Below are 576,716 nucleotides of genomic sequence, written 5' to 3' on the forward strand. Positions count from 1 at the left end.
TTGTGTGCCAGGCACTATTCTCAACATTTGGGAAATATAAATAATGAAAACAAATATTCTTGCCCTACTGGAGCTTACATTCAGGTGGGGAGACTGATACGTGATATGATATAAGTGATATGAAATATACAGGTGAGTAGCAGGGGTTAGGGATTAGAGCACAGGGACTGGTAGTATGGGATGCAACTTAAAAAAAAAAATAGTAACCCTCTTTGAGAAGCTGACTTTTGTGTAAAGAAAGTGAAGAAATCAGCCATGCAGATAATTGGGGTGAGAGTTCTAGGAAAAGAACCTCTCTCAAGTGTTCAGCAGAAAAGCTTGCACAAAAGTCCTAAATCATGAGCTTGTTTGTCATTTTCAAGAACCACACACTGCCAATGCAGGAGACACAGATTCAATCCCTGGTTCAGAAAGATCCCACATGCCCCTGAGCAACTAAACCTGTGTGCCACAACTATGCAGCCTATGCTCTAAGGCCTCGAAACAGCAACTACTGAGCCCATGTGCAAAAACTACTGAAGTCCTAGAGCCTGTGATCTGCAACAAAAGAAGCCACTGCAGGGAGAAGCCTCAAGATTGGAGAGTAGCCCCTGCTAAGATAATGTCTTAGGAGATAACCTTCCTTCTTGATCTTGTAAGGGGCCATGATGACCCAGGACCCACTACTTGCATTGTAGGCTTGAATGGCATTGTATACATCATTCAATTTGATCCTTCTATCTCAAAAGGAGAAGGCGATGGCACCCCACTCCAGTACTCTTGCCTGGAAAACCCCATGGACGGAGGAGCCTGGTAGGCTGCAGTCCATGGGGTCTCGAAGAGTCGGACACGACTGAGCGACTTCACATTCACTTTTCACTTTCCTGCATTGGAGAAGGAAATGGCAAGCCACTCCAGTGTTCTTGCCTGGAGAATCCCAGGGATGGGGGAGCCTGGTGGGCTGCCGTCTATGGGGTAGCACAGAGTCGGACACGACTGAAGCGACTTAGCAGCAGTCTCAAAAACTTATATAACTGAGCTTTTACCTCTAACAAGCAGAACAGTTCTCAGAACTTTCTGAGAGGCTGTTCCCAGTTTATAATCCTCAGTTTGGCTAGAATAAAACTTTCCATTTCTTCTTAGATCTACTGATTAAATTTTTCGTTGACAACAAAATGAGGTGGAAATGTTTAGCTGGAAAGAGAAATACGGGAGTCATTGTATATAAGTGGTATTTAAAGTGATAGAGGGACTTCCCAGGCAGTCCAGTGGTTAAGATTCCATGCTTCTACTGCAGGAGGCACAGGTTCTAACCCTGGTCAGGGAATGCCTCATGACATGGCCCCAAAAAATTTAATTAAAAATAAATACATAAATACAAGTTAAAAAAATAAAATGATGGAATCACCAGGGTATAAATATAGAGAAGAGGCTCAAGGTCAAAGTCCTGCCTCCCTCCACCTTGAAGGAAGATGGGTTGAAAAGGAGGAATCCATAAAAATGCTTCCCAGGTGGCTCAGTGGTAAAGAATCCACCTGGGTTCAATCCCTGGGTTGGGAAGATCTCCTGGAGGAGGAAATGGCAACCCTCTCCAGTATTTTTGCCTGGGTAATCCCATGGAAAGAGGAACCTGGCACGGACTACAGGTCATGGGATCGAAAAGAGTTGGACATGACTGAGCCTGCATGCATAATCAATCAGCAAAGAGAATGAACGAAAGCAACCAGAGCAGCAGGAGAGAACCCAGGTGGGTGTGGTGTCCTGGAGGTGAGAGTGCAGGGGCCATTAGGGACTGGAGGTGAGGCCCACTCCTCACACTACTTCCTTGAATCTTCTAGGAGGTTGGTGGTCCTTCCCTTCCGACCAGCTTTTTTCCTTGATGAGCAGAGGTACCCTTGTCCATCATCATAGCTCTCACTGGATCTCCCTCTGCCCTCCACACATGGACACCAGACAGACAGCAAGACTTGTTTATTGAAGAGTTCCCAGCAGGCTCTCTCTCTCCCCCACTGGAGGGCAGAACCCCCAGCTTCCCACCGAGGCCAAGAGGAGTCAACAGGAGCTTGGCTGTGACTCCTCCCTTCTGCCAGGCTTCCCCGCCACACAGCCTTGGCTTCCTGGCTTGCCTCCGAGGCTCCTTTTTCCTCCTCTTACTCCTTTTCTTCCACGTCCTCCTTCCGGAAGTGTGTGACGTAGGCCACCTGATCCTCATTAGGATGCCCAAAGTAAAAGCTCATGTTGCTGTAGGAGAGGCCGCTGAGGTGCAGCACTGGAGGCAGGAGATGAGCCTGAGACTGGGTGCCGCTGCCGCTCTGGCCCAGGCCCCTGGCTCCCCACTCACCTCTGGTGACATTGACTTTGTTGGCCGCCAAGATGTCCGCCTGAATGCTATCTATATTCATGTACAGATTCTCGGCATTGCTCTGGAGACAGAAGCAAGGGAAACCTGGCTAGATGCCAGGGCAGCCTGGACTTGGAGTTGGGTATGGGCAGAGGGAGGCTGCAGGCTGCAGTCAGGCTCTTAGCCTGACAGGATGGGCCGGAAAGGGAACGGAAGAGTGCCAGGTGGCGAAGCCCAAGCAGGGCAGTCCCTTCTGTTGCCCGCCCCAGCCAGATCTTGTGTGGGGTGTCCATGGGGGTGGGGGGAGGGCGTGAGCTGCGGCAGGCGCAGGGCCACTGTTTTGTCCCACTTACTAGGAAGAGCTTGTAGAGTTCCTCGCCCATGGTCTTGCGCACGTGCTCCTCCACCACCGGGAATAGCTGCACGAAGTACTGCGATGGGCGGGCGGGGGTGGGGCGTGACTGCAGTGCTCGCGCGCCGTGCCCGCCCGCCGCCCCGCCGCCCCGCGCACCTCCAGCGTGAGGCTGGCCTGCCGCTGGCTGTTGCTGTGATCCGTGTTGCCCATGGCGGCCATCAGGCTGTGTATCACTCGCAGGTGCAGCATCTCCTCGGCCAGGGTCGTGTTATGGCGCGCCAGGACCCTGGGCGGGGGTGGGGTGGTTTGGGGGTGGGAGTGGGATTCGGGCTGCGGTGGTAGGGTGGGACCCTTGGGCGGCCGGAGCCCTTCCCCAGCACGCGGGCAGCGCTTAGCCCGGCTTGCCGCATCCGCCCACCACCTGCGGCCCGCTTACCCGATGGCCTTGGCGGCCGCGGCCTGCTGCAAAAACAGCGGCAGGTGGGCGGTGAGCTCGAGGACCGACGAGTCTAGAGGAGGGGGTGACCGTGAGACTGGGAGGAACCGGCTTCTCCCTCCTGCCCCGCCGGTGGCCACCCCCCAATCGGAGCGGATCCCTACCGCTGACGATCTGGGACTGCAGTTTGCTGGTCTCCTTGAAGGACGGTATCAGTAGCGCTACGAGGCCCTTGAGCAGCGCTGGGCACACATCGTAGTTGACCAGGTCCTTGATCAGCTCGATGGCTGGGGAAGGCAGAGGCGCTGGAGAGGCCGGCCGCTCCACTCCCCACCCCGGCAAGGAAGCACCAGCCCCCTTCTTCATCGACCTTTCGTAGCACCTGTTTCTGGCCAACAATGTGCCAGGCGTGGGGACAGCTGGCCCTGCCCTCCTGGAACTGGGGGTTAAAGAGGAGAGGGAGGAGGGGGCCGAGGTCCCCCGGGATTCACAGAAGCAGCTAGAGCGGGAAGAGGAAGGCTTTGAGGCTTAGAGGCTGAAAAAGCTGAAGGCCGCGCAGAGGCAGGGCTGCCTTCCGCCTTTGAGGAATCTAGTAGGTTTTGTGGCGGAGGGAGGGGTCGGGTCTTCAGAGGGAAACAGGATGGGGAAAGACAGGGGGTGAGAAGGCGACAGAGCAGGTGGCTGGGGATGTGTGGCAGAAAATGAGAAAAGAGACAAGGCTGACAGAAGTTTAGAGAAACTTTGAGTTTCTGACGAACCCTGGTCCAGGCCTTGTTTTCCCAGGCTCTGTGCTGAGCGCTCTCGGTATCCCGCTGCCGGTATTGGGACCGACGAGGTCCGCTTTGCACCAGCACAATTGTAATCCCCATTTTACATTTGAGGGGATGAGGCACAGAGGGGTAAAGCACTTGCCTAGGGTACCACAGCTAGGAAGTGGTGGAAAAAGGAGGGAAAGATTGGGTTAGGAAGGAGGAAGGGGACTAGACTTTATTGAGGGGATTTTCTGTAGCTACTTCCCAGTCATTCCAGCTGTAACTCAGCCTTTCGGCCAATCTGCATAGGAAGCCTACTGTGCCCCAGACCAGTTTGGTGACAAGTGCTGTAAACTGGGTCCGTGGGCTGTGGGAATACCTGGGAAGATGGCGGAGGGCGGAATATTTTTGTAAGAAGGAGGAACCAGAGGGAGACAGAGCTGGATGGTAATGCGGTGGTACACCGGATAAACACGGTGGGTGGGGTGGGGTGTGTCGGAGCTTGCGGCCGTGGAAGACAGAAATGCGCTCTCCCTCAGCTTGAGAGTCAGTGCCACCAGTCTCTCTCTTCACTTACTCCGAGGGGCAAAGTTGTTTCCCTGATTAGCTTATTTGCATATCAAAATGCAACGTTATATTATGTTTTAATAACTAAAGTTACCCGTTTTATTTTCTTGTTAGGACATCTTACCCAGTAAGAACATGGTGATGGTGATGGTTTAGTCGCTAAGTCGTGTCCGACTCTTGCGACCCTGTGGCCTGGAGCCCGCCAGGCTTCTCTGTCCGTGGGATTTTCCAGGGAAGAATACTGGAGCAGGGTGCCATTTCCTTCTCCAGGGGAATTTTCCAGACCCAGGAATGGAACCCGGGTCTCCTGCATTGCAGGCTGATTCCTGCATTGGAGGCGGATTCTTTACTGACAGTTACCAGGGAGTAAGAACATATTTAGGGATAATTCTCTACAATGGAAGAAGGGCTTTTGTTGGTAGTGCAAAGGCACCACAGGTCATAAGGGAGTATCTGGGAGAATGAGCACTGATGGTAGACAAATACATGCTTTCGTGGTTCACTTTCTCTTCTGGTTACCTTTTGTGTCTTAGCAAAGACTTCTGTGAAGAAGAACGATTGAGACTGGTGGTGTGATCTTTTGAGGTTTTACTTATTTGAAGCTAAATATGTAGACTTTGTGGACTTCCTAGGTAGCTGAGTGGTAAGGAATCTCCCTGCAAAGGAGACAATTTCAGTCCCTGGGTGGGTAAGATCTCCTGGAAAAGGAAATTCTCTTGCCTGGAAAATCCCGTGGACAGAGGAGCCTGGTGGGCTACATAGTCCATGGAGTCACAAAAGAGTCGGACTCAGCAACTGAACAACAATTCCTGATGTGTAGAAATACAAGTAGGTTCTGAAAAGTAGAAGGTAGGACCAACTTGCATTAGAAGGCAGTTTCAAGTTTAAGCTGTAGGTTAGGAAATAGGCTCTCTGGTTCCCTGCCCCAGCTGTTAAGTGAGGCTTTACAGAAATTATTGGGTTTCCCTGATAGCTTAGTTGGTAAAGAATCCGCCTGCAATGCAGGAGACCCCAGTTCAATTCCTGGGTTGGGAAGATTCGCTGGAGAAGGGACAGGCTACCAACTCTAGTACTCTGGCCTGGAGAATTTCATGGACTGTATAATCCATAGGGTCGCAGAGTCAGACACAACTGAGCGACTTTTTTACTTTTCTTTTTTTTTACAGAAATTATATAGCACGTTTACTTGTGAACATAGGTGCAAAAATTCTTCACAAAATATTAGCAAATTGAATCCAGCAGTATGTAAAAAGAATAACGTGCCATCTGGGAAAGCACATATATCATCTTCATAGAAAAAAAAGTTTGACAAAATTAAATCTCAATCTGATAAGAGCTATCTATAGAAAGCTATAACAAGCGTCATATCTAATAGATGAAACATTGGAAACTTTCCCTTTTGGATGAGAAATAAGGCAACCTCCCACACTTTCCTCTCCAGGAAATCTTTAGTAAAGAGTAAAAGATAAACCATCTGAAGAGAAACCAGAGTACACTTAGCTACATTTGTTTTCTTAACTGTTTTCTTAACTGATTATAACTCTCCAAGACTGGTATCTATTCCTGTACTATGGCCACTCCTCCAGGAAAATCTGTAAAAGAGAATTTTGGAAAAGATGTACTATCTTTTTCTAATCTTTGGAAGAATTTGTGTAAACCTAGAATTTTTTTTGTTGAATGTTTGATAGAATTCTCTGAAGCTTCTGATCCTATGGAAAAATTAATTACTGATTAATTTTCTTTAACCGTTAGAGGGCTATTTGGGTTTTCTACTTCTAAGCCTGTTTTAGTAAATTTTATTTTCTAGCTGTTTTCATCTAAATTTTCAAACATATTGAAAGAAGTTTTCATTATATCATTAAAAATCATTTTAATGAATGTACCATCTATAACGATGTCACCTTTTAAATTCTTAGTATTGATATTATGGTTTTTTTTTTTTGTATCAGTTCCCTTTGCCCTCATATAGCATGGAAGTAACACAGATGGATTTCATTACAAAGAGGAATCCTGATTTCAGAGAACTTGAATGTTATATAGTAGTCAGCAAGCATGCCTGCCCTTTGCTATAAAGGGGGAAACTATATTTTCCAAAACTGTTTGCCAAACAAACATCCTTGAAAATGTAGTCTGGAATGAAGAGCATTAAGTATGTCTTTTACAGTATATGCAGAAATGTGAAAGACCTGTCTCTATGGGAATTGTCTCCTAGGATTATTTTTCTTTTGCTAGAAGTAATCCTTTAGCAGATATACTGGCTCTGTTCCTGAATTTCCAGGGAAAGCATTCAGTCTTTCTTTATTAAGTATAATGTTAGCTGTAGATTTTTTTTTTTTTCCTGGTAGATGCCTTTTATCAAGTTGGGAAGTTCTTCTCTCTCTCTTTTTTTTTTTTTTTTTTTTTCGGTCATGCCATGTGGCTTGCAGGATCTTAGTTCCCTAAGCAGGGATTAAACCCAGGCCCTTGGAAATGAAAGTGTGGAGTCCTAACCACTGTCCTGCCACAGAATACCCAGGGAAGCTCTTCTCTAGTCCTATTTTTCTGAGAATTTTTAATTACAAATGAGTGTTGAATTTTGTCACATGCATTTTCTGCACTGATTGATCTGATAATGTGATTTTTCTTCGTTAGCCTGTTAACTTGGTAGATTAAATTGGTTGATTTTGGGATATTGAACCAGCCTTGCATTGTTGGAATAAACCTTACTTTGTCTTAGCCTGTTTTTCCCAATCACAGAATCAAAGAATTATCCTCCCAGGAGTAAAATTCTCAAGGATGTCTGGTGCTACCTCTTCCAGTTCTTGACAGTCTGGGGGCAGGCCTTCTGGGGCAGCCCTTTTCCCTTGTGGGCCAACCTGATTCAGAAACAGCTGGCCACTGCTTCTGCACTTTCTCTTGCATCCAGTTCTACTGAAGAAGCCCTTGCAATCCCAGCTATGCTTCACTCCAACCTCTGATTACTCAGGTATGGTTCTAATTTGGAATCAGAGACAGCAACAGTGTGGAGGGAAAGCCACCAGCACACTGAGCCTCCCTGGATTCCCCCAAACACTTTTCCACTTGGACAAAAATGAAGCCTGGGATGCCTCTGGACACTTGGCAGCTCTAGCCTAGTGCCACAATCCCCAAGTCTTTCTCACTTGTTCTTTTATTGTTTGGTCATGAAACCTTTTCTTCCTTTTTCTTGAATTAATGCTGCTTGGTTTTGGGGTCTGAATACTTGTTTCCTCCTTATATCTGACTACAGGGGCCTGGTCAGCTACAGCACAGCTCTCAGTACTAGCTGGGTACTTGTCAGGCACGAGCTGGTGGCACCTTAGTGCCAGGATGCCCTGGAAAAACTGCCTCCCTGTACCTCAGAGAGTTCTTCCTGCATCAAGAAATGATTCAGTGAACATTCAGGCTAAAAATGAATAGATGAAGATATTTCAGTGACGTTTCCCTGACCAGCAATGGCATTCTCCACCCACATGGGACCAAGCACTTCAGGAGACAAACATCTGGTTCTGTCTGTTCACTGTACACCAATGCTTGAGGCTTAATTGATTATGTATCTGCTCCTTGATTATGCATGTAGATCCTTTACAAAATAAAAATTTATTCACTGAATCACTTTTTCTTGAGTTTTAAATTTCACAGCTGTCACTGTTTACACCCAAAGTGGAAGTGCTAGTTCCTGCCCAAATGTCTCCTAAAGAACCACAGCCGGTTACAACTCTATACCCTGTGCTAGGTACTCATTGTATCAGACTCATTCAGAAAGCAGAAAGGAGACCTTTGGCAGCTTTGCCTGAAGCCTGTGGTGCTGACAACATCCAACTGGCCTAAATTGAAGCTGCCGTGGATTTATTCACTGGTTGATTCATTCATCTAACAAAAGACTTCTTGAGCATCTTCTCTGTGCCAGATCCCTGTGCTAGGGTTATCAGGAGGCCTAAGATACAATCCCCGCCCTCAGGGATGACAGTTTAATGGGGAGTACCAGTAAAGAAACTGGCATTTATGATGTGTTAAAAGAGCCATGGGAACAGCTGGGCTGGTGTGAGGGCATGTTGAGGGGGTGGAGAAGGTGGCAGTGAACTGGCAAGGCCATGAGGAGAAGAGCAGGAAGGAAGAATGTGGCGGGTGCCATGCTGGATAGTGTGTGCCACCCTGGTGGCCAGGCAAGCTGGGAGGTGTGGCTGGCACACAGGGTGCTAGATCATTGAGTGAGAACCAAGACTGTGAGATGGGTGGTAGAGCTAAGACAAGCCAGCCTCAGCTTCTGGAGGCTTTGCATGCACCTACCACCCTATAGAGCAGATGTTTTCTCATCTTTCATTTCAGAGAAGACTTAAGACTTGGAAATATTGACAAGCTTGCCCCAGGTCAAATAGCTAATGAGTAGTGAAATAACTCTGTTGGATTCCAAAACTCATATTCTTCTCCATTAAACTAAGCCTCACTGCATCCTCTTTGGTGGAGGACCAGGAAAAGAGACTTTGTGGGCACCATGAGGGAGAGATGGAGGTCAGTGTAGATGTGAGAAATACAAAGACTTGAATTACAGCAGTGGAGACAGAATGGAGAAGGGGGAGCAGATCTGAATGATACTGAGTTAGAGTTGACTGGTCTTGTTAGAAGTTGGTTGAAGGTGGGAAGCAAGAGGAGATGATGATTACCCACATGTCTAGCCTGGGTTGATTGGGTGCTTGTTTTGCTGAGACTGGGACCTCAGAGAATGAAAGGTTTGGAGTAGGAATATCAGGATTCTAATTCTGAACATGGTCAGTGACATCCAAGGGGAGATGTCTAGAAGGCAACTGAATATGAGCACAGGGTCCTCAGGCTCAGGAGACAGATTTCAGCTGCACAGCAGCCAACCAGCCACTCTGACCCTCAACCAAAAAACCGAAGTAATAGTAATGCCTGCCTCATCAGCTTGTTGTGAGGACTCAATGAGGAAAGAGCTAGAGCAGTGCTTAGCATATAGTCAATAACTCTATCTAAAGGCATCATTGTTGTTCAGTCTCTAAGTCATCTTGACTCTTTGGGACCCCGTGGACTGCAGCATGCCCGGCTTCCCTGTCCTTCATTATCTCCCAGAGTTGGCTTAAACTCATGTCCATTGAGTCAGTGATGCCGTCCAACCATCTCATCCTCTGTCGTCCCCTTCTCCTTTTGCCTTCAATCTTTCCCAGCAGCAGGGTCTTTTCCAATGAGTCAGGTCTTCACATCACTTGGTCAAAGTACTGGAACTTCAGCTTCAGCATCAGTCCTTCCGGTTAACATTCAGGGTTGATTTCCTTTAGGACTGACTGGTTTGATCTCTTTGCTGTCCAAGGGACTCTTGGACAGTTTTCTCCAGCACCACAATTCAAAAGCATCAGTTCTTCAGCACTCAGCTTTCTTCATGGTCAAACTTTCACATCCATACACGACTACTGGAAAAACCATAGCTTTGATTGTATGAACCTTTGTCCGCAGAGTGATGTCTCTGCTTTTTAATATGCTATCTAGGTTTGTCATAGCTTTTCTTCCAAAGAGCAGGCATCTTTTAATTTCATGGCTGCACTCACCATCCACAGTGATTTTGGAGCCCAAGAAAGTTAAATCCGTTACTGTTGCCACTTTTCCCCCATCTATTTGTGAGCTATTATTATTTTCTTCTCTTTTTTTTAGGGGGCTTCTCTCCCATCTTACTCAAACCCCTCATGTGCATAAAATGAGACTGAAATGATTACCTTCTGACCAGGAGATGTTCCCTGGAATCTAAGCTTACTGGATTGTCTTACCTTTGTATATTTGAAATGTAAATACGTACCAAAAGAACTTTGCCATGAAAAGCAACATATTTAGTATCAGCATGCTTGTAACTCACTTTAATTAAACTTTCTTGTTTTTGTTTAGTCACTATATTGTGTCCAACTCTTTTGCAACCTTTTAAAAAAGGCCCTTCTATAGCCTGTGAGGCTCCTCTGTCCATGGGATTTCCCAGGCAAGAATACTGGAGTGGGTTGCCATTTCCTGCTCCAAGAACTATTATTTCTATCATTATACATGGTAATTAAAACCAAGGGAGTGGGTGAGGTGCCACAGAACCAAAAGAAAAGAAGAGAAGATGACCTGGGATTGACTCCTAGGAGAAAAAGAAACCAGTACCTAAGGGACTGGTGGAAGAACAGGGATGTATGAAGGGCTAAGAAGTAGTGTCCAGAGAGAAAGGAGGAAGCTAGGACAGTGTGGGTCTGGGAAGGAAGGGATCAGAGTCCTCAGGGAGGAGGATGTGATCAGGAGGGTTTGGAATTGAGAGCTCATGCCCAGTGAGGCTGAGAAGCAGCTCTGCAGGGCCTATGCCCATTAGTTTGACAAGTAACACATTGGGTACCTGTCAACTACAGCGCTGGCATTGACTGAGACCCAGTAAACAAAACATGCAAGGAGCATGCCACCAACGCTTGAAGGAAACTGCAGTGCAAGGGGAAGGATTCCTCCAATCCAAAGAGGAACCACAGAGCCCATAGCCTGTCAGCACCGAAAGCAAGCTCTGTGATCACCTGTCTGATAGATGCAGAAACCCAGAACAAAGACTTGCCCGGGGGATCTCAGTGAAGAGGAGACAGAGCTGTAGCAGCAGGCTTCACGTTCATGTGTCTCAGAAATGGCACTGCATCTGGGAATTGTGGCTCTGTCAGGCAGCCGTTTCCAGCGCTCTCAGCTCTGATGAAGTTAGTTTTTACAATTCTTTGCTCCTGCTGCTGCTGCTACTGCTGCTGCTAAGTCGCTTCAGTCGTGTCCGACTCTGTGCAACCCCACAGACCGCAGCCCACCAGGCTCCCCCGTCCCTGGGATTCTCCAGGCAAGAACACTGGGGTGGGTTGCCATTTCCTTCTCCCATGTGTGAAAGTAAAAAATGAAAGTGAAGTCTTTACTCCTACAGCTGGCGAAAACCAGTGTCCTGTCCTTTTCTTCACACCCAGGCAAGACTGCCACCTACTGGTCACACTTAAGACGTCCACCTCAGTGCCATCCATACAGAGCTTTGCTTCCCTTTCCAGTAGCGCTGCGGAATGGCTAACCACTTCAGTATTCTTGCCCGGGAAATCCCACGTACAGAGGAGCCTGGCAGGCTACACTCCATGGGGTCGCAAAAAGTCGGACACGACTGAACGGAACGACTCACTAAACGGAACGACGGAATGACTTTCACTAAAATCTCGCTTACTGCAAGGTGCGGACCAAAAAGAAATATGTCCACAAAGTTTTCAGTATGTCTCCTTTCAAGAGGTGGAGCCCAATTCTCTCCTCCCCTTGTGTGTGGGGTCAGCTTAGTGACTGCCTTCCAATGAAGAGAGTAAAACAGAAGTGACATGTGCAGCTTCAGAAATTAGATTATAAAAGATATTGGAGCTTCCTCTCTGCTGTCTCTTGGATCACTTGCTCCAGGAGAAGCCAGCTGACACGTTGTCAGAACGCTCAAGCAGCCCTATAGCAAGATCCTCGTGGTGAAGAACAGAGGCTTCCTGCTGACAGCCAGCACTAGCTTGCCAAGTGAGTAAGTGAGCCATCCTGGAAGTGGGTCTCCAGGCCTGGTCACACTTTTGGATGATGATAGCCCAAGCTGACTGCCTGACTGCAACCATATGACACACCTTGAGCCAGAACCACTCAGTTAAGCGGCTCCCAGATTTCTGATCCACAAAAACTGGAAGATAATAAATGTTCATCTTTTTTTAGCTACTGGATTTTAGGGTGATTTATTATATAAGCAATAGGTAATGAATATAGATGGATTGATTTAACAGCTTTTGTGGATTTCTGCAAAGTTTGAATATAACGTCTTTCATGTTGCCTTCATGGCAGCAATTTTAAGGAATCTTCATTTGTCTTTGCCTGAGCTCTCTGAGGCTGCGGTAGCAGTGGGTAGGAGCAAGGAGGGGAGACCTGATGAGAAAACTTGCTGGAAGTCACCATGCTATATGGCCGAGACTGCCCATCCTTGAGAGAAGAGGGGATGGGAGGGGGTTCAGCAGAGAAAGGGAGCGCAAGGGCCAGAGAAGGGGGCCAATGAAGGGTAGGAAGTGGGTATGGAGGGACAGAACTTCTGCAAACTCAGAAATTCTGGCTCCTCCCAGCTCTCTTGGGCCCTACCAACACAACCAAGAGGAGCTGCTATACACTTTAACTTTTTTATTTTTGACTGCCCTGGGTCTTCATTGTGGTGCTTGGGCCTCTCTAGTTTTGATGCTCGAGCTTCGTTGCCCCATGGCATGTGGGATCTTAGTTCCCCAGCCAGGGATTGAACCTGTGTTCCCTGTATTGGAAGGCAGGTTCTTAACTACTGGACTACCAGGCAAGTCCTTATACTTTAAATATTTAAAGTAAACATATTTTCAGTAAGTTGGTGATTTGGTGAACTGGGCACTCAGCAAATTGGTCATCTGGCAGGTTGATTTTTGGGTAAGCATACATTTGGCAAATTAATTTACAGTGATGGGTCAGTTTCTTATTAAGTCATACATAGTAATTTTTATGATCCTAAGATGATAATTTATTTGTAACAGATACTAATATATTTACCCACACAGATATATATTTCAGATTCCCAACAGAATTAATTTCTCCTTCCAAAAAAGTTTGTGACTTTGACATTTCTCTTCTTCAGGGAGGGAGACCAGTGAGTGATGATTAAGTCCCCATCTGCCACTAATTCCTGGAATAGCAATCCTCCCTGGGAGGAAACTGCCATTTTTCACTTCAGAGTCATTATAAATGGAGATAAATTCCAGGCAGGACCACTTTGGAGAAGTCCCCCCTTAATTTTAATTTTGACTTTTTTAGGTTGAATGGGATCATTATTTTAAAAAATTCTAAAATCTTAATTCTATGGGGAAAAAAAATCCTCAGAAATTAGCAGATGTAGGTGTCAGAACTTTTTCCCTGGTTATTTCTATGAGAAAGTGAATAACAGATGAGAATGGACAATCAGAATCTGCTGCAGTGGGGACCAGAAAGCCATGACTTGGTCTCAGGTTTCCTCTTCCACTCTTTGTAAGAACCTGGAAGGGCAAGGCATTCCCCACGACCTTCAAGACGGGGCTCATGGGGCTCCCTGAACCACAGCTCCTCCTGGGGCCCCTGCATGGCTGTGGGGGAGACATAATGTTACAAAATCCAGCTCAGACAGACAGACATATTTCAGGAAACTGCATGAGAATATTGAGAAAGGGAAGAAAGAGGAAGAAAGAGAATCTTATCTCACCTAGACAGACATAGAGCCAGCACCACACATGTGCCCCAGGTGCCACACGTCCCACTGCAGTCGTTTTAAAACTTGGTCATAAAATTATTTGATCCTCCTCCCATCAAGAGATAGAAGCTGCTTGCTTCCCTTGAGTCTGGGCAGGAAGTGACACTATGTGACTTATGAAGCTAGGTCAAGAAATGCTATGCAGCTTTGGTCTGGAGTGTCTTGGAAGCTTGCTCAGGCTGCCCCCTCTGGGAATCTGGCCACTGAGCTCAGAGAAGCCTAAGCCACAGAGCTACAGGGAGAGGCCACGTGAAGGTGTGCTGCAGGGCACAGGCCCAGCTCTGAGTCCCACCTTCAGGACCCAGCACAAGCCCCAGTCTGCTGGTGCAGCTCAAGGCTGGGACTAGGGCAAGGCAAGTGAGGCATCTGCCTGTGCTGCAAAATTGAAGGGAGGGGCCAAAATCCAGTAATCAAGAAAGATACTTTTTAATACAATTAAAAAATGAGAGCAAGGGGCTTCTCTGGTTGTCCAGTGGTTGAGAATCCGCCTCCCAATGCAGGGGACGAGGGGTTGATCCCTGATCAGGGAGCTAAGATCCCACAAAGCTGAGGAGCACTAACTCCTCAAATTGCAACTAGAGAGGCCCACAAGCCACAATGACTGAGCCCCTGTGCTCCAGAACTTGTGCTCTGCAACAAGAGAAGCCACCACAGTGAGAAGCCTGCAAACTTCAGTGAAGACCCAGTGCAGCCAAAAAAAAAAAAAAAAGCAAAACAATTTATGATGAACAACCTATCAAAATGTTATATAAAAACAGAATTGGTAAGGGTTTCCCTGGTAGTACAGTGGGTGAGAGTCCACCTGCTAATGTAGGGGACACAGGTTCAATCCCCGGTCTGGGAAGATTCCACATGCTGCAGAGCAACCAAGTCCTTGTGCCACAACTACTGAGCCTGTGCTCTAGAACCCACCAGCCACAACTGCCGAAGCCTGTGTGCCGAACACTTGTGCTCCAAACAAGAGAAGTCACCTCAATGAGAAGCCTGCACACTGCAACCAAGACCCCCGTTTGCTGCAACTAGAGAAAACTGCGTGCAGCAATGAAGACCCAAGCCCAACTGCAAGTGAAGTCGCTCAGTCGTGTCCGACTCTTTGCGACCCCATGGGCTGTAGCCTACCACGCTCCTCCATCCATAGGATTTTCCAGGCAAGAGTACTGGAGTGGATTGCCATTTCCTTCTCCAGAGGATCTTCCCGACCCAGGGATCGAACCCGGGTCTCCTGCATTGTAGGCAGACGCTTTACCGTCTGAGCCACCAGGGAAGTCCAACACAACGAAAATCCAGTGCAACTAAAAATAAAAACAAACAAACAAACAAAAAATGCAGTGTCAGTAAGAGTGCCACATGGAGCCATATTGGAGCCTGAGAGAAAAGGAAAAAGCAGTGATGGTCACTAGCTTCACTCTAGTTCCTGTTGTGGCCCCCGTTGTCTTTCAGCTGAGGCCCTGGATATCATGGAGCAGAGATAAATTATGAATCACCTTCAAATTCCTGACCTACATAATATGTGACAATAAAATAGCGATCGTTTTATGACACTAAAATTGGGGTGGCTTGTTTTAAGAAGTTCAGTTCAGTTCAGTCGCTCAGTTGTGTCCGACTCTTTGTGAACCCATGAATCAAAGCACGCCAGGCCTCCTTATACATAACCAACTCCCGGAGTTCACTCAGACTCACATCCATTGAGTCAGTGATGCCATCCATCCATCTCATCCTCTGTCATCCCCTTCTCCTCCTGCCCCCAATCCCTCCCAGCACCAGAGTCTTTTCCAATGAGTCAACTCTTCGCATGAGGTGGCCAAAGTACTGGAGTTTCAGCTTTAGCATCATTCCTTCCAAAGAACACCCAGGACTGATCTCCTTCAGAATGGACTGGTTGGATCTCCTTGCAGTCCAAGGGACTCTCAAGAGTCTTCTCCAACACCACACTTCAAAAGCATCAATTCTTCGGCGCTCAGCCTTCTTCACAGTCCAACTCTCACATCCATACATGACCACAGGAAAAACCATAGGCTTGACTAGACGGACCTTTGTTGGCAAAGTATTGTCTCTGCTTTTAAATATGCTATCTAGGTTGGTCATAACTTTCCTTTCAAGGACTAAGCATCTTTTAATTTCATGGCTGCAGTCCCCATCTGCAGCGATTTTGGAGCCCCAAAAAATAAAGTCAGACACTGTTTCCACTGTTTCCCCATCTATTTCCCATGAAGTGATGGGACCGGATGCCATGATCTTCGTTTTCTGAATGTTCAGATTTAAGCCAACTTTTTCACTCTCCACTTTCACTTTCATCAAGAGGCTTTTTAGTTCCTCTTCACAGTAGGTAACCAGAATACCCATCCTCTGCTTGAGAATCTTACCATTTCCTACCTTCCTTCTCCTTTTCCTCTTCTGAACCATGTGCCTTGTTCCTAAGAATGCTCAGAAAGAGTCACTTAAGACATACAGCCTCCATGTAGCCATTTAGGCTGAAAAAACTAGGTATTTCAAATTCTATTCCCTTTATCATGACTGTTAGTACAAATTAAGGTATACACAATTCAGTCATCTCAGTTTATTCAGTTCAACAAATATTTACGAGCTTACTCTTGCCAGTACCCTTTAGGCATTAGGGATACAACAGTAAACAAAGAAGATGAAGTCTCAGCTCTTCTGGAATGGACTTTCTAAGAGAGGACAGACAATAAACAAATAAATGAGGTCATTTTCGAAGGAGATAAATGCTATGATGTAAGATGATGGAGAAAGACCTAGAGGGATGGTGGGAAGGAATGGGGAAGCTTAGAGAGAGTGGTTGGAAGGCCTCTCTCAGAAGTGACGTCTGAGATGACACTTGAAATTTGAGAAGCTGACCATCAATTCAAGGCCTAGGGCTCTGCAAGCCATGGCAAGTATATAGTTCAGGCCAGGTGCAATGGGAAGCTAAGGAGTGATGTTGCCTAATTTATGTTTTAAAAATGATAGTGACTGTAGTAGGGGAATGGACTGCAGGGGCCCAGATTGGAAGCAGAAAGATAAACTAGGAGACAATAAGAGAGTCAAACAACACCCAGTTGTGGATGTGACTGGTGATGGAAGTAAAGTCTGATGCTGTAAAGAGCAACATTGCATAGGAACCTGGAATGTTAGGTCCATGAATCAAGGTAAACTGGAAGTGGTCAAATGGAAGATGGCAAGAGTGAACATCAACATTTTAGGAATCAGCAAACTAAAATGGACTAGAATGGGTGAATTTAACTCAGATGACCATTATATCTACTACTGTGGGCAAGAATCCCTTAGAAGAAATGGAGTAGCCATCATAGTAAACAAAAGAGTCTGAAATGCAGTACTTGGATGCAATCTCAAAAATGACAGAATGATCTCTGTTCATTTCCAAGGCAAACCATTCAATATCACAGTAATCCAAGTCGATGTCCCAACCTGAAGAAGCTGAAGACCTACAAGACCTTCTAGAACTAACACCCAAAAAAGATGTGCTTTTCAGGAATGCAAAAGTAGGAAGTCAAGAAATACCTGGTGAAAGAAAGTGAAAAGTGAAGTCACTCAGTCATGTCCAACTCTTTGCGAACCCATGGACTGTAGCCCACCAGGCTCCTCTATCCATGAAATTTTCTAGGCAATAGCACTGGAGTGGGTTGCCATTTCCTTCTCCAGGGGATCTTCCCGACCTAGGGATCGAACCTGGGTCTCCAGCATGGGTTGCCATTTCCTTCTCTAGGGGACCTTCCCGACCCAGGGATCAAACCTGGGTCTCCAGCATGGGTTGCCATTTCCTTCTCCAGGGGATCTTCCCAACCCAGGGATCGAACCTGGGTCTCCCGCATTGCAGACAGATGCTTTATCATCTGAGCCACCAGGGAATCCCAACCAACTCTTTGTGACCCCAAGGGGGCTATACAGTCCATGGGATTCTCCAGGCCAGAATACTGAAGTGGGTAGCAGTTCCCTTCTCCAGGGGATCTTCCCAACCCAGGGATCAAACCCAGGTCTCCTGTATTGCAGGCAGATTCTTTACCAGCTAAGCCACAAGGGAAGCCCTGAAATACTTGGAGTAACAGGCAAACTTGACCTTGGAGTACAGAATGAAGCAGGGCAAAGGCTAACAGAGTTCTGCCAAGAGAATGCACCGGTCATAGCAAACACCCTCTTCCAATAACACAAGAGAAGACTCTATACATGAAGATCACCAGATGGTCAATACTGAAATCAGATTGATTATATTCTTTGCAGTCAAAGATGGAGAAGCTCTATACAATCAGCAAAAAACAAAACCAGGAGCTGACTGTGGCTCAGGTCATGAACTTCTTATCGCCAAATTCAGACTTAAATTTCAGAAAGTAGGGAAAACCACTAGACCATTCAGGTATGACCTAAATCAAATCCCTTACAATTATACAGTGAAAGTGAGAAATAGATTCAAGAGATTAGATTCGATAGAGTGCCTGAAGAACTATGGACAGAGGTTCGTGACATTGTACAGGAGGCAGGGATCAAGACCATCCCCAAGAAAAAGAAATGCAAAAAGGCAAAATGGTTGTCTGAGGAGGCCTTACAAATAGCCGTGAAAAGAAGAGAAATGAAAGGCAAAGGAGAAAAGGAAAGATATATCCATTTGAATGCAGAGTTCCAAAGAATAGCAAGGAGAGATAAGAAAGCCTTCCTCAGTGATCAGTGCAAAGAAATAGAGGAAAGCAATAGAATGGGAAAGACTAGAGATCTCTTCAAGAAAATTAGAGATACCAAGGGAACATTTCATGCAAAGATGGGCTTGATAAAGGACAGAAATGGTATGGACCTAACAGAAGCAGAAGATATTAAGAAGAGGTGGCAAGAATACACAGAAGAATTGTACAAAAAAGATCTTCACAACCTAGATAATTATGATGGTGTGATCACTCACCTAGAGCCAGACATCCTGGAATTCAAAGTCAAGGGGGCCTTAGGAAAAATCACTATGAACAAAGTTAGTGGAGGTGATGGAATTCCAGTTGAACTATTTCAAATCCTAAAAGATGGTGCTGTAAAAATGCTGCACTCAATATGCCAGCAAATTTGGAAAACTCAGCAGTGGCCATGCTGCTGCTGCTAAGTCATTTCAGTCATGTCTGACTCTGTGCGACCCCATAGACGGCAGCCCACCAGGCTCCCCCGTCCCTGGGATTCTCCAGGCAAAAACATTGGAGTGGGTTGCCATTTCCTTCTCCAATGCAGGAAAGTGAAAAGTGAAAGTGAAGTCGCTCTGTTGTGCCCAACTCTTAGCGACCCCATGGACTGCAGCCCACCAGGCTCCTCCGTCCATGGGATTTTCCAGGCAAGAGTACTGGAGTGGGGTGCCATGGCCTTCTCCTATACAGTGGCCATAGGACTGGAAAAGGTCAGTTTTCATTCCAATCCCAAAGAAAGGCAATGCCAAAGAATGTTCAAACTACTGCACAATTGCACTCATCTCACACGCTAGCAAAGTAATGCTCAAAATTCCCCAGGCCAGGCTTCAACAGTACATGAACAATGAACTTACAGATGTTCAAGCTGGATTTAGAAAAGGCAGAGGAACCAGAAATCAAATTGCCAACATCTATTGGATCATCAAAAAAGCAAGAGAGTTCCTGAAGACATCTATTTGTGCTTTATTGACTGCCAAAGCCTTTGACTGTGTAGATCAAAACAAACTGTGGAAAATTCTTAAAGAGATGAGAATACCAGACCACCTGACCTGCCTCTTGAGAAATCTGTATGCAGGTCAGGAAGCAACAGTTAGAACTGGACAAGGAACAACAGACTGGTTCCAAATTGGGAAAGGAGTATGTCAAGGCTGTATATTGTCACCCTGCTTATTTAACTTATATGGAGAGTACATCATGAGAAACGCTGGGCTGGATGAAGCACAAGCTGGAATCAAGATTGCCGGGAGAAATAGCAATAACCTCAGATATGCAGATGACACCACCATTATGCAGAAAGTGAAGAAGAACTAAAGAGCCTTCTGATGAAAGTGAAAGATGAGAGTGAAAAAGTTGGCTTAAAAGTCAACATTTAGAAAACTAAGATCATGGCATCTGGTCCCATTGCTTCCTGGCAAATAGTGGGGAAACAATGCAAACAGTGAGAGACTTTATTTTGGGAGGCTCCAAAATCACTGCAGATGGTGACTGCAGCCATGAAGTTAAAAGATGTTTGCTCCTTGGAAGAAAAGTTATGACCAACCTAGACAGCATATTAAAAAGCAGAGACATTACTTTGCCAACAAAGGTCTGTCTAGTCAAAGCTATGGTTTTTCCAGTAGTCATGTCTGGATGTGAGAGTTGGACTACAAAGAAAGCTGAGTGCCAAAGAATTGATGCTTTTGAACTGTGGTGTTGGAGAAGACTCCCTTGGACTGCAAGGAGATCCAAACAGTCCATCCTAAACGAAATCAGTTCTGAATATTCATTGGAATGACTGATCTATAGCTGAAACTCCAATACTTTGGCCATCTGATGGCAAGATCTGACTCACTGGAAAAGACCCTGATGCTTGGAAAGATTGAAGGTGGGAGAAGGGGACAACAGAGGATGAGATGGTTGGATGGCATCACCGACTCAATGGCCAAGAGTTTGAGTAAACTCCAGGAGTTGGTGATGGACAGGGAGGCCTGGCATGCTGCAGTCCATGGGGTTGCAGAGAGTTGGACACAACTGAGCAACTGAACTGAACTGAATTGACAGAGCAAATTCCTAGGCAGGTTGAGAAGTCCAGGGTCCCCGAGGAGGAGAAAAGGGTCTGGGGCTCTCAAGGAGGAGATAGGGCTCTGGAATTCTCAAGGAGGAGGAAAGGACAGATGTTTTTTCCTATATTCCTTAGTAAGGATTATATAACAATAATGAATCCTGCTTGAGGACATGTTTCTCCTTCCGGAAAACCTTCTGACTAATCCTGTTATCTTAAAATGTATATTATGGGAGTGGGTCTAGTAAGGTCTTTACAACCTTGAGACAGTCTTTTGCTTTATTGTTATTACCAATTAAAAAGTATATAATTTTGTTGCTAAGACTAGGGATTGGGGCACTCTCCATCCCCTTCTGATGTCTGTGTCAGAAGCTTTGTCTGTCCCTTTCTCACTTTAATAAAACTCTGCTACACAAAAGCTCTTGAGTGATTAAGCCTGGTCCCTGGTCCCAAAGTGAAATCTTCTTCTTTGGAGACCACAAATCTGACACCATTTACTGTAAATCATCATCTTGGGCACTCATCTGGGATCTTCAGAACAAGGTAAGAACACTCAGAGCTCTAGACTCTCTGCTTTCTCAGTATACACGTTTTCTGCTTTACTTTACTAACTCTACAGGGTGCCTGTGTGAATGAATGCATGCCCTGCTTGAAGCAAGTGATGAGCCCTGCTCTGCAGTTTTGCGGTGCCTCGTAATGACCAAAGGCAGCCCCAGAAAGGAGAACCCTGTCGGGGGATTAATCTGACCTGCCAATGTCAAGAGACACCCAAGGTCCCTGTGAGGGGAGCGACCAGAAATGGGTGAAGCGTGTGGACTGAACTTTCCTTTCTTGGTCACCTTTTCCTGGTCTCTTTGACCATTTCGTAATTGCTTGGGGAACTAGAACTGCTAACCTAATCTGTCGGATTAGGACTTTCAAGGGACTTGTGATCCATGCCGTTACTATGTACTTTTACCTAGACCCCGTGTATGGAAGCGCCAGCCTTGCTAGGAGCCAAAAATTACAAGAGTACATTTGGGAGTGAGGCCAAGCTCTAGCTCCAGGAATGTCTCTCAGGCTAGAGGTCTCTCTCTTGGCTGCCTGCCTCAGGGGCCAGAGACCTAAAAGTGAGTCTTTGTTATGGCTGTGCCTCCGATCTATGTAGATAGAAGCACTGCTGGTGACCATAAGGTTTTTGAGGACACGGGTTGGGAATTGCAGGATCTGGTCAGATTGAAAGTGCAATGGGCCTCTTCCTTTGGTAGCACTAGCTCTTAGTGGACCGGAGGAGGCTCTTCAGTGGCTTTTGTCCCAACTCCTTAGATATTATTTCTGTGGAATCTGTGGGAATGAACTGGAAGGACTGACCCTAATAACTCAAGGACAAAAATAACTTTTTACTCACTGGCCAGCCCTTCACCATCTCTTTTGCTATCACTTGTACTGGTGTGGTGATGCTTGGAAGGAACATATTGGTTTTATGTTTGTACCGGTTTTATTGTGGTCAGGAATATACTCAGGGTCATGCACAGGCACTCAGGAGATGAATGTTTCCCCGAGCAGCCTTAGCTTGGGAGGCATTCTGGAAGGTTACTTTGATTGCACCCCAGGTGGCAACAGAGGTAAGCAAGGTTTTAGCGGTGAGGAACTGGACGTCAGTCAAGGATGCCATCAGGTCTACCCCTGGCGCATCTCCACCCCGTCTCGGTGGTAGAGCCAGGAGGGACAAGTGCGGTGCCTGCATTGGTAAGAGACAGACTAAGTCTGACCAGGGAAGGAAAGCTTCAGTGTAAAGTCTGTCCATTCCCCCATCTAGAGCAAGGAGGGATACCTCCAGTAGAAAGATGCACTGGTCGTTTTTTTTTCTCTCTTACAGATGGGAGCTAACAATTCCAGCCTCACTCCTTTGAACTGTATCTTGAAAAACTGGGACAAGTTTGATCCCCAGAGTTTAAAAAAGACATGCCTGATCTTCTGTGATACTGAATGGCCATGGTATCCATTGGAGGATGGTGAATGGTGGCCGGTTGGAGGGTCTCTTAATTATAATACTGTTTTACAATTAGACTTGTTCTGTAGAAAACAAGGGAAATGGATAGAGGTAGCATATATGTTGCCATTTTCTCTCTGCGAGACATGGCGGACTTATGTCCTAAGGGTATAGATTTGGATATGAAACCTTCAGCTCCCTCTAGTCCTCCTACTTTGCCCCCATACCCGGGGCTCCAAACTGAGCAAACTGAAAGTCAGGGAACACACCCAGGAAGGGTTGTCTTGGTCTCAGTAAAAGCCCAAACTGAGATTCAGACCGCCCATTTAGAGTTCCAAACAACCCCAAGGGCCTCACCAGCAACCTATAGCGTATCTGAGCAGAGAATTAGATGTAGTGTCACCTGGGTGGCCACTCTAAGTATAATCGTGGCAACTGCTTTATTAACACTCGAAGCTCTCAAAATAATCAATGGGTGAAATCTTACTGTACTGACTTCTCATGATGTGAGTGGAATCTTTAACTCTAAGATTAATACTTGGATGACAGATAGTAGGCTTCTTAAATATCAGTCATTGTTGTTAGAAGGACCAATAACTAAGCTCAAAGTTTGTGGAAATTTAAATCCTGCCACTTTCCTTCCTGAGAAAGAAAATGAAACACCTGATCATGATTGTTCCCAGTTTCTAACTTTAAACTATGCAGCTCAGGAAGATCTAATGGATACCCCATTAGACAATCCTGACATGGAAATATTTACAGATGGCAGTTCTTTTGTTCGGCATGGGAAGTGTAAAGCAGGTTATGCCGTGGTGATGGCTGAACAGGTTTTAGAAGCAAAATCTCTCACCCAGGAAATGAGTGCTCAGCTAGTGGAGCTTGTAGCTCTGACCTGAGCTCTAGGGTTAAGCAAAGGGCAGCAAGTAAATATCTACACTGATTCTAAGAATGCTTATTTGACTTTAAGGGCTCATGCTGCAATATGGAAAGAAAGACAGTTTAAAATGGCAACAGGAGAATCTGTTAAGCATTTCAGAGAGATTGAGAGACTTTTAACTGTATGTATTGTTCTAAAGAAGTAGCTGTTATCCATTGCAAAGGGCACAGCAGGGATGGGAGTAAAGTAGCCTAAGGTAATCAGCTGGCTGACTGTCAAGCCAGGAAGGTGGTGCTTTGTGAAACCCCTTCACTGCAGATGCCTTTGATCTGAACAGGTCCTGTGGAACAGGAAAAACCACCATATACTAAGGAAGAATTAAAAAGATATGAGAAAAGAGGAGCAAAGATTACCAATAAAGGATGGTTACAGTCCGAGGATGGATGATTAATAATTCCTGAAAATGCTCAATGGAAAATTCTTAAGGGTTTATACCAGAGTTTTCATTTAGGTATTGAGAGTACTTACCAGATGGCTTCTCGTTTGTTTGAAGGTAGAAGTGTAATGAAAACTTTAAAGAACATTATCAAAAGATGTGAGGTGTGTCAGAAAAATAACTCAAACACTGAAAAGCTAGCAAAATCTGGGTTACAACGAAGTGGAAATATCCTGGAGAGGACTGGGAAATTGGTTTTACTCAAACGCCAAAAGCTAATGGGTATTCTTGCTTACAGGTTTGGGTGGATTCTTGCTTACTGGATGGATCGAGGCTTTTTCCTGTCATAGTGAACAGGCTAAGGAGGTTATAAGAATTTTAATCCATGAAATTATTTCCAGGTTTGGCCTGCCACAGAGCCTTCAGAGTGACAGTGGCTCAGCCTTTAAAGCTGCTGTAACTCAGGGGGTGTCAAAAGCTCTAGGAATAGAATATTACTTACACTGTTTCTGGAGACCCCAATCCTCAGGAAAGGTTGAAAAAGCTAATGACATTATTAAGAGACATCTGCGCAAATTAACTCAAGAGATGCAGGACAATTGGTTTAAAGCTCTACCCATAGCTTTAATGAGGGCTTGAACTGCTCCCCCAAAGGAGGAACTGTCCCCCTTTGAATGTATTTGAATGTAAGGGTCTTCTTATGCACAGACATTGTTATAGACCCTGAAGCCTTGGAATTAGCTAATTATGTAACTCAGCTCTCAGCATTTCAACAGGCATTAACGGAACTCTGGGAGGTGACTCCTGACCCAGCCTCTGAGTCAAGCCAGCCTCTCTTTGAGCCAGGAACTGAGGCCCTGATAAAAACATTGAGATTTGGGGGCCAATCCCTTGAGCCCCTCTGGGAAGGCCCTTGCCAGGTTATTCTTTCTTTTCCCACAGCAGTCAAAGTGCCAGGAATTGATTTGTGGGTACATCACACTCAAGTTAAGAGGTGGCACCCTGACCAGAACTAAGTGATGTCATTTTATGTCTTTACTTGCTATGCTCTGGCTTTGTACTTTTCAAATGGGCCTGATAATCTATGTCAGCCTGCTTCTGCTGACTGCAAAAATCCTGGGTCTGCCGTTTGATCCTCAAGACAATGACTTCCTGTCCTGGGCTTACTCCTATGCTGCATTCCACAATCGGTCTAACTGCTGGGTCTGCAGACCACTCGCCTCTTCATCAGTGGAAGGCTTCCTGTGGTGGGTTTCTCCACTTCAAGGAAAGGACTTCTTCAACTCTGCGAATACCTTCACCAACAACAATCATATGTGATGCCTCTTCTTGATCTGATGACATCTAACAATCCTAAGAGGGACTGGTTTAACATATTGTACCTTAACTATGGACATAATGTGACTTTTAATTTTGATTAAGTTTTAACTTGGCTTAATGACCGTTTTGCCTTATATCTGTAACTGTAAAACAGGGTTTGTTTCTAACTGTCTGAAAGCTTTTAAGTTACAAATGGTTATCCAGGCTCCTATGAGTGCCACGGCCACCTCCAACTATTACTTGGGGATCCTGGATCAGAGACTCTTAATATGAGGGTTAGAAGAATATGTTGCCTTAACAATTTAGGGATGGAAGGAAGTAGTTATGGAATGAAATGATGCTCCTTTCCCTTGGCAACATAATTCTCCTAAAAGAAAAGGGGGGAATGAGAGAGTCAATTCCTAGGCAGGTTGAGAAGAAGTCCAGGGTCCCCGAGGAGGAGAAAGGGGTCTGGGGCTCTCAAGGAGGAGATAGGGGTCTGGAATTCTCAAGGAGGAGGAGAGGACAAATGTTTTTTCCTACATTCCTTAGTAAGGAGTATATAATAATAATGTATCCTGCTTGAGGACACGTTTCTCCTTCTGGAAAACTTTCTGACTAATCCTGTTATCTTAAAATATATATTATGGGAGTGGGTCTAGTAAGGTCTTTACAACCTTGAGGCAGTCTTTTGCTTTATTGTAATAACCAATTAAAAAGTATATAATTTTGTTGCTAAGACTAGGGATTGGGGCACTCTCCATCCCCTTCTGATGTCTACATCAGAAGCTTTGTCTGTCCCTTTCTCACTTTAATAAAACTCTACTACACAAAACCTCTTGAGTGATCAATCCTGGTCCCTGGTCCCAAAGCGAAATTTTCTTCTTTGGTGATCACAAATCTGACACCATTCACCATAAGCTATCAACAGGATGGTGGGTTAGCCTAGGTGATCACAGTGGGAACAGAGAAGGTAAGTGGAGGCAGAGCCTTGAGGACTTGACAAGGATGGAATGGGTGGGAGGTGAGAGAAAGTCGGTCATCTGGTATCAGTCCTATACTTTTTCTTGAGCAATTGGGTTGGTGGTGGTAGCTTTTACTGAAAATAGGAGAAAGAACAAGTTTGGGGAAGAAAATAAGACAGGAGGGAAGGGGGCAGGGCACAACTTTTAAAGAATGACATGGGTGTTGAGAAAAACAGGATAGGACAAAAACTGGTTACACCCTACTAGGCCCAAGATGGTGAAACATTCAACTTCCAGTAGACTTTGAGCTTCATTATACACTCATTGTAATACATTCAGTTCAGTTCAGTTCAGTTCAGTCCCTCGGTCGTATCCGACTCTTTGCGATCCCATGAACTGCAGCACGCCAGGCCTTCCTGTCCATCACCAACTCCCAGAGTTCACTCAAACTCACATCCATCCAGTCGGTGATGCCATCCAGCCATCTCATCCTCTGTCATCCCCTTCTCCTCCTGCCCCCATTCCCTCCCAGCACCAGAGTCTTTTCCAATGAGTCAGCTCTTCTCATGAGGTGGCTAAAGTATTGGAGTTTCAGCTTTAGCATCATTCCTTCCAAAGAACACCTAGGACTGATCTCCTTTAGAATGGACTGGTTGGATCTCCTTGCAGTCCAAGGGACTCTCGAGAGTCTTCTCCAACACCACAGTTCGAAAGCATCAATTCTTCGGTGCTCAGCCTTCTTCACAGTCCAACTCTCACATCCATACATGACCACTGGAAAAACCATAGGCTTGACTAGACGGACCTTTGTTGGCAAAGTAATGTCTCTCTGCTTTTCAACATGCTATCTAGGTTGGCCATAACTTTCCTTCCAAGGAGTAAGAGTCTTTTAATTTCATGGCTGCAGTCACCATCTGCAGTGATTTTGGAGCCCAGAAAAATAAAGTCTGACACTGTTTCCACTGTTTCTCCATCTATTTCCTGCCGGGAGCCGGCATATTGCATGTTGAGTGCAGCACTTTCCACAGCATCGTCTTTCAGGATCGCCGGTGGCCAGTGTGAGGAACTCCGCCCACGGCAGGGGTCATGGGGAGGGAGGCTCGGCATGCGCGGGGGCGGGATCGAGCTTCAGGAGTCCCCCTGGAAATTCTCGAGCACATACCCCTGGGACCAGGGTCTGCCTACTTTCTGCTTTGGGCTTTCGCCTGCACCTCTGACTTTACGGGGGGCTGTCCCCCGCTGCCTCTCTCTGAAAAAAGAGTTGGCTTGCAGTTCCGGTTGATAATTCCTGGGTGTGACAGTGTTTAACCTGCAAGCTCCTTTGGAAGTCCTCTAGCCTGCCTGAATAGGTTTTTCCGGCCGCATGTGATTGTTCAGAGCCTCCCAACTGTGAGAGGCAGGAGATGTTCTAAACTGTCTAAACACAGATTCTTTTGAGTAGTTGGAAGATTGATTGGAAATTGTATTGGTGAAGGGATTTTCACTTGTTGGGCCAATGTTTGCTGCTGAGTTTCCGTGTCCCTTGCCTGCTGTGTCCCTGGCAGTGTATTGATTGATATAATTGGTGTAAGTAGTGGCTTTAATGTTTGTAACCTGGGACCCTTGAGTTGATTCTTTTTCTTGTTATAGCCCACCACACCTTTGCGCTGTGGGAATGCAACTTTGTCTAATGCTTTTGGAGGGTGGCTCCTGACCAATCACCTTTAGAGAGAGATAAGTTTTCTGAAGAAAAGGTCTTGGAATGTTGACAGGCCTCCGGGCCAGAGGATGATGCAGATCACCTAAGCTTTTGCATATGATGGGTTTGCGGGCAGAGGGCCTGGCTTGCTGCCTGACTCTACCCCTTCCCCCATTATCCTCTATGCATAGCTTGGGGTATAAAAACTACTTTGGAAAATAAAGTGCGGGCCTTGTTCGCCGAAACTTGGTCTCACCATGTCATTCTTTCTCTTACCTTCTGGCTGAATTATTCAGCCTCTTTTCTACACTGAATTTCCTCACTGAGCTATCCTTATTTCAGCCTCTTTTCTCCACTGAATTTCCTCACTGAGCTATCCTCATTCTAGTACTCTTTATATTCTTAATTAACGTTTAATTAAGCAGTTGTTTCCTGATCTTCGCCTACGCCGTCTCTCCTTCGAATACCCTGGATCAGCCGGGGCTGGTCCCCGGCAATTTCCCATGAAGTGATGGGACTAGATGCCATGATCTTCGTTTTCTGAGTGTTGAGCTTTAAGCCAACTTTTTCACTCTCCACTTTTGCTTTCATCAAGAGGCTTTTTAGTTCCTCTTCACTTTCTGCCATCAGAGTGGTGTAATCTGCATATCTGAGGTTATTGAGATTTCTCCTGGCAATCTTGATTCCAGCTTGTGCTTCTTCCAGCCCAGCGTTTCTCATGATGTACTCTCCATATAAGTTAAATAAGCAGGGTGACAATATACAGCCTTGATGTACTCCTTTTCCTATTTGGAACCAGTCTGTTGTTCCATGTCCAGTTCTAACTGTTGCTTCCTGACCTGCATATAGGTTTCTCAAGAGGCAGGTCAGGTGGTCTGGTATTCCCATCTCTTTCAGAGTTTTCCACAGTTTATTGTGATCCACACAGTCAAAGGCTTTGGCATAGTCAATAAAGCAGATTTTGAAATAGATGTTTTTCTGGAACTCTCTTGCTTTTTCCATGATCCAGTAGATGTTGGCAATTTGATCTCTGGTTCCTCTGCCTTTTCTAAAACCAACTTGAACATCTGGAAGTTCACGATTCACATATTGCTGAAGCCTGGCTTGGAGAATTTTGAGCATTACTTTGCTAGCACGTGAGATGAGTGCAATTGTGCAGTAGTTTGAGCATTCTTTGGCATTGCCTTTCTTTGGGATTGGAATGACCTCTTCCCGTCCTGTGGCCACTGCTGAGTTTTCCAAATTTGCTGGCATATTGAGTGCAGCACTTTCACAGCATCATCTTTCAGGATTTGGAATAGCTCAACTGGAATTCCATCACCTCCACTAGCTTTGTTCATAGTGATGCTTCCTAAGGCCCACTTGACTTCACATTCCAGGATGTCTGGCTCTAGGTCAGTGATCACACCATCGTGATTATCTTGGTCATGAAGATCTTTTTTGTACAGTTCTTCTGTGTATTCTTGCCACCTCTTCTTAATATCTTATGCTTCTGTTAGGTCCATGCCATTTCTGTCCTTTGTAATACATTAGCATATGCTAAATAATACACCCACAGGCCCCATGATAGCTCCAAGGCTGACCCTAAAAGGTCAAAAAATGGGTGGTGGCCCAATTGCTAGAAATCCTTACTCCTTCCCTCAAATAAATAATCCTCCCACTTAAGAGCCTATGAAATGACCCAGCCCATAAAAACTAACCCCTCCTGCACCCAAGGGAGGCTCAAACTTTCTGAGTCTGACTGTATTCTGCCTATGGAAATCAAATCCTGCTTTCACTTTACTTTGACTCACTCTTGAATTTTTTCCTGACTCTCACTTGGTGGCCTGTCCCAGGGATTCTCCAGAGACCTAGGATATGATCATTCTCTTGTTCTCCTACAACAAAAATCAAGAGTTCTGTTTTGGCTATACATTTCAGATGTTATTAGACATTCATGGAGATTTCAGGGGAGAGATCAAGGCCAGAGGTACAGACTTGGTAGCTGAATACATAACACATACATGTGGTGTGTAAAGCCATGGGACTAGACAAAAATCACTTTGCTGACAAAGGTCCATCTAGTCAAAGCTAGGTTTTTCCAGTAGTCACATATGGGTGTGAGAGTTGGACCATAAAGAAGGCTGAGCAACCAAAGAATTGATGCTTTCAAACTGTTGTGCTAGAGAAGACTCTTGAGAGTCCCTTGGACAGCAAGGAGATCAAACCAGTCAATCCTAAAGGAAATCAACCCTGAATATTCATTGGCAGGACTGATACTGAAGCTGAAACTCTAATATTTTGGCCATGTGATGTGAAGACCTGACTCACTGGAAAAGAACTTGATGCTGGGAAAGACTGAGGGCAGGAGGAGAAGGGGGCAACAGAGGATGAGATGGTTGGATGGCATCATTGACTCAATGAATATGAGTTTGGGCAATTTCTGGGAGATGGTGAAGGACAGGGAAGCCTGGCATGCTGCAGTCCATGGGGTCGCAAAGAGTCGGACATGACTGAGAGATTGAACAACAACAAGCAAAATCACACAGGGAGAAGGTGTTGCTATAGAGGTGGGACATAGGCTGACCCAACAGTCTAGTAAGAGAAATAGTAAAAACCAGCAAAGGAGACTTGGTGAAACCAGACTGCAGGAGGAAAAATCAATATTGTATCACAGAAGCTGAGAGAAGAGAGTGAGTTGTTTTTTGACCAACTGGGTCAAAAGCAACTGTGAGATCATGTAGGAAGCAAATGGAAAAATGGAGCTGGAGGGGAACTTGAAGTCAAGGAACTTGGAACTGTGCATTCCTAAACAGGATAAATTAATCTTATTTGGGGGGGTGGGTTATGTCTTTCACATATTGTTTAATCCATAGGTTAGCAAGGAGGGACTCATTTTGAAGATGGGTGATATGCAGCCTATTTTAAAAAATATTTTAAAAATTTACCAGCTTTATTGAGGAATAATTGCCATCTACAGAGCATGTCTACATGTGAATGGAGATGAACTGCCAGAGAAAAAGGGAGGGGGCAGCTTCAGAAGAGAAGACTGAGGGAATGTGCTTCAGAGAACAAGCAGAAGAAGTGGGGGGCCTGTGATGGGAGCAGGGACAGTCAGCTGTACAGGGAAAGAGAAGAGAGAAGGTGGGTGGCCTGCCAGGCAGGTTGGTAGGCTTGGAGGTGGGAAGGTGGGGTTCTCAGTGTAAAAGGAGGTGAAGTCATCTCCTGGCCTCTCCATCGCAGACACCCATGGCAAAGGACAAGGGTCACCAGGCCCTCTGAGCCTCTTCACCTTCTGTTCTCAGTGGGACTCTCCCTGAGAGCCCACTTCACCTGGAGCCTCCTCAGGGAAGGATGTCCTCCCCCTACCTCCACCGACCACCACACAGCACACAGGGCAGAGAGCACAGCCTCCATACCTTCCTCCTTCCAAACTATTCCTTTTTCTCCTCCAATACAAACAAAGGCAAACAAAACCCCAGGGCTTGGTATAGTACTTGGCACACCACAAATGTTCAGTCAATACTTGTTTTTTTTTTTAAAGAAGAAACCAACCCTACCCTTACAAAGGTTAGTCCCTTCAGCCATATCGTCTGTGTCCCCTGATGTTGCCGTCATCCTGGGGGCGCGGGTTGGTGACGGGGAGTGCTCCACCTTGGCCATGCAATTTGGTGTCCTCAAACTCAGAGAAATTAATCTCTGGTCGTCCTATCCAGTCACTGCTGTTAGGGCCCCACCTAAGGCCCGTCAGACCTTCCCGCCCCCGCCCTTGGCGGAGTTGCTGTGGAAACTGAGAACTGTATGCCTGCCTGCTAAGTCGCTTAAGTCGTGTCGGACTCTTTGCGACCCCATGGACTGTAGCCCGCCAGGCTCCTCTGTCCGTGGGGATTCTCCAGGCAAGAATACTGGAATGGGTTGCCATTTCCTTCTCCAGAGAACTGTATTCTTGCCTTTAACTTCCGCTCCACCCATCTTGTGAAAGAGTTCCCCCTAGTGGACAATCAACACACATGCAAGCTCTGAATTCCCAGGGACACAAAGACTATTTTGAAAGCGCCTGGTAAAAAAAGGAAGAGTAATTCTTTAATTCAACAGACGTTTCTTGTACCCAGTTATGAGTCTGGCTTATCTGAAATTATTTTTAGGTGCACAGTTTTGCTGTTATCACACCAGCAGACATCAAACCAAGAAGGCAGTCCAAAGCTTCAGGCCCCTGCGGCCTCTGACAGAACAGGTTGTTAACTAATAAAAACAGAGGGACTCAAGATGGGGTCCAGTATGGGAAGAAGGTAGGCCAGTTCAGCTCTGGAGGGCTTTATTGGAAAAACTGAAGCTAAGCCATATTTTCCATAAATTTATTCAACAAACTTATAGTGTGTACCACCCTTTTTTTGTCAGGCCCTGAGCTGGAGAAAGATGAATCAGACCCCATCCCAGGCCTGAAGCTGCTCACTAATACAGTGTGCATGGGAGGACTCCTTCTCTCATCCACTCAGCAGACATGTACCCAGGACCTAACCTATGCTGGGGACTGTGCTGAGGGTATTAGGAGCAAGCAACACGAGCTACAAGAAAACTGTTCACTGTCTATGTAAAGGGCGGTATATTCTGGAGATAACTGCTCCAGGGGAGGGAGGTGCTGGAGGGGAGAGGGGTGAAAGGTGGGAAAAGGATGCAGGCTGACATTTGGATAGGGTTGAAGACAGGTCTGGAAAGGCCTCAGTGAAGAAAGCTTAAGCTGGGAAGTGATGGATGAGTGGGAGTGGTCACTTTGCCACATGGAGGGGGCGAGGGGAGGGAGGTCACAGAGCCACACAATCTAGTCTTCTCCAGGTTGTATGATTAAGTCTCCTGACATGATTCTACCGCCAGCTCACCCCCTTGCTCCAATGCCAGCTACAACTCTCTACTGGGCCTGACCTTGACCTAGGTGCCTCCACCACTCCACTCCCTCACCGGTGACTCCTCCCCAGCTAGGAGACTGCTCCAATTCCAACATGGCACTGCTAATCAACATAGGCTTCCATGTATCCCTGCAGGGGTCAAACAAATACAAAGTAGACAGTGCTGCTGAAGGCAAGATAAGACAGACATTCAATTTCAACACTGCTTCTGAAAAAATAATCTAGGCTGGAAGTGAACCCCAGGATCTCAGGTGCATACCTTAACTCCAGTGCCTGTATACTCTTTCTGCCCACCCCCAGGCTTCCTGGACCTGAGGGTTCAGCCTGTCCTCCTGGACACAGGTGGCCCTTCCTATCTGGCAGGCCTCCCTGTCCTGGCCTCCTTGGCTGGGCCACCTAGGTGGTCCCCAGTCATGTCCCTCCTCTCTCTTGCTGGGGCCTCTCTCCCCAGCTAGATCAGCACAGTCCATTTTGCTGTCTGAACAAAGGCCTTCCAGCTGGCCTCCAGCCTCTAGTCTCCCTGCAGTGCTGGCTCGCAATGCCATCTGGCATTCTAGGAACTCCACGATCTGGTCCTGGCCTACCTTCCTAGGTCTTCCTGGAGTGAGACCTCTACCAAACCTCCACCAAATGGCCTCCCTGCCATTCCCTAGACACATCTTGTACTTCCCCGTGTCTAGGCCTTGACACCAGGCTCCTTTCCAGAATGCTCTCCTCCTCTTTCTACCTTCCCTAATCTTCCCATCTCGAAGGCTCAGCTCAAATACCACCTTCTCAGAGAATCCCTCTTTGATCTCTCCTGTTGAAAACAGAATCTCCCTTTTCTGAACCATTGTAGGAGCAGGGAAGAAAAATAATATCCTATAAACACCTGCCATGTGCTACATTTTAAAAGCACAGGCTTTGGAGTCAGACAGCTCTGGTTTGAATCTGGTTAGCTGTATAAACGTGTGTAACAGCATCCTTCATCTCTCTGTGCTTCAGTGCTTTAGCTTGAAAAACATAAAAATGCCAACCCCCACCATTCATTCATTTGAACATTTGAATATCTAATATGTGCCAGAATCTATACTCTTGTGGTTATTTTGAGAATTAAATGGAATGATGCATGGAAAGTGGCTGGCGCATAGGCGACCCCAATAAATAAAAACCTATTAATACTACCATTATTCAATCTAGTTTCTTAGAAGAACAGTCCTCAGGGTGATTTCTATTGGAGGTGATGTGCCACATAAGTCCGGGAACCAGAGCCAGCCCTGGACCCAGGAAGATTTTAACAACTGCAAGAGCATGTGGCTGATTCCTAGTGCAGAACGTGACTGTCATTTTCTGCATAACTTGCCCATCATTACCAAGGTAGCACCTTCCGTCTGCAGAGGCTGTCTTGGACATTCAATAAGACTCTTTGTGAATAGGAGAAAACGTCTCAGAGCCAGTCTGCCTAGTTCTCGTGGCCACCTTCGGCCATCTGGAGCAGACCCGCCCATCTCCCTTACCTTCATACTGGACTTCCAAGTGCATCGTGCAGAGCACCTTCAGCACGCAGTCCACGATGCTGGGGTGTGTGGTCCCGATGATTGACTGGCAAGACAGACAGGGGAACAAGTTGGTTACTCTTTCCATCTAGTCCAACTGAGAGAAGTGAAAAGCTGACTTCCAAACAGCCAGGCGGCCTGGCTGAATGGGGAGTTGGCAGGGACAGGCGAGCAGCAGTGAGTCACGGGGCCTTGGCCCCCACACTGAAGAGGTTCATTTCTTCTGGAGAGGAGGGGTGGAGATGGGCAGCCGGAAATCTCCCGAGACTCTGCCAAGGTTGCCACTGGACCGCCTGGCTCAGGAGGCACTCAGTGGAGGCTAGCCGGCCATTGCTAGAAGTGCAGACACCAGTTGGCCATCTGGGATGGGCACAGGCCCAAGAGAAGGGAACTCATCTAAGATCCTAAGTCTCTTCTTCAGCAAGACCTCACCCAATCAGGCAGCCCCCCGCCCCGTCTGCATCTTCCACCCCTGCCTGCGCATAGGGTTCCTGTGCTTCGGCGTTAAACATCCTCACACTCACCCAGCTTCAGTGCAACTGCCCTTCAACTCTGTCTCTTCTCACTACTGCTCGCTCCCTCTTTATACCTAAGCTTCCGAGGGGAAGCCACGTCTCTGTCCTCCATGTATCCTTTGACAGGAGGCTATAATTTTTGTTTTCCTGCCATTGAATAGTCCCCCAATTCACCAAAACCTTTCCTGCTGGGCCCAGGTCTGTTGTACCCACACAATCTCTCTACTGTATTTGAGCCAGCCGATCATGTCCTGCTTCTTGAAACTCCTTTCCATTCATTTTCACAGATCTGTGCTTTTCTGTTCTCCTTCTACGGCTTCTGGTTCTTTTTCAAAGAGGCAGCATGGTATATGGAGAGAATAAGGTCTTGAGGTAGAGCTGGATTTAATAGTCACTTAGTAAATATCTTCCATGTGAGGCCTTGAATAAGTCACTGAACATCCTTCTAAGGCTTGGTTCCACCACCCGTCAAGGGGATAATAGTCCTTGTCTCCATCAGCCATTGTGAAGACTGAAAGAGACAGTGTAAGTAAAGCCCTGAGCACAGTGAAGGAGGCACTGAAAACATGGGAACTGGAAATAATAATGCTAATTAGATTTTTACTGGTCTTCTTCCTGAGCTCATCTCTCAAATGTTGGTGGTGTTCCTTCTCTTCTTACTTGGTACACTCTACCTGGGTGATCTTACTTACTTCTACTCTTTCAGATACCACTTCTCCACTCAGAAACTCCAACAAAAGACCATCTTCATTTGAGTCTCTCTGGAGCCTCAGACTTTAATTTCCTGCTGTCCTGTGGGCGTCTCTACTAGATGTCCCCAGCAGTGATTCCTCAGTGCAGCTAGGAATCATCATTGCCTGGGGAAACTTAAAGGCCCCCTGAAAGCTGTCAGATTCTCTGGGAGCGGGGCTCAGGATTTAGTATTGTTTGCACAAGTGACCCATCTATATCTTTGCAACCAACTTGGCCTGCTGCTCACATGGGCCCTTGGGAGCCATTGAGACTCATCAAGTTTATTGGGTAAAAACCTAACTCCTCCAAAATCAAATCCATGTTTCCTGTTCTCTTGGTGGGATACAACTCACCCACAAAGTCCAAAACTGGTGTCTTCTTGATGGCCTTTCTTTTTTGTTTTAAGATTTTTTAAAAAATATGGACCATTTAAGAGCGATGGGTCTTCATGGATGTGGGGCTTTCTTTAGTTGTGGGCTACTTTCTTTATTTTGGGGCTACTCTTCATTGCGCTACTTGGGCTTCTCATTATGGTGGCTTGTTGCAGAGCTTGGGCTTTAGAGGGCACAGGCTTCAGTAGCTGTGGCTGTCAGGCCCTAGAGTGCTGACTCAGTAGTTATAGTACATGGGCTTACTCTCCTCGAGGCATGTGGATTCCTCATGGCTGAGGGATTGAACCTATGGCCCCTGCATTGGCAAGCGGATTCTTAACCACTGAGCCACCAGGGAACTCCCTAAAGTCTTTATTGAATTTTCTATAATATTGTTTCTGTTTTATGTTTTGCTTTTCGGCCATGAGGCATGTTGGATCTTAGCTCACCAACTAGGGGTCAAACCCCCACTCCTTGCATTGGAAGGTGAAGTCCCAACCACTGGACCACCAGAGAAGTCCCTCTTTGATCTTTTAGTTGTCTATCTGCCTGCAGCCCCTCCTGGAGCTGTACTGAGAGCTTTAGATGGTTCATCTCAAAACCTCTCTTGCAGTCATGGTGTTCCCGCCTCACTAGGCATGGTGTCTTCATGTGGTCATCACCATGCCCCAAAGCTGACCTTTCTGTATGCCAGGGCACCCAGAGGAAGGCAGGAGCCAATGGAAGAAAGGCAGTGTTCCCATGCATTGGAGATCTGGCTCCTTTCTTCACTTACATGCAGCCTACAATGGCACCCTGCTTCTTTCCCTATCAAACTGACTCCTTTAATCTTTTCTACGGTCCTTCCATCATCCTTGTTGCTTGTCTCAACCACTTTTAAGTCTGCCAACATCTTTCTGATCCTTAAGTAAACAGGACAAATCAGTCTGCTGGGAGACACGAACTCTGCCCTGTTCTGGCCTTCTGGAAATAACGCTGATTGAACAGCAGACAGGCAGTGGGAGGTTGAGCTGTTTCTCATGCCTGTGTGGAGTGCAACTGTGGAAGGTAATTGTCAGATTACTGAGTTGGAATCAGAATCACTGGAGTGTGTGGTCTGGGCTTACCTGGGCAGTCCTGAGTGTCTGCAGGGCCAGCTGCTGAGCTTTCGGGGATGCACACGGCAGCAGAGCTATCAGACCTTTGTACACTTGATTCTGGTACTTGGGATTACCGTGGATCAAAGAATCCAACAGGACCTGCACTTCTTCCTGAGTCTCTTCTGACTTGGACTTTGCTAAAAATTCTGCTATGGATCGTACACCTGAGCAAAGGAGAGAGGAGATGCCAGGTGGGAAGGGGTTTATGAAAAGTATCCTCACTTGAGGTTATATAATATGAGATAATAGGATTAAGATCTATTTAACCAGTCCTGTTCAAAGCAACATCGAGGCTCTGTTCTCATGCTGCATCACTGTTTTTTTCATCTCATGGTTATGTATCCGGAGGATTTTGTTTCAACCTAGGCATGTTAGCTTGTCAAAATCTGTTTTCAAATTTAAAATGGCTCTGCAAAATGCACAAATAAAACTTGCCTGTTTGATGGTTGTATGATAACTAACACGTAGGTAGCAGTCAGCACTAGATGTTTTAACAAATTCTACTATATTTAGTCCTGGAAACTACACTGAGAGAGAGGTGTTAGTCCCATTTTATGAATAAATACACCAAGGCTCAGAAAGACATGAGAGAAGGGCAGTGAGGGATGCACCTTAGAGAGGGGTGCGTGGAGATGGCCTCTCCCGTGCATGTCTCAAGCAGAGTGCTTGGGGAACACCCTGAAGTGACTGGGTGACTTCCTCTCCTAACTGCCCTGGAAGCTCTCTGAGGATAAGGACTGTATTTTATTTAGCTTTGTATTCCCAGCACCTTAGAGTATGCATGCGTGCTCAGTTGCTTCAGTTGTGTCCAACTCTTTGCAACCCTATGGACTATAGCCCACAGGCTCCTCTGTCCATGGGATTCTCCAGGCAAGAATAATGAGTGGATTGCCATGCCCTTCTCCAAAGGATCTTCCCAACCCTGGGATTGAACCTGCATTTCCTGTATTGCAGGTGGATTTCTTATCATTGAGCCACCAGGGAAGCCCAATTTAGTGTATACCTAGCACCATATTTAACAATTTTAGTTCAATTTTATTTCTAGAATTATTCACAAATGACTCAATAACTCTTTGCTGAATGGATGCATGAAAAAGGATATATTTGAAATGAAGTATTTCCAAAACTACCACGAAAAGATATGAGCAAATGATGAATCAGGAAAGTCATAAATCTAGGTCTTCTTGTGGTGAATATGGATGGGAGCTAAGTGAGTCCACTCTACAGAATGCTTCCTGTGCAGCCAGGTCCCTGGGGCATTTTCCTCTAGCAGTTCTGGGGGTCCCCAGGGAGATGGGGGTGGGGAGTGACACCCTCGTCCTACATGATACCCACCGTAGCTTTCACAGATGAGCTCCTTGTACTTCCTGCCGGAGTTTGCAATCACCTGAAGTAGCTTGATGGATTCCTTCTTGTCCTCCTCCTTGATCTTATTCAACGCGAGTATTTCCAAGAGTGTTAGGACCCCTCCAACCTCAAGAAACTCTATGAGGTATCGATTACTGTCCAGAGAAATAGAAAAGTAGAAATAAGACACTTGTCAAGTTCCTTGGCACTAACCTTTCTAAGGTTATGATGCTTTTGAACTATGGTGTTGGAGAAGACTCTTGAGAGTCCCTTGGACTGCAAGGAGATCCAACCAGTCCATCCTAAAGGAAATCAGTCCGGAATATTTATTGGAAGGACTGATGCTGAAGCTGAAACTCCAATACTTTGGCCACCTGATGTGAAGAACTGACTCTTTGGAAAAGACCCTGATGCCGGGAAAGATTGAAGGTAGGAGGAGAAGGGGACGACAGAGGATGAGATGGCTGGATGGCATCAGTGACTCGATGGACATGAGTTTGAGCAAGCTCTGAGATTTGGTGATGGACAGGGAAGCTTGGCATGCTGCAGTCCATGGGGTCGCAAAGAGTTGGACACGACTGAACCAAACTGAACCTTTCTAAGAGATCTCAAGGACCTTTCTTCATATAGTCCTCCTATCCAGGAAATTTTCATGGATAAAGTGATACAATAGTTAGGAAATTTCTTCCTGCCAGAAGGAAATGTGAAAGTCAAATACAATGGCCATTTCCTGTGCTTGACTTTCCAACATCTGTGTCTCTTCTTGAAAAAACACCTCAACTGTCCCTTGGGGAATCACCCCTTCACCACTCATAAGCCGTGTGGTTTTTGGAGGGTAAGCAGATGACGAAGAGTATGTCATCCTGACTGTAGTAATTGATTTGGGGCCAGGTATAAGTTGGTGCAATGAGGCTCAGGATTTTCTTGGGAACCCTTGGGAAATACATGTTTTCTTTTTTTCACATGTTCTCTTAAAATTTTTTTTTGGGGGTTGCACTTCATAGCATGTGAAATCCTAGTTCCCTGACCAGGGATCAAATCTGTGCCCCCTTGCATTGGAAGTATGGAGTTCTAACCACTGGACTACCAGGGAAGTCCTACATGCTCTATTTTTGATGTGACTGAGCTGGAAGGATGCAAGTCTGGAGCGTCTGAAGACCACGGCACATGGAGGTCTATGAATATAGAGGAGAACAGAGCTGAGAAATGAAGAAAAAGCAGGAGTGACCAACTACTGATATTTTTTGGGCCCTTGGATCTAGTGAACCTGGAAATATGGATTTCCATCCTCTGGACATTTCAGTTAGGTGGGCTAATAATGTTTACATTTTCCTTGTCCAGTATGAGTTGAAAGTGAAAGTCGCTCAGTCATGTCCAGCTCTTTGTGACCCCATGGACTATATAGTCCATGGAATTCTCTAGGCCAGAATACTGGTAGCCTTTCCCTCCTCCAGGGGATATTCCCAACCCAGGGATAGAACCCAGGTCTCCCTCATTGCAGGCAGATTCTTTACCATCTGAGCCATCAGGGAAGCCCAGGTCCAGTATGAGTTAGTTTCCTGTAATTCACAACCAACAGGATGCTGACTAGCAAAGTATCAATGGAGCACATGAGATGGAGAAGCAACTAGGCCAGGACCACAGGTGCGACCACCTCTGGGTCCATTTTCAGGGCTACTAGATACCCACCGATAAAAGAAAGTCAAGGTCCCATGGGGTGGGAATGCCAAGGACACCGTGAGCCCGGTAGGCAACTGAGACTCCAGAATCTCTCTAGAACAGAACTCACCTGCTTACAGCTGATAAGAAGACGCCAATGGACCTGAGCAGCTTATCTAAAGGCGAACCAGTCATGTAGCTGTACGACAAGTTAAAGAGTGAATTTCAGGGTGGTTTTCCGTCCTGTGTCTGATCCCTGATACCACCTATGTCCCAGGATGACCAAGAGCTGAGCTGCGTCCTTTATCTGAGAGGGACTACTAGGTTGAAGGGACAGGTGGATGAGGGGTGCTGGCAGGCGTGTTCATGGTTCTCCAGGAAGCTCTTCTGGGGCAGTTCAACCACCCTGGCCCTGATGGGCTCTCTAGAGAGTAAGAGGCTCTGATGAATAGAAGGTGCAGGAAGAATGCTGGGGGTCAATTTCACAATCCTCCCTATGCCATGACCATTGTACCCTTGGGTCTCAGCACAGTTCATTACTTTGTACCTCATTCTTGGACTTCTCTAAAAAATAATCAGCTTCATCATTAATTTTCAATTTTGCCTTGCTCAAAGCTTTATACTGGAAGTCACTATCTTTATGAAGAATTGTGTGTCTTCCTAATAAGAACAACAGGAGATGGTGGAAAAATTAAACTCTGATTTAAAAGAACCTCAGTACTTAATGTTATTTTTTAATGTGAGCTTTTGCAAAAAGCTTCAATGTAATAAAGCACCCAGAGCACGCATCAGCTTGGATGCAAGGTATGAAATCAAGCCACAACAGAAGAGGAACCAGTCAACAATTACTAGGCTCATAACACATCACGGGCTCTTAGAACACTTAAGAAATTAGCTGAAATTATTGCAGCTCATGGAGGATGACTGAGAGCTTCCAAGACTGATAAAGGCTAATGTAATGGGTTGGAGGTAATGGTGCTTTGTTGGGAAGGGAGGGTGCATGAGGCAAATTATCTCTGCTGCACCCTGGTTCCCAGGGTGCCAATAGAAGTAGAGACAGATTGGCTCATTAGGAAAGGCTCTTTACTGCAAAAACAGTGTTTGCTCTGGAGCCAGGCTCCCCTGCCTGTTGCCATTGTAGCTGGGGCCAGGCTACCAGCTCATCACCCTGCTTCCCTGAAACCCATGCCCCCATTCCTGCCCCATGCCTCCTCAGTGCGGGCTGACCAACTTTTGACACCTTCTTTTTCCTCTGTCCCAGGCTAGCCTTATTATCATAACCACTCACTATATGTATTTCTGGTCCATTATTTCCAGCAATTAGTTCCAGAAGTTTGCCACTTCTGCCAAGCTATCAGCAGGAGCTAGCAAGTGCTAAGCATTCATTGTGTGCCAGGCCCTGTGCGAACGGCTTTGCCTGCCTGGTCTCAGTTACCCTGCAGTGGATGCTATCAGTATTTCTACTTTCTTCACGAGGAGATAACTGCAGACAGGTTATCATGACCTGTCCAAGGTCCCCAAGTTCACTGATGGAACTGGTATTTGAACCTAGGCAGCCTAACTCAGAGTCTGAGTTCTTACTGTCAGGCCATCCTGCCAGACGGTCTCCTTAGATGGTGTTGGAAGTGGGACCGTGGCAGGGAGACCCTGAGGTAGAGTGGATGATGTCTGAATTTGGGGCCAGTGTCTATCTGTGTAGCTGTGCTGTGCTGTGCTTAGTCGCTCAGTCGTGTCCAAGTCTTTGCAACCCCATGGACTGTAGCCCTCCAGGCTCCTCAGTCCATGGGGATTCTCCAGGCAAGAATACTGGAATGGGTTGCCATGCCCTCCCCATCTCTGTGCCTACTAGTAAATTATTCAACCTTTTCAAGGCTCATCCTTCTAATCTATAAAATGGGTCAGTACCAATCACCTATTAGGCTTGGTGTGAGGCTCAAATGAGATATTCGTATGGTACACAAAGTTCAGTGCTTAGAGCATAAAAAGACTCAATATATGGTAACTAATCATTTTTGCAATTATAATATATACATCCTTAGTTTTACTGATCAGTTCTGGAAGTTCAAGTTTAAAAAAGGGGTTTGAAGCTAAGGTGGAAGGAGGTGGCAGTCAATTTTATAAAACATGATGATGGTATATTGATTGGTTTTCCTTCAAATCCACCATAACTAGAGGGCTGGAGAGCAGTGGGGTGGGGGTCACTGATTCAAAATACAGCATTTTGAAGAGACATTCAAAATGCTATGTGTCTTCAGCCAGTCTGTTTCCTCTGTTGTATGACAAGGCCACAAAAAGTTAGGAAATTATAAAGTTCAGGTGTAGAAACTGCATATACAACTATATATTAAAAGCGTGGTTCAGGAGTTCCCTGGTTGCCTTTTCAGTCTCTGGTCGGGAAATGAGACCCCACGAGCTGTGTAGTGTGACAAAACAAACAAACAAACACGTTGTTCATTCAATAAGCGTTGACTGAGTGTCGACTAAATGTCTGGTTCTCTGATTGATACTTAGGATATGGAGAAAAATGATACAATGCCTCAGTTAACCAGTGCAATGATTGAGGAAGAAAAGAAGAGGGCTGAAGAGAGAATTCTTGGAAACACTAACATTTAAGGGGTGGTAGAACTTCCAGATGTTCAAGCTGGATTTAGAAAAGGCAGAGGAACCAGAGATCAAGTTGCCAATATCCACTGGATCATCGAAAAAGCAAGAGAGTTCCAGAAAAACATCTACTTCTGCTTTATCGACTACGCCAAAGCCTTTGACTGTGTGGATCATAACAAACTGTGGAAAATTCTTAAAGAAATGGGTATACCAGACCACCTGACCTGCCTCCTGAGAAATCTGTATGCAGGTCAAGAAGCAACGGTTAGAACCAGACATGGAACAACAGACTGGTTCCAAATTGGGAGAAGAGTACATCAAGGCTGTATATTGTCACCCTGTTTATTTAACTTATATGAAGAATATATCATGCAAAATGCCAGGCTGGATGAAGCACAAGCTGGAGTCAAGATTGCCGTGAGAAATATCAATAACCTCAGATACGCAGATGACACCACCATTATGGCAGAAAACAAAGAGGAACTAAAGAGCTTCTTGATGAAAGTGAAAGAGGAGAGTGAAAAAGTTGACTTAAAACACAACATTCAGAAAACTAAGATCATGGCATCCGGTCCCATCACTTCATGGCAAATAGATGGGGAAGCAATGGAAACAGTGACAGACTTTATTTTGGGGGGCTCCAAAATCACTGTAGATGGTGACTGCAGCCTTGAAATTAAAAGACACTTGCTTCTTGGAAGAAAAGCTATGACCAACCTAGACAGCATATTGAAAAGTGGAGACATTACTTTGCTGACAAAGGTCTGTCTAGTCAAAGCTATGGTTTTTTCCAGTAGTCATGTATGGATGTCAGAGTTGGACTATAAAGAAAGCTGAGTGCCAAAGAATTGATGTTTTTGAACTGTGGTGTTGGAGAAGACTCTTGAGAATCCCTTGGACTGCAAGGAGATCAAACCAGTCAATCCTAAAGGAACTCAGTCCTGAATATTCATTGGAAGGACTGATGCGAAGCTGAAGCTCCAATACTTTGGCTACCTGATGCAAAGAACTGACTCAGTGGAAAAGACCTTGATGCTGGGAAAGATTGAAGCAGGAGGAGAAGGGGATGACAGAGGATGGCATCACCAACTTGATGGACATGAGTTTGAGCAAGCTCCGGGAGTTGGTGATAGACAGGGAAGCCTGGTGTGCTGCAGTCCATGGGGATTGCAAAGAGTTGGACACGACTGAGCAACTGAACTGAAGAAAGACCCTGTAATGATTACTGAGAAACAGTGATAGAAGGGAGAGGAGAGGAGAGCTTTAAAAGGGGCAGTGGTCAAGCAGAGCCAGGGCTCGGGTATGAGGCGAGTGGTTCACTTTCTTCTGGTAGGTTTTTTTTGGGGGGCCATGCTACGTGGCTTGCAGGATCTTAGTTCCTTGAGCAGGGATTGAACCCACACCCTGGGCAGTGAAAGTGGAGAATCTTAATCTAAGTGCCAGGGAATTCCCTCAAGTATGAAATTTAAGGGCCTATCAAAAGACTCAGTGACTAAATACTATTTCCTGCACTATTAAAAAAAAAGAAAAATAATACAAATATCCACGATGAATAAAGTATTAAAGTTTTGGGACTTCCCTGGCGGTCAAGTGGTTAAGACTTCACCTTCCAATGCAGGGGATAAGGGTTCAGTCTGCGGTTGGGGAGCTAAGATCTCTGCGGTTGGGGAGCTAAGATCCCACATGCCTTATGGCCAAAAAAAAAAACAGAACATGAACAACAGAAACAGCATTGTAACAAATTCAATTAAGACTTTAAAAATGGTTCACATTTATCAATCAATCAATATCACAGTTTTAAATAAAGCTAGGATCTGACTCTGAACACATATGACTCTGCCTTACTCGCGTCACCCTTTGGTTGAATGGAAAATGTTGTCAGGTTAGTGACAGCCTTGGTGAGGTTAGTGTCATGAGTTAAGGGGACAAAGTCAGATGGTAGTGCTGATGTTTTTTAAAACACCACTTGTGGATCACTGGCATCAGAGTCACCCAGCGTTTTTTTGACCAAGACTCCAAGGACTCACCCTCAATCTACTAAATCAAAACTTGGGGGTTGTGTGTGGGGGAGTACACTTGTTATCTGCATTTAAAACCCCTTTTATGCACATTAATGTCTAAGAACATTGGAGTTAACCCAAAGATGTATTCAGAGGATTCCCTTTGGACTGTGTCCTAGGTCTGAGTCTGATTAATAATTTTATCAATGATTAACTGTAAAAAAAGAAAGCTGTGGTTACCTAAGCCTTTAGTTCTGCTTAGTTGCAGGTTCTCTGGTTCAATCATTCCCTTGTTCAACAAACATGTGTTAAGCACCCTTTATGTGCCAGGCATGTGCTAGGCGTTAGAAATGCAGACATGAGTAGAACAGATGTGATTCTTGCCCTTGTAGAGTTTACAATCCAGTGCGGGAAGAGAGATCAATATCTCAGTTTAAAGCACCATGAATATATTTAAAAGGGGAACATAAACTAGTCTGGGACTCTGAAAAGGGCTTCCTGGGAAAGTGATGCCTGGATTGAGACCTGAATAATAGAGAGGAATTGGTCAAATAAAGAGGAGGTTTAAGGGAGAGGGTTCAGGCAAAGAGACAAATACATAAGAAAAAGGTCTGAGGACTTCCCTGGTGGTACACTGGATAAGAATCTACCGACCAAAGCACAGGACATGGGCTCAGTCCCTGATCTGGGAAGATTCATGCCGTGGAGCAACTAAGTCCCCGCACCACAACTACTGAGCTGCGCTCTAGAGCCCGTGAGGCAACTACTGAAGCCCGTGTGCCTAAAGCCTGTGCTCCACAACTAGAGAAGCTATGGCAACGAGAAGCCCGTGCACCGCAACGAAGAGTAGCCCCCGCTCACCGCAACGAAAAGGAAGCCCGTGCACAGCAACCAGGACCCAGCTCAGCCAAAGATACATAAATAATAAATAAATAAAAGAAAATGTTTGAGATGAATAATGCTACCACCCACCACTCAAACTACCACCGTGATGGGGACTACATCTGTCTTCGGCCCCCATCTGCTGCTGGGGCTCCTGAGCACAGGCTCCTCAAACACAACGTGTCCCCAATCAAACACATCCACTCCAAACTCACTCCTCTCCTTGTATTCTCTTCCCATGTAATGACACCCCATTCATCTAGCTTCCCAAGCCAGAGACGTGAGAGTCCTTCTGTGGGAGACAAGTGGAGGTGGCAGTTGTCTGAGATATGAAACTCAGATTCCAGAGAAATGTGGGCAGGGGACACAACTGAGAGTGCTTAAACTGGAGTGATGGCAACATCCCAACAGTGGTTAGATCACTTAGGGAGAATCTGAGAGTGAGCAGAGAAGATGGCTGTGCCTAGAGTCCCGTAGAACACCGAAGTTTAAGGGGTGGCTGGAAGAAGCACAAGCTGGAATCAAGATTGCCGGGAGAAATATCAATAACCTCAGATATGCAGGTGATACCACCCTTATGGCAGAAAGTGAAGAGGAACTAAAGAGCCTCTTGATGAAAGTGAAAGAGGAGAGTGAAAAAGTTGGCTTAAAGCTCAACATTCAGAAAACAAAGATCATGGCATCTGGTCCCATCACTTCATGGCAAATAGATGGGGAAACAGTGGAAACAGTGTCTGACTTTATTTTTGGGGGCTCCAAAATCACTGCATATGGTGACCGCAGCTATGAAATTAAAAGACACTTACTGCTTGGAAGGAAAGTTATGACCAACCTAGACAGCATATTGAAAAGCAGAGACATTACTTTGCCAAAAGTCCGTCTAGTCAAGGCTATGGTTTTTCCAGTGGTCATGTATGGATGTGAGAGTTGGACTGTGAAGAAAGCTGAGCACAGAAGAATTGATGCTTTTGAACTGTGGTGTTGGAGAAGACTCTTGAGAGTCCCTTGGACTACAAGGAGATCCAGCCAGTCCATTCTGAAGGAGATCAGCCCTGGGATTTCTTTGGAAGGAATGATGCTAAAGCTGAAACTCAGTACTTTGGCCACCTCATGCGAAGAACTGACTCATTGGAAAAGACTCTGATGCTGGGAGGGATTGAGGGCAGGAGGAGAAGGGGACGACAGAGGATGAGATGGCTGGATGGCATCACCGACTCTATGGACGTGAGTTTGAGTGAACTCCTGGTGATGGACAGGGAGGCCTGGCGTGCTGCAATTCATGGGGTCGCAAAGAGTCGGACACAACTGAGCGACTGAACTGAAGAACAGCAGGATGGACAGAAAGAAAGGAGAAAACCAAGAGAATTGGTATCACAGAAACCACAGGAAGAGTGTGTGTGTGTGTGTGTGTGAGTGTGTATGTGTGTGTTTGGTGATGTGGTCTACAGGGCTTCTTTTTCTTTCCTTTTTTTTAATTGAGGTACAATTTACATAAACATTACATTAGTTTTAGGGAACAGTGTTTTGAGAAGTGGGAATGGTTTGTGTGACAAATGCCACTGAGAGGTCATGTATAAGGACTGAGGATGTGGTCACTGGGTTTCACAATTAGAAAAGCATTGGTAACTTTGACAAGACCTGCATCAGTGGAGCGGAGGAGTCAGAAGTCAGACTGCAGTGGGTGGAGGAGAAAGGGAGGTGGGGAAGGTCAACAGCCTTTTCCACAGGCTTCAGCACAAAGGGCAGAAGCAAGGTGGAATATAGGTTCCAGCAAGGACTGAATTTCAGTTTTTAAGTTAGAAGAGATTTGAGCATACATAAATGCTGATGACAAAGCTGGTAAGGATGAACTTCCCTGCTGGTCCAGTGGCTAGGACTCCGTCCTCCCAATGCAATGAGCCTGGGTTCCATCCCTGATCAGGGAACTAGATCCCACATGCCACAACTAAAGATCCCAAATGCTGTAACTAAGATCCAGTACAGCCAAATAAATTTAAAAAAATATGTATATATATATTTTAAACACCTGGTAATAAGGCAAAAGTAAAGTCTATAGGAGAGAATGAATAAATCCTTGGGGAGACAGGAGGGGATTCAAGCATAGTACAGATAGAAGATTGGTCCTAGACAAAGAACACCCACTTCAGCTCTGATGGGAGCAAGAGAGGTTAGCAGAGAGAATGAGGATATATTTACAGGCTGGAAAGACAGGATGCTGAGGGAGTTCTTGACTTCGGAGATGGTATTTTGATCACTATTACATCCTGTTCTAAAATCTGAGAGATAGTCAGGGGAAGCACTCCCTCAACAGTCTTCATTCCTTTTCTTTGCTGCTGCTGCTGCTAAGTCGCTTCAGTCGTGTCTGACTCTGTGCGACCCCAGAGATGGCAGCCCACCAGGCTCCCTCGTCCCTGAGATTCTCCAGGCAAGAACACTGGAGTGGGTTGCCACTTCCTTCTCCAATGCATGAAAGAGAAAAGTGAAAGTGAAGTCGCTCAGTCATGTCCGACTCCTAGCGACCCCATGGACCACCTAATTGTCTTCCTGTTCAGCAAAGGATACGTGAGTCTCAGCCAGGTGGTCAGGCGGACCAGGAACAAGCTAGCTCCCTGGGAAAACTCCTGCTCCAGCTCAGGGGCAGTCTTGCCTTGGTTGGCTTCAATGAAATTGTTGAGGATGTTACTCCTGGCGACTTTGCCAGCATTGTCCCAATCCTGTAAAAAACTCAAGAGCCGGCTGATTGCTGCCTGCTCCTTTATAGAAGTCATGATCAGTCAGTCCTGAAGCTGGCTACAGAGAAGGGAGAACAGACAGGTTACCAAAGTATTCAGAACCGTGCAAGGCCTGTAGTTATTATGCTGGAGGCTTTGCTTTCCCAGCAGTCATCTGGAGGCAGGGTGAGCCTCTGTCACCCATATGGCTGTGGTGACGTTCAAAATACTCCTCTACAACTGGCCACCTGCTGCTCAAACAGGGAGGATCCAGCTATGTTGTCATGGAGTCGAGAAAATATATTTGCAGCTCTTTGGCTTCTCTGCTGGTGCCAGTGACTAAAAGGACCATAGGCTCCAGTGGATACGAAGATGCCAGAGAAAAATCTGGCCTCTCTCTGCCCGCACCTCACACAGCATCAGAGACTGGGCCTTTAGAGACTCAGCCCCCTCTTACGCCAATCAGCCGAGGTAAAACGTTACTCAATCTTATACATTGGCTTTTAGGCTAACTCTTTTAAAAACAACTTTTTTTTTTTTTAAGTTAGTGGGAAGAAAAAGTTCTCATTCCATAGTTGGATTAATGGGCTGTGGTTTGTAGGAGTCTGTGTCCTTGGGAGAGTGTTTTCAGTGGGGGAGGGAAGGTTTAAAATAAACCCGTTTTCCAAAAATAGTTGTGATTGAAAGTGTTATTATCCATAACAAATGTTAGTGCTGATGGGAGAGAGGCATGTGTGATTCTTTTGTCTAACAGATAAGTGAAAGTCATATTTCACATTATCATGGGGTTTTCTGTGATTTACAGAATATTTGTGAAACATTACTTGCAGGGCCATGATTGATATGGAGAGAACAGCTTGTTGGTAGGGGAGATGTGTATTTCACGAAGACGGTTCAACATGAAATTTACAGTCCCATAAAGTGCTCCTACATCTTCGCCAGAGATCTAGTTAAAAGGACTTTACAGTCTGAAACATCCTAAAATTGATTCTAAATTAACGTTTCCTCACATGTATTTGAGATATTGATGGGGCCCAGCTATCAGAATTTTATTAGGAAGCAATAATCTGAGGCCTGCTAAGACAGACATACATACACACTGACCTCCACTGCACCCCGGAGGGCAATGGGTATGTTCTCCCAGGAAGGGCGTCCACGTAGTCTCAGGGATGGAGTCAACCAAGATAGCCTGTCAGCATTAACATCCAGGTGAATAACTGTGGATCAACTGAAACACAGAAATGACCAAAACCTCTCATGGGATCAGGCATCCATCACTGTGAATGACATTACAGCCCCAAGTCTGAGAATAACTTACAGAGGCCATGGCCACCTTTAACAGCCAAATCGGCCTCAAGTAAATGGGGATGCTTTGGCTGTACTAGACCCCAGGAGGGAGGGGCTGAAACACCGCCATCGGCAGGAAAACATTCGTGCCCCTCCCCTGCCGTGGATGGACCCTTTCTAGGATCAAAACTCAGAGCGCTATCAGAGATGCACCTAGCGATTCTAGAATATTGCAGGTGAGAAACTTTCAGCTGAACGCTCCATATTATGGTCCCTTTAGGTTTCCTTGGATCTGTCTTCCTCTATCAGTTTCTAAATAAATAAAAACATTTATTTTTCATAAAAAAAATGTTTGCCCCAACAATTGAGGGACATGACTCATTCCATCAATTCTCACACATGTGCAGCTATCTGGACTTGGGGAGGAGGACTCACAACATTCTCAGGACATGTTTCCCGTCCTCCCTCCAGGGGGGACATCAGCCGCCAAACCAGGGTCAGCCAGAGATGTTTGTGTTTCTTCCAGCTTCAAGGGCCAAAGCCAGAGAGAGTTCCTCCTTCTCTAAAGGAGGGCCTTCAAATCCTTGAGGAGGTGTCTGAGTTGCCTCATGGCCCTCCTGGACAGCAGGGGTGGCCGCTCCAGGGTCACCACACCTGGCACGTCTGGATCACCTTCTTCAGGGTCTTCACCACCTCCATGCTCTTGTCCTTTGTGGCCAGGGCGAGGAGAATGGCTCTGTTTTCCAACTTCTTGAAACACAAATGCCACCAGGTTGTGAAGACATGGATGAGAGGCTCATCCTTCCCGAGGAGGACTTCAGTGGTCAGCACAGGCTTGCCGATGTCACGGGTCACACTGCTGGGTTCCAGGGAGACCAGGGTACCCATCTTCCCCAACTCGCTCACCATCACCAGTATGCGACTGCTGAAGGCTGTGCAAACCACCTGGGTGGGGACTCCACACACCACTGCAGTCTTCTGTTTGGATATCACCAATGATCTACCTTCCATAGCTAAGTCTGCTCCATGGCACCCAGTTCACCATGCTGCGTCAGTTTCTTCTTTTTTTTTTCCCAAACAACAAAAGAAACTTGACAAATGGCAGCTTTTTTAATTAAAAAAGAATTTTATTGGAGGATAGTTGCTTTACAATGCTGTGTTAATTTCTGCTGTTCAGTGCAGTGAATCAATTATACATATACATATATACCCTTTTTTAAGATTTCCTTTCCATTTAGGTCACCAGTGGCTTTAACGGTTATAGTGATACAGTTGTAAGTCATACCCATGTAGTAAAGTGCTGTGCAAGCTGCTGAGGGCGGTGAGGAGAGGCATGAGGCACGGCCGTGGTCTGGAGGAGCTCCTAACCTTACGGTAGACGGGAAGAACACCGGGTTTAGAGCCAGACTGGGCTCAAGGCCTGGCTGCCCACCTGATATCTGGTAAAAAGGTATAACACTTGCCTTCCCCTTTGCCATCCTCCAGTCTCACTCCAGAGGCAACCCACTTTCAACTCGTTTGGTTATTTCTCCTGGTGCCACCTCTATACGTCCAAATAATGAGTTTATACTGCTTGCTACAGGCTGAATTCAACAGATTCATATGTTGAAGCCCTAGTTCCCAGTACCTCAGAATGTGACTCTGTTTAGAGACAGGGTCTTTATTTTTATTTATTTACTTATTTCCAAATCAGAGTTGCATTTTTTGTGGTTGTTGTTTGCTTTTTAATTTTTTATTTATTCTTTTTGGCAGCACCATGTGGCGTGTGGGATCTTAGTTCCCAGACCAGGGATTGAACCCATGTCTCCTGCAGTGGAAGCATGGAGTCTTAATCACTGGAATTAGCCACAGGGAATTCCTTAGAGAGAGCGTCTTTAAAGAGGTAACTGAGTTAATGAAGTCATCGGGGTGGGCTCTGATCCAACATAACTGGTATCCTTACAAATGGAGCTTAGGACACCAACACAGGAAGAGGGAAGACCATCTGAAGATGCCTGAAGGTGGCCATCTGCAAGCCAAGGAGAGAGGCCTTAGGAGAAGCCGATCCTGTGACACCTTGATCTTGGACACCTTTATCTGAGGTGCAGAACCGTGAGAATAAATTTCTATTGTTTAAGCAATAGAGGGCAGCCCTCACAAACTAATAATTGCTACTACCTGATTCATCAATTTTAGGCAATATTTATTTCTAATTCTGAGGAATTAGCTCTCTTACTCCACTCTAAGCCCTATTGTCCTCCCCTCATTCTCACAATATAGTTTTCCACAATTTATAGTTAATCTATATTTAGTGTTTACATTATTGATCATGTAAATAAACACTGTTCACTCAAGCTGTAAACTACTATTATGTTTTCCTTCTCTTAAACTTGGTTTTATCTGGAGGTAGTAATTGTTTATTTTTTCAACTATTTAATTTTCTAAGTACTAGAGCTGTTTTCTTCCAAATATTTGAAACACATAGCAACAATCTTCCCAAATGCTCAGCCTCTAACTGATCAGTCCCATCTTTTCCCCAAAGACCTCTCTCTCATGAACCTCTTGTCTTTCTGTTCCAGTTTGGACTGACTGTTTGCTAAGCCTGGTACACAAATGTTGTCCTGGGATTTCCTTTTGCTAGTCTTCTCTGTCCATCGTCCTATTTTCTGGGTCCACCTCATCTTCTTTGGTTTACTCTCTCATTTTGTTGAAGCACATTCTCCAGTAGCTTCCTAAGTAAGGAAATTTTTTCTGTGTCCTTGAAAGTCTGAAAGTATTCTGACCTCATGTCAGATTGGTTGGGTGTATGATTCCAGGTTAGCAACAAGCTTCCTTAGATTGAGCCTCCCTAGGCTTGCTGATGAGAAATCTGACATTCTGATTTCTGTGCCTTTGTCTGTGGCTTGTTTTTTCCACTCCTGATGCTTTGAAAACCATTTCTGAAATTGTATGACGATATGCTTTGGTGCTTGCCTTTTTCATTTATTATACTGAGACTTTGGTGGGCTGTTTTCAATAGGTATTGTTTCCTTCAGTTTTGAAAACAATTTTTTTTTAGGAAGTTGATTTAAAAAACTATTTATTTGACTGCACGGGGTCTTAGTTGTGGCACACAGGATCTTTAAGTGCAGCAGGTGAACTCTTAGTTGCGGCATATGGGATCTAGTTCCCTGACCAGGGATCAAATCTGGGCCCCCTGCATTGGGTCCCAGTCACTGGATCACCATGGAAGAACCTCAAAAATTTCTTTATCAGGCAACAACTAGATTTGTCATTGAGAAACTCTTAAATGTCAGTGGAGGTTTTTTCTTTTTTTCCTATCCCCACCTGGGGTTCTCAGGGCCTCTGGAGAAGAATTTTCTACTTTCACAGGGAGGATGAGAGGGTAGGGGCGTAGTGCCTGGCAGTCGGCATCCTGGGGGGAAGCGTGGGGAGGGCCTGGGGCTGTCACTATGAAGTACAGACCTTCCCTCCACCCCTCAGTTGTCCACCCTGCACCTCTTCCCTGCCCTTCAAACCCTGTTTGAGATCCCCGAGTATGGAAGCCTCCGGAGTTCCTCCATATGCAGCAAGGCAGTTGATAGAGTTGTTTGGCTTTGTTTTGGCTGTGCTGGGTGTTTACTGCTGCTCTCGTGTTGCGGGGGGCGGGGGGCTACTCCTGTGGTTCAAGGGCTTCTCATTGTGGTGGTTTCTCTTGTTGCAGAGCACAGGCTCTAGGGCCCTCGGGCTTCAGTAGTTGCAGTTCATAGGCTCCAGAACACGGGCTCAATAGTTGTGGCGCATGGGCTTAGTCGCTCTGAGGCATGTGGGATCTTCCCGGGTCAGGGATCTCCTGCATTGGCAGGCGGATCTTAACCACTGGACCACCAGGAAAGTCCATAGAATTATTTGGCTTTTGAGAGCACAGCTCTGGGGCCACAGCAAAGGGCTCTGCACACGGACTCCAGCCAAGCACCTGTGTTTAACCCTGTGCCTCCAAGCTGACTTTCTGGGGTAACTCATGTTTCCCAGGCATTAAGCCTCTTGAGGTTAAACTGGGTGAACTGATTTGCTTCATGTTGGTAATCTTCCCTGGTTGGCACTTAGTCTGTAATTTCTTGCAAAGTTTCTATCCAGGTAACGCTTCGCCACCTGCCTTCCAAGTATCTGTTGACTTTCATCTGCTACTGCCTCCTTTTCAGAGCTTTTGTGTTTCTTTTAATATTTCTTCAGTGTTAAATCAGTGAAGTTTTGAGAGGTAGGGGGAAGTAAAGGGGGGGGCAATCATGTTCAATTAAGAGACTCCAGCCACTGATTTATTTTTGTCTCAACTTTTCTTCAAAATAAGATTTGATGGGAATTCCTTGATGGTCCAGTGATGAGGACTTGGTGCTTTTACTGCCAGGATCTGGGTTTCAATCCCAGGTCGAGGAACTAAGATCCCGCAAGCCACTCAGGGTGGCCAAGAAAAAAAAAAGAGAGATTTGATGATGATTGAAAAAACCAGTAAGTACAATTTTTAAAAGAATTAAAGAAAATAGTGGGGAAGGGGGAGAAATGTACCAATTTCAAGTTCCTATTACATCTGTAGGTTTTATGACTCCCAAATCCATCAGTTCAGTCACTCAGTCATGTCCATCTCTTTGCGACCCCATGGACTGCAGCATGACAGGCTTCCTTGTCCATCACAAACTCTCGGAGTTTACTCAAACTCATGTCCATTGAGTCGGTGATACCATCCAACCATCTCATCCTCTGTCGTCCCCTTCTCCTTCCGCCTTCAATTTTTCCCAGCATCAGGGTCTTTTCCAAAGAGTCAGTTCTTTGAATCAGGTGGCCAAAGTACTGGAGTTTCAGCTTCAGCATCAGTCCTTCCAATGAATATTTAGGACTGATTTCCTTTAGGATGGACTGGTTGGATCTCCTTGTAGTCTAAGGGACTCTCAAGAGTCTTTTCTAACACCACAGTTCAAAAGCATCAGTTCTTCGGCGCTAAACTTTCTTTATAGTCCAACTCTCACATCCATACACGACCACTGGAAAAACCATAGAACATGACTAAATGACCACAGACATCTTCCTTGGTAGGTTTCATACATCCTTCAATGAGCCCCATCATCAAGGCCTCCCACCTGCTCCTGTGCCTGTGTTGGTCCTATTTCAGTGTCTGTTATCACTCTCTGGTCACTCAAGAGAAGTCTTTGCTGTATTCCTCTCCCTTGCCCTCCTCATCAGAACTGTTGCCAGACTCCTGCCAATTAGACCATCGAATTCTCCCTCAGATTGTCTATCTCCATCTCCACTGCTCTGTTGTAATTTACCCCCATCCCTCAGGGGGATCCCTGCTTCAGCCTCCTAACCGATCTTCAGGTTTACCCCATCCTAATCTCCACAGTGATGTGAAAGTCTTTTTTTTTTATCATTACAATAAAATGTGCTTTATTTTTTTATACAGTTTTAAAGGTTACACTCCATTTACAGTTATTACAAAATATTGGCTATATTCTCCGTGTAGCGATGTGAGATTCTTTTTAAAAAATGCAAATCGGGCAGATTTGCTTAAAACTCTTCAGTTGTTTCCCATTACCCTCAAGATAAAGTTTCAAACGTCTCAGGCCAAAGAACGTCTTCCATGTACATTTTTCCACAATTGAAATCTGACTCTGTCCCCAGCACGAGTCCATCCCCTACATTATGCTTCCAGTGGGAATTAAGAGGAGACTGCTGGCTTCCCCCTACTTCACACACTATTCTCTAAGGTCCTCATACTGTTTCTCTGTCACTTCCTTTCCTTTGAGGTCAGGCCTCCTGTCTTTCACCCTCTCCCTTGACCCAGGCTGATTTCCTGGCCACTCCCTCCTGCACTAAGCCCTCCTGTTTGCCCATAAGCTGCCAGGCAATTCCAACATCAACCTGTTCCATCTTCATGATTTTGGCCAGCATCATCCCTGGCACATTACGATATTCAACAAGTGTTATTTAAACTGCCATTCAACACACTGTGTTCATAATGAGCACTTTACTTTCCTAAACTCCACATAGTAATTAATTAAACAGATGTCCTGGGTGCCAGTCCTAGCCAAGCACAAGGACTGGTAGTGGTTAACATAACAAATATAGTCTTTGCTCTCAAGGTGCTTGCTGACTGATGAGGCAGAGAGAAAGGCAACCAGGTGATTTTATTGAAAAGTGCAAAGTGCTCTGATGGGGTTAAACCCGTGATATGTTGGGGCTCACAGGAAAGGCACATGATCTGGACTCCAGTGACCTCTATCCAATTTGGCATTCATACTCACGGTCCACAGCCTAAACTTTGTGAATGGCCTGGGAAATCTACAACTCCAAGCTCCTTACCCTTCCACCTCTTCCCTCTGTTCTCAGGAGATCTACTTGTGGGCTCAGCAAAAAGTTATAGGCCATTAGGCAAGAATGTCCTCACAGTCTCTTCATTCTTCTCGTGTTATAGAATCCATATCCATCCTTCTCTTTTCCTTCTTTACCCCTTAACCAGAGCTCTGCACCTACCAAACCAGTCTCCTCTGGGCCATCACTCCATCCATTACTCTCTATTCCCCTGGGTCCTCAACTGGTCTCTTTAATTAGGCATTTTTCTGTTAACTTACTTAATTCTTACCAATCCTAAAATAAAAATAAGCAAAAAGAAGAAAAGAAAAATCACTTATCTCTACCTCCTGTCCCCCTCCAGTCACCTTTCTGGTTTTCTCACTTCACAGCAAAGCTTCTACACACTTTCTATCCCTCCACAGGCCATTTTCTCCTCAACTCACTACAGTTCTGTTTCTCTGCCACCCCTACCCCTACAACTTGCATTACTTCAGCCATGTCTCTGATAACCTCCTAATTGTGCAGGTCAATGAAGAGGTGCAGGTCAATCTTGGAGAAAGCAATGGCACCCCACTCCAGTACCCGTGCCTGGAAAATCCCATGGACGGAGGAGCCTGGTGGGCTGCAGTCCATGGGGTTGCTAAGAGTTGGATACGACTGAGCGACTTCACTTTCACTTTTCACTTTCATGCAACTGAAGAAGGAAATGGCAACCCACTCCAGTGTTCTTGCCTGGAGAATCCTAGGGACAGAGGAACCTGGTGGGCTGCCATCTATGGGGATGCACAGAGTGGGACACGACTGAAGCGACTTAGCAGCAGCAGCAGGTCAATCTTAGTCCTTTGCTCACCTGTCCTGTTGGGGCAACAACTAACATCACTGGCCACCTCTCCTGCTCAAAAGGCTTTCTTCCCTCATGCCTCTCCACCCCCACATCTTCTCTTGGACAGCCCGCATCCCAGGCTGCTGCCTCTTTCTGCGCTTTCAGTCTCCAGTGCCTGTCACATTGTATGTAAATCCTCAGTAAATTGTCTCAGCTGTGACTAGGAATCCTTCTGGCCCACTGCCAACCTCACTATCAGCAACTCCATTCAATGTGAAATTCAACACAGTGGCAGACAAGTGCGTCCCATCCCACAAGCCCCATCCCTCTAGAGATAACTAGGAAAGGCACAGTTCCTGCCCTAAGTGGGTAAGGTTAAGTGTGGCATAGAGCCTGTAAATAAGCAAGTTTAAGTCCAATAGTGTAGTAAGCGCTAGAATGGGGCAAGCAACAGGATACTGCAGGAATGTGAGCAAGGGACACCTAACCCAGCTGTTATGGAAGATTTCCAGAGGAGATGCCAACCAGGCTGAAAGGCATCTGCAGCTGGCAGGTGAAGAGGTAAGCAAATTGTATTCCAGGCAGAGGGAATAAAACACGTAGAGGCTCAATGGCACCCCACTCCAGTACTCTTGCCTGGAGAATCTCAGGGACGGGGGAGCCTGGTGGTCTGCCGTCTCTGGGGTCGCACAGAGTCGGACACGACTGAAGCGACTTAGTAGTAGTAGCAGCAGTAGTAGTAGTAGTAGTAGAGGCTCAAAGGTATGCAAGTTTAAGGCATATTTAATGAATTGTGAGTGGGAGGCAGTGCAGTGCAGTGGCTAGGAACACAGACACAGGAGTCGGATGATCTTCTACCTCCTGCCTGTGTTATCTCATGCAAACTACTTAACTTCTCCAGGCTTCATTTCTCTTACCTGAGAAGAGGGGATAATAAGAGTTGACTCTCATAAAGGTCAACAAATTGCCTAGCATATAGGAAACCCTTGGGCAACAGGAGGGTATTGAAGGGCTTTAAGTCCAGAATGGTGGGCTTCCCTGATGGCTCAGCAGTAAAGAATCTGCCTGTCAATGCAGGATACATGGGTTCAATCCCTGGGTTGGGAAGATCCCCTGGAGGAGGGTATGGCAACCCACTCAAGTATTGTTACCTGGGAAATTCCACGGACAGAGGAGCTGGGTGGGCTACAGTCCATGGGGTTGCAAAAGAGTCGGACATGATGTAGCAACTAAACAACAACAACAAGTCAGTGTGACAAGAAATGACTTTGTCCTAGAGATATCATCTTGACTGCAGTGCAGAAAGGTGATCAGGACCGGGCAAGGCTAAAGGTGGGGCAGCAGTTAGGAAGCTGTTTCCATAATCTTGGCAAAAGATGCTGATGACCCTAGGGCTGGAGAGAAGTAGAAATGTCATACAGGTTGGAGCAGCAGGACCTGGTGACTGTCTGGAGTATGAAAGCTGGAAGGGTCAGGAAAGATGCCCAGTTAACCTTGCTTCCTGCTTCACAGGAAACAGAGCCCATCAGGAGCAACTCCCTTCTTTCCCTCCATTTTTTTTTTTTTTTTGGCTGTGCCACATGGCTTGTGGGATTTCAGTTCCTGGACCAAGGACTGAACCCAGGCTATGGCACTGCAGCCCGGAATCCTAATCACTAGGCCACCAGGGAACTCCCTCTCCCTCTACACTTAACCTCAGCGCATGGGCACCCAGCTTCACTGCGTGTGCTAGGTTCCCAGCATTGCATGTGATAGTCTCCTCTATCTTCAGTCTCTCCACCTCCTCTGATTTCTCTTATACTTATTCCAATCTTTGCCAACCCCAACATAAAACATAAACAAAGACTTTCCTTCAAACTTCTATACTTCCTCCCTGTTTATCTTCAGATTTCTCCCTCTGGCCTACAGGATAAAGTTTACACTCAATGTGGCATAAAATGTCCTTCAAAACTTGACCCCAGCCTAGCCTCATGAACAGTCACTCCCACATTGCAACCAGCACCGACTTCTCAACTCCCCAGGCTCTTCCAGGGCCCTCTTGTATCTCAACCCTGCTCTGCCATCAGGGAATAGCCAGGCTCCTTTCTGCCCTGACACAATTCCCCAAGACAGCTGGAGGTTCTCAGGTGTGTGGTTCTACGTATGCCAGTCTCCTGCTATGCTATAAAACTTCACCATCGCTCCCACTAGAGTGTGAGTTGCTCGAGGGCAGGGATTGGTCCTCCCTGTTTCTGTGTCCCCAGGGCCTGGCCTGGCACAAAGTAGATGTTTAATAAATGCTCGCTGGATGAATGAGTGAAGAAATCAGCTAGCTCCCGTTTAGATGGTTATGTCTGAATGTTCATGATATGTAGGTCCATAAAACTACCAACTTCTCAAAGCTGCCATGTGCAGAGTGGCAGATTCCCATCCAAGAAGGCCGGTGCAAAGTCTATGAGGCATTTTACAGCTACGACAGGAAATAGCAATGTCAGCAGCGGTGCCATCTTTGGACACTAAGGACAGGGATTCAGTGCCATGAACGGTCAGTTAAATTGTAATTGGAGTGAACTGTTCCTCTGCAAACCATAATGTTCTTTAGCTGCAGCCAAATGGCATTCAAGAAGAGGAGAAAATTTTTTTGAAATGTCAAAGAAATCATTTCCAATTTGGTGTTCACAACCAGAGACTCTAATGATCAGTGGAAATGAGAAGCAAACAAATTAGCACTAATGGAAAATGGCTTTTGGAGAAGAGGATTTAATTTATAGTCAACTGATCATGGCATGCAGCATGCAGTAAAAGTCAGTTTCACCAGCTTGATCATAAGAACCGGAGAATACCCGGAATGCCAGAGAAAAATATACGTGTGCCATCATGCTTATGAGAATCTCTCTGTAAGTGGCAGCCAATTAAAATGGTCATTATTTTACCTTGGAGAGAAAATGGTCTGAAAAAATCAAAGCACATGAAATTAAAATCTGGATTAGGAGCCCCCATCCAAATTGGTTTGTCTGTGGCCTTCTAACCTTGGCAAGGTCTTCTGCAAGGACGACAAACCTACTTTGTCTTCAGCCCAGAGTGGTCTCTTTGTTTTTAATTTCCTCTCCATCTTCAGAGGTGATTAATAAATCTAGACTTATCCATAAATCATTCCTATAGGAGCCAAATGGTTCTTCTTCATGCCGGGAAACGAAAATCATAGAAACCTCAAAACCCTTGTACTAAGCCAAAGGCCCTTCACAACAAGAGAGAAGAGGTGTTAAAAGTCAGAAGGTCACTAGGTCTTGTCTCTAAATAAAATTTCTCAGAGGGCTTTTTTGTCCTCCTAAATCAAAAGACATATTTCAAAAAGCAAGAAGCCTCCAGCACATGGGCTGCCAGCCTGGCTCCCTGTCCTCACAAGGCCTTGGAGACAAGGCAGCCGCTCTCTCCTGTTACTGCTGGTTCCATCTGCAGAATGGACAGAGGCCTCTCCCAGTCATACTCCTCACTCTCAGCTCCTGATTCAGAGAGAGAGAGGGAGAGATGCAGGGAGAAGACAGACGCAGAGGGAGAGAGAGAAACACTCTCCTTCCAAACCTCATGCCCAGGGTGTCCTGGCCTTCACCTGCACCTTAGGGCCAAACGTACTACAATATGTCACTTTCTCCTCATAGATGTTCTTCCTTCTGCTCCCTACTCATACCCTCTTCACACATCCCTTCTGCTACCCACCAGCTCCCCACAGACTCCATATGCCCCCATCTCGTCCCCACAGTTAACTGCCATTCCCTCCATCCTCTTTCCACAGACCATTTTCCCTATGGCTTTCCTGCACAACCCTCTGCCTTCACCAGCTGCCCATACTTACCCTCATTCTCTACCCACAGACCCCCTTTTCCTCATCCCAGACTCAATTCTGCCTCTGGCTCCACTCTGCAGGCCTGCCCTCATGCTCTCCCCACAAAATGTAAATTATCTAGGTTCACCAGAGTCTCCTGCCCAAGTTCTGCTCTACGTTTCATCCTCCTGGACCTGATTTCTTGCCTTTCCTTCCCTTCCAAACTTCTTACTCTGCCCTCAAAAACTTTTGTTCCTGATCAGCAAAGTCTCCCCCACCTTTAGCCCCTTAGCGGCTCCACACTTGCTTTGCCCACCTCCAGCCAACCCCGAAAGCTGGGTCTTCCTCAGGGCACCATTTCTGCATAGCTAACCCTGGAGAAGGCTGCTGACACTCTTACATCCCAGGAATCTCAGGGCTGGGACAGGGGCTAGGGTCTCCCTACCAAAGCCCACCTCAGTTCCTACTCTACCTGTTCTTTCTGAAAACACTTGCTACTTTAGCATCATGCCATTCAGCTGTATTGACCTTTGCCCTTCCTCCTGCTGTCATCTACAGACTACAGAACAACCTGCTATATTCATCAAGGACCTTGGTACCTGGCTCACAAGCATCCTCCTCCCTTTCCTCCCTTCAAGTTTTGCCATCACCTGGGGGAATTTCAATGGCCATATCAACATCCTGGCTGTCTTCTGTACTCCATTTTGGCACCCCACTACTGTGGCCAAACTCTGGACCTTGTCATCACTTGAAACTACTCAAACTTCATTACTCCACTTTGTGATCATAATTCTCTCATTCAACTGTTTCCAAGATCTGGGTTCTGTGACTTCACTGGGACCTCCAGCCCATAACACTTTTACACTCTCCTATGCAGTTTAGGCAGAGAAGGCAATGGCACCCCACTCCAGTACTCTTGCCTGGAAAATCCCATGGACGGAGGAGCCTGGTAGGCTGCAGACCATGGGGTTGCTAAGAGTTGGGCACGACTGAGCGACTTCACTTTCACTTTTCACTTTCCTGCATTGGAGAAGGAAATGGCAACCCACTCCAGTGTTCTTGCCTGGAGAATCCCAGGGACGGGGGAGCCTGGTGGGCTGCTGTCTGTGGAGTCGCACAGAGTCGGACACGACTGAAGCAACTTAGCAGCAGCATGCAGTTTAGGGTCTATGGTCCACCATCTCAATTACTCTTTTACCAGAATCCTCAACTTCGTCCTTTGTCCTTCCATTTTATCCACCTGATTTAAATTCAAACTGAGATCAACTCAATTCATCTTTCTGCACCCACCAGTAGATGGACAAATGTTGTTGGGGGAAAAATATATAGCACACAACCATGCAGACTGCAGCTGCAACAAATTAATGGTCTCCAACCTCAACAGAAGGACTGATGCTGAAGCTGAAACTCCAATACTTTGGCCACCTGATGCAAAGAACTGACTCATTTGAAAAGACCCTGACGCTGGGAAAGATTGAAGGCAGGAGAAAGGGACGACAGAGGATGAGATGGCTGGATGGTATCACCGACTTAATGGACATGAGTTTGAGTAAACTCTGGGAGTTGGTGATGGACAGGGAGGCCTGTTGTGCTGCAGTCCATGGGGTTGCAAAGAGTTGGACATGACTGAGCGAATGAACCGAACCGAACTGAACCTCAACAGGGCTCATAACTGCCCAGAAATCTGTAGGCTAGCTCAGTCAACCTGCTTCCATTCTCCACGCAGCTATTTCAGTCTTCTTCTGCTCGTCTCAAATCTTGCACTCCATCTCCAACCTCTCTCTCCCTGGCTAATACCATGGTCCTACTATAAAGAAAAAATAGAATCCATCAAACATGAATTTTCTCAACTTCCTGCTACCAAATCTACTAATGTACTAGTCTTACATGCTTCCTTTCTGTCACAAGGCAGATATCGCTTGAAGTGAATTCTGCCACCAATGCTTTGGATCCCCAACCTTATTCTTTACCCAGGGGCGCCACTCTCTGTTATCTCCTCTGCCCTCTAATCTTCTTCCTCTTTGCTGGATCCATACTGACAGCATTTCTCCCGTATGAATAAAAACCCATCTCTCCTTCCAGCTATCACCTTCTCTCTCTTCTCCTAAAGAGCCAAACTTCTTGAAAGTAGAGTCTTCACTTCCTCACCTTCCCACTTACTTTTCAGCTCAATGTAATTTGACCTCTGCTCCTGCAGTTTCACTGAAACTGCCTTTACAACCACTTCCTTGTTTCTAAATTCAGTGAATCTTTTTAGATTTTATTTATCTTGATTAGTAATCAGCCTTTAACACTTTTCTCCTTGGTTACTGGAAAAGCATGTTCTACTACTGATTAATGAAGTACTGTAGACACTTTACCTCAATTACCTTTGCAGATTCATTCTCCTTTGCCAGAACCTCAAACACAGGTGCTTCTCAGGGTTCTGTCCTAGGCTCTCTCCTCTTCTTCCTTTAAAAATGTTTATTTCTTCGGCTGCCTGAAGAAATAAACTTTCACATGCTCAGTTGTGGCATGTGGGATCTTTAATTGCAGCATGAGAACTCTTCATCGTGGTATGTGGGATCTAGTTCCCTGACCAGGGGTCAAACCCAGGTCCCCTGCACTGGGAGCATGGAGTCTTAGCCACTGGGCCATCAAGGAAGTCCCTTCTTCTCTTCTTTCTCTACACAGTCTCTCCGGGCAAGCCAAACAAATCAATCCAGTGTGTGGCTGCCATCTTTAAGACACTACAGACTAAATATTTTAATTTCCAATTTAGACTTATCTTGCAAACTCCAGTCAGGCATACTCAGCTGCCTCCTGGACACTTCCACTTGGATATCCCACTGGCACCTCAAACTCACCATGCCCAGAATTGACTCTTTCCTAACAACTCTCCTTTCTGTTTGCCCAAGGCAGGAAATTAGACATTCTTCACGTTTCCTACTTATCCCACATCCGACCAGTCACCAAGTCCAGTTCTAGTCCAGTTCTTTTAAACTCATAAGTCTAAGGAATCCATCCTTCTCTTCAATCCTGTTACCTCTCCATGCTTCAGGCCACCATAATCCTTTCACATGACTGAAACAACTTCCTGAACTGGTCTCCCTCCTTCTCCCAGTCTCGAATCCATTCTTTTCATTGATCTTTCTAAAACATTAATCTGATTGTTACTGTTTTGTTTAAACCTCTGCAGCCTCCCCATTGTCCTTAGGATAAAGTCTAAGCTCTGGTGCTCGGTGGCATAAAATGCATTGGAAATATTTTTCCATCAGTAAGATCTACCCATAAGCTCAGGGTTGAGTGTGGCATCAAAGACCTTCCAGAGTCTGGGCCTACCTATTCCTCCAAGATTGCTCTCCCATTAGTATCTCCTTTGGCCAGAAGATGCTCATAGTTCCTGGCACCAATCCCTCACTTTTCTCTTTGAGCCATGCAAGGACTCATGTCTCCACAAATCTTTCAAAGCCTAGCTCAAAAGCCATCTGCACTGCCATAAGTTCCCCTTCTAATTCTGAGCTCCTAAAATCCTTCGGGTCTACTCTTGTAGTATTTATCCCTCCCATAGTATTAGAGCTGGTTCATGCACGGTTTCTCTCCCTCTCCTTTTAAGAATTATGGAAGTGAAGCGAAGTGAAAGTCGCTCAGTCGTGTCCGACTCTTTGCGACCCCATGGACTGTATAGGGAATACTCCAGGCCAGAATATTGGAGTGGGTAGCCTTTCCCTTCTCCAGGAAGTCAGGGTCAAAACCAATCCTAACTAGAGTCCGCCTATGTAACAGATGGTAAGTAAATATTTTTCAAGTGCGTGGATAAATTTAAGAAAACTTTACTCCCTAACCCCTTATGTTGCGCACGAACAGGGCACTCTCTAAAGTCTTCTCCAGAAGACAGCACCTCCTTTGCATCCTACCCATCCCACCATTCAAAATAAGCCTCGACCAACTGGGTGGATCACGGGCTGGCACGCACCCCTGTGGCCGTTTTGTATGGTTTTCTACCTCCAGCCCTCGGAGCTGCGGTTGGTAGAGGTCGGTGGAAGTAGCTAGATGATGCAAGTCAAAGGGCACTGTTGTCCGTCCGGTAGGAAAAGACGCGGTAAAGAAAGGAAACCCTCCTGATCCCCAGAAAACGCAACTCTCCCACAGATCCCCTTACCTACACGGGAGGGTGGGGACTCTTCCTGACTGGCGCCTTAGCTGGCCAATACCTAATCGAGACCAAGCGAGTTAGCCAATGGCCGAGGGTCAGAGATAGAGCAGGACGGGGCATGGTTGCTAAGGCCTAGCAAGCAGGGTGCGGCGAGAGGCTCCGGGAGACACCCGGTGGTTGCTAGGGAGAGAGGTCACAGAGCGCGGCTCAGGGATTGGGTAGCGTCGAGGGAGGTGGGTGGTGATTGGGCGGTGCCCAGGAGAGGCTTGGGTGAGGTGCAGGCGCGCGAGCGGGAGTTCCGGCCGGAGGCCCAAGCCGAGGGCCGGCTCCTTCACCATGGCTTCAGCCCAGCTGGACTACACCATCGAGATCCCGGATCAGCCCTGCCGGAGTCAGGGTATGGAACGAGGGTTGGGTCCAGTCGTGGGTAGGTGACCTAAGGAGTCCGTGGGTTGCAAGCACAGCTGTGGCCCCGCCCCTCTTGCGGCCCCGCCCTCCCGCGGCCCATCTCCTCATAGGGTCCGGCAGGTCCTTAGATTTGTCGGGTCCAGAGAGCCCCGCCCCTTAGTAAGCCCCGCCCCCAGGGCGCTTTCCCTGTCCGAGCCCCGCCCCTCTTCGGAGTCCACACGCCCCCCGCCCGCCCCCACCTCCGACCAGGTTGGGGCCCTTTTTTCTGTCTCTTTAGTTCTCAGGTCCAAGCTTTCGCTTCTTTCCCAGTAACTGAAGGCTGCCGAGGACAGGGGACATCCTGATTTCTTTGTTTGGAGTCGGGTTTCCCACTGCTGTCCTTTCTTGGCGGTTGTGCTTAGGGGGTTCCACTCGTTATATTCTATCCACTGTTTTCCCCAGGGTCCATGGAGAAGCCCAGGACACAGAACCTTCACCCTTCCCTCCTCTGCACTCTCCTTGGCAGTATAGTCAGCAGAGCCGTCTCTGCTGTGAGTTAGAAGTCGGCTCAAATCCCCACTCCTCCCTTCAGTAGCTGCGTGACCGTTGGTAGGCTTCCAGCTCTTAACTTCGGTTTCCTCATCTGCACAGTTGGGGGTACCAACAGTAACCTCCCTCTGACGGTAGTTGGTTGCACAACTGAGATTGTTTGTGTAAAGGACCCAGCATAATGCTTGGCACTGAGTGAGTTTCGTGATTAGCTTTATTTTCCTCCCTACAGTCATATTCGAGAAAGGAGTGTGGCAGGGTCACAGAATTAGTAGTCTGTGAGTCGGATTGGGGTTCCAGAGAATGGAAAATTTGGCCCGGATTGGGAGTGAATTATGGTAGAGGAGCCTTGTCATACAGCCCAGCTCAAGCTGCAGGTCTTGCCTGTCTTACTCCACATGACCTTCACACCTCCAGTCTTACCACCAGCCACACCTCACCTCTTCTGCCACCCCAGCCCTCTTCCCAATGCAAAGCTTTGATCTTATCACTATTCTAGCTAGAACCCTACAGTGACTTTTTTGCCCTCAGGATAAATCAAGTCCTGATTCCTTAGCATGGCATTCAGAGTCCATCATTTAGCAGCCCCTGCTTACCTCTTTGTTCACTATATCCTTTCACTGTTCACTTTTGAGTTTTGTGTTTCGGCTTCCCCAGGCTGCTTGTGATTCTGCACACCCTTCCTGCTTCTCTCTGCTCCTGCTGTTTCTTCTGTCTGGAATGCCTTTTCCTCTCTGCTGCCCCACTCTGCCCGCTCCCATGTCTGGTTCATCATTTAACGCTTCTCTCAGATGTTACTTCCTTCAAGAGAGCCTTCCCAGACCCCTTGCATAGCAGCTTGTGTTCCTTGGATGGGGTCTAAGAGGGGAGTGCAACCCCTAGGCTTTTGACCGAGCAGGTAGCCCCAGACCAATTGTATTTCACTAGAGCCAGATCTGTGGCCAAGGGCTCTTGGGCTTATAGATGTAAAAATGCTTTTGAAAGTCTTGGCATCAGCGGGAGATGAAGTCAATTAACATTTTTACCCTTGGGGACTTCCCTGGTGGTCCAGTGGCTAAGACTGCAGGCTCCCAATGCAGGGGCAGGGTTCGGTCCCTGGTCAGGGAACTAGATCCCGAATGCCACAACTAAAGACCTGGCACTTGCTGCAACTAAGACCTGGCACAGCCAAATAGATAAAATATTAAAAAAAACTATTTAAAATAATTTTTTAAAAGATTATTGCCCTTGGAGCACCTTTAGTTGCAAAGGCCTGGAGCTGCCTTCTGTGTGGCCAAGAGGGCAGAAGTTTGTTCCTCAGCCCCAGTGGGCAGCCTTTGCGTTTCAGTTCTACCTCTTGCTCTTCTTTGGTTTTGGCAAGTTATTGAACCTCTCTGAGCCTCAGATTCCCTGACTGTAAAGTGGAAGTGATAAGAGCGCCTACCTCACGGCACTGAGGGTTGATGAAGTAGTGACTGACGTAGAGCAGGTATCTGTGCTCCTGTGTGTGCAGCCTGCGCTTGCGCTCTCAGTACATTTCTTCCCCTGGTGGCTCTCCCCCTGCCTCAAGGGGCTGGGTCCTAGAATTGGAAGAAATCTCGGGGCCATTTTGTCCTGCATCCTTCTCCTGTCATGAGAGCTTGCTGTTAGCTCCAGACCCTTCCCTGACAGGATACTTCCTCCCACATATCCTGGCCTGTTGAAGGCAGCTGGATTGTTAGAAAGCTTCCCTTTCTTGAGCCACAGTAGGCCTTCCTGTCACATCTGCTTTCAGGTCAGCATTTGCTGTGTCCTGGTTGTGGGCTAGTTGCTGGTCTCCTCAGAAGTGACTCACACACAGACTCCCTGCAAGGACCTGTGCTTCTGGGAGGACAGTATTTAGAAGGAGGTGGTTTCACAATGATGTGGTAACTGCAGGGCTAGGAGGTCATGGTGGGTACAACACAGAGCAAGGTAGTCTGTCTTCCTCTGTTTTCAAGATGACAGCTTCATCTCTTTTCTCCAAGAAAAACACCCCCAAGGCCTTCAGCTGTTCCTCCTCTGGTGTGGTTCTAATAACCCTCTCCTTATGATTGCCTTCTGCACTGGCTTTGGTTCATCATGCCTTTCCCTCTCTAAGTGCGTACCTCAGAGCCAAACTCGAGGCTATAGGACCCCTCAGAAGGAAGTGACAGCACTGTGACCCCCTACATCTCTTTGCTTCCTGTCTGTGGAGAGCTCCCTTCCTGGCTGACGTGGCTTCACAGAGCGACAGTCTTTGGGGGTCCGGAGGTTGTCTCTCTGTTGCACTTACTGTTTAAAGGTGCAGAAGTGTGTAGGACGGTCATATTTGGTTTCTGGAATTGCGTTTCCCCCATAACTGAGCTTTAGAGCCACGGAGCCTGGCACTGCTGTGAGCTGATAGAGAGGCGAGCAGCTGCTGCTGGCACATACTTAGCGGGAAGGCAGCTACAGATCTGGGGCCCTTCATCACTCAGGGTCCTTCTGCTGGAATTCCCGCCAGGCAGTTATTTGTGGCTGACTGGGTCTAACAAGGATCATCTACCTGGTTCTTTGCCGAAGCTGATCCCTTGACCTGGCATTCCCCTCTTCCCACCCACTCTTCTTTGACCAGTGGTCCCCTCACCCTCCTAATGAGAGTTGGGTATTCTTCTCTCATTTCCTTGGGGAAGGTTCTGTCCTCAGGACCCCCAGTGCAGGGATCCCTGTCGTGTTGTTTGGAGGGTTTGGCTCACTGTTGCCAGAGCCTGGCAAGGAAGATGTGCCCGAAGAGCTGAAGGGAGACATTTGGCAGTACTCCGGCCCCGCCCAAGGTGCTCTGCCATCCAGGCCAGGCTTGCATTGCCCCTCCTCCCAGCCAGAGACTGGTCAGCCAAGTCCTGCCCCAGGGCCCCTAGGGCCCCTCTGCGGCTTGCGCAGGCACTTCTTAAAGGCATCCTGTTGCTCTCAGGTTCCATAAACATTTTTACAAATAATTGATTTACAAAATTAATGGGGCTGGGACAAGGGGCTCACTCTTAGCCTTCCGGGGAGTCACAGAGAAGGCAAGCGATAGGTCTGCTGTGAGCCCAGGCTTCGTTGTCAGTCTACCCTTGGGCTGAGCGCTGCCTGGGGTCGAAGAAATGAAGAGCTTGTCTTGACCCCCAGGAAGTTTCTCCCAGCGCCAGGGAAACAGTATGGGGTGGACTGTAGTTAGGACCACCATGGTGGGCTACAGGGGTCAGTGGCTTCCTGGAGAAGAGTGGCCCACGCTGGACCTGCAGCTGTAGATAGGGAGCAGCAGAAGGCGCAGAGCTGGGGCACTGGGGGACTGAGTGGGGCCCAGAAGAGTGTGGCCTTGGCAGGAGGCCGGGTGTGCTTTCAGGAGCAGGGGCGAGAGAAAACCTCAAGAGCTGTCACACCGACGAGGCCTCACAGGCCGAGGTGCCGAGTTGAACTGGACTCTTCTTGTCTGTGTGAACCCCAGGGCTGCTTTTTTTTTTTCTGAGCAGAGGAGTTTTGTTCATTTTTTGAATCATGACTTCTTTTCTTTCATTCATTAATAGAAACCCTTCCTAATTTGTCTGCTTTATGCCAAGTGTCATGCTAGGCCCTGGATCTGAGCTCCAGACCTCAAGGACCCTTTGCCTGAGGTCTCTGTGGTTTCTGTTGGGCTTACACTGTTGACCATGCCCTGCTCACACGCCAGGTTTAGCAAGAACCCCTCATATGATTTTATTACTCTAGAAGGCAATGGCAAGCCACTCCAGTACTCTTGCCTAGAAAATCCCATGGATGGAGGAGCCTGGTAGGCTGCAGTCCATGGGGTCGCTAAGAGTCGAACACGACTGAGCGACTTCACTTTCACTTTCCACTTTCACGCAATGGAGAAGGAAATGGCAACCCACTCCAGTGTTCTTGCCTGGAGAATCCCAGGGATGGGGGAGCCTGGTGGGCTGCCGTCTATGGGGTTGCACAGAGTCGGACACAACTGAAGCGACTTAGCAGCAGCATGACCACCTTGTGAGATCTGGAGTACTCTTATCCCATCTTACAGATGAGGAACAGGAGCTCAACAGGAGGTAAAGTGTCTTGCCCCAAGTCATCCCAGGTTCCAACTCAGGAGCCTCACTCCAAAGCTTGTGTATGCATATTTCAGTTGCCATCAGGAAGTGCTGCCTGAAGACAGTTCCATTTCTCGGAAACAGTTAAGGACATGCATGAAGAAAGAGATGTCCATTAAAGTACTTTTATAACAGCAAAAGATTAGAAACAACACTGTGTCCAATAATGGGAGCTTGGTCACCATAAATTACGAAATATCTATAGCTGCTCTGCAGCCACTAAAAAGAATGGTGTAGAAATATATAAACCGACAGGGAGAGTTGTTCACAATACATTGCTAAATGGAAGAAAGCAGATTACAAAGCGGTATGATTCCAGTTGTATAAGATATTCATTTTCTACTTTTTCTACAGTGAGCATGCATTCCTCATGAAGTAATAACTTCAATTCATTGAACTCTTCCTTTGTGCTAGGGTAAAAATGCTAAGCCCTCAGTAGTCATTTTCTTGTTTAGTCTTATGTTCTATTATCCTCATTTCACAGTTAAGAAAATTAAACCTTAGAGAACTAGCTCAAGGTCTGTTTCATGGTTATTAGTGGCAGAGACAGAGATTTGAACCCAGATAGGGTTTATATGGTCGGTACTCCTAGATACCATGCTACTCTTCTGTACTATTATTCCAAAAGGTTAAAAAAAAAGTAAATTTAAAATGAACTAATTTGGATTAAATATAGGAACTCTAAGACTCTAGAAAGTATTTCTTGGGAGTAAAGGAAATTGAGGATCCTTTGATTCTTTGCATTTTAAGAAGAAAACATAGTTCTTTGTATTCTGAGTCCCGCTTGCTGATGAAAAGCACATATTGTTCCACAAATCCTTTTTCTTTGTCAGCCTTTTCCTTTGTCTTCCCCACATGCCCCTGGGATATACACAATCTAATTTATGCTCCAGTTTTATGACTTGAACTGTTGTACAATATGGTATGTATCTGTAATTCTGGTATTATCGGTGTCAGTGTCATTTGTTGAGAAAAGTCCAGAGGACAGAGAGCCCCTGAGATTAAATGTGGGGTACTTAAGAAGTGTCAGGCTTGAGGAGCCTTGCCAAGGAACTTCTGGGCATCCATGATCTCTTTGACTTCTTCACCACTATTGACTCTGCTGGATACCCCCCAACCTTTAAAAAAAATTTTTTTTTAACTCTCATTGCAAAAGTGATACCAATGGATTTTTAGACTGTGAATTTAAAAAATCATGAAAAAGAAATTGCCTCTAATCCCAGGAATAATTGCTATCAATATCTGATGCTTTTTTTCTGTGCATAAGTATGTGTAGGTGTGCATGTATGTATGTACATAGGATTCTGTTGTACATACTCTTTGCAGCTTGCTTTTTTGCTTAATGTGTTATTATTCATTTTTAAAATAATAATATTGAGATATAATTCACATTCTGTAAAATTCACTCTTTTAAAATGTGTGATTCGTTGGTTTTTAGGATGTTCACAGGATTGTACACACAGCACTATTTAATTTCAGAACATTTTCATCATCTGCAAAAAAAACCCTGAACCATTAGCAGTCTCTCCCCATTTCCCCCTGCCTCCAGCTCCTGGCAGCCGCTCATCTGCTTTCTGCCCTATGGATCTGCCTATTCTGGACATTTTGTATAAATCATATAAATGGAATCATATAATGTATGGTCTTTGTGTCTGGCTTCTTTCACTTAACATGTTTTCAAGGTTCACCTATGTTGTAGCAGTGCTTCATTCCTTTTTATCACCAAGTAGTATTCCATTGAAAGGATATACCACATTTTATTCACCTGTTACAGGTGATAGGTATGTGGATTGTATCTACTTTTTGGCTGTCATGAATATTGCTGCAATGAACATTCATGTACACGTTTTTGTATGGACATATGTTTTCGGTTCTCTTGGGTCTTATACCTAGGAGTAGAGGTACTGGTTCATGTGGAAACTTCTTGCCTAATGTTTTTGAGGAGCTGCCAAACAGCAGTATATGAGGGTTCTGAATTCTCCTTATCCTCAACACTTGGTGTTATCTGACTTTTTGATTATGGCCATCCTAGTGGATCCAATATACTGTCTCATTGTGGTTTTAATTTTCATTTCCCTGATGACTGTGATGTTGGACATCTTTTCATGTTCTTACTGGCCATTTATGCATCTTCTTTGGAGAAATGTCTCTTCAAATCTTTTGCCTATTTTAAAGTTGAGTTATTTGTCTTTTCATTGTTGAATTCTTATATATCCTGGATAACAAACCCTTATCAGATATATGATTTGCAAATATTTTCTCCCATTCTGTCAGTTTCCTCAGCTTTTTGATGGTATCCATTGATGTACAAAAATTTTCAATGCTGGTGAAGTCCTGGTTTGTCTGTTTTTTTCTTGTACTCCTTTTCCTTTTAGTTATGTCTAAGAAACCATTCCTTAATCTAAGGTCACAAAGATTTACTTTTACATTTTCTGCTAAGAGTCTTATAGTTTTAGCTCTTATATTTATGTCTATGATCTGCTTAAGATATTCCTGAATATTTCTGTCATAGATTAAGCATTTTTCTTTCATAGAAGTGGAATCACTAAGTCAAAGATTGCATGTTTTTGAGGCTTTTGCTACACATACCAGAATTGTTGTGATTCTTTTCTTCCTATCGTTTCCCTCCCCCTTCCTACTTGTCTCCCACTGCCCTGGTTCAGGCCTTTACTGTCTATTGTTTCGCATGTTACAGTCATCTCTGTCTTATTCCTAATGGCACCTTTCAGCGCAGTGGGTAAGCACAGTGGGATGGTGGTGGTGGTGCTGTGATGTATAGACGAGGGGCATCTAGCCCTGTCTAGTGATTTAGGGGAGTGGTGAGAAGGGGTTGGAGAGGGCATCAAGGGGAACTTCTTGGATGTCAGCAGTGAGCTGACTCAGCAGGGGGCATGGGCATTAGCAAAGCATGAACATGGATTATCAGCATCTGGGCTGGGGAGTGAGGACCGTGTGTGCAGTCCTGGAGGCAGGGGACAATGTGGTGTGGTGGTTCAGAGGGGCATGCTGGCTCTGCCACTTCCTGGCTCTCTCTTTTTAGGGAGAAAGACTTCTTGTCTCTGTGTTTTAGTTTTCTCATCTGTAAAATGGGGATAGCAATAATAGTTAACTCCTAGGATGGTGGGGGGACCAAATGAGGCAGCATGTGTTGAGGTTCTGACTTTGGTGGCCAGTCTGTGAGGAGGAGCAGGTGGAAGAGGTCAGTGCTGGATCTGTTGATGTACAGAGAAAACCAAAGGTGCAGGTTTGGAGCTAAGTGGAAAGAGATTTGGTTAAGACTGGGGGCTTTTTTTTTTTTTTAACCCAGGGGGCCAGCCGGGATAATGGTGATGACCACCTGGGTTTGGAATCTAGCTCCACTGCTTATTAGTTGTGTGACTTTGACCAATTATTTATTATCTTTGTGGCTTAGTTTTTCATCAGTAAAATGAGACAAGAACAGTACCTAGTTCATAGGATTGTTGTGAAGATTAAATGAATTGATATATAAAGTACTTAGGGACTTCCTTGGTGGTCCAGTGGTTAAGACTCCGTGCTCCCAATGCAGGGCGCCAGGGTTTGAACCCTGGTCAGGGAACTAGATCCCACATACTGCAACTAAGACCCAGTACAGCCAAATAAATAAATATATATATATATATATTTTTAAGTGCTTAGAATAGTGTCTGACACAATTCTCTTTTTGCTGTTATTGTTTTTCTTGGTGATGGGAAAGAGGGGAAGATAGGGGTGGAAGGAGATGCGAAATTCAGAGAAGTTTATGATGGTTTAGGACTGAGGTGGGTTTGATTGCCTTTGCAGGGCTATGGTCGTCTTGGTGTAGAAATGGGAGATGGGGGCCAGTGCCTGAGTCTTCAGTGCCTGAGGGGCAGTGGTCAGAGGCTGGGAGATGTCAGCAGTGGGAAGGGGAGAGGGTGGTGACCAATGGGAGGAACATAAAAGGAGCAGGGGCTCTTACAGAGGGTGGAGGAATCACAGGATCCGGATGTGGCAATAAATAACAATAGCCATAGCAATTACTTTTATTACTCTGGAAAGGGCAATGGGTAACAAGAGAAATGCCAGCTCTTTCTCCTTGGATCCATCCTTCACTTTGCAAGCATGTGTTCATTCATTCAGCACGTTTCTGCTGAGTGCCTGGACGGGCCAGCTACAGTCCTGGGCACGAGGAATGTGGCACTAAGTGTGACAAACCTGGTTCCTGCCTTCAGGGACCCTTCTGGCTGAGGGGTGACAGATGTTATTCAAATAATTGTGCAAGCCATTAATCAGTATAGATTGGATCTTGCCACTCCCCCAGTTCCAGAATCTATTCGCTCTCCACTGCTCCGGATAAAATCCTGACTCGTAAGCATGGCTTGGGGGCCTTTCAGGATCAGGCCCCCCATTCCCACTCTTAGCAGCTCTCCTGCACACTGTTGTTCCCTCATCCAGGCTTCTAGCCTCCCAGGACTGCTTGCTGTGCTCCAGAGTGACTGTAACATCTCCATCACCTTCTGCCCCTGCTCATGCCCTCTTTCTACCTGGCATGCTCCTATGGTCCTTCAAGACCAGCACAGCAAACATGTCACCATCACTCTCTCAGCCGTGGTCTCAGAGCACCTTGGACTTTTCTGGATGATAGCACTTCATGTCTAGAATCTGAATGGGTAGCATGGCTCCAGTGGGAGGGGGTCATGACAAAGCTCCAAGTTAGGAAGGGCATGGAGAAGGGGATCCTGGGAGGAGACTGTGTTGGGGGAACGGGAGATGCCCCTGGGTAGGAGGGGCACCTCGTGGTTCAGGAGAGGCGGCCTTGAGGGCCTGGCTGGAGTTGGGGCACGAATTCCCTCCTTTTAGGAACCTTACGAAAAGCTTGGGCTCCGGTAAGAGGCAGAGTGTCCAGGGTGTCCGTATTCTGAGTTTCTTTGTGAGAGGCGTGTCTGGTGAAGTCATTCCTACCTGCGTTGGTGAATCCAAGGGTGCCAGGAAAATCTGAGGTGGAACAAAGGGGAGTTGTAGAGCCCAGCCATGGTGGGAGGGGCAGGTCAGAGAGCCAGTGGAAGTGTCTGAACTTTCCCTGTCTGGGAATGCGCCACCCCTGCTGGTCAGGGCAGTCACCAGGGGATGTGACCTCCTTCAGCCTTCTCTCTATTTGAGATGAACCCCCTAACCCTTTGCTGATATTTTGGTGGTGGTACCTGGAGGGGAGCACCATAGGAAAGTGCTGGGGGAGGGGAGTCCATACTCAGACAGTTGCATGGAAGCAGGTCTCAGAAATCCAGTGGCTGGACCTCAGATGGTCAAAGGTGGATCCAAATGGTAGCTGTTGATCACCACCCGTGAGGTGGCTGCAGCCTGAGCCTTATGGGTAGCCATCGCCAGTAAGGTTGGGCCTCTGCAGAGAAAGGCCAGTGCAGGCGAACCACTGCCCTGGCCAAGGACCAGGCCAAGAAAGTTGGAGACAGTATTTTGAGTGGCCTGACTTAGAGCTGTGGAACCATCCCTCTTATTGGAGGCTGAGGTCAGTGTCAGGGGAGCCTGGGAGGGCTGGCAGGGGTCAGCATGGGACTGAGGCGCTGGCAGCTCCTGCTCCAGGCTGAATTGTAGCCCAGCCCTGGATCCCCGTGGGCTTGGGCAGTTAATCTCCAAAGGCCAGAGTCACCACCACCGGAGAGCAGAAACACTGAACTTTTCAATCACATTAATTTCCACAGGAAATTGTTGTCTTCCTTTTGTCCAAAGGTTAGTGATTTATGTTTACCATCTTCTTAACTAGCCTTGAAATTTACTGTTGCCAGGTCACCACCAGCATCCATAAATCTCTGGGTGGCAGCTGAGCATAGCCAAGTGGCTTGATCCTTGGAAGAGTAAACCCTGGCCCTTTCAGGAGGGCAGATAACTGGCAACAGACAGTCCCTGAACAGAAGTCACCCCGAGGGGTGTGAGTACTTCCTTGGTGGGAAAAAATGAGAGGAGGCCTGACTGACATGGTTGCGGGGAGGCCTCCAGAAGCAGCCATGGAGGAGGCAGCTGGCTTGTGCTTCGGCACATCAGGGGACAAGATGTACTTCTGGTGGTGGACGGGGCTGGCGGCCCAGAACACCTCCAATGGGTTAGTTAGGATGGGGAGTCAGGACCGGCTTCCCAGCTCTGCACTTCCTGTGTTTCCTTAGGCAAGTAGCTTAACCACTCTGTGCCTCAGTTTCCTCTTCTGTAATAATATTCCCTGTAGTGTGCTGCCTGCTGCCAAGTGGCTTCAGTCATGTCCGACTCTGTGCGACCCCATGGACTGCAGCCTACCAGGCTTCTCCGTCCATGGGATTCTCCAGGCAAGAACACTGGAGTGGGTTGCCATTTCCTTCTCCCTGTAGTGTGCTATGAGGGTTAAATCTCAGTAAATACTGACTGTTATTCCTCTCTGTCAGGACAGGGTTTGGTTTGGTAGGGGCCCCCAGAGTCAGTCTGCTTCACTTCACCACCTACACTGCCCTATCGGTTTCTCTTTAAAACCCCCTTCTTCCGTCTGTCCGTGGAGTTAGAACAGGAGCCGGCCAACTTTTTTCTGTAAAGGGCTGTACCTTAGACCTTAGACTTTGTGAACTGTGTGGTCTCTGTTGCAGCTACTCATCTCTGCTGTTTCAGCTTGAAAGCAGCCATAGACATTATGTAAATGAATGAGCTGGGCTGTGTTCCAATAAAACTTTATTTGTGGACATGTACATTTCATGATTTTTACACCACAAAATCTTCTTTTGATTTTTTTTTTCTAAAACTATTTTAGAATGTAAAAAGCACTTTTATCTTTGGCTCAAAGGTCATATGAAAACAGATCATGGGTAGAATTCAGCCCATGGCTTGTATTAATATCTATGGTATGCTGATCCCGGGATTAGAAGGTAAAATTGCATGGAGGAAGTGTTTTTTTCATTTTTCTCACCTGGGCTGTGTCTCTGAAAGAAAAGAAAGGGGCCCTCAGGTGGCTTTTTCCAGTTACAGTGCAGTGCCATCTGAGAAGCCTGAAAGCCAGTTGAAGTGAAGGACAGAGGAAGGAGCCTCCCGGGCACCTGAGGCACAGGGGCTGGAAGGATGCCTACCTAGGCCTGGCCCCTGGCACTTCCCTGCTACCAGCTGTGGATGGGCCAATCACCCCATCCCACACCCTAACTTCACGGCTGACAGTCCTACCCTGCTTGTGTTTCAGAGAACAGCCCTGACCAAGGTGGGAAGGAGGCTGGGACTCGACTGCCTTTGGTGATTCTCTTGGGCTGGGGAGGCTGCTCCGACAAGAACCTGGCCAAGTACAGCGCCATCTATCACAAAAGGGTGAGTACTGCAGGCGTGTGGACTCCCAGTGCTCTGGGGCCCCTCTGGAGGGGCCCTCTCAGCCTTGGCTGCCCTCATCTCCAGGCTGCCGTGGAGGCTGACCACCAGTCAGGGACCAGACAGGCCTGGGAATGGCACCAGGACTGGCCTGTGAGGAAGATGCTGGGCCCGTGGGGACTTGGGCAGGATTATCACTCTTTGCAGCCAACTCTGTGGCCTAGTCTGTCCCCTCCAGCCCCCTGCCCTCCCCCTTTCTTCCACCCCAAGCCCCACGGTGGCAGACCATCTCCACTGTGCTCCTGGCTGAGGCATCAGCCCAGACCTCAAGTCTTTCTGGGCAGCAGGAGCCTGGGCCGGGTGTGCTGGGCATAGTGTGGACTCCTGGGGCCTCCTCCTTGTCTCACCAGGAGTTTCTGTCTTAAGGTTGAGCATGGCACCTTCATGTTTCCAGGGTAGAAGGGTCTTCTGGAGAAGAATTCAGGCCTGAGGTTTCCTTGCATCATCTCAGGCCTCACGGGAGTTGGATATAGAGATTACGGTGATTGGAGTGAGCCTTGGGAGGGCCTCTTATGCCTGAGTACCCCTTTCACAGCTTTGGCCACTGGCCTGGCCCTGCGCTCCTCACCCAGGCCTCCCTAGGGAGGGAGGCAGTACAGACCACTCCCCAGCCCACCCCCCGAGCTGGAAGCCCTGCACTGAGGAGGAGCGGCAGTCACCTGGGAGAAGGGCCAGCTAGGGCCCCCTCCCCAAGCCTCCATCCACTGACCCAGGTCTGCGCTGTGCCCAGGAGTGTGGTGGCCCTGGAATAGGATGGGAGTTGGAGGCCTCCCCTCAGCCAGCAAGCCTGGTGCCCTGGCATCGCCTTACTCCTTAAGTAGTTTCAGCTGCTTCTGAATTCTACTCCCTGGGCGAGGCTCTTTGTCTGACTTCTCCATTAGACTAAGATCCTTGAAAGCAGACGGAGGCCAAGAAATAGGTGAGTATGGCCAGAACAGAGGACAAAAGGAAGGGCAAGTGTGAAGAGAAGAGGCTGGGAGGGTCCTTAGGGGATTTAGGCTGGGGTGTGATGTTAGACTTGTGTTTCTCAGAGTCCTTCCCTGCCCAGTGGAGAAAGGACTCAGGAGGCCAGGGCTGGAGGCTGCAAAGTGAGATTGTTGCAGTGGCTGGAACCTTGAGGCTGGTGGTGCCGGTGGAGGGAAGTTGATGAATCAAGGGGCTTGTTAGGAGGCAGAGTGATCGGTGGATGAGAGACTGGGAGTGGGCACGGGCATAGGTGGGGTCCAGGGTAATGCCAGGCTTCCCTGCAGCCGATCCCTGGTAGAGGTGGGTGTGTCCTTTGACACAGGGAGCACTAGAAGTGACACCTTAGGCTCTGGGCTGGATGAGATTCCCCCAGGGAGTGTGTAGAGAGCAAAGAGAAGAGGCCAGGATCTGAGGAGCAGGAGATGAAGAGGATCCACAGTGGGAAGGAGGAGAGGCCACAGGAAGAGAAATAAACTCAGGGGAGCATGATTGAATCCAGAGGAAGAGAGTCTTAGGGAAATGGGCTGGTGACGAGGGAGACAGGAAGGACATTCTTGGGGTGGAAGGCACGGGGAGGAAGTGATTGAGTGGAGAGAAAAAATGATCCCAGGGAAGGCAGAGGGGTTGAGGGGGCAGGGCTGCTTGTGGGGGTCACCTGGGAAAGGAAGGGGTGCTTTTACCTTCTGGTCAGAAGGATGAGATGGGGGTAGAGAAGAAATTTTTCCAACCCCAAACTCCTAATACTTCATTATTTGGGCATCTGCAGCTAAGGGGTGTGAGATAGAGGCTGTGTTTAGTCCCAGGAGTCGCGTGTGTGTGGTGGTGGTGTGGAGTGTGTTTGTATTCATTGGCAGTGTGTGTAGGTTGAAGGTGGGTGGAAAGACATTTCACACCCCCTGGGGAGTTGGAGCAGAGTGCTTTGTGAAGTTTTCCAGAGCTGTGGGGCCAGGTGGCACCCGTGACCCCTTGCTGCAGTCTTGAGAAGAGTGGTAAGGTCCATTCACGTGATTACAGCCAGCCAGAGGGGAGGAGGTCAGGGGGCTGTGGCAGGGTAACCTCAGCTGACTGTCTTTTTTTGGCTCTGGGTCATTCAGGTACTGCGCCCATAAAATTTTCTCCTTGTTATTACTCCTGCCACCACTAATGACTGCTCTTCTTAGCTGGAACTCTGTGCCAAGTGCTGTTTGGGAGCACTGGAGATACTTTTTTTTTTCTTCAATGAATTTTACTGTAATCCCATGAGATGGATGTTGTCCCAGCTTACAGAAGGGAACACAGACTCAGAAAGATGAGTTAAATTGCTCTTCAGCTCTACTGTTTATAGATGCTGGTCCCAGGAACTGAGCCCAGAACTGTCTGACCCCAGGGCCTGCCTAACTCAGAGTCCCCTGACAAAGAGCCCTGTGTGTCTGGCACGCATTAATGGCAGAGGGTTAGGACTCAGGGTGGCTTTGGTCACCTTCTCTAACTGGCCTAGAAGGGGATCTGTGTGAGGACCTTGAGGTGTACTTTGACCCAGGCATTGAGGGATACAGAGGCCCAGAGATGTTTTAGCTATTTTAGAATTTGAGGAATAATGCGTTTACTGTACTTGGAATTTCAGGGAGAGCGAGGAGTGATCCCAGGCTTCAGAACCAGACAGGACCCTGCGAGATAGGTAGCAGTGGCCAGAGACTGAGGCCATGTGGGCCTAGCTCACGAGTGGCCTCTAGTGGTCAAGGCTGGGCCTGCAGGCTGTGTCTTGGGTGCTGGGTCTCCTGGGGGAACCTGCTTGTCCCTGGGAAGCAGGGACCGTGCAGAGCAGAGTGGCTGCAGCAGGGTGTCACCAGGCAGTGAGGCCTTGTGTGCCAGAGTTGATCAGATGAGGGTACAAGGTCGTGGGTGGGAGGGAGACAGCAGACCAGAGTGAGAAGGCTTCCTTCTGGTCAGCCCAGAGGTCTCCAAAGCAAGCTCTGAGCTCTAGGCCTCAAGGGCAGCATGAAGCAATTATTCGACAAATGGGCCTGGAGTGGCCCTTCCCCTCTGGGAGGCACCTGTGTCTAGGAGAGGTGAGCGTGCACCTAGGCTGCAGCAGGGCCTGGAGGACTTCCAAGCGTATGGGCTGTGGAAGTGAGAGCTGCTGGACCCCTCTGACCTTAGCTGGTCCCCACCTCTCCTCCCTACCCCATCCCCGAGGACCAACCGGGCCTCTCTCCTCTCCCCAGGGCTGCATCGTCATCCGATACACAGCCCCCTGGCACATGGTCTTCTTCTCCGAGACCCTGGGCATCCCTTCACTTCGTGTCTTGGCCCAGAAGCTGCTTGAGCTGCTCTTTGATTACGAGGTTGAGAAGGAGCCCCTGCTCTTCCACGTCTTCAGCAACGCTGGCGTCATGCTGTACCGATATGTGCTGGAGCTCCTGCAGACCCACCAGCGCTTCTGTCACCTGCGTGTGGTGGGCACCATCTTTGACAGCGGTCCCGGTGACAGCAACCTGCTGGGGGCTCTGCGGGCGCTGGCAGTCGTCCTAGAGCACCGTCCTGCCGCGCTGCGCCTGCTGCTCCTGGTGGCCTTCACCCTGGTGGCCTTCCTGTTCCACGTCCTGCTCGCGCCACTCACTGCCCTCTTCCACACGCACTTCTATGACAGGCTGCTCGACGCAGCCTCTCGCTGGCCCGAGCTCTACCTCTACTCCAGGGCCGACGAGGTGGTCCTGGCCCGGGATGTGGAGCGCATGGTGGAGGCACGCCTGGCACACCAGGTCCTGGTACGCTCCGTGGACTTCGTGTCGTCTGCACACGTCAGCCACCTCCGCGACTACCCTACTTACTACACTACCCTCTGCATCAACTTCATGCACAGCTGTGTCCACTGCTCAGGTCCTTGCCCTCCCCACCTCACTTCTGCTCCAGAAATAAATGCCTGACTCTTCCCCACAACCTACGTCCATGGGTGGGGTCCTCTACCGGTACAGCTCCCTGCAGCTCTCGGGGTCTTTGTGGTCCTCCAGGTAGAGAATTCCCATGGGCCTCTGTCCTGGGGGACCGTGTCCGTCTGTTGACCCCAGGATCCTGGGGGCAGTAGTGCCTGTGCAGGTCTCTGCAGGAGCCTTGCTGCGCTTGTGTTTGCTAAGTGCAGCAGTCAGGCTGCTGATTCCTGTGGCATTTAGACTGTGAAGGGTTAATAAAGCTGGGGGTGGGGTGAGGCTGAGCCCCAACATTGATCTTTGATTCCTTGAATGGAAGGTGAGCTTTGCGGGGAGGTGTCAGAAGGTAGGGGAAGGCTGGGGCAGGGGCTGTGATCTGTGCTCCCAGGACCTGGAAGGGCAGGTAAAGCCCCCCCAAGCCCGGAGCACCATCCCCTAGGATCCCACTTGGCAGTTTACTCAGGCTTCTCATTGCCAGGGAGTCTGAGGTGGAAGCCATATGGGGAGCTGACAGGTGGGGGGCTCTGTCCAGGATCTACTACACTTTGCCAGGAAGCCACTGGACCCAGGGAAGTTGCAAGATGTGTGTGGAGTGGGCAGACGGTGTGGGGAGCAGGAAGACAGCAGCACCAGATGGGAGCTGGGACAAGCTGAGTCAGGAGTCCTGAAGACCAGAACCATTGGCCTTCATCTCCTTGAGGGAGACCCACTTGGATCCTCTGTAGACAGGAGTAGTGGCTTCAGCCTTAGAATTCTGTATCATCTATCATCCTATCAGTCACTGCTGCACAATACTGGCACATAGTAGGCATTCAATAAATATGTGTTGATTGATTGAGCTTACTGTGGTGATCCCTTCCCAGGTGGCGCTGGTAGTAAAGAACCCACCTGCCAAAGCAGGAGACATGAGGCGCAGGTTTCATCCCTGGGTCGGGAAGATCCCCTAGAGGAGGGCATGGCAACCCACTTTAGTATTCTTGCCTGGAGAATCCCATGGACAGAGGAGCCTGGTGGGCTACAGTCCATAGGGTCACAAAGAGTCAGACACGACTGAAGTGACTTAGCACACTGTGGTGATCAAGGGACTTGGGGGGCAGGGATGGGCTTTGAAAGTTTGAGTCAGTGAAGGAGATGGCTGGAAGAGCTCTGGGTGGGAGCTGACCCTTGATAGTCTTGGGGCTGATGCACCTTCTGTCTCCAGAGCTCAGCTCTCCCTGCATGGCCTCAACCCTCTGGGATGGCCCCTCAACTGCTGCAGCCTGTTCCTACTCTGTGTGGCTGCATTCCTAGCCATGGCCAACAGGTGGCAGTGCTGCCTGTGCCATGAGATGGAACTCAAGGATCCCACAGCAGGGCAGGTTTCATGCCCTCACTCTGGGTTAATGTCTTCTATTAGACAGCATTTGGCCCCCGGGGGTGAAAGTAACCAGCCATCAAGGACCTACTGAGTCCAAGGCAGGGAGAGGGGAGAGTAGAGATCCGATAGGAGCCAGCCTGATGGGAACTGGGCGTTGTCCACTTCTAAACCCTCAACCGTCACTGGAGCTGCTCTGCTCAGGCCACATATTTTCCTAGTCTTGGGCCCCAGGATCCTTGCTTTCAGAATATTTGGTGCCATCAAGTTGGGCCTGGAGCTGTGAAGGGCCTTCACGGGACTCCAACCAGGGTGATTTGTCATCTGGGTGCACAGGTGGACAGGAACTGGCAACTGGACCTGATTCTGTCGTATTCACTACGCATCCGAGAGGAGATGGGTGTGTCTAAGATTTGGGAGGCGGGGTCTGGTGTGTGTGAGAACATGTGAAGGAAAGGCATCTGGAGTCATGAAGATACTCTGGGGTGTTGAATTTTAGCAGAATCTTCTGTCAAAACAAGCTTTCTGTGGTGGCCAAGACCTCCTCTGCAGCTTTGAGCACCTGCCCAAGCACCCAGACAGTTGCTCACTCCCTAGTACTGGTCAGCTGTGAGTATCACCGCTTGACCAAGCTCCGTCTCAAGTGGTGGCTGCCCAGCCTCAGTTTCCTGATTTGAGGGTCCACCTTGGATAAAGGGGGTTCTTATTGCTCGTTTATCTGTGCAGTAGCTATAGCAGGTAGTGGTCACTAGAATGGAGAGCAGACGCCGCCACAGGGGACTAAGATGGTGACTTTGGTCCCTGGATCACTTCAAAGAACTAGAAAGACACAGAGGTTTGGGGATTATGTTTTCACTTGAGCTTACAGCCTGTTCCAGCCCTAGACCAGGGGATAGAGCTTGCATCCCCTCGGTACCCCCAAGCTCTGACCTCTCCTGTGATTAATGAGCTGACGATTCTGCATCGATAAGGAATTAACCTGGAGCCCCTACCCATCAATAGTCAGGAGTCCAGGTCCTGGCCCCACCCCCCCACTCGACAAGAGCTCCAGGGCCCCTGAGCAGACTGACCCCACACTGCTTTACAAAGCCATAGCCAAGTCCTTTTCCCCACATGGCTGCCAGGAATTAACCCCTTAACTGCCTGTGTTCCTACCACCCCATCATCTTCCCCTCCCTGTACATATACACAGAAACAGCAGCTGTTTATACTGGTTTAATCCATGTCAATGTAGTTTACAAAGGGAAAGGACAAGTACCTTTGTATAGAATATACAGACACAGCATCACACCATGGGGCCCACAGGAGGGCAGGGGAGACCACACTTTTCCCAGGAAGAGCAGCTCTAATCCCAGGAAAGGTTCTCTGTGGAAGGCTGGGGAGCCAGAAGCACACTTGTCCAGCCCAGTCTTAGCCCCTGCTTCAGCTCGGTTCCCACGCCTGTGCCTCCCCCCTCCCCCAACTCCTTACCAAGAGCCCCAGGAGCTAAGACTAAGGAGAGGATCACTTCCCTTGGGGCACATGCCCCACGTCTGGGAGAAGAAATATACACCACTGAACAGCGAGCACATGGGAGAGGGAAGGGACCGGGGAGGGGTGAGGCAGGCACCCGAGGCGGATGGGCCGAGCCCCCAGCCAGCCCTCAAGGAGGCGCTGCCTCCAGGCCTTCTTAACAAAAAGAAAATCATACAACCAGAGGGAAGGAGAAAGGGCAGAGGGCGGGGAGCTGTCCCATTTATACACAACATTGTAAACATACACAGTCTATATTACATGTGCTTCAGTCTGGTGTTTGCATGTCTGTCCGTCTGGGGGCTGGATCTCAGGAGCCTTGCTTGACAATACTCCCCCCACCCCCACCTCCCTGCCCCACCCTGGGAACAGAACCCAGAACAGGTATGGTCCCCAGTCTTGGTGGGAGCCAGCAGGCAGGGCCTGGGCCTCAGCCTCCATTCTGGCTCCAGAGTCCTCTGTGTGCGTGTGTGCGTGTTCGTGTGTGTGCATGTATGTACATGGGGAACCTGTGTGCAAGTATGTACAAGGGGGCGTCTCGTCGCAGGCGGGGCAGGCTGGGCGCTTGAGGCAAGGCCTGCTTGGGGTGGCCGGCTCACAAGTAGATTCTCCGCAGGTCTCCAGGCGCTGTGATGGTGTTGCACTGGGGGCAGAGCTTCTTGGCGCCCTGCGGGGAGAAGGGGCAGGGCAGGCCCTCTGGTTAAACCCCGGCCACATATTTGATCGTGTGCACCCGGGCCTGCAGCCATGTCTCCCTGCACCCGTGTGTGCCGGGACTTTGGACTGGTCCTGTCCGCGAGGGCTGGGGAGACCTGGGCAGCCTCTGTGAGCAGGCAGGCACGCTCCTGTGTTGGGGGGATGCCAGGATCAAACCGCCTGGCTAGGCCCGCAGCAGGAGCCCCGGTAATGAGAACAAGGCTGGGTCCAGCTGTGGCTGCCGCGGCCCTAACGAGATTACACGCGGCCTTTGATCAGGACACAGAGCCCACGTCCGGGCCTTTTATTGCTGTCTCCGGGCGACATTTTAATGGCTGCTCCTGAGTGAAGAACAGGGGCAGGAGCAGAAGGAGCTTAGTAATGGGAGGGGGAGGGGCTGAGGCCCTGGTCCTGCTTACCCACACCCAGCCTCCTCCTGACTGGGGATCTCACTGCTATGTGTAACACGGGGCCCTCCAGGGTGGGGGCTGGGGAAGGGAGCAGAGACCCCATGGCTGGGGAGAACTGGATAAACCTGGTGTGGGGGAGGGGAGAGGCTCATGAGCTGGGGGATGAATATCCTGGATTCAGGCTGTGGTCTGTGCTTCTGCTCCACCTGCTCCTTGCTCTTCCAACCCCCCAGGCAGGCTCAAGCATAAGCATGGACATCTGGGCAGTAACCCCAAAAGGCTACCCACTCCCAACCCCCAGACCACTTCACCAGGGTCCGTAGCCAGCACTCCTCACAGTGCACATGCCAACACTGGATGGATGTCAGGGGCATCGAGTATGAGTCCTAGGGAGAAGATGGGCAGAGAAGGGAGGGGTCACTCTGAGGTGTCCCACCCTCTGAAGGGCCCAGCTCACGGGGCAGAGACCCTCTCCAACCCCCAGGGAGCACTGAGGCCCAAGCAGGGACACGCGAGGTTCCCTTCCTCTCACCATGCAGATGAGGCATTTGTAACGGTCCCCACGAGACAGCTGCCGTTCAAGTTCCCTGACCCGAGCTTTCAGGGCCTCAAACGTAGTCACAGCTGAATCTTCGGTGATTCTGTAAGGAGGATGGCACAGTTGCAGGCAGCAGGCTGGCATCTCTAATTTGAACCTCCAGCCCACACCTTCCTTGGACTCCAGAACCACATGTACCCATGTCTCTTAGACCTCCCTGCTCCCCGATCCCACTCACATCCTAGATCCACAAACTCCACATTCCAGACCTGCGCCCCTCACCCGCCTCGCTCCTGCACCTCCATCCTGGTGAATTTCTAAACCAGACACCTGGGAACCATTCTCGAAACTCCTCATTCCCAGTCACCCCTGACATCCAGCTCCTCGCATCCTTGGCATCCACTCCTTTCCACGCTGCCACCCCTAGTTGAGTGCTCATGACTGCGTTACACCAACCTGGATGGTCCCTCTGCCTCCAGTCCCCATCTTTCTGGCACCTCCAATTCTGCAAGACCGACCGCTTCTACTGACATTTCCAACATTTCAGCATCCACCTCAGAGTAAAGCTCTAGCAAACTCCTACAAGCTTACGAGGGCCTCTTTGGCCTGCCCCCACCAGCCACGCCTCAGCGCCCTGCCACGTGCTTTGCGTTCCATCCACGTCCAATGCCAGAGTTCTTCCACATGCTCCACCATTTTTCACTCCATTGGCTTCTCAAGTACTTTCTGCTTCTTCTGGGTCACCCTACCTCCTAACTCTCTAGTTCCATCTCATCATTCAGGCCTAGCTCCCACCTCCTCCCAGAAACATTTTCCAAGCCTCGGCCAGTACCATTGGTGGGGCTCCCCATTTTGTGCTCTTCCAGCCCCTGTGCTGGACTTCACTACAGCGGTACAACTGCAAATGCCTGTCTCCTCTGCCAGACTCGCTTCCCTGAGGGCAAGATGATCACTCCACCAATGCTGACTCTGGACATCAGCCCCACTCCAGGCAGGGGAGTATAAGTAAACACCTGCTGAAGAAACAGCTGGTCTAACCCCCAGGGAGACTGAGAGATGGGGATCTGAGGAGGCCCACATAATCTAGGTCCCTGGGCTGGAGGCCTAGCCTACATCAACGGCTCCTAGCTGTTTCTTCCTTGGCATGTCAGATGTCCTGGTGGTCCTCACCTGTTGTCCAATCCCTGCACAAGCCCTGCAACTTCCTGAACTCTCTGAGCTACAATACTGAACAGGGAACAGCTCAGACAATTCTAAGGAGTGATCTTTCCCACCACTCCTAAAACAAGTCAACAGAACCCAGAGGAGCTCAGAGGGGGAGGAATGTTTCCTGGAGGAGTAGAAAAGATGGTACTGGAGATGAGCTTCAGGGAATAATGACATAATACAAATAAAAGAGCTAAAATTTATTAAACACTTACTAAATGCCAGGAATTTTACTGAGAGATTAAAAATTATTATCTTATTTACACCTCACAAAAACTCCATAGGGAGATCCTAATGCTCCCATTTTATATATGAAGGAACACTGGGAAAGACTAAAGCAAAAGGAGAAAGGGGAGGCAGAGACTTTTAGATAGCATCACTGACTCAATGGCCATGGTCTGGAAGACAGTACAGGACAGAGGAGTCCGGCATGCTAGAGTCCATGGGATGCAGAGTCGGACACAACTCAACAAAAACAAAAGCACAGAAACATAGTAGACTACCCAAGGTTCACGCAGAGTAGGGGAGATGGGATTCAAACCCCGGCAGACTGATTCTGGAATCAACCAGTAACAGTGTGAATAGCTGTTACTCTACACTGGCTACAACCAGGAGATAGGCCTCCAGGCTGAGAAAACAGTGGGAACCAAGGGCAAGGGCCCCTGGCCCCATCTGCCTGGAAGGCTCACTTGTGGACAAGCAGAAGGTTGCTACACGGAACCCAGTGTCCAAGACAACCCCAGATGCCACAATCAGAAAGGGAAGTTTATCTTACACTCGATTTGCAGGAAGAAGTTGAGGATATTGGAGGAGGGCTGTAAAGGGTAAGAGCTAAGGTTGAGAAGGTGTATTCAGTCAGCTGAGGTAGAATCACAAGGGCGGTGTGTGTGCTAGGGCCATCTCCTAGGGGGTGGTCTGTCTTGCCAGCCTTGGGGGGCAGTGGGGCCAGAAAGCCTGAAAGCTTCCAGGCAGTCTGTCCCTGCTGGGCATAGGTGTAACAGGGGGCATGTGGAGGATGGTGGGAAACACTTAATGGGCAGCGGCAAACTCTGATCTCTGACCGTTCTCTCTTAAGGGGCACCAGCAGGTCTCCCTGATGGCTGTATCCCTGTATCAGAGATGCTCCAGATCCATCACTTCAGCAGTCCATGGCTCTCTCTGCCTTGCCTCTCTCCAAGCAACCTGAGGAAGGCTCTGACTACAACTCCTTCTGGCACTGGTGGGTTTCCTGGGAGCATCCCTTCAGCTTTCCAGCTCTGGAAAGCCTTTACCACACTCTCCTTCTTCACACGCACTTGCACAGCTGAGTCCTCCCCCTGGCATTTTGCCCAATGCTATATGTGCCACCCCCATCTGGATTGCTGGTATGTTCCTGGCAAGGAGACAAGGATGGGTAGCTGTGCTTCCTTCCTCTCCAAGAACCAGGCTGATCCTGTGTGGTTACTTCAATGATTGGGAAACCAAGGCCTGGAACTGGGGGCAGCCTACCCCAGAGTAGAAAACTAACTCGAAAACCCTAAACCAGAGAATGAGCTGGAGCTGGGAAGGCAAAAGCCATGAGTCCAGAAGAGCCATTTCCCACTCCCATCTCCAAGGCCACTCCATCCCCATGGTGGATCTGCTCAGCACATAACTGGCCTTTACTCTTTGCTCTAGTGAAACACCCAATCCTCCAGGCCCCCGATCCAGGGAGGTTGTGAGCTATTCCAGAGCCCCTTGAAGGCATGGGGTGGAGAATTTCTTTGAAGAAGCCATGCAGCCTGTGTTTCTCCTTCCCCTGGATGTGAAAAAGATCCAGGACGGGAACCCATAACATATCTGGGAAAGAGAGACGTCATGGGGACTGAAGGGCCAGACCCATCAGAGATCTCTGCACATGACTGAGCCCGCCTCCAGCTCATCCCCGAGGGCTCCGCCCACTGGTGCTCGTGCTCACACAGGTGGGACAGAAAGCCCAGCTCCCCCAGCCCTCAGTGGGGTAGGACCACTGGATGGCCACTGGCTCTGGCCCCCACCTCCCCCTCCGGCGCCATCCCTGATTAATGATCTTGTCTTTCTGATTTATGAGCAGCCCCTCCAGATGAGGGTGGGCGCCCCTTACAGCCCCGCCCGCCCCGCTCAGCTGGAGTAGGAGAGAATTATTAAATAAACATCCATACGTCATTCCTCTCCCCCCAAGCTGGTTGCACCGAACCCGTGCGGCCCGCTCCGGCGCTGACACGGAGCAGCTGCGGTGATTCATGGGCAGCCGGGCCCTGCGCCGCGGCCCATACATCATGCCAGCAGCACTCGCGGCCCTGGCCGAGATAAACTGATCAACCACAACGGGCTGGAATGAATTTATGACAACACAAAATGGAGGGAAACAAATGGGAGGTGACCCTGGGCCGCCGACCCGGCCCTGCACTGGCCTGCAATCTACTCTCCCGGCAGAAGGCAAGATGGAACACTGGCCCTGGAATGAAGAGGCTGCCTTTTAACCCCGGGCAACCTAGCCTTCAGAGGAGGGAGGGGCAGGTGTGAGGAGTTAGGCAATGGCCAACAACAGCGCAGCTCCAGGCAGCCAGAACTGGACAATGCCACCTCCTGGGGCCAGGACTGGGCTGCCTGGGCTTCTGGAAAGGCAGTAAGGTGTGCTGCTGCTTTCAAATCCTGGTGGCTCCTGGGGATCCAGGCCAGGCGTGGCCCCACCTTGGGGGAAGTGCTAACGGATCTTCTTTTCCCCTGCCAGAGAATGTGGGCCAAAAACTCCTACCAGAAGTGATGAGACCCAATACTCCTGCCTAAAACCCACACTGCAAGCGCCACCCGGGACAAGAAAAATGAAACCAATTTAGCTCCCGATTAAGAAACAGAAACTGGAGATGAATCAAGTGTGCCGGCTGGGCTGGGCGGCCATACATCACATTCCCCGGGTGGAGGCCCCTGCAGCAGGCAGGCCGCCTGCTCCTCCCTCCACCAAGGCTCCCGGGGCCGGGGCCTAGTGATCAATTCAGAGAGTCATGCTCAGCACCAGCTGGGCCCCACTGCCAGCTGTGTGCCAGGGCAGCAGGCCTTCCTGTTAGCGAAGGGCCCCCTCCCTCCCACTGAGCTGTGGTCCCCGGGGTTGGTCTCCCTCGGGCCACTCACTTCTCAATGTCGCTGTTCTTGCAGGTCTTCTGCATGGCCTCCTGTTTGCTGCTCTCGCCGTTGCTGGTAGATGGCATCTCTGCAGGGACAGAGGGGACTCACACTCTGGCCAGATGGGCAGCACAGGTGAAAGATTGGGCTTGAATCACTCACCACCCACCTCGGCCCCTGCTAACCTGGGTCAGGACTTACCATCACTGGCCCATTTAGAGAACTCAGGTGTGATGCGTGTGCTAGGAGGGCCACCACTAGAGAAAGGAAAGAGGAAGGACAAAGTGAGCCCCGAAGGCAGGCAGGACAGCCCGGAGGGCGGGCACCGGGTGGACCCCCGCCCCAGGGCCTCCCTTCCCTTTCTCCCACCCGCCCAACCCTGTGCCCACACTTGCTTTAGGACTGCACCCCGCAGTGCCTCTCTCTCCTTGGCTTCGCCAGGCTCCTCGCCTGTGCAGGGGATGACATCGGCCTCCGTGTATCTGGCAAGGTGGTCAAGGATAATGGATCCTAGTTTGTGGTGGGCCGTGAGGGTTGAATCCCCAGGAGGGCTGCCCCTGGCCCAAGCTGAGACACTGACCCTGGGGGTTTTGGGGTGGATGAGTGACTGGAGGTGCTTGTGGCTTTCCTTATTCCCTTTGGCCTGTCCCACCAGTCCCGCCGTGCCCCAAGGATACTGTGGCTTCCCATATTCCAGAGTGTCATCCCCATCCACATCCAAGTCAGCGTCACTGTCCGGATTCTCCTTGCCGCTGCACATGACGAAGCCAGAGCCTGTGGGAGGCAGGGTGTGAGGAGGGCCAGGGGCCAGCAAGACAAGGCCAAGGATCCCCCTTCTGTTCCCTAAGGTAGGGGTCAGGTTTGGGGCTAGGTAAGGCCTGGCAGAAACTTGGGCTTGGGGAATAGAGAGCACTTGGGTGCTCTTGATTCTGACATTACAGTTCTTTTTCACTCTGCATACCTTAGCCTTTCCTGCACTGCCTGCTGCTCCAAGTGGTCTCTGCTCATAAACCAGCCCATTCATACATTATGTCAAGTCCTCAGGAGACACCTAGTCTAGGCCTGCTGTCCACCTGCCTTCCACATCTAAGAGTAGGAAGAGGACAGACAGGTCTACAAGGCCACCCCAACCCAGGACCTGGGCATCCCGTGCCCCATGGTCCAGCCTGGCAAGTCTACCCGGGGGAGAGTAGGCTGGCAAAGGCCTGTCAGAGCCATACAGCGGAACCCTCAGCCAATGTCCTGATTTTGGCCGGCAGGTCCTTGCCAGCAAAAACACCAGGCAGCTGTTCAAATATTTGGTGTCTGAAGCGCCTGACATTAATTATTCATCCCCACCTCACTCAGCCCAGATTCCTGGACAAGTGCAGTTATAAAGGGATTAAGAAGGGACAGCCGAGGGAGGACAGGCATGCACACCTGCTTCTCAGAGCAGTCCCCGGAGGCAACCCGGCTAGGCGGAGGCAGGGCCGAGGGCGGGGCAGGCAGTGACCCCACCAAGGTGTATCTGGCACAGCAACAGGCAGACTCTCGGCCAGTAGTGGGAGGGGTGGTGGTGATGCAAGGGGCTGAGCTGCTCAATCTGCCCCAGGCCCACTCACCTGCCTTGTGTTCGGACTCCCAGAACCACCCTTCCTGATAGCCCGGGGCCAGGGACCACAAAGCAACTTCTCCCTCTCTGCCCCTGCCTTCTCCCAGTGGTTCTGGTCTCGGACCACATCGCACGAGCCAGTGCAGGATCCCTGCTGGGGACACAAAGGACTGAAAGCGACGGGATCTGGGGTGAGTGGCATCGATGCAAAGCAGCTCAGAGTTCTGCTCAATGATCTCGGAAATTTCTTGTCCATTCTTCCACTTTCAGGGTCTTACACATTCACGAAGGCAACAGGCTTGTAGTGGGTTGCCAAGCCTCTCATCTATTGCTTCGTCCTGTCGCCATAGAGTCCTGACCCTTCTTTTCCCTGCTCCAACACTGCCTGTGGCTCCTCACTGTGCCCGCAACCAATTCCTACTCTTAAGCCAGACTTGCTACACTCTGGATGCTCCCACTTCTTCACCTTCTCTCATTTCGCTCCCTAAGTCCCACATACACGGACAGACTTACTCCACCTCCAATGTCACCCTGTCTGTCTGGCTCATGCTGTCTCTCCATCTGGAATGTTCTCCATCATTCAAGCCCGTTTCAAAAGCACTTTCTCCTGATCCTTCTCTATCCTACGCCTCTGGTTTCTGGTCTCACAACGCGCCCACCCGTCCCAGAAGCAAGCAGCACCAGGGAAACAGAGAGCTAACAGGTGCTGCCCAGGCCCACCCCTGCCCGCCGTCCTCATCTGCCCTCCACATGAGGCACAAACAAACTCAAGGCAGCAGGCGGGTCAGCAGCGGGGCCATTAAGCTGAGAAAACACCAAGTTACAGCTCTGTCTCCTATTCACAGCCAAGTGTCCTGACAAGCAATTCCCACCTTGTGGGTGAGTGGCACCTCTATAAACCCTCTGACAGTTTGGGAGACAAACTCTGCCATCAATCAGAATGTAGCCATCAGGTTCACTTAGAGCCTGCGCCCCTCGAGCCCTGCCAACCCCCCTCCCCCAAGTGCACGCAGCTCAGCAGTCAGCCTCACATCTTCCGGCTTGGCCAGACCCTGCCCAGCCCTGCCTTGTGGGTGAGTGAGAAGCAAAGCCGAGAATCCTAGCACCACTCCTCAGCCCAGTATGGCTCCCATGGCAAACCTGAGAAAACGAGGCACTCCCAAAGTGCCAGGAAAAGTCCAGGCTTCTCCACACGTAAAGCAGCCCAGTGGCCGGAAGTCTTTATCTCTGCAGTCTCATTGCCTGCCAGGCCTGGACCAGGTCTCTGTAGTCTGGTGGAACACAGCTATTTTGGTTCCCAGGGCCTGTGTGTTTTCTCACGCCCCTAGGCCTTTGTACTTCCTGTTCTCTCTGCCTAGAAAGGTCTCCCTCTTGGTCTACAGAACACATTCCTGCTCATTCTGCAAGTCTGACTCTTCTCAATCATGCCTTTTATTCATGGTACCTGCACATAGTAGTTGCTCTTTAAATACTTCCTGAATGAACTTGCTTCACCATTCTCTCAAACTTCATTGAACTCATCCTCCGCTTGGCTTGACACTGAGGACGTTGTTTCCTGATCTGATTCCTACGCTCAAGGTGCTGAGTACAGATGAGACTTCCCTAGATATTTCTACAAAGGGGCCCCTTCCGTGGTGCCCACCCAGGCTCCTGTACACTCCAAAGTCACATGTAGGACCACGTATTGTCACTGCTGCTCACCAGATTAAACCCTAAGTCTGTGATCTAAGCATCACCCAGCACAGAGCTGGCCAAGCCCACCACAGCTGCCACATAACACCCCCGAGCAGTGATGGCTAAATGCCAACGGTGCTGCTGTTAGGTGCTGGGAGCCCTGTGCCAGAGGCAGGTCCAGGCCTGATCAGCTGGTGGCCTGCAGAAACCTCTCTGGCCACAACCTCACCTCTCAGACCCCATCTCTCAAGTGGGCAACAATCTCCTTCTTCTCCAACCACACTGACAGGATGGAGAGCACGACACATCTTGTTTGCCAAGGAAAAGGCCTGCCTTTGGCCAGAGCAGCTGACTCTGACCCTGACCCCCTCCTCCAGCAGACAGATGCTGGGAGCCTCTCCCTACCCCTCAGGTGTTCAGAACAGGCTGCCACTGCCAATTTCACTCCTGTGCTGCCCCAGCCAACTCCAACCTCCTTCCCAGCACATTAAACTTTATTTTCTTAATGAAATGTCACTTGCTGACTTCTGGCAGAATCATAATAAAAAGAAACGGCCATAAAGCCATTTTATGCAGACAGGGCCCCCGCCAACCGGCCCCCCTCCCACACATACTTTGAGAAGGCTCCACAGTCATTTTATGTTCTCAGCTGCTGGAATATCCCAAGCCAGTACTCAGAAGCAAGATGGCACAGAGAACGCCTTCCCAAGCCTCTGGCTCCTGCTCTGTGAAGCTCCAGAGTAACAGGCAAGCTGCCACGCCTGCTGTTACTGTCCAGAGCAGGGACTGCCTTCAGACCCCGCAAGATGACCCAGAACACTCTTCAGTCACCGGGGAGTCCCCTTGTTGTGGCTCAGACCCATGAAGGGCTGGGTGCTGTCCACAGGCAGACTAACCCTGATGATCAGTGATGCTCAGCAGTGGGGGCCTGGTCTAGGGAGGGCAGGCAGTTCAAAAAACACCTCTTCCCTCCAAGTGGATACTTAGCAATAGAGAGGGAGAGGGTTAAGTTCATAAATGATAAGCAAAGCCTAAATTTTATAAAAATGACCCATCTCTCATAAACTCATTTCTTCTTGGGTCATCGCAAAGAGAGAAGGAAAAAAAAATCAGCGTTAATTTGATCAATTGATCAGATGTTCGATTGTGAAACTGGAGATGCCCACTGACTAGGGGCAGTAACATCCTGGAACTTGAAACCACAAAAAAGGAGCCATCGATTTCCTCACCTGCTGTTCCCAACAAAACCAAAGCCCAGGGAGAAAGGCGTCCTGGGGCCTCCAGAGGCCCGTGCTCTCCAGAGGAGGGGAGAAGGGGGGGTGCGCAGCAGCAGCTTCCGGAGAGTTTTACACTGGAATTAGTTACAGATGCAGTTACGGTGTCTTGTGTAAACGCCATCGATTGGGGAGCTGACAGTCTGGGGAGCTGCGATGCGGGACAATCAATCGGCCTGCAGTGTCACCTGCCACCTCGCTGAACAGTTGACAATGCAATTATCCAGTGTGGAGGCAGGGAGTTGGCGTGTGTCAAACGCACTTAGCCACTTTCCGGGCCTCCTCGATAACGCGTTTCACTGCCTCACGTTAGGAGAGGCGCAGAGAGACAGACGCCGTTTAAAACCATTGATACTTGCTCCTTCTGCCTGTACTCCCTCTGTCCCGGCTTAACAATTGTGTTTCCAAAAGGCGATTAAATCCCCGTCAGTTGCCACAGGGGACAGAAGGTGCCCTGCTCCTTGCTCCTCCCACCAAACAAGCTCTAACTCAGGGTGGTAAGGAGGTAGAAAGCGGCAGCCTGGACACACTCCATTCCAAGACTGCCTCTGGCAGTTGGCTGTTCCAGCACCTGTCACTGACTGTACCAGGCAGCAGGGCTCCCTGGGGGACATTTTGAGAATCTGGGGCTCCCATCTTTAGGAAATCAACATGCAGAAGGAGGCAGCAGCTAAGGCCAGGCCAATTTCTCCCGGCCCTGGACTCACAATGTCTCTCAACCCCTTGACCCACAATCTGGCATTGAAGTTTTACCAAGCAACAGCCAGTTAACAGATCTGCACCACAGCTGCCCCACCTTTCCTCTCCATGGCATCTCATTCCAGGCCACATGGAGCCAGTCTAAATCCAAGGCAAGTACTCAAGTAAGATGCAACCCCTAGGCGAAGATCGGGGCAGGATAGAGGCCTGGACATCGGGTTCTCTTAGTAGCGTCCCTGTCTCTACCCTTCTACCTGTTTGATTCAAAGGGGCTCAATGCTGGATTCCAGGGACGCATTTCCTTCCAGGGCTCAAAGATTGAGCTGCAGCACCTTCCACTTCCTGTCGCCTCCTGGGAAATCTCTCCACCTTGTTACCCAAATGCCCACTGCATCACTGTCACGTCACCTGAAGCCAACCGTTCCATGTCCTCTCTCCAGCCTGTGCATCCCAGAGATAATGAGCTCCAGGCTCCCCTAATCCAGCTAAGTGAACATTCACTGGCAAACAAGACAAGGGAAGGATCAAGGCTCCTATCACAAGTCTCTTGTCCGAGACCAGGAGTTGGAGATAGGCAATGAGGAAAGCCGGGCTCCTTCGTCACACACCTCCTTTGTCCCCAGGGGCTGTATAATTGGTTCCCACTGTGGCCCAACCTAGAGGCCCCTTGCTCTGCCCAGGGCTGGCATGGGGTGTCTGAAGAGCGTCTTTTCTCCGCCTAATGCTGAACTCTTTTAGGGAGATGTTGGTGAAGCACTATGGTCTATGCGCCGCCCTTTATGCAATTATAACTGAGTGGGGAGAAACAGCACCAGCAGGCTAGCAAACCCAAGGTTCAGAGAGGACAACCCGCAGCTCACGCACACAGCCCAGGGTGTCCCCTAGAACTGAGAAGACCACCACGCTTCCTAAACAAACGTTTCTTTCAAACCACTCTCTTGAAACCTTTCAGTATCTCTTCTTTTAGGCTCTTGAAAATCCACGTCTACCTGGACCTATTCCAGTCCTTACCTGTTCTGTCTGATCCTTCATTCGGTCCTATAATACCAACTCCAAGCCCTCCCAGGCCTGACCTCTCAGGGTCTCAGTAATCAAAGGTCCCATCTCCAAGGCCTATTCTCCTCAGTCAAGTGTCCCACCAAAAATCCCTGCTTGTTCATTGGCTCCACGGCACATTACATTCAAAGGAACTCATCTGCTCCACCAGACCAGCCCCCATTGGGCCTGGTGGGAAGACATGCTGAGGATGACTAAGGGGCCCTGGTCTGGGAGGAGGAACAGGTGATGATCAGATACAGGAACTTATGTGCAATTCTTCAATTCTTTCATATCTAACAAGGACAGCAATCTCTGTTCTGTCAGCACGCACAGTGCGGCTTAAATGGGCCTCGCTGCTCGCCTGCTCATCTTGCCTCTGCTCCCTCTCTCTGAAGTTGGCCGGGCAGCTTCTTCAACCGGCGTTATCACTCCCTCTAACCGGTCTTGGCAGGCAATCTAATTCCTCCTGAAAAGGTCACCGCCATTTTAACTGCCTTTCAATCACATTAAGCACGCGCTGCCCGGCTTGCGGCCCAGCCCGCCCGGCGGGCGATCAATGCGCTGCACTGACACCAGGCCGCCTGGCGGGGCCACACCCAACCCCCCAAGAGTTGGGGCCTCTCGGTCCTGGCCAAGACGGGTAGACTGACAGATGGCCAGCTTCTGCAGACAAGGTTTCAGGGGCAGAGGCGGTCAGGATCATCCAGGGCCTCCTTTGATAGCACCCCCCTACCGAGGAGCCTCAGCCTCCTCCGCTCCACTGCGCCCTGCTCTCTGCCTCGTGGCCCCTGCTGATCTCGCTGTAAAACAGCCTTTCAAGTCTGTCTGTCTTTTGACTGCACTAAGCTGTTTAAGAGGCGGCAGCAGCTTCTATCAGGAAAGCCGGAGCAATTCTCTGCAGATAAAGGCACCTCCGGCCCCTGTTCCCTCTTCAAGTCTCACTCTCATTCTCGCTCTCCAAATCGCTCAAAGAAAAACCCCGCTTTGAACTCCTCTCAGCAATTCTTGAAAGGAACAACCTCACCGTGTAAACACTCAGGGAAAACTGACACCCGCCCAGGGCTGAAGAGCCCCTCACACCCACTCTGCAAGTAGGTCCCAGGGCCTGGGAAATCCATGGTCGTATGCGCAGGCCCCATGCGGCTTCATCTTCCTAAGCCTTGTCTGGAGCCCAGAAGCCATCAGGTCCAGTTCTGGGCCAAGTAACCTGACCAAGAAGTTGCCACAGCAATGGAAGACATGAAAACCTGCAGCCACCAACAGAGCGAACCCAGAGCGGGATCCCAGAACTGGCCAGGGACACCTGTGAGTACAGTCACAGGATCCCTGGCTTTGGGGCTCTTTGGGCCTAGACACTCTAGGACAGGACCAGAGGGAAATAGCAAATGGACATTCTCTAGCTCAGTCCTCAGTTTGGTCTGATTAACCTTTCTCATTTACATTTTGCCAATGTGAGAGAAGACCCGAGGCATAATGCCACACCTGGGCTTATGGCCTCTTCATGTAGCCAGTCTGCCCTGGACGGCACTGTAGGGACCACTTCTCATCACCAGCCCTAGAAGCGTAGCCCCAGTGAGGCAGAGACCCTCCTCTCAGCCGCGATATTCCCAAGGGACCAGACACAGCACTACTCCCAAGGGTGTTGCCCAGAGAACTGGAGGCAGATGGGAAGCAGATTGGCTCACTTAATGACCACAAGCTGCAGTGCCAGCTGTGCTTGTGCACAGGAAGAGCGATGAGCTAGAGGCTGGGAGGCAAGACAGCTCCCCCTTCATCCTGCCCAAGGCAGGAAGCATCAACAAGAGGACACGGATCTTGGGTTCCTACCAGTCTATTTAACCTGGTGGAGGTGGGGGACTTCCATTGGGCCAAACCATGTGTCTCCAAGGATCCAGGTGGGCAGTGGAGCTGGGGAGGTCCCTGCAGAGCCCTCTGCAGCGAGCCCAAGGGAAGCAGGAGCAGCTGGGCATAGGCCCCTCTTGCTTCAGGGCAAAGGGCGCCCAGGGAGAAGGGATGGGATCACAGCTAAAATTAGATTCACCAATGAAGCTCATGGGAGGTCAAATTTTGCCATAACTCACTCTCTCCTCTGTAACTGATTTCCCTGACGTGGGGCCGAGGAGGAGGAGGAAGAAAATCCAATGTGTTTGCCTGGAAGCCCTCGGGGCCCCCAGTGCTGGAGGTGTACAGCAGGTTGCTGGATTCTCATTTATCAGCCTTAAGAGGGATGGAGTGATAAATGCATAACCGTCCCTTTAATATTTTATGCAGGTGCTAACGCGGCTTGGCTGTCACCTTCAATGCATCACCCGAGGCGGAGAGCCCCCCTCGTCACTCCTAGCTTGCAGCCTCACAATTCCATTTCCCCACCCAAATACATCCATTTTAATATGCACATCACAGGCAGGCAGCACGGTCACAAAGAAGCCCTGCCAGCAGCAGTTCCCACGTGGCCGAATGGATGACCAGCCACCAGCCCTGGCCTCTTGGCTCCCACAGATGGCTACCCAGCAGAGGCCTGGCCGCCACAGTGCCACTGCCTAGGTGTTGGCTGCTTGTACCTCGGAAACCACCTTCCAGGAGAGTGGTGGCCCGTATCCGCTTCTGCCCGCACCACTCATACTCCTCAAAGCGGTTGCTGTTCTCATGCTCGATGTCCGCGGCATCGTCCTCAGCCATGCAGGAGCCTTCCCTCTGTGAAGAGCAGAGCAGGATCATGCGGGTCCCAGGCCGTCCCTACCTGCTCCCCAGGGCCTGCGAGGAAGGCACAGCCCAGGCCCCCAGCTGCAGTGTGCCCCACAGGCCCCCGGCTCTAGGGCTCCTTGGAAGTAAACCAATTGAGAGATCAAAGACCTGGGCTTTTTCCCAATAATTTTCCACTGGAGCCCCAGGGGAGGAGTGGGAGAGTGAAAGCAAAGGAAGAGGGCAAAGAACAGAGAAGAAGCAGCTGCTGAGACCACGTGGAGACCCCAACAGCCCAGAGATTGGAGGCAGTCAGCGGCTAGTGTCAGGGGAAGGGGGCGGGGTAGGTGGTGATGGCCCCTCTACCTTAGAAAGGCAATGCTCCACATGCCTACTCATCTCCTGCTCCGATCCTGCCAGGGGGCGGCTGCACAGGGGACATACCTGCCCTTCATCTTGCTTCCTCCGTTTCATTTTCCCAATCCGAGCTGCATGGAGAAACCAAAAACAAAGCACAGAACAGGCAGACGGTCACTGGAGCTCCCAAGGTCCCAGCGGGACTGATATCCTGACCTCCTCCCAGACATTAGCCCTCTGGCTCACGCCCAATCGCGCCCTCGTTACGCGGCACCTTCAGCTCCTCTGGGGTCTGGGCCCTGCCACAAGTGCCTGGGGAGGAGACTGGTGCTAGGCCAGCCGAGTGTCCACTCTTTGGCAACAGATGGCTCAAGCTCAACCCACAGCTGCCTACCTGCGGTGCTCAACTGAGTCCAGTGAGCAAAGATGCTCCCCTTGGCACTTACTAGGTATCTCCCCAGAAGGCCAAGAACGCAGGCTTTTTTAGAGTCAAGACACACAACTTTAGAGATCACCTCTTGGCTAGAATCCAAGGTCTCTCCAGGGGCCTGATTTGGCCAGCTGTTCACTTATCAGTTAAAACCATTTTGTTCCTGGGCCAGCAGGCCCGAGGTACAGCCCTCAGTCTCCTATATAGAATCACCCCAGGGAGGATTTTTCTCAGGTCCGCTGGTCCCATTTTACAGAAGAGGAGATCGAGGCCCAGTCATAAAGGTACAGCGGGTCTAGTCAGAGAGTCCAGAACATCCTGAGAGGGTAGCCCTTACCGTGCCTACCCGAACCTGTTCCATCATTTCTAATCAGTGAAGAGGGGCTGGCAGGCCCCCGAGGCAGAGGGCTGCCTGCCATGCTGTCCCACAGGGGGCTCAATTCCAAAGTGCACACTGCAAGCCCACAGCACTGCTAATTAATGCTGAGAGATGCAATCATTTCTAATTAGCTCACTAATCCCTCTCTGCAGCCCTCCTGTCACTGAAGCAGGAAGGGGTCAAAACAAGGGACTCTGTTCCCTCTATCTCCTCCCTTGATGCAGAGCTAGCCCCTTGGAGACCAGACTGATTAGGGCGGGGGTGGAGCCAGCCAAGGAAGGAAGGGTTCCCCACTGCAAGACCAGAAAGAACTTTCTCGTGGATACTGATCCTAGTGGAAGGCTCATCAACGCAGGCTAGGGAGTGAGACACTGGTGAACAGTGATGCAGGTGACAGTTGATAAGTTACAATTTAGAGCTTCAGCTGTGTGTAAGATTTAACTGCCTTACACAAGGAAGCTCATTTTATTCTATATCTGGAAACCAGGTTGTATTAAGCATTTTTCCAGATAAAGATACTTAAAGCTCAATCAGGCAGTCGCCCAGGTAGCTAAAAAGTGGCAAAGGCAGGAGAGGAAACCATGCCTTACTCCATAGCTTCAAAGGCTCTCTTGTCCCAAGAGTGCCCCCAGCTGATCAGTATCAACAAAGACGGATCCTGTGAATGTGCTAGGGGAGCACTTGGAACCCCAGCTCCTGCCTGTTGAGGGCCTGAAGCAGGGAGTTACTCCAGAATAGAGCAGCCCTAGAAAGAGCCAAATCAACAGGAAAGCCACCATCTCACAAGGACTGAGCATGGAGTTTGGGAAGCCTTGGCCTGCAGCCTGGCCCATCTCCTCTGTTTCTGCTGCTCTCACTACAGGTGTGACCATGTTCTGGTGCCCACTTGATTTTGTGGACAAAGATCTAGACTCTTGCACCTTGACTGACCTAACCCTTGGCATCTCAGGCTCAATCCACCTTGACACTCTAGAGCCAGGGCTGGGGTGGAGAAGGGATGTCAGGTATCAGAAAGGCATTGAGCAAGTGACCCTGAGAGTTCGAGAAGGCTGTATGGAGCCATGCTCCGGTACAAAGGTGCATCCCCTAACCTGCCTAGAGCCGGAGGGAATGCCTCTCTGGTAAGAAGGAGACGATGAGAGACACTGATAAATTGAATAAAGAGGTGAATCTCACAGGACTGTCAAGGAAACTAGGACACTGGATGCGTTGCTCGCCCAAGCCACCCATGCCAGAAAACTCCTTGTGGTCCCAGTAAAGCACCCTGATGGACTGGGCATCACCTGGAAATTCTCAAATAAGCAAGGCAGGTTTGCTTATTTTCTTGCCATCCATCTTCTAAGTCCTGAACTAAGCTTACTAAAGCATGATAGGGAAAAGTGTGTTCCCTACCTGGAAGCTTCCACTATCAGGAAAAGTCAAAGTATTGCCAAGGAGGCAGCATGGCATGGTCCAAGCAGCACAGGCTTTGGAGGTAGGTGTGTGTTTATCGCTCAGTCTGTCCGACTCTTTGCAACCCCATGCACTATAATACAATCCATCAGGTTCCTCTGTCCATGGAATTCTCCAGGCAAGAATACTAGAGTGGGTTAACCGGTTCAAACCATGGCTCGGCTATATCCCAGCTGTGTGGTTTTCAAAAAACCACTTCACCTGTCCCAGCCTCAGTTTCCTCATCTACAAAACGAGTGTTAACACTCCCTCTCAGTTATGATAAAGACGCTTAACATGGGGCCGGCCTATGATAAATGCTCTCCTTTTCCCAATCTGGGGCTCAGCCTGGCAGCAGAAACCAAGTGGCAGGAACTGGGGATCTTGAACATCGATGGCCTTACCAGCTGGTCCAGAGACCCCCAAGCCCCTTACTGCCAACCCCCAGATATACCACACCCTAGTCAGCACAAAAAACTAGATCATCCAGTTTGTTCAGCAAACAGGAATGCTCCAGAGGTTTGAATCCAAAAAGGGGGGGGGGGGGCGGCTGCCAGGTAGTGCATACGCAGCGTGCTTTCAGACAAGGCCTCTAAGAGCTGTTGAGCCCACGCTGATCACCTTTGTGAAATGTGGGCTGACTGATAACTCAAAGAGCCCTGGGATGAGTTAGTTCCTGTTGCCGTGGGAACTCCAGATCTCACTGCATTGTCAAGTCTCAGCAGAGAGGCTGTATTCACACGACTGGGCACTGATTAAAAACTGGAAGAAAAACATTCTCAGCGCCCTGCCGGCTTGTACAGTGAGGTCCCAGCAGTTTGCAAATTCAAAGCGGAGCTCCCAAGTGGAATTGTGTGGCTTGTTCCTCATTCTCTGCCACTTATTGCCCCCCAGGGTTCTTCAAGGCCTAGAGAGGCTCACGCAAGAGCTGGCAACAATCACCTCCATTAAACAGATGGGGAAACTGAGGGCGGCAGCCTCAGTCGGCACATACTGAGGCGCTGTGATTGCGAGGAAACCAACGGGCCCTAACGTTGAAGAGACCCAGGCGAGCCAGGAGCTGCAGGCAGTGAGGGAGGGAGGAGGCCGGGGGTGGGGCGAAGGGAGGGGCTGTGCAAGACTCACCATTCAGTCGGGTCTGCCGGTTGGCTCGCACTCGCAAGAAGGTCTGGGAGAAAATCCCGGGCAGATGCAAAAAAGAGAAGACAGCGTCAGCGCGGCCGGGAATCCCAGCCCCCGCCCCAGCTCCGGACCCTGGTCCAGGCCTGCCCCGCCCCAAACAGCCCGTAAACAAACCTACTTCCTCCCTCCCGCCGGCCCCCCTGCTCCGCCGGCCGCTCCGGGCCCTCGGCATAGCCGCCGGGGGCTGCTCTAGCGGGCCCCGGAGGCCGCCGCGCGGTGCCGCCCCAGCCCCGGCCTCCGGCGCTCCGGGCCCCGCGGCCGCCCGGCCGGCGAGGGCGGCGATGCGGGCGGATTCCCCCCGGCTGCCCGGCGGCGGCGGCACCTCAGCTCCCAGCGGCGGCGGCGGCCATGTTGGCCTTGATCATGTGACCCGCCGCCGTCGCGCGCCGGGGGTGAAAGTTCAAGAAGTGGCGGGTGGAGGGGTGGGTCTGCCGGACCAGGACCAGGAAACAGCTGCTCGCACTCGGGCAGCAACAGGCTGAGGCCGCCCAGGGGTTCCTCCCACCGCCCGCCAAAACCAACCCGCCCCGGTTTTAGCGGCTGCGAGGTCCTCCCACCCAACTCCACGCCCCTTCCTAGCGCGGGGCTTCTTCCGTCCCGGAGCCCCGCCCGGCTCCCGCCTCCCGCGCCTCTACCCCTTTGCTGGGGAGGTGGCGTAGGACTTCCTGATCGCCGCAGGTCATGCCACCGTAAGTCCCAACTGTCCAGCCCCCAGCAGTCTGGACACTAGAGGATTCCAAACATTTCAGCTGTTTCCTGGACAACCCCTGGAGCTGCTACTGGTAACGCACACCCACGAGTTGGAACCCAGCATCCTCAAACAAGTGCTTTTCTCCAGGATTCTCAGTTCCTAACGGGATACCACCATCCACTCTGGTGTGCCCACACCAGAAACTTGAAAGTGAGTCGTCCTTGATCCCACCCTCCTTCAGTTTCTCGCGCTCAATTCTTCTCTCATCTTAGAGAGTCTACCTTTAAAGGTCTTTTAAACCTTCTTATCTCCACCTCTGTGTATCTCCTACTTATCCTTCTAGACCTGTTTGAAAAATATCATTTCCTCTCTACTTCAATCTCTACCCTCAGTATGGCTTATACAGATTTTTATCAGACCACTCCAGGGACGGGACCTCGAGTGAGTCATGAGTGAACCCAGAGCTCGGCACAGCACTTGGCATAGGCAAGACATCCCTGTGTGTTTCTTCAGTCGCTATACCTTATCTGGGATTTACTGCTGTAGTTCATAATCTTACTGAGCTCTCTAAATTTGCAGCTGTCACCCATCTGGCTTTCTGATCTCCAGCTTTTTTCTCTGTACCCTATCCTTCACACTACATGCAGTGTGATTTCCTATCATGCAAAATTGACCCTCTTTCCTTCTTCCCCTTTAAATCTTTCAGTGGTTCTCCACTGAGATTATCTGCATACAGGTCATCTCTGATCGCCTCTGCCTGCTTCTCCAGACTCCTACCATTCCTGCTCTCTCCTTTGGCCTTCCTGACACTCAGCGTTGCAGAGCTACCTGTAGCTCTCTGAGCACTCCATACTCTGCACTCTGGGCTAGATTATTCTCCATGCACCCGTATTCCCTGCTTGGTTAACTGTTGTTCATCCTACAGGAGTCTGGGTGGGAAGACTTCACATTTCCCCCAATGTTGGGTTAGTTGCTGCTTCTTTAGTTTTCACAGTCCCTTGGCTTCACTTTGAATTTGGATATTTTGATTGTTTGGACCTGTCCCTTCTCCCTGGGAGCTCATCTCCTTGCAGTCACCCAGCGCAGGGTCTGGCATGCAGAAGAAATCCGTAGGAAGGAGAGGAGGATGTTTATGAGGGAAGTTCCTGAGCCCAACTGGAGGGCTGGGAAGCAACCTAGAATTCAGGGCCAGACAGACTCAGCCTGACTTGGTTCTTCACATATATGTGTGTTTAGAAAAGTCACTTCTCTCTAGGCCCGTTTCCTTAGCAATAAATTGGGGCAGTGAATTCTAGCTTGCACAGTTGCTATGAGGGTAAAGTGAGGTAATGGTTAAAGGGTTAGGTAACCCAGCAGGGGCTAAGTAAATGGGAATCCAAAGCAGAAACCAGTCCCCTCTGATTTCAAAGCCAAGTTTGATGATTTTTTTAAACAACATAATTGAGCAACTACTACATGCCAGGCATTGTGTATAGATCATGGAATTCGAGCTTCACCTTCTACCAGTTCCCCTTGTGTTTTACATTCTAACAAAACTGAGCTGCTGGTGGGTCCCCAGATACATCATTCTGTGTTACACCTGTGTCCTTTGCACATAGTGTTGCCTTGGTCGGGAATATCTTTTCTTCCTTGTCCACCAAAGTGAACTCCTGCTCATTCTGTTCAGTCATTACCTCCTCTGTGAATCTTATTCTGATTTTTCTCTTTCCACTGTGCTCTCCTAGAAACTTATTTACACTCCCATCATAGCATTTAACTGCTAGGACGCTTCAGTCGTGTCTGACTCTGTGCGACCCCATAGACGGCAGCCCACTAGGCTCCCCGTCCCTGGGATTCTCCAGGCAAAAACACTGGAGTGGGTTGCCATTTCCTTCTCCAGTGCATGAAAGTGAAAAGGGAAAGTGAAGTCGCTCAATCGTATCCAACTCCTAGCGACCCCATGGACTGCAGCCTACCAGGCTCCTCCGTCCATGGGATTTTCCAGGCAAGAGTACTGGAGTGGGGTGCCATTGCCTCTCCGCATAGCATTTAAAGTACTTAGAAATTATCTATCTGCAAATCTAACCTCTTGAAGGCAAGGACACTGAACTGAGCATGAGTACTAGATACATGGTTGAGTAAAGGCAGGGAGTAAAGAAGGATAAGACGTTTTTGCCTTAGAGAGCACCCCCCCACCCCAATCTAATGCAAGAGTGAGTCTTATCATGATAGATAAAGTATGTTCACAACTCTTCACAGTTCCTCCTATCACAAGCTGCATTTCCTCATGCCTTGATTATGTATTAGCCCTGTGACTTGCTCTGCCAAGTGATGGGTGAGTTCTAGAGTCTAGGCCTCAAGAGGCCTTGCATCTTTGGCCTTCACCCTCTTGGCATGACACTGCCCTGAGACTGCCAAGTAAGGCAGTCAGTCTAACCTACTGGAGGATGACAGATCATATGGAAGAAAATCAACATCCCTGATCTCCCAACATGTGGTCAGGCCATTTTGGACTTTCCAGCCCAGCTAGTCCTCCAGCTGAATGAGCTTCATGAATGAGGAAAGGTCTAGTCAACCGACAGAATCATGAGAAATCAAAGTTGTCTTAAGCCACTAAATTTGGGGATGGCTTGTTATATACTTGTAGATAACCGAACGGAGAAAGCAACGGCACCCCACTCCAGTACTCTTGCCTGGAAAATCCCATGGACGGAGGAGCCTGGTGGGCTGCAGTCCATGGGGTCGCTAAGAGTCGGACACGACTGAGCGACTTCACTTTGACTTTTCACTTTCATGCATTGGAGAAGGAACTGGCAACCCACTCCAGTATTCTTGCCTGGAGAATCCCAGGGATGGGGGAGCCTGGTGGGCTGCCGTCTGTGGGGTCGCACAGAGTCTGACACGACTGAAGCAACTTAGCAGCAGTAGCAGCAGCAGATAACGGAAACATTAAATGGGTGATCACAGTATAGGGTGATCAGAGCAATGACAGGGACACGCAGGGGTCATGAGAAGAGAATGCTAGTCCAGAAAGGCTTCCTAGAGCAGAGGAGATTGGGGCAGTTTGTTGAAGAATAAATAGGAATTTGATAGGGTGGGGTAAAATAATCCCATTAAAAACAGCATGTGTAAAAACACACAGAGGCAAGAAAGCAATGGCACAGCCAAAGAGTGGTTAGCATTAATCTGGTGACCATAGACCACAGGGTTCATAGAAGGCAGTATTAGGAATGGAAGCTGGAAATACAGGTTGAATCTAAATCAATGTGTATGGCCCTGGAGGCCTTGGTGCCATTCCTTAGCACACCTAGCCTGTGTCTAGCGTGCCATATCTGTGCCTGATGGTTACTCTCCCTGGCTCAGCAAATAGTGGGGCTGATGCTGTGGCTGAAGTAGACAGAAGAGCCTCCAAAGCAGGGCTCTGTTTCCCTTGGGAGTGGAATTCTCTGGGATGGAGCCCTATCTCCCTATCCCAGAATTCCCTCAAGTTGGGTCATTGCTCCATCTCGAAGCAGGATTGTCTAGGTGAGGACTGACTGCCTTTCTTAAACTAGGGGTCACAAGAGTAGGGATCCCTCCCCAGAGCTGAAACTTTGGGCTCTGTACTTTGAGTCGCATACAGAAGCATCGAACAGAGGAGGTGCCAGTGGAAGCTGGTATACAGTCTGTACGTGGTATTTCACTCACCAAGCTCTGTACCTGATGCCAGGCTGTGTCAGTGGGGAGGAAGAGGCACCCAGAGAGAAGACCTCAAATTCCAGGAAAGGCTTCCTGAGTGCCCTCAGTGACCCTGGTTCCCTGCCCGAGATGACAGGTCCCTGCCACCTTGTTTCTTTGCATTAGTCAGGGCTGCGTTTCTCTTGTCACATCACGGCTCCCTGAGAAGCCCCACTGCCATTTAGGCACATGTTCCTTGGAGCAGGCTCTGTGTTACACCCTCTGATGGGCTCCTGCAGGTGGGGCTCTGTCTCTTCTCAGACACAAGCTTCTAGGGAAGCCCTTTCTCCTTCCCTCCACAAAGAAGGTCTGGATAAGCTGGAATGTTCCCCTTAAATCCCCTCCTGCTTTGCTGCTTGAGGATTGTATGGTTATTCCTATTCTGTTTGCCCAAGGCACTCACAGGCAGTATTCTACCCCCACCATGCCCAGCACTATGGTCTGGCAGAATTGATGGCTCAGGGGATTCTGGTTTTTGAAGTGTGAAGTCTTTAGGTGATGCTGGGCCACATCCCTGGGTCCTTGATGACACTGAACCCTAGAGGGCAGATGGCTGGGATGCTTCAGAAGAGCCTATCCAGGCCCAGATGACCTTGGCATCTCTCCCTAAAGTCTGTCTATGTAAGGCACGTTCCATGACACCTGTGCCTTCTGGTTCACTTAGGGTCATTACACACAACGGGAACCAAACACAGTTCAGTCCCCCGCCCGTCTTCTGGGGAGAGGAGGAGTTAACTGGGTTAACTCTGACAGACTCATCCAAGTGCCCAGCTTGCCCTGCTCACCTGGTATCTGTCTGAGTGGTGCAGGTCGTCGGTGGCTGACGAGTGTGGTGATGCCGTCGGAGACTCTCCTTCCCTCTTGATGGAAGCGGACAACAAGAGGGACTGAAAGAAGAAAAAGGACACATGGCCTCAGGCTGAGTGAGACCTACAGTCCATCCCCTAGGGTGTTGGGTCCTATGGCGCTTTTAGGAGAGGGGCAAAGAAAAGGAGGGCAGAGGGGTGGAGGCTACACTTGAGATTCTAAAGGCATGTGGTCAGGCCCCGGAGTCTGGTTGTGGGAGAGGATGGCTTGATCCTGGGGATGGGTGGAAGCCCCTGGAGAGGGTCCAGTCTCCTCCACCCCAACTAATCTCTGTCCCTGTGGGGCAGGCCTCCCAGGGGGCTGAGGCTATATAGGCTTTGTTTTCCCGTAGGGAGCAGAGACTCTGGGACCCTGAAGGGTTGGGGTAGAGCCACATCCCTGCCACTGTGCTTGCCCCTAATACAGGCTGGTGGCAGCCCCGCTATGGAGAAAGTAAATTAAATATTATGTATGAGTTTCCTCCATGCAGCTAGGGATGTGCGCTGGCTCCACTTCTCCCTGTGCTGTGGCGGTGATCCCAGCAAAAACCACAGCAAAAGTAATCCCCCCTGTGTCAATCCCGCATGGCCTCTTCTACATATGCCCGCAGTTTAGATTAATAAACTGTCTGCTTTAAACTTCGCGAGCTCCACAGTTCTAAATACTACATGGCACATTCAGCCTGCTCTTGCTGGCTTGTGCCAAGGCCTGTTCAGCTGCAAACTGGGGGCCTGGAGGCCTGAAAGCAATCCATACTTCCCGCGGCCCCCCCACCCTCCACCTTCTCCAGCCTGCACAGCTCTGAGCCGGAAGCATACAATTCCCTCGGAGGCCTCCCCAGCCTAGAAAACCATGCCAAATCGCCAGTGACAGCCCAAAGAAAGCAATCTGGGAAAGATGGAGCAGCCATTTATCCTTCATCTCCAACTGAGCCTTAGGATGTGACCCGCATGCGGTGGCCACGCTGCACATCCTCACGCCTGAGGGCCCTGGGAGGGGAGGGGGCAGCTGCTGGTCTGGCAGGGCTCCCTGACTCGGCCTCAGCCCAGGAGCTGGATTGGGGAGGAGGCCGGGCAGGGCCTGGGGTGGGATTCCCTGCAACTCGGAGCCCCTTCCTCACCCACCCTGGCCCAGTGGGAGGCCTAGTGAGTGCCTCAGCTCCCAGCTCAGAGAAGAGGTGGGCTTTCAGGCAATGTCCTCCTCCTCTGGTCCCAAGGAGGATGCTGAGGAGGGACGACATTGTGGGGCCCCCGCCCCTCCATCAGGAGAAAGCTTGAGCTCATTTGCTTGCGCGTGCTCGCTCTCATTCTCTCTAGGTTAGAAGCCCTGAGAGGCCTCAGAATTACACCTGGGGCAAACGGAATAAAAAAAGGTCACTGGCGCTTTTTAAACATGGACCAAAAAGCAGTAAAATGTGTTTTGAAAAAAAAAATCCCAGCATTAAATCATGACTTTTTGCCTGGCTCTTCGCCTCATTAAAAGTGGCCTTTTGGAAGGTAAAATTATCATTGTAAGCGATAAGATCTTTAAGAAAATAATTCACGGCTTCTTCACCCTTTAATATGATAGCCGCCACCGGCTAATTTTTTTCTTAATGGCAACGAGGCCATCAATCTTGTCTGAGGCCCCCTCGCCCTCTCCTCCTCCTCCCTCCCTCCTTCTCCCTGTCCTCTCAGTCTCTTGCTTGAACCTTATACCTCGTGCCTCTTCCATCCATGACCTGCTTCCCTAAAGCCTGGGTCAAGGCGCAAGACAGACCCTAAAATCCTCAGCTTTGGGGGCATGAACTTACATCTAGAAGTGAGTAAGTGGTGGCCATTGCCTCCGAATCTGATTATCAATAATCCAGACGGTGGTGGTTGCAGGAATCCGCACATGTTTAAGATTTCCTGTGTAAGTATTCTGATGGGCTAGGGGTAGGTGAGTGGGTGTGCATCTGTGCATGCGGGGAACCAAGTATGAATGTGGTCTGTGTGTGTGTGCTTTGAACAGAGGCCTCACTGGGGTCAAGTCCCTAGCCCTGCCAGCCGCGCTTAGGTGTCAGGTCAGTGGTTGTGCCTGACCTGGTGACCTGTCTCCATTGAAGACTGCAGGCTGGGCTAGGCTTAGCCAGTGTGACTTCTCCCCCCACATCTTTTACCTTTAGGGCTGGGAGGGCTTTGGTTTCTTGGCCAGGGCCTGCATCTGTCCAGACCTGGGCTAGGCCCCCTGCCCCTCCTCTGTCTACCTTGCTGTGTTGAGTGCATGGAGGTGGAGTCCACTCCTTTAGACAGGCCTGCAGGGGAGACGGGCCAACCCCCTGGAAGTAATATTTTCACTCTGGCTCCTTTTCCCAAAAGTGCCCTCTCAGAGGTCACCTGTGCCTATAAGACCTCTAAATACGACAGCCTCCTTCTCCAGCCCTCCTGTTTGACATGTGACCACCCCAGACAGTTTGAGATTTTTTTTCCCTTAGGGCCCCAGGACACCATGCTCTCCTGTGCCCCTCCTTACTCATCACTGTTCCTCTTCTGCTCCTTCTGTGGCTCTGGGGCCTTCTCTTGACCCCGCCCCCACAGGAGTCCCAGACTCTGTTCTTGGCTTCTGCTCTAATTGCTCCACACACACTCACTGACTGATTTCATCCATTCTGAGGCATTCCCTGGTGGACCAGTGGTTTGGACTCTGCACTTTGACTGCCAAGGGTGCAGGTTCATCCCCTGGTTGGGGAACTAAGATCCTACAAGCCCTGTGGCATAGCCAGAAAGTAAGTTTCATCCACTCATTCCTCACTCCCTATAGAAAGGGCTGAGGATTCCTGCCTTTACAAGTCATTGTGAGAATTTATTAAGATAGGATGCCACCTGACTGAGGGGTGGGGGAAAGAGGACACTCGGTAAGGGTTTAGTCTTCCTCCCCAGGTCCCCACTCCTTCAAAACATCATCCCCCTTGAGGACACAGTACCGTCTCCCTCTGTGGCCACCTATGAGAGTTCTCGGTTCGAGTCATGCCATCCTGCTGAGGCCTCTGACCCCTCTTTTGAGCCACTGTCCTTCACTCTTCCTTTCTCCATCTGATGCTTTCAAGCTTCCCTTTCATAGTGTCTGTTCAGAGAGTCAGATGGTCTCAAATGAGCCCCACATCCTCTCTGGTTCCCTGCTGCCCTCAGGACAAAGCTCATGCACTCATCCCATGGGCTGGCTTTGTAAGGCCCCGTACCAGCTGTCTTGACCTGCATGTCTATATTTTTCTTTACCTGGTGCAGCTCACCTTCCTCCTTCTGAGTCTCTCCAGACTTACAGTGTCTGGGTCCCCCACTCCCCCGGTTCATTCTTGGCTTTGACCCCATCTTGACTGGAAGAGGAGGGAGTCAGATGAGCATACTCCAGCTCCCACTCAGACTGCATGCATGTGCTCGAGTGCACAGGGCAGCCCGAGACCCCAGGCTGACGATCAAACCCTGACGACAGCTGGGGATCCAAGAGGAGCTCCTTTTTTTCAGGAACCAGTTCTGGGTGGGCCTATGTTAGGATGGATAGGAAAAAAAACACAATTGTCCACCTACCTTGGGGGTGCCTGGAGCCATGGCATCCTTCAGAAGGGAGTTCTTGCTGCCAAGAAAGAAGAGGACAGGGTGACCATTCCACTTGCTGCCCAGGGCATGCAAGAGAACAGCAAGAAGACCCCAGGGGGAGAAGACAGCCAGCGTTGCCCGGCTCGGCTCAGCCTCCATCGGGGGTTAGGGGCCAGAGTTGGCTCCCGGGCGGGGGGGACAGACACGAGGCGTGGCAGGCTGTCTTGTGGATCTGAGGGAAGGGGCTTCACCTGACCCATGCTGTCAGTCCTGAGGATTGTGCCTGTCCTGCCCTCCCTCCATCCCCTGTCCCCAGCCTGCACTCAGCTCCTATGGGAGGGGGGTGATGGAACTGCCATGGCTCTTGTCACTTCTCCCTCCAACATGCTGCAAACTGCGTTAGGCCAGGAATGATCTCCTCCTGATTCAATTTGTCAGCCCCAGGCCCTCCGGCATCGGGTGCGGCGGGCGGGCGGGAGCTGGGCCCTGAAATATGGTGGGTGGCTCGGAGCAGGCGGGGGCTGGGGTGGGGGAGGTGATGGATGGGCTGTGGGGGAGGCGAGGACTGTGTTTAATAACAAAATTGGTATGCAAGGCCACATCCCAGCGCTAAGCATGAGTGATCCAGAGCCACAAAGTATTACAAATCCCCGCTAAACAGATGCTGACAATGGAACAAGACGTATCAAATCAGATCCACTTCAGAAACATTAATATCCCTGTTCCTGTCCCTCCCGCCCTGCTGCCCCCTCTATGCTCACCACATCTGTGCTCACACATTCACGCACGTGCTAGCACATGCACACAAACACACGCACACACAGGCGCCGGCTGGAACACGGCAGGAGGCAGAAACAGCGCATTCCCATAGGGTTCCCATGCACATACAAGCAGTACAGGTAGAGCACACCCGAGAGATCCATACAGCACAGAAGACACAGCCAGGGCAGACACCTGGGCGCACGCAGGCTGTGTGGACACGGAACACCCACGGGGACAGGCATGACACACCTAATATGTGAGCAAAGGCATAGGCAGAGCTGGATAAAGTAGAGGTTCTCCATCCAGGGCCATTTGCCCCCCAGAGGACAACTGGCAACACTTGGAGACATTTTTGATCATCATAGCTGGGAGCGGGCAGTTTTCTCCTGGCATGTAGTGGGTACAGGGGATTAACCATCCTAGAGCGTACTGGATAGCCCCTCACAACAAAAAACTACCCAGCCCAAATGTTAATGGTGCTGAGGTTGAGAAACCCTGGTGTAAAGGCAGATATGCACATATCCATTGTCTCTATAATTCTGTCAACGTGTGGTCACACCGAGGTTCAGGCATGCACACAGAGGCACAGGCACAGTCATGTTCCCAGGGCCGTGTCCTTAAAGACATTCACAACTGTCACCCAGGCCCGGATGAAGAGCTGCTCACATGCCCACCTTCACACAAGCATGCACAGGTACAGACACCCACGTGTGCTGCCACACGCCCAACACTCAGGCAGCCACAAATGCAGCCGTACGTGGACACACCCACAGAAGCAGACACGTACGTCAGTGAAGGGGCCGGTAGCTTGGCAGCAGGCTGAGACTAAGATCTGAGTGTAAAAATAGCTCGTGGTGGGGGTAGGGGGGGCTGTGGGTTTGATTTCCGGTCAGGGAACTAAGATCCTGCATGGCACATGATGTGGCCAAAATATTAAAAAAAAACCAACAAAAACCAGCTGTCTGCCTGTCTGATCACACAGTGGGGGCATCACAGACAGGAATAGACCACCAAACTGGGTTCCGTTCAGTGGCATTTTGTTCATAAGTGGTCCCCATGTTCCTGCTCCTGATCCGGGCACAAGGGATACAGAGAGGAAACTGAGCTGCCATTGAGGAACAACTAGATGTGAGTCTGTTACTTTTATCTTTCCTTCATTCCGCTAACAAATGCTGTTGTCGCCCTGCTACCAGCCCCATTCCTGGACCTACAGCGAGAGAAATGAGGCATCTACTATATGACACTGTTCCCACCAGGCCCCTGGACTGAGGTCTGAGTGTTTTCTGAGCAGAATCAGGGTGAAATGGAAGAGGCAAGACTGAACAATTGTTGTGCACCCACCACATGTGACAGGCATGGGCTTCAAGCGTGTCATCTCTTTGATCTTCACAAAAACTTTAGAGTTGACTGGTGGGCTGGGTGACACCTCACTGCTCACACAGCCCAGGCAGGGTCTGGGATTTGCGTTCCTATCTGAGTCCAGAGTGCTGCTTTTCTGTTGGCCCCACTGCCTCCTAAAGACACTCAGGATGGAGGGCTGAGCTCTGAGTTCTTTTACTCTCTCCACTTTGGGAGGGCCCTGCTGACTCTGAGCTTTCGTTTACTCTGCCGGTGAACAGACATGAAGACATTCAGGGCCAGGATGTCCAGCCTCTCCCTTGGCCAGTCCTCTGGATCTTTTCCTGCAATCCTCTTCACCTTCCCTCCAGTTGGACTGGTCAGACTCCTTCCCTCTCCCAGAGCGAGTACCCCCCTCCCCCCGCCCTCCCTACCTTTCCTCCAACAACCTGATTACCTCCAAGTGTGCTTGCTTCCCCCAGAGAGAGGAGTCTGGCGAGGGGCCCACCTTGGAGAGGAGAACTCTGAGCCCCGAGCCGCTGGCAGCCAGGCTCCCGCCCAGCCCATCCACTCGGCTCTGCCTTCGTCCCTCCCAGTTTCCACAGCCCGCCCCCAACGATTTCCTCCCTTCTCAGTCACTCGCTGCCTAGTGATCCATGGGTTTTAAATTATAACTGGGACCCAGGAAACGCGTTCCTAAGTACAATATTCATGGGCTGGGCTGACACTTTTAATTAAGGTGATTTACACTGAATTATCCTTGGAAATAAAGAAATGGTGTGCTGCCCGGGAATAAACCATCATCACCAGCCGCCTTTGTAAGTTACACTTCGTTTTAATCTATTTGGGGAATTGTTTATCTAGTTCATTACCCAACCAAACACCGAGGCCGGCCTTAAATAAGGCTTAAGTGGGGCTGGGGGCACTGCCATCTCCACACCCCGCCTCTCCTCTAGAGTCACCCAGCCTCCCTCTGGCTCCTTCCAGGCCCTTTAAAACACTGACTAAACCAGATCTCAGAGTGGCTGAGGAAGCCTCCAGAAAAAGGTCTCTGAGCTCAGGGCCCTCTAAGCCAAGCCTCAGTTTCAGTTCTGTGGATCTCTGAAAGAGTCCACGGTTCTTTCCTATTTCTGGGTAGAAACTCCTGTCTGAGGGCCACAGAGAAGTTTGGGGACCACTGTCCAACCTGCCCATCAATCTCCAGCTCCCATCTATGTTCCTGCCAGTCTGTCTGACTGTCCACGTCCACACTATCACCATCCCAGAGAAAGCTCAGGGCACCCAGAGCTCTGTCTACTGTCTCCTCCTTCCCTCAGATACCTGCTTCTCTACTATTGACACCGTTCCTGTGAGTCAAGTCAGAAAGCGAAGTCAGTAAGTGCCCCACAAGTAATCAGCTAAGTTCTCTTGCTTAGTCCCCCACCAGTCTCTCACCATTCTTTCTTCTCTGTTCCCACTGCCACTGCCATTGTCCTAGGTGAGCCTCATCATCTGTCCCCTGGACCCTGCCTAACTTCCTCACTTGCTTCCTTGCTTCTACCCCCAAATTCTGCTCCATGCCACCTCCAGAGCGATTCTCCTACAGCTCAGCTCTCTGATTAAGCTTCTCCAGCTCACAGATATTCTAATTCCCCAACTCAAAGGTGACCCTCCGGCACTGAAGGCTCTCCACTATCTGTCCCCAATCTAACTTTGCTGTTCTTGGTCCAGCTAGCTGAATCCTGGGGTCAGTTGGAATGCCTGTGCAGGACTGAAAGGGGTAAAGAGAGGATGAGGTGAGGGAGTGTGTGGGGGCATTGCCTCTGATCTCGAATGTACAAGTGTTTTGAGAAGTGTGAGTGCTTTGCCAGCAGAAGTTCTGACTCTTCTTCCTGGGTCTATCTGCCTGTGTGCCTGTGGGGGTGAGCATCCATGGGAAGTGGTTCTTTGAGGGGGTAGGTGTGAGCACATGTATCTGTATTGGAATGAGGGAGGGTGTGTGACTGTATGTTGTCTACATACATTTGTGTTGGTGTCTGTGAAAACCAGCCAGCCCTAGTTTGGGACATTCAGTCATGTCTGACTCTTTGTGACCCCATGAACTATACAGACCATGGAATTCTCCAGGCCAGAATACTGGACTGGGTAGCTGTTCCCTTCTCCAGGGGATCTTCCCAACCCAGGGATCGAACCCATGTCTCCAGCACTGCAGGCGGACTCTTTACCAGCTGAGCCACCAGGGAAGCCCAACCAGTGTGAGCCCTTAGGTGTGTCTAAAAATAGCAGCGTGCTATGTGGGGGGCATGCTCTGTGCTGTTGGGCAGAAGGGGGCAGAGAGCGCAAACCAGGCCCACCCAGAGGAACGCCTCTGGGACTGACCCTGTGGGAGGGCGATGGAAGGAAGAGCACCCTGGCAGCAGCATCCACAGACTCAGGAGCTGGCCAGGCTGAGGGAAGGGGGTGGGGGTGGGGGCAAAGGGAGGGTGAGAGGGGGAAGGGACAGCTGGAGAGGAGAGGAGAGGAAAGAAAGGACAGAAGCCAAGAAGAGGACAGAGGGGCGGACTAGAGAGCTGGGGAGGCCACAGTGGCTGGGGACGCCCTCACCTGGGTTCTGCCCAGAACACTCTGAGCGATGCACGCACAGGCTCTGCCCTCCTGCAGGACTCGGTTTCCCTGTCTGTGAAATAACCTGGTCAAAGGCCCCTGTCAGGTCGGAACTGAGGTGGGGAAGAGGAGGGAGGGGGTCTCCGAGCCCTCCCAACCTCCTCTCCTCCCCTCCGGTCTCCCGGAGAGCGGGCAGGGGCGGGGCAAGGGCAGCCAAGGCTGGGGGCCCTCCCCGCCCACCCGGGCGCCACGGCCCTCAGCCCGGAGGGAGCTGACACGCTCCTTGGGAATTTATCACGCACCCAATTACAATGTTAATTGGCAAGTTCCTGAAATCAATTAATTCGCAAATTTTTTCCAATTAAAAATCCAGATAAATCACGAGGGCGGCGGCGGGGAGGTCCAGCCTGCAGTCCGGTGGGCGCAGCGGCCGCAGGGAGGGGGGGCGTATAGGCGAGGGGAGGGGGCGGCGGGCGCGGCTGCCCTTGAACGCCTTTGCCGGCCGGTCGGACTGTCAGCGCGCCGGGCGCGGCGGGGCCGAGACAGATAAAACCATCGACCCGTCGCCGCCAGCGCTTCGGCTTTATCGATCCGACGGGAATTTCACTTGCTGTGCAGATCCCGCTGTCCGGCTGTCAGACACCGGGTTGAGGAGGGGGGAAACGTACCAGGAGTTAGGGGGTGCTGGGCTGGGCCTGGGCACGAGGGGCACAGAAGTGGGGGACGCGTGAGCTAACGGTGAGGGCTGGGGCACCCGTGAAGGCTGGGGGGCGGGGAGCGGAGAAATGGACCGGAGCCAAAGATATGAAAGTAGGGGACCCTCTGAGAGGCTGTGGGGCAGGAGGGATTGCCGGAGGGTCACGGGAGCGGGTGGAACACTTATGTGGGCACAAGTGGATGCCCTGGGCAGTGCGTGGATGGGGCCACAGGGGCTAGGCTGTGGTGTGGCCCCCAGTGAGGAGGCAGAAAGAGCTCGGGCCCCCACTCTCCAGACCCTTGCGCGGGGCTGGGGCGGGTGTCCCTTCATCTCTGCCTCTGTTCTCAATTTCTGTTGGGAAGTCCTCCACCCAGAAGCACTCCTGCATAGCCAAGGTGTGGAACTCAACTGCAGAAGGATGTTGCTTCCCCTCTCTGTTCTAGGCTAGTCCTGGGTGTGTGTGTTGTTGAGGGGAAGGGGAGTGGTTAAAAGTGTGGGCTCTCGAGTCAGATTGCTTGGTTTTGACCCCTTATCTTTACCACTTTACAGGCTGTGCAACCTTAGAGAAGTCACTTAACCCCTCTGTATCTCAGTTTCCTCGTCTGTAAAATGGAGTTAATAATTATTACCACCCCCTCTGCAGTGGTAGCCCTTCCCAGGTTGTGCAGTAAAGAATCTGCCTGCTCCATGCAGAAGACTCAAGAGAGGCAGGTTCGATCCCTGGGTTGGGAAGATCCCTGGAGTAGGAAATGGCAATCTGCTCCAGTATTCCTGCCTGGGAAAATTCCATGGACAGAGGAGCCTGGTGGGCTACAGTCCATGGGGTCACAAAAAGTCAGACAGGACTGAAGGAATTTAGTGCACGCGCACACACGCGCACACACACACCAGTGGTTGTTGTGAAGACTGAATAAATTAGTATAAAGTTCTTGGCACACAGCATTCAACAAGACTATTATTATCATCATTAGTACAGTCTTCTGTGGTAGTTTTCAGTATTCCCACAAATTCTTTGGTACTCTCCCCTTCAAGGCTTCCCTGGTAGCTCAGCTGGTAAAGAATCTGCTAGCAACGAGGGAGATCTGGGTTCTATCCCTGGGTTGGGAAGATCCCCTGGAGAAGGGAATGCCACCCACTCCAGTGTTCTGGCCTGGAGAATCCCATGGACTGTATAGTCTGTGGGGTCTCAGAGTCGGACACGACTGAGCAGCTTTCACCTTACTTCCCTTCAAGAGGTAGAACTTACAGTGTTTAATTCTCCTCTGTGGAGTGTGGGCTGGACTTGCTGACCTGCTTCTAGTGAGTAGAATAAAATATATTAGAAGCCATAGTGTATGACTTCCCAGACTAGATCATAAAAGGCATTGTGGCTTCCTCTCTAGCCTCTCTCTTGGATCACTTCCTCTGTGGGAAGTCAACCGCCATGTCTCAGGGAAACTGTAGCAACCCTATGGAGAGACCTGCACGTCGAGGAACTGAGGCCTCCTGCCAACAGCTGTGTGAGAGAACCATCCTGGGAAGGGGTCCTGCAGCTCCAGTGGAACCTTCAGACGACTGCAGCCTTGGCTGACATCCTGGCTGCAGTCTCCTGAGAGCCTGAGCCAAAAGCCACAACCCCTCACAACTACCCAACTAAGCTGTGTCTGAATTGATGACCCCCAGAAACTGCGAAATATTAAGTTTTGCTGTTTTTAAGCCATGACGTTTGGGGAGAATTTGTAACACAGCAATAGATAAGTAGTGTTTTGGCCTTCAATTCAGCCCAGGCCTCAGCTCCCTCAGGAGGCCTTCTCTGCTCTGTGCTGGGTTCAGTACCGTCTTGTTTCTCCCACAGCTCCTGTCTATCCCACAGAGCGGTCTCCGTCCCTCAAGGTTGCTAATGCCTGGCTCTCCTTACTCCTATTATGAGCTCCTGAGGGTGGGACCATTTCTTTCTTTTTTTTTTTAAATTGAAGTATAGTTGATTTGCAATGTTGTGCCCATACACACTGTACACAATATAGTCTGCTGCACAGCACAGTGGCTCAGTTATATACACACACACACACATTCTTTTTTAATATTCTTTTCCATTGTGATTTACTCCAGGAGATTGAATATAGTTCCCTGTGCTATACAGTAGGACCTTGTTGTTCAGCCATTCTAAATGTAATCGTTTGCATCTGCCAACCCCAAATCCCAGGTCCGTCCCTTTCCCTCCCTCCCCCTTGGCAACCACACACCTGCTCTCTCTGTCTGTGAGTCTGTGTCTGTTTTGTGGATAAGTTCATTTGTTCCATATTTTAGATTCCACATATAAGGGACATCATATGGTATTTGTCTTTCTCTTTCTAACTTCACTTAGTATGATAATCTCTGGGAGCCTCTGTATTGCTGCAAATGGCATTATTTTGTTCCTTTTTATGACTCAGCAGCATTCCATTGTGTATATGCACCGCCTCTTCTTTATCTATTCATCTCTCGCTGGACGTTTAGGTTGCTTCCATGGTTTGCCTATTGTGAATAGCGGTGCCATGAACCTAGGGGTGCATGTACCTTTTTGAATTATAGTTTTGTCTGGGTATATGCCCAAGAGTGGCATTGCTGGATCATATGGTAATCCTATTTTTAGTTTTCTGAGGAATTTCCATACTGTTCTCCATAGTGGCTACACCAACTTACATGGGACGATTTCTGGTTCACCTCTGGGCCCCTGCACCCTGCATGGGGGATTAGGTGAGAAGGTAGAGGAAGGAGGATCAGTCAAGTCTGCTGACTGGAACTGATCCAGGTTTTTGGACTGGGAATCGTGGGGCAGGCTATTCCCAGTGGCTGACTATTTCCCAGAGTGGCTAGAGCCCACATGCTCTTCTGTAAGAGGAGCTTGCCCCTTCTCCATCAAAAGGTGGGGTACATGTTCCCGTCCCTAAAATCTGGGTAGGTTAATACTGCCAAGAGAGTATAGCAGAAGTGAGGTTAAGTGATTTCTGAGGTTAGATTAATAAAAGGGAATCCAGCTTCGATCTCATTGGCTGGAACATTTTGCTTTCATGCTTTCAGCTGCCACACTGTGAGCTATCCTGCTCACAGGCCACAAGGAGCAGCCATGTGTAGGTGCTTTGGTTACAGCCCCAGCTGAGGTCCCTGCTGACAGCCAACATCAACCACCAGACATGTGAATGAAGGAGCCAGGTGATCCCAGCTCCCAGCCAACAAGCCTTCCCAGCTGGGGCCCCAGACAGGGTGAAACAGACACAAGCCACCCCCTCTGTGTTCTGTCTGAATTCCTGACCCCCACAGAGTCCATGAGCATCATGAAATGGTTGCTTTAAACCCCTAAGCTTTGGGGTAATTTGTTTCTCTGCTCCTTTTGACAACCTTGGCTCTTCTGGGAGGAGGCTCCACCCAGTCCTTCAGGCAGGGACAAAGATGATGGGGTGGAGCAAGGGAGACACGCCTGAGCACGTTCTCAAGGTTGTCACCTTTCACACCTTGAGATTCATAGGGGAGGTGGATGGCAACCCCAGGCTGCACTTCTCGGGAAGCTGCCAGTCCCAGTCCCTGCTTCCATCACCCTGCTCTGAGGCTCCTCCCCTTTCTTGTGCCTTTTTGAGACTTAAAGCTCACTCTCCTCATATCTCTGGAAACAGAGTAAGAAGAGAAAGGCAGCACCATTCAGCCGGAGGAGCTGAGGATTGAAAGCCAGGTGGAGAATGGCAGCAGGGTCTTGCTGCCTGTGAGAGGCTGGGACCTGGTGGCCAGAACCCTGAGTGGAGGCCTCTGGCAGGTGGCTTACCTGGCGGGCAGCTGGGCCAGCTGCTCTAGTTCTTGCTCCATATGCTCCTGTAGCTCGCTGGGCCTCAGCAGGACCTGACAGATGGGGCAAATAGGGGCCTGGCTGTCAAACAGTGCTGCTGCCTTTTTCTTACCTGGTGAGGGAAGAAGAGACAGACATATAAGCTGGGCTATACGTGGAGAGAAACGCCACGTCCCAATCCTCCACCCCAAGCCTCTGCTGCCTCCTAGGGCTTCTTGGCCTGGAGGAAGGGTGAGCCTGAGGGTCTCAGAGCCCATGAACATTATTCCGCTTTGCAGCTCCAGAGGCTGTGGCCGTGCACAGCACCTCCTCAGCCAGCTGCCCTTCTCGGAAATCTATCAGGACGCAATCAATGCTCTGTGCAATCAAACCTTGATCACTTCATTTCACACGTTAGTGAAGCAGGTCTTGGTTTAATCACAGCGTCACCCGGAATATCCAGGGCCTCCTCTGTCACTCCTTTCCTTGCTGCTTTCACACTTTACAAAGCAGGAGAAGGAAGAAAAGAGGGAGAAAAGGGATCGTTCCTGCAGTCATTCAACAAACATTGTCTGATGTCTGTGCTGAGCCAGGCCTAGTGCACAGCAGTGGGGACACAGAATATAACCAGATCTAGTCCCTGCCCTGAGGTACTCACAGTCGAGTGGGAAAGACTGAAAAGGACCAGGGTGACTGCCAGGGTAGCATTCTCTCCCAGCCCCTCTCTTTTCCCCATGCTCCTTTCCATGGCCTCTCCTCTTCTCTCTCTGCCTGTGGGACCATATTGTGTATTCTTATTGGCTCTGACTCCCACCTGTGCCCTGCCGACATCCGTTTCTCTGCCCCAGATCCCTCCCATGTTCTCCAGACCCCGATAGCCAAACACTTAATGGACATCAATGCCTGAATGTCCTACAAGAATCTCAAACTCAACCATCTAGAATTGAGTACTTGGACTTCATTGATGGTCCAGTGGTTAAGAATCCACCTGCCAAGGCAGGGGACACAGGTTTGATCCCTGGTCTGGAAAGATCCCACATGCTGGCGAGCAGCCAAGCCTGTGCACCACAACTACTGAGCCCATGTGCCCTAGAGCCCAGGTGAGCAACAAGAGAAGCCACCACGATGCGAAGCCTGTGCACAACTAGAGTAGCCCCTGCTCGCCGCAAGAGAAAGTCCACGTGCGACAGCAAAGACCCAGTGCTCTTCTCAGTGAAAGACACCTGCGTTCACTTGGTCACTCAAGCCAGCAACCTTCACTTTGCCCTCGGCCCCTTCCTTGCTTTACTCCCCCTCCCACATTCATTTAACCACCAAGTCCTGTCCGTTCTGCTTCAGTATTCCTGGAATCTACATTCTCCCAGTTCAGGTCTCACTCCTCACTTGGATAACCTCACTGGCTGCTGTGAGTCTAACAGATTCTGAGCTCTTCCCTTCCAAAATGCCCTTCAAATTGTGTGCCCCCAATACACAAGCACACATGGGTCTAGCACTGGCTATGCTGACTTGGGGGGCCCCTGGGAGCCTAAACTCTGTCCCTGATGGTAACCAGAGCTCACTGTGTAGGAAGGGGCCTGAAGTTTGCCTAGTGCACTTCTCGGGATTCCTAAACTCCCACCCTTGCCACTCTGCCCAGCCAGTGCTCCCCTAGCCTTTGCTTATAGGCATGGGGTTGAGGAGCTCTATTCATCCAGAAACATCCCTGACTATCCATGTAAACTCTGATTGTAGGAAGGAAGGCTTCTTTAGCTTAAGGTCAGATCTTTCTCCCTGCTTCTTCTTTCTTCTGATGCTTGGAGAGGGTCAAAATCAGCTTTTAGAGAGATAAAGTCCACGCCAGTGATGACTAAGATGGTTGACTGGGTAGGGTTGCCAGATTAAATACAAAATGCCCAGCTGAATTTCACATAAACAATATTATTTTTAGTGTAAGTTTTCCATGGCAAAAGGGGGAAACTTAGACTAAAAATAATATTAATTGTTTATGAGAAATTCAACTGGGCATCTTGTAGCTTCCCTGATAGCTTGTTGGTAAAGAATCCACCTGCAATGCAGGAGACCCCAGTTTGATTCCTGGGTTGGGATGCTGGAAAAGGGATAAGCTACCCACTCCAGTATTCTTGGGCTTCCCTTGTGGTTTAGCTGGTAAAGAATCCACCTGCAATGCAGGAGGCCTGGGTTTGATCCCTGGGTTAGGAAGATCCCCTGGAGAAGGGAAAGGCTACCCAGTCCAGTATTCTGGCCTGGAGAATTCAGGACTTTATAGTCCATGGGGTCACAAAGAGTTGGACACGACTGAGCGACTTTCACTTTAGTATGTCTCAACTATTGGCACAGGATATACTTATGTTAAAAGTTATTCATTGTTTTTCTAGAATTCAAATTTACCTGAATGTCTTATATTTTTATTTGCTAGGTCTAGCAACCCTATGTCTGAGGGAGTTCCCTATTCAGGCTGAACACAAGAACCTATCTCCCTTTGACACAAGATTATAGCTCTCCTGGATGCCCAGACTAGATCAACTGAGAGTTCAGAGGAGGGAGTGATTCATCCCAGATATGTGTTTGGAGGAGTGGAAAAAGAGAAGGCTTCACCAAAGAAACAAAATTTAACATGTGCCTAAGAAGAATTCCAGGCAGAGAATGGGAGCAAAGGGATGAATGAATGAATGAGTTGTGAGCTTCTTGTGGGCAGGACCATTCTTGCTGCTGCTAAGTCGCCTCAGTCATGTCCGACTCTGTGCGACCCCATAGACGGCAGCCCACCAGGCTCCCCCATCCCTGGGATTCTCCAGGCAAGAACACTGGAGTGGGTTTCCATATCCTTCTCCAATGCATGAAAGTGAAAAGTGAAAGTGAAGTTGCTCAGTCGTGTCCCACTCTTCGCGACCCCATGGACTACAGCCCACCAGGCTCCTCCGTCCATGGGATTTTCCAGGCAAGAGTACTGGAGTGGGGTGCCATTGCCTTCTCCAGGACCATTCTTAGTCACCTTTTAATCTATAGACAATTGAAAAAAGACTTGGCATAGATTAGATTCTCAGTGATGAAACAAAATAGTGGAGAAGACGAAGGGAAGGAGGAGAGGTAGAAATGAAGAGCTGCTTGTCCCAGAAGCCAGATGACCTTTGCAGAACTGGGATGTCTGCTCTGGAGGCTTTGTGTGTGGCAGGGTCGGGTAGGGGTGGCTCTAGTCAGTGTGGCTAGGTCTCTAGGGGGGAAGGGGTCTGCTGATCATATGCCCTGGTAGCTGTGCCCCAGATATTCAGGGGACAGCTAAAAGGCAGCTCTGAGTAAAAGAGGCAGATGTGGCCCTGGTCTAGGAGTGGGGAGGTGAGGATTCTAGACTCATTCTATTCAGCCAGAGAATCTCAGAGGTGAGTGAGACCCTAGAAATTCTGCAAGCCATTATCTTTATTTTACAGATGGGGAAACTGAGGCTCAGAACTGGGCAGGGACCCCTGTACTTGGCTCATGATCTCATTGCTTCATTTATTTATTCATTCCTCAAATATTTATCAAACAATTATTCTATGTCATGTATTATTCTAGGAGAAATGGGCTCAGAGATAAAGAAAACACAGTCTTGGCCTCAAGAAGATCACAAACCAGCGAGAAAACTGGAAAAGAAAGTCAGTGACTCCAGTCTGTGCAGCCTTAGTCAGGGCTGAGGGAGGCAGGAATGGGTGCTTGTGGTGGTGGTGATGGGCGGGAGCAGGAAGGGGCCAGAGGAGGGTGGTAACGCGTGCTGGCAGGCATGGAGGGTGACTAAGGGACAATTGACAAGGCTGTTGAAATCAAGCATTGAGGTAGGGGCTGGGACAGAAGGGGGAAATGGTGAGAGACAAGAATAGAGAAAGGTTAGGATCTAGGGCATGAGATCAGAGCTGAGGTAGAGATATCAGGGTTTCAGCCCCCTCTGCCTGGGGTACCAGGTATGGTTCTTAGGGCTGCCAGAGCCCCAGTTCCTCCCTCTGCACCTGGAAGCAGGCATCAGCATTCCCATATACCTGTGCTCAGTTCATCTGCTTTCCTGCCACAGGGATCTTCTACTTTTCCGAGCTTGGCCTCAGTTTCCCTGTTGGGACAATGGGTCCTCTTCCTGGCTCCCAACTTCAGGAAGAGCAGTCACAGGGATCAGCGTAGGCACCCTGCAGCCTCCAGCCTGCATCACATCCCCGTGTTCTCAGGGGGTGCCAGCATGGAAGGTGCCAGCATGGCCATGGGCCCCCTGCTTTCCCTCCCCCACTGTGTTCCCTATAATTTTATATTGAGACCTGTGGTCATGACGTGGGTTTTACTGCACTAACGACATGGCCTGCCCAGGTTTAATGACAAAATCCATACTCTGGCCCTGGGCCTGCTCCTCGTTTGCATAATTCCCAGAATACAGCTCCCTGAAGCTTTTGACCTGGGCCATTACAGTGGCCATAAAACGGGCCATAAAACCGCTGGGGATGGCCCAGAGGAGGAGGCTGTGGGCCTTTGGGGGTGGGAAGGCACTCTTCAACCCCCTACTCTTCCGAGGCATCCTCGGGCTCTCCTTCCACAATTCCCAGAATCTGGGAAGTCCGTCTCAGACTGGAGAGGCCTCCAGAAATCCTTAGTCCAACTGCCCGTCTGATGCAGGAATGCCTTCTCCAACACCGCCGCCAGCATCGCAGGTAGGCAGACCAGCCCAGCAGGGGCAGGCTGTCAGAAAGCATCTTCTCCTTGAGCATTCTTCACTCCAGCTGGTGCCCGCCTACCCCTGAGCCCACCAAAGCTCTCTGCCACAGGTGGGTCCAGGTCAGACGCGCTGGGTTGAATCCCATTCCCTCTTCAGGAAGCCTAGCTCCCCAGGGAGGTCAGGAGCCAGGCTGAGCAGCATCGTGGGGAGACGTGGGCAGCATGAGGGGCTGGGGACAGGGACTGGGATGGGCTGTCAGTGCTAAAGATGATGAATGGGGGAGGTGAGGCGGGAGGCCGGGTGTTATCGGCAGTGGATGGCGGTGCGGGCGCTCGCCGCTTCTGCTAATCCCCGGGCGCTGCCTCAGCCCTTGCACTGATAACGAGGAAATGGGACTGACAACAATTTTTAGCTGAGAGATTCTTCACCAAAATGCCAGGCGGCCGGAGGTCTGACAGCGCCTGATTGAGTGTGTGAGTGTGTCGAGGGGGAGGCGCGCGGCCCCCTCCCCTCCCATGCAAAGATGGATCGCTCATTCCGCCTCCCGTCCACATTCATTACGGCACCTACCTCCCTACACCCCATCGCCACCGCCGCCGCCGCAGCCTCCGCCGTGCCTGCCACCTCCACTTCTCCGCCTGCCACAGGTATCCCCCCAGTAAGAGGAGAAAGGGCGGCAGAGGGGCCTGGGCCTACCCACAGTCTCACACAAGGCACCGCAGGCTCAGGAAGCAGAAAGTCAGGGCTAAGACAGGCCCTGCCTGGAGGCGCCCTAGGGATGGGACCTCCAGAGGGTCCCTTCCCATTTCTGGGGTACCTCCCCACCAGAAAACAGCCAGGCTCCACCAGAAAGTGACTGCCTGCGGTTGTGAGTAGGGACAGGCCTGCTGAGGAGCAGCCCGCCAGACGAGTAGTTTTTCCCTGGCCTGGGCCAGGCCGCTGCCAGTCCAGGCCTCAAGCCTTGGATCAAGGCCTCAGGTACCTGGGGTCCCAGATCAGCCCTCTGCTGCCCCCCTCTGTTGGGAACTGCGGGCCACTGGGAGCAGGCAGCTCAGGGGCTGGGCTGCTACTTCTCTGCCATCTTTCCCATCATCCATGGTGAGGCCTGGTGCAGGTCTCATTCAAAGAGAAAGCCCACCCTTCTTCGATCACTAACCCGCTTCCGGCCCTGCAACTCCCTACCCTGCAATTGCCTCTCCAGCTTGGCCCGTTTGGTTTTGTCCCAGTTCTGTTGCCTGTGGGTTCCATTCTTCCCTCTCTGCTTGTTTAAAGAGCAAACCCCAACCTCCTCATCTTTTCTCCACAGACCACAAAACGCAGAGTTTGACTGCCTGGTGTCTGATTTAAGAATGGGGAGGGTTAAAATGAGGGGGAGGCTAACTCTAATGATATATGGCAATAGAGGCTGAAACTTTCAGGAGTACCTATGTGGGGCTTCCCCGGTAGTCCAGTGGTTAGGAATGTGCCTTCCAATGCAGGGCACGTGGGTTCGATCCCTGGTGGGGGAACTAAGATCCCACATACCTTGGTGCAATGAAGCCCGCCAGCCACAACTACAGAACCCACACGCTGCCGCGAAGGATCGGTGTGTACCACAACTAAGACACGACACAGCCAAATAAATAAATAATAAAAAGAGTACGTGTGTGTATACACGTGTGTTTGTATATACACACATGTGTGACCTGCCCTTCCCCTCTTGCAGTCCCAGTAGAAGAGCTTCCACTCCACTTCCCAAAGACCAAGAGTCTTTGAGCAGGATTGCCTCTTACTAGCTGTGAGACCTTGGGCAAATCACTTAACACTTCTGAGTTTGAGATTCTTCTTGAAACAAGGATAATAATAACTTACTCAGCACCTTCATGAGGTTCTAGTTAAATCAGGGCTGTGTGCAAGAGATGAGTCACCATTATCTCTAGTAAGAAGCTGGCACAGTTTTGCTGTTTGTGTCTGTATCTACCCCATCCTGACACCAGATTGGCCTTGCTCTGTATTCAGCCTTCTTCCCTGCTATGATCAAGATTGTATACCACTCAGTAGGCACCTTGGGCCTTTCAGCTTCCATGGAGCTACTTCTTCATAGCCATCCATACCCACATTCTATTTACTTGTTTGTTTGTCAATATAACCATTCATCCATTTATCCATTATCTGCCCACTAATAATAATAACTGTTTATGGAAGGTTACTATATGTTCGGAGAAGGCAGTGGCATCCCACTCCAGTACTCTTGCCTGGAAAATCCCATGGATGGAGGAGCCTGGTAGGCTGCAGTCCATGGGGTCGCTAAGAGTCGGACACGACTGAGCGACTTCCCTTTCACTTTTCACTTTCATGCATTGGAGAAGGAAATGGCAACTCATTCCAGTGTTCTTGCCTGGAGAATCCCAGGGATGGGGGAGCCTGGTGGGCTGCCGTCTATGGGGTCGCACAGAGTCGGACACGACTGAAGTGACTTAGCAGCAGCAGTACTATATGTTAGGCTACAGGTTAATGCTGCATATATTTTATTTCATTTAATCTTCACAACAGTCTTGTGAGGTAGGTATAATCTATTTGTATCATATTGATGAGGAAAATGGAGCTCAGAACAATGAAATGACAGAGCTGGAAGGGTCAGAGCAAAGATTTAAATCTAGATCTGTCTGACTCCAAAGCCAGTGCTCTTAACCACTGCACAATACCTGGCTACCTACATACCTAGCCTATCACCTAGGTAATGATTCAATAATCATTGACAAATGTCAACGAGTACCAAGATGCGTCTGCTACAGTATGGATGCCATGCAATAATGAACACACACTCTCTGCCCTCAGGGAGGTCAGTCACTAATTGTGGATAGAGACATTCAACAAATATCCCCAGCATGGTCTTAGAACAAGGGAAGAACATGGAACTATGGGAGCAGACTATCTTTCCTGGGAGGTAAAAGAAGTGATTTTTAAGCAAAGCCTTGAAGGATGAGTGGGAACCAGTTCAAGCAATGATAGTGGAGGAGTAGTGTTCTATAGTACATAGAAAACAGCATGTTTGAAGGTACAGAGATGAAGCCTAAGTGAAGAACTGAAAAGGGTTCAATGTGGCTGGAGCAGAGAGCGAGGGGCAGAGGACTGAGAGCTGATGATAGAGAGGCCAGATCCCAGAGCACTTTCCACTATATTAAGGATTTTGGCTTATTATTATTTTTTTAACATACAGTGAGAAGTCATTGAAGAGTTTTAAGTAGGGGAGTGACATCTCAGACTTTCATCTTAAAAAGATCATTCTAACTGCAAATCAGAGAAAGGTCTAAGGGGATAAGAGCAAGTGCAGGAAGATCATCTAGGGGGTTATCTCACTAACTGAGGTGAGACATGATGGTGACCTGCTCTAGCGAGATGATATGGATGACAATGAGATGAACAGAAGCAGGTGGACTGGACATGGGGGTTCAAGGACAGAGAGGCATCAAGGGTGGCTCCAAGCTGTCTGACTTGAACAGCTGCTAGGTGGTAGACCATTCACTGACTTGTAGAACAGGAGGAAGGGCAGTAGGCTTGATAAGGAAGAAAATGATGAGCTCTATTTTAGATGAACTTAGTTTGAGGAATGGTTAAGACATACTCCGTGAAAATGCTCAGTAGGCACTATATGTGAGCTAGAGCTAGAAGGATAGAACTGGAAATACTGACATGTAGATAAGGACTGAAATTCACCAGCACTGCATCCTCTGTGCCTTGAACAATGTCTTGCACATGGTAAATACTCAACAAGTTTTAAGAGTAGGTGAGATCACCTAGGGCGAGAGGGCACAGTAAGAAGAGGCTGAGGAATTCCAACAGGTGGAGGAAGTTTTAGTCACTGAAGACTAAAAACAGCCAAGAGGAGGATGAAAACAAGGTGATGTCATCAAAGGCAAGAAGGGAAGGGTGAGTGGGGAGCATGGTCCATAGGGTCGCATGCTGCTGAGAGGTTAAGAACACAAGGCATGCAAAGTGTCCCTTCCACCTATCAAGTCCACAGTACAACCATCTACCCCACCTCATCCAGCCAAGCCACTCTCCCCTCTCACTCATCTGCCTCCTCCTCCTCGTCTCTCCAGAAAACCGTGATTGGTGCCTCTGTGAGTGTGGGACAGGAAGAGTTAACCTGCTGACAGACGGCATTTTTTACCTTCAGTCAATATGAACAAGGCCCCAAGACTATGATTCCAAACATCTGGATTTCATCAATATGTGATCTGTCATCGTATATTGGCATTCCCCAGTCCCCGCGCCAGAGCAATGCGGCTGGTTTTATTAATACGTCAAATACATTATCCGTGTAATACACTTGTCTGGCTGGGGCCTCCCGCTGGGGCGGGGCGGCGGATTTGAATGTATGATGAATCAGTTTGCATTACATGTTCGTAAGTCATCATTTGTCAGGATTAATAGGCATCCCTGGTCGAGGGGGTGGGGGTGGGGCGGGCAGAGGAGAGACATATATTTAGCTATGGCCCATCCTTATCTGCCAGTGCCCAGGGATGGCCCTGAAAACAGCTCTGCACCCTCCTGCCCAGACCCCAGGGCAGTGGCTGGTAGTCTGGTGATATTTTTTAGCAGTTCCAGAGTCACTTGGAAGCAAAGAGGCCTATTTGTCTCTGCTTTGGGCTTGCCATGCAACCCAAAAAGGGTATGGCAGGGACCATTTGCATGGACTGGCTAACTCTTGCTCATCCTTTAAGACTCTGAATTCTTTCTTCCAGGGAGCCTTTCCTGACTCCTCCAGACTGCACTAGGTGCCTCCTCTGTGTTCCCACAGTTTCCTGTGCTACCTCTGGTCACAGTGTTACAGTTGCCTATCATGTGTCTGTCATTCTCTTTAGACTGTAAATTTCTTGTGGGCAGGGAATAACTTGTTTATTGCTATAGTCCCGGAAGATCCCCTGGAGAAGGGAATGGCAACCCACTTCAGTATTCTTGCTTGGAGAATCCCATGGACAGAGGAACCTGGAGGGCTACAAAGAGTTGGACACGACTGAGTGACTAACACTTTCGACTTTCAGTATCTTGCAGAGGGTGTAACCCAAAGTAAGATGATATTAGTAGTGTAAGTAGAAACAAATACATATTCCTTGAATGAATGAATAAATGATTGTTGACCTTGCTAAACCCCCAGAAGATGCGGATGTTAGCTGGGAGATGTTGTGGAGGTTTTATCTGGTTCCTTGCCTCTACCTTGCCCCTGGTCTGATCATCTATCTACTGTACATGATCTTCTTCACTTGCTCCTCTTCCTGCCATAGGGAAGACTCCCTCACAGCACCAGGTTGCTTACAGGTGACATATAAACTCAGGATCCACAGGGTTGACATGTTCATGCCCACATGCCCTTGCCATCTTCCCTTCCCTCTACTCTGCTGGAAGAAACCCAGATTGGTATTGCCCACTCCATATGGCCTCCTGCCAGCTCTGCTGTTGCTGCTGCTGCTAAGTCACTTCAGTCGTGTCTGATTCTGTGCGTCTGATTCATAGACGACAGCCCACCAGGCTCCCCCGTCCCTGGGATTCTCCAGGCAAGAACACTGGAGTGGGTTGCCATTTCCTTCTCCAATGCATGAAAGTGAAAAGTGAAAGTGAAGTTGCTCAGTCGTGTCTGACCCTCAGCAACCCCATGGACTGCAGCCTTCCAGGCTCCTCCGTCCATGGGATTGTCCAGGCAAGAGTACTGGAGTGGGGTGCCCTTGCCTTCTCCGCCTGCCAGCTCTAGGTTCTTGTAAAACTGGAGCCTCGCTGATGACCTGACCCCTATTGTGATGGATGCTATTTACTGTCTATAGCAATGGAAGGGGCATGGCTCTTGGGGGGCCAGTAGCCAACATCTGCAAGACAGCCAGGTGGAGGTCAGCCTGCAGGTAGTTGAGGCTCAAACTTGGGCTAGAGCTGGAGCCAAGGACTGTGGGCCAAGGCACAGTCAAGCTCACTGAGTCTTGGGCATGGACCCTAAACCCTTGACCCCATGAGCCTTTACTCTAGCCAAGTGCACCAGCCAGCCTGTTTAGAGGCTGTCGGGGCTTCAAGGGTCACAGCTATTTCATACCACTGAACTTGGCTGCCCCAGACACAACTGCAGCCTCTCTCCTCTTAGCTAACTTCCCCTCCTCCCTTAGCTAATCACTTCCAGAAAGCGCCCTGTGCTGGGCCAGGCCTGTGGTGGGTGGGGCAGGTGGGCCTCCCAGAGTTCCCTGGGATTAGGCTTTATTATAAACTGCAGAAAAGGGCCCAGTTCAGGAAAACATCCACACATGGACATGCACAAATATCCTCTAAAATGTCTGGACACACACATGTGCACGTGAGCACTGGCACACCCAGGTGCTCAGACAAGTGTGGGTATTTGTTGCCATCTAGATAAAGGCATGCGAGCACAGGCATATATGCAAGTGTAGACTGAGTCCACCTGGACACTCCCTGGCATGCCCACACACTTCACTTCCCTCCAGCATCTTCCTTGCCATGGAGCCAAAATGTTAGGACTGGACTACGTAAAGCAAAGTAAATCCAAGTGTGCTTTACCCCCTGCTGGCTCTGACTATGGGCTTATAAAAATGAAGTGGGAACCTCCGCAGCTGTGGGCAGTAAATCCTGAACCGCCAAGGAGGCCAGTGTTACCTGCTTTCTCAGCTCACGGGGGGAAGTTGGGGCACTGATTACAAGTGCCTGCAGGGTGGGACGGGCAGCAGGCCAGCTGCTTGGCCTCAGGCACTGCCTGCTAGCCCAGCCCTGGCCAGCTGTCTCCTACAGACCTGAGGGGTGCAACCACCCAGAGCCCTGGTGGGGGCAGGGTGGAGGTGTGCAAGGGCCAAGAGAGGAAGGGAAGTAGAGGAGAAGGGCTGGGGTGGGCAGAGTGAGCAAGACAGCCACGTGCTGCTAAGGCTGAGGGGAGCCCTCGCATCTGGAGATCAATTAGCATCAATTACTGACTTCATTTAATTGTCGTCCAAGATGAATTTGTCATTTTTAGCTGGAAATTAATGGGAGACCTTCACCTCTCCCTGGCAGCAGCCGCAGAGCCAACAGCGGTCACCTCAGCCTCCTAGGAGCCCTGAATCCTGCTTGGGGTTGGGGCCAGGCGCGGGCAAGCAGCAGCAGGGCTTCTGCTCCCTGGGCAAGCTCTGGCCTGCCCCCCCAGCCCAGTCAGCCTGGCCCACTGCAGCCCAGGGCCATGGTGGGGGCCGCCGGGCCTGCGGAGCAGTCCTTTGCAGCCTCTGTCTTCGGCCAGAAATTAATTTGCTGGGCTGAGCATGTTTACCTTTTCCCAGCAAAGGCGAGACAGTAAACAGCGGACCGGCGGCTGAAATTGAATTGATAACTGCATCAACGTGCCAGATAACGCCTAAAATAATACGCCGATAAGGAAATTCGATTTGATTTGCTGCTGCGCATCAGATTGGCCCCATCTGTAGCTGCCTGTAATCATTTTCAATTGCGTTGGGAAACCTTATTTGTCCTTAAATATTTCTGTCATTTTTCATTGCTGGCGACAGATCCTTGGGCAGGTGGCAGGGGTGCGCTGCCTCTGTGGGCGCGGGGCGGCGGCCCGAGGAGGAGGGGTGGCGCGGACTTGCGCGGAAGGAGGCAGGGAGCGGGCAGCCGGGCGGTGACAGCTGTTCCTCCAATCAATCACACTGTCGACAGGGAGGGACGACTGGCTGGCAGAAATTGAGTTTGCCTCACAGGGGACGATTGAGCAAATTAATAGCCCATTAGCCAAGCAGTGACCTGAGAAATGAAGGTGCAGGGGTTCTTGCTCACTCAGGCCGGCTGGGGTGGGGCAGGGCAGGAGGAGGGTTTGGGGAGGAGAGAACTGGGGAGGAGGTGTGGGAAGAGGAGGGAGGGATGCGAGGATGGGATGGGGAGAACAGATGGGCAGGACATGGACTGTGGAGTGGATGGTGCCAGAGGGCGATGTGAAGTCAGTGAGATGGGCGAGGGATGCAGAGGGTCCTAGGAGAGATGCTGGGAAGGGAGGGGGCAGAGCGGGCTCTTGACCATGTTCCTACCGTGCCCTCTGGGACTGAGTACCTTGGCAGTAAACTCCTCTGCATCCTTGCTCCCTAGATGTTTCCTTTACTTCCTCTCTTCACTTTCCTGGAAACATCACTTACATTCCCTGGTGACATCACTTCCCTGTGTCCTCTCCACCTCCAGGCTCCTCAGGCCAGGAGGTGGGGTCAGTGTCTCGCTTAGTGCCCACAGCTGCTTTCAGACCATTGCTTCTCCACCCAGCGGACCCTGAGGGCAGGTACCACCCCGCACCCCTCATGGTTCTTATCCGCCTTCTCCACATCTGCCTAGGACTTTGACACTCACCTGTTACCCAGGTGACACCTGCCCTGATCTTGTCAGCTCCTGTTGTTTTTTCCAGTATTCCACATCCTCCTGGAGGACCTTGCCAACAACCTAAATTGTTCTGTGAAAGAACTCGCCCCCAGGCCTCTCATGGGCTTGGACCCGCCCATCACACTCTCTCTCTCCTCCTCATATCTCCCCAGACCTATTCTCTCTCTCTCCTCCTCCTATCTCCCCAGACCACTTACTCATGGCTTCTAGCCTGGACCCCAGGGTGCGTCACTTCAACACCCTCTTGCCAACATACTCAACCTCCTTGTTGCCTCTGCCTTCTCCACAACCCAGCTATTCTCCTCTCTGTCTCAGACACACAGGCGGCTAAACGCAGCTGGGGAGAATCACAAAACCACGCAGAGATGTGCCAATAAAAATTCACAGTTTCCAATCTCAGCACTGCTAAGCAATCCTTTTCCATGCCCTTGGTCAGCTCTGTCTCTCCTTTTCCACAGAGACAATCCAATAATATTTTATTATTTTGAGTCCCCCTCCCCACCTTCTGTCCCTCTGTCTTACTAGGTGGTCTTACTGCCTATTTCACTCAGAAATTTGAAGTCCTTAGGCATGAATTCTCTCCTTCCAGACCCAAAATTCCTTTCAGTTTCAGTGCAAGAGGTATTCACCCTCCTGTTTTTGCTTAATCTCTTCTCCTGGACTTAGAATCCCATTCCCTGGGGAAGCTGTCCTGTTCTCCCTTCTCTCGTGCATCTTCCCCCTTCCCTTCTCATGCTTCCCTCCATCAGCACATATACCCTGTCTCCCCCATTACAACAATATCAACAGCATCCTCCCATCTCTTCCATATGGAAGCTAATGCCCTTTCTTTCCACTTTCCTTTTCACCTAAGATGCTCCGACGCTCCTTTCTCTCCCAAACACTTCTGAACTCATGGCAGTCGGGTTTTCACCCCTACCACCCTACTCTCAATCAATCTGTTCTCAGTCAGATAAATCCTTGATGGTCATCATTTGCCAAATATGATGGAACTGCAGCTATATCCATTCATTAATTTGATAAACATGTATTGTCTTCCATGTGTTAGGCATTACACCAAGGCCTAAGGAAACCATGAGCTCTGTGTCTTTATGGAGCTTGCAAGCAGGAAGCATGCAATAAACTAATTACACAAATACTGTAACACGGAAGTTGTGTCAAAGAGAGGTGAACAGGGTCACACGAGCCTATAAAATGGAGATTTGCCCTGCTCAGAGGAATTCAGAAAGGTTTCTCTGAGGAACTGACACAAGCTGAGTTGTGATGGATAAGTAGGAGTTGAATGGATGAGGAGGGAGGGAAGTGATAACACTGATCAGATGCTTACTCTGTGCCAAGCACTGTAGTATTCCTCCCTTCCCTTCATTTTATAAATGAGGACAGAGAGGTGTAAGAAGTTCTGTAACTTGCCATGGGTACCTGGTAAGAGGTGGTGCTGGACTTTCCACTCACGTAGTGCCATAGTGCAGCCCATGCTCTCCACCACTCTCCTTCCCCTGATGTTAGCTATCATCCTCACCATCATCTGCTTCTCTCCCTGCACTCTCTGCGTGATTGCTACTGTGGTTTAATTTCCTCCATTCGTACCTCCAGTCCTGACCTGTGTATATCAGTGTGGACCAGGTTCTCTACTTGGATGTCCCACAGGCTCTTCAGCCTCCATGTGCCTGAAACGAGACTGATCTTCCTCCAGACCCGCTCTCCTCCTGCTTTTTCAATTTCAGGGTATGACACCACCATCCGCAGAACTCCCTCAATCGGCAGTCTAGACTCTTACTCTTGACTCAGGCTCCTACATGCAATAAATCAACATCGTAGCTGTTTTCACCTCCTAAGTACCCTCAAACCATCTTCTTTTCTCCATTGCCCTCGTTCAGACATCATCATCTCCAGTTTACTCTTATGTTTCCTAATGCATCTCTCTCCCCTCTAATCCATTTCTATCTCTACAGCTAGAAGGATATTCCTAAAACACAAATCAGATCCTATCATTCAGCTACTTAAGATCCTTCAGTGGCTCTCAAAGTCCACAGCATAAATCCTGAACTCCTTATCAGACAGTCTCTCTCCAGTCTCATATCCCCTCCAGCAATGCTGTGTGCTATGGCTGGGCAAGACCTAGCTCTCCACTTATTATTCTCACTGCCAATAATGCCCACAACATCCGTCTCCCCATGGGCAACCTGTAACTCCTATTAAGATCACACTCAGACAATACGTCCTTCCGGAAGCTTTCCCTGATAGGGAATTCCTCTTCTTCATGGTATATTTCTTATATGTCTACACCTCTATTGAGAGTTGGACTATACAGAAAGCTGAGTACTGAAGAATTGATGCTTTTGAACTGTGGTGTTGGAGAAGACTCTTGAGAGTCCCTTGGACCGCAAGGAGATCCAACCAGTCCATCCTAAAGGAAATCAGTCCTGGGTGTTCATTGGAAGAACTGATGTTGAAGCTAAAACTCCAATACTTTGGCCACTTGGTCACTTCACTTTGGTCAGTGAAGAGCTGACTCATTTGAAAAGACCCTGATTCTGGGAAAGATCGGGGGCAGGAGGGGAAGGGGATGACAGAGGATGAGATGGTTGGATGGCATCACCGACTCAATGGACATGAGTTTGAGTAAACTCTGGGAGTTGGTGATGGATAGGGAGGCCTGGAGTGCTGTGGTTCATGGGGTTGCAAAGAGTCGGACACAACCGAGCGACTGAACTGAACACCTCTATTATGGCACACATCGGATAATATTGCGATTGTCTGTTTATTCAGTCTCCCCTGGTAGACCTTGAGCTTTTTGAGGGCAGGGAAATTATCTACATCCTGGTATACTCAGGACCCTGAAGAGGGTCTGGTACAGAGTGGTAATGACTGTTGAATGATTCAATGACCAAGTTAATGCAGGAGGACTTGAAGGGACAGCAGGGGGATGTCCGGAGGGGAGGAAAAGATGGGGTGGGTGGGGGTGAGAGAGGATGAAAGAGGGGAGGGAAGGCAATCGAGGTGATGTTGAAGATTCGTTCTGCTTAAATAAAGCCTGGCTTCATGGTCAAAGAGAAGCAGAAGCTGCAAGGGTTTCAGAAGGCAGAGGCTCCATAACTGCTGTCCCAGAAAAATACTAAGTGTTTGTAGACCTAGTGGGAAGAGGGTAGGCAGTAGCTACACAAACCAGCCAGCTAGTGAAATCCCATGTCTAGAAACACCGACAGACAGACACCCCCACTGGGACAGGCAGATACCCGGTGCTTCCCCGTCACAGAGCCCTCTGCAGCCCCTGTGCTGGCCCACCACCCGACCCGGAACCCTGCTGCTCTCTCTCTCTCAGCAATTTCCCTACCCAAGAAAGCTCTAAGGGTTTCAATTACCGGCGCGTGGGATTTAGTGCCCTGGGCTCTCTGACTGGAGGAGATTTATTTGAAGGTTTAGTGTCGTGGAGAATTCACGTCTTCACTCCCAGGAGCCCAGCTTCCGTCCTGAGCCCCTAAATCAGGAACCAAGATGGGCTATTGTCACTTACCGCATTAGCCTCGTTAGCGGACCAGGAGGGGTGATTAATAGCAATGCACACACAGCCATCTTGCTCGCTGGCCGCTCTGCCGCTGTGCGTGACCTGGGGAGGGGCTGGGGAGGGGCTGAGCCCGCTCCAGGATAACTAAGGAGACTGGCCTAGAGCCCCCGCCTCAGCCAGGCAGGGCAGCCCCTGTGGTCCTTCTAGAACTGGGGACAGTTCAAAGCAAACTTTGCCAGAGAGAGCCCAGCTGGAAACCTCTGGGCCTGACTCATGGAAGAGGACAGAGGGTGGGTGGGTGTCAGGGAGAGAGAAAGGGGTGGGTATGTTTATTATATGGGCTTCTCTGGTGGCTCAGACGGTAAAGAATCCACCTGCAATGTGGGAGGCCTGGGTTCGATCCCTGGGTTGGGAAGATCCCTGGAGGAGGCCATGGCAACCCACTCCAGTATTCTTGCCTGGAGAGTCCCCAGTGAACAGAGGACTCGGGCTACAGTCCATGGGGTCACAAAGAGCTGGACTTGACTGAGAGACTAAGCACAGCACACATGTTTATTTCAGTTCCCAAGTGCTCTTTGAGTGCTTGTGACGGGGGCCAGTGTGCGTGGGACACAAGGGCACACGGAGAGAGGGAGGTGTAGGGAGAGGGGTGAATGGTGCAGTTTCTATGAGAGTGGGAGTGAGACAGAGGGGTGTATCTCTGTCACGAGACAGAGAGGAATATATGTGCGAGAGGGAATGTGCTTCTAAGGAGAGAGATGGTGGGAGAGAGAAGAGTGGTTGTATGTTTTCTTCTTTCTTTTGTCTCCGCAAATTCTCCCCTCCATACACCTTCCCCTCAAACTTTTTGGAGTCAGGCTCAATTGGGTTTGGATTTCAGTTTGGGGTAATTCATGCATTTATTTATCTGTTCATTCACCAAGTTGTTACTGAGCATCTACTAGCTTTTACCTTTCTGTGCCTCCTTTTTCTTACCTGTGAAACGGAGACTGATAGGGTGTTAATGATACTCAGTGATGTAATTTATTAAAAAAACCTTGTGAGCACACAGAATTAGGAGCCAGGTGTGTCCTGGCACCATACCTGGCAGGGGGGTGGTCAGGAAATGGTAGTTATAGAGCTGAGGCTCTTCTGCCAATCCTGTCTCCCTCTCTCTTCTCTTTCCATCTCTCTTCTCTCTCTCTCTCTCTCTCCGTTGCCCTCTCTCAATCACAGCTGAGCCATAGTATTAATTATTAGAACCAATTGACTGTTTAGACTCTGATGTTTTAACTAATCACCACTGAAGCAGACACTGGTGGGTAATCACAATCATTTAGTTCTCAGGCAAACCCCTTCTCCGAGCTGAGAGCAAACTGGAGGGGGGCGGCCCAACAATGACCGAGGCCTGGGAATGATGGTGGGGGTGGTGACTGCTGCCCAGAAGGAGGCCCCTTTCTTGACCCTGGTGGCCCTGGCCCCCAGAGGGGGCCCTCTGAACCAGCCTGGTCCCCTGGGCCAAGTTAGCTGAGCCCTGTCCTGGAGGTGGGTTGGCTTCCTTCCCTATCTTCTTACTCCTCTGCCCTTCGGCGTTTGTCTCCCACTTTGACCTAGAATTCTGTTGTGGGAGTCTCCTCCAGTACCCACAACCCTGGACCAGAAATATTCCAGCAATGCCCCTTTTCTGAGTTGCTGTTCAATTGTAGCTCCTAACAGCCTGCTTCTAGGAAGAGTCCTTTAGACATAGGTTCAAGTCCCCCTGGGGCATCAGAGGATGCTGACTGGGGTGGGACCCTGTCCCATTTGATTGAGGACCTAAGAGAAGAGAGCAGACAAATGTGTTCTGTGTTATTGAGTGTGGGGAGAACGCCAAGGCTGTGATGTGATCTGAGATCTACATGCCTGAGGACACCTACTCACCTGTACTGCCTTCTTCACCTGCAGGCCCCAGAGCCCCAGCCTACGCACAGCCCTGCTCCACCCTGAGGCCCTGGCTCAACCTACACCTGCTCCAGCCTTGCTGGGGAAGCCAGACCCCTAGAACAGGGTGGAGGCCAGGCAGGGCAGGACCAAAGGGCCCAGATGTCCTGGAGGGGGTGGCCTAGATGCCAATGGCCAGTAGGTGTCGCTGTGGCTCCAGCACTGGGAGGGGGTGTCAGGCAGGGGGCTCTGGAACAGGCCTAGGGGCCAGCGGTCCTTTGACTTTTCCCACCCCTACCTCAGGCCTTCCTGCTAGGAAAGCTTCCGCACTGCTTCTCAAACTGGAAGGTGTCTGTGGAACACTTGGGAGTTCATGTTAAAATGTAAATTCTCATTCCATATCTCTGGAGCCTGTCCCAGGATTTTGCATTTCTACAGAGGTGGTGAAGCTGATGCTGCTAATCTGTGGACCACCCTTTAAGGAGGAAGATCCTAATCTCCCTGGCTCCCTAGTCAGGGGATACTGACTCTGCTCCTCTCCAAAGCCAACGCTCACCCTCATTCCTATTTCCTCAGTAAAGCTCCCAGTTGTTCAGTTGCTAAGTCATGTCCAACTCTTTGTGACCCCATGGACTGCAGCATGCCAGGCTTCCCTGTCCTCCACCATCTCCTGGAGTTTGCTCAAACTCGTGTCCATTGAGTCGGTGATGCCATCCAACTATCTCATCCTCTGTCGCCCCTTACTCCTGCCTTCAATTTTTCCCAGCATCAGGATCTTTTCCAATGAGTCATCTCTTCACATCAGGTGGCCAAAGCTCCCAGACCAGAGGCCAAAGGTGACTATTAGGATCCCCCTGCTTTTTTGGATGATGGGTTCAGCTGGATGGCATGAAGTAGGTTTCTAGGGAAACTCTGAAACAAAACTCAAGCCCAATCCTCTGAGTCAACTGAGCTCAAATCCTAAACTTCAGTCTAAATTGGAATCAATCCTAATTCCCCCACATCACCCCAGTTCCCACCTTCAGAGCTAAATCTCACTGTCAACCTCAGCCCAGTTCTTGTGCCCCCTGAAGTCCAACACTTATGCTATCCCTTGCTTCAGTCTTGTCCCAAGACTGAATGTCCTCTTGGCCTCTCTGATGACCTCCAGGTCCTCTGCTGTACTTTCTTCTAGATACTGGCCTGAGCCAGGTCAGCGGGGCATTGGGATCTGGGGATATACGCCTCCATCAAGCTCGTTCAGGCCTCAGCAATGCTCGGGCATTTGCCCTAGGCAGAGAGGAAAAGCAACTCAGCAGTCCATTTGAGAACAGGCATCCCTCACTCTTCCTGGAAGGCCCCTTGCTGCTGGGGAAACGTGTTTTACCCCATGTCTTCTGCTCTAAGGACTCCATTTCCTGGATGTAGGGTAAGTAGGGAGGCATTACTTGCACTAGCCCAGCACCGACTGCAGGTGAACAGGGAGGATGTGTGTACATGTGCGTGTGAGTGTATGGGGTGAAGTGAAGACAGTGGTGAGTGGTGGGGTAGGCAGACAAAGCACTCTCTAGGGCTTTTCTTCTAAATCAAGGTTTCTCTAAGGAACTTTCCTCTCCCCTGGCCCCATCTACTCTTTGGCCCTCCTGGGTACTCCAGAAGCAGGTTCTTGAAGGGGTGGTAGTTACCTGACATGGATCAAAGAATTTACCCCTTTCAAGTCTGACATATTGTGATTTTTAAAGTAGGAATGTAATTTTTTTTTTAAGCTGTGCTGCCAGGCTTATGTGTTCTTTTTTTTTTGGCTTATGTGTTCTTAGTTCCCCAATCAGGAATCCACCTGGACTCCTGGCAATGAAAGTGCAGAGTCCTTGAGACAGGGAAAGGTAAAAGTATTTGTCTGTTGCTAGTAAGCTTAAATGGAGAAGGCGATGGCACCCCACTCCAGTACTCTTGCCTGGAAAATCCCATGGACGGAGGAGCCTGGTAGGCTGCAGTCCATGGGGTCGCGAAGAGTCGGACACGACTGAGCGACTGCCTTTCACTTTTCACTTTCATGCGTTGGAGAAGGAAATGGCAACCCACTCCAGTGTTCTTGCCTGGAGAATCCCAGGGATGGGGGAGCCTGGTGGGCTGCCGTCTATGGGGTCACACAGAGTTGGACACGACTGAAGTAACTCAGCAGCAGCAGCAGCAGCAGCCAGGCTTATGTGTTCTTAGTTCCCCAACCAGGGTTCCACCCGGACTCCTGGCAGCGAAAGTGCAGAGTCCTTGAGACAGGGAAGGGTAAAAGTATTTGTCTGTTGCTAGTAAGCTTAAAAGTGAGACTTTTGGTTCCCATAGTGCAGTGCTGTGTTCTGTTGACTACACTAAAAACACCTGGCCAAAGTCACCCATGTGTGTGCGCTTCAGTTATGTCTGACTCTTTGCGACCCCACGGACAGTAGCCCGCCAGGCTCCTCTGTCCATGGGATTCTCCAGGCAAGAATACTGGAGTGGGTTGCCATGCCCTTCTCCAGAGGATCTTCCCAATCCAGGGATTGAACCTGTGTCTCTTATGTCTCCTGCATTGGCCAATGGCTTCTTTACCACTCAGGAGGCAAAAACTGACCAGGCAGGACGGTAGGTCCAATGGTCCCCTGGCTGCTGCTAGGGCTAATGCAAGGGAGGGAATAGGGAAAGGGGCTCGCCTCCCTTTGTTGAACTGTGGGAATGGATGTGGGGGTCTGCAGAGGGGGAGGAGACTGGGTAGGCTCTGTTCCTGAGTCTGTTCTGTGGGTTCCTTCTGGGCTTCCGTGACCCAGAGGGACAGCCAGAGGACACTTACCATGGCGGCTCTGGACCCAGTGCCCCCACCAGAAACACCTCCTCTCCCCTCACACTTGTGGCCTCCTCATCTCTTTTCACATTGGCATCCCCCTGTACCTGCGCTCTCTGCATTCTGTCCTGGTGGCTCAGTCATAGGGAGAATCCCGGGGCCAGGGCTGGGCTGAAGATAGGCAGTGAGAGTGAGGAAGGAGGCTGGGAACGTAGCACGTGAGTTCTGGTATCAGAATCAGGCAGAGCTGGTCTTGAAACCCAACTGACACTAGTGGCTGCGCGTGCACACTTTGGTACCTTGATCCGAGTCTTCATTTCCTCCTTCCTAGAGACTGAGGATGATAACACAGGCCCCCCAGGTTGCTTTAACAAGTGAATGAGACGAGTGGGCAGAGCCTGAAGCCCAGAGACTGGCAGGTCTGGGCATGTCTTCCTGCCCTGCCTGGGAGCATCTGCGGGCATGGGAGTGCCGGGGGACAAAACTGAGCACCTGGGAGCCTTGGGAGGTTCTAGAGCCCTTCCTGGCTCTGCCCCAGGAATAGTGGTCAGTGGTCATCAGGACAACACAGGCCAGTGTCATGAGCGAGGCAGCTGCATGGGGGGTTGGGCTGGAGGTTCTGTGTAAAAAGGGCCAGAGACAGCAGGGCAGCTGGGAGGCCTGGGCAGGCACAGCCTGTTACCAGCCACGCCACGGCCTGAGCCCTGCCACCACCAGCACACCCTGCAAAAAGTCACAGCCCAGGGCTTCCATGTGCCAGCTGTCGGTTCTGATTGTGGACTGGGGCTGAGGGAGGACCTGGGTGAACACGGCCTCGGCTCAGGCTGGGATGCTCCAGGGAGAGTCTGCCTTCTTTCTTTCTGTCCACTGGTTTGTCCCTTCCTTTCTCTTTCTTTCCTTTCATCTTTAACACGTTTGGGAGCCAGCGCTCTGGGGGTTGTGGTGAGAAGTGTGGCTCTGCCTCCACAGCTCAGCTGGGCACAGAAAAGGCTGAAGTGAGAATGGCTAAGGAGGAGAGTGCGGTCATGGCGTGGAGGCGGGGAGGGCTTCCTGGAGGAGGGGGCGCTGGAGGTCTGGAGTGTGGGATGGCAAGAGAAGGAAGGGTGGAGCCATGACCAAGACAGAGGCTGAGAGACAGCCCAGCAGGGCCAGTGTGTGTGGCTGGAGTAGAAGGAGAATGGAGGGAATATTGGGGTCTGGGAGATAAAGGTCATTGGTGGTTTCCCTGGGCCTTTATGCTGTAGGCATTAGGGGCTAAGGTGACTTCCCTGGTGGCTCAGACGGTAAAAGCGTCTGCTCACAATGTGGGAGACCTGGGTTCGATCCCTGAGTTGGGAAGATCCCCTGGAGAAGGAAATGGCAACCCACTCCAGTACTCTTGCCTGGAAAATCCCATGGACGGAGAAGCCTACAGTCCATGGGATTGCAAAGAGTCGGACACGACTAAGCGACTTCACTTTCACTTTACTTTCAGGGGCTAAGGGTGCAGCAGGGGTAACACGGCCTTGCCTTGTGAGAGCTGGGAGAACTTACAGACCCCTCCATATTATTGGCCCTTCTCAATGCTTGGACAGGGAACAGAGGCTGGTGACAAGAACAGTCCTTTGTGGAAGGCCATGTCTTGGCCGTGTCTGTCACTACCCTGAGAGCCCGGCCTGGCCCAGCACGAAGCGGTCTGAGCCTCGCGCTCCAGTGAGGGAACTGGAATTATTACTACCATTTCACTGACAGGGAAACTGAGACTCAGAGGCATCAAGCGAGATACAGGAAGCCCCACCACCAGCATGCCATGGAACAGGGAGCTGAAGAGCCCGGTTCCCAGCCAGGCCTGAGGGGCGCTCTGGTGGAGACCACTGCATGTCCCGCCAGCCCCACCGCGCCGCGTCTCACCAGCACACCGACGCTCTGGCCACACAGAGTTCTTTCTGTTCTGAAGTGGGCCATTTCCTCTCCCCTTTGGGTTTTACACATGTTGTTCCCTCTGCCTGGTAAACCTCCTTTCAGAGCTCAGCTTCAAGGTGAGCTCTTCTAGAAGCAGTGCTGTCTGAACCTTTGGACTCCATGTCCCCACAGCCTCCGGCCTCCCTTGTCACACTGCAGTTACACCTAACTGGTCTATTTTCTCAACAGGCCTGGCACAGTGAATGATGTCAGTTGAATGACTGAGCAGAGAGGGTAGCTAATGCTGGTCCCAGCCTTCCTATTCTCTGCCTCTGGTGTTAGCAGTATCCTCTCCCCACGGCCTCCTGAGTTAGCAGTACTGGGAAAGGGGCTGGGCTGCAAGAACAGAGCTGGTGCTGAGTACGGCCCTGGGTCTGCTGGGAGCAAGCCTTCCGGAGGGGCTGGTAGAGAAAGCAGAGACTCACTCAAGTTCAAGTTCAATGCAAGACCTGGCCTAAAGCTGTAATTCTTCTGGGTCACGGTGGAAGGCCCCATAGGTTTGGGTGAGCACTGAGAAAAAGTAGGGCTCCTAGGTGCTCCACTAAATGTTGGGATGAGTCATTTGAGAGGCAGGCCCTGAAGGATGATACACAACTTCATGGAGAGCAGAGGATGATAAGCATGGGAACAGTGGGGTGGGGGAGCAAAGACGGACAGAGGGAGGGACTCAGTCCCTACCTAGACTCCTTGCCCAGCAGGCCCTGGGCTGCTCACCCCACCAAGGGCATGTGTGGGTGATTGCCTAGGGGGGCTGGCCCTCCGGATGTGAAGAGTGGGATGTCATCTACTGCCTAAGGGTCCTGGCACCAGGTGCCGCCTTCCCAGCTCAGTGCTTCCCAGTGAAAATGTATTTTCTGAGAACCATGCCCTACTGTGGGGGCCAGCACCCTCATGGTCATATAGCCACACACATCTGCCCCATCATGCTTGTTCAACTCTGTTCTCATATCTGGTTTTTCCTTGGGCCCATGACCTTCACCCACTTTTCCTACAGCATTCTGCCTCCCAGCTTGCACCAGGGCCCGCAGCCTGCCCACCTATCCTTGCAGCCTTAACTTAAACCAACTGACTGTGGACACCCCTTTTCCCTGCACTGTACTCCCACCAAACCAGGAGCCCCCTGAGTGAGGGGTCAGATCTTAGAATCAACTTGTTCTTTGTAGTTCCCAGTGTGGATGTTGTTTTTAACATATCTTCCTTAAACCTGTGTCACAAGAAAAGAGGAGACAGTAATCCCTCCATCGGTGACTCTTGGGAAATGTAAATGAGATGAAGGTTGACAGACCTACACCTTTAGGAGGTGGATATTCTCATTATCTGTATTTTACAGATAAGCACACTGGGGCTCAGAGAAGCTTGATGACTTGTCCAAGGTCACACAGCAGGGAAATGGAAGGGCTGCGATTTGAATGAATGCTTCCCTAACGGTTCCACTCTCCAGCTTTGGGGGATGTGCAGTTTGGTTGGAGGTAGGGATATAGAAGTCATGTTGCAGAGTCAGGAAAGGCTTCTTTCCTGGGTTTAGAGTTAACTTGAAGCAAGCAGCCTGGCAGGATGTCAGAAAGGAGAAATGGTGGGAAGAGGCATGCCTGAAGTCAGGGGACTCTTCGGGGAGAAGACATGGCTTTGTCCTCGCCTGATGCATTCTGGGAGAGGAGGCAGCCTCAGGCACAGGAAAGGCAGTGTGAGGGCTGGTAGAGAAGTGCATGGTGGTGAGGGAGGCCTGAGATCACAGGGTCTGAAGTGGGAGAGCCATGGGAGATGGGTGGCAGAGGTGATTCCATCCAGCCCCTCTACTCTTCACACCCTGGGCCCCAAGGCAGGGATGGAGAATGCCACCTGCCACCCTCTTCACACCTGGGCTGGGGCCCGGCCCATAGGCAGCCCTAGGCTTCAGCCACCTCTACCCCCTGGCCCAGCAGCAGGCCCAGCTGGCTCACCTTCTCAATCAATACCGCGCTCTTAATGGGCCCAGCCACCAGCACCAACCAGGGGCATTAAATGTTAATTATATCTATTTGGATTTGAAAAATTTTATTACTCCAGTTAATTATGGCTGGAGTCATAAAAAGGTTTCAGAGTGAAAGGGCTGCCTTATTGGGGCCACTTTCCCCAAGACAGATTGGAAAGGAAAAGAAGAAATAAAAGCATCTGGCTCAAAGGGCTGGGTGCTCCACATCCACCAGGCTGGGAGCCCTGGGCTCGGGCCCTGCATCTTCCAGCTTCAGGTGAGCCTGAAGTGTGGGGCCCAGGATACTGGAGAGGCCAATCCTGGGAGGACACACGCATGTGTGAGCATTGCTATCAATAGAGAAGGGCCCCCTGGCAGCGGAGGCTCCAGGGAAATTGCAACTCTGCTGAGATCAGCCAGGCTCTTTGAGGCCTGGGATTGCAGGCTATGCCTAGGGCTCCTCTCCAAGTGGTCCTGTTACTGGGCACTCCTCCAGCCCAGCTCCCCACCCTGGCCTGGCCCTACCCAGCCCAGTCTGATTGCTTCCTGCCAGCCCCGCTTATGATTCATGGGCCTGACCTTGGGCTATAAAGTGTTCACTTTAGCAGGAATAGAGGCAGGATTTACAGCCCTAGGGTCAGCTGTAGGCAATGACACACACAATAGCTGACTCACAAGGGTGCCCCATTCCCATCCCACACATAACTCTCCTTTGCACACACAGGTACACACACACACATTTTGACAGAGACACGTGTGCACTCCCATGCCCCAGAGCTCTCTGCCCCATGCATCCGGTAATGCGAGTTCCCTTTGTGGAGCAAGCGCTGTAGGTAAGATGCTTTACAAGCATTTGTCTAATCCTTAATGTTGATCCCGTAAGGTCGGAGCTGGTGTTACTCATTTTATAGGAGAGGAAGCACATTAAGGCTCAGGCAGGTTATGTGATCTGAGCATTTGTACCTACAAGAGTACCTACAAGCTGGACAGAGAACCTCAGGCCCCAAACTGCTAGTTAGGGAAATAGTGACTCCACAGGAGAGCTGGGCTGCAGCAGCCTGGGGTGGGATCAGAGAGGCCAGCTCATCCCCTTTCCCTCTTCCCCATCAGAGGAGCTGGAGGCTGGTTCAGAGGAAGAGGGAATATTCCAGAGGATATTAGAAGGGGGAATAAAAAACCAGGAGAGGAACACCTTAACCCAGACATGAGACTGGGATGTCACACTACATAAACTTTTTAAAACCAGAAGTAATTGGGAAATAGTGGGAGAATTTGCCCATATTGTTCAAGTTTCAACCACCCATCCAAGAAAGGGTATTTGACAGGGTGTAGTTGGTAGAGATTTGAGGAGGTGAGCATTTCAATTCGTACTTCTCAAGTTTAGCTATTCCGTGAACTATTTTTATTATTATCATTATTGTCATTTTTACTCTGTTGCTGAGACGTCCACGTACAAGGAATCCTCCCTCCCCCACCTCCTCTTCAGCTCAAATGCCATTTGCCTCTACTTGGCTCAGGCCTCAGAGTCTCTGCCTTTTCTCCCAGCGCCTCCTTCCTCTAGAGCCATCTCTCAGCCTTCAGCAGGGACTTCACCCTCACATCTGCTTCTCTGGCTCTTGTGGTTGTCCCTAGCTAGTCCTTTCTCTTCTTTTCAAACTCCTGTGTAACTTCTCTCTTAAAGTAGCCAGCCAGGGACTTCCCTAATGGTCCAGTGGTTGATAATCTGCCTTCCAATGCAGGGGACGCAGGTTTGATCCCTGGTTGGGGAACTAAGATCCTACGCACCATGGGCCAGCTGAGCCCGTGCACCACAACTAGAGAGCCGCTCTGCACAGCTGCTTAGCCTGCACGCTCTAGAGTCTGTGCTCCGCAACAAGAGAAGACTGTACTGCAACTAGAGAAAGCCTGTGCCCCCAACGAAGAGCCCACATCTGCCAGGAAGACCCAGTGCAGCCAAAAAAAAAAAAAGACTAGGCCTTCCCTTGATCTTTTTCCCTGTCTAATTTCCTTCTGTCTTCTCGTCTTCCTCTTGGAATAAGGGGCCTCGTGGGCTCCTTCTCACAGCATCCTTGGCTCTTCCTCAAGGCTCCTGCTCCGTCCTCGCCCTATCCCTCCCTCCTCTTCAGCAGACCTGACTTCAGTACCTTGTCACCTCTTCCCAGTTCCTCTGACTTGAAGCTCACTCCTGTGCTCTTTGCTCTGGGAGAATCTATCTTCTCACACTTGAGGACTTCAACTTCCCCTCCCAGATGTGCCTCCAATTAGATGTCTATCCTAAACTCCATTTGAATTGTCAACTGCCCAAAGGAGGTATCTTTGTGGAGGATCTGCTCTCCCCTCAAATGAAATACTCTGTAAGTGGAAATAATTATCTTCTCTTCAAAATGGCTTCCTTTCCTCCCCTTCATTTCTATTAAATAACTATTGTTCTGATCCTCTAGCCTGTCTAAACCCAGAGCAAACTGATTCAATGAATACACTGAGCAAAGATTTTCCAGGTAATCACCATGTGCAAGCTCCAGTACTTTGGCCACCTGATGTGAAGAGCTGACTCATCGGAAAAGACCCTGATGCTAGGTAAGATTGAGGGCAAGAGGAGAAGAGGCCAACAGAGGATGAGATGGTTTGATGGCATCACTGACTCAATGGACATGGGCCTGAACAAACTCAGGGAGATAGTGAAGGACAGGGAGGTCTGGCATGCTGCAGTTCAGGGGTTGCAAAGAGTCAGATACTTAGCGAATGAACAGCAACAACCATGTGCGAAACCCAGATGGCCCAGGGTGGAGTGGGTGAGGGGAAGGCGGGGAAAATAGGGAGGGAGCATGATGCCACTGGCAGCGAAGGCTCTGGATTCAGGTAGATTTGGGTCCAAAGCCTGGCCCACCCACTTGCCAGTTGTGTGCTATTGGGCAAGTTATTTATCATGACTGTAGACAGAACAGTGGCTATGAGCCTCCATGATTTACTTCATCCTCACAATGATCAATCCATTTTAGAGATCAGAAAGCCAGGTGCAGAGAGCTTAAGGAACCTGCCCAGGACCATACAATTTAGTAAGTGGCTGAGCCAAGGTATGAACCCAGGTGGACTGGCAGCCTGTACTTATGCTAAACTTAACCTCTCAGGGCCTCTGTTCTGTTCTGTTCTGCTTACTAGTGTGTCACCAGCATCCAGGAACCCATTAAGTATCTGTTGAATAGAAGAGCGCAAATGATTGACTACAATACATCTATTGGACTTGATAGTTTGCGTAGCTGCTGGACCTTGGCAGGGTCCAGGGAGCAGGGTCAGGGAGCAGCAGGGACAGATGTGCAGCTACCAGGACTTAGGGAGTGAGAGGGAGGGAAATAGGATAGATGGGTGTCAGGGTGGACCACCCTCTCCAGAACCAGAAGGCAGGAGCAAGAGTGGCACAGGGTCTAGATGATGACTGTCGTGTGTTTCTTTTTAGTGTTTGGAAGAGAGATGGGTCTACAGAGAGAGGATCATTGCTGGAGCCAGGCCTTGGAGGGGACATGAGTAAATGGGACCCCAAACACCAGGAGACGGAGCAATTCCTGCCCACTAGGGTTATTCATCTGTTGGAGGGAGAGATGGGTTAAACAGACAATGGCAACCTTACTAGGGAAGAACTGAGCTACAGAGAGCGCCAGGGGCTGGGGAGCCAGGAGAAGGGAAATGCCTCCTTACAACCATCTTTGCTTAGAGCCAGTTGGCCTGGAGGGCAGGTAGGTGTCTGAGCTTCTCTCCACTGCTTTACCCCAGGAGGCTTAGTGCCAGCTCCAGAGAGAGAGGCTTGGGGGCTGGATTAGAAGTGGCTACTTCTGGCTGTGCCCAGACGAGCCAGTGGAGGGACTTACACCTGAGCCCCAAGCCCCAGTCCTGATAGCATGAGCAACTGCTAAGGGCCAGCCAGCTAGGATGTGCCCAGCATCCTTTCCCCTGTCAGGGGAGTCAACTTCTATTTCCAGAGCTGGGGCCAGCTAGGGTTTCCTCAAGTGAAGCAATAAAAGAGGAAAATCAACATCCCAATGATCTTGTTTATGGTGCTAAGTAAGCTGTACAGCTTAATCCCTTCGAGGTTAATGAATTTACAACTTGCTTTGGAATTTGACAAGGGCCGTAAAAGAGGAATGCTCTGGGCAGCCCCTGCCTTAGAGGCTGCTCAGGGTTAGACTAGCCTGGCCTGGCCAGCCTAGTGAAGGAGGGAAGATTTCAGTGGTGGGTGGGTTCATGGCCAACTGTCTGGACTCTAAATTGAGTGTGTCAAAGGAGGGACCATCCATCCATGGGCCAAAGGACACTTTCTATAAGCTTGGAGCAGGCTGGACTGAGTTGGAGCTCCCAGGTCTTCAGGACCTCTGCAATTTGGGCAAGTCATTTAACCTCTCTGAGCCTCATCATAACAGCGATTATACCTTCTACCTCTTATTGGCTTCCCTGTGGCTCAGACAGTAAAGAGTCTGCCTGCAATGCAGGAGACCCGCGTTGGATCCCTGGGTCTGGAAGATCCCCTGGAGAAAAGGAATGGGCACCCACTCCAGTATTCTTGCCTGGAGAATTCTATGGACAGAGGAGGCTGGCAGGCTACAGTCCATGGGGTCGCAAAGAGTCAGACATGACTGAGCGACTTTCATCATTATCACCTCCTACTGTTACTGGAAAGGATGAAAGATACCGCATGTGAAGAAATTAGCATTAGTCCTCAGTTGAGTGTTAACTATGCAATTATCATTTTATTCTGCTTATGTCATAATTTGTTTACTTGTCTATGTCTCTCACCATTTATCCATTCATTCAGAAATCCAATAAATCATTGAGAAGTTACCCTGTGTCAGACACAATTTGGCATGAGAGGCACACACCTTAAAACACACAAAAAAACAAGGGAAATCAGTGCTTGGGGAGGAGGGATGTATACGTTACTCTGAAAACACAAAGAAGGGAGTGACTCAGCTGCCTCTCTAGTCTAAGCCAGCTTGAATAATGCCTTGTACTGATGCAGCACTTGGCAGGTCATGGGATACTTTCATGTGATTAATTCTTTTGATTCTCACAACAACCCCATAATGACCACATTTTCTAAATCAAAAATTAGAGTCCAGTGTGACTGCCTGGTGTGACAGTAGGTCAAAACATTTGGAATTGGGGCAGTTTAGAAAATCTAGAACATGTTGAGTTTGGTAAGCAGAGAGGGCAGGGATGTTTAGCATCTCTATCTGAACAGTTAGGGAAATGAAGCTAAAATCGTCAGTGGGAGAACGGAAGCTTCATCTCATTCATTCACTGATCACTTTGTGAGGCCACCAAGGTCAAGGGCTGTGCTGCTTACTTCTGGGTGCACAGCATCTAACACAGAACATTGCAGAGATTAGGGCCTCAGTAAATGTGTTTCAGAGGAATAAATGAATCTTCCTGTGAACGTATATATCTGCTCCTAGTTGCAAAACTCCTCAAAAGAGATGTCAATATTCATCATCGTCTCTTGCTTCCCTCCAGTCCTCTCTTGAAAGTGCTCTTGCCAGGATGGCCAACGATGCCTGGTTTGCCAGTTCCGACATTTAAGTCTCAGTAGTAATCCTTATCGATTCTATTGGCAGCAACTTCACTGCAGATCCTCCCTCCTTCTTAATCACTTAGATCCCTTGGCCTCCTTTATAGCACACTCTCCTGTTTTCTTCTTGCCTCACTGGACACCCCTTCTTAGTCTCCTTGCTGGAAGCCCCTCCTTTTCCCATCCTCTAAACTCAGGAGTGCAAGAATAGATTTATGAGGGGATTGCCATGGTGGTCCAGTAGTTGAGAATCTGCTTTACAATGTAGGGGACACGGGTTTGAGCCTTGATCAGGGAACTAAGATCCCACATGCCAGGGCAACTAAGCCTGCTTGCTGCAAACTACAGAACCCCTGAGCTTTTGGAGCCCAAGTATTGCAGCTAGACAGAAGTCTGTGCACTGCAACGAAAACTAAGAACTGGTGCAGCCAAATAAAGAGATAAATAAATATTTAAAAAAGAACAGATTCATGAGAAGGTGTGCAAGAGTGTAAGTGGGTCAACCCCATGTTCAGGGTCCAGGGCTCTTGGCTTATGCTGGGATGATGGTCTCTCAGGCTTCTGCTCAGGAGTATCTCTTTCCTGTTCCTCTCATTCAAGCTCACCGGCCCCCCGTTTCAGTGTTTTCAGAGTCATCTCCCTTCCTCATTCTTCTACTCTGACACTAGACTTCCTCTGTGACCTACTGGTAACTCCCAACAAACAAGCCAAGAGCCCCAGGATCAGGCCGCTCCCATTTAGCTGGGAGGGGATCACCTCTCAAGGCGAGTGCTGAGTGTTTCGTGCAGACCTGGCCTCAGCACAGGCCACACACAGGAAGTGGAGAAGGCATGGCCGCTGGTGCTGGCTGGCTCTTCCTTGGCTACAACAATGCTGGCGCTAATAGTGCCAGGGTCTTGAACGCACAGTGCCCGTTCCTGTGGACCTGGCTAGTGGGTCCACACCTACTTCACATCTGGAGATGAAATCCGAGACCAGACCAGAAAGATGCAAGTGCAGAGTAAGAAGACAGGCCTGGGCCCTTACTTGGGCAAAGAGGAATGAATAAAATACTAGGAGAGCCCAGGTTCTATCCGGGGTCCTGAAGGAAAGCTCTGGGTCCTGCCTACTGTGGTCTCCCAAGCCCCTCTCTTCCCCCACATCCTTCCCCCACTCTGTAGTCTGAGCTGTCTCTCCAGAGCCCTTCAACCCTCCTTCCCTCTGCACAGAGGATGATACTCTTAAGAAAATGCTGAGACCATGGGTCTGTCTTTCCCCTTCCCATGCACTCCAGACTCCAAGCCAAGGTTGCCCAGCTAGAGACTTCATTTTCTCTGGATCCCACCCTTCCTGACTCCTCAGGCATGTGTGAGAAGGAGGTTGGCCAAAGTGAGGATTCCCTGGCTGGCACCCTGCAGAGTCCTTTTGCTCTCTCAGGAGGGTCCCCGTGGGCTCCACCTGTCCAGCTGGCCCTGCTACAGGGGACAGGCAGCTGGGACCCGTCCTGCAGGCGTAGAGGCTGAAACAGGCTAATGAATCCTGATGGGAGAAGTGACCTTTTCCAAATGCCACATGTCATTGGATTTTATATCACACAAGGACAATGTGCCATGGGTATTAAAATCGTTTTTCCAATAGTTATATATGTGTGTGAGTGTGGTGCACAGTCTGCATGACGAGAGGAAAATCCTAATGAAGATGTCATCAAATGAACCTTCCCTCCTCAGCCCCAGACAGCCAGTCCTCCAGGACACTTCCTCCTTTAGCCAGTTAGGCCTTAGACCTTAGCTCTTGAGTACAGGTAAACCTTTCCCCAAGGAAGTTCCCCTAGCACAGTCCCTGGCTCTGGACCTGGCCTTGGCTCACTTCCTGGCCTAGGAAGTTCTATCCAACATCAGAGGAAAAGCAAGACCTGGAGAAGGCAGTCACCCACCCAATAGGCCCAGGACATGCTGGTCTTCCCCCCTGGGTCTTGTGGAGAAGTCGGAAGATGCTTTGGACAGGAAGGACACACAAATAGGGAGAGCAGGCCAGGTGGTAAGTGTGGTACTCAGAGGCTTCCAGAAGGCCAGGGGAGGCTGGACTTGGAACCGAGAACCCCAGATTATTCTGTTTAAAGCCTCAAAGTTCTCATGGTCCAGCCCATCTTTACAATGTTCCTGACAGGTGGCCTGCCTAAACACTTCCAAGGCCAGGAGACTCTAGACATTTCCAGGCACCATGTCTGCTCTGGAGACCTTCAGCTGTTTAGAAAATTCATATACAGCCTGAACTAAAATCTATTTCTTTTGAAAGTTCCACCTATTGGTCTGTATATAACTCCTCAGGTTCAGACAGAAAAAGTTTGATCTCTGTTCTACACAATAGCCTTTTGGGAATCCAAAAACATTAATAACGTTCCCTGATGTTTTCTTTTCTCTAGCTCGAGCATTTCTAGTCCATTTGATGATTCCCAATATGACCCAACTTCAAGAATCATAACCTATAGGCACTCCAGTTCTGTTCCACTGAGAATGTTCTGCCCATTTTCTATTGTCGTGGTGGGAAAGGGAAGCCTGTAATGATAAAGGGGAAAAAGCAAGCATCCAGAGTCAGAGCCCCAGGTTCAAAATCTCAGCCTTATTATTTAACAGCAATGTGAACTGAGTAAGGTACTTCACCTTTTGGAGACTTCATTTCTCTATTATAACACTAGATAGAGGGACAACTTTCCCATTGGAATAAGTTCTTCAGGAGGCCTTACAAATACCTGTGAAAAGAAAAGTGAAAAGCAAAGGAGAAAAGGAAAGATATATCCATTTGAATGCAGAGTTCCAAAGAATAGCAAGGAGAGATAAGAAAGCCTTCCTCAGTGATCAGTGCAAAGAAATAGAGGAAAACAACAGAATGGGAAAGACTAGAGATCTCTTCAAGAAAATTAGAGATACCAAGGGAACATTTCATGCAAAGATGAGCTTAATAAAGGAAAGAAATGGTATGGACTTAACAGAAGCAGAAGATATTAAGAAGAGGTGGCAAGAATGCACAGAAGAACTGTACAAAAAAGGTCTTCATGACCCAGATAATATGATGGTGTGATCACTGAGCTAGAGTCAGACATCCTGGAATGTGAAGTCAACTGGGCCTTAGAAAGCATTACTACGAACAAAGTTAGTGCAGGTGATGGAATTCCAGTTGAGCTCTTTCAAATCCTGAAAGATGATGCTGTAAAAGTGCTGCACTCAGTATGCCAGCAAATTTGGAAAACTCAGCAGTGGCCACAGGACTGGAAAAGGTCAGTTTTCATTCCAATCCCAAAGAAAAGCAATGCCAAAGAATGCTCTAACTACCGCACAATTGCACTCATCTCACATACTAGCAAAGTAATGCTCAAAATTCTCCAGGCTAGGCTTCAGCAATACGTGAACCATGAACTTCCAGATATTCAAGCTGGTTTTAGAAAAGGCAGAGGAACCAGAGATCAAATTGCCAACATCTGCTGGATCATGGAAAAAACAAGAGAGTTCCAGAAAAACATTTATTTCTGCTTTATTGACTATGCCAAAGCCTTTGACTGTGTGGATCACAATAAACTGTGGAAAATTCTTCAAGAGTTGGGAATACCAGACCACCTGACCTGCCTCTTAAGAAACCTGTATGCAGGTCAGGAAACAACAGTTAGAACTGGACATGGAACAACAGACTGGTTCCAAATAGGAAAAGGAGTACATCAAGGCTGTATATTGTCATCCTGCTTATTTAACTTATATGTAGAGTACATCATGAGAAACACTGGGCTGGATGAAGCACAAGCTGGAATCAAGATTGCCAGGAAAAATATCAATAACCTCAGATATGCAGATGACACCACCCTTATGGCAGAAAGTGAAGAGGAACTAAAAAGCCTCTTGATGAAAGTGAAAGAGGAGAGTGAAAAAGTTGTCTTAAAGCTCAACGTTCAGAAAACTAAGATCATGGCATCTGGTCCCATCACTTCATGGCAAATAGATGGGGAAACAGTGGAAACAGTGGCTGACTTTATTTTGGGGGGCTCCAAAATCACTGCAGATAGTGATTGCAGCTATGAAATTAAAAGACACTTACTCCTTGGAAGGAAAGTTATGACCAACCTAGACAACATATTAAAAAGCAGAGACATTACTTTGTCAACAAAGGTCCATCTAGTCAAGGCTATGGTTTTTCCTGTGGTCATGTATGGATGTGAGAGTTGGACTATAAAGAAAGCTGAGTGCTGAAGAATTGATGCTTTTTGAAGTGTGGTGTTGAGAAGACTCTTGAGAGTCCCTTGGACTGCAAGGAGATCCAACCAGTCCATCCTAAAGGAGATCAGTCCTGGGTGTTCATTGGAAGGACTGATGTTGAAGCTGAAACTCCAATTCTTTGGCCACCTGACGCGAAGAGCTGACTCATTTGAAAAGACCCTGAAGCTGGGAAAGATTGAGGGAAGGAGGAGAAGGGGATGACAGAGGATGAGATGGTTGGATGGCATCACCATCTCAATGAATATGGGGTTGGGTGGACTCCAGGAGTTGGTGATGGACAGGAAAGCCTGGCGTGCTGTGGTTCATGGGGTCACAAAGAGTTGGACATGACTGAGCAACTGAACTGAACTTTAGGATATGGTCCAAGAACAGACCAGGATCTTAGTGGAGACCTACCCAAGCAGAGGAGGTCCACAGAGGTCCCAGGATGGGGAGAGGGGCAGAAAGAGTATACAATATCTATAAATAGGTGCTTGTCCCAGACAAGTGCCCAAGACTAACTGCCCCAAATTCTTGCAAACAGCTTCAAGCATGCAATTTGTCCCCATTCTTGCCCTTTATGCTCAAACTGAGACAAGGCTGCTTGTCTCAGTGATGAAGCCACTCCCCTTGTGGGGCCCACAGCACCAGAACTCAAGTGTGTAGGCTCAGACTAGGGCTCCCCAAGTCTGGGGAGAGATTAAGATCCAGACTTGCCTTCCTGCTGAAGCTACTAGTGCTGATTCCCATAAAGGCTCTGTTTCTTTGGCTTGTTCAGCTTTGAATCTTGGTCCAACTACTTGCTAATTGTGTGACCTTGGCCAAATTACTTAACCCTCTACACCTGTTTCTTCATTTGAACTATGCAAATAATTTACGTACCTCAGGGTCATTACAAGGCTTTTGTAATTTTAAGAGTGCAGCACTTGGAACAAAACAGGTTGGGCACATGATAAGCACTCTGTTAGCCATTACTATTATTCCACTCCCAGGACAGTTGTGAAGGTCATGGGTGCTAACTAATAGGATGTGTCATTCTTGACCAGGTGTCAAGCTCAGTGTTCTGAGGGGGTAAGTTGATTTGTTGATCAGTGCCTAGTCTCCCACACTGGATTCAGGCCCTCAGGTTAACTTGACCAGTGCAGCGTGGAGTGGAACTATCTGTCCCCTCCATTGTTCCGGGATCCAAATGACACTAGCTACTTGGGGGGTAGCCATAATACTTGCTGGATTCTTCTGAATTTACTATCAAAAATCCTGCAGGGCTTCTTTAGCTTTGTCTCCCTTCCCTCTCCATGTACTCAAATTCAGATATTTATCCTGATTGCATTTCACCTAGCTGGAAGATTCTACCCCTTATTTCATGCGGTCAAGATCACTTGATATTCCTCCTTGGACTGTGTCTTCTGCAGGTTTCATCAACATAGTTTCAGACTTTTTTTGAGATTTTGTAGTTCAGAGCCTGCAGAGAGATGACATAGCCTCTGCCTGGCAGCTGGGTGTCTCAGTCCTCCTTGTTTACCTGGTTAGTTCATTCTCACTCCTTCAAGACCTAACTCTAATGATAACATTCCTTGAGAATCCCTGAATTAATATTTAGCTTAAAAAACATTTGTTAGAACACTTTATACCCACTCAGAAGGCTATAACCAAAAAGATAGTAACAAGTGTTGGTGGTGATGTAGAGAAACTGGAACTCTCCATTATTAGCTGGTGGGAATATAATTATCACTTGGAATATATTTAAGAGAATGGAAACCATACTTCTATGCAAAACCATGAATGCAAATATTCATATCATTATTCATCATAGTAAAAAAGTGGAACAAACCAAAAGCCTTTCAATTGATAAATGAAAGTAAATTGGATGTAGTCAAGTAGGAGATGGCAAGAGTAAGCACTGACATCTTAGGAATCAGTGAACTAAAATGGACAGGAACTGGCAAATTTAATTTAGATGACCATTATATCTACTAATGTGGGCAAGAACTCCTAAGAAGAAATGGAGTAACCCTCATAATCAATAAAAGAGTCCAAAATGTAGTAATTGGGTGCAACCTCAAAAATAACAGAATGATCTCTGTTCGTTTCCAAGGCAAACTATTTGACATCACAGGAATCCAAGTCTATGCCCCAGTCACCGACGCTGAAGAAGCTGAAGTTTATCAGTTTTATGAAGACCTACAAGACTTCCTAGAACTCACATAAAAAAAAAAGTCCTATTCATCACAGGGGAATGCAAAAGTAGGAAGTCAAGAAATACCCAGAGTAACAGGCAAGTTTGGTCTTGGAGTACAAAATGAAGCAGGGCAAAGGCTAACAGAATTCTGCCAAGAGAACACACAGGTCCTAGCAAACATGCTTTTCAACAACACAAGAGACAAGTGGCCACATGGACATCACCAAATGGTCAATATCGAAATCTGATTACATTCTTTGTAGCCAAAGATGGAGAAGCTCTATACAGTCAGCAAAAATAAGACCTGGAGCTGACTGTGGTTCAGATCATTAGCTCCTTATAGCAAAAATCAGGCTTAAACTAAAGAAAGCAGGGAAAACCACTAGGCCAGTCAGGTACAACCTAAAATCCCCTATGATTATACAGTGGAGGTGACAAATAGATTCAAGGGATTAGATCTGGTAGACAGAGTGCCTGAAGAACTATGGACAGAGGTTTGTAATACTGTACAGGAAGCAGTGACCAAAATCATCTCAAAGAAAAAGAAATGCAAGAAGGCAAAGTGGTTGTCTGAGGAGGTTTTGAAAATAGTTGAGGAAAGAAGAGAAGCAAAAAGCAAGGGAGAAAATGAAAGGTATGTCCAACTGAATGTAGAGTTCCAGAGAATAGCAAGGAGAGATAAGAAGGCCATCTTCAATGAATGATGCAAAGAAACAGAAGAAAACAGAAGGGGAAAGACTAGAGATCTCTTCAAGAAAATTGGAGATATCAGAGGAAAATTCATGCAAATATGGGCACAACGGTCATCTGAGTTAAATTCACCCATTCCAGTCCATTTTAGTTCACTGACTCCTAAAATGTCAATGTTCACTCTTGCCATCTCGTTTGACCACTTCCAATTTACCATGATTCATGGACCTAACATTTCAGGTTTCTATGCAATATTGTTCTTTATAGCATCAGATTTTACTTCCATCATCAGTCGCATCCACAACTCAGTGTTGTTTTTGCTTTGGATCTGTCTCTTCATTCTTTAATTTCTCCACTGTTCTCCAGTAGCATATTGGGCACCTACCGACCTGGGGAGCTCATCTTTCAGTTTCCTATCTCTCTGCCTTTTCATACTGTTCATGGGGTTCTCAAGGCAAGAGTACTGAGGTGCTTTGCCACTGCCTTCTCCAGTGGACCACATTTTGTCAGAAGTCTCCACTATGACCCGTCTGTCTTGGGTGGCCCTACACGCATGGCTTATAGTTTCACTGAGTTAGACAAGGCTATGGTCCATGTGATCAGTTTGATTAGTTTTCTGTGATTGTGGTTTTCATTCTGTCTGCCCTCTGATGGATATAAGGATAAGAAGCTTATGAAAGCTTCCTGATGGGAGAGACTGACTGAGGGGGAAACTGGGTCTTGTTCTGATGGGTGGGGCCATGCTCAGTAATCTTTAATCCAATTTTCTGTTGATGGGTGGGGCAGTGTTTCCTCCCTGTTGTTTGACCTGAGGCCAAACTATGGTGGAGGTAATGAAGATAGTGGCGACCTCCTTCAAAAGGTCCCATGCATGCACTGTTGCACTCAGTGCCCCCGACCCTGCAGCAGGCCACCACTGACCCACACCTCTGCTGGAGACTCCTGGATACTCAAGGGCATGTCTGGTTCATTGTGGGATCACTGCTCCTTTCTCCTGGGTCCTGGTGTACAGGACCCTGGTGTGCAGGTTTTGCTTGTGCCCTCCAAGAGTCTATTTCCCCATTCCTGTGTGTAAGTTCTGGTGACTTTGTGGTGGGGTTAATGGCAATCTCCTCCAAGAAGGCTTATGCCATACCCAGGTCTGCTATACCCAGAGTCCCTGCCCCTGAGGCAGGCTACTGCTGACCTGTACCTCCATACTCAAACACTTAAAGGCAGGTCTGGCTCAGGAAAAGGTCTGTTTTCATTCAAATCCCAAAGAAAGGCAATACCAAAGAATGTTCAAACTACTGCACAATTGCACTCATCTCACACGTTAGCAAAGTAATGCTCAAAATTCTCCAAGCCAGGCTTCAACAGTACGTGAGCTGTGAACTTCCAGATGTTCAAGCTGGATTAAGAAAAGGCAGAGGAACCAGAGATCAAATTGCCAACATCCAATGGATCATTGAAAAAGCAGAAGAGTTCCAGAAAAACATCTGCTTCTGCTTTACTGACTATGCCAAAGCCTTTGACTGTGTGGATCACAACGAATTGTGGAAAATTCTTAAAGAGATGGGAATACCAGACCACCTTACCTGCCTCCTGAGAATCTGTATGCAGGTGAAGAAGCAACAGTTAGAACCAGACATGGAGCAACAGACTGGTTCCAAATCAGGAAAGGAGTACATCAAGGCTGTATATTGTCACCTTGCTTATTTAATTTATATGCAGAGTGCATCATGTGAAATGCTGGGCTGGATGAAGCACAAGCTGGAATCAAGACTGCCAGGAGAAATATCAATAACCTCAGATATGCAGATGACACCATCCTTATGACAGAAAGTGGAGAACTAAAGAGCCTCTTGATGAAAATGAAAGAGGAGAGTGAAAAAGTTGGCTTAAAACTCAACATTCAAAAACTAAGATCATGGTATCTGGTCCCATCACTTCATGGCAAATAGATGGGGAAACAATGAAACAGTGATAGACTTTTGGGGGCTCCAAAATCACTGCAGATAGTGACTGCAGCCATGAAATTTAAAGACGCTTGTTTCTTCGAAGAAAAGCTATGACCAACCTAGACAGCATATTCAAAAGCAGAGACATTACTTTGCCAACAAAGGTCCATCTAGTCAAAGCTATGGTTTTTCCAGTAGTCATGTTATGGATGTGAGAGTAGGACTATAAAGAAAGCTGAGTGCCAAAGAATTGATGCTTTTGAAGTGTGGTGTTGGAGAAGACTCTTGAGAGTCCCTTGGACTGCAAGGAGATCCAACCAGTCCATCCTAAAGGAAATCAGTCCTGAATATTCATTGGAAGGACTGATGCTGAAGCTGAAACTCCAATACTTTGGCTGCCTGATGTGAAGAACTGACTCATTGGAAAAGACCCTGATTCTGGGAAAGATTGAAGGCAGGAGGAGAAGGGGACGACAGAGGATGATATGGCTGGATGGCATCACTGACTCGATGGACATGAGTTTGAGTAAGCTCCAGGAGTTGGTGATGGACAGGGAAGCCTGGTGTGCTGCAGTCCATGGGATCGCAAAGAGTCAGGCATGACTGAGCAACTGAACTGAACTGAACTGATGGGCACAATAAAGGACTGAAATGGCAAGGATCTAAGAGAAGCAGAAGAGATTAAGAAGAGGTGGCAAAAATACACAGAACTGTACGAAGAGAGATCTTAATGACCCAGATAACCACGATGGTATGATCACTAAGCTAGAGCCAGACATCCTGGAGTTTGAATTTAATTGGGCCTTAAGAAGCATTACTATGAACAAAGCTAGAGGAGGTGATGGAATTCTAGTAGAGCTATTTAAAATCCTAAAGATGATGCTATTAAAGTGCTGTACTCAATATGTCAGCAAATTTGGAAAACCCAGCAATGGCCACAGGACTGGAAAAGGTCAGTCTTCATACCAGTTCCCAAGAAGGGCAGTACTAAAGAATTTCAACCTACTGGACAATTGCACTCACTTCCCATGCTAGTAAGGTTATGATCAAAATCCTTCAAGTTAGGCTTCAGCAGTACTTGAATCAAGAACTTCCAGATGTACAGACTGGGTTTAGAAAGGGCAGAAGAACCAGAGATCAAATTGCCAACATTCGCTGGATCTTAGAGAAAGCAAGAGAATTCCAGGAAAACATTTACTTCCGTTTTATTGATTACACTAAAGCCTTTGATTCTGTGAATCATAAGAAACTGTGGAAAACTCTTAATGAGATGAGACTACCAGACCATTTTACCTGTTTCCTGAGAAACCGTATGCAAGTCAAGAAGCAACAGTTAGAACCTTATATGGAACAACTGACTAATTCAAAATTGAGAAAAGAATACGACAAGGCTGTATATTGTCACCCTGTTTATTTAACTTATATGCAGAACACATCATGTGAAATGCTGGGCTGGATGAGCTACAGGCTGGAATCAAGGTTGCTGGGAAAAATATCAACAATCTCAGATATGCAGATGATACCACTCTAATGAGGGTGAAGGAGGAGAGTGAAAAGTCTGGCTTAAGGCTTAATATTAAGAAAACTAAGATCATGGCATCCAGCCCCATCACTTCGTGGCAAACAGAAGGGGAAAAGGTGGAAGCATTGACAGATTTCCTCTTCTTGGGCTCTAAAATCACTGTGGATGGTGACTGCAGTCATGATATCAGAAGACGATTGCTTCTTGGAAGGAAAGCTATGACAAACCTAGACAATGTATTAAAAAGCAAAGACATCACTTTGCCATCAGAGGTCTGTATAGTCAAGGCTATGGTCTTTCCACTACTCATGAAAGAATGTGAGAGTTGGACCATAAAAAAGACAGAGTGCAGAAGAATTGGTGCTTTCAAACTGTGGTGCTGGAGAAGACTCTTGAGAGTCCCTTAGACAGCTGGAGATCAAACCAGTCAATCCTTAAAGAATCAGCCCTGAATACTCATTGGAAGGACTGATGCTGAAGCTGAAGCTCCAATACTTTGGCCACCTGATGTGAAGAGCCACCTCATTGGAAAAGACCTTGGTGCTGGGAAAGATTAAAGGCAGAAAGGAAGAGGGTGACAGAAGATGAGATGGTTGGATGGCATCACCAATTCAATGGACATGAACTTGGGCAAACTCTGAGAGATGGTGAGGGATAGGGAGGCCTGGCATGCTATAATCCATGGGGTTGCAAAGAGTTGGACATGACTTGGTGATGGCACAACAACAGCAATATCCAGACAATGGGATATTAATTGGTCATGAAGAGGAATGAAGTAGTGACACATGCTCTAGCATGGATAAACTTTGAAAACATGCTATATGAAAGCAGCCAGGCGCACACACACAAAATGCATATTGAAGGATTCTGTTGTTATTCTGCTGCTATAGAGATTACCATATTAAGTGAAGTAAGCCAAAAAGAGAAAAACAAATACTGTATGATATCACTTATATGTGGAATCTAAAATATAGCACAAATGAACCTATCTACTAAAAAGAAACACTCACAGACATGGAGAACAGACTTATGGTTGCCAAGGGAGTGGGGTGGGGGAAGGGAGAGGGATGCACTGGGGCTTTGGGGTTGGTGGATGCAAGCTATTACATTTAGAATGAGTAAACAACATTACCCATAGCACAGGGAACTATATTCACTGTCCTGTGATAAACCATGGTGGAAAAGAATATTAAAAAAGACAGTATATATGTGTGTAACTGAGTCACTGTGCTGTAAGCAGAGACTGGCACAACTCTGTAAATCAACTGTACTCCAATTAAAGGAGCATGTGGGAGTATGCTGGGAGAAGGGAAAGCATGGGTTGCTGGAGTGAACATTTTCAGAGGTAATGTAGTTTATCTAAAACCTTTTATCTAAATACCTTTAAGTAGCTTTCTGTTGAATATCCAAACTTCTTGCCATAGGCTTTGAGGCCCACATATTCTGTTCGTTTGGTGTCTCTACTTCTTCTTGTACCACTTTCCCCTCTCTATGTCCTAGCTACTCTGGCCTCCTTATCAGATCTATTCTGTTCAGTTCTTCCCTTTCTCAGGGTCCTTCTTTTACGTGTGACTCTATTTCATCTATCATTCTCAACTAGAATGTTACATATACCATAGAGTCCTTTCCTGCATCATCCTACATAGAGGAGTCTCTCCTACCACATTCTTTCTTATCATGCTGTTTGTTTCCTTCATAATACCGACACTCTCTTAATTATCTGGTATGTTTTTCATTATCTGTTTCCTGCCTCTAAAGCAAAAGCTCTTTGATAAAAGGGTTTTTGCTCACCACTTTGCTGTTGAGACTAAAGTTGTTCTTTAGTCGCTAAATCATGTCCAACTCTTTTGTGACTCCATGGACTGTAGCCTGCTAGGCTCCTCTGTCCATGGGATTTCCCAGGCAAGAATACTGTAGTGGGTTGCCATTTTCTTCTCCAGGGAATCTTTCAACCCAGGGATAGAACCTGCATCTCCTGCACTGGCAGAAGGATTCTTAATCACTGCACCACAGTAGATGCTTAATAAAAATGTGTGAAATGAATGAATGACATCGGATCAGGGATGGACAAATATAGTAGTGGGAAAGGTCACTGCAGTTGAGGTGACCAAGACCTGAGAAGTGAGGTGCTGGGTGGCTCATCACTTCATAGGCCTTGAGATCTCTAAGATGAGGGTGGGAGATGGAATAGAGAAGACTGATACAGGTATACATATTGGAAAACAACAGAAAAGCTGGTCGATGACAAGGAGAGCCAGTGAAACATGGTCTAGCCAAATGACCAGAGTTTGAAGTGAAAGGGGATTTTCTTTTTACCTGGGGATAGACTTGTGACAGTCTGGAAGTGGTGCAGGAGAAGGGAAGGAAACTGGTATCTTGGGAGAATGAATGACCTGTATAGAGCTACAGGAGAAACAGAGGGCTTCGTAGAGAGTTGAATTTCAGTTAAATTGGGAAGTAGAGGGAATATTAAGAAGCCATATTAAGAAGAATATTGGGGCTGCAGGTGGCAGAGGGGAAAAGCTGGGAGGGGAGGTGGCCACCAGTAAGGAGAGGGAGTGCACAGTGGTTTGGGGATGAAAACACTGGGGAGAAGCCTGTAGGGATGGGACCTGGTCAGTGACCAAGGAAGACTGGGATGTGAAATCTGATGGTGATGACAATCCTAGGCTTCCATGTGGAGCTTTGAGATCAAGATCACTGCAAGGCTGGACTGAGCTCGCTTTGCAGGGTAAGAGCGGGGCTATGAGAGACAGTGTCACTCAAGCTGCCCTGACCAGTCACATCCCTGCTTTATGTCCTCCCGACACCTTGCCTACACCTCTACATGCACACAGAAACTTGGCAATCACCCAACTCCTTACCCTCTCGTCAGCTCCTAGTGGCTGTCCCCACAGGTTTGCAGTCTCCATCTTTGGCCCTTTCCCAGAAGTGAGCCCAGAGCAGGGAAAGCAGAGTGAGATGAAGTGAGAAGGCTGACTGGGACGTTAGCCTGGCTCCGTTCAGCCCAGCTCCTCTGACCCAGCCCAACCCTGCCCCGTGGTCAGCACAGCAACTGTCCGGCTGAAATAACAAGTCAGGGGCCAAAAAACTGGCCAGCCCTTTTTGTTTACTCAGCTTTTTTCCCCTCCTTTTTCTCTGGACAATGCCCTGCTGGGCTGGGGCTGTCCTGCTGGGCTTGTTGCTGGAGTTCCTCCGCCAAGATGGAGCCCAGCTGCTCAGCTGTTTACAAGGCGAATCCGGTTTACACTGGGGCCCATCCTGTTCTCTCTGGGTCGGGAGCTCGAGTTAGAGCCCAGCCAGTGGCCTCTCCTAGCCCAGAGCTCCTCAATCTCTATCTCAGGCTGAGGAGCAGTAGGGCTGGGGGTCCGACTCGTCCAAGGGCCACGGATGGTGATGTTTTAAGGTAGAGTGAAGAAGAGAATAAGACCTGGCCCCACAGTCACATTTCTGCCCTTAGGAGTCCCCGAGAAAGGAGAAATGCCCAAATCTCATGGCCTCCATTTCTGTTCTTTCAAGTGGTGAACTTGTAACAACAAAGATGGCGCCCCTCCCCCCATTCTTCCTGGTAGCCAGTCTGGGAACTAATCTCGGCTTTATCTACCACCCCCCTCAAAGCTGCTTGAGGATCAAAGGGAATTATGTGTATGCAACGACTTGAAAAGCATTTGTAACTATGATGGAGTGATCTATGGCGATTCATTGAAGTCAAACAACTGATCTCCAGGGATGAAGCTCAAAACTCTAGATTGGCAGCTGTTCAAGGCAGGGCCCTCAATTTGGTCACCCTGGTGGCCCCAGGGCCCATCATGGAGCATGACACACAGTGGGGGCCCAATTATTCCATCTATTAAACAAATATTTCTCAAGAAGTTCTCAGACTAGTGGGAGAGACAGGTAATAAAAAGCCAGTGAGAGCTATGCAATGGCAGGGAGGAGAGCAGGGGGCTGAGAAAGCACAAAGGAAGCAAGAGGCCAGGGAAGGCTTCTCTGAGGCCACAGCATCTAGGACAGAGTAAACAAATGTACTCATTAGATGAAGGAAGAATGAACTTGCAGAATCACTAGTGGCAGAGTAGGGGCAGGCTGACCTGGGTGATCTCTCTTATTCTCTTGTCCTCCCTAAATACTGAAGGGCGAGGCCTTAGGCTTTTGAGCACTGTGGCCAGTGAATGGCTGGATCTGGCTTCCCTAAGTAAATTCATTGAGTCATGTGACGTCTTAGGAAGCTTCTGTCTATGCTACCCAAGCTTCTTAAACTGGAGCATGAAAGGGTGTGAGACAGTGTACTTATGGGCTGCAGGAAGCATAGGATAAATATACATTCTCCTGGTCTTAGTACATCAACCTTCTCAATGGCAAGCAATTTAAAGCTTCATCTGGTCTGAAGCAGGAGTAGGGACAAGATGGTTTTCCCAGAAAGGAAAGCCCACGAAATGGCCTGCACGTGAAAGAGCATTGTCCAGCTGGGAAAATCCAAGAATTACAGTATGACCAGAGGGGAGAGCAACTCTTGAGGGGACACTGAGGGATAATTCCCAAGAGGTAGGCAAGGTTACCCGATGAAGGACCTGGGAAGTCCAGTTCTTTGTCCCAAACGGGGATACATTCCCATAGAAGCAACTGCCATCTACTTTCAGTTGATTCTAAACTTTTGTTTTTATCCTTGAACTTTCTTGGGAGTATCGAACTTTTATATCCAACTGTCAGTGGATATAAACTCCTTAAACTCAAACAATCCAATAGAACTCCTCCTGATCTCCTTCCAAACTTGTTCCTGATCCTAGTTCAGGCTTCTGCCCTGGTTTGTTATGGAGGTTCTACCCACCACAATGCCCACCTTTAGCTTCTTCCCATGGATTCTCACCTCTTTTCCTCTTTCTTGCCTGTTGTCCCCATGGGACTGACCCCACGGTTTTCCTGATCTTGACATTTCCCCTCTATTTCTGTACTGAAGTATAGTTGATTCACAATGTTGTGTTAATTACTGCTGTTGAGCAAAGTGATTCCGTTATGCTGTTGTTGTTTAGTTGCTAAGTCATGTCCGACTCTTTGCGACGCCATGGACTGCAGCACACCAGGCTCCCTTGTCCTTCACTGTCTCCCAGAGTTTGCTCAAACTCACATCCATTGAGTTGGTGATGCTATCTAACCATCTTATCCTCTGTCATCCTCTTCCTCTCCTTCCTCAATCTTTCCCAGCATCAGGATCTTTTCCAATGAGTCAGCTCTTCTCATAAGGTGGCCAGAGTATTGGAGTTTCAGCTTCAGCGTCAGTTCTTCTGATGAATATTCAGGGTTGATTTCCTTCAGGACTGACTGGTTTGTTCTTCTTGCTGTCCAAGGGACTCTCAAGCATCTTCTCCAGCACCACAATTCAAAGACATCAATTCTTAGGTGCTCATCCTTCTTTATGGTCCAACTCTCACATCCGTACATAACTATTGGAAAAACCATAGCTTTGACTAGATGGACCTTTGTTGGCAAAGTGTCCCTGCTTTTTGAATACATATATAACATATATGGCTTCCTTGGTAGCTCAGCTGGTAAAGAATCCGCCTGCAATGCAGGAGACCCTGGTTCATTTGATTCCTGGGTTGGGAAGATCCTCTGGAGAAGGGATAGGCTACCCACTCCAGTATTCTTGGACTTTCCTGGTGGTTCAGCTGATAAAGAACCTGACTGTAGCGCGGGAGGCTTGGGTTCGATCCCTAGTTGGGAAGATTCCCCTGGAGAAGGGAATGGCTACCCACTCCAGTATTCTGGCCTGGAGAATTCCATGGACTGTATAGTCTATGGGGTTGCAAAGAGTCAGTCCTAACTGAGTGACTTTCACTTTCACTATAACATTTACATTCTTTTTCATATTCTTTTCCATCATGGTTTATCATAGGATATATATGGTTTATCATAGGATATTGAATATAGTTTCCTGTTCTACACAGTAGGACCTTGTTTATCCATTCTATATATACCAGTTTGCATCTGCTAAGCCCAAACTCACAATCCATCAGTCTCCTACCCCTCATCTCCTTGGCAACCATCAGTCTGTTCTCACTGACATCTCCTTTTTTGGTATGCAACATTCCATGTGCAGGCTCTGGACAAATCTGAACAAGCAGCTCTTCCTCTTCAAACCCCTCAATTGATCCCATGCCTTCAAGATAAACAAAATGAAGTTCAAACTCCTTAGCACCTAACTCACAGAGTTCTGCTGCTGATGCTGCTAAGTCGAGGCAGTCGTGTCCGACTCTGTGCGACCCCATAGACAGTAGCCCACCAGGCTCCTCTGTCCCTGGGATTCTCCAGGCAAGAACACTGGAGTGGGTTACCATTTCCTTCTCCAATGCGTGAAAGTGAAAAGTGAAAGTGAAGTCACTCAGTCGTGTCTGACTCTTAGTGACCTCATGGACTATAGCCTACCAGGCTCCTCTGTCCATGGGATTTCCCAGGCAAGAATACTGGAGTAGGGTGCCATTGCCTTCTCCAACTCACAGAGTTCTAGTGAAGAGCAAATGAGATAATGCATGTAAAGCACTTGGCACACCACCTGAGGTATTTTTGGCATTCAATTAATAACAGCTATTTTTACTATTAAATAATTTAATAATTATATAATTTCTTTTATGTGCTCTGCTCAGTTGCTTTAGTTGTGTCCGACTCTGTGTGACCCTATGGACTGTAGCCCTCCAGATTCCTCTGTCTGTGCGACTCTCCAGGCAGAAATACTCTCCAGGAGTGGGATGTCTTTTCTTTTTCCAGGGGATCTTCCCAACCCAGAGATCAAACCTGCATCTCTAATGTCTCCTGCATTGGCAGGCGGGTTCTTTACCGCTGGTGCCACCTGGGAAGTGCCAAATTTCTGTTATAACATAAGTTCTCCCACACCCCAACCTGTGTTCTGCTGTATCTCTCTTTAGTCTCCTTTCATGATGTTCTCCCACATGCTCTCTCCCGTAAGGTCCCAGAAAACTCCTTTCAGGGAAGATTCTTCCCTTTATGGTTTACTTGGTGAACTCCATATCATCCATCCTCATGAACATCTCTCCATAAGCTGAGCAACAGGACAAAAGTCTATGGACAGACATTTCTCTTGACAGCATGGTTACTTGATATTGTAGAAAAAAGGGGTGAGAAGATTCTCCGTGGTGGTAGCCAATAGTAGAGATCAAAAACTACCCTTGTTGCAGTGAGTCACAGACATTAAGAGAGCTGGGAAATGGCTGAGACAGAGAAGATCAGCCAGGCAGGATGGCTGGCCTCGCTGCCGTGGAGGCTGGCTGGGCAGGAGGAGTTAGAAGGACCAGTAAATGAAATGTTACAATGTCCCAGGGAGAGAGTCAGTCTGTCATTTAGCTGACAAATGTTACTGAGCACTCACTTTGGACTGACGACTTAGCTGTGAAAGAGGGGCTCATTGTTTAGTGAGGAATCAGACGAGCACACAAGAATTACAGTACAGTGTGATAAATATTATAATAGTAGTGGTGGGTGCCATCGAGGCATGAATGTCAAAGGAGTCCTTTCTCTAATGAGTTTCAGGGTGACAGTCACATGCAATAAACATTCATGAGCACCTGGTCTGTGCCAGGCACTGTGCTGGGTGCTGAGGGCACGGAGGATGCAAAGATGAATGAGATGACCTATGCCACCTAGTGGGAGGAGACAGTCAAAGTGAAAAATGCCACAAAGGCAGTCAAATGTCACATGTCCCCAGACCGCCTCCTCTTCCATTGAACGTGATAGGAGTCATTATCATCTAATTCCTCAAGCTAGAAACCTGTACCTTATCTCTGACTCTAAGATTTATGTTTTGGATAAAACATAAAACATCTTGTAGAGGATGGATTAGAGGGAAAGAAGACTGGAGGCAGGGAGACCAGCTGGAGGCTGATGCAGTAACTCTGTGGAGAGACGATGCCCGTGGCCTGGATTAGGCTAGGAGCCTTGCAGATGAAGAGAAGTGAGGAGATCTGAGAGCTGTTACAGAGTTGGATAAATAGAATTTGGAGATTTGGATGTGTGGGTGAGAAAGGAGGAGTCAGAAATGAATCCAGGCTTCGGGACTGGACATCTAAGATTGTGGTGGCATTTCATGAACTGGGAAGTAAAGCAGGGAGAAAAATGATACCTTCAATTCCAGACAGTCATCCCTTGGTATCCACGGCGGACTGGTTCCAAAACCCCCACGGATACCAAAATCCATATACACTCAAGTCTCTTCTGTAAAACGGTGTAAAATGGCAAAGTGCAGTAGGTCCTCAGTGTCCACAAATTCAGAGGTTGGCTAAATCAGTGGATGTGGGACCCACGGATACAGGGGACTGGCTGAATTGCACTTTAGCTATCTTTATGGGCAGGTGTCCAGTAGGCTGTTAGAAAGTGAGCTGGACCCTCAGGAGATCGACTGGGATTAAAGTTAGAAGCCATTGGTATACTGGAGCAGTTCTTCCATGGGTGTGGTTGAGACCACCCACAGCGTGTGCAGGGAAAAGTGGAGCGGAAATTCATTCATCCACTTAGTAAATGTATTGAGCACTTACCATGTTCCAGGTACAGTTCCAGGTGCTGGAAATACGACAGTGAACATGGAACTCCCCTTCCACTGGTGGAGGTAGACAGCCAACAAAGAAGAATATAATAGGTGGCCCAAAAGGAACAAGTGCAGTGAAGGAAGGAGGGGAGAGAGATGCCCAGTGTGGTGGTAGCTGGTCAGGGAAAAGCTCTCTGTAGAAGTGACATTTGAGCAAAGGTGTGAATGAGCTGAGCAACAGGATCACGGGAAACTGTGGGAAGAGTGTTTCAGGTAGAGGAGCCAAGTTCAAAGACCCTGGTGGGGAATGTACTTGGAGTCGAAAGGAGCAACCAGGCTATGTGGCCAGAGCGAAGGGAACATGTACGTGAGTGGCAGGAAATGGAGGTGGAGAGAAAGCCAGGGGCCAGACCATGGGGTCCTGTGGGCCCAGATAAGGACACTGGATTCTATTCTGTGTGATAGGAAGGCCTGGCAAAGTTTACAGCAAGAGATTAATCTAATCTGATTTATGTTTTAAAGGATTACTCTGGCTTTTGTATAGAGAACAGATTGTAGGAGAGCAAGAAAGGAAGCTGGGAGGCCACTGCAGTTGTATAAGGAAGGCTGATGGTGGCCTGTGTTACCATACAAGCAACGAAGGTGATGAGAAGTGGTCTGAACGCCTTCCCATTGGCTGATATAGTGAGTGAGTAAGATTAAAAGAGGTGCTGAGAATCGTAAGTGAATTAGAAAGGAAGGAGCATCAGTTTATTCTCTGCTCGGATAGAACTATGTGGCCTCAGCTCATTATCTGGCCATTCTATACTTCATTTCCATCAGTCTAACAAACACGTATGAAGTGCCCACTCTACACACACCCTGTTCTAGGTGCTGGGCGTTTAACAGTGAATGGCACTGACAGAGAACTTAAACTCTAGCAGCGGAGAAAACAAAGCCATTTTAAGAAGTGATAAATGTTATCCCCCAAATCAGTCAGAGAGTGACAAGGAAAGTGATAAGTAAGAAAAGCCCCCGTGGACCCGACATTTGAGCTGAGTTGGGAGTGGGAACTTCATCCCTCACTGGGGCTGCTTCCCAGCATTGCTGGGCGTTCACAGAGACAACGGGAAAAAGCACATTGACTAAAGCAGTTACAAATGACAGTCTTCACTTGGCTCTACTTCCCACCTCATTACCCAAAACATACACCCATCATTTCTGTTAAGACCTGAAACAAACCCATCTTCCTTCCTTTGTGCTAGGATGGCCCTCGGGGGTACCATTTTCTCCAGCTCCCATCTCGACAGCCTTCCTAGGGTTATCCCAAGAACACCAGACCTTCCAGGAGCTCTTGGTACCTAGGACCACCGCCAAGTGCCATCTCACAAACCATCAGGGTGTGAGCTCCCTCTGGGGCCAAGGACAATGAAAGCAGAAAGCATGGAAGTAAATGACTGTGGAAAGAAGGGTCTAGAAAGGAATGCCCCTTCTGTCTCCCTTTCTCCTCTCCTCTCACTTCCCCATGGCCTTCCTTCTCCCCTTCTCTCTGTTCCTTCTCAGCATCCCCCATACTTTTCTGCTGGTCCAGGGTGGATGCTGCCTCTGGAGGTGATGCAAAGATCCTGGGCTCAGCCAGGGTGGGGTCTCAGCTAGCTAGCGCCTAAGTCAGCAGGCTTCGTCCACGGCCCCACCCTGCCAGGCGGTGCCTCTGGCAGCAAAGTCATGGCCCTGATTCCTCTGTCTCCACGTTTAAGAACATCTCTAACTGCTCCTTGGATAGCTCAATTAGTAAAGTGAATATATTATATAAAGTCTAAAAGATTAAACTATCATCGTCAGCCCATAATTTCATGAAGAAGTCAGGGGACCGTATCCCTCTTATTAACTCTATAACAAATGTGATGAAAATGTTCAAATAGAATGTTAATGCAATGTTACGTGTAATTTTCCCAGGCGATTTTCTGCTGAAATATTTCTTTATTAATAGTAATTGAGGGTATAAATTATGAATGAGGCGATTTTCTCCTTTCAGTAGGAAAGACGTACTAATGGCAATAATTCTTTATAATAATTTTTGGGGAGAGTGGGGCGGGGAGAGAGGCTAGTCTAAAAAACAGACAAAAGCCCCTCTCCAGGGCCTCCCTTGGGGGGACAGTGCCTTTGCCACAGTCACCTCTCTCTAGCTCCACGCCCCTAGACTGCCCACAAGTAAGTCGCTGATCTTCATCAATTTTCCAAAAACCTCAAAGTCTGTTTGGAGGGCAGGAAGGAAGTTTTTGCCTCTAGTCCTAAAATGGACTAAGTTTTGAGGCCAACTTTTCTGCCTCAGAAACTGTTCTGACAACAAGAGCAAAAAGCCAGGCTCCTCTGCTGAGCTTCCAGATCCAATCAGTCTGCACCCAAACAGCTTTTATAGCATCCTAGAATATTCAAGAAGGAAGTGAAGTGAAAGTCGCTCAGTCATGTCCGACTCTTTGCGACCCCATGGACTATACAGTCCATGGAATTCTCCAGGCTAGAATAACTGGAGTGGGCAGCTGTTCCCTTCTCCAGGGATCGAACCCAGGTCTCCCACATGGCAGGCGGATTCTTTACCAGCTGAGCCACAAGGGAAGCCCAAGAATACTGGAGTGGGTAGACCTATCCCTTCTCCAGCGGATCTTCCCAACCCAGGAATGGAACCGGGGTCTCCTGCATTGCAGGTGGATTCTTTACCAACTGAGCTATCAGGGAAGCCCTCAAGAAGGAAGGGCATTCAGAAACCTTTTCATCCAATCCCCATCCCATTCCAAAAATGGAAAGAAAAAAGGGCAGAGAGGGGAGGGAGATGACTTATTCCAAGTCACAGAGTGTGTCTGCCGGAGAGTTTGAGACTCAGTCCTAGTGACCTTTCACACACCTCTCCTTGCTGGCCTCTACAGCTCCTTCCTCACGGGTCCCCAGCCTGGCCACTGTCCTCCTCATCTGTCAAGACTCAGCTCAGATGCTGGGGTACCCTTGAGTAGTGGAGTCATTGCTTATCAGTCTTAGTGACATGGCCTTGAACTCTCCCTGTCTCCAACTGTCATAGATCTGGACAGAGGTCCAGGAGGGAACAGTCCAGACAGAAACACCTTCCAAGTTCTGCAGAGTGGTTGGACTAGTGCACCTCTCCAGGCTCTTTCTCCATCCAGGGATACCCCATTTGGTACCTGCCCATTCATTTCTTCAGCAGACATGACACAAGCATCTATCATGCCAGGCACCAGGGTTACAGAGGTGAGGTTATCCAACAAGAGTTAAGACGAATTCAGTGTTCTCAAGATCACAGTAGCAAAGTCAAGAACAGGTACACACATGTCTGTGTGTAAATAACACATACTATGTCATAGTACATGTTTGTTAGTATTATTGACTGTTTGAGGAATAGCCAGGCAGCCGGTCTGGCTGGAGCAGAGTGTGAGGTTGGGAGACACGGCACCTGCAGGACCTTGTGGCCACAGTAAAGATGTCACCCTGAGTGAGAGGAAAGATAAGTGGCATGGATCCGAGACAGAAAGCTGGGGAAGCCTCGGGGCTGGCTGTTACACAGTAGGATGTCTGGGGAGCACATACATGACCTTAATTTGGAGGGCAACTGCTAACAGATGGATTAGCAGAGGAGTGGCATGGGGTTACCTACCTTGGGAAAAGTGGACACTTGGACAAATCACTAGGTAGATGTGGACATTGAGGGTTAGGAGGGAATCAAGGAATTTTGGCTGTGGGGGCTGAGTGCCAATCCACTGTGGTGCCATTCACTGAGTTGGGGACACTGGAGAGGAAACAGATGGTAAGTTCAGTTTTGGATAAGTGGAATCTGAGGAGTGTGAAGGTCAAACAGGTGGGAATGTCCAGCAGTCTGACTGGAGTCTGGAGCTGCAGGGTGAGGCTGGGCCCTCCAGGCTGCTTTTACCTGGGACCTCTGGGCTCTCAGGCTGGATTTCATCATCTGTTTACAAGTCTGTTCTCCCTGCTAGACTCTAGCTCCTTGGGGCAAGAGCTGGGCTGGTTAGCATTCTCACCTTCAGTCATCAGCACAAAGATATTACAGTTGATGACAGCGAGAGTGCGCTGACTGAGCAAATGAACGAGGGAGTGAATCTGTCATTACTGAGTATTTGGCCCTTCCTTGTAGCAGGAGAAAAGGTACCCTTCAGGTTCAAGGCTCTGTGTCCCTGTCCCAGGATCCTGCCTGTCCAGGATCCCTCAGGTCCTCCCCTTCACCTTCTTGCTGGGTCCTTGTCCCATATAGCTGGTCAGAAATGGGGTCATTGTAATATGCAAATCTTGTTTGGTTCCAAATAATACTTCCAAGACTTTTCTATGGAATCCTCCTGGTTCCCTATCCTGAGTCCACAGCAGGAGCATCCCAACCTCTTGCACTCTGGTAAGGAGCTCTGTCCCACCCACTTGATCCCATTCTAGAGAACCCAGACTTCAGGAGAGAAGTCCTGACAAGTGTCTCCTGGACACACTCCAGGCTAATTCTCTCCTAGCTCTCTCTCCTCTTCCCTTCACCATCTCTGGCTTTGTCTCCTCTTTAGATCCAAGAACCGTAGAAATACTCTAGGAGTCATTGGCAGGGGCAAGAGCCTGGGCCTGTATGACCAGGCAGGCTCAGCTTTCTGCTCTCCGAAAACAATAGGAGGATGGGATGGGAAATAGAGCTACATTCGTGATGTTCTCTGAGTGGCCATAGTGACCTCTTGACCAGAGGCCACCTGGGTGACCTCCAAGGGCATCTCTATGTCTCCCCAGGCAGGGCCATGGGGCCAGGAAGCCAGGCAGAGCTCCAGAGTCCTCCGGCCTCCCTCAGGGAAATCCATCCATTAGCAGTGGCTCTCCAAATTAAGGTCATGTATGTGCTCCCCAGACCCCCTTACTGTGTAACAGCCAGCCCGGAGGCTTCCCCAGCTTTCTATCTCAGATCCATACCACTTATCTGGAGACACCCCATTCCCTCTTCAATACAGGTCATGTCTAGACAGAAAAGCTCAAGGCTAGCCCCAAGCAGCCCCAAGCAGCCTTGATGGCCAGGGGGAGATGGATCTAATAGTTAAGATGAAGACCCTCACCTCTGAGCCTATCATCTGGTCCCTTCCATGCTCCACAGGCCCCAGGCCTTGGAAACAGACAGGGTTAGCTGGAGACACGGAGGCATGGAGGCAGGACTGGGATCTTCATTCGTCCTGCGCCCCCCTCCCCCAGCCCCCCACTTAGTCTCGGCTCCCAGGGGCACTCTCCTCCCACCTCAGCCCCCTTCCTTGTTGAGCCAACAGCTCGATCTTGATCCCTTGAACGAGAAGGTCGACTCCAGAGGGGCCTTCTCTGAAAGCCAATGCTAATCTGGTTAGGGGCCAGGCTGGGCGCTGCACTCTCTCTGTAGAACCAAGTGCAAGTGAAAAAATGCCAATTACCAGATGACAAAAAGGGTCCCTGCCCCTGGGGAAGGGCAAGCTGGGGGGAGGGACAGGAGGGGCACAGTAACTGAACACCTTGCCGGAAATAGCTCCTATCAGTCCACTTAGGGAGCCATCAGCCCCGGCAGATTTATGGGCAGCGTGTGCCCCTCTGATAGATCGGACTATTTAAAGGCAGCCGAAGCCTCCATTTATATCAATGTGGAGCAGAGAGGGAGGGTGAGAGGCTGCGAGGTGGGGAGTGAGGAGTGGCGACGGGGGCCAGTCCCGAGGTCGCCTGTTGGCCTCAGAGAAGAGGTGAGGCTGCTGGCCCAGAAGATTGGGTCACACAGTGGGGATGGGAGTCTCTGGATCAAGTCCCACTGGCACCCAGGGAGGGGCGGGGAATTGAGGGTTCTGCAGACCTCCCATCAGCATTTCTGCCCGGGTCCTAACCCAGGCTCTGCCAGCCCCTCTAGCTAAAATGGGACGCTCGGGCTAATACTGAAGTGGAACTCTTGATTGGATTTCTCCAGCCTTGCCCCCCACCCTCCCGAGCTGCGGGGCATGCTTGCCCTCCCTGCAACCTCCCCCCTGCCTGGGCCGAGGGAGAAGGAAGGGGTAATCGCGTTAGGCTGGGGGCATTAGCCGCTGAGGAATGGCCTGCTACCTCCTGCCTGCTTGTCCCCAGCCTGCACTTCCTGGGGGCAGATTAAGCAGCTCCCATCGCTCTCTGGCTCTGCCCGGCCTTCCTCCCTAACTCCATTACTCCCTGGCTGAGGTGCTTGCCCGACCCGTGGTGGTCCCTCTGATAATTCACCTCTCAGGAAACTCTGCCTTTCTGACCTCTCACTGCCTCCTCCCTCCCTCCCATCCTCCCCCGGCCAGCTTTCCTCCAGATTTGTATCTAACTGGCCTTCTCCTCTTGGCTCACTGGTGAACTGCGGTCATTCACCAACATATTCCTAGGAACAGAACAGACCACTATCTGTTGGTTTGTTGATTATGGATTCATTAGTTCCTTCACTCATTCACTGAATGCTAACTGGGCACTCTCCGATGAGGGACTGGGATTCAAAGTTCATTCAGGTATAGTCACAGGAATGGAAGAACTGAAAATCGGAGGGCAAAGAAGCAAGGGAACAGTGCGACCGAACTTGAGTGTTATAATGATCCCCCTGACCACACGTGGGCTTCCCATGCGGTACTAGTGGTAAAGAACCCGCCTGCCAATGCAGGAGACATAAGAGATGCAGGTTCGATCCCTGGTCCAGGAAGATCCCCTGGAGAGGGAAATGGCAACCCAGTCTAGTATTCTTGCCTGGAGAATCCCATGGATGGAGGAGCCTGGCAGGCTACAGTCCATAGGGTCACACAGAGTCGGACATGACTGAAGCGACTTAGCACTCACGCACTGACCACCCATGGGGTTGGAGAGCAGATTAGAGCGGATGAGAACAGAGGCAGGAAGACAAGAGAGTGATTCTCAACCTTGCCTGTGTAACAGAATTAATAGGGGAGCTTTAAAAATGCTGATGTCTGGGCCACATCAAGATCAATGAATCTGAATTTCTGGGGAAAGATCCAGGCATTAGATTTTTAAAAAATCTCCACCACAGGATTCAGACATTCAGCCAAGGTTGAAAACCTGAGTTAGAAGGCTACTGCACAGTCCAGGCAGGAGATGAACTGGAGTAGTAGTGATCTGAACAGGAGTAGCAATAACAAGGGTAGAAAGGAGAGGAAATTTGAGAACTGTTTCTCCTATAGCTGTTGTTAACACTCTGGTCGCCCACACCAACCCCTCTTAGCAGATGACCTCGATTATAACTTCAGGAAGAAACTGAGGCCATTAGGTAAAACTCTGCGGGATTAAAAGAAAAGTCCTTGAGGACAGGCACCAGTTCTGAATCTATACTAGAGTTCTCCCAGGACAAGAATCTAATAAAAGGTGAGCTAACTGAATCTAACAGGCACCTAGACCTGTGGGTCTCAGGAGAGAGATAGGAGGACACACAAACGGGGCGGGGGGCATTAGCCCTGGGGAACCTCCAAGGGGCTCGTGGAAGAAAAGGAGCACAAGAACAAGACTGAAGGGCATTCAGAGAGGAGGGAAGCGGGTGGTGCAGGGCAAACAAGCCGTCAGCTTTCCTGCCACGCTGTCCCAGATGCCTGACAGCTATCATCTCATTTGAACTTCACAGCAACCCTTTGAAGTAGGTGCTCTATCTCTCTTTTACAGATGGAGGTTCAGAGAGTGTAACTTGCCTTGGGTGTTATCAGATGATTCAAATTCAGGAGCTAAGATTTGCAACTGGGTCTCTCCAATCTCAGGCATCTGTGCACCAGGTCATACTACAGGAAGCAAATGGGACGCAGAACCCAGAGACGGGGCGTTTTGAGGACAAGGCAGGAATCAAAGCGTCAAGTGCAGTGGCTTCCCCTCTTCCTGTTCCTCTGGACTCCCTCCCCTGGAATGGCCTTGGGACAGGCATTGTCAGGGCTGGGAAGAAAGCACTGCCTCCCTTGAGCCCTCGGCTGCTGTGCATGGGGCCCTTTTCTCCACAATCACAGCGCCACTGCAGCCACTCCTGCAGCAGGAGGCCCACAGTGTGGGGCCCTGCTCAGCCTCAGCTCAGCCCAGTTAGAGCTTGCCCCGGGTGGACGAGCCCAGCCTGGCCTTGCCCCTGCGGATGGAGGACCTTACCAGGGAAGAAAAGGCTGCTGTCCGCCCCAGCTCACAAAATCCTTCTTATTTGGCGAGGCCCAGACCCATTGTCCCATTCCTAGTGAAATGCTACGCATTTTCTCCCCACTCTCCTGGCCTCTTCAAGTGTAGTGTGTACCATTTTCCGGATTCCCACCTTAGCACTTCATTCATACCTGGGAGAACTTTGATCATGTGTATTTTGATTACTTGGTAGGTGTCTGCCATTTCCAGCCCCAATCAGGCCACCTGCTGCCCAAGGGTTAGCAGCCATTGTGGGTCTTAACTGGCTCCCTGACTTCCTTCTGTGTTGACTTTGGATAAATACATACAGATAGAATGAATCAAGAAGTGAAGCACCAGGACAAGGCTGGAAGGGGCTGTGTGGTGTGGGGAAGGGAAAGTAGGAGAAGCGAGGCCCCTCTGGATTTGATGCTCCAGCAGGGAAAGTGGTCCCAGCTTTCCAGTGATAATTTCCAGCCCTAAGAAGAAACCCTGGGGGCATAAACGGAGCTGGCACCTGCCTTTCACGGCTTCTTTGAACTCCTTGTGATCTAGGTTCCTCCAGGCACCCCCACTTGGCCTCTGTGGTTGTCTGGGACCTGCCAAGGCTGAGGCGGAGACTGAAACAGCAGCTCAGAGAGGCTGAAGGCGCTCCTATATCTTTGCTCAGGAAATGGCCTCATAAAAGTGACAGGGAGACGCACCTATGGATGCTTGTTAAAGTTTTATTACTAATCACCTCCAAAGTCAGCAAGGCAGAGGGAGGGAGCTGGGAAATGGAGTCATCAAGGCCCGGGAGCAGGTGTCAGCTGCCTGAGCAGTGGAGGTGGGGACTGCCTGGTGGGTTGAAGCAGCCACATTTCCCTGCAGCGCCCCTGACCCTCACCCGGGGTCTGCCTGGGTCGGGCACTGGCCCTGCGCTCTCCCCACTTTGTGAAATGCAGACGGCCTCTCTCAGTCCTTCGGTCACTGTATCCAGCAGGTCTTTAGCCATCCCATCCTTCCCCAGCCCACCCCTTCCTGGTGCCACCACCCCAGTCAGATGGTGCCAACTCTCATTCAGCCCATTGCAGAGATGGCCCCAAATGGGCCCCGCATTTGTTCAGCCTCTCAAGACAACCTCTCCCACTGCTGCCCAGGGGACTTTTCTTCTTTGGTGACCCCCAGAGCCTTTAGAATGGGTCTAACTAATTTCCTGGCCTACTGTGGAGATTCCTTCTGGATTTGGGCCTCTCTCTTTAACACGACTTCCCTCTTGGGAATGATTTGAATTTCCCCCAAATCCATGTTCTGTCTGCCTAGAAGTTCCTTCTCCCTGAATGCCCAATAAACATATGCTCTTTTCTAAGGATTCAGCTCAACCTTCTTCAGGACGGCTGCATTCACTGCTGCCACTAAGTCGCTTCAGTCATGTCCGACTCTGTGCGACCCCATAGACGGCAGCCCACCAGGCTCCCCCGTCCCTGGGATTCTCCAGGCAAGAACACTGGAGTGGGTTGCCATTTCCTTCTCCAATGCATGAAAGTGAAAAGTGAAAGTGAAGTCGCTCAGTCGTGTCCAACTCTTCTCGACCCCGTGGACTGCAGCCCACCAGGCTCCTCCATCCATGGGATTTTCCAGGCAAGAGTACTGGAGTGGGGTGCCATCGCCTTCTCCGGCATTCATTGCAGTGTTTGATAATTGTCTGTTTCCTAGTCCATGTGCTTCATAGACTATAAACATATCTAGGGCAGGAGTCATGTCTGATTCATTTCTCCAGCTCCAGGAATCTAGCCTGGCATCATTGTTGGCTGGATGAGAGAATCAATGCAGAATTGTTATGCAGTTTGATCTCTACAAGGCCATATGCTACACGGTGGGCGGAGGAGCGGGGACAGCTTGGGTCTCGCTCACAGAGGTGGCCCCAGTGCTTGGGCAGTGCTTGGGAAAGGAGCTCAACAAGTGTTTGTTGAACAAGTGAATGAGGATTAAATGAGATAAAGTGTGTGAAGACACTCTGAAATACTACAGATACTATTTTTATCCTTCTATTCTCACCAGTTTATGCCGGTGTCCTTTTTTTTTTCTTTTTATCATTATGGTCACCATCACCTCTATTCTTTGCCAAACTAATGAAGGCATAAAAGGAATTAGAAGATATTGGAAATTCTTGGGGCAGCTTTTCCATTTTTGAAACAGTACCTGGTCCTTGAATCACACCATGATTCTTACACTATCTGAAAGTGGGGACAGGGGTGCAGCATTTTCACTCAATCAGCAACCAACTCAACCTGCCATGGAAGAAGCCCTCTTTGGGGTCAGGCTCTGTGCTAGTGCTGGGGGCACAGACCGCCCGGCAGGTTCCTGCTTGCCACAGCCTTCTTAAAGGCCATCCCACTCAGTTCTGAGCTCTGCCGGGGCTACCTGGATGGTGCTAAAGGGGAAGGAGCCAGGATCCTGGAGGGTGTGAAGCAGCCATGACTCTGTGTGGTCTGAGGGGCCCAGCCAGCCTTAGCCCTCACCCCAGGAGCAGCCCTTCCTGGAGAGAGCTCAGAGCTGATGAAGCCAAGGCAGGGGGGTGGGGAGCTCTGCCCGGGGAGGCTTTCTCCAGGGGACAGCGATTGGGCAGCTTTGGCGCACTTCCCTGTACAGGCCCAGTCTTCCTGACAAAGCACGTCACCCTCTTGCCTTCACAGTTGGCAAATGAACAGAGCCAGAGTGCTTCAGAAACTGGGCCCCTGGGCAAAGAGAGTGACACTTGATGCAGAGAAACAGGCATTCCCAAAAGTGAGCTGGAGGTGCCTCGACTCCGTGGGCCAAGTCCTCTCCATGCACCCCTCACAGAGACAGCAGTTCAGCTGGCAACTCCCTTCCTTCGGCTCTCCTCTGAGAGTCAGAGCTGTGGCCCCTCTTCTTCGCAGGCATCGCCCACCTGCTCCGGCCCCCACTCCTGCTCCTTCTGGGCCGACCTCAGGTCTCCCCGGAGAAGCCCCTGCCTTGCCTGCTGTGCAAAGCCTGATCCTGCGGTGCCGCCCGCCCCACCTTCCTCCTTCCCATCTCTATATATCTGTCTAATGAACATTTCAATAAGCCGAGCACAGCTTTTTCCACTTAATAAGCAGAGTGCTGACTTCATTGCGGGTTTGCTCTTCACTTATCTGTTCGGGGCCTTAAATCATTCCTAGGAAAAAGCTTAGCAAAGGGAAACCTGGTATCCTGGCTATCGGCTGCTCCTGTCAGCACCCTGCCCTGCTGCGGCTGAGGGGCTGCCCTGCTTCCACAGAACACCACGGAAGTACAAATGAAACTCTGGACAGCCAAGGGCTGGGAGAGCTGAGGAGCGAGGGGATGCTGGAGTGTCACCGCTGGAGGAAGTTCTAGAAGCAGGGTGGAGGTGGCTGAGGAGGGCTGGCCTGCGGTGTCCTGTCCCCAGCTGGGGAGGAGGGAGGGCTGGAAATCCAGCGAAGCTCTCCGAGGGAGACATTCTAAGAAACGGGAGTTTAATGAACATCTATTATGTGCCGGGCCCTGTGCTTGGTGCTGGGAGCCAAACAGCGCCCTCTGTGTTTGCCTTCCGATAGGAAAGGAAAACACAAACAAGCAATTGACCATGTTGTGTGCTGAGACCACATAACACAGTGGCAAAAGCACACACTTGGGAATAAGACACCCCTGTGAAAAAATTCTAGCTGTGAACTTACAAGCTATGTGATCTTGGGGCAGTTACTTAACCTCTCTGTGCCTTGGCTTCATCTGTAAAATGAGGTTAAAATACTTACCTTGTGGAGATGTTGTAAGGGTTAAACCTGATCCTCAGTATAATAAATGTATGTAAAGTACCTGGCAAAGAGCTCAATAAGCAGTAAATGCTAGGCTAACAGTACTACCATGTATGTCTATTTCCCACCCCACCCCCACCCCCACCAGCTTACTGCCGTGTCTTTGAAGGTGTAGACAAAGTCTTACACGTTTTGTGTCTGATCAGACGGACAGGGAGAAATGGAAGAGAATGCTATTTTACAGGGTGCGAGGACTCTCCCAGTAAAGCACTCCGGGCATCCAGCCAAAGGTATGACCCTGGGAGTGTATATGTATATATGGTGGGGTACGGCCCATGAGATGCTGTTTTCCAGAAGCCTCCAGGATCTAGTTGGCAGGAAGACTTCAGGGCAAAAGGGTACAGACTCAATTAAATGTGGGCAAGTGCAAGACAGTGCCTTTTGTGATAAACACATCAAAATCCCCTCTCCAGTACTGCACTCTGCATGGCCAGCCACAGTTCTGGCAAAGAACCTGGAAATTCTTCTTCATTTAGACAGTTCCCTAAGGCTGCTGGCCAGGACGAAGAGAACCGTGAATAAGACCTCAAAGTAGGAGCACACGCTGCTCAAGGTGCCCAGCTGGGGCAGTCCCACCTGCAGGGCTCCTCTGTGTCATTCTGTCCTGTCCTGGAGGAGACCCAGGGCTGCAAAATCTCCTTGGTAGGAAAGGCTAAATGACTCGCTCTCCAGTCTGCATACGTGAGGGCTGCTGGGGGACGTGCAGGAAATCACAAATAGTGTAGGGAAGGCGACTGGAGACTTACTCATGAAATCCTGAAACCCTAGGCCAAGTGGATTTGCTTTGAAACTTGAGTACAGTTGGGGTGAACACAGGTGATTGCTGTTTTACACAGGGGCTAGTAAACTCAAGAAACTCATTAAGCCAAGCGGTGGGTCTAGCAGAAAACATAAATGAATTAAAAAGTCTTTGGACAAATTTATGAAAGACAGAGTCATAGATGTCCCTTAATCAGGGTTTGTTCAGTGAATGAAGGAATGAATATGGATGATTGTGGTTCTCAAGGCATTTCAATCCAATGCAATAAATATTCATGGAGCACCTACTCTGACAAAGCATTGTGCAGGATGTAAACCTGAACAGTTTCTATCCAGAAGCTTACACTTTTATAAGAGGATTAGAAAAAACACTGTCAACATGGGGTGGACATAGTGAGGGCTGCAAGAAAAAGTGCAGGAGGCTATGGAAGGGAGGGAGTCTGTGGGGCTTGGAATAGGGAGGAAAAAAGATTTTATGGAAAAGGTTTTATTTGAAATGGGGCTTGAAGAACAAGTTGGTTTTTAGCTAGTGGAAAGAACGTAAAGGTACCAGAAAAGAAGCAATGACAAGTCCCCGAATTCGGGGGTGGGGAATACAGGACATGTTTAGATTCAGATAATAGTACAGTGAAGAGGGTGTGGAGGACAGAGAGAGGGAGAGACAGAGGGAGAATGAGAAGTTATTTGGAAGGGAACATAGTTGGTCTTCCCTCGTAGATCAGTCAGTAAAGAATCTGCCTGCAATGCAGGAGACCCGGGTTCAATTCCTGGGTCGGGAAGATCTCCTGGAGAAGGAAATGGCAACCCACTCCAGTATTCTTGCCTAGAGAATCCCATGGACAGAGGAGCCTGGCAGGCCACAGTCCATGGGGTTGCAATAGTCGGACACGGCTGAGTGACTAAACCACCAAGCACCACCACCATAGTGACAGATGAACAGCCAAGGAAAACCTGGGCTCCCCTGTGGAGAATAAAAGCAGGGTCAGAATTCTCAAGGCAAGACCCTCAAGATCTGAAGACAATCAGGCCCTGAGATGGAAAGGGGCAGACGGGGATTCTAGTAGATCTCAAATTTGAGACTCAAAATAACTGGTAGATTTTAGAGCTAAGCAGAAAGAAGCTCCTTCCGCTCAGCCCTTAGAGAGATGCAGAGTGAGGCCCCATGGTTCCCCATTAACACTGGGATCATTGCTGCCATTTCTGGTCTTGGGGCTTCTTAGTGGGCAAGGACAGCTCAGTCATGCTCTGAGCTCCCTGAGTACTCCCTCCCTCTGGCAGAGGGGAACTTTAGTTAAAAATGAACATCAGGAACAGCCAGAAAGAGACAAGAGAGGCAAGGAGGTATCATAAATCAGCCATCTGGGGGAGTTGTAGTAAAAAGGGGGCAGGTTTAACAGAGGACAGCAGCCAAGTCCCAAGACAGAGAAAGGAGTCATTTGTTCATTCAGGTTGTCATGAACCGGCTCGTTATGGTTCGTGTTTTATGTGCCAGACATTGTGCTATATCTAAGGAGACCTGTCTTTAAGAAGCTCATGGTGGGGTATGAGAGGAAAATATGTGAATAGATTATTAAAAAATGGTGTAGTGATAGAAATAAGCTCTGGGTAGAAGCACAAAGGGAATGATCAGTGACATCAGGAAGGCTTTAAGGAGGATGTCACTTGAGCTGGGTCTTGAAAGATGAGTAGGAGTTCAACAAGTAGATGAAGGGATGGAGGGAATTCTAGGCAGAGAGAAGAGTATGTATGGTCATGGAGGTAGAAATAAAAGAGTATTTGCCAAGGAAGTATTTCAGCATAACTGGAATTTAGGGTATGTGGAGAGGAGCCATAGCGGCTGAGACTAGGGAAGTAGATGGGTAGATTATAACAGGCTTTGAACGCTATATTCAGGAGTCTGGACCTGGTTCCCAGGCAAAAAAGAGCCATTGAAGGACTTAAGAAAGGGGTGAGACATGGTTGGATTTGCAATTTAGAAGTATCACTCTCAAAACAGTGTGGAGGAAGAATTAAGGAATCAGAGTTGAGATTAGCTAGGAAGTTATTACAGAAATTTAGGAGGTAAGTCAGACAGAGAAAGACAAATATCATATGACATCATTTATGTGTGGAATCTAAAAAACTACAAATGAACGTATTTATTAAACAGAAACAGTTTCATAGACTTTGAAAACTTGTGATTACCAAAGGGGAAAGGTGTGTGTGTGGGGAGATAAATTAGGAGTTTGGGATTAACATATACACACTATGATTATATGTAAAATAGATAACCAATAAGAATCTACTGTATAATATATACCTATGGCTGATTCATGTTGAGATTTGACAGAAAACAATGAAATTCTATAAAGCAATTATCCTTCAATAAAAAAATATATTAATTAAAAAAGAACCTACTGTATAGCACAAGTAGGGAATGATCACTGAATATCAATATTCTATAATAATCTATTTGGGAAAAGAATCTGACAAAGAATGACCACGTGTACATGTATAACTGAATCACTCTGCTGTACACCTGAAAATAACACAACTTTGTAAATCAACTCTAACATAAAATAAAAATTAAAGAAAAGAAATCTAGGAGGAAGTGGTAGGACAGGTCTGAGCTAGAACAATGCAAAGAGTGAAGATAAGAGGAAGAGATCAAAAGAGAGTGAAGAGGGCATGGGGAAGGTTAGCGCAGAAGCTTTGTACCTGCTGGCTGTGAAATTCCAGTGGGGACCTAGGCTGGCTCCCCACCTGGCTGCATGCAAGGAACTGCTCTGTTACAGGGCATTGGGTGCCCTGGACCCCAGCTGTGCCTCAGATGACTTCCATGGAAAGGTCCATCTTTATGTCTCTCCATTCTTTCCTCAGCAGATTCCAAGCCCTAGATCAACATGCCCCTCCCCCCTCCACCTCCCAACCCAGCTGTTTTGGTTCTTGGGTCTAACACTGGAGCCCTTCAAGCTACACACACTGAGGATGCTCTTGGCAGGTTCTTGGCTCTTCAGAACACGGAGATTTGTTGGGTATGACTAGCTCAGGAAATGTAATCTGAAATAGCTACCAGGGGTCCTACCCGATCTAAGATCGGGACCTGGCAGTATGCTAGGGGAGGGGGACAACAGAGGAGTGGGGACAGGTGAGAAGGATACTCTGTGCACAGTGATAGGAGTTCCTAGATTTTTGGCCTAAGTCTGTCTTCAGTGCCCACCAGGCTGCCAGAGGCCCAAATGCTGGGCTCTGCATTTTCAGAGGCCCTTGCTGTTTGTGCTGGGTGCAGCCCGAGCGGACAAGGAGACCCCGTTCTGCTCATCTCCATCCTGCCTCCCTTCTCTGTTTGCCCCTCCAGCTCTCCACATCACCCTTCCCCTTCCTGTCCTGTCCTCCAGAAGGCAACTTCTATGCACCGCCTCAACCAGCCTCCCTTGGCTTCAGAATTCCTATTGGGTTCAACACACAGGATATTGGAGGACAGAAGGAGAGAAGCAGTTGGGATAAGTAATATCCTGGCTCCTTCCTCCTTTTCTGAAGGTCACAGCTCCTAGGCAAGTCATAGTCATAGATAGAGCTTTTCCTGGGATCTGGTCAATGCTCCGTCAGGCCAAGCGGTGCTAACGGTTCCCTGCTGAGCTTCACCTTCTCACTGTAAGTAGTCCCTTCATTAACCTTTCTTCAGTTACTTTGTGGACCTCTGTTCCCTGCTAGAACCTGACTACTACAACAGACATCCTCAGAGATATGACACTAGTTGGACATATATTTGCTCCAGCAAGTTCTCTTTGATCCCATCCCACTTTGTCTACCGTGGGCCTTTCAGTACTATATTAATAAGAAGCTGCCTCTCCCTGCTGGGTTGATGGGCAGACTGTAGAGAATCCAAACAGAAATTTAATCCTGTGCTCTTAGGCTGGGCAGCTTCTCTTCGCTCTACCTGGATGTTCACTCCCACAGATTTGTAGAGAGTGCAATGGCTATAAAGAAGTTTAATTGAGACCCAGAGAATGTCAGGACTGGGTAGCTGTATGACTTGGCACATTCATTCATTCTTATATTCAGCAAATATTTGTGGAACACTTACCACGTTCTAGATACTATGCTAGGTGCTGTGGCTAAAACTACCAGTAAACAAAACATAACCCCAGTGCCACTGAGCACATAATTTTGTTAGAGAGACAGATGAGTAATCAAGGAATTATAATAAGATAACCTTATTAGAGGAGAAGGCAATGGCACCCCACTCCAGTACTCTTGCCTGGAAAATCCCATGGATGGAGGAGCCTGGTAGGCTGCAGTCCATGGGGTCCCTAAGAGTTGGGCACGACTGAGCGACTTCACTTTCACTTTTCACTTTCATGCATTGGAGAAGGAAATGGCAACCCACTCCAGTGTTCTTGCCTGGAGAATCCCAGGGACGGGGGAGCCTGGTGAGCTGCAGTCTATGGGGTTGCACAGAGTCAGACACGACTGAAGCGACTTAGCAGCAGCAGTAGCGGCAACCTTATTAGAGGGATGAATATGGCATGATGTGGAAATACATATAAGTGGCACTTATCCTAATCTTGGTGGGTACAGCAGAGAAGGTTTCGCAGGGCAATGAGTCTAAGCTAAGATCTGGAGGAAATCTTGGAGTTGACAGGCATGGAGGGGGAGGAGGGAACAGTATGTACAAAAACAAGGAGTTGGGACCTGGTGTCTTTGAAAACAAAAAGTAACTCAGTATGGCTGGAGTTTGTATATCAAAGGAGAGAGTGGTGAGAGATTAGGCTGGAAGGAGACAAGAGACCAGATCCTACATGGCCTTCTAGTATGTATCAAAGAGTCTAGGCTTGGTTCTGACAGCAACAGGGGATGCCGCTGGTGGTTTTTAAGTAGGGAAGGGAAATGATCAGATTCGTACTGAAGTAACTGGCTGCAGTGTGGTGAGTGGATTGGCCAAGGCACAGCGGGAGCAGGGAGCCATCTCAGAGGCTGATCTGATAGCCTGGACGGGGACAGGGAGAGGGACAGTGAGACTTGATAAAACCTGGACTGTGAGCGAGAGACGCTGAGAAGATGAGGGGAACAGAAGAGGCCGGAACTGCTCCCATTTCTCTCACAGGTGACCGGGAAGATGGGAAGCAGAGGAAGAGAAGGGGAACGGGTCTGGCAGGAGGTATAAGATGAATGTCATTTCTGTCCCTGAGGAGATGTTGACATGGATGTGTCTGGGGACAGCCGGAAGGAAGCCAGGAAAATCTGGAGTTTCCATGATCACTAGCTCTGAGCCTGCTGCTGGGCTTCTTTCTCTGAGCACCCTGAGATGGTCTCGGGTGAGGTCTGTCAGAGCCACCGAGCAGCCACCATCCTTCCTGTCTCAACAAGGGCAGCCTGTCCTTTGGCGGCTCTCTGGGACCCTGGAGGGCAACAACCTCCATGGGCAGACATCAAACTAGCTCCAGCTCTGGGCCAGGCCCTTGGAGGGGGTGAAACGGAGGTGTACGGGGAGAGGAGACAAATATAAAGCTTGGCTTGTAAAATGTCAGCCTCAGGCAAGTCGGGGAGCAGAACAGAGGATTCTGAGCAGGGAAGGAACATGAGGAAACTGTAACCTTAGGGTTCGTGACCTGACGGTGATGTGCAAGGTGAACTGAGGGTAGGAATACCAATAGCACAATGGGGAGGTTGCTACAGTAACGCAGACAGTGGCTTTTTGTTTGTTGTGGTTTTTTGTTTGTTTGTTTCTGCTAATCAGCAAAGATTTAAAAATTGATAATATGGATAATCGTTTAAGAAGATGGGTATAATTATTTGCTGCTGGTGAGGCTGTGACTTGGTATAACCTCTTTTAGAATGCTATCGATATGTATCAACAACTTTTAAAAAGTTCATAACATTTGATCCAATACTTTCAAAGGTAATTATCAGAAATTCTCAAATGCATGTATGTTCAAAAATGTTCATCAGTGAAAAGAAGACACCATCCAAGTCCTCCTCATTAAAGGGAGATGGCTAAATATATTAAAATACGCTAAACAATGAAATATCAGTTTTCTAGTGAATTTTATGGCATGTAAACACTTTTACTTAAGTTTCAGATCTATTTTTAATTGAGGTAGCATTAGTTTATAGCATGATATAAAGTTCATATATACAGCATTCTATTTCTATGGTTTCCATCCATCACCATGTCACTGATTCGCTTCACCCATTTTGGCCCTACACCAACTTCCCCTCCAGTAACACGATGTTCTCTGTACCTACACGTTTGTTTTTTAAACAATGAAATATTTTAACAGAATTGGAAAAGGGGGTTTGAAAGCATACTTAGTGGAATTAGAAAAATGCTCACAATGTAATGATAAGTGGAAAAATCATGATACAAATGGAATGAAGTATCCTAAATTGAATCCTGAAAGAGAAAAAGGACATCAGTAGAAAAGCAGGGGCTGTCTAGATACAGTCTGTACTTTGGTTAATAGCAGTTTAATAATTTAGTTAAATAATAATATCGCACTAGTGTTAATTTCTCAGTTTTTATAAATGTAGCATGGTGATTGAAATTGGGTGAGGGGCATATAGGAACACTCTATGCTCTTAATATGTTTTTAATGTTTCTGTAAATCTATGGCTAACATTTCTTGAGCCTTACTATGTCAGGCATTGTGTGAAGTACTTTCCTGACATTTCATTTAATCCTATCTTGCATTCATGCATGCTAAGTTGCTTCAATCATGTCTGACTCTTTGCGACCCTATGGACTGTAGTCTGCCAGGCTCCTCTGTCCATGGGATTCTCGAGGCAAGGATACTGGAATGAGGTGCCATGCCCTCCTCCAGGGGATCTTCCCAACCAGGGATTGAACCTGGGTCTCTTGCACTGCAGGCAGAGTCTTTACTGCTGGGCCACCAGGGAAGCCTCATCAGATGGTTAGTAGTGGTTATCCTGGGAGGTGGGAACATGTTTCCCCTTGCTCTTATGGGTGAGGGGTGGTTGTTGTGGGTAGGGAAAGGACAGGGTAAAGCATGAACAGGACTTGTTGTCTGATTAGGTACAGGTGATAAAGTCAGGGACTGAAGATGGCAGTAAGCTTTGCTGCCACTTCCAGAAGTACGGAAGATAGGAGATGGGACCAATTTTGGTGGGGGCTAGGGGAAGACCTGACTTCAGCCTCTGCTCTGCTGAGAGAGAGGTGACAGAGGATATCAACTGTTGCATGAACAGTCTGAGGGATGGATCTGGGCTGGCCTCAGAGTCCTGCAGCTCTGGGAATCACGGCTTAAGTATGCCATGTGACGCTAGGAGAATGCACACATTCAGGGATGGAGAGTGGGGATGAGATGAATAGGGGGCCAACCTGATCAGGGGAAGCATTACAAGGAGGGCCAAGAAGTCCCTGAGCTTCACTGAGTTGCTGCTGAAGCCACTCACCAGCTTAGGGCCAGAAGGGGTGGCTGGAACCATCATTCACAGCCTGGCTCTGTGATACCTGGGTAGAGCTCCTATGGCCTAACCTCAGGGCTGGGACAGGTGGAGCACGAATTTGGGGCAAGTCCTGGGCAGGCATGATTTTGTTCTCTGGAGAGGTTCCTATTCTGAAGGGTAGAAAAGTAACCTTTCTGCATCTTCTTAGAATCTCTGGCCTTCCCAATCTCCCCAGGCCTTATTCTTCCCATCAGCTCATCATTGCTGACAAGCCCTTAGATCCTCCCTACGCACCCAGAGGAGGAACTCTGCCCCAAGTTCAAGGAACTGAATGCTTCCGGGATGCTGTGAAATCAAGGGCAGCCGCCGCACTTGGTGGCCTTGCCAGTTCACGCACCTGCCCCTGGCACTGGTAGCCTACCCTGGGGGATGTCTGCCTCACCCCAGGCATCTCCACCTGGCTTCCCATCAAAGCCGTCTCACTCAGCTCCAGTAGGAGAGGCCAGACCTGGGTCCTCTGGACTTCTTCCCTGGAGTCGTTTTGGGCCACCTCTCCAAACCCCCGAGCCTCTTGGCCTTGACAGGCCGTGGAGGGACACCAATCAGCAGTCAGGAGGGCCTAGGCCTGCATGTATGTGCTCTTCTTGATCAATTTGCTCTCCTTCTGATCTCTCTGGGCAATTGGGCCCTAGGATCTGAGGCTGTCCCAGGTTTCAGCCCTGCAGGGGACATACTGCAAACCTCTCAGCTGGCTCCAGGTCCCTGCAGAGCTGCGGGCTGAGGACAGGGCTCCTGTGGTAGCTGGAGTTCTTGCTGCTTCTCTTTGTGGAGGCTGGACAGATGGAGCCCAGGCACAAGATAAATAAACCAATTAAATCTGAGAAAACACCGTCCTGCTATTTCTCTCCAGAGCGACTGCCCACCCCGATGCAGAGTAAGGCTGGAATTGTCTGGGAGCTGAGAGGCTGGTGCGGGGACTCTCCGTGTCCCTGCCTGGAGCCCCCTCCGTCAGGCTGGCCCCTGCAGCTTGACATGTTTTCCTAACGTGGTGAACACATGCTCTCTTCGGAGGATCACTGTTTTCCCTCCAAGGCCTTTCAGTCACATGGAGGGGAGGAGGAGTAGGAAAGGCCAGGGGTCCCCCAGCTAAGGGGCAGAGAGAGGAAGGGGTAGGGGTTGCTGGAGTGGGGAAGCAGAACTGGGAAGGATGGCAGATGAGGCTGGTCAAGGCTGGGGGAGAGAGGAAGTTCCAAGACTTCCGAAACTTACGGCTGGTGAAGCCCTCCTACCATGGGTCACTCCGGGATCAGTTTAGCAACAAGCAACACAGAAAGAGATGGTCACCCTGGGAATCCATCCCTTTTGAGGACTATAGAAAAGATGTAAAGAAAAAATCCCAGTGTAGAAGAAGCTTCCTTGGGCATGCTGAGCTTCCTTTACTTAAATCTGACTTGTATTTAGCACCCCCTGGGCTTCCCAGGTGGCACTAGTGGTAAAGAACCCACCTGCCAATGCAGGAGACATGAAAGACTTGGGTTCAATCTCTGGGTCAGGAAGATCCCCTGGAGGAGGACACGGCAACCCACTCCAGTATTCCTGCCTGGAGAATCCCATGGACAGAGGAGCCTGGTGGGCTACAGTCCACGGGGTTGCAAAGAGTTGGACACAACGGAGGCAACTTAGCACAGCATGTTAGCAACCGTTCAGAGAGCCTCCTAGATGGAAGGCATCGTGCTAGGTGCTGGGGCTGGTGGAACAAAGCAGATACTGCCTGGCTGGGGAAGATGCTCATATATACTAAGCATTACAAATGACATCACATCTGTTCTGCTAGAACATGATGGCATAAGCAAAGTGCTCAGTGGAAAGAAGGGCTCCACTGTATCTGGAGGGGTTGACAAATACTTCACAAAGCAGAGGACCCCTGAGCTGGGTCTCAAAGGGTGATCTAGAATGTACTGAACAGAGGCTGAATGAAGCCATCAGGGTGGGGAGCTTGGGTGAAGGAGAGCGGGCCAGGTAAAGGGAATAGTGTGTGCAGACGCTTGGCGGCCTTAGGGAGCTGGGATGTTATCCTAGGAGCAATCAAGAGTCCTTGGTGAGTTGTAGGCAGGTACTGGAGTGACATTTTAGCACGATCACGCTAGCAGTGGGGTGGAGGATGGGTGGTAGAAGACTGGATGGTGAACACCAATTGGGAGGATTTTTAGATAATATAAGTGAGACACCTGGGGACCTCAACGAAGTCAGTAGCAGGAACTAGGGACAAGGGGACATATAAAAGGGATGATCAGGAATCTAACAAGGATGCCTAGGTTTCTGGTTTAGGAGCCTGGAAGAAGAGTGATGGTGTTCACACTGAGAAATAAAGAAAAGAGAAGAAGATGTGTATGTGTGTGTGTGTGTGTGTGTTAAAGCATAATAATGGCTGTTAAAAGACAGGTTTGACCATCAAGGTGGAGATACACAGGATGTAGTGGTTTTATGAGTCCAGAGCATCTACAGCAAAGATCACTTCAAGATTTCATGACTGGGTAATTGAAAGGATGATCATGTCATCAACAGAAATAAGGACCACTGAAGGTGAATTATGATGGGGTGGGGGCTAGATGATGGATTCAATTTCGCAATGTCTGTGGGACAGAGCACTGAAGATATTCACCAGGCAGTTGGAAAAATGGGATCAGAGCAGCGAGAGGTCAGATTTGGAGCTTCATATTCAGGAGTCCTCTAAATAAAGATGAAAGCTGCAGCTGCAGGGACAGATGAGATCATCAGATTAAAGTGTGCACGGGGAGAAGAGGGTCAAAGACAGAACACTAGAAAACACCTACTTTTATTTCCGGTGGGAGGAGGGCAAAGAGCCAGAGAAGGAGATGTCTGTAAGGAGAATTAGGCACATGGTACTGGAGAGAGAGGAGGGTGTCCAAGAGGTGGCCAGCAGGTTAGCTGAAGAGATGCTGGGAAGGGAGAGGACTAAGATAGACTTGGGGATTCAGATTAATGACCTTTAAGAGAATGGATTCAATGGGGAAGTAGGATGATGGCAGCAGTGAGCCAGGGGTGGGAAGTGAGCTGGTTAAGTATAAATAAACCTTTGAGCAGCGAAGACAGTGAAGGGGACAGAAGTGTAAGACGTGATGAGGGTTTAAGAGATTTTTAAATGGGGAAAACTTGGCTTGAGTGCATTTCTGTGATACACACAAGGACCATCTCCACATTAGCCATCTCACAGGGCTGTTGGTCATGCCCCGCCCCTGTCCTGGGGCCTCCAGTATCCATAGATCCCCAGGGCCAGTGCACCGGTGACCCTGGAGGAGGGGTCCCCCCTGCAACCTGGGACACTCACCCAACACCTTGACTCTCTCTTCCCTTCTTTCTGCCCTGACTCCTCTTCCTTTCCAAAACAAACATTGATGGAACCAATTATGCGTCATCTGCTTTGGGTGGAACAACACAGGGGTTAGCACAGGCAAGAAAGGACTTCAGGGGAAGACTGTTGAGGCAACCGTAGCAATGTTTGAACTAGGCGGTAGCAGGTGGGATGGATGAGAGGAGAGTGGACTTGAAGGGTATGCTGAAGACGGAGACTCCAGGGCTTCAAGATCGACTGGAAGAGGGCTGAGGGGCAGGAAGGAGCCCAGGCTGCCTTAGAAGTTCCAGCTTTGTGGTGCCAGCGGGGATCAGGAGTGATGCCCGAGGCCTCTCTTGCCTGCTCACAGCCAGGGCTGGTGCGTCAACGATTCTGAAGCAGGCACTCCATCTCGGGGTAACATGATCCTGTAACGCAGGGCTCCTCTGATGTGGGCTGCTTGCCTTTTACAGCATTAGGGGAGCAACATTTCATGGAAAATTCAATAAATCCCCCTGTACAGCCAGACGTCTGTAAACAATGGCTTCCAAATTCAATCAGGCTGGGGACCCGCAGCAGCATTTATGAGCTCTAACGTGGAATATTATATAGGGGAGTGAGTAGCAGGGGGCTGGGGGAAGGGACTTCCTGGAAGATGAAAGCTCCCGTGTGGTTCCTGCTTTCCGATGCTTAGAGTGGAGTGATTCTCCAGGTAGAAGTCCTGGCTGTGGGAACTCCTAGGCTGGGCCTGAGGCCATTGAGCTGAGGCTGTGGGCCTGGGGAGAAGGATCGGGGACTGGGCCTCTGCTACTGACTGTCACAAGGCTGAATGGTCACAGTCAGCAGGGCTGCGAGGGAGCCCCGCAATGCCCCCCACAACCTGCAGGAGACGCCCATCTGAGATGCCTGTGAGTTGTCACCACGTGCTTACTGCCTTTGTCATATGGGAAGGCCCTATAGCTTCAAACCGCTTGCTATAAACTTTCCACCTCTTCGGTCCTTTGGCCTGGTGATGATCTTCTGTCAGGTCCAGACTGCCCTTCACCTAGTGCAGAACGAGGTGGGGGCAAGGACACGGACTAGCATTTTGAGAGGTGTTCTGATGAGGGGCTGCAGCGGGCTCTGTTGGGGAGCCTTCGCGCTCTCCTCCACTCTTTAGGCCCCTTTAGATTTCTCCACTCCTCTGCCCTTCGAGCACCTCCAGACTCTCCTGGAGGTGAGACTCTCCAGACCTCCTCCTCCACCGCTGTTGCCTACGAACCGTCTGGCAGGCTTTCTCCAGCAAACCAAGGTGGGGCTTTCTGGGGCAGAGGAAACAACCAAGGCTCTGGGTCAAAATCCATTCTTGTCATTTACCAGCTATGGATCTTGGATAAGTTACTTCCTTCTCTGAATCTCAGCATCCTTATCTATCTGGGGGAATAACGTTAAATGCTTTGCAGGGTGCCTGTGAGGATGAAGTTGGACAATGACTATCAAGTGCCTGGGGTTCCAGTGTGAAATAAGCCAGCAAAACATGCACACTAGCTTCCTTCTCCACATTTCTCCTCCTCCTCCTCTCAAACCTTCCTGTAAGAAAGGTTTTGGTGAATCACTGGGAGCTGCCCTCCCTCCAACCAAATGTACCAGATGTTCCATCAGCTCTTTGCTGGTGTCCTGAACATCTCCCAGGCTCTCTTTGTGATTCTTGTGCATGCCTGATAAAAGAGTCCAACAGGAAGAGCATCAGACATCACAAAAGGCCCTGGCCACCCTGAGAGGCACAGGTAAGAGGTGGAGGCACCTCTGGGGTGCCTTGACACTGCAATGCCTTTCTTATAGACAGAATGTAAGTTTCAGGAGGACAGGAGTTTCCACCTGTTTTGTTTATGGCCCTATTCCCAGTGCCTGGAGCTGGGCTTGACATTTGGTAAGTGTTCATTAAGTACTTCTTAAATGAATTAATTACTTCAGCTCCTCTCACCACTTTCCTCTGGTTTTTCTCTGGTCCCAGGGGGAGAACAGAGAGTCTGCCTTCCAGAAGAACAAACCACAAACCCTCCTGAAAGTCAGGAATCCTCTCTTCCCTCTAAATGTCCTTGGAATGCTGGCCAGGCTTCTCCCCATGGAGCGAGTATGGAGCAGAGTCACCACCAGAAAGGATTCTCCTTGCCACCCACTGCAGGAAACCCGGGTTTGGGGAGAAGGAGGGGAAGAGGGTGATTTTTGCAGAAGAGGTTTTGTGGAGATCCTAGGCTGGATGCAGACCTTTGGAGATGGTGCAATTCTAAGTTTTGTGAATGTGAACTGGATATACACTCCCCTCCCTTTTCAGAAGACTGTTCTATAGCCTCCCCCCACTCCTTCACCCTGCCCCAGTCAATTTAAGACACAGGGCAAAAGGGAGAAAAAGGCTGGCTACCCCCAGAACAACCTTAAGTAGCATTTTAAAGGATTAATCACACATCAGGCTCTGCGCTCAGAACTTCAGGCATCAACTCACATCAGCCTATGAGGAAGGGACAGTGTTATCCCCATTTTATCTATAAGGAACTCGAGGCTTAGAGAGGTTAAATAACATGCCAAGATCACAGAGCCGAGAAGAGGGACAGGATGACGTCCCAGGTCTGAGCGATGAACCTGCTGTTGCTTCAGAAAAAGGTGATGGAGGGCAGGCCTGGACTTGAAGGTTTCTGGGGCCCTGGCAGAGACCAAGCATTCTCCATCTGCCCCCGCTCTGTCCTTTACCCCCACCTCCTCCAGTTCACAGAGGGCAACTGAGGTCGTTTGGGAGAAGCTATCTCCTTTGGGCCCCTTGACTTCCTGCTGCTAGGCCCTCCCTAGGGAAGCGAAAGGAGGTGGGATGGGGTTCAGGGAGAGCTACTGGAGAGCTGCTGCTCCCTGGTCCCTGCTACAGATACGAGTGGGATGCTCAGCTGGGACCAGTTCCAATCAACTGGGCATACTTGCAAGACCCTGTTGGTAGTTTCGGGTTTGAGGCCACCACTTGCTCCACTGCTTCCAACTGCTCAGTAATCCTATCCAACTGGAGGGAGGAGATCCTTTAGGATCTGAGCCAGCATTGAGCTTTTGGTTGTCCATTTGGCTGGAGGCGGGGAGGGGATCCAAGGAGACAGATCCCAGGGGTGAGATCTATCTCTCCACAGCCAGACACCCAGCTTCCAGGGCTCTGGGATTTATTCCCTAGGCAGTCACACAAAACGCCTGTTTCCCCCCCCCCCTCCAAATAACTGACAGATGATGGCATGTCCCCAGCACACCCCAGCGACATCCCCACGGACACGCACACTCGGCCTCCACGTGGACTTCGGTGACTAGACGGCTCTGTGCGCCTGCTCTCTCTCTCTCTCAACTCCCCCCAGCCTGCGCGCTCTCATTCTCCCTGCTAGCTGCTGTAAGGATCAGTCCCCAAAGAAAAATGCCCAATTTGTCATGTCATGTCCAGCTGTTAACCTCCCGTCGGTAAGCCATGGGGAAGACTTACTTTCTCCTATTTATTTATTTGCCACTTGGACAATAGAAGGCCCCAGGCCTGCTGAGTTCTCCATAATAAAGCCACCAACGATCTCCCCCCACCCCCTCCCCTCCCCCCACCCCCATGTCAACAACACTAGCCAACCTGCAGGTGTCACTGGGCATTAACCCCGGGCTTAACTCTGGTTCTGCTGAACCAGAGGGAAGGGGGAGGGGGAGCGAGCGAAGGTGGGGGGTCTGACGGGGAGGTCTCCGCACAAAGAGGAAGGCCTGGGGATGGGCTGGCTCATAACCATCGCTCCGGAAAGCTCACTGTGCTGCGGCGGGGGGAGGGAGTGAGGGCGGGATCGACCAAATAATGCGACTCCTTCTTCCCAGCCTCCCCAGTGGTCTCCGGGCGGAGCCGGGGCCGGCGGGTGGCAGGCAACCGGGCTCACCGCACCTAGCAACACTGCCGAGAGACGGGGCCCTGCAGGAATGAGGCCCAGGGCGGCCGGCCTGAGCAGGCCTGGGAGGGGCAGGGGCAGGGCGGGAGGCTCAGACCCTCCAGCCTCGCGCCCCTACTTTCTCCAGCCCTCCCTGGCTCCTCTCTGCCGAAACCCTAGACCCAGCCTGATTTGCCCAGGTGGAAGGGCTAGCGATGCCCCCAGGCTGGGCTCCCATTCCTCTGGGGATTAAGGAGAGGTTGGGGGTGGGGGTGAGTGGGCTACACTTTAGTCAGCGGCCCTTCCTTCTGTTCAGATGTCAGAGTGAGTTACGTTGGATCACACTGAAGTGCCGCCCCCACGGCCTTTCATCCGGGGTTCCCCATCCTCTCTTGCCGGGACCCTAGCTTCCCCCCTCCCCCTACCCCCGCCTGCCCCAGGACCAGCTGTGGAGCAGAAAGCCTAGATTAGGATTGTCTGGGGATGGGCTCCTCAGCTCTCCTTGCAGGGGTTCGCTACTCCTTGGTAACCACTTCTCCACTGCCAGCATCCTCCCCATCCCACCGGACAACCTAAAATCCAGAGGCACTGGTGGGGCGTTGCCCAAAGCTAGTTGCCAAGGCTCAGTTTGTAACCCACTGACTGTGTTCTCAGCGAGGCAGAAACCTTAGACTCCTGATGCCCAGATACAGATGAAAGACCTGGTCAGCTCCTGCCCACTGAGTTTTCTCCTGCATCTTTGTTAACTGTCTGCTCCACAGTAGGAGCTCACTGTTGGCTGAATTAGAATGGAAATAACTTGGAAAAGGAAAAATGCTGGTTACTGCAAGGTTGCCTCTGGCGTCCAGGGGAGTCTGCACTGGTTCCCACTCTGTTCTTGGCCAAGAGCTGCCATCATTTGTATGGGAAGTGGCTGGAGAGACTCTAGGGCCAGAAGGACCAGGTACAGAGACAGAAGTCAGAGACCATGGGGATCAGGCAAAAACAGGGTTAGGCAGGTTAGGTGGGTCAGTTAGTAAGGTTAGTTAGGTCAAGCCCATACTTTCCTGTAGTAAGAGCCCTGGTTGCCACAGTGTGGGAAGCAAAGACCACCCTCCACCCAGGGACATCAAAGGCTAAAATTTTTCTCAAGAGGGATTTCTCAAGATTTCATTTTATAAAATTACCAATCTCCAGAGAGGCTAACAGCTACAAGGTTGCAGAGTGAGGCATCCAGAATGGGAAGGCATCTGACCACCATACTGAAGATTTACCCATCACCATTCAATGTGAGAAGCTGGTGGGACCCTCTGGAGCTGTTCCACAGTGCCCTGGAATGCCCTAGAAAAGAGCAGCTTCCAGCAGGGGCACAGTGGTTACCTGTCCGGCATAGAAACGGGAAAGCTTCTGTGGTGGGTAGGAGATGGGGCTATGAAATAGATTTCTGGAGCCTTCCAATTAGTGCTCAGAAATTATGATTCTAAAGACATCATGATTCAATCTAAGAGGGTGCGTACAGAGGAAAAAAATCTATAGACAACCATGTGAGATGGATTTGGATTTGAATCCTGGCTCAGCTGATATTAGCTGTGTGACTTCGGGTAAGTCACTTGACTTCTCTGAAGTTTCTCTTCCATAAAAGGAAGTGCATGAGGCCAAGTCATTGGAAAAGACCCTGGAGCTGGGAAAGATTGAAGGGAGAAGGAGAAGAGGGCAACAGAGGATGGGATGGATGGATGGCATCACCGAGTCAATGGACATGAACTTGGGCCCAACAGCCACCACAAAAGGAGGATGTATTAGTGCCCCTATTCACGGCACTTGGCTCATCCATTCAAGGAGTATGGTCTTTCTCCCACCTCACTCCCGCATCACCCTCAGTTCTGGACAGAGACGCTGCCCTGGTTGCTTTGTGGGGGAGGCATACACACATTTCTTATCTGGCCTGAATAGCAGGCATTAAAATGCATTTTGTTTCACCCAGGACAATAAAGAAAAAAAAGGAAGCTTTAAGTCACTAATAAAAATCAAATGCAGGCAGTTTGCAGGAGTGATCAGCTCAGAGCTTTGCTGTTCTCTTGTTAAGGGTCTGGAGCCATAAATAACTTCCCCATAAGAAGGCAGAGCGAGGGGGAGTGAGTGAGAGGGAACGCAACAACACCAAATTTTTCATTTTTCTCCATAAATCATTTCAGCGTGCGATAATATTTGTTTTTTCTAATGAGTCTCTTGTGATCCATTCCAGGAGCTAACATCAGGGCCTGTCAGGGGGTGATGTGTGGTACAGTTCAACGCTTTACAAAAACTGCCTGCTACACAGATTTTTTTTCCTCTGTTCCTTATGCTAAGTATTCATGAAGCCCATTATTCTGTGCTCATGCTTTACAGATTCTTCCTTTCTGATCCTTCTCCTTTGGGCAGCTTCTGCCCTGCTCTCTCCTGTCTTCTTATCCTGTGGGCTTTCTTTGCTGTTGCATGGGAAGGAGATGTGGGCAGCAGGAGAGGAAGGTGGCTCGAAGGTATCCTTGGGAGGCCATCAGGATACTTTGGCCTGTGATACACATTATCACAGACTTTGAGCTTGGGTGGGAAGGGGGAGCACTCTTCAAAGTTTAATTGAAGTCAGTGTGGGAAGATGTCTTTATAGTCTGGATTTCTCGTGGCCATCTGTGATGGACCCTAGCACAGTGGGCAGGACCACCTGCCAATCAACCAAACCTTCCCCACTCCACACCTCCAAGAGAGCTGGCAGGTTAAACAGAGGCCAGATTCATAAGAAAGACTGTGCATACTATGCAGAAGAGGCTGGAGGTTAGCCTATAGCAAAGGAAGTCAATGAAGGATTTTACAAAGAATAAGATTTGTATTTTCGACTCTTCTGCATGATGGAAGGCAGCCTGGGAGGGGTGCAGGTTAGAGGGAGCAAGGAGTAAGATGGGAATCAGAAAATTTTGGAAGAGTTTTGCAGAGATATAGATGAAAAATAATAAAGTAGTGAATTCAGAAATGAGGGATTATTAGGAGTGCTTAGTAAGTGAGTGAGTGACGTCGCTCAGTTGTGTCCGACTCTTTGCGACCCTATGGACTGTAGCAAACCACGCTCCTCTGTCCGTGGGATTTTCCAGGCAAGAGTACTGGAGTGGGTTGCCATTTCCTTCTCCAGAGGATCTTCCAAACCCAGGGATTGAACCCAGGTCTTCCACATTGTATGCAGATGCTTTACTGTCTGAGCTACCAGGGAAGTCCGAGCTTAAAGCCTTACTCAAACTTTAAGAGTGATTTTAGCATTGCCTTTTTTGTGAAATAATTTCTACCCTCTCCAGGTTGGTTCACTCATTTCTCTTGGCTCCCATAATGCCCTTTTCAAACCCCCCCCCTCAAGCACTCATCACACTGACATGGGATTCTTAGCTCAAGCTCCTTGAAGCTAGTGCCCATGCTAGCCAGATCCTTGTATCTTACCATCTAATATCAAGCATGGCACATAGACTTACTCAGTGGTACTTACTTTGAATAAGCATACAAACAAACGGACACATAAAAAGAAGGGGAAATACAGAACCATTGGTATAAAGCAGAGGGACTTAGTGGCAGGTGAAAGAACTGGAACCACCGAAGTGACTGACAAGGAAACACTCAAAGTTAGGGAAGATCTAGGTCATGTTACGGGCTCATGGCAGGTCATAGGAATAGAGCTTTTGAAGAAGAAAGCAATGATTTTTTGGTGCCAAGCATGAAAGTGAAATTAAATAAGACAGAGACAGAAAAGTGTCCATAGGATCCGGCAACTCAGAGGTTGTAACTGAATTTGTGAAAGCAGTTTAATTGGAGTGGGGAGGGCAGAGGCCAGATCAGCCAGGTCACTTCTGGAACTGGAATTGAGAAAGTGTAGGCTTAGTCTTTCAAGAAATGCAGAGAATGCAGAGAAATGCAAGAGAATGAGAGAACTACAGGTAGCTTCAGGAGACATACAGGATCAAGGAGAGATGTTTTCAGGAAGGAGGGGACCTTTTAAAAACACTTGCAGCATAAACCAGACAGAAAAGAGAGAGAGGTAGAGGAGACACAGCAGAGAAAAAGGCAGATCCAGAGTTGGCTGGATAAATGTCCCCAGAGACTACTAGTCAGTGTTTGAAAAAGAGGTCTTCAGTGACACAGGACAGGATTTTGTCCTTTGCCCTGTTTAGCACTTTGATCAACAACTTGCAACAATATGGCTGACAAATTTACAGTGAGACAAGCTAGGGACAAGCCAACAAGATGGAATACAGAATCAGGACTCAAAAGTTACTTCCACAAGTTGGAAGGCTACTGGAATGTAACAGAAAAAGCTAAGTATTCTGGCAACCCACCCCATTATTCTTTCCTGGGAAATCCCATGGACAGAAGAGCTTGGCGGGCTATAGTCCACGGGGTCGCAAACGAGTTGGACACAACTTGGTGACTAAAAAACAATTCTACACGTAGGCTAAAAATAAATCCTCAAAGTGTAGGCTGGAGGAGTTACGCCTTGAGAAAGTTCATGGGAAGAAGACCTGGGAGTTTGGGGTGAATGTATATCCACCAGAAGACTTCTGAAGGCCTTGGCCACATGAGCAGAGACACAGTGAGCAGAACAAAGGAGGCCAGTCACCCCACAAGCACAGTGGGAAGACTCCACTTGGACTTGGCCTTCATGTTGCTTGGGGGGCACTGGTGATGAGGGCACATTTGGTGAAGATGGAAAGATGTCTTGAAATCATGACTTGTGATCATCGCTTGGGGGAAGCTGAGGAAAGAATCATTGAGAAATGTGAGAGGAACTCTTAAGTATTTGCCATTTTATCACAGAGTCAAAAAAAAAAAAAAATATATATATATATATTTCCTCTGAAGAGACTCAAAGGGCAGACCTTTAATTCCACGGTGGGAATTAAATAAAGGCACATTTTGGCTCTATATGAGGTAAAAAGTCAATGGATCCTCCTCTTTGCATGGGTTTTAGGATTCCTAAAACTAAATATAAATGTTGTGTATATGTGAATATGTATGAGGTCGTGACTTCTTTCTTTTCAACAAATTCTTTTTTATTTTTTAGATTTTTTAAAAAATACGGACCATGTTTTAAAGTCTCCATTGAATTTGTTACAATATACATTTTGTTTTATGTTTTTTGGGTTCTTGGTCATGAGGCATGTGGGGTCTTAGCTCCCTGTACATACCGGCGTGCTAAGTTGCTTCACTCGAGATTCTATGAACTATAGCCTGCCATGCTCCTCTGTCCATGGGATTGGGTCGAACCTGCACCCACTGTGAAGTCTTAACCACTGGACCACCAGGAAAGTCCCTCAACAAACTCTTAAAGGGGTCTGTGAGACACACACACACACACACATACCAACAATCACAGAAAAAGGGAAATTTTTCTTTCAAGTATGGCAACGGGAATGGAATCATGCTTCCAAAAGGAGCAGGCTTCCTATTAGTGGATATTTTCAAATAAAGGTAGAAAGACCTAGTTAAATCTGTATTAAGCTTGGAGGTCTGATTCAGGAAGAGGTTGGTTGTAGACCATGTAAAGGAAGGTGTGTGTGTGTGCACGCACACACACACACATGCAGAGGGGTAGAGAGAGAGAGAGATAAAGGAGAAGGCAAGACAGAGGTAGTGAGATAAACACTGTCATGGGCCGTTTCCATCATGTACTCACAAGAGCATAATAAAGCCCTTGTAATATACTAGAACTTGTGTGGTCCCGGGGCCTAATTTGCATACTAATTACTGAGTGCAAATGGGACCGAGGGGTAGGGGGGGATGGGGGGAGGCATGCAGGGAGCGAGGGGCCTGGACTGTTTGCTCTGCCATTTCATATCATGCTAACAAGCTAATCCGGCGTGCAGTTAGCTCCTGATATATAACTGCTCATTAGTATTATAATAAAGTACATGAAACAACCATAAAACGTTATATACTGCACAAGTGTTGTTTTCTTGCCAATTATCTGCAGGCGGATTTATCACCACAGTTGTTTCGAATTCCCCTTGGTGAGGTTTGGGCGGAATAAAGAAAGGTGTTGGTGGTGGAGGCAGCAGAGGGGGGCCTTTTCGAGGGGCAGACCATGTGTTTTCTTAAGTAGCACTTACTGATGCGCCATTTCATGAGAGTGAAGCAAAGAGACCCCATCCTTCCCCATCTCAGCAGCTCAGGAGGAAAGCGAGGAGGAGAGAGCCCAGGCGTGTTGCAGGCCTGCAGCGCTGGGCCCCAGAGACACAGGGCCCACAGCCCTTTGGACAGCCCAGAACCTTCTGCGCACAGAAGCCTGTATCAGTTTCATGGCTGTTTTATGAGGTCTTATAAATCTGTGCCACTTGCTCTCCAACCTTCCAGAGTGACCCAGTTCAAAGCAACACTTGGCCCCACTGCCTTATCCCTGAAGTGCTTACACCCTGAGTTCTAGAGAAGGCAGCCTGACTCTGGGAAGATGTTTTGGAGATCAGTGCTTCTGGCAGAGTCCCCGTCTGCCTCTGTACCCTTGAAACCAAGCCCCTACTCAGTGCTCTGGGAGACGCTAAGAGAAAGTGAGGGAAGCCCCAGCTTTCCTATCCAGTCTACTGGGTCCTGGCCACACCTCTTGGGGTCACTGCTCCACCATCACCAGCAAGCACAGTAAAGGCCACCACAGTGCTGGAGTCAGGAAACAGAGAGGGCCCCCTTCTCAGTTTTTAGATTTAGGAGTCCCCTCATTCAGTAAGGGAGCAGGAAGTGGCTTCAGGGCCCTATCACCCTTCTTCACACTTTCTCCCTCCTCCCCAGACTGAAGGAAGACTTGCAGCATGCTCACTACTTTCTCCAAGCAAGATCCCTTTTGCACGGCCTACACCCACAGCGCGCGGCTGGCTCCCAGCAGCCTCGCGGTCAGCAATGGGCCACAGGGTTGAAGGAGCTGATTCTTAAAAACGAGTTCTCTGACTGGAAGCCTTAACCAGGCCCCATTCAAAATCCCGGACCTATAAGGGCACATCACTCTAGCAGCTCCCTGTGAGCCATGGCAGAGGGATAGGGAGTCGATTCCACCATGCTCTGTGCTGTCTCGATGGACCAGAAGACACACGTGGGTATCAGGAAATGGATGGTGACTCAGAGGCTGGAGATGTACTCCCAACTGTTACATCCCTTTAATGATGCACAGTGGATGTGCTACGTCACAAATGAAATTCAAACTTTGAACACAACTGTCCTGGACTCCTGGCTCCTTCCAAGAAACCCTAATGGTAGACAAGGCAAGGCAATACTTGTACGAGTTCCACAAACTTCTCAGAAGCAGAGACTTCCTGACAGGAGGGTATATCAGAAGGCCCTCCTCACATGGAAGGAAGAAAATACATGAAGGTGTTCTTTTTGTACTACCCCCACCCCCATGAAGCCAGAAAACTCCATACTCCTAATAGGAGAGGACTCTGTAACTCGCCTGTAGTCATATACCATCTGAACAACTCAATTCCCCCTTGGAGTAACATCTTCCACTTGAATATGTCATCACTTTCTGTTCTAGATAGGTTCTTTGTTGTCTTAATTCTCTACACCTTTTAACTGGTTTTAGAAAAGGCAGAGGAACCAGAGATCAAATTGCCAACATCCGCTGGATCATGGAAAAAGCAAGAGTTCCAGAAAAACATCTATTTCTGCTTTATTGACTATGCCAAAGCCTTTGACTGTGTGGATCACAATAAACTGTGGAAAATTCTGAAAGAGATGGGAATACCAGACCACCTGACCTGCCTCTTGAGAAATTTGTATGCAGGTCAGGAAGCAACAGTTAGAACTGGACATGGAACAACAGACTGGTTCCAAATAGGAAAAGGAGTACGTCAAGGCTGTATATTGTCACCCTGTTTATTTAACTTATATGCAGAGTACATCATGAGAAACGCTGGGCTGGAAGAAACACAAGCTGGAATCAAGATTGCCGGGAGAAATAGCAATAACCTCAGATATGCAGATGACACCACCCTTATGGCAGAAAGTGAAGAGGAACTCAAAAGCCTCTTGATGAAGGTGAAAGTGGAGAGTGAAAAAGTTGGCTTAAAGCTCAACATTCAGAAAACGAAGATCATGGCATCTGGTCCCATCACTTCATGGGAAATAGATGGGGAAACAGTGGAAACAGTGTCAGACTTTATTTTTCTGTGCTCCAAAATCACTGCAGATGGTGACTGCAGCCATGAAATTAAAAGACGCTTACTCCTTGGAAGGAAAGTTATGACCAACCTAGATAGCATATTCAAAAGCAGAGACATTACTTTGCCAACAAAGGTCCGTCTAGTCAAGGCTATGGTTTTTCCTGTGGTCATGTATGGATGTGAGAGTTGGACTGTGAAGAAGGCTGAGCGCCGAAGAATTGATGCTTTTGAACTGTGGTGTTGGAGAAGACTCTTGAGAGTCCCTTGAACTGCAAGGAGATTCAACCAGTCCATTCTAAAGGAGATCAGCCCTGGGATTTCTTTGGAAGGAATGATGCTAAAGCTGAAACTCCAGTACTTTGGCCACCTCATGCGAAGAGTTGACTCATTGGAAAAGACTCTGATGCTGGGAGGGATTGGGGGCAGGAGGAGAAGGGAACAACAGAGGATGAGATGGCTGGATGGCATCACTGACTCGATGGATGTGAGTCTGAGTGAAGTCCAGGAGTTGTTGATGGACAGGGAGGCCTGGCGTGCTGCAATTCATGGGGTCGCCAAGAGTTGGACACGACTGAGCGACTGATCTGATCTGATCTGAATCAGATCATAAATGGTCAGAGAAGGACCACTTGACCATTTTCTAATGTCAGAAACATGCCTTGATGCATCACCAACTCTAGGTTGATGAAATGGAGGATGACAATTCTGTCCCATACACAGTTCCACGTGTTATTATTTGGTTATTCTGATAACACCTTGATGATAATGATGATGATGGCAATGATGATAAAGAAATGACCACCTCGTTGGGATTTCCAAATTGAAGGAGAGAACGGTGGGCCAAAGGGTGATTCATGTCTCTGAATTAGACTAAATGCTCTGGCAGAGTCCAATAGCGAATAAATGGTATTTGGGATTTAGGTGCAACTGTTAGGTGAAAAGAATCAAGTTCAGGCTCTTTAGCAGAGGCTACAAGAGGTTCCATGAACTGGTACTCACCTCCTTCTTCAGCCTCATCTTCTGTGCTCTGTCCCTCACCCAAATGCCCCTGCACTGCTGAGCTGAGTCTAGGCCCCCCTAACAAAGGATGCTTTCTTATACCTCTGCCTGTGTTCATTCTGATTCCTCTGCCTGGAAGGCCCATCCCCCTTTTTCCAGCCAACTCCTTACAACTTGGGCCTGGCATTATCTCCTGTAGAAGCCTTTTCTGGCATTCCACCTGATCTGATCTAGGTGACCCTTTACATGCCTATACTTCACCTCTGCCTTACTGTCAGTTGGTAGCTTTTGAACTGTTTCAGAGTAGGTGTCTTACTGGTGTCTTAAAACTCTTTGAGTCCCAGCACCTGGCATAGAGTCTGGCTGAGACCAGACTACTTAATACGTTTTTATTTATTTATTGCACAGTTTGGGAGAACCAACTTGCACTGAAGCTTTCAGCTTACATGAATTCCCCAGACCAGAGGTCTCCATGGACTTTCATTTATTCTCCAGATAACAATAACTAATTTAGCATGCATTAGGCATTCAAAGCCAGGTGGTCCCCTCCAAATCAGGGAGAAGGGGCAAACTCCCCATCTCTGTGATACTGAAAGTCCTCTACCGTATTGCCATTCACTTTCTCCTTCCTTTGAGATTAGTTCTTACAGGTGCAGGTCCAGGGACAACTCCACCATGGCTCAGTCCTATCAAACCCAGCAGGTCCGTCAGGCCTCCCCTTCCATTCCGCCAGCATGCTGGAGCTTATTCTTCCTCCCACGCCTGGGTCAGTGGGTCTTCAGGGACTGTTGAGCAGAAAGCCCCAGGCATCCGCTCTACTTTGGGCCGTTCCCATTTGCAGGAAACTTAGGTATACAGCAGGCCACCTACAAATGCCTTTCACTCTGATTGCTGATGCAAGGTTTCCAGTACTGTGTCAATCACACAACAAACACTCAGATGATACTGTCCTGTTCCTTCTTCCCCACTGAAAGACATATTTATAAAAATAATAAAAATAACATGAGCTTTTTAGTCAACACAATTCTGCCTCTTAAAAGCTACTCAACTTTGGGAAAACTGCTTACCTATCTGAGCTTCAGGTTTCCTATCTGTTAAAATGGAAATAATAATGCCCATCCTAGCTTTACTAAGCAATAGAACATTTGATACATAATATCAATATATGCATACATCTGAAATGTCTAGCTTCTATATATAGTAGGGACTCAATAAGTTATAAAAGATAATAATAACAGTAAGTGGGAAAATTTGAATTTGAATCTAAAAACCCAACAGCATAGGAACAGGATGAAAGAGACATGATTTGGCAGTGAAAAGAGTTTGGGGTTTTAATTGATAACAAGCTCAATTTCAGTTAGCAACTAATGTGATATTCACCTGCATTCACAGGGCAGGCCTGGGCACCATCCTTTGAGAGCCCCAAATAACAATATATGTGAAGGCCTATTGTAAACCACAGCGCTTTCACACACGTTAGCCACTGTTTTGAATCAGCAGATCATTCTAATAATAACACACAGAGAGATAATCTGTATTGACTTCAGAGGGGAGGAGACAGGACTGCAAGGGAGGGTGGGAAACTCAGCACCATAGAAAGAAAGGGGGAATTGTCAGTTTGTAAAAAGGCAGCTGATAAAGACAGAGGGAGGTGATTCCTGCATGTCCCCCATGGGAAGAACCAAGAAAAGAGGGTAGAAGTTGAAGGTAATTTAGGTTGGTTATAAGATTTGGAAAGACTGATGCTGAAGTTGAAGTTTCAGTACTTTGGCTGCCTGATGCGAAGAGCCGACTCATTGGAAAAGACCCTGATGCTGGGAAAGATTGAAGGCAGGTAGAGAAGGGGGCGGCAGAAGATGAGATGGTTAAATAATATCACTTACTCAATAGACATGAATTTCAGCAAACTCTGGGAGACAATGAAGGACAGGGAAGCCTGGCCTGCTGCAGCCCACAGGATAGTGAAGAGTCAGACATGACTTAGCGACTGAACAACAAAAATGATTTGGGCTCATATCAATATTTTTTTTTAATTTAAACCTTATTTAAGTATAGTTGATTTACAATGTTGTGTTAGTTTCAAATGTATAGTAAAGCGATTCAGTTATACACACATTCAATACATATATTCATTCTTTTTTAGATTCCTTTCTTGTACAGGTTATCAGATTTGGGCTCATTTTAAGAAAAGTATTTTCTAACAGAGATATCCAAATAAGGACCACATTGAAAAGTAATGAGCTCCCTCTCATAAGAGGTATTCAAGCAGAGATTGGATGATGATAATGGGTCCTAATAGACAGAATTCAAACACGGAGTTTAGGACCAGAGTTCTTCTGACCCTGAAGAGGGGCTCTATCCCTCTTGTTTTTTGTCATCAAAGGTACAAGGAAGAGTCAGAAGTCCTCACTCTCAACGCTCATCTGATATTCACTGAATATCTACTACATGCCAGGCTTTGTCTAGGTGCTGAGAAAGTAAGCAAAAATAAGGAAAAGACTTTGGCCTCTGAGCTCTCAGAGTCTCGTGGGGTTAACTGCTATGATAGAGGTCTGGGAAAGTTCTTTGGGTGCTTGACAAAAAGAATAACTAGGTGCTTGGGACAGGGAGGGTTCTTGAGCTGAGTTTGGAAGAAATACTCTTATAGTTGGAAAAGGGAAGTAAGAAAACAACAGGCAGATGGCACAAGATATGCAATGCCATGGAACTGTGCAAAAGCAGAGCGCGTTTAGGGAAGGCTGAGGCAAATGGGAAAGGGAACTGAGGAAACAGGTTGTTGTTGGGGTGTGAAGCACTTAGTGCAACTTATTCTGCTGCTGCTGCTGCTGCTGCTGCTGCTGCTGCTAAGTTGCTTCAGTCATGTCTGACTCTGTGCGACCCCATAGACGGCAGCCCACCAGGCTCCCCCATCCCTGGGATTCTCCAGGCAAGAACACTGGAGTGGGTTGCCATTTCCTTCTCCAATGCATGAAAGTGAAAATTGAAGTCGCTCAGTCGTGTCTGACTCTTAGCGACCCCATGGACTGCAGCCTACCAGGCTCCTCCATCCATGGGATTTTCCAGGCAAGAGTACTGGAGTGGGGTGCCATTGCCTTCTCCGGGCAACTTACTGAGGACCTTAAATTTACCAGGAGGCCTGGGTGGACCCTAAGAAGAGTGACACCCGTGTCTGTAAAATGTCATTGGCAAGGGCTGTAAGAAAGGACTGAAATATTAGGAGGTTATAGAAAGTAGAGCACAAGCATGAAAGGATGATTGGTGACTATATGATCAATATTTTTAAAAGATTTTTTTTCTGATTGTAAAAGTAATATATACTCATTGTAGATCATTTAGAAAATCAAGAGGACTCTAAAGAAGTAAACGAAGTGACCTATAAGCGTACCACCCACTAAAATATGTTGGTATAATTCCTTCCATTTTTGTCTATGCATAGTTTTTACTTAACTTTGTTTTAGAATCTCTGCTGAAATATTCTTCAAAGCCAGATTTCTCAAATGGCTGTACAATATCTCATCACATGATTGTACTATAATTTATGTAACCATTTCCTTGTTGTTGAACATTTAGCTTGTTTCCAGATTTTCCCTGTTATAAATAATACTGAAATGATTATCCTTATGCATAAATCTTTGGCTACATTTCCAATTATTTTCTTAGAGTAGATTCCAAAAAGGGAATTACTGAAAAATAATATGACTATTTTAAGACTTTTGCTATACATTACAAAACTCCTTCTAGAACAAATATATAATTTTACCAATAGTATATAAGACTATCTAAATGCTATCCTTATTAAATAGGCACTGAAGTTTATAATTTTAGAAGATGCTAGTTTATATAGGCCAAATGTTTTATCATTTATTTAATTTATATTAGCTTTATTATTTTGAAGATTTTTGTATTTCTTTTTTTTTTGTATTTCTTTTGTGAACTGCTTGTTCATGCCTTAATTCATTTTATGTTGAGCTATTAGTACTTTTTATTGATTTGTAAGAGCTCTTTACATATAAGGTAGGCATATGTTCTGCTATGTTTATTGTAAATTTTTGTTTCTAAAGTGGCATTTTGTCATTTCCCTTTTATGATGGGCTTTTGTTGTTGTATAGCAATTTAAAAATTTTGGTGACTTTTTCCATTGTGTTTATGCTATGAGGGTCTGATAGACAGCCTGAAGAACTATGGACTGAGGTTTGTGACATTATATAGGAGGCAGTGATCAAGACCATCTCCAAGAAAAAGAAAAGCAAAAAGGCAAAATGGTTGTCTGAGGAGGCCTTACAAATAGCTGAGAAAAGAAGAGAAGTGAAAGGCAAAGGAGAAAAGGAAAGATATACCTATCTGAATGCAGAGTTCCAAAGAATAGCAAGGGCAGATTAGAAAGCCTTCTTCAGTGATCAGTGCAAAGAAATAGAGGAAAACAATAGAATGGGAAAGACTAGAGATCTCTTCAAGAAAATCAGAGATACCAAGGGAATAGTTCATGCAAAGATAGGGACAATAAAGGACAAGAATGGTATGGACCTAACAGAAGCAAAAGATCTTAAGAAGTGGCAAGAATACACAGAACTATATAAGAGCTTCATGACCCAGGTAACCACAATGGTGTGATCACTCACCTAGAGCCAGACATCCTGGAATGTGAAGTCAAGTGGGCCTTAGGAAGAAGCATCACTAATGAACAAAGATAGTGGAGGTAATGGAATTTGAGCTATTTCAAATCCTGAAAGATGATGCTGTGAAAGAGCTACACTCAATATGCCAGCAAATTTGGAAAACTCAGCAGTGGCCACAGGACTGGAAAAGGTCAGTTTTCATTCCAATCCAAAGAAGGGCAATGCCAAAGAATGTTCAAACTACCACACAATTGCGCTCATCCCACGCACTAGCAAGGTTATGCTCAAAATTCTCCAAGCTAGGCTTCAACAGTACATGAACCGTGAACTTCCAGATGTTCAAGCTGGTTTTAGAAAAGGCAGAGGAACCAGAGATCAAATTGCCAACATCCACTGGATCATCGAAAAAGCAAGAGATTTCCAGAAAAACATCTACTTCTGCTTTAATGACTTCATGGGAAATAGATGGGGAAACAGTGGAAACAGTGTCAGACTTTATTTTTAGGGGCTCCAAAATCACTGCAGATGGTGATTGCAGCCATGAATTAAAAGATGCTTACTCCTTGGAAGGAAAGTTATGGTTGGTGGGAATGCAAACTAGTACAGCCACTATGGAGAACAGTGTGGAGATTCCTTAAAAAACTGGAAATAGAACTGCCTTATGATCCAGCAACCCCACTGCTGGGCATACACACTGAGGAAACCAGAAGGGAAAGAGACACGTGTACCCCAATGTTCATCGCAGCACTGTTTATAATAGCCAAGACATGGAAGCAACCTAGATGTCCATCAGCAGATGAATGGATAAGAAAGCTGTGGTACATATACACAATGGAGTATTACTCAGCCATTAAAAAGAATACATTTGAATCAGTTCTAATGAGGTGGATGAAACTGGAGCCTATTATACAGAGTGAAGTAAGCCAGAAGGAAAAACATAAATACAGTATACTAACGCATATATATGGAATTTAGAAAGATGGTAACAATAACCCGGTGTACGAGACAGCAAAAGAGACACTGATGTATAGAACAGTCTTATGGACTCTGTGGGAGAGGGAGAGGGTGGGAAGATTTGGGAGAATGGCAATGAAACATGTAAAATATCATGTAGGAAAAAAAAAAAAAAAAAGAAAGTTATGACCAACCTAGATAGCATATTCAAAAGCAGAGACATTACTTTGTCAACAAAGGTCCATCTAGTCGAGGCTATGGTTTTTCCAGTTGTCATATATGGATGTGAGAGTTGGACTGTGAAGAAAGCTGAGCACTGAAGAACTGATGCTTTTGAACTGTGGTGTTGGAGAAGACTCTTGAGAGTCCCTTGAACTGCAAGGAGATTCAACCAGTCCATTCTAAAGGAGATCAGCCCTGGGATTTCTTTGGAAGGAATGATGCTAAAGCTGAAACTCCAGTTGACTCATTGGAAAAGACACTGATGCTGGGAGGGATTGGGGGCAGGAGGAGAAGGGGACGACAGAGGATGAGATGGCTGGATGGCATCACCGACTCAATGGACGTGAGTCTGAGTGAACTCTGGGAGTTGGTGATGGACAGGGAGGCCTGGCATGCTGCGATTCATGGTGTCGCAAAGAGTCGGACATGACTGAGCGACTGAACTGAACTGAACTTAATGACTATGCCAAAACCTTTGACTGTGTGGATCACAACAAACTGGAAAATTCTTCAAGAGATGGGAATACCAGGCCATCTGACCTGCCTCTTGAGAAATCTGTATGCAGGTCAGGAAGCAACAGTTAGAACTGGACAAGGAACAACAGATTGGTTCCAAATCAGGAAAGGAGTACGTTAAGGCTGTATATTGTCACCCTGCTTATTTAACTTATATGTAGAGTACATCATGTGAAATGCTGGGCTGGATGAAGCACAAGCTGGAATCAAGATTTCAGGAGAAATACTGATAACCTCAGATACGCAGATGACACCACCCTTATGGCAGAAAGTGAAGAAGAACTAAAGAGCCTCTTGATGAAAGTGAAAGAGGAAAGTAAAAAAGTTGGCTTAAAACATTCAGAAAACTAAGATCATGGCAACTGGTCCCATCACTTCATGGCAAATAGATGGGGAAACAGTGGAAACAATGAGATACTTTATTTTCTGGGGCTCCAGAATCACTGCAGACAGTGATTGCAGCCATGAAATTAAAAGACACTTGCTCCTTGGAAGAAAAACTATGACCAACCTAGACAGCATATTAAAAAGTAGAAACATTACTTTACCAAAAAAGGTCTGTCTAGTCAAAGCTATGGTTTTTCCAGTAGTCATGTATGGATGTGAGAGTTGGACTATTAAGAAAGCTGAGTGCTGAAGAATTAATGCTTTTGAACTGTGGTATTGGAGAAGACTCTTGAGAATCCCCTGGACTGCAAGGAGATTAATCCAGTCAATCCTAAAGGAAATCAGTCCTCAATATTCATTGGAAGGACTGATGCTGAAGCTGAAGCTCTAATACTTTCACCACTGGATGTGAAGAACTGATTCATTGGAAAAGACCCTTATGCTGGGAAAGATTGAAGGCAGGAGGAGAAGGGGATAACAGAGGATGAGATGGTTGGATGGCATCACTAACTTGATGGACATGAGTTTTAGCAAGGTCTGGGAGTTGGTGATGTACAGGGAAGCCTGGCATGCTGTAGTCCATGGCGTCCCAAAGAGTCAGACACAACTGAGCGACTGAACTGAACTGATGAAGATCCTTCCTTAACCAGCTGCATATTTATATGTGATACAGAACTAGTTATGGCTCTATCCTTTGCATTTAACTATTAAATTCATCTGGAATTAATTTTGATATGAAGTACAAGGCAAGGGACTTACTTCTCCATGCCTGTGTGCTCAGTCACTGCAGTCATGTTCGACTTTTTGTGACGTTATGGACTACAGCCCACCAGGCTCCTCTGTCCATCAGATTCTCCAGGCAGGAATACTGAAGTGCATTGCCATTTCTTCCTCCAGGGGATCTTCCCAACTCAGGGATCTAACAGGCCTTTGCCCGTGTCTCCGGCATTGCGGGTGGATTCTTTACCTACTGAGCCACCTGGGATGCCCTACTTCTCTGATTCCCACCCCAATTTCTTTTCATTTTAGGTAAGAGGACAGATAAAAGGAAGGAAAGAGGAAACAATCTATGTTGAACCAGGTTTCTCTGTATGTGTGATTGGATGGTGCCTAAGGATCATTTAAAGTTGTAGACTTGAAAAAAATATATAATAGTGAATATGTTGTTTTGAATTTGTTGAGTCTGAGGTGCTCTGGGTTTACAGGGAGACAGTGAATTGGCAGTTGGAATATGGGCATGATGTTCAGGAGAGAGGCTGAGGCTGAGGTGGTAGACATGGGAGTCATCAGTGTTCACATGGTGTATGACACCACAGGCTTGGAGGAGCTTAGCTAGGTCAGACGTGTAATGTGAGAAGGGAAGCAGGGTACTCTAAGCAGCAACGCTGTTGGTGGTGGAGAAGCTAGAAAATGAGAATAAGAAGGAGTAGGTAAGAGCCAAACAAATGAGAAGCTACTGAAAAATAATCTGAAGTAGAAAGAGGTGATCACAGTTTCAGTGGGGACAGACCATCGTCTACAATGGGCTGGGTGAATTGGAAATTGGGAAGTAGAGGGGATAAGAATAAGATTGCTTTTCAACAGGTTTATCAGTAAAAAGAAAGAGGAACATGGGGACAGTAATGTGTTTGGAAGGTAACATGAAAAGAAGGTTTAAAGGGGAGATTTGAGGGTGCTCGAAGGTGGAAGGAAAGGTACTGATAGGAAGCGGGGAGTTTTAAAGTACAAGGGAAGAGGAACTTCCCCAGTGGCCCAGTGATGAAGAATCCGCCTGCCAATGCAGGGAATGAAAGTTCGATTCCTGGTCTGGGAAGATCCCACATGCTGTGGGGCAACTAAGCCCACATGCCTCAACTAGAGAGAAAGCTGCACGTCGTAATGAAGAGCCTGTGCGCCACAAAGAAATATCCTGCGAGCTGCGATTAAGACCCAACACCGCCAAAAACAAAATGAATATAAAAAACCAACACACAATGGAAGAGATGGTGCAAGATCTCAAGGGGCAGGAGTGATGGGCACGAACCGTGGGAGGACTGGCAGTGAGTGAAGCAGGGAAGGTAACCACCAGGGCCAAGGAGAGGGTCAGAGGGGAGAAAGTTGAGCCTGTTGGCCTCTGTTCTCTCTGTAAAGCAAGAAATAAAGTCATCTATGGAGAATGAGGTAAACAGAGGCAAGGAAGGACATTTTTTTAGAGGGAGGAAAAGGCTTAACACAACTGCTCTGGGAAATGAAAGAGAGACCTCATCGTGGGACAAGCCAAGGAGCTGGTGGTATGTGTTCAGGGCCTGGCTAGGTTGATACCAGGAGGACTGGTTGTGTGATTTTCTTAGTCAAGCATTGCAGGCTAGAAGTGGAGGAGAAAGCAAGTGGGATATGGATCTGGAGCTGAGAAAGGCAGATAGGTGGGGCAGAAAGGCACAGGGGTAAGGGAATTGAACGAAGAAATTCTTTCAAGAGATTAATCAAAGGGTCAAGGTTGGGTAAGAAAGGAAGTGAAGCTAGGAGAGGAATGATGGGCTTGTTAAATTAGCAGCGGCCCAAGGATGGAAGGTCTAAATAAGGTCAAAAAGCAGATTCCGTGGGAGTGAGGAAGTGGAACAGATGCAAGGATAAAAGTTCTGGTTGGAAGGCGGGATTTCTGAGGTGAAGAAATTCTGGGAGATGGTCAGATGGAAAGTGTGACCATGCTCCTATGGACTTCTGCCAGAGGAGTGAAGGAGACTGGAGTCGAGAATCCCGGGATATGGATGGTCCATGTGGGTGTGGACATTCCCAAGATGGAGGCAGGAACAGGGGTGAGCAGGGAGAGAGCGAGCCAAGTACCCTGCAGAGAGATGTCATCAGCAGATGACAGTGACAGAAAGACAGAGAGGACCCCATAGCCTCAGAGAGCAGGAGGCTCGTGGGAGGCCGAAGAACACGTGTGGACGCACAGGTGTCACTGCTTACAATACTCAGGGGTCACAGGTACGGAGCACACTTATTAGGTCGGCCAAAGTGGGGCAGCCGCTTCAGGGCTCTGTTGGTCTGGTTTGCTGGTTGGTCCAGTCATCCATTCATTCAAACAGGGTTTGTCGAGTTGTGTCCGCTGAGCCCTGAGCACCGCGTTCGGTGTTGTGCTGAGGCTGCCTCTTCTGCAGGAATGCACCAGAGCCAGCAGCCTTTCCCCTTTTTGCCAAAGGTGGCCCCACTGTCTCTCAGCAAGCCCCCCACACCAAAGTCCTGCCACCAAAGCCAGGCAGGCCCCGACACGGCTGATGGTCGGCAGGGGATCTTCTTGTTACAGCTTTTTCCCCAGAGATAAATAGGCCACAGTAAAAAAGACTGCTACATCCTTTCAATAAAGATTTTTTTTTTCCTTTTCCAGACAGCTTGAGAAATGTTTTAAAAGCTTCTCACATTTCCAGTGAAACCCACAGAGAAGAATTTTGCTTGTTATCAGCCCTGGAAGCCTCTGATAGACGGGTGACATTTTTTTTTCTTTTTCTTTCTCTTTTTCTCTTTTCCTTTTTTTCACCAGCTGAAGAGAGAGTCACAGTGTGTTTTATAACTGGCTCTCTGCATTTCAAAAGCTCAACGAGAGCTCTCTGCTAACCCCGATAAGCCTTGGGCTCTTAGCGTCTTAAATACCTCTGACAAGCTATACATTACAGCGCTAATAATTTGCCAAATTTGCGCCCATAATATGATATCTGTAAAACGTCAAGGGCAGTAATGCGATTAGCGGTCTCAAATGAAATATCGAACATTCAGCGTTTAGGTCCTGAATAGGGGGAGAAAGGAAAGGAAATCAATTTCAAAAGCAGGAGGGAAAAAGGCGATAAGCGTGTAATAAAAATAGAGAGAGACAGTGGAGAGATGCCGGGGAAGAGAGACAGGCAGAGCAAGACTTGGGAAGAGATAGACCTGTCTTACATTCATTTTTCAGGCAGGTAAGAGATTTAAGAAACTTTTACAAATTAGTTGGAATAGGGAGCTGGGAAATAACATTTGGTCACCACGGCAACGAGGTTTGGGTGGAAGGAGGGAGGTGGGGGCTGGGAGCGTTAAAAGGGGTTGGCTGAGCCTAGGGAGGGCCTTTCGCTCTCTGCCCCCAACAGCCTGCTTCCATAAAACACAGGAAGTTGAATTACAAGGAGTCTGAGGGTGGGCTCTCACCCTGCCCCCACCCACCCGAGGTGGGAGAGTCGTAATGGACTAATTATCTGGCCAGCAGAGGCGGAGGCGGCAGTCGCAGGAGTGAGGGTCCGGGCTGTCACATACCAGGCTCTAGACTAAATAACAACATCTCACACCTGCAGCTTTACGAGCCCTTTGCCGAGAGGAGCAAGCCCTCCCCTCTCCTCTGTCCCTCCAGCTTCTCCCCAAGCACTTGTGGGCCCCGTTTCAGGCTGCTGCGGAGGCATAGAGGGGAGGTCAGTTAGTTGTCTCGCCCTTGCTGAAGCCATAGCCCATTTACTCCATCCTTGCAACCTGCAGGTAGCTACATGCAAAGTCCTTCTCTTGGGCCCTCCCGGTAATTGTCTAGAGCTGTCAGCAAGGCGAGGGGACGATGCCATTAACACATGCCATTCCAGAGTTCACTGGTCAGCAGGTTTATCTGCACCTGCAGTTCCCTGTCTCAAGCTGAGGGACTGGCTCTAGGATGAGGCTACACTGGAGCATGTGGGCAGAAATTACTAGGGGGTCCTCCTTGGCCTGTGGGGACAGCCAAGGTAGGACCCCTCCACACAGCTCTCTGCTTTGTTCCTTTCATATCTCCTCCTGATACCCTGCTTCACAGGGAGAAGCAGTTCTTTCTCAATGTGCTGTGCCTCCCCTTTCTGCACAGTTTGGTCTTGGAAGTGACCCCATAACCTTGAACCTCCCCCTTTTGCAGAGATGAGATAGAGCTGCATCAAAAGAAGAGGGAAATCCATGATGGACATAGGAGCCAGTGCCTTCTCAAGGGACTGGCGGTCAGAAGAGTAAGACCACATCCTTCCATGCTCTGAGTGCTGAGTCCTCTAGGAGGCTTCCTTGATGGCTCAGTCGGTAAAGAATCTGCCTGCAATGCAGAGACCACCTGCCAATGCAGGAGATTCAGATTCGATCCCTGGGTCAGGGAAGATCCCCTGGAGAAGAAAATGGCTACCCATTCCAGTATTCTTGCCTGGAAAGTCCTATGGACAGAGGAGCCTGGTGGGCTACAGTCCATGAGGTCACAAGAATTGGACAGGACTTAGTGACTAAACCACCATCACTAGTCCCACTGCGGCTCCATAGGCAGTCCAAGGCTCCCAATCCCAACTGGGATGCAGGCCAGCCCACCTGGGCGAAGAGGGGCTGAGAGGTGGCAGATGGCCTGGGGTGGAAGAAACGCCATCAGGCTGCCAGGGGCTAGCCCCAGGCCCTTCCCAGGGCGGCCTGGAATGGCCATTACAGGGCCACTTCTTGCGGCACCACGAGCCATTAAAACAGGAGTGCTCAGGGAGCCATCAGCCCAGCACAGATGACTTCCCCAGATGTGGCGGAGGGCCAGGATGTGGAAGCCCCCAACCCCGACCCACAGACAAAACATTCCCGCACTAACCATCCTCGGAAACCCCACAGCCCGGAGCCCCCTCTTACAGATGCTTTCTAGACCATTTAGCAGGAGGCAGTGTTTATTTTTGAACATGTGTTCTTTTCCATCTCTCGCCTCTCTTCTCCATTACTAGTCCTTCCATACCCAAACTACCCTCTAGATGGGCTGCTGTCACTTACTGCTGCCAGGCTCTAAGGCCAGGGTGGGTAGCACTCTTTGTTTTGGCTTTGCTGTGTGTTTTAGTGTGTGCACATGGCATGTACTCACAACCACACTCACACGCACACCAGTACTTGCTCAAACCTCCTTGAGTGGAGTGTGTGTACTACACAAGCTCAGAGTTCAGGCTCTCAGAGGCTAAGTTTGTGAGCAAATCCTGAATGAGGCTGTAGGTTCCCTTCTTTTCAAAAGACACACCCTAGCCAGAGGCACCCAGGGCACTAACTTCCTGTTGGGAAGGTGAGATCAGGGATGGAAGGAGGGAATCTGTTGGCCTGGAGCTGGGACTGGACTCTGCTTGATTCTCTGTCTATGCCCGGAGCTCAGCACAGTGTTTTGCTCCATTACCCTCCCTCCACCCCCCAACTAGGGCCTCTTTTTTCTTCAGTAAAATAAAATCCCCCAGTCCTTAAGCAATCAGCTCAAATTTTGCCCCCTTCAAGAAGCCTTCCTGAACTCAAAGAGCCCAGAGTTCTTTTTCTTCTAATAAACTGGTTGAGGGGGGAACTTGAATTTACTGGGGGCCTACTGTATGCCATACCATGTTAGGCATTTTTCACATCATTCTATTTAGCTTTCAGAATGTGGATAATATTATTTATGTTTTATAGATAAGAACATAAGCTCTGAGAAATTAAGTGATTCATTGATTCAGCCAGCAGTGGTAGAGGTGAAATTTCAACTCAGGTCTGAGTCAGAAATCCCATGCCCTTTCCATCATGGGGTAGAGCTTCCCACATGGAAAAGTTCTGCAAACGTTTGTCACAGTTCATTCTAAAATGTGGTCCCCGGCAAAGAAAACCACACCCTAGGGAGAAGGAAATGGCAACCCACTCCAGTACACTTGCCTGGAAAATCCCATGTACAGAGGAGCCTGGTAGGCTACAGTTCATGGGGTCACAAAGAGTCGAACACGACTGAGCGACTTCACTATACTATATAGGGATCGTGTAAGGAGTAGACAGAGAGATGAATTTTCTTAACGAAGCCCAAGTTTGCAGCTGCCTCACTTTGTTACTGCGTATGTAGTTGATGCTTAGTTTTTCTCAGACACTCCTTCTCTTTCTTAATATGTTCCCAGACATATTAGTCTCCAGTGCTTGTTCCCTCTTCCTGGAATGCCCACCTTCTCATTCATTAACTCACTCATTTATTCATTTATTCTTTCCTTCCTTCACATAAACGTCAGTTGAGAACCTGCTCTCCTGGGAATACACTGGTCAGGAAAAAGGGACTCTTCACTGTGCATAGTCTAGTGGGGTAATGGGTGTTAATCAAGTAATGAAAAGAGATAAATATGAATCTGCAACAGTGAACCTCTGTAAGAACGATCCATGTTGTTGTCAGGGAAGGCTTACCTAAGGAAGTGATAATAGAGCAAAGATCTGCTAAAAACCATATCTCCTACCCAACCCTCCCCTGGACCCCATCAACCTTGACTTTGCCTGGAAAACACCCTAATCTTTTCAGTCAGCTTACATATCACTTCCTTATCGAGTCCTCCTTGAGCCTCCAGACTAGGGTGGATCCCCATTGCACTCTATGGTCTTTTCTGTGGCATTTCACTTACATTTAGTTACTTGTCTAAAACATGTCATCTCAGTAGTCTGTAAACCCCATGAAGGCAGAGAACTCATTGCCCTGGTTGCCTGCTGTATGTCCAGTGTTAGGTACAGTACTTGGCATGTACTTGCTATTCAACAGACGTTTGCTGAATGCATAATCTTGCTTTCCCTTCTTGTACCGGTGCAGAAGGTTGGGATCCAAGCGCAGGAATTTACGTGTGTTACATTTCACTTTATGAGGTCATCCAATTTATTAGGACAGATCTTCCTCAACTTAAAATGTGGTTACATCTCGATAGACCCATCCTAGGTTGAAAATATCCTAAGTCAAAAATGCATTTAATACACCTACCATACTGAACATCGCTTAGCCAAACCTACCTTAAACATGCTCAGCGCACATTAGCCTACATTTGGGCAAAATCATCTTTAAAAAGGCTATTTTATAATAAAGTTTTGAATATCTCTTGTAACTTATTGAATACTGGACTGAAAGTGAAAAACAGAAAGGTTGCCTGGGTACAGAATGGTTGTCAGTGTATCGGTTCTTTACTCTTGGAATGGCATGGCTGACTGGGAGCTGTACCTCGCTCCCAAACACTGCCCAGTTATCGGAAAGAGTATTGTACTACATATTACTGACCCAGATCAGATCACATCAGTCACTCAGTCGTGTCCGACTCTTTGCAACCCCATGAATCCCAGCACGCCAGGCCTCCCTGTCCATCACCAACTCCGGGAGTTCACTGAGACTCATGTCCATCGAGTCAGTGATGTCATCCAGCCATCTCATCCTCTGTCGTCCCTTTCTCCTCCTGCCCCCAATCCCTCCCAGCATCAGAGTCTTTTCCAATGAGTCAACTCTTCACATGAGGTGGCCAAAGTACTGGAGTTTCAGCTTTAGCATCATTCCTTCAGGAAAAGGTCAAATTCAAAATTCAAAGTATGGTTTGTACCAAATGTGTACCACTTTCCTACCGTCATTAAGTAAAAAAAAAAAAACAAAAAAACATATATTACCATTGTAAGTTGGGATTATGTATAATCCCACTACACTCCAATTCATTTAATATTTATTAAGTACCTACTGTTTACCAATATTGCATAGGAACCTGGAATGTTAGGTCCATGAATCAAGGTAAATTGGAAGTGGTCAAACAGGAGATGGCAAGAGGGAACATCGACATTTTAGGAATCAGTGAACTAAAATGGACAGGAATGGGTGAATTTAATTCAGATGACCATTATATCTACTACTGTGGGCAAGGATCCCTTAGAAGAAATGGAGTAGCCCTCATAGGCAACAAAAGAGTGTGAAATGCAGTACTTGGGTGCAATCTCAAAAATGACAGAATGCTCTCAGTTCATTTCCAAGGCAAAACATTCAATATCACAGTAATCTAAGTCTATTCCCCAACCAGTAATGCTGAAGAAGCTCAAGTTGAAGGGTTCTATGAAGACCTATAAGAACTTCTAGAACTAACACCCTCAAAAGATGTCCTTTACACCATGCTAAGTCGCTTGAGTCGTGTCCGACTCTGTGCGACCCCATAGATGGAAGCCCACCAGGCTCCCCTGTCCCTGGGATTCTCCAGGCAAGAACACTGGGGTGGGTTGCCATTTCCTTCTCCACCTTTACATCATAGGGGCCTGGAATGCAAAAGTTGGAAGTTAAGAGATACCCAGAGTAACAGGCAACTTTGGTCTTGGAGTATAAAATGAAGCAGAGCAAAGGCTAACAAAGTTTTGTGAAGAGAACACACTGGTCACAGCAAACACCCTCTTCCAACAACACAACTTTACACATTGACATTACCAGATGGTCAATACCAAAATCAGATTGATTATATTCTGGCAGCCAAAGATGGAGAAGCTCTATTACAGTCACCAAAAACAAGACTGTGGTTCAGATCATGAACTCTTTATTGCAAAATTCAGACTTAAGTTGAAGAAAGTAGGGAAAACCACTAGACCATTAAGGTAAGACCTAAATCAAATCCCATATTATAATACAGTGGAAGTGACAAATAGATTCAAGGGATTAGATCTGATAGACAGACTGCCTGAAGAACTATGGACGGAGGTTTGTGACACTGTGCAGGAGGCAGTGGTCAAAACCATCCCCAAGAAATAGAAATGTGAAAAGGCAAAATGGTTGTCGGAGGAGGTCTTACAAATAGCTCAGAAGAGAAGCTAAAGGCAAAAGAGAAAAGGAAAGATACCCATCTGAATGCAGAGTTCCAAAGAATAGCAAGGAGAGATAAGAAAGCCTTCCTAAGTGAACAATGCAAAGAAATAGAGGAAAACAATAGAATGGGAAAAACTAGAGAACTCTTCAAGAAAATCAGAGATACCAAGGGAACATTTCATGCAAAGATGGGCTCAATAAAGGACAGAAATGGTATAGACCTAAAAAGAAGCATAAGATATTAAGAAGAGGTGACAAGAATACACAGAAAAACTACAAAAAAGATCTTCATGACCCAGGTAACCACGATGGTGTGATCATTCACTAGAGCCAGACATCCTGGAGTGTGAAGTCAAATGGGCCTTAGGAAGCATCACTATGCACAAAGCTAGTGCAGGTGATGGAATTCCAGTTGAGCTATTTCAAATCCTAAAAGACTATGCTGTTAAAGTGCAGGACTCAATATACCAGCAAATTTGGAAAACTCAGCAGTGGCTATAGAACTGGAAAAGGTCAGTTTTCATTCCAATCCCAAAGAAGGGCAATGCCAAAGAATGTTCAAACTACCACACAACTGCACTCATTTCAGATGTTAGGAAGGTCATGCTCAAAATCCTCCAAGCAAGGCTTCAACAGTACGTGAATTGAGAACTTCCAGAAGTTCAAGCTGATTTAGAAAAGGCAGAGGAACCAGAGATTAAATTGCCAACATCCGTTGGATCACAGAAAAAGCAAGAGAATTCCAGAAAAATATCTACTGCTGCTTCATTGACTACACTAAAGCCTTTGACTGTGTGGATCACAACAAACTGTGTGTGCAGAAGATTCTTCAAGAGATGGGAATACCAGACCACCTTAGGATGTCTCCTGAGAAACCTAAATGCAGGTGAAGAAGCAACAATTAGAACTGAACATGGAACAACAGACTGGTTCAGATTGGGAAAAGAGTATGTCAAGGCTGTATATTATCACTCTGTTTATTTAACTTATATGCAGACTACATCATGTGAAATGCCAGGCTGGATGAATCACAAGCTGCAATCAAGATTGCTGGGAGAAATATCAATAACCTCAGATATGCAGATGACACTACCCTTATGGCAGAAAGTGAAGAGGAACTAAAGAGCCTCTTGATGAAAGTTCAGTTCAGTTCAGTTGTTCAGTTGTGTCCGACTCCCCACAACCCCATGGACTGCAGCACGTCAGGCTTCCCTGTCCATCACCAACTCCCAGAGCTTGCTTGATGAAAGAGGAGAGTGAAAAAGCTGGCTTAAGACTCAACATTCAAAAAACAAAGATCATGGCATCTGGTCTCATCACTTCATAGCATATAGATGGAGAAACAATGGAAACAGTGAAAGACTTTATTTTCTTGGGCTCCAAAGTCACTGCAGATGGTAACTGCAGTCATGAAATTAAAAGACACCTGCTCCTTGGAGGAAAAGCTATGACAAACCTAGATAGCAAATTAAAAAGCAGAGACATTACTTTGCCTACAAAGGTCTGTCTAGTCAAAGCTATGGTTTTTCCAGTAGTCATGTACGGATGTGAGAGTTGGACCATAAAGAAGGCTGAATGCCAAAGAATCAATGCTTTTGAAATGTGTTGGAGAAGACTCTTGATAGTCCCTTGGACTGTAGGGAGATCAAACCAGTCAATCCTGAAGGAAATCAACCCTGAATATTCATTGGAAGGACTGATATTGAAGCTAAAGTTCCAATACTTTGGCCAATTGATGCAAAGAGCCAACTTATTTGAAAAGACCCTGATGCTGGGATAGATAGAAGGCAGGAGGACAAGGAGACAACAGAGGACGAGATGGTTGGATGGCATCATCGACTCAATGGACTTGAGTTTGAGCAAACTCTGGGAGTTGGTGATGAACAGAGAAGTCAGGTGTGCTGCAGTCCATGGGGTCTCAAAGAGTCAGACATGACTGAGCAGCTGAACGACAACTGTTTACCATGAACCGTCCCTGATGTTGAGGATACAAAGAAACTTGCACAGTCAGTCCTTGAGGAGCATACAATCTAGTTTGGGAGAGAGCCGAGAACAACAGGAATTCTAAAACAGTTGTTATGGCCAGATTGATGTGGTAGCCCAGAGAACAGAATTTTTATTTTTGTCTTGGTGAGGGGAGTTGGGTAGGGAAGACTTGAGCTGAGACCTAAAGTAGTGATGGTTTAGATTAAGATGGACAAGAGGCAGGGTGGAAATTTCAAGATGAGGCAAATGGCAAGTAGTTCAGTGGACTCATGAAGGTCACAGTTAAGACCAATGTAGACATCTTCTTGCACACACACACACACACACACACACACACAATCTTGGACTTTGATATTTTCTTACCATCCTATTTTTTCAATCTGAAGAATGCCTTGACAGAAAATATGGTAGCTTCTGATTACATCTCCATTCATTAATTTTTCACACTTAGCCATGAGTTACTACTTCGAATGTATGTATCTGATCTTGTCCCACCACCACCATCATCCTTCCCGATTAAAAACTTTCCATCATTGCCAACTGTCTCTAGAAGTCATACTCTTTATTATGGTAATTGAAACTCTTACTAGTTTTGGTCCAAGGTTATGATTCTAACTCCACTGCTTCTCTACCTACTTCACACTTGGGACTGTGAGTCAGTGACTCACATCTGTGTGTGACTTTCAGCTCCTGCTATCTTCTCTACATGGAGAAATGGAGGGATGGGGAGAAGGTCCATAGCTTGGGTGTCTCCCTACTTTCCACAGAGCACCCTGCTCCCAACACCATGATTCCTGCCTACTGAGCTATCTGTGTACAGTCCTTGGAAGGCTTCTCTTTTCTTTTTAACCACTGGGCTTTTGCACATGCTACTTCCTCTGCTTGAAAGACTCTCTGGCATTTGGTCAGGCTATTTCCTCCATCCTTCAGGATGTGTCCAGAAGGTCTTTCTGCCTGCACCTCTAAGGCCCACAGCCCTGTGTGCTTGCTTTTACAAAGGCACCAATCACTCTGACTTGAATATCTGTTTTCTTAACCATTTCCCTCACTTGACTTTATCTGATTTATTGCCATGTTTTCAGCACCTAACATAGTGTTTGATACATACCAAGCTTTCAATAGACATTTGTTGATTGAGTGATTAAGTGAATAAATGACTAAGATTCTCATTATTCCTGAAACACACGCCTATTGACAACTGTGCCTTTTGCTGTATGTCATTCTAAAACTGAGCTCTTCATTTCTCCCCAGCTCTCCCCACTTTCCATTAACTCTGCTCCTCCTCTCCCTTCTCCATCTCAGTAAATGGTACCTCTGTCCATGAGATCATATGAAAACCTGAGAGCTTCTCAGGGCACATTTGTTGGTTCACTCATCATTTATTAAGCACCTACCCCATGCTGGGTACTTTACTAAACACTGAGGACATGGCCCTTAGTTTCACAGAGCTCACTGTCCAGTCAGGATCAAGTTTCTGCAGGCTTCTCTCCATCCCATCTCTGAAACAAACTCCAGTCTGACTGCCCAGGCTGGGTCTCACCCTCAGGAAGGTGGTATGATGGAGAAAAAAGTTCATGGGCTTTGGCTGCAGGAAGAGGTAGGTTTCAGTTAAAGCTCTTTATCCGGAACCAGTTTCACATAGTACTCATTTTTAACAAAAAATATGCATTTTAAAATGTATTGAATGCCTGCTCTGTGCTTGGTATCATGCAAGGTTTTCATGATTCAGTGGTGAACAAAAGACAGAGGACTACCCTCTTAGGGCTTGTGCTTAGTGGAGGAGATAAGCAGTAAACAAATACATCACTATCATTTTTCATAAAGAAATAGAAAAAAGGGGGAAATCTCTTTTAGACTGGGAGGAGTTCTCTGAGGAAACAACATTTAAGGGGAGATCTAAAGGATGAGAAGGACCTAGCCATGTGAAGAAAATCAAGTACAGTGAGCTGAGTAGGATGCAAAGGCCCAGAGGTAAGGGGAGTTGAGGTAGACAGGAAGCAAATGTTACTGGGTACGGACTAAGGGCCATGGATCTTAAAAAGATCATGGGTTGCCAGGTGGATTGGAAGTGGCAAGAAGGGCATAGAAATCAAACAAGAAAACTATTTGAGTGTGATGGATGATTCAAAGTGATGGCCTGATTGAGGTGGTGGTGGAGAAGCTGGGCAGAGTGAATGTATTTGAGATACGTTTTAGAGGTAGAGTGGCTGGGACTGAGTGATGCATCAGATGTGGAGCTGGGGAAGAGGCGAAGGTCACAGAGAGTGATTCTGAATTTCCACCTTGAGCAAGTAAGTGGGTGGGGAGGTGATACGGGAAGAGTGAAGAAGGAGCAGGTTTGGTGGGAAATTATTGCAGCATTTTGGATGGAGCCTCTGGTAGGCATCCATGTGCTGGTGGTGAAGTGCAGCAGGGAGCTTCAAAGAAAGGCAGAGTTACAGTGGGAATGGAGGACAGGAGAGGACTGAAAAGTGAAGTGAGGGTGAAGGAGTTCATCTGTCTCTCTGAACCACATCGTCTTAATTTAGAAAATGGCACCCACAACATGAAATGAGATCATGTAAAACCACCCGGCACATAATAACCACTCAATAAATATGGTTTCCTTTCCCTTCTCTTCCTCCCTATCTCTATTTTATTCCCATCTTCCTTTCTTTTAGTGGCTCTCAGGCTCTTTCCCTTTCTCACTCTCCCTCTGTACTGCACATAAATGTCAGAAAAATGAGCAGCATAAACTTAGAAACTGCTAAGCATATTAAGGAACCAAGGACCAGGATTAGTTGACTTAAAAGTCATGCCTTCAGACGTCCCTGGTGGTTCCGTGGTTAGGACTCCATGCTTCCAGTGCTGGGATGCAGGGGGCGTGGGCTCGATACCTGGTTGGGGAACTAAGATCACACATGCTGCATGGCATGGCCAAAAGGAAAAATGAATTCATGCTTTCAACAATCATGCTATAGCTTTTGCTTGGAATACTCTACCCTTTGCTCTTCCTCGGCTTAGCAAAATTCTCTTCCTCCCTAAATAATCCTTTCAAGCTTTGCCAACTTGAAAGGTGGAGCCTTTCCTAAGGTCTCTGGCTGATTGACAGGCTTGCTTCTTCTTAGTGGTGCAGCACCCTGCTCAGACATCTATCTTAGCACTTACAGTATAGTGAAACAATCTCTTTGGCTGGGATGTCTTCTTAGTGACCTATGAATTCCTTTAAACAGACACTGTTCTTAAACTTCTGTATCTCCAGCATTTAACTTAGTCTAGGCAGTCTATTGAAAAAAATGCTGCTTCACCAACAAGAAGGTTCTGAGTGTCCATAATTTTAAGTAGAAAGTTTAGATGAGTGAAAAAGCTGTTTGCTTATCTTTTTAGGAAGGTATACTGTTACAGCTAACATCAGGTCCAACGGGGTCAGACTAGAACGGTTTAGCATCTCATCTTCCCATCAACACGCTGCACTGACTGGCAAGCCAGGTGGTACCCAGGGACACCTGCATCCAAGCCATTATTCCAGATCGCAGTGGAAGGACTGCATTTTAGGAAAATGCTTGCAATTTACAATTTTAATACTTCTATACAGAGGGAATACAGGAGGACAAGGTTACCATCTCTGTACCTAATGCCAGAAGAGGAAAACTGAGCTGCAGCCATTCCCCTAGACTCTTGGATTGTCTACAGAACTTGGAGAACTCTGAGGTTGCAAGAGAACCTTCTCACATATTGTGATTTTCTTGGATGGAATGCCAGCCAATTTTTTCTTTGTTTACAATCTCAGTTCAGTATATATAGGAAAAATAAAAGGGAAGTGACTCAAATTAAGTAGTAGGCCTGAAGGGCTTTCATCAGTTATGTTACCTCAATAGAGTAGGCATTCCATAAATGTTGGTACAAAAGAATGGTTCCCAAACCCTAAATGCCTCAATTCTTCTTTGAGAACCTATATTCTGATCATAAGTAATCACATCATGCTCTTTACTTCTAGAGCACAGCAATCCTATGTATCATTTACAGAATTACCTGCTATTACCTAACTCAGTGCTGACTTCATGTACCATTCAAGAACCCTGTGTCATTCCAGAACCATCCATTGAATTATACTGGCATCACGCGACAACATCTCAGTGACTACCACAGCTCTAGAAGCACCATTCTCACTTGTTTCTAGACACTGCTGCCCTTCTCCCACCCCCAGCAATGCCCACCTAGTGTTCTGGATTCCCCTGGTGATCTTGGAACATCCTGAGTTGCCTGGGTTGAAATTCTCTTCAAACACTGAGGTAAACCAGGGGGGTCACAGAAAGCTGCCTGGCCCTGTTCCCAATGCCTATACACCCCCATTCTGCACCAACCTTCAGACCTCTCCTTTCAGAATGGACTCCCACCTCCACAGCAACTCGCTGGCACAGTCCTTGCTGGGTCTCCCCTTTCTAAGTCTGTTTGTTCCTCACGACTGACCGATTCCCCAGGACTGGTTCCTGCTCAGCCCAGCTCCTAATTCTTGCATTTCTTAACCCTGCCTCCTGGCTGAACACACCAATCTTCACAACTGGAACTTGAGAGTTATTGTAGAGGTTGTGAAGGCAACTAGTGAAGGATGTACTTCAGAATTCTAAAGACACTTCCCAACCTGAGATTCTGTGATTCTGGTACTTCATCTTGAGCTCACGTTGCAAAAACATTCAATTTAGCTTTATTTGTGCATCTTGTTATTATGTTAGTCAAATGGAATTTTTTTTTTAGAAAGCTCAAAAGTAGACTGCTAGATGACTAGACCTCATCTTAGCCCATACACTTTGTCTAAATCCAAGTAAAACAGTGAGCTGCGGTACAAGTGGCAGGCCCCAAGTAGACCATGCTACCCTGGGAATGGTCATTAGTATTAAAGAGTTGATCGGAGTTTGACTGTAGAGATTCTAGGACTGCTCACAACAAGGGATGAACACCTAATATTCTCATTGCATTGCCACCTTGGATGTCTTCCTGTCAGGTCACTTTTCTAATAAGCAATGAAGAATCAATTATCTGCCATCAACAGATGAATAAAGAAGATGTGGTACATATATGCAATGGAATATTATTACTTAGCCATTAAAAGGAATGAAATTGGATCATTTGAAGAGATGACGATGGACCTAGAGACTATCACTCAGAGTGAAGTAAATCAGTAAGAGAAAAACAAATATTGTATATTAATCATATATATGGAATTTACAAAAATGGTATAGATGATCTTATTTGCAAAGCAGAAATAGAGATGCAGATGTAGAGAACAAACATATTGATCAAGGGGGAATGTGGTGGGTGGGATGAATCGGGAGATTGGAATTGATGTATAAATACTATTGATACTATGTATAAAATAGATAACTGATGAAAACCTACTGAATAGCACTGGGAACTCCACTCAGTGCTCTGTGGCGACCAAATGGGAAGGAAATCCAGAAAAGAGGAGATATATGTATATGTACAGCTGATTCACTGTGCTGCAGAGTAGAAACCAACACAACATTGGAAAGCAACCAAACTCCAATAAAAATTAAGTAAAAAAAATACTCAATTATCTGAATAGTCTAGTACCTGAGACAAAAGTCTGATTTATCAGCACTTAATCCTCAGGCAGTTATGATCTTCCAACCTAGCTTCTGTCTCAACAGAATTCGGGTATCCTGGGCCACTTGTGCTGGAAGCCTGCTATGTGCCAGGTGCTGTGCTGGGTGCTGGACTACGGCCTTGAACCAGAGAAAGAGAGACCTGCACTCAGAGGGCTCACATTCTGGAATGGGAATCAGACACTGAACAGGCACAATGGCCCAGTCTATTCCTTGGTCTTATTTAGGACTAAGAACTACAAGGATAAATAAATACAAGATGTTAGTTGACTGTGTTAAGACTGAACAAGTGTTGCTTTGGTGAAATTATGAAGTGTGGCCTCTTAAATTATTTGGAATAGTTCTCTTTTTTTTCCCTTCTCTTAGGCTCTTCCTGCTTCGGAATGAGAAACTTCCAAAGCTGAGCAATGTCTCCACTTGAATAAGGGAGAAAACAGAAGGTACTGACAACGCAGGGCTAAAATGCACATATACCTGTGGGACAGCTTCATGGCCAAGTGTGCACACACACACGCATACACACACAGACAGACGTGTACATGCACACAGACACACACCGGCAGAAGGCCCAGGAACCATGCCCTGGGGGGAAGAAGAGGAAGGAAAAAAATGAAATCCAAACAGTCTTTTCACCCCGAAAACATATAATTTTGTGTAAATTTTTACTTTAAACATCTCTCTTTTCCTGAGCTGTGATATGGGCCCTGTCAAAGCCAAGGCCAATTACTGCCATTAGGTTCCCATCATGTCACTACTTCTCCCCCCATCACGAAGGCCCTCGCCTCACAGGGCTATAATCTACACTCACTTTCGCTCCATCACTTTCAGAAGGAACAAAATTGTTTTGTGTGTTTTTTTTAAAAGGGCCTTTATTTGGCCCCTGTCAACTCTGAAAAGAAGGGAGAGAAAGAGAGAGAGGGGGAGAGAGAAAGCAGGAGAAAGAAAGATTGTTTAAGTGTTTAACTGTGAGATTGCCAACAGGAAGCAGGATGAGAGGCAGCCTAGTTCTCCTAAAGGTCCAGGCTTGGGGACCCCTGGGTCGCTGGACCAGGACACTAGATCCCCTCTCCCCCTAAGGGAAAATTCTTTCTGCTCCTAGAAGGTTCTGATCTCACAGGCTTGGAAGACTCTATTTGAAGACATCATCAAAGAATAGCCTGGCTATGAATCCCCAAACCAGTTACTAAGAACATCTGCCATAGGCCTGCAAGTGGGGTAACCTTTTTGGATTCCAAAACCCCTAAGGCCCTGGCTGCAGTGGGGACAGCAGTGGGCGAGAGAAGACCCTCGCAAAGGCGGAAGGTGGTGTCAGCAGAGGGCTAAGTGAAGGCTGCTGGTTGCGGACAGGTGGTCCCTCCCTTAGCTGAGCCAGGATGTCCTGATCCCTGACCTCTTCTCGGCAGGTTGACCTACTGCACCATGAGCAACCACGCTCACAGCTGGGAAACCCTCCCTGGGTCTCCTCCCACTGAGGGAGGCTGAGGCCCCTTGCCCACCCGAGACAGCCGCTCTTCCTGCGCTGGAGCGACAGACACCTTTCTGAAATCTGCAGTCAGTTATCACACCCCTCCTCGGCCCGGCAGGCCCAGCATGCCTCTCCACTCCCGCCGCCTCGGTCGTCACTTAGCCAAGCTAAACAGATTTAGCTCCTTTAATCTTTCCTCATTAGCTGGCAATCTGGAAAGGAAACAAATGCTCGCCCCATACAGGTTCAAGCTGTTGCTTTAACCTTGTAGCGTGCAGGCGCTGGGGCTGCGGAGTCCACGGGATCATTACCATGAGAGGCCACTCCCTCTCAGCCAGCTCCCTCAGGGGGCCTTCTCCTCCTTTTGGAAACCACTTCAGGGTGTTGGCATCACCTCCCTTCCAGGCTCAAGAGCTCCACACCCAAATGTTGTGCACGCAGCTCCCAGAACAAGGCAGCTTCCTCTGGCCTCTTGGAAAAGCAGAGGGTATTTCCCCCCAGACATGGTCATTTATTCCAATGCAGCCCCACCACACACACACACACACACACACACACACACACCAGCAGGTGCTCACGCTGGTGGGTGACTTCTCTGGGTCCCTGTGCAATTTCTCAGCCACACCCATCTATCAGCTTCTTCAGCTCCATGCAGTTTTCTCCAGATGAGAACGCCCCAGATGAGACCTTGTTAAAGAGGCTCCGATCCTCTGCTCACCAGGAGAGTGTCCCTCTCCCAGAAAGGATTCCTTGCCATTGATTTCCCCTCAGCGCCTCTTTCATTTACATACCTGCACCACCAGCGAGAACCTGAACCTGTTTTAACAACTGCCGCTTGTGGCGCACCCGTTACAGCACATCTGTTTCTCTGTTTCCAATTTGATCACTTGGTGTTATTCTGTTTGGTGTGGTTTGGCCCTTAGGGGTGTGTGTGTGTATATGTATGTACACACACAGACACACACACACACGCACACACAGAGCTCAGATTCTAGTTTTCTTCCCAAGATGACAGACATCACCCACCCCCACTTCATTGTCTCTATCTCTCAGACTGACTGGGCAAACATTTTTAGGACTGTTGCACAGTGTTTCAGAAGAGAGGAGTCACGTCGTTTCACTTCCCTGGGCTCCTGATGGCTCCTTTTACTTTCTATGATTTTCCAGACATAATTATAAGTGGTTCCATCAGCTCCCCGCTCAGCACGTCCCCAGAACACCAGCCTTAACACCCCATGATGGATGTCATCCAGGCTCGCTGATTTTTCTGAGGATTCTCCTACCTGCTTTCTATCAGTAACGATTTTTGCACAGTCTGCATTTACTTCCTAATTATCCAAATTCCTTTTTGTCATTTTTCTTCTTAAAGATGGGTCTAAAAAATGAGCCGAGTATCTCTGCCCTGTAGGAGGTAAGATGGATCTCCCTCTTCTCTTCATTTATTAGCCGTCTATAGGCTTGCTGGTCTTTCCCCCACCTCTCCCTTCCCCTCTCCCTCAATATACTGCTAAACATGTTTCCCTTTAACCCTTCACTAGTTCAAGCTTCTCTCCATTTCCTCTGGTTCACCCTCTTGCTCATAGTCCCAGGATCTATCCTCTGCTGCTGCCTGAAGACAATCCCTTTATTTTGCAGAAAACTAGGCAGCCTCACCCTAAGCAAATCCAGCAGGTAAGGCCTCTTCTCTTATTCCTCTTCACAACTGGCTATGGTTCTTAGCATTCTCCTTCTAGCCTTCTCCTCAGGACTCCAAAAATGGACTGCCTCTTTGAAATACAGGGGAAAATGGAAGTCGGCTGCTTGCTTTTCCTGCTTCACCTAAAAGCCCTCAATTCCCATCACTGTTCTTTCCCACCTGCTGCTCTACAAATGTCCTCTGCACCATTCACGCCTACTGACTTCCACTGTAGGGTTTTAAAGGAACTTTCTAGATGTCAAGTATTCTTGCCTGGAAAATCCCATGGATGAAGGAACCTGGTAGGCTAAAGTCAATGGGGTCGCCAAGAGTCGGACATGACTGAGCAACTTCACTTCACTTTCTAGATGTCAAAGCTATCATCAGTCCTCACCTCTAATTCTGGGAAGAGTCAGTTTTCATTTTGCTCACTTTGTCTGAGAGTTGTTGCCTTCCCCCGTTCATTCATTCATTCAGTCAGTGTGTGTTAGGTCCCTGAGTGCCGACCACCAACACTGGGAATAGAGTAGTGAACAAAGTGGCAGGATGCCTGCTCTCACTTGCTTAAGGTCCAGTGAAGGAGCGTCATTAGCACTCCTCAACTCCGTGCATGATTCTGAACCGTGACCTGCTATATCAAGGACATGCAGAGTGCTATGAGAAGGTAAAATCAGAGGACGAAATTCACTTTTGGAGGACAGAATAGGCTCCTCTGAGCAGAAAAATTCACAGAGACAGGAAAAGTGGGTAAAAACTAGATGAAGTATATTTTAAGATGCTGGAAAGGAAAGCGGGTGCATTTGATGAATGAAAGGAAAAGCAGTTTGAGTGAACATAGGCAGCGAATGGGAGAGGGCCCTGAGCTGAGGTCTGAGCATAGTGTCCTTAACTGAGCATGAAATCTTCAAGACAAGGCTTGGGAGGGCAGGTGATGCTCCACTGTGCCCTAGGAAGGTTGGGGGACAACTCATTCCCATGTCTGTTCCCAGCATCATCCTCCCCTCTTTCTCTGATGAAAGATGGGCTGGTGAAGAAGCAAGGGATACCATTGGATTTATTTCCTCTTTTGCCTCAGCTGACATGAGCAGCCTTCCTCATTTTCTCTCCTGTAAATGGGCCGCTGTATTTTGCTAACAGAAAATGCACAAGAGGCAATTTCATTAAACAATTCTATTCTGGAGTCAAGGTAAGGGTAGGAGTGGTCAGAGTCCTGGATGGGCAATTTGAAAGGGGCCCCTCGGTGATGCTGCTGTGCCATCCAAAAGATACCCGACTTTTCAAAATTAACCTCTCTTGAGTCTCATTAGTTTCCCATCCATCCATCCCACAAACTAAGTGAGGACTCACATGAATCCTTTGAAAACTACAGACATTTCTTCAGGTGTTAATATTCATTACAGAGAGAGAAGTCTTAACACTGGAGACCCAGGAAGAGGTGAGGCCCTGAGTGAGGAAGAGAGCAGTGGAGCCTGATGGAGACCTGCTCTCAGATCCCAGGGAAGATGGAGAAGGCCATGGGATGCAGCCCTGGGGATGCGAGAAGGGTACAACCTCAATTCTTGGGTTCTGATTTCTGAAAGTTGCTCAGTTGTGTCTGACCTTGCAACCCCATGGACTATACAGTCCATGGAATTCTCCAGGCTAGAATACTGGAGTGGGTAGCCATTCCCTTCTCTGGGGGATCTTCCCAACCCAGGGATCAAACCCAGGTCTCCCACATTGTAGGCAGATTCTTATTTCTGGCTACTGTATATTCTGGTTATATTCCATACTGCCAACCAGACAGGGCTGGAGAGGCCTTTGAGAGCATCTAGGTCAGCTATCCGAAGCCAAGTCCTTCCACAGGTGTTCTTCCACGCTGTGGGGCACCCATCCCAAGAGGTGAAATGAAAAAGCAGCCCTTCTCGAGGAAAAGGGAAGATGTGTGGAGAAGGGGGGTCAGCCATTAGTGGGGTTACTAAGAGGTAGACAAGGTTCTTCCTGCTCAGCACTGAGCCTTCCCTCCACCTGCTGACCCTGAGCCGCTCTCCCCATCTCTCCCTGGGGTATGCTCTCTGGGGATGCACACACAAACCCACTCTACACAGGTGGGACCTTGGCCAAAGACACGGAGAGTTTCTGGGGATATTCCCCAGAGGAGAGGGTCCTCTGCTTGGCCTGAGGAAACAGTCTCGCTGCTCCCCACCCCCGCCCACCCCTGCCTCAGGAAGAAAGGTCATTCCCTCCTCCTCTCTCCACAGTAGCTTTTCAAAGGTTAAATTCAACCAGCCTGCTCCACCACCCCCCTCAAGCCCACCCCCAAACAAGAGAGGAAAAGTTAATTGAAAATGCTGTTTAATTTTTCAGCTCCAGTGGATCCCACCCCAGCACAGATGGCTCCCCCAGGACTGTCTGTCCCGAGCCCATCTCCACCATCCATCGCTCCCCCCCAAGCACGGGGGCAGAGGCACAGCTAGCAGTGGCTCAAAGGGAGAAAAAAGAAGGGGGAGTGTGTGTGGGGGGGCACCTCCACACAAAAGAGCATTCTGAGCCCTTGGTTCCCTGGCCCGGAGAACAATGCTCCCGACTTGATCCTTTCATAAAGAGAGTTTCTGGTGTCAGGAGACAGCCGCCCAGCGCCCAAGCCGCCCCGCACAGGCCACTTCACTGCCCACCACCAACTGCTGTGCTGGCGGGGCTTCATTCTGCACCCCCCTCTGCGTCCAGCTGGAAGTGAGCGCAGTACCAACCCCCACCGTACTCGGGGCCTGCCCGCTACTTGTTGCCCCCTAAAGGCTCTGACAGGGCCCCAGAGAGGCCAGCCAGCTGAGATGAAAGCCTAGGACTCTAACTGGATTACCCCAACCAGCCCCAGGACTAAAGAGGCCAAGGAGCCCTAATTAAAGCCATCCCCCTGCCCCTTGCCCCCACCCCAATCACCGCAGCCTTTCTCCTTTCATCCCAGGTTCTCCACTTTGTTCAAATTTCCGCTATTGATGAGTTACTAGGCTCTGGAGAGGGGGTGAGTGGAGAGAAGAACAAATCCCCTAAGTCTCCGATGGCTTAAAGTCAGTGCTGTCAGCGTGCTGGGACTCTGCTGTCTCTTCTGTTGGAGGAACCCTAGAGAGGAAAGCAAGGGGTGGAGGCACAAGAACCAAAGAAGGGGAAGGGACTGGGGTTGGGGGGTGGAGGAGATCCTGCTGCTGGTTGCATGGTGTCCTGCCAGGTCCGGGCACAGCCGGGATGCCCACTGGGTGGAGAAAGAGCAACAGTGATCTCCTCCTCTGCAGAGAGCTCTGGGGCCAGGTGTGTGTGTGGGGGTCTCTGCTATACTCCTCCTCCCTCTTTGTACTGCCCCCCACCAACTCTCCTCCACTAGCACCTCCTTTTCTTCCTTACCCAGAAGCAGCATTTTGCTTTTGGCGAGAGAGCGTGAAGGCACAGCGGAGCCTCCATGATAAACCTAGTACATTTGGTTCTGGGTTTGTATTCATTCATTCTCTCCTTTTGATCCTAATCATCCCACAAGGCAGGTATTTTTGCCTTCACTTTATAGCTGAAACTGAGATGGCAAGATTCCAAAGACCTTCCCTTTCCACAAGTTTACTACCACCTGGCAAGTTGGTGGAAAGCTAAGAGCACAGATCTCCTGGCTCCTGCTTCAGTGCTCTCCTCACTTGAATGCTCTGAGGTCCAGAGAAGGCCCTAGTGCCCTTTCTCCTCTGAGCCTGCTCTTTGGGACAGGGGGCAGAGGTTTTACTTTTCTTGGACCATCCCAGTCTATGGGCACTGTGAGAGGCTAAGAGACGATCCTTGGGCAATGATGAAGGCCAGGAGTGCCCACCTCTGGGAAAGCAAAAGGCTGAGCCTGTGGACCCATGGCATCCTGCCTGCTGCTCCATTCCATGGCCTGTGATGACAGCCTGCTTCCATTGGACACACAGCAGGTGAGGCCAGGGGTTTTCCTGCCTGGGTGTGATGGCACCAGAAAAGGAAGAGAGTCCTAGAGGCCACTGGAGGCTGTTTCCCCGTCCCACTCTCAGGAAGTTGCTGAGTTCTCTGGCACACCTAACCCCCCCACCCCCTCACACCCCCCACCAACAACCACTGCAGTGCTGGGCTGGACTGTCAAGTTGGTGAGGTGGGCTCATGCCAGGAACTAGCCTCCTTGTGTGAAATGAGGGGCACCCACCTCTGAGCCAAGATGCCCGGGCACTGCTTGGTGCAGGGTCCAGGCAAAAGAGCCTCCTTGTTTCTGTTTATTCTTTTGTTTTGTCTTGTTTGTTGCCCAGAGAAGAGGTAAGACAGAGGAGTGCTTTTTTAACCTAATTTTCAAACTAAGGGGGTGAGATGGGATACCTTCCAGAGGTGTCAAGGATGGGGAGAAAGATCCTACCAACCAGAGTGGGGCGGAGACTGGGCAGGGCATGGGGGGAGGGGAGCGGAGAGGATTGGAGGGAGGTCAAGGGAGAAACGAAGAAAGAGGAAAAAAGAAAAACCCAGCAGTGCGCCATGTCGCATTGTTCATGCTCAGCCCTTCAATTTGCTCTCTGCATTCTCCTGCCGTGGGGAGAATGTTACGCTGGCTTAAGGGACAAATCAGACACAAAATAAAGACCAACACTCAGCAGTAAAGCAATTATCGCAACATTTTATGCCAGGACTGTTCCTTTTGAAGGCAGCCTGGTGCTACCCGCATGTACCTTAACCCGTTCCTAATAACCATAAAGTTACCATTATTTACGGTACAAGACATTAAATAAATAATGCAAACTCAGGCAGGCAAGCAGTTGGTGCAGAGCTCGGCAAGAGGGCTTCCCCGCTGTGGGCCAGCCGCAGGGGTTAACACTGGGTGGAAAGGGCGCCCACTCACCCTGTCCAGGCTTCACTCTGCCCTCTCCCCCAGGTGCCAGGCAGGGCCAAGAGGGCACGGGGTCCAGCTGGCCAGGAGAAGAGAAGGACAGAAATTAGGTGAGGCCTGACTCTGAGCCTAACCAAGAGGGAATCCAGCCAGGACTGACAGCCGGTGGCCTTGGCCAGAGGCCTGAATCCTTGGGTGTTGTCTGGAAGGGGGTCAGGACCTGAAGGAACTCTCTTGAGAAGGTGTGGGAAAGAGGAATGAACAGATCTGAGTTCAAATCCTGCTGTTACTTCAAACCTAGGCAACCCCACACAGTGACAAACTCTCCATACTCCAGTTTCCTTATTAATAAAAGCGGAGATAACAGTTTACGGGGTGGCTATGAAATGTATGTGAAGCTAGGAGCATGCCGCTTGGCACTTCATATTTACAGAATGCTGAGTTTTCTTTCCCTCTGAAAGGAATTCTTGCTTCATTTTAATAGATCAAAAAGCGAGTCACTTGGTGAGAGCAACCTGAAATGGTGCAGAGGACACCAAATTTCCTAGCTCAAGGTGAAAGAGAAAACTGGGAGGGGTTAAAGAGGCTGGAGAGACAAATTTGAGAAAAGGAGAGATGCCAACTTCTTAAGACAAAAATGGTCATGTGATTTGGCAAAGGGATTTATTTCCAAAAAGAAACTGTCAATCTCTGCCAAGAAAGATACTGATACGAAGGAGATACAGGTACCTGAGCCCTGCCTCTGAGATATTACCTGAAAAATCAAACATGAAAGTAGGAACTTTGCTCTATCCTTCGTTTCCCTTTCCAATTCTAACCAACCCATCATAATCCATGCCTATCCAGAAACCCCTGAGAATCAAACTGTGTTGGTGTTATTACAAGCCTGGGTTCCCGAGAGGAACTCAAAAGGACCCACCATACTGGATTGCCACAGGTACTTCTGCTAGGCTCCTGTGCTCCCATTTGGATTGCGGCATGTCGGGCCTCCCTGTCCAGCACCAGCTCCCAGAGTCTGCTCAAATTCACGTCCAACAAGTTGGTGATGCTATCCAACCATCTCATCCTCTCTCGTCCCCTTGTCCTCCTGCCTTCAATCTTTCAGCATCAGGGTCTTTTCCAATGAGTCAGTTCTTTACATCAGGTGGCCAAAGTATTAGAACTTCAGCTTCAGCGTCAGTCCTTCCAATGAACGTTAAGGACTGATTTCCTTTAGGACTGACTGGTTTAATCTCCTTGCAGTCCAAGGGACTCAAGAGTCTTCTCCAACACCACACTTCAAAAGCATCAATTCTTCAGCGCTCAGCTTTCTTTACAGTCCAACTCTCACATCCTAACATGACTACTGGAAAAACCATAGCTTTAACTTGGAGGACATTTGTCAGCAAAGTAATGTCTCTGCTTTTTAATATGCTGTTTAGGTTTGTCATAGCTTTTCTTTCAAGGAGCAAGCGTCTTTAAATTTCATGGATGTACTCACCATCTGCAGTGATTTTGGAGCCCAAGAAAAAAAATTCTGTCATTGTTTCCATTGTTTCCCCAGCCATGAAGTGATGAGACTGGATGCCATGATCTTCGTTTTTTGAATGTTGAGTTTTAAACTAACTTTAAAGACAGGTTCAGGGCTAGATTGGAATACTGGCTTGACTCCTACCCAGAGCAAGTTATTTTTGAGGAGAATCAGGACTATTTAACCAAGAGTTGCAATATTGCTCAGCATCCCTAAAACTTTAGGGAACATCAGAAACTACTACAGAGCTCGTTAAAACACAAACAGCTAGGCCCTGCATATGGAGTTTCCAGTTTAGTGGGTCTGGGGTGGGTCCTGCGTGTTTGTGTTTCTAAATTCCCAGGTGATGATGACACTACTAGCCCAGGGCCCAGGCTTTGAGAACACTGGCCTAGAAATCTTCCTCTGTTGGCTTCCCAGTGCCCTCTCTTCACCTAAGATCTGGCCCTGACAGATGAACTGAAGACCTTTGGGAGGAAGGGGTCGGGGGTGGTAAAAGTGGGAAGTCGGGATTATTCTTTGGCTGCAAACCAGGTAAAGAACAAAATCAGGAAAATACTTCCAGTGAAGGGCAGCATATCTATGGACATCTTCTAGCATATTAATGTGTGTGCATACAAAAATTGACACAGTCTTCTTTTTCCCTTAGACTGGATTTGGAACCCAAGTCTTTTCTTGCTTGGGGCAAATGTTCATGTCTGCAATGCTCTTCTTTTGTAAACGCTCCAAATGTACTAAAATTCAAGACAAAAATGTGAATGTAATCTTAAAACTTGGTTCACACATTTTCCCATAGAATTCTCTTGTCAAATGAAGTTAGATGTAATTTATGTTATAATATACATAATGTGACATGAAAGCGAAAGTGTTAGTCACTCAGTTGTTTCCAACTCTTTGTGGCCCCATGGACTGTAGCCTGCCAGGTTCCCTTGTTCATGGAATTCTCCAGGCAAGAATACTGAAGTGAGTTTCCATTTCCTCCTCTAGCGGATCTTCCTGACCCAGGGATCAAACCCAGGCCTCTTGCATTGCAAGCAGATTCTTTACTATCTGAGCCAATGATGTGACATGGGGCTATTATTATTATCTCATTGGATTATAATTCTTTGTGTCTTGTATGTTTTTCTATTCTAGACAGTGAGCTCTTTGAGGGCATGGACAATTCTTCTTCCCTCTGTACTGGAGGGCCTGGCATAACGTGTAACTCAAGGAATGCTTAACAAATATTTAATGAACGAATCCAACCGGTCCATTCTGAAGGAGATCAGCCCTGGGATTTCTTTGGAGGGAATGATGCTGAAGCTGAAACTCCAGTACTTTGGCCACCTCATGCGAAGAGTTGACTTATTGGAAAAGACTCTGATGCTGGGAGGGATTGGGGGCAGGAGGAGAAGGGGATGACAGAGGATGAGATGGCTGGATGGCATCACTGACTCGATGGATGTGAGTCTGAGTGAACTCCGGGAGTTGGTGATGGACAGGGAGGCCTGGCGTGCTGCGATTTATGGGGTCACAAAGAATCAGACACAACTGAGCGACTGAACTGAACTGAACTGAACTCACTCCTTGAGGATGAGGCCTAACAGTATGTACAGATGTTTAGTAATATCCCATACCCCAATTTTCTTTCTCTCCTTCTCAGAACCTTTTCTACTGAAGTGTTTCTAGGCTGGGGTTCAGGGATTGGTCTGGAGGTGTCATAGGCAGGTCTATAATCCATGAAGCCAAGAACACGTAATGGTTCGTTTTGGAGAACTGATCACCACAGAAGCTTTCTGCAGAACCATTCCCCAGACACAGGATCATACTTCAGCCTTAGCTAGGAGCCTTAAAATGTCTAAAATTTATGGAGGAGAAAGATCTGAAGATGTCAGTGCTTCTAAGCTGGGCAAGGCCAGGCCCCTACACCCTAACTTGAAACTGCAGATCTTCAGCCTGTTTCATGGCTATGTCTCCCCCATTCCTTCTTTTTCTCCTATTCCAAAGACTGCAATAGTTTCATATTTTTGTTATACTGTTGGGAGAGTTAGGGTGCAGAGGAGGGTCAGCAGAGGCCAAGAGCAGGAAGACAGCTGATTTTTGGCCACCAGGAGGTCCTACGCCAGCCTTGTCTCCCTTCTTAGCCAAACCTAAGCCTGCACTTGTCACAAAGTCAGTCCAGCATGGGTGTATGGGAAGGACGGGAGAGAGGGAGGGAACTTCATTCTTTGGTGGCTTAAAAAGTCAAAGGCTCTGTAAGGATGGCAAAAGGAAGAAAGCAGTCGCCTGGCTCTGCTCCTTGGTGCTTCCCTTCCCGAATCTGCAATCACCCTGATGCTTCTAGGACTGACTGGCATTCCTCAGGCTGGTCCTGGGAAGGGAGATGGGACCCTGTTCCTTCTCTGCTCCCCCATCCCAGCCTTTCTGCCTGTCTGGGTGTCCCACAGCTGATTGGCCTGCAAGCAGGACTCTATCTTCAAAACCGAGCCCCCTCCCCCTCAACTTTAGCGTTAACCTTTCTCTCTCTTTCAACAAAAGCCAAACTCTTTCAAAGCCAACCTGATTGAAATTCAAAAACTTTTCAGGGCCTCTGCTCTACTCTCTACTCCTCCCCATATTGACAGCCGCTTACCAACCCACCCTCCCACCAACCTTCCAACCCCTCACCACCCCCCCAGCAATGTATAAAATAGCCGGACAAAGGGCTCTCCCACCCCCTTCCCCCAAGCACAAGACTCTCCCTTTGTATCATTGTATCACTTCAGGCTGGTGGAAAAGGAGAGCTGGCTCTGGGCTCTCCATTGTCTCCCGCCACCCCCACCCCCACTGCCTTCTGCAGCGTGGAGGCCTAAAGCTGGGCCCAGCTTAGTTGGCCAAACCAAGGGAAGTTGGGGCCTCTGTAGGGGGGATGCTCAGGGCCACCCTCTGACAGGAGAGGAGAAAAGTCGAGTCTAGGCCTAAAGAGTGTTGGGCCCCATAGCCCCCCAGACTTGCATCATGGCCTCACGGTAGACCTAGCACAGAAGACCTTGGCTTGCTCCCTTATTTTCTTGGACACCAGATGGAGCTCCTCCCCCTTTCCTCCCTTTTTAGTGAAGATCTCCCTCCCTCTGCAGCCTCAGCAATTAGAATGGTCTGGAAGGCCCTGGGAGGGGAGGGGGCCCAGGTGGTGGTCAGGAGGCTATTAGAGAATAGAGAAAGGCAGCCTGGGGACACCTCCTGAACAGGGCTGCAGCCACTGGGGAGGAAAGACCCGAACCATTTTCAATTAATTAATTAATTCAATAAGTATTTATTGAGCAACTACCATATGCTCATTGGGGAAATGGCTGCAAACAAAATAAAGTCCCTCCTCACAGAGCTTACATTCTAGTGATCAAGGCAGACAATTAACAAATAGGATCAATACATCATATTAATATTTCAAGTAAGTCTATATAGGTAAATAGAGCAAGAAAAGGGGCAGAGAGTGCCAGGTGGGGGTTAGGTTACGAGAGGGGGCGGGACCGGTGGGCTTGTTGTAAAGGCCTCGGGATATCATTAAAATTTAGATGGAGACCTCCACGGGGGGTGTCTGGGAAAGGAGAATCCAGCCTGAGGGAACAGCAAGAGCCCCTAAACTGTTGATGAACAGAGAGGCTGAAGCAGAGAGATCAAAGGGCAGACCCAACAGCATGAGAGAGGAGCAGGGAGGCCAGATCCTGTGGGGTCTTTTAAGCCTAGATAAGGGGTTTCAATTTTACTCTGAATGAGTAAGAAGTCAGAACTTTCGATTTGTGCTTTATCAGTAAGAGGTCCTAGGGCAAGAGTAGAAGGTGGGAGACCTTAGGAGACGGTTGTAATGATCTGGGTGAGACAGAATGGCAGCTTGCACCAGGGTACTGCGGGAGAGGTGGAGAGCAGTGGTCAGATCTGGGGTATATCCTGGTGGTAGAGCCATTAGGATTTGCTAATGGAAGGTGTGAGGGAAAGGAATCGAGGATGCGCCTACAAGGTTTGGGGCCTGGTTCGAATGGAAGACCGAAGTCACCATTTACTGAGATGGCAGAACTAAAGGCATTCATGGGAGCCAGTGCAGTTAGAAGAATCAGGAGTTCAGTGCTGGGCTTACACATTCGAGCTGCCTATTAAACTTCCAACCAGAGACGCCCAGGAAGTAACTGGGTACCTGACTGTGAAGTTCAGGGGAGAAATCTGGGCTAGAGATATACATCTGGGAGTCACTGGCATTTAGCTGGTATAAAAGCCACTGGACAATATTAGATAGAAAAGAGAAGAAATCTGTGGAACAAATTGAAGGCACAACAAAGTTTAGAGGTCAGAACCAGCAAAAGAGGAGCGAGTAGTGAGGTAGGAGAACACAGAGAGAGCGCTGTCTTGGAAACAAGTGACGCTTTACAAGGAGGGACTTGGTGGAGCATGATGTGCCCTGAGGATTAGCCGTTGGATCTGGCAAGAGGCAAAGTCACTAGTGACCTTAACAAGAGTCATTTTGGAGGAAAGATGGGGGAATATCTGACTAGCGAGGGTTCAGGTGAGAATGAAAGGAGAGGAAGTTGACAACAAGTGTAGAAACAGGGGGAATGGAGAAATGGCAAAGCAGCTAAAAGGAAAAAGGGGACCAATGGAAGCTTTTTAGAAAAGATGGTAGGGGCTTCCTTGGTGGTCCGGTGGCAAAGACTGCGCTCCCAATGCAGAGTGCCCAGGTTTGATCCTTGTTTCAGGAACTAGATCCTGCATGCTGCAACTAAGAGTTTGCATGCCACAAAGAAGATCCTGTGTGCCACAACTAAGACTTGGCACAGCCAAATCAATACATAAATATTAAAAATTTTTTTAAAGATGGTAGCTATCATCACGTTTGTATATTGACAGTAATGATCCAGTAGACAGAGAAAATACGACGAGATGTAAGTGGGGGAGACAATCGCTGGGACGATGTCTTTCAGGAAGTGAGAGAGACTGGGATCCAGAGTGTAAGTGGTTCTCCTTCCGGAGGAGAAGCATGACAAGTCATCCAGAGCAACAGGAAAGAAAGCTCAATAATGGTCCAGACACAAAAGGGTTGGGTGGGAGAGCAGGGTGGGAGCAAGTCAAAGTTATCTTGTTTATTCCATTTTCTCAATTAAATGAGAAGCAGGAATAAAGCTGAGAGAAGGCCAGAGGTGGACTTAACCAGGGTTGGAGATTTGCAAAGACAGGCTAATGAAAGAAAGAGGGACAAGGGAACTGAGGATGTATGCAAAGGAATAAACATGAAGGTGGGTCATGGAACCTAAGCTGAGTTAGGGGAGAAGTTAGGGCATGATGGGGGTGACAGTGAGAAGCTGGTGGGATCACAGGAGTGTAGTCCCACTGGGGTTGAAATTCAGGTAACCCAGTTTTGCTGGGGCAACAACAAAGAGCTAGATGGAGAAGGAAATGGCAACCCACTCCAGTATTCTTACCTGGGAAATCCCATGGGCAGGGGAGCCTGGCAGACTACAGTCCATGGGGTCATGGAGTTGGACATGACTGAGTGACTGAGTATGCAAAAAGCCAGTAGGTGGCAGGAAGGCTGGACACTATGAAGGGGTACACTCATTGCTGGAGCTTCCCAGGTGGTGCTAGTGGTAAAGAACCTGTCTGTCAAAGCAGGAGATGCGAGAAGTGCATATTCGATCACTGGGTTGGGAAGATCCCCTGGTTGCATGGCAACCCACTCCAGTATGCTTGTCTGGAGAATGCCTGGGACAGAGGAGTACGGCGGGCTATACAGTCCATAAGGTTGGCTGAAGCGACTTAAACACACACACACATGCACAGTCACTGGTGATGACAAGGTTTGGGGGATGAATATTAGAATTCATGACTGAGGCAGGGCAGAGGATAAGATCACTAGGGAAAAGAAGGTCAAGGAAGCAAGAGAGCAGGATATTGGAAATGGTTTTCAAAGTGAGGTCCTTGGCCCAGTGGCATCAGTGACCCTTGGGAACTTGTTGGAAATGCTGATCTTTGGGCTGCACTCTAGACTTACACAGTCAGAACTCGGAATGCAAGGCCCAGCAAACTATGTTTTATCAAGCTCTCCTGGCTGATTCAATGATTTTAACATTTGAGAGTTTCAGTGTAGGGGATTTTGATGGATTACAGAGTTGAGGAGGGGTGAGAGTAGGGTCAAATTAGGGCAGTGTTTCTCAACTGTGGCTGCCCAACATTAGAATCACCCAGAGAGCTTTAAAAATCCCAGGTGTCAGGGCTGAGCTCCAGAATCCGTGAAATCATAATCTGGCAGGGAGGGGGACCTTAATGATATCAGTATTTTTAAAGTTTGTCAGGTGATGCCAATATGCAGGCAAGGTTGAGAACCACTAGATATGGGACATTCAGGGTCCCAAGGGAATGACAGTTCAGGTGATGAAGGCTTCCTGGGCATCAGGGAGCTTCTGTAGTGAGTGAAATCAACAGGGAGCATGAGACACTGGTCCCGGTAGACTCTGGGGCAGAATTTGGTGGTGAGGTTGGTTGCGCTACAGCTGAAAATATATTCAGCTGAGAATATTTTCAGGGGCATGTGGACCTCTGGGGTATCCACTTCACACCTGCTAAGGTGTCCTTCTCTTCTAGAAATCCAGAAGTGTAGTTTTGGAGGACAGACAGCCCCATTTATGAAAAAAAAAATAGGGATGTGTATTGTCCACCAAATATACTCCATAATAAGTATTGGCTTCTTTTTGGCATGCTCAGGTCTAGGGAAATAACTGCTCTGGAGGCCAAGTTAATGGCTGGCTGACGCTCATCCAGTGCTTCTAGTTAGCGAGCTCCTCGGCCAGGCCAAGCTTTTTACTGGATGGGCTTCCCTGGTGGCTCAGACGGTAAAGCGACTGCCTGCAACGCAGGAGACCCGGGTTTGATCCCTGGGTCAGGAAGATGCCCTGGAGAAGGAAATGGCAACCCACTCCACTATTCTTGCCTGGAAAAGCCCATGGATGGAGCCTGGTAGGCTACAGTCCATGGGGTTGCAAAGAGTCGGATAAGACTGAGCGACTTCACTTCGTTTCCATTTTTGTAGAAGCACAATGTATCAGTCATCTTGGACTTCAGGTCCAGTTCAGATGCCTTGGAAGTTCAGATGAGAGAAGGAACATCATTAGCTTTGGCTTTGCAGGGTCAAGAAGATCCCCTGCAGAAGGGAATGGCTACCCACTCCTGGAAAATCCCATGGACAGAGGAGCCTGGCAGGCTACAGTCCATGGGGTCACAAAAGAGTCATACAAAACTTAGTTACTAAACAATGAGAATTTCGGAGACAACTTCTAGCAGAAAGAAAGGAGAGATGTAAAAGGGGATCCTGGGAGCAGTAATGATATGTGTTCAATAAATGTAGATAGTAAATGAAGGCAGGAGTAAGAGGAATTGTTGGACTTGGGGGGGGGGATTATCAATGGTCTGGGGAGAGGGAGTGAAAATGATCATGTATTCACAAGGTTTGGCCTTTATAAAGGAAGACTGATTGGGGGAGATCATCTCATTCAATAGAACACCACCAAGACCAAAGGATTATCACGTGGTGGTGATGGGGCAATACAGCTTATCACACACAGGTGGATGTGGCAGTGCTATACACTGGAGTCTGATCATGCACTCATGAGACCTGGCGTTTACTCAAGATTCCAGGAGATTATCCCACATAGATGGGTAAGTGTCCAAGGGCGTAAAGGGCAGATGATTTTACACGGAAAGAGCTTGATCTCTAAGTATAGGGGAGAGTACTGGTGGGGGTGGGGGTGGGGGTAGGAGGAATTATCATGGACATATGTGCCCACAACCAACAAGACCCTTAAGAAACTATCTGGGTTGTGGATAAGGGAACAATCAGAAAGAATGAGACAGACAAATGAAATGTCTCTGTTATAAGAGCAGTGGTTTAGTTTAAAGGACCCTCCAGAGATGCTCCAGGTATTCTGGGCTCCAAGACCCAGAATTCATTTGAAAGGTAACACTAGTTTCCTTCTTCTCTGCATCCAGAGAAAGGGCAGACAGGCCAGAGGAAAAACTGTCCTGGCGCTCCTGCCCTTATCTCCAGGCCAGCATCACGGAGGAGGCCAGGACTCTTCACCTTTGAAGCAATAGGCAGGTGGGCAGGAGGCAGGCACCAGAGCTTTTCTGGCCATCAGGAGTTTGGAGAGGGACCGCAACAAAGTGGAGGCACCTCTTGCAGCTCTCATTGCTGTAACCGTCTGTCCCAGAAGTTCCCTGTTCTCAGCATCCCCAGGTAAATATGCTTAAGTTTTAGTTTTAGCAACTTGCTAGGTGAACTAGGCTGTTTCATTGTTGGGGGGAAAGGACAAGTTAGGATAAAAGCTGGGCTCTGGGGACTTCCCTGGTGGCCCAGGGGTAAAGAATCTGCCCTGGAGGGGACACAGGTTCCAGCCCTGTTTGAGGGACTAAGGTGGGGCAACTAAGCCCGCGAGCCACAACTAGAGTCTTTGAGCTGCAGCGAAAGAGATGCTGCACATGATGCAACGGAGATGCCGAGTGCCTCCACTAAGACTCGATGCAGCCAAACAAAGAGCTGCGCTCTGGACCATTGGCCACATCACAAAACCCTGTTATACAGCAGCACCACGGTGGACTAGAAAGTCCTGTTATCCGCAAGGTGGCAAAGGGCAAGGGTGATGTGGCAAGTCTCCCTCGCCTCCTCCAGGGCACAGAGCTTTCTTCCCTCACACCCAGCCCTGCACCTCGGGGCTGGGAGGAAGCACTGGATCATAATTTAAGCCTTCCCTTCTTTCTGCTTCCTTGGGGGCTTCCCTGGTGGCTCAGACAGTAAAGAGTCTGCCTGCAGTGCGGGAGACCCCGGTTTGATCCTTGGGTCGGGAAGATCCCCTGGAGAAGGAAATGGCAACCCACTCCAGTATTCTTGCCTGGAAAATCCCATGGATGGAGGAGCCTAGCAGGCTACTGTCTGTGGAGTCGCAAAGAGTCGGACAGGACTGAGCGACTTCACTTTCTTTCTTTCTCTCTCTTTCCACAGCCCTCCTCATCCTGCAGGATTTTAACTAAAACTAATCAGAGCAGGTTATGCATTTCAATCATTCATTCATTCTCTGACTAGACATCCCTATTCCAGGGATAGCTCACTTACTTCCACAGCTTTAGTGACTATATAAATGTTAGTGGGGCTTCCCTGGGGTCAGCGGTAAAGAGAAGGTAAAGCCTGCCAATGCAGGAGACTTGGGGTCAATCCCTGGGCTGGGAGGATCCCCTGGAAAAGGAAATGGCAACCCAGTTCAGTTTTCTTGCCTGGGAAATCCCATGGACAGAGGAGCTGGTGGGCTACAGTCCATGGGGTCCCAAGCGTTGGCCACGGCTTAGCGACTAAACAACAATAACAAATGTTAGTGACTGTCACCACCCGGGAGCCCTCTTCTGAGTTCCACCTGGTAAAACTGTACCCCTAACTTCGCCAGGATTTCCTACAAGCACCTAAAATTCCATACGTCCAAAGCTGAACTCGCTCCCTCTTCCCTTTACATTCGTCTTTCCATCTCGGTGGATGGTCCCTTTGTTCACCTTGTCACCCAGATTTTCCCAGAGCTACGTTTTATTCTCCATCCTGCAGTCATCCTGCTCCTTCTAAAACACCATTCTCATATTTCTGCCCCACTTACAACTCTTCAATGGCTTCCCACGGTCTTTAGGATTCAGTCCAAGTTTCTTAAAAGGGCTTATAAGAGCCCCACGTGACCGGTCCTCGCTTGCCTCTCCGGTGTCATCTCTTGCCATTGTCCCATTTATCCATTCACTCAGTGAACATGTACTGAGTGCTTCTTACACTCCAGACACTATTCTAAATGCTGGGACACAGAGGGGAACAAAACGGACCTCTGCCCATCTCAGAGCGCGGGCCATCATGATTTACTCTCTGTTCCCCTCTCACCTCTGGGCCAACATGTACAAGATTTATTCAGTTTAGAAAGTTCACTGTGTTTTTTCCACCAAAATGTGTTGCTACTCCAATCCCCTCTTGCCTACCGAACTCATCATTCAGGTCTCTTGCTCTCCAGACTAGGTTAGGTTCCCCTAACTTTATGCTGCCAAAGCAACTTGTACCAGCCCCATCAAAGCACTTGCCATGTTTTGTTGTAACTACTTTTTAAGCTGTCTGTATTCCCATTAGACAATATATTCTTAGAAATCAATCTTTGACATCCATCTTATCGTATACTTAGAGCCTAGCACTGTTGAATTCAACAGATATTTAATGATCATCTGTTCTAGGCCAGGTACTGTGCAAGCCTAAAAATATTTATCTTGCCTCCCGAACTTACTTTTTTATTTCCTGTTTCTGTTAATGGTGTTACCCATTACTCCCAGCCACCTAACTTAGAAATTTTATCCTGAATTTATCATGAATCTCACTTGTCCATAAAACAAAATTTTAGTAAGTCCAATAGATTCTCCAGTTCTGTAATCTCTCTTTAGCTTATCCCCTTTTCTTTTTTTCTGTTTTTAAATTTGAATTAAAACTAAATAAAATTTAAAATTTAGTTCCCTAGCACACTGGGCACATTTCAGATGTTCAGTCACCATGTGAGGCTGTCATCTCAGTGTAGCTCTCAACCCTTAGAAGGAGAATGGTGACTGATCTTTCCTCGAGGATGGAAAAGCTTGGGTTTCTGTCCTGTGTCCCACAGCACATTCAGTCCAGAGCAGAAGGGTGTGTTGCCACAGTGAGCCTGTAAGATCTGACGGACAGAATGGAAGACAGCTTTGAAGTCTTATGTATGCCCAACCAACAGAGAAGCAAAGCTCCGGGAGAAGACCCCTCCTATACTACAGCATCATCTCCATATACTAACAGTCTGGGGTTCAGGAAGAGCTGGGAATCTCTTTTTGCAACAGTTGAAGAGAGTCCCAGTGTAGGGCAGGTGGCTCCTCAGAGTACTCCTCTTTTCTATCCTATTACTGTTTCAGTTCAAGTCTTCATGATATCTTTTTTAAAGACAACTTTATTGAGATACAATTTATATGCCATATAATGCTGCTGCTAAGTCGCTTCAGTCATGTCCGACTCTGTGCGACCTCATAGACGGCAGCCCGCCAGGCTCCTCTGTCCATGGGATTCTCCAGGCAAGAACACTGGAGTGGGTTGCCATTTCCTCCTCCAATGCATGAAAGTGAAAAGTCAAAGTGAAGTCGCTCAGTCGTGTCTGTCTCCTAGCGACCCCATGGACTGCAGCCTACCAGGCTCCTCCGTCCATGGGATTTTCCAGGCAAGAGGGGATGATTTAGTATAGGTTTAATTCTCTCAGGGCCTATGGCCCTAGTCCCTTCTGATATGATTAGACCCAGATATCTAACCGATTGTTGACAAAGCTGAGCCTTTTCTCTTGATGCCTTGTAACCACAACCTGCCAGAAAGTTTCAGAAATCTTCTTAGGCTCGCGAACAAGTTTCCTCTGTCTCAGCACAGAGCAAAATATCATCTACATATTGTAACACCACTGCTTCAGAGCTATTAAAGTTTTGTAGATCCCATGACAAACTTTGTCCAAATAAGTGAGGACTGTCACGAAATCCCTGAGGCAAAACTGTCCAGGTTAACTGAGAAGCTGGCTGCATAGGGTCTTCAAAGGCAAATAGAAATTGACTTTCTTCCGCCAAAGGCACTGAATAGAAGGCATCTTTTAAATCAATTACTGAGAAATATTTGTCTCGTTCAGGAATTTCAGACAATAAAGTATAAGGATTAGGCATACTTTTAATGGATATAATAGATCCATTAAAAGTATAAAATTCAATGTTTTGGGTATATTCAGAGAATTGTGAATTTTAGAACATTTTCATCACCTCTCAAATTCCATACCTTTAAGCTGTGATCCCCCCAAACCTCCTATTTCTCTAGTCCTAGGAGACTACTATTAATAATACACTTTCTCTTTCTATAGATGTCTGTTCTGGACAATTCACATAGATGGAATCAAACAACACATGGCCTTTGGCGTCTGTTTTCTTTTACTTAGCATAATATATTCAACTTTATCAATGCTATAGCATGTATCAATACTTCATTTCTATTTTTCCCCAGCTTTATTGAGATATAATAGACATATAACACTGTACAAGTTAAGTTGTATAATGTGTTGATCTGATACACATGTATTGCAAAATGATTACCACAGTAGGGTTAGTTTACACCTCCATCACCTCACATAATTACCATTTCATTTTTGTGGTGACAGCATTTAAAACCTATTCCCTTAGAAACTTTCCAATATATAATACAGTATTGTAATACATGGGCTTCCCAGGTGGCTCAGTGGTAAAGAATCAGCCTATCAATGCAGGAGATGCAGGATTTGTGGGTTCGATCCCTGGTTGGGAAGATTCCTTGGAAGAGGAAATGGCAACCCACTCCAGTATTCATGCCTGAAAAATCCCATGGGCAGGGGAGCCTAATGGGCTAACTCCATGGGGTCGAGATTAGTCAGACATGACTGAGCACACACACACACACACACACACACACACACACATTATAATACATGATCACAATATAATACAGTATTATAATACTATAATATAATATAGTATTATGTACAATACTGTATATTATACATAATATAATAATATACTATATTATTATAATGCTGGATCATTGAAAAAGCAAGAAAGTTCCAGAAAAACATCTATTTCTGCTTTATTGACTATGCCAAAGCCTTTGACTGTGTGGATCACAATAAACTGTGGAAAATTCTGAAAGAGATGGGAATACCAGACCACCTGACCTGCCTCTTGAGAAATTTGTATGCAGGTCAGGAAGCAACAGTTAGAACTGGACATGGAACAACAGACTGGTTCCAAATAGGAAAAGGAGTTCGTCAAGGCTGTATATTGTCACCCTGCTTATTTAACTTATATGCAGAGTACATCATGAGAAACGCTGGACTGGAAGAAACACAAGCTGGAATCAAGATTGCCGGGAGAAATAGCAATAACCTCAGATATGCAGATGACACCACCCTTATGGCAGAAAGTGAAGAGGAACTCAAAAGCCTCTTGATGAAAGTGAAAGTGGAGAGTGAAAAAGTTGGCTTAAAGCTCAACATTCAGAAAACGAAGATCATGGCATCCGGTCCCACCACTTCATGGGAAATAGATGGGGAAACAGTGGAAACAGTGTCAGACTTTATTTTTCTGGGCTCCAAAATCACTACAGATGGTGACTGCAGCCATGAAATTAAAAGACGCTTACTCCTTGGAAGGAAAGTTATGACCAACCTAGATAGCATATTCAAAAGCAGAGACATTACTTTGCCAACAAAGGTTCGTCTAGTCAAGGCTATGGTTTTTCCTGTGGTCATGTATGGATGTGAGAGTTGGATTGTGAAGAAGGCTGAGCGCCGAAGAACTGATGCTTTTGAATTGTGGTGTTGGAGAAGACTCTTGAGAGTCCCTTGGACTGAAAGGAGATCCAACCAGTCCATTCTGAAGGAGATCAGCCCTGGGATTTCTTTGGAAGGAATGATGCTGAAGCTGAAACTCCAGTACTTTGGCCACCTCATGCGAAGAGTTGTCTCATTGGAAAAGACTCTGATGCTGGGAGGGATTGGGGGCAGGAGGAGAAGGGGACGACAGAGGATGAGATGGCTGGATGGCATCACCAACTCGATGGATGTGAGTCTGAGTGAACTCCGGGAGTTGTTGATGGACAGGGAGGCCTGGCGTGCTGTGATTCATGGGGTCACAAAGAGTCGGACACGACTGAGCGACTGATCTGATCTGATCTGATTATAACACTATATTATAATTATGTTGTATATAATATAATGCAGTATTATATATACAGTATTATAATACTCTATAATACAGTATAAATGTATGTTGTACATTAGATCTCCACAATTTATTCATCTTATAACTGGAAGTTTGTACCCTTCATCCAATATTTCTTCATTTCCCCCACCCACCAACTTCTGGCAACTACCATTCATATTCTGTTTCTATGAATTTGGTTTGTTTAGATTCCACATATAAGTGATATCATACTTTTTCTGTTTGACTTAGTTCACTTAGCATCATGTTCTCAAGGTCCATTTATATTGTTACAAATGGCAGGATTTTCTTCTTTTTAAAGGACTAAGCAATACTACTTTGTATATGTACACATAGCATTTTCTGTATCCATTCACCCATTGATGGACACTTAGGTTGTTTCCACGTCTTGGCTATGGTAACAGAGCTGCAATTAACATAGGAGTGCAGATATGCCTTCAAGATCCTGACTTCATTTCCTTTGGATATATCCCCAGAAGTGGGACTGAGGGATCATATGCTAATTATATTTTTAATGTTTTTTGTTGTTGTTCAGTTGCTAAGTTGTGTCCAGCTCTCTGCGACGCCACGCACTGCAGCACTCCAGACTGTCCCCCACTATCTCCTGAAGTTTGCTCAAATTCATGTCCGTTGAGTCAGCAATGTTATCTAACCATCTCATCGTCTGCTGCCTTTTGCCTTTAATGTCTCCCAGCATCAGGGTCTTTTCCAATGAGCTGGCTCTTTGCATCAGGCAGCCAAAGTAGTGGACTTCAGCATCAGTCTTTCCAATGAATATTCAGGGTTGATTTCCTTTTGGATTGACTGGTTGATCTCCTTGCTGTCCAAGGGATTCTTAAGAGTCTTCAGCACCACAGTTCGAAAGCATCAATTCTTCAGCACTCATGGCTGTGCTGGGTCTTAGTTGCAGCATGTGGAATCTTTTGTTGCCGAGTATGGGATTGGTTGCTCCATGGCATGTGGGATCTAGTTCCCCGACCAGGGATCAAAGCCATGTCCCCTGCATTGGAAGGTGGATTTAACCACTGGACCATCAGGGAAGTCCTATTTTTAATTTTTTGAGGAACCTTCATACTTTTTTTCTATAGTAGCAGCACCAGTTTACATTTCTATCAGCAGGGCACAAGGTTTTCATTTTCTCCTCACCCTTACCAGCATGTGTTATCTCTTGTTTTTTTGATGATAGCCATTAAAAGGTGTTAGGTGGTATCTCTTTGTGGTTTCGATTTGCATTTCCCTGATGGTTAGTGATACTGAGCAACTTTTCATGTACTTACTGGCCATTTATATGTCTTCTTTGGAAAAATGTCTACTCAGATCTTCTACTCAATTTTTTCCCCCTTTTTTGGGGGCGTGGTATACCATGCTGTGTGGCTTGTGGGATCTTACTTCCCTGTCCAGGGAATGAAACTGGGCCATCGGCAGTGAAAGCATGGAGTCTCAACCACTGGACCTCTGGAAATTCCCCTCTGCTCAATTTTTAATCCATTTTTTTTCTATTGACTTGTGTAACTTCCTTATAAAATTTGAATATGAACCCCTTATTTAATATAGGATTTGCAAATATTTTCTCCCATTCCATAGGTTGCCTTTACATTTTGTTGATTGTTTCTTTTGCTGTGCAGAAACATTTTAGTTTGGTGTAGTTCCACTTATTTATTTTTGTTTTTGTTGCTTGTGCTTTTGTTATCATATCCAAGAAGTCATTGTCAAGATCAATGTCAGGGAGCTTTTTCTCTGTTTTCTCCTCGGAGATAATGGCAACCCACTCCAGTATTCTTGCCTGGAGAATCCCATGGATGGAGGAGCCTGGTGGGCTATAGTCCATGGGGTCGCAAAGAATCGGACATGACTGAGTGACTTCACTTCATTCTTCAATCAATTTAGAGGTAATTTTTGTGAGTGGTGTAAGATAGGGGTCCAGTTTCATCCTTCTGTATGTGATCATCTATTTTTCCCAGCACCATTTGTTGATGAGACTATCCTTTCTCTGATGAGTATTCTGGGATCCCTTGCAATTTTTAGTTGGCTATGTATGTTGGTGAAAGAGGACAGTGAAAAAGCTGGCTTAAAACTCAACATTAAAATACTAAGATTATGGGCTTCCCTGGTGACTCACTGGTAAAGAATCTGCCTGCTAGTGTAGGCGACACAGGTTTGATCCCTGACCCAGAAAGATCCCACAGGCCTTGGAGCAGCTGGGCCACAGCTACAGGGCCTGTGCTCTAGAGCCTGGGAGCTGCAACCACTGAGCCCACTCTCAGCAACTGCTGAAGCCCAAGTGCCCTGGAGCCTGTGCTCTGCAACTGGAGAGTAGCCCCCACTTGCCATGACCAGAGCAAAGCCCCTGCAGCAACGAAGATCCAGCACAGCCATAAATTAATTTTAAAAAATACTAAGATATTGGCGTCTGGTCCCATCACTTTATGGCAAATATAAAGGGAAAAAGTGGAAGCAGTGACAGATTTTATTTTCTTGGGCTTCAAAATCATTGTGGATGGTGACTGCAGCCATGAAGTTAAAAGACACTTGCTCCTTGGAAGGAAAGCTATGACAAACCTAGGCAGTGTATTAAAAAAGCAAAGACATCACTTTGCTGACAAAGGTCCACATTGTCAAGCCTATGGTTTTTCCAGTAGCATGTACAGATGTGGGAGTTGGACCTAAAGAATGCTGAGCGCTAAAGAATTGGTGCTTTTAAACTGTGGTGCTAGAGAAGACTCTTGAGAGTCCCTTGGATCAAACCAGTCAATCCTAAAGGAAATCAACCATGAATATTCAGTGGAAGGCCTGTGCTGAAGTTCCAATACTTTGGCCACCTGATGCAAAGAGCCAACTCACTGGAAAAGAACCTGATGCTGGGAAAGATTGAAGCCAAAAGGAGAAGAGGGCAACAGAGGATAATATTGTTAGATAGCATCATCAACTCAATGGACATGAATTTGAGCAAACTCCTGGAGATAGTGGAAGACAGAGGAGCCTGGTGCTGCAGTTTATGGGGTCGCCAAGAGTCAGACATGACTTGGCAACTGAACAACAACAATGTATGTGAGGGTTTATTTCTGGGCTCTCAGTTCTATTCCATGGCTCTACATGTCTATTTTTATGCCAGTACCATGCTGTTTTGATTACTATAGCTTTAGAGTACAGTTTGAAATCAGAAATTGTGGTGCCTCCAGCTTTGTTTTTTCCCCTCAGGATTATTTTGTGATTCCATGCAAATTTTAGGATTATTCTATTTCTGTGAAAAATGCAATCATTGAAATTTGATTAGTATTTGCACTGAATCTATAGATGGTTTATGGACATTTTGACAATATTAATTCTTCTGATGCATGAACATGGAATATCTTTCTATTTATTTGTGTCTTCCTCAATTTGTTTCATTAAAGCCTTACAGTTTTCAGTGTATAGATCTTTCACCTCCTCAGTTAAGGTTATTCTGATGTAGTTTATTGTTATTGATGCTATTGTGAATGGCATGGCTATTTTTCTTTATTATTCAGATATTTATTAGTGTATTCAGTTCAGTTCAGTCGCTCAGTCATGTCCAACTCTTTGCGACCCCATGAACCTCAGCATGCCAGCCCTCCCTGTCCATCACCAACTGCTGGAGTCTACCCAAACCCATGTTCATTGAGTTGGTGATGCCATCCAACCCTCTCATTCTCTCTCGTCCCCTTCTCCTCCTGCCGTTTATCTTTCCCAGCATCAGGGTCTTTTCAAATGAGTCAACTTTTTGCATCAAGTGGCCAAAGTATTGGAATTTCAGCTTCAAAAGTCCTTCCAATGAACACCCAGGACTGATTTCCTTTAGCATGGACTAGTTGAATGTCCTTGCAGTCCAAGGAACTCTCAAGAGTCTTCTCCAACACCTCAGTTCAAAAGCATCAATTCTTCTGTGCTCAGCTTTCATTATAGTCCAACTCTCACATCCATACATGACCACAGGAAAAACCATAGCCTTGACTAGCTGGACCTTTGTTGACAAAGTAATGTCTCTGCTTTTGAATATGCTGTCTAGGTTGGTCATAATTTTCCTTCCAAAGAGTAAGCGTCTTTTAATTTCATGGCTGCAATCACCATTTGCAGTGATTTGGAGCCCAAAAAATTAAAGTCTGATACTGTTTCCACTGTTTCCCCATCTATCTGCCATGAAGTGATGGGACCAGATGCCATGATCTTAGTTTTTTGAATGTTGAGCTTTAAGCCAACTTTTTCACTCTCCTCTTTCATCAAGAGGCTCTTTAGTTCTTCTTCACCTCCTGCCATAAGGGTGGTGTCATCTGCATATCTGAGGTTACTGATATTTCTCCCGGCAATCTTGATTCCAGCTTGTGCTTCCTCCAGCCCAGCTTTCTCATGATGTACTCTGCATATAAGTTAAATAAGCAGGGTGACAATATACAGCCTTGACATACTCCTTTTCCTATTTGGAACCAGTCTGTTGTTCCATGTCCAGTTCTAACTGTTGCTTTCTGACCTGCATATAGGTTTCTCAAGAGGCAGATCAGGTGGTCTGGTATTCCCATCTCCTTCAGAATTTTCCACAGTTTATTGTGATCCACACAGTCAAAGGCTTTGGCATAGTCAATACAGCAGAAATAGATGTTTTTCTGGAACTCTCTTGCTTTTTCAATGATCCAGTGGATGTTGGCAATTTGATCTCTGGTTCCTCTGCCTTTTCTAAAACCAGCTTGAACATCTGGAAGTTCACGGTTCATGTATTGCTAAAGCCTGGCTTGCAGAATTTTGAGCATTACTTTACTAGCATGTTAGTGTATAGAAATATAATTGATTTCTGTATGTTGATTTTGTATCCTGCAAGTTTCTGAATGTTTTGGTTAGTTCTGGCGGTTTCTTTTTTGGCAGCATCTATATATAAAATATGATCAGTAAAGACAGTTTTACTTCTTCCTTTCTAATTTGGATGCCTTTTCTGCTCTTTTCCTTATCTGATTGCTATGGCTAGGACTTCCAACACTATGTTGAATAGGAATGGTGAGAATAGGCACCTTTTCCTTATTCCTGAAAGAGGGAAAGATTTCAAGCTTTTACTGTTGAGTATGATGTTATTTGTGGGTTTGTCATATATGGCCTTTATTAGGTTGAGTAGTGTTCCCTCTATAAGAAAGTTTTCAACAGTTTTTTTTTTTTTATCATAAAAGGATGTTGTATTTTGTCAAGTGCTTTTTCTGCATCTATTGAGATTGTCATATGATTTTTATTTTTTATTCTATTAATATAGTGTATCATGTTTATTGATTTGCATATGTTGAACCATCCTTGCATTTCAGAGATAAATTCCACTTGATCATGGTGTATGATTCTTTCAATGTGCTGTTGAATTCAGTTTGCTAATATTTTGTTGAGAATTTTTAGGTCTATATTCATCAGGGATATTGGCTTATAGTTTTCTTGCTGTGTCCTTATCTGGCTTTGATATCAGGGCAGTGCTGGCTCTTATAAGTTTGGGAGTGTTCCCCCCTCTTCACTTTTTGAGAGGAGTTTGAGAAGAATTGATATTAACTCTTCTTTAAATGTTTGGTATTTTATTGCTTTTTATGGATGAATACTATGTAGCCTACGGAAAAATCACATTTTGTTTATATATTCATCAGGTTATGGATGGGCTTCTCTGGTGGCTCAGTGATAAAGAATCTGTCTATTGATGCAGAAGATGCAGGAGACGTGGGTTTGATCCCTGGGTCAGGAATATCCCCTAGAAGAGGAAATGGCAATCCATTCCATCCAGTATTCTTGCCTGGAGAATTCAATGGACAGAGGAGCCTGGTGGACTACAGTTCATAGGGTTGCAAAGAGTCAGACACGACTGAGTGCACACATATATAGAGCAATGGATATTTAGATTGTTTCCATGTTTTGGCTATTATGAATAATGCTTCTATGAACATCAGTGTACAAGTTTTCATGTGGACATGTTTTCAGTTCTCTTGATTAAATATCTAGGAGTAGAACTGCTGGATCAAATGGTAACTTTATATTTAACTTTTTTGGGGAACTGCTGGGCTCTTTCCCAAAGTGGCTGCAACATTTTATATCCCCAATAGGAGTTTATTTGTGTTCCAATTTCTCCAAATCCTCATCAATACTTGTTATTACCTGACTTTTTTATTATAATCTTCCTAGTGGGTAAGAAGTAGAATCTCACTGAGTTTTGTGTTGCATTTCCCTGATAACTTATGATACTGAGCATCTTTTCGTGTGTTTATTGAACATTCACATATCTTCTTTAGAGAAATATCTATTCATATCCTTGGCCCATTTTAACACTGAGTTATTCTTTTATTATTCAGTTCACTCCTTTCTTTCCTATCTGGATGCCTTTTATTTCATTTTCTTGTCTAACTGCTCTGTATAGAACCTCAATATTGAACAGCAGTGATGAGAATGTACATCTTGCCTTGTTCCTGATCTTAGGAGGAAAGCATTCAGTGTTTCATCATTGAAGAAATTCCCTCCTATTCCTAGTTTGTTGAGTAGTTTTTATCAGGAAGGGTTGCTGAATTTTGTCATTTTTTGGGTATCTATTGAGATGATCATGTGGTTTTGCTCTCTATTTTATAACTATGGTGTACTGCATTGATTTCTTTCATATGTTAAACCAACTTTGTATTCCCATGGTAAATCTCATTTGGTCAAGGTGCATAATCCTTTTTAGATCTTGCTGCATTTGGTTTGCTACATATTTTTTGAGGATTTTTGCACATATATTTATGAGGGATCTGTAGTTCTGTTTTCTTCTGGTGTATTTGTCTGGTATGAATAATATTGGCCTCACAGAATAATTTGGGAAGAGTTCTCTCCTCTTCTATGTTTGGTAAGAGTTTGATTGAATTCACCAGTGAAGCCATCTGGACTTGGTTTTTTTCTTTGTGGGAAGTTTCAAATTACTAATCCACCTTCTTGTTGTAGGTCTATTCAGATTTTATTTCTTTTTGAATCGCTGCTGGTAGTTCACATTTTTTCCCAGAAATTTGTCCCTTTTCTCTAAGTTACCTAATTTTTTGGCACACAGTTGTTTATGGTATTCCCTTATAATGCTTTTTTATTTTTATAAGGCTGGTAGTAATGTCTCCTCTTTCATTCCTAATTTTGGCAATTTGATATTCTGTCTTTCTTCAGTCTAGCTAAAGATTTCTCCATTTGTTGGTCTTTCCAAAGAGCCAACTTTTGGTTTTGTTTTTTTCTCTTTTGTTTTTCATTTCTATATTTCACTTATTTATTCTGTTAGAGTGAAAGTGTTAGTCGCTCAGTTGTGTCTGACTCTTTGCAACCCCATGGACTGTAGCCACCAGTCTCTGTCCATGGAATTCTCTAGGCAAGAATACTGGGGTGGGTTGCCATTTCCTTTTTCAGAGGATCTTCCCCACCCTGGGATCAAACCTGGGTCTCCTGCTTTGCAGGCAGATTGTTTATTGTCTGAGCCACCAGGGAAGCCCTATAGTCTTTATTATTTCCTTCTGTCTGCTTACTTTGAGTTTTCAGACTTATTTAGTTTGCTCTTCTTTTTCTAGTTTCCTAAGTTAAAAGATTGGGTTATTGAATTGAGATATTCCTTCTTTTTAAATATAGGTGTTTATAGCTATAAACTTCCCTCTGAGCACTGCTTTAGCTGTAGCCCATAAGTGTTGATGTGATGTTATCATTTTCATTCACCTCAATTTTTAATTTCCCTTTTGATTTCTTCTTCAATCCTTCATTATTTGTCTTTAACTATCCCTAAAAAATATATCCAATAGTTGCCTTTCTAGTTGATGTTGCATTTTGCTGCCTAGTCTTATGAAAAAACAGTTTAGTTTAATAAACATTTGTTGAGTACTAGTATGTTCAAGCTGAGGGTTGAGAATAAAAAATGTTAAAGACAGCTCCTGTACTGAAGTAATTCACAGTACAGTGGGAGAGATGACCCTGAAACAGACAATTATGAGTTGATAAATTCAATGACAGACTTATATTTAAAGTACAAAAGAATACAGAAAAGAAAGTGATTAGCTCTGTCTAGCAGAGTAGCTTTCACAATGGTGATAATTACTGAGCAGGGTGTCTAAGGACAAATAATAACTCTTTAGTTAGGCAAAATAATGAAAGACCACTTCCCCGGCAGTGGAAATAGTATGCGTGAAGACTTGGAGTTGTGCAACAAAGTAGGGTATTTAAGACCACCCTTTTCCCATCCTTGGTCTATGAGATTCTGATGAAACAGATTCTACTCCTCACTCCAGGCTAACGGATTTGACCCAGACATGAGACAATCAGAACATTACATTGCTCTAGGCACAGTAATTGATTCAGAAATGGGCACAAGTCAAAGCCATACACTGAGACTTTAACTGGGGCTTTGAGAAAAAAGACTTTTCCTTTTACATGCTGGAAAATACCTATTAGGCAGTTGAAAATCCAAGTCATGCTCATGTAGTTGAAACCAGGGAGATGGAGGAGAGCCAAGGGAGAGTGCTGACACATAGTGGGAACTCAACACATATTCACTGAATAAATGAATGTATGAACAGTGTGGAGAACAGAATCCTGAGGAAAACAAGGAATTCTTAAAAGCCATCTCATGTGCCTCTGAACTCGCACAGCTTCTCAGAATTGTTCTTACGGTGTTTTACAGCTATCTTTGAAACTGCATGATCTCTTCTCTTAGGACCTAATGCTTTTCTGACCCTATTACTTGTATTATTTATAAAGTTTTATATTATCTGTCCCTACCTCTTCAGCTTCAACTTTCATCCTTCTAGCAGTATTTTAAAGCTTGCTGTACCCTGCACACACCACACACACTTGTCTTTGTTCTTTCCATATTCCACCCCCTCCTCCAGAATACTTCACTTACTGAGAACTAACCAAGCGCCCATCACTTGCAAAGTGAGACCCACTAGTGGAGGGTGATATCAACTTAAGAGTGATGCTTCGCACTTTTAAATGATACACAGTAGGATACAGTGAGACAGAAAATGGCAGAGCTCATTGCATGAAGGACAGATAAATATTACCTTTGCGAAACTTTTATTTCAGTTGGTGGGTGTGTACTGAGTCACACTGTAAAACATTTCTTACTGTAAATCACAGTGTGAAAAATTAAAAGACCTAAGGCACTCCTCTTACCAAGGCGAGCAGGTTTTTGGTTTAAAATTCAAAGAATGCCCAGAGATTTCCCTCCTTGTTTTCTCTAACTGAAATTTTGAAACTTTGTCTCCAAGTCCAAACTCTGAGGAAGGTTCATTAGAGTCCTTACTTCTGTTTCAGCAACCACATTTTATTTTAAAGAAGTCCTTTCAAATCTAACACATAGCCTGGTTCATAGTAGCCTGCTGCTGTTAACTATGCTGCTTATAATATAGATAGCACTTATGAAGTACTTGCTGTTTTCTAGCCATTGTTTTAGCTCTTTTCATATACTATCTTATTTATTATACCTCACAACAACCCTAGAGGTAGGTAATATTATTACCAATTTCATTTTATAGGTTGGGGAGACTGAAGTATGTAGATATTGACTCAATTTTCCCAAGGCCACACAGCTAGGAAGTGGTAGAGCTAAGATTTTTTTATAGTAGATTTACAATGTTGTATTAATTTTGCTGTACAGCAAAGTGACTCAGTTACATATATATACAGATATATATTTATACACCCTTTTTCATATTTTTTACTGTTACGGTTTATTATAGGATACTGAATATAGTTCCCTGTCCTATACAGTAGGACCTTGATGTTTATCCATTCTACAAATAATAGTTTGTATCTGCTAATCTCAAACTCCCAATCCTTTCCTCCACCAGCCCTGCCTCCCCCTTGGGAAACACAAGTCTGTTCTCTGCGTCTGTGCGTCTCTTTCTGTTTCACAGATATTACCTGACACAAATAAACATTTCTATGAAATAGAATTAAGATCTGAACCCTGCCATCTAGCTTCCCGGCCCATTCTCTTAACCACTAAGATCTCTGGCCTCCCAGGTTAGCTTTACTGTGGAACTGACACAGATGTGGCTCATGAAACAGCTCTTCTGAAATGGCCCTGGGTATCTATTGCCCTAAGGATGCCCTCCACACTGTGGCTCCTATCTTTCATAACCACCCATTTTGATCAAGAACAGCCTAATTTATTTGGCCCTGGATCTGTAGTTCAGTATTAATCTGCAGGTTGGTTTCAACTCTCACTAGTTCCCTTCGAAAGAGAGAAAAGGAGGAAAATGAGGCCAAATTTCATCCCAATTTTTAAAGTTATTTTTAAAAAGCAAGATGATGGGGGAAGACAGCACACATCTGTCTCTTAAAAGGAAGGATCCTCTGTCTCCTGCCCCTGATTGCCTCTGACTTTGAAGTGCTGCTCCCCGCTGGAGGCTCTGAGCTCTCTCTGCTCTGGGCGCTTTCTCAGCCCGTGGGCTCCTGTTGAAGGTGATGAGGACAAAATTGGGACAGGTCACCCCAAAGACCCCCCCTTCCTTTGTTCTGAGTGAATGCTCTCTCTTTCTGAAAATTCTCAGCTTTATCTAAGAAAGGGAAAGGGCAGACCCTCTTTCATAAGAAGAAAGGAAGAGGGTCTGAGAGACTGTTCTTTCCCTGAGTATTCAGTGAGTTACTGAATAACAGGGAGAAAAGAGTCAGAGAAAGGACAAAAAAATAAAAAAATAAAAATAAATAAAAAATAACACAGCGCAGCTCTGAGCCCCTCTCCTATCAGGTTTTACAGAGGGGCCATAGATTTTCTTCATTGCCAGCCCTGACTTATCACAGCCTTGTTTTTAATGAGGTATAATAAGGGGAACATTTTGTAACAACACGGTTCCCCTATTTTATCCCGCAAACAGCTGTGTCATGCTTGCGGCTGGAAGAATGAATCATATCTCGGCCTGCATATGCTAACTCCCATGTAATTACCCCAGCATCTTAAATAAAGCCGGCCCTAAACCTGTCGCTCACATTACAAGCAAACGGTGCAGACCTCGTAACTGGGGCCTCTATCATTACAATTAATTTATCACAGAAGCAACTGAGATTAGAGGCTAGAATTAAAACCCAGAGCATGGAGAGTCACTGCAGTGACGCTGACAAACAGGCTCTTGAGAGGCGGCTGGCTCCAGCGGCTGCCTGACTAATGCCTTTCCTGGGGAAAAGCAGCCTTAGTTGGATTTGGTTTTCTTTACATTTTTCCCCACTCAGAGATTTTACTAAAGCGATTTCCCTGTCTCCCTTGATTCAAAATGATGTTGGAAAAATTCTACCCGGTACTTAACCAGAACTCTGAGCAGGAGTCACCATTTTCTCATTCTTAAACGACCACTGTCTCTCCATGCAAACAATCCCCCTGAGACCTCCCATTTGTTTTTGTTATTAGAAAGGAATTTCTTCTGACATCAGTTTGCTTCCTTTCATGGGGCAGGAGGTTGGGGGGAGGGGGCAAAGAGCCCAGAACATTTGCTTCAAATATAAAAATGCTGTCTGCATCTCCCTAGGCAGTACTCGGCGAGGTTCCTCACCTGAACCACAGAGACAGACAATTACTTGAGTATCTGTTTCCTTAGTTCTCCCAAGGATAGTACCACGAGTATATCTAGATGGTACATTCTAGAGGCACAGGAGAGATGTCCATTTATTACTTGCAGGGTGTGTGGGGGTGTTGTTAGCGCATCCGCGCTCACTCTGGTTGAAGAGAGACCATCAGATGGCTCCAGCATTGTTTAGAGACCGAAGCAGGGAGCCCCCTCCCAGTCCAGAGTCAGCTCCTGTCTGCGTCTGGACGGTTCCCAGTCACCAGCCACCCACAAGCACGGGTTTCTTTCATTAGTGGGTGGCTAGTGCCTCTCCTGGCCATCCAAACCTCAAAGCTGAATTAGAATATGTAGGTCTCCAGACACTGGTGGATCTTACTATTGTCAGTGTTGTCACCAGAGCACAGCAGTCTACTCTGTCAGCTCCTCACTCTGCAGTTGAGCCCACTGTACACCCCCCCTACCCGCCCCCCACCCCCAATGTCCAGGCCTATCTCCTCTCCTTCCCGGGCACACAGCTGCACTACCTTCCCCAGGTCCCCTCGCCCTGAGATGCGATAGGACTCTGATAGGACTCTGCTCGCTGGAGTGCAGGTGGAGATGCAGGCCACTTCCCCGGGGCCAGTGAAGATCCCCCGCCTGCTCCTCCAGCTCCCCTTTCTCAAGGGACCAGCTAGAACATATGGCAGAGGGTTCTGAACCCTCAGGGTTGACAAACCTGAATTCTGGCTAATAAAGCCTGTGAATGAAATGACTCAACCTCTTCCTTGGAGGCTCCTCAGTTTGTGAAGAACAAGGAAGAAGAACTCAGAGTTTAAGGCTGGGAAAGCAGATTTGGGAGACATTGCAGCACTTGGACAGGATAAGGGGCTCAGGACAGCCAAGGCCAGCTGTGAGCCCAGACGCTGAACCTGGAAGAGGCTGCTCACAGCTGTGAGGATTCCTTGGACCCTCACACACCTGACAAGTCTCATTCTGATAGGCTCTGGAAGGCTCAAGGGAAAAAAGGTAATAAAGCTAAAGTATATGAAGATGTGACTCAAATGGAATAATAATCATGTATGTGGAAGCAAACTCGAAATTATAACCTCAAACTGGAGCAAGCTGTACCACTGCTTACATTCTTTGCCCCCCCCCGCCCCCGCCCCCCACCTTGATCTGGTTCCTTGTCTTGGAGCTACTTTCTTTCATAGCTCCCTGGACCCAGTTTCAACAAACACCTTTTCAGGGTGATCTGCTTGCCCACTGGCTTGGGAATTCTTCAGGGTCAGAAGAAGGGCCTCATGCGGCTCTGTAACCCTTCAGCCAGCTCAGGACCAGGAACTCAGTCCTGGCTCAGGATCTGTTAGATGAATGGGCACCAAGCTTTGCATATGTTAATATGATGAATCTATTTTCTGACTCTCTTTACTCTAAAGTGGTGCCATGAAACTGGAGACAGTCCTCTACATACTTCCTTTCAGTTTTCTTTCTGATCAACAGCAGGTATTTGAAAACTGGGCTTCAGGCACTGAGAAAGGTAGAGAAGAGCTAACTGGCCCCAAGGAAATGAGAATCACCCCTGGAAAGGTGTATGTTAACATTATGCTTCAAATAGCCATTGGCCATGCCAAGGGCTGCACCATGAAATAGGAAGAATCCCATTTCAAATCCCCTAGAACTCAAGTACCTATGACTACTGGAACATAGCTCCTCTTCTTCCTACTGATAGACCTTTAGTTCCGTTTAAGCCATGCATTACTCACTGAGAGAAGGAATCAAAAATGCTTTGAAAAATGCAGCACATGCAGGGGAACAGATTGGCATCAGTCTGGCCTCCTTCCTCCCCTAGAAAGTCTTCCCTGCAGTACTCTCTCCCCACTCCTGCTCATGCGAGAATGGAGCATACAGAGATCTAGGTTAGACCAGCTCTGGTTCTGACTTGTAGTGTATTCTTGGTTTAGCCTCATTAAAAAAGTTACTATTGCTCACTGGAAAAATGAACTGAACTAACTTGGAACAGAAGTCAAGAGTGTGGATTCAGGGTTGGATTGACTGGGTTCAAATTTCAGCTGTGACTTATAAGTTAGTAAGACTGAGGAAAATTATGTAACCTCGTTAAGCCTCTGTTTTCTTATCTGTAAAATGGGAATTGAAAAAAAAAAAAACAAGTTCACAGAACTGAAGTATCACATGTAAACATTTGGCATGACGTCTAAGGCACCCGAGAAATGTTAGCTATCTTTGTTCCGTTTCCTATCTCTGAATTAATGCCCATCTTCTCCTGTCTCCTTGTGTTACAACTGAGACAATGACCTTCTTCCCATTAGCCTAGTCATCCATAAGTACTCTGGATCTCATCCTTCCTTGACTTTTAAAACCTGCTTCATTTATCATAATCTCTTTTTCTTGTACTATCAGTCTTTTTCTTTGGATAATTTCAATCAACATATATACACGTACTGATATTTCCTATAAAAAAAAAATCCCTGACTTAAACCCACATCCTCTCCACCTGCCATCACATTTTTATGCTCTTTACAGCCAATCATCTCCAAAGTACTGTTTACGTTTGCCGTGTACCTTTTCTTACCTCCCACGAACTCTTCATTTTATGTCAATTTGTATTTGCACTGTCACTCCACTAAAACGGCTCTCATGGTTACCAATCACCCTCCATATTGCCAAATCTGGAAGACACGTCCCTTTCTCTGATCTCTCAGTAGCATTTGACAAACTCACTATTTGCTCTTTTGAAAAACACTCTCCCAAGAGACTATACTCCAGTTTAAAAAAAAAAAAAATACAGATCTGAAATCCATTTTGATTGAAGCCAAACTTGATTGAACCATGTTTACAATGAACTTGGATAATTTTGCTTCATTATCAGTGTATTATGTTTGCACTGAGGGTTCTGAAAATAAATTACTTGCTCAAGAGAAAAAAATAAAAACACTCCCCTTGGTTTTGCTCCTTGGTTTTACCATCTCTCTCCGTCCACTCTTTCTCAGGCTCCATTTTTCTTTTCTTCTATTAAATACTTAATGTTAGAGTTCTCCAAGGCTTGGATCTGTGCCCTCTTATTTTCTCCTTTTTATATTATTTGCCTCAGTGATTTCATCATTTTAAATCACTTTAAATAGTGAGGTGGTGTTATAAAAAAACAACAATAATAACAGAACCTCTGAAATATATGACATTGGCTTTGGAGCAGATAGTGGGCAGCAAGGAAGCTGATGTAAAAGTCAGGAATAATAGCAACTTGTAGTTTTAGTGGTAAGCATTTGGCCAAACAATAACAATCTGGAAGGCAGAAAATACATCTAATGAATCCTTAGAGTTAGAAGAGGAGATTTTATGGCAAAATACTGAAAGCACGAGCTGGTTGCTTTAGCTACATTTGATGAGGCACTAACAAGAAAGAGAGAAACTTGAAGAGAACGGGCTAGTTTGTAAGCAGAATACCACAGGAATAGAGAGAACCCAGAACTTATTAGATTCAAAAACAAAACGTTCTCATCTCCAGCCTCTCTAGTAAAAGATTTTCAAATTAAGATTCATCCTAGACTAATGATCAAATCCATGGTGCTGCCAGTAGATACAGTTTCAAGGTGAATTCACAATCAAGGATCTTCATTAAGCACTGAAAAAAAGTAAGGCAGTGTTTTTCCATCTTTCAGGTGGAAAAGAGGCTTCTAGAAAGCTTATGAATTTGGTTCTGTAGAAGCCTGATATACTCAAAAGAGTACCAGTAATTAGGTCTGGATAAATCATGTCTTGTATAAATTGTAGGTATGGCTTGTGGCATATAGAACTGACTAGTATCAGATATGCAGGACTCACACAGCTTGGAAGAGAGTTGTATTGGCAAGTACACTGCCAGTACCAACAGTCTCAGACTGAGACTGTTCAACATGTTAAAAAGATCTCCAACTCCCCAAATTTCCACAGCCAGGCGGTACACTGAAAAAGCTGCCCAGTCATCTGGAAAAGGCATGCTAGTCAATGTCCTCTTCAGAAATATCCAAGGGTGGTGGAAAAGGCAGGACTTTCAGAGGACACAACAAAGAGCCATGGAGAACAAGGAACTGGAGATAAACACCCAGGAAACAGAACCAGGACTAATCGGGGAACATTCCCAACTCCCAGCATGGTGGGACCTGTTGACACCGGCTAGTAGAATTTCAGAGTTGCTGTGGATTGATGATTTCTATGTAATCTAGTTCTTCCCTTTTAAATGAAGAAATGTATTGCTGTTATCATGTACCTATTCCACCACTGTATGTTGAATGGGGGAAGGGGGGATGGTATATATATTTTAGTTCTCAGGTCTTTAGATCAAGAAAAAACATAATTAGACCTAACATGATCCTTTAAGCAAGAAACAATGATTTAGATAATATTGGGGGAAGTCTTGGGATTGTGAGTGAGTGTATTTTACAGGTGAGAGGAATGTGAATAAACAAGAGGTGGGTTGTGATAGATTGGATTATTGTTCGAAACTGTTATTCCCCTGCTACCTCCATGGAGGAGTTTACTTTCCTGCTGCTTGATTTTTGACTTAATTATGAGATTATTTTGGCCAATGGTATATGGAGTCAGAAATGACTCAAAACATGGCCTTGAAATATGCTTGTGTGGTTGGCCCCCCTGAGGAAAGAGTTCTCCCCAGGAAGCTGCCCTTTCTTCAGCAGGAGCTGCAGAATGAACATCCATGGATCGAACTAGAGCTCAACTTCCTGCAAGGAGCAGAGATGCCTTGCCAAGCAGAACCTAGATCAGCCAACCTATAGATACAGGAGAAATAAGTGCTACTGCTATATCCAACTGAGATGTTTGTGGTGGTTTGTTATGTAGCAATAGCTAACTGGTTCTTTCTTATTCTTCAAAACACTGATGCTTGTTTTGAAGCATCAGTTCTTTCTGATGAATCAGCACTGGTTCTTTCTCATCCTTCAAATGCAACAAGCACTTGTCTGCCTCAGGACTGTTAAAATAACCCACTCCTTTTTGAAACATTCCTTCTTTTTGAACATGCCTCCGTCAAGGTTGTATATTGTCACCCTGCTTATTTAACTTCTATGCAGAGTACATCATGAGAAACGCTGGCTGGAAGAAGCACAACCTGGAATCAAGATTGCCGGGAGAAACAGCAATAACCTCAGATATGCAGATGACACCACTCTTATGGCAGAAAGTGAAGAGGAACTAAAGAGCCTCTTGATGAAAGTGAAAGAGGAGAGTGAAAAAGTTGGCTTAAAGCTCAATATTCAGAAAACTAAGATCATGGCATCTGGTCCCATCACTTCATGGGAAATAGATGGGAAAACAGTGGAAAGAGTGTCAGACTTTATTTTTTTGGGCTCCAAAATCACTGCAGATGGTGACTGCAGCCATGAAGTTAAAACATGCTTACTTCTTGGAAGGAAAGTTATGACCAACCTTGATAGCATATTCAGAAACAGAGACATTACTTTGCCAACAAAGGTCCAGCTAGTCAAGGCTATGGTTTTTCCAGGGGTCATGTATGGATGTGAGAGTTGGACTGTGAAGAAAGCTGAGCGCCGAAGAATTGATGCTTTTGAACTGTGGTGTTGGAGAAGACTCCTGAGGGTCCCTTGGACTACAAGGAGATCCAACAAGTGCATTCTAAAGGAGATCAGTCCTGGGTGTTCTTTGCAAGGAATGATGCTGAAGCTGAAACTCCAGTACTTTGGCCACCTCATGCAAAGCTGACTTATTGGAAAAGACTCTGATGCTGGGAGGGATTGGGGGCAGGAGGAAAAGGGGACGACAGAGGATGAGATGGCTGGATGGCATCATCAACTCAATGGACGTGAGTTTGAGTGAACTCTGGGAGTTGGTGATGGACAGGGAGGCCTGGCTGCTGCAATTCATGGGGTCGCAAAGAGTCGGACATGACTGAGCGACTGAACTGAACTGAACTGAACTGCTCATTGCAGGTCTTAACTTCAGATCTTTATTTAAATGCATTTTTTCAGAGACCACCATTAGTAGGTCATCCAATTATTCTATATTGTTTTGCCATTTGTTTCATAATTCTCATCCTCATTTGTAACAAGAAATATTTCTGTTTCCTTATTTGTTTTCCCCCACTGTTAAGCCTGTAAAGGAAAGGACCATGTCCATTTATTCACTAACTTATTCTCAAAGTATAGGATTAAGACTGATGCACGAAAAGTGAAAGTGTTAGTCACTCAGTCATGTCCGACTCTGCAACCCCATGGGCTGTAGACTGCCAGGCTCCTCTGTCCATGGAATTCTCCTGGCAAAGATACTGGAGTGGGTTGTCATTTCCTTCTCCAGGGGATCTTCCAGATCCAGGGATTGAACCTGGGTCTCTTACATTGCAAGCAGATTCTTTACTGTTTGAGCCACCAGGGAAGCCCCAGCATATTATCAAAAGATATGTTGGGAACACTTGGTATATGTACTCTTTGGACTACTCAGAACACAGCTTTAAAAATGAAGTCCAATGTATTTTCATTCTTCTTATTTTTAATAATAATTGTTTTGTTCCCTTCCTAATGAGCTTGCTTCCTAAGGAAGTATATTGCCTTCTTGGTTACCAAACCAACCAATCTAACTGGTGGGCTCCCTGCCCATTACTGTGTTTGGTTGCTTCTGGACAAATATTATGATTCAAGATCAAAGATGGAGGTGAGGCCATTTGCTGTTTTTGCCAAGGCCAGAGCAAGTTTTTTCACAAACTTTGGTTGGTGTATTCTATCTGCTCCCAAAATATAAACCGACCCACAAAGACAGACACATAGAGCTTGGTTCAAAGCTATGGCAGAAACCTGAGGCCCAAGGCTATCATCAGCCCAATGGCTCTAAGCCTGCACACTGGTGACTCCAACATAAACCTTTCCCAAGCCACCTCTATGGCTTCCAGTGGTAAAGAATCTGCCTGCCAATGCAGGAGATACAGGAGATGCGGGTTTGACCCCTGGGTCGGGAAGATAATTTGGAGTAGGAAATGGCAACCCAGTCCAGTATTCTTGCTTGGAAAATTCCATGGACAGAAGAGCCTGGTGGCTGTAGTCTATGGAATCAGAGTAGGACACAATTGAGTGACTGAGCACTCACACAAGCCACCTCTAGGTTCCTCCCAGTAGCATTTGCTACCCCTGCTGCAAGGTTCCAATATCAGTTTCTGCAATATTTCTGAAACAGAGAGCCCACAGCGGATATCTTGTAAGCATGGAAGTCCTCTTGTAAGGGAGGGGAGGAGAGAAAATTTAAAGCCTTGATCCTGGTACAAATCTACCAAGCTAAGTGAATTATTTCTGGAGGTCTGGCTTTCTGGCTTCCTAACCCCAATCTTCTCCAAGTCAAGATCTTTGACCTCCAATTTCTATATTTTTCTACTTTTTCTTCTGCAAGGCTTAATATTTTATTAAATGTTAAATCTGAGTTATATGATATGTAGATATCATATCATATATTATATGAAGCAAAATAGTAAATGAACATTTATGGACCACCATCCAACTTAAGACATAGAACAGGACCACTAATAGTCATGCACTTCTTCTCAATTACATCTTTCTATCTCCTCCATCTCACCAATGTAACCACCATCCCAGATTTTTTCTTCCTCAGATACTTATCTTTCTTTATAGCTCACCCAAAGTGTATCTTTTAAGCAGTATGTGGCTTTCTTTGGAACTTTATGAATGTATCGTACTGTATGTATTCTTCTGCAACTGGTTTTTCCTGTTGTTGTTGTTTGCTGCTGCTGCTGCTGCTGCTGAGTCGCTTCAGTCTTGTCCGACTCTGTGTGACCCCATAGATGGCAGCCCACAGGCTCCGCTGTCCCTGGGATTCTCCAGGCAAGAACACTGGAGTGGGTTGCCATTTCCTTCTCCAATGCATGAAAGTGAAAAGTGAAAGTGAAGTCGCTCAGTCGTGTCTGACTCTTCCCGACCCCAGGGACTGCAGCCTACCAGGCTCCTCCGTCCATGGGATTTTCCAGGCAAGAGTACTGGACTGGGGTGCCACTGCCTTCTCCAGTTGTTGTTGCTTCAGATCAGATCAGATCAGTCCCTCAGTCGTGTCCGACTCTTTGTGACCTCATGAATCGCAGCACGCCAGGCCTCCCTGTCCATCAACAACTCCCGGAGTTCACTCAGACTCACGTCTATCGAGTCAGTGATGCCATCCAGCCATCTCATCCTCTGTCGTCCCCTTCTCCTCCTGCCCCTAATCCCTCCCAGCATCAGAGTCTTTTCCAGTGAGTCAACTCTTCACATGAGGTGGCCAAAGTACTGGAGTTTCAGCTTCAGCATCATTCCTTCCAAAGAAATCCCAGGGCTGATCTCCTTCAGAATGGACTGGTTGGATCTCCTTTCAGTCCAAGGGACTCTCAAGAGTCTTCTCCAACACCACACTTCAAAAGCATCAATTCTTCGGTGCTCAGCCTTCTTCACAGTCCAACGCTCACATCCATACATGACCACAGGAAAAACCATAGCTTTGACTAGACGAACCTTTGTTGGCAAAGTAATGTCTCTGCTTTTGAATATGCTATCTAGGTTGGTCATAACTTTCCTTCCAAGGAGTAAGTGTCTTTTAATTTCATGGCTGCAGTCACCATCTGTAGTGATTTTGGAGCCCAGAAAAATAAAGTCTGACACTGTTTCCACTGTTGCCCCATGTATTTCCCATGAAGTGATGGGACCGGATGCCATGATCTTTGTTTTCTGAATGTTGAGCTGTAAGCCAACTTTTTTACTCTCCTCTTTCACCTTCATCAAGAGGCTTTTGAGTTCCTCTTCACTTTCTGCCATAAGGGTGGTATCATCTGCATATCTGAGGTTATTGCTATTTCTCCCAGCAATCTTGATTCCAGCTTGTGTTTCTTCCAGTCCAGCGTTTCTCATGATGTACTCTGCATATAAGTTAAATAAGCAGGGTGACAATATACAGCCTTGACAAACTCCTTTTCCTATTTGGAACCAGTCTGTTGTTCCATGTCCAGTTCTAACTGTTGCTTCCTGACCTGCATACAAATTTCTCAAGAGGCAGATCAGGTGGTCTGGTATTCCCATCTCTTTCAGAACTTTCCACAGTTTATTGTGATCCACACAGTCAAAGGCTTTGGCATAGTCAATAAAACAGAAATAGATGTTTTTCTGGAACTCTCTTGCTTTTTCCATGATCCAGGGGATGTTGGCAATTTGATCTCTGGTTCCTCTGCCTTTTCTAAATCCAGCTTGAACATCAGGAAGTTCATGGTTCACATATTGCTGAAGCCTGGCTTGGAGAATTTTGAGCATTACTTTACTAGCGTGTGAGATGAGGGCAATTGTGCGGTAGTTTGAGCATTCTTTGGCACTGCCTTTCTTTGGGATTGGAATGAAAGCTGACCTTTTCCAGTCCTGTGGCCACTGTTGAGTTTTCCAAATTTGCTGGCATATTGAGTGCAGCACTTTCACAGCATCGTCTTTCAGGATTTGGAATAGCTCAACTGGAATTCTATCACCTCCACTAGCTTTGTTCGTAGTGATGCTTTCTAAGGCCCACTTGACTTCACATTCCAGGATGTCTGGCTCTAGGTCAGTGTTCACACCATTGTGATTATCTGGGTCGTGCAGATCTTTTTTGTACAGTTCTTCTGTGTATTCTTGCCGTCTCTTCTTAATATCTTCTGCTTCTGTTAGGTCCACACCATTTCTTCAAGAAAATCAGAGATACCAAAGGAAAATTTCATGCAAAGATGGGCTCGATAAAGGACAGAAATATTGTTGTTTAGTTGTGTTCAAATCTTTGTGACCCCATGGACTGCAGCACTCCAGGCTTCCCTGTCTTCCACTGTCTCCTGGAGTTTGCTCCAACTCATGTCCATTGAGTTGGTGATGCCATCCAACCATCTCATCCTCTGTTGTCTCCTTCTCTTCCTGCCCTCAATCTTTCCCAGCATCTGGATCTTTTCCAATCAGTCATCTCTTCACATCAGGGGGCCAAAATATTGGAGCTTCAGCTTAAGCATCAGTGCTTCCAATGAATATTCAGGATTGACTTCCTTTAGGATTGACTGGTTTGATCTCCTTGCTGTCCAAGGCACTCTCAAGAGTCTTCTCCAGCATCACAGTTTGAAAGCATCAAATTTTTGGTGCTCAGCCTTCTTTATGGTCCAACTCTCACATCTGTACATGACTGCTGGAAAAACCATAGCTTTGACCATATGGACCACTGTCAGCAAAGAGATGTCTTTGCTATTAAATATGCTGTTTAGGTTTGTCATAGTTTTTCTTCCTCAGCTTTATATTTCTAAGAGTTCTCTGTGTTGATTCATATGGTTGTAATGCTTTCATTTTCACCACTTTATAGTATTCAATTATATGAATATACCACAATTTGTTCATCCTTTCCCTGTTAAGGACATTTGGGGTTATTTACAGGCTTTGTTTTGTTGCCATTACAAACAATTCTGCTGTGGACATCTTCTATACACATCTCTTGGACTATATGAGCAAGAGTGTCTCTAGGGAATATGCCTAGGGATGGTACTGCTCAGCCATAGGACATAAACACACTCAGGTCTACAAGAATGGCACTTATAGTACGTTAGGTCAGGATTGCTGTCTGTTTTCTTCATTGTCATGTGCCCAGAATCTACAACAGTGCTCAGCACAGAGTGGGTGTCTCAATAGACATTGACTGAATAAATGCAGATAATGCTATGCTTTTCCAAAGTGATACTAACAATTTATATGCCCAACAGTTTATCATGTTCTATTCAACATTACTTTTTAGATCAACCACAAATACCTCTTCCACTGTTCCATTTGCTCACGTAGTCCACACTCCTTTTGCATCTTCTTTCTCTTGGTTCTATAGGTAACAGACCTGGGATGGTCGCTGACTCTTGGTGAACTAGGACAAGTTTAACCACTCCAAGCCTGTTTCCTCACTTGTGAAATGGGGACAGTAATGCCTTTCTCTGAATGCAGAGTTTCAAAGAATAGCAAGAAGAGATAAGAAAGCCTTCTTCAGCAATCAATGCAAAGAAATAGAGGAAAACAACAGAATGGGAAAGACTAGGGATCTCTTCAAGAAAATCAGAGATACCAAAGGAACATTTCATGCAAAGATGAGCTCGATAAAGGACAGAAATGGTATGGACCTAACAGAAGCAGAAGATATTAAGAAGAGATGGCAAGAATACACAGAAGAATTGTACAAAAAAGATCTTCATGACCCAGATAATCACGATGGTGTGATCACTCACCTAGAGCCAAACATCCTGGAATGTGAAGTCAAGTGGGCCTTAGAAAGCATCACTATGAACAAAGCTAGTGGAGGTGATAGAATTCCAGTTGAGCTATTCCAAATCCTGAAAGACGATGCTGTGAAAGTGCTGCACTCAATATGCCAGCAAATTTGGAAAACTCAGCAGTGGCCACAGGACTGGAAAAGGTCAGTTTTCATTCCAATCCCAAAGAAAGGCAGTGCCAAAGAATGCTCAAAACTGCGACAATTGCACTCATCTCACACGCTAGTAAAGTAATGCTCAAAATTCTCCAAGCCAGGCTTCAGCAATATGTGAACCATGAACTTCCTGATGTTCAAGCTGGATTTAGAAAAGGCAGAGGAACCAGAGATCAAATTGCCAACATCCCCTGGATCATGGAAAAAGCAAGAGAGTTCCAGAAAAACATCTATTTCTGTTTTATTGACTATGCCAAAGCCTTTGACTGTGTGGATCACAATAAACTGTGGAAAGTTCTGAAAGAGATGGGAATACCAGACCACCTGACCTGCCTCTTGAGAAATCTGTATGCAGGTCAGGAAGCAACAGTTAGAACTGGACATGGAACAACAGACTGGTTCCAAATAGGAAAAGGAGTTTGTCAAGGCTGTATATTGTCACCCTGCTTATTTAACTTATATGCAGAGTACATCATGAGAAACGCTGGACTGGAAGAAACACAAGCTGGAATCAAGATTGCTGGGAGAAATAGCAATAACCTCAGATATGCAGATGATACCACCCTTATGGCAGAAAGTGAAGAGGAACTCAAAAGCCTCTTGATGAAAGTGAAAGTGGAGAGTGAAAAAGTTGGCTGAAAGCTCAACATTCAGAAAACGAAGATCATGGCATCCGGTCCCATCACTTCATGGGAAATACATGGGAAACAGTATCAGACTTTATTTTTCTGGGCTCCAAAATCACTACAGATGGTGACTGCAGCCATGAAATTAAAAGACACTTACTCCTTGGAAGGAAAGTTATGACCAACCTAGATAGCATATTCAAAAGCAGAGACATTACTTTGCCAACAAAGGTCCAGCTAGTCAAGGCTATGGTTTTTCCTGTGGTCATGTATGGATGTGAGAGTTGGACTGTGAAAAAGGCTGAGCGCCGAAGAATTGATGCTTTTGAACTGAGGTGTTGGAGAAGACTCTTGAGAGTCCCTTGGACTGCAAGGAGATCCAACCAGTCCATTCTGAAGGAGATCAGCCCTGGGATTTCTTTGGAAGGAATGATGCTGAAGCTGAAACTCCAGTACTTTGGCCACCTCATGTGAAGAGTTGACTCATTGGAAAAGTCTCTGACGCTGGGAGGGATTGGGGGCAGGAGGAGAAGGGGACGACAGAGGATGAGATGGCTGGATGGCATCACTGACTCAATGGACGTGAGTGAACTCCAGGAGTTGGTGATGGATAGGGAGGCCTGGCGTGCTGCGATTCATGGGGTCACAAAGAGTCGGACACAACTGAGCGACTGATCTGATCTGATCTGAATGCCTTTCTCTGTAATGATTTAACCTACTCAATAATGGCACCAATAAATGATAAATCCTATTATAGAGAAACCATCTCATCCAACGCACTGGCTGATTATCCAAAAAGTCCTGTACAGCAGAATATCATTTTAAAAAGACATATACTTACCTGGAACATTTTATTTTAACTTAAAATATATAAATGTAGATTCAGTGTCCAATTTTTTTGATGTAAGGCCAAGGCATGTGCTGCTGACTGGCTTTCCAGATCTTTCCTGCATAAATCACACGCATAATACATTGCCTACAATTCTTGGTTTTAGTTTCTTATAGTGGAACAAGAATGTAAAGAAATTAGAGTGCACATTCTTAGATTGTTGTGATATTTTTACTCAATATGTCTTACCCACACCTCTTTCAATAGCATTTTTAAAACTCAACTTAATTTTCAGCTTGACTTTCATAAAACAACAATAACAAACACCTCTTTCCAGTTTTATAGTGTTGAGTTTAGTGACATAAACAGATTTAGGAACAAGTACAGTTGAGTTTTGATAAGCACACAAGTTTGCTGGTGGGAGAAGCAGCGAGGGGCCATACTGTCTAATAGCAAAAACGAGAGGAACCGTCAAGAGAGAGTATACTGGAGACATTAGTTAGCGTGTTTTACAGAGCAGAGTGTTGGTTAACTTGGTTAGTCGGTTAGGTAGAGCTAGTGAAGAGAGCTACTATATTATTATTCTCTGTTTCTACCATTGACCTAGTTACTTGGCCACCTCTCTCCTCAGCTGCTCCCCACTTAAGGAAAACATCTCAGGCCTGGTTCACTATCTAGATTTACTCCTGAGTCAGTAAGGGACAGAGGAAGACATGGAGTCCCCAAGGAATGGAGCCTGATGGGTTGGAGATTTTAAAAGATTCATAGGTGAAGGGTTACTCTTGACTTCTAAGAGTTCTGTGTCCCCAGTAAGTGGAGGTAAGGAACAGAGTGGGGAGGAAAGTTCCACCTTCCTACATTGTCCTCGGATGAAGCACAGTGTTGTGGCAAGGAAGAGGGCCTGACTTTAATTAGTCAGATCATCACCCTACTAGACTCCACTGAAACCAAAACAAACCAGGCAGTCCCATATGTCATAAGAATTAAAGGCATGGCTCCCACTTCCTAACGATGCTTTTACAGAAACCGTTCCACTGTAAAACTTTATGATTTGAATCTTTATAGCCGCCAGCAGAGCACATGTTCACTGCCTTAAATTATAACTTAATCACAATAGAAGCTGACTTTCCAGCCCTTTGCAGTCAAGACAAGAGAGGGCAGGGGCCTGTGGAGCAAACTGCCTCCTCTTCCTCTGCCTACCTGCCTCCTCCTGGGTTGTATAGTCTCAAGAAAGTGGAGGGACAGGAGGAAACACACACCCCACACCCAGAAGACCTAAAAGCTAGAACGTTCCAGAAAGATATAGAGACATGAATGTAGTCCTGTCTAGGACTTATATGGCTTGGTTAAGGCAAAATGAGTGCTGCCAAGAGGCAAGACAAGGAAGATAAGCGTTAGAAAGGAGAAACCAGCAGAGATTTGCAAGCATCCTAATGCCACCTCTTCATTCCACTGGGCAGATGACTTCCTTAACATTGGCTGAACATCCTCTATTGTTGGAGACTAAGTTGACAAAATGTAAACAAAAGTTAAATCCCCCCTACCTCTCCTTGCTTCAATGTGGCTAAAGCATAAGAGTCAGGAGGGGAGTGACAGAAGAGGTTGAACAGAAAGGGCCTTATGTACTACATTAACAAATTTTTATTTCATTATTTCAACAATAAGGAGTGATTAAAATTTTTGAAGTACTGTGATGAGATTGCTTTTTTTTTTCTTATGTTTTGCATTTCATCATAGTTTGTAGAGATTGCTTTTTAAAAAGACTCTGTATCCAAATAAGATATACAAACAGCCAAAAAAATGAAAAGATGCTCAATATCAATAGTCATTAGAAAAAAGGAAATCAAAACTGCAACGAGATACAACTTTACACCCAAAAAAAACAAACAGAAAATGAAATAGCAAGTGTTGTCCAGGATGTGGAGGAATTGAAATCCTCATACTCTGCTGATGGGAATGATGGCCTTAAATGTTACAGTCACTATGGAAAATTACTTGGCCATCCAACAGAATATTAAACACAGAGTTACCATATGATCCAGCATTTTTATTCCTAGGTCTATACCCAAGAGAACTGAACATATATCCACCAAAAACCCTGGACACAAATATTCATGACAGCATTATTCATAATAGCCAAAAAGTGAACACAACCCAAATGCCCATCAAGTGATGAATGGATAAGCAAAATGTGACACATCCATATGATGGAATATTATTCAGCCATAAAAAGGAATGAAGTACTGATATATGTTACAATGTGGATGAAGCTCAGAAATATTATGCTAAGTGAAAGAAGCCAGACACAAAAGGCCATATGTTATACAACTCTATTTATGTGCAATGTCCAGAACAGACAAAACTATAAAGACAGAAAGTAGATTTGTGGTTATTGAGAGATACAGGAAGGGGGAGAACTGGGAAAAACAGGGCTTTTTTTCGGAAATACAGGGAAAACATTCTGGAATTAGATAGTAGTGATGGTTGTACAATGCTGTGAATGTACTAAAACCCACTGAGTTGTACACTTCAAGATTATTAAAATGATTAATTTTATGTTCTGTGAATTTTTGTCTTAATTTTTAAAAAAAGACTGAAGAGTAGCAAGATAAAAGCCAGAGAGACTAATTTTAAACCTATTGGCATAATCTAAGTGAGCTATGATAAGACTGAGAAAGGAAAAGCCAGTGGGATCTGATGAGGGCCTGAATTAGGATAGTAGAAGTGGGCACAGAGAGGAGAAGACAGATTCAAACACATTTAGGGGTGAAAATAATCAGATCTCCTTGCATTAGTAAGGAGTCTGGTAATTAGATTGTGATGCTACCATTAATCAGAATAGGAAATGTAAAAAGAAGAGGAGTGGGTTGAAAGGAAAAGATGATTTCTTTTTTTGGACATGGCAACTGTGAGGTGCTTATAGAATTTTCATTCATTCATTTAACAAATATTTAATAAACACCTACTGGGTGCCTGGTGGGAATATCAAACAGGCAGTTGGAGACACAGTATTTGAGTTCTAAACTGGACATTGATATTTTGGTATTAACAACAGAGAGTGGGTGTAATTGTTTAGGGAAAATGTAAAAAGGAGAAATGAAGAAGGCTGAAGATAATTCTTGAGGGTTAAGATCCCTCAGAAGAAATGAAGAAAAAGTGGTCATAAAGAGAGAAAATGCAGAATTCAAGGAAACAGAATTTTAAAAGGAAAGCAGCAATATTAGCAACACTGAAGAGAGTTCTGGTAAAACAAAGCTGAAAATATCCAGTGGGTTCAGTAATTAGGAAACCTTATTGGCCTAAAGGTGGAGTGATGGAGGTCAACACTGGACCACGATGGATTGGGGAGTGAATGGGAGATAAGGAAGTGGAGACATTTTATTTTCTCAACAAATACTTATTACATTATGTCTGCTATTTGTCAGACTGTAACAGGGAGGAAGTCCTTCTAAACAGCTTGGGAATAATGGGAAAGAGAGAAATGGGACAGTAAGTAGAGGAGGACATGGACATGAAGAAACAAAGGGAGAGATGGAGGGTACAGGAGGGTACAGTTCAAAAGTAAAAGAAGTTCAAGGTTAATGGGTTCTGACAGATAAGGTTCACGGCATGGCCACGGGACTAGGCAGTAAAGTGGAGTGGTCTTTAGAAATTAATAGGCCAAGAAGCTAGTCATGTCAGGTATTGGATCATTCCATCCCACAAACAAGGAGTTTAGAGAGTCAGACAAATGTCAGAAATAAGAAGGAATGGACAATATAATAGTCAAACAGCAAAGCTCTCAAAAAAGGGGGAATTGTGTTTATCCTTTTTTTCTTTTTCACAAATAAACAAACCTGTATATTCCACTGCCAGCTGCACAGTACACACATAAATAAATGCTGCCGACTGATGGACATGTCCTCTCAAGCATCTCGTATTTGGCATGTTAAACTGAACTCTTGAGACTTCCTCCTAAACTTAGTTGTCTTCCATTCTTTTCTGTCTGAGTGAATGGTACCAACATTTTCTCCTTAGGAAATATTAATATTACTGAAGAATTGATCCCTTTGAACTGTGGTGTTGGAGAAGATTCTCAAATGTCCCTTGGGCAGCAAGGAGATCAAACCAGTCAATCCTAAAGGAAATCAACCCTGAATATTCATCAGAAGGACTGATGCTGAAGCTGAAGCTCCAGTACTTTGGCCACCTCATGAGAAGAGCTGACTCATTAGAAAAGACCCTGATGCTGGGAAAGATTGAGGGCAGGAGGAGAAGGGGACAACAGAGGATGAGATGGCTGGATGGCATCACTGATTCAAGGGACATGAGTTGGAGTAAACTCCAGGAGATAGTGAAGACCAGGGAAGCCTGGAGTGCTGCAGTCCATGGGGTCACAAAGTCAGACACGACTTAGTGACTGAACAACAAAATATTATTTACATGTTCCTTCCTCTCTGTCACTCTTCAGATCTAGTCCATCAAGTCTGGTCAATTTTACTTCTTAAACCTCTTTCACATTTTCCCAGATCGCTCCACCGTTAGCACTCTCATCTGAGCCACCATTGTCTCTAGTCTATTGCATCTGCTTGCTAACTCACCTGTGCCCATCTGCTCTTACTTCAATCCATTCTCCACTCAGTAGCCAGATTAATATATTTCAAAATGTGAATCTGATCAAGGCGCTAGTCCTGTTTCTCCCACCCCAAACATCTGTGAATTCTCCAATGACAGACTTCCAGCTCCCAGCCTCGCCTCATACCACATGCTCATCACCATTTCCAGTCTCTTCTGTCCTAGGCCTTGTCCTGAGCCCTCCTGAAACACACAGCCTTCACACATGCTGTTGGCCTGTCTAGCATGTTTTCCTTCCCTTTGGTGCCCAGTTGAATTCCTATTCAGCCTAATCAGCTCAGTTCAGTTCAGTTCAGTTCAGTCGCTCAGTCGTGTCCGACTCTGCAACCCCATGAATCGCAGCACGCCAGGCCTCCCTGTCCATCACCATCTCCAGGAGTTCAGCTCAACTTTCCTAAAATCCCTGTCTGGGTCATCTCACACCCTTAGGCTTTCATAGCCTGCCACTGTTGCAATTTTACATTTGTTTGAATAAATATTTGATTAATGTCTGTCTCTATGAGGACAGGGGCTGTGCCTGACACATTGAAGAAACTCAGTAAATATTTATTGAATGAATGAATGATTTGGTAATAAGCTTGCTCAATGTTATTAAGTGGCAAATCTGGGACTGTGTCCCAAGAGACAATGCATTAGGTGGGAGATTGAAAGATGAGCTCCAAGATCCCTTCCATTTCTGATATTTTTTTGCTTTTAGGTGAATTTCCATTATTTTCCTTCCTCTTCTTTCCCTAGGCTGACTTGCTTGGCCTTGTCAACATCCCTCCACTGGGTACCAGAAGGATTTAAAGATCCTAAAGATTGGAAAAAATTAGCTCCTTTGGATGCTAGAAACCTTTCTTTTACCAGATGCTTGAAAGAAACAACAAACAACTTTAATAACTGGTCACTTAATCTCTCCTTTAAACACATCTGGTAATAGAATTCAGTTCTTGAAGGACTTCTGATTTTTCTTTAATAATGTATGAGTTAAGCACCTTTTTCATATAACTATTGGCCATTTGTATTTCTATTATATCTTCTCCCCCTTCTTCTCCCCCACCCCCTTTTTATTTTCTGGCTGCACTTCGCAGCTTGTGGGATCTTAGTTCTCTGACCAGGGATTGAACCCAGGACCCAGAAGTAAAACTGCCAAGTTATAACCACTGGACCTCCATGGAATTCCCCTCTTTCTTAATTTAACTGATTTATAAATTCTTTGTAGATTAAGGAAATTGGCCCTTTGCCATATTATGTTACAGATATGTTTTCCAGTTTATTTATCTTCTGATAGTGTTTCTGTCACCTAAACAATTCTGTTCTATATAGAACAAAACTTAAAAGATACAAAAGAATATACAATGAAAAATCTTCCTCTCAGCCTTGTTCTCCAGCTCAATTCCCCCTCCCTGGATGGGAGTCTTATTAACAATTTCTTACATATCTTCCCAGAGCTTGCCTGAGCAATAAGAGCACATAGGTATATCTGATTTTCTTCCCTCTGTGTACACAAAGGTAACTCTGCACTCCGTGTTCTGCATCTTGCCTTTTCACTTACAACACAGGGTATATTGGAGACCTCTCCATATCAGTACAAAAGAGCTGGCAGATTGCCAAACTGCCCTCTGTAGAGACTGAACCTATTTACACTCCTATCAGCAGTTTATGGACCTCTTTCCACACCCTTCACCAATACATGTTAGAACTTTTTGATCTCTGCCAATCAGATTGATAAAAAACGGCATATGTGTTTCTCTCAGAGTGAAGCTGAGCATCTTTTTATATAGTTAAAATGCTTATGGCCATTTACAAATTTCTGTGGCTTCTAGACCTTTCCCCTTTTGAAGAATTAGGATCAGGAAGGATTATTGTGATTATGGGAGAAACACTCTTTAGTTCATCTAGATCAAGTAGCCTGCTTTTCCTACAGTGTAGCTTTATCTTTGTTTTTATCAGCAACACATCTGTGACTAAGACTAAATTATGGTAGAGTAGAAAGAGTTTAGGCTTTAAGGTCATACAGACTTAAAGTACAATCCCATATTCCTTCTTTGCTTCCCTCTTTCCATACTTACTTATTGGAGTTTTACTACACATCATGCCTGGGGCAGGATGCTGGAGATTCAAAGATAAATAAAGCCCAGTTCTTGCCATCCAGAGGCTGTCAATGTAATGAAGGAGTCGGGCATGTAAACCAGTAAATGTAATGCAAAATAGATAATAATGATGATGCTGATGAGATACTGATAATAGCTGGCAGCTCTGCGGATGATGAATCAGGAAAGGAGAAAGGGGAGCAGTCAGCATACTATAGCAGCAATGCAGGCAAGCAATTCAGTGAGAACAGATGAGAAGAATCAGATTCTAGATATAAGGGGGCAAAATAAGTAAGACAGTGATTTTGGTAAAAGCAAGGAATGAGGTTAGATTCTAGTGGACTGAAGACCAAGATATGAGGAGATCTCCTCCTTCTTTGATATCATAACTCTTCAGGTATACTACATGATCATTCACCAAACAGTCACTCCTGTACCCCTCCACCTCCATCTTCCCTGTCCCACTGATGTTGTCTTGCCCATATGGCTTGCTCTGCCCTCAAAGCAGGATGGGACGATTTTCTTACCCTTGAATTTGGGCTTGGCTGTTAATGTGCTTCATCCAGTAAAATGTTGGCAGACATAAAGCAATCAGAGGATAGAAATGTGCTTGCACGATCGGCTCCTGCCTTAGGCTCCTGCCTTTCACCATGAGAAAAGCACACCTCTGGTGGCTGGTGGCTGCTGGTTCAAGGGGATCTAAGAACGCATGGAGCAGACCTGGACTTAACCCACAGCGGAGCCAAGCCCCGCTGGGCCCAGCTAAGATCCACTGACCCTTAGTGATCCACATACCTGTGCATTCAAGAAACAAATACCCACTATCTTATGGCACTGAGTTTTGAGTAGACATGCTACTCTATGTTGTGGCAAGACTCCTGATACAGGTCTCCAACAGAGATATTGCTTTTCCAGGCTAAATATCACCACTTCCTTCAATTAGTCATCATATGCCTTCTCATTTCTGCCAGATTTCTTAGTGAGATATACCAACTGAGACCAATAAGGAGACACTCCCTGCAAAAAGACATCAAAATAGAATTCTGCAGGCCTGTGATCCTCTTCCCCCTTCTTCCCTTCGACTCTGCCTCCATTCTAGAGTCAGCCAAACGGCAAAGGAAGAAGGAATCTGTCCCAGGGGCCTGGGCTCAGAGAGACTCTGGAATTAAGAAGCTAGGTAAGGTTAAAACTCAAGCCCCATGAGTATATCAGAAAGGAGTGGTCATCAGCTCCTGGTTAATTCTGGAAATTCATTCTATAAATCAAAAAAGGAGGTCAGGTACCATCTAAAATGTTGACATGGGAACCAGTCATACACCAACTGCCTACAGCTGGGACTCCAATGATACTATTGCTTCCCATCCAAAACCACCCAAAGCCAGGAAGATGGAGGATGCAGGAGCAGATCCATGTCTTGTGGCATCTGAAGCTTCACATGTACAATTCTGAGAGCCGTCTTTGAAAAAATTACAAGGGGACTTCCCTGGTGGTCCAATGGCTAAGATTCTGTGCTCCCAATGCAGGGCGCCCGGGTTTGATCCCTCGTCAGGGAACTAGATCCCACATGCTACAACAAAGAGTTCACGTGCCTCAACTAAAGATCCTACATCCTGGCGATGAAGATTGAAGATTCCACATGCCCTCAGGCCTGGCACAGTCAAATAATAAATAAATAAAAATAAATATTTTAAAATTACAAATGTAAAATTAGGTACAAAAATGAGTATTTATATGGAATGACAAATGCTAGTGCAACAAATTATAAAATTTTAAAAGCTGAGGAAACTCATGAGCATGACAAAATTTTTTAAATAAAATTTAAAAAATAATTGTCTGTTACACCCCCTAAGTGTTTATTTCCTACTATTTTTTGACTCCCTGTGTTTTAACTCTCCATAGGGCCAACAATTTTTAAGTGTAATTTTCTGTAAAGAAAGGAGAAATATAATTCAATCTTTCATCTACCACTGTTGATCAAATTTTGTTTATTGTTGATAATTTAAAGATGTTTCCTCCAGTTTCAAAACTCCCTGTTAGTACTGTTATATAAATTTTAAAGGACTATTATGAACATCTATCAAGTTTCTCTTACATAGGAGTTGTAATATTGCAGGGCATTTCAAAATTTCCTGAATACTCTTGGACTTTATTGACACTCTTTTACCAGTTTATTATTGATGTCCTACTTACAGTGCATATTGAGTGAGTGAAGTTGAGTGAAGTCGCTCAGTCATGTCTGACTCTTTGCGACCCCATAGACTATAGCCTACCAGGCTCCTCCGTCCATGGGATTTTCCAGGCAAGAGTACTGGAGGGGGTTGCCATTTCCTTCTCCAATAGTGCATATTAGTTTTATATTATCTTCAGTGGTGTCAGTATTTTGGGGATGTGTAAAACATAAATTCACATAAGAATGCATTCAGTAGTTTAAGCCCTATAAACACAGGAATTTTAATAAACTCTATCTCATGTGATTCCCATAAAAAAGAAAACATATAATATACTTATCACTGTATACACTGCATTAAGAAATGTATTCCTAATAGGTGAGAGGTTCTGTTTTGATGAAGCATCAATAAAAACCTAAATTTCCACTTAAATTTTTCACATATGTGATGACAAGTTTCTCGATCCATACCTTTTTAAGCCTTGTTTCTCTTCCACGGCAGGGCACCCTAGGGCACATTCAGGCCCTACAAGCTCTGGCCATTTATCTTTGTGTCTTGATCCCCTGTGATTTAGCATGGTGGGCAGTAGCAGGACTCCTGAGAGACATTTCTACACTGGAATAGCCAGTAGTAAGTTAACTCTGCACAGAGGAGACTGCAAACCACATAAATAGATCCCATTAACCCAAATAAACAAGCTATATCCCCAAATCAGCTTCCCTTTAACCAGGTCTCCCAAACACCCACATTTGCTTCAAACCACTTCACAGGAAGGGAAGTATGGAGTCAGAATAGAAACAGTAATCATATTAAACTCTGATTAAGGTATCTTATTTCTGGCAAATTAAAAAAATGTGACATGTAAAAATACTGTTGGGTTTACCTGGTGGTTCAGTGGTAAAGAATCCACCTGCCAAGCAGGAGACACAAGTTCTATCCCTGAGTTGGGAAGATCCCCTGGATAAGAAATGGCAACCCACTCCAATATTTTTGCCTGGAGAATCCCATGGACATAGGAGCCTGGTGGGCTACAGTCCATGGGGTCACAAAAGAGTCAGATACGACTGAGTGATTAAAACAACAACAACAAAAATATTGCAAAGGCCTATCCTAGGAGCCAATGTAAACAAGGGGGCCTGTAAGTTTAAATTTAATTCAGTTCAGTTCAGTTCAGTTCAGTACAGTCGCTCAGTCGTGTCCGACTCTTTGCGACCCCATGAATCCCAGCACGCCAGGCCTCCCTGTCCATCACCAACTCCCGGAGTTCACTCAAACTCACGTCCATCGAGTCGGTGATGCCATCCAGCCATCTTATCCTCTGTCATCCCCTTTTCCTCCTGCCCCTAATTCCTCCCAGCATCAGAGTCTTTTCCAATGAATCAACTCTTCGCATGAGGTGGCCAAAGTATTGGAGTTTCAGCTTTAGCATCAGTCCTTCCAATGAACACCCAGGGCTGATCTCCTTCAGAATGGACTGGTTGGATCTCCTTGCAGTCCAAGGGACTCTCAAGAGTCTTCTCCAACACCACAGTTCAAAAGCATCAATTCTTTGGCGCTCAGCCTTCCTCACTGTCCAACTCTCACATCCATACATGACCACTCGAAAAACCATAGCCTTGACTAGACGGACCTTTGTTGGCAAAGTAATATCTCTGCTTTTGAATATGCTATCTAGGTTGGTCATAATTTTCCTTCCAAGGAGTAAGCATCTTTTAATTTCATAGGTGCAATCACCATCTGCAGTGATTTTGGAGCCCAGAAAAATAAAGTCTGAGACTGTTTCCACTTTTTCCCCATCTATTTTCCATGAAGTGATGGGACCGGATGCCATGATCTTAGTTTTCTGAATGTTGAGCTTTGAGCCAACTTCTTCACTCTCCTCTTTCACTGTCACCAAGAGGCTTTTGAGTTCCTCTTCACTTTCTGCCATAAGGGTGGTGTCTTCTGCATATCTGAGTTTATTGCTATTTCTCCCAGTAATCTTGATTCCAGCTTGTGCTTCTTCCAGCCCAGTGTTTCTCATGATGTACTCTGCATAGAAGTTAAATAAGCAGGGTGACAATATTCAGCCTTGGCATACTTCTCCTATTTGGAACCAGTCTGTTGTTCCATGTCCAGTTCTAACTGTTGCTTCCTGACCTGCATACAGGTTTCTCAAGAGGCAGGTCAGGTGGTCTGGTATTCCCATCTCTTTTAGAATTTTCTACAGTTTATTGTGATCCATACAGTCAAAGGCTTTGGCATAGTCAATAAAGCAGAAATAGATGTTTTTCTGGAACTCTTTTGCTTTTTCAATGATCCAGCAGATGTTGGCAATTTGATCTCTGGTTCCTCTGCCTTTTCTAGATCCAGCTTGAACATCTGGAAGTTCATGGTTCATGTATTGCTGATGCCTGGCTTGGAGAATTTTGAGCATTACTTTACTAGTGTATGAGATGAGTGCAATTGTGCGGTAGTTTGAGCATTCTTTGGCATTGCCTTTCTTTGGGATTGGAATGAAAACTGACCTTTTCCAGTCCTGTGGCCGCTGCTGAGTTTTCCAAATTTGTTGACATATTGAGTGCAGCACTTTCACAGCATCATCTTTCAGGATTTGAAATAGCTCAACTGGAATTCCATCACATCCACTAGCTTTGTTCATAGTGATGCTTTCTAAGGCCCACTTGACTTCACATTCCAGGATGTCTGGCTCTAGGTTAGTGATGACACCATCGTGATTATCTTGGGCATGAAGATCTTTTTTGTACAGTTCTTCTGTGTATTCCTGCCACCGCTTTTTAATATTTTCTGCTTCTGTTAGGTCCATACCATTTCTGTCCTGTATTGAGCCCATCTTTGCATGAAATGTTCCCTTGGTATCTCTAATTTTCTTGAAGAGATCTCTCATCTTTCCCATTATGTTGTTTTCCTCTATTTCTTTGCATTGATCGCTGAGGAAGGCTTTCTTATCTTTCCTTGCTATTCTTTGGAACTCTGCATCCAGATGCTTATATCTTTCCTTTTCTCCTTTGCTTTTTGCTTCCCTTCTTTTCACAGCTATTTGTAAGGCCTCCCCAGACAGCCATTTTGCTTTTTCGCATTTCTTTTCCATGGGGATGGTCTTGATCCCTGTCTCCTGTAAAATGTCACAAACCTCCGTCCATAGTTCATCAGGCACTCTATCAGATCTAGTCCCTTACATCTATTTCTCACTTCCACTGTATCATATAAGGGATTAGCTTCATAGAAAACCCACTTTCAGGCGGATACAAAAATCTGTCTTTTATTGGTCTAGGCACCATCAGTAGACAACATTACTTGCTTTTTCCCCCATTAAGCAAACACTGATTGAATACTGATTATGTCCCAGGCACAAAGGATACAATAGTGCTCTAGTGAATACAGTCCCTGCCCTCATAAGCTTCTGCTTCTGCTGAAATAGACAGCCATCAAATGAAGAACCACACTTTAGATGAATGGCACAGGAATTTTTCTTTTGTGGTTTTGACTGTTATCCCCCAACCAAACCAACTGTTGTTGTGATCTGCTGACATGAGAGAGGAAGGCTAGGCAAGCAAGGAGCCAGTCAGTGGAAAACCCCCCAGAAGCAGCTCTCCTCAGACCCCGTGGTTCTCCATGGGCTCAGAGTCTGGCCACTGGGCTCCACTCCTGCCTCAGTCTTCTCATCACCTGCAGTCAGTCTACTCTGGTTTTTCAGGTTTAGGGTCTCTGGGACCTTGAACTGGAAAAGAGTAACTCAGCAGGACTTCTTCAGTGGAAAACCCAGGTCCCAAAACTCAGCAGGAAAAAACACTGGATGTTGATCTAAGGAAGATGACGAAGGACCCTGAGGTGGGAGTAGTTAGAACAGTTCACTACTTCTCACCCTAACTAAGAAGGGGAAATGAGAATTTCCTCAATGACCATCAGCATGAGCTTCTGATCTTCCATTAGATTCTGCCCTTCTTTCCTGCCCTCCGTAGAGTCAGCGTACTGACATAGCTTTTAACTTCTTTTTTCAGCCAAGCATCCTGAAATATTTCACTCTCTCTCACCTCAATACATCAGTTAACACATATGTATTGAGTACCAGGTGCCAGGCACTGTCTATTCTTACCTCACCTCTCTGTTACACTTGACACTGGTAACCATCACTTCTTGAAGCCCCCCTGCCTTGGATTCAGGCTTCCCTGCATGTCGAGATTGACTCTTTCATTGGCAGCTCCTGCTCCACCTGGCCCTTACACAGTGATGTTCCTCAGAGCTCTCAGCTCAGCCATTGCTCTTCCGTCTCAACATGTCCTTTCTGGGTTCTGTGACCTACACACACGGGCTCAAATCTCACTTATGTGTTCAGTTCAGTTCACTCCCTCAGTAATGTCTGACTCTTTCTGACCTCATGGATTGCAGCATGCCAGGCTTACCTGTCCATCACCAGCTCCTGGAGTTTACTCAAACTCATGTCCATCGAGTCGGTGATGCCATTCAACCATCTCATCCTCTGTTGCCCTCTTCTCCTCCCACCTTCAATCTTTCCTAGCATCAGGGTCTTTTCAAATGAGTCAGTTCTTCACATCAGGTGGCCAAAGGATTGCAGTTTCAGCCTCAGCATCAGTCCTTCCAAAGAATATTCAGGACTGATTTCCTTTAGGATTGATTGGTTGGATCTCCTTGAAGTCCAAGGGACTCTCAAGAGTCTTCTCCAACACCACAGGTCAAAAGCATCAATTTTTCAGCACTCAGCTTTCTCTATAGTCCAACTCTCATATCCATATATGATTACTGGAAAAACCATAGCTTCGACCAGATGGACCTTTGTTGGCAAATTAATGTCTCTGCTTTTTAAAATGCTGCCTAGGTTTGGGATAACTTTTCTTCCAAGGAGCACGCGTCTTTTAATTTCATGGCTTCAGTCACCATCTGCAGTGATTTTGGAGCCCCAAAACAAAGTCTCTCACTGTTTCCATTGTTTCCCCATCTATTTGTCATGAAGTGATGGGCCTGGATGCCATGATCTTAGTTTTCTGAATGTTGAGTTTTAAGCCAACCTTTTCACTCTCATCAAGAGGCTCTTTAGTTCTTCTTGGCTTTCTGCCATAAGGGTGGTGTCATCTGCATATCTGAGGTTATTGATATTTCTGCCAGCAATCTTGATTCCAGCTTGTGCTTCATCTGGCCCAGCATTTCTCATGATGTACTCTGTGTATAAGTTAAATAAGCAGTAACAATATACAGCCTTGACATACTCCTTTCCTGATTTGGAACCAGTCTGTTGTTTCATGTCCAGTTCTAACTGTTGTTTCTTGATCTGCATACAGATTTCTCAGGAAGCAGGTCAGGTGGTCTGCTATTCCCATCTCTTGAAGAATTTTCCACAGTTTGTTGTGATCCATACAGTCAAAGGCTTTGGCATAGTCAATAAAGCAGAAGTAGATGTTTTTCTGGGACTCTCTTGCTTTTTTTGAGGATTCAACAGATATTGGCAATTTGATCTCTGGTTCCTCTGCCTTTTCTAAATTCAGCTTGAATATCTGGAAGTTCATGGTTCATATACTGTTGAAGCCTGGCTTGGAGAATTTTGAGCATTGACTTGCTAGCCTGTGAGATGAGTGCAATTGTGCGGTAGTTAGAGCATTCTTTGGCATTGACGAAATCTTTGGGATTGGAATGAAAACTGACCTTTTCCAGTCCTGTGGCCACTGCTGCATTTTCCAAATTTGCTGGCATATTGAGTGCAGCACTTTCACAGCATCGTCTTTTAGGATTTGAAATAGCTCAACTGGAATTCCATCACCTCCACTAGCTTTGTTTGTAGTCATGCTTCCTAAGGCCCACTTGACTTTGAATTCCAGGATGTCTGGCTCTAGGTGAGTGATCACACCATTGTTGTTATCTGGGTCATGAATATCTCTTTTGTACAGTTCTGTGTATTCTTGCCACCTCTTCTTAACATCTTCTGCTTCTGTTAGGTCCATACCATTTCTGTCCTGTATTGAGCCCATCTTTGTATGAAATGTTCCCTTGGTATCTCTAACTCTCTTGAAGAGATCTCTAGTCTTTCCCATTTATTGTTTTCCTCTATTTCTTTGCATTGAGGAAGGCTTTCTTATCTCTCCTTGCTATTCTTTGGAACTCTGCATTCAGATGGGTATAGCTTTCCTTTTCTCCTTTGCCTTTAGCTTCTCTTCTTTTCTCAGCTATTTGTAAGGCCTCCTCAGACAACCATTTTGCCTTTTTGCATGTCTTTTTCTTGGGGATGTTCTTGTTCCCTGCCTCCTATACAATGTCATGAACCTCCATCCATAGTTCTTCATGTACTCTGTCTACCAGATCTAATCCCTTGAATCTATTTATCACTTCTATTATATAATCATAAGACATTTGATTTAGGTCATACCTGAATGGTCTAGTGGTTGTCTCTACTTTCTTCAAATTAAGTCTGAATTTTGCAATAAGGAGTTCATGATCTGGGCCACAGTCAGCTCCCAGTCTTGTTTTTGCTGACTTTATGGAGCGTCTCCATCTTTGGCTGCAAAGAATATAATCAATCTGATTTCTGTATTGACCATCTGATGATGTGCGTATGTAGAATCTTCTCTTGTGTAGTTCGAAGAGGGTGTTTGCTATGACCCATGAGGGCATGTTCTCTTGGCAAAACTCTATTAGCCTTTGCCTTACTTCACTTTGAACTCCAAGGCCAAATTTGCCTGTTACTACAGGTATCTCTTGACTTCCTACTTTTGCATTCCAGTCCCTCATGATGAAAAAGACATCTTTATTGGGTGTTAGTTCTAGAAAGTCTTGTAGGTCTTCATAGAACCATTCAACTTCAGCTTCTTCAGCATTACTGGTTGGGGTGCCGGGAGCAGGAGCTCCGCCCGCGGCAAAGGTCAGAGGAAGGAGGCTCGGCATACGCAAAGGCGGGATCGAGCCTCAGGAGTCCCCCTGGAAATTCTCGAGCATCTACCCCCAAAACCAGAGTCTGCCTACTTTCTGCTTTGTGCTCTCACTTACACCTCTGACTTTACGGGGGGCTGTCCCCCACTACCTCTCTCTGAAAAAAGAGTTAACTTACAGCTCCAGTTAATAATTCCTGGGTGTGATAGTGTTTCAACCTACAAACTCCTTTGGAAATCCTCTAGCCTGCCTGAATAGGTTTTTCCGGCCACATGTGATTGCTCAGAGCCTCCCAACTATGAGAGGCATGAGATGTTCTAAACTGTCTAAATACAGATTCCTTTGAGCAGTTAAAAGATTGATTAGAAATTGTATTGGTGAAGGGTTTTTCACTTGTTGGGCCAATGTTTGCTGTTAAGTTTCCATATCCCTTACCTGCTGTGTCCCTGGCAGTGTATTGATTAATATAATTGGTGTAAGTAGTAACTTTAATGTTTGTAACCTTAGACCCTTGAGTTAATTTTTTTTCTTGTTGTAGCCCACCACATCTTTGCCCTATAGGAAGGCAACTTTATCTAATGCTTTTGGAGGGTGGCGCCTGACTTTAGAATAATCACCTTTAGAGAAAAATAAGTTTCTTAAAATGTTAACAGGCCTCCAGGCCAGAAGATGATGCAAATCACCTAAACTTTTGCATATGATAAGTTTGCAGGAAGAAAGCCTGGCTTACTGCATGACTCTACCCCTTCCCCCATTATCCTCTATGCATAACTTAAGGTATAAAAACTACTTTGGAAAATAAAGTGCGGGCCTTGTTCACCGAAACTTGGTCTCCCCGTGTTGTTCTTTCTCTCACCTTCTGGCTGAATTATTTAGCCTCTTTTCTCCACTGAATTTCCTCACTGAGCTATCCTTATTTCAGCCTCTTTTCTCCACCGAATTTCCTCACTGAGCTATCCTTATTTAACCACTCTTTATATCCTTAATTAACATTTAATTAAGCAATTGTTTCCTGATTGCCAATGCTGTCTCCCCTTCGAATTCCCTGGATCCACCGGGGCTGGACCCCGGCAAGTGGCGCCCGAACAGGCTTTTTGAAGGTAGGTCCCTCAGAGCAATAGATTACATTGGATTACTGAGATATTAACACTTACATGTTACAGGTTTTATTTTTTTAAAGTTTTATTCATTTACGGTTTTGGCTGTGCTAGGTCTTGGTTAGAGCATGCAGGCCTTTCTAGTTGTGACACAGGGCTTAGTTGCCATGTGGCATGTAGGATCTTAGTTCCTCAGCCAGGGATTGAACCTGCATCCCCTGCGTTGGAAGGCAGATTCTTAACCAATGAACTACCAGGGAAGTCCCTGTGTTGCAGATTTTAAAATCTCTCTCTACTTTTGGTCTCTGTCCTGGGTTCCAGACTTTTTACATTCAAGTTTCTGTTGGACATTTCTACCTGGGAGCTGAAAAGTCACATCAAATTCAATATATCCAATGTTTGGGAGGCTACTGGATGGGTTCTGTGTAAGGAGATGGGATAAAAGATTCTCGCAAGAAAGCAGTTAAAAGTGAGCTAAGTGATTCTAGTCAGAGATTGAGGGGTTGGGGGAAAATGTGGGAGTCAAATGCAGTGCTAGATTACCCAATGGATAAACACATTCTCAAGTCACCAGCAAAGCAAAGGGAACCCCTGCTACAATTTTGGGGAGAGAATCTGAAATTTTTTTACAAAATACCAAAATAAACACCATGGGAAAAGTCAGACTTTTATTGGACTTTCTAATGCTTATTTTACAAGTTACTATTGTTTTTATTTTAAATGTCATAGGGGAGCAGTCTCTTTTTTGATGCTTAGAAAGATTACAGGTCTGGCCTAGGCCTGGGGAGTTGATGAAATTAAAGCATAGCTATAATAGGAGCAAAGGAGAAAGGATGCAAGAAGGATAGAGGTTGTCACCCAAGAGTAGATGCTCTCTTAACTGATCTCTTCTCTACTGATCTACTGGGCTCACTGAGACTTTCCAATCCCACTGTAAAACACCCTGGTTAATGGCCACAGCACCCTGCATGGTCCTCACTCATAGGTTACCCTCTAGCATGTCCACATCTGCTTCCACGGGTTGAGTATAAGTCTTTGTGATTGTGCCAAAGTTTGTTTATGCCAATAGAAGTGGTTACTGTATTTACATAATTAAATATTATGTAAGCCAGTGGTACAAAAAGAAAGAGAATTGTTGTTCCTAACAGTGGCCACAGGACTGGAAAAGGTCAGTTTTCATTCCAATCCCAAAGAAAGGCAATGCCAAAAAATGCTCAAACTACCGCACAATTGCACTCATCTCACACACTAGTAAAGCAATGCTCAAAATTCTCCAAGCCAGGCTTCAGCAATACATGAACCATGAACTTCCAGATGTTCCAGCTGGTTTTAGAAAAGGTGGAGGAACAAGAGACCAAATTGCCAACATCCGCTGGATCATCAAAAAAGCAAGAGAGTTCCAGAAAAACATCTATTTCTGCTTTATTGACTATGCCAAAGCCTTTGACTGTGTGGATCACAATAAACTGTGGAAAATTCTAAAAGAGACGGGAATACCAGACCACCTGACCTGCCTCTAGAGAAATTTGTATGTAGGTCAGGAAGCAACAGTTAGAACTGGACATGGAACAACAGACTGGTTCCAAACAGGAAAAGGAGTACGTCAAGGCTGTATATTGTCACCCTGCTTATTTAACGTATATGCAGAGTACATCATGAGAAATGCTGGCCTGGAAGAAGCACAAGCTGGAATCAAGATTGCTGGGAGAAATAGCAATAACCTCAGATATGCAGATGACACCACCCTTATGGCAGAAAGTGAAGAGGAACTCAAAAGCCTCTTGGTGACAGTGAAAGAGGACAGTGAAAAAGTTGGCTCAAAGCTCAACATTCAGAAAACAAAGATCATGGCATCTGGTCCCATCACTTCATGGGAAATAGATGGGGAAACAGTGGAAACAGTGGCAGACTTTATTTTTGGGGGCTCCAAAATCACTGCAGATGGTGATTGCAGCCATGAAATTAAAAGACGCTTACTCCTTGGAAGAAAAGTTATGACCAACCTAGACAGCATATTGAAAAGCAGAGACATTACTTTGCCAACAAAGGTCCAGCTAGTCAAGGCTATGGTTTTTCCAGGGTCATGTATGGATGTGAGAGTTGGACTGTGAAGAAAGCTGAGCGCCAAAGAATTGATACTTTTGAACTGTGGTGTTGGAGAAGTCCCTTGGATTGCAAGGAGATCTAACCAGTCAATTCTGAAGAAGATCACCCCTGGGATTTCTTTGGAAGGACTGATGCTAAAGCTGAAACTCCAATACTTTGGCCACCTCATGCGAAGAGTTGACTCATTGGAAAAGATTCTGATGATGGCAGGGATTGGGGGCAGGAGGAGAAGGGGATGATAGAGGATGAGATGGCTGGATGGCATCACTGACTTGATGGATGTAAGTCTGAATGAACTCTGGGAGTTGATGATGGACAGGGAGGCCTGGCGTGCTACGATTCATGGGGTCGCAAAGAGTCGGACATGACTGAGCGAGTGAACTGAACTGAAGAATACTGAACTAAATGCTTTGAAAAGTCCCCATAGAAGAAAGTCTTTTTAAAATTCTATTGAATTGGGTGTGGGAGAGACAACTTGAAAATAGTTAACATCTGTTGAATGTTAACTATTCAACACTACATTAGGCCTTTATGTAAAAAGGCCTATATCATTTGAGCCTCATGATAACACTCTGAAGTGAGTATTAAGGAAACTGAGGCACAAAGAAGCTAACAACTTGCCTGAGTTAGGAAGTGGTACAGGATTTGAACCCAGCAGTCTGGTTTGGGAGACTGTGTATTAACCATTATAATATCATGTAAAAAACCTAAAAGTATCATAATCATGGACTCTGTGCTGAGGTTATTTTATAAGAAATATTTAATTTTCTATGGATGTGAGAGTTGAACTATAAAGAAGGCTAAGCACTGAAGAACTGATGCTTTCAAACTGTCGTGCTGGAGAAGACTCTTGAGAGTTCCTTGGAGAGTAAGGAGATCAAACCAGTCAAACTTAAAGAAAATCAACCCCGAATATTTGTTGGAAGGACTGATGCTAAAGCTCCAATACTTTGGCCACCTGATGCAAAGAGCTGACTCATTGGAAAGGACCTTGATGCTGGGAAAGACTGAAGGTGGGAGGAGAAAGGGGAGACAGAGGATGAGATGGTTGGATGGCATCACCAACTCAATGCACATGAATTTGAGCAAGCTCCGGGAGATAGTGAAGTACAGGGAAGCCTGGTATGCTGCAGTCCATGGGGTTGCAAAGAGTCAGCTGTGACTTAGCGACTGAACAACAAAGTTCTTGTTCTATTTTGAAGCTGAAGTCCATAGATAATTCTATATGGATGCAGTCACTCAAAAATCAGACTCTGCACTTAAGGGAACCTGAAGTGGTTGTGGATTCATATGTTCTAAATTAGAGTAAAAACTCTCCAGAAAGCAGGAATAGAAGGAACATACCTCAACATAATAAAAGCTATATATGACAAACCCACAGCAAACATTATCCTCAATGGTGAAAAGTTTAAAGCATTTCCCCTAAAGTTAGGAACAAGACAAGGGTGCCCACTTTCACCACTACTATTCAACATAGTTTTGGAAGTTTTGGCCACAGCAATCATAGCAGAAAAAGAAATAAAAGCAATCCAAATTGGAAAAGAAGGAGTAAAACTCTCACTGTTTGCAGATGACATGATCCTCTACATAGAAAACCCTAAAAACTCCAACAGAAAATTACTAGAGCTAATCAATGAATATAGTTAAGTTTCAGGATATAAAATCAACACACAGAAATCCCTTGCGTTCCTATACACTAATAATGAGAAAATAGAGAAATTAAGGAAATAATTCCATTCACCATTGCAACAAAAAGAATAAAATACTTAGGAATATATCTACCTAAAGAAACTAAAGACCTATATATAGAAACCTATAAAACACTGGTGAAAGAAATCAAAGAGGACACTAATAGATGGAGAAATATACCATGTTCATGGATTGGAAGAATCAATATAGTGAAAATGAGTATACTACCCAAAGCAATCTATAGATTCAATGCAATCCCTATCAAGCTACCAATCGTATTTTTCACAGAGCTAGAACAAATAATTTCACAATTTGTATGGAAATACTAAAAACCTCGAATAGCCAAAGCAATCTGGAGAAAGAAGAATGGAACTGGAGGAATCAACCTGCCTGACTTCAGGCTCTACTACAAAGCCACAGTCATCAAGACAGTATGGTACTGGCACAAAGACAGAAATATAGATCAATGGAACAAAATAGAAAGCCCAGAGATAAATCCACACACCTATGGACACCTTATCTTTGACAAAGGAGGCAAGAATATACAATGGATTAAAGACAATCTCTTTAACAAGTGGTGCTGGGAAAACTGGTCAACCACTTGTAAAAGACTGAAACTAGAACACTTTCTAACACCATACACAAAAGTAAACTCAAAGTGGATTAAAGATCTCAATGTAAGACCAGAAACTATAAAACTCCTAGAGGAGAACATAGGCAAAACACTCCGACATAAATCACAGCAGGATCCTCTATTACCCACCTCCCAGAATATTGGAAATAAAAGCAAAAATAAACAAATGGGACCTAATTAAAATTAAAAGCTTCTGCACAACAAAGGAAACTATAAGCAAGGTGAAAAGACAGCCTTCAGAATGGGAGAAAATAATAGCAAATGAAGCAACTGACAAACAACTAATCTCAAAATATATACAAGCAATTCCTGCAGCTCAATTCCAAAAAAATAAACGACTCAATCAAAAAATGGGCCAAAGAACTAAACAGACATTTCTCCAAAGAAGACATACAGATGCTTAACAAACACACGAAAAGATGCTCAACATCACTCATTATCAGAGAAATGCAAATCAAAACCACAATGAGGTACCATTTCATGCCAGTCAGAATGGCTGCGATCCAAAAGTCTACAAGCAATAAATGCTGGAGAGGGTGAGGAGAAAAGGGAACCCTCTTACACTGTTGGTGGGAATGCAAACTAGTAGAGCCATTATGGAGAACAGCGTGGAGATTCCTTAAAAAACTGGAAATAGAACTGCCTTATGACCCAGCAATCCCACTACTGGGCATATACACCGAGGAAACCAGAATTGAAAGAGACACGTGCACCCCAATGTTCATCGTAGCACTGTTTATAATAGCCAGGACATGGAAGCAACCTAGATGTCCATCAGCAGATGAATGTGTAAGAAAGCTGTGGTACATATACACAATGGAGTATTACTCAGCCATTAAAAAGAATACATTTGAATCAGTTCTAATGAGATGGATGAAACTGGAGCCTATTATACAGAGTGAAGTAAGCCAGAAAGAAAAACACCAATACAGTATACTAACACATATATATGGAATTTAGAAAGATGGTAACGATTACCCTGTATGTGAGACAGCAAAAAAGACACAGATGTCTAGAACAGTCCTTTGGACTCTGTGGGAGAGGGAGAGGGTGGGATGATTTGGGAGAATGGCATTGAAACATGTATAATATCATATATGAAACGAATTGCCAGTCCAGGTTCAATGCATGATAATAGACGCTTGAGGCTGGTGCACTGGGACGACCCAGAGGGATGGTACAGGGAGGGAGGAGGGAGGGGGGTTCAGGATGGGGAACACATGTACACCCATGGCGGATTCATGTTGATGTATGGCAAAACCAATACAATATTGAAAAGTAATTAACCTCCAATTAAAATAAATAAATTTATATTAAAAAATAAATTAGAGTAAGATGTTGAAAACATATATATATATATAGTAATTTTTATGATTTTCCACTTTAACTGATTTTGATTAATCACCATATGAGCCATGCCAAATGAGTAGGACTTCTCTGTTTCAGAATTTAAAATTTCGGGGATGGAATAGCAATAGATGAAGAATCAGTACAGGATTCTCTAAATCCTGTAGAATTCTAGATCCTGAAGAATCTCTCTAAAACACAAATCTGAATATAACACTCTCGCTTAAAAACCTTTGATTTCCCCTGCTGCTGCTGCTAAGTCGCTTCAGTCATGTCCGACTCTGTGCGACCCCATAGACGGCAGCCCACCAGGCTCCCCTGTCCCTGGGATTCTCCAGGCAAGAACACTGGAGTAGGTTGCCATTTCCTTCTCCAATGCATGAAAGTGAAAAGTGAAAGTGAAGTCGCTCAGTCGTGTCCGACTCTTAGCAACCCCATGGATTGCCGCCCACCAGGCTCCTCCCTTCATGGGATTCTCCAGGCAAGAGTACTGGAGTGGGGTGCCATTGCCTTCTCCGTTGACTTCCCCTACTCTCTCCCATTTGGGAAAAAAGCCAAAATTACAAACAGGATCTTGCTTACCTTTACAATCTTATCTTCAACCCATCCACTTACTCATGTTTCTAGTGATTTGTCAATTACTTCACACTCATTCATGCTTCTGTATCTTTGCACGTGTCATTTTCCTTGCCTGGAATTCTCTTTACCACCTCCTCCAGTGAGAGGTCTTACTCATAATTATTATTCATTCATTTATTCAACACATAATTCTGAACATTGATTTGTGTGAATAATGAACCAATAAATATATTTGTGCTGTGTGTGCTCAGTTGCTCAGTCATGTTCAGCTCTTTGTGACCCCATGGGCTGTAGTCCGCCTGGCTCCTCTGTCCATGGGATTTTCCAGGTAAGAATACTGTTGGATTGCCATTTCCTACTCCAGGAGATCTTCCCAACCCAGGGATCAAACCAGAGTCTCCTGCATTGGCAGGCAAATTCTTTACCACTCCACCACCTGGAAAGCCCAATATATATATATATGTCTTTATTGAAATAAGTTGTTCTTTTCCTTCAAAGCATTTATTGCAATTTACTATTTTCTATTTCTCTTTGTGTTCATTTGTTTAATGCTTGAGGAAAGGAGGAAAGGAAAAAGGAAGAGGGCAAAGGAAAGCAGACATGAGCTACTACGACAGCGGCAGGAAAAAGCAACCAGTTGAGAATATTCTGAGGTATTAACTTAGGAGCAGATCTGAAGGGTAATGGGATTAACTGGGCAAAGTGGGCTGGAGGCAGGAGTGGGTAGGGGAAAAGAGGTGGGTGGGAGGACATATGTTCCAGATCAAGGGAACAGTAGGTACCGAGACCCAGAGACAGAAGGAAGGGAGACAAGTTTGAGAAACTGAAAGAAGGCTGGGGTGGCAAGACGATCCAGCTCTTTTCTGTTTAGTCATTAAGTTGTATCTGACTCTTTGTGACCCCATGAACCGCAGCACCCAGCTCTTAGTAGGTTCCTAACAAATGTTACCTAAATAATGCAACGTTACCATGTCAGTTTTCACTCTACACTATTTTCTTATGTAGAACTCAGTTTTCACTCGACACTATTTTCTTATGTAGAACTCAACTCCATGGGCTTTTCGATGCTCCGAGAGGTAAACGGCCTTTCTTGTAAAGGGGGAACTGAAATCTTCCTTAATGTGCCATTGAAACCAAATAAAAATCACGTTATCTGTCCTGTTTTATTACCTTTCCTCGGAGAAGGCAATGGCACCCCACTCCAGTACTCTTGTCTGGAAAATCCCATGGATGGGGGAGCCTGGTAGGCTGCAGTCCATGGGGTCATTCTCTTGTAATGTGTAGTAACCATACCTCATTATAGGGGCGCTGGACAAAAAATTCCACAAATTCTGCAGTGGAAATAGCTCCATTCTCTCCCAAACTAAACACCTTCAGAGATTGATGGAAACTGTCTTGGCTTGGGTTACCGAATAGCCTTTACTTGTTCTTTCCCACTGAAGGTCTTAGGGCCTTTCTTCAAATCAAGTCCTTCTTCTGGGAATATGACACTTGAGCAATATTTTCACTAGAATCACAAGATCCCAACAATAGAAAGGTCCTTCAGGGTCATTTTAATATGCCCCTCACGCCACCCCAAAGCTTAGAAACTCTCAGGAACCTTGCTTATCATCACTTAGCTCTCTGGCTTCAGGGTGTCCAGATGAGCTCGGGTCAGCCGGGGACAGATGGTCAGGTGCTGGAGCTAGAGAACTCAGAGACATCCTTGATCTTCACTAGGTTTCCATGTTTATTCCCAAAAGTCTGTGCTATAGTCATAGCTTTCTGACTAGTTGATTCTCTGACTCTGTTGCCAGCTCCTTCCCTTGTCCCAGACTGTTAAATTAATTTTTCAAGATTCTTTTCTCCTTTCAATCTACTTACTTTTCCACATTGTTTTCAATGCTTTCATCATCTCCAGTTCATTCATTTGCAGTTCTAACAAACCTCTATTTTTTGCAATCAACTTGAAATAGCAAGCTCCTTAATTAATTAATTAAATGAGTATTTATTGGGTGCCTACCATATTTTCCACCCCACAAATCCCTCTTTCCTTTGATAATACCATGAGCCCCCCAAGACTCTGACAGCAGCCTCACTGCTTGCCCCATCTCCAGCCTCTTTCCTTTTCCCAAACCCTAATCCCCTTCCCAGATGGCGCTAGTGGTAAAGAACCCATCTGCCAACGCAGGAGACATAAGAGACTTGGGAGGCAGGCATGGCAACCCACTCCAGTATTCTTACTTGGAGGATCCCATGACAGAGGAGCCTGGCGGGCTATAGCCCATGAGGTTGCAAAGAATTGGACATGACACAGTGATTTAGCATGCACATACACAGTCCTACCACAACTGGATCAGGATCATTCTCCTTTTCCAAAGCCCATAGTGGCTCACCTATCTACTCAAATAGAACTTTGGAACCATAAGCTTTCAGGATCTGTATTAGTGTTTCCTGGCCCACCTCCCCTACCCTATTGCCCTCAAGGTTACTGCTCTCTGTAGGCTGCCATGACTCATAATGTTACATTAAGGTATTACAGGAGTCTGAAGCACCTTAAGAGGGAGGAGATATACACACACACCCACACCCACACACACATATGTAATTATAACTGATTTGCATTGTTGTATGACAGAAACTAAGACAACATTGTAATGCAATTATCCTCAAATTAAATTTTTTTTTTAATTGAAAAAAAAAAGGTATTTCCAGGTAGCACACATCACTCCCCTTTTAGGCATCATGTTGTTCAAATTTCTTTTCTTCCTTTCCTTTTGATGTCTTCCTATTTATCCCATTTTCCTTCCTCCCTCCTATGATCCCCAATGGGTGTCTCAGTTCAGAAAACATAATATCACCTCGTGCAACCACTTCCCAAGCCTTGTCACTGAGGTGTCCTCCCTAGCATTTTATGTTTGAAGCATGCCCTTGCTAAGGTGAATCAGTGTCAGGAGACCAAACTCACATTCTAAAAAGAGATTTGACCAGAAACAAAGGAAAAAACAAAATAAACAAAAATCCAGTAAACAAAGAATGATAGGAAAATGATTCAGCAGTTTCTTGTACAGTCAGACAAATACTTACCATATGACCTAGAAATCCCACTCATAGGTATTTACTCAGGAAAAATAAAAACTTATGTTCACACAAAAACCTATTTGAAAATGTTTATAGTGGCTTTATTCATAATCACCCCAAACTGGAAACAACCAAATACCCTTCAACTGGTAAATAGATAACTGTAGTACAGCCATATAATGGAATACTACTCAGAAATAAAAAGAAATAAACTACTAAAATAGGAAATAGGATGCCAGAAACTGGGGATCAAAGAAAGGTTGATTGCAAAGGGAAATGAGGGAATTTCTGAGAATGGTAAATTTCTTCTGCAATTGGACTGTGTGGGTGGTTACATGGTTGTACTGATTTGTCAGAACTCATAGAACTACACACTACAAAGAATAAGTTTTACCATATGTAAATTATACCTCAATAAATCTGACTTTAAAACAGAGAAACCTTTAGCAACCCAAATAAGAATAAAAAAAGAAAACATACAGGCAAACAATAATGAAAATAAAAGAGGGGGTTTAATTTTTGACATAAAGAAAATGTAAAAATTGTAATTTAAGTATAACTTTATACTTAAAAGATAAAAATCTACCTGAAATTGAATGACTTTCTAGGTAAATATAAATGTACAAATTGACTCAAGAAGAGATATAAAACCTGAGTAGGCCAATAACCATAGAAGAAATTGAAACGGTAGGCAAAGATACATCATTCCCCAAACCATCAGTTTCAAATAATTTATAGATTAGTTCTAGCTTCAAGACAAAAATAATTTCTGTTATTTATATTAGTATAGAGGAAATATGGAAAACTATAACTTATTCTGCTATGTTAGCAGTTCTCAAAGTGTGGTCTAGGGATCCTGAAGGTCCCTGGAGCCCTTTCTGGGAGTTCATAAGGCAAAACTATTTCTATACCAATACTAAGATGTTTCAGTTCTTTTTTTTTACTCTCATTCTCTCATGCACATGTATAGGGGAGTTTTCTAGAGACCAATGGAATGCTATGTGATAATGTCACTGCTCTGACCATTAATAAAACATATGCTCATACGTTCTTTCTTTTCTTGGCCTGCGCTACACAGCACCCTGGATCTTAGTTCCCCAACTGGCCAGGGGTCAAGCTGTGCCCCTGCCCGCCCACAGTGGAAGCACAGAGTCTTAACCACTGGACTGCCAGGGAAGTCCCGGGTCCATTCTTGTGTTTTAAAATAAACAAAAGTTCTTTGAGGATCCTCAATAATTTTTAAGAGTGAAAATGGGTCCTGAGATCAAAAACTTTGAGAACTATTATACCAAACTTATATTACTCCAATGGGAAAAATAGACAAAGGAGAAAACTATCAGTTTGCTTAAGAACATCAATGCAAATATCTTAAACTTAATTGTTCTTAAAACAAACAATTTTCACGACTAAACAAGATTTATCCAGAAATGTAAGGGATGATTCTATATTAGGAAGTCTACTAATACAATCTAATGCAATCCATTACATGAATAGATTAAGGGAGAAAAATTTCATGATCACCACACTTTAAAAAGTGATACATTTTAATGTTCATTCCTGATTTTAAGATGTGAGGAAGCAATTGAACAAAACAAGAATTTAAAAACTCTTAGCAACCCAGTAACTGAAGAAAATTTCTTTAATTTGATGAAGGGCATTCATTAGTCCCACAAAAGTCAGGAACAAGACAAAGATACCTGTTTCATTGCTATTGTTGCAACTAAACACAGCACTAGAGGTCCTAGCTGTTGGGATAAGACAGGAAAAGAAACAGGCGTATTACAAAGACAGACTTAAAACTATCACAACTTAGGTGTGATTTAATTTTCAACTCAGAAAGTCTAAGAATTAACTGTAAAAATTAAAAACTAATATGAAATTTTAGTAAAAGCTTGATAGAAGATCAACACAGCAAGCACTCCTTTTCCTATAAACCAGCTATGTGTGTGTACTAAGTTGCTTTAGTTGTATCTGACTCTCTGCAACCATATGGACTGAGGATGCCAGGCTCCTCTGTCCATGGGATTCTCCAGGCAAGAGTACTGGAGTGGATTGCTATGCACTCCTCCAGGGAGGCCATAGCATAATTGATCCTGACCCAGGGATCAAACCTGGGTCTTCTGCATTGGCAGGCAGTTTCTTTACCACTGAGCCACCTGGTAGCCATCCCTAAACCAACTATAACAAAACAGAAAATGTTTAATGAAAAATATTTAAAATAGCAAGCAAATTATAAAATACTTCTGAGTAAACTCGCCAATGGGGTTTCCCAGGTGGTGTAGTGGTAAAGAATTCGCGTGCCAATGCAGGAACTGCAAGCGATGCAGGTTTGATCCCTGAGCCAGGAAGAGCTCCTGGAGTAGGAAATGGCAACCCACTCCAATATTCTTGCCTGGAAAATTCCATGGACAGAGGAGCCTGGTAGGCTACAGTCCCTGGGGTTGCAAAGAGTTAGACACAACTGAGAGACTGAGCACACACACAAACTGACCAATATGTTCAAAAAAAATTTTTTTTTAATATGTTCAAAATTTATATGAAGAAACTGTAAACTTTACTGTAAGACATTCAGTAAGTCAGTCAGTTCAGCCACTCAGTCGTGTCTGACTCTTTGCGAGCCCATGAACCCATGCCAGGTCTCCCTGTCTTTCACCAACTCCCAGAGTGCACCCAAACCCATGTCCATTGAGTCAGTGATGCCATCCAACCATCTCATCCTCTGTCGTCCCCTTCTCTTCCTGCTCCCAATCCCTCCCAGCATCAGGGTCTTTTCCATTGAGTCAGTTCTTCGCATCAGGTAGCCAAAGGATTCGAGTTTCAGCTTCAGCATCAGTCCTTTCAAAGAATATTCAGGACTGATCTCCTTTAAGATTGACTGGTTAGACCTCCTTGCAGTCCAAGGGACTCTCAAGAGTCTTCTCCAACACCACAGTTCAAAAGCATCAATTCTTCGGTGCTCAGCTTTCTTCACAGTCCAACTCTCACATCCATACATGACCACTGGAAAAACCATAGCCTTGACTAGACGGGCCTTTGTTGACAAAGTAATGTCTCTGCTTTTTAATATGCTGTCTAGGTTGGTCATAACTTTCCTTCCAAGGAGTAAGCGTCTTTTAATTTCTTGGGAGAAGACAAAAATAAATGAAAACTACCTCTACCTCATGTTCTTGGATTAGACTCAAATTAAGCTATAAATTTAATGAAATTCCAATCAAAATACTTATAAGGTATCTATGGAACCAGGAAAATTTATTCTAAAATTCATCTGGGAGGAAAAAAAATGTATAAAAGCATTCAAAAAAATTATGAGTAAGAAAAACAATGAGACAAAGGAAAAATGATAGTAAATGTAGTTTTGGGTCCCATAATGTATAAAAACATTCTATAATGTTACAATAATGTAAACAGTTGCTTTGGTACCAAAATGGACCCAAAATTCCAGGATAAGGATAAATCCAGAACTAGACTCATGTACAACTTGACATTTCAAATCCGTTGGAAAGAAGTAGGCTAATTGTGTTGAGACAATTAGAAATTTTCTTAGGGAAAAACTAAAATTAAAATCCTTATTCACACTAATTGGCAAAAATTAATTTTAATTGTATTAAGAGTCTAACTTGGATAAAAAAACTAGGAAAGTATTGAGATGAAAAAGATCATATGTCTAAAATATTCTAGGAGTAAAACACAGAACCCAGAAGCCATAGTAAAAGAGGTTGATGAATTTTACTACATATGAAAACCTTTTATATTATGTAAGACAGTGTAAATAAGGACAAACAATAGACTAAATATATATGTATATATTTGTAACCTATAACAGAGAAAGAACTAAATCCCAATGTAATGATGCAAGCTTTCAAATCAATAAGAAAAAGATAACAGCCTAATAGAGATCTTGGCAAATAACATTCATTGAAAGGCAACTCACAAAAGAAATACAAATGATCAATAAATATATTAAAGCATGCTCAAATTCACTAGTAACCACAGAAATACCAATCTATAAAATATAAGCATTATTTTTTACTCACTAAATTTGCAAAAATTGAAGGACTGATAATATCCAGTGTTGGTGAGATGTGGGAAAATGAGTATTCCCATTCACTGTCGGACGGTAGTCTTTTGGGAGGATAACCGAGCACACTCTAACAAAAATTTAAACTCTCATATCTTTTAACCCAGCACTTCTACTACTAGAAACTTACCTGCATAAATTATTGCACACGTCCATAGTATTTGTAATAGTAAAAAACAGGAAGCAACTGAAATGCTTCCGACAGACAAATAACTAACTCATAGTAGTTACAAAATATGGAATAGGATTTAGGAGTTAAAAGAACAAGGTAATTCTATTTTGTTTTGACATGGAAAAAATTTAAAGATACATCATTAAGTGAAAAAAGCAAGAAGTATGTTTATGATCTGATCCCATTTATGTAAAAATCCGTATTTTTATCTACCATAAAATATATAAATGTTCACATCTATGAGTAGGAAAAGGTCTAGAAGGCTACAAGCTAATCTGTAGACAGTATTTACCTTTATGGTGAGCAGTAAGATTAAAGAAGTCAAGTAAAAGAGACTTTTACTTTATAAGTAGTATTCTGTAATTTATTATTTTTATAATAAGCAAGTATTTCTGTTTTACCTGTAAATTTTCAAAATCAATCAAAAGAAAGAGAAAAAAAAACCCTCCTGCAATATCTACAGTAAGAGGTGATATAGGCTTTAGTGAGAGCTTTGGTTTTGAAAGGTGGAAGAAATATCTCTTTCAGGCTCTTTTGAATACACTTTATGCATTTCCATTATGAACAACCATAGAAATATGTCTGCTTCCATAAACATGGAATTCCAGCTGAGCTATTTCAAATCCTAAAAGATGATGCTATGAAAGTGCTGCACTCAACATGCCAGCAAATTTGGAAAACGCAGCAGTGGCCACAGGACTGGAAAAGGTCAGTTTTCATTCCAATCCCAAAGATTTCATCAATGCCAAAGAATGCTCTAACTACCGCACAATTGCACTCATCTCACAGGCTAGCAAGTCAATGCTCAAAATTCTCCAAGCCAGGCTTCAGTAGTACATGAACCGTGAAATTCCAGATGTTCAAGCTGGATTTAGAAAAGGCAGAGGAACCAGAGATCAAATTGCCAACATACACTGGATCATCAAAAAAGCAAGAGAGCTCCAGAAAAACATCTACTTCTGCTTTATTGACTACACCAAAGCCTTTGACTGTATGGATCACAACAAACTGTGGAAAATTCTTCAAGAGATGGGAATAGCAGACCACCTGACCTGCTTCCTGAGAAATCTGTATGCGGGTCAAGAAGCAACAGTTAGAACTGGACAAGGAACAACAGATTGGTTCCAAATTGGGAAAGGAGTATGTCAAGGCTGTATGTTGTCACCTGGCTTATTTAACTTATATGCAGAGTACATCATGTGAAATGCTGGGCTGGATGAAGCACAAGCTGGAATCGAGATTGCAGGGAGAAATATCAATAACCTCAGATATACAGATGACACCACCTTTACAGCAGAAAACCAAAAACTAAAGAGCCTCATGATGAAAGTGAAAGAGGAAAGTGAAAAAGTTGGCTTAAAACTCAACATTCAGAAAACTAAGATCATGTATGGCATCCAGTCCCATCACTTCATGGCAAATAGATGGGGAAACAGTAGAAACAGTGAGAGACTTTGAGTGGCTCCAAAATCACTGCAGATGGTGACTGAAGCCATGAAATTAAAAGACACGTGCTCCTTGGAAGAAAAGCTATAATCAACCTAGACAGCATTTTAAAAAGCAGAGACATTGCTTTGCCAACAAAAGTCCATCTAGTCAAAGCTATGGTTTTTCCAGTAGTCATGTATGGATGTGAGAGTTGGATTGTAAAGAAAGCTGAGCGCCGAAGAATTGATGCTTTTGAACTGTGGTGTTGGAGAAGACTCTTGAGAGTCCCTTGGACTGCAAGGAGATCCAACCAGTGAATCTTAAAGGAAATCAGTCTTGAATATTCTTTGAAAGGACTGATGCTGAAGCTGAAACTCGAATCCTTTGGCTACCTGATGCAAAGAACTGACTCATTTGAAAAGATCCTGATGCTGGGAAAGATTGAGGGTGGGAGGAGAAGGGGACGACAGAGGATGAGATGGTTGGATGGCATGACCAACTCAATGGACATGAGTTTGAGGAAGCTCCATGAATTGGTGATGGACCGGGAAGCCTGGCGTGCTGCAGTCCATGGGGTCGCAGAGAGTCAGATACGACTGAGCGACTGAACTGAACTGATAACTAGAGACTGGTAAGTATTCATCTCTGAGTCTTTGGTGCCTAGAAATGTGTTCGGCATTCAGCAGATGTTAAGTATATGTTGAATGCATCATAATCTGAAAGATAATAAAAAGGTAGAACATACAGTTTTTGGTAACAAATTAGATGTGATGGGGTGAAGGAGAGGGTTGGAGTGGATACTGGTATCAGTACCAAATAAGGACAATAGGAAATGTGGGGGAAATTGTGACAATAGGTAACATTTAATGATTACTGTGTGCAGCCACTGTGTTAAATGCTTTGTGTCCATTATCTCAGGTTTCCCTGGTGGCTCAGTGGTAAAGAATCTGCCTGCCAATACAGGTTCGATCCCTGGGTTTGGAAGATCCCCTGGAGAAGGAAATGGCAATGCACTCCAGTATTTTGCCTGGGAAAGCCCACGGACAGAGGACCCTGGAGGACTACAGTCCTTGGGGTTACAAAAGGGTTGGACACGACTTGGCAACTAAACAAGAACAACAATCCATTATCTCACTGAATCCTAAGAAAAGCCTTATATTTCTCTCATGCAAGGGAAGAAGAGCTAAGGACTTTCCCAAGGTCACTTAGCCATTAAGTATGGGAGCTGCAGTTGAAGCCAGTGTTCCAGACTCCATGTTCAGAGTATTCCAAGGTTATACTGACTCTCCAAGGGAAAGTTAACAAAATCAGTTTGGATATGTTGTGACTGAGATTGCTGATGGGCTAATCATGAGATCAAGTGGTCCAGTGGGTTGCTGGATGTCACAAGTCTGCAGCTTTGTCAAGAGGTCAGGGCTAGAGATATGGATTAGTTTTCTACGAGAGTGGCATCTGGAAGGTCAACATTCAACAATCATTCAACAAATATTTATTGAGCTTCCACATAAGCTCCAGCCACATGTTACATCAAACACTCACTTCAAACCCATTTGATTCACAGAATGCTTATCATGTGAAAGGACTGGGATCTTGTATTTTTAATTGTTGGTTATTTTCTTATTTTTGTGTCTAATAGTCCCCATTATACTGTAAGTATCATAAAATACTAAATTTCTTTGTATTTCCCCTTGTTATAGGGCCCGAAGAATGTTTGTTGATTGAATGCTTGAGAAAACATTAGGAAATGAGCAGCCATTCACAAAGACTAGCCTGTCTCATAAAACCAAATGTAGACAGAGTCTACATTTCTGTTACCAGCTAAAACTCTACAAAACCAGTGAAGTCTCAAATCAAATACAAGACTTTTCATCAATGTCATCAAGGTTAATTGTAGACATCAGAAAATGGTAATTTGGAGCAGCAGGCTGGCTGCCAGAAGACCCATGCCAGGTGGTACTTCCCATGGCAAATTTATCAAAGGCTGGCCCTCAGCCTTACTGGTCCAGGTTATACTGCCTCTCCAAAGAGGGAAAGTTAACAAAATCAGTTTGGGTATGTTGTGACTGAGGTTGCTGATGGCTATTCATGAGATCAAGTGGTCCAAAATTGAGAGAACCTAGGGGTGTTTCACGGAGAAGGCAATGGCACCCCACTCCAGTACACTTGCCTGGAAAATCCCATGGATGGAGGAGCCTAGTGGGCTGCAGTCCATGGGGTCGCTAGGAGTCGGACACGACTGAGCGACTTCACTTTCTCTTTTCACTTTCATGCATTGGAGAAGGAAATGGCAATCCACTCCAGTGTTCTTGCCTGGAGAATCCCAGGGACGGGGGAGCCTGGTGTGCTGCCATCTCTGGGGTCACACAGAGTCGGACACGACTGAAGTGACTTAGCATAGCATAGCATAGGGGTGTTTCAAGGAGATCCAACCCAGTCCATTCTAAAGGAGATCAGTCCTGGGTGTTCTTTGCAAGGAATGATGCTAAAGCTGAAACTCCAGTACTTTGGCCACCTCATGTGAAGAGTTGACTCATTGGAAAAGACTCTGATGCTGGGAGGGATTGGGGGCAGGAGGAGAACGGGATGACAGAGGATGAGATGGCTGGATGGCATCACTGACTTGATGGACGTGAGTTTGAGTGAACTCCGGGAGTTGGTGATGGACAGGGAGGCCTGGTGTGCTGCAATTCATGGGGTCGCAAAGAGTCGAACATGACTGAGAGACTGAACTGAACTGAACTGAGGGGGGTTTCTGCATGTTCACTAAGTTGTAAAAAACTGAAGATTAAAACTAGAGTACCAGTTCATTAATATATGACCAGATATTTGCTGCCATCATCATCTCCCTGTAGCCAAGTGATGTGTAGCCAAGTGACAGCCATCTCCCAAAGTGTGTAGCCAAGTGATGTGCAAAGCAAGACTCCTAGGAGACCATGTTGTAAGCCCAGAACCAGCACAAGGGGCGTTAAGTCATGAGATGAGGAGGTTTAACAGCACCAGGCTCTGAGCCCAATACAGAGGCAGCATGAAACAGGAGCAGAGCATAGACTCTGAAACCAGAGAACCCTGGACACACACAGAGCCCCTTACTTCCTAGCAGAGTGGCCATGGGCAAGTCATTCAATCTCTGCAACTTTCAGTTCTTTAAAGGTGAATGACGGTACTGATATCACAGTCTTATTGTGAGGATTCAATGGGATAAAACATAAGATACTAGGCCAGCTCCTGTCATGTGATAGGTGCTCAATAAATGGCAGCTACATATCCATCTCCATGTGTTAGGGGTTAAGGGTTCAAGTCAGCCTTGTAGAATATCCTTTGCTCTGAACAAAACAGGGCAAACAAGGCTGGGGTAGAGAAAGACCAGTAAGAAGGATGCTGCAGTAATCTGGAACACAGATACTAATGGCTTAAAACAGGGATGCAGCTACAGAGAGGCGAGGAGCCAGAAGATAAAATATATATATATATATATATATATAAAAATTACTATATACAGACTTGAAAGATATTTAGGAGGTAGGCAGCATGCTGAGTGTTTTACATAATTATTTATAGTCCTGACAGGAATTTATAAAGTGGTCCATTCTTCAGATGAAAGTTGGAGATATTAAGCAACTAGCTGAGGATCACATGGCAGTGACTGAAGTGCAATCCAAATTATTACTGGTGCAGTTCCAAAGTCTCTCTTCTTCCTACAAATATACCTCTGTACGGATCTTGGTTCTCAACCAAGATGTCAACCATGAGGAATATAGTAATTTCTTAGTATTGAAGTTCAGAGAAATGATTGAGTTTTTAGAAAATATAATTCGGAACAGATCAAGGTCATCACTATAATAAATAAGGTCACTTTTGCTCACTTGCGTTATGATATGCTTTCTTGAAGGTGGGGAGAGAAAGTGGAAGCAGAGCTCATGGATCAGAAATTGTACATCATTGTAGGTTTGTCTATGACAGAGTGCCAGGCACATGAACTTCATCCTCTGTGTCATCTTGAAAACGGTTTTAGAAAGGAACAGGCATTCTTATTGAGCAAAGAAAGTCTTAGCTGGGCCATACAAGGTTTCATTGTAACAATGACAGCTTTTCAGACAAAAACATAAGTATTAATCAAAGGATAATCTCTTGACACTGTGTTCCTTAGATTTTCATTTTACCAGCCACACTCACATGCAAATTATAACCTACTTCAGCAACTTAATTTTTTAATTTTTATTTTTTTTAAATTTATTTAATTGGAGGCTAATTACTTTACAATATTGTAGTGGTTTTTGCCATACATTGACATGAATCAGCCATGGGTGTACATGTGTTCCCCATCCTGAACCCCCCCTCCCACCTCCCACCCCATCCCATCCCTCTGGGTCATCCCAGTGCACCAGCCCTGAGCACCCTGTCTCATGCATCAAAACTGGACTGGCAATCTGTTTCACATACGAATAATATACATGTTTCAATGCTATTCTTTCAGATCATCCCACCCTTGCTTTCTCCCACAGAGTCCAAAAGACTGTTCTATACATCTGTGACTCTTTTGCAGTCTCGCATATAGGGTTATCGTTACCATCTTTCTAAATTCCATATATATGCGTTAGTATACTGTATTGGTGTTTTTCTTCCTGGCTCACTTCACTCTGTATAATAGGCTCCAGTTTCATCCATCTCATTAGAACTGATTCAAAGGCATTCTTTTTTATAGCTGGGTAATATTCCATTGTGTATATGTACCACAGCTTTCTTATCCATTCGTCTGCTGATGGACATCTAGGTTGCTTCCATGTCCTGGCTATTATAAACAGTGCTGTGATGAACTTTGGGGTACATGTGTCTCTTTCAGTTCTGGTTTCCTCCGTGTGTATGCCCAGCAGTGGGATTGCTGGGTCATATGGCAGTTCTATTTCCAGTTTTTTAAGGCATCTCCACGCTGTTCTCCATAGTGGCTGTACTAGTTTGCATTCCCACCAACAGTGTAAGAGGGTTCCCTTTTCTCCTCACCCTCTCCAGCATTTATTGCTTGTAGACTTTTGGATCTCAGCCATTCTGACCAGCGTGAGATGGTACCTCATTGTGGTTTTGATTTGCATTTCTCTGATAATGAATGATGTTGAGCATCTTTTCATGTGTTTGTTAGCCATCTGTATGTCTTCTTTGGAGAAATGTCTGTTTAGTTCTTTGGCCCATTTTTTGATTGGGTCATTTATTTTTCTGGAATTGAGCTGCAGGAGTCAGAAACTTAATTTTTTTAGATGAAGGACAGTATCACAAAACAGATTCAAACTCCTTTTCCATATGAACCAACAACCTAGGCTTTTTCTACTTTTACAGCTTAAATTTTTAACCGAAGCATAACATTTTACATTTCTTCTTATAAAATTTTGCTTTGAATTAGTTTGAGGTAAAATTTTCATCTTAATGAGATGAATGTAAATCAGATTCATTTCTCTGCAAATTTAATACTCATGACGTCTCTATTCCTACTTCAAATATTGCTTTAAAGCAATGGATGTTTTCAGATGTTTTTATAAATTGTTCATTCATTAGACAAGTGTCACTGCATGCCACCCAAGTGCCAGGCCCCTCAAGGAATTCACAATTTAATATGGAAAACAGATTGACATGTACCTATAATAATTGTTATAACATGAACAACAATTTGTACTATCTACCGCCACCTGCTCTGTGCCAGACACAGTGCTAGGCCCTGAGAATGAAAAGAGAAATGAGAAATTTCTCTACATTCAGGGGTTTCCCATGCCTTCAAAGGGCTTATGGCTTATACAATCTGATGGGGGAGACAGGTATACAGACTAAACATAATGATAGAGTATGGTTAATCTGTATACTCACCTGTATATTCTAGCCCTGCTAGAAATAATAATTGTGTGTTGAGAAGGACAAGAGATGGAGAAGTTAATGAGAGATGAGAAGGTGAGCTGGAGAGGTTTCATAAATGAAGTGACCTTTGAATTGAGTTTTAAAAACACATAGTTTTTCAAGACAGGAGTCTACCATGTCCCTCTTCTTTTTTTTTTAATTATTTTTTAATTTATTAATTTATTTTAACTGGAGAATAATTACAATATTGTGATGGTTTTTGACATACATCAACATGAATTGGCCACAGGTATACATGTGTTCCCCCCAATCCTGAACCCCTCCCACCTCCCTCCCCACCCCATCCCCCTGGGCTGTCCCAGAACACTGGCTTTGGGTGCCCTGCTTCAAGCATCGATCGTGCACAGGTCACCTATTTTACATACAATGAGCTGACTCATTTGAAAAGACCCTGATGCTGGGAAAGATTGAGGGCAGGAGAAGGGGACACCAGAGGATGAGATGGTTGGATGGCATCACCAACTCAATGGACATGGGTTTGGGTGGACTCCAGGAGTTGGTGATGGACAGGGAGGCCTGGCGTGCTGCGATTCATGGGGTTGCAAAGAGTCGGACACGACTGAGCAACTGAACTGAACTGAACTGAATGTGCATGTTTCAGTACATTCTCTCAAATCATCCCATCCTTGCCTTCTCCCACTGAGTCCAAAAGCCTGTGTCTCCTTTGCTGTCCTGCATGTAGGATCACGGGTACCGTCTTTCTAAATTCCATATATACAAGTTGATATTGCTGTGTCCCTCTTTGCTTGGAAAAGTAATAAAGCTATTCTTATCTACTCCCCCCCCCCAAAAAAGAGTATTCCCCAAATTAGGGGCAAAAGGAAGAAAAAGGATAACTGGTAAAGACGGATGTACAACAATTTTATGTGTTCAAGGAACTGTAAGCAATTTGGTAGAGATGGAGGTTACAGGAAAATGGGAGGGAGGAGGGGTTAGGAGGAACTGGTAGGAGCTGAGACCTGCTGGGCGGTGGGCAGATGATGGCGGGCTTTCCATGTGGTGCTGCCTGTGAGGCCATGGGGGTCACCGAAGCGTTCCAGGCACGGGAGTTATAAGAACAGGGCTTGTCTTGAAACGGAACTCTGACAGCAATGAAGAGGATGGAGTTAGAGATAAGGAGAGCAGTTAGAATATACAGAACATATCTGTAGGTTGGGAGTTCCCTGGTGGTCCAGTGGTTAGGATTTTGGGCTTTTGCTGCCATGGCCAGGGTTCAATCCCTAGTCACAGAACTGAGATCCCACAGGCTGCATGGCATGGCATATATATGTGTGTGTGTATATATACACACACACACACACACACATGTATAAATATACATATTTGTAGGAGATTCTTATATGGAAATTCAATATTAAGCCTACGAGAAGAAATCAGGTTAAAGAAAACTCAACAGAAAAATGAGCAAAACTTCAAACAAGTACGTCACCCACACAAAAAATGCAATGGCCAATAAAGATATGAAAAGGTACTCTACCCAGTAACCAGGGAAATGTAAATAAGAACCACACCGAGTCATCATTATAACCAACAAGGCTGGTGTAAATGAAAAGGTCTCACAATACTAAGCACTGGTGAGAATGCGGAAAAACAAAAATTCTTATGCACAAGTTGTTAGTAGAATAAACTGGCAGAACCTCTTTGGAAAACAGTTCGATGTTAACTAATAAAATTGAAGAAGCTCTTATCTCAGAACCCATCAATTTTACGTCCAGATTTCTACACTATGAAACTTATACCCTGTACACCAGGGCACTTAACAGCACAAATATTAAAATATTTACAGTCGTACTTTTCATAAGAAGAAAAACTGGAAATACCTAAATGTATACCATCATTAGAATGGATACATGAATCAGGGTATATTCATACAATGGACTGTAACATAGAAATAAAAATGAATGAATTCTAGCTACATGCAATAATATGGATGAATCTTATATTCTTAATAATGAACAGAGGCATCGAGATCCAATAGTACAAAACCACAATTTTACCCATCAGCTCAGTTCAGTCACTCAGTCATGTCTGACTCTTTGCGACCCCATGGACTGCAGCACACCAAGCTTCCCTGTGCATCACCAACTCCCAGAGCTTGCTTAAACTCATGTCCATTGAGTCGGTGATGCCATCCAATCATCTCATCCTCTGTCATCCCCTTCTCCTCCTGCCTTCAATCTAACCCAGCATCAGGGTCTTTTCCAAACAGTGAGTTATTCACATCAGGTGGCCAAAGTATTGGAGCTTCAGCTTCAACATCAATCTTTCCAATGAATATTCAGGACTGATTACCCTTAGGATGGACTGGTTGCATCTCCTTGCAGTCCAAAGGACTCTCAAGAGTCTTCTCCAACACCACAGTTCAAAAGCATCAATTCTTAGGCACTCGGCTTTCTTTATAGTCCAATTCTCACATACATATATGACTACTGGAAAAACCATAGCTTTGACTAGATGGACCTTTGTTGGCAAAGTAATGTCTCTGCTTTTTAAAATGCTGCCTAGGTTTCGGATAACTTTTCTTCCAAGGAGCACACATCTTTTAATTTCATGGCTGCAATCACCATCTGCAATGATTTTGGAGCCCAGAAAAATAAAGTCTGACACTGTTTCCACTGTTTCCCTATCTATTTGCCATGAAGTGATGGGACCAGATGCCATGATCTTAGTTTTCTGAATATTGAGCTTTAAGCCAACATTTTCACTCTTCTCTTTCACTTTCATCAAGAGGCTTTTTAGTTCTTCTTCACTTTCTGCCATAAGGGTGGTGTCATCTGTATATTTGAGGTTATTGATATTTCTCCTGGCAATCTTGATTCCAGCTTGTGCTTCATCCAGCTCGGTATTTCACATGCTGTACTCTGCATATAAGTTGAATAAGCCAGGTGACAATATACAGCCTTGACATACTCCTTTCCTGATTTGGAACCAGTCTGTTGTTCCTTGTCCAGTTCTAACTGTTGCTTCTTGATCTGCATACAGATTTATCAGGAGAAAGGTCAGGTGGTCTGGTATTCCCATCTCTTTATGAATTTTACTTTGCCAACAAAGGTCCATCTAGTCAAAGCTATGGTTTTTCCACTAGTCATGTATGGATGTGAGAGTTGGACTATAAAGAAAGCTGAACACTGAAGAATTGATCCTTTTGAACTGTGGTGTTGAAGACTCTTGACAGTCCCTTGGACTGCAAGGAAATCCAACCGGTCAATTCAAAAGGGAATCAGTCCTAAATATTCACTGGAAGGACTGATGCTGAAGCTGAAACTCCGATACTTTGGCCACCTGATGTGAAGAACTGACTCACTGGAAAATATCCTGATGCTGGGAAAGAATGAAGGTGGGAGGAGACGGGGATGACAGAGGATGAGATGGTTGGATGACATCATGGACTCGATAGATATGATTCTGAGTAAACTCTGGAGTGGGTGATGGACAGGGAGACCTGGCGTGTGCAATCCATGGGATCGCAAAGAGCTGGACATGACTGAGCGACTGAACTGTATGCAGTCAAAGGCTTTAGCATAGTCAATAAAGCAGAAGTAGATGTTTTTCTGGAACTCTCTTGCTTTTTTGATGATCCAATGGATGTTGGCATCCATTGGTTCCTCTGCCTTTTCTAAAACCAGCCTAAACATCTGGATGTTCTCGGTTCATATACTGCTGGAGCCTGGCTTGGAGAATTTTGAGCATTGATTTGCTAGCGTGTGAGATGAATGCAATTCTGTGGTAGTTTGAACATTCTTTGGCATTGCCTTTTCTTGGGATTGGAATGAAAACTGACCTTTTCCAGTCCTGTGGCCGCTGCTGAGTTTTCCAAATTTGCTGGCATATTGAGTGCAGCACTTTCACAGCCTCATCTTTTAGGATTTGAAATAGCTCAACTGGAATTCCATCGCCTTCACTAGCTTTGTTTGTAGCAATGCTTCCTAAGGCCCACTTGACTTCACATTCCAGGATGTCTGGCTCTAGGTGAGTGATCACACCATCGTGATTATCTTGGTCGTGAAGATCTTTTTTGTATAGTTCTTCTGTGTATTCTTGCCACCTCTTCTTAATATCGTCTGCTTCTGTTAGGTCCATACCATTTCTGTCCTTTATTGAGCCCATCTTTGCATGAAATGTTCCCTTGGTATCTCTAATTTTCTTGAAGAGATCTCTAGTCTTTCCCATTCTATTATTTTCCTCTATTTCTTTGCACAGATCACTGAGAAAGGCTTTCTTATCTCTCCTTGCTATTCTTTGGAACTCTGCATTCAAATGGGTTTATCTTTCCTTTTCTCCTTTGCTTTTCACTTCTTTTCTTTTCACAGCTATTTGTAAGGCCTCCTCAGATGACCATTCTGTCTTTTTCCACTTCTTTTTCTTGTGGATGTTCTTGATCCCTGCCTCCTATACAATGTCACAAACCTCCATCCATAGTTCTTCAGGCATTCTGTCTATCGGATCTAATCCCTTGAATCTATTTGTCACTTCCACTGTATAATTGTAAGGGATTTGATTTAGGTCATACCTGAATGGTCTAGTGGTTTCCCCTACTTTCTTCAATTTAAGTCTGAATTTTGCAATAAGGTATTCATGATCTGAGCCACAGTCAGTTCCCAGTCTTGTTTTTGCTGACTGTATAGAGCTTCTCCATCTCTGACTGCAAATAATATAATCAATCTGATTTTCGTATTGACCATCTGGTGATATCCATGTGTAGAGTCTTCTCTTGTATTGGAAGAGGGTGTTTGCTATGACCAGTGCATTCTCTTGGCAAAACTGTTAGCCATTGCCCTGCTTCATTTTGTACTCCAAGGCCAAATTTGCCTGTTACTCCAGGTGTCTCTTGACTTCCTACTTTGGCATTCCAGTCCCCTATAATGAAAAGCACATCTTTTGGGGGTGTTAGTTCTAGAAGGTCTTGTAGGTCTTCATAGAACTGTTCAACTTCAGCTTCTTCAGAGTTACTGGTTGGGGCATAGACTTGGATTACTGTGATACTGAATGGTTTGCCTTGGAAACGAATGGAGATAATTCTGTCATTTTTGAGATTGCTCCCAAGTACTGCATTTCGGACTCTTTTGTTGACTATGAGGGCTACTCCACTTCTTCTAAGGAATTCTTTTCCACATTAGTATATATAATGGTCATCTGAGTTAAATTCACCCGTTCCAGTCTATTTTAGTTCACTGATTCCTAAAATCTCAATGTTCACTCTTTTCATCTCCTGTTTGACCAACTTTCAATTTACCTTGATTTGTGGACCTAACATACCATGTTCCTACACAATATTGTTCTTTACAGCATTGGACTTTACTACTATCACCAGTCACATCCACAACTGGGTGTTGTTTTCGCTTTGGCAAAAATTTTACCCATATAAATATCCAAAAGCACTAATTGTTTAGGGATAGAGACATATGTAATAAAATTATAAAGAAAAACGGAAAGGAATCATTATAAAAGTCAAGGGAGGAACTTCCCTGGAGGTCCAGTGACTCTGAGCTCTCAATGAAGGGGGCTTGGGTTCAATCCCTGGTCAGGGAACTGGATTCCACATGCTGCAACTAAGAGTTTACATGCCGCAACTAAGTATCGCGCATGCCACAACGAAGACTGAAGATCCTGAGTGCCACAGCTAAGACCTGGTACAGCAAATAAATAAACAGAGTTAAAAAGAAATCAAGGGAGTGAATATCCAGGTAAGGGAGGGGTGGGCTGTGATCAAGGAGAAGGATACAAGGACTTCTAGGATGCTGGAAACATTCTATTTCTTGGGCTGGCTGCAGTTTCACTGAGTGTTCAATTATTTGTTTAACTGTACCCATGTTTTGTGAACCTTTCTCTAGGGAAGCTATATTTCACAATATAAAAGAAAAAGTAATGCACTTAGGAAAAAACCAAGAGGCACATTAACAATAGTATACTGCTAGATGCATTTATAAGTGAAAAGCTATTTTTGGTGAAAATTAAAAATCAGAAAAGGCTTCACATAGAAGATACCTGTGAATTGAAACATAAAGTATTCCCTGCTTTCCAACCTGGGTCCTGCAAAGAAGGCTGGAGTGAATGAGGACTGTTCTGGCATCAGTGAGGTAGTGACCACAGACTACACCATTAACAATCACAGGCACATCAAAGATGACAGAATGATTTCAGTTCGTTTCCAAGGCAAACCATGCAACATCACAGTAATCCAAGTCTATGCCCCAACCACTGATGCCAAAGAAGCTGAAGTTGACCAGTTCTATGAAGACCGGTAAGACTTCTTAGAACTAACACCATAAAAAGATGTCCTATTCATCACAGGGGACTGGAATGCAAAAGTAGGAAATCAAGAGATACCTGAAGTAATAGGCAAGTTTGGCCTTAAGAGAACAAAATGAAGCAGGGGAAAGGTTACCAGAGTTTTACCAAGAGAATGCACTGGTTGTAGCAAACACCTTTTTCCAACAACAGAAGAGAAGACTTTACACATGGACATCACCAGACTAGCAAACATCCTTTTCCAACAACAAAAGAGAAGACTCTACACATGGACATCACCAGATTGTCAATACCAAAATCAGACTGATTACATTCTTTGCAGCCAAAGATAGAGAAACTCTATACAGTCAGCAGAAGCAAGACCTGGAGCCAACTGTCAGATCATGAGCTCCTTATTGTAAAATTCAGGGCTCATCACTGACTCAATGGACATTAACTGGGGCAAACTCCAGGAGATAGTAAGGGACAGGGAGGTCTGGTGTGCTACACTCCATGGGGTCACAAAGAGTCGGACATGACGACTGAGCAACCACCACCATCATGCTGTAGATTTCAAGAAGTATACCCCTCAGGCACTCAGATCTGGAAATTTGCCACGAAAAAAAAGGCAACTCCAGATGAATGCCCTGATACCAGGCTCAACAAATTTGTCTGGGCCAAAGGAATAAGGAATGCCCTATACTGAAGCCATTCAGGTGTGGTTGTCTAGAAAACATACTTAGAATGAAGTTTACCACATAAACTGTATACGCCGGATACAGTCAATATTGGTGAGAACTTACAACTGATTGTGAAATCAAGTTATAAAACTGAAAACAAAAAGGACTCCTTGACCTAATTCCTGTGAACTATACCATGTACTTATCTGTCTTAAAATACTTGCTACAGTGTAACATATTTGACTACTTATATATCTATGTTCACAACTGTAAGTTTCTTGAAGAAAGAAGCTGCTGCTGCTGCTGCTGCTAAGTCTCTTCAGTCGTGTCCGACGCTGTGCAACCCCATAGACGGCAGCCCAGCAGGCTCCGCCATCCCTGGGATTCTCCAGGCAAGAACACTGGAGTGGGTTGCCATTTCCTTCTCCAATGCGTGAAAGTGAAAAGTGAAGTCGCTCAGTCGTGCCCGACTCTTAGCGACCCCATGGACTGCAGCCCACCAGGCTCCTCCATCCTTGGGATTTTCCAGGCAAGAGTACTGGAGTGGGATGTCATTGCCTTCTCCAAGAAAGAAGCTGAGTCTTGTTTAATTGGATTCTTATGACCTACCAGTTCACAAAGCATAGTAGTTAGGGGTGTGTGTGTGTGTGTGTGTGTGTTCAGTCACTCAGTTGTGTCTGATTCTTTGCAACCCTATGAACTGTAGCCCGCCAGGCTCTTCTGTCCATGGGATTTCCCAGGCAAGAATATTGGAATGGTGGCCATTTCCTCCTCCAGAGGATCGTCCTGACCCAGGGGTCGAACATGCGTCTCCTCCATCTCCACAGCAGGTGGATTCTTTACTGCTGCACCATTAGGGATGTCCCTATAATAGGTACAGTACTTCATAAATTTGTGGAATGAAGAAATGCTGCTTGCTCCTCTTATAATTGTGTCTAGAGTAGTCTATGCATTATATTCAGTGGAGATCATAAACCTTCTCCATGTATTAAGTTTCCAGCTGCTACTCTGTCCTTCCCCCATAGATCTCTAATTCCTACTTTAAAGACAGAGGCCACTAGAATCTTCCTCCCCATCAATTAAAATTATTTTTTATAAAAAAGTATCAAATTTATTTCAATATCTAGTTTTATTTTTAAATTAAAGCTATTGGACAATTTTTTGCAATTTAAAATTCACTATTAGAGGTGAGGAAAACATTAATAAACTATTAACTATTGACAACAAATAAAATGATCAACCATGCATTTTAAAAAGCCATGTTTAAGAGTTAAAAGTTCCAATATACTATTTAACTGAAGGAAATATTATTTACCTCTTTATTTCTAATTATAACATCCTCATTTTGACATACCCTTCCTAGAATAACTGCTCATCTCCAAGGCTAATCCTTTATCTATCACCTTGACCGTATCTCTTGTACTTCTTCCTCAAATTTGCATCCTTCATTATTCCTGTTCTGAATGATTATACATTTAATCTTCGCCTCATTCATAATCACACCAGCTCAGACAATGCGAAGGTACCATGTTCACCCTAGAAAATACTAGATGCTGTACTTAGGGAAACAGACTAATCTAGAATTCACATACTGATGGTAATTCTCTTTAATATCCTGTCATGCATGACTTTCACAGGCTCAGAAAATCCCTGGAGTTGTGATAGCAGACTAAAAGCCTTGGTCTCCACGGCTGCTTAGGGCTGGGGCAGCCATAGCCTAACACATCTTTCAACTGCTGGATGAGATGGATTGTACTAGGGAAAGGACTTCCCCTTTAAAAAAGGGGAACCAGCACTCTTTCTTTCTAAAGATAAAACCTTGAAGTGGCCACCACAATAGGCTCTAGGGCAGGGATGAATCAAGTCACACATTATGCTATACAGAAATGCCTCTGCCGGGGTTCAGATGTGATGCTTCAAGTGGGCTGCTCTCCTTGGCAATACAGTCGTGGGTCTGAGGGTCAGGCCCTGGGGAGAGCTCCCCCTTGAATGTGGCTAATGTCAACGCTTCTCAGGAACCTGAAGGAGGTTTCTTTTCAGACTCTGAGAACAGGAGGCCAAGACTCCAGAAAACACTCTGCCTCTAAGCTCTCTCTTACACTTCCTTTCAGGTGGGGTCCCAAGCTCACCCATGATTAACATTCCCTCAACAGAAGAAGGACCATGTTGAAAAGGAGTCTGTTCTAAGTCAGAATCCCTTTTACCTTGATTGAAGAGAGAATTTGGCAGAGAGTTCTGCAATCTGTTGCAGAGATACAGGAAAAGAGCATGAGTTTTTGGCATCAGCACAAGTCTGGCTTTGAATCCCAGCTCTGCCACTAACTAGCTGCGTATTGGTCAGTGTCTTAAATACTCTGAGTCCATAAAATGGAGATATATCTACCTGAAGGGTTGTTAAGGGACTAGATCTGATAGACAAAGTGCCTGATGAACTATGGATGGAGGTTTGTGACATTGTACAGGAGGCAGGGATCAAGACCATCCCCAAGAAAAAGAAATGCAAAAAAGCAAAATGGTCATCTGAGGAGGCCTTACAAATAGCTGTAAAAAGAAGAGAAGTGAAAAGCAAAGGAGAAAAGGAGATACAAGCATCTGAATGCAGAGTTCCAAAGAATAGCCAGGAGAGATAAGAAAGCCTTTCTCAGTGATCTGTGCAAAGAAGTAGAGGAAAATAATAGAATGAGAAAGACTAGAATCTCTTCAAGAAAATTAGAGGTACTAAGGGAACATTTCAAGCAAAGATGGGCTCAATAAAGAACAGAAATGGTATGGACCTAACAGAAGCAGACGATATTAAGAAGAGGTGGCAAGAATACACAGAAGAACTATACAAAACAGATCTTCATGACCCAGATAATCACGATGGTGTGATCACTCACCTAGAGCCAGACATTCTGGAATGTGAAGTCAAGTGGGCCTTAGGAAGCATCACTACAAACAAAGCTAGTGTAGGTGATAGAATTCCAGTTGAGCTATTTTAAATCCTAAAAGATGAGTGTGTGAAAGTGCTGCACTCAATATGCCAGCAAATTTGGAAAATGTAGCAGTGGCCACAGGACTGGAAAAGGTTAGTTTTCATTCCAATCCCAAGGAAAGGCAATGCCAAAGAATGCTCAAACTACCACACAATTGCACTCATCTCACACACTAGTGAAATAATGCTCAAAATTCTCCAAGTCAGGCTTCAACAATACTTGAACCATGAAGTTCCAGATGTTCAAGCTGGTTTTAGAAAAGGCAGAGGAACCAGAGATCAAATTGCCAACATCTGCTGGATCATCAAAAAAGCAAGAGAGTTCCAGAAAAACATCTACTTCTGCTTTATTGACTATGCCAAAGCCTTTGACTGTGTGAATCATCACAAACGTGGAAAATTCTTCAAGAGATGTGAATACCAGACCACCTGACCTGCCTCCTGAGAAATCTGTATGCAGGTCAGGGAGCAACAGTTAGAACTGGACATGGAACAACAGACTGGTTCCAAATAGGAAAAGGAGTACGTCAAGGCTGTATATTGTTACCCTGCTTATTTAACTTATATGCAGAGTACATCATGTGAAATGCTGGGCAGGATGAAGCACAAGCTGGAATCAAGATTGCTGGGAGAAATATCAGTAACCTCAGATATGCAGATGACACTACCCTTATGGCAGAAAGCAAAGAAGAACTAAAGAGCCTCTTGATGAAAGTCAAAGAGGAGAGTGAAAAAGTTGGCTTAAAAGTCAACATTCAGAAAACGAAGATCATGGCATCCAGTCCCATCACTTCAATGGCAAATAGATGAGGAAACAATGGAAACAGTGAGAGACTTTCTTTTTTGGGCTCCAAAATCACTGCAGATGGTGATTGCAGCCATGAAATTAAAAGACGCTTGCTCCTTGGAAGAAAAGTTATGACAAACCTAGGCAGCATTTTAAAAGGCAGAGACATTACTTTGCCAACAAAGGTCCGTCTATTCAAAGCTATGGTTTTTCCTGTAGTCATGTATGGATGTGAGAGTTGGACTATAAAGAAAACTGAACACCAAATAATTGATGCTTTTGAAGTGTGGTGTTGGAGAAGACTCTTGAGAGTCCCTTGGACTGCAAGGAGATTCAACCAGTCCATCCTAAGAGAAATCAGTTCTGAATATTCATTGGAAGGACTGATGTTGAGACTGAAACTCCAATACTTTGGCCACCTGATGGGAAGAACTGACTCATCTGAAAAGACCCTGATGCTGGGAAAGATTGAGGGCGGGAGGAGAAGGGGACGACAGAGGATGAGATGGTTGGATGGTATCACCAACTCAATGGACATGAGTTTGAGTGAACTCCTGGAGTTGGTGATGGACAGGGAGGCCTGGCGTGCTGCAGTCCATGGGATCGCAAAGAGTCAGACACGACTGAGCAACTGAACTGAACTGAAACAGGGAAATCCCTGTTTCCCTTTCACTTCTTCCATAACAGGCTGGGAGCATCAGCCCCAATCCCAGGGTCAGCTTTGACAAAGTTCCTCCATTCTTTGCTATGTCCTCTTCATCTTTCGCCCTTCTCCTCCCTTGCACAGTATGTACCTGCTGGAATGAATTCTTTTCAGTTCCCTGAACACATAGAGCTCTTTCTTCACAGAAATGGTCCAATAGAACTTTCTATAATAATATAATAATAATAATAATAATAATAAAAAGAACTTTCTGCAGGGATGACAAAGTTCCATATTAGGGAATTCCTTGGCAGTCCAGTGGTTAGGACTCTGCTTTCACTAACAAAGGCCTGGGTTCATTCCCTGGTTGGAGAATGAAGATCCCACAAGCATGCATATGGCAAAAAAAAAAAAAAAGAAAAGAAAAGGAAAATCTCCATATTAAAGCAGTCCACTAAAATATCCATAGCCTTGTGTGGGTAGTCAGCACTTGAATGTAACTAATGGGACCAACGAGATAAAATTTCAAACTTATTCAATTTTTAATTAATTTAAATAGCTCCGTATGGCCAGTGGCTATCATAACTTAAGAGTTCTAAACTGTAAATCTTTGCGTTTGTCATTTTCCCACTCTTCACCTACCTAACTTCTACTTAGTCTTAAATTTTCAAGTTGCACATCTATTCTTCCAGGATGCATATCCTAAGACCCTGGACTCAGTTCAGTTTCTTCTCTGTTACTTCCATGGTATCCTCTACACTTCTCCTATAATATCACTTATCACATTTTAAAAAATTACTGTTTTGTATTTTCCATCAGGATATAAACTTCATTGGTGTTCTTAGGCCCCTACAGATGTCTTCTCTCAGGTATGGATACTTCTTACCTTCCCTTTGAGTGGACACCATGGCACCTTAGGATTTAGACCCTTTCCAAGTTGGAAACTATTATCTTTGAGGCAATTTCTACACATTGGAAGCTTTAAGGATTAATTAGGTGTGCCTTATACCTTTCAAAGTGAAAGTGAAAGTGTTAGTCTCTCAGTCATGGATGACTCTTTGTGACCCTGTGGACTGTAGCCCACCAGGCTCCTCTATCCATGGAATTCTCCAGGCAGGAATACTGGGGTGGGTAGCCATTCCCTTCTCCAGGGGATCTTCCCAAATCAGGGATCGAACTCAGGTTTCCTGGAATGCAGGAACACAGTCTTTACTGCCTGAGTCACCAGAGAAGCTCAAAAATGATAAGCTAAAAGTTAGAAATGAAATAGGAAAGGAATAATAAAATGCCTCATTATATATGCAAAATAAACAACAATAAAGCCCCACCAATATATCAAGACAAATGATACACTGGGAAAAAATATAAAACATAATGTATATATAAAAAGTATTAATAAAAAGAATGCTTAAAATCAGTAAGAGAAAAATGGGCACCACAGGGATAAAAGAAATGAACAGGCAATCCAGAAAAGGAAAAAAAAACTAATCTCAAAAATATTAAAAAATGCTTAACTTCACTAGTAATTACATAAATGCAGATTAAATGAACATAATACCATTTTGCTTATTAAACTGGCAAAGATTAAAAAGTTGCATTGTAATGTGTTGATAAGAGCATGAAGAAATAAGTAATCTGGCAAAAAGCACAAAAATTGACATATGCATATTTTTATCCAGCAGTCTACTTTTAGGAATATATCCTCTGAAAATGACCAGGCATTTGACAGAGGTGAATTTATAAAGATGTTCTCTGTAAGTGTTGTTTATAATACTGAAAAACTGGGAACACTCTAATTAGACAATCAGAGGTTGGTTAAATAAAATACGATATATCCCTGTTAGGGAATACTGAGTAAGAGTGGTGCTATATAGATCTATATTTACCAGCATGGAGCACTATCTAAAATAAATGAAAAAGTGAAAAGAAAGTCACAAGCCAGCACGTTAATATAATTTTACTTTGATAAAAACTTTTTGTCAACTTATCTATCTACTCATAAAGAGAATCTCAAAGGATATATGCCAAAATATTAATAGTTCTGTGAAGATGTTTCACTATCTTTCCCTGCTTAAAATCATGATAACTATCCAGTCCTCCCTAGGATTCTCTTGTGCAGGGTTTGATCTCTCACGTGGGTCGCAGAGGACCTCGGATTTATCCAGTACTAGGTGTCCTGACTGATGCAGCTATTGACTCTCTGGTCATCTGGACCTTACCTGTTTCATTCACCGCAGCATCCTCTATGTCTGTAACTGCCTAGCACATAACAGGCATCCAATAAATATCTGTTGAATTAATGCATCATATCAGAACACTAATTCTGTTAACCATAAAGCATATTTAAACATTGACAACTTAACTCCAGAATGTGTAATTCACAAAACTTAAGATAATGAAAGATCCCTAAATAAGCTTTACTCTTCATTCACCCTTACAATGCTGGGGGCAGAAATTTACTTTCTCCTATCATTGGTGTCCTTTCCCAGAAGAGTGTGAAAAGCAGTGAACAACATCTTTGTGCAAGGCCTCTCCCACACCCTTCTGATGCTAGGTATTACAATTTCTAACTCACAGATGAGAAAATGAAGGTTTGGCAGTCACTCAAGGTCACACAGTTAAAACAGGGGAAGCAGGACCTAAATCCAGGTCCATTTGTGTCCAAAATCCATCCATGGCTTTGAGAGGTGCAAAATAAGACAATGAAAAGGACACTGCAGGTTCGTGACAGCTAATGTTTGTGCTTCCTAACAAGTCACCACCACTTAGCCCTGAGCTCCCATGTCTAAGAGGTGCTTTTTCTTAACCCTTGGAGAATCCAGAGGACGATTTGTCACCAGGGTCATTAGCATTTCTCCCTGGATATCGACAGCTTGTCTTTCCTCCCTCCAACCAGTGACTGATTTCTTCAAATGCTCGCCAAATACAGCCCAAGTCACCATGGTAAACGTATTGACAGAATCATATTAAAAGCTACTGAGCATTTACAGGGTTGTAAGTTATGCAAGGGGAGGGGGGGAAAGATAAGAAAAAACACAAGGAAAGAAAACAAGTTCAATCAGCAGTGACAATTATTTATTTAGAAGCTGCTGGTTGGAACAGTTTTTTAAATATGCTTTAATTGCTAATTATGGTTTCTTCAGGAGAGGGGCCTCAGTTTGAGTTGCTTCACCTTAAAGCTAATCATTAATATTTTAGTTGCTCAGCTCAGAGACGATGTAAATGCCGAAGACCCACCCACAGCCGCATCCACGCAGATAGCATCTGCTGCTGGCTCCGAAACAGAGTCTACCCCATTGGTTTGCTACCCTAATCCCAAAGTCGGCCAGTCCACTTACTGTAAGGGAGCAGACATTTAAGTCCTTATTTCTCTAAAGATTAGGGCTGGTTCAATAAGCAAAATTCTGCTCTAAGCTACCTAGACAACTGACAATTTTTCAAAGGAATGACCTATCTTTTCTAAGTTAATTTGCACCTTTTATTGGGGGACATAAGTGTTGCCTTAGGCAAGATAGAGAATACAGAAGAGTTTGTTTCCAGCTCCTAATCCCCTGGGTGCTTCGATGTGAACCTGATAACAAATAAGGTCAGCTAGCAGGCCCAGGAGGTACTGAGGGTAAACAGGCACGATGGCTCCCGGGTCCCCGCGTGGGAGTTTGTTTGGCGAAGCCCCGTCTCCCGTGTCTCTGACTTCACATGCTTCTTAAGGAGACTCTAATCCTCACAGGAGAGTTTAATCTGTGCATTTGCACGCATCTCATCAGCACCCTGCTTTGTGGAGGGCTGTTTGATGTCCCAAGGAAAAGACTTCGAAGTCTTTTAAAGCCTTTTTGATGTGAACCAGAAAATCACGTTTTGTCGAGAGTGCACTCAACTTGAACCTCAAAAGGTTCAGGACTCAGAAACCACACGGTTCAAGTGGGATTTAAACTGGGCAAAATCACTTCCTTGTCTTCCTCGGCAAGTCCTTCCCCTGGCTTTTGTGTTAACAGTTTCTGTACACTGTTGGCCCGTTCCCCCTTTTCACTTCTTTTCACTCACTCTCTTTCACACACACATGCACAGACACACATCTTGGCAAGAAAACCTTATGCAAAAGAAAGCTATATCACCCCCAAAGAAGTGGCTCTTGCCTCTCCACTGAGGACGAAAGCAGTGCCCCGCTCCACCTGTCCTCAGAGATTCTGAACGGCCACGGCTGCAGTCTCGGAGACCTGGAATGCTCCAGGTGGGACTCAAATGATTTACAGAGTCAAACAGCTATGATTACATCCTTAATAGGGGCATTTAACTAGGTACAAGACTAGAGATCCCTGTGCTCCAGGGAGCTCTTGCAGAGAAAACTGAAGGAAGCACATACCTTAGGATTTCACTGTTTCATTTGGGAATGAAGTGACAGGAGACTTGACTCTTCCTAACATTAAAGAGTTTTCCAGTTGTCATGTACTGATGTAAGAGTTGGACCATAAAGAAGGCTGAGCACTGAGGAACTGATGTTTTTGACTTGTGGTGCTGGAGAAGATTTCTTCAGAGTCCCTTGGACAGCAAGGCGATCAAACCAGTCAATCCTAAAGGAAATCAACCCTGAATATTCATTGGAAGGACTGACACTGAAGCTGAAGCACCAATACTTTGGCCACCTGAGGCAAAGACTGGACTCACTGGAAAAGACCCTGACGCTGGGAAAGACTGAGGGCAAGAGGAGAAGTGGGTGACAGAGGATGAGATGGTTAGATGGCACCACTGACTCAACGGACAGAAGTTGGAGCAAAATCCAGGAGAGAGTGAAGGACAGGGAAGCCTGGTGTGCTACACCAAAGAGATTGAAAATGACAGCAACCGAACAGCAAAATCAAAGGGAAGAACTTAGCTGAGAGGATAATATAACCCTAACTTTATCTTTCCAGAGTTCTCTTCTTATTTTTTCTCTTTAAATTTGAAAATCCCATTACGCAAGAGCCAGTGAAAGTTTAGATTCAGGAGACAGGATCTCAACTGTGAAAAGATTCAAAGTGTTTGTAATAACCTAAGGTACCCTCAGATGCCCTGTCCTCAAGGCTGGAACTACATCAAAGCTCTGGTGACCACTGTCTCATGTCCTGCTATCCCATGTGCTGTGCTTAGTCACTCAGTCATGTCTGACTCTGAGACCCTGTGGACTGTTGCGTGGGGCCTGCCAGGCCCCTCTGTCCATGAGGATTCTCTAGGCAAGAATACTGGAGTGGGTTGCCATGCCCTCCTCCAAGAGATCTTCCCAACCCACACATCAAACCCAGGTCTCCTGCATTGCAGGTGGATTCTTTATTGTCTGAGCCATGGGGGAAGCCCAAGAACACTGGAGGTAGTCTACCCCTTCTCCAGGGATCTTCCTGATCCAGGAATCGAACCAGGGTCTCCTGCATTGCAGGCAGATTCTTTACAGCTGAGCTACCAGGGAAGCCCACTAACCATCATAGTCACTATTTATTGAGTGGTTACTGGTGAAAGTGAAAGTATCAGTCGCTCGATCCCAGGCTCCTCTGTCCATACTATTTCCCAGGCAAGAATAATGGAGTGGGCTGCCATTCCCTTCTCCACGAATCTTCCTAACCCAGGAATCGAATCTGAGTCTCCCACATTGCTGGCAGACTCTTTACTGTCTGAGCCACCGGATCAGGTACCATGCTATGAATACATTATCTCACTTAATTTGTTCAATGAAACAAAAAGATGAGTTAGCTATTCCCATTTTGCAGACATGAAAACCAAGGCTCAAAAAGTTTAAATGACCTGCCCCAGAGCAGCACAGCTAATAAGTGCTCAAGCTGTAACTAAAACCCAATCTGTTGAGCATCAAAGTCAATGTTCTTGGCTTAACATCCTGTTATGCAGCATCTGTTCTGTTGCAGTTTTGGGGTTTTTAAAGACAGTGCTTTATACATTTGTTTATTTAGTATTTATTAAGTACCTACTATGGGAAAGGCATTGTGGATATTTCAAGAACTATAAGACATGATTCCTTCCCCCTGTTCCACTGTGACTACTGCCTTTTGTCAGTAGTCCTCTTTTACTGGCACTTACCTTCCTTCAGTTGGTTATTCGCATAGCATAGCAGCCTGAGTAATCTTTTTAAATGATAAATCACAACATGGTTATTTTACTGTTTAAACACTGTGGCCTCCAGTTGCATGGCATAGGAGGCATGTATGTGGCCTCCTAGAACAAAATCCAAACTCTTTATGATCTAAAAGATTCTGAAGTCGAGCCCCTTCCCAGTTCATCTCCTTCCGTATTCCCCCAAGTTCACCCCATCCTAACCTTAAGACCTTCTCTCTGCCATTTCAGTGAGCCAACACACTCTTCTTCCAAACACCTGTGTGATTGTCACCTGATCATCATTCATATTTCAATTTAAACATCACCTTCAGAGGTATATTAGGCATATGTGACACAGCATATAATTTTTTTATAACAAATAATCATGTCATAATCAGGCACAAACTATTTTTTGATTAATTCTTTAGTTTTAACATAAGTGATTAACAATTTTAAAAGAATGTTTTATTTTTACAGATTTTATAGCTCAGTAAACTATTCACTAGATGAACTAAAATTTGCACAGACCAAACAAACACGTCACTGACCTCAGTTCACAGCTTGTTTCACTGTTCCAAAATTTAAACATAAGTAAAAACACCAAGTGGTCATAAAGAATTGAAATAACAATCAACATGTTCTGGTTGTTTACTGTGAATATGCTATTCACATGCAGAATATGCAGTATGTAGGACTTGGGAATAGAAACTGCCCTGAGTGAGCTCAGATGTTGCTGAGCTGTTAGGTGCTTTCACTTGAAGCGAATCTACAGCTGTTGGGGCCCACAGTGTAACTGGAAGTTCTCCCAGTTCTTCCTTATAGAACACAATGTTTATTAAAGAATAAATAATAGAAAAGATGCAAACTTGAAACTTACGTGCGTGTGTGCATGCTAAGTTGCTTCAATCCTGTCTGACTCTTTGCAACCCTGTGGACTGTGTAACCTGCCAAGCTCCTCTTGCCACGGGATTTTCTAGTCAAGAAACTGGAGTGGGTTGCCATGTCCTTCTCCAGGGGATCTTCCCGCCCCAAGGTTCAAACCTGCATCTCCTATGTCTCCTGCATTGGCAGGCAGGCTCTTTACCACTAGGGTCACTGGGAAGCCCTGAAATTTACGTATGTATGATTAAAATTTAAGAACCATGGCAATTTTTCAAAACCTAGACCAACAAAAGGTGCTTTTTGAGAGAAATATTTTATAATCAACATTGTTTAAAACTGCCAGCCTGGTATTTAAAAGTAAACAATCTTTTAGTTGATTGTTGTTTTAAAATTCCTCTATAGGGTAACATAACTAAACTACTCCCCTCACAAATGCACACTTCACTATCTTATCATGATAAAAAATGCTGCAACAGGGGGAAAACCAGGTATGATGGGAATAAAAACAGGGTTAAAAAAGTATAAAAAGAACCAAAGGAGTATCACGTCCCAGAAGCCAAGGGAGGGGAGTTCCAAGAAGGATGAAGTCATCAATTGTATCCAATACTATAGAGGATCCCTCCCATGAAGCAGGTGCCAGGGCCAATGGGAGGGCCCAGAGACCTCCCTCCACTCCATGGGATGCTAAAATCAAGGCCTCCTTCCTCTGGCTGCCATGTAAACTAATTCAGAGGAAACATTTCTTATATGTGGTCTTTACCATTTCTTATCATCAGTGGCAGAAAGACAGATGTGGACACATATTGAGCCAATGGTAGGTGTGTTTTCTAGACCATAAAGCTGCAAAGAACTGCCAGTGGACACTACTAGCCCTGATGGTGCATGGAGGAAAGAGACCCCACTTAGAGGATGGTGAGGGATAGAGTCTTCTGGCCTGCTCCTATGTGGCCACAGTGCCCCACATTAGGGGCAAATCTTACAGAAACAGCCGCAAACAGAGACAGTGAGGTGGGATTCCACGTACCACTCATATCTGTTCTCTGTCCACCCCACCCTGCTCATCTAAAGAAAGTAGCATCTGACCACCTTTAAGTCTCTTCATTTTTGAACCCCTGTCACCATATAGCTCCCAGACCAGTCTATACTTTTGGGACATTGAAACTGAAACAACCATCGGTTAAACTTTTTACAAACTAATTCAGAAAAGAAAAATTAATAAACAACAACAAGAAATTAGATACTTGCCCAGAAATTGTGACTATATATCCCATACCGTTTGGCCATGAAAGAAATGGAACCAATTAGTAATTAGTTCTAGAACCAGAGGAATCATTCAATTTTATCAATTCATCTCTCCAAGATTCAATCTTTAGATGCTAGGTTATGGGTCTGTCCCATAATACAGTCTTCCAGATTGTCTTTTTAAAAATAAACCTTTAAGAATAGCTTTTAGATTTACAGAAAAATTACAAAGATAGTACAGAGAGTTCCCAAAGTCCTCACACTCAGTTTCCCCTATTATCAATATTAACATCTTATTTTAATATGGTAATTTTTCATCATTAATGAGCCAATATCAATATACTATTATTAACTAAAGTCCATATTTTATTCAAATTTTTAGAGTTTTATTCAAATTAATGAGTTTTTCCCATTAACAAGGGCTTCCCCATGGCTCAATGGTAAAGAATCCGTCTACAATGCAAGAGATGCAGGTTTGATCCCTGGGTCAGGAAGATCCCCTGGAGAAGGAAATGGCAACCCACTCCAGTATTCTTGTCTGGGAAATCCCATGGACAGAGGACAGGCCATGTGGCTGCAAGAGAGTCAGACACGACTTAGCCACTAAACAACAATGAATTTTTCTGTTCCAGTGCTTCCAAATTATCTGTTTTAAATCATAAATCAGATTTTTAAACAGTTAACATATGCACATGTTAACTGTTCAAATACTACAGAAGAACATAATCCAAGTATTACTCCTACTTTCCATCTCAGTCATATTCCTCAAAGGAGATACTGTTAATAATTTCTTTCATACTCTTTCAAGAGTTCTATATGCATATACAAAGATATATACAGAGGCTCTTCTTTTCTATACAAAGGGGTCATATACTTCTCTATACCTTGTTTTACATACAAGCACATATGGCCCTAACTCATTTTAAGAAAACACTGCCTAATATTCTATTATATAGATGTATCATAATTTATTTTACCAATAAATGCATCAATGTAATTTGTTTCTTTTTTTTTTTTTCAAATTACAAACAATACAATAAAGTACATACTTCTTTATGTACTTGACCAAATACATATAGGATAATTTCTTACTGTTGAATCTCATCAAAGGATACTTGCATTTAAAATGTTCATAGGCAAATATTGCCAAACTGCCCTCCAAAGAGACTATACCACTTGATACTCCCCCCAATGATGTGTATAGGATCCTATTTCCCCGTACTTTCATCAGTGGCTATGTTATCAAACAAGACATGTAATTCCTTGAAATGCTTCAAAATTTCCATTGTCTTCCTGCCTCCTTCTTCAATTTTTCTTTCCTTCTTTTTAGCTTTCTGGTCACTTTTTGTTTTCTTCCTGCCTCCCTCTGTGAAAACTGTCTTATATTTTTTCTACACTTGTACTCCTGATTCCCTTTCCTCACTTTACTAACAACTTCATTTTTTATGCTCACAAAGTTCCCCTAAAGTTTCTCTGCAGCTCATCATGATTCAGTAAAAAAAAAAGAAAAGAAAAAACAGACTCTATTCTACTCTCTCAACCTGCTGGCCATCCAGAACCAATAAGGAATGTTAATAGGGAAACTCAAAAATCTTTAACCTGGGTCAAAATATCAGAAGGAATAAATTCATCCTGGCATAATTCTGAGGGAAAAAACATCAAGAAGAATTCTGCATTGTTTCCTTGCTAGAACTTAATCTGTTATTTTTTCCTACATTCCACACCTGGATTTCCTCCCTTTGAATCAACAGTTCTTAATTTTTTATTCACTACTCTTTTGTGTGTGTGTGGCGAGAATTGGAATGGAGGCAAAAGTTAAGGTGGAAGGAAAGAAAGGGAGAAAAAAAAAAGGCAAAAGTTAAGGTGGAAGGAAAGAAAGGGAGAAAAAAAAAATCCCAAAGCAGTTCATCAAAGCACAGGAACAAATGGGCAGGAAGGGTAGCGGGGAGGGGGCAAAGTACAGCTCGGGAAAAAGCCAACTTAAGTCCTCTAAGAAAAGTTCTATACTTTGGTTTCATCACCATTCCCTTCATTCCTGAGCTCTGAAAACAGAATCATGGGGCAGGAATGGGTTGGATGGTAGGGCAATTGGAAGACGGAGTGCGAGCATCCTGTTCCTCTGACTCCACCCCCCATCTGCCCCCATCCCCAACTTCTTATCCAGCAAAGCCCTATGCACCATCAGGAATCAGCTTAATAGAATAAACCACTTAGGGCTGAGGCTCAGAGAAAGTCAAAGACCCCACAATCTCCTTGCCTATTAAGCTTCTTAGAAGTTAGAATGCTGCTAAAGAAAGTGATATTGTGGTCAAGCTACTTAGAAAGAACACAAAGATGCTAAGTTGGGAAGAGGGAGGCCAGTTTGGGGGTTTACGAGGATCAATATATCCTTAACTACAGATGATGGTGGAGACTGAAGTGGGAGCAAAAGTGGCCAGCAGTGAGAATGGGGGCTTTCAGAAGTCTTCAAGTCTTCCAGTTGAGATTGAGGACAGGATATTTGTAACTGTACAAATGGGAGGAAAATCTGGATAGTAAATAAAGGAATATTTTTTCCTTAGGGTAAAGGGGAAATTGGGCTTCCCACGTGGCACTGATGCTAAAGAACCCGCCTGCCAGTGCAGAAGACATAGAGACGCAGGTTCGATCTCTGGATGGGGAAGATCCCCTGGAGGAGGGTGTGGCAATCCACTCCAGTATTCTTGCCTGGAGAATCGCATGGACAGAGGAGCTTGGCAGGCTATAGTCCATTGGGTTGCAAAGAATCGGCCACACTGAAGAGACTTAGCACGCCAAAGGGAAATCAATCAGTCTTAAGCTTCATGTAAGTAATTAGACAATAAGATAAATAAAGCAACCTGCAATAGTTCCTTCCTAGTTCAAATTTCCCAATGATTCTAGGCATTCTGCCACTCCCTTATCCTCTCCCCAACAGAGCTGGCAAAGAGCCCAGGGGCTCGCTATCTCAGTGACTGGCAGGGCAGAGGCCAAGAACAAGACTAACCAGAGATTCCCTGGAGGTCCACTGGTTAAGAATCCACACTGCAATGCAGGGGACACCGGTTTGATTTCTGGTCTGGGAAAACCCCACATGCCATGGGGCAACTAAGCCCGTGTGCCACAATTACTGAAGCTCTAGCACCTACGCTCTGCAGCAAGAGACGTCATCATAATGAGAAATCCGTACACTCTGACTAGAGAGGAGCCCCTGCTGGCCGCAACTGGAGAAAGCCCACACACAGCAATGAAGATCCTGCACAGCCAAAAATTAAAAGTCAAACAAACAAAACAACACTAACCAAACCTTTGATTCCAAAAGAAAGTCCTGATGGCTCACTGTCCTTTCCTGGGTAGGAGTTCTAGTTATTTCCACCCTAAGCCTTTGAGGGTAGTTAAAAAGGGGGACCATCATCAGGTGATTTTGAGCCCTCCTTGCCCTAACCCCATTTAAGTGGAGTCAAGAAGGAGGGACAACATTGTGGGTACCAGTTCCTTAATATCAATCAGGAATTTTTTTCGGCTATAGAAAGACCTGTCACAATCTGTACAAACCCATAAAAGATCAAAGCTCACCGGAATCAGTATCCCTGTAATGTTACCAAAAGCAGAGGTTAGGGGTGTGGGGTGGAGGGAAAGAGCCTGATTCAAGAGACTCCAAATCTGTGCCCAAGCCCTGGTAACAGTGATTCTAGCTAACATGTATTAAAGGCTTACTTTTCGCCAGGCCCTGTCTTAGGACTTGATTTGTATTTTATATGAACTCATTTAACCCTTATAACAACCCTAGGGGATTGATGTTGTTGTTCAGTCGCTAAGTTGTGTCCGAATCTTTGCGATGCTATGAACTACAGCACATCGGGCTCCTCTGTCTTCCACTATCTCCTCGAGTTTGTTCAAACTCACGCCCATTGAGTCGGTGATGTTATCTAACCATTTCATCCTCTGCTGCCCTCTTCTTCTGCCTTCAGTCTTTCCCAGCATCAAGTTCTTTCCCAACTAGTGGGCTCTTCGCATCAAGTGGCCAAAGTATTGGAGCTTCAGCTTCAGCATCATTCCTTCCACTGAATATTCAGGATTGATTTCCTTTAGGATTGACCGGTTTGATCTCCTTACTGTCCAAGGGACTCTCAACAGTCTTCTCCAACACCACAGTTCAACAGCATCAGTTCTTCAGTGCTCAGCCTTCTTTATGGTCCAATTCTTACATCCGTACATGACTACTGGAAAAACCATAGCCTTGACTATATAGACCTTTGTCAGCAAAGTGATGTCTCAGCTTTTTAATACACTATCTCGGTTTGTCACAGTTTTTCTTCCAAGGAGCAAGCGTCTTTAAAAGGGGATTGATATAGTGCCAATTCCACTTTACCCTGAGGAAACTGAGGCACAGAAGGATGAGATGTCACTGTCCTGTCTCAGGAGCTGGCTCTTCTGAATTGTGTTATCTGTAAAGTGCAGAGTATCCCCAAAGCAGGGCCTGCATTGCAAGAAGCACCAGGACTCAGCAGATGCTAAAACATCTTTCCCTTCCCATCAAGGGGAACATTGGACACACTGGTTTTTGTTTTGGTTTAAATCATAACTAGTACACTCCAGGCAACACACTAGGCACTGGGAACAGAGACGACATAGTCACCACTTCACAGAACTCACAGGGTAGACAGAGTGACAAAGGCTTGCGAAGGGCCAAGCAGATTTTGCCTAAGGGCTGTTCACTACAGAAGACTTTGAGTAAGGACCCAGCCTGACATGCGTAGGTATGGTGCTGAGAACTGTGTCCAGCACGAGTGAGCAGATTCAAGGATTCTTATTCTTATTCCCTCACAAATCTAACCCACAGACCTCCCTCTCCTGGGGTTTATCCTCCTTCTCATCGGCTCTTGAGCCAGACTGCCTGGATTTGAATCTCATCTCTGCTATTTCTTGCTGTTGTGACAATGAATATATTGCTTAAACACTGGGCCTCAGTTTCCTCATCTGTAAAATGGAAGTAACAATATCCATCCCATAGGGATTTTATTAGGATTAAATAAACGATTGGCTGTAAAGCACTGAGAATTGGGCCTGACACCTAGAAAGCACTCCAAACGTGTTACTATTCTTATTAGGAGCAGCCTCTGTGCCTGTCTGGGCCCGCAGTCATTCCACTCGCAATAAAAAAGACTGAATTTAAACGCATCTGGTATGGTTAGTTTAAGGAGGATAGGAAGTCTCTGGGACTAAATAGAAGGAGAACAGTTCCCTTGGGAATTTGGAGGAATAACCCTGGAACTTGTTAATTAAGATCTTGTTAATGAATCTGCTTGTTAATAGTCTATTAAATAATCACACAATGAAGTTTACCGTACAAGTAAAGCCTTTTTCAAATGCTTGTTCTTTCCAATCCTCCTGGCCCAGCTCTGACTTCTAAAGCTCTCCCTTAAGGGCAAGCCCTTCCAAATCCTTCCAATCTGACAGGGGGCCTGTTCATCTCGTCCCGCTCGCCTGGAGAACAGGGCTGTTCTCGCAGCCTAGGAAAGGTCTCCAGGGCAAAGCCCTCTTCAGTTTGATTCTGCCCATCATTCCTTAGGCCCAGGGCATTATGCCTCTGAGCCAAAACATTTCCCTCCAGGAAGCAGGAACAGAGTCACTGGCCCTGGAAACCAAAAACTAAAGGCACTTTGAATCTTGTTGAGAAGAAAGGCAGAAGGTACATTCCTTTCAGTGGGAATCTGGCAAGATAAAATTTCAGTGGAGGTGTCATAGATCTGTTACAGAAAGGGACCTGCCAACCTACGTTCGCAAAAAGTCTACACAACTTTTGTTCCAAACCTCCTAGGAAAATAAGTAGCTGTAGCCAGTGTCAGGGATTGTAGCCTCTTCTGGAGTCAACTTCAAGGAACACTGTGTAAGAGGGCTCCCTCCAGGTCGAACACTCAGGTACTTCATAAATTATTGATACTTTGGTCTCCTATGGCCATTCTGCTCTTTAGACAGATGTTCTTGGAGGAGGAAGATGTATATTATATATATATATACACACACACATATGTATATATATCCATAATACATTGTGTGTCATTTATATGGTTACTTTTAGAAAACCAAAACACATCTGTATTATCTTCTCTGATTCAAGATGCAACAGATGCAGGTTCCATCCCTGGGTCGGAAAGATCCCTGGAGAAGGAAATGGCAACCCACTTCAGTATCCCTGCCTAGCAAATTCCATGGACAGAGGAGCCTGATAGGCTACAGTCCATGGGGTCGCAAAGAGTCGGACACGACTGAGCGACTTAGCTTGCACACACACTTACAGTAGGGCAAGGATTGTCTGTCACCTCTCATGGTATACAATATATAGGAGCTGGGGCCCGGAGAAACGAAGCAACTTACCCAAAGTCAAACACTAGTAAATGACAAGACAGAGCATCTGTCTCTGTGATCCTGTCCTATTGCTGAGCTGTTCCCAAAGCCTCTATTGCTTGTCATCACCTCCCACTTGAAAATGAGTCACGAGGTGCTCAGCCTTTGGCAGATCCTGTGTGGTTCTTCAGACTGTCAATGCATAGAGCCAGCTGGTAATGCTCAGCATAACCAGGCCAGAAAACAGAGATCCAGGGTTCACTTACTCTCACAACAAATATTTATTAAGCCAGGTGCTACACGAGGAGAAATAGTGGATAGAATCACACAAGGAGATGGACATGAATCCTTGGAGGCAGGACAATTAAGCAAATAATTACAATACAAAGTGATGAATGTTTAAGAAGCAGGAAGTATGTTGGAAAAGAACACCACCCCAAGTCCATTAGCAGGGCTGAGAGCAACCACTAGCGTACAGGTGTCTGCAGCCACCTGAACATTGAACCAGGCCCCTATTCACGGCTCATTTAACCTCCTGCCCACTGGCAGCTGCCCCCAGAAGGGTTAAAGCTTGAAGTAGAGAGCCAGCCTGCAGGTGCTGATCACCAATTCTGCCACTGCGAAATCCCTCTCACCCTTATTTCCTTACAAACTTACAAACGAGCATTTCAGCATAAGAAATAAGCATCGGGGTGGTGAGGAGAGGAGATAGAAGGCTGGCAAAAAAATACTCTCCAGCCCATTCTCAGCAGTATAACAGCAGTGGAAGACGAGCTGGCTGGAACCCAAGGAGCACTGAAGTGCACACCGGCCACCCTCACATCTGGCTAAGCACCGCCAACCCCTCCGCTGGGCTGCCTCATAATTACAATGCCGCCCAAGAAAGGGGAGGTCTGCGCCCATACCGTTAGCTGATCGCCAATTAAGGAGGAAAAGGGAAACAACCATAGGAGGAGCGAAGGCAAAGGAGGCACCCGGAGGCAGCTGGCCAGATCCATCCACAACAGGCGACTGGAGAAGGTGCCAGTGTGGGCAGACCCCAGGTCCTCACCCTTACCACCTCTGGCCCCCTGAGTTTGTTCCCTCCCCACTGCCTAGCTCTGATTCCCCTTCCTCCAAAGTCACACTCCTCTGCCAAAGCTTCCCTCTGAGTACTCTCACCCTGGAAGAGGGGTTCATAAACTTTAAGGAGAATCACCTGCTTGTTCAATATGCAGATTTCCAGGCCACAGTCCCTGTGATTCTGATTGGGAGGTCTGGTGTGGGCCCCAGGAATCTGCATTGTAAATCGTATTCACCACCACCCCAACCCCAGACCACCCCCTCCTCCTCCACACTGGCAAGTGATCAGGACGCAGGTGGTCCTTAGATCCCATTTTGAGAAAGCAGCCTTGGGGATTACTCCTTCTCCTGAGATCCCAGAGCCTTATCTGTCTGTTATTTTACATTATCGTTTCTTTTCTCCCATGTACATGCTAACTACTCACCTTAACCATAAGGCTCTCAAGAAGAGGAAGTATCATCTCCTGATTCTTCGACTCCCCTGCAAACAGCGCCGAGCACAAGGCTCTACACACAGAGCTCAGGAAATGCTGTGGATATAGCGCCACGATGGTGATAAGAGGCCTTGGGGGAAAGAAAACCACAGCAGAGACGGCAGAGTCCCTCGGCCCCGGCTGAAAGGAACTGATGTTAGTATGCCTACGCGTGCCAGGCGAGGACAACGGTTGGTTTTGCCTTCTTTCTTTCATTCTTCAATAGTCTTGGCACTACACTCCTAACCTCTGTCATGAAAGTCAAGTCTGTGCAATGCACCTCCTACAGGAAACTTTGCCAAGAAATCCTGCCAAGAATCCTGGGTGCTATGTGGCTTAGTTTAATGGCCAGGAGTACTCTGGATCTTGAGACCCATCAAGTCTCCAGGCAAGGCATGTATAGAGTCGAACAGGAACTCTAGGATAAAACTTAGGGCCCTTGGCCTACCCCCAAACATCATTAGGGTCAAGGCTGTCCTGCATTTAGCAAATATTTCCTGAGTGGCTGTCCATCCCAAGCATGGTTGTGGGTGCTCATGGTTCTCATGTCATCAGAAAGTATTTGCTAGTGATTAATCTTTAGAAAGCTATTTTACAAGAAAGATCCTACATGATGCTGAGCCTTAGAACCATATAAGCACCAAACAGACAGTCTCAAGAATGCCTGGCTATAGGATGAAATATAATAGCGATCCAAAGTCAGCTCTGAGGCCCTGGCAGAGAGAAAGCCCATTCTTACTCACCATCATGGGGGTTTCTTGCCTGGAGAATTCCATGAACAGAGGAGCCTGGCAGGTTATGTCCATGGGGTTGCAAAGAGTCGGACACAACTGAGTGACTAACATACACACACACACTCACCATTATAAGTAATGCTTGGCAGCTCTGGAGTTCTTTCTCCCACACTCAGATGCCATACTTTGTCCAGAAAAACAAACTGTCACACCTAGCCTCTTTGAGTGACCCCTGATCTTCAGATATCAGCTTATCCCATAGTTTCCCTCTAGAAAACTATCCCTGACTCATAGACAAGATTAGGTGCTCCTGATTCTAACCTCATGGAGTTTTACATTTCCTCTATTAGAGTACTTTTCACGACATCCTGCAATTGATTGTTAAGCTTCCAGCTCCAGTAAGGCAGGGACTCTAATCAGTCTTGCCCATCATCATATCACTAGCACCCAGCACAGTGTCTGGAGGGACACAGGTATTTGGAAAATACTAATTGAATGATTAAATGAACTAATGAATGTATCATACTATCAGATGGAAACTGAACCATGCCTCCTGTACTCTGCCATAATTTTATCCACGTGTGTGAGTGTTCATTCGCTCAGTCTTGTCTCTTTGCAACCCCATGAACTGTAGCCCATTAGACTCTTCTGTCCATGGAATTTTCCAGGCAAGAACACCGGAGTGGGTTGCCATTTCCTACTCCAGGGCATCTTCCCGACCCGGGATCGAACCAGCATCTCTTGCGTCTCCTGCATTGGCAGGCAGATTTTTTTTTTTTTACCACTGCACCACCTGGAAGCCTCAGTTTTATCCACAGTGCCACCTAAAAACACCCTCGATGAGCAGCACCCTTCCTTCTGCAGTACCAGTATTTTATAGATGTGGAACAGAGACTCACAGATCGCCCCAACAGAGATTCCAGGAGGCACTTCCCATGATCTAAGAAAGACACAACATTCCAAAGTCAGTGTAATGTCACCAAAAGCCTGTTAGTTACACTTGCCAGAAGCCACAGTACCAGCTGGATGGTAAGATCTCTTTCAAGTCATTCAACTTCTCAGAGACCCAGCTTCTTCATGAAGAAGATTTTGGGTCCCTCAGCAGTAGGGACTCTCTTTGAATAAAGAAACAATAACAATGAAGAGCTACCCATACCATAACGGGAAGCTGGGAGAGGAGGGTAGCGTTTACAAGGAGTCATCTCTGCAGCTAGGAAGGGGTTAAGCACACATGTCTGTCTGGACCTCTTACCCGTAAATCAGCCTTGACTGCTGCTCAGGCTGAATGAAGCCCCACCAGGTTGGCCTGTCAGGAAGGAAGCCCATGCGTCCAGACTTTTGTTGTTCTAAGGATTTTTTTTTACATTTTACTGCTCAGGAAGGAAGCCAAAGCCTAGGCCCTAACTGCAGTCCTGCTGATTACTTACCCTCGCATGCACTGCTGCCTTTGCCTCCCTATCTACCTCTCAGACCCAACTCTTTCCTTTCCTAGAGTTCCTTCCTAACTGTGACTATGGCATTGGAGCCTAAATGCCAGACTTTTCTCCCCTTCTTTAAAAACTGAACATTAACATTCAACATTTCCCTTCTTATTTCCCATATGCCTCCAAGTCTGTGAGTAGAAAGAACTGGGGCCTAGGAGAGAGGAGAATGGGTGCTCTATGATCTATGGAGACATTCTGGCCCTCAGAGTGACTGGAACCCTTTCTCTTAAATGGAGCCATGAAGGAACTGATGGGGATTGAGGTATCGGACAACTGGCCTCCAATGGGTATTTTTGCTACATACGTATTTGAACAGAAGCCTTTTCAAGTATGAGCTGTTATATTCAAATAACAGACCCAAATCCAAGGTCCTCAGGCAGAGGGTCAGTCTTTCTCACTCCCATCCTCCTACTTCCCATCTCTCCCACTGATGGGCGGTCAGCTTCTGGTGTTCCCAAGCCCCCTGGGGCTTTCTTTCTACAAAGAGAAAAACACTGAGTTTATTTGTGTGCTCAGGGTAATGGACAGCCTTCTTTACTCCTAGGAGAATGCACACAGACACTATGGAAGAGGTCTGTCCCCGCCCAACTCTGCCCTCCCCTTCCCCTGCTAATCCCTCCCCAGCAGCCCCCCCAGCTCACTCCTGCTGCTGTATTTCTCTCCTGACCTACAAGGCCCCTTGAAGCCCCATCCTAAGCCTCCCCCAAGCAGAGACAATCCATCATGCTGTGGGACTGTGACACACACAGATGGGGGAAGGTTCACAGATTTCTCTCACATAGGCGAGAGGGGGAGAAAGTGTTTGTATAACTTAAAATCTGAGGACATATTAGAAACTCTGGGACTTTGAATTCTAATACTAGTCAAATGCCATTATAGCAAATCTGATTATATATGGCCCAAATTTCTAGCACATACAAATTCTAATGACCCATCTGTTTCAAATAATATCTGATAACACAAAATTCCAGAATAAGACAATCTGGTGAGATTTGGATTTTCTAACCTGGGCCACTAGGTTAGATATCTAGCCCTACTTAAGTCCCTTCCTGGCTCAGAGACTCAGTTTCTTTAACTGTAATATTACCTTGTTTCTCAATAAAATGAAGGGAGAAAGAGGTCAGAGGGCCACCAGGCCTAATCCTGGTGGATGGATAATAATGCAGAGAGGTGAAGCAGCTGTTATCACAGAAAAGAGCTGAGCCTCTCTCCCTCCCCTCTTTCCACATCACCATAAGGCATGAGTGCATGGAAGGATCCTACATACATGCTAGCCATTAATGACACTGTGTTTGACTATATTGGTGCTTCTAACAAGGACGATTATACCACCAGATTGTCCTTGAAATAATAATAGTCATTATGTATTGAACACTTAATATGTGTGAGGAACTGTTCTAAGCATTATTAGTTTGCTTAATCTCATTCAGTCCTTCACAACAAGCGTTTTAGGTTGTATAATTCCCACTTTACAGATAACAGTACTGAGGCCCAGAGAGGTTAAATAATTTGCCCAGGGTCACAGAACAAGTAAGCTAAAGGGTCATGATTTTACTCCAGAGGCTGAACTCATAGCCACTATGTTATATTGCTTCCCTACTTTTGATCTGAAACAGCTTCAAGTTGAAGCTCAAAGGGGCACACACAGCATTTATCCCTCTAACAGGTATTTATTATGCTAAGCCATTCTGATTCAGTTTAAATCAAACCCTGAAAAGTAAGATCAAGTGAGAGCAATATAGGATTAGCTAGCACCTAAATGGGAATCATATACCTGAAAATAAAGCAAAGGTCTCTCCAGGGCTGGCCCTTGCCCACTCCCTACAGCTTTCTGACTGTCTGCTGCTCTAAGATGGATGCAAAGCCATAAGTCTCAGCCTACAAATGAATTTCAGTGGAAAAAGACAACCCTCATCTGGTGAGTCACATTCAGGCTTACTGGGCTTGATTTCTCATGAGACTGTACCAAAAGGTTCCTCCTTCACATATTCAGGTCTAGACTTTCCTAAAGCTCCATGTCTGCTGAACAGAATGTACTGGACGCAGCACCACGTTTCCCCCCACCCAAAACACAACTTTCATTTCCTCTAGGTCATCTTCAATCAGAACACATTCCACAGAGAAAATTGACGGTCAAATGTCTGAATTGCCAGATGGTTGTATGTGTTTACAAAACCCACATATCACTTGTCTGTTTCCAGCTCCAGTCAGGATCCAGGTAGAAACTTTTTTTTCCTAAAATACACACAAAGCAGATCTGTATTTGTGGACTCCATGATAGGGGATGTGATGCTGTGGGAAAACATTTGGGAAGGGGATAGACTCTAATCTTAGGTTTCTAGAGTAAGGACAGAAAAGCAAATTTTAAACTATTTTTTAAGTTATGAAAGATTTTTTTAGCCAAAATAATCAACAAAATAAATCTATATTTGAGAAAAGTAATGGCACATATCTCTTGAAAAATTGCCTACCTACCTTTATCCTCATCAAATCTCAAGGCATATAAATTCTTCCTTCCTTTCCTCAAACAACTATACCTGTAGGACAGCCCAGTTTTATGGATATTATCAGTGTAAGGCTGAAGTGTGGCAAGTTGATAAAAACTTTAAAAATCAGATTATAATCACCACCATCAATTTATTCAATACTCAATTAACACTGAACCCTTTGCTGTGATTGGTACTGATTCAGTGTAAATTTTTTTTTTTAACACTAGCAGTAAAATGTGATTGAGATAATAGAAAAGTCTGATCCATTGGGTAAGGCTGTAAGGGTATGAATTATTCCTATTTACTTAGCATCTACTAGATTGACTGATTTATACCACAGCCTCTCATTTCTCCAGGCCTAAACTCATAGTCCCACTTCAGGATCTTTTCCTGGAAAAGGCACAACAAAGTGACTAAGTAGGTGAAAGTTCTTTTGCAGAAAATTCTCCTCCTTGCCTCAAAAAAAGAGATATTTAGAAATTTCCACCCTGGAGCACATACTTTGAGGTTCCAAAGGATAAAATCACACTCTGTTCAACCACAAATGCCACAAATTAAATGGCATTAAAAAAAAAAAAAGATGGCATTTTAGCTGCTAATAGCAATGTTATCCTTAGGTCTGCAGCTCACCCCTCTCTGTTGTTGCTGTTTAGTTGATTAGTCATGTCCGACTTTTGCGACACAGTGCACTGTAGCCCACCAGGCTCCTCTATCCATGGGATTTCCCAGGCAAGAATACTGGAGTGGGCTGCCATTTCCTTCCCTAAGGGGGTCTTCCCCACCCAGAGATGGAACCAGCCTCTCCTGCATCTCTCTTTAGGGAGGGTGAAATGGCACTGGAGAATGTAGTTTAACTGTCTGAAGGGAAGATTTGAATCCAAAAATTATTTTTAGTTTGGTGTTAAAATCCTGTGGGTTTTACAATAAAATGTATCATCACTCTGAGTCTCAAGTATTTATAAAGAGTACATTCCAACATGTATTCTGATATTTATTGACCAGATGGATGTGGTTAAAAAGAGTTAAAAATATGAAAATCCATCATAAAAATATAACTCTATTAAATGTGCTATCAGTCCAAATTCTGAGTATTTACAAAAACTAGTTCAACGTGTGCCAATATTTATTAACCAGATGGGTGAAGTTAATAAGGGTTAAAAATAAAGAAAACCAATATAAAAATATAATTCTATTTTTCAGTTTCCTCTTCCCTGCCTAATGAGGAAAGGGGGTGGGGAGGGAGAGCAACTTTTGTTATTTGGATACAATGTGTGTTTTTTGTTTTCAAACAAAAAAGGGCCACCAAATAATCAACCTGGGGCCGCTGACCGGAAGGCAGCCCCGGAAAACTTCCCGTGGGAAGAGTTCCAGAAATTGCAGGGACATTAACGAACCCCGCTGTGCTGGCTACGAGCCTCGGACGGTCACAGGCTACGTCCACTCGCCTCGCCCGAATACCAGCCATCCTGGCGATTCACGAACCCCGGGACTTGGGAAAACATTCCCCGACTTGAAAAGCAAGACGAACGCGGAAAACATTTCGAACCTACGTGAGAAACCTCAAAGTTCTAGGGTGCCGAAGGCAACGCTAGATCCAGATGCGCGTGTGCACACACGTCCATCCTCCCGGCTCCCGCCTCCCCTAACCTCGTCCCCCAAGCCCCCTCCCCTCGCAGTGTCCCCTAGCCTCCTCACTCCGCCACCCGCCCATCTGCATCTCCCGCCGGGTCCCAGATCACCGGACCTCCGCGTGGTCGCGCCCCCTCCTAGGTTTACACCCCCGCCCACTCCCTCGTTCCGACCCCATCTCTCTGCTGCTTGGACAACGTACGGGAAACCCGCCCGGGGCTCGGTTCTAAGCGCGACCTGGAGGCTCTGGGCGTGGAGGGCGGAGCGGGGGTGGGGACCCGGCGGCCCCCGGGGGCAGCGCCCGGACTTTTCCCGCAGTCCGGCCGAGCGACGGCGAGGTCACCAACATTTCTGAAACCACTTGAACGCTATCTCCGTGACGGAGGCTGGGGGAGGGGGGGTCCTTTTCAAGTGAGCCAGCGGGGCCCACTCCGTGGTCCTTCTTCCCTCCCCCGGGCCGGCCTCGCGCCTCTCCGCGCCCCCTCCCCCCAAACGATCAATTACCAGCCACCCTTCTGCCGGGAGCGGCGAGGGGCTGGCTGGCGGCCGCGAGGAAACGGCAGCCCGGATCACTTCTGCATGACAATTGATGGGAGGGAGGGCGCCGGGCGAGGAGGGAGGGCGGCTGCGGTGTCCGTTTTCTCACCATGGTGATTAGGCATTCCGGCCGTGCGAGGAGGCAGCCGCCGACCAGAGCGGCGCGGCGCGGAGCGAGGGCAGGGAAGAGAGCGGGAGCGGGAGCGAGCCCAGCCGCCCGGCGGGCGGGCGGGCCAGCGGCGCGCCGAGCCAAGCCAAGCCAGGCCAGATGGCTCTGCAGCCATCAGGGACTGCTCCCGTCCAGCCCGGCCCCACTTTAGCTGTGCAAACATTTCTTTATCCCAACAAGACAATTAAACCCAGCAGCATGAAAAGGAGTCTCCATGACTGTGTTGGGAGCGAACAACCAGAAACAACCACACACATCACAGGAGTTCTTGCCCCTCCCCTCCCCCCACCCCAGATGGGGAAGGAATAGGGACTCCGGGAGAAGCCCGGGCGCAGCTGAGCCGACAGTCGACAATCGGGCTAGATCTGGGCAGTCAGTACAGCGGGAACCATCTGACCCATCTCTGATGATGGGCACGCCCTTTCAGAGTGGTCATCTGCTCCAGCAACGATCCAGAAGTTGAGCCCGGTGACCTGAGAACTGCCCCCAAACATCCTCTCCAGCAAGAGCAATTCTCTTAAAAGCCCAGAGCAGGGTCCCTACCCACCCCAGTCCCAGAGCCCTTGGCATGTAGCCCCCTCACAACACTCCAATGATGCAGCCAGCCACCTCCTTTCAGGCTGCCCTGGGCCTATGTAGGCTCAGTTGACTTGATTTTTAGGACATAGGGTTTTCAATGATAGGTGCCTTTGGAAAGACACATCTCAGAGTACAAAATACCATCTCCTTCTCAGCGCTTTTCAAATTTGAGTGACTTTTTAAATATATTAAAGATGAGAGCAAAGCAGACCATCTTGAAACTGCTGGGAGCGTTCGGGTTCTCTGACCACAGGGAAGGGTCAAGGAAAGAGGGCCACCTAAAGTCAGTGCCCAGTACCCACCTCTGAGGTAAGCCAGAAGGCAGGGCCCATCATGGCTCCCCAAGGGCAGTTCCGGTCCCTCTCAGCCCTCAGGGTGAATATGCATCCTGGCCAACTCCAATTTGGGCTGAGTGATAGACTGGCAGGCTGGCCAAAGACTGTGTTGCCCAGACAGGAATTGGGCCCTGGAGTGGCCTATAGAGAACAATCAGGAAATGCACATGCTAAGAGCCAGAGTGCTAAGGGGGTCATAAATGTATAGATTCTAGTACAAGGCAGCAGAGAATACCTATTTTCCCTTTTGTTGTAAAGTTTCCTTAATGAGGAAATGTTTATTTTAAAAGCCTTGGGAAACATATCTGTAGTATGTAAGTATGTAAGGGCCGTTACATACTTACTTAGTATGTAAGACACACGTGGACTATTTGTAATTGGTCCATAAATTTTCGCATCATTTCCCTGGACATGGACAAGGAGTCTTGGGTTCAGGGAATGACAATAAACAGGAGTTACCTCATTCCCCTTCCTGGGGAATCATGCATCCTCCACGAATGGCTTCTCATCAAATACTTCTCCCTTTTTCCAGGGTAAATAAGTCAGTCCTGTTGAGTAAAGCCTTCTTTTTTCCATAGAGCCCAACACCTACCTCAGGAATCACCTGTGATACCAGGTAGATGAACAGCAAAATGGAATCATCTATTAGGAGAGACAATACTTTACCCAAGGAGCTATGTTGCTTTCTACAAAAATGGGTATTTAACCACAAAAGAAATCCTTCCTATCAGTACCCAGATTGAAGGAAAGAACACGTGTGCATTACACCATGTCTGCAGGCCCCTCTTTCAAATGCTCTCAGATGTGGACATATCTGCATATGGATGCAGTGTGTGAGCAGAGGGTGGCTGCGACAGTAAAAACTGTCAGTGTTTCCATTGTAAAACTGATTTTTTCATTGACCTAAAACTCAGTCATAAAACTTCTACTCTAAGGGACACACACACCCGTACTCACCCCGCCCCCTCAACAAAACCCTAAAGCTACATGCTTATTTAGGAGATTTACTGTTGTATTTAATTATAGCTTCTCTTACATTTTATGAAAAAAAATTTCTTTATATGAAGAGAACTGAAAAATCAGTCAACTATATCAAGGATTAGCTCTAAATTTTAAGAATTACAAAGCCTAAAATACACATGGTTAATTTTTGGCAATCTGGGCAAAAGCCACAGTACCCTATCACTGTGCTCCTGAACACTTTCTGTCCTCTCTTTTCTTGCCTCCCCACCCCCTTACTGCCCCATCTGCCCCTCAAGCGCTCCCCTTGGAAGCAGTCTTGTATACTGTCACTCGATTATCTGAGAAATATTACTTATTTCAAAACGGTTCTGTAGGGAGGACCTGAAAGGCATCTAGTGGGAATAATCAGGCCTTCTAACGGCCCTTAAATATGTATTTACATAAAACAGACCATAAATATTCTGACACACGTCGGCATATGACAGGAGCCAAGAAAGCTGCAGCAGACTTGGTCACGGCGCCTCTTCGACCCTTCCCTACAGAAAAATGTTTCCCCAGCCTTCCAAAACTCAAAATCCAAAGCACAAATGTTCCCCAGGACAACCCTGTGATGGTTGCTACCCCACCCAAGAGAAGGAAAAGAGAAAGGAACACAAATCCAGGGTTATCACAAGAGAACAGTCTCCCATGCACTTTGTACCTTTATTTCTCATTTAAGATCAGTCACAAATGCAACTCTAGATAATGTGAGTGGACAAACATTCTACACTCAGACATGCCTATAGATCTAACATTTGTGTAAGAGGAAAAAAGAGAACACAAAATATTCACTAAAGGAAGGATATTTTAAACAACAGGGGGAAGGGCTCAAATTTATATAACACTACAATTTGAAATAAAGAAGTTTCCCCACCCTTCTGATCAGAATCTCATTAATTTCAAGGTCAGAATTCCATTTCACTTTGGGAGACAGACTCATTTAATTTTTCTCCACCCAGGCGTATTCCTGTGTGAGGGATCCATCTCCATGGGGGATGACACCCCCACACAAGGCGAACCAGGCAAACAGAAGAGTTATGGCTTTGACACTCGGAGGGGAATGGATATCCGCATCTATGAGTTCTGACTCGACTAACAAGCTTCCTCCTGCTCTGGGGGTCTGATACAGGTTTGGGCTAAAAAATGGAAAAATGGAGACAAGCTGGATTTGTTAGGAGAGAAGAAAGGTTTCTTGATCTCCAGGTGTTACTTTGTGGCATGTTAGTTTTGAGAGGGTTTCATTTCAACTTGTGTTTGGAGAAAAAAAGGAGCAGACTTGGTCACACCCGAAACCAGGGCAGTTTTGGCCAGAGGTCAGGTTAAAGCTCGCCTTGATCACTTGCACATTGACAAATGAAAACTAAACTAAACTGAAATAGACAGACAGAACGGCAACCCGTATTCAGCAAGTATATCCCCAAAGCAGGATCACTGCGAAACACACACACACACACACACACACACACACACACACACACGTCAGCTGTACAGAAAGGGGGAAAGGTAGAATAGGAGCTAAAGCAAAAGACAGAGAGAACACAGAGAGATACAGCCTTCTCCCTGAAGTGGGGAGGTCTCAGGCTTACAGACGCTGACATAAAAGACACACTGGCAACATATTTCAAAACCAAAGAGCGATGGATTTACAAGGCAGGTTGATTTTATGATGACTTTTATTGAAAAGGTACGCTGGGTTTAGGCAGATGCCTTTTAGCGCAGGAAAGTTAACACAGTGCCTAATTCAAGGAGACAGCCTGAGGAAGCAGTGCCGACAGGGGAGAGAGCAGCAACGTCTCTATTACTCTCCTCGGCATCATAAAGAGAAGAGAAAAAAATGGCATTTGTGATGGTGGTTATAGAGAGGATGGGGGAGCACAAAAAACAGAGAAGAGGGAAAGAAACCTCAAATGTAGTTTTCTTAAGAAAATAAAATGAAGCAAATCTTAGAACAAAGGGTTGGCTGGAAAAAAACACCCCCAGTTCATAAATTCTCACCAGGCTTGAAGAAAACTGCTCTGTGGGGGTCTACCCATGGTCCAAAAGCTTCAAAACACAATTATTTTCTGATTACATGAGAAGTGAGGATGGCAGGGTTCAACATTCCTAGTCTACAAGTTCCAAGCAAAGGTTTAGCCCCAACTATTAGTGAGTGTAGCCAGAGCCCATCAAGGCCCTTGGAGAACAGAACAGAGCTGTTTCTTAAGCAGAAATTGATAACAGTTGTGAGCATCAAAAAAAAACAAACAAACAAAAAAAAACAAAAAAACCCAGCAGTCACATAGACAACCTGTCTAGTTCTCCAAGGGAGCCCCCGTATAAGCACCCAGCAAACCTGTTAAATCCCAAGAGAACTTGGCTTTCTAGCCTCGCGATTGCAAGGAAAACACAGCTGTTTGAAATGCTTTATGGTGATTGACGACACCTTTGTCCTTCTCTGAAAAATAGCCTGATTTGGACAAGGGCTGAGAGTTGTGAAAATAAAATCACGTGGAGTCTGCTGGATGTGGTACAATGGAAAAGCTAAAAAATAATACCGAGGTCAGAGAAACATAATGAGGAGAGCAAAGGGAAGAGGGATGGATGGGTGTCTTCAGCGCCTCCCCCACCGCCAACACACAAATTCCCTAGGAACCTATGCTTACTAATGAAATGACATTCATTCCGGTATATATACGGCACCCCCTCTCCACTCCAGAGTCCCCAGAGAATAAGCCACTCGTGCCCCGGAAGGAAGGGCAGTGCAGGCCAGCGTGCCTCCAGCTACCTTCAGAAAAACGTTTCCTACAAGAACTATCAATGCTCATTGACAAGACACAAGTAAATGTCAGCACTCCACAGATCCTGAATGGGAGAGTCAGCCCTTCCCATTACGAGGAGCATGAAAAATGCCACTGACCTGTTGAATACTACTGTAAGGCAGGGCCTACTGGGGTTAGGGGAGGGCTGCACCAAGGTACTTACATCTGTCATTCCGATCTTCTGGGCTAGATGAGGCTTCCCGATCCGAAATGAGGCCAGAGACAGCAAAAATCTTCTTCCCAGTGTCGTCAACCTTAAGTGAACCGGGGGAGCTAGATGGCAGCTGTGTCCCAAAGTCATATTCCTTGCCATCTGCATCTGAGAAGCGCAAGTGGGGAGACTCTGTGTCATGGCAGTTTTTAAGTCGCTTGGCGGGCGTGAAGGCTGACTGATAACTCTCCCGGTCCTCAGTGGAAGCAAAGGGACGGAAAGCCCCCACTCCGCTGTGATTCAGCATACTGATTGGGGTGCAATCTAGGTTTGGGGGAGCAAACTGCGGGTGGAGGTGTAGCAATGAAGGGGGAAAATCACGATTGGCAAAAGTGCCTGGCACCCCACCTTGCCGATGGTACATAGAGGCAAAGGTGTAGGAACCATTGGTGAACGGAATATGCACGTCCTTGTCTACTGAGACAGGTACACCGAAGGGTCGTGGCTGCTGACAAGGGATGGATGCGTCACGGCTAGCCTCGGCCGTGGACGCCAGGACCATCAGGGCTGGAGATGCCAGCGGGTTGGGGAGGTAGGATGAGTTCTCCATCTTGAAGGCTGCCCGGTGTAAGTCCATCGGAGTCTCTTTCTATAGCCCGCGTCACACAAGAAGCAGTCTTCCCTGGGAGGGAGTGGCACCTGGGAGCAGGGCAGGGAGTATTACTGGGGCATGATCCCCTTTTAAGACCTGTGGAAACAACAAAGAGAAAAAAAGAGGGGGGAGGAAGGTCAGGGGGAGGAAAGACAAGGGAAACCCCAAGTGATCGAAACACCACCCTTCTGGCTTACAGATGCTCGGGCATGAGACACCGCAGGCTTTAGGAGCCAGTGGGCAGCAGCATCAGACCATTTTCATTCAGGAAAATCAATAGACAACTTACTGTGATGTACGCGTAGCTGACTTTGGTCCCTACACGTTCCGGGTGAAATGCGCCTGAGCCCAGCAAAGGAAAAAAAAATCATAAAACCTCCAAATACGATATTCCCTGAGCAAATGAGCTTTGGAAGGCCAAGTCACCCAGTAGATGAGGTGGGGTCTCTATTTTAAAGGGCCTGTACCTGCATACACCACTCATGACAGGCCTGATGTTCAAACAGAGGCCAGGTTCTACACATAAGACCCCCCTACATTTGCATCCTCTCCTTATCTTCCCTAACAATGCTCGGAGACTGAAAAATCCCTAAATCAAGCACATTTAGATCATGAATATCTCCACATGTTAGTTGGTACAAATTGTACATGTAGATAAATCACACACATTGGCACATACATAAACACACATCTTCATGTATCATCTAAGTCTCTTTCCAGAAAGAAGTACTATGTGAAGAAACAACAGCAGCATTATTTTTGATCCACACCCCTCTTTAATCACATAGGCTTTCTCTTTTCTGAGAAGGAACAAAACCTTCATCAATAAAGTGCCTGCCATCTCTGACAATATTTAAAAACATAATGGGTGCCTTTGGCATATGTTCCGAGGAAACGTCTGTCTTCCAGGGGCAGCCAAGAACGGATTGGTAATTTTAGTTACTAATGCACTCACTCTTAAGTAGATTTGTAAACTGCCTTGAATTTGCCATTAACATTTAGAGCAAAATGTTAACAAAATTTCTGACTTATTTTCCTCTGCTTATTGGCCCAGTCAGAGTTGATGTCCGCTGAAGGCCCTGGAACAAATTGGAGTTCAGAAAGACCTCCTTCAATTTCCCTTTTAAATTTAGGTTGTACATTTTCATAGACACTGATCCTGTTGCAAAATTTATTTTGAGTAAGGGTGGGAGAGGGCTGTAGATGAGTCAGGATAACATAAGATGAACACTAGGACTTATTAGCTTCAGAAATATATGCTAAATAAAAACTTAATGAAACTCAAAGTGTAACCAAAAAGCACCATCTGTTACAAATTATAACCTCTAAACTAACAATCATGTTTCAAATAAAATGTGTCCCCTTCCTTAAAAAAAAAAAAAAAAAACCATCTAGATAAAGGAGTATCTTTGCTATTCCCTCAAACAGAGAGACCTCAGCTAAGCACTAGATGAATGCTCCCGGCTTAATGCAGTGCATAGAGAGTATTTCCTTCTCCCATCCTGTAGCAGACGTGTCAATGACTGTTATTAATTGGGAAGATGAGTGCACACCATCAGACTGCTTCCTCATTTGGCATCTTTCCTTATAGACATCATTGCTAAATTACCAGATTATGTATCTCACATTAACGGATTTTTCTCTCTTCCAAATTTTAAATAACTTTCCTGTCAAGTTATAGCAGTGCAGGGAATGATCTGCCAAGGACAGCCAGTTAGCCTGACAAGTCTGGGAATACTCTTCTTGGCTGTTCTCAAGTCAGATTAATGGTCATACAACATGGATGCTCTGAAAGTGGGTCCAGGGCTGTTCCAAGGGTTCTAAGCAGCTCCTCACAAAAGAAATAACGAACTACTTGTCTGTCACACAGGCAATACTACGTGAGGCAAGCTGGAGAAAAGGGCAAACATAATACATTGGGGGTGAGGGGAGGGATTTTTTTCCCCCAAAATAACCATCACCCAGAGGATTCGCCCTTCTATTTTTACTTCCTGGATCACCTCATTATGTTAAATGAGTTTCATAAATTAGTAATCTGGCGACAGCACCGGACACTCCAACAGAACACGGTGAATCACTCAAACCTGGTTATTCATTTGAAACTTCATTATACTGAAAATAAATCAACAATATTTTCCCAGGCCACATCTCTTTTACTCCACTGTGTGGGCGTTGGTCTCTGTGGGGGAAGGGGGGTGCCGGTTTTCTTTTCCTTTTTCTTTCTTCCCCCCTCTTCACATTAACAACTTGTATAGATGAGGCTTCAGCAGACCACAGTCATTATGAAAATCTATAGTTAATACACTCCCAATGTCAAAATGTCATGGGTTTAAACACAGAACCCCAAATAAGAAAACTAACTGACCCTCTTAATTAAAAAAATATGGATTGTAAGATAATCAGCTTGATGGAGCATTTGGGGGACTGTAAAGAGCCAGGCAAAGGGAAAGTAAGTAACTGTTACTTTTCTGCCTCTATGCTGATTTTTTTTAATTTAGCACTTCGTGCAAATCCAGATTAAAATAACTCCAGCTATTGATCCGAGCAGTGGAATTGACATTAATTTTAGTTCACTTCTCACTTTGCAAAGGGATCAATAGGAAGTAATAACAGCTGACATCCCTGCTGAAAGGAGGAGAAAGAAGGGCTGAAGACAGAAATCGAAAGGCAACCAAATAAATCATCAGCTACTTTTCCACGGCATCAGACAAACTCCAAACAGATTGCAAAAAGTCTTTGTTGAATTAACTAAACAAGGAGGAGGATCAATTCACGAAGCTAAATAAATTGTCTGGCAGGCAGTGAGGTTGGACGGAGGGACCAACAAATATTGAGTTTTAAAAATCTCAAATCCTTGACGTGATGGTTTTGGTTCAGGAGTGTATGTGTTGGAGTTTGTTAAATCACACATCCGACCCTGGTTTAAAGTGATTACAAAACGCCAGCTAACTGAATAATTAGTGAGATTACTAACTGCGTTGTTAAACATGCCAGAACCAAGACAAATGAAACGAAGAAGGTGACGTTTGGAATGTGAAGATGTCTGAAACTGGGCTGATGCGCAGCGCTCCTCGCTCTCCCGCGCGAACTAGCCACTTTCGCATTGAAAAACCGAAAGCCAGAGAGAAAGTCTCAGAGAGCGGGCAATCTCCCACCCCAGCCTCAGACCATCCCTGTTCAGGGTCTGGGCTTCCTGACCCGCGCCCGGGATCGGCGTAGAAGGAAGCGCCGCTGCTGCTGCTCCTGCTGCAGCCCGGAGCCAAACCCACTTGCAAATGACTGCCACAAAGAAAGCTGCAAAAGCCTCTTTCCCGGAGCCCGAGCTCTGAACGCCCACCAAACTACGACTCTGCTGGTAATTAAATCGCACACACAACCCTCCTCTGCTTATTACAACAGGTGACATTTTTGTGGTCTGAACCATGTCCAAAAGCCAAGAATTAAAATAATAGAACAAATTAAACGGTATTTTCCCTTTGCATAAATAAACTTTTTAAAAAATTAACAGGCAACTTAAAAAGCAAAGAACAATGGGAAATGGGGCCAGGGTAGTGGGGGGTTGTTAAGAACTCAGGAAAGTTTTTTTTTTTTTAAGTTCACAGACTGCTTCGCTGGAAGAGAATTCCCGCACACTAAATGCCCGGGGGGTATTTAGAAACACCGCTGTAGCAGAAATTTTACCGCCATCTGCACGAGCTCAGGAAGCAGAAGGCTAACCTGGTTCCACGGCTGGGGCCAACGCCTGCGGTTCAGACGTGGCTGGGTATCCGTTCCAGATTTGGACTCCGACTCAGGTCGGACTTGGCCGGAGGGTGACCATCTGGCCAGTCCAAGAGTGCGGGCCCGCGGCGCCGCGGGTGCACAGTTCGGTCGCTACATCTTCACCGGGAAAACCCAACTCTTTTAGGGAAAAGGAAGAAGTAAAGGCGAAACCTACATGAACTTAGGGCCGACGCAGAGCCGAGCCCACCAATCCTCGGCCTGACCTTTCGGTTGCCTTTGCACAAAGAATACTTTAGATCCCAACAACCTCCGCACGAAACATCTGTTTGTAACTTTGGGGAACCAGGGCTCCGGCCGGGGAAGAACCGCTAAATGCATGGGCCCTGGTGCGCGGCTGGGTCTGACCTGCGGGGCTGCAGCTCGGAGACTACCTTCCATCAGAGTGCAAGAACCTCGCCCCCTGAACAGCCCCGCCCCGCGGGTCACCCAGGTCCCGGCGCCGCGCGCCACCGCTTCGGCGGGCAGCCCCAGGGCTCCTGGACTGCGGGGCTCCTGCCTAGGCGAGCCGGCGCGGGGGCAGCCGGGCCCTCCCGGTTCCCGGACAGCGGGCCTGGGGTACGGGAGGGAGGGCTCTGCCTCTCGCGCCGCGGCCGTCCGGCCGCCGCACACGACGCGACTCGCAGAACAGGTGTGTGTCCCCGCTCGCTCAGCGCACGGCCCCGACACCGTCTGTCACCGGCGGCGCGGCGCCGCCCTGTCCTCGGCCTTTCCCCGCTCGCCCCGGACTGCGGCGAGCGAACTCAACGCCACTTTTGCCGGGTTTCCGCGGGCCGGGAGGGATCGGCACCGAAGACGCCCTCGTCGCTCTTCCTCGACGCTCTTCCTGCCTTTTCCTCCACCGCTCACTTTCCATTTGCGGGAAGAACCCCCGAGGCGGGCAGAGGAGGAGGCCGGCACCCCTGCCCAGTCTGCTCCCTCCAGCCTGACCCGCAGCTTCCTCCTGGCCTGCCCTTTTTTTCCTCTTTATTTTTCCTTTCTTTCCCCTTTGCCCACCAAGCCGAGTCTGGTTGGGGGGACGAGAGGCGAGACGTGGCTGGTGGGCATCGTGGGCAGAGAGTCTTCGCTCTGAGCTGCTCCGGGGCAGGAGGCCAGGGACCCCAGACCGCCGGCCCGGCCCCACCCGGCAGAGCTGAGCCCCACGCCGAGCGCCCCCGCCCCATACACCCGCGTCCGGTGCGAGGCGCGCCCGGCTCGGGGCCCGGGCCCTGACCCTCCGCTGGAGCCGCGGCCCGGCCCGAGACAGCGCGTTCTGATCGGGAAGCGAGAGCTTTTCCCCTGCCTCCGAGCAGCCCGAGCCCCGGCTACATCTGGGCTCCCGTCAGCCGGGGTCCACCCGGGTCTCGAGCTCTTGGAGGGGCTCCTGGAGCGGAGGACAGACCGGGCATCCCCTCAGATGGCCTCACCACCGTGGGCGGCCTCGCCCGGGGGGCCACACGGAAGCTCTCCGCCCAAGTTTGTTGTGCCCTGGAAGAAAAGGGTTTCCCTTACAAAGCACAAAGGCGAAACGCCCAGGCGGAGCCCTGAAAAGCCCTGGGTTGGGGAGGGGGCGGCCGGAGGCCCGGGAGCGCGGTGGCGGGCCATGCTCCGCGCGGACAAGGTCGCTGCGCTGCGGCTGACGAGCGCGGCTGTGGCGGCCGCAGGACTGCAGTGCCCGCCGTGCTCGCTGAAAAGTTTTGTTCTCAAGTCGGAGGAAGAGAAATTGTTACTCAGTTTAAGGCAAGTCTAAGATTAAAAATAAAACTACAAACAGAGCCACGCGCCGCTGTCTGTACCGCGGTCCTCCCACACCGCTCGGTGGAACCGCTGGGAGAGCGTCCCGGCCCGGGAAATCCCGGAGACCCCCCGCTCCATGGGTCGGGCTGCTCTGAGACCAGGCCGGCGGGCCGGGCGGAGCGCGGGTTTACCGGCTGCATTTCGAGCGGTCCACCTCTGGGCCAGCACCTGCCTCCTTCCTGCTGGCGGCGGCTCCCCCCGGCCCACCCCCACCTCCTCCACGCCCTTCACCCCCGCCCCCTCCAGGAAAGTAAGCCGAGCCCCCGGGGGCCCCAGGCTTCCAGCCTCTCCCCGAGTACCCCACCCGGGCCGGCCGCGTGTTGTGTGGGGGCGGTCGAGGTCCTTTCTCATTCGGATCGCCCCTTCCCCATCCCGCCAGCCGCCTCGGGCACCCCGCTGAGTACCACCCGGCTCCGGCCCCGCCGGAAATCACCGCGGGATCCACGGGGAAGACGGGCGACAGGGCATTCCGGCGCTCGACCCAAACAAAGTGGGAATGTGGCTTATTAAAAGATGGAGAAAAAGAGTCCTGCTCCTTCCCTCACGGCCCCTGCCCCCTCACCCTCCCTGCCTGTCCAATTCCCGCGTCTGGTCCCTCCCCCTCGCACCCCCCAAATAAAACACATTAAGGAAAACTCAAGACGGAAAGTTTGAGTGAGGCAGCGCACTGAGTGCGCAGGGCACCGATACCGGGAGGCACCGTCGCGAGGATCCGAGACGCGCCAGTCCAGGTCCCAGCCCCTGCCCCTATCGCCGGGGAGCCGCCCGAATCCCTAGGAAAGCGACCCGGAAAGTTAGCCGGGTTCTTGAGACACCCGGCCGTCCTCGCACCCACCCCTCTGGTGTACGCACACGCATCCACACCCCTTTCTGGTCTCCGTACTTGCCGTGGAAATTCCTTGGGAGAACGGTCGCACTTTTCAGGACACAGAGGGAAGGAGGCTGTGAGTGTGGTGCATGAAAAGTCCCGGGTGCGCAGAGCCGGCGGAGGCAGAGGCGGCGGCGGCGGCGGCAGCAGCAGTAGGCGGCTGGCCCCGGGTTTGTGTTCGCGAGCTGCCTGGGATTGCATGTACAGATCAAGAGACTTGGTTGGTGTGAGAGAAGGAGCAGTGCTGCCTCTCAGCGCTGGCTCTAATCAGTGAATGAGCCTCCACTCTCCCAGGGACTCGGAGACACACACGCGCACGCACACACACACACGCACACACGCGCACATTCTCTCACACTCACACACATACAGGCACTCTGAGCCCTGAATACATTAGGGCACTAAGGGACTCTGGGAAATGGAGTCCAGACCCAGGACACTCCTGGAGAACAGACCTGCTGGCCCTTGCGAAAGAGCTGGAAAGTCTTGGGGTCGCGAGAAGAGAGATCCTGCTTTTGTCACGTTTACCCCCCGACTGAAAGATCTCCGTGGATGGTTGACTGTTCTTCCTTTCTTGAACCAAAAGCGACCAAGAGTAAATGGTTATCTTTAAAACGGACACCTACTGCAGCTGAATGACTCCCTCATAAACTCTGCCTTTTTCCCAGAAAAATTTTGCCTATTGCCTTGCTCCTGGAACGCTTCTCTGGGTCTTTGCCTATAAAAATAAGATAATAAATGAATATAAATAAAACTGGTACTGGCAGAGGGGGTGGAGAGGGCCTAGTTTAGCACCGGTATTTGAGAATAAAATTTTTATTGGTGTTTATATTTACAGTTCGTTCTTTTCAAATAATTTTATATCATCCTTTAATTCACCACGTACAGAAAGATAAATAGGGGAAATGGATAGAGAACTAACATTCCCTGAGTGCCTTCTAGAAGCTGGGTTATGGGACTAAATGCCTTTACATAATCTCATTTAATTCTTAGATCAATTCTGGAGATAATATCAGCACTATTTTATATACAGAAGAGGAAAGTGAGGTTGAAAGGGTTTTGTAACTTGTCCGTGGGAACATGGGTAACTAGTCTAGGATAGCAGGTAGTGAAACTCAACCAAAATCTAACCCCAGTTTATGACATCACTCCTTTCTTTTGTGGCTCAGTTTCTAAAACCACAGATTTCTCATCTCAAAAAGAAAGGGCGAGGGGTAGAATACATACTGGTAATCTGTCCTCCAAAGAACCACATGGATTACAAATTGCCTACATAAAAAACAAAGAGCCCTCACAGTCTCATTCTTGCTATTATTTCATGGTCTCCTTTTTCCTCACAATTTCTTACACATTAAAGTAGCATCTAAATATTATGTATGTTTAATGTGTTGTTTGTGTTTAATTTTTTTAGTTAGCAACTCTTTAAATAATTTGATCAACTTAGAGCTCTATGCTTATGACTATATCTGTCTCCACGTTGAGCCATTCATTCACACAGCAGCATTTAATGTATTAGGCACTATTCTTCCCACTAGATTAGTCTTTCCTGCTGGATTATAAGCTTCATGAAGGCAAGAACCATGTTTGTTTTATTTAGCATTATACCTCAGCATCTAACAGCGTCATTCTCTTATTTGAATAAATGAAGATATACAAGTAAAATGAACAAAATTTCTGCCTCCATTATCTAGTAGGTGGGACTAGAGTTAGAAAACAATTTGATGCGTGCTGTGATTAGGGGACCATGTAGTTTACTGGCCTCAGACAAGTTTAATAGTGAAAAGCACAATTAATCATTATGCTGGGATGGAAGGGAATCTTGAACCAAGTGGATTGAATGGTCACTCTAACTAGGTAAGGTGTTTCATTCATTAATTTAGCAACCATTTATTGGGAACTTTCTTGTATAGTGTGTTGGAGAAACTATAAGCCACTTGTAGTATGAGCACTGACTACAAGAGAAAATCAGAAGTGGGGCAAAGGACTGTGGACTTATGCTACAGCTGATGAGAAACACCTACAGGGTTTTTCAGGGGTTTGACATGATAGAATTTCTTTGTTAAGAAGAGCACTAGTTACTGTGTGAGCAGAGTAGAGTTTTGACTGGAGGTAGGGAGACCAATTAAAGAGTCTGTTAAAGGTAATTCAATTGGAATGTAATAGGGCCTGAACCAAGGCACTGGGGCTGTGGGAATGGAGATGAGGGGACAAATTACTATGAAATCTAAAAGGTGGAATTAACAGGATTTAGCCATTTACTATTGGAGAAGGCAATGGCAACCCACTCCAGTACTCTTGTCTGGAAAATCCCATGGACTGAGGAACCTGGTAGGCTGCAGTCCATGGGGTCACTAAGAGTCGGACACAACTGAGCAACTTCACTTTCACTTTTCACTTTCATGCATTGGAGAAGGAAAAGGCAACCCACTCCAGTGTTCTTGCCTGGAGAATCCCAGGGACGGGGGAGCCTGGTGGGCTGCCGTCTATGGGGTCGCACAGAGTCGGACACAACTGAAGTGACTTAGCAGCAGCAGCAGCCATTTACTATAGTTGATGAAGGCAGAAAACCCCATATAAATCCTAAATAGTATTTTATTATCATAGGGCAAGATGCTATCAGTACGTTAATGTTCGTTAGTAATAAAAGGCTTCTTCAGATGAGCTTACAGAGTTCCCATAAATCCAGGGCAGGTAGATGATACTGATAAGAAGCCCCATGTCAATCACCAAGCCAAACATTCTAATTGCTACCATATTCCACCGTCTGCACTATGATGCAAGTACTTAGGATCAGAAGAAATAATCCCTGTCTACAAAGACAATCTAAATTTAAAAATCAAATGCACAACCCCCACAAAACCATAGTACTATCATATAATGCAAAATCGAGTATGTAATACCTCACTAATTCACAGGGCATATGTCCAGCAACCTCAGCTATCCAAAACACAGTGAACCAGGAAATAAGCAAAAGGGGTCCCAGAATAGCCAAAATAAACATTACAAAGACCATGCACTAAAGTTAACACATTTTACCCCTAGGAGAATTCCTCAAGCCTTCACTCAGAGCTGATTTACTCTTTCTTAGGTACAATTCTAATAAGCTTGATTATTTGGCTTTCCCATTCACAGCTGATTAAGATTGTCAAATTAAAAGGGGGCAGCCATTAAAAAGAATGAGATAGACTTGAATATACTGACATGTAAACATACCTATTGTATTGTGGAGTGGGAAGAAAAGCCAGTCATAGAACAGTGTGCAGAATATGACTTCTTATTTGTGTATACACGAGTATACACATGCATTGACAGAAAATGATCGGAAAGGATACACAACACACTGCTAACAATGGTTATACCTAGAGATGAGTGTGGATGTGGGGCAGGGGCAAGGTGGGGCGCCAAGAAGGAGGGAGGACTTTGAGTTTTTACTTGGAATGCTTCTGTTTCTGTGTCAGTGAACATATTCTTTTATAATTTTAATATCCATTAAAAGACACACAACAGGAGCCAAAGGCAGTGTTGTTAGAGGGAGCACACTGACATCAAGTCGTGACCAAAATGCAAGAAGCGAGCATAAGAACTCTCAACCCAGAAGAGGATGGGGTTATTTGGTGTGCAGGCAAGAAGTCCTATCCCATCAGTGTCCCCGGAGGATGTCATGGATTCCAAACCAGCATAAGGTTGGTGCTTTCAGGGATAAGTCATCAAGGAACACATTATGCTTAGTATATTTTACTTAAGAGAGGAGGCATGTAAAAACTTAAAAAAAATAAATTCCCACCGAAAGCAGGTTTTGATACTTTAGGAAGTAAATTTCAGTTGCCTGGAAAATAGACTTTTGTGGAACACATCACTCCCTAACGATGAGAAGGAGAGGAGATATTACTTTGTGTAAGAGCAGAGGGGATGCAGAGGAGATGGTCCACAACTCAATATTCAAAAAATATTGACTGAAGTTCTAGCAAGTGCCAGTCACTAAGGAGACAAAGATAAATTTAAAACTAGTCCCTGCCCTCAAGACGCTTACAGTGAAGCAGCAGCAGAAATGGATAGGAAAACGGTGAGCAGCACTGTGCAGTGTGAGCAGTGCTGTAACGGAAACTCTGGGTAAAAGGTGGTGGGAACACAAAAAAGGTGGTCCGAACTCTGCCTGGCTCTATTAGGAAAGGAGGCAAAATATAAGTGGATGTTCAAAAAATAACTGTTGTATGGGGCGACATTTAAACTGTGTTAAAAAATGACTCTTATGGGATGACACTTAAATCGAAATTTGAAGTGTAGGTAGAGTTTGTTGTTCAGTTGCTAAGTCGTGTCTGACTCTTTGTGACCCTATGAACTGCAGCACTCCAGGCTTCCCTATCCTTCACCATCTCCCAGAGTTTGCTCAAACTCATGTCCATTGAGTCGGTGATGCCATCCAACCATCTCATCCTCTGCCACTCCCTTCTTTTGCCTTCAATCCTTTCCAGCATCAGGGTCTTTTCTAATGAGTCCGTTCTTCACATCAGGTGGCCAAGGTGTTGGAACTTCAGCTTCAGCCTAGTCCTTCCAATGAATATTCAGGGTTGATTTCCTTAAGGACTGCCTACTTTGATCTTGCTGTTCAAGAGAATCTCAAGAGTCTTCTCCAGCACCACAAGTCAAAAGCATTAGTTCTTCAGCCCTCAGCCTTCTTTATGGTCCAACCTGACATTTATATATGACTACTGGGAAAACCATAGCTTTGAACACATGGACCTTTGTTGGCAAAGTGATGTCTCTGCTTTTTAATATGCTGTCTAGATTTGTTATAGCTTTCTTCCCAAGAAGTAAATGTCTCAATTTCTTGGCTGCAGTCACCATGCACAGTGATTTTAGAGACCAAGAAAATAAAATCTGCTGCTGTTTGCACTTTTCCCTCATCTATTTGCCATGAAGTGATGGGACTGGATTGGAGAAGTCAATAGCAACCCACTCCAGTACTCTTGCCTGGAAAATCCCATGGACGGACGAGCCTGGTAAGCTGCAGTCCATGGGGTCACTAAGAGCCGGACACAACTGAGCGACTTCACTTTCAGTTTTCACTTTCATGCATTGGAGAAGGAAATGGTAACCCACTCCAGTGTTCTTGCCTGGAGAATCCCAGGGACAGGGGAGCCTGGTGGGCTGCCATCTATGGGGTCACACAGAGTCGGACACGACTGAAGCGACTTAGCAGTAGCAGAAGCAGCAGATGGGACTGGATGCCATGATCTTAGTTTTTCCAATGTTGAGTTTTAAGCCAGCTTTTCCACTCTCGTCTTTCATCATCATCAAGACGCTTTTTATTTCCTCTTCACTTTCTGCCATTTGAGTGGTTTACCTAGGGAGAAACTAAGAACAGCACTCAGGATGAGGGAATAGCATATGCTAAGCCTCAGAGACCTGTTCTTGGCACTTTAAGATACTGCATTTCAAATTTTCCACAAGAAAGAGGTAGTGTCTGAGGACAAGCTTGAAATGACTGGAAATTTACGTATCTTGTTTTATCTTTTAAAAAATCAATGGAAATTTTGCCTTCAAGTTCACAAATATATTGTGCTTTCATACACAACAATACTTTAAATTATTTATCATCTGGTAATACTGATGCCCTGTAAAGATACACCGCATTTACCCAGTACTTCCTTGTATCCGATGTATAACACTAAATGATCCCCTAGGGATTCTTGTTCCTAACTTGAAAAACAAAGGTGTATAAGACATAGGGTGCACTGGAAATGTGCAGCAACAGGTTGTGAAGGGTTTTGTTTGTCACACTAAGGAACTGGATGCTCCAGAGTCTAGCTAACCCCTATTTGTATTTCAAGACTCGGCTTAGGCACGGTCTCTTCCAGGAAGCTTGTCTACCAGTCCTCTCTCCTCTTCAACCGCTGTTAACCTAGCATCCAATGCATTTATCTATCCACTTACCACATTGTGCTGGAATTATTGATTAAATTCTCAGGCTCCTCCACTAGACTTTGATCTGCTTAAAAGCAGTTGTTTTGCATAGTACTTAGCACAATAGATACTGGTATCTGTTGGGCTGCATTGATTTAGATCTGAGGACAAGACTTTGGAAAGAGGGACAGGATTAGGTGCTCTATACTCCCACAGAATCTTGTGCCTACTCTGTCAATGCTAATATGAGACTGTACCAATAGTGTCTGCTTACTTGTCTGTCTCTGGATCTAGACCATAAGCTTCTTGAAGGGAGGAACCAGTTGCTCACAAACACTGCATCCCAAACACTTATTATTTGCCTGACACAGCACAGTAGGTGATGGATGAATATGCAGAATGAATGAATGAGTAGCCATTACAAATTCTCAAGACGGGGATGACAGGATCAGATCAGGGTTTAGAAAAATAAGGTTGGAGGCAATTTTAAACGTAGACAATGTGTGCCAAGTCACTCTGTCATGTCTGACTCTTTGCAACGCTATGGACTGTAGCCTGCCAGGCTCCTCTGTCCATGGGGATTCTCCAGGCAAGAATACCAGAGTGGGTTGCCTGTGCCCTCCTCCAGGGTATCTTCCCTACCCAGGGATCCAACCCATGTCTCTTATGTCTCCTGCATTGGCAGGCAGGTTCTTCAGCACGAGCGCCACCTGGAAAGCAAAGAAATTAGGGAGAAATTGCAAAAGAAACAAGACATACTGGTAAAAGACTGTCTTAAGAAATGTCTTTCTAATTGGCTAACTTGATTAAATGTTTATATTTATTTTACAAGCCTGATTTCTTCCTTCTTTTAGGATTGCCAAACAGAGGATATAGAGTTTAGGAAGCCTTCTCTGACCCCAACCCCCATCACGCTGGTGCCTCCGTGTACATCTGGAGGTCACTGAGGGCAGCGATTACGTCTTATTCATCTTAGTACCTCCAATGCCTAGGACATGCCTGCTCAATAAATGTTTGCTGAATGAATGAACACATAAATTGATCTATTAGTATACTGTACTCAAGTTCCGACCAAGACACAGAGGACCTAATGATCCCCAGCGTGCAGGTTTCTGGATCCAGGAAACAGAGCAAATAAAGCAAGACTAGATACGGAGGTACACCTATTCCACAGGTAGCACAGGGTAAATTTCTCTCTCTGACCCCTCCATCCTCATTCTGAAGAATAACTCTCAATGAGTGAAAATCAATAAAAGTCATTTTAAGGGAAGTAGGTTTAGAAAAAGACTCTGCAGGAGGAGAAAGGAGGAGGGGAACTTCAAGTTCAACCAATTTGGACTTTTTTATGAGAACTTGTAAGCTTCAAAAAACCCTTACAAAATAAAAAGTCTGCTTTTTTTTTTCCACACTCCCTTTCAAAAGGAACCCCCCTGCACACACATACAAACCAACAGTCTTTTTGAGATTCCCAGCTTTATAACCAGAAAGGAAAAAAATAAACCCACAGCAGAAATAAAAACTCCTTCATTTCTCAGAATGATATCAACAGGAAACTTTCTGAAGTGGTTGCAGACAGCTCTCAGAGATGTTCAACCAACACTGATGATGAGACTGACCCAGCAATCAATCAACAAATATTTACTGGCAGCATACTATGGATAAGGCATTAGGACAAAGTTTTAAAAGATGTCCAAAAAAAGAGACATAAGATGCACTTTCTATCCTCTGAGAAGCTTATGGATTTGTGATGTTAAGCCATAATCAAGTGAAAGTCACTGAGTAGTGTCCAGCTCTTTGCGACCCCATGGATTGTACAACCCATGGAATTCTCCAGGCCAAAATACAGGAGTGGGTAGCCTTTCCCTTCTTCAGGGGATCTTCCCAACCCAGGGATTGAACCCAGGTCTCCTTCATTGTTGGCAGATTCTTTACCAGCTGAGCCGCAAGGGAAGCCCAAGTCATAATCAAAGAAAAGTTAAATAATATCCAACTCAATTGTATGCTGATAAAATTTATCGAATGAGTAACACAGGTGGACTGTCATAGGATTTTAAAGGCCAGAGAGACCATCAGGATTTCAGGTGTCCTGAAGTGTTTTGGGAGAAGGTGGGATTTAAGTAGGGCTTAAAGTAGTTAGGATTTGAATATTGAAGAGTGCAAAATATCACAAAAATAACGCCCATGGCATTTTTTGTCAAGAAACAATTTACTCATGATGGCACCTTAAAGACTGTTTGCAATGGTAAGAGTTATTAAAATCTGAGGTGGAAGTAGAACACCACAGTTAAAAATGAGTGAAGACAAAGTCTGAGTTTGATCCTGTTTCAAAATCCCATGGACAGAGGAGCCTGGTTGGCTGCAGTCCATGGGGTCACGAAGAGTCGGACACGACTGAGCGACTTCACTTTCACTTTTCATTTTCATGCATTGGAGAAGGAAATGGCAACCCACTCCAGTGTTCTTGCCTGGAGAATCCCAGGGACGGGGGAGCCTGGTGGGCTGCCGTCTATGGGGTCACACAGAGTCGGACACGACTGCAGTGACTTAGCAGCAGCAGCAGCTACCACTGTGGATTACTCTCCCGTGTGGGGAGTTACTCTTCACCATTTGTAGCAAACGAGTGCTCAGTGCCTGATAGATCCTTGCTCTCCCCTCAAAGCCGAAGTTTGTAGTCTGAAACTTCTAGGGATTGAAAAAGATTGCTTTAACTGAAAAAAAGTAAAAGAAAACAAACCTGTAGAGAACAGGTCGCCTGCTCTTTTGCTTTCACTCTGTCCAACAGAGCATTTCCCCTGCTGGTTTCCATTTGGAGTAAGACTTTAGTATCCTTATTGTTGATTTTGAGACATCCCTTCCTAAAAGTACTCTTCCCAAAGCTATTCTTACTGAAAAGTACTCTGAATCCTTCTCACCTCTACAGTCATCTCCAAACTTTTCTAAACAATAGAATGCTTCTGGTGGAAAGCAAGGAACTTTGCAGATTTCAGATTCCTGTTACTTGCATTTATTCAGTCATTGATTTAATAAATATTTATTGAGCACCTGTTTTTGAAATATGAAAAGCCAGCAAGTGGAAACAACTTCACTTCCCACCTCCTACTTGCACCTGAACCTCTCTCTCTTTGTTCTCTCCTATTGCAGAGAGAGTGGGAAGGACAAGAGCCCCCCCACCCCCGCCTTTAAAGGCTGGACCCTCACCTGTGCTTTGGAGCCCTGGCTACCTTTGGGAACCTTTTTTTTTTTTTAACTTTACAATATTGTATTGGTTTTGCTATATATCAACATGAGTCCGCCACAGGTATACACGTGTTCCCCATCCTGAACCCTCCTCCCTCCCTGCTTTGGGAACCTTTGCATTGGTTTGTCTCTTTCCAATCTTCCTCTTTAGTGGTTCTTTTCCATTCAGTATTTAAATGTATTCAAGTAGCTCTCATAGGACACGAAAGACCCCCTTAGTTCTTCATCTACATGTCTCTTCAGCTCTCACTGTATTGTCTCCTCTCTCCTTCCCAAACTTACGGCAAGTGCTACCTATATACGCTGCCTCTATTTTCTCACCTCCCACTCACTCCTAGACCCACTAATCTGGATTTTGTGCCTGCCATTTCTCGAAAACTGTCCTCAGTAAGATCTTCCAGTTTCATTTTTCACGATTCCTTCTTTTAAATGCTTTCTTTCTTTGGCTTTTGTCACATCACATATTTGGGATTTTCTTCTTTCTTCTCTAGCTGCTCCCTCTTAACCATTTTTGATAGATTTTCTTTTATGCAACCATTAAATGTTTTACATATTCTGTTCTAATGTCTCTTCGCACACTGAATGTTTCCTAACGTAAATGCATCCACCTCCCCGGCTGTATCACCACTGATACACCTAAAACTGCCACATCAGTAGCTCCAGACAAACAGATCCAACTGAGCTCTCCACCTGAATATTTCGCTGGTACCTCAAACTCAGCATATCTAAACCTGGACTCATTATCTTCATTCCCAAACCTGGTCCTTCTCTGATGTTCCTTAACTCAGTCAATAACACTGCCAGCTGTTTCGGGAACCATCCTCGATCATTTCTTCTTCACCTTTCATAACAAATCGATCACTGACTTGGTCATTATACCTTCTAGATATTTCTAAAAATCATCCTTTTCTCCATTTCTACTACCATCATCTCTAAGCTGCTGCAACAGCCTCCTTCTAGAAGGAGTGAATCTGTTTACATCACTTTCAATGCTTGAATTATGGCTGCCCATTGACCTAGGGTAAAGTTCACAGTCCTTAATAGGGTCTGCAAAGTCTTGTAAGTTCTGACTCTTGCCTGCATTTCCAATTTCATGCCATGTCCGTTTCCCCCACTCCTCATCATATTGATCTCTTCTCAGTGTTTTAATTCATCATATTCTCTCCACCTCAAAATCTTGGTCTCTTTCTCACTCCTATTAATCTGTGCCTTTCACCTAACTTCTTTTCATCTTTACTTATTTCAGCTTAACTGTTCTGGACTTAGTTGCACAGTTGGTTAGTTCTCCTTTTATGTATTCACATGATGCCCCCCTTTTCTAATACTCCTCACTCTTATACTCTCTGTCTTCCCTAATAAACAAACCTATAAGCTTCAAGAGGACAAGTGACATACCTTTCACGTTTATCAGTGTATTCCATGTACATAGCATTGGTTGTTGTTCAGTTGCTAAGTCGTGTCTGACTCTTTATGACCCTATGGACTGTAGCACACCAGGCTTCCCTGTGCTTCACTGTCTCCCAGAGTTTGTTCAAGTTCATGTCCATTGAGTTGGTGATGCTATCTAACCGTCTCATCCTCTGTCACCCTCTTCTCCTTCTGCTGTCAATCTTTCCCACCATCAGGGTCTTTTCCAGTGAGTTCACTCTTTCCATCAGGTGGCCAAAGTATTGGAGCTTCTCAAGAGTCTTCTCCAGCACCACAATTCAAAAGCATCAATTGTTCATTGATCAGCTTTCTTTATGGTCCAACTCTCATATGACTACTGGAAAAACCATAGCCTTTGACTATACAGACCTTAGTCGGCAAAGTGATGTCTTTGCTTCTTAATACCCTGTCTAGGATGGTCACAGCTTTTCTTCCAAAGAGCAAGCCTCTTTTAATTTCATGGCTGCAGTCACCGTCCACAGTGATTTTGGAGCCCAAGAAAGGAAAATCTGTCACTGCTTCTACTTTTTGCCCTTCTATTCGACACGAGGTGATGGGACCAGATACCATGATCTTAGCTTTTTGAATATTGAGTTTTAAGCCAGCTTTTTCTCTCTCTTCTTTCATCCTCATCAAGAGGCTCTTCAGTTCCCCTTCACTTCCTACCTTCAGAGTGGTATCATCTGCATATCTGAGGTTGTTGATATTTCTCCCAGCAATCTTGATTCCAGCTTGTGACTCATCCAGCTTGGCATTTCACATGATGTACTGTGGATATAAGTTAAATAAACAGGGTGACAATATACAGCCTTGTCGAAGTCTTTTACCAATTTTGAACCAGTCAGTTGTTCCATGTAAGGTTTTAACTGTTGCTTCTTGACCCGCATACAGGTTTCTCAGGAGACAGGTAAGGTGAAATTCCTATCTTTTTAAGAATTTTCCACAGTCTGTTGTGAATCATACAGTCAAAGTCTTTCGAGTAGTCAATGAAGCAAAAATTTCTCTGGAATTCCCTTGCTTTCTCTATGATCCACCAAATGTTGGCAATTTGATCTCTGGTTCCTCTGCCTTTTCTAAACCCAGCTTGTAAATCTGGAAGTTCTTGGGACACGTACTGCTGAAACTTTGTTTGAAGGATTTTGAACATACCCTTGGGGCTTCCTTGGTAGCTCAACTTGTAAAGAATCCACCTGCAGTGCAGGAGACCCTGGTTCGATTCCTGGATCAGGAAGATCCCCTGCAGAAGGAAAATGGCAACCCACTCTAGTATCCTTGCCTGGAAAATCCCATGGACAGAGGAGCATGCTGGGTTACAGCCCATGGGGTAGCAAAGAGTAGGACACAACTGAGTGACTAAGCACAAAAAAAGCACGAACATAACCTTACTAGCATGGGAAAGGAGCGCAGTTGTCCAGTAATTTGAAGATTTTGAAGGGCAGTGCATAGCATAGCACTTAATCTAGCAAATCATAGTTAATAAAATATTAATTCATTCATATAATAAGCCACAGGCCAACTTCATCTTTATTTCTGTAAATACTTTTTTGAAGCCCCCAAGCAGAGTTGGTAACTTCCATGTTGACATCATCACTTTACAGAAGTAAATCACTTCACTTTACACTACTATTTTTGGACCTCAGATACTAAATTGCAATTCCTTACTTACATGTTTATTATTTAATGTAAGCTTCTTGTACATTGGGATTGTGTCTTATTTTTTTTTTTTTATCCTTAGTCCTTCACTTAGTCTCTGGAACAAAGTAAATGCTCATTAAGTGTTTATAGAATTGAATTTGACAAACTCTGCCAGCTGGATGGATATGAAGGAATATGGAAAGCCAAAGACAAACTCTGAACTGTGGTCTAGTCTTCAGTAGAAATGGAGAAGTTGGTAATGGAGGGTGGTTTTTAAATAAACATATGCAGTTGTTAACATAGGTATTGATAGCAGGGGTGACAGAGGGAAAAATTTACCGAGTAGGAAGGTCAGTGAAGCAACTGAGACTTGAAAGGGCAACCATGAAGATATTTCCCAGGGTAGGAAGCAGTCTGCTATAGCCAGAAGGGGGCTAATATGTCGGTTACCTTCGAATTTGTTTAGGACAGTCCCAGTTGACACCTGTTGTCCTAGCATAAAATTGATGGCTCCCTCCCCCTTATACTCTCAAAAGTGTCCAAATAAATTATATGGTCAGTCTACTAGAAGACCATGTGAATTTGGAAAAGTTGAATGAGTTCAGGAGAGGAATATTTAGGACAAGAGCATGGCAAGGGATTAGAGTGATTTCAAGTCGCAAGTAGTGAAGAAATGTACTGACCTGAGGGACATTTTTGATGAGCTAACTCTGAAATGAAATAGCTAGCTGCTCTTAAATAAGTGCTGTCACTTAACTCTTACAAAACCCCCTATAAATAGGTATTTTCGTCTATATTTTGCAGTTAAAATAATTGATGCTCAGATTAAGTAACCTGCTCAAAATTTAGCTAAAACATAGCTAAAAAGGAAAACATAGCTATAAAGGAAAAATAACAAAGTATAAACAAATAATTGGAAAAAACAAGTCAAAGGCAGAACTATCTGAAAGTCACTGGAGGTGCCTTCTCTGATAACTTGCAAGCAGTTTGGGTAGAAAGGGAGAAATAAGGCATCACTTCTGGGCTCTAAAATCACTGCAGATGGTGACTGCAGCCATGAAATTAAAAGACGCTTACTCCTTGGAAGGAAAGTTATGACCAACCTAGATAGCATATTCAAAAGCAGAGACATTACTTTGCCAACAAAGATTCGTCTAGTCAAGGCTATGGTTTTTCCTGGTCGTATATGGATGTGAGAGTTGGACTGTGAAGAAGGCTGAGCGCCGAAGAATTGATGCTTTTGAACTGTGGTGTTGGAGTAGACTCTCGAGAGTCCCTTGGACTGCAAGGAGATCCAACCAGTCCATTCTGAAGGAGATCAGCCCTGGGATTTCTTTGGAAGGAATGATGCTAAAGCTGAAACTCCAGTACTTTGGCCACCTCATGTGAAGAGTTGACTCATTGGAAAAGACTCTGATGCTGGGAGGGATTGGGGGCAGGAGGAGAAGGGGGCAACAGAGGATGAGATGGCTGGATGGGATCACTGACTCGATGGAGGTGAGTCTCAGTGAACTCTGGGAGTTGGTGATGGACAGGGAGGCCTGGCGTGCTGCAATTCATGGGGTCACAAAGAGTTGGACACAACTGAGCGACTGATCTGATCTGATCTGATCTAATGATAGACTGACCATAGTGCAGGCCAACCACTACTACCAGGATCCTTTGCTGTAACCTGTTGAATCAGTGCCCATTATTTTCTGGAGTAGTGATCTTCATTGAAAGGCACTCTGTTTTTCCCAAGAGGGAATTAAATCCAAGAAGTAACTTCAGTAAAATTGGAAAATAGACCCTTCCATATTGGGACACTTCTGGCTTCAAAACAAGCTCTCAAGTAAAGAAAAATCAAATATTCAGGGGCTGTTGCTGCTGCTGCTAAGTCGCTTCAGTTGTGTCCGACTCTGTGCAACCCCATACACAGCAGCCCACTAGGCTCCTCTGTCCCTGGGATTCTCCAGGCAAGAACACTGGAGTGGGTTGCGGCAAATGGAAGTTAATCTTAGTTAAAATGGATGTCAAATAATATATCATTGCAATGAACACGTGACCAAGAAAGGGATAACCTAAGGAGAGCCTGGAAATGCGGGTGTAGAAGTGAAAACTATTGCAAAAGTCAAACAGAAGCTAAGCAGTGGAGGAACACGATGGAGGAGTGTGCAGAAGAGCCATGCAAGACAAATGAATATAAACATTTCATGAGAATGACTTAAAGGTGCTAAGTTGGAAAAGGAGTTGACGCTTGTGATAATTTCTTCAAAGTGAGTGAAAATTGTATTTTAGCATTAAATATCCTTCAAGCATTCCCAAGAGCTAAATAAGGCACTCTTTACTATGCAATAATAGTAGTTTGGCTTTTTACTGCCTCCCTCATTGAATGATGCCTAATAAGCAATTATGCCTTAGCTCTGCAGTATCTTCTCCCACGCTTTCTTTTGAAGACTGGAAAGAGATGAAGGCAACAGCACATGTGCAGTTTGAATTTCACTTCATGGCAATCAGATTTAAGAAGCCCTTTGCAAAAATGAGTTTCATTTAAGAATGCTTTCGGTCCATCTGCTTTTCCATAGGACAACACAGACTAGTGAAAAGAACAAATACAGTGAACCAGGAAAGCAAGACACTGACTAGTCATGGAACTTCAGCAAATCATGTATTTTATTACTCTTTTTTCCCTACCTGTATTATAGGGGGGTTTTGGTGACAAATTTTACACAGAAGTAAGGTAGGTATTATTATGGAACACCTACCAAGTATTAAGTCCATTTAAAAGTCATAAAAGCAGTTAACTAATTACACTTTCATCATTTCTTCCTTCTATTTTTTTTAAACAATCTAATATTTCATTGAATAAAGACTTAGGGACCTTAAGAGACTGAAGGAATGCCAGAGGTCTAGTTAAAGTTTGATTGAAGAAGTAATTAGAATTAAATGACCCCTTCTTAAATTACATATTAGTCAAACAACAGACAAACATTTGTTCAGTGCTTGCTATGTGTCAGGACTTAGGTTGTATAGGGATGTGCTAGGAAGTACTACAGTTCATGTAATAAGAGATAATTTCCATCCCGATATCAAAACTGTTTTCCACAATGTGGAAAGTACGAATCTTAGGAATGATTGTATGTGGGTTAAAAATAAAGAGCTTCCACAGTGAGAAAATAATGGAATATACCCATAAAAAGCTCCAAGTATTGGATTCAAAAGGATCCCAGAAGTTCAGTGGAGCAAGAAGTCACAAGGAACCTCACTGTGTATAATTCTAGCCTAGTTCTGCTAATGTATTTCCTATTGATTCTATAAGGTGTTGTAAGAAAGAACAAATTAAAAATTAAGTTTCATACTTCCCCCCTTAAATGTGACAACTTTAAGTTTTGTTAAGACTTCTAAACTCTATGACTTCTCTTGTATCGGAAATTTTAATTTAAACTCCCAATTTTTAAGTTAAAAATTAATCAGATTTTTAAAAAACCTGTTCAGTCACTCAGTCGTGTCCAATACTTTGCGATCCCATGGACTGCAGCGTGCCAGACTTCCCTGTCCATCACCAACTCCCAGAGCTTGCTCAAACTCATGTCCATCAATTCAGTGATGCCATCCAATCGTCTCATCCTCTGCCATCCCCTTCTCCTCCTGCCTTCAATCTTTCCCAGCATCAGGGTCTTTTCCAATGAGTCAGTTCTTTGCATCAGGTGGCTAAAGTATTGGAGCTTCAACATCAGTCCTTCCAATGAACACCTAGGACTGACCTCCTTTAGGATGGACTGGTTGGATCTCCTTGCAGTCCAAGGGACTCTCAAGAGTCTTCTCCAACACCACAGTTCAAAAGCATTGATTCTTTGGTGCTCAGCTTTCTTTATAGTCCAACTCTCACATCCATACGTGACTACTTGAAAAACCATAGCTTTGACTAGACTAGATGGACCTTTGTTGCCAAAATAATGTCTCTTTTTAATATGCTGTCTAGGTTGGTCATGGAGAAGGCAATGGCAATCCACTCCAGTACTCTTGTCTGGAAAATCCCATGGACTGAGGAGCCTGGTAGGCTGCAGTCCATGGGGTCGCTAGGAGTCGGACATGACTGAAGCGACTTAGCAGCAGCAGTAGCAACAGGTTGGTCATAGCTTTTATTCCAAGGAGCAAGCATGTTTTAATTTCATGGCTGCAGTCACCATCTGCAATGATTTTGGAGCCCAAGAAAATAAAGTCTGTTACTGTTTCCATTGTTTCCCCATTGATTTGCCATGAAGTGATGGGACCCAATGCCATGATCTTTGTTCTTTGAAAGTTGAAAATTTAAAAAAAATTTTTAATTAAAAAATTAAGCAAATATATAATAAGCTAAAATAAAGAAATTGGGGAAAATGGCCCAAATCATTTAAAATTTGAGCCTGAAAGTGTAAATATTTTAAAATAATAGTTTAGGTATAATTTCTATATGTGGAGAACGAAAATAAAGATTGTGCTATAATAGAAGTTCTAAACCTTATCTGCACATGGAAATCTAGGCTAGATTCCTGGGCCACTACCAAGTCCCTCCCCTCCATATACCCCACCCCAAGCCACAAGCACCAAAACCTCCAACCCCTGATTAAATAGGACAGCAGTGGATACTAAGCCTAAGAGTTTCATCTCCTTAGGTCCACTTTTCACCACTCCCTTCAAAGAGCCTTGAACTTCAAGCTTCTTTGCTCCCACTGCTCACCTCTGCTGCATCTGCTGTGACTAATCATATGTCTACAAGAAAACAAGTACTAGCAGAACCTTCCAGACCACAGTCAACTTTTATTAAGCCCCGTGTCCACTGTTTTCCATGGGTCAGTTATGACCAAACCTGCCAAGCTTTGTTCCTATTTTCATAGATCAAAGACTGAAGTAGAAGTATCTGCTGCCCTCCTAAATTTGTCCTCTATGGAGTGTCATGCCTAAAATGTGCTACACTTTCTTCAGCCTAATCAAATCCCCTTCCTTTCCATGCTAAAGCTTTCCTTTCACCCTCTGGAAATTCCAAGTCCTCTATGCCTTCAGTCACTTCTCTGAATGTTCTTTCTGCTTCTTGTCTTATCTAAACCTGGCTCTCTTTTCACTACTTTCCCTGCAACTCTTCCCAGTAATGACTGCTCATATTCTCACACCTGTGTAGTGTCAGGAGAGGAGGAAACTCCTAAGTGGCACTAGAAGTCCACTGCTTCTTCACCTCTTTGTAAGAACCCTGCCACCTTCACCCTGCCTGGTCACTGCAGTCTATCTCAAATAGTGATGGGCACTTTGAAGACATAAAACTAGGTGCTTTTAGAGAGTAACTAGAGTGTGGGGACTCTTAGAGAGTCATCAGAGGAAACCTTTCTGAGGAGGTGACACTAGAATTGATATTTGTTTTTCCCTAAGAGCTACAGTTTAGGGAGGATTGGGGAAGCCTACCTACATATCTGAAGCCTGAGAACATACAGGGAGGGTGAGGGATGCTTAGCTGTTATGATGACTATTTTCTTTTTAAGAAGATATTATTTTTAATGAGGTAATAGTTGATGTACAATAGTTGATGTTTCAAGTATACAATGTTTGTGTGTATATATATATATATATATATATATATATAAGGAATTCCTCCATAATAACAGCATGGTAAATGTGTAATTATAATATGGCAAATAAAAAAGAAAAAGAAAGAAAGGAATATGGCATGCAAAAAGCAAAGAATGCACTATTGAGAAAATATAACCAGAGGAAAAGAAAATTGACCATGACTGGTTCATGCTACAAAAGAAATTTCTAAAAGCATAGAATAAGTAAAAGAATGCAAAGGTAACATGATAAAGTAACAGAATGAGATGAAAAGAGGTATTATAGAGCAGAGAAAATTAGAGACTCAATGAACACTATTGCAGAACTTATAAATTAGGTGAAAGAAGAAGAAACAACATGATTCTTGGTTTAATATTGGTGAATCAGAGGGAAAAAGTCAATTTTATAAAAAAAAATTGAGATATGATTTTTAAAAATATGAGAGACACATAAAGATGATACAGCTTATGGAAAATTGATGTTCTCAGAGAATGTAGCAAATTAAAAAGATATCTGTTTTAATGTATAACAGAAGACATTTCTCCTGATATGACCTATGCAGAACTGAATCTACTCAGTAAAAGGACACACTGTGTTCCAAGAAAAACCAGTTACAAACAACTAAAACCAAGATAGATCTTGATTAAATCGTTCAGCTTTAAGGAGGAAGAAGGAATTCCTCAGTCATTCAGGCAGAAAAAACAGGTCACTTAAAAGAGATCTCAGACTTTTCCACCAGATTCAATGGCTGCAAGGTTTCTAGGGAAATAAAGTGAGCCCAAGAAAATCACATCTGGTCAACTTATCATTTAAGTAAACAAGCCGAAGACCGACATTTTTAAACAAGCAAGAACTTACGGAATAAAGAACATATGATCCCTTCCTGAAAACAAAAAACAAAACAAAAACTTAAGATGAAATCAAACCCATCAAGAGATGAATGAAAATGCTGGAATAAAAGAACTAAAGGAACACACAACATCACAAAAACAATAGAGCCATGGACTTTAGGTTCTGATGGCGGGAAAAAATGCAACCCATTCTTAGCCAAGTTGTCTTTCAAGTATAATATTAATAAAAAGTAACATTTTATTGTTGTAGCTCTTTTAAACATTTTTAAAGAAAGTGAAGTCGCTCAGTCATGTCTGACTCTTTGCCACCCCATGGACTGTGGCCTGCCAGGCTCCTCTGTCCATGGGATTTTCCAGGCAAGAATACTAGAGTGGGTTGCCATTTCCTTCTCCAGGGGATCTTCCCAACTCAGGGATTGAACCTGGGTCTCCCACATTGCAGGCAGACGCTTTACCATCTGAGCCACCAGGGAAGCTGGCCACAAGAGAGACATTTTAATAGATACTTCCAAATGATCCTCCAAAAGTAGCTGTACCAATGGATATCCTACTAGCAGTATTTTGAGAATACCTGTTTCCCCACACCCTTGTGTTAAAGACACTATCAAATTTTCAATTAAATACCAGTGCTACACCCCTCTCATATATCTTTCAAAAATTATATATCAATCTTATGGAAGGGAAATATCACTGCTTCTTAAATTGCATTTCCTTAGTTAAAAGAGAACTTGAATCATTTTCAACTGCCTGTGAGACATATTAATATTGGATGTATTTTCTGTGACTTTCCTAATTCATATCTTTGATCATTTTTCTATTGGGTTGCCTTTTCCTTATTCATTATTAAGTTCTGTTCATATATTGTGGATCTTCATCCTTTATGTATCCTGTATATTGCAAATACGTAATCCCAGTCCATAACATCTTTCGAATTACAGTGTTTTTCTTTGTATAGAACTTGAATTTTCTTCCTTAGTTAAATGTTTGCTTTATAGTATCTACATGTTATGTCTTACTTAGAAGGAATATATCAACTGCAAGATTTTAAAAAACGTTCTGCACTATTTTCTCATGGTCTGTAAGTTTCATCTTTTTCACTTCTATCCTTATTTAATTATCAGCTTTACGTAAACTAAGATTACCAAACTTTGATTATCATACTCACATAAACAATGGAGATGTAATTTTCCATCTTTCTCTGGAGGTACTTAGGAAGCAGAATTAGTAAACTGATGTGCTGATGGTATTCCCAGAATTAGTACAGTTGACCCTTGAACAACATGGCTTTGAACTTCATGGGTCCACTTACTTGCTGATTTTTTTTCAATAGAAAACACTACACAATCCATAGTTGGTTGAATCTGTGGGTGTGAATTCTCAAATATGGAAGAAACTTGTAGTTGGAGGGCCATTTATAAGTTGTGCACAGATTTTCAGCTGCGTGAAGGGTCAGTACCCATGACCACTGCATTGTTCAAGGGTTGACTATAATTAAAAGAGCGGAATTTTCACCCAGGAGGTCACAAATGAGAAAAACGATGGGTATCTTACCTAGGGAAGTAGAAGGGACAGTGGAGCAGGACCTCTCCTGGGTAGAGGAAGTAGCAGCACTGAAGACTAACGACTGAAGTGTTCAGGTTCCCCTGTGTCCAATAACTTTCTCCCATGGACTTTGCTGGATGCATTTAGCCAAAATTTATTCCTCTGCCTTTCCTCTCTTTCCTATATTGCAGACCATACTGAAGCTTCCTTTCTTTAGATGTGTTAATACCACTGATTAGAAATCAAGTAACTGTTCCCAGGGGCCTAGGAGAACTTGGGTTCCTTTCATCACCTGCTGATTAAGTTAAAGTCTCTTAAGGGCAACTTGATTTTCCTTATTTGTAAGTTTTAAGTGCTAACTAGAAGAGTTTTATCTGGGAAGAGAAGTCTAACAAAGAAAAGTCATTGAACAATACAAGATAGTACAGGACAGGCAGATAATTGTCTAGGACAAGAGAGTCATGGAAGGTATTTAGGCATGGAAATAAGTGATGAAAGTGAAAAGGAGGACTGGTTTGTTGGTCACATGAAAAGGGAAGCTGAAGTTAGGGAACAGTGGGGAACACTGAAGACAGGGAGACTAGTCAGAGAGCTGTTGCAGTAATCCAGGCAGCCCAGCTCCAAATTCTGGACCCCAGAGTCTTTGGCAAATTAGACAAATAGCATATGATATCACTTACATGTGGAATCTAAAATATGACACAAGCGAACTTATCTATGAAACGGAAACAGGCTCACAGACATACAGAATAGACTTGTGGTTGCAAGGGGGAGAGGGAGGAGGGGCACGGAGGGATTGGAGTTTGGGTTTAGCAGATGCAAGCCATTATATATAGAATGGAAACACAAGGTCCTACTGTATAGCACGGGGAACTACATTCAGTATCCTGAGATAAACCATAAGGGAAAAGAGTATGAAAGACAATATGAAAAATATGTATAAATGAATCACTTTGCTATATAGCAGAAAGTAATACAACACTGAAAATCAACTATACTTCCATAAAATAAGTTTTTTAAAAGTGTCATGCTAAAATATTGTTTATCCTATTAATTTGTTAATCCTCTTAATTTGGCTTAGCAATCTCTTTCTTTGTACTGATGCCAACTATTTACCAAGGGCTGGCTTCCTGGTAGCTCAGACGGTAAAGAATCACCTGCAATGCGGGAGACCTAGGTTCAATCCCTGGGTTGGGAAGATCCCCTGGAGAAGGGAACGACTACCCACTCCAGTATTCTTGCCTGGAGAATTCCATGTACAGAGGAGCCTGGCAGGCTACAGTCCATCAGGTCGCAAAGAGTCGGACACGACTGAGCAACTTTCACACTCACAATGTGAGTGACATTTAAACATTTTAATATAATCCCTAAAACAACCTTATAATGATTTATAGGTAAGCAAAGCAAAGGTCAGAAAATTTTGAGATACTTGTACAAGGTTTCATAGATAGGAAATGATAGTCAGACACTAGATAACATACCACAAATTAAGAGAAATGAAGTTTTATTACTATTCGAAAAACAATAATTATTTTTGACAAAACCTGAGCCACAGACAAGCTAAAATAGTGATCTCCAGATTTCTTAACCATGCATACTTACTAGGAAAAAAGCACACACCCCCTCAAGATATTTATTTCTAAATTACTATTCTTTGCTAATATATCAAGGTACAATAGTGGAAATTTTGTAATGATTGTGTAAACCCATATTTCACAAACTCTTCTACTTTTCTAAATAGTTTTTTAAAGTTTTTGATGATTTCTTGTCAAATTTGATAAGCTTGTAATTGTTTTTAATCTGATAATCTGACTAAGGACTCCTACTAGGAATAGAAGTGATTGCTTGGGCTTGCATTTTGGGGATATTATTTAAAAGTCATGCTTTCTTTGTAGGAATCTTTTAAAACCATCTGTCCATTCTATGAAAATGTTCAACTAAAACTAGTTAATATAATCAGCAAATCCCTTAGCTGGACACATGTTAACTGCAATAGGTCATAAGCACCCTAGTCAACTCCACGTTGTTGAATTCCCTGTCTCCCCTCAGGATACATCAGGTTCCCTATAGGACAGGTGACCAAGTGACTTACCAGAGAGGGTGCCTGTCTCAGTGTGTTTGACAAATATCAGCAAATCCCAAACTTCTTTCTTCTTTATATTAAAAATACATATAAATTATCGTTCAAACATTTTTTTTCCTGACCTTTGAAGACTCAGTGATCAGAAGGTTGTCTCAAGTAACTAGGTTTTCTAGTTTGCTTTCTATATTCAATCCAGAGTCTTCCTGAAAATGAGGTTCCAGGAAGAAACATGGGTATCTGGGTCTCTCTGTTCACCTTGTAATGGGTGAGCTTACTCTGCCTGGAGCCTGGGGAGGAGGGGGGCTGGGCCCGGACATCTCAGTTTTAAGGTTCCAGAGCCCAGAAGAGTCATAGCAAAACCCTAGAACTGAGCTCTGTTCCCTTGTTTTCCTGGTGACTGTAACAAGAAGACACGGAATTTCAAATGGGCCTGTTGACGATGGAGGCTTTAGTGGAAACTTGTCAGACCCCCTGTTTCACTGCAGAGGGAGATGTGGCGGGAAGTGCCCAAGATCCCCCAAGCCAGTGGGCCTGGGGCTTTCTGTGACTCAACCAGGGGCCAAATTTCCTTCTGGGCTTATGTTTTCTCCATCATGTTACCGCTTTGGGTCAAGACCAGGAACCTGGGGATGAACCTATGAGTGGCGCAGAACAGGGGCAGGCCAGGGGTGCAGGGCCACCTGCCCACCGCACAGACGTTCCCCTCCACCTGCCACCTGCACTCCAAACTCTGTGATCTGAAAGGCAAGGAAATACCACATTCTCCCTACTACTCATAGGTGTAACATCTAGACCACTTAAAGGGGGTGCCAGGCAGCCCCCAGCCATTTTATGCATGTCAAACGGCTGGAGGTCTCCCATCACCTGGAGTATAGCCCTTCCCTTCCATGACCCTTTTAGAGGTGAAATTCTCTGGACTTTATCAGGAGTCTCCTTAGCACCCCATCATATATACCACTCCTAGCTTAAATCTCTACTCCCTCTACATTACCACCCCTTCACTTTGAATGACTTAGAAATTTACTTCCTGATATTTAGTTTGGGTGCTACAGGCATCCTAGGCCCTCCCAGATCTCTTCCCAATAAATAATAGTAGCTTCTGAAGGAGATCAGCCCTGGGATTTCTTTGGAAGGAATGATGCTAAAGCTGAAACTCCAGTACTTTGGCCACCTCATGCAAAGAGTTGATTCATTGGAAAAGACCTTGATGCTGGGAGGGATTGGGGGCAGGAGGAGAAGGGGAACGACAGAGGATGAGATGGCTGGATGGCATCACTGACTCGATGGATGTGAGTCTCAGTGAACTCTGGGAGTTGGTGATGGATAGGGAGGCCTGGTGTGCTGCGATTCATGGGGTCGCAAAGAGTCGGACACAACTGAGTGACTGATCTGAACCCTTAATCAACATTTCAGTTCAGTTCAGTTGCTTAGTTGTGTCCGACTCTCTGTGGCCCCATGGACTGCAGCACACCAGGCTTCCCTGTCCATCACCATCTCCCAGAGTTGCTCAAACTCATGTCTATCAAGTCAGTGATGCCATCCAACCATCTCATCCTCTGTTGTCCCCTTCTCCTCCTGCCTTCACTCTTTCCCAACATCAGGGTCTTTTCAAATGAGTCAGTTTTTCGCATCAGGTGGCCAAAGTATTGGAGTTTCAGCCTCAACATTAGTCCTTCCAATGAATATTCAGGACTGATTTCCTTGAGGACTGACTTGTTTGATCTCCTTGCAGTCCAAGGGACTCTAAAGAGTCTTCTCCAACACCACAGTTCAAAAGCATCATTTCTTCAGCACTCAGCCTTCTTCGTAGTCCAACTATCACATCCATACATGACTATTGGAAAAACCATAGCTTTGACTAGAGGGACATTTGTTGGCAAAGTAACGTCTCTGCTTTTCAATATTCTGTCTAGGGTTGTCATAGCTTTTCTTCCAAGGAGCAAGCGTTTCTTCCAAGGAACAAGTATTTCAACATTTACTATATGCTAAAGATTTCATATGGATTAACTCCTTTAATCCTCACAGCAAGTTGGGGAGATAGATACTATGGTTACCCACATTTTATAGATGAAGAAAATAATTTTATAGATGAAGAGAAGCTAAAACCCTTGCCTGAGGTCACCTAACTGCTTAATGGTGAAGCTAGACTTGAACCCAAGCAATCCAGCTCCAGAGTTCTGTTTTTAACAACTACGCTGTGAGTTAAGACACACACCATCCAGAAAATGGATGTTTTCTCAACTTGTATAAAGTATGACTGAAAGCATATTAAGAAACAGTGTTGATCTGTATCATACAAGCTATACCAATGCAGCTTCAAGGTAAGTCTCCCCAGTGATCTTCCAGCCAAACTGCTGCTGCCTCAGAGAACTTCCTTCATAGAAATTCTGGAACTGCTGCTGCAGGGCCCTACCTTCTGCTCCTCCTTGAGACCCCTGATATCCCATGAACGCCTACATTGGTGGTCCGGTCTGCACTCAGTGATATTCCTTTCCACTCCTCAAGAGGACACCTGCAGTGCTCACTAGCTTAATGTTTACTCCTCCTTCTGGAAGGGAGATGAAAGCAAGCAAGGAGAGCTGGGTACACAGCCATCCATCACAGCGGCTTTTGATCTCTCTGCTCAGGAAGCAGATTTCACACCCAAGCCAACGGCAACAAGTTTTCCTAGTGAAGTTTCCTGTGTAGAATTGAATCTGTCCAGAGGTGAGTCCGCTCATGCCATGCCCCCCGAGGGCCCCGGGCTGTGGGGTGGGTGCAGGGAACCCTCTCCAAAGACAGGATGTGCAGTCAACTCCTGTAGAGGCTGGGGGCCTGCAGGCCTCACACTTTGAGTTCCTGCTACGTGCCGAGCCTATCATGTGTCTGTACCGGCAGCCACAGCCCACCCTGAAGAGAGACTTGCCGGACAGGGTGACCCCAGCTGTGGCCACAGCAGCTGCGCTTGAGCCCGTTCATTTTGATGCAGGATCAGGCAGGGGACCTGGGCGCAAGTGAAGAAACTATCTCTCTAAAGTAAAAGGGACTGGACGAAAGGATGAGGGGTCTACCAGGAGGAGATGCCAAGTGGCAGCTGGAAAAGAAGAGTCAGTGAAGGCAAGGAGGGCAGGGGACCAGCTGTGGTGGAGGCCAGACAGCTGGTTGGCCAGAGGAAACCCTTTAGGAGGTCACTCCGGGCCTGAAATACACCCTCAGCAGGGTAAGTTATTGCAACGCCCTTGCAAATATAAAGTGCTGTACAAACACTAAATCTAGAATGGCTAATAATTTTGTTATGTTAAAGCATTCATGTCAGGTAATTAATGTACTCATTGTGATCATTTAATTTTATGGCAGGTAGTGTAGGGCTGGACAGAAATAGGGCTCTTTGGCCCAGTCCTCTCATTTCTCGTTAGATAAGCCAGCAGAGTCTCCCTGATCTCCTGCGCTGAGGTCCTGCAGCAGGGGGCTGCTGCAGGAGGGCACAGCGCCTGGACCTGGGGCTTCCTCGTTTCGTGGCTGTCCTTTTCCCTTGGCCCCTGGTGCCTAGAAGCCCTAGTGCCCCCTGGTGGTGCCTCAGGCACCACCAAGTCCTCAAAGAGAACCACAGAAACTTCTCCCTTGACGAACGGGCCTCAGAGCCACCAGATCCCATGCACAGTAAGGAGGAGCTGTCGTTGCTGTGTGGGGCTTCTTGCAGAGCTGGTGGAGCAGAAGGCTTTATAGCAGTTGGGGTACCTGGAAGGAACCAAGAGGTGCAGCAGCCATATTGCCCCAGAAAGTCCTAAAGGGAGGCCACTCAGGCTCCTGCCACAGCCCAGGCCATGAGGGTGCTCCATGGAAAGAGAGGCTTTCTTTGGTCCTTGTGTGATCTGCTGAGGACCCAGCCTGCAGCACTGATTCACCCTCCCCTCCTCTCTGTATTCCTTCTCCCTGCCCATCATCTATCTGTCTGCCTCAACATAACCTGAGTCAAGGTGACTACTTGTATTCCTTTCTCCAAACCTTATTTCTCTTTCATAAGGAGCCCTTCCTGATTAAGTAGGTCCCAGAGAAAAAACTCACCTTCCATCGGCTCTCAGTCCCAGGCCCTGTACCAGCCTGGAGCAGGGCTCAAGAGGGTGTAAGGCTAGGCTTTGTTCTGCCCTGAATGAGCCTCCAATCACAAACACGTCTACACGCACATAAATGTACAGACAGCTATCTCCACCTTGATCTTCTTATTGACCCAGGTATGCCCAGAGGTGGTGACCAGAAGGCTCCTCCAGGCTAGATATGTTAAGGCTGGCTTGGCGAGATACTGAGTAATAGCTTACAGAATCCCTGATTGAGGTCAACGTGCTCTTACTTTCTCTCTCTCTCTCTCCCCCCTCTCTCTTCCCTTCCCCATTCTCTGCTGGAAAAAGAGCTTGAGGGTGTGAGGTTGACATTACACACTGCTATATTTAAAACAGATAACCAACAAGGACCTATTGTGTAGCACAGGGGACTCTGCTCAATATTCTGTAATAACCTAAATGGGAAAAGAATGTGGAAAGGGATAGATACATGTATATGTGTAACTGAATCACTTTGCTGTACACCTGAAACTGAGACAACATCGTTAATCAACCAAACTCCAGTGTTGGGCTTCCCTGGTGGTACAGTGGATAAGAATTCACCTGCCAAAATGCAGGGGACACAGGTTGGATCCCTGGTCCAGGAAGATCTCACATAGCACAGAGAGGCTAAGCCCGTGCACCACAGCTACTGAGCCCGTGTGCTGCAACTGCTGAAGCCCATGTGCCTAGAGCTTGTGCTCCACAAGAGAAGCCATTGCAGTGAGAAGCCTGTGCATTTCAACTAGAGAGAGTAGCCCCTGCTCACCACAACTTGAGAAAGCCTGTGCCCAGCAATGAAGACCCAGGGCAACCAGAAATTAATTAATTAAAAAACTACACTCCAATATAAAATAAAAAAATTTAAAAGGGTAAAGAGATAAAAACAAAATGTATATTGTATTTTTAAATGCTGTGAAGTGGGTCCCCTCCTGTGCTGTAAAGTGGATCCCTTGGTCTCATGTGGTGATTTTATATGGAATTCTATGCTAGTGGATCAAACACCCTGTTAACCTTCCCTTGGTGGTGCTACCTAAAGCCCATTAGACACAAACGACAAACTCATAACTGGAAAATGGGACTATTCCTGTCAAAGGGAATTTTTACTCCTTCTAGAATAGAAAGGGCCCAAAATAGTCAACTTGCCGCCAGTTGGCTGATGGATCTCTTCGGGAGAGGGTACCGTCCTGGGATTTAGCATTGGTCTCTGTTACTGGTAGGCTGGCCATTCTGTAGTGGCAGTAGCTAGATCAGCCTTGGTAAGTAGCAGCTCGTGCTTTTGGGCCCATGCATGACTTCCCTCCATCTCTGCCATCATAGCTCCTTCATTCATGCATTCATTGTGCTGATGTTGGGGTAGCCAATGACAGAGGCTGGTAGGTAGCAGTGGGCTGGTTCATCGTACTTACTTGATGATTTGGTGCCCCTTCTATGATAAGATACTCTCTGCTGGGCATTAACATGTGATACAAAAATCATCACACTTTGTGTTCATTCTCATAGGTCTAGTCACTGGCCAATCCCCAGACCTTCTTGTCTGTGATCTTCTAATCCTGTTCCTTCTAGGCCTTTGACCAGTCAGCCCAGTCATTAACTACCACCCATGAGTCCAGATATATTCTATCCGTGAATCACTTCTCTTTTCACACAAAGTGGATGACCAGTGCTCTGCCCATTGGGAACACTGTCCCTCAGCACTGTCTCTCAGTGCAGCCCCTGTCCATTTTCAGCTTGTCCCCTCACACTGAGTCAACCCAACCAAGAACCAAGTTAGGGCTTTTTCCTCCTACCCCCTGGTCATTCCTCCATGCAAACAGGTGTGAGCAGGGGAGAGGCACCGGTGCATCAGTGGAGTAGATGACACAGGAGTCTGGGACACCTGCTCAGCAGGTGGCTTGTGCCCTACAGTCCTGCTTGTCCTCAGTCTCACATCTGCCTCTTCCATCTGAGGATGGATTGTCACCGGGCCTGCACAGCCTTATGACTCGGTCAGTCTCAAAGTCCAGTTTTTATTAAAGAATAAAGTCATAGGACCTGGCTAGAAAAACCCATGTTGCAAGAGCTAGGGGAAGAGCAGCCTCCTAGAGAAATTTGGAAGGAATACAAGGTGGAGGTGAAGGGAGAATTAGGGTGTTTTCTATACCACTGCTTTAATGTCCTTTACTGTTTTGATTTTGTTGACTTCAGCCCCATCAAGAGTCTATTTCTGTGTGCCACGCACACTATTCTAAGGTCTTTATATGAATTATTAATTTAATCCATCAAAACGATGAAGTAGGTATCATCATCATTATTATTATACCTATTTTTACGGAAGAGGAAACTGAGACTTACAAAGGGTAAGTGACTTCCCGAGGAGCATGGAGTTGGTGAGTAGCAGAGCAAAGTCTGAATCTCAGGACTGTGTGACTTCAAGGCCTGTATTTTATTCTTTCTACCTAATTAAAAAAACTGAATTATAGTTCACACATAGTATTATATTAGTTTCAGATGTACAATAGGGATTTAATATTTTAATACACTATGATCACTACAAAAAGTAGTCTAGTTAACCATCTGTCAACATACAATGTTGTTACAATATTATTGACTATATTCCCCATGTTGTACATTATATTCCCATGACATTTATTTTATAGATGGAAGTTTGTACCTCTTAATCCTCTTTAAGATCCTTCCCTAACCCTATTTCACTTCTTTCCCTACCTTGCTCCTCCTGGCAACCACCAATTTGTTCTCTGTATTTATGAGTCTGTTTTGTTTTTTAGGTTTCACGTGTAAGTGGAAACCACACAATATTTGTTTTTCTCTAACTTATTTCACTTAGCATAATACTCTCCTGGTTTATCCATGTTGCTACAAATGGCAAGATTTCATTCTTTTTTTAAATGTTGGAGTAATATTCCATCTCATATATGTATCACATCTTTATCCATTTGCCTATAAATGAATACTTAGGTTGCTTCTAAATCTCAGCTATTATAAATAATGCTGCAACTAACATAGGAGTACATATATCTTTTGGAATTGGTGTTCTGGTTTTCTTTGGATAAATACCGCAAAGCAGAATTGCTGGATCTTATCAAGGCCTTTTCTTTAAATAGCCACACCATTAGCAATTCTCTTCAAGCCAGATGCCATGAGATAAAATGAAGAAAGAGGAGTGTGTGAGGGGAGGTTGAGGAGCTTTTCTAGTAAACTTGAGCTGTGCTATGCAGAAGAGCTTCAAGATTTCTTACTAATTGAGTTGGTCCTTCATCCAACAACAATCACTGAATATCCAGTTCATAGAGAATAAAAAGGAGGGAGACGTGCCTTGCCATTATACCCTTGCTACTTCCCCATGGGAAGGTTCTCCTGCAGGGGAAGGTTGCTGCTCAGGACAAGAGAAGGGAGCCACCTATAGGAAGGGCTGTGTGCATCTGCTCAGGACAGCTCTGAGGGCTGGAGGAAGGAAGAGAAGGCAAACTGCTCTCCTCTCTGCTTCCAGGAGCTGCGTCTGCGGAGTCTGGGCAGAGGTGTCGACATTCTGGTTCTCAAAGTTCATTTTAATAGCCTAGTTTCAGTCTTCTCGCTTCTCAGGGATCTCTGGGCCCTGATGTCTCAGCAGCACCCTGTCCCACCTCATCACTGGAGTGATGGATTACTTTCTGTCTCCTCAGCCCTCTTTTCTGCTGGCTGCCTGGGTGCATTTTGGAGCTGCAGCAATGCCCTTGGCCCAGGTTTTTAACTTCAGCCTGGAAAGATTAACAACTAAAATAATACCTTACATTTAGTAAGCACTTACTGTGTGCCAGGCCTTGTGCCCAAAGCTCCTTGGCTGGTTTGATTGCAACCTCGTGTCAACCCCATAACAGAGGTCCTGTTAGAGACACAGCATGCAGCTGGCACATAGCACTGGCTCTGTTGGCCAGGATCCTGCCCAGACCACCTGGGCCGGCTGCTCCAGCCTCACAACACGGAGCACCCCCAGGTGAGCCCACTGGTGGATGGAGTACACCAGGCCGTAGGCAGGTTTCCCCTGGCCCCTTCCCTTCCCTGACCTGGTCTCTGGGGGGCCAGCTCTCTTTCCCTCTGCTTCCCTTGCACTTTGCCTGGCCTCGGCTCATGCTGTTCCTTCTGCCTAGAGTCCTTCTGTTCCCTTTTCTGCCTGGTAAAATCCTTATTTTCAAGCCTTGCTTTAATGTCATCCTGACCTCCCTGGCCTCCCCTGTCAGAATTAATTGCTCCCTCCTTTGTGTTGCTCAACAGCACTTATCACGGCGAACTGTAGTTACTTGTTTCACCGCTCAGCCTGGGGGAAGAGATGGCAGAGGGCCCGTCTGGTCCACCTCCTCGTCTTGGGGGCTCAAGGGCCGCCCAGTAAGTGTTTGCTGAAGCCTATTGGGATTGGGGCCGGCGATGTGAAGCTTGATGTCCCTGCGGACATCCCTGGGCCGGGCCTGGCTTCTCCCTGCCTCCCTGTTGTCAGTCTAACCTCTTTCTCCCTGGCTGGCCAAAGCCAGATTTCAGGGACTGTGACAGGACTTCCCCTTCTCTGGGCTATGTCTATCTTCCTCCCCTTCCACATGAGTCTCCTTCTTCAGGGGCCTCCTTGCCTCCCTTCTGCATCCCCTCTAGCCACCCAGCTCTCCCCATTTAGCAGCATCTGCGGATTTCATTAACTTGCTACTTAACCCCTCTCGCTCAGATCAGCTCTGAAGATGATAAATCAGGCCCCTGGCTCATCCCTGCAGCGGCCACCCTCTCCGCACCCCCTCTAACGAGGCTCTGGCTGCCCCTATTCATCACTAGCTGCCCTCTCTTTCTCCTGCAGTGTCACTCCCGTAGTCTCCCTGCCCCACGCGGACCATGTCAGTGTTGTTACAGCCCAGTCACTTTGGATTGAATTCTGGGACTGGATTTCAGGACAGACCCTGGACCACCTCAGTCCCCTGGGGGAACTGAGTCTTAGGTTCCACGGGCAATGGGGTTAGCCCAAAGGCAGCACCCAAGAGCTAAAGGGGAGGGTGGACTATGGCCCAGGAAAGGGTGGGGTGGGGTAAGGATGCACAGGCTCCCTTCCTCACCATAGGACCCTGTTCATTTGCCCATAAGAGGGGGCATCGGTGGTGTTAGAGTAGGCTTGCACGCTCCCTCCCTTACTTTCTTCCTCAAGCTCCACCATTCCCTCCCTGCCCAGATTCTCCCAAGAGCCTACCTCTAAATCTCCTCTGTGACCCTGCTTTTCTTGCAGGCACCCACACTACCCCCATCTCCTGACCTGGGTGGTGGGGGGTGCAGAGCACCATCCCACTGTAGTTCTCTCATCCCACTGTAGACTCTCCCCACTGTAGTTCACCCTGCAAGGTCACCTCTTCTCTGGGACTTCTCACCCTCATCTTTCTAGTTCATCTTTCTTTTTCAAAGCTCCTCTGCTTACAATCAACCTGTGATGCAACCTGTCACTGAGGTTGCCATTCTGCTCACTGGGTGGGTCACCCAGGCCTCCAAGGAGTGCTAGAGCTGGCCAGCCGTGTGCTTTTTCCAGAGCTTAGCAGAAGGGCCCCTCTCTTGTAGCTCCCTTGGCTCCTTTCCTAAGCCCCACCCAAATACTCCCTCTCATTTTCCTTCCTCCATGTGATAACCTTGCGCTCTCTCCTTTCAACCTCAGGTATCTCCTCCTGACTTCTTTAAATTTTTTATTTATTTATTTTTGGCTATGCTGGGTCTCCACTGCTGCTCAGGCTTTTCTCTAGTTGCATTGAGCGGGGGCCACTCTTAGTTGCTGTGTGCAGGCTTCTCACTGCCGTGGTTTCTCTTATGGCAGAGCACGGGCTCTAGGGCATTGCGCTCAAGAGTTGCGATTTCCAGGCTCTAGAACACAAGCTCTATAGTTTTAGTGCATAGGCTTAGTTGCTCTGTGGCACGTGGGGTCTTCCCAGCCCAGGGATCAAACCCGTGTCCTTTGCATTGGCAGACAGATTTTTTTACCACTGAGTCACCAGGGAAGCCCTCCTCCAGACTTCTTTTTCCTTCCGTCCCATGCCTCCTCGCTTATTCCCTTCTGCTATTTACAGACATAGGGTTCCAAAGTTCAGATCAGTTCAGTTCAGTTGCTCAGTCATGTCCGACTCTTTGTGACCCCATGAACTGCAACATGCCAGGCCTCCCTGTCCATCACCAACTCCTGAAGCCTACCCAAACTCATGTCTGTTGAGTTGGTGATGTCATCCAACCATCTCATCCTCTGTTGTCCCCTTCTCCTCCTGTCTTCAATCTTTCCCAGAATCAGGGTCTTTTCCAATGAGTCAGCTCTTCACATCAGGTGGCCAAAGTATTGGAGTTTCAGCTTCAACATCAGTCCTTCCAATGAACACCCAGGACTGACCTCCTTTAGGATGGACAAGTTGGATCTCCTTGCAGTCCAAGGGACTCTCAAGAGTCTTCTCCAACACCACACTTCAAAAACATCAATTCTTCGGCACTCAGCTTTCTTTATAGTCCAAGTCTCACATCCATACATGACTACTGGAAAAACCATAGCCTTGACTAGATGGATGTTTGTTGGCAAAGTAATGTCTCTGCTTTTTAATATGCTGTCTAGGTTGGTCATAATTTTCCTTCCAAGGAGTAAGCATCTTTTAATTTCATGGCTGCAATCACCATCTGCAAAGGGACCACCCCAAATATGACAGGGGCCTAGAATTTTTGTGGTTCTAATCAGGGTGCTGCTTTGCCCTGTGCCCTTAGAGATCCCTCACTCTGAGCCCCCTTCAATCACCTCATCTGCCCTCATTCTGGCTCTCCTTTTATCCCCACTCTCACCCCCATTTTCACCTTCATTCCAGCCTTCACAGGAGACAATGTTGGAGAAGGTGGAGCATCGTGCCTGGCTCACAATAGGCTCCTGAAAAACATCAGTGAAGCCCAAATGGAGTCTCCGCATCCCAGTTCCTTACCTGCCCCTTCCCAGGTCCTCCAATGATCCCCTGTTCTACCCTGTGTTGTTAGCCCTCTTCTGGGGTGGGGGTGGGGGCAGGGTCAAAGCCACTGGATATTCACTCACTGCTTACTGCCCCCGCTCCCCCAACCACCACTAACGTGTGCTTTTTGTCAGGTGCTATTTTTACAATGTCTTCATTACCTCCTAATTGGCCAAATCTCTTTTCTTTATTTTTCTTGTTAAAGACAGATTTAAAGAACGAGTTCAGTAGCTCAGCCATTTTCAGGCCATCATTAATTTCCCGCCTTCTTATTTATTAATGGGGCAACTTCCTTGCTGGTATTTCTCGTTCCCTGGATATCTCTGTAAAAGCCTGCCTGGCTCATGCAGCCCCTGGGACCAGTGCTAACTCACTCTGACTTTGTGCTGCCCTCAGCGGCTCTGGCATTCCCTCTGCAGCCCCCCTGCTCTCTCAGCCCTCTCTGGTCAAGGCCCCTCACCCACTGCCAGCAGGGAGGACGGCAGGGACTATGGTTTCATTCTTCCTGTGCATGAAGAGAACAGAGACCCCTAGTTCCTTCCTCCACCTTCTCCCCTCCACTAGGCTCCAGGTCCTACTCTAAGCTGGACACAGGCTGTCCCAGCAACTTCTCAAGACCTTTAAGAACACTCCTGCATTACAATTGCGGATTCTTTACCAACTGAGCTATCAGGGAAGCCCAAGAACAAGACAGGGGGCAGCAATGGCTTGCCCAGAGTCGCTTGGCTTCGAAGGGACTAGAACCAGGATTGGAACCCAATTTTACCACGTGACTCCACAGCTTGAGCCTTTCCTCTCTGCCAGCCTGCCTCAGGGGAGCCCATGTGAGAAGTTCAGGTTCAGGATAAGTCTTGAAACAGAGGGAGAAACCAAGGCCAGTGAGAAGGCAGCAGCACAGTGGGATGCAGAAGTCAGTGGCCTGAGGATCAGCAGGGCGGCGGTCAGCAAACTACGCTGAGGGACTGGTGTCATCCTTCTGAACCTGGCTTGGCCTCTTAGTGCTCCACACTCTCATCCTCCATGTTAGTTAGCTAAAGGACTCGTGTTCTCTTGGTGACATTATGTGGGAACAATTATCTGGGGACTCTTGCCACCCTTCTGAAGGGTGGGTCTGTGCACATGGCTCCCTTTGAGACCTTCTGGTGTTTTCTGGGTTGATGCCTTTTGATTCTGGTTCTCCAGGAGCCTCCATCTTTCCCTCCAGGTGAGGGAGTTGGCCCTGCTGCTGCCCACTAATCCCTGCCCTTGAATGGGAATGGGTAAGAGTCAGTAAGCTGTGGCTTTTGTGGGCCAACAGCTACCACTCTAGAGCCCAGGCCTGAGTCACCATATGCTGACTCTATGATGGCTCTGAAACCTTCTCTGAGTGACAGGGACTTGTGGAATGGTCCTGTTAGGACCCTCCTCAATTTTCCCATAATCAGGAATACTGTTAGCCCCTTGACTCTGAGCTCAGACTCCAGGTCAGGCCTGATCGAGCCACAGAGGCTAAGGTTGTCGCTGCCTGCACATGCAGATGAATGATCTCAAGCCAGGAAGCAGGCCTAACAGACAGTCTTGAGGCCCCTGGGGCTGCCACCAAATGCCAAGTCATGCTCTTCTCTTTGGATAGGAAAGCTCTGGGCAGGCCCTTAGAAAGTTCCAGAGAAGTGGGGAAAGAGAGAGAGAACCCAGGGGCAGAATCACCTTGCCTGACCTGAGCCTCAGCGGGCCTCCAGCTGCAGTAACTGGGAGCAGCAGCAGTGCCGAGAGGAGTCCCCTGGGGCCAAGCCCTGGAAGCCGTGTTTTTACACTAAAAGACCTTGTTTCTTGTCTCATCCTGGTCATAACCCTGCTTAATAGAGACATTAAGATGAATGATTGAAGCTGCCTCTCTCCCTGCAGCCGGAAGGAGGGGCAGCCTGGGTGACCCTGGACAGAGGGGACACAGTGGGGACGGGTGGAGGTAGGAGGGAATCCACAAAGCCTCCCCCTCCAACGTGGAGCTGCAGCTTTGGGAGGCTGAAGCCCCCTGCCCTGTTAAGTGCTCCCAAAAGGCTGCTCATCAGCGGGGCGTCTCTGCACTGCCGGCTTCAGGAGGTGTTCTGCCCCCTCCTTCACCCAGCATCAGGGAGAGGGTGGTGCAGGCAGAAAAAGCCATCCTGGGTGGCCCGGGGATAACAAGGACTTTCACTTATATGAGCTTTCAAAAAGGCTCTGGTAAGCTCCTGTACACACAGGATCTAGTTGCTGTTTTTTAATTAATTAATTTGGCTGTGTTGGGGCTTAGTTGCGGCACACTGTATCTTCACTGAGGCACATGGACTCTCTAGTTCCTTCCACAGGCTTAGCTGTATGTGGCATCTTAGTTCCCTGACCAGGGACTGAACCCACATCCCCTGTATTGCAAGGTGGATTTCTAACTGCTGGACCACCAGAGGAGTCCCAGGATTTTGTATTTTTAAAAACAATAGCTAGCAGTTATGGGGAGCTCTCTGCTTCTTTCAGGGGCTGTGCTTTATGGGCACTGCCACCTCTGACTTTCACAACAGCCTTGCGACACAGAAAGAATTATTATCCCCAATTTACAGATGAGAAGACTGAAGCTTAGGGAGGTTAAGCCACTTGCCCAAGGTTACCCAGCTAATAAGTAGTGGAGCTGGGCGATGAACCCAGGCAGTCTGACTGCAGAGCCTGCGCTTGTAACTCTTGTCATCACATGCTGCCTCCAATTTTACAAATTGACACAGTCTGGAATTGGGAGGAGGGTTGGGGAAGACTAGGGTTTGTGTATCAGACAGGGAATTGATTTAGAGGTCAGAGACAACTGTTAGGGATAAACAGGCTCATCTCTGGATGGGGCTGCCGGGGAGGTGGGGCCCCAGGGAGCACTCCTGAGACAGGCCTCATTTACCATGTTTATGACAGGTCTGGCAGAGGGCAGCTCACAGAAAACTGCCCCTTCTTAGATGACATGGAACACTTTTGGGCAGGAAAATGTTTTGCTTTTTGTCTTCCTGAGCCCTGCACCCTCTGCATCGGATCCTTTGCTGGGTGTGGAGCACATATTCAATTAACAGCTTCTAAAAGATAGATGCTAAATAAAAGTGAAAGCCACAGCAGGCTTGAACCAGTTTTAATGAAAAGAATGCTCTGTGAGTGGACGCATTGGGGAAGGTGGGAAGTTGGACCAGAAAGATCGCACAAAGACCAGACTACTTCTTGTGTGGTCTGACGACCAGCATCACTGGGGATCTCATGAGAAATGCAGAATCTGAGGCCTTTCCCAGGACCACAGAATCACAATTTGCATTTAACAAGATCCCCAGGTAATTGCAATGCGAGTACATTAAAGTTGGAGCAGTACCAGAACACCAAACTGACTCAGTCACTGTCCTGCTTTAAAGGCTCTCTTCAGTTCAATTCAGTTGCTCAGTCGTGTCTGACTCTTTGCGACCCCATGAACCGCAGCACGCCAGGCCTCCCTGTCTATCACCAACTCCCGGAGGCCACCCAAACCCATGCCCATCGAGTCGGTAATGCCATCCAACCATCTCATCCTCTGGTGTCCCCTTCTCCTCCTGCCCTCAATCTTTCCCAGCATCAGGGTCTTTTCCAATGAGTCAGCTCTCCACATCAGGTGGCCAAAGTATTGGAGTTTCAGCTTCAACATCAGTCCTTCCAATGAACACCTAGGACTGACCTCCTTTAGGATGGACTGGTTGGATCTCCTTGCAGTCCAAGGGACTCTCAAGAGTCTTCTCCAACACCACAGTTCAAAAGCATCAATTCTTCGGCACTCAGCTTTCTTTATAGTCCAAGTCTCACATCCATACATGACCACTGGAAAAACCATAGCCTTGACTAGATGGACGTTTGTTGGCAAAGTAATGTCTCCACTTTTAAATACGCTGTCTAGGTTGGTCATAACTTTCCTTCCAAGGAGTAAGCATCTTTTAATTTCATGGCTGCAATCACCATCTGCAGTGATTTCGAGCCCCGAAAAATAAAGTCTGACACTGTTTCCACTGTTTCCCCATCTATTTGCCATCAAGTGATGGGACCAGATGCCATGATCTTTGTTTTCTGAATGTTGAGCTTTAAGCCAACTTTTTCACTTTCCTCTTTCACTTTCATCAAGAGGCTCTTTCGTTCTTCTTCACTTTCTGCCATCAGGGTAGTGTCATCTGCATATCTGAGGTTATTGATATTTCTCCTGGCAATCTTGATTCTAGCTTGTGCTTCTTCCAGCCCAGTGTTTCTCTTGATGTACTCTGCATATAAGTTAAATAAGCAGGGTAACAATATACAGCCTTGATGTACTCCTTTTCCTATTTGGAAACAGTCTGTTGTTCCATGCCCAGCTCTAACTGTTGCTTCCTGACCTGCATAAAGGTTTCTCAAGAGGCAGGTCAGGTGGTCTGGTATTCCCATCTCTTTCAGAATTTTCCACAGTTTATTGTGATCCACACAGTCAAAGGCTTTGGCATAGTCAATACAGCAGAAATAGATGTTTTTCTGGAACTCTTTTGCTTTTTCCATGATCCAGCAGATGTTGGCAATTTGATCTCTGGTTCCTCTGCCTTTTCTAAAACCAGCTTGAACATCTGGAAGTTCACAGTTCACGTATTGCTGAAGTCTGGCTTGGAGAATTTTGAGCATTGCTTTACTGGTGTGTGAGATGAGTGCAATTGTGCGTGGTTTGAGCATTCTTTGGCATTGCCTTTCTTTGGGATTAGAATGAAAACTGACCTTTTCCAGTCCTGTGGCCACTGCTGAGTTTTCCAAATTTGCTGGCATATTGAGTGCAGCACTTTCACAGCATCATCTTTCAGGATTTGAAATAGCTCAACTGGAATTCTATCATCTCCACAAGCTTTGTTCATAGTGATGCTTCCTAAGGCCCACTTGACTTCACATTACAGGATGTCTGGCTCTAGGTGAGTGATCACACCATCGTGATTATCTAGGTCATGAAGATCTTTTTTGTACAGTTCTTCTGTGTATTCATTCTTGCCACCTCTTCTTAATATCTTCTGCTTCTGTTAGGTCCCTACCATTTCTGTCCTTTATTGAGCCCATCTTTGCATGAAATGTTCCCTTGGTATGTCTAATTTTCTTGAAGAGATCGCTTGTCTTTCTCATTCTATTGTTTTCCTCTATTTCTTTGCATTGATCACTGAGGAAGACTTTCTTATCTCTCCTTGCTATTCTTTGGAACTCTGCATTCAGATGCATATATCTTTCCTTTTCTCCTTTGGTTTTTGCTTCTCTTCTTTTCACAGCTATTTGTAAGGCCTCCTCAGACAGCCATTTTGCTTTTTTGCATTTCTACTGCCTTTAAAATCAAATCCAAAGACTTCAGGAAGGGTTCCTTACAAGACTACACATGAGAACTTCCCTGGTGTCCAGTGGTTAAGAACCTGCCTGCCAATGCAAAGGACATGGGTTTGATCCCTGGTCCAGGAACTAAGATTCCACATACCGCAGAGCAACTAAGCCCATGGGCCAGAGCTACTGAGAAACAACAAGAGAAGCCACTGCAGTGAGAAGCCCACACACTGCAACAAAGAGTACTGCTTCCCCCACACCACCCCACTCTCTGCAACTAGAGAAAGCCTGTAAGCAGCAACAAAAACCCGGTGCAGGCTAAAATAAATTTAAAAAAATAAAAAAGAGAGACTATGCATGAATTTAACTCTTGCCTACTTCAAGCTCCTCTTGTACCACTTGATTTTCCATACTTTCTCCACCTGTAGTCCTTTCTTCCCATCCACACGTGGACCATTTCTTTGCTTTGAGTCTTTGCTCATGTTATTCCCTTTGCCTGGGTTGCCCTCTTCATTTTTTTCCTCCCTGCCTCGTGGGCCTGGGAAATTTCAGTTCAACTTTTCAGACTTGACTTAAATGTCACGTGCTTGGAGAAACCTTTCCAGCTGTGACTTGTCCCTCATCTTCAGACCACTTCGGGATCTGGAAATACTTGGGAGATCAGGAAATACTTCCTGGAACAGGGCACACTTCTTTGGGAGTTCAGTCATAGAGATGGGAATGGGGAAGGTTTCCCCAGTTTAAAGAACACCACCAGTAAAGTCTCAGAGGCAGAAAAGTACAAAGTTCCTCCATAAGTAATAATCAGCTCCTTTGGCCTGGAAGACAAGGGGAGTTAAGAAGTACTAGGAATTAAGGCTGGAAGCATAGGTTGAAGCCTAAGTGTAGAGGATTTGATGCCAAGTTAAGACCAGGAAGGAGGAGCTATTAAACCACAAGAGGCTGCAGTGTAAGGATAAGGCTTCATTAGCCTGGGAAGGTAAGGGAAGGTGGCAGCTAGTAAAAGGAATTTATTCACTACATCTTGGGGGAAAATGTAGTGGAATGGGGGTCCTGATGGGTTTGGAGCTGATACTTGGCTATATCCAGTGTTGGGGAGTTAGGCAGCAACCCTGAACCCAAATATCTATTTGAATCCATTGTTTTACATTAGGCTGAAAATCCTCTTAGAGCAAAACAAATTTGAACCAAATACTTAACTGGATCAGGTATGCTGCTGCTGCTGCTCCTAAGTCGCTTCAGTTGTGTCCGACTCTGTGTGACCCCATAGACGGCAGCCCACCAGGCTCCCCCATCCCTGGGATTCTCCAGGCAAGAACACTGGAGTGGGTTGCCATTTCCTTCTCCAATGCATGAAAGTGAAAAGTGAAAGTGAAGTCGCTCACTCATGTCCAACTCCTAGCGACCCCATGGGCTGCAGCCTACCAGGCTCCTCCGTCCATGGGATTTTCCAGGCAAGAGTACTGGAGTGGGGTGCCATTGCCTTCTACGGGATCAGGTATATACCTGTATAAACAGATAACCCAATAGACACTCTATTGCTGGAAAAGCCAGCAGAACTCCAAAGAGAAAACTGATACAGGAGGGGGATTCTGGCAAGTGAGTGCTTCCACAGTAGGACTAAGGGCTGAAGAAGGATGGTGGCTCTGGTTCAATATGATGGCTTTTATGAAACTCACCCTGTTTTCCTTCCTCTGGTGGTAGTAGGTGTGCAAAATGGGAAGAAAAAGGTCTGGTTAAATAAGTGGGAAGAACTGTCTCTGAAACACTTACGAGCTCAAACTACAGTGCTATGGGGTGTTATGTCCCCCTAGCTGCATGAAATATGGAGGGAGTCAACTTCTTACTTCATGAGAGAGTGCCATGCTCTCACACTGTCAAGGTACCATGAGAATTGAATGCATCAAGCAGAAGCATTCCAGGTGCATCCACGGTGCTCTTAGTGACAGGGGCCAGTGCAGCACAGTAGCTTGGATGGCTCCAATGGCACAACTAGAGCTTTTTTTTAAAAGAACATTGCTGTGGCTTGGTGTTTCCACAGAAGTGGGTGAGGGCCTAGAATAAGCAAGACTGGTGACAATGTAAACTTACTGATACTACCACAAGCTGGTGTAGATGGTAGGGAGCATATGCATTGTCACAAGGCAGGCCAGGGAATAGAGCCACCAGGGGACAGCAGTTTGTGAGTACTTTTGGGAAAAATAGAGGGAGCCTGGTCTAGAGGAGAGAAGAAACTGGCACCACTTTGAAGGGGTCAGGGTGAATGCTGGCATCTTAACAGTGATGGGAGGGTTCCAGCAGGCAACAAGAGAGAGCTGAACTTGAAGATGAGATGCGGACAAGCAAAAAATGGGAGTGCTGGTGGCTGATGACCAACTTCAAGGGAAAACTGATGAAAGAAATTCCACTCACTGAGCAACCTGCCTCGTGTTGGTTGGGCACTGTTGAAGGTGCTTTCGTTGCCTTATGTTTATGTAGGTATTCCCTCCATTTTATAGTAAACAACCTTTACTTATATATCAAATAGACACACGTGGAATATAAAGACGATTCAATCACAGTCTTCATCCTTGAGGATCTCAGCATATTGTAGGCAAGAGATACAGAGACAAATCATTTTATTACAGAGTGGTCCTTAGACAAGAATAGAGGCGAGCACAAGATACACTGAAACCACAGAGAGGTCCCCCAAGTCACAGAGTAAGTATCAGAGACAAGGTTCAATTCTTGGACTGTCTGGATCCCAACCTTAGCACCACTCTGTACAGCAACAGCTGTCAGGACCCTTAGTCATAGTCTGAGCTCTGAAGAACAGTAGCTCTTTCTGCTGGCAGGAAACACTTAAGAGCAAAAGGAAGACATGAGGAATTGGGATGTGGCAGGTACAAGTGACCAGCAACATGTTAGGCCCAGAAGAGGAGATGGTGATGAGGAGAGGAGAGGTTACCAGGTCATGAAGCCCCTCCCCTGGGACAGGATGATTCCAGAGTGTAGAGGTGGCAGTGAGTGGTTCTCCTAGGAACCAATGGGGCAAGCCAGAAAATGAAGGGTTTCAAAAATCAGCTTGGGACCTAGAGGAGGGGCCATATTGGGAATGGCAGTGAGGATGTGAGAATGAAATCAGACGATTCTTGGGCTGGAAGGAAAACCTGCCAAATTTCTAGACTCATCATTTCCTTTTCATTTCTGTAGAGCTCAGTAGGTCCTGACAGGGTGGTCTGCCTTTTGGAAAACAACTCTTTTGCTTTAAAATTTTTGCTTTTTCCTTCCTTCTGAGCATAGATCTGGAAGAGGCCTAAATCTATTTTAGGGGTTCTTTGCCTCTGACTAGTAGTTGGACAGCCTAAGCCAACCTTCCACAGTTGGGACAGCACGGTGGGCCCTATCTCAGGGGCATGTGCATCACAGTTCTCTGTGGAACAACGGGCAAGGCAGGGAGAGGTCAGAGGATTAGGGGTGGGAAGGCTAGGACTAGAGAAGGAACAGTGGAGCAGCTTGGGGAAGACAGCCTCCCTAGGCAGGTGGCTCCATTTGATTTCCAATTTAAAGGGGAGGCTTAGATAGCCAAGAAGAAAAAGGCTAATAAGAAAAATATTAAACTGCAGTGTGTGTGTCCCTAGGGACTTCCTGTTGCCATGACTGACCTCCCGGAGAGTGCCATTCGTTCCCGAGCATGGCAGCTTTATAGGCACTTGTAGGCCTGCAAAGAACACCAATTTGCTGCTGCAGTTTGTTTTGATAACTGAAACTTTCAATAAATCTATATTAAAATCAAAGGGAAAATTAACTAGGCCCCGGTGAGGGGCAGAGAGATAAGGGAGCACATTACCACCCTGGCCTCAGCCACCCCACATCCATCTCTTAGTTCAGATTCAGGTCACCAGGGAGATGAATGGCTCAGGCTCCTGGGGAACAGCCCTGGGGAAAGCAGGGCGAAGAAGGCATGGCAGGTCTAGCCCTGACTGCTCTTGGAGTGGAGAAAACTGGGGGTGAGGGGGACAGGTGACGGGCAAGGAGGTGGTATGGTGGTGATCACAGTGGGAAGAGGAGTTGCCAGAGGGGTGGGGGAGGGGTAAGAATAATAGTAATAGCTGACACATACTCAACTCTATGTAGGATACTGTTCTAAGCATGTTTAATTCTAGTAACAAGTAGAGACTACTATTATCTACACTAGAGAGATGAAGGAACTGAGCCTCAGAGAATACGTGACTTGCCTGAGCTCACAGACAGAGCCAGGTTGCAAACCTGAGCAGGCTCTATCCAATCTCTCACTCCTTATAACTGCACTATGCTATCTCACACAGCTTACAGGGACTGAGAATGGCAGAGTGGTTTTTCTAGTTATCAAATAAGATGGTTTCAGACTCAGTCTGGGTTCCCTTAGCCGTGCCATGTTTGAGGGCTGCCATGCACAGTCCTTGGGTCCTTGAGCCCTTTAACTGATAAAGATCCCAACTTTGACTGTCATCTTGCTGTCTTTCCTGGTGGCTTGACAGGCCTGCAGAAAAACCCACGTGACCCTTTTTGGTTCTTGCTCTCAGTGTTCACTTTAGCTCACTTAATCCAGTAGCCAGCTGGTCTACCCATGGTGTATCTGTGCCTGTATTGGACTCAGTTCATCTGTCTCCAACAATTCACTTGCCCCATCTTTCACATCCCACCCTGGGCCTTGGCCACTTGTTTTTTGGACAGCCCAGCTGCCACTACTATCACATCATTTACTAATACATTTGATTGCCTTAGCTTCCTTCAGGAGGAGGATTAGGTTGTGATAGAGCTTCCAATGTGCCCACTGTGCTGAGACTGCTGCTGCTGCTAAGTTGCTTCAGTCGTGTCTGACTCTGCGTGACCCCATAGACGGCAGCCCACCAGGCTCCCGTCCCTGGGATTCTCCAGGCAAGAACACTGGAGTGGGTTGCCATTTCCTTCTCCAGTGCATGAAAGTGAAAAGTGAAAGTGAAGTCACTCAGTCTTGTCTGACTCTTCACAACCCCATGGACTGTAGCCTACCAGGCTCCTCCGTCCATGGGATTTCCCAGGCAAGAGTACTGGAGTGGGTTGCCATTGCCTTCTTCGTGGTGAGACTGCAATGGCCTATTGTGATCAAGCCAGAGGCTCCTCAAGATTTGTAGTCTCAGAAGAACCACTGTGCTCTGGGGTGTGGGATCTGGTGCCCTCTGTGGCTGTGGCACCCCTTTGACTGTGTGGATCACAACAAATGTGGAAAATTCTTAAAGAGATGGTAATACCAGGCCACTTGACCTGCCTCCTGAGAAATCTGTATGCAGGTCAAGAAGCAACAGTTAGAACCAGACAGGGAACAACAGACTGGTTGCAAATCACGAAAGGAGTGCATCAACGCTGTATATTGTCATCCTGCTTATTTAACTTACATGCAGAGTACATCATGCGAAATGCCAGGATGGATGAAGCACAAGCTGGAATCAAGATTGCTGGGAGAAATATCAATAATCTCAGATATGCAGATGACACCATGCTTATGGCAGAAAGCAAAGAACTAAAAGTGAAAGTGAAAGAGGGGAGTGAAAAAGTTGGCCTAAAACTCAACATTCAGAAAACTAAGACCATAGCATCCAGTGCCATCAACTTCATGGCAAATAGATGGGGAAACAATGGAAACAGTGACAGACTTTATTTCCTTGGGCTTCAAAATCACTGCAGATGGTGACTTTAGCCATGAAATTAAAGAGATGAGAATACCAGACCACCTGACTGCCTCTTGAGAAATCTGTATGCAGGTCAGGAAGCAACAGTTAGAACTGGACATGGAACAACAGACTGGTTCCAAATGGGGAAAGCAGTACGTCAAGGATGTATATTGTCACCCTGCTTGTTTAACTTCTATGCAGAGTACATCATGAGAAACGCTGGGCTGGAAGAAGCACAAGCTGGAATCAAGATTGCCGGGAGAAATATCAATAACCTCAGATATGCAGATGACACCACCCTAACGGCAGAAAGAAAAGAAGAACTAAAGAGCATCTTGATGAAAGTGAAAGAGAGGAGTGAAAAAATTGGCTTAAAGCTCAACATTCAGAAAACTAAGATCACGGCATCCAGTCCCATCACTTCATGGGAAATAGACGGGGAAACAGTGGAAACAGTGACAGACTTTATTTTCAATTCAATTCAGTCACTCAGTTGTGTCCGACTCTTTGCAACCCCTTGAACTGCAGCACGTCAGGCCTCCCTGTCCATCACCAACTCCCGGAGTTCACTCAAACTCACGTCCATCGATTTGGTGATGCCATCCAGCCATCTCATTCTCTGTCGTCCCCTTCTCCTCCTGTCCCCAATCCCTCCCAGCATCAGAGTCTTTTGCAATGAGTCAACTCTTCGCATGAGGTGGCCAAAGTACTGGAGTTTCAGCTTTAGCATCATTCCTTCCAAAGAACACCGAGGACTGATCTCCTTTAGAATGGACTGGTTGGATCTCCTTGCAGTCCAAGGGACTCTCAACAGTCTTCTCTAACACTACACTTCAAAAGCATCCATTCTTTGGCACTCAGCTTTCTTCACAGTCCAACTCTCATATCCATACATGACTACTGGAAAAACCATGGCCTTGACTAGATGGACCTTTGTTGGCAAAGTAATGTCTCTGCTTTTGAATATGCTATCTAGGTTGGTCATAACTTTCCTTCTAAGGAGTAAGCATCTTTTAATTTCATGGCTGCAATCACCATCTGCAGTGATTTTGGAGCCCCCAAAAATAAAGTCTTGGGGGGCTCCAAAATCACTGCAGATGATGACTGCAGCCATAAAATTAAAAGACGCTTGCTCCTTGGAAAAGTTATGACCAACCTAGACAGCATATTCAAAAGCAGAGACGTTACTTTGCCAACAAACGTCCATCTAGTGAAAGCTGTGGTTTTTCCAGTACTCATGTATGGATGTGAGAACTGGACTATAAAGAAAGCTGAACGCTGAAGAATTGATGCTTTTGAACTGTGGTGCTGGAGAAGACTCTTGGGAGTCCCTTGAACTGCAAGGAGATCCAACCAGTCAGTCCTAAAGGAGATCAGTCCTGGGTGTTCATTGGAAGGACTGATGTTGAAGCTGAAACTCCAGTACTTTGGCCACCTGATAAGAAGAGCTGACTCACTGGAAAAGACCCTGATGCTGGGAAAGATTGAGTGCAGGAGGAGAAGGGGACGACAGAGGATGAGGTGGTTGGATGGCATCACCGACGTGATGGATATGAGTTTGAGTTGGCTCGGGGAGATGGTGATGGACAGGGAAGTCTGGCGTGCTGCAGTCCATGGGGTCGCAATGAGGCAGACACGACTGAGTGACTCAACTGAACTGTGGCTGCTTGAGTAACACAACCTTCCTTTCCTGTCTGAGAAGTGATGGTTTTACATGGTCTGTAGGACAAAACGACTGACTAGCTGTGCTTTCTTTCAACCTTTGGTCATATTTATATTTTCTTTCCCCCCTTGCTTGTCTCAATTCCATTCTCCCCTGACTCTTGCAGTCCTGGATTTCTACTTCCCAGTGAAATCTTACAACATAAGCCTTGCTTCAGGCTCTGTTTTCTAGGGAACTACAACACAGCCAAGGTGGAGTAGTGGTAAAGAATCCATCTGCCAATGCTGGAGACACAAGAGACATGGGTTTGAGCTCTGGGTTGGGAAGATCCCCTGGAGCAGGAAATGGCAACTCACTCCAGTATTTTTGCCTGGAAAATTCCATAGGCAGAAGAGCTTGACAGGCTACAGTCCATGGGGTTGGGTTGTAATGAGTTGGACATTACTGAGGGTGTGTGCATGTGCACATGCACACACACACACACACACACACACACACACAACTCAGCCAAAGGCTTGAGGGAGCCAAATGTTAGCTTAGGCAACAGTATAAGGCACCAAGTTTACTTAAACTATCCTATTATTTGGGTGCATTTTGCCTGGTCCATGTCCAAAAAAAGCTTACAATTTGGCGAGGCCCTGGAAGTTGTCCAGATGCGCTCTAGAGCACCAAGGTGGAAAGAACACATTTTGGGGCAGTCAAGGGGATCATGGAAGTCTCCATGGAGAATCCTGGGGCTGGGCACTAAGGAAAATCTCCAATCCTCATACAGTATGTTTACTTCATTCTTACAGCCAAGAAGGCTGGCTATGACCTATTCTCAGACTAGACTTAGGATATAACAAAGCCAGAGGCAAGAGAGGCCATACTAGGGCCTCTTACTGGTCTAATTTTATTTATCTATTTAACTATTTGTTTATTGTCTGCTCTTCCTCTCCCTCTTCTTCCCTAATATAAAAGCTCCTTGAGGATACAGATTTTGTGTGACTTACTCACCAATGAATACTCAGCAAAAGAAACAGTGCCTGACACTTATCAGAGGCACTGTATAATAAAACATGTTGACTGGTCTAATCAACTGGGATTAACATCTAGATAACATTAATGAGAGGAAAGTGAAAGTTGCTCCGTCGTGTCCTACTCTTTGCAACCCCATGAGCTATAGCATCCACGGAATTCTCCAGGCCAGAATACTGGGTATACTGGGAGTGGGTAGCCTTTTCCTTCTCTATGGGATCTTCCCAACCCAGGGATTGAACCCAGGTCTCCTGTGTTGCAGGTGGATTCTTTACCAGCTGAGCCACCAGAGAAGCCTTTAATGGGAGGAGGAAGACCCAGTTCCAGCTCCAAAAATCAGGGGATAGGTAGATGTACTTCCACTTTACTGACCTTGGGTTAGGAGACACAGGTCTCTGCTGATACTTATTTCCTGATTTATTCACAAACATTTAGTGTATGCCTGCTTTATGTCTGGAACTGTGCTGGGTATTACTTCACAGCATAAACAATACGCAAATAATGCCTATGTTAAATGAGTTTACAGCCCTGGGGGAGAGACAAGAAAAAAACAGACAATTATAAAACCATGCCATAAATTCTGTAGGTGCAGAGCAGAATCGCCTAATCCACCATGTGGGATTAAGGTAGGCATTCCCTGATATGGGGATTACCAGGTTTTCCCAGCTCAGGTGGAAACCATATTATGTTAAGGTCAGATCTCATGGAGGTTGTAAGGCCCAGAAATGACATCATTTTCTTAAGTGAATATATTCAGATGGCAGACAGAGGGCTTGGTGACTGAAATTGGGCTCAGAAGACGGTTCCTGGTTGAGTGGGAGGCTGTCAAAGCCATCAGTGGCTTGGCCAAGGCTGGGATTCCACAGCTCAGAACCTGGTACTCTTGAATTCCCAGAGAGGCATAACCAAGATGAAGAAATACATCTCTGGCTTTGGCCAGAGTTTCTTGCAGTTGACTGAAGTAATTGACTGTGGAAATTCTCTGTAGCTGAGGCCAGAATCCCTTTAACTCTTAAGTTCCCTGCAGAGCTGATCTGACCAACTCAGGTCCCTCTTCCTTGGGAAGGCCCTTCAGAAATCTAACCATTTTCTTCTCCGCCTTAAATCCCCCTCCTCTCAGGTCTTCCCCATGCTCACATCAGAGAGGTAATGATAATAATGACTTGTTGAATGAACGACTCATGAGGTGATATCTAAGTACAACATGTCACCTTATAAACCTATACTCACCTCATGAGCATATTGGATGGTGGGAAAATGGAAGTGGGTTACCTGGGTCGTTCTAGGCCTCAAAAAGTTCCGTTTTTTAAAAAAATTTCTTTCACAGCTCTGAAATGAGGCCCCTTCACTTTCTTCTAAATACGTGCAATATCAAAACTACAAGTCCCACAAGGCCTGCCTAAGGGAGTCACCATCTTGGCACACCTTAGCGCGCATGTCGGCGGGAGAGCTAGCCTTCGGGGAGAAGAAGCCCCGCCCTCCTGCAGCCCATTGGTCTGAGGAGCCGGCGGCGGGCTCAGCGGTTGGCCACCGCGCCCGCCCGTCCGCCGCGTCGGCCGGGGTCAGAGTGCGCGGAGGTGAGTCGGTGTGTTGTGGACTCGTGGTGCTGGCTGCCGCTGTTGAGGCGGCCGGGAACGGGCGGTGGGGAGCGGGCGGAGCTGGCCCTGCCTCTGCCTGGCCGGCGCCGCAGTCGGCGCGGGCCGCGCCCGCCGCCGTAAACTGTCCTGAGCTTCTGCTCAGGCCGAGGGAGACGTCGGGGCCTGCACCTGGAGGGAGCCTGCCGCGCTGGCCCCGAGGAGGGGGCGTTGCCATGGCGACAGCCTCTCCCGCTGCTGACGGGGGGCGGGGGCGGCCCTGGGAAGGAGGGCTGGTCTCCTGGCCCCCTGCTCCTCCGCTTACAATCCCTTGGACTTGGATGGGCCCGAGTTGGGGGCAACATCCCGGGGTGGGTGATGCGGCGAGGCCCCCCAGATTGGGCCCTGGTAATGCATGCGGGGTGAGGGTCGCGGCGCGCAGTTTGGGCAGCCTGGGGTGCTGGCCCATGTGCTCACCCTGGATGCATATGGTCTACTGAAAAACGTTCAGGCAGAGAGGGAGAGGGACAGGGCTTTGCAGGACAGGCTGGGTGAGGTGATTAAGCATGCTGACTTCTTACCTGGGGTTCCTTAGGAGAAAAAGAGGTTTGATCAAATAGGATAGAAAACTAACAAGGAGATGGTAGATAGAACATCCCCTTTACCCCCTCTCCGACACACATACGCGCAGACACGCTAGGTTAGCAGTTTACGTCTTTGTAAATCTGTATCCGTGGTAGTAGTTATGGTGGAAAGAGTGAATAAAGGGCCTAACTTGGCTAGCTTCCTGTTTGCTTTTCCTGCAAATGCTCCAGCAACAGGTGTTTTCTTAAAAAGTCATGAACTTGGATTGGGGCTTGACTGCAAAGTCTTGCAAAATATAACTGCGTCTTGTTGACTTGAAAAATGCTGAACATGGCTCCTCGCTTGAATTCTGTCCTTAGGGCTGGATTTTGCAAACTGGTACTACCCATCATTGCCTCTGCTATAGGTTTCTGGTATTAGTTCTTGTCAGACATTTTATCAGCCTTCCAGCTGAAGGGCAAAAAACCAGGAATCCCATTGGCTAAAGACTGTACACTGTTTGAACTATAGTAGGTTGTGATTGGCTGAATGATTTTTGATTGTAGAGTTTCTACCAGAAATTGGCTTCATCAAATTCTGCTTTATTTGGACTTTATCATACACAGCATGCCTTGTTTTGGTGGGTTCATGCCTGGAGCTTAAGTATATTATACCTGAATTCCCTACCATTTAAAAGCCAATTTATAAACAGGGACTTGGAGTGTGACTCCACTAATGTGTGTGTCTGTGATCTTGGTTAGAAACCCACTTGGCTGCCTCTCCTTAGAGAGGTGGGGGTTGGGGGAAGGTAGCTGCCGGGAAGTGATTGATAAGGTTTCCTTTATGGATTCTGTGGTGCTTCACTGGAGCTCAGAGCACTTTGGCAACTTAAGCACTCCAAATTAAAAGCTCATTAACTATTCCTGCCCAAAGATCCTGTAAATAATCGGCTAGCTAGGTCACAGAGCTTGGCTGAGAGCTCTCCTTGCAACTTGAAATTTCCAAATAAAAGTGCTTTTATTCCCTTTCATTTTGAAAAGTGTTTTCTTTGTGGTGGGGTAAGTTGGCGAGTGGCATTTTCCTAGGGGATCTAAGTAGAATAAAGTGTTAAATGTGTAGAGTGGTAGACAGGAGTAGATTGGTTCCAAACCTAGGTGTTTGTTTGTGCAAGTGTGTTGCTTGCTGGCTTACAAGGGCACCTCTCCAATTTCTAGTCTTTTGGAAGATGTGATTAGTAAAAGGTGTAAGATTTATGTGCTATGAAGAGAAAGTATGGAAGATCTGGATTAAGTGATAAATATGATAGGTATCCATTGATGATTTGACTTGGGATTTGGTTACCTTGACTTAGAACTTGAGGCAGACCTGCATGTATTCTGCAAGTGTTACCTGCTCTTTGTGGCCCATTTGCGATACAGGCTGTGGTTTTGCGGCAGTCAGTGCTTGCTCCAGTCCCTGCTTCAGTTTCTGAGTTATGAATATTGTCAGCTGTTACCAGTGTCCCCTCCTTGACTAGACTAGGATTCTGGATTATCCAGAGAGCCACCGCTTCATGGCCATTTTTCTCAGTCCAGGCTCAGATATTTTAAATATTTAGTGTCTCTAGGAGATAAACCTTCTTTGGAAGAAAAATATGCCACTGGAGAAAATGAAATTCATCATTCCAAAAATATATATGTTGACCATTGAAAAATGCAAGAGTTAAGGAGACCAACTCCCCACACAGTTGAAAAATCTGCTTATAACTTTTGACTTCTCCAAATTTAACTACTGATAGCTTTGACTGGAAGCCTTACTGATAACATAAGCAGTTGATTAACACATATTTTGTTTGTTATATGTATATGTATTTGCATTTAACACATTCATGACATCTTATTTTTTTGTTAAAATTTTTGGCATGTCTAGGCTGCTTGGCTTATCTGCAAGTTTTTAAATATTGTCAGGCATCTTCAAAAAAGTGTCCAGTATATTTATTGAAAAACACCCTAACATAGGAAGTAGGCCCACACAGTTCAAACCTCTGTTGTTCAGAGGTCAACTGTAGCTTCTGAAAACTCTGTACTGGTACTGTGCTTCTACATAGATAACTGTTATCCCAAAGTAGTTTGAGTTTAGGAGTTTGAAGTATAGTGTGGTCTCAAGTTGTTTCAAACAGCAGCCCCCTGGGGATATGATCATTTATATTGAAATAGACTTGTTGCAGAGATGTGTGTTTATCCACAGCATTGGGGCTTTCCAGCTCTCACTGAACCTTCAGCATCCCCAGCGGCCAGTCTTGGCATCTTCGAAGTAAGGAGAGGTGAGAAATCTTATTGCATGGTCACGTTTCGGCTTGATGTCTTCCTGATGAGTATTTGGGCTTGGGGGGAAGGGAGTGGGGACTGGTGCACACTTTTACTTTTCTGTAGTTTTTTCTGACAAAATACCATATGCTGAAAGATGACTGAAACTTATGCAAAGTTTATGAACTGGTGAGAGTTGGAGGTGGGGTATCCAGGCTTTCAAGTTCTGCCGTGATTTCTTTGTGGACATTGCACAAACACCTACTTGAAGTTCAGGAATGTTGAATAGAGCTGGAATAATTCTTTGTCCTAAGAAATACACATCTTAAGACATTAGGAAGGATCATCTTTATTTGTTTTTTTATAAATGCATTTTACCAAGGCCTTTGAGATGTTGGTTTAATTTGGGTTGTGGATCACCTCTGGGTAGATGGTTAGTTCCAGCCTATTTCCATTTTATGAGGATTTTTGGGGCTGGCTAAAAAGTTATACTCTGTTGATTGATATCCAGGATTCAGAGGCTGTTTGTTGAATAACTGAGGTCCAGGCATTTTGCTTGGTGTTGGGCTTGTGAACAAGACAACTGGTATCTCTGTCCCTAAAGAGCCTACATGGGAGAGACAGATAGTAAAGAAGCAGTTACGAGACCTCAGAGGGCTGTAACAGGGTAGGTATATGTGCTCTGAGAGGACTTAGAGGAGCTTCAACCCAGACTGGTGGATTCAGGGAAGGCTTTACAGAGGAAGTAACCTACTCAGCTAGAATGAAGATGTGAAGAATTAAGCGTAAAGGTCAGAGCTTTCTTGAGTTTGAGAAGCTGAAGTTCAGTGTGATCGAAACACACAGAACTCAGTGGGCAGGGAATAGGAGAATATGGTAAGAAATGAAGGAGAGGTAAGCAGAAGCCAGGACCTTATCAACTCTTAGGATTAAGTAGTGGGTAGGAAAGAAAGATTAGGTCAGCAAACTTTCTGTATAGGACCAGGTAGTAAATAGTTAGCCTTTATGGGTCCATGTCACAGTGGTTTACTCTGTTGCTATAGCACAAAAGCAGCCATAGTATGAAAATGAATGAGCATGGCTGTGTTCCAGTAAAACTTTCTAAAAACAGGTGGCAGCTGGATTTGGCCTGTGAACCAACCACTAGATCAGACCATCATAAAAGTAGTGAGAAGCCATTGAAAAGTTTTAAGCAGCAGCCTAATACTACATTTGTGTTTTGGAAAGTTTGCTTTGATTTCAATGTTCAATGTTAAGAATAGATTGGGATAGGCAGAGAGACCAGTAAGGAGGCTGTGGCAGTTACATATGGGTGACATTTTATATTTTTGCTACTGAGGCAATGTTTTGAGAACTAAAGATTGAGTACACCTGAATCTTTGCATCGATGTGTATGCTGTCCTCTTTACTAATTTTCGGATTATCTACTTGAGCTTAAAGGATATCTACCTGAGAAATTGTTGGCAATACCAGCTATTTCACAGACTAGAAAAGATGGGTGGGAAGGACAGGTCGGTGTGGAATGCGTGAGAAGTTTTGGGAAACTTTTCTATTGAAAAAAGTGGGAAATGTAGCTTGGGAGAGATTTTAGTCTTTGGTCTCATAGCTTAATGTCAATTACTTTGAACTTCCTGAACTGTATACACAGAGGGGGATCCATGTTCCTAAGCTTCCCAGGATATTGCCTTATTCTTTACATGTCCTACTCAGTCTCTCCTTTGTTTGCTTGTAGGAAACCGGTGACCTTTCTCTGGTTTTTTTGAGAATGTCTCCTAGTTGAGTATGACGGTATGTGTCAGGTACAGGGACCAAATAAAGTATTTGTTGAGTGTCTGATGAATTGTCTTCCTCCTCCTACAAGCTCTGGTGTGCATTGCTGGGGGGAAGCCTGTAGGTTTCTGATAGCAGTGCTTATGTGACTTTGGGCAAGTGACTGACTTCTTTGAGTTTAGCTTTCATGTCTGTAAAATGGAAGGTTGGTTAAGGATTTGATGAGATGTAAAACTCCTAGCACGGTGTCCTTAACTTTTGTTATTAATAGTATTTTACACAGTTTTTTAAAAAAGCAGCTAGCAATCGGGTGACTTGGCCTTTGGCTTAGTACATTTGGGGTCCTCACAATTGTCATCGTGGCCATGTAATGAAAATGCAGCCCCTGGTGGAGGCAGCCAGCAGACAGGAGTAAATTATAATTAAGGCAAGACGCTGCTTTTCACAATGAAAAATTTTCAGACAATAGGAGTCCCATGCAGAATTCCAGAACTTTTCTTTGGGGTGGCCCGTTAGCCCCAACACCATCAGTGAAGTGAACTGGGTGAGCAGCTACCTGAGAGAAATTCATCAAAGTGTGACCAGTCATTTCTCCCAGTCTGTCAGGGCCATTATTAGTGTTGCCACCCTTGTGGCCCTTCGTCTTTGTAAAGTGCTTCTTGAATGTTTTTTTTTTTTTAATTACTTTTCACCACCCCTCTGGGAAGTGGGTCAGGTGGTCAGCATTATTGTCCTTGCTACACAAGTGAGGAAACTGAGGCCCAGGATGGTTGAGTGTGCTATCAGCTGGAGCGGTTGCCTCCCGATGAAATTGTGTGAGTTTATTGCTGTGATTTCTCTTCCTTTGAGTAAGAGGTGTACAGTTGATGCAGAACCGTGGTCTGCTGCATGCCTTGTCCACATCTGCTCGTCTTGATCTGTGTCCGTTTATTCGCTTGGTCCTGTTGGGTTTTAATTGATGACTGCTAGGAACAGGCCTGCTGGGAAGCAGATTCCCTTTGGGCCATTGTTTTTAGACCAGCCCCCTTTGGGGACATTCTTGGGGGAGCCTTGGGTGACGAGAGATTGCTTTGATATGTTCAAAATTGTGCCTCGTGCCCCACAGCTACAGGTAAAATCAAAAGGCAGATAATTTATGGGAGTGTCAGAGCTGGCCGCTGGCACCTCAGGAGGCCATTAGTATGCCTGTTCAGACCCTCTGTGTCCTTGCCATTGATTCCTCTTTGCATGAGCTTGACTTGGTAAGCTGTAGATCTGTGGGTAGTGATTGGATGTGACAGTCCAAACACCGGTCCCTAAATTAATCCTTTTAATAGTATTCCCGCACCAAGGCAGTGCTGGCTCACTCTCTCTAACTGGGGAGGACAGAATTGGTGGGGGGTGGAGGGGCAGGAAGAAGAGAGAAAGAAAAGAAGCTTTTCCTGGTTCTTAGGCCCTGCTCTGTTCTGACATGTTCCAGTTCCAGAGCAGATAACATCGTAAGTCGTTCAAATGTTGCCTCCCACTTACTTTGTGCCTGGCCCTGTGCTGAGAGTACAGAAATGAATAAAACATGGTCCTTGCCCTTAAGGATCTAGGTCTAGTTCAGTGTTCCTCACACTTTTTAGAACTCATATACTTCTTAGATGGAGAAAAACTATGCTTTACTTTAATGCTACTTGGAATTTTAAAATGGTTTCAATGGTCCAACTTAAGTACTTTTTACACACACATATGTAACATATACCCCTACACCTATCTTCTGTTATTCTCACCTGATGAAACTCCCTGAAAGTTCTCATCTCCCTGAAAATGACTGGTAAGAGGAGAATCAGGTAACTAAAATCTTACAGTATAGTGAGATGAAAGTTAGGAAGTAGGAATAAACTGTGCTGCTGGATCATTTAAGCAATCAACTTTCTGATGAGGTGTCAGCAAAAGTTACTAAAAGGGGGAGATTTGAGCTGGGTTTTGAAGAAGGAGCAGTAATTTGCCTGATGAAAATGGAAGTACATTTCAAAACAGAGGGAGCAGCAATTGCCAAGGCACAGATTTGTAAAAGGAAACGTCACATTAAGGGGCCTGAGCACGAGCTGGTTGTCACCCTGCTTCCTGCCAGTTTCTTTGCTCTGTGAGATGGGCAGATTTGCTCCTGTGGAACTGGGTTGAGGAGAGGCTTTGAGCTCGTTGTGCTGCAGTTGTTCTAATCCAAGACAGTGCTTCCTGTTTCCGCTTCTGTACCCAGGGCTGCAATTTGGTTTTCTTCTTAGAAACAAATTTGGGTGATTTGGACAGACTTAATTATTGCTTATGGTTGAGTTCCTTTTAGTTAAAATCATATCTTAGCTCAGAAGAAAAACTACAGTTGATAGGCATTGTTAGCCCCATGGCTGATGGGAGAATCAGCCAAGTGGAGACTGTGGGCCCTCAAATGTAGGAGAGGAGAACAGAGCCCTGAAGAGCTGAGTGCATCTCAGCCTTAGTGTTCTCGTGTGTGAAATGGGAATGCTGTTACCTATTTTGCTTGATGGTTGGGGGGCTTAAATGAGATGAAATATGCAGATTAACCACTGTAGTGCCTGGCTTATAGTAGATTTTCAGAAAATAGTAGTTTCCTTTTCTCTTTCTCCTGTATTAACAATAATTCCCTTTAACTGAGATCGTACTATTGTGTAAAGCACTTTGTACATATTATATGATCTAATTTAATCTTTATGAGATAGGCATTATTGTTGTAGCTATTATTACAAAGAACATGTGGTGGAGTTGGGATTTGAACCAGTGTTTGTCTCATACCAGCATTTTTAACAACTACTTGTTTCTATTCCAGTTCTCCATCTTGGAAGCAGGGAAGTAGCCAGTTCTGGGAACCTCCCATCTGGGGTCAGATACTGTTCTACGAGTGTGGGAGGAGCTTAAAGGGATGAGGATACCATACCATACCCTGCCCTTTCTCCATTTCTATTCTGTTTATGGTGTGTTAGGAAATGAGCCTTTGCCCCCTTTTCTGTGCCACGGGGCACAGCTGACATGCAGGTCTTTGCAAAGAGAGGTTTCTCAGCTTTGGCCCCTTCGAGGAGTTGGCCCAAGTCACTGGATGTGGCTGAGGGTTAGCAAACAGCAGGCAAATCACAAACAGGCACTTCTTTTTTCTATGCTGTCTTGAGTGGCTGAGATGGGCTAACTGAAGGGGAGAGGGAGCCTCCTATGGCTCGTGATGTTGCCGTCAGAGTTTTGTGTTCCTGAAGGTCTTTAGCGACTTTAGCTCTGCTGATAGTTTGGGTTTAGCAGCTGCTTCCGATGTTGGACAGATTCTCCCTAGCCTTGTCGTGGAGCTGAAGTAGCTAAAGCTCCAGGCCAGGAGGGTGGTGGGTTGTACAGAGAAGGAGGGTGTTTTGTTTGAGATGAGGACCCAGCTTTAGAGTTCCTGCTTCCGTTCTGCTTTGGGGCCATCAGGAAGTCATGTAGAGGTTCCAGGCTTTTGTAGGTCTGTCAAGCTTTGTTGCACCTTCAGCAGACTAGGCTGAGCCCTCAGGCTTCTGGCCTCCACTGTGAGACTGCAGAAGAGCTGAGGGGACAAGTGCTGGGGCCTGCTGCTTGTGTTGGGGCAGTGGCCGGAGGCTCTGAGCTGGGAGTTGGGAGTCCCAGCTTCTCTTCTTACCCTTACTTGCTCTGTGAACCTTGGACTGTTCTTTTCTCTTTCTGGGGCTCATTTTCCCTGACTGACTGGACTGTGTCTCCTCTTAGGTTTTCTTGCACCTTTGACAGTCTGTGATTTTCACAGAAAGTGCTCCAGCAGTAAGAATGCACTCATTAGACTGAACATTATGACTCTCGAAGGCATGCGGTTTATTTATATTTTTCCCAGGTTATTTTTAGCTACTTGAGGCAGGGCCTGTGACTGATGAGTTGCAGACAGGTGTTACTGTGTTCTTGAGGATGCCTCTGTGGCTCAGGTGCCTGAGTACTTGTGCTGCTGCAGGTCAGATTGGGGCAGGGACTTGCCCTGAAACTCGGTGCTGGGCATGCTGCAGCTGTCCCGCGTGCTTCCAGTCACCTGGGCCCAGAACCTGCCTCAGTGCCCTGGGGTTTCTCTGGAATGCACCTCTGCCTCCCAGTCTGGCTCCCCCACCCCACCCACCAACGTGTGGCTTGTAGAATCTTAATTCCCTGACCAGGGATTGAACCCAGGCCCACAGCAGTGAAAGCCCTAAGTGCTAACCACTGGACCACCAGGGAACTCCCCAGTCTGGCTTTTTATGGAATGGGTTGAGTTCAGGGATGGTACAAACCCATACCCTCCCCAGAGATATCCCAAGTGGATGGGGAGGTGGGGTGGGAGTGGACCCCATATTTCATGATGGGCTTCTCTTCTTTTCTCTCCCCCAGGCTCCCCTGGCCTGCATGTGGATATTAAAGGATGGCCCCCTCCTTTCGCCCTTCCTTCCCCCTCCAGTAATGGAAGGCTATAAAATGTCTATTTACCCAAGACACCAGAATGACTCCTCTGTGGTTCCACTAATCTGGTGATTTGGTGCTTCTCTGGTCTCTCAGGTAAATACGGATCGAGGCTTTTTATAAAGGCATATTATTTCCCTCATTAAATGTGTGTTTTGGCACATGCGTTATTTACCTGACCGACAGTAATGGCTGCAGAGGAGCCATTGTGTCTGTTGTGTAAATACTCTACCCAGAGACGGTCCTCCAGGGGCTGTGGCGCGGGCCTGCGCCTCCGAATGGGGCTGTTTTCCCCTCCCCTGCCCCACCGGGAGGCTGGTCCCTTTATTTTGAGGAGAGAGAATCATTCATTTTCCTCTTTGCCATAGGCTACTTACTACCTTTAATTTGCTAGGAGAAGGAAATGGGTGTCAGAGTAAATGTGTGTAAATCTTGGTCTCAGGTGAAAGCTGGTGTGCAAATAGATATACAGAGAACATAAACGGTTCCTTTTGAGTTCCGCCTGTCAACTAGATTCTCATAGTCCCGGTTGATGATATAGGTTATCGACTTATATTCTGCAGACTTGTGACTGAAGTATAAAGACATCAACAGAAAGGGGAAATCCCTAAGATGTCAGCAGGTAGACAGGCAGGTGGGGTGCCTCTGCAGGGAGTGCAGGGGTGTTTCCGGAGCAGATGCCAGCAGTGGCAGGAGTGCCCAGTGAGGGGGCACTGGGCGGGGGCACTTAGGATGGAGACTGTGCATTGAGGGCTGGCTTTTGCCAGCCTCCGGGCAGCCTACCTTCTGTAGGCAGTACGGGATTATGGCTCCTTCATGTACCGTTCCCTGTTGCACTTTTTTTTTTTTTTTTTTTAATAACTTTGCATGTGGCTTAAATTTTTTTTTTTAAGTTTGAAATAGGCCAGATTTATATAAAGTTAGAAGTACAGTACAAAGAATTTTTTTTTCCTGAACTGTTGAGTTGCCTACCTAACACTCCATCACCCTAAATACTTTGCATGTATTTCCTACGTGCAAGGACACTCTCCTACCAAACCATAGCACAGCCATCAAAATTAACATTGATATGTTGCCTCCATTTAATCCTCAAACCCCATTCAAGTTTTGCCAGTTGTCCCAATAATGATCTTTGTAGCAAAATGATCCAGTTCAAAATCATGCATTGCATTTAGTTACCAGGTCTGTTTAATCTCTTGTAGACTTTTCCCAGTAAAATTTCCTTGATATTCATGACTTTGATACTTTCGAAGATTACAGGCTGGTTATTTTGTAGACTGTCTCCCACTTAGGGTTTGTCTGGTATTTTCTCATGATTAGATTCAGGTTATGCATCTAATGCAGGAGACCCTGGTTCGATTCCTGGGTGGGGAAGATCCACTGGAGAAAGATTAGGCTACCCACTCCAGTATTCTTGGGCTTCCCTTGTGGCTCAGCTGGTAAAGAATCCGCCTGCAATGCGGGTGACCTGGATTCGCTCCCCGGGTTGGGAAGATCCCTTGGAGAAGGGAAAGGCTACCCACTCCAGGATTCTGGCCTGGAGAATTCCATGGACTGTACAGTCTATGGGGTCGCAAAGAGTCAAGCAGCCCTATGAATCACGTCATAGACATGATTGAGCGACTTGCACTTCATTTCATGCGTCTTTGATAGAAATATCACAGAAATGATGCTTTGATTTTCTCATTGCATCCTATCATGTGATGCATGATTTTGATTAATCCCCTTATTGATGTTCATTTTGCTCACTGGATTGGGGAGATGTCTGCTAGGCTTCTGCACTGTAAACTTACTCCCTGTTAATAAGCATTCTGTGGGTAGATACTTTGGAACTATGTGAATTCCCTTGCCAAAGTTTAACTTTTAAAATTATTCATTTATTTATTTTTATCTTAAGGCCTCATGGTTTCCTTTTTTTATTCAGTGCATAATAATCCATTAATATTATTTACTTGCCAGTGGGAGCCCCTTCAAGCTGGCTTCTGCATCCTTTGAGTGTCTCCCTGCTTTCTGGCACAACAAGATGTTCTAAGCTCATCTTGTGCTTTCTCTGCTGTAGCCCTGGAATTGGCCATTTTCTCCAAAGAGTGTTGTTTCTCCCTGGCCCTTCAGTAAACAGAGCTAGAAAATATGTATGCTGCTGCTGCTAAGTCGCTTCAGTTGTGTCCGACTCTGTGCGACCCCATAGATGGCAGCCCACCAGGCTCCCCCTGTCCCTGGGATTCTCCAGGCAAGACACTGGAGTGGGTTGCCATTTCCTTCTCCAATGCATGAAAGTGAAAAGTGAAAGTGAAGTCGCTCAGTCGTGTCCGACTCCTAGCGACCCCGTGGACTGCAGCCCACCAGGCCTCTCCGTCCATGGGATTTTATGTATACATGTATCTATATATTTGTGTGTAGATATATACTCATCCTCACATTTACACCTAGCTTTATTTTTATAGCATATATGTCAGAAACCTTGAGTTCAACTCCAATTCCAGTTGAAGATATTTCCAGTTCCACTTTGATATACGGATGTTTTTCCCTTTGCATATGAACAGTGAGAAGCCTGGTCCCATTACCCTTAATGCAATCCCCTTTTGGATCAGTCCCTCTGTATGTAACTAATCTCCCTTTGTTGCCACTGCCCTTTCCCCTCTTGGGTGTTTCTTTTACCTGCCTGTGGCTCCCACATCAGGCTTCTCTCCCCTCTCTCCCAGTGGATGCCCTTCGTACCCGACTAGGGCTGTGGTGCGCTGCATCACACCTTCCTGCCTCTTTATGAATGCTGATACCTACCCCCACCCCCCAACGCACATTCTCTTCTGTTCCTCCCACTGCAGCTGATGGAGACTTCTACTTCCCTCTTCCACAATTAATGGCTCTAAAGCTATAGACTGAATTTTGTAGGAAGAGAAGAGCTGCCTTCTTTTTCTTGACTTGAGTTGAACTCGATTTTTAGAAGTAAGGGAAGTATGGAACCCAGTGACTGCACACATGTGGAGGCCTGGTCTAAAATTTTTTTAAATTTTTCAAAATTATTTTTTTATTGGGGTATAGTTGTTTTACACTGTTGTGTTAGTTTCTGCTAAATAGCAGAAAAGTGAATCAGCTATATGTATACATAGATTCCCTCTTTTTTGAATTTCCTTCAAAGACTTTTTACAAGAGAGAAGCTTTGTGATGTGGGTGAAATCAGTTGAGAAAGGAAGCGCTGGCCATTGTGAGGACCTCTGGCTCTCAATGTGTTGTCCATGGCAGGGGATAGGGCATGTATAGCATATGGTATGGGAGGTCTAGAGCAGTCAGGGGATGCAGAAGACGTTGATGCTACTCTGAGATTGCCTTATGCATTGGGTTTATAGGCTCCAAGTATGGGGGTCCTGGGTTGGCCAGGTGTGCATAACCCAACAGAATGATAGTAATAATGGTAAGCTAATACTTACTGAGCCCTTTGTGCCAAACCCTGCTCTCATTTCACTCTCATTTAAGGAGTAGGAGCTGCTATTGTCATTTTACAGGTGAGGAATTGAACAGAACTTGCCCAAGGTGCCATGGGCAAGCAAATAAGTGGTGAAACCAGGATTCAAACCCAGAAGTGCTCCTTAATCATGATGCTTAATTGCCTGCAGTATTGGGCAAGTTGGGTCTGATTGGCCATAAACACTTTACGTAGTATATATACACTGGAAAACATTAAAACTTTCAAAAGTACTTATACATGGCCTGACTTTGAGGACCTAGAGAAGAGTTCTAAGGCACTGAGGGACTTTGAATCCAAACTAGAATGTATAATCTGAGCAGACTGGTGTCTCCCATGTCAGCAAGGGTTCTAGTACTGTTCAGGAGTGGGTGACGTGGAGAGTTATTTTGGATTCCAGCTTTCAAAGGAGTGTTGGCCTGTTTGCCTTCCAAGGGATTCCGTAATGAAACTCAAGCCAGCCTTTGTCTAAGCCAGGCTCCGGATCTGGGCTGCGGGATCAGGCTGTGTTTTTGGAGAGGCTGTGAAGCCACGGTGAAAACAAGCACTGTGCTTGTGCTGGGATCGTGAAGAACTTAAAATACTTTCCAGTCCTAGTTCTACATGGGCTCTCACTATGGGAATAGGCAAATTGTGGACCCACACCAGCATATAAATACACAGGCAAGTTATTGTAGGTCCGTTTGTGTGTCACAGGAGAGCCGGGATGAGAAGTAATACTTGGCATTGTCCGTGTTCACTCAGGTAGTAGTAACATCGTTGCCTTGAGGGTGCGCTGGACTTCTGGCTGCTGACCGCCTCCGAGCTACAGCAGGGAGCGAGTGCCCACTGCAGTCTTTCAGAGACAAGCTTTTGGATCTGTCAGAATGGGGCTTCAGAAAGCTTAAACTGTGGCTGTTTCCATATTGAGCAGCAGGATTTCTTGTTTTACTTTGAGGATTAAAGTTGAGGGAATTTGAGTATTGGGTATGAAATGGGAAAAACACAAAATTTCTGCTTTATTCCTCTTTTTTTTTTTTTTAAGGAAGCTTGAGTTATTTGTGAGTAAAACTTAGGCTTTGATTTTTATATTTTGTTAGCCCTCTAAGGAGCAGACATTCTGCAAATTTAAAGGGCAAACTTGAAAAGTGATTTGGATTTTTTTTTTTTTTTTGCACATGTTCACTCAGCAAACTTTACTAGATTTTTAGCAATGCTCCCATTACTGCCACATCTGGGTTTTCTCTTTTTCTTCCCTATTTAAAAAAGTCCTGCAGTCATTCAAGGCCTCTAGTAGAGAGTCTAAAGGCAGGGGTGGGAAAGGGCTGAGGCTGTTGCCAGCTGTGCTCTGCAGGCGTCATTCATTCCCCCAGGTGCCACTTACTGTCTGGGGGCTGGGGAGTCACCAGACTATGGTGAGCAAGCTCCCTGTGATGACTCCGCCTGCTTTCCAATTGGAAGAAGGGAGGCAGGCATATGGAGACGGCAAGATACAGAAAGGAATGCCAGGGGCAAGTGGCTTGGACTGTAGCTGAGGACAGAATCCTGGGCATTTTCTGCTGTTTGTCTGAGTCTACTTAGCGCCCAGGACTGGTGCAATGGGGTCACCCCGGGTTACTTTGGGAAACTTAGCTTTAGTGTTAACTGTTGCCACCTGAGACGTGACCACAGCATTTTTGTCTCTCCTCTCTTTTGAACTTCAGAGCTCCAGTTAAAGATCAAGGCCAGAGCTGCATCTTGTTTTGAGATGGTCTGGGAGACTCAGAGCTGTCATAATGCTGTGGGGGCCAGTGTTTAGGGTCTTGAGCTTCAGTCATGAATACTGGGATTTAGAAAAGGGGCACAGAAACTCTGGGGAGTGGTTCATGTTGTCTGAATATTCCTGAAGACTAGATGGAACAGGGCCACGGTGGGAGGGAGTAACCCAGACTCTGTTCTTTTTTTTTTTTTCTCTTTCTTTTCCTTTCTTTTTTTTTTTTTTTAACTTTCCTCCCCTAAGTTTTAGATGCTTCTGGATGTTCAATGCTAGCACCTTTACAGACTGGAGCAGCTCGATTTTCTTCATATTTGCTTTCAAGAGCAAGAAAAGTGCTGGGCTCTCACTTGTTCTCTCCTTGTGGTGTTCCGGAGTTCTGCTCCATATCCACCAGAAAGCTGGCGGCCCACAGCTTTGGCGCATCCATGGCGGCAATGATGTCCTTCCCTCCCCAGAGGTATCACTACTTTTTAGTGCTGGACTTTGAGGCCACGTGTGACAAGCCACAGATTCATCCTCAGGTAACTGTTGCATCATTGCTTCAGCAAAGGTGGGGTGGGCAAGGAGGGAGGGAGGAGAGACTGGCTTTCTGGGACGCAGAGGCACTTTCTCTTGTCTTCTTAGCTTTTAGCTACACATCTGGAGTTCCTGCCTAAGAAGCAAGACTTGCCTCAGGCATCCTAGGGCGAGGCAGACCTGAGAGGCCTCTGGAGGCAACTGGGCACACTGTTTCTCTCTGGTCTCAGCCTTTGAGAATCAAATATTTCCTTCTGTCCCATCCTTCCTCTCTCCTTTCCCTCCCCTCCTTCCTTCTCCTGCTGCTGCTGCATGTTGTTGTAAGGAATACTGTGTTAGTCAGCCTCCAAGATGGCTCCCAGTGATCCTTGCCTCCCGATATTCCCACTTGTGGTAGTTCCCCTTCCACACTGAATCAGAGCTGGCCCTGTAGAGTCAGTGGGGCAGCACGGAAGACACTGTGTGACTTCTTAGGCTCAGTCATGAAAAACATCGCAGCCCACCTTGCTCTTTCGGATCAGTTGCTCTGGAAGAAGCCAGCCACCATGCTTTGAGGACACTCAGGCAGCCCTGGGGAGAGGTGCATGTGTACAGGAACTGAGACTGATAGCTAAAAGCCAGTACCAACTCGCTAGTGATGTTTCCTGGCCCTGTCTCGAAGTGAATCTGCCAGCCCCAGTCAAGCCTTCAGATAGCTACAACCCCGTGGACATCTGACTTTAACCTCAGGAGAGACCCTGAGTCTGACTGACCAGCCGAGCCACTCCTGAATTCCTGGCTCATAAAACTGTGAGAGAATAAATGATTATTGATGTTTTAAGCCACTAAGTTTTGGGATGATTTGTTACACAGCATTTGACAACTCAACCATTGTTGCACTGTTGGGAAGGAACATTTCTTGCTTTTTTTTTCTTAATTACCAGCTGTGTTCAGGGATCTTTTACTTTTTAAGGCAGTGCTGCTAGGAAGCTTGGATTAGCAGCAAGAGACTGGTGCACCTGTGATACTGGAGTGCTTGGTATTTGCTTTGGGGGTGTGCCTGGGGGTTGATATGGCAGCTCATCATAGTGTGGGGGTCCTGGGTGTGCCTGACTCTAGAACTGTAACTCTTCCCTGTAGGACTGGATTATCAGGTATGTAATTTGGGGCTGTGTAGACATGTTGGTCTGGGAGTAGCTTTTAGTAGTTAGAGGAAGACAAGAGGATGGTAGGAGCCCTGCACAGGTGAACTGGGTTCATTTCTCATGGTTGGTTTTTTCCCAGGAAAGGCTTCTATCTTTAGATGGGAGATTATTTTCCAGAAAGCAGGTACCACAACGCTTTTACCTTCCCCTACTCCTCTCTTTCCTATTCTCCCTTAAGCTAGTGGTCTACTTTGGGAAAGGACTGAAAGCAGGTGTGCTGAGGCTTGAGAAGACAGGAGCTGTATGAAGAGAGCGTCCTAGGGAAAGGAACTTTGTGTGAAAGGGAGGACGGCCTGGGAGCTGCCTGAGCCACTTATTTTCTCAGCCTCTTGCTCCTACCCACGCTGTAGAGTCATCCTCTCCACCTCCCCAACCTACTGGAGATTCTGTGATGGGTGTGCTTGGGTGGTGGGTGGAAGTCTTGGTTACATAGATTCTCTGGAGTTGAGAATCAGGGAGCCATACCCCAATATGCCATATTATCTCCCTTGCTGATGATTTCAGTCACTGAGTAAGCCCAAGCAGGACCTGAGTCTAAAAATCTAACACATCCCTATTGCACAGGATTCAGCCCTCTTCTGAAGCCTCACGGTTGCTGGGTACCTTCTTGATGACATTTCCTGCTTTCTGCTTCCTGACACCTGCCTGTGTATGTTTGTTTCCGAACTTTTCAGTTAGATTATATGGTGAGATAATGATGTAGCTTTGTTCTCTTGTCCTTCAGAGGGTTCTGCCAATGTTATTGAAGATGAAGCTTGATTCATGTCTCAGTTTGGTTTGTCAGTATTACCTTTCATTTCTCTTTCAAGGACATTGTTCTTTTAATTTTTTGTTCTTTTTATTAATTTATTGCAGTGCTGAAAATGTAATGCAGTGCAGACTTAAATCACTTGTATCACCAACTTCCTTCCCAAGAAGGAAGAAACCTTCTGGACCCAGTTTGAGGTTGGGCTTCCTGTTGTTCACCAGGATCTGAGCCTGATTAAAGATTATCTCCAGAGTCAATGAACCCTGATGATGTGATTCCAGGGGCACTTAAGGAATTGGCTGTCCTGGTTCATTATTAGCAAAGCATTAGTTGTTGCTGTAGAGAACTCAGGAAGAAGCATTTGCTGTCTTGCTTATCTTTAAAAGGCGAATACGAATGATCTTGGAAATGATAGACCCGTTAGTTTACTGTGATTCCAGAGAAGATACTTGACCTGATTGTCAGATAATCAATCAACAAACAGCTAGAAGAGCATAGGGTACTGAGTAGTAACTTACATGGGTTTGTGAAGAAGAGCAAATCCTGTCAGATCAATCTAACTTCTTGCTGTGACATAGTGATGGATTTGAGTGGATCTAGGGCAAGTGATAAATGTAATGCATCTCTACTTCATTAGGTCTCTACAATGCTGTGATCAACAGGTAGGAAGGTGAGTTTGGGGCCAGACAGCTCTGTTGTTGAACCAGACCGCTCTCAGGAAGGGGATGGGTGGCCCAGAGTGACTGAGACTTACTGTTATTGGCAACGTATAGCCCTCCTCTCTCTCTGAAAACAAACAAACAAAATCTGCCCTAAAGTTTGCAGGTGGTGGAGTCCTGACAGGATTCAGAGAAAGTTGGAAGGTGGATTGGAAAATCCCAGCGTTAACTGGGATTGTCAGTCCCAGATAACGCTGTGTCCTTCCACTGAACTCTTCATAGGTCAGGTTCTCATTATAGCCTCTACATTGTTAGGTCTTTTGGTCAACATGGCTAGTGAAGGAATTGGAGAGAAGCTTAGGATAAAAGGAACAAGAATCATTAAAGGCACAAAAATTAAGACTTAGAAAAAAAAATTTAATATACTTTTAGTGACTGATTTTTTTGTCCAAACTGGGAAGGAGTTGTTCCAAGGAGAATGATAATGACTTGCTCGTTATTTTAATAAAAACCAAAAAAGAATTTGAATGGGAGCAGAAAAGATTGAGATTTGGGATGAGTGTCTGCTTCTAGACATGACAGTGAAAGAACCTGAATATGTTGTACAGGTTTGGTCAGCTCTCCCTAGTGGCTTGGTGACTGTCCACCTGCAGAGATATTTCATGGACAAGGTCTGCATGTCTCCTGGGGATGCATTTGGACTGTGAATCAGAACCACCCCAGCTCCTCTCCTGCCTGGCTCCCAAGAGTTGAACTCTTTGAGAATGGTTGAACGCAGTGCACTTCTGATTCTTCTGGGAGTGTATCATATCCCTCATTTGTGTAGGAGGCAGGAACGAGTTTTGGGCCAGGATCTCTCTGGAGTCTTGGCGTGGGTTTCATTTCTCTCATCTGTGTCTGCCATTCAGAAGTCCCTGAGTCAGCTTGTAGGGACTATCCAACAGGATTGCCACCATACAAACGGACAGGCACAGACTCAGTTGTACTCAACAATACTGATTGTAAATGTGGTAAAACATCTGGTATTTTCCATTTGTCATAATTTTTGCTGTTTACTTTTGTACTTTGTTCAGATTGCTGAAACTGGAATGGTTGGTTTGCCAGTAACAGGCTTTCACCTTTCTGGTATTTGCACTCATTTTGTTTTATGTGTTTTGATTCAGATTGACATGATAGGTATAGGTTGAATATGAGACTATTTTTCATTTGAAAATATTTTTTCACGTAATTTAGGTGGATTACCATGTTTTAGAGACTCTGAATGTGAGGTGTACAATTCCTTTCTTGCCTCAGGAATGGTTTCTTGACATGAAAGTGGGTTTTTATCTGGTTGAGAATCGTGACTGCCTTGTCCTCAATCAGCGAGAGTTCACGTTGCTCATTTTGGTGTGGCTGTGCGTCAGATGACGACGGCTGTGACCCTGAAGCCCAGGGAGCAGCCTGAAAGCTTTGGTGGGAACTTTAATTGTGCCACTTTTAACCTGGGGGCAAGTCCTCTCACCACCTCAGTGTTCAGAAAAGCCCGAAGCAGATGTAAGTGAGGGAAATGAGGTGTAGGCCACAAAACGTGGGGAGGAGGAAGTAACCTGGGCCCTCCGGATGGCCAGGGAGGGGTAGCCCAGGGCTCCGATCTGGGAGCACACGTTCCGGCTGCCCCCTCCCCTCCCTCCCTGAGTTTGTCCATCAGGCTCGGTCAGGCCCCGAGGCGCAGTCTTTTCCTCGCTGCTCCGCGGCAGCCCCACTGACTGTTTTCCTTCCCATCTGTATTCAAGTGCCCATATCTTGGAGAAAAATGACCTTTGGGGTTGAGGTTTTCTAGTGTTTGCTCTTTGTCCACAGGGGCCTTTTTTTTTCTTTTTTTTAAGGAAACCTTGAAGAGATTCCATCTGCATTTTGAGTTAGAACTATGAGTAAAGGCATTTCTTTTTTATAGAAAGTTGTCCAGATGCTGGGGTATTTGGGGAGGGCAGGGTTGATGGTGATGGGGGAGGGTTGATGGTGACAGGAGAAGGGATAATATAGAAGAGGGGCATTTGGTGGATTTTTGGTGTGATTTGAAGCTGACTCCTCATTATTAGTCTTGTGAAAGAGACATTTTGGAAAACTTCACAGGAAATTGATTGCGATCCCTACAAATCACACTGTATTGGTCTCCTCCTCCATTTGAGGCTGAGCAGCAGGAGGCTGCCTCTAGCCCTCCCACCACCCCCCCCCCACCCACCTGATACACACACATTGCTGTTGCTCTGTATTCCGCTTCTTCCCTTCTCTGCTCCTGGTTCCTGCACTTTGCAAGTGGATGGAAAGGTCATTCCCTAGAGAAAGAACTCACCCCTTCCTTGCCTTTCACTCGTCCTGGTCCAGGTTCCTCCAAGTGGGAGGGGTCGGGTCAGGCTCTTTAGCAGGAGGGCCCAGTTGCTGGGTTGCGGTCCACCTGCCCATGGCCCCAGTCAGCCAGCCTCCTTTTTCTGTAAAGACAGGCGAAGGCGCTGATGCTGTTCTATTCTTCTAAACTGGGAAATGAAATGCAAAACCGACGTTAATGTAACATTATGGTTGAGATTAAATGCACCAAAATCAGGAAATTCAAAGTTATGCTTCCCACAGCAACTATAACTCAGCCTCATCTGGCGTGTGTAGTATTTTGTGTTAGTGCGGATGGTGTTATATGTTAAGACATTAAAGTTAACACCATAAGCAGAGCACAAAATGCTTGAGGGGGCTGAGTTATGATGACTGTGTGAGCCGTAAGTGTTCTTGCATAGGCTCTCAACTCCTGGAATAATTTTTCCCCTGCCCATCAGACCAATTATTGCCTTTCTTCTTAGTTATATGTCTGCTTTAGCACATCTCTTCTTCCAGGGTCACTATAAATGAATTCCTCTATTGGTGGCCAGTGATGGGTGGGAATGGCAGCCCACTAGGCCCTTTTGTCATTTTTGTTGCTGCTTCCATAAATGTGGTGCCTCCCCTGCCCCCTCCCCAGGCCCCCCCTCCACAGGCTGCAGTTTCCTGGTGGTCCCTCATCAGGATGGGCCTCCCAAGGCTCTCACTGTGGCTCCTCACTAGTGCTCCCTGAATGGGAACAAGCATTTGCTGTGTCCGGGTCCGGGCCCTGTTGAAACTTCAAGTGAAAGCCGAACGGCCCTTCTTTATTCGGAGCAGACATAGCAATGTAAAAGTAAAATATACATCTCGGGAGCCGAGCACTGGTGCACGGTGGCGCTCTCTTGTGTGTTTGGCGTAGCAGAGGTACATCGAAGTGGGTTTATTTGCACTATTCAGTCTGCTTCTCTACCTTCCCCAGGGTTTATACCTTTAACCTGCCATAGTGTGTAGTTAGGCTCTGGAGTTGCCTGGGGGTGGGACCAGGAACTTTCCTTGGGAAGAAGCGCTGGGTCACTGGTAACAAAATCAACCACGTAACTTAGTGCAAATCAGGAGACGTTTCCCCCAGCCTGTTATTATCTGGTGGCCTCTCCAGGGCTGAGACAGCTCTTGGAATGCAGATTTTGTTAGACACTGGGCTAAGGTTGGTGGTGGGGAAGAGCTCTAAAGAATGGGGCCATTGATCAATGGTGAATGGAATCAGGGATTGTAAACTACCAGTGACACTGAGCTGCCTTTTAAGGTTTTTGTTGGACATGACAAAACTAACCAAGTCCGTAAAAGAATAGGGAGGACCTCATGGTAACCACCTTAGAGGCAATGAAAAAGCCTCTTTTTACTCTGGATAAAAACTTCAACCTCTATGTTAGATGCCAGGATATAAAAACGAGAAATGGTCCCTACCCTCCAAGGGGCTCATAGTCAAGGAACATGATAACCACCATCGCCTGGGTGAGTACTTGGCACAGTGGGCGCACAGAGCAGGGGAACGGTCAGCCCTGCTTCTGGAGGGGTCTCATAGCTCCCCATTAAGGAAAGTCAGGAGGTCAGAAGTGCCAGGTGGACCCGAGGGCTCTCAGAACTGCTGTAGCAGGAACAAAAGAAGGTGCTCACAGAATGTACCAGGACCAACTGACCAAAGTCTGACAAAACTGAGCTGGATTGCAAGCTTGCTTGTGTGGTAGTTGAAAATGAGGGAGAGGGAGAATGAAGACTTTGAACTGGCAATTTTTTTTTTTTTTTCTGTGCCACGTGGCTTGCGGGATCTTTCAGGCCCCAACCAGGGATTGAACCCAGGCCCTGAAAGCATTGAGTCCTAACCACTGGACCACCAAGGAAGTCTCAGAACCCAGCCAGTGATTTCAGCATTTGGCTAGTATGATTGTCTGTATCATTAATATGGTATTTTTCACATTCAAGAACATCAGTGAGACTATGAAAGCTAAAAAGGTTTAAGAGAATTTTATGCAATAAAAGTGTGAGAGGCAGAAGGGTGAGGGTCAAATAGAAATATGTGAGCTAAGGCCCTGAGGCGTTGTCAGGGAGCTGCCCTAGAAGGTGGCACTGGTCTGGGCTGTGAGGTCTCTAGGGAGAGGCAAGGGCTAGGGGACGACATCACCCCCGACCCCCTGCTCCTAGTACTGGCAGTTTGGATCTGAATCTGCTAGGCATCCCATGGGAAGACCTCCTTCCATAAACTGGGGAGGTTTATACCCTTCAAACAGATAAATGGCTAGCTGACTTAACACTGAGAACAGAAGGAAGGAGGGAAGGATTAATGAAGAGGCAGGAGGAGAGAAATGACTCGCTATAGACTGGAGAGGGTGGAAGGTGGGGACAAAATGAGCTGTCCGTCTGAGCAGCAGCAACAGGTAACAGCCACAGAAAGAAAGCCGGTGCTTTGGGAAGGGGGAGGGGCGTGAAATCCTGAGGAGCATTTAGGGTTGGTCTCGGGCTTCCCTTCACCTCTCCCTGCCCCTGTCCTGTCTTGTTTCTCCTCTCGCCTCTGTTGGTTACATTTCGTATTTTGTAGACGGGAATCAGTTGTCTGACATGAGGAAAACTGATACTAGGAGATGCTTCCTTCATCTCTGTGTCTTGTTGGGAAAAAGGATCCTGCATCATTTTGATTAAGATGCTTTGGAATGATTATTTTTTATCCCCTTATCCTAGGTGTTCACAATACTTAAAAAGGCCCCACAGTCATACATTTATGTGATGAGTTTTGAGCTCTAGCTGTGAAAATTGAGTCATTGCCTAAAAGCCTGGAACAAGAGTGTTCCCAGATTGACATTAGCCAACCGCACCCCCGACCCCCGCCCCCCAGGCTGGCAGGTCTGCAGCAGAAGGGTGAGCAGGCTAGGACAGGCACAGATGGTTTGTGTGTGTGGAGTGCTGCCATGGGCAAAGCCTGGTTAGGTACTGGGAGAATCAGGAGGGAGGAGGACTCTGGAGGGGAAGTCAAGCGTTATGGAAGCTCTTCATTTGAAGTAAAACTGCCTTGGAATGGGCTTGTTTAGACCCTGACCCTCCTGTCTAGTCAAGGCTATGGTTTTTCCAGCAGTCATGTATGGATGTGAGAGTTGGACTATAAAGAAAGCTGAGCACCGAAGAATTGATGCTTTTGAACTGTGGTGTTGGAGAAGACTCTTGAGAGTCCCTTGGACTGCAAGGAGATCCAACCAGTCCATCCTAAAGGAGATCAGTCTTAGGTGTTCATTGGAAGGACTGATGTTGAAGCTGAAACTCCAATACTTTGGCCACCTGATTCGAAGAACTGACTCATTGGAAAAGACTCTGATGCTGGGAAAGATTGAGGGGAGGAGGAGAAGGGGACGACAGAGGATGAGATGGTTCGATGGCATCACTGACTTGATGGACATGGGTTTGGGTGGCCTCCAGGAGTTGGTGATGGACAGGGAGGCCTGATGTGCTGCAGTTCATGGGGTTGCAAAGAGTCGGACACGACTGAGCAACTGAACTGAACTGTCTGTAGTGGCCAGTAGGAGATCTTGGTCCATGGTAGTAAATGTCTGTTGTGTGAGTTCCACTGTTCCAGTGCCCTGGTCAGTGTCTAGTCCAGGGGAGGCCCTTCCAGCCAAGGACTTGTCTGAAGGCTAACTACTAGCAGAGGCTCTCACTGGGAGGTGCTGGTGTTGCTGAAAGGAAAGGAAGTGCAGAGTCCACAGTAAGGTTGATAAAGTAAAATCGGCGAGCCAGGAAAGGAAGTGTGAATGTTGAGTGGAAGAGAAGAAACAGAAGTAGATGTCGTTAGCCAGTGTTCAAGGGAATGGAAGGGAAGGTGTTCCAAGGGGTTAAATATGGGCAGAGGGAAACTGGTTAGAAGCTGTTACTTGAAAGTGGGTTAGTGGGTTGGACTAAGGTGGTGATGGTGGGAATGGAGAAGAGTTATGTGTTGTAGCCCTTAGATCTGCTGGGAAAGAAACAAGCTTGAGAACCATGCTCTTTAGTAGCTCATAGCTTTTTGGGGGTACTGGTGGGCTCTGGTTGTCAGTGGTGCTAAGAGGTTTGGTGAGGAGTGGAGAGTGGAAACCTGCGGTGGTTATAAATGGAGTGCTCTGCACTGAAGGCCTGTGTCAGGGACGCCTGACGTAGTGAGCTTAGTGGTGATGCAGGCAGTTACTTTACTCCTCTGGTATCTGATGAACTGTTTGACCGTGTCCTTTGGGAAGTAGATGGTGATGGTGGATAGGACGATAATTGGCTGAAAAGCTTGGAATCTTGCTCTACCAATGTGATAAACTGAGGGCCATGGCTTGAAATTGCAGTGTCTGAAATGGAGTTCAGGGAATCTGTATTGATCACAGTCTGTGCTCCCCGCCTCTCCCCAGCACTAGCAAGTATGAACGAGAAACCAACTGATCACCCGAAAGGAATTGGTAGTTGGGGATGGAGGAGGCGGGGACTGATGACTGGGAGGAAGCATGCAATTTTGATAAGGTCTGCTTTCACTAGAGAGGTAAGGTGACCAGAGAAACAATGCCAGGGGCAGGCCTTGGTTCATGGTATGGTGTGGTGTCTCCAGCTTGGGGCCTCAGGCTATTGTAGGAATTGCTGTGATCCTGCTTTACCTCTGTGGCCAGTGTTAGGCTTAATCAGGACCAGGGGTATAAAGAAAGCTCCTGGCTGATGTCTATAATGAGAGGTCTTCCTTGGAGAGGTATCCAGTCCCACTTTCTGATTCATTTGTGTAGAAGGCAAATGTTTTTCTGGAGAGAGTAGTATGATGAGTGCTCTGTGGGGAGCTGATGCCTGGGTCTTGATCACATTCTTGAAGGGAGCAGGCATTGCCTTGGCAGGAGGACCTCTTGCAAGCTTCCTAACAGAAATGTGTCAACTTGCTCTACACAGTTCTGGGATGTGACATGTCAGCTTTTCCACCGTGGATCTCTGCAGCCAGGAGAATGAAATGTCTGATGGCAGAAGCCAGGAGTGCTTGGCGGAGTGCTTGGCAGATATAAAGGGTCACCTGAGGGGGTTGAAAGTGGGCCGAGCAAGGGTTTATTCTAAGAGCCAAGAACCGTGGGCTCTGATGTTCTTTTGTCAATATCTCTGTGATAAGGACTTAGTCACACAGATATTCTAGACTATACCTTGGCTAAAATGTGGTCTGAGAACCAGTGGCATCCCCAGCCCCTGGGATCTTGTTAGAAAGACGGAGTATCAGGCCCTTGTTGTTCAGTCACTTGTTGTTCAAGTCATGTCTGACTCTCTTGTGACCCCCATGGACTGTAACCCACCAGGCTCCTCTGTCCATGGGGTTTTCCAGGCAAGAATACTGGAGGGGGTTGCCATTTTATTCTCCAGGGAATCTTCCTGGACCAGGGATCGAACCCGTGCCACCTGCACTGGTAGGTGGATTCTTTACCACCGAGCCACCTGGGAAGCCCGTTATCAGGCCCAGCATTAGATAGAATGTAGTTTGACAAGATGTCAGGTAATTCGAAGTCTGAGAAACACTGCTCTACTCCTCTAGTGGTTCTCAAACTTCAACAAGTCTCAGAATTACCTGGAAGCTTTTTAAAACGTAGATTGCTGGGCCCACCCTCAGGGTTTCTGATTCAGAAAGTCTAGATTGGAGGCCAGAAACTTGCATTTCTCATAAATTCCCAGGAGATGGGAATTTATGCTGCCTGTAAGGGACTGTGCTTTTAAGTCACTGAACACCTTAGCTTTCTCATCTATAAAATAGGGCAGTGATGCCTGCCTTATGGAGATGTGGATTCCTATGAGCCAGTGTGCGAGAGAAGTGTTCAGGCAGTGTGGACAAGATGTCAGTCTGTGTCGCTCGCTTACTGGTCAGTGATTTTGAAAATCTGCCGTCATGGCAGCACAACTGTTTCCCTGGCCTTGCATCTGGCTGTCAGGCACACACAGAGAGCAGGGGATCTATGAAGCTCCCCTGGGGGATGCTGTCTTCTGTGAAGAGACTAGCGGGCCCTGGGACTGTGAGTGGGGATTACTGTGCAAGGCTTCCTGAAGCCCAACTGGCCTCTCTGGGCTTCTCTCCTAGTTGCCTGGCCAGAGCCCACTTTCTGCCTGAGTGGGCCTGGTCTGTCTTGATCACCTGTTACTCAGCCCCACCTCTTCACTCCTGGCTAGTGGGTCTTCAGTGCAATATTTTCATTGATTGGAAAAAAAGGACTTTGTCAAACCAAGCCTCTGATTCATCTTTTGTGTTACATAACTTTCCCCACCCTATGGGGGGATTAACTGAACAGGCTTTGGCTGCAGCGTGTGCCCTGGTGCCAGAATGTGGACGCTCAACCTCCCCTCAAAGTGAGGCGAACTGAGGCAGAGGCTGTTCTGTGAGGAGCAGTATAGCAGAGTGCTGAGGAGCACGGACTCCAGAAACGGACCCTCTGGATCTGAGCCTGGTGTCCGCCACCATTGTGAGGTGCAGTGTGACCTGCCTTGAGTGAGTTACTTGTACTTGGTATGCCTCAGTTGGCATTACTGGCAAAATGGGATTAATGATAGTACCAATCTTATAGGACTATTGGGAGGATAAAATATAAGAGCTTAGAACTGTGCCTGGCATGTAATAGCTATATGTGTCAGCTCTTGTTAGGAGAATTACTGCTAATGTTATTTTGACTCATGGCCTCATAGTAAGCTATTGGGGTACAGCAGGTGGCTGGGAGGCCGGCCCTCCTTCTCTGGGGAGCATAAAGCGAGCCTGCAGGTCCTCTATCAACATGTAGACGGAGCCACAGCACTATCCAAAGAGGTTTTTTCCCTCCATTAGAATGGTAAGTTGAATTTGGCGCCCTTCCACTTCCATGCCCTCCTGGACTGCTGCCCCTGGGGGACCTCTCCTGCACACAACCTGAGATTTTTTTAAATTAATTCCCTGACAAATGTAGGTATACAGGTAGCTGCAAAGAAATAATTTGGTGGTTTGCTGCCCGGAAGGGTCAGCTTCACAGAGGCCACTTACATCAGAAGTTATTTACAATTGAGTATCTGAAGATGTTTGAACTGAGGCTGATTCAGAGTCATGTGTGTGTAGACACCAGCTTGTACACCCCTGGGTGAGGATGTAGTTTCTAAGATCTTTGGTCTCCTTCATTTATTGGTATTATATACTTTTAAAAATTCAGATTTCAGTAAAATCTGAATTATAATTCAGTTTGCACCCCCTCCCCCCTGTAAAGAACAGCAGTCTCTATTTTCAGCCTCTTTTCTATATTTTAATTGCTTTGGGGTCTATGGGAATGGGTGAAGACGGACGTGTAGGTGAAAAATCAGCCTTGTACAGCTTCAATTTTTTACCCTTCCTTGTCCTGAAACTTCGAGCATCAGCTCTCATCTGTCAAAGTGTAAATCAGCAATTAAAACCCAAACAGCCAAATGCCAAAGATGACCTGAAGCACAAAGCAACTGACAAACAAGTCCGGACAAATCGACGGGTAATTTATAAGCTTTGCCCTAAAATCTAATTATTTGGCAATTCGAATTTGCAGCCAGCCAGGGCTCGGCAATAAATTTAACCCGCCATAAATTATTTAGGAGCAGGCTGTGGTGTAAATCAAAACCACGAGTGTTTGTTTAAGAAATAAGCTCCTTGTGCATAAAATGTCTTTTTTTTCCCCCCAAAGGAGAAACTGTTAAGTCAACTACCATCCCTTCGTTACCCAGCACAGCCTGCAGTTCTCCCTTCTCCCTCTCAACTTCCCCTCTTCCCTGTGGTCAAGAGGCTCCTTGATCCCTTGGAGAAAGGTCTTGCCTTTGCATGAAACTTTTATCCAAAAATCTCTGTCTGGATAAAATTCATGTTTTCACTAGGTACGACTTTTTCTGCCTTGTCTTGTGATGATGTTGCTTTTGGATTTTGTCAAACCTTTCTCTGCAGGACTGCACACGTTTTGGACTTTGAATCAGTGGGTGGAGAGAAGGCATAGATTAGTTGTAAACTGAGGGAATGCCAGTTCCTAGATTGAGAAGGGGGAGCCATGAAAAATGACCTGCTCGTTTCAGAGAGGACCATAGAAAGATTGGCTCAGGGCAAAGAAGAATCTGTGCTTTGGAGAAAAGGTCTGTAAGAATGCCACACTATTAAACCCTCTGTCCCACTGTCAAAAAATGCCTAACCCAAAGTCCTTCTGCTTAAAATCCTTTTGTTGTTGTATCTTTGAATATAATCTTATCACTGCAGACACTTTAGCTTAAGGGAGTTTGAATACCCTGAAAGCAACCTACACATTTATTTCTTATAAGCTACTGATTTTGGGTATGAAATTTCATGTGAAGTTTCATTTGAAATGCTGTTGCAGTTTTGTCTTCAGTTTATTAAGAGAATCACTGGGGTTCCTACTCAAGCAATTAGAAAGTAGCTGCATTTGAAATCTTTGCTCCAACTGAAACTTCTACTCAAAAAGATAAAAGAATATTTGCTTGGTGCTTCCTTTTTATCTCTCTGTCTTCCTTCCCCTTTTAAAAAATACTTACAGCTGGCATTTTATTGAGTGAGACAGCAGATACAATAGGTTTGGAACCATGGGTACTTTGAGAAATCCAAGTTCTAAGGCTTTTGTGCTTAGTTGTCAAGATGTGGCTGGTTCCCATCCATCATCAGCAGACCAGCTTTTGGGGTTGTGGTGCTCTGCCCTTGGACAACCTAGTAGCGCAGGTAGCGGTGGATGGTGTAGGGTGACCAGCTGTCCTAATTTTAGCAGATTACTGCTCCAGGAATCTGTGGTCCCAGGCACACAGAAACTGGGACGTTGGTGGTTTGTAGCAGTTGAGGGAGGCTGGGAGATGAGAGGCAGGGGATCTGGTAGAAAGTTCTTTGCAGCCTGGCTCTGCCACCTCCCATCTTGTCACCTTAGGTAGGTCACTTCACCTCTCTGGTCCTATGGAGAACTCTGTGAAAACAGAATTTTCCTGTTAGAGGCACGCTCTTGGCTTCTCTCTTGCCATTTATCAGCCCCTTTATGTGTTTATTTACCAAAAGCTGAGAGTGGGGTCTGTGTGCTGGAGCAGACCTGGGTGCTAGAGATGCAGACTGAAGGCTCGTAGTTCTCACCCTCCCTGAGCACGGAGCCCAGCACTGTGTGTGTCCCTGCAGCTGTACTGGAGGCTTTTCAGTTGGAATCCTGCAGGACTTTCTGCCTGGATGGTTCACGTTCACTGCTCTTATAACTCAAGAACAGTCTTTCTTCTTAGGAGATAGAGCACTGAGCTCCTTAAAGACAGTCTTTCAGACTAAAAGAATCAGATCTTTCTTGACCCTTCAGATTTTGAGAGCTATTAGTCCTACTGTCTTTCAGAGAAGGCAATGGCACCCCACTCCAGTACTCTTGCCTGGAAAATCCCATGGACAGAAGGGCCTGGTAGGCTGCAGTCCATGGGGTCACTAGGAGTCAGACACGACTGAGCGACTTCACTTTATTTTTTCACTTTCATGCATTGGAAAAGGAAATGGCAATCCACTCCAGTGTTATTGCCTGGAGAATCCCAGGGACGGGGGAGCCTGGTTTGCTGCCGCCTATGGGGTCACACAGAGTCGGACACGACTGAAGTGACTTAGCAGCAGCAGCAGCAGCAGTCCTACTGTCTTTAAGTCTCATTTTCCCCATTTGGAGTCCCAGCTCTGTCCCTAACTAGCAGTGCAACCTTGAGCAAGTGACAACTGCTTTTGGGGTCTTAGTTGTCCTGTAAAATAGGCCTAATAAGGATTCCCATTTCATGAGTTGTTAGGTAGATTCAATGTCGTCATTCCTGTTGCCCATTTAGCAGAGTGTCTGCCACCTCTGTTGTTGTTCAGTCACTCAGTCGTGTCCGACTCTTTGCAACCCCGTGGACTGCAGCTTCCCTGTCCTTCACCATCTCCTAGAGCTTGTTCAAACTCATGTCAATTGAGTCACTGATGTCATCCAACCATCTCATCCTCTGTTGTCCCCTTGTCCTCCTGCCTTCAATCTTTCCAAGCATCAGGGTCTTTTCTAATGAGTTTGTTCTTCCCATCAGATGGCCAAAGTATTGGAGCTTCAGCTTCAGCATCAGTCCTTCCAGTGAATATTCAGGACTGATTTCCTTTAGGATTGACTGGTTGGATCTCCTTGCAGTCCTAGGGACTCTCAAGCGTCTTCTCCAACACCACAGTTCAAAAGCATCAGTTCTTCAGCACTCAGCTTTCTTTATGGTTCTACTGTCATATCCATACATGACTACTGGAAAAACCATAGCTTTGACTAGAAGGACCTTTGTCGCCAATGTAATGTCTCTGCTTTTTAATGTGCTGTCTAGGTTTGTCATAGCTTTTCTTCCAAGAAGCAAGCATCTTTTAATTTCATGGCTGCAGTCACCATCTGCAGTGATTTTGAAGCCCAAGAAAATACAGTCTGTCACTGTTTCCATTGTTTCCCCATTGATTTGCCATGAAGTGATGGGACTGGATGCATGATTTTCGTTTTTTGAATGTGGACTTTTAACTCAGCTTTTTCACTCTCCTCTTTCACCTTCATCAAGAGGCTCTTTAGTTCTTTTTCACTTTCTGCCATAAGGGTGGTGTCATCTGCATATCTGAGGTTATTGATATTTCTCCCGGCAGTCTTGATTCCAGCTTGTGCTCATCCAGCCCAGCATTTTGCATGATGTATTCTGCATGGAAGTTAAATAAGCCAGGTGACAATATACAGCCTTGGCTTACTCCTTCCCAATTTGGAACCAGTCTCTTGTTCCATGGCCAGTTCTAACTGTCTGCCATATAGTAAGCAATAAATGGAAAGAATGAAATGATTCCATGTTGTGTTTGTCTCTGAAGGTGTTGGGGCCAGCTCCTCACTACCCCTTGCCCAGGCTCCCAGCACTTTGGAGAGAGGAGACACATCGCATTGTATTTGCCTTTGTGTCTATACCCAGCCCGTGCCTGGTAAATAGCAGGTGCTTAATAGTATTGGTTTATGACCTGATGATGATGACAATACGACTCACCTTCCAGGATTAAAAAGGGTAAGATGAGAAAATGTATTTGAAAACGTATAATAAAAAGCATAACCCTGGGTATGTTGCTCCATTAAAATACTTCTTGTAGTGCATTGTTCATCATTTGCTTTTTTGCTCTCTGGTTCATGTACTTCTCCAAAGCAGACCACATCTTATCTCTAAATCACACTACCACACCTGACCAGGGTCCTGTACAGAGTAGATGCTCATGTAGTTTGATTGGATGCAGACATCATACAGAAGTAAGGGATTGTGAAATTACTATTAGGGCTGGAAAAGAGGGCTGTTAAATACAAACCAGTTCTTCTTTCCTTCATGGTGCTGCCTTTACACAAGCAGACACTCAACTGTTCCTTTTTAAAAAACTTTGTCCAAGGGGAATGAGGAAATTGAGGGAGGGCAAAGGAGGAAAGGCAGAATAACAGGTTCATGATCCGAACAGCTACCCCTAGAAGTTGGCACTTAGGGACATCTTCATAAGCTTTGGGTGGGATGAATGTGATCAGCCTATAGTTTTGGGGTTCCGTCCCTGATCATTATCAGCTGAAGACTTGTGAAGTGGTTGGCCTACCGCAGGTGTACAGGCTGCAGAGTTTTGTCAGCTGGTACAGACTGGGGCTCCTCTTCCATGAATGGGCTGTTGAGAACAGTGCTTTGAGGTTCTGGGCTTGTCTGGGCAATATGGAAAGGTTAGAAGTAGCTAAGTGAGGTCCTTTTTGTTCTCACTCCCCAAAGGGGCTTCTATCAGAAGTTCCTCTTTTGCATCTTCCATGACTCAAAAGAATATGCCAGTGTGTAAGGTCCTTGTTACAGTAGCTGAGGGTGGTGCTGAGGTAAGACTCCTGCAAAGTCATGTTCTGAGATTGGCCTTGTTCTTGGTCTTGGAGAGAAGGCTTGGCTGATGGCCAAACAACGTTGGAGAGGTGTTTAGGATAGGTCCAATCTGCTGCATGCTGGCCCGCAGACATTTCAGAGGGGTTACCTCTCTTCATACAGAGCCAAGGCTGACTTGTTCCCCCTCTCTGGGAGGGTGATTTTGAGTGTGAGCACTTAGGTTGGCTCCATTTCCCCAGGGGTGAGGAAGCCAGTGGCAGGAAGGATTGAGCTGTAGTAGGGAAACCCAAAGGCCAAGTGTTAAGAGTATCTACTGGGAATGCTGACTCGGTCCTGGTCAGAGCGGGAGCTGAAGCGCTTACTATTTTACAATAAATACTAATAAAATTCTAGATCTATAATAACATTTCAGATCTCTAAAACAAACCATCTGCTTGTAAAAAAGTGGAAAGAGATCAACTTTAAGCCATAAATTCTTGGTAATAGAGGGGTTTTTTTCTATTTATGTTTGATAGATATTTTTGTTTCCAGAGGAATGTCAACTCCTAATTTCATAATGTATCATGGGCTTAAGAAAATTGAATTTAATAAAAGCCAGAGATGAATGGCATCCTTAAAGGTCCCAACACTTGTCTTTATTAGCAGGACAAACTGCAGGTCTCCAAACACTGCTTCTCTCCAAATGAAAGTTTAAATGAAAAGTACAGTTGTGTCACAGGTTAAATTTCATTGTGGGCCCAGCTAACATTGTTAGTGAGGAGCTGGCTGTATTTGTTTCCTTAGACACCAGGGCTGCCAAACCCACCAGGCTGTGGAGGTCTTTCCATTGGGGAAGCGTTTCTTCTACTTAGTGGCAGAGGAAGGATATATCAGAAACGAGCCTAACTCAGATGAGCCCCACCTCAGAGTTAGAGCTTGGATTACTAGGTATCTGATTTTTCAAGGGGATTGGTGTGTACTTTGTGTGTGTGTGTTTTGTTTTTCAGAGCCAAGCTCTCCTCTCTGGCCTACCTTGTGGTACTCTGGGAGGAGAGGCACCACTCAGTTTAAGCAGCAGCCTGGGCCTCCTCTCTGCCCCGTCTCTGCCTCAGTCTTAGTTTTTCCACCCTTCCTGTCTCTAGGGGCTCCTGACAGCTTCCCCATCCTTGGGGCAGCCCAGGGAGCTCAGGCAGCCAGAAGCTTTGAATTTCTCTGTCATGAAATCTGGCTGCCTTGGTTTGGTCTTCAGTCCTGCTGTGATCTGTTGGATAAAGATGCTTGAAAAACGAATCCCATAGAGCAGGTGTGTTTGGTGGGGAGACACCAGGCTGCCCTGGAATATCAGGGAGACAGGCCATTTCTCCTTCCGTTTCCCCACTCATCCATTTCCTGAATGCAGTCAGGTGTCAGCGGCTTCTGTGTTGTGTCTCTGGGCTGTCCCTGGAGAGAACCAATTTGCCTTGATTTTAGTGATGCTGGAAAGGTCCTCAGCAGAATGGGTGACCTGGGGAAAGGATGCCACTGGAGCTGACTGCGGGGGCCACTGAGTGGGCAAAACCCCGCTCCTGTCTCTGCAGTGGAGGCCTCTTTCACATGCTAATTTTACTTGGAGGATTTTGCTTTTATTTATTTTTTTTATTATTTCCTATTTGTCTCTTCCAGATGTTTTCAGGGCAGTTTTTTTGTGTGTGTGTGTTGTAAACTAATTCCATTCATGTTTTAAAAATTTATGAAAGCACTAATAAAAATGTCAAAGTGGTAAAAATGTTAGCTTTTCCTCTGCTTTGATTAAATTTTGCAAACTGTTTTTGAATATTAAAAAGCAATAATTTTTTTTATTCTCTCTCCTGGCTTCCCCTCGTCTCTCCGGCGCGTGCGTGCTCTCTCCGGCCCTCTCCCCCTACTCTGGCGTGTTCCTCCCTTCCCAGGAGCGATGTATGAAGCGGGCTGCACAGTCGGCATGCTGCAAGCCTGTTTGCACACCAGGACCTTGGTGCTGTGCATCTCTATTAAATAACGGAGACAAATTAATCTTAGAGACACCAAACAAATTGTCACTCCTCCTCGTTCTCTTCCATTACGTTCCCGCGGACTGGGAAGGGCTGGCTAAGCGATTGGGCTGGGCGGGGGGATGCTGATGGGTGGATGTGCTGCCTGAGAGAAAGGTGGGAGGCACTAGCTCTTAATACTCTTACTCAGGTTTCTCCTTCTCTTCAGTATCGTCTTTGGTTCCTTTGACTTTATTTATTGCCTCTCTCTCTCTCTCTCTCTTTTTTTTCTTTCTGTAAAAGCTAACGAAACTCATTGGCTCTGTTTAAACTTCATGCACAGAGGTCTGTGCATTAGTCTGATGGCTGGTTATCTATGTGGCTGGAGACTTAGGCCCCTTCCAGGGAAGGGACCCAAGCAGGAGGAAGGGGGTTATCCTTTTAGGGGCTGGAGTGAGCAGACCCCTGCTGGAGAACCAGGGGTGGGGGAAACCGGGCCAGATGCTCCCACTGTCTCCTTCCCCTTCCCAGAGACAGTGAGGGTGGAGTGTGTGTCGGGTCCCTGGAACCTGTGAGAATGTTAACTGTGGGAGGGTCAAGATTATAACTGAGCTGGCATCTTCTCACTCAAAGTCTTCAGTTTGACCTGGCAGGAGCTAATTAGTCCAAAATACTCCCCCATTCTTGATTCAGAGTTCTTTGAGATGGTTAGTTTAGAAAAAAACAACTGATTCTTCCTTTTCTGTGCCTTTGCCATTCCAGGAAATCATCGAGTTCCCCATCCTGAAGCTAAATGGCCGGACCATGGAGATTGAGTCTACCTTTCACATGTATGTCCAGCCCGTAGTCCATCCACAGCTTACTCCCTTCTGTACAGAGGTAAGGGCCCTGGCTAGCGGCAGGCGCTGCTGGGACAGGAGCTTGGGGATCGTTGGTGCTCTATACTGGCTGCTGAGGGAAAGCATAGGTCTTCTCAGTGGTTAAGGCAGGTACACATTGGGCCCAGCAGTTGGCTTTTTACAAAGTCTGCCACTCCCCTTGGATCACTGTGGTCATTGGGGAACCCAGGGAGAGTAGTGATTCACTCTTCCCGGTTTCCCTGACACTTTCCCTTCCTCATCATCCCAACCTTTCCTGGTAAACCAGGAACTTGGAGTCTAGGAGTGGGGTGGTACCTCTGGGGTTCAGCTTCTTTTCAGTTCCATTTCCCCCTAGGGTCCTTGGCAGGAGGTGAAGATTTCAGCTTCTTGGTTATGTTGAGGCTTTCTTAGCTGTCTGGTGATGATTTTCTGTCCTTGAATGAAGTGGTGCTCTGTGAAGCATTGATGGAATTTGTGGGAAGCACAGCGCTATCACTAAGGAAAGAGATGGGCAGTCCAGGTGGGGAATGAGGACAGCCTGGCCAAGGCGGAGATGTCTTTATCCTTATCCTAGGCTGCTTCTGTACTTGGGCACCTTGCCAAGAGGTTAGTGTGGCCCCATTTTATGGATTTTGAAACTGGGACTGAGATCTTGGCGCTTGCTAGGGGCTCAGAAGAACCATTGGCAGAGAGGAGGCGCCCTGGAAGAGTTTGACTCTCAGGACTGTATGAAGAAGCCTTCTGTGGCTGCTTTTCCCTGTGCTGCATCGTGTTACGTGCTCTGTGCTGGGGTGGTAGAATCATGGGCCAAGAGTGTGTGGTAGCAGAGATCCTGGGAAAACGTGAAAGCAAGGAGCTCAAACCAGTCAATCCTAAAGAAAATCAACCCTGAATATTCATTGGAAGGACTGATGCTGAAGCTGAAGCTCCAATCCTTTGGCCACCTGATGTGAAAAACTGACTCATTTGAAAAGAAGCTGATGCTGGGAAAAGACTGAGGGCAAGAGGAGAAGAGGGCAGCAGAGGATGAGATAGCATCACTAACTCAATGGACCTGAGTTTGAGCAAACTCTGGGAGATAATGAAGGATGGGGAAGCCCAGCATGCTGCAGGTCATGGGGTTGCAAGGAGTTGGACATGATTTTGCGACTGAACAACTAGCATTTGGGGTGAGAGTACGTTAGAGACTTGGTGCCATCATCCAGGGACCTGCTTTCTCCATATGAGTGAATCAGGAGGACAGAAGTTCTCAAGTAATCCCCAAACAATCCCTTTGGTGTGGTGGGGTTTGGGGAAGTGCCTGCCTGTGCTGGTTGGGGAGCTCAATGGTCTCTGATACTGACTTAGCCCAGATATGAGGTCTTGGGCTCCTGGCCTTGATGCCAGTGCCCCAGGTGGGCCTTTTGTTGTAGGTATCCTTCTGCCAAGGAGTCTAGTCTCTCAAGCCTTTTGTTGTTCCAACCAATGATGATGCGGCTCTTGTTTCCACTGGGACACCTTTTCTCCCCTCATTCCCCTGGGAATTACCTGTACCACTAGGGGGCGCTAATCTGTCCTGTTTCCCTCTTTGGGAAAAAATCGTCACTTTAATGATGATGAAAATCCCCTTCCTTATGGGAAGGGAAGGGAAGACTTTCCTGAAACTAGCCAGGTTCTTGAGCCCTCCACTGGCCTGAAAGTGTAGTGTCCCCTTATCTTTTCCTTCCTCCTTTCTGTGTGCGGCCTCCCCCTTGGGGCCTCCAGTTCCAGCTCACTGCCTGACGTCGACAGGCAGGCCTAAATTGGGGGAAGCTGGTACTTGTTTAGGGATGGGATGGAGCATTGCTGGAGCTCAGCTCTGGGCAGGAGTGGATGCTTGAGGATATTGGGAAACAGGGGTTTTTCAGAGCAAAGTTGGTACTGCTTCTCTTTTGACGGAGAGGAGAAGGGATTGCAAGACTCTGATGAGAAATGTTTCTTTTTTCTGGAAAGTCTCACCGAAGGACACGCATACATAATTTGGAGGGTAGCAGGCTTGGTGGCATTGGATCCTCCTTATGAAGCCTGCTCTGAAGCGAGGCTGTGACTGTGCTGTAGGCATGGATTCTGCCATCCTCTCTCAGGCTCCCAGAGCTCAGAACTCCCCCTGGCCTGGTCCCTGCTTTTTCATCCAGCCTCAGATCTCCCTGCTTCATCTCCCCCTCACTTTTCTCAGTCCGCCTCTACACGCGATGGTCCTTCTGCCTGTGTACCCGCCTGCCCTCCTGCTTGTCCTCCAGCACTCTGCTCAGGGTCACCTTCTCTGGGAAACCTTCACTGAGCCCAGGCTGGGCCGTGCTCAACCCGGCATAGCACAGTCAGATACATTATACTGCAGTCATTTGTCCATCTCCCCACTAGACTGTGAGCTCCTTGATGGCAGAAACCAGATGTGATCCCTGACGGTCCTATCCTTAGGGCCTGGCACCAAGTAAAAATCCATGTTCCTCAAGTGGCTGGTGTCAAGGAGTTTTTCTACCACAGCCTGCCTCCCCGCAAAGTAGCTGTACTGCTCACTGCTCTTTTGAGTAAGTAACGTCTTCTTTGGAAAACCTAAGGTCATCTAGATATCGCCCTGTCTAGATGGACTATAATGCCAAGGGAGGCACGGACACAGAATGGGGCCGTCCTTCTGCGACCTCATCCAGTCTGGCAGAATGTGCCTTTGTGGACGGGGCGGGGGGCAGTGAGATCATTCCAGCCACAAGGAATCTTTCATTGGTAAGGCTGAGGAACAACCCCAAACCTCCAGACTTTTCTAAGCAGGTCCTCCGGGAGGATTTTCTCTCTTGGACCAGAAGTTTTGTTTTTAAGAACCCTGGCCATGTGTGTGCATGCACAAGCACATGCTTGTGTTAGGAGAGAGACAGGCTCCATGCTGGATAGCCAGAAGAGGGGTTCTGCCTTGAGTGAATCTGCAGCCCGCATGCAGACACTCTCACTGCTCTGAGTGATGAACATGTCATTAGCCTTCTTGAGGTCCTTTCTTAGTCCCAGTTGATAGGCTTCCTGGAGATGTTCTGACAGAAACAGGATGGGGGTGTGTTTTCTTCCTTCTCAAGCCCTTTCCTACCACCTCTAGAATCCACTCCAGCTCATTACATCTCTGCCTGTAGCAGCTGGGCTGCTGCACAGTCCCTGACCACGTGCAGTCCTTTTTGTTATTGTTGTCACTGTGGAAAAAAAAAAACAAACTAGGAAAAAATACCCATTTTGCTAAATGCCAGTAAAGGGCTTTGTCTTACACCTGTACTTGTAAAGGGTGAGATTTATTGGTCTCTTTGTCTGAGGAGAAAGAGTGGGTCTGATTATCAGATTGCACACCAGAGACAAGTGCTTATGTAATCAACAAACTGTCTTGGTGTCAGAATACGATTGTGCTGGAGATAAACTGTGAAGGGAGAAAGCACTGGATGCTGACACGCTATTGGCAGCGAGCATCCAGGGCTGCGTTCTGTAGTTGCCCGTATTTACGAACGAGGAAGCCCACTCGTCCCCAGACTGAGCTCTGGTGCGGGTAGGGGATCTCAGTCACCAGTCACATTATCAGTCAGGGTCAGAAGCCCCTCGCCTTGTGGTTTCTGAGTCTGGGGAAGCGGGAGTTAATCTGTAATCCCTCAGTGAAAGGAGCCACAGAGCACACATTAATCCTTCCTCTCACCTCTCCTGCTTTAAGTGGTTAAGGTCTCTGAGCTCTGTTTAGCCTGTGAGCCCTGGTTCTCAGCTTAATAAATACTTGGCTTTGCTCTAGTACCTTTCATTGTGAGGATGTGAAAGCTTTTTACAAACATATATTAACCCAAGTGGGAATGGACTTAAACAGCAGCGTGAAAGATTTAGGTTAGGCCTAAGGTATCACTTCCCAGTAGTATTTTATTATATTTTCTGTCTTCCTCACAGTTTCTGGTATGTCTTATAGGTTGTCGGTATCAGGTATGGGGATTGACTTCTTAAATTTCACCCTCCACCATCTTCATCGAGTGCCTTGACAGAGCTGATCAGATGTGGTCCATTGTTGGGAGGCGTTAATGCAGGGGAGTGAGGCCTGTTCCTGGAAGGATCTCAAGCCCCTGTGTCTCTGGGGCTTGAGTTCAAGTCCCTTAGCTATAAGCTGTAAGCCATGCTTTGGACCACAGGTGGTTTGGGAAGCATGGAGAGAGGGAGGAAGCCAAGTTCACTAGGCTCCTCCCAGGCTGATGATTCTAGGATTGCTGACCACTGCGGGGGAGTGTGAGAAAGCCCTAGAATCCTGGAGGCCATCTGCACCTCTGCACCCCATGGTGACAGGAGGCGGGCCTAGTCTTTGGTGAGAGATCCCGCAGGTCAGCGCCTCGGTTGTTGTTTTCGATGTAGTACTTTTCCTGGGACCTAGGGCAGGTGCTGACCTCAGTCCCATTTCCAAGGAGCGAGGGTTCTTGGCAAGGATGCTGTTGGTCTCCTGTGTAAGAGGGAGTTTCTGGAAGCCCTTCAGAGTTCATCTGAGTGACACTTGGTGGGAGCCAAGAGGAGGAGACCTAACCTTGCCCCAGGAAACTCAGACTGGACACGAGACTGTGCAGACCCTGGGGCTTTCCCTGACAAGTGGCTGTGCGCCCTCTTTTCCAGGATTGTCCTGATCCAGAGCCCCAGCGCCAGGTTTGGGGATGTGACTCAGCCCTAGGAGAACCTAGCAGGAGAGAAGCTGGGCGAGAAAGGGCAGTAGTGGGCGCAACCAGTCATCTGGCTGTGGGACCTGGAGTTGGCAACAGGCCTGGTCCAGACCTTGCCAAGACAAAACACAGGGCCCTGCCTGCTCAGTGTGGCTCTGGGTGCTGACTGGATTGGGCCAGGACTGGGCTGCCAAGAAGAACTCAGATTCCACAGTGGCAGGGTTGTCATGCCTTTCTTCACTGCTGGATCCCTGCCTGCTTGAGTGGGGCCCAGCCCCTCCAGCAGTAGATGCTGACTGAAGGAAAGGAGAAGCCTCAGCGCTCCATGATGAAAGCCACAAACCTGGGGCTCTTCCCCATCCCCACCCGAGCCCTCAAGGGACCACCTTTTCTTTTCTTTGGCTCAGGCCCTCCCTCTACTGGGCAGTCCTTTGGTCTTCCAAGCAAGGAAAGGGTGTGGAAGTGCCAGCCGGGTGGGCATGCTGTGGGTTAAAGCCTCGCGAAACAACAGTGTAGTTAATCTTTCTAATTTATTTTCCTTTTAGACCATGGGAAGTCTGTAGGCAGCAGCTGTTACCCAATTAAAATACAGATTAATATAAAAACAGTTTCTGGAATATAAAATAGAGTGGCTGTGTCCTTACACTTCCTTAAAATACCACCTAATAATGACTTGATGAACTACAGAAACCCACCTAGAGGAACTCAGCGTTCTTAAAATGAAAATTTCTTCCCTAAAAGGTGTGTATTACCATTCCGTGTAAGTCGCTATGAGAAAATAACCTTCCCTCTTAGAGCCAGCGGTTTGTGTGAGTTGGGTATTTGGTATTCATTACACATAATTATAGTTTAATTGGAGTTTAATCCCCACCCCCACACTTAAAAAAAAAGAGAAGTTTCCAATCAGGCCTGAGATGCTACTCTTGTCTGGAAGTGGCCGGGGGCATGCCGGCCATGGTGATTTCCAGCTGGGTCCATGTCTGTGCAGGGGCCTCCTGCTGCAGGCCCTGTAGGCAGCCTCTCTAGTCTGTACTTGAGGGATATTTTCCACTTCAAAATAAAGCAGACCAAAGCACCAAGCTGGTTTGAACCTAGGCCTGACCTGGGTGGAGCAGAGGCCCTTGAGTGAGAAATCCTCTAGGCTAGGTTTGTGGGCTTTTTCTTCTGCTGAAGGTGCCAGTTTCCTGCTTGCCCAGCCGGTATCGAGGGCCCAGGTATGCAGGGTGAAGGGTGGATGCCTGGGGGGCCCCCTGGCCCTTCACTGGTGTAGAGGGGGAAGTGCTGGACACCGAGGCTCAGAGAAAGGGGGACTTGGAACTAGAGGTCCTGGTCCCATGTGGGGGCATTCCCTGAGTTCTGCAGGAACTCCTGAGGAGCCTGGAGGTGAATTTACTTGGGCTTCCCAGGTAGCTCAGCTGCTAAAGAATCTGCCTGCAGTGCAGGAGACCCTGGTTTGATTCCCTGGTCAGCAAGTTCCCCTGGAGAAGGCATAGGCTACCCACTCTAGTATTCTTGGGCTTCCTTGGTGACTCAGACGGTAAAGAACTCACCTGCAATGCGGGAAACCTGGGTTCAATCCCTGGGTTGGAAAGATCCCTCAGCCTACATGAAAACTAAAGCCTTGATAGCTTCCCTGATGGCTCAGCTGGTAAAGAATCTGCCTGCAATGTGGGAGACCTGGATTTGATCCCTGGGTTGGGAAGATTTCCTGGAGGAGGGCATGGCAGCCCACTCCAGTATTCTTGCCTGGAGAATCCCCATGACAGAGGAGCCTGGCGGACTACTAGCACAGTAATTCGGGAGGAGTTATTGCACCTACTGAATACAAAAGATGTGTAAAGTCGTATTTTCTGCAAAATGAAAGCTGAAAACAGGTCTGAGACCCAGCCCATGCTCCCTATGTGGATATGTACCCGCATCTCGGGGCAGGAAGTTGTGGGGGTACGTGATCCCCAAGGCTTCTGCCAGGTTTGGAGCCTACAGCTGTGCAGGTCAGAGGCTTTTACTGTAGAAGGAGGAAAACAGAAAAGACTCCAGTCCAGCTTTGAGTTCCTGCATCCCCGGTTTCCACCCATAGGCTATTTCTCTTTCCTTTCAGCTCACCGGGATTATTCAAGCCATGGTGGATGGTCAGCCAAGCCTGCAGCAAGTGCTGGAGGTAGGTTGAGTGACCTTTAATTCCTGACCTCTGACCCCTTCCTGCCACCTTCCTCTCCCTCCCCTCCTGAGAATGTAGCCATGTAATTTGACTATGATTATGGCTTGATTAGAATAACATTTGCTGTCACATCAGTGACATGCTGTTGAGAGTATTGAACCATTGATCTGTCATCTCCAGCTGTTCCTGTCAGGGTTACTGACAAGATGTCCGCGCGCCCCCGGGAGTCAGTGGAGGCCCCGCCTGCTCGCAGCCCGAGGCTGTTGCTGGCCGGTGGCTCCGGTGACTCGGGCAGCCTGCGCTGGGAGCAGGGGAGCCGAGCTGCGGCACTGCGGGCGGCCCCGGGGACTGGAGGTGTTTTTGTTTAGCTTTAGTGTTGGCTTCTTGTGGCATGTGAGCACTTCATTAACTCACCCAGAACTCCCCATTGATGGCTTTTGTTTGCTGTCAGCTCCTCCAGGAGGTGCGGCCGGCCCGCCTGCCCCACTGCAGCTTGCCGCTGGATGCATTGTGCCTGTCAGGGGTGCGGAGGCTGCACTGGGTAATGATTCCTAATCAGAATAATTACAACAATTGCCTATGTGAGGAAAATCAAATTAAAGGCTTTAGAACCCTTGGCAGAGACCACACTTCTGGGATATTCTCCTTGGGGAGCTGGAAAAGGTTAAGACGCTGCTTCTCGTGCTCCAGCCTAGGGAATCGGGAAGCCGTGCTTGGCCTCAGCTCATCTCCCACCCCCGCTGGCCTGGAGTTTGCAGAGAGGGAGAGAGCCCCCCTCCCCTTCCTTCTCTAGGGGGAGGGGAGAGGCGAAAAAGCCTGTGGATCGCATTAGGTGCTTTATTTATCCTTAAGAGCAACACGCCCAAAGCTGTGCCCCATCGCAGGAGCAAGCCGTGTGTCTGGGAGGACAGCAGAGCGCACCTACGCTGGAGGGAGTAGGGTGGTGGCAGGGAGAGGGAGGACGATCTTTTTCTTGAGCCCAGAGGGCCTGTCCCATGGAGGAGAGAAATGCAGACTGAGTTTCCTGGGGCTCCTCAGGGTGGAACTAGGGCCAGAGAGACAGGTCTAGGCTCACCCAGTGGCCGAATATGTTCCTGGTCCCAGGGAGCATGCAGGCCCAGGTTCTGTGGCTGGTCAGGCTCTTGAAGGGTTGGGAGAAGATGAGCCCTGAAGTGTCTCCCAGCCCCACTGACCCTCTTCTTGGGTGGGGAGATTCACCCCTATGACTAAGGAGTCTCCTCAGCCTGGACTGCTCTGTCCAAGACCAGACTCAAGGAGAAAGAGGGGACCCTTCCATCCCTGTCTTCCAGCCAGCATCCCAGAGCGAGGCCAGGGGACAGGCAGCTTTTCCCTGGAGTGTCTCTGGCTGGGATCTTGGGAGGAAGATGCTTTTTCTGGGCCAGCACCAAACCAGGGCTGTTGAGGTTATGGAGTTTTCTCCTGACTGGTGCTGGTTGAGGGGGAGGTTGGTCTTCAGGAGGCTTCCTCCTGCTGACCCCGAGCCAACCCTGAAACAGGGTGCTCAGAGGAGTCTGAGTCTCACCCAGTCTCAGTGTACTTTGTGGGTGAAGAGGGGAGATTGCTGGCATTGAGGGAGTCTCTGGGGGCTCGAGGAGACCAGACTGGGCTCTGCTTTTTCCCATGAGTCCTGAGCTGGTTAAAGAGCTGAGGAGCTAGTTCTCATCCTAACCAAGGCCTTGAGCAGATGGCAAGATGGGTGTTTGTTGAACACATTTGTTCTTAGCCGGTCTCAGACTGGGCTTCTCCACACCTTCAGTAGCCGGGAAGGCTGGCTCCTGCGGGTTGTCTTGGTGGTCCCTCCAGCCATCTCTCCATTCAAACAGAGAAGGGAAGGAAAAGGACAGGCTTGATTCCAAACACATGACTTCCCTGGACAGCCTTGTAGCAGAAGCTGCTCACTGAATACCTGCTGCATGAGTGAATGGCCTTGGCCCTAAGCTTCCAAGGAGCAGTGAGTGCTTCCCATGGTAGAGGCCTGGTCTTGCTGGGCGTTGCCTCCTGACAGTCCTGTCCTGTCCTGCTCTCTTTTCCAGGACCACTGTGCAGGAGTTGGGGCGTTGGGGAGCCCCCTAGCAGGTGGGGCACTTACCTTGGGGATTTAAGGCCAGTGAACCGGAGCGAGATTAGCTGACTTAGGGAGCTCCAGGTTTGCCTTACCTCTTTTCTTATGTAATGTCTACCTAATTTTCTTTAGGTGACCCTAGGGAAAGGATGCATGTGTGCATGCATGTGTGTGTGTGCGTGTGTGTCCGTGCAAGGGCTGGGGCCAGAGTGGCCCAGGAGACATACATTCAGCAGTGGAACGTCCAGAATTTAGCTGCCGGGGAGACCCTTGCACTGAAGAGGATGCTCTGGGGTGCAGACTGTGAAGAGGGTCTGCAGAGTCTGGCCCTGATGTCCCAGGAGGTAGGGCTGCCGTAGCCATGAAACTGCATGGGACCATCGGCCCTGCTCCAGGACTGCTTCAGCTGGGCCAGACCTCCAGCATCTCTGAGGATCCAGGAAGCCCAGGGTTATCATGGGCTCTCCATTATCTGCTGCATACACAAGGCCTTCACAGTCTGGCCTCCCCCAGCCTCATTTCCTGCCCTTCCTTTCAGTCACTGCAGAACTCCAGTCACATTACTTCTTACTCATATCTCAATCAAGAGATCGAGAAGGGACTGTGCTGGGTTAGGGATTAGGACAGTGAATAAGACACCTTAACAGCCCCTGCCTTCATGGTGCTGATAGTCTGGTGGGAAAGGCAGAATTTAAACAGACAATGTTGCTCAGACGCAGAATGTCTGTGCCTTTGCCTCCTGTCCTGTGTTCCAAGCTGTCAGGCAAACTCAGCCACCCAGCCACTAGTTCAGTCATCTTTATGCAGCCTTTCTGATGCCTTTCCCCGTGAAAGCTGGGGCTGGCCTCCACCTCTTCTTGGTCCGATGGCATCCTGGGTGCTTCTCCATTGATGCCTCTGTTGCATTGTATTAAGATGATCTGTCTTCCTCCCCTTCCCAGCCTGCTGTCTATTTTTAGGTAGGCACTTAATCCATTATCACATATAATTCACAAAACAACCCTGTAAGGTTAGTCATCCTACCTCGTTTTATAGATGAAGGAAACTGAAGTTCAGAGGGGTTAAATGACTTTTAAATGACTTCTCATCAGTGACACAGCCAGGATATAGAAGAGCCAAGGTTAGAACCCAGATGTGTCTGATTTTTCAATCCCGAGTTTCTAACGACTGTGCGATATAGCCTTTAAAAATAATCCCCCTGTGTGAGTGGCACAGCGGTGTGATCTGCTGCACTCTTGCCCCATGCCTGGGATCTTCTGAAAAGTAGGCACTGCTTCGTGAATTCTTTATGATAATTCTCTCGTTATATACTGATTTTAATATTTGTACTTGCAGTGTGAGTGCAAATAATAAAATGGATCCAAGGGATGAAGGGGAAGAAAGACTTAAAATGTCTTTAGGAGCAGTTTCTTTCCCTGTCTAGGAATTGAGCTCAGCCTTCAAAAGATTCTGCTGAATTTGAATCCCCAACCAGGAGGAGAAAAATACAGATTCTGGGACCAGTTGATGAACTTCTAGCGACTGGAGCAGGCTGTGCTTTCCCAGTTGTCAGAATAGGGCTACAGCCCGGCAGAGGAGCCTCTTCTGCTAGCCTCTTGGGGAAAGTTAACTTGACCTTCGTTTGGAGAATAAGTAAATTAATACATTTGGTTAGTAAACATTTGGTGGGAGGGTGGAATGACTAAACAAGCAAACGATCCTATGGAGTTCCCTGCTTGGGGGCCTCTTCCAGCCTGTTCTCATGGTCCAGGCCAACCTGTGTCTGTGCTAGGCAGTACCTTTGTTTGAGGACCAGAGGTATTTGGACTGACCTACTGGCTTCTGTCCTTATCCTGTCCAGGGTGGGCTGCCAGGCACCGGGAGAGTGGAGGGGCATCCTGCCCCCCACCACCCCTCTAGCACTTGGGCTTGTGGGATCTGCCTGCAGGGATCATCCTGCCAGGGCCTCCATAGTTCTGAGCCAAGGCTGAGAGCCCAGAGTGGAGCTGTGGTAGGATAAGATTACAGTTTTCTCCTGCTCTGATTACAAGCAGCTTATCTGCGTTTCACTGTTGTGGCTCTTCAGAGACTCAGGGAAAAAAAAAATGGAAAATCTCATCTGTTCTTGTTGTGTACTTTTCAGAGGGTCGATGAGTGGATGGCGAAGGAAGGCCTCTTAGATCCAAACGTCAAGTCAATTTTTGTCACCTGTGGAGACTGGGACTTAAAAGTCATGTGAGTATGAGCAGGACTCCTTTGCTGACAGGGCTCGGAACCTGCGGGACCAGGTTTTGCCTTTTACAGTCTCAAATGTCCAAACCTACAGGGCAGCTGGGTCAGGCAGTCTTGGATCTGGGGGCTGGCTGGGCAGAACGAGGGCTGGGAGCTCTGCCTTCTACCTCTGGATGGACCTTTCCAGCCCTGCTGTTGCCTTCTTACCTGTGCTAGGAGAGCTCTTCCTATTGTGGGCTACACGTTACTGCCCTGAAAGAAAGGAGTTAAAAGAGGGTCTTTAATTTTCTTCTAAACCAAGTACATAGTATTTACTCTTCTAAATGCTTTAGAAATAGTAACTCATTTACTAACCCTTGGGACTCTTATTATTCCTATTTTATAGATGAAGACATTCAGGCGCAGAGAGGTTAAGTATCTTGCCCAGGGACACACACAGCCAGAATTAAGACCCAGGCAACCTGGCTCCAAGGTCCATCTTCCTAACCATGATGCTATGTTAGGCTCTCATGTGGGATGCGAGGCCCTGATGATCCCACAGAGAGCCCAGGGTGGGGATGGGAGAGGGATGCTGCTGCCGGGTCACCAGCCTCCTCTTTTCCTCCCTTGTCCCCACTGCTTTTTCTCCTTTGTCTCCTGGTCTTGTCCCAGTTCTGGAAGACAGAGCTGGTTCCTTTGCTGGGTTGACACTTCGGCCTCTTGTCTACCCTCATGGATACCTGGCTTCAGAAAGTCCCCAGGGAACGAAAGCAGGGTGGAGGTTGGGCAGTAGGGGGGCGCTGTGTGCTGAGCACTGATAGGATCCATACCTCTGTGATCTTTGTGACTGAAGGCAGCAACGAGCATTCTGTGTGTGTATGTGTGTGAGTTTTTGAGCATAGGATGGCGTATTGGTGGGGGTGGGGAGCCATGGCTCTGGAGTGACATTTCCTTCCAATTCAGGCATTATTTTCTCACCAAGATCCTTTTTATGCCTTTTGCTGGGCATTGAGGTGAAGTTCTGCACCCGGGTGGCTGTCTAGCCTGCTACTGGACCCAACCCTCTAGGTGAGGCGGGAGGAAGAGCAGGCCCAGGTCACATACTCGCCCGCACACCTGTCTCCCCCAGGCCTGAGATCATGTGTGTGCACTGACTGCGTACCACACGCTCCAGAGCTCCCCGTGACACTCATTGTTGGGGAACTTACAGGGGCTGTGCCTGGAGGCAGAGCTGAGTCAGGGGACGGTTCCGAGGAGAGGGTGAGGAGGAAGAATGCTGTTGCTCTGGTTTACAGCGTTCCATATCCTGAGCAGCTCTGAGCACTCAAGTGAGAAGGGACTCCTGGGGAGGGAGCTCCAACACAGGAGACGGTATCCGGGGTGGGGCAGGGTACAGGCTGACACCCAGGGTTCTAGGGCTCGTGTGGCCCAGGCCAGAGGCCTGGTTTCTCTAGTTAGCTGAGACTCCCGCTCTCCCAGTGGCTTTCTCTCTTTGGCGTGTTCATGTCCCAAACACCCAATTTCAGCATCTTCTGTGATAGGGGTGAATGGCGTGTGCTTGTATGCGTATGTGAGAGCTTTCCTGCCCATGATGTTGGGGACTATCTGGCTGGGCCTCCAAAGCTTGGGGTCGGTTTCTCCATGACAAGGAGAGGGGATGGCTGGCATTGGAAGCCTTGGCATGGCGGGCCCTGGACAAATCTTGGTGACTTAGGAGGCTGCTTTGCATCTTGATGGAACTGTTGTCATCAATAAGAGGGATCGGGCTGGGGAGTCAGAGCACATGTGAAAGGAAAATCAGATGTTAATGAGCACAGTTTCTGGGTTACTCTTTTCCTTTACCTCCTGGAGAGAAGCTGTTTCACTTTTTTATTTTAACTACTAAGGGAGTGAGGGAATAAAGGAAAAAAAGAAAACGTGAAAATGACAGCTAACATCAGTTTCAAGAACTACGTTTTATGTTTCTGATCTTATTTCTTAGTTGATATTTCTATTGTAACATTACTACTCTATGATGCCAAAAGAATTTCATTAAACGGAAGAAATTAGATCAGTTGGGAGATGAAGGAAAAACAACCAGTTAGATTGGCAGAATCTTAAAATCCATAACTTGTTTAGGCACGGAAGGTTGAAGTGTGTTCCCCCAGCATAAGTGCCAGGGCCTCTGAGAAGGCAAACAAATAGAGACACCGTCTCTGCTCTCGAGGTAGCTCATGGTACAAGCAAGGAGCAAGGGTATAAAAAGGAAGGGAAAAGAGTGATGCATGTGTAACAAATCAGGAATAAGAAATTAAGGCACCAGATACAAACAATACACCCTTTTGAAAGTGGCAGTGACTGTGATAAAGTACAATTTTTAAATGTGTTAATGAGCACATGCCATGTGTCTCTCAGTCTCCTACCTGTCTTCTTGGGTAGGAGGTGGTGTCTCTCTTTTATAGGTGAGAAAACAAAGGCAAATTAAAACCTGATGCTCAAATTGGTAGACCCAGCTAGGCAGAATGGAATTCTTAAGGCCACATGGCTTCCAGAAGAGATGACTGGGGCAGACTTTGGCGGCTGGTTTGGGTCTGGCTCGTGAAGGCCAGCCAAGCTCTGGAAGCGAGAGTGCAGGGAGGAGTCAGATGTCTGGTGGCAGGGGCGGGGGGAGGAGAGCTCTGTGGCCGCCTTTTCGAAGCAGGATTCCCGTAACTGCTGGGAAGGCTCTTAATTAAATGTGTAACAAAATAAAAACAGCCAGAGAGGAAACCTAAGCAGCGCTGCGTGACGGCGCACAGCTTCTCCGTGTTCCCGGAGCCTCTTGTCAGATGGCTCTCGTCAGAAGCATCACCTTCTCTCATGCCTGGTAAAGCCTGCTGATGAGCCTGACAAGGGTGGTGGTAAACTGACCTAACAACTTGTTAGTATGTGGCTCACTTCTTGTTTTGACATCTATTTTCAAATTTAAGTCTAAGGAACTCAGCAAATATTTTCATTTCCCACTCTAGTCTCTCCGAGCCACGCTCCCTCTTGTTGCTGCTCCCCCCGCCCCCTGCCCCCAGCAGCCTCCCTCTCCCTGCAGCCAGCTGCACATCACTTTGTTGGAAAGGGCCTGATTAGTGTGGCACTGAGAAATGGGGACTGAAGTGGCAGTGGAAATCCCACTGGAGAAAAGAAATCTCCCCCCATCCTAACAAATTAATTTTGTGTCCGTCTTTTGTCAGCCTGAATGGGGTGATACTCAGGTTTATGTGGGCTTTGAAGCTGTCGTCACAGATTCCGCTCAGGTGGGTTTTAATACAGTGGGTGCAGATTTCATTTTCCTTCTAAACGTTTTTAAGAAACGACACTTGTGGTTTTGGCTCTTGGTCGGCTTGCCTTCCCTACCTGACCTGCCTTTCCATTGCCTTACCTGTTGTTTCCTGAAGCTCCTTGTAGAGTTTAGTGTTCTTTCACAGTGTTCTCTCTCCTCTGCTTATCCAGGCTCTGTATTGTCTCTGTAAAGGGCGTCTGTCTTTGGCATGGTGGGAGGATAGGGAAGATGCAGTGAGGATGGACATCTGCACAGGCGCTGCCTTTGAGGAGCTTACCTTTTCACCTGTAGTTTGGAGACATGGGTTTGCCAGCTGAACGGCCAGAAGACCCAGTCAGGAGGCATTCTAGGCACAGGTGCTTAGAAGCTAGGCCACAGGGTTTCGCAGTGGCTTGTGGGTTTAAGAAGAGGAGCAGATCAGGAGGACTTGGGTTTGCAGAGTGGGCTGGGGGATAAGAAGAGCTGATATGAGGGTGGACCTGGTCCTCCGTGCCTCAGGGGAAGAGGCCCTTTGGAGGAGGGGGTCAGGATGATCAGATCCCGCTGTGGAGGAGCAGGATCCAGGGGTCCACTCCGGGTCTGCCGGGAGTGCCCTCATGCAGCTTCCCCTCAGCTTGGGAGCAGGGCGTTTTCCTGCTGTTGGAGGCCAAATGTGTGAGTGCAGGGCTGTCATTTGACTTAGGTGTTTCCCCTGCTCTCCTTGTACACTTCGCATACCACACCCCTCTGTTGGTCTGTGCAGATGTGGACCAGAAAGTCTGGAGATCAAAAGATATTTAACATTTAACATAAGTTTGTGTGAGACCATCTGAACTAATATTTTGCAACGAAAAACTCAGCCACCTGGGTAGCAAACAGTTTGAAAAAATAATGATAATTTATAAGAATGGCAACTAGGGGAGAGCTCTTAATACTAGGCTGTCTAGCTAAAGAAAATGAGATCTATTTCAGTTACTTCCATACTCGGACATGAAATTTTTTGTATTATTTTGTTCTTAATCCATCATGAAGAAGACCTAGTCAGGAGGCAGGTGGAAGCACCTCTGTGAAGTCACTCCTGAATTCACACTCCTTTTTTTTTTTTTTCCAGATGATTGAAACCATTCTAGACTACATGGCTCTCCCTTCTTGTTTCAAGTACAGACAAACATTGTCTCTGAAAAAAAAAAAAGATACTTGCTCAAATTATCCTACTTACTGTTTGTTTTGGGAATACATACTCAACGGGGACTTGGGCTTCCCAGGTGGCACTTGTGGTAAAGAACTCACATGCCAATGCAGGAGACAAGAGATGTGGGTTTGATCCCTGGGTCAGGAAGGAGGAGAGCATGGCAACCCTCTCCAGTATTTTCGCCTGGAGAACCCCATGGGCAGAGGAGCCTGGTGGGCTACAGTTCATAGGGTCACAAAGAGTTGGATACAGTTGAAGCGACTTAGTGCGCACGAGTACACACACACACACACACGCGCGCACACACACACACACACACACACACACACACACTCTGTCTCAACAGGGACTGCTGAGGGTCACGCAGCCAGGACGATGGGAGAGCAGAGAGTGCTGTCTCCTGGAGAGAGGTCCCATGGCAGAGGAAGCACATGCCGGGGAGGACTCTGTGGGGTACACAGTACCTCGCGGGATGTGTAGGTGGCATCTGAAAGGCTTGCTGGGGGTCCTCCTGGGCCCTCTTGGCATCTCTCCTCAGCCTACTTCCTCCTTCTTGAAGCACTCTTCATTTCTACTTATGTCTCCTGTTTCTCTGACTTTTTCCTTCCTTTTCCTATGATTCTTTTTTCCTTTTCTCTTAAATTTGGTGTTTCTTAACTACTGGCATTTCTTTGATCTCTCTCCTAGCTGTCTTTTCTTTGTATCCTACACACTCACACTTATGGGAGTGATCTCATCTATTTCTCAGCCTCAGCTATTCTCTGTATGCTGTCTTCTCATCTTTTCCTCTATATGAGAAATGGAACCAACATGCAGCAGTGATCCCACTGGAGAAAAGGAATCTGTTCCCTTTGCCATCTGAACTCTGAGCCTTCATATCCAGCTCCTCTTCTCTATCTTACCTAGATACCCTTAAAGCTTGTGCTTAGTTGCTCAGTCGTGTCTGACTGTTTGCGACCCCATCAACTGTAACCTGCCAGGCTCCTCTGTCCATGGGCTTTTTCAGGCAAGAATACTGGAGTGGGTTGCCATTCTCTCCTCCAGGGAATCTTCCCAACTCAGGGATCAAACCCACGTCTCCTCTATTGCAGGTGGACTCTTTACCTGCTGAGCTATCAAGGAAGCCTTAAAACTTAAAGCTCAGGTGCTATTTTTTCTCCCAACACCTTGTCTTTCAGCATTTTCTTGAATAATGACTCACTGGTACCATCTACTCAGTAGTTCTGTCAGAAAACTGAAAATCTTCCTTGGTTCCCCCCTCTAGCCATAACCAGTTAATTGCCAGACCCTATGATCCTTTCTCCCAGAGGTTTCTCACAGTTGTTGCCGCCTTTCCAAACCCACTACCCCTGCCCTAGTTCAGGTCACCTTGTTCTTCTTGGATTCCTACGAATGTCTTCTTGCTCATTGGTCTCTCCAGCTGTCCTGTTTCTTATATTTCTTTCTCCTAATTGTAGCAGATTACATCATACCCACTTAACACCCTTCAAGGCTTCCCCTTGTCCTCTAGGCAAAGTCACACTGATTATTGAAGGTTTCAAGGCTCTTGTTTATTTCTCTAGCCTCATCTGTTGATGCTCTCTATGTACTCAGGCTCCCCCTACCCCTAGCCAGGTGCTCTAACTGGCCAGTTCCTAAGGATCCCTCCTAACATCTTTTTTTAGGTGCCTTCCTGTACGTTCCTGGAGTACATGTACTTATTCTTACATGAAATTGTGTTGTAGCTGCCTAGACTTGTCTGTCTCTTTCCCTAGATTGTGTGCACCATTATAACCCCAGGACAATGCCTGACATGTAGTAATTGTTCAATAAATGTGTGTTGAATAAATGACAACTAAGGCATGGAGTGGGCCTGTAGAATCCCTGCCCAGGAAGAATGGCAGCGGGTGGTAGTGAGTGGATTCAGGGAGAATGGAATGGAAGAAAAAATCTCAGATCCTCCTGCCCCAGACTGAGTGTGAGGGGGTAGAGGACTGCACTGCTCATGCCAAGAAGCTCCTGGGTTCCCCTGCCAGCACTGGATGTTGGGCCCTGCAGGGGGGTACTGGGTGAGATGGTGCAAGGGCCTGGGTGAGGGGGACAGGGCTTGGTCCTAGGAGCAATGTGAAGGGCTTTCTCTGAGACATTTGTGTCCCCAGGACTGAGGGCTAGAACTGATCTGGAAAAGTGACATCAGATAATAAGGATAGCCAACATTTATTGACTACTTACTACATACCAGGAGTCCTGCTGTGCTATTTATGTGTTATCTCATTTAATCCTTACTGCAATCCTATGAAATAAATTATTTTTTAACACATGAGGGAGGAAACTGGGGCACTGAGAGGTAAGTAAGTTGTCAAGGGCACACAGCCACTTTGTAGCAGGGATTTGAACTCTGGAAGCTGCCATGTTTGACCGCTTGGGTATCTGACCATCTGCTTCTGTCTTCCAGCATGGCTTTGGGCTTGGTGGGAGTGCCCTTCCTCCTCCCCTTTGTTTGCGCTGAGTGACAGAGCCTTGGGATGTTCTCTGACACCCTAGGCTTCTGGTACCTGGCTGGCGTTGGTTGGAGGGCTGGACCGTTGTGTTCGTTTTGCTCTGGGAACGTGGTTGGCCAGGAGATGTGGTGGGGGATGGCTTGGGGCTGTCTGAGAGGCTGCTTGCTGATCTACAAATGAATGGATCCTCAGATCATTGCCAATATTACTTTGGAAACCTCTGTTCTATAGTATCCTTGGAAGCACGTGGGGCATCTCATCGAGTCTCTAAGCTCGCGAGAACCTTGTCCATGGGTTTGCCAGTTGGTCCCGGCACGGAGCTGTATCACCTTTGATTAGCAGCCTGTTGGGGGGAGGGGCTCGAGTCAGAACTCCCTGGCAGTCCTGACTTGTCTCATTTCCTGATACTTTTATCTGTCACTGCAAGCGCTTGGGCTCCCCTCCTGAACTAATTAAGTTTGCATGTGTTTAGACACATTGCCAAATAGGACTTAGCAAAGCGGAACTGAGCTACATCTCTTTCTGAGTAGGGAAGGAAGGATATATGAATGCTCCACCACGAGGGCCAGGGAAAGCGTGGACGACACGGAGCCTGTGTGTACAGATGATAGGCATTCTGCCCTGGCCTCCCTGGGACACAGCAGGTCTGCAAAGCAGCCTTCTGATTGGCTGGCAGCAGCAGCTGAGGGCCCACCCTCCATCTCTCTAAGTGAACTGGGTGTTCTCAGAGGGCCGAGGATGGAGGATAGGCTCTGAAGTAGGATTTTTCTCCCAAGCACAAGCAAAACTGAACAGCAAGTTTAATGCGACTTGTAGGGTAAGTTTCGAGGCCTGTGTGCTGTTTGCTGCCAGCCTGAACCTACCCAGCTCCATGGCCTAAAACCACCTTTGTGGCTAGCAGAGTGCAGCCTCTGCAGGGCTGTGAGAAGTACGTTGGAAACATGGGGCACGTTTTCCCTTTTGCCTTGAAGACCCCAGGCCACTTTGCTCGGTCTCAGGATCGCTGTGGGGGAGAGAAGAAGTGTTGCTCAGGATCCCCCCACCCTGGAGGTGAGGTTCAGCCTAAGGGGTCAGTGCAGTGCGGTGTTGCCCACATGTTTCCACGTTAGACTGATGCCTGCCTTTTCCCGAGTGCTGGGTAGCCCGAGGTCTGAGATGGGCACACATACTTGGGTCCTGCCCACACAGCTGCAGACGTGGGGCCTTCCCACGTTGTGGACTCCTCCTCTGAGGTAGGGAGTGAGGGTATTTCCCATAGAAAGCAAGAGAAACAGCTGATTGCCATGGTCAGCGCTTTGATATAGCTGTGAAGCCCGTGGGTCAGCTTCCTGGCCACGAAGAGGCTCTCGGTAAGGCGAGATCAGCTCAGAGTCAGGCCAGGCTTGCACTGCACACCATGTGTGTGGGTGGGCTGGGGAGGGGCTTCTGGAGGTTGTATAGGAATTCTGGGCCTTTGAGCTGCAGCCTGAGCCCAGAGCGAACAAGAACCAGACCTTCTGCCCTCCCTTTAGTTTCCCTAGAGCCCTCTCGTCAGCAGAGGTGCATTGGGTTAGCCCCAAGAAGGCAGCTTGCGTTGATGGGGTCATGTTTCAGCTGCAGCTAATCCAAGTCACTCGATATAAATCTCTCCCTGCTGCCTCCCCACTCCCTCCCATCCCCAACCCACAGACAGGGAAATGAATCCTGGCCCTCGCCCTGAATACATCATGGCAGGCCTGCCTCTAATGAGAGAGGGCCATTCATTGTGGGGTGAAGCTCCCTGCAGAGCCTGGGATGCCATTAATTAAAGAAGAGCCACCTGAAGCCAGTCGTGCGGCACAGCCTGCCACGCTCAGATGGAGTGGTGGTGGGGTAGCCTCGTTAGCCTGACAACTCCTCGGGCCCAGGGTTCCTGGGTGCTGGGGAGCGAGGGGTGCCCCGCCTCCACCTGAGAGCTCCGGCCTCTGGAGCCAGCCTTCTCACAGATGTGGGCAAACCCCTTCCTGCACCTGTCCTGGGGCCAGGACCTGGCAGGAAAGGGGCTGCTGACGATGGGCTCGGCTAAGGATTACCCATCTCCAGCGTGTGGGCCTCAGGACAGGAGCAGGTTTCTGTGAAGTCCAAGCAGGCTCCTGGCTCCCAGCTGGTGCTCCTCCCCACCTTTCTCCACGTGGTCCTGGAGCTGCGGGTCGGCAGGCCATGCAGCCTGCAGCCTTCCCTCAGAGCCTGAGTCCAGGGAAGGACTGGAGGGACCTTCGGCCTGCAGGGACACTCGGGGAGAAAGAAGCTCTTCCATCAGGTCTGCGGGCACAGCCCCTCCCGGGCAGATAGCGCCTCTGGTATTCCAGTTTCTGGGCATTTCTAGGCTGCAGGGTGGGGCTCCAGTGGCAGACTCATCTCCTCTCCCCCTGGGAAGGTGTCGGAGGGTCTTAAGCACTTCAGTGGTTGTGGGAATCCCTGGAGTGGGAGTTCTGCTCAGTTAAAACCCTGATAAAAGACGGAGGTGTTTATGTAGTGGCTGGCCAGGCGCTGAGATGTTTCTGGTGGTGGGAGCCTGCTGTGGCGCTGCTGACTAGACGACTCTTTATTGCTTCATTGGTCCTGAGGTGAGTGTGGCTGCCAGGTGTCTGGTCCCCAATCTGATGGATAGAGTGCCCCTCGACCATCCTTGAGGGTCTTACCGCCTCCTTGCTGGCAGGAGGGGCCGTAGGCACTTGGACCTTGACCGTCACCTAGAGCTGGAGTGGATCAGCTGGTCTCTGCCTGGCTTGTCAGGAAGACAGATGGTTTCTGTGTCTGTGGCTCTTCTGGGCAGTGTCTGGAAGTCTGGTTCTGTGCTCCGTGGAAGAACCTGAGAGGCTCATTCAGAGAGCCTCAGAACCAGCAGGGCATGGCTTGACCAGGGTGCCAGCTCTACTTCTGTGGAGTCTGCGTGGTCTGGAATAGAGGCTACCCCTGAGACTCAGGTGGCACTGCTTTGTGTTTTGAAAAGTTTTGGACCTTCACAGGCCTTGGCCATTAGTTTGGGTCCTTCTGTCCTCTGGCAAGGGCTTCCCAGATGGCGCTAGTGGTAAAGAACCTGCCTGCCAATGCAGGAGATGTAAGAGACGCAGGTTCAATCCCTGGATTGGGAAGATCCTCTGGAGGCGGGCATGGAAACCCACGCCAGTATTCTTGCCTGGAGAATCCCATGGACAGAGGAGCCTGGCAGGCTACCATCCATAGCGTCGCATGGAGTTGGACATGACTGAAGTGATGTCCTCTGGAAAATAGAGAGTGAAAAATGGGGGGCTTGTGTCCTGAACTCCAGGGAGAACTGAACTTCCACTGTTGATGCTAGAAAATATTTTTGTATGGGTGAGATACTTTTCGCGTGACTCTTGAGACCCAACTTAAAAAATTTTTTTTTTATTGTGGTTTCCCCAGCAGTCCAGTGGTTAAGACTCCACACTTTCAACACAGAGGGCTCAGGTTTGATCCCTAGTTGGGGAACTAAGATCCCACATGCCGTGTGGTACAGCCAGAAAAAGGAAAACCAAAAAAATGTTATCTTTTTAGAAATGGAAGTATGAAATAGGTACAGTAGGGTACATTCTGTATACAAGTGTGAAATGGTCAGCTCAGTATATTGTTATACATGTACACACTTGTGTGCCACCCAAGTCAAGGTGAACTTTTTGCATCATCCCAGAAAGTTTCCTCGTGCCCCTCTCCTGTCAGTAATGCCTACCCTCTTCTAGGTAACCACTACTCTGACTTCCGTTACTTTGGGCTCATTTTCTTCTTTTTGGCTTTCATATACATGGACTCATACAAGATACACTCTTTTGAGTCTGACTTCCTTTGCTCAGTGTAATATACAAGAGATTCATCCGTGTCATCGTTGGTCGTTCAACCTATGTATTGCTGGGTAGGATTCCATTGTATTACTATACTGCAGTTGGTTTTTTGGTTGGACTATATACCTTCTTTTGGTCTTTTCATTCATGTTTACCAAATGAGTATGTGAAGGTTCAGTCTAATACGAGCATCTGCCTAGTCCTGTCAGCTTGTACTAATCTCCCTCGTCCTTTTCAACCTAATTCCAGCCCCTTAGATGTGTGGTCTTCCCTGTGTCTTGTGGAGTCTGCACTGGCCTTCCCTCTTTTCTGAACCCCCAATGAGAGAGGCTGACCCCAGGGGTGTGGAAGTGGCCTTTGAGCCCTAGTCACCCATTTATTTATTCTTTCGACAGATATTTATCGAGTGTCCATGATATGTCTATACTGTTCCAGGTACTGAGGACTTAGCAGTGAACAAAGAGATAAAACTTCTGAACGTCCTGCCTTCGGGGGGCTTTCATTTCAGTGCGTGCAGCCAGCACTGCCCTGTCTTTTGGACGCTGATGCCAGGAGACTTGGAGTCTTGTCTAGACTCCTTTGTCCCCTGGGATTCTGTAGGAGCTGAGTGGCAGTGGCTGTTGCCACCTTGACAGGGCCTCTCTCAGACTTTTGTGGGCTTTCGTCTTCCTTTTTTGCTGCTACTACTGCTTGGCAGTGAAAGGGTTTCTCAAGATTGGCGCATCCTTCCACTATCCTGGAGTCTGATTCCCTCTGTGAGAGGAGAGAATTAATCTCCAACTTTCCATGCCTGTAAGGTGAGTGACCTCTGTTTTGTCAGCGCTCGCCAGTCTGTCCTCTAATTCCCAGCCCGGGTTTATGTAGACATTACTTTGTGTTAAAGCAAACCACCAGCAGCTCTCTGGAGAAGGCAATGGCACCCCACTCCAGTACTCTTGCCTGGAAAATCCCATGGATGGAGGAGCCTGGTAGGCTGCAGTCCATGGGGTCACTAGGAGTCAGACACGACTGAGCGACTTCACTTTCACTTTTCACTTTCATGCATTGGAGAAGGAAATGGCAACCCACTCCAGTGTTCTTGCCTGGAGAATCCCAGGGACGGGGAGCCTGGTGGGCTGCCGTCTCTGGGGTCGCACAGAGTCGGACACGACTGAAGCAACTTAGCAGCAGCAGCAGCAGCAGCAGCAGCTCTCTTAGTGCGGATTCTGTCCTGATCTAGGCAGCTCAGAGAGGATCTCCTCACAGGTGCTCAGGCACCTGAGCATCTTTAGTCCTGAATGGTGTTTGGCAGGTTCAAGGAGGGAGGATGCCCTTCCACTGTGTATTCCCTAACCACCATCCGTGCCAGCTGCTTCTGAAATTGGTCACTGTGATCAGGCTCCTGAGAGCACAGAGGAGGCTGTGAACACCCCAGTGAGGAGGAAGTCAGGAAGCAGAGGGCTGGGAAGGTGTGGGCCAGGGAACCCAAAGCTGCCGCTGGCAGAGTGGCCCATGCCTGAATGATCTGTAGACTCTGGGGGCTTAGCTCTGTCGGGCTTTGGGAAGGGCGCCTATGAGCAGGTGGGATAAATTCTGTATCCCTGGCTAACGGGTGACACGACTCAGACTTGATAGTTCTGTAAAACTGTTTCTTCCAAAGCCTGCAAGGATGTTGGTTTGGGGAAGAAAGCCAGCCAGCCTAGAGAGTCCCGGGAGCCTGACAGGCCTTTTTCTCTGCGATTCTTTCTTGCAGGCAGCCCGAGGCAGCCTGTCTCTTTGTTAACAGAGTGACAGCAATGTGACACCATGGAAATAATTACTAACAAATCACGGTGCTGACTGCAAACAGCTCTCTGTCTTCAGAGGCATGTCAGGGTGCATTAGAGCAGGACTGGAGGAGCGGCACGTGGGGGCTGAGGCGCAGCCTGTGCTCAGACGCTCTCCTCTTCTTCCCCCACCCTGACCCCTTGCTGCTTTGTCTGACTTTCCTGCTCATGGCCTTAACCCACTAAGTCAGCCAAGGGACCCACTGGATAAGTAAGTGGCATATGGCTTCCTCTGGGCAGGTAGCTGGGACTCCCATCTTTGCTAGGGAACACCTGGGTGTGATGGGATGGTTAGATAGCATCACCGACTCAACGGACGTGAATTTGAGCAAACTGGGAGATAGTGGAGGGCAGAGAAGCCTGGCGTGCTACAGTCCATGGGGTCGCAAAGAGTTGGACACAACTTAGCGACTGAGCAATGACAGCCTGGGTAGTGATGAGATCCAGGAGTTTATCTGTTATGGGGCCCCCCGGAAGGGTAGAAGGGTGCTCCATTTTTGATGACTGTCTACCAGTCGGGACCAGCTTCACCTGCTGGTGGTTTTGGTGTGATGGAGAGTATTCATGCTAGCTGGACCCATAGTCTGGGAGAAGCTTTACATCTCAGTATTGGCTCTGCTCCCTTCCCCCACAGCCCTGGATTCTTCTTCAATTGCCATAGTCAATTTTGGGTAAGTCGACTTTGTCCATTCCCTCTTGGTTAGCAGAGTGATTGCTCTGACTGTCAGGGCTGTAAATAATGTTCTTGGTGTGTGTGGCTGGAGGCAGCCGTGTGGGGTGGGGAAAGGAGTGGAAGGAGGAGCAGCACTCCGCTGGCTCCCTCGCTGGCCCCCCTCCCCTCTCATACAATATTTATCCAGGGATGGGAGTCAGATGCAGCGACCTCAGGGTCACCCAGTTAAATAGCTTCTGAACCTCCCTGCATTCTAATTGCTGCAGTTGTCCTTTGCTCTGGAGACTTCTCCTCCCCATTGTCTGCTGAGGCACACGCTAATGGCTCTCCTCCTGGCCCTGCTGGGAGGCAGATGTGGGCTGGGGGGGTGTGGAAGGAGGGAGAGTGCTCACTGCTGCCTCCTTTTCCCCGGGGAGGAGGGAATCTGGGGCCTATTAACAAGTGGCTTCAGCATGGAGGAACACGGTCCCCTGCCTTCCTGCTGCCGCCTCCCCAGAGCTGGCTGGAGGAGACCCAGGAGGCGGGCCTGGTTGATGGGCCAAGGGGTTTTGCCCATTTCCAGTCCGATAAGCAGAACTGTGGGACTCGTGACTCCTGGAGGGCACAATCCATGGGGTCACAGAGAGTCGGACACTACTGAGCACGCACACGAGCGCCTCCTCTATATAAGGGCAGGCCCTTGAGTACTTGGCTGAGGAGCATCATCCTGTGTTTCAGTGGTCCTGCTTCTGTGGCTTGAAGACTTCTAATGAGTGGTATTTCCTATTGGAATATACTCCATTTTGCCCATAGATTGGCCAGATGCAAAAGCCTCCTTGGTCTCTGGTTGGTTTAGATGATTGATGATGGTAGCAGGTGTGCTGCAGTTGGTGATTTAAGAGTGGCACGTGCCATGCGTCTTCACTGGGACCTTCCTGTAAATGTCAGTTACCACCCATGGCAGTTCTTGTCTTCCGAGGAAGACTGTTGGAAACTACCATTGAAGACACTAGCCACTGTGTGTCCTGGAAGAATATTCCAGCAGGAGCCTAAAGTGAGCCCCTGTTGAGAGTTGCTCTAGGCCCAGTAAGGACTGTGCTGGGAACTCTGGGGACCACCAGTGATCGGGACAGAAGGAGCAGCATGTGCAAAACCAGTTGTAGGCTAAGTAATAAGTAAGGTAGAGCTTGAGAGCAAACACTACAAAGATACACAGTGAATGAACCCAGAGCAGCACAGTAGAGGTCGAATGGGTAGTATTTTTAGCAGGAAACTTTAAAAAAAATAAATGTTAAAGAAAGCCCAATATTACAAAATATATAAAAGTTGAGCTGTTCTTTTTGAAGCTGGAGCAAGACCCTGCCCATTCTTCCTCTTCCCACCCTCACCAGTCCACAAAGTAGCTTCATGTCCCTCCTAGAACCCTAGAGCTCGGGGGAGCACAGTTGAAAATGCCCACCAGAAGTGTGACTCTGTCGGCTAGGTTACACATTCTGAAGGAGTCAGGGGAGCCGGGATCAGGGCAGAGGAGATCAGCGGGGTTCGGGGAACAGCTGTGTCCTTGAAGCAGAGGTCAGGCTGCCTGCTGCATCCCGAATGCTTGCAGGATGCTCTCTGTGGAGCCTCCAGAGGGCATTGTAGGCCAGGCAAAGGGCCAAGGGCCCAGGCAAAGGGTCAAGATGGCGATAGGCCAGATGGAGACTCTAGTGGGGGATGAGTGAGGTATCTTGGAGACCGCTCAAACTGCTACAGAGCGCCTGAGCCGAAAAAGCAAATAGCTCACCATCCGAGACACTGACCAGAGTGCGCTGGAAACCTCCCAGCACCTGCCCACCCTCCTCCCCCAACCCTACTCCCTGCTGCCTACTGGGGCCTCTGCCATTCCACCTGCCCAAGTCCTGGCAGCCACTCCAGCACTTCTCGCAGCCACACAGGTGGGCACCATGCCCTTTCCCTGGAAGAACAGCAGCAGGAGAGGCTCTGGAGAGGTGCCCGTCTTATCCTTTCACTGGAGAGGGGCTGGCGAGATACACAGTATTTGATTTCGTGGCGTTTTTGTGGCACTGGGGAAGCGCGTGTTATATGTTCCACAGGGTGTCTGTGGCTCTTATGTGCTGTGTGTGGTTATTTATATGGGCTCCACGAGGGAGAAATGGGAATAACAATAGGCGGCAAGTGGGCCGGAAAGCCGTGGCGCAGGGAGGTGCACTACACACATGCAGAAGCTTTTGGAACATCTGCTTGCCTGTGGGGATTTGAGGTTGGTTTTCTCTGGGAGGATGGGCAGCTTGGCCTACGGGGCGTCCCTCTGCACCCGCCTGTGTTCTGGTTTCTGTTTGGGAACTCTCCAGAGCAGCATGTCTGGGAACACTTCCAGCTGTGCTGCCAGACCCAGACGCAGGTGACGGCCTTTAGTCTGTACCATAGGGAAACCAAGAGGAAATTAAATGTCATTTGCCCCCTGCACAGCAGGTCAGTGCCAGATCAGACACTGCTGAACAGAGCTGTATGGAGGGCACCCAAGGGAAGGCTTCTGCCTGCAGCCATGCCCTCTGAGCCGTGGAGACTCCCAGGTGATGGCCTGGCTCATGCCCAGTGCTTGCTTTGCCAGGCTGGGTTCACCCTGGCCCGGGGCCCAGCCCTGTGCTACATGGCAGCTGTGGCCCCTGCCAGCCAGAGGTGCATGTGTCTCTGGGGGAGGGAGCGGAGGGGCAGGGCAGGGCAGGGCCTGGCAGTTGAGGGCACTCAGGAGCCAGTGAGTGGTCAGCCCCTCCTCAGAGAGGTGTGTGGTACTGTGGAAAGAGCAGGGCCTTTAGAAGTGAAGGAGACCTGGGTTTGAGTGTTGGCTCCACTGCCTGTGTTGTAGGATCTTGGGAAAGTCACATGACTCCCTCCGCCTCCATTCCTCATCTGTAAAATGGAGAGCACAATAAGCTCTGGCTCCTGACATCCGTGGCCGAAGTAGCTTCCTCTTGGGACTTACTGGCGCTCCGGTTTCCTCACCCCACCTCTCCTAGATCTGGAACAATCTAGGAGCCCTTGCTCCTGGGCTCAAGTGAAGTGAGCTGGCTGAAGTTGCTGGGACGTGGAGCAGGGAGGGAATGAGTCTGGCCGACTGGTACTCTCCCTGCACCAGGCTTTTCTTCTTGTCCATCCCAAGGCCGTTAAGAGATGAATACGGTTGATGGTGGTCACCTCCTGTTGGGGGGCTCAGCTGGCTCGCTCCAGCTTCACACTTGCACTCCCCTTCCTCTTTGGGAAGACCTCAGGGCTCGACCCAAGCCCTCTCCCTCCTTTGACCTGAGTCTTAGTGGCGGGCATAGTTCTCGGTTCTGCAGTGGCATTTATTCACAGGGCTTTAGGAAGAGACGTTTTAATACTGTGAGAGTTCTCCCTAGAAAACTCCCCACCCCACCCCCACCCCCATCTAAGGCATGGCTGCTGGTGGTGAAATTCATTAGTGTTCCCTGACAGGCAGTGGCGACAGAGGCGCACGCTGTCTGCTTCCCGCTCCCTCGCTCCCGTGCTCCTGCCTCACGCACACTGATATTTAAAGCTGATGGGCTGCTTATAGACTTCTTGTACCATGACAAGTTTGGGGAGGGGGGTGGGGGAGGAAGAGACAGACAAGGAGCCAGCTGTCACGCTGGTATTTCAAACAGTACTCTCTCCTGACCCTTTGCAGGCTCCGGCAAGTGTATCATCTTTCTGAAGCCTGTGGTTGGAATTGTAACCTGCAGCCGTCCCAGAGGATGGGGGCAAGTGTGGGGGCCAAGGGGGCCGAGAAGTCAGCAGTGCATCCTCCCAGGGCTGTGGGCAAGCAGAGAAGAGTGGAGGGACAGGGAGAGAGAGAGAGTGTGTGTATGTGTGTGTGTGTGTTAGAGCAGAGGGGATTGAAGCTGAATCTTTGTGAGTGCTCCCCAGCATTGCCCTCCCATCCCTGGAAATGGGATGGCCTTCTCGCAGTAGTCTCTCCTGGAGTGATCATTAGCTTCATGCTATGGTTATCTCCTAGGTGGTCCTGAAAGCTCTGCATCTCTAGGAATCACAGTTGCTTGGCCTCTGCCCCCTGAGGGTCCTGGATCTCAGTGATACTTGTAAATATGTGGTTTCAATTGAGGGAGAAAGTTCTCCCGCTTTGTGTGTAAACTGGAACCTTGGCTTTTGTTGCCGCCTATGTGCATGCTGAATTTTTAGATTTGGACAGTGAGTACCAAGGTGCCTTCTTACCCACAAGTCCTCCCCTCATCCCCAAGCTTCCTGGAATTCATTCTGGCAGCTGTTGAGTGGTTTTGGATTTCCCTGACTGTCATCCCCAGAAAACTTCCCCAGGAGCCTTTTCCTGACCAAGGCACTGTCTCTCAATGCAGGCGGCTTGGAAGCGTCTCCAAAGGCAGTTGCAGGTTTGGTCTCAGCTGACCTCCTTACAGCCAGGACCCCTTCTGTAAGTGCTTATTTATGAAGTGTTTCCCTTGGCTGGCTCCTTTAACCTGCACAGAGCGGGTCATGGAGGTGAAATAACTTGCCCGAGGACGCATGGTCACTTGACCAAGTTTTCTCCTAGTGCGGCAGAACCACAGACCTGGTCCTTTCCCCCATCAGGGGCCCTTCTAGCTCCAGGGTCTGCAGTGGGGGACGTGATTGGGGAGCAGAAGTGACTCCTCCACTCCCTGCTTTCTTAGCCTTGTCAATGCTGTCAGTACTCTGTTGGCTTCCTCACTTTCAGCACAGCTGTGTGTGTGTGTATACACTCATGTTGGCTTCCTCACTTTCAACACAGCTCTCTGTGTGTGTTTGTGAGAGACAGAGAGGGGTTGCTCACTTCCAGCACAGAGCTGTGTGTGTGTGTGTGTGTGTGCGCGCGCGCGCGCGCGCTCCTTTTGGCTTTCTCACTTTCAGCACAGCTGTGTGTGTGTGTGTGTGAGAGAGAGAGGTGGGGGGGTTACTCACTTCCAGCACAGCTCTGTGTGTGCGTGTGTTTGTGAGAGACAGAGAGGGGTTACTCAATTCAGCACAGAGTTTGTGTGTGTGTGTGTGTGTGTGCGCGCGCACACGCGCACGTGCTCCTTTTGACTTTCTCACTTTCAGCACAGCTCTGTGTGTGTGTGAGGAGGGGGGGTTACTAACTTTCAGCACAGCTCTGTGTGTGTGTGTGGTGGGGGGGCGGGGGTTACTAACTCAGCATGGAGCTCTGTGTGTGTGGGGGGGAGGTTGGGGAGGGGCATTGTTACTTTCAGCACAGAGCTGGGTGTGTGTGTTTGTGTGTGTGAGTGAGAGAGACAGACAGACAGAGGGGCTACTGGCCATCCCTGGTGGAGGGTGGGGCCAGAATGTCTTTTCTCTCTGTAGACTGAAGTGTATTCTTGTTGTTTTGTTTAATTAATTCGTTTTGTTTTTGCCTGGGTCTTCACCGCTGTGCGGGCTTTTCTTTGGTTGCGCTTTGCTCACCAGCAGGGGCTACTCTCTAGTTGCAGTGTGCAGGCTTCTCACTGCAGTGGTTTCTCCTGTGAGCACGGGCCGTAGGGTGCTTGGGCTTCAGTGGTTGTGGCTCCTGACTCCAGAACACAGGCTCGGTAGTTGTGGCGTATGGGCTTAGTTGCTCCATGGTGTGTGGAATCTTCCCGGACTAGGGATCGAACCTATGTCTCCTGCATTGGCAGGCGGATTCTGTACCACTGAGCCACCAGGGAAGCCCTGAAGCGTGTTCTTGAACTGGCCAGGGTCATCTTTGATGTGCTCACCTCCTACACCCTTGCTGCCCCTCTCCTTCCCCCACAACCCACACATTATCCTGTAGGTTTCTAGGTGTTGCTGGCGCAAGGCATTGCTTTCCTCTCCCTTCCTGTCCTTGCCTGGCCGGGAGTGGCTGGGCTGTGTCTTCGACCACGGTGTGTCTCTCAGGTGAGATGGAGACTGGCCGGCTTTGATAAGTACAAGGCTCGAGCATTAATTTTTTATACATCAGCAGAGGCCAAGTGAGTGAATTCAATTATGAGTCTCCTTTCTCTCCCCCCTCCTTGCTGCAGTGTGGTGGTTCTGAGCAGAGACTAAGGAACCTGTTGAAATGAGAAACCCTTATTTCCTGGTTTGACCCTCTCACTAATTCGGGTTAAATTGCTACGTGATTGCAGTGGTGCCACATTGTGCCTGCCTCTGTTTGTCTAAGAGGATGCAGTGGGGGCGGAAGCACCAATTTGTGCAGAGATAAAAGGTGTCATGGGCAGATAACTAAGGTCCCAGCCCCATGCCTACTCTCACTGTAGCTCGGCTGGCTCTGTGGGAAGCCGGCCTCCCCACACAGGGAAGGAAGCCCAGCCTTCCTTGCTTCCTTCTCTCCCCCTGATCATATTTTACCTCGATGCCACAGCATAATGATGCCCTGTGTAGTGGGGGAGGAGATAGGCACCTCTGGCTGACAGCCCTTCCTGATAACCAAATTCTAACCCATCCATCACCAGCTACTCTCCTCAACTTGAGGAAAAGTGATCATGAAAGGTGGGCCGTTTATCACCCGGGGTCTGTTTATCTCCTCTGGGTGGGGAAACGGGAACAGGAGAGACAAAGAGCTGCGTCCCCAGTGAAGTGCTGCCTGGGCTCCGGTAGCCTGCCTGAGCTGGATGCAGACGCGTGTCGTGCTGACTGTGGGGCTCTGATTGGGACTCCCAGACTGGGACCCAGGGGAAGGGGACCTTCCCCGAGGCTCAGCCTCGGTGGGACTTGGAGATAGGCCTAGGAGATGCGTTCCGAGGTGCAGGACAGCCAGTGACAGTGACAGCATCTGTGGGAAGGTTTGCATCAGAATGAGCAAGAGTGGAGCCCTTCATGGAAACAAGCCCCACACCCCTCATAGGTGATCCCTCAACAGGAGCTCCCTCTCTGACTGGTCGGCTGGGTGTGCCGCTTCCGCTTTCCCCAGGCTCGCCTTCCGTGCCTCTGTGCTCTGAGATGACTTTAAAGAAGATAGGGCCTTTCTCCCAGCTCTTCACCTCTGCACCTCCACACACCCCCTTTTCTGCATATCAGGTGGAACAAAACAGTTTGCCCTTGCAGGTGAGCGATAATGTGCTTTTGGGTACGAGAAATGACAGCCTACATCACTCCGAGATCCAGGTCCCACAGCCTTTCCAGAGAAGCAGAGAGGGGTCAAATATAGCCCGTAGAGTCAGCTGACTTCCTCCTCGTAAAGGCTTGAGAGTGACCTGCACGTCCCTAAGACTTGCAGAGAAGGAAACCCAGAAGGAAGAGTGTCCATGATCTCTGCCAGCACTGCTGCCTGCTCTCTGGCTGGTCCTGGCTCTTGGTGTCTGCCAGTCTGTGTGTCAGACCTCCATGGATGCTGCTGGCCCCCTCCACTGAAGCCTAGCAGTTCTAGCAGAGCCCCCCAGCTCTGTGTCACCCAGTCTTCAAAGCTGAGCTCTTGCTAACAATGGCTTCATCCCGCCCATACCCATTAGCGAGGGTGGTGTTCCTTTAATGAGCCAGTCCCCTGCCTTGGCTGGCGCCGAGCTGGTCACACCTGTTTGCCATCAGGGCTGTCTGGGCCTAGCCCGAGTGTGGGGCTGCAGGTGGTGGGGCTCCCTTTGCTCTGTGCTATATGCTTATTGAGGGGGCTGTTTCTTATACCCTTATTCCTCCCATGCTCTTCTTTCTAAGTAGGAGAGGGCTTTCTTTGCATTCTGTCACTTAGCCGCAGTAGTAAGGGAACTTGAGGAGTACCCCATCTTTTCTGACTTCCCCCTGGATGGAGTAGCAGGGAGCCAGTCAGGCCTCAGAGGGAAAGGTTTCATGGTCTGTTCTGATGACCCTGGGGGCCAGTGTGATAAGAGATGAGCCCCATGGTAAACACCAAAGGCGGAGCCCCTCTCTGGCCCTAGGCCCCATAGTATTTGGAAAGCAATCGTATCCCTTGGTTTAGAGCCCACAGGCAGGACTAGGGTGGGGGGCTTCCTTAAAGAGGGCCCCTTGCATTCATGAGGCTGAAGGAAGTTTTGATTTGGTTGAAAAAAAATTCCCATTCCTTTTTATGGCCTGGACATAATTGGCTCTTTTCTATTGGCCATCAGTGATGTCATTCCGACCCTCATAAAGAAGGGGAAATCACACCTGTGGACTTGGTGCATAAAATTTCATTGGGCAGCAGTAATAAGCATGGCCAGATGATGTTTGGGCAGTTGAGGAGCTCTGTGCCCAGTGATCCCAGCTGCATGGAGGCCTGGGCACCATAAACCTGCCTGCACGTTCACGCCCGTAGGCTACTCCAGGGCCCACTGCCAGTGGCTCTTCCTGGGATCAGTGTCTGGGAGAACTCATAGCATTCAAGCCCTTTGTGCCAGGGGCACTTTCTCCTTTTTCTTTTCCAAATTAGTGGCACTGCGTGCCCACTAGTACCCTCTGACAGTAGCCTTATGCTCATGAGAACTGTGGACCCAGAAGTGACCTTGAGCACCAACCACTGTGGTACCTCCCGTCTGAAACCCAGACCTTGCCTTCCCAGGGACTTGTAAAGACTACGTCTACATGATTGATGCCTTGTGTAGTCAGAAGGCTTAGATCCCATTTCTGGTTCTGCCTTTGGCTTCTTGTCTGATCAAGCAAATCCTTTTTCTTCTCTGGGCATCAGTTTCCTCTTTTATGAAGGAATGACAACTCCTCTAACCTACCCTTCCTCATGGGGTTTCTCTTGGTGCTCTCTGAGCTGGGCTAGGGTTCTGTCATGGAAATGTGTAGCTAGCTGTCTTCCCACGAGGCACCTGGGAGTTCAAGTTCTGGCATGTAGCTCTGTGTTTCTTGTGAAGACGGGCCTGGGTCCTGCTACACCTGTAGCAGACGTACTGCTTGCGTCTTGAAGTCACAGAGCTAGGACTTGACAACTGGACTGCCTGTGAACCTACAAATGGCAGGTATACCCACAAGTGACTGTGCAAGCCCCGAGTGAGGGTGATGGTCCCGCCGCTCTCTGCTTCAGTCAGCCAAGGGGCCCAGGCAGCACTCCAGATGCTGCCGAGCCATATCTGAAGCTGAGTCTTCAGCCTGACAATCTGTCTAGTCTGTCCTCCTTCAAGAGAACCAGGCAGGATCCTGTGAGACACTTCCTGCCTGGGTAGAGGACACTCTCTGACAGCCGACAGTTGACATCTGCCCTTGAAATCCTGCTGAAGAGGGAGCCCTTCCTCTCCCAGGGCCAGCCACAGCCAAGAGCACTCCTGGCCTGGGTCAACTAGATGAACCAGAGGGTGCTGGGGGAGTGTGATAGGTGACCCCGGACCTTTGCCTTTTCCCGGCCAGTCCCCTGATGTGTTCCTTTGCAGATTCTGCTGCTTCTGGTGGCCCCCTTTACTCACAGGCCTTAAATGTGATGTTTTAAAAGTAGCTGACCTGAGCAAGCATTTTCACAAACACCAAGGATAGGAACATGAAAGAAAAATTGAAGGAAATAAGAAAATTACTCAAACATTACAGTTCTGTGTCTTAGGCAACCTCATTCTAGTTCCTAAAGCTACCTTTTGTCTTTCAGAATCTTGCCTCATTTCCTTCTAGTCTTGGTCATTGGTTCTTACATGGAGACGTCCTACCTGGATACCCCTTCATCCTCTTGGTCTCAGCCAGGCTTTCCCTCCCAGGAAATTGACTGGTTGTCGTTAGTGTCACTGTGTCATCTGGGTGTGGAGAGGAGCCTTCCCCATGGTAAGGTATTTCAGGTCTTAGAAAAGTAAATGCTTACTCTACTACTAGCCTAAAACATAGGCATTGACTCCCACTTCAGTTCAGTTCAGTCGCTCAGTCGTGTCCGACTCTTTGTGACCCCATGAATCGAAGCACGCCAGGCCTCCCTGCCCATCACCAACTCCGGAGTTCACCCAAACTCGTGCATCGAGTCGGTGATGCCATCCAGCCATCTCATCCTCTGTCGTCCCCTTCTCCTCCTTCCCCCAATCCCTCTCAGCATCAGGGTCTTTTCCAATGAGTCAACTCTTCGCATAAGGTGGCCACAGTACTGGAGTTTCAGCCTCAGCATCAGTCCTTCCAATGAACACCCAGAACTGATCTCCTTTAGAATGGACTGGTTGGATCTCCTTGCAGTCCAGGGGACTCTCAAGAGTCTTCTCCAACACCACAGTTCAAGAGCATCAATTCTTTGGTGCTCAGCTTTCTTCACAGTCCAACTCTCACATCCATACATGACCACCGGAAAAACCATAGCCTTGACTAGACGGACCTTTGTTGGCAAAGTAATATCTCTGCTTTTGAATATGCTATCTAGGTTGGTCATAACTTTCCTTCCAAGGAGTAAGCGTCTTAGTTTCATGGCTGCAATTACCATCTGCAGTGATTTTGGAGCCCCCAAAAATAAAGTCTGACACTGTTTCCACTGTTTCCCTATCTATTTCCCATGAAGTGACGGGACCGGATGCCATGTTCTTAGTTTTCTGAATGTTGAGCTTTAAGCCAACTTTTTCACTCTCCTCTTTCACTTTCATCAATAGGCCTTTTAGTTCCTCTTCACTTTCTGCCATAAGGATGGTGTCATCTGCATATCTGAGGTTATTGCTATTTGTCCCGGCAATCTTGATTCCAGCTTGTGCTTCTTCCAGCCCAGCATTTCTCATGATGTACTCTGCGTATAAGTTAAATAAGCAGGGTGACAATATACAGCCTTGACGTACTCCTTTTCCTATTTGGAACCAGTCTGTTGTTCCATGTCAAGTTCTAACTGTTGCTTCCTGACTTGCATACAGGTTTCTCAAGAGGCAGGTCAGGTGGTTGGGTATTCCCATCTCTTTCAGAATTTTCCACAGTTTATTGTGATCCACACAGTCAAAGCCTTTGGCATAGTCAATAAAACAGAAAAAGCTAGTGTCTATCAAATAGTTGAAGAGTAATGGAGGGAAGGTTGACTGCCCTAACACTTTCTAGGGTAGAAACAGTCATTACAACTAGATTCTTGTTGCCAAACCTCCTAAAGAGGGAGTGTCTGCTTGTGATCTCCACTTTATTTCTTCTCACCCTTCAACATGTCACCTGCTGCCTTCTGTCCCTACCAGCCCACTGATGCCAAATTCATTGGGTTATTCTCAGCTCTCTCTTACTTGACTGCTTTATGGCATTTGACATTAATGACTTGCTTTTTAGGCTCAAAAATCAATTATTCCAGAAACGGTAAGCTTGCTTTTGTTATCCTTTAGGTTGACCACAGGTGATCTGAAGTCTGAAGTCTGAAGTATAGTCACTCAGTCATGTCTGACTCTTTGTGACCCTATGGACTGTAGCCCGCTAGGCTTCTCTGTCCATGGAATTCTCCGGACAGGAATACCGGAAAGTGAAAGTGAAGTCGCTCAGTTGTGTCCAATTCTTTGGGACCCCATGGACTGTAATCTGTAGACCGTAACCAGGTTCCACCATCCATGGGATTTTCCAGGCAAGAACACTGGAGTGGGTTGCCATTTCCTTCTCCAGGACATCTTCCTGACCCAGGAATTGAACCCGGGTCTCCTGCGTTGTAGGCAGACGCTTTTACCATTTGAGCCACCAGGGAAGCCACCAAGAGTACTGGAGTGGGTTGCTGTTCCCTTCTCTAGGGGATCTTCCTGACCCAGGGAGTGAACCCAGGTCTCTTGCATTGCAGGTGGATTCTTTACCATCTGAGCCACCAGGGAGGCCCCAGGTGATGTGACATGGGGTCCAAAGAGCATGTGTTACCTTGGCTCTCTGATACTAGGAGCCTTGCCCTCTGGGCATGGAGGTGGATTGGGTGAGTCCTGCCTCATGGCACGTTATCTCGAAGGAGCTGAGGCTATGTGACCTGGAGAAGGGAACTTAGAGGGAAGCTCCCTAGGCTCGCGCATCTTGAGAGGTTCTGCAAGGAAGAGATGCAAGTCTCATTCTCTGTAGTTTCTAAAGACATGCCTCAGACTTGTGGGTGGAAATTACAAAAGACAGGTTAAAGTTTAGCATTAAGGAAGGATGTTCTGTTAATTGGAGGAGACCACAGTTAGAGCCGACTGCTGTGTGTATTATGAGTTCCTTGTCTCTGGTGTTGATCTGGTACAGGTGGCCTCATTTCATTTTAGCTCAGTAAAGCTTGGTGGTCATTGTCATTGGTGACAGTCACTTAGTTGTGTCCGACTCTTTGCGACCCCATGGACTATACAGTCCGTAGAATTCTCCAGGCCAGAATACTGGAGTGGGTAGCCTTTCCTTTCTCTGGGGAATCTTGCCAACCCAGGGGTTGAACCCAGGTCTCCCACACTGCAGGCAGATTCTTTACCAGCTGAGCCACAAGGGAAGAATACTGGAGTGGGTAGCTTATCCTTTCTCCAGCGGATCTTCCTGACCCAGGAATCGAACCGGGGTTTCCTGCATCGCAGGCAGATTCTTTACTGACTGAGCTTTGTGAGACATTAACCTGGGTGCTCTGCTCCTCTCATTCCATAGTCTTCCTGGGTAATCTTGTCTTCTTTCGTGGCTTTAATTTTACTTAAATTACACGAGTGATTCAGCAGTTTATATCTCCAGGCCAGATCTCTCTTCAAAACTGGATATCCATCTGCCTCTTAGACATCATTCCACTGCCAAATGTCTCCTAGGGCTCTCAAACTCAACAGGTACTGAGTGCTTAGCGGGCGTCAGGTATACCTCTCAAATTGCATTCCCAAACTGAAGCCTCCATCCGGTGGGCTAGTAGAGGGAAGGTAGTGGGATGATGCCTGGTCTAGGGAGATACTGTATGAAGAGAATTTAAAGACAGTAATGAAATTGACTAAATGCTGGTTGGTTTCATCTGCATTGTCACATATGCTCTCTGCACCCCTAACTGTCTCAGTAAGAAGCACAAAGCTGGTCTAGCCACATGCCTCTGGATTGGGTTCTACCACTTTCTCTCATTCGCTCACCAAGATTTCCTTTACATCTCTTTTTTTCTGTTGCTTGCTCACTGTCTCTATGGCTACTGTCTAGTCTCCTGGCTACTACTTGGCTTTTGTAGTGTATTGTTTTTGTTGCCCCCAGAACTATCTTTGTAAATCACAACTCTTCAAAGGCTCTCTATTGCCTGTGGCCAAGCTCCTCTTAGCAAGAAAACTATGATCTTCCCCAGCTGATATTCCTTGTATCTTCTTCCATCCTTCCATGTACCCCAATGCTTTAACTTAAGGCTTTTAATCCAGCATTCTGCTGAACAAACTGTGAGTCTCTCATGCGCAGGAGTTAAGTTTTACTTTTTGAGTCCTGAGTGCCTGACTCTTATTAAACATCAGTGTTTAATAAGTATTTGTTTGAATGGATTTGTGTGGGCAAAATGGCATCATCAGCTAGAAGGGGAGAGTTTATAAATTATAATTTAAAGAAAAATCAAGAACAGACTCTCGATTTACATTCTGACATCTTTTTATCTCTCTCTTCGCTGTCACAGAAAGCTATTGTTAGAGACTTAAATGTGAGGCAAAGGCCCTGCCCAGCAGTCTCTAAATCATGTGCTCTTTTTTCTCTCTCCTCCTGTCTCTGTAACAAAATGACAACACCCTGTTGCACTGGAAAGAACACAGGCTTTTGAATGAGCCAGACCTGGGTTCAGTTCTTGACATTATCGTGTTTTAGCTGTGGGGACTTGGGTAGCCTCTCTGACTCTTGTTTTCTCATCTGTAAAGTGTACAGATCTACCACCTGCCAGCATCACTCTGAATTAATGTGAAAATGTAAGTAAGAAACTTAGCAATATCGTAGGCCATCAGAAAGCAGTGTGTCTGATATTATTTTGAATAGAGTCTCCAGGTTCTCACATTTGGATCTGAGGGCTGCATCTGGAGCCTGGTGTCCAGGGTGCTGAAGGTGGGGTGCCTTTCTTGGGTGGGGTAGGACCTATGGTTGGTGGGTTGTTAGCCTTTTGGGGGTCTCCCTGTCTTATAGACTCTGTTGGATTTCCTGTCTTAAGACCCTGTACCTGCGACATGGGTTGCTCAACGTGTTCTCTCCTCCCTCTCTTTCTTCAGGCTCCCAGGACAGTGCCAGTACTTGGGCTTGCCAGTAGCAGATTACTTCAAGCAGTGGATTAACCTGAAAAAGGTACTGTATCTGAGCCCCTCTCCACGTGTCCTCAAGTTCTCCTGTGCCTCAGACGCCATCCCGCTTGCTTTCTTTCCTCATTTCTGTTCTTTTCATCTTGTTGTTCTCTTTTCTTTTCTTTTCTCAATACTCCTTCCTCCTCCCTAGCTAATATGAAAGGTTGTGGTTATTTCTGAGAGTGGGGAGCTGCTTAAGGGACCAGGCTGCTAGGTGGAGTTTGACACCACCCTCCTTGGTGTCCCCTGGATGTGCAGAAAAGTCCCTATTAAGGGGAGTTTCCAGTTCTTGCTCTGAGCTCCCGCTCTGGGCTGAGCTGTATTCCTCTAGGAGGGAAGTGCCAGGAGTGATCATGAGTGTGACCTCTGACCCTCCTGACTGGCCCTGGTATCTCCTTCTGGTGGTGAGGTGGAGTTGGTCCAGGCTGGCTTTGGTTCTGCCTACCCCTAGCCGAGCCTGCTCATGTGAGAAGGGCTGTGGACAGTAGTACCCACTTCCCTTTGAGCATGGGGGAGGCTGGCACTCACCTAGCCCCAAGCACATGGGGAGTGGGCGCTGAGGCTGTGGGCCAGGAGGGACCCTGTGCAGCTAGGAAAGTGGGCCCTGGCAGAGAATGAATCACCCAGAAAGCTGTACTTTTCCTAGTGTGTGCTGTGCTTCCTAGGTAAGCAGAAGAAGGGAGGTGTAGTAATAGACTTCTCAGATTCCTGCTGTCTTAGGATCCTGGCTGTGGGAGGCCCAGGCCACTCGGGAGACTTTACTCCCATGAATCCCTGTGATGGAAGGGTAACAGACCAGGGGCAGCCCCAGGAACCTGTGCCATTGGCCAGCTCAGTGACTCCCAGGAAGCTCAGAGGAGAGAGAACACACCAGGAGTCAGAATAGTGATTCCCCGGGGGTGGTGGGGAGAGGAGTGCTCAGAGAAGGAGAGATCTTAGAGGGCCAGGCCCTCTGGTATTGTATGAACAATGGTATTGAATTGTATTGAATGAATTGGGCATTCTCGGAAGGTGGGATCTGGATCTGGGGAGAGGGGACTTGTGTGTAGGGGAGCAGCATTCTTTGGTGTGTGGGGGTGCTGGAGGTGAGCGAGCGTTTGGAGGAGCAGTGGAAGACAGCCACCCTGGGCTTTGTTCCGTAGGTCTCGGGCTGCTGTCTGTGGCAGTGTGTGTGAGCTCCTTTGCTGTCCTCTGGTGTGCGGGTCCTTTGCCCTCTGGCTAGTCTGTGTTTTGACCCCTCCCCACCTGTCCTGCTGATCTGTTGCAGCTGAACAATAGCTTCCTACTGCCTCCCAGCTGGGGCTGAGGAGGCCAGGCTCTGTCCTGCCTCTGGGCCTGGTCGTGAGGCCTTCTGTCCGTCTGAAGCACCCCCAGTCATCTTCATCAGGCATATTCCCTCTCCTTGATGATTCGGCTCAGGTCTCACCTGGGCTGAGAAGCTCAGAAGTTGATTTCTTGCCTTAAGGCCTTGACACTCTGGATATCCGTGATCTTTGAGTCCATGTGTTTCCTTGCGGGTGTGTCCCTCCAAAGTGCAGAGACTGAGCTTGTTTCCTCTCTGTGTCCCCACTGGCCAGATCAAGGCTAGGTGCAGAGTGTATGCCCAGTGAGCAATTGCTAGCTGGCTGACTGATCCTTGAGAGCTGGCTCCAGAGAGGGCCTCTCACGCGGGCCTTGGCAGGGCTATGTGTGCGGGTGTGGCCAGGCCCGTGCGCCTGGAAGAGACGGCATGCCAGCTGTCAGAGTGCATCTGAGGCTACTTGCTGGTCTCTGCAAATGCAATGTGAAGGGCCGGCCAGGCGAGGCGGGCGCTGACCATGAACAATTGCTCTGTGAAGTTCACTAGACTTTTTGGTGTATGGATAGCTCCCTGCCTCTAGGTTCCTTGGCAGAGAGGCAGGAAACCAGCCGACCCGTGTGATAACATTGCCACTCGGGACTACCTTGGTGCTGCTGGCGGTGGAGGAAGCTGTGCTGTGCCTATTCAGCTTGGTTCTCTGCCAGACTATGCTGAGTCGTAGAAGGGGAAATGGGTACTAGGGGAAACAGAGGACTCTGTGATCGCCTCCTGGGAGGTAGACCGCATAGGTCTAAGAAAAACCAGGGGTCTCACCCCTTCCTTTCTGCTCTCCAGCCACACTGTGTTCTAGCTGTGCTTGAGGTGATCCAACTGTAGTCCTTTTCAGCCATTCAAGACAGGGAGGCTACAGGACCCTGGAGATCCAGGCACATGGCGATCTTTCTGACCTTTATACTGTGTGACTTGTGCAGGTTGCACAGGGATTTCTGCACCCTTAAAAAGAGCAATGAGAAAAGCTAAGCCAGAGAGGCCATTGCCAGGGTTGTGGGAATACCACGTAAAAGCCTCACTCCTCTTTCCCCACATGGCACCCAGGCCCTGGCTGTCTGGGCTTCTCTCCCATCCTTAACCTTACTTTGTGCTGCCCCCTTCCCTTCCTTTCCTCTCCTCAGTGCCCCAGGAGGGCTCTGCCCCATGAAAAGAATGGGGAGGCTCCAGGCCTGCTTGGCCCCCTAGACCTGCTGAGTGAGCAAGCAACTGGGACTGAGGTCTCTGTCCGCACTTGACTAAGGCCTCCAGTCTGAGCAGAGGCAGAATGTGGTCTTTCAGCTGCCCTCTCCTGTCCATAGGTGGCATGGGTGGTCTCAGGGAAGGGCAACTCTTCCAGGGCCAAGCCTCCACTTCTCCCGCCTCCACTTACTTTCCCTGTAGCAGAGAGGAGCGAACTAGTGTTTGCTGACATTTGGAATGTCATTGAATGATCTATGCTCTTATTGAACTGTCAGCTTAGAGAGAACTTGGGGCCCTGCTTCCAGCGGCCTCCAGGAGGTCAGAGCTGTCACTGAGGGGCCAGAAGAGTGTATACACACATGCGCGTGCACATAGATATACACACGTGTATCATGTGAATGAGTACACTCCCGTACCCAAAACTATGCATGTATCCATACTTGAATACATGTGTACACACCTATTCACGTGCAGAAACATTAAAATATATACAAGTGTGTTTATATGTACATATTCATAAACTGTAAAGGCACATGCACATATATAAACATACACATGTGCATAAATAAGCAAAATATTCTTGAGTGCCTTTTGTGTTCCAGATACTGTGCTGGGCCCTGGGGATATGACAGAAAATATGTATGTTAAATAAACAATTTCAATTGTGTTATAATACCAAAAAGTTCAGAGTCATAGGATCATATCACAAGGGATATGATAGGATATCATAGGATAATATCACCTGACTTAGTGGGATAAGGGGGAGGAAGGGGGCCTAAGCTGAGACCTGGGGGATGAGCAGAAATCGACTGCGCAAAGGAGACCACATATGGCAAGGCTTTGGGTGAAGAGAAGCCTGGCAGCTTCATGGAGTTAGAATGTAAGTTCCATGAGGGTGGAGAATGTTTGTCTCTTGTGTTCCCTCTTCCGTCCTCGTCACTCTGGGTAGTCCCTGGCACACAGTAGATGTGTAATCATTATTTGCTGGACAAATGACCGTCTGAAGCACATGAATGTGGGGCAGAGAGAAGGCTGACCTGAACTGAAATGAGGGGAGGCAGCACCTTGTAGACCAGACTTTAGGTTTTGATCTTTGTCCTTAGGGTGAGGGGACATGATTGAAGATAGGAGAGGAATCATCTGATTTGCGTTTGGAAAAAAAACCTCTCAGGCTGCAGTGTAGAGACAGCTAGTAGAAACAGGGGGCCAGTAATAGAGCTGTAGTTGGTGTGTTGGGATGGGCAGATCATTGTGTGGGCAACATGGCTGAACTCGCAGCATCCCCAGCCCCTGTTTGTTGGATGCCAGGAGAGTGCCCTTCTCCAATTCACTGTGACAACTGAAAATGCCAACCCCCCCCACCCCCCGCCCACTAAACAAACATACATTTCCAGTGGCCTGGATGAAGCTGGAGTTGGGAGGTACTGTACCTACTTGAGAACCATGGAATTAGACCATTGCTTAGTTCAGGTGGAAGATGATAGTTACTGGGATTGAAGTGACAGCAATGGAAATGTAGAGAAATGGACTGAGTCTGGAGTATTAAATGGTACAGTCAGTTCTCCTGTGGTGAAACATACGCCTCCCTGCAGATCACCATGCTGTGGAAAGCTGTGCAGTAAAAATGGGCTTAGGAGCACAGTCCTCACAAACTTCATCAGTGGTACATGAAAAGAGATGGGAATCTAATTTAAAAAATGTAATAAAATAAAAACTATGGGTAGTATGACTTTACATGCATTAAATGATTAAGAAATACACAAATACTACAATAACTATGGTATTTTTACCTTGAAGAAAACTTGAAGTTTGCGTGGAAATGAGCATGAGAACGGTTGCAGCTTGTGAGTTACTATGAAGTGGCAGAACGAGAGTTCTCTGAAACCAGAGATTGTAACCAGATGGGTGTGGCTTGTAGCACAAGTGGTGGTCCAGGTAGCTGGTATGTGTTTGGGATGTGTGCATTTTGTATGTTCTTGCACAGCTCTGTTCAGCTGGGTGTAGTTTCCTGAGTTTATCTTATATTGTTTCTGGACAGAGTCTCACATAAATGCACAGTGTGTGTTATGCTGAATCGTCCCCTAATACTCCAGTTGAAGTGGAACAAGCTTGCTTTTTCAAAATCAGTGTTAGAGCAGAACTAACTGTAAAATAGATGGGAAATGGTGACCGATTGGCTGTGAGGGTTGAGGATGAAGGAGGAAACCATCATGACTCCAAGGTTTATGATTTGAGCAACTGGGAGAATTGGAATGAATTTACTGAGATAATGGAAGAAGTGTAGACGTTGGAAGAGGAGGCGAATTCAGTGTGGGACATGTTGAGTTAGATGCCATTGAGGCATTCTGGTGAAGCTTTTGAGAAGGTATTTGAATATATAGTCCTGGGGCTCAGGGATAAGGTCTGGATAAGAGATGCAGATTTGGGGGCATTATTGGTGTGCGAGTGATAATTGAAGCCATGGAATGGAGTGATTAAGATGAGAAGAAAAGAGAGCCTAGTACAGAACACTGGGAAATATCAGTGTTTGATACATAGAGGAGGGAGAGTCAGAACTAGAGGCAGATGGGGAGTGGTCACTAGTGGTAATAATATTTCTCAATTAATGGTTGTATTTTGCGTGCTAGACCTGGCAGTGTCCAGTGTAGTTGCCACTAGTCACCTATAGCAATCGAATACTTGAAATGTAGCTAATATGATTGGTGAACAAATTTTAAATTTTATTTAATTTTAATTAAAAATAAGTTGAAAACTTTCAAGAAGAACTTTTAAGTATGTTTAGAACTGGATTGGTAAATCTGTATTTTCAACTGTTAATTGTTTAAAATCTAAATACAGTTGAAGTATTTCTGATGAAGATTTAGCATCTCAATTGAGATGTGTTGTAAGTGTAAATTACACACTTGGTATGAGAAAATACAGAATACTTCTTTAATAATTTTTTATGCTGAGTCCGTATTGAAATGATAATCTTTGGATATACAAAGTTAAATAAAATATATTCTTACAATTAATTTCATTTGTTTTTTTTTTTACTTGAGCTGGGCATTCAATTCCTAGCTTGCTTATAGAGCTCACGTTATGTCTGTGTTGGACAGTGCTGTGCCGAGTGCTGTGTGCTCACGTACCTACATTATCTAATTCTCACAACTCTGTACGGTAGTTACTGTCATTTTTTGCATTTTAAGGTTGAGATAACTGAGGCACAGAGTGATGACGAAACCTGCTCAGCATCTCAGTCTGGTACATGACCAAGTTAGAACTTAAATTTGGTTTTGCCTGCATCTGTGCCGAAGAGAATAAACAGAGTGAAAAAAGACAGTGAAAGGATGGCAGAAGAGGAGGTAGGTCAGGAGAGGGTGAGATCACAGAGACCAAAGAAAAAGAGTATCTTCTAGAAAAAAAAGGATCGGTCAGTTCAAAGGGGGCCACGTGATGTAAAGACTGAAATGCAAGTGCCAGACCTGGGCTCGAGGACCTTGGCGACCCTGGTGACACCTCTTGATGGAATGATAGGGATGGGTCAAAATTGGAGCAAACTGGGGAGTAAATGAGATAAGAGAAGTTTGAATTTTTTCAGAAATGTAGCTTTGAAGGAGGGAAGGGGAGGATAAGAGCTGTGGTGGGGCAGCTGTGGAATCGAGGCAAGTTTTGTGTTTTAAGATGGAAGATGTATGTTCTCATTTGTGTATTAGAGAAGAAAGGTTGAAATCTAGGAGTGAGGGAGGTCTCTAAGAACGTGACAGGAGAAGGGATGGAAAACCCAGTCTCTTGACACTGACTGTCTTCGGGGGAAGGCTGCCCTTCCACTGTGATGGGGGAGGAGAAGCGCAGACAGGTGCAAATAGGCTTGTGGATTTGGTGATGACAAGAGTGAGTTTCCCTCTAATGGCTTTTGCTTTTCTCTGTGAAATAGATCAGTTGTTTGCTAATAATGAATAGGGGAGGGCTGGGAAGGTTGGCAGAAAGTTGAAAAGGATTGCTATAGTTGTAGTAAAGAATAGCAGTGTGAGCTTTACTTGAGAAGTTCAGTGGGATTTATAGGCAGTGTTGAGGGTCCAGTTGATGTTGGTGACACTAATTCACAACGGAACCTCTCTGTTCAGCGGTGTGGCTTTTCTTTAGCAGAGCTCAGCTGCCTGGCTGTGCGCATGCAGAAAGCAGACATTTAGATTCATCCACAGAAGAGTGATTCCCAAGGGGTGTGATGAAAGCAACAGTTGAAGATTTTGTCAAGACAGTGGTTGCCAGGATGGACTGTGGAGTTTAAGCTGGATGTTGAAGGAAGAGAAGACAGCAGGGGACCTGACAGATATGGAAAAAGTAGATAGGTCCCAAGAAGTGAGGGACAGGTAAAAACCAGTATAGTGGAGCATTCCAGATGGAAGAATAAGAGACTGTGGTTGGAAAGCGGCACGTCTGAATCAGTGATTTCAGAGATGGGGTGATTCTAGGTGTTGGCAGGCTCCGAGTTGTGCCCAAAGGGGCGGGCGGCTAAGATTAGGTGGAGGAGAATGTTACTGTAAATAAGAGGTCAAGAAATGGGTAGGTCCCAAAGGATGTGAATATGTGTATATATACATATGCATACATAATATGTATATGTTCACTGCAGGACACATAGGTATAAATGTATGTATAAGTGCATGCCTGCACAATAAGCACTTCATGTATGGTCAGACCACGCCATGCAAGTGTATGCATATACATTCACAAATGGTCTGGAATTCCCTCTGATGCCTGGGCCTGTTTGGATGGGCTTTGGGGGAAGCCGGCAGGCAGCCTTAGGAGGATTCTGAGTCAGTCCTGGCAGACAGGGCTCAGACAGTCCTGCTGAGAAGTTGTAGGGTTGGAGGTCACCTAGAATTTGACAGACTCAGATGAAGCAGGTTGTGAAGGTTGCTGCTCCACTTGCCCTCTGCCATCTGTGCTATACACCCTGCCACAGTGCTGGGTGCCCTGAAGGGGATGGGGTTGGGCCAGCTCTGAAAGAGGGAGAGGAGGCCTTCTTGGGTCCCTGCACGAAGCATTTCTGTCTCCCCCCTCCCCTGGGAGTGGACAGCAGGAGAAACTGCTGAAGGGAGGGTTGGTGTCTACGATTGAGTACGACTTTTCCTGACCTTGGAGCATTCAGAGTCCCAATCAGCGCAGTAATAAATTAAGGGCTTATGGAGGAATAAATTCTCGGCTTTAATGAAGTTCTTCGCTGGGGGCCATAGGCAGGTCAGCAGGTCGGGATGGTGCAGATTGGGAGGCTCCAATGAGCGGGCTGAGCTAGCTGGGAAGCCGTCAGGACTGAAAGGGTCTGGAACTCTGCCGGTCAGGTCACTTTTTTGGTGCTGTGGTGAGAGAGCTGCTCCAGTAATAGGCAGCCTGACAGAGGCTGGGGTTCTGTATACAGTGGTGGCCGCCTGGTGCCTGCTGCAGAGCCCCTTTTTGGGGTGATTTGGAAAAAACAGTAACAAAACAAAAACGGAAACCAAGAGAGGCGTGAAGATGTAGGGCCCCTGCCGGGTGTTTTGTCTTATTTTGGAGGGAGGAGGGCTCACACCGAGATGGATGCTTCTGGACCACTCAGCGGTCAGGACCAGACAGGTAGGGGCTGCGGCCCAGGTCTTCCGCATCATCCATCCGAAGTACAGAGCACTGTCTGTGGGGTGTTGACAGCGTCACACAGGCCGCTGTCTTAAGGGGAACTAGCTCTGCGGCCAGGTAGATGAAGGCCTCTAGCAGTAAGAACAGGACACAAAGCACCAGGTGGAAGTTTGGGAGAGGCAGGGGCACAGGCAGGGACAAGGAGAGGCCTGGTGGGAGAGCAGCCTGGAGCATTTGCCACAGGGTTCGAAGCTGAAGCCCTGGGAGGGGTCAGCTTGGAGGCTGGAGGCTTTGGATTGAAGAGCTGAAACTGGAACCTGGGCCTCAAGACTCCACGTCCTGAGCCTTCCTCCTTTCATCCCATCCGCTGTGACATCACCCCTTGGGAATGAGCTCTTGGGACGAAGCCCAGAGGTGGCAGAGGAACCAGTGCTGTGTTTGGAGTCGGGGCAGCTGGAGCTGGAGAGGCTGTCTTCTTTCTTTGCATCTCCCTGCCCCCATGGCGTAGTGCCCTGCCTGGGCTTTTCCTTTAAATATGTCTTAACAGCTGTCTGAACTCTGAAATTTCTTTCACTCCTTCCTTCGCCTTGTTAACATGTGTTGCCTTTGGGGTAATCAGGGAAAAAATATTATGTCCTTTTACAATTACCGGGTTTTGGAATATTAAAATGTCTCGCTGCATCGGCACTGTTATTTTGATTGGTATTCTAACCTTTGACTAGCCCATAAAGCGCGCCGCTCCTGAAGCCAATATTGCAGGACTGAAATTTAATTCCGGAATGATTCCAGATAATAGGGAGACAGATAATATATGCATGAAGGATATTATGTTTGGACTAACTGCAGCAGGGCCAAGGCTGGGGAACTGAATAATAGCCCAGAGTGAGTTATAATCTGTGGGACAGAAATGCCTTACTGTCAGGGCCAGGAGAGGAACTCTTAAATCAAAGGCCCAGGAAAGGGTGCGATTGCAGTGTGTGTGTTTTGACAGGAAGAGCACCAGAGCCAAGAGGGTGGTAGGTATGGGAGGCCCATCCCTCCTCTTGAGCATGGTACCCAAGGCCTGGAAGATGCAGCTCATGGCAGCATCCCTGTCTTCATAGCTCCTGTCCTCTAACATTCCAGCCGTATCAGACTTCTTGCTGCTCTTCCAGTAGGCAGGACACTTTCACTTCCCTTTGCTCATTCTGTTCCCATTGCTTACATTCCTTTTCCTTTTTAGAGTGTTGGGAAAACTCCTGTTTATCCTTCAAAACCCTCTTCTGTGAAACCTTCTCTGATGCCACCCCAATTCTGGTTCAGTTCAGTTCAGTCGCTCAGTCGTGTCCAACTCTTTGCAACCCCGTGGACTGTAGCACGCCAGGCTTCCCTGTCCATCACCGAGTCCCGGAGCTTGCTCAAACTCATGTCTATCGAGTTGGTGATGCCATCCAACCATCTCATCCTCTGTTTCCCCGTCTCCTCCTGCCTTCAATCTTTCCCGGGATCAGGGTCTTTTCCAATGAGTGAGCTCTTCACATCAAGTGGCCAAAGTATTGGAGTTTCAGCTTCGACATCAGTCCTTCCAATGAATATTCAGGACTGATTTCCTTCAGGATGGATTGGTTGGATCTTCTTGCAGTCCAAGGGACTCTAAAGAGTCTTCTCCAACACTACAGATCAAAGCATCGATTCTTTGGCACTCAGCTTTCTTTATAATCCAACTCTCACATCTATAGATGAGTACTGGAAAAACCATAGCTTTGACTAGATGGACCTTTGTTGGCAAAGTAATGTCTCTGCTTTTTAATATGCTGTCTAGGTTGGTTATAGCTTTTCTTCCAAGGAGCACGCGCCTTTTAATTTCATGGCTGCAGTCACCATCTGCAGTGATTTTGGAGCCAAAGAAAATAAAGTCTGTCACTGTTTCCACTGTTTCCCCATCTATTTGCCATGAGGTGATGGGACCGGATGCCATGATCTTAGTTTTCTGAATGTTGAGTTTTAAGCCGACTTTTTCACTCTCCTCTTTCACTTTCACCGATTCTGGTAGACATAGTTAATCACCTCCTTCTCTGGAGGGCTTCAGTACTTTGTAATGAGTATATCACATGATCTTGTAATCATCTGCTTACATGTTTGTCTTTTCTGCTAGACTATGAGCTCCTCGAGGCCTACTTACCACCCATCTCTGTGTGTCCAGTGCTTAGCACTGGGCCTGGTATGCACTAGGTGTCAACAAGCACTCACTGAACCCACACTGAATATTAACACCAGACTAATGAGCTCCAGAGTCCAGATGCCCATTCCTCTGCCAGATTTCCCAGACAAACAGAGAAGTTAAGCAATTTGCCTAAGGGCACACAGCCAGGAAGAGAGAAAGCTAGGATTAGAACCCACATACGTATTGGTCTTTTCCCTACCATGTCTCCTCGGCAGATGGGCAAGGGGAAGGAGTTGGAGGCCAGGATAGAAAAGGCAGAAGCTCACTTCCCTGACTCCGTCCTTCCTTCCTTCCCTCCCTAGCTCAGGACTTGGGTCCTCTTTGCTGGAGACTACACTACTTCTTAATACTCATGGGACTCAAGACCTGGAAAGGATTGTGCCTCCTGTTTATGTTAATGACCTTTAGACAGTTCTTCCACGCAAAAGGCACTTCTGTGTTGTGAGTTTGTGACTGAGGATCAAGAAAGTACCTGAGAAAAGTACTAAGTGTGGTTTTGGAGCGCTCTTAGGGAGGTAGGCAGACAGAGCACATGGGGCTCTTAGTAATGTTGGAAAACTTCACAGACATTGCTTTTGGTCTTTCAATGGCACCCCACTCCAGTACCCTTGCCTGGAAAATCCCATGGGCGGAGGAGCCTGATAGGCTGCAGTCCATGGGGTCGCTAAGACTGAACGACTTCACTTTCACTTTTCATTTTCATGCATTGGAAAAGGAAATGGCAACCCACTCCAGTATTCTTGCCTGGAGAATCCCAGGGAAAGAGGAGCCTAGTGGGCTGCCATCAGTGGGGTCACACAGAGTTGGACACGACTAAAGCGACATGGCAGTAGCAGTAGCAGCAGCAGCAGTGATAAAATTGCATAATGAAAAAAGCTGCAGTGAATTTGGTTGGCTTTTAAAGGAGCTTGTATTTTCTTAATTACAATGCTAGCTGCATCATCCTAGACAAATGGTGTGGCCATAGCTGACACTTACCCTTCACTTAGTGTTCAGGTGATACTTGATGCCTACACTGGGCCCTGTGGATGTGGCTCAGACCAGAGGCCACTGGTGCAAGAGAAAGAGCTTCAGAGCCAGGTGAGTCTGGCTCAAACCAGATGATACTACCGCCAACCAGCTGTGTGATCTGGGGCAAGTTCCTTAACCTCTCTGACTATGAGAGATACCAGTATCCGACACACAGACTCTGCAGTCCAGTAGGCGTGGTTTAGAATCTTGACTCTGCCCACTTACTAGCTGTGAGATTTTAGGAAAGTCACTTCATTTCTTTCAGCCTCAGTATCATCCTCTGTAAAACAGTAAGAACATTACCCACTCCGAGAGTTGTCCTGGGCATGAGGTGATAGCTCACGCCTCTGCTCCCCGCTTGCCCTCACACAGAGCACCAGAGACAAGGCACCTAGGCTACGAGGGGCAAAGAGACAGGAGTTCAAGGTAGACATACAAGCCTTTGTGGGCAGGAGCTAGGAAAGAGGGGTTCCTCCAGCAAAATTCAAGTGAGCCCAGGGAGGAGGAGCCGAATGCCATCCTCGGACTGACTGACCCTCAGCTGATGCCAAGGGACAGAGTCTGTCATCTCATGTCCTGGATTCCAGCCGCCACCAGCGTGCCTGGCTGTTCATGGGTACAGAGTCGCATTCACCTTCGGGCAGTTCCTGGCTCTGCCACCTCGCTGTGCTGTGACCTTGGACAAGCTATTTACCTTCTCAGTCCTTGCTTTCCTCACTTGTAGAGTTAATTAATAATAACAAATAGGTGCCGCTCTAAATGCTTTTTATAAATCAACTCAGTCCTCAAACAGCTCTGAGTTAAGTGCTATTAGCCAATTTCCAGATGAGGAAACTGAGGTACAGCAGTTAAGTACCTTCCACAGGATTTAGCAGCCAGTGAGTGATGGAGTTACGCACCTGAATCTAGGCAGGCGACTCCGGGGACCACACTCAAAACTGATTTGCCCTGTTGCCTCCAGCGCACACCAGTGTTTCCCCTGGGGTGTGGGAGAGGCAGTCAGCCAAGCCTCACTGAGGAGACTCGAGGTGAGCCTTGGAAGGCACAAGAGTTTTCAGGAGTCAGAATGGGACCCATGTGAGCGGAGGCCTGGAGGGAAGGAGCTTGCTGCACTTGGGAACTACAAACAGTAGTTTTCAAGTGTTTTAAGCTACGATGTGGGCCAGCCGTGGGTATGCCTTTTAGTGGAGGAGAAAGCAAGTGAGCACAGAAGGAACTATCTCCCGTGGTCTAGGGTGGAGCCGGCCTCAGCCGCCCTCTAATAGTGGGGCGGTCGCTCCAGGAAGCTGCCAAGTTTACGTGCAGGTGAGGGAAGAGCCTGTGGGCCTGGATGGCAGCGGGGAAGAGGCCACTCGGCCTTGTCGCATTATTGGCTGTGAACAGTCTGAGACTGCTTGGCCAGACGACCCCAGAATCCTTACGGTAACACGTAGGAAAGTACAGAGTGAAGAATCAGTTAGGTGCTGTTTGTCAAGGTCCTAGACAAGTGCTGGTACGTGGCATGGGGTCGGGCAGTGCAGCACAGGCTCAACCAGGGAGCCAGCCTGCCTTGCTGTGCATCCCTGGTGGGTATGGCCATGAGGGGGAAGGGAGAGGAGTCAGCTCAGGGCAGCTGGGATCCTTCCTTCCTCTGTGAGGTTCCCCTGCAGCTGCTACAAGTCGACCTCCAGCTGGGGGTGGCCTGCAGTGCCTTCCATGGCAGGTCTTCACCCTGAGGCCTGCCCCCGCTCTGTGTGCCTCTCGCTGGCTGCTGCTCAGAGTCAGTGTCCTGTCAAATGACACAGCGTCTTGGTCCTGGTCCCTGAGCCTCCTTTGTCTTTCTTTTGTGTCTTTGAGGAAGTGAATTCCGAGCCCATTCTGGAGTAGGGGAGAGTGGGGAGCTGTCCTGGGTGTGTTTGGAGACTGGATCTGAACCTTGGCATCCAGACTGCAGAGCCTGTACTCTCACCCTCGGGCCAGGGGCTAGTCCATGCCTCTTGGCTACTGTGTGTGGTTTGGTCTGTCCGTGTGCAGGACCGTAAGCCACTTGAGGGAAGGGACCAGGTCTGCTGCTTCTCGGAGTCCACCTGGTGAGGTGAGCAGAGGGGATGTCAGGAGGCTTGTAGAGGCATAGATACTGTGGAAGAGGTGGGCTCATCAGAGTTCACTGTGAAGTCTGAGAAGCCAAGGGCACCCTTAGTTACTCTGCCTTCTCACAGGTTCATTCCTTTTTTCTTTGCTCCCTTCCTTCTTATATGGTTGTTGTTGCTGCTTTGGACCCTGGAAACTGGGAGGACTTGCAAAAAAGGGGAGAAAAAGGCACAGAGACTTCCTTGAACGCAGGAGGCACAGCCCTGTCTCCCAGCTGCTGTTTTACCCTGCAGTCCACTCTGGAAAGGCAGGTGTGGTCACGTCTGTTAGTATCAGTAATAGAGTCCCAGCAGGAGCCTGGCTCTGTGCTCCACGCGCTTCGTACATGTAGTCCTCACAGCTACTCCCCAAGACAGGGCCATTGTCCCTATTTTGTGGGTGCTGAAGTAGAGACTCAGAGACATGAAGAAGTTTGCTCAAAGTCACATGACCAGGATGTTAATCCAGGTTCTCTCCTTCCATGACTTTCTTCTTGTGACTAGTCCCATAGCAGATATTACCTGAAGGCAGTTCCTCTGGTCTGGCCTGGGCTGAAGGCCTGGGCAAACACACACGGGCCTTTCCTAATTGTATGGCCAATGAGGCAGTGGTTGGGGAAGGACAGAGTTCGGCCTCATGCTCCAGATCTCTTGGGCATGACATCTATTTAATGGGAATCTGTGTGTCAGAGAGTGAGCACATGTGTACTTGCACATCTATATGTGACTAAAGATGTGGATCTTGTATTTCTCCTTGTGGGGAGGCTCGTGTGTATATACTCAACTATGTGTATGTGCCCTCGTGTGGGAATACAGGGGAGGGTGTGGGTATGGGCCTTGTGGTCTGACTCCACCTGGAGCTGTGCAGATGCAGCCCTTGTCTCTAGAGGACAGCATGGTGCAATACAAAGAACCCTGGACTGAATTCGAAGCTGGAGGATAAAGACGTGGGCTCTAGCGTTGGGTCTCGTGCCCTTTCTGAGGCCTCAGTGTCCTCATCTAACAAATAAGGAAGCTGAGCAAGGTGATCTTTCTCTTTTCCCTTTGCCATCCTGAGATCATTTATGGGACCTGAGGTTTCCTCCTTTTTGCTCCCAGCAAAAAATGTGACAGATACAAGGAAGGCAAGAGAAGTCCCTCTTTGACTCATACTTACTTTGAGCTCTAGCCTTGGGGCTACTGCTGTATCCTATTGGGAAAACTGAGGGTCCAGGAAGGGCAAGGTATTGCCTGGCATTAGGTCAGGAGAGCTGGGGACTCAGACGTTGGGAAGGAGTTTGGATGGCTGGTCATCCCAGAGTTTGGGGTGACCTGGACTGGAGCTTAATGCTACCGAGGCTTTGGGCAGCTTCTCCATGAGAATATGGGGCGAGGAGAAGCTTGTCACCCTGCTTCTATAGGAGGTGGCGGGAGGGGCCTCTCAGTACGCTAAAGGCAGGGTGCAGCCCAGGCCCTTCCTCTGGCCTGTGATCCTTGGCAGACAGGGAGTGATGGCCAGATAGACACCAGGAAAAGTAGCTGGGTTGGGTTCACGTTCATATGTGACTGTGCTGGGTTAACCCAAGGCCCTTCCGTGAGCTCACCTGGCCTGCTGTCAGCTCCCTTTGAGGGAAGAGTGGTATAGGATTGGGTGCTTAAGTTTTCCCCAGCCTACTCAGGGCTGATCTGTGTGGCTCCTAGAGTCTGTTTCAATCTTCAAGTTGGATTGGAGCGGGGTTTTGCCTCTTCTGTTTCATTAATTAGCCATTCATTCCCTGAAAGTTTGAATTTGATTGACTGGATCGCTAGAGGAAGAATGAGTATTGGTGGACTCTCAGTGCAGCTGCCTCAGCCCTGGTGAGGGCTTCTGTCTCTGTTGGTTGTTTTTCGATCAGCCTAGACCTAAGCCTCAGGTAGCAAGTGACCTGCGCTCTGCCTGGGCCAGCTCATCTCAATTAACACCTCACTTACCACCTTTCTTCAACACAGCCCTGTGCCTCAGGGCATGTAGACTCAGAGATGATTCAGGCCTGCTCTCCACCTGTACAGAGTTCCGGATCTAGGAGGGAAGATGGACGGGTCAAGGCAGATGGGGGAAATACAGTAGAGGTAGTAAATGAAGTAAAAGGAATGTGTGTATGGTGTGTGTGAGTGTATTTTTAAAAACTTATTTGAATCCAGCTCTGTACTGAGTTGGCGTTTACAGGAGAAAGAGCCCATGTAATCACTCCTGTGCGCTCAGACGTCCCCTTGCCTATGCAGCTCAGGAAGCTCGGGGCTCCCTGCAGGAGCGAGCCCCTGCTGCAGCCAGGCCTGGGTCCTCGTCAAGGGTCTTAGAGCAGGGCCCTCTCTAGACCCTTGGCTATCTGACTTGGAAGAGAGGAGCGGCCTTCCTGGGGAGATGAGGTCCAAGCTAGCTGCTCAGGAAGTGCTTGTGTGTGGGTGTGGGCAGGTGTGTCTGTGAGCATGCACAGGTGTGAGGCCAAGTATGCACACGGCAGCAGCCAGTGGTCTGTCCTCTGCACCACCACCAGGTCTGCTGGTGCTAGGCCTGGGCTTGGCACCTACGTGGCTGCAAGCAGGAGGGCGGGCTGCAGGCAGATCCCAGGGCAGCCCTGCGGCCTCCCCAGTGGAGTGTTTGCTGTGCCTAATTACCCGGCAGTTGTTTAACTATGCAAGCTGCATGCCTGCCTTTATTGCGCTGTGATTGCCGAGCTGCCTATGGGGAGTGTCATAAAAAGATATAAAATGCCCATTATCTGTCTGACGCCCTCCTCCTGGACTGTGGGTGTTTGTGTTTTATTTTATTTTTATGGCTCGAGGGAAGCTCTGCAGGAAGGAGAGGGAGGGAAAGAAAGGGAGGGGAGGGGAGAGGCCTGAGGGCTGGGAGATGGAGGAGCCCCCTTCCTACTGTGGTCAGCCATGAGCTGAAGGGCCCTCCCGACCAGAGGGGAGGTATGGAAATGGCAGCTGTCCAGGGGCAGGACAGGGTGCTCAGGAGAAAAGGACTAGATCTTCCTCTCCTCCTCCCTCCTCCACTTGCAAGTCCTGAGCTTCTGTTCCCACCCTACCTGTGCTTGGCTTCCTGTGAAGAGGCTTGCTGCTGCGGGTGCAGGGGGGTCTGCAGAGGGTTCTGAGAATTGCTGTGGGAACAGTCTCATTCCTGCTCAGTCCTTTACTAACTTGGACAACTCAGATTGCCTCCTGGCTTTCTGAGCACCATGGCTGATTTGGGGATAAGTACCATGGGCATCACCCTCTGCTCCTTCCACCCTTATAGCTTCAGCTTATCTTTTCTCGCCAACCACAGTGAAGTATTCAGGCCACGCCTCTCCAAGAATCACTGGGTCTCAGGAAAACCTCCTGGACCAGGAGAGGAAAGGAAATTAACATTGACTTCAGCACCTGCCCTATGCCACACAGAACCTGTGTAAGGCAGTAAGACAGAAGAGATCAGAGATCAGACAGGGTCCCTACCCTTGAAGAGCTCACTGTGTGTAACCAGAGTCCCAGCTTCACAGTAGGTATTCAATAAACGTTTGGCAAATGGGATTGAATTCAACATACCCATCCATTCATTCATTTTCATTCAGTAGATGGCTGTTGAGCACCTACTAGGTCAGGCACTCTGCCAAGCACTGGGGATAAAATAGTGAGCAAAATAGCAAATTCCCAGCACATGCTGGTTATTTGAGTGTATTTGAAAAAGAATTGAAGAATTTTAAATCCTGGATATCTGACTCCAAAAACATGTCCGTGCAACTTGGACGTGTTATTTCTCCTACCTGAACCATCAGACCCCAAGCTATCCTGTACTTATCACCTAACTTCTCTGCTTGAGAAAGCTTGGTGTCTCCTGAATAAAGTACAAGCTCCCTGGCCCCTGAATGTACCTCTCCAGTAATACCAAGAATGTCTATGTGACTGTCCACTTCTAGGCCTTATTCACATTGGCTGCATCTGCACGGGATGCCCCTTCCTTCATTCCTGCCTTGGTGAGCTCCTGCTGACCCTTCACGACCTAACTCTATCCTCTGTGTTTCTTGGTATCTTCACAGGGTTTTGCAACCATCATCATTTAAATTTAGAACATTTTGTCACCCCTAAAACACTAGCAGTCAGTTCCCATTTCCCCTCAAACACCCCAGTCCTAAGCAACCACTGATCTACTTTCATCTCTATAAATTTGCCTATTCTTGCAATTCTGGAAATTTCTTAAATGTAGCCTTTTGTTTCTGGCTTCTTTCACTTAGCATAATTTTCAACGGTCATCCGTGTTGCACCATGAATCAGCTCTTCATTTCTTTTTATTGTGAATAATATATTCCATTGTATGAATATACCTCATTTTATTTATGTGCTCATCAGTTGATGGACATTTAAGCTGTTTCCACCTTATGGCTATTAAATAATGCTGCTATGAACATTTGTGTGCAGGTTTGTTTCATTGCTTTTGTTTTGCAGACAGAAAGACACTTGTCTGTCTTTCTCAGTAGATTGTGAGCTCCTAAGAGTAAGGGTCACTTCTCTACCGTTCCCTGATGTATCCCCGACATTCAGCCCATGGTTCAGTTCAGTTCAGTCGCTCAGTCGTGTCCGACTCTTTGCTACCCCATGAATTGCAGCACGCCAGGCCTCCCTGTCCATCACCAACTCCCGGAGTTCACTCAGACTCACGTCCATCGAGTCAGTGATGCCATCCAGCCATCTCATCCTCTGTCGTCCCCTTCTCCTCCTGCCCCCAATCCCTCCCAGCATCAGAGTCTTTTCCAATGAGTCAACTCTTCGCATGAGGTGGCCAAAGTACAGCCCAAGGTTAGCACTCAGTAAATGTCAGAAAGTGAATACATCATGCTTTCTAATTCTCTTTCCCCCTGAGAATGAAATAGCAAATTGTGAGGACCTGTTTTAATCCCATAACCCACTCTGCCCGGGTATAACTCGCATCTGCCACCCACGCTGAAGCATAAGTTGATGTGTCATGTCCTGGACCATGCCATTTTCACTCCATCGTTGGCCTTTCTGGTGTAGATCCTTTATGCAACAACAGGTGATCTGAGAAATTGAGTTGCCCCCATGATGGCAGATACAGCGTCTGGCTGACTTTGACCTTGAGGCAGAGACCAACTCCATCCTCCCCTTCCCTCCCCTCTTCTCCTGAGGGGCCCTGCCCTGCTTTATATGGAGGGCTGACTCTGTGGAAGTACCCCGGAGAGAGTGTGGGGCTGGGTGGCCTCCTGGCTCCAGGCCAGGCCGGCTTTGTGACTTCCAGATGCCCGGACCTCTGAGCAGGAGAGGCTACCCCTGCCATTCCAGTCAGGAGCCCATGTGAACTGAATGTGTAGAAGAAAAAGGAGTTTCTGGAACCAAGAGCCTCTGAGAGATTAGTAAAACCAATATTTCTCTTTTCTTTGCACTTACTCACCCTAATAGTTTGAGCCCATAATTAGAATTGGGCTTTATTAGGCTAATTAGGAGGTAGGAGTGATGGCAGGAGGGCATGTGGAGATGTATCAGCATGGTGGGCAGTAAATCTAGGGCTTTAATAGGTCTGTTCCGTAATCGGGTGGTCGGGAAGGCTGGCGGGCGGCTGGGCCCCTCCCTCCCGTCCTCTACTCCCATCACGCCTTGAAGTGGCCTTCACACTTTGCCGTGCTTGTCCTCGGTACTGGCAGTGGCGCTGGGATACGGGGGCTCCGGAGGGAGGGAGGAGGCCCCACCCGGAGCTTCATTGCCTATGCACGCGCCGTCCAGCCTGGCGGCATGATTACCTTGCTGAGAAATCCGTCCAGGCGCAGGGCTGCTGATAGCAATCATTGATTAAGAGGGTAATTGTCCTGAAAATTCAGATTGATCAGAAGGCAGAAATGATAACTTGTGTAACTGTGTTTAAAGCCACGTCCTGTCAATAGAAGAGACTGAGATGTATCACGCCAAGAGGGGGGCAGAACGGATGGGTGTGTGCAGGCGGCCGGGCGCTGCCATCCTTCTCTCAGGGCTGAGCAGGATGTTTCTTGTCAGTAACCTGGACTATTGGAGATTCAATCACTTTTATCTCCCCCTCTCTCTCAATCCAAATGCCTTTTCATATTAGGAAATTAGAATCGGCCCTGCTCATGCAAGATTTATTAGCTCTGCTGAGCAGTCGCACTGAAGAGTAAATGATTTTGCTTTGCTGGAGCTTTTTACACATTAGGACCCAACTTCTTCCCTGCTCTGTGCCCCTGGCTGCCTCGGAGAGTGGGCTCTAGAACCAGGTACTCAGGGAAAGAGCTTTTCAAGTCTGGTTTGAGGGGAGAGTATCACTCGGGTCTGGCTTCTTGACCTGCTGGAGACCCTGTTGTGTCTGGCTGACTTTTCTTCTGTCTGACCACTGGCAGGTCCTTTACTGGGGTGAAGGTTGACTCTCTGCTGCAGGGAATTCACCCCTGAGTTGGATGGCTGCAGGGAGGCCCTGGTTTGTGTGTTGGGTAAAGACAAAGGATAGAGGGGCCACCGTGACGTCTCTTCCCAGGGCCAGAACTGTCCCACTCTTGGGGGGGGACAGCTCTCTTGAGCCCCTGGGGGAGCTGGTTAGAGCAAGTTTAGGGGTGTCTGGGCCTGCTGGCTGCTTGTGTCTTGAAGGCTGTAGGCTTGACTGGCTGAGGCTCCCTGATCTGCCAGCACTCTGGGCTCTTAGGGAAGGAAGGGCCTGAGCTCCATGCTTCTGGAACTCTGCTGTGACCTTGGCCCTGCAGGCCTCATGGGCCTGTGTGCCAGCTGGACCTAGCTTGCCCTGGAACCCAGGGTACTACTCGTGGGCTAGGTGGGTTATAGGGTTACCGAGACAATCATTCTCTCTCCTTTTTGCCCTCCCTCTTCAGTCCTTTGGTCAGTTGGACTCTTGGACAAACAGTAGTCACGGTCATTCTTCCGGGTTTCCCTGCTGTAGGACTCTGATCCTGGAGGCCAGGTGGAGCAGGTGACAGTGTGAACAGTCCTTCTCATATGGGGCTGAGGGAAGGTCAGCAGAACTGGAGTTTTGGTGAATGGGATTTGATCCCAAGGAGTACCCTCTTACCTACATTGCTCTCTAACTTGTCCCTATGAAGCCTTCTTTTCTCCAGACTTTCCCCAAGCAGAGATATAATGGTCAAGCCCGGAAGTTGGGACTGGAGGCAATGTGGTCCCCATAGTGAGTGGTGGGAGTTGGTAGCAGCCATTTTGATCCTAAAGGAAGACTGTGATTGGGGCAGAGGGTAGAGGGAGGCTTTTTGGAGGAAAGTATCTGACAGGTGTCTGCAAGATATTCCCTAGGAGGAACCTACTTCTAAAGAGATCACCAGGCTACTACTGTGGGACTAGTCTGGGTCTTTCCTGTCCACCATCAGGCTCCATCCTTGGAGAAGACTTGACTTTCATGGAAGACTCCTCCTACTAGGCTGGATTGGGCAGGACAGGCCTGCCTTCTACATGTATGCCGCCCCACCTCCCGTCATGAGGGTGTGCTGAGACAGTGGTCCAGGGAGCTTGACTGATCCCTGTCCAGTCTGATGGACTGGGAAGTGAGTTGTGCACATGGAGGGCTTCTGTCCCCCCGCCTCGGAGCGAAGCTTGCCAGTTGCATGGGAATATTTTTTCAGTCCAAAGGGCGGCTTGAGCCTTGTTTGGCTTAGTCTCCTGCCAGGGCTACTTTGGGCAAAGTTGAGGATGATTGGAAGCGCCACGGGCACCTTGTTCCTGGGACTAGAGAACTCAAAGGACAGACTCCTAGTGGAGTGAAGGCAACAGGTTAGTGTGAATTATAGTGTAATGTGAACGGTGTTGCGTTCCAGAGCCCAGAGCAAGAGAGTGCCTGAATCCTCTTGGAAGAGCTCAGCCAGGCATCCAGAGGGCCCTTGCACTTGTCCGAGAGGAGGGTGGGGACTGTACTGTGGAGACCAGTCTGGGCGCGCACATGGGCAGGGAGAGCAAGAAGTGTCACAGGCCCCGTGTGTTAGTGTGGGCCACACCTTGTTGTTTTGCAAGCTTCAGGGGTGCCCACTTTGACCATCTAGCTGAGCTGCTAGCAGCTGGGGCCTTGGATTTGCCCAGCTAGAGCCTTAGGTTGGAGAGATACGCAGGACAGAGCCCTGGGCCCCGGCTCTGCTCTGTTCTCTCCCCTCTTCTGCCTTAGGAGCAGGAAAGGGGCAGGGGTTTGGGCTTTAGGCCAGCTCGCTCCGCCCCTTGCTAAGCCCCTGCCCAGCCCCAGCCCTGCCACCAGGGGCCAGATTGGTTCCCTGGGCCTGGTAGGGAGGCTGGGAGGAGACCAGGAAGCCAGAAGACTCATTTTCACTGGAATTTGACCTAAAGCAGGGATTGGAAGGGAAGAAAAGAATTTGAACAAAAGTGCAGGCAGGAAGGAACTGTTAACGAGCCTTTCTTTCTCTTCGGGGACAGAGCGCCGCGCATAGCGGGGCGCAGCCACGCTCTCCTCTCGGTTCTCTGAGACCGTTGCAGTCTCTGGCCGCTGCCTGCTCTGGCCCGCTCTCCTTTTTTCCCCTCTCCTCTTTCTCGGCTCTCTCTATTATGGGGACTTGCTCCAGCTCTTTCTCTCTCTTCTGTCTCTCCTTTTGTTCTCTCTTTGTCTATTTATCACACTGTGAAGGTTGAAAGAGATGTTATTAATCTGGGAGAATGAAGGCAGGATTAGTGGTATGAATCGGATTTTGAGAGGTGTAATGATAGAAAGACTCGCTCGGCTGGCGGCCTGCGTGAGCTTGATAAATGGGGAGCACTCCAGACTGACTCGCGCCTTCCTCCGCGCTGTGCGCCCTGCCCGCTGGGGCGTGCCGCGCTCTCAGATCTGCCAGCCAGCCCACCCCGCTCCTACCTGAACCGGAGCAAAAAGCCAAGGGTAAAGCAGACACAAATATCTCCCATCGCACTTGGAGACATCATTGCTTTCAGCACCCTTTTCAAGTGGAGGCCTGTCGAGTTCTCAAAGGGCTGTGGGCAGAGGGAGTGGGGACCCAGACTTCCGCCTGCTTCTTCGGCCTGTGCCAGTGGAGCTTCCCTCCTGCCCCCGAAATGGATGTCAGGGGTTGAAAGTGATGAGACAGTCTCTCGACCAGTCAAGTAAGGGTACTAGACCATACGCAATAGGTAATTAAGCAAAGTGCTGTTGGGAGAACTGTGGTATGAACTGTGGAGGTCAGGGTGGGTCGTAGAGGTGGGGGGAAGAGAAATCAGGAAAGGCTCCCTGAAGGTGGTGTCCTGGCAGGGTACAAGAAGGCTTGGAGAGGGTAGAAGTTCGACTTGGAGAGGGTAGAAGAAGGCTAGTGTTTCAAGTGGGAAAATAGTATGAGCAAAGATGTGGGAACAGAAATAAGCCTGACTCTTATGGGAGCCTGAAGAACCAACTGGTGAATTTCAGACCAGCAATGGACCTAAGAAAACAGGTAATTAAGCTCCTCTCCCCGCATTTTCTTTAGTTTTTACAGTATAGTTGATTTACAGTGTTGTATTAGTTTCAGGGGTTCAGCAGAGTGATTCAGCTATATGTGTATATATGTAATTTTTTTTCAGATTCTTTCCCATTATGGGTCATTACAAGGTATTGAATATAGTCCCCTGTGCTATACAGTAGGTCCTTGTTGTTTATCTCTCTTATATATAGTAGTGTATATCAAATTCCTAATTTATCCCTCCCCGCCACCACCCTCCAGCCCCTTGTTTTCCAAAGAGGAAACAGCCTGGGGACTGGAGTTGCCATTTCGGGAAATGATTTTCTGTTCAAGTCCTGTTGCTTGTTTTAAAGGTGCTCCGTCCCCCATCCTTGGATGATACAGTGAGCTTGTCCGTCTTCTCCTCAGTGGCTTTGCTCACAGCCTTTCAGCCTTCATCTTTGCAACAGGAAGATCCTGGCTTAGGTTCGCTGCCGCTCAGGGCCCTCCTGCCACCCCTGCCCCCCGCCCAGGCTGCAGTCTATGTCGGGAGTGCAGTCTCCCCACCCACCCTGGCTGGTGCAGTGAGGAGAGGATCCAGGGACAGCGCTCCCTGTGCTGAGCTCCAGATGCCTCCGATGGGCCTGAGCACTGTCCTCCTTTCTGTCTCTACCTCAATTCTCTCTAATCACTCCATATCACTGTGATCATGCATTTCCTGGCATCTGTTTCCCTGCAAAGGACTGTGGGTTCCATGAGGACAGGGTTTATAAGGGATTCAGTTGAGTTGCCAGGGTCTGGCAGGCCTTCAGTGAATGTGTGAATCTTACAATGAATGAATGAGGTCATTTGCTCATGCAGGTTCTTTCTCTCCTTCTAGATTAAAAAAAATGGTCCCTGGTTCCCAGGTCTGTCTACCCTTAGGAATAGGGAGGGTTAGATGTGCCAAGGAACTAACTTTTGGTGTTGTTGGAGCACCTAAGATGGCATAGCATGGCAGTGGCGGACACTTTGATGGCTTCCCATCACCTTAGGAAACAGTACGGAACCCTCATCGTGTCCTCTGAGGCCCCGGCATCTTCTGCCTTCTTCAGTAGCCTCATTTCATGCTGGCTGTCTGTGCTCCAGGGACACTAGCCTTGACTTGGTTCTTTCTAAGTGCTGTTTGCCTAGAGGCCTGAGCACTAGTCTTTCCCCTGTCACCTCCCCGTCACTCAGTTTCTGTTGAGTGTCCTCAGAGTTCCCCATCTAGGTCAGGTTCCCCTCTTCTGTCCTGTAAGCAGCCTGCCTTTCTTCTTTGAGTCCTTCTGAAAGCTATGACTTAGTGCTTATATATGTTGCTGTTTATTTAACATGGGCTCTCTCCAATAGGCTGGAAGCTTTCTGGGGACAGCACTGTGTCTATATTGCTAGCTTCCCAGGTGGAACAGTGGTAAGGAATCCACCTACCAATGCAGGAGGTGCAAGAGACGCAGGTTCAATCCCTAAGTCAGGAAGATCCCCTAGAGTAGGAAATGGCAACTGACTCCAGTGTTCTTGCCTGGAAAGTTCTGTGGACAGAGGAGCCTGGCGGGCTACAGCCTGTGGGGTCACAAAGAGTCGGACATGACTGAGCACTCACTCACTCAACATGTGGTCTGGCATATAACAGACTCTCAGTAGTGTTTGTCATGACTAAGTCAGTGTGACCTAGAAGTCTTTACTGCTTCATCCTATCCCATCTGGGTTAAGTGAAGGTGGAGATAACAGGAGAGCAGAGGCCAGGATGTTGGGTGTGCCCAGAGAGCCTTAGCTCTAGAGACAAGACACTGCTGTTCAGCCTTCCTAGTTTCCATCCAGACATCAGAGGAAGAAGGGCCTCGTTGGCCCTAAAGGCTTATTCTCTACCTGGGTGATCTTACCGAGTCCTGCAGATTCCTGCACCATCTCTGTGCTTTCCAAGGACTTTCTTGAACTGAGCTCCTGGCCTGCATGTCCACCTTCCACAGGCACATTGTGGCCATCTTAGTCCTTCTTGGTTATTCCCCTCCAAGGCTGGTTTCTCCCTTGGGGCTCTTGTCGGATCTCAGTCCCCTACCCTGTGTGAGTCGACATGTATCTCCTTCCAGCTTGGAAGCTCCTTGGAGTCAGTGGCCTATCGTGGTTGATCTCTAGCACTGGGCACAGAGCTTGGCACGTGGATTTGCTCATGAGGTGTGTGTTACATGAACACGCCAGCAGAGAGAGAGGGCGGTCTGGGAGGAAGGTGGAAGCACTTTTTCCGTTTTCTGCATGCACAGGGAAGAAGGGAAGGTGTGTGTGCTGGGTGCCAGCATGTGCATGCCTTCCGTGTGAGGGCTGGGTGGCCGTGGTGGTGGTGGTGTCCCATGCCCGATGAAGGATTATATTTTAATTTGGAGAGCACTTTAGAAACTTAGAGTGCTTTGCCTAAGTGCTGACTGCTATTAGTGTCTCTTTTTTATTAGGAAAAAGGACATGATTTTTCTCTTTCATCTTCAGGCCTGTCTGACTTCTGAGCGTCAAACTTAGCAAAATGCCTGCCCCTCACTGAGGACTAGTTACATGCCAAGTTCAAAGCTTTGGACTTGAAACACAAAATTCTGCTTTGCAGACTGGTTTCTGACACCCCTGAGGGGATTAGTCCTGACAGCTCAGTATCAGGAAGGGGGTGGGAAAGACAGGGTCATTTGACATAGTTCAGGCTGCAATCCCAAGCCCCTCCCCTCTCCATATAGGCCTGGGTGGGAGGACATAAGAACTTGGACCATTTGTGGGGCATAGGGGAACAACTCCAGTGGTCATCAGAAACCTGCTTATCATGCAGTACTCAGGGCCAGACTTCAGAGAGGGAACTGGGGAGGAATGGCCCGTGGAAGAACTGGATCTGCCCAGCTCAAGGATGACAGGACCAAAAGGCAGAGACATCACAGCTGTTGGACTTGGTGATGTTAAGAGCTGCCAACACAAAGGGCTAGGGCGGAGGGAAGAATTCTGGCGCAGGAGGTCGTGAGGCAATCGCTTGCCTTGGGCCCTACCAGCACCTTTGGGGGCCTTGCTGGTCTGAAGGAAAGGTCACACCCCTCCCCAAGGAGAAGATCTGGTCCCACAGTGGCTTGGAGGTCTGGAAGGCCCAGCTGCCTTATAGTTGGGCCTCTCTGTGTGGCCTCTGCCCCAGGCTCTTGCCTGAGCAGCTACAGGACAGATAGCACCCAGGTCTCAGTCTGGCCTATGTCTGCCAGCCCTGGATGCTGAAGGCTCTGCCCATGGCTCTGGTCCTGAGAGGCGGAAGCTTTGGCCCATCTTGCTAGTGCCCTGCAGTTCCCATCTCCTAATCAGGTCCTAATCTGGGGAGCTAGGGCGGGGGTGTGGTGGGGGGGAGTACGTTGAGCCTTCTGCCTTAACTGAATTTCCATACCTCCTGTTGTTAATTATAGAGATGTAATAATGCGATTAGTGCACGATTAAAAAAAATCCCTGATATGATTACCATGGATTTAATATCACATGATATATCATTATATCGTTATGCAGTGACAGATGTAATTGAAATACACTTATTGGAGCCGGGGGTGGTGTTTCATTCAATCCTCAGCACCCCGGGGAGGATAGGGCTGGCTCCAAAGAAGCAATGGGAGAGAAAATTGTAATGAAAACAAAGAAAACCCACAATGTGGCTTTCTCCCTGGGCAGCTGGCTCAGGCTGACCTGCTGCCTTGACTTGGTGGCATGTGGGGCCCCAGACAGGCCAGCCTCTTCTCTGGGGGCTCAGGCAGCAGGGCTTATGCTCCTTACCTGCTTCTCTCCCCAGAAGCCTCAGTGTCCCCAAGTCCTCTCTGACTCAGCAGAGAAGCAAGGGCTCTGGAAACATGAGGGAGATCGCTCCACCTAAAAATAGACTCAGGACCCAAGGGATCAAACTGAGCCGGCAGCTGTCTTCCAAATAACTGTGGGTCCTGGACCTGTAGCACAGCTCCTGCCTTTGCCATGGTGGTGGTCCCATGTACTTGAGGCAGCTGTCCTGTTGTTCGGCAGTGAGCAGGAAGGTTAAGTACACAGAGAAGATAATTATCCCACTCAGGTTCTGTTGATGGACAGAGGCAGCAGCAGCTCTGGTGCCCCTGAAGTGTGTCGGTAGCCAGGGAACACTGAACACACAGAACTACCAGCTGGGGGTAGGAAGGAAGGTCTTGTGTCACCTGATGGGAGTGTCCTTCCTTTTGCTCCTATAGCTGTGTTGCCCAGGTCTCTGCTGGCCTGAAGAATGGACTCAAGGCTATCCATAAGCCCAAAGAGTTCAGAAAAGGAGGAGACAAAAGTAGTCTCTCCTTCTTTCCTAACCCAGGTAGCTGAGCCCTCAGTTCCAAGGACGGCTGGGGACGGGGCGGAATTGCTCTTCTTCTAGGCGAGATCAACCATGGTTCCTGAAGGAAATGGAATAGGACTGGCAGGAGCAGCCTCTCCGAAAACCAGGCCTGGCAGAGTTACGCCCTTCCCTCAGTGGAGACCATTCAGAGAGAGCAGATACAGTCCCACCCCAAGAGACTCCCAACATCATGGGGCAACAGATGTGTAAACAAATCTAATATTCCAGGTGCTACTCAGAGTCAGGGTGTGTTTAAGGAAGGGAAGAGTCAGGAAGGCTTGGTAAAGAAATGTACTTTTTTATGTATATACATTAAATTTTTTTTTTCTGAATTTTTGTCTGTGCTGAGTCTTCATTGCTGTGCACGTATTTTCTCGAGTTGCAGCGAGCAGAGGCCACTCGCTAGTTGTGGTGTGCAGGCTTCTCGTGGCGGTGGCTTCTCTTGTGGTTCGCAGGCTTAGTTGCCCTGCAGCAAGTGGAGTCTTTCCAGAGCAGGGATTGAACCCGTGTCCCCTGCATTGGCAGGTGGATTCTTAACCACTGGACCACCAGGGAAGTTGAAGGAAGGTACTTTTGAACTGAATGCTGAAAGAAGAGTATGTGTTCATTAGGGATAAAAACTGGGAGAAGGCAGAGGGCACCCTAGATAGGCTAAGGAGTTGCTCAAGTAGAGTCTTAGGGGGCATAAAGCAGCAATCCCAGGACTTGAGGAGAAGTAAGGAAGGAGAAGGGAGCAAGGCTGACCCCCTGCATCTCTGGTAGGCCAGGTGGATGCTAAGAGTTTTCACTGGGATTGAGGAGCCCAGGAGAGGGAACACTTTGGAGAGGAGATGTTGAAATGGGTTTTAACCCTATTGAAAATGAATTTCCTGAATGGACTCCAGGTGGAAATGCCAAGTGGGCAATAGAAGATATCTGTTTGACACTTAAATAGTGGCAAAGAATAATTGATTTGAACGTTGGACAGGTGCAGACCAGGGAGTTGAGGAAATCACACAGGGAGAGTGGTAGAGCACAGACAGAAACAGGAAGGGAGCATGCAGGAGCCACACATGACCAGATGAGACTACAGGAGACTGTGAGGAAAGACATCAGAGAAGGGGAAAACTCAGAAGAGTTTGGGTGGAGCAGCTGGAGGCTGGCTGGGCACCTCTCTCTCTCCATCAAGTCCCATGGCTTCTCCACATGGTGTCTCCTCCTGGACTGATTTGGGCTTCCTCAGAGCATGGCTGCCTTGGAGTAGTCTGACCTCTTACAGGCAGCTCAAGGGTCAGGGAAAGTGTTCTAGCAAATGAGGAGGAAGCTGCCTTGGCATTTCTGAAATAGCTTTGCGATCACACAGCATTACTTGTGCATTACTCTTTTGGTTGAAGTTATAACAGAAGCTCACCCCTTTCCAAAGGGGTATAGACTCCCCTCTTGACGGCAGGTTTATCAGAGTCATATCAGAAGTAGAGCATATGTGAGATTGAAGATAATGTTAACCGTCACTGGAAAACACAGTCTGCCGTAATCGGTGTTAAGCTGAACCTGGAAAAAGGACGGATAGCATTCTCAAAGACAGCCTGCATTTTGCGTGATGGCAAAGAATATTTGGGGGTGGCAGTGGGACTGGGTGTTCCTGAGTGATCTCAGGTATACCTGGGAGAAAGAACTGTCATCCCGTCTTATAGTACAGGAAGTTGAGGCTCAGAGGTTCAATGACTCATCCAAAGTTATGATGTGCTTAAAAAAAAAAAGTATTTGTAATTGGGGGATAATTGCTTTATAATGTTGTGTTGGTTTCTGCCATACCTCAACATGAATCAGCCATAGGTATACACATGTCCCCTCTCTTGAACCTGCCTGCCACCTCCCACCCCATCTCACCCCTGTAGGTTATCACCAAAGTTACACTGCTAATAACTGGCAGAATTGGGAACCAACTTCTGCATGCACTTTTTCCATGAGGCCTGGGCTGCTGGGTACACCATCCTCATGTATCTCTGCAGCCTTGGTGTTTGGTTTACCAACTATCGACATGTTGTCCGGTTAAAGAAAAGATTAGAGAGTAGTTCTGTCTGTCAGACTTCCTCCCCTGGATCCTCCAGAGTATCACCTCCCTGTCTTTGTCTGTTGGGTGTTTATGGGAAATGCAGGTGATTTGATTTGTTTCCTTGTCTTGGGAAATGGCCCTTCTGCCATAGGCCACCCCTCAGGGTGACCTTGCGGGGAGGCTGGATGGCTCAGATGTGCCGCTGCCAGCTTTCAAGTTCTGGGTTTTCTGCAAGTTTGTGCTTCTCTTTGTGGTCTGAGCTGGGTTCTATCCCCAGCCACTGCCCTGCCCATGCTGTGTCCATCCGACTCTCAGGGCCCTGGTGGGTGGCGAACCAGTGGGCAGAGCCACCCTAGCAGCTGTCAATGTCTCTTCTTTCCTCTTTGAAGGATCTGATGCTGCTGCCGATGAGGGCTACTTCATCTATTAAACCCAATACACTTGTCGCAGCTGCTAAGCCCCCGTAAGCCGCCGGGCGCCGTGTTTGTGATGGGACTGACAGTGCATGGAGGAGGCTGATTATACACGATTCCATTTCGCGGGCCCAGCAATGTAATTTCACAGGGCGATCAGCGTTTGCATGTAATAGCAGGCTGTGCTGAGGTGTCAGAATATTAAAGGCGCTAATGGCAAAGCTCCCTGTTACACAGGGGGCCACCCGCCGCGCCTACAGCAGGGCTGCGCGGCAGGCCCGTCGCAGATGGCTGGCCACTAAGCTAATGGGGCAGCAGCCAAGGCGGGCAGAGCCGCGAGAGGGGAGAGCCAGCCGGGAACAGCTCGGCACCTGCTTCCCTGCGCATGGAAATTACAGCAGCTCAGGGGAAGGGAAGTGTGCATGCTTGCCTGGCACGGGCTGGGGTGGGTGGCTTGGGAGGCCCAGCATCTTTCACCCTGACTCTGCCTGCCCTGGAGAGGACTCCTCAGTCATCCTTCCCCCTGCCCCACCCTCTGGCCTGGAACCCTCAGCTGGGCAGGTGGGCCCTACTAGCTAGAAGAGGTGCAGCTGGAGAAGTGGCATCCAGAGAATTGGGAACCAGCATGGGACAGGGGCTCGGGCACAGGCTCTGGCTTTCAAATATCTGCCCAGCCCTGATCAGGGTCAGAAAGCTTTTGGGTCCCTTACCCCATGCCCCACAGATTGGCAGAAGAGAGAGAGGGAGTGGGGATAGGAAGCAGGCAGGAGTAAAGGGGGGCGGTAGATGGTACTCGGGCCCCTTGACTGATGCCAGCACTGTACAGACAGCACCTCAAGACATCTCCACGTTGGCCACCCCAGCCCTTGCCTGGTGCCATCCAGCTCGCTCCTGTCACCCACCTTTGTCCTTGCTGTGTCGTCTTTCCAGTGCCTCCAGTACCGCTCCCTTCAGGAAGCTCTCCTGGTCACCTCCAGCATGGGCCTGTCTGTCTCCGGTGTCCTTGTGGGCAACCCACAGGGTTCACCGTCCCTGATCCTCCTGCTCTGGTGGCTCTCTGGTGCAAGCCTTGACCCCTCAGCCAGAACCTCTGAGACACAGCCCACATCACCTTGCCCTGAGCTGGGCTCCTGCGAAGGCTCTGCTAAGATTCACAGATGCATGTAATCTCTGAGGGAGGGCGTCGGGAGGGGCGTAGGGAATGGAAAGATGGGCTGAGTCACCCGAGGGAGAATTTGGTGCCTGTGTGAGTGTGTACTCGTGCTTAACGGTGTGTGTATCTGGGGAGGGGTAGGGACTTTAGCAGTGAGTGCCAGGGGTAGTAGGCCTGAAGGTACAGGCCCAGAAGGGCAGCAGGAGCAAGATCCAGAACATGCCAATAGAAGCTTAGGTGGCAGAAGAACCCTGTGTTCTCTGCTGTCTGCTAGCTGTGCCCAAGGGGTGCCCGAGATAGTAGAAGCTGGGGGGAGCTGTGGTGCTGTGCCCTGGGACTGTGCCTCGGGGGGGATCCATGAGGCAGGCGGTCATGTCCGAAGGTTCGGCTCTGCAGAGGCGCGTGGCAGTACCTGGAGGAGGCCTGCCAGGGTTCTCTAGCATGGGGAGAGCCCAGGCTGAAGGAGAGCAGTTTTAATTAACCGTTTTTAATATCATTTTGGACTCTGGCTGCTACGTGAAGGCCCCGCTGGAAGCAGCATTTGTAAAAATTAAATCCCTCTTATTAGGAGCTTGGCAGACCCATGTGCACGCGCCTTCCCTGCCCCCGCCCGCGCCCCCGAAGGAAGTGCTGGCTGAGGCCATGCCACGGCAGCAATTGGTTAGCACGCCTTATCTGGGAATAGGAGACCGTGGGGCATGCCACTGGCGGCCACAGCAGAGACGCCAATTCATCTTGCCCTGGCTCTGACAAGCTAGACTGCCCTTCCTGAAAGGCATTCGTCAGGCGGGACCGGGCTGCCGCCTTGCCTGGCACTCCTCCTTCCCCACTGTGGGCCCCGGCTTGCCCTGGACCAGCCAGGCCCTCCTGGGCTCTGCTGCCCCCTCACTTTCCAGTCTGCAGAAGATCTTGGGGAGTCATCATTATAATAATAATCTAATCACGGTGATGCGTTGGGGCAGGCGCCTAATGTTATCTGAAGTGGTCTTCCCGCTTAGCGGCGATAAGGCTCAGGATGACGCGCAGATAACGCCAAGCTGCCCTGTCCCCGAGCCGCACGCAGAGCAGAGGGGCCTCCGCAGCCCTGCCGCCCGCCCGCTGCTTTAAGCCGGGAAGCGGCAGCACCTGCTAATGCAAGTGTTTAATATTTGATGGGCTGGGATAAAGCAGGATCACCTTCGAATTGAATTGAGTGTCAGCCGAGAATCTATTACTGAAATTCGGGTGTGATTTGACAGCAAAGTAGACGGTGTTATTCTTCACTAGTTACCGCAATCTTCTCCCCGACATCACTTAAATATTTTTTTCTTTGCTTGAGTAAACACACATTATCCTTCTTTTTTCCCCCTTCCTTCCCTTTTTCCTTTTTAGAGGGGGGGAAAAAAAAGAAAGAAAACCCATCCAGCTCGCCTTCTCCAGGCTGATAGAGTAGATTGTTATTTCTTTATTTGTCCTATTAAATGGAATTTCTGATCGTTTAATCCGGCCTTTGTAAGTGATTTTAAAGTACTTGAAAGGCGGCCCACCACTGCTCTCTGGCCCACTGCACTCCAGCCGCGGCCCTGACCATGCTCAGCAGTTCCCCCAGCTGTGCACCGCCCACCGGCTGCTCTGCCTGCTGCCTGCATCCCAGCTCTGCCCTGGCTCCGAGCCAGCGTCCTCTCCCCTGTCCTTGAGGCTTGCGCTCAACCCCCGATTTGTGGGTACAGCTGTGGCCTGGGGAAGCGTGGGAGGGCGGGCTGGGAAATCGGGCGGTGGCTGGTACCTCTGTGGTCAAGCAGAGTGGCTCTGGAGGGAGCTGAGGTTGAGGTGCACTCTTTCCTAGCCTCCCAGGGCCCACAGGGCTGACACTTGATTCCTGCAGCTGGGAGGGAATCAAGATCCCCAAGATCTTCCTGCAGCCCTCTGCTCAGCCCCTTGGTCCTGGCACAGCTTGCGTGTTCAACCTCCTGTGCTCTGCTTCTGACCCCGTGCTGGGCACTCTTCCGCTGGGAGGCAGTCTGTGGTGGGACGGGGACTTCCCTGGCCCAGTGGTGGACAGGAGCTCTGTGGTGCCTGCCTGCCCATGGCTAACAGTCACCTTAGTTCCATCAGTGGACTTACCATCCAACTTCTGGGAACTTACCCAAACATCATTTGCAATGATCACTGTCTTAACCACCCTGTCACCTTCTTGCCACTGGGAGAAGGACAGCCTGGTGCTGGGGATTTCTTGGGAGAAGACATGGGTACTGTTTGAAGGGTCAGCTGGCTATGCAAGCCCACTGATAGAAGCCTGGGACTTGCTGGCAGGCTGAATAGGAATTAAATCCCTGTTGGGCCACTTAATAGCATTCTGACCCTTATAAGTCTCTTCTTTCTGGGCCTCAGTTTCCTCATCTGTGATACCTGGTTGTCATGCCTGTATGGGATGTGAGAGGAAGTGCTCTCCCTGCTTGATGTGTGCCCCCCCACCGTGGAGGAGGTGGGTGGTGGCCTGGGGACAGAGGGGGGCAATGAAGTGCTGGGGGCTGAACAGATCGATGCCCCCAGCGCTTGCTTCCCCAACCCCAGGAAAACAATTAAGTACAGATCGATGGGTGGCCGCTTTGAATATGCATAAGTGAGCACTTGACCTTCAGCGAGATCTGCTTCCCACCACACACACACACACACACACACACACACAAACACACACTCTTCGTGCGCTCCCCTCACAGCGCTTGAGTCGGCCAGGTGACCTTACCCCTCTTCAGTTGAGGCCCATATGGCTCTCAGCTCCACAGTCTGGCCTACCTCCAGGTCAAAAGCACCTTGACCACAGGCATTTGGCTGGCCCCCTCGTCTCTTGCTTCAGTTTTCCTGTCTTTGGAGTGAAGTCTGGATATACTGATCTCCAAGTCCCTCCCACCACCAGTCTTTGTGACCAGTAATACCCAACAGAGGGTCAGAGACTCTGGATGGGGGGCTGGGGGGTTGCATGATGAAGGGGATGCCTGGTGGGAGGAGGAGTCTTAAGAAGGAGGATCTTAATAAATGGGAGCTCTAGAGAGGAGCTTGGTGAGGGGCACCCCATGAGGGCTGGGGACCTCTGATGGGGAGACACCCAGGAGAGAAGGAGCTCTGAAGGTGGAAAGGGTTTTCTGGAGGGACTCTGGTGGAAGGGGGACCCAGCAAGTAGGGAGGACTCTCATGAAGTAGTGTGATGAGAGTAAGCCCTTGCTAGGAAGACATGGGGGGCTGGGGGTGTTGGTGAGTGATGGGGTTGGGTCAGGGCCTCTGGTAACCACTCTTGCCTCCTGTCTTCCAGGCTTACAGCTTCGCCATGGGCTGCTGGCCCAAGAATGGACTTCTAGACATGAACAAGGGCCTCAGCCTGCAACACATAGGCCGGCCCCACAGCGGCATTGGTCAGTCCCTCCACACATCCCCCTGGCAGCTTGGTCAGTCCCCTGCCCACACCCCCCAGTCCCCTGGCACACAGAGGGGTTCTGGGGCTCATTTAGTGCTCCAGCAGGGTGCTCTCTGTAGCTGGGGGGAGCGGGGAAGGAGGGGTGGAGTGAGGGGAGAGTGGAACCTGACCGCTGGAAAGGGTCTCTCAAAACAACTTTCAGGAGGAGGCTGGGGTCTGGGCTTTGGGTGGATCACAGGTGGCCTTGGATTCAGACCAAGGGATCCCACCCTGGGTTGCATCTCTGGTGGGTGATGTCCTCAGAGGGGTGGGCACATGTCAGCTTACCCACCCCCTGTGGAGCTGGAGAAGGCTGTTTAATATTGTTTCAAGTCTGTGGCCACTAAACTGGGCGATCAATGGGAGTTAAGGAGATGAATTATTTAAACCTCACCAGCTTTTAATTAGTCGGGGTCCTTCTGACCGATGGCTCCGTCCACAGGGTATTGAACTCCCCCGTAGGAGCAGCAGCCTCCATTGAGTGGTGCCTGGGCTGGGAGGGGCCACTTGGGGTACCAGATGGGGGTGCCTCCTCAGGGGGATTGCTCCGTGGGAGGGGGCTGGTTCTAGGCACTGGAGGCTCTGCTGGCTTCTTATATATCATTGTGGATGTGTGTCTGTGAGGGAGTGAATGGCACCTTAAGCCGCATGTCTCTGTGTGTGTGTCTGGGAGTTTGTATGTGTCCCTGTAATGTGTCTTTTTGAGGGATGTGTGTATGGGTAAAGGTGTTCTGTGTACACCTGCTGAGGGCACCTGTCTCTGTGGAAGCAACCATCAGCCTGTGTGTATATCCATCAGAAAATGTGTTTGTTCATTTCTGTGCATCTTATTTGGTGTGTGTGTCTGCACACGTGTGCATGCAAATATTTTCAAGCAGGGTACTTGACAGGCATAGACTTTGTTCCAAGCTAGGAGGAACAGGGGTGTTCCTGGGTGATGTTACGCATTAGCAGAGCCTGTGTACCTTTGTGGAGGTATGACAGGGAAGGGGACCGGCAAGATACACTGAAAGGTGTCCAGTCACCTGCTGCAGACTGGCCTCTCATCCTTTCCGCAGACACTGCAGGTGCCTGCTAGGGCTGGGCGTGCTGAGCGGATGGTCCTGTCCTCAGGGAGCTCCTGGGAGGAGGCAGAGACTGAACTGGGCAGTCTCCACCCAGGGTGCTCAGGGTCGGGATAGAAACACCTGGGCTGCCCCAAGGATGGTTTCCCTGCCCTCAGTTGCCAAGGGCTTCTTCTTCTTCATTTACATTTCATTACTTGAGGATGCCCGCATATCATTTTTATTGGCTGTCAAGGTTCTCTTGGGGTCCCGGGGGAAAGAGGAAGTGGCCATCAGGCCTGGGGAATTGGGAGTCCCCCACAACTGCTGTTCCCTCCCATAGGAGCTGTTTTATACAGCCTAGAGGAGACCCCAAACCTATCATGCCGATGGGCCTTCGGAGTCAGCAGGAAGTTTCCTAGAGAAGATGAGACTTGAGTCAGGGGATCCCTGAAGGATGAATAGGAGTTTGCTAGGCAGACAGTTGGGGGAAGGGTTTCAACTTTGGGGAGGCCGTCTGTATACCAAAGCACGCGGGCAGGAGGAAGCCTGTTGTGATGAGAGGACAATTTTGGACATCTGCAAGTAGTTTCCTGTGACTGGAATGGAACATTTGGGTTAGGGAATGAAATGGCTAGAAGATAAATGGGGAAATAAGGCAGCCTTGAATGCCAGGTCAGAGGATGTGGCTTTTTGTGTGGTTTTAAGGAGACAGTAAGTCCGTGAGTGAGATAAAGACAGGATCAGAGCTCTGGTCCAGAATCAGTGAGGCAGTCGGGCGCTACACACACTGGTTCTGAGTAGGTGCTCGACAGACGCTCTGGTGGATGGACAGACGGCGAGCGAGTGATGAGTCAGGGCCAGGGTGCTGGGGAAGGGAGGGGCCAGAGAACCTGGGCCCAGGGAAAGAAGAGCAGCCCGAAACGGAGGGGCTGGCAGGACTGGGGTAATTCACCCCACACAGCCTTGAGCGGGGCGCCCTGCTTCTGTGTATCTGTCCTGGGGCTGTTTCTGAGAGGAAGGGGTGCTTTGTTCCCATCTTTGCTGCCTCCTGGGACTCACTGATGTCGTTCTTGTCTGTTCACCCATGTTGGCTCTAGGTGGGGACCCTTGAAGTATTCCCTCCTTCTTCAGAGAAGAAGGTGTTTCCCTCTGGGTGGGCCCCAGGGGACCACCCAAGGCTCTGGCTGATGACAGCGAAGTCAGGGCTTTGGAGCTAGCAGCAGTTCAGGCCCTGTGACCTTAGACCAGAGGCAGTGCCACCTGCCTCCCTGGGCTGTTGGGAATGGCTGGTGCAGTCTGGGTGCACAGTGGGTGCTCCAGGAGCTGCCTCCTCTGTTGCTCTGCCCAGGGCATGGGGGGCTCCTGGCATTTGATCCTTGTATTCGTGAATGAAGGGGGCTGCCCTGCCAGCTGCTGGCTGGCTCTGAGGAGTGGGTGAGGGTGCTTGGAAGGAAGGGAGGATGCAGGGCATTAATTGGGCTGGGAGAGGCGGGGAGGGGAGGTGCAGATTTTGAGCGGTGAGGTTAATGGCCCTCGCGCCAAAGAGACAGCTTTAATGAGCTTCAGCTGGTGGTGCCCTGAGTTACTGTGCGTGCTAAAAGGGTCGCACTGTAAGAGTTTGATGTGGACTGTTTCCCAGCCCTGGGGTCAAGGGTCAGCTCCTGTCACTGGCCACTCAGGCTGGTCCTCAGTGACATGGTGCTAATTAACTGTGTGAGGAGCTGCCAGCCCCAAGTGGGGAGTGGTATGTATCTTGCTGGGGGGTGAGGCAGCCTTGGTGACTCTGGGTAAGGGCTCTGCAGGTCCCATAGATTAGCCGTCTCCAGGGGCTGCTGGCTTCTCCGGCAGTGCCTTGGGTTGGGGGGAGTGGCAGGGTGTGCTGAGCTCCGATGACCCTGGCCCCTGGAGGAATCTCCTGAGTCTCCTTTTAAGGTATGGGTGGCAGGGGAGGGCTGTGGGGCTTACCTGGCGGGGACTCCTGCTGGGCGCTGGGGTGGTGGAGGTGCTGACAGAGTAAGGGGGCAGGTGTGCTGGAGGTTTGGCCGGCCAGGCAGGACAGGGACCTTGGCTGTGGAAGGGAGGGGCCCGCTGGGATAGATGTGCATGGCTGGGCTGTTTGAGGGGGAGCCATAGGGTGTTTGGGTAGAATGACCTGGTCAGAGCTGGTTCCAGTCAGTGCCATCTGAGAGTCTGTGTAGAAAGGACTAGCAATGAGAAATCACGGAAGGGGAGGCCACAGGGCAATCAGTGGAGGGGGGGCAATGGGGAGGGTAGGTGAGGGATGCATGCAGTAAGGTATGTGGGAGGTGGTGGTTAATTCAGGGCCGACCAGCTGGCCATGGGCATGGGGAAGGAGGTGGTGAACGGCTACCTTGCACCTGCTGTGTCTCAGGAGCTGTGGTAGGTGCTAAACCTGCATTGGTCCTGCCCCACTGAGCTCCGTCACCAGGATGGGGAGAGGGCTTGGCCCTGGGGACTTCAGTAGGGGGAGCATCAGGGATGGAACGCCTGCCAGAGAGGGGACTCAGTGGCTGTCAGTGTGGCCTCGTGGTCAGGGAGAGACACTTCTTCCTGGGGGAGTGGATTCAGCCTCGGGACCCCGGGGAGCAGGGTGGCATGGAGGAGTTTGCAGGTGAGGGGGACTACGCATTTGCAGAACTGCTGACTGGCTGTGTCAGTGGGCTCCGTTAGCGTTCTTGACTTGGGCAGCCTCCACGGGGGACTGCTGAGTGGGCCTCCTTTCATATCAGCAAGTGGTCAGCACAGCACATTCACATTATTTGGGGCGCTTTGTATTAACTCATTTAGGTTTCATACAGTCTGATGAAGGCAGCCATCGTCATCCCCATTTTACAGATTGAGGGGCTGAGGCTCAGATGAGTAACTTACTTGCAGTCACACAGGCAGTCAGACAAAGGAGCCAGGATTCACTCTTAGGACCATCTGAGCACAAAGTCTGCATTCTTACCACCGTGCTGAATTAGGAGCACTTTTTTGGTGTTGGGCTTTGTGCCGCCAGCAGAGACAGTGAGGAAGAAAACAAGCTTACATTTGGCGTTTCTCTCAGTGTCACATAAAACCCACAGGTCTTGGCAAAGCTTCGGTAGCAGCAGGTGAGGAAGAAAGGGGAAGGGGGCGTGGCCACCCTGGCACAGTCGCCCTGGGAGCCAGGGCCCCGCCCCTTGGTTTCCAGCCTCCTCCTAACCCGACAGCCCTACACAGTGATTTCTGTTTGCCTTCCATCCAGGAGATCCTGCGCTTCTAGGGGCCACCCCTCTGGGGGTCTTGCCTAGCCCTTCCAGTGTGAGCGCACAGAAGACATCCCTAGGCCCCAGTTAGAGGTAATGATCAGGCCCTACATACTTGACCTCCCTAAGGGCATGGCCTGGGCCTCCTTCCCTTCTTTCTTGTTGGAAATCCATACAGGAAACCTCAGTAAAATCTCCCGTTGTTGGGACATGGAGGCCCCGCAGACTGCCGGCGTCACAGGTGGGGCGAACAATCGAAACCTTCCCTGGTGCCCAGCTGGGTGGTCCTGCCCTGGCTGCTTAGCTCCTCTGCCCAGGGACCAGGGATTCCACAGGCTCCAGGTGAGATGGGATGGCAAGTCACCGGGTGAGCCCTCTCAGGAGCTTGCTGCCCAGCACAGTTTGGCAAGAGAGCTGGGCTGGCAGGTGGCTGGGTGGGGCCCAGCCCTGGGGGGCAGTGCCAGCCTGTAGGCTCCCCTGATGGAGTGGGGTGTCTATCAGAGTCCAGTCAGAGCGCATTAGCTCTGTGACACAGATCTCATTAGCGCCCGTGAGAGATGTCACTGCAGGAGAATCGTCGGTTCGGGGAGATGCTTGTACCAAAAGGAAGAAAGGACAGTGACAGCCTTTTCTCTGCCGCCTCCGCCGCCAAGCTCCCTGGGCCGCCCGCCCTCCTCCTCGTTGGGGGGTGGGGGGGTGGGGGTGCTGGCTAATGAGCTCGTCTGCAGTACAGCTCTGCCTTCCCCTCCTTGAAGTTCCCCGGTCCCTCTGAAGACCTCGGGCCCGGGATTAGCACACACCAAACGCCAGCACCCGCCCCCACCTTGCCCAGCAGGGAGTTCCTTCTGATCACCCTGCTCCTGCTACGGGCGAGGGAAAGAGGTGGGGCTGGGACAGAGCCATTGGTGGAGGGGTCACTCCTGGGAGGCTCCAGCCCCTTTTCCTCCCTTGACAGAATGACCTCTTCCTTCCCAGAGTTCCCATCTTCTCCCCCTCTCCCCACCCCATGACATGTCCTACATCTCAGAACGTGGGGACTCTGGCCAAGGGCCCAGCAGGGAGGATGTAGATCTGACCTGGGACTTGCTGGCTGAGCTAGAGGGCTTCAGAATCAGCCAGAGCCAGTCTGGGCTTCTTCGGATGACCTGAGGGTGGTGAAGTGTTGAGGTGAGGCCTCTGCGACCTGATAGACCTGTTCCTGGCCCTCCTGGAGAGGCAGAGGGGTGTGTCGCCCCCCACTCCTGGCTTTGGCCATCCTCAGGGCAGGGAGGCTGGGAGGGGAGAAGTCAGCACAGCTCCCTTATGAGGAGCGGGGAGAGACAGCTGGAGTGTGTGTTTCCTCAGCACTACCACCCCCCTTCCCCCTCTCCCCTGACCCCGTCCAGTTCTTTCTAGAGTGTCCCAGAGAAAATGATGAGCCAGGGGTGGTGGCTGACCACGAGAAGGGACATGTCTCTAGGCATCCACAGGGCCTCCACTGGGCTGCCTGCATAGTGCTCAGGGCTGTTCACACCTTCCTCCCTGGACTGGTGCACTCGGAGCCCAGGAACATCTGAGGAACTGGCCCTTGCCAGATACAAGAGATGGAGAAATGGATGGATGGATGGATGGAGTGGTGGATAGGTGGAGGAGGTTCTGGCGTCTGTCTGTGTGTGTTGTGTGTGTATGATGCACTGGGAAGTACAATCTTTGTTTCCCTACCTCCCTAGCCCCAGGCCCGGCTTGGCCTCCCTTGTCTCTCTCTGTATCTCCTGTCAAACCATCGCTGACGTAAATGACAAAGAAATCAGAAAGACAGATCAATGCCGGCCAAATTAGCACTTGCAGATAGACTGTGCGGGGATGTCAGCGCCCTGACCCCTGGTGATCTTGCAGCCTCCGCTGCTGATATTATGCAAATTGCATCCATCTGGCAGGACCTGCGTGCTGGCTGCTCCTACTCAGAGGAGTAATGGGCTGGGGTGGGCGGGAGTGTCGGAGCAAGAGTCGTGGAGTGAGTGTGTACATGTGTGAGCATGTGCTTGAGTGTGTGCGAGGGCGTGCGGTGCCCACCAAGCACTGGGCGGTGATGGAGTGATTGACAGGGCAGATAAGGGGCTGCATTGGATTCCTTTGGGCTGGGGGATTAGGAGCAGCCACAGATGGGAGATAACCGGACTTCATTTCAGTTTATTTTTCTCCTTATCCCCTCTCCCCACCTTCACTCCCCGAAAAACACAATCTCTGTAGTTTGCGTTTCCATCAATATATGCAAGTCATTACCACTGGTGTAAGGTGAGAGACAATGTCAAGGCCCAGGCCAGTCCAGCCCTTCCCCCAGTCCCGTATAGGTCTGGTACCTTGAGAACGAATACCTAGAGTGACCCAGAGAGCCTGCACTCCCGTGGTGTTCCTAGCACCCCTCCTCCCAAGCCCTCAGTACTCAAGGGACAATCTCTGTCTCATGGACCAGCCCTGCTAACCTGCCTCATCTGACCTCAATGCCACCTGACAGTCCTTAAGCTGGGCCCCTGCCCTCCCACCTGACACTGCTGTGTGGCATCCCTGCCCCCAAATTGTGGCTCCAGCATCGGAGCTCCTGCCCCTGGTATCAGCTGGGTCCCCTGGGAGCTGCTCTTTTTTTTTCCTCCAGGGCTCTGAACCCTTCCTCACAGCTCTTTCTGTCCCTGACATTTTTGACCCAGCTGGGCAAAGTGAGGCCTGTGGAGAAGGGAATTTGTCCTGGTCCGAATCCACCGTCCCCACCTGTATCCTTTCATAAGATTTGCTGGTGCCGGCTATAGTAGAGAGGACTCTACACCTATTACCTCAGTGAATCCTCAAGCCCTGTGAGATTGGGGCTGTCACCTATATCGTATTTAAGGAAGCTGAGGAAAGCTGTCACACACCCAGGGCAGCAGAGCAAGGAGGTGGGAGAGCTGGGGTTCAAACACACGTCTCTCTAGGGTCAGAGCTCTTCACCACCCAGCTCCCCTGCCTCCCTGCCGTGCCACCAGCCCCAGACGCTCACACAGTGCTGTGCCTGGATCTGCTTAAGGGAACCATCCATGCACAGTAGGCCGACAAAGTCCTTCAGCTCCTGGCCTCTGAATGCAGACCCTGGCCCACAGCAGACCCCCTGCCAGGCTAAACCAGCCCCAAGGGGACGGGATTCAAACACAGCTCACCCTCAGGAGCTATGTGTCTGAGACAGTCGGGCTGTAACAAGAAGGACACACAGAGGACAGAATGCACACAGCGGCTGAGCCAGCCCAGGGACGTGTCACAGCATGTGGCCTCCGGGGCCCCGCTGCTCAGGGAGAGGTGCTGAGCCGCTCAGGCCAGCCAGCTGTGGCCGAGGGTACAGGTGTCCCAGGAGCCCCTCCAAAACTGGGTCCCTGCTGTACCCTCCCACCAGGCAGGGTTGGGAGCTGGGAGTGCTGGGGACATGTCCGGGGACACGTGTGCAAGGGGAGCTTGTCCTAATGAGGAGAACATGGCTGCTAGTTAGGCGAGGGGCGGGCGGGGAGCCGCAGAGCTGATTGAAGGCAGGGGCAGGGGTCAGACAATTAGGCCCAGATCCGGCCGTTTGATGTGAGTTCTGAGGCCTCAAAGCCTCCCTTCAGCCCGCTCCCTCCACTCCCTCCTCTCCCTCCTCTTTCCTTTCTTCTTCTGCCCAAAGGCAGGAAGGATGGAAACGCTTACTCTCACTGTTACTATTATTAAACTCTGCGGCAAGCCAGCCAGACCCCAGGACTCTTGCCCACAGGGGGCACCCCAGGACCCCTCAGGAGGCTCCTTGGGCCCTGGGGGGTGCAAATCTGGCCAGAAGCCAAGGCCAGCTGGCGGACTAGGACGAGCTGAGCCCCAGGGCAGGGTCACCCGCCGCCTCTCTTGCTTCTGGCTGACTGAAAAAGGTCGCCCAGTGGGGAATTTGGTCCTGGGGCCCACTTAGACCATCACCTCCTGCAGCCTCCTGGTTCTTTCCTGTACTGCCCTGGGGGCTTGGGGGTCAGGGCATGGATCATTCATCTTCATACTCCATCACAGAAATCATCATCTGTAGCCCCACACCTTGCCCCAAAGATGAAGATGCAGAGTCGCGTGGCTCCACAGTGCTGTCATACTCATACACCAAAGAACCCCACCCTCGTATGGCCACACGTACCATCACAGGGTCCCGTACACCCACAGGGTCTTGTGCAAAAGCCCTGACTGTGGCGGCAGGGCCCTGGGAACTAAGCCCCTCCCCTGGGGTGGCTGGGAATAGTCTGACCTTGTGTCTGGGGTGGGTGGGTATCGGGCCCTTCCAGTCCCCCATCCTAGGTAATAAGCCTTGAGAGCTGGTACTGACCAGAGAGCGGGAGGAAGCCGGACTGAGGGGAGGGGGGGGAGAGGGAGGTGGGAGCAGAGATAAATGTTAGCTCATTTCTTCCGTAATTAGTTACTCCCTCATCCCCGCGTTGTAATTGTGAACAAGCTGTAATGTTTAATTAGTCTGTAAATGAAACCCCAATTTCATAATGGCCTGGCTGACAGGGCTAAGTGAGCAGGGGGGTAGGCGGAGGGGAGGTAATAGGGAGGGCCTGCGGCGCGGGGCGGGGGGTGGGCGTGGAGGTGTGGGCTCGCGGTCTCACCTCCTCTTCTCAGCCCCAGCCTGGCTCTGGTTGGGGAGGCTCTGAGACTGATGGCATCCTTGCCGTCCCGCCTGTAACATCCTCTCCTCAGGCCTGCCTTAGCAAGAGAGGGGATTCTGAAGGGTTCCTGACATCCTTCTCCCTCCCTCCCTTCCCTTCTATTCTCTGGTTGGCATACCACAGTCACAGCCCAACCTAGATGCCTCTGGTTGGAGAAACGGACTGGGGGGCGGGGGGCCCAGACCCAGTGACCCCAACAAAGATGATGCCTCCTCCCTCGGTCCAACCTTCCCCCTCCCCAAGTCATCCTTCTAAGAGACCCTCGCTTGCTGGCACCTGGACCTCAGGATATGGCCCAAGACCTCAAGGAGCCAGTGATTGACATAGATAGGCTCCGCCCCCTCCAGTGCGGCGGCTAAAGGGAATCAGCCTCCGCTCACGGCTGACACCCCAGGCCAGACGCAGCTCTCGGTAGGTATCTCCGCAGACTGCGATGAACCGGAGCTGCCGCAGGGGGGAGCCACCGGCCCCTCCGCGGCCTCATCGGTTTCTCCTGTCTCCCCCACAACATCCTCATCGTCTGCACGCGCCCCCGCCCTGCCTGCTGCAGCCATAAATCTCAATTTACGAGGGCGGCTCTGGTGGGGGAGGGAGGCAGCGCTGCTAATGACGGCTCCTCAGCCGGATTTTTCATGTTGCACAGTCATAAATTTTTAAGAACAGCATGGGCAGCACGTTAGCGAGTTATCGAGGCTGCCTCCATGCTGGCTGCCTAGCTCCAAGAAAACAGAGACTGAGCGGGATAGAGGAGGCGTTTGGGTCAGGGGTGAGGCTGGGTCAAGCAGGCAGGCTAGCCTGAGCCTTCTCACAGCGTGGGTAATGCTGCCAGAGCAGCCCCTAGTTAGGACAAGCACATGGGGTGGAATCAGGCATACGGGCACCCAGGCCCTGGCGTTGGGAGCTGCTGATGGATACCACTGCTCCATGACTTGACACCGTGATGTACGGAGAGCCTGGAGACATATGGATTTTCAAAGTGGCCACTTTGAATAGAATTAAAGCCCCCAGCCATGTGCACTGTGAGGTCTTTGCCCTGGCAGAGCTACATTTGGCTCATAAACAAGGTCCCTTTTAGGATTGCTCTCAAGATTGGGGGTCCCTGGAGTCACTAAGGGAGATTCCTGGGGGAAATCCCTCCATAGAAGGGGCAGATCTATGGACCTGCCAGGAGCCTGGAGCCATGCTGACCTCATTCTGATTATACCCATCATTTCAGGTTTTGTGGTCCTGGGTAAGTCATTCACCTTCCAGGGCCTCTGTTTCTTCCTCTTTAAAGTAGGATTGATGATGGTTCCTACCTGTGAGGCTTACCATGAAAGTATTGTACCACCCTGACTATGAGTTAGCTCGTTTATCTATATAAATCTCTGGGAAACTTTTGAGGGGAGTGTCTGGGGAAAGATCTTTGTGGGAGATGGTGAGCATTCACTTTTGTGCAGTGATTCATTCAGAAGGTGTTTGCTGGGGTCTTCTGGGTGCCCAGTCTGGTGCTGAGTTTTCAGAGATGAGGCCACTTCCTTCCTGGGAGGTGATGTGAGCATGGTGGCTGAGGCCAGTCAGTGTTCCCAGCCCTGGCCTGCCACACCTAAGCTTCCGGGCATTCAGAGGCCCGCACTGGCCGCCTCAGTCCTCCAGACCAAATGCTCACCTGAATCTCCTGATCTGTGCAGTTGAAGGCTTATAGTCTTGACCACTTGTCCAGTGCCACGGGCACAAAGGGCAAGCGGTTCAGACACTGCTCAAGTCAGCAGAGGTGGTGTGAGCGTGTGCTTGTATCCAGGTGTTGGGAGGACTCGGTGCTAGTCTCCTGCGACAAATGCTGGTCACTTAGGGAGAGGCGCATACCCAGGCTGGGCCTTGTTGATGTAGGGGCCCCTTCTGAAGCCTCTCTCCTCATGCCCCCTGTACCGCAGCACACAGCGCCCTCCCTCATTCTCTGGAAACTGCCATGCCTTCATTCACCTCAGGGCTTTCCCACCTGGCTTTATTTTCCTTGGGAGCCCCCATTCCCACCCTTAGCCTAATTCAGTCTGCTCGGACACGACTGAGCGAATTCACTTTCACTTTTCACTTCCATGCATTGGAGAAGGAAATGGCAACCCACTCCAGTGTTCTTGCCTAGAGAATCCCAGGGACGGGGGAGCCTGGTGGGCTGTTGTCTATGGGGTCGCACAGAGTCGGACACGACTGAAGCGACTTTGCAGCAGCATCCTTCGGAGCCCAGCTCAGTTTGCTGTTCAACGAAGAGTCCTTGACTCCTAGCCTCGGTCAAGTCCCCTCCCCTGCATACTCGACCTTTGGAGCGTGCAGTCATAGTCCTCGTTAAGAAGTTGTTAAATGCCCCCTTCTCCCCCTCCCCCGCACTAGATGGAAAGTTCCCTGAGGGCAGGAATTTATGTCTCTTTTGTTCAGCTTGTGTCCCCAAAGCATAACATAGTGTCTGATTCCTGTGGGTAGATAGTGGATAAAATGTGTTGTTTTGAATTGAGTTAAACTGTGCTGAGACAGCTCAGGCCCACCCCTGGGTGCCAGGGCAGGGGGAGGGGGCTAGGGAAGTGCCTGGAGCTGAGGTGGTTCCCATTAGTCCTCATGATTAATTCACAGCCACACTGTGATGGAGTGGGCTTGTCCCCAGTCAGCGCCTCCGCTGGGGCCCACCTGTTAGCGACAAACAAACAAAGGGGATAAATAATGCATTGGGAGCTGAGCCAGGCAAGGCGGCGGTATTGAAATTAATAGGGATTAGCTGAGCAGCTTGAGGATGAAATATTTACCAGGTGGGACTGGGCTTAGGGAGGGCAGCCCCCCCTCCCAGAGTCCCCAGGCTTAGTCAGGCCCTTCTCCAGGGCATCACTGGCAGGGACTGTGGAGCCCCAACACTGCTCCTTCTGCCCCTAGAAGTCTTGATTCAGGACGGGCTGGCCAGGTCAATGAGAGCTCAGGTCCCAATCTGTCTCCTGGCACAGGAGATCTTGGGGAAATAAAGATACTCGAATGAGTGGAGGTGGGGAAGGAGCTGAAGCTGCCAGCACATGGGAACCTGGGGCAGGATTGGGGCTGGGGCCTGTCTGGGCTGCAGGCGGCAGGTATCAGGGCTAGAGTAGGCTCATGTGATCTTGTCCCCCCATCCTTCCCTCTTACTTTTCCTCCAGTCCTTCCTTTCCTCCACTTATTACGTATTTACTGAGGGCTTCTGTGGAGATAACAGGAGTGCCCTCAAGGGATTTGTGGTCCAGCAGGGGGTGACAGAGGCAGTCACATGGAGGAACAGTGGGTGCTGTGGGAACACACAGAAGGGGTTCCTAATGTCAACATGGGGGTGCAGGCCAGGACCTCAGGAAACCGCAGCAAACTTCTGTCCCTCAGGATGGCTGAGCAGTGGAAGAGCTTCCCAGGCAGAAGGAAGGGCATGTGGAAAAGCCAAGAGGGAGAAGAGGCTGAATTCCACAGTCCGGCAGGAGTGTGGGAAAGATGAGGCCCGAGAGGGACCCTGGGTAGATCCCTGGAACTGAGTGTCGGAGTTTGGATACTGTCCTTAGAGCAGTGAGGCTTTGTTGGAAGTGGTGGTGGTGGTGGGTGTCTGTTGTTTGAATTATGAACTCTTAAACTTTTTACTTGGAACTGGTTTTCTGTTGGCAGAAGCTTTTCTTACCCAGCTTTCCCTAGTGTTAGCCTCTTGCCCAGTCACAGTGCAACCATCAGCACCAGGCCGTTAGCATCGGTCCCTTACTGCTTACTAAACAAAAGGCCTTATTTCAGTTTCACGACATTTCCACTGATGTCCTTTCTGTTCCAGGAGCATTGAAGGGGTTTAAGAGGGAGTGAAATGACCAGATTTGTGGCTTAGAAGGACACCATGGAGGAGGAGGTGGACAGGGGGCAGTGATGTCACCTGGTCGAGAGAGGTTGACGCCTGGACCGAGAGAATAGTAGTAGGTGTGCAGGTTGAGAAACTATTAGAAGATAGGTGGTAAGTAAAGCTTAGGGGCAGGTACGTTTGCTGAGGGAGAGTGCAGAGAGTCAAAAGGGAAGAAGGCCAGTGACCGCGGTAAGGAGGAAAGGCAGCGTGGACGGGGGTGCTGGAGGAGGGGAGGGGAGAAAGGGTGGTGTCACTGAAACCCAGAGAAGAGTCTCAAGGCCTGAGTCAGCCCACCGAAGCTATATCACAGAGAAAGGGGTTACTCACAATGTAAGACCCCTGAAAAGCAGTCAGGGTAGACTCCAGAAGCCAGGTAGAGTTGGGGAGAGGGTGGGCTTCAGAAGTAACCTCAGGACAGTTCCTCTCCTGTATCAAGATGAAAGGCAAAGACCGGCCCAGGTGCAGGGGGCTGGCTTCTGTGTTTCCTGTGAAGCAGGGGACAAGATTGCGTGGGTGAGGCAGTCAGGGGTGATGTTGGGGGTAGGGGTTAGAGAGTTGTAGAAAGTAGAGAAAACGTGAAATTGTCACTAAGGAAAAAAAGAGCGTGCACACTGATCAGGCACATAGAAAATGGGGTGGCGTTTATACACCCAGGTGAGGTTGATGACTGATTTTATGAGTCACATGAACCTGTAAGGTTACTATTTTCTCTAGTCACACTCAGCCCAGATGTAAGCTGAAAGAAGGCAGAGTTTGGTTTTTCCAGGCGAGGGTGAGAGGAGGAAAAGGGAGCAAGAGAGTTGAAACTACGGGCAAGAAAGGACTGAGATGATGGACTGTGGAATCCAGGCTCCAAAATGGGATGTATCAGTTACGTTGCCTGGACCAAAACTACTTGGTATGTACCCAATAGCCATTGACCTTCTTCCTCATTAAATAGAGCCCCTGGATAATTAGGGGCAACATGGTGTACCCAGGTAAATGCTACTTTTTTTTAAGTTTCTCACGCAACTAGATGTTTGTATCTCTGAGTTCTGGCTAGTGAGATAAAGAGAAAAGTGTGTGGGACTGAACACACTGAACACACTTGTCCCTTTCAGGAGCAATACTGAAAGGGAAATGACTAAGCTGGAAAGTACGTTAGTCTTGCTTTTTTCCTTCTTCCTCTTTCCTAAAATGTGGATGTGATGGTTGGAGCATCAGCAGCCATTTTGGACCATGAGATAATCTAGGAATTGGAAGTGACATTGCTAAGAAGGGCAGGGGAGAAAGAAGAAACCATGAGTGAGTCTGTTGACTTTGTGTTGCTGTGGGACTTTAAAAATTCTACTTAAATTGCACGTCACATACATTAAAATCCTTTCTCAGTAAAGTTGTATTTTCTTCCCTCTGTTTTCTCCTGGGTTCCCATCTAAGCTTGACTTTTTTTAGCCTTTATGGTAACATGGCCTGTATCCTGAGATATAGCAGGAAAACAGTTTGAGCAAATATTTTAAGAGAACAGGGGTTACCAATTCCCTAGCCTCAAATAGTGCCCTTGCTGCCCTTGCCTCCCCTGATTTATTTTCTCACTCTCTTTCCTGCTTTTACATTCTGTATCAGTTACTATGCTTTTGGCTATAAGAAAAAGAAAACCCAGTTTAAATCTTAAACAATAAGAGGGTTTATTACGTCACCAGAGAGGTAAGGTTATCGTAGGGTTGGTTCATTTAGCATCTCAGCAGTGTCATCAAGGACCCAGGTGTTTTTTTTTTTTTTTTTCCATTTTTTTCATTTTTCTGTTCTTTTATCTTCAGCATGTTCTTCACAGACTAACTGCCCTCAAGGCTGGGAGATGGCTTCTTTGGTCCCGGACATGATGTACAGACATGAAAACATCCAGCCAGAATATAAAGGACTATTTCCCCCGCATGCTTCTCTTCTTAAGAGTCAATAAATTTTCCTTGAAGGTCTTTCAGCAAACTTACCATCATATCCCAGTAGCAAGAATGCTTGGCCGCTCCTAAACCCATGACTGGCAAGGGGTTAGGATCCCCACAAATGGCTCAGACCCTGGGGGTTCCCCCTGGGTCAGTGAAGGCAGTGGGTCAGCGGGCTCCATTAGCTCTGCAGAGAGGGAGTGGCTGTTGGATAACCAGTCAACAGTGAACAGAGGAGAAAGGTGGAGACCAGGAGGGGGATGTACCTGGAGAGATGAGGGATCGAAATGGTTTTGAGGTTCCAGTGAGGGGAAAGAAAAAGTGTATTACTGTCAGTAACTAGGGATGTATGAATTTAGTATTTCAAAGGAAGAACAGTGGAGGAGGTTAACAAGGTGCAGGGTGTGACTGTGGAAATGGGTGAAAATAAGACGTAATGGAGATGGTTGTTCCTGCCGACGGCAAACACTAAGAAGCTGGCAGCAAGGTTCTCAAACGACAGGATGCAGAGGCCGTGACAGGCAGGGCTCCCGGGAGGGAGGTGGCCATGGTCTTTGTTGATAGTGCATGCTCACAGGACAGACCTCAGATAGGCTGCTGGCCGTGGGTCTGGGGCATGCAGACAAGCCTAACCTCTCTGTATCCTGGGTGTCCATTTTGGAAAGAATCTGCCCTCATTGGTCAGGCCATTCTGGAAGGAGGTGAAGCCCCATCACCTTCCCAGTGGAGCCACTCCAGGGCCCCCAGAAGACAGTTCCACAGGAGACCCCTAGGGACAGGCCAAGGTGGGAGCTTGGTTGGGGCAGAAGAGGCTGCCAGGCATGGTGGGTGTGCTCCGCAGTTCTTAGTGGCCACTTCTTCCCTGCTCCCCTCCAAGCCAGATCCTCTTCACTTGGCCTTAGGTTATCAAGCACTTTTAGCCCTGGCGTCCAGAGCCAAGAGGAAGGTGAGGCTTCCTGGCCCCTCTACCCCAGTGGGGTCTTGGCCGGGGACGAGTAGGGGGAGGCGGGCACCCGTTGTAATGGCCAGAGCAGCCGCCCTGTTACTACGGTGTATTTCACTTTTAATTCTGACATATAATGTAATGATCTTTTTTAAGGCCCGATGATATTATCTGCCTGACTAGATTATTGAGTCTTCATCATCTCCAGATAAATTTATGGCCAGGACGAGGCTCAGGATTTATCATCAGTCAATAGAGCTCGATACTCTAACAAGGCGTGTAATAAGATATACATATTTAATGATCCAAGGGGAGGAGCGCTAATGGGAGCCCAGAGTGACTGGTCCATGGGGCTGGGGCCCTGCCCTGGGGCTGCGGTAGCTGGAGGGGCATGGATGTAGTCTCTGCCCCGTGGTCCCCAACTCAGGACTGCCTCAGTCTCCTCCTGTCAAGACCCTGAGGGAGAGAAAGACAAGGAAAGGATGAGGCGACAGGGATAGTGTCAGAGCTGAGCCCGGAGGGTGTACACACGCCCCAGTGGGAACTCCTCTCCCTGCTTCCAGGCCTTGGAGGGCTTTGGGGTGTCCTTAGACCTGCATGCCTGGGCCCCTGAGCATTAGGGCGGGCCCACACAGGGAGGGAGTGCCGGGGCTGCGTGCCCAGTCCGCGCTGATGGTGACGGATGGTTTTTCATTACAGCCTCTCAGGTCCTGCCCGCGCCCTGTGTGGAAATTCTATTTATTCCCTAATTTGTAAAAATTCCCTCTTTATCTGATCCCAATCAGGGCGGGGTAATTGGCTCTCTGGGGCAGCGGCTGGGGTCCTTGATGAAGAGCTATGTGGATGTACCCGGCCCGGCCCCCGCCCGGCCCGCCACCAGGGCCCACAATTAATAATGATTTGCAAATGGCAGACAAGCAATAACACAGAAAGATGTGGCGTCCGCGCTGCCTCTTCATTTCCTCCCCTCGCAGATATAAATGGCCACAGAACAAAAACCCAGCACTATAAATTCTGGAATTAGTTATTCACCGGGATAAATGGGGCCTGGAGCCACCCGCCCCTCTCTCCCGCCACCCTTCTTGCCTACTTTGCCCAGTCCGGGTCTGTCCCCAGGTGTGTTCCTGAGCCTGGCCCCTGACTCAGTCCCCCAGCTTCCTCCTAGACCGCCCTCTACCATGCCAGCTCCCCTTCCTGTGTGGCCTAGAATCGGGAGAGGACACTTGGGTCCGCAGCGTCCTCAGCTTCCACCTGTTTTCATTGACCTCTCTGGCTGCCCGATGGGGCTCCTGTCCCCGTACTGCACTGGGGTTTGAATGGAGTTGACGTGTCCTGCCAGGCCTGGGAGCCTGGACCCAGGTTAGTCTTGGGTGTGTTTGGCATTTGGGACCTGTCCAGTCATCTGCCTGGCCAAGTCTGAGTCAGGCTCCTGGTGGCCACATGTCAGTGGCCTATAAGTGATTCTCTGCTTACTGGTCAGGGTGTCTTGCGCTGTTGGCACAGGCATTTCCAGGCACTGTGCCCTCTCGGCCAGGCGCATCCTCTCCCCGCCCCCCAAGTGGCTGCGAGCTGGCGGGTAATGGGCGTGTAATGGCCTCATTTCCATGCCCGGCCTCCAGGAGCGGCGGTAAGTGTTTGATTGCCTTAATTTCCAAACACATCATTATCCCAGCTTTACCAGCTTAATAAACACTTTATGAGGATTTTTTTAAAAACATCTTCGGTCTGCATACTTCTCTGAAGTGATAAACTCTAATTAAGTCTAATATTTAAAAATATGGTAATGGTGAGTTGTTTGAATAAGTGGACTGCATTTCTGTAATTTCATTATTACGTAAAACACGCTAATTATTTGGAGCGCGCTTATTACGGAGAGAGAAATCGCCTGCTAATCAAGATGAAATTGCCTTTTCCCCTTATTGTGGAACCACCGTCATCCTTCACCATCAGCCCTGTGGCACCTCCAGGCACCTCGGTGGGGTGGAGGGGGGTTGTGCGGGGGGCGGGGGGCGGCTGGAAGAAGGGGTCACTTTGGAGTTGAGGCTAAGAGGGCCCTGTCTGGGGGGAGGGGAGGGAGCTGCAGGAGCCCTGCTGGTGGGGAGAAGGGAATCTGTGTCTGGGGTGGGGCGTTTCCGGAGGGCCAAGGTCACCCTGTCTGTGGGTCCAGGGGACTGTATGGGCTGCGTCTGGGACAAGGAATGGGAGTTGGGGGATAGCAGAGTATTTCTGTTGGAATAACAATATTATCATTGGATACTATTGGAATAACACTACCAATACTACTACTAATAACTAACCCAGCCACTGTTTTAAGCACTTCACAAATAAAAACTCATTTCATCTTTTTAACAACCCTTTGAGGGAAGTAGTTGCTATAATTATTATTATTCCCATTTTAGAGAAGAATCTGAAACACAGGTTAAATAAAGTACAGTAATCTGCTCGTGTTCACACAGTTGTCCAGTGATGGAGTTTGGATTCGAATCCAGAATCTAGGGATACACAGGGGCCCTCTGCTGGCTTAGTCCTGATTCCCTGCCTTGGCCTCCTGTCTTCTGAGCTCCCATTTGCTGCTGTGCCCTGAACTGCGCCCAGCCATAGCTTGAGATGCTGCCCCCAGCACTGAGTAGCCGATTTAGCAATAAAAACATAGGATGCCAGTTAAATTAGGGTTTCAGATAAACAGCGAATAACTTCTTAGAGTAAGTGTGTTCCACGTGGGGCTGGGAGCGAATTTGCTCTGGCAGTCCCTCTGACCCTTTGTGCTCAGGCATGCTGCGGCCAAGACATCCTAGCAGAAGGAGGCGGAGACGGGATGAGGTTCTAGAATGTTGACGTGCGCCAGGTTCTTGCCATCTTCCTTGTCATGGTTCCTGCTTCTCGCACTGTTCTCTCGTGGTCATCTCGTGGGTCCCTGCTTTGTGTGCTCCAGCCCCATTCCTCGCTGGCTCCAGGAGATCACTATACAGTGTGTTGCCATGCTGAGCATTTTAGGCAGGGGACCTCAGGTTGTGTCTGAGGTCCTTTAGGCCTCACAGCCTCCTCAGGTCAGCAGCTTGTCACCGTTCTGCTCCAGGTGTCCTCTCAGGATGATTTGCCTCTTTGGTCATTTCACGTTCGTTCTCTTTCCTGGTCTGACAGATCCACGTATGGAAATTGTATATATTTACAGTGATGGGGGATCATTCAAAAGTGTGGGGCAGGTGTGGACAGTTCAGTCAGTGGTGACAAGACAGCTGGCTATCCACTAGGGGAAAAAGCAAATTAGATCTTCTACTCACCACATACAAAAATAAATTCCAGGCAGACTAAAAAGTCAAAGTTTTTATAAACAGAGTATTAGATGAAAATATATGATAGTTCATTAGGTCTTGCTCATTCTATTTCCTGAAAATCTCTTGCCTCCATCCTCTTCTCCACATGACCATTATCTCTCCACTTTCATCTCCACCATCACTGGCCTGTTCTGGGCCAGTATTTCTGACCTGGACCAGAAATACATAGTACAGTCTGCTAGCTGGCATCTCTGCCTTCTGGGTTAACCCCTCCAGTCCTCAAAAGATAATTCTGAAACTCAGATTGGAGCCTATCATGCTCCTCAAACATGTGTATTCACCATCATTCCCAGAATGAAGAAATTAAAGCTCCTTAGTTTGGCATCTGGGGCTCTGCAGGAGTTCCTCTGGCCAGCCAGTGCTGACCTCGCCACTCCCCTGTCTCCTCTACATCACCTCCACCCACCATCTGCTCATCTTAAATTTGGGGGAACACTCCACATTTCCCATATGAAAGTGTGCCTGTGCTGTTCACTATGCTGAGAACACCTCCCCGCCTTGCTGGCTAGCCTCCTCTGCATTTTTTATTTACTCCTCCCAGGAATCCTCTCCTGATCCTTTGTGCCTGCTTTTCTCACAGCATCGTTCACGCTGCACCACTTGTAGCTGCAGTCTCTGAAGCTCCTCGAGGGCAGGGAGCTGCAGGGTCTGCAGGCTGTGGCCCAGCATGGGCCTGTGCACCTGGCACCCAGGAGGTGTCAGTGTATTTGCTGAATGAGTGAGTGTATGAATAGATGGCCCTCCAAGAGCTTCCTGGGGCCCCTTCCCTCCTGAGGGTGGCCTGGCCTAGGCTCCGCATCCTGTCCTCTTTCAGGTCCCAGACAAGGGCACCAGCTGGAGCGTGTCAGCCGCAGGGAGCTGCCCTGTGTAAATTCTCACAGGCTGTCCTGAGCGGTCTGAGCCGCCCTCCACTAGCAGCTACCTTGCCAAGCAGGTGTTTGACTACCCTTGGGCCCAGCCAGCAAGCTCATCCTGTTAAGTGCTGACCCCACTCACCTTTGCGGGATGTAGGCAACTAGCCCCCACCCCCATTACAGCCTTGGCAATATAAAAACATTAAGAATTAATGCCAACATTAAAAATATTAATGCCCCCCAAAAGATGAGGGCAGTCTTGTCAAAAGTTGATGATCCTGTAGGAACATAAAAACAGGTTAGTCTTCTAGAATTTGGAGGTGAGGAAGACCTACTCTTAGAGGCCTCTGCTGTAGGCACAAGGCTTCCTGCTCTTGACCCCCCAGAACAGCCTCAGGCTGTTCCCAGTTGCTCAGTGATGGGCCACAAGATGGGACTGCTGACCCAGGGCTTCAAGCCGAGGACTTCCTGGGAGGCCATGTTGTTATCAGGCTCACCGGGAGCTCTATCTGACTTACTATTAAAAGCCCAGATTTGTGTCTGTGCTGATCAGTGGAGTACTGACTCTTAGGTCAGCTTCCAGGGGTGGAAGCCCAAAACTGCAGTAGTACTGACCTGCTGAATGAGCCCAGTCTGGGTCTCTCTTCATTATGATAGACCAGCTGCAACAAGTTAGACTCTGGAACCCCTGGTGGATGAAGTCAGTAGTCAGAGTTTGTGCCATGAGTGATAAGTGGTTTTTCCAAGTGTGCTGGCCCCTATGTCACCTATGCCACAGATTGTACAGTACACACCTTCTCACCACTGGACCATCCTGAAAACTAGCATCCTTACCTACCCGTCAAGAAGAGAGGAGATATTCCAAACATAAAGCATGTGCAGGCATGTGGTGGTTTCACTCGCTCATTCCTCACATAACACTCAGGTAGCACCTCTTATCATAACCCCGGTGAACCTGAAGTTTGGGGAAACTTGGCAGTTGCCGCAGGGCAACAGCCAACGGGCGAAGTTAAGACTAGAAACAGGTCTATCTGACTCCAAAACCTACTTTGTCATTTTCAGAAAACAGTAAGTGGCCCCTTGAGGCTGGAATCCGGGGGTTGAGGGTAGAGAGTGGCAGGGGTGAGACCAGAGATAGCAGGGATCCGGTTTTGCAGGATCCCTTTAACCTTGAAGTCGTAATGAGTGTGCAGACTTGAGGGCAGGGAAGCCACTGAAGAGATTTAAGGAGAAAAGAACGTGATCAGATTTGTGTGAAAAAGATCACTTTGGCTGTGAGAGAATGGATTAAAAGGGGGAGAAAGAGAAGCTGCTGTTGGAAGAGCAGATGCTGGGCTCTGGACTGGGAGGTGGTGCCAGAGTGAAGGGAAGAAGAGGAGACAGGACGACGACAAAGCCTTCAGTTCATGCTTGATTGGACTGGGGGAGAAGGCAGGATGCCAGGCTTGAATCGGGCTTCTTCTGGGACATTGTGGGGTGCCATTCACTGTGGTGGAGAACACGGGAGAGTGAAGGAGTGGGGGGGGGAGGAAACGAGCTCACTGCTGGCCGTTTTGAGTTTGTGTGTGAATCTAGGAGGAGATGTCCCTGGGGTATCTGCATCTGTGGTCTGGAGCTCAGGAGGCAGTTTCCAGAAGTAGCTGGAGCTCAGGATGTGGATGAACCCCTCCAGGGTGTAGAGTGAGGAGAGGTCAGGGCTGAGACTAGGGTGCGTGGACCTTCACCCAGCCCCAGACCAGGCACAGGTGGGAGGTCAGCGCTCGCCCACTGGATGGCTGGTGGCCTGGGGGGAGGGGCTGGGCACCTTCACTTGGGCCAGGGGAGGCAGATTGAGCGATTTGTCCAGCAACGAGGGAGGAGCCAGATGAAGTCAATAGAAAACTAATTTTCTTTTCTGCTGGAAGAAATGAGGTGTGTGGCCGCTGGGTAATTGCAGATAACGAGGGGACTTATTCTTAATATGCACAGTGGCCGTGGTCCCCAGAGTGTCAGAGACAGGAAGGACTGGAGGTGCCCTGACAAGGCCAGATTTACTTGGGAAGAAAATCATCCTATCAAACAGTACCATCACAGCTCCTCGACCCTGTCGTTAAGGCCCTTCTGTCCTGCTCCCACACCCACCCCTCCTGCACAGCCGTTCCTGCCCCATTCCCCTTCGACTGCCTGGCTCCTCCTGTCGCAGCCCCCTCCCTCCACCCTCTACCCCCACAGCCTAGGCGTACACTAAGGGAGACAAATGACGGGGCGGCAGCTGAGCGGGGTGCGTGTCCGGCCCATAAACCGCAAGGATGGGTCACGTCTGGAGTTGCCATGGCCGCCACTACCCACCCATCTGTCTTCGCACTGTTCTGCCTCAGACCAGCCTTCACGGCTTCCCAAATGCCTGGGGTCTCATGTCTGTGCCCACATCCACCCCAGCTGGCTACCTTCATTTTGAGCTCTGAGAAACAGGACTATGTGTGACTTGTCTGCTCCGTGCAGGGTCTGCAGAGCTGGGGTCCAGCTGATGGCATGAGGCTTGGTGACCGGACTTGCCCCGCTCCCACAGGCATCCTCGCTCTGGCTGGTCCCCTTTCCTAGTCTAAGATCCTGGCAAGGAGAGGCTAGGAGCTCACTGGAAGGGGTTGGTCCTTGACCTATGCAGGGCCTCCTGACCTCACCTTGACCTTACCACCCCCCACACCTGATTATGACATCGATGTACAATACTTCTGCAGTCCTAGCATCGATCTGGTAAGGGCTGTGGCAGCTGAGGGCCCGGTTGTGGTATAGGAGCCACCTATGGGATGTGCGAGGGGGGTGGTGAAGGGAGTCCTGGTCCATGACCATGACACTGAGGTACCTGTGCCTGTGGCTACCTGTGTCTGGGGTCTGGGATGGCTTTCACCATGGAGTTTCTCATAGGAATCAATACCGAAGACTGCTGCCAGCATCTGGCAGGCGCAGATGTCTTTAATCTGAGATACTGCCAGAGTGAGGGTCTGAAGCCTGCCTGGGAAGGAGAGCAAGCTTGGGCTGAGCTCCACGGGCATGTCTGGTAGAAGGCTGCTGGCCAGGGCATGAGAGGACCACAGACCTGGCCTTTCTCTTCTGGCTGGGGCTGCACAGAACCAGGCACCCAGGCAGCTGCTGCTGGAGCATGTGAGCCTGGGGCCCCAACTGGAAGTGCCAAGGCTTGTGCCTTGTCACCAGTGATTATGTCCTGAGCCACATCTCCCACACACACGGAAGTGCCGGCAAAGTCACCCTGGCCGTGGGTGTGATGAATGGCCGCACAGTAATGAAATGGAGACATCAAGGCGGGTGGCGGGAAGACGGAGTGTGGCGGACGGGCCGTCCCCACGCGGCGGCAACAAGAAGGATCGCCCAGCGGCCGGGGGCCGTCAAGGGAGAAATTACACATTTACTCTGCCTTTTTCTTACTGCGACGGCGCCCATACATCACCACTGGGGCCGGGCGGGACATGCCGGCCAATTTCCAGCATGAATTATGGGACTGAGAGGCCCTGAGACCAGGCTTCCTGCCGACCCAACCTGAAGCTGGAGATGCTGCCACCTGGGTATAGGACCCCCCTGGTTTAGAGCCTTTGGCTCCTGAATCTGATCCTTCTTCCGACACCCGTTTAGGAGCACTTGTGGGCCCACAGGGGAAGGATCTGGGGCCCACCTAACTGTCTCCTCTCCCTCCTTTTAGATGACTGCAAGAACATTGCCAACATCATGAAGACACTCGCGTATCGAGGCTTCATCTTCAAGCAGACGTCAAAGCCGTTCTGACTGGCCGAGGATGGGATGGGGCAGGACAGGGTAGCTGCTTGGCCCAGCCCAGAACCTTCCTCTCCCTCACCAGAGGGGCAAAGGGAGAGTGGCACAGCTCTGCATCCAGAGTGTCCCCCAGCCCGCCCTGTGGGCTTCTGCCCTGGGTAAGGCCTGGCTACTTGGCCCCTCTGGAACAGACACTTTGTGCCCCCTACCCCCACCTCTCAACCTCAGCCCAGTATCAGCCCCTCCCACTGTGGGCCTGGGCTGGGGGACCTCCTCCTCACCGCCTCCTCCCAATACACAGGCTTCTGCTGGGGCCACCAAGCCCCCCTGTGCCCCCTCCCATCTGTAGTGCATGGTGTGTGGTGCCCCCAGGGCTCCAGGACAGATCAGGCCCCACCTTGTGTCTGCCCCCGTCCCTGCTGTGAACGTGCCACTGAATAAAGTCGGGGAAATGAGGCCCTGGGTGTGTGTGTGTGGACCAGGTGGTGCCAGGCTGCCCTGTGCTCAAGGCCACCAGTAAGTAGAGATGGCATCAGTGGAGCACCTGAGACTCTTTCTGAATACGCACAGGGCTGCGGGGACTGTCTGAGCACGAGGCTGTGTTAGAAGGCAGCTGGGATGTATAGTCGTTGCTATGTACAAACCAAACCAAGTGTAGAACGACGCGTGTTCCCGGATACAGGAGTTGGGGGAGCCGGTCAGTGGTTAAAGGGCTGCCAAGGGCCTCAGCGTAGGCAAGCCCCAGTGCCACCCCTCCTGGCCACCCTCCCAGCCAGGGGCATCAGAAGCGGTGAGAAGGAAAAGGAGGCAGCCCAGTCCATCTCAGCAGCTCTATTTACACAGCAGCGTCCCACACCCCGTGGGGCCTCTCATGGCTTCTTGGCTTTCTTCACAGAAGAGGAGCTGGAGGCCGATTCTCGCCGCTTCCTCTGAGGAGACACAAGGTGCCGAGATCAATGGCTGGACTCGGGCTTGGTGCACGTGTTTCCTGCTCTGAGTCAGGAAGGTGACGCCCACTGGCCACCCACTCATTCTGAGAACCCCTCAGAGCGATGATCCCGTTTCGTGCGCTAGAGGGGGTGGGGCCCGTGCATGCACGTGCGTGTGCTCACTAGCAGGGCCAGCTGGAGCTCTCCTGGTCAGTCCAGCCTCTTACCGAATTGGGCGTGAGGGGTGCGCCCACCACATCGATGATGGCGTCCTTGCTGGGGTCAGAGCCAAGACCGGGTTCAGACACCGCTGGCTCAGCTGGGGCGGGGGCCGGGCCCGACGCCGGGGTGGTGGGGCCGCCCAGCACGCCAGCCCGGGCCAGCGCCTCGTGCCGGTGCCGCAGCATCTGCAGTTCATACTCGCAGTTGGCGCAGGCCTGCTTGAGCTCGTAGAGCAGCACCAGGTCACTCCGCAGCTCATTGAACATGTGCACCAGCTCCTCCGTGGGCGTTGGGCTCAGCTCTGTGGGCGGGCAGGAGGCACGGTGGTGGGAGGCCAGCAGCAAGAACTGCCCCCTACCGCCTGGCCTTCATCCACAACCTCGCCTGGGGGGGGGAGGTGGGGGAGGGCGGAGGCCCCTTCTGGTGGGAAGGTCCATCCTGAGGGGCCCAGCCTCCACACTCACCCACACCCAGCTCCAGCAGCATCTGTTCCAGGGCCTTGATCTTCTTCTGTCCCACAGAGCTGGGCAGCTTCATCTGCAATGACCCAGGCAGCTCAGCTCAAGCGGGACCCTCTCCCGACAAGTGGTTTAGAATGAAGGGGACAAAAGGAATTGGGTCGGGGTGGGGAGGGCTAGAAGAGAAGTTAACCCCTAGAGGCAGCTCTGGGTCACAGAAGGAAACAACCAGTGAGTAGAACAGGCTGAAAACTGAGCTCAGCCTGGCGTCCCCTTGAGATCCTGGTGTGTCCGCCTCCACCTGCTCCAGGCCCCTGGCCCACAGCGCTCAGGCTATAAAGCTGAGGCCCAGACACAGAGAAGAAGGTGATTCACGTACCCGCTGGCTCCGCAGCGTGACGCCCGCAGACTTGAAGTCTGGGAACTTGATACCTGCCGTCTCAGGAACAGCCTGGGGAAGAGCAGTTATGGAGACCAGGGTGTCACTGGGAGAGGGCCCAGTGTTAGTCCCAGCCCCCCACCCTAAGCTGGGCTGGCTTAGTCTCCACACCGGCTTCTCAGCCTCCTTTTTCTGGGGCAGCTTCTTCTTGGGGGCCTTGCGTTCCGTGCGCCGCTGCTCGGCAGTGGTGTCTGCCGCTGTGATCAGCTTCTGCAGGTCCTGGCTGCGCTTCTCCCGCTCCTTCTTCCGGGCCTCGATCTTGCGCAGCTCCTGCAGCAAGTACTCCTCCTCCGCCACCTGGGAAAGAGAGACGCTGAGAGGAGCGTGAAACTCAAGCGGCAGCGACAGAGAGAGGGAGACGGGGGTGGGGGTGGGGGTGCTGGGCTGTCTGTGAGGGACTCTGAGCAGCAGGGGGTCGTGAGCGCTATAGCAGGGAGGGTGGCTAGTGAAGGGTGGGATTGGATGGGGTCGGAGCGGGGGCAGTAGGGGAGCCGAGGGCGTGGAGGGTGGAGGCGGTGGTTGGGGGTCTCAGGGCTTGGAGAAGAGTCTGTGGGACTCGGGGCTGACCTGCTCTGGGGTCCGGTTATAGAGACGCTCCAGCTGTTCCTTCCGCCGTCGCTCGTGCCCAGCATCAAATACTGGTATCTTGAGGTCTGTGCCTGGCACGGCCCGCACGTTGGCAAGCTTGGCACAGATGTGGTAGTACCGCTCCTTCAAGTCCTCCACAGAACGCTTCTAAGGACGACATGGAGAGAGAGACAAACGCTCAGAGGTGTGTGAAATGGCAGGCATGAAGCTAGCGGCCTGCCGGGCCCGAGGGTTGGGCACACATGCAAATAACAAGGCACCAGCTCACCTTGAACTGCTGGTGGTCATACCGGTCATGGATAACGACAAAACGTAGATCAAAGCGGCGGCTGAGGTCAAAGAGGTGGTCGGTCTCTGCCTTTGTCCAAGCGTCGTCGTGAAGGTAGAGCTGGTACTCCTGCTCTGAGTACACGGGCACCTGCACTGTCTACAGGCGGGCGGGAGGGGATGGGCACGCCCGGTCACGGCACGTCGCACAGGCTGCAGCCCCGTGACCACAGTCCCTCCTGTTCATTGCCCATGCCTGCGCTGGACAAAAGCAGATCCTCTGCCTGGGACCCTGCACAGGACCCCTGGAAATGATGTTTCCAGAGCAAGGAAAGAAACTGACGGCTTGACCAAAGGCCCTGGCAGGCTCCAGGACTGTCGCCCACCTCTGGATCCACTCCAGGAGACCAACTGCACAAAACACACGCTCCTGACCCCATGGTTAAGGTGAGGGGCCCACGGGTAAGCGTGTCTGTGGAGTCCAAGGTTGTCAACTTGGAGTAGGGCAGACGGCTAAGTTCAGAGAAAGGTCCAGGAGCCCCTAGCAGGGAACACTTGTCTGAAGCACTCCTGCCACCCAGTGGTGACAGGGAGACTTGCAGCTCCCCAAGCTGGCCAAGGTTTCATCTCTATAGAAAAGGCACCTGAATCCTACCCCCCACATAAACCCCCATCCCAACCCCCATGCCCTGTCCTCCAGACCTCCCTCAGGGAAACAGCACCACTATGGGCTGGGTCTGTCAGTCAGAGACCCCAGGAAGGAGACAGTGCTAGGCGGGACCAGGGAAGTTTCTCCATCAAACGACACTGGCTCTCAAAACCCTCATGTCCCGCAGCCTCTTGGACATTTCCTACTGGAGGTCCTCCATACATCTCAATGAGTGTGTTCAGGTGGTGCATGTTAACCAGGTTCACTGGGGTGACCATTTCACAGTATATACAGATACGGGATCATTACCTTCTAAACTGAAGCTAATATATATATATAACAGTTATACCTCAATAAAAAATTCAGTATGTTCAGTACTGAGCTCACTGTGCTCCCTCAAACTTCTATCTCCTCCAGTTCAGATCTCAATGTTGGCATCACCCAAGCAAGAACCCTAGGAGGCATCTTTAATTCCTACCTTTACCCTTGAACCCCTGCTGCTGCTAAGCTGCTTCAGTTGTGTCCGACTCTGTGCGACCCCAGAGACGGCTCCTCTTTCCCAAATCTGTGTCTTTTACCTCCCAATTCTCCACTGCCATGCCCGTGTCCAGACCATCACTACCCCCTTGCCTGGATAGAGATACAGCCTCCCCACTGGTCTCTCTGCCTCCATTTAATCCTCTTCGGGCAATTCTCCATCTGCAGCCAAGATGTGACCTCTCTGACACTGCTCAAGGGCAGCCTTTAGACCAGTGCTGCTGCAAACCTGGTCTACAGTAAGTACAGAAACGAGAGTAAGCATTTAGAAAGCTTTACAACAATCTTATAGCATCATCTGCTGCTAAATAATTGAGAAGAAACATGGACTGATATTTTATCTTTTCTTACAATTTTACTATCTTTAGTAGTCTCTGATGAATTGGGAAATGTTTTAAAATGTCCTTTATCACAGATAATTTGAAAAGCACTGTTCTAGAATATATAACTGATGTTACCCAACCATCCCTTATGAAACCCCTCAAAGGCTCCCTGATACTTTGAAAGTGCCTTCTAGATAATCTTTAAACTTGCCAAGAGCAAGGGTTGTCTGGATCACTTCCTACCTTCTAGGCTCAGCACAGGACCTGCACACTGTAGGTATCAATGAATATTTATTGAATCAATCAGTGAACACATGGTAAGTGACCTGGCCTCCCTCTGCAACCACTGTCCTTCATGGACCCTAAGTTCCAGCTGAGAGACTAGCAGTTACTGGAATATACCAGGCTCTCCCCCTCAGCCTTTGTTGTTCTTGCCCCAAATGCCTTCTCACTTCCACATTCCTTCTACCTAGATAACTTCTCATCCTTTGGATCTCTCTGCAGTTGGTTAAGTACCCCTCCTATGCATTTTAATTCCATTTAACTAAAAAAAAAAATACTCAGGAACAGTGTAGCTGGTCCTGTTCTCAAGAAGCTCATGGTCAGGGAGTTCCCTGGTGGTCCAAAGGCTAGGAGTTGGCACTTTGACTGCTGGGGCCCAGGCTTGAATCCTGGTTGGGGAAGTAAGATCCCACAAGCCACATGGCGCAGCCAATAAAAATAAAAAGAAGTTCACAGTCAAGCAAGAGAGATCAGCAAATATTTATTAATATCGTGGGCCTGCTAGACCTATGCTAGGGACACAGTGCTGAGTAAGATGGGCCTTACCTTCTCAGAGCTCACAGTCCAGCTGCAAAACTAATTTAGTACAGTGAGGCAAAACTGATGACAAAGGTATGCCTAGGGTGTAATGAGTGACACCTGATTCAGCCTGGGACAAGGGTTGACAGGGAAGAGATAAATGAGGTCTGGTTCAGCCTTAAGGTTAAGTATAATAGAAGTGAACTGGTGAGGGAATGCAGTGGAGAGAATCCTAAGCAGGGGGACCACGTAAACAGTGATGAGAGAGAAATGGCCTGAAGCATCAGGACACATTAGGGGAACAAGAAAAGGGCAAGACAGGGAAAGGCCTAAGAGAGCCTGGAGAGTCAGCAGAGGGGAGCTGCTGCAGGCCTATCCGCCCGCTAAGGAGTCTGGAATTCATCCTGTAGGTGATGGGAGCCAGAAAGTTAGTTTTAAAGAGAGGAGTGAGATCATGATTCTCTTCTACATAGACCACCCTGGCAACAGTGAAGACAGAGGGGGTGAAATATGAACTTAGGAGACCACCTGGCAGGTTTAAGAAATAATCCAGGTAGGAAGTGAAGAGGCCTGAAATAAAGCAGCAGAAGGTAAAGAAAAGGGCACACACTTGAGAGGCTTTAAATATCCCAGGTTGTGACAACTGGCCGTAAGAGGTGAGGGAAGATGCTGTCACAGGTAACTCTTGTGTTGCTGGCTTGAGCTGGGGAGCCACAGACTGAAAGCACGACCCCAGGAATGAGCAGCGTTGGCGGGAAGATGCTTAGTTTCCTTTACTGTGGCTTCATTCTCCACCCATAGCCACCACAAGCTTTCTAAAACTCAAATGTGATCCTGACACCATTCTACTTAAAACCTACTAGTGGCTCCCCAAAGACAGCGCAAAGCCCATTCCTGAGCCTGGCTGCCCAGCCCTGCCTGACCCAGCCCTGCTAGCCTCTCAGGCCTCTTCTCCCTTGTTCCGTCCTGGACTTCAGGCTTCGTCAACAGGGAAATGCCCACAGCATCCCATACACATGACTGATTTTTCATTTATGTCTTTGCTCACGATGACTCCTCTGCCTGAACAAGTCACTGTACTCTTTCCTACTATTACCTGGTGACATCCTTCAAGAGTCAATTCAATACCTAATGACCCAGAATCCTGTGCCTGGGCAGATACCTGGAGAAAACTCTAATTTCAAAGACACATGCACCCCTATGCTCACAGCAGCACTATTCACAACAACCAAGACGTGGAAGCAACCTGAATGCCCACTGACAGTGAACGGATAAAGAAAACCGGTATATATACACAAGGGAATACTGCTCAGCCATAAAAAAGAATGAAATGATGCCATTTGCAGCAACATAGATGCAACTAGAGAAGTCAGACAGAGAAAGACAAGTATCATATGATATCACTTATATGTGCAATCCAAATATGATACACATGAACTTGTTCACAAAACAGAAACAGACTCACATACACAGGAAACACATTTATGGTTCCCAAATGGGGATGGGGGAGGGATAAATTAGGAAACTGGAGATTAGCAGATACAAACTACTATATACAAAACAGATAAAAAAGGTCCTATTGCATAACACAGGGAACTATATTCAATTAACTTGTTATAACCTAAAACGGAAAAGAATAAGAAAAATTTTATATTTATATATATGTGTGTGTGTGTATGTATATGTATACACACACATATATAGTTTAGTCGCTAAGTCATATCCAGTTCTTGCAACCCCATGGACTGTAGCCCACCAGGCTCCTCTGTGCATGGAATTTCTCAGGCAAGAATACTGGAATGGGTTGCCATTTCCTTCTCCAGGGGATCTTCCCAGGCCAGGGATCGAACTTACATCTCCTGCACTGGCACGTGGATTCTTTACCACTGAGCTACAAGGGAAGTCCTGGCATGGAGCAGTATTTACGAAATATAAAATGAACACTCTTTTGTCTTCACCTTGAATTGTCTCATCCAACCTTTCCTCCCCCACCTCAAACCTCTTACCTCTTGGATATCCCTTTTCAGTCTTACATCTCCAGCCTCTCCCTCCATTGGACCTGAAGGGCCTAAAGATGGTGGTGAGGTGGAGAAAATTTGGGGGTGTGGGGGAGAATGACGGGTCACACCTGGAGATGCTGAGTCTGAAAGGCCTGTGAGCCATTCGGGGGAACGTGTCCAGGTGCAAGCGGATGTACTAGCTGAGGGGAAAGAAGTCAGGACTTGGGAGTCCAGCTACAAGCCCCCTGGGCTTTCAGGCTCAAAGATTAGGCTGCTCTAAGCTGCAGGGACTGGGGTCCATATTGTGTAGTGGCTTAAACGATGGCCTAGGGAATCTTAGCCTAGCCCAGCTCTGTTTGTCCCTGGTTGGGTGAGTCTGGGTATGGCCCTGCTCCATCTGAGCCTCAGTCATCTAGAACAGAGAAAAATCAGCGTGGACTAGGGTGCTGGTACAGAGAATGAAGAACATAGGCAGATGTCATATATATAGAAACCATCAGCAGGACTCATGACGAGATGTATCACTGAGGTCTAGCTCAAATCCCAGCTTCTCAGAGAGGCCCTCCCTGACCACCCTACCTAAATTAGGCCTCCTCTACAAGTTCCCTCTTTATCTCATTTCATATCCTGGTTTCATTGATCAGTCCTATCTGAAAGAATCCAACTTATTTGTTTCCACGTTTGTCGTACGTCTTCCCTACTTTCTTTGTTCTGTTGTTGATTGAAATAATATGAGTGCTAAAGGAGGACTAGTTAAGGATGAGTCCCAAATTTCTGGTTTGGGTTACTGGGTGGATGGTGGTGTCATTCACTGATGTGGGGAACAGGTTTACGGGTGGGGAGCAGAGGGAAGATGGTAAGTTCTGCTAACGGAAATCCACTTGATCTGAAGTACCTGTGGAGCCTTTAGGGAGAGAGGTAAGCAAATGACTGGATATATGGGAACTGCTGCTCTGGACTGGAGATATTAAGTTGGGGTTAGTGGCAGAGAGAGGGTAACTGAGGTCATGGTGTAAATGAGGCACACTAGGGAGAAAGTAGAGAGTGAGCAGAGTAGAGCACCTAGGACATTGCTCTGAAGAACAGCAACAATTGAAAGGCCAAGGCAGCTCACCAAAAATCAGAGCAGGGCTAGGAGAGGACTGGACCCCACGGGCAGAGAAGACCCTGCAGGCATGTGTCCCAAGGACTGAGTGGGCAAACATGGTCGAGACCTGGTCTGAGAGTGCCTCTGGAGCCAACCAGGAGACTGGAGAGCTCAGGCATGTGGCTCAGAGCAGGTAGGCACAACCCTGGCCTATGTCCCCATGGTGGTGGCTCACCTTATTGAACCTGGCGAAGGGGTAGTCCTTGCCCTCCTCTGCTGCCCTTCGCCAGTGGAAGAACATGGCTCCATCCTTGCGGGCTGGGTTGGTGAATGGCATCCACTTCCAGGGCCGTACCTTCTTAGAGCCCAACTTGGCCTTCACTGTGCGGTAGCCTTGGCCAGTGTCACTGGGTAGCAGTGGGGGCGCGTCCCTGGGAGCAGGTTTAAGGAGGTGAGAAATTACAGAGTCAGAAGGTGTGGAGAGAGCCTTTGGATCCAGGCTGCTGATCTACCCTAGAGCAAGGAAGTCATGGCCTGGAGTGAGACAGCCACGCTCCTGCATCCTAGTGGGCAAGCAAGAGCCCTGAGTGAGGAGGAAACTGGCTGGGAAAATCAGGAGTTAGGGACAGGCAGGTTGGTCAGGAGCCTAAGCCTGGGGCCCTGGGGTTCTAATACTTGCTTCTTGTCAGAGTAGAGCAGTGCATAGACCTCCCGGTGCATGCCCTCGGGCCTCTTGAAGGTCAGTGTCTCCGAGGACTTCTTGGACTTTTTCTGGGGAGGGAAACCACAGGAGAGGAACCACAGCCTAAACTCCCTTTCCTGAAAATTCTTTAGCCCAGCTCAATCCCTGAACAAACCAGCACCTACAGGTAGAGCGACACACTTTCACACTGTGACACGTCATGACACACTACGAAGGCACAGAAACCCACTCCAGGGGCGCCTGGGTACGAGTGGGTCATTCCCCACCACACCGCTAACCTCAGAGCCCGACCTGGCAGAGGAGAAGACATTTCTCCCTTATCTCAGCATGGTCACCCCGACTTGATGCCCCTCCCCCAAATATCCCACACAAGTGTCACTCTCCAGGTCCTCTCCTATACGCGTCACACTTTCTTGGTCCCCACACTTTCCACGGGTGTCCCCCTCCTCCGTCCCACCTCACCACGGTGACACATGCTCTCCATGCCGTTGTGTCATATCTTTTACCGCCCGTCTCACTCCAGTGTGGCACCCCATCTCTCCTCGAGCCCTCTTCTGTGTCACTCCTCACCACTTCACTCCCGCTACCCAACTCCCAGGCACCACTGCTACCTTGTCCGGATTGATAATGTCCTTCTTGCTGATGGTCCCAGAGGCTGCATCTCCCTCTGGACCCCCGAGTTCTAGAATGTCCCGGACATCCGCGCCTGTAGCCATCGCGCCCAAAGGATGGGGGAGCGCCCCGAGGTCAAGGGTCAGTGCCTGAAGAGGGACCAGGCTCAGATCAGGAGGCGGAGCCACTTCAGCCCCAAGTGGGGGCGGGGTGAGGAGGCGGGCCGCGAGAACGAGACTGGCCCAGGGTTAGGTCGGGATTCCACCAGTGTCCCGCCACCTGAGTCTCCCTAACGGCCCCAGGTGTCTCCTAAGTCTCAGCGCCTCCACACCCAAGCTTCCCGGCTGCGGCCCAGCAGCTCCACTATCTCCTGAAAGTAGCGGACAGAAACTTCCGGTCGTGCGCGTTAGAAACGTGGCCGACTGGAACGCTTCCGGTCTGTGCTAAGCGCAAAGCAAGCCGGCTGGCAACCCAGTATGAAAATTACTGACCGCGCAGAGCCTGTCACCCACCTTGCCTCCCAGGAGCTCGCCGGTTTCTTGGACTGCCTGGGGTTCTGGCATTTTCCCTCGGCGTTGGCATTTCCCTCTGCGTTGCGCCATCGCGCAATGAAAAGAGAGTGCACAGCTTTGTGACCTTGGGAGTCGCTTAATTCCTCTGCACTCGTTTCTTCAAAGTGGAAACTGTAATGGTACCTGCGTAAACGAAGTGCCAATAATCCATGTAAAACATTAACACGGTGCCTTTTTCCATTAAACGAATTAGTGGTGTTAATTGCCTTTGTTCATTAAGTGCTAAGTACGTACCAGACACTGTGCTGAGCGTTGAAGAGATCAACCAGACAAGGCAGAGCTTGCCAGGGTGGCTGCCAAGATCGTGTGAGGTGTGGACCCTCACTTGCACCTCCTCTGATTGGGTTGTCTGTGGATCGGGATCCCGTGGGACTTTACTGGAGCCCAGCTTTCTGAAACTTCACTTGTCTGGGAGCTAGCTGCATTAGTGTGGGTTCCAAAGAAGTTCAAGAGCACAGCCCCGAGCAGGTAGCAACTGGAAGAAGTATCCCACAAGGGAAGAAACTTGCTGATCTTCTTGGAGAGAGAGAGAGAATCGAAGAACAGAAGGTCCTGAGGAAGGGCAAAGGGACAGGGGAAGCAGCTCCTAACTTCAGCCTCTGCAAAATAGCCTGCAGACATGGAAGACCCTGCGCATTGGGCATGGGAGATGGAGTGGAGCTTGTAAGGCAGGGGTCCCCAACCACCAGAATCTACTGCCTGATGATCTGAGTTGGACCTGATGTAATAATAATAGAAATAAAGTGCACAATACATGTAATGTGCTTGAAGCATCCAGAAACCACCCCCACCCCCAATCAGTGCAAAATTTGTCTTCCATGAAACAAGTCCCTGGTGCAGAAATGCTTGGGGACTGCTGTTGTAAGGTATTAAGGAGACCAGACCCCAAGCCAGGGTCTTGTCAAAACTCTAGGACGAGCAGATAGCCCACACAAGTGAGCTATCAATGTTGTATCCTGTTCTGACTTGCGTAGGGAGAGGGGTAGGGAAAAATTGCTGCTGCAGCCACAAACCTAGCTAGATCCCCAAAGTTTGGAGAACTGGGCCTAGAGATATAAACCTTGCCCTGCTTCTGAGGCCTAATTCCTGAGTGAATGCTCTGAGCTCTAATCAGTTTCCAGGGGAAGCCAGGGTCTTGCAACAGCAAATGCCCACAGGGTAAAGGAACAGTCCTTGGAGCCGGAAGTGGACAAAGCAGTGGGAAAGGGTCGTGCACCTCAGCCTCAAACACTTGATTCTGCTTGTAATCAGTGTTGCATGATTATTTGTTTAAGATATATCTCTCCTGATAGAATAATTCCTGTGAGGACAAGGATGTGGTATACCAATGTGTGTCCATGATAGGTGTTATTCTAGGCTTTGGGAATGCGCTGGGTGAATGAGATACAAATATTTCCCAACAGGGCTCATATCTAGCATATGAACAATAAAATAGATAGTGTAAGTTTCATAGGGACAAGAGCTATGAAAAACATTAAATAGGGTAATAGGATAGGGGACTAAATGTAGTGTGGTCAGGAAAAGTTTCTCAGGGAGCTGAAATCTGAGCTGAGGTTTAAATGATGAAATCAGCCACAAAATACCTGGGGAAGGAGTGTTGCAGACATGAGGAATAACAAATGCAAAGTGTTCCTTCCTAAAATGGAAGGAACACTGTATGTTGAAGGGACATAAAGAAAAGAGGCTGGTGTGGTGGTCGTTGGGTAAGGAGGGGAAGAATAGGAAGACTTAAGATCAGAGGTAGGCACTAGGGGCCACAGTTTGGGTTTTATCCTAAGAGGAATCATTTATCTTTCTGTCTTGGAAATGGCCAGGTTTCTTCCCTTTTCTTGGAATGCCGCCTTAGCTGCTGTCATTAGGAAATCCCTCAGAATGATTGGTCCAGAGCTTCTCATTCCTTGGGGAAACTGAGTCCAGGATTGGGGAAAAGGGAATGAGAGAGGGATGCCTCTCTCTTGACCCTTCTGGGAGCCACTGCCACACTTCCTGTATCACACTGCAGGTGACAGTGGATCTCTCTGCCAGGCCCGAGGGGAGCTTACTCTCTGGTGCCCACCCAGCTGACCCTCCCCAGAAACCCAGCATCACTTCTGAAGAGACTCTTGCAATGCAGTGTTCTATTGAGGGGCCTGGGAGAGGGATTTCAGGTTGGGGTGCTCTGGGGCTGCAGAGTCAACTTTAACAGAGTTTTCATTCAACCCTGAGAGCCATATGAAGCCGCTGAAGGGTATTGGGGGGGGGGTGCGTCATGGGGAGGAGAGTTGGGAAGAAGGTTGAAAACAGTCAGATTCATCTTTAAGAAAGATCACTGGTGGCTTGCTGGTGCAGGGAACTGGAGACAGGAGAACAAGGTGGGAAGCAGTGGTAGGGTCAACTGGAACTAGGAACTGATGGGATGTGGATGTAGGAGGCAGAATAAAAAGGGATCCTAGAGGCCCATCCCTCTTCAGCCTGTCTGTTGACAGCTCAGCTAGAAAATAGTAGACTGGCGCCCCCGAGGGTCTGGCCTGGCTCAGTCCTTCCTTCCCTCCTCTCTCTTCTCTCTCTCCCCTCCACCCCTCCCCCTCCTCCCCCTCCTCCCCCTCCTCCCCTCTCCTCACCAAGACCATGCACTCCATAAGTGTGGCAGTGGATTTTCTCATCTTCTGGGCTCTCCCAGCAAGCGGTCATGTGTCCTGTTTTCAGGGGCTTCTTAGAAACTGTGGGGAAGGGAAGATGGTGTGTGCGTGCTGTGATCAAGATCCGGAGCCACTCCATCTGCCCTGGTCTTGCTCAGGCGAATTACGAAGGACGTTTTCCAACTAATAGGACAAATTTCCCACGTTTTGAAATGGGCAAAGAACATGATTAGGAAATTCACACAAGTGCAACAGCCAATAACCATACAGATAAGCATTCCATCTTACTGGGATTCAAAGAGTTGAAGAACTGAGAGCTATCATGAGAAATCATTTTATGACTATCAAATAGCTAAAATTTGAACATAATTGTGATACCTATTTTTGACAAGGGTGTGGTTGAAATAGGTGCCATATTTCTATATACTGTTGGTGGAAATGTACATTGACTTGATTTTGTTCATTAGTTTATTCAACAAATAATTGTTTAGTATTTAACTGTAAAGTGAAAGTGAACGTGTTAGTCACTCAGTAATGTCCAACTCTTTGCGACCCCATGGACTGTATAGCCTGCCAGGCTCCTCTGTCCATGGAATTCTCCAGGCAAGAATACTAAACTGGGTATCCATTCCCTTTTCCAGGGGATCTTCCTGGCCCAGGGATTGAAGTCATTTCCAGGGGATCTTCCTGGCCCAGGGATTGAACTCAGGTCTCCCACATTGCAGGCAGATTCTTTACCTTCTGAGCCACCAGGGAAGTCATTTAGTTAGGCCATTACATGCCAGGCCCTGTGCCTTAAAGGCTCCAGCTGTCCAGAAGGAAAATGTGATTACTGCCTTCAGCTGGTACATTAAGAACTGTGCACTTCATCGCGTGAACATTGTACCTCAATATAAAGGACCAAGTAGATGAGAACTGGAGCTGCCTGTGAGGCCTGATCAAGATGACTACCTCTCCAAAGCATCCTGTGCCCCTGGGCAAAAGCCAGTGGGGAGCAGGATTGACAAAGTCCAGGGCAAGGAGCCGGAGGACAGGGGTCTCAGCAAGTCCTGTGTGGTCCCCCTCCAGTTCTAGGAGCAAAAAGAAGATGAAAACCTCTCTGGGATGGCTGGAGGGCACGTGTGGCCCCAACACGGAGCAGTCCCAGGACACTGTGTGTGTGGAGGCAGGGGGCGGAGAGGTGGGGAGAGGGGGGTCGAGCAGGCAAAGTGAGGGGTGGCTCCCTCCTCCCACTGGGATATTCTTGGGAACCCTGCCCCTGTCCCCACCCCCAGAAGTCTCCAGAATTTGCAGTAGATTGAAGAAGCTTCCAACATTCTCCACAAAGGAAAAGATTTCTGTTTTCACACTCACCTACCATGGATTCCAGGATTTGTGGGAGGTATCTCTCTGTACCATTTCAGCTTTTTTGAAATTCTAGCTTTTGCAGGCATCTCCCTTCTCCTTCCCCTACCAGTTGCATGTCATCAATTATCAGCTTTCCTGAGCAGACTCCTGTGGTCTATTTTATGTTATTGAGCTTTTTTAATTTTTTGGCAGAACAGTCTCCTCAGTTGCCAGAACTCTAAGAAATACATATCTTTTAAGTCACTCCGTCTATAGTTATTTCTGTTATAGCAGCTCAAGCTAAGACATTTTTCTTTTTTTCTTTTAAACACATGTATTTTTTTATTTGGTGAGCCAGTCCTTCCAAAATCTGGAGTCTTTTACAGACTTCCTTGTGAGACAATTCTTTTGCTTGTCTACACTAAATAGATAAACAAAAATTAAAGTAAGAAACAAGAGGCCACACCTTGTACCACTCACTTCAAAGAGTTAGAAAGCTTGGTGGCCCTCTTGGGTTTGGAGGCCATACGTACTATATTTGAGCGTGCTGCTCTCGTGTTACATTTATCAGTAACCTGTAGGTTTAGAGAGGAACCTGGCTCCAAAAGATAGGCCTAGTTTGCAGTGCAAGCTGTGTTACTAGTTGGGCCTGATTATCCAACAGACCCAATGTTTTGGACATATTTTGTGACGGAAATCTTACTTAATACCTTCTGCTGCTGCTAAGTCACTTCAGTCATGTCCAACTCTGTGCGACCCCATAGACAGCAGCTCACCAGGCTCCTCTGTCCATGGGATTCTCCAGGCAAGAACACTGGAGTGGGTTGCCATTTCCTCCTCCAATGCATGAAAGTGAAAAGTCAAAGTGAAGTCGCTTAGTTGTGTCCGACTCCTAGCGACCTCATGGACTGCAGCCTACCAGGCTCCTCCATCCATGGGATTTTCCAGGCAAGAGTACTGGAGTGGGGTGCCATTGCAGGCAATTCCAATTGGGGAATCACAGCATGGGCACCCAGGATTCTGAAGCAAGACTCTGATCCCACCCATAAACCACTGGCCACTACTTGAGAAGGAGTTTTTGGCTTACAATGACTGTTGTAGAAACTAAACACTTGTCTGTGAGAGGCCATGAAACCACCCAGTGAGAACTGAAAATTATTTGATCCATTGGACCATAACGTTGGGGATGCCAGCCAGCATTCCATGATAAAACGTAAGGGGTATATGAAGTGAAGTGAAGTCGCTCAATCGTGTCCGACTCTCTGCGACCCCATGGACTGTAGCCTACCGGGCTCCTCCATCCATGGGATTTTCCAAGCAAGAGTACTGGAGTGGGTTGCCATCTCCTTCTCCAGGGGATCTTTCCAACCCTGGGATTGATTCCAGGTCTCCCGCATTGCGGGCAGATGCTTTACCATCTAAGCCACCAGGGAAGTCCATATAAGAAAGCCCAAGGGGTATATAGACCTTTCTTATTTTCAATCACAAGTACTTAGAGCTATGAAGTTTATCCTGAATCCTGCTATTCATTTTATGTTTTCAATATCATTCTAATTTCCCTTGTGATTACTTCTTTGATCCATGGATTGTTTAGAACTATGTTGCTTAATTTCCAAATATTTGGGAGTTTTCTAGGTAGCTTATGATTATTGATATCTAATTTAATTCTATTGTGGTCAGAGAACATATTCTGTATGATATCAAAGCTTTCAAATTTATTGAGACTTGTTCTGTGGCTCAGCATATGGTCCATTGATGTGTACAATGTTTGAAAAGAATATATATCCTGCAGTTGTGGTATACAGTTTTATGAATTTCCATTAGGGCAAGATATTTGATGATATTGTTCACATAATCTGTCTTTCTTGATATTTTTATGTCTATTAGTCTATGGCTGAGGGTTTCTTTTAATCTCCAACTATGATCATGGAATTGTGTATTTCTTCTTTTAGTTCTGTCAATTTTTGTTCCACATATTTTGAAACTCTGTCATTAGGTTATAATCTCTGCTGTAACAAATTTATAATTCTTATAGCTTCCTGGTGAATCGATCACTTTGCCATTATGAAATATCTATCTTTTTAAATATTTATGTTATTTATTTATTTTGGTCAGGTCTTAGTTGTGGCGTGTGTGATCTTCCCTTGCAGCACGTGAGATTTCTCTAGTTGCCCCCTGGCATGTGGGACCTTAATTCTCTGACCAGGGATCAAACCTGCATCTCCTGCTTTGGAAGGTGGATTCTTAACCACTAGACCACCAGGGTGGTCCTGAAGTATCTATCTTTATCTCTAGTCTTTGTCTTGAAATATACTTTAACTCATACAGTCTCTCCAGCCTTCCCAAGCTTACTGTTTGCATGGTATATACTTTTTCCTTCCATTTTATTTCATCTTTTAGAGTGCATCTCTTATATACAGCAGGTATTTGGGTTTTGCTTTTCTTTATCCATTCAAACAACCTCTGCCTGTTAAGACATAAGTGTTTATCGAGGGATGGGTGGCAAAGGAGAAGACACTTAGGCCTGGTCTCATTTGTATCCTTTCCATCTGATGACGAATGCTTTTGAACACTACAGACTTGAGAATGGATCAACTAGTTTCCAGGTTATGGAAGGAAGGTCACCTGGTTGTCCCAGGGACAAGCATGCAGTCTCTGTCTGGGCCTAGTAGTAAGATAAAGCTGTTTCTCAAAGGAGATCAGTTACTTATCAAACAGAGCATGGTTTTCTTCACTTCTGCATTGCTGCTCCTGGGCTTAGTATAGTCTCCATCAGCAAGGTGATTGCAACATGACTGGAATCTGGTGGGTCATGGAGACCAAGCGGCCCATCTACTTACATTGCAGGCTAGACCAATTGGACAGTTTCCTTTGCTCTGGATTCCTCTCAAAGCTAATGGTCTTTCGGGTCAACTCAGTAGATGAATGGCTGGCAAGACATCCAAATATAAAGTGTGCTTCCTCAAAAATCCAAGAAAACCACCAAGTACCCAAATTCAACTACTCTAAGACACCATAAACTGAAAGGTGCACCTTTATTTATATTCCACTATGAAGAATTTTATGAAACATTACCAATTAAACTATAGCATATCATGGATTATAACATAAATTCCATTTCAAAGATATGGAATCACATTCAAAGGTATGTGAATGAACTAAATGCCACTGACTTGTTCATTTTAAAATAATTAATTTTATGTTATATGAATTTTGCCTCAACAACATTTTATTTTTTTAAATATGAATCAGTAAAATATAGCATTCTGTCACTTTCATATGGTAGGAGGGTATAAGGTGAAGCAACTGGTACTTAGGAAAGGACATTGTGATACCGTCTAGAACACTGGCTCTGCAGAAACATCACTCACGTGTATTTTCATGGAATTTACCTTGATTTACCAGAAGGGGTCAACAGAAGGCTTTCATAGAACTGTGTCACTATTTCCTCCTGCTGACAAGGATTGTCAGAAGTCACCCATTAGCCTCAGCAGGGGAAGAGAAGCCTCTTCCACTGGCCGGGGAGACTCAAGGCGGGTAGGATTTTAGATGCTCTGAGTTAGCTGACTGCTTTCTTTTCTGGTCAACACTCTGACATTCACATAACAGAGTGGCAAGGCTGTGAATTTAATTGGTATTATACTACAGTAATCCTCAATATCACACTTTGGATTTGATTTTCAGTTACTATCAGCCCCATGACTGCAAGAGATAAATTATTTTTATGATAGACATAGAAAGTCAATGGTTTGGGACTTGTCTTGAATCAAAATTTTAGGGTATTGAGTTTCACATTCTTGTCTTCTTTTTATTTTTTTGACTCTGTTCAGAAAGAAATTCCTCTTTACTGTGTTCACGAATCCCTTATTCCCTCCATACTGTTCTGTGGCAGAGGCCACTTAGTTCACCAACACTTTGCCTTCATCGTTCATTCAAGTGATAAGTGATTGCAAGTGATAATCAGTTGCAGCAGGTCAAGGGCTACCTTTAAGATTACCTGGATTTTCACTGCCCCAAAATAAATACCAAATTTTTGCCTGTTATGATACCAATTTCTTTACCAGTTAAAGCTCATAGTTCCGAGTTATGTTTTCCAGTTTTTAAAAAAAGTAGCCAAAATTGTTCCAAAAAGAATTAGAAAACCAAATGGGGCAATAACCATAGAAAAACTGAAAATATTGTCATTGAATGACAAAGTTAAAAGGTAACAGGCTGAGAATTTAAAATAGGTGAGTTCTAGTTGACCTTCAGGGGAAAGATTATTCCTCATTTATAAATAAATAAGTTGACTTTAGAGCATATAAGATGAAATTTCCTCAAGGCAGGAAAGTAGCATGATATCAGAGCCTAATAAAGAGAAAAACACATTTGAAGGATACATAATTTTCACATTATAGAATCTATTTAAGAGAATAAGAAAAGGCTGAACATCCTGCTCACTGGTCAGGGTGCACGACAGGGCAGAGATGGAGGGTAGGTTAGGCAAGGTAAACCAGGCACTAGGCAAAGGACTTGCATCAAAACCACTGAAATACGTTCATGTGAGTGATTTAACTCGAAAAGTCTGATCGATGGATATTATATGGAGTTTGGCAAGATGCCTTCTCCCAAGAGCATGCTGAAAGATGCAGAGATGATGGCACAAATCCTGAAGGACATGGAGATTACAGAATATGAGGTAAAAGTTGTAAATCAGATGTTGGAGTTTGCCTTTCAATTTGTGACCACAATTTTAGATGATGCAAAAATTTCTAAGAGAGTTACTGTTGATGCTCATGATGTGTAATTGGCAATCCAGTGCTGTGCTAACCAATCTTTTACCTCTCCTTCCCCGAGAGATTTTTGTATTAGACTTTGAAGAAAGAAATCAAACTCTTTTGCAATCAATCAAGCCATATTCAGGCCCTAGATTGCCACTTGGAGAAGGCAGTGGCAACCCACTCCAGTATTCTTACCTGGAAAATCCCATGGACGGAGGAGCCTGGTAGGCTACAGTCCATGGGGTTGCAAAGAGTTGGACACAACTGAGCGACTTCACTTTCACTTTTCACTTTCATGCACTGGAGAAGGAAATGGCAACCCATTCCAGTATTCTTGCCTGAAGAATCCTAGGGACAGAGGAGCCTGATGGGCTGCCGTCTATGGGGTCACACAGAGTTGGACACGACTGACATGACTTAGCAGCAGCAGCAAATTGCCACTTGATAGATATTGCTTGGCTGTTCCAACCTATAGACTTTAATCTTTACCAAATAAAGACATATACTCTGCAGGTAGAGTAACAATTCCACAGGTAAATGTTGGCTCAGTTGTTGGCATACCAAGTACTCCCACTCCAGTCACCCAATCCCACAAATCATGTCTGTTTCAACTAAGATCAATTATTTACCAGCTAAGCCACCAGGGAAGCCCTCAACTAAGGTAGGGACTCCAATGTCCCTCACAGAGCCAAGGTGTACAGTACAGATTCCTGCTTCACAGTCCCCAGCTGTAAAAGCATCAGTTCTTGCAACACCAGCAGTTCACCATATTTGGATTAATCCATCATTAATAGTGTCCAAAACCACTATTATTACCACTAACATGACATGATCATAAAAGACTTCCAATGAGTCATCAGATCAGATCAGTCACTCAGTCATGTCCGACTCTTTGCGACCCCATGAATCGCAGCACGCCAGGCCTCCCTGTCCATCGCCAACTCTGGGAGTTCACTCAGACTCACGCCCATCGAGTCAGTGATGCCATCCAGCCATCTCATCCTCTGTCGTCCCCTTCTCCTCCTGCCCCCAATCCCTCCCAGCATCAGAGTCTTTTCCAATGAGTCAACTCTTCACGTGAGGTGGCCAAAGTACTGGAGTTTCAGCTTTAGCATCATTCCTTCCAAAGAAATCCCAGGGCTGATCTCCTTCAGAATGGACTGATTGGATCTCCTTGCAGTCCAAGGGACTCTCAAGAGTCTTCTCCAACACCACAGTTCAAAAGCATCAATTCTTCGGTGCTCAGCCTTCTTTACAGTCCAACTCTCACGTCCATACATGACCACAGAAAAAACCATAGCCTTGACATAGCCAAGTAAGATGGTAGGTGTTGCAAGAGGGCATCAGAGGGCAAACACACTGAAACCATACTCACAGAAAACTAGTCAATCTAATCACACTAGGACCACAGCTTTGTCTAACTCAATGAAACTAAGCCATGCCCATGGGGCAACCCAAGATGGGCGGGTCATGGTGAGGAGATCTGACAGAATGTGGTCCACTGGAGAAGGGAATGGCAAACCACTTCAGTATTCTTGCCTTGAGAACCCCATGAACAGTATGAAAAGGCAAAATGATAGGATACTGAAAGAAGAACTCCCCAGGTCAGTAGGTGCCCAATATGCTACTGGAGATCAGTGGAGAAATAACTCCAGAAAGAATGAAGGGATGGAGCCAAAGCAAAAAGAATACCCAGCTGTGGATGTGACTGGTGATAGAAGCAAGGTCTGATGCTGTAAAGAGCAATATTGCATAGGAACCTGGAATGTCAGGTCCATGAATCAAGGCAAATTGGAAGTGGTCAAACAAGAGATGACAAGAGTGAATGTCGACATTCTAGGAATCAGCAAACTAAAATGGACTGGAATGGGTGAATTTCACTCAGATGACCATTATATCTACTACTGTGGGCAGGAATCCCTCAGAAGAAATGGAGTAGCCGTCATGGTCAACAAAAGAGTCCGAAATGCAGTACTTGGATGCAATCTCAAAAATGACAGAATGATCTCTGTTCGTTTCCAAGGCAAACCATTCAATATCACAGTAATCCAAGTCTATGCCCCAACCAGTAACGCTGAAGAAGCTGAAGTTGAACGGTTCTATGAAGACATACAAGACTTTTTAGAACTAACACCCCAAAAAGATGTCCTTTTCATTATAGGGGACTGGAATGCAAAAGTAGGAAGTCACGAAACACCTGGAGTAACAGGCAAATTTGGCCTTGGAATACAGAATGAAGCAGGGCAAAGACTGATAGAGTTTTGCCAAGAAAATGCACTGGTCATAACAAACACCCTCTCCCAACAACACAAGAGAAGACTCTATACATGGACATCACCAGATGGTCAACACCGAAATCAGATTGATTATATTCTTTGCAGCCAAAGATGGAGAAGCTCTATACAGTCAGCAAAAACAAGACCAGGAGCTGACTGTGGCTCAGACCATGAACTCCTTATTGCCAAATTCAGACTTAAATTGAAGAAAGTAGGGAAAACCACTAGACCATTCAGGTATGACCTAAATCAAATCCCTTATGATTATACAGTGGAAGTGAGAATGAGTCATCAAACAAGTTAAAAGAAAATGTGAAGGTGATATTGATAATGATGATGGTGATGACAATCATTTATAATCTGGCCTTAATGCATGTAACATGTATACTTGGTCTTGAAACCATTGTACTGAAATTAAACACGCACATGATGTTTTCAAGTTGTTTTAGAAAACTTCAGTAGTAGTTAATGAGTACATATAGTTACCATAGTTTTCAATTAAGATGTTAGATTTTCTTTAATAGGACTAGTAATCGTTTCTCAGCAGCCTTTAAGTATAAAAAACAAGTTGTCATTAAAGAAAGAAAGGAAGCTAGAAATGAGAAGAAAAGAAAGAAAAAGATGGAAAGCCACACAACACATTTTACTGACTGGCATATCCTGAAGCCAAAGCCAGGTAAGGGCAAGAGAAAAAATATATGTACATGATCCCACATAAGAGCAATGAAGCAAAAATCTTAAATTAAATCTTAAAAGTTAAATCCAGCAGTGTATTGAAAGAGTAATTCATCAAGCTCAAAGAGGATTTATCCCAGCATTGCTAAGATGGCTCAGCATTAGGTTATATATCAATTTAACTTATTATATTAATAAATAAAAAATTTAAATGACTGTCTTAAATTCAACATCCACTAATGATATAAAAGAAAAAATTTCCTAGCATGTAGAAAAAGAACAGCTTTAATTTGATGCATTGTTTGTTTTTAATAAAACAATGATAAAAACTTACAGCAAATGCCATACTTAATGGTGAAGTAATAGACACACATTCCAATTGAAGTCAGAAACAAGACAAGAATGACTTTTATCACCGCTACTATTCAAATGGTATCATTTACTTTCTCTAATTCAAAAAGAGAAGGAAAGCAATAAGAGGTATAAACATTAGAAAAGAAGAGGCAAATTGTGATTATTTGCAAATGACACTATCGCTACATAGAAAAACTCAAGAAAATCAATTGACAAACTATTAGAATTAATAAGAAAATTCAGCAAGGTGACCACATACAAGATCAACGTAAAAAAAAAAATCAATAGCTTTCCTATATACCAGCCATAACCAATTAGAAAATGTAATAGAAAATAAGATTCTATTCACAATGGCAGCAAAAACTATTAACCACCTAAGAATAAACCTAAAAATAAAAATTACTTTGGCCCCTTACAGATAGTCAAAAATTAGGAAACCTCAACCTAATTAATCACATGGATGAAAATCAAGTTGAAAACTGTACAATTATACAACAGCTAAGAAAAGTCAAGAAGAGCTTCTGGAAAAAACACTAAGTAAAACAAGAGACAAAGGCTATTTCCTAACTATGATGAAGAGTCTTTTATTCTCTTTTTCTGAGAAACTAAGTTCAGTTCAGTTCATTTGCTTAGTCGTGTCCGACTCTTTGCAACCCCATGAACCACAGCACGCCAGGCCTCCCTGTCCATCACCAACTTCCGGAGTCCACCCAAACCCATTTCCATTGTGTCAGTGATGCCATCTCCATTGTGTCAGTGATGCCATCCACCCATCTCATCCTCCGTTGTCCCCTTCTCCTCCTGCCCTCAATCTTTCCCAGCAGCAGGGTCTTTTCAAATGTCAGCTCTTCACATCAGGTGGCCAAAGCATTGGAGTTTCAGCTTCAACATCAGTCCTTCCAATGAACACCCAGGAATGATCTCCTTTAGGATGGACTGGTGGATCTCCTTGAAGTCCAAGGGACTCTCAAGAGTCTTCTCCAACACCACAGTTCAAAAGTATCGTGCTTTTGAACCCCCAGTTCATGGGGTCGTAAAGAGTCGGACATGACTGAGCGACCGAACTGAACTGAACTGAAGAGCAAACATCATATTAAATGGTTTAACATTAAGTATACTCCCATAAAGACAGAAACAAGGTAGGGACCATTGCTATCACTCAAAATTGTGTGTAGGAGTCGGCGCTTGGAGGACCCAAGAATATCTAAAGCCATGGGGAAAATGGTGGAAAATTCACCATTGCCAGAAAGAGCAATTTATGGCTTGGTTCTTTTCTTAAGCTCCCAGTTTGGCTTCATACTGTATCTTGTGTGGGCTTTTATTCCTGAATCTTGGCTAAAATCCTTAGGCTTAACTTATTGGCCTCAAAAGTATTGGGCTGTTGTTCTGCCTGTGTATCTCCTCATTACCGTAGTCATCGGTTATATCCTCTTATTTGGAATAAACATGATGAGTACCTCTCTACTCGACTCCATTCATAGTATCACAGATGACTATGCCAAAAATCAACAGCACCAGAAAGACCAAGAAGAGGCCATCCCAGCACTAAGAGATATTCCTGTTAGTGAAGTAAACCAAATGTTCTTTCTTGAAGCCAAATAACTTTACACCAAAAACTTAACTGTATGTGGACTAATACCAAACATTTATTATAAATTTTTGACAAAGATTTCAACCATACTAATTTATACTGTCTTTCTGATTAATATCCAGTGTTGAAATGTAAAAAAAAAAAAAGTAGGTTGAACTTTTATATTAAGTTCTAATAGTATTACAATGTTATCAATAGTAGTTACTAATGGACAGAATAAATACTGCATTACCATATGGTTAAAAAAATTGTGTGTAAACATGAAAGAGGTGATTAAAAAGTGAGAGCAACAGCTTCATACAGCAGATCTCATTTCAGAATCTGGGAGTACCACACCCTCCCCCATAAACAAGACCTCATGCTTTGATTTCATATTACATAATAGAATGGAAATTGAAACCTCACTCAGAGGCACAGATTGATCAAAAGGGGTTTATTTGCTTCTTTCCCTATCAAAGTCTTTGCCAAGTACTATCAAGATATTATTCATACTCTTCCTGTCCTCTGCTTGTAGGAAAGAGTTTTAAATTATTCAAACAGTCCTGAGACCCACCAAAATCTGAATGAGAGTCTTGTTGGGTAGAGTATTCTTGGTTGTAAGTTTTTGTCTTCATCACTTTAAATATGTTGTGCCACTTCCTTCTGGCCTGCTGAGTTCCTGCTGGAAAGTCAGCTGATAACTTTATGGGGGAATCCCTTATATGTCATTTATTATTTTTTCCCTTGTTGTTTTTAATATTTTCTCTTTATCTTTAATTCTGGTCAATTTGATTACTATGGGTTTCACCATGTTCCTCCTTGGGTTAAACCTTAATGGGACTCTCTGCACTTACTGGACTTGGGTGACTGTTTCCTTTCCCATCTTAGGGAAGTTTTCAGCTATTATCTCTTCAAATGTTGTCTCAGGCCATTTCTCTCTTCTCCTTCTGGGACCCCTATAATTTGAATGTTGGTGCGTTTAATGTTGTCCTGAGATCTCCTAGACTGTCTTCATTTCTTTTTATTCTGTTCTGTGGCAGTAATTTTCACCATTCTGTCTTCCAGAGCACTTATTCATTCTGTCTCATTTATTCTGCTCTCGATTCTTTCTAGTGTATTTTTCATTTCAGTTATTGTATTTTTCAACTGGTTGTTCTTAATATTTTCTAACTCTTTGTTAAAAACTTCTTGTAACTTCTCTCCATGTGCATCTATTCTTTTCCTGAGTTCTTTGATTATTTTTACAGTTACTGTCCCTGAACTCTTTCTTGGGTAGATTGTCTAGCTCCACATCACTTTGTTGTTCTTCTGTTTTATTTTGTTCCTTCATCTGGAACATAGTTCTTTGCCAACTCATTCTGTCTAAATTTCTATTTGTATTTTATGTATATGGAAGGTTATTTATGTTTCTTGACCTTGGAGAACTGCCCTCTGTAGGGAACATCGTATTTGTCGCCTCTCATCACGCAAGAGCCAGGGATCAGCTGGTCCCAGGGTAGGTTCTGAACTGCATTTGTAGACTCAGTTCTGAAGGCTGAAGGATCGTAGTTTTCTTGCTTCTGGTGGCTCCCTCCTGGTTGGTGAGGCTGGTTCAGAGACTTGTGCAGGCTTCCTGGTGGGAGGGGCTGGTGCCTACCCACTGGTGAATGGAGCCGGGTCCTGGGCCTCTAGTAGGCGGGGCCATGTCAAAGGATGTGTGTAGAGGTGGCTGTGGGCTCAGGAAGTTTTTAGGCAGCCTGTCTGCTGGTGGGTGGGGTTGTGTTCCCACCCTGTTGGTTGTTTGGCCGAAGGCACTGGGGCCTGACTGGTGGGGCCAGGTCTTGGTGCTAATTCATTCCAATTCCAAAAGAGGGCAATGCCAAAGAATGTTCAGGCTACCACACAATCGCGCTTATTTCACATGCTAACAAGGTAATGCTCAAAATCCTTCAAGCTAGGCTTCAACAGTATATGAACTAAGAGCATCCAGATATACAAACTGGATGTAGAAAAGGCAGAGGAATCAGACATAAAATTGCCAACATCCACTGGGTCATAGAAAAAGCAAGGGAATTCCAGAAAAAAAAAAATCTACTTCTGCTTCATTGACTATGCTAAAGCTTTTGACTGTGTGAATCATAGCAAACTGTGGAAAATTCTTAAAGAGGAGGGAATACCAGACCACCTGATCTGCCTCCTGAGAAACCTGTGTGCAGGTCAAGAAGCAACAGTTAGAACCAGATATGAAACGATGAACTGATTCAAAATTGAGAAAGAAGTATGTCAAGCCTGTATATTATCATCCTGCTTATTTAATTTATACGCAGAGTACCTCACGCAAAATGCCGGCTGGATGAGTTACAAGCTGGAATCAAGATTGCCAGGAGAAATATCAATAACCTCAGATATGCAGATAACACCACACTAATGGCAGAAAGTGAAGAGGAACTAAAGAGCTTCTTGATGAACGTGAAAGAAGAGAGTGAAAAAGCTGGGTTAAAACTCAACATTCAATAAATGAAAATCATGGCCTCTGGTCCCATCACTTCACGGCAAATAGATGGGGGATAAATGGAAACAATGAGAGACTTTATTTTCTTTTGCTGTAAAATCACTGCAGATGGTGACTGTAGCCATGAAATTAAAAGATGTTTGCTCCTTGGAAAAAAAGCTATGACAAACCTGACAGTGTATTAAAAACCAGAGACATCACTTTGCCAACAAAGCTCCACATAGTCAAGGCTGTGGTTTTCCCAGTAGTCAGGTACTGATGTGAGAGTTGGATCATAAAGAAGGCTGAGTGCCAAAGAATTGATGCTTTTGAACTGTGGTGCTGAATAAGACTCTTGAGAGTCCCTTGACTGCAAGGAGAGCAAACCAGTCAATCCTAAAGGAAATAAGTCCTGAATATTCATTGGTAGGACTGATGCTGAAGCTGAGAGTCCAATACTTTGGCTATCAGATGTGAAGAACTGACTCATTGGAAAAAACCCTGATGCTGGGAAAGATTGAAGGCAGGAAGAGAAGGGGACGATAGAGGCTGAAATGGTTGGATGCCATCACTGACTCAATGGACATGAGTTTGAGCAAACTCTGAGAGTTGGTGAAGGACAGGGAAGCCTGGTGTGCTTCAATCTACGGAGTCACAAAGAGTCAGACATGGCTGAGAGATTGAATAACAACAACCCAAGCAAGATATCTGCCTCCAACAAGAGTTCAAGTAGATGAAGACTTCCTGATATTTCTGTCACCAACTTTTATGACTCCAGAGAGAAAAACAGACATCTTCTCCCTCCCCAGAAGACTCCCCAAGACCAGCATGTAGGTCTGGCTCAGGCTCCAATGAAGTCACTGCTTTTCCCTGGGCTCCTGGGGTGCACGAGAACTTGCATGCACCCTGCAAGAGTGGAGTCTCTGCTTCCTCCAGTTCTGTGGCACTCCTGCATTCAAGCCCCATTTAACTTCAAAGTTAAATGCTCTGGAGGGTCCTCCTCCCCATACCAGACCCCCAGTCTGGGGAGCCTGATATGGGGTTCATAGCTCTCACTTCTGTTGGAGAACTTCTCTAATATAATTATTCTCCAGTTTGTGATTCGCCCACCCAAGGGGTATGGGATTTGATTATATGATGAGTGCATCCTTCCTACCATCTTGTTGAGCTTCTTCTTCATGTCTCTGGATGTGGGATGTCTTTCTTTGGTAGGTTCAAGTCTTTTTTTATCAGTGGTTGTTCTGAAGTTAGTTTTGATTTTGGTGTTCTTGTGGGAGGAGGTGAGCTCAAGGTCCTTCTACTCTGCCATCTTGTCTCCTTTCCAAGTCAAGAGAAATATTTTTTAAAACAAAGAGAGAGATGACTATATGGTAAAATAGTTTATAATTAAAAACTTATTTTTACCAATGCTATAAATGAGGCTTACTCACATATTACATGAAAGGATTTTTGAATTGTCAAACGAAGCAAAGTCCAATCCTATGTTATTTAAAAACACACCTAAAACAAAGAGATTAGAATGCTTAAAAATAAGAGAATGGATAAATTTATACCAGGCAAGATGTAAAACACAAAACAGCAAGGGTCATGATGTTGGTATCTGTCAAGATAGAATTCTGACCAAAAGACTTTAAAAAGAAAAAGGAGGGCTTTAAGAAATGTTAATGGCTAATTTAAAAATGGAGATATGTAGTCAATAACAGAGTCAGCTTCCACTGAATAAAAACAGAAACACATTAACAAAAGAAAAGATTGATACATTAAGCTCATTCCAAGACAAAGCAAGTGGATAAATTATGAATAAGGATTTAGGAAACCTTATCCAGTGCTATTGAAAATGTGGTTACAGACTGCTGCCAATTCATGAACTGTGGTTACCAGATGCAGTGAGATAAGAAGCTTGCTCCAGAATATAAATCAATGCACTACTTCCTTCATTTGGAAAGTCTTGCCACCAAAAAAGAAAAAAAAAATCAGCTGAACTATTGTATGCTTAGTGACATAGTAGACTGGCTGCTTTGAGTATCACTGACCTAAACAGCATAATCAGTATGGTAACTCTTACAAATTTATGTCAAATTCGGAATACCTATATTAATGAATATACCTCCTTTTGAAGTACACATGGAATGTTCCTGAAAATGGACATCTTAAGACATAAAGAAAACTGGCAACAAACATTGATAATTAGAAAAATGCAAATCAAAGCAACAGTGAAATATCACCTCATACCTGTCATCAAAAAGTCTACAAATAACAAGTATCAGAGAGGATATGGAGAAAAAAAGAATACTTGTGCACAACTGGTGGGAATGTAAATTGGTGCAGCCACTATAGAACAGTATGGCACATCTTCAAAAAACTAAAAATAGAGCTACCATATGATCCAGCAATTCCACTGTTGGGTATATATCTGGAAAAAAAACAAAATGCTAATTCAAAAATATACACGCACCCCAGTGTTCACTGCAGCACTATTTACAATAGCCAGGAAATGGAAGCAACCCAAGTGCCCATCAACAGCAAATGGATAAAGAAGATGTGATATATATGTACAATGGAATATTACTCAGCCACAAAAAAGAATGAAATTCTGCCAGTTGCAGCATCATGGATGGCCCTAAAGAATATTGTGCTTAGTGAAATGTCAGACAGAGAAAGATAAATACTGTATGATAAGTGGAATCTAAAAAATAAAACGAATGTATGTAGCAACAGAAAAAGACTCACAGATATAAAAAACAAACTAGTGGTTACCATTAAGGAGAGGGAAAAAGGGAACAGCAAGACAGGGTATGAGATTAAAAGATACAAACTATTCTGTATAAAATAGATAAGTGACAGGTATCAGGAAATTACAGCCATTATCTTGTAACAACTTTTTGTTGCTGTTGTTCAGTCGCTCAGTCGTGTCTGACTCTTTTCGACCCCGTACACTGATGCAGCACACCAGGCTTCCCTGTCCTTCACTATGTCCTGAAGTTTGCTCAAACTTGTGCCCATTGAGTCGATGATGTCATACAACCATCTCATCCTCTGTTACCCCCCTACTCCTGCCCTCAATCTTTCCCAGCATCAGGTTCTTTTCCAATGAGTCAGCTCTTTTAGTGGAATATAATATGTAAAAATACTATGAATCACTATGCTGTATACCTGAAACTAACATAATATTGTAAATCAACTATACCTCAATTAAAAGTAATAAAATAAAATAATGTAAAAAATTTAAATGCAAATAACAGGCTGTGTTCTATGAGTACAATGCTAGATATTGATGATAACAATAAAGTCTCTGCCACTTGGAAAAAAGTTTTAATACACATACTTTTAAATGATTCCTTCGATGAAGGAAAAATTAAAAATTTAGAACTCTTGAAAATACTACTGCTAATAGTGTAAACATTACATCTGAATAAATGGTCTATGGCAAAAAAAGAGTTATCAGAGGAAAATTCATTATGTTGGATATCTTTATCAATGAATATGAAAGTAAGTAAATGAAACATTGATGTCACAAAGATAGAAAAAGATCAAAGAAAACCAAAGTAAAGCACAAGCAAAGAATTAATAAGAGTGAAAAATTAGTGAACTGATAAAACAGAGTAAAAGTAATACAGAAATCAAAAGGCTTATTTGAAAACACTAACAATGTACACAAACTATTGAATAATTTAATTTTTAAAATAAAGTATAAAACATACAAACTAATGACAAGCCAGACAGGGCCATCAAAACAGAGCCTATTAATTTGTACAGTTTTATGCAAATAAATATGAAAATCTTGATGAAATAAATAAGATAACTGAATGCCACTTAAAGCATTCTAGAGCATAGAAGAGGAAGAAACACTTTCAATTTCTTTTTGTGGAGTAAATACAACATTGATAGTAAATGAATAAAAAAAGGTAAAATATTAGTAAGCATATATTAATAACACATTAAATAAATACATATAACTAGATGGGATTTATTTCAGGAATATAAAGATCATTCAATACTAGGAAATCTGTTAACATAATGTATCAAATTTATGTACCTAAGGAGGAAATGATAATCTCCGTACATATTGAAAAGGCCTTCAACACAATTCAAAGCCCATTCATGTTAAAGACTCAATAAAAACAAATTGAGGGATACTTCCTTTACAATATCTTGGCCCCAAATTAATTAGTGGGCAAACCCTAGAGGCTTTCCTACTGGTGATATAATTAAAAAAAAAATTTTTTTTTCCTCAGATTCCTGGCACAGAACTTCAAAAATCCTTGGAATTTCCTGAGTGATAGGGGTGTCTTGTTACTCATAACAACCCCCTTGATACTTGAATTTATAAACTCAATACTTGAATTTATATCAGCTCAGTTCAGTCGCTCAGTCGTGTCTGACTCTTTGCGACCCTATGAATCGCAGCACGCCAGGCCTCCCTGTCCATCGCCAACTCCCGGAGTTCACTCAGACTCACGTCCATCGAGTCAGTGATGCCATCCAGCCATCTCATCCTCTGTCGTCCCCTTCTCCTCTTGCCCCCAAACCCTCCAAGCATCAGAGTCTTTTCCAGTGAGTCAACTCTTCGCATGAGGTGGCCAAAGTACTGGAGTTTCAGCTTTAGCATCATTCCCTCCAAAGAAATCCCAGGGCTGATCTCCTTCAGAATGGACTGGTTGGATCTTGCAGTCCAAGGGACTCTCAAGAGTCTTCTCCAACACCACAGTTCAAAAGCATCAATTCTTCGGCGCTCAGCCTTCTTCACAGTCCAACTCTCACATCCATACATGACCACAGGAAAATCCATAGTCTTGACTAGACGGACCTTTGTTGGCAAAGTAATGTCTCTGCTTTTGAATATGCTATCTAGGTTGGTCATAACTTTCCTTCCAAGGAGTAAGCGTCTTTTAATTTCATGGCTGCAGTCACCATCTGCAGTGATTTTATATATAAACTTGATACTTGAGTTTATGCTAATGACAGGTTTCATGGTGATGATTTATAGCAGAGAGGGGTTTGGTAGCTTCAGGATGAAGGCTGGGGCCAGAAGAACCAAACCACCTGATTAGAGCATTGTAACTTTCCTATGCTCAACTTCAAGAAGCGGAGAGGGACTGGAGATTGAGTTCAATCACCAAACTAGCGATTTAAAAACTCAGGGCCAGCATGCTAAGGGAGCTTCCTCAGCTGGGAATATCTTAATAGTCTAGGAGGGTAGTATCTCTTCCTCTAGCTGTTCATTAATATCCTTTGTAATAAAATGGTGTAAGTATAGCACTTTCCTGAGTTCTGTGAGTGGATCTAATGAATTTTCCACTTGAAGATGTTGTGGGAAGTCCCAAATTTGTATCCAGCCAGGCAGAAGTGTGGGTGGGCTGGGGACCCCCAGGACCTGCTGTGGGAGCAGCCTTGTGGGACTGAAAGCCTTAACCTGTGGAATCTTCACTAACTGTGGGTAGCTGGTGTCAGAACTGAATTGAATTGTAGGGCACACAGCTGGTATCAGACAAATAGTCTTGGAACTCATCGCAAAAATCATAGAGAAGACAAGGATGTCCACTATTTTAACATAAGAGAAAACAATTAGAAACTAAGAATGGAAAAAGAAGAAGTAAATTTATGTTCATGTGCAAATGATATAGTTGTAGGAAACTTATGATAAGTGGAAAATTTATTCCTATGAAGAATAAATGTATTTTGTCAAGTAGCATGTTATAAAATTAGCATATAGAAATAAAGAGCTTTGTAACCACTTGGAAGAAATAGTAATCACTTGTAAAAAATAAAGGAAAAAGAGAGTCCTGATTCCATTCACAACAGCAAAAGCAAAATGAAATAAAATGCAGACACAAATTTAATGAGAATTGTGTAATGAGGATTGTGTAATAAGGTGTAATTCCCCACCAGGGAAGCCCAAGAATATTGGAGTGGGTAGCCTATCCCTTCTACAGGGGAACTTCACAACCCAGGAATCGAATCAGGGCCTCCTGCCTGAGGAAAACTATAAAATATTCCTACAGGACAAAAAGTAGATTTGAAAAAATGAGAAAACATGCCATATTATTGATCAGAAGACTCAATATCAGAAAGAGATCAATACTCTACACGTTGCAATTTGTGATCCCAATAAAATTATCTTATGTGCTGTGCTTAGTGGTATCTGACTCTTTGAGACCCCATGGACTATAGCCCGCCAGGCTCTCTGTCCATGGGGATTCTCCAGGCAAGAATACTGGAGTGGGTTGCCATGCCCTCCTCCAGGGGATCTTCCCAACCCATGGATTGAATCCAGGTGTCCTGCATTGCAGGCAGACTCTTTCCCGTCTGAGCCACCAGGGAAGCCCAAGAATATTGTAGTGGGTAGCCTATCCCTTCTCCAGGGGAACTTCCCGATCCAGGAATCGAACCAGGGCCTCCTGCGCAGGTGGATTCTTTACCAGCCGAGCTACCAGGGAATTATCTTCAGGTTATTATTTTTTTCTGGAGCCAGACAAGTTGATTATATATTATTTTGGAAAATAAATACAAAACTAACCAGAAATCTCCTTTTAAAGAAGAGAAATGGGAAACTAGCCCTACTTCACACTGAAACATTTATTAAAACTCTCTTATTGAATGAAACAATACCATTTGCAGCAACATGAATAGAGCTAAATGTGCCTAGAGCTGGTCATGCTCTGCAATGAGAAGCTACTGCAACAAGAATCGCATACTCCACGACTAGAGAGGAGCGCCCAATCTCCGAGACTAGAGAAAGCCCATACGCAGCAACAAAGACCCAGCACAGCCGAAAAAGAGAAGATGCAGACTCACAGATAGAGAAAACAAACTGAGGGTAACCAAAAGCGAAAGGGGGTGGGGGAAGGATAAATTAAGGATTTGGGAAAAGCAAATACAAACTACAATGTATAAAATAGGTAAACAAAAAGGTCCCGCTGTATAGCACAGGGAACTATATTCAATATACTATAATAAACCATAATGGGAAAAATATTTATTCATATATTTATGTATATATGTATGAATCACTTTGTTGTACATCAGGAACTAATACAACATTGCAAATCAACTGTAGTTTTTTAAACAACTCTTATTAAAACATGGTATTAGTGCATAAATAGGTATATAGTTAATTGAACAGGATATAAAAATCTAAAGATAATACCAACCTGGTGGCTCAGACCATAAAGCTTCTGCCTGCAATGTGGGAGACTCAGGTTTGATCCCTGGGTTGGGAAGACACCCTGGAAAAGGAAATGGCAACCTACTCCATGGAAAATTCCATGGACCGAGGAGCCTGGTAGGCTACAGTCCATGGGGTTGCAAATAGTTGGACACAACTGAGCGACCTCGTTTTCCTTTCTTTCTTTAGTTTTTTTAAAAAAATTCTTTTATTAAAACATGGTGCATAAATAGATATATAGTTAATTTAACAGGATATAAAATTTAAAGATAGATTCCAAAGGTATACAGACATTTGGTGTTTGATAAACAAATGCTGTTGGAACAACTGATGGCCAAGTGGATAAAGTCAAAATTGGATCCATTCTTCATGACTTGCACTTGGATAAATTCCAAGTGAGTCAGATATCTAAATGTAAAAATAGAAAGTCATACAAATACTAGAGGAAAACGTGGGTCAATTTTTTTACAACTTAGAAATGAGGAGGACTTTCCTCTGATTCCATATCTGGATTCAGTAACAGAAAGATGGGTAAATTTATCTACCTGAAATTTTCAAAAGTTAAAAAATTGCATGCCTGAAATACCATGAGCAATGTCAAAGTTAAATAAAAATCAAGACAAAATTGTAACTCATATCACAAAAGGCCAATATCCCTAATATGTAAAATTTTTCTAAATATTGAAAAGAAATTCAAATCTTAGTGTAATTATCCAGTAGTAAATGGGAAAGTTAAAGAAAAGTAAATACAGATAGCTCTTAAGTATATGAAAAGATGCTTAACTTTGATTTGCTACTTGTATAGTAAGATAAATGTATATTAATACTAAAATAAGCACTACTTATCTATCAGATTTGCAAAAATCTCAAACTTGATAACACACTAAGCTGGTGAGACTGTGCAGAAAGAGGTACTTTCATGTATTGCTGATGGAGATGAGAAATGGTGCAACTGTAGAGGGAGATTTGACATTAGCTAGCAAGATTATGTGTGCATTTATTCTATGCCCAAGAAACCTCCCTTCTACGTAAGATAAAATGGCAAAAACTTGAAATGATGAATGCTCAAGGCTATTTATTGCAGCACACCGTGTAATAATACAAGAATCAACAGCTCACAGGTCTATCTATAAAGGACAGGTGAATAAACAGTGGTACATACATGCAGTGGGGTATCCATCAATTGTAAAAAGGAGAATATTTCTATGTCTTGCCAAAGAGTGACCTCCAGGAAAAAAGTGCAGAAAACCAACATGCAGAAAAGTATGTATAGTATTATACTTTTTGTAGAAGAATGGAAAAAGTATATATATATATATATATATACATACACACACACACACACACATATATGCAAAATTTTAAAGTGCATAAACCAAAAACTAATAAATAAAAATGATTACCTATAAGGAAAAGTGTACGGATGTATCTCCTGAATGTACCTTGTTTTACACTTTTGATATAATAAAATATATACACAATTAAAATATATACACAAACTTAACCACAAAAAAAAGCAATAACTCCTTACTACGGCCATCATGCTGAAGGTTGTCAGGCTTTGTGCCCAAACTTCTGCTTTAGAGTCATGTGATTGTTGCAGCAACGTCCTATACAAAGTGAAGGCAAAAACAAAATACCATTAATAGGTATAAGGAAGACTTTAAAACAAAGGGAAATTCATATGCCATTATTTTTTTAATTAGGAAGCTTGTACTTATTTTATTATTTATTTATTTGGCTGCACAGCCTGTGGGATCTTAGTTCCCTGACCATGGATTGAACCTGTGTCCCCTGCACTGGAAGTGCATAATCTTAACCACTGGACCTCCAGGGAAGTCCCAGGAAGCTTGTATTTTAGCTTGGCAATGCACTTTATGCAATATCAAGATAAATGCAAAATGGGGAAAATACAGTGTTGTGTATATATATTTGTATATATATATTAATTGGCCTTAAGCTTGGCAGATTTTTGCCTTTGGTTCCTATGTTTCTGACCAAAAGGTACAATCCTGTTCTTTCTATCTCTGGCTGTGCTGGGTCTTTGCTGCTGCGTGGGCTTTTCTCTAGTTTCGATGAA

At 47.1% G+C, this 576,716-nt stretch overlaps 5 protein-coding genes, 1 long non-coding RNA gene and 3 pseudogenes across 13 annotated transcripts; 5 read left to right on the forward strand and 4 right to left on the reverse strand.

The window, feature by feature from the left end:
- Positions 1 to 1,935: 1,935 nt before the first annotated feature.
- On the reverse strand, positions 1,936 to 64,365 carry ARMH1 (armadillo like helical domain containing 1). 2 transcript variants are annotated; one of them, XM_070365019.1, is made up of 13 exons: positions 64,206 to 64,365; positions 49,140 to 49,263; positions 47,887 to 48,114; positions 39,969 to 40,037; positions 38,168 to 38,334; positions 36,800 to 36,996; positions 34,037 to 34,121; positions 3,276 to 3,398; positions 3,112 to 3,184; positions 2,832 to 2,961; positions 2,674 to 2,751; positions 2,321 to 2,402; positions 1,936 to 2,248 (listed from the first exon to the last, which is right to left on the reverse strand). In XM_070365019.1, exons 3-13 carry the CDS (start codon positions 48,090 to 48,092, stop codon positions 2,130 to 2,132), a joined length of 1,329 nt encoding a protein of 442 aa, XP_070221120.1. In that variant the 5' UTR covers positions 48,093 to 48,114; positions 49,140 to 49,263; positions 64,206 to 64,365; the 3' UTR covers positions 1,936 to 2,129. The 2 variants fall into 2 exon arrangements, with proteins under 2 accessions (XP_070221120.1, XP_070221123.1); XM_070365022.1 differs by having other exon boundaries at positions 64,235 to 64,358.
- Positions 2,825 to 7,988, forward strand: LOC138986217 (uncharacterized). Its single transcript, XR_011463079.1, has 3 exons — positions 2,825 to 2,915; positions 7,167 to 7,395; positions 7,678 to 7,988. It is a non-coding gene; the product is annotated as an uncharacterized lncRNA (long non-coding RNA).
- Positions 49,968 to 50,333, reverse strand: LOC102271991 (proteasome assembly chaperone 3 pseudogene; annotated as a pseudogene).
- Positions 64,366 to 64,549: 184 nt separating the features above from the next.
- Positions 64,550 to 81,475, forward strand: TMEM53 (transmembrane protein 53). The gene is made up of 3 exons (XM_005894182.3): positions 64,550 to 64,782; positions 76,587 to 76,708; positions 79,936 to 81,475. Exons 1-3 carry the CDS (start codon positions 64,722 to 64,724, stop codon positions 80,635 to 80,637), a joined length of 885 nt encoding a protein of 294 aa, XP_005894244.1. The 5' UTR covers positions 64,550 to 64,721; the 3' UTR covers positions 80,638 to 81,475.
- Positions 81,476 to 83,193: 1,718 nt separating this feature from the next.
- Positions 83,194 to 355,675, reverse strand: RNF220 (ring finger protein 220). 3 transcript variants are annotated; one of them, XM_005894180.3, is made up of 14 exons: positions 355,036 to 355,675; positions 120,153 to 120,285; positions 110,989 to 111,034; positions 107,383 to 107,484; positions 102,154 to 102,196; positions 98,876 to 98,919; positions 98,311 to 98,443; positions 90,151 to 90,247; positions 89,869 to 89,955; positions 89,675 to 89,730; positions 89,483 to 89,561; positions 85,142 to 85,250; positions 84,921 to 84,995; positions 83,194 to 84,170 (listed from the first exon to the last, which is right to left on the reverse strand). In XM_005894180.3, the coding sequence occupies exons 1-14, from the start codon at positions 355,658 to 355,660 to the stop codon at positions 84,099 to 84,101; spliced, it is 1,701 nt and encodes a 566-aa protein (XP_005894242.1). In that variant the 5' UTR covers positions 355,661 to 355,675; the 3' UTR covers positions 83,194 to 84,098. The 3 variants fall into 3 exon arrangements, with proteins under 3 accessions (XP_005894242.1, XP_070224285.1, XP_070224284.1); XM_070368184.1 differs by having other exon boundaries at positions 98,798 to 98,919; XM_070368183.1 differs by lacking the exons at positions 107,383 to 107,484; positions 110,989 to 111,034; positions 120,153 to 120,285; positions 355,036 to 355,675 and adding an exon at positions 102,329 to 102,554 and having other exon boundaries at positions 98,798 to 98,919.
- Positions 355,676 to 410,595: 54,920 nt separating this feature from the next.
- Positions 410,596 to 541,691, forward strand: ERI3 (ERI1 exoribonuclease family member 3). Of its 5 annotated transcripts, none has more exons than XM_070368186.1 (9): positions 410,628 to 410,986; positions 413,406 to 413,481; positions 425,113 to 425,390; positions 444,899 to 445,015; positions 451,762 to 451,821; positions 456,027 to 456,118; positions 483,298 to 483,370; positions 517,450 to 517,582; positions 541,165 to 541,691. In XM_070368186.1, the coding sequence occupies exons 1-9, from the start codon at positions 410,852 to 410,854 to the stop codon at positions 541,245 to 541,247; spliced, it is 1,047 nt and encodes a 348-aa protein (XP_070224287.1). In that variant the 5' UTR covers positions 410,628 to 410,851; the 3' UTR covers positions 541,248 to 541,691. The 5 variants fall into 5 exon arrangements, with proteins under 5 accessions (XP_070224291.1, XP_070224287.1, XP_005894238.1 ...); XM_005894176.3 differs by having other exon boundaries at positions 517,450 to 517,549; XM_070368188.1 differs by lacking the exon at positions 410,628 to 410,986 and adding an exon at positions 419,603 to 419,767 and having other exon boundaries at positions 413,418 to 413,481.
- A 360-nt stretch (positions 541,692 to 542,051) lies between these two features.
- DMAP1 (DNA methyltransferase 1 associated protein 1) lies at positions 542,052 to 551,257 on the reverse strand. The gene is made up of 10 exons (XM_070368185.1): positions 550,850 to 551,257; positions 550,215 to 550,306; positions 549,771 to 549,966; positions 544,140 to 544,298; positions 543,851 to 544,018; positions 543,395 to 543,580; positions 543,224 to 543,295; positions 542,851 to 542,923; positions 542,392 to 542,687; positions 542,052 to 542,164 (listed from the first exon to the last, which is right to left on the reverse strand). The coding sequence occupies exons 1-10, from the start codon at positions 550,952 to 550,954 to the stop codon at positions 542,105 to 542,107; spliced, it is 1,407 nt and encodes a 468-aa protein (XP_070224286.1). The 5' UTR covers positions 550,955 to 551,257; the 3' UTR covers positions 542,052 to 542,104.
- Positions 551,258 to 559,948: 8,691 nt separating this feature from the next.
- On the forward strand, positions 559,949 to 562,761 carry LOC102282311 (transcription initiation factor TFIID subunit 9-like; annotated as a pseudogene).
- A 1,891-nt stretch (positions 562,762 to 564,652) lies between these two features.
- Positions 564,653 to 565,033, forward strand: LOC102284837 (phosphatidylinositol N-acetylglucosaminyltransferase subunit P pseudogene; annotated as a pseudogene).
- The last annotated feature ends 11,683 nt before the right edge of the window (positions 565,034 to 576,716 follow it).

This window comes from Bos mutus, chromosome 3 (genome assembly GCF_027580195.1).
Source record: "Bos mutus isolate GX-2022 chromosome 3, NWIPB_WYAK_1.1, whole genome shotgun sequence".
Classification (NCBI taxonomy): Eukaryota; Metazoa; Chordata; class Mammalia; order Artiodactyla; family Bovidae; genus Bos; species Bos mutus.

Excerpts from the sequence above, each read along its gene's own strand:
- ARMH1 (XM_070365019.1), bottom strand. The coding sequence starts at position 48,092 with ATGACTTCTATAAAGGAGCAGGCAGCAATCAGCCGGCTCTTGAGTTTT. Across the intron at positions 3,399-34,036 it reads CTTGGAAGTCCAGTATGAAG|CCATCGAGCTGATCAAGGAC; the intron begins GTAAGGGAGATG and ends TGCCTTCCCCAG. Across the intron at positions 2,752-2,831 it reads AGGCCAGCCTCACGCTGGAG|TACTTCGTGCAGCTATTCCC; the intron begins GTGCGCGGGGCG and ends CGCCCATCGCAG.
- DMAP1 (XM_070368185.1), bottom strand. The coding sequence starts at position 550,954 with ATGGCTACAGGCGCGGATGTCCGGGACATTCTAGAACTCGGGGGTCCA. Across the intron at positions 543,581-543,850 it reads ATAACCGGACCCCAGAGCAG|GTGGCGGAGGAGGAGTACTT; the intron begins GTCAGCCCCGAG and ends TCTCTTTCCCAG. Across the intron at positions 542,924-543,223 it reads TCACGCTGCGGAGCCAGCGG|ATGAAGCTGCCCAGCTCTGT; the intron begins GTACGTGAATCA and ends GGGTCATTGCAG.
- ERI3 (XM_070368186.1), top strand. The coding sequence starts at position 410,852 with ATGGCGACAGCCTCTCCCGCTGCTGACGGGGGGCGGGGGCGGCCCTGG. Across the intron at positions 413,482-425,112 it reads CATCTTCGAAGTAAGGAGAG|TTTTAGATGCTTCTGGATGT; the intron begins GTGAGAAATCTT and ends TCCTCCCCTAAG. Across the intron at positions 483,371-517,449 it reads AGTGGATTAACCTGAAAAAG|GCTTACAGCTTCGCCATGGG; the intron begins GTACTGTATCTG and ends CCTGTCTTCCAG.
- RNF220 (XM_070368184.1), bottom strand. The coding sequence starts at position 355,660 with ATGGACTTACACCGGGCAGCCTTCAAGATGGAGAACTCATCCTACCTC. Across the intron at positions 89,562-89,674 it reads CTCTAAATGGGCCAGTGATG|AGATGCCATCTACCAGCAAC; the intron begins GTAAGTCCTGAC and ends CTGTCCCTGCAG. Across the intron at positions 84,171-84,920 it reads AGTGCTGGCTACGGACCCTG|GGCGCCAAGAAGCTCTGCCC; the intron begins GTGAAGTGGTCT and ends TTCTCCCCGCAG.
- TMEM53 (XM_005894182.3), top strand. The coding sequence starts at position 64,722 with ATGGCTTCAGCCCAGCTGGACTACACCATCGAGATCCCGGATCAGCCC. Across the intron at positions 64,783-76,586 it reads TCAGCCCTGCCGGAGTCAGG|AGAACAGCCCTGACCAAGGT; the intron begins GTATGGAACGAG and ends CTTGTGTTTCAG. Across the intron at positions 76,709-79,935 it reads GCGCCATCTATCACAAAAGG|GGCTGCATCGTCATCCGATA; the intron begins GTGAGTACTGCA and ends TCCTCTCCCCAG.